The sequence below is a fragment of the Schistocerca americana genome, chromosome 2, assembly GCF_021461395.2.
Source record: "Schistocerca americana isolate TAMUIC-IGC-003095 chromosome 2, iqSchAmer2.1, whole genome shotgun sequence".
Lineage (NCBI taxonomy): Eukaryota > Metazoa > Arthropoda > Insecta > Orthoptera > Acrididae > Schistocerca > Schistocerca americana.
Genome location: NC_060120.1, coordinates 590461509 through 591038224, shown reverse-complemented (window position 1 = coordinate 591038224; position 576716 = coordinate 590461509). Strand labels below are relative to the sequence as shown.

The window sequence follows — 576716 nt, the reverse complement described above, 5'->3', positions numbered from 1 at the left end:
TTCTTTGCAAATTGATTGGCAAGCATACATTAATCTTGTGCAAATCTTCTCATCTCTTCATAACTGCTACACTCAACGTTATTTGCAATTTGCATTGGTTCGTCACTTCCTCTTTACTGCTCCTTCCTGCACCCTATCTCTTTTCCTGAATGTCCTAGGACGTGTCCCACTAAAAGTGTCCCTTTTCCTGCCTTCTTTTAGATACTTTTATGCTCACCTTCTCTGTTCGGTTCTTCATATTTCTAACTAAAAAAGATGAGGCACTTCACATGTACTCCGTTACTCGGGTATCTCCTCCCACTTCGTGTTGCACCCGTGGTCTATCAATGGGAGTCCTACAGTTTTTCACCCCAAGATAGTAGCCAAGTTCCGTCTCTTCCCACAGATGGTAAATGACTGAGACGTGTTTCGGAATATACCATATCATATTATCATTTACCGTAACTAATGTGGATTGGTGGCTCAGTGGTAAACTTTTTACTTCCTACATCTATGACAGTGTTAGTTAATCTGAAAAACGTCGAGCTGACACCATGGTTCGAAATTTGTGTTAAAATTTTCAGCTCTAGTACAACAGGCTGGATACGTTAGTTCAAAGTTCGGAAGAAGGCAACTACATAAAATCCCCAATAGGACCATCCCTAGTAAAGGAATGTCTTGTTCGAACCAGTCTTTGAGTTGATAACAGCTTTACTTTTTTATTATTTTTGGTGGCTCTATTTATCAATATTAGCTACATATTTATTTTTAATCAATACAGTTGTGGTAAGAAGGATAAAGTTATGATTCTGTAACTAATGCTCGTTTCTCTTCACATCAATACTACAACGTGCTTGAGTGAAAGTAGCTCCGTGCACTGCCGTTCAAGGGCAATAACAAATACTTTCTAAGTCTTCAGCAACCTCTTAATGGTACAACCAACATCTCCTTAGTCTATGAGCTCGGTGAACAGATGTTTCAAGAATTTAGAAGAATCATCGAATTAAATATATCGAGTCCGGGGAAGAGAAAAGTGAGGTATTCGGAGTCTGTTGAGACAGATGATGATCGCAATACGCGACGGAACTGGGGAATCTATACACGCTATAGAAAAATCATCATAACTAGCTTTCTATGGGACAATAATGAAATTCTGAATGAAAAGCAACGAAAGCCTTTGTGCAGCATGACTTTCAAACTGTATGTCGCGTAAACAATGTTTCACCCCAACCAGGCGATGTAAAGCCAACAGATTAGTTACGTCTGTGTGTTTATACCAAGAGAAAAGCGTTATTTCCTAGTTCTCAAGCTCATGGAAATGTCACAGATTTCGAATGCACAAAGTGGTTGCCGCATTCGTTGGTAGTAATTTTTGTAAATGGTTCTAGAATTAAATATATAACTGATTTAAGACTGAGGAACTCTCGAACCATCCAAAAGAGATGCATGATGTCTCGATTCGTGTTTAAGACGGTCGAATATCACATTTACGTCTACTCGAGTTTTAAAATTTCGGGCTTCTTTTACATCGACGCGTCTACATTAATACTGTAGCTATTCATTTGGAACATTTTATGTAGCTGTAATAAACTCTCACGTCATTGTAACACAACTGGATGAACCACTAGCTTTATTACCTAAAATGAAATGTAAAAACAGTGCACTTCTTATTCAGTCTTAAACTCAGTTTATTCAGTGATTCCATCAATGATACAAAATATGTGTATTAGCATGTTTATTCATTAAATGGAATATATGCGCACTTTTAATACAAAATCGTTTACAGAGATGATGTGAATCACAACGGGTTTTGTAATTTTGTTCTAATCTTATCAATTCTATTAAAATAGTTCATATTTCGTATACCATTGTAACAGAACCATTACTAGCATAATATGTGAATATTTCGAAACAATATGTGCTCTTTTGCCAGTTGAACGAAAATAAAAACTAGCTGCAGTGCATGCTTCAACACTTGGTCCCAGCGGGCACAACACTTTGCGTCGTGTTTTATTCATGTCTGTACAAGCTGCTCTAATTTCGTATAATCTGATGTTGTAAATACGTACTTTGTGAAGAAGTATCACCATGCCAACAGAAAAAAAATCTAATGGTATCCAACCAGGAGTATGGGCTGGTCAGACTGCAGGTTCTCTTCAATCGAATCAGCGTTGGGAAAAGGGAAGGAAAGAAAACGAAGGAAGATTAGGTTTCACGTCATGTTTATTATACCAGAAGCATAGGGGCAGTTTGTGGAAGGATAGGAGAAACTCAAGCTGATTTCTTTTCAAAGGAACAACCCCAGCATTCGTCTCAGTCGATTTAGTGAAAAAAAACCTGGATGACTGGAGAGAGTTTGAACCGTCGTTCTCTCTAACCTTGCTAGATGGCGCCCCGTTAAGAAGTTGAATATCGTATTCAATGACCTGCCTAAGAAAAACAGTCCTTCGAGATAATCACCCACAGTTCTCTACTATATTTCTTTGGTATGGACGCTAACGATCCAGTTCACGTGATAATATGAACTGTTTGTTGTAAATACTGAAACCGTGTTGTTGGTGGTTTTTCTCGGAGGAAAACTCTAGTAGAATGTACTGACGATATTTAAATACTTGCACTAGAGTCACGCAGAACACTCCAGCGTGATTCAAACTACGTTATCAGTTAAGTAACAAAACAAGATAGCGTTCAGTTAAACAAATGGATATGTTTCGACATTAAACTTGTGTGGATCAACTTAGAGAATCTGTGTGTTCATTTTCATTCTATGAACGCAGGAATCGGCTGCACTCATCGTTTGCGAAATATTCATGGTAATTCTAAATGAGTCTCTTAACATAATTAATTAACGATAGTAGAAATGATGCTTTAGTCACATTGGTGCGAATCGCTGGGAACCTTATTGCATGAGAAAGTGTTATGTGATGTCAGCTACATACATTCCATTAGATCATCTTCTCAGTCTCTCCTTGTCTCTTGGAATCCAGTAAACAACTTTCTTGATTAATCTACCTTTCGTTCGCTTTCCCACATTTCCCATCCACCTCAGTTTCATTTACATTAGGCCTTAAGTATTACTGACGTTTTCTATACCTGCTTTTTCATTTTCAGAATAGATGTTATCGATGTAAAAACATGAATGATGAAATTATTTCGAGCTTTCACGTATCGGTAATAAAAAAGAAATTTAGAACGGGGCATTTTGTTTCTTGCCTTGTGCTGAATGGCGCAAAATCTGTCAGTTCACAATACTTTCCACGGAAATACAAGTTGTAAATATTCGGCTCAAAGACATGGTTCAGTAACATATAAATAGTTAAACAGGTGTTGGTACAGAATCTGCAAGACTTAAAGAAGATTATAGTACAAGGAACAGCCATTTAGTCAACAGATAATGAGAAGCAATCAATTTTTTATCTCAATGTTTAAAGTAATTATTTCATAAGCAGGGACACCTGCCTAGGGTTGAATGGCGCAAAAGCTGTAAGTTCACAACACTTTCCACAGAAATACGAGTTGCAACGATCAGTCTCGAAGACAAGTAAATAAACATGTTTTACTAAATAATTTGCAAGACTGAAGGGAGGCTATACTTCAAGGAATGGCCATTTAGTCAACAGATACTGCAAGGCTATCAACGTTTTTATCTCACTTAATGTTTAATGTAATCATCTTACAAGCGCGGATATCTACTGCTAGTAATGAGTCGTTTCTACGGTTACTTAATAGCACTTGGTGCAAAATTGATTACTGTCAATGTATTTATAACAGTGAATGGCTGTGCCGGTTCACGGTTAGTGGTTAATTCAAGCTGCATGTTGCCTATTTAACACCTTCTTGGGACAACAAAAATTCGATTGTCAATATTTCAGATAATTATTGAACGAATTTAAAAATTTAAAATGCTGTGACAATCTGCTTATCAAGATATACAATCTCACGTTAAGGATTTAACACAGTAACAAAAGTATTACAGTTACACTCTAAGACAGAAAAACGACGCTCCACGAAGGAATTAGCCGAATGGGACGGGGTGTAATGCACAGGATGCACATTTTAAGACAAGCAAATGATTGGTTGTAGAAAAAATATCCGCTACCAGTCACAATAAAAGAAAATCTACAAATACTACACACTGTAAACAAAGGCAAGAAAATGAATCTGCTTCAAGAGTTAGAAATTTATATCCACAGCTCTAACTCACCAGATCTTATTCTCAACGAACAAGTGGAGCTTGCAGACAAATCCTATCTTCACGTATTTCATGAAATATTCAAAAACAGAAACTAATTGTCCTCTGATATAATAACAAAGTAATATTCTACAGAAATTCGATGTAGCAGTCATACAACAGTCCAAATGTCATTATCGTAATTTGTAATAGTCATATTGTAAACAAAAGTGTAACTGTCATTGTATAATGTGTAATAGCTTTCAAAATTTCATGTGTGTAACATTATTGTACCTCCTAGACCTAAGTTCTCTGACAACAGTGTGGCTCAAAACAGTTCTAGCTGTCATTTTTTAATTTGTAATAGTTTTGAGTAATTTCATATATATATATATATATATATATATATAACATCATTGTACTTCCTAGATCTAAGTTCTCTGACAAAAATGTGAATCAAAACATTTCAAAATGTGTATCAAAAAACGCCGCAGTCTATAATAGCTTTTTAAATTTCTATATAGGCAACACCTTTGCACTTCCTGTGGCTAAGTTCTCTGACCATAACCTACAAGTTTCTGTATGAGCAACATCTTTACATCTGCTACATCTAAGTTCTTTGACCACAGCCCACATGTTTCTATGTAAACATAGTGTATTTCATGAGTGCACCTCATAACAGTGAAATATGAAGCTATACTTGGTAAAACTGAAATATGCACGTGAAAATGACAATAAGTGTGTAACTAAGTGGCAAAACTGTCACCGCAGCATAACTGTAATAATGGTGCTTCAGCCGCGCGGGATTAGCAGAGCGGTCTAGGCGCTGCAGTCATGGACTGTGCGGCTGGTCCCGGCGGAGGTTCGAGTCCTCCCTCGAGCATGGGCGTGTGTGTTTGTCCTTAGGATAATTTACGTTAAGTAGTGTGTAAGCTTAGGGACTGATGACCTTAGCAGTTGAGTCCCATAAGATTTCACACACATTTGAACATTTTTTTGAATGGTGCTTCATCTTTATGTAAGTACAGATATATTTTCGTCAAATGCTGCCTTACCACTTGCAATTGTCCCACTTGTATCTGTGTGGTCACCAGCAAATAATTTTTTGTATTTATACAGCGATCTCCAACAATATAAACATGTAAATAAATGTATAAACACCTGAGGATGGGCGCAAGCCCGAAACCGGTCGTGTGACAAATAAATAACCTTTTATTGTGACTGGTAGCGGATATTTTTTTCTACACCCGATAAAGGAACAGTCACGGAGTTCGACAGCATCAATTATGGATAAATTCAAGGAAATGATTACAATTTCAGAGAAATTGGATGTTTTATTCAAAAGAAAGAGCTTCGCAAAGCCGGCCGGAGTGGCCGAGCGGTTCTAGGCGCTACAGTCTGGAACAGCGCGACTGCTACGGTCGCAGGTTCGAATCCTGCCTCGGGCATGGATGTGTGTGATGTCCTTAGGTTAGTTAGGTTTAAGTAGTTCTGTTCTAGGGGACTGATGACCTTAGAAGTTTAGTCCCATAGTGCTCAGAGCCATTTGAACCAGCTTCGCAAACTGAGTAGATCAATAATGCGTTGCCCCATCTCTGGCCTGAATCATATTGACTGGAGTAGAATTGCTTTTAGTGATGGGTCCCGCTTGGAACTGAGCCCCGATGACCAACGAAGGTGTGTCTGGAGACGCCTCGGACAGCGGTGGGATATCAATTCGTGTCTCCCCATAAGGCCCGACATCCAGGACTGGTGGTCAAGGATGTCATTTCTTTTCGTAGCAGGACCTCTTTGGTTGTCGTCCGCGACTTCCTTACAGCACAGCGGTACGTCAACGATATTCTACGCCTCGTTTTGTTGCCCTTTATGGTAAGCCATCCTGGGCTTACATATCAGCAAGGTAATGCCTAGGCGCACACGGTTAAAGTTTCTAATGCTTGCCTTCGTGCTTAGCATGCGCAACCTCGGCCATCAACGTCTCCGTATCTCTCCCCAATTGTGTATGTTTGGAACGCTATGGGCTGGGCCTTTCGGCCAGATTTCGACTATCTAACGAGCCAGTTGGGTAGAATTTGACACGACATCCCTCAGGAGGACATCCAACAACTGCACCAACAAATGCCAAGCCGACTAGCTGCTTGCATAAGGGTCAGAGGTGGACAAACGCGTTATTAGCTTGCTCAATTTGTGAAGCTCTTTCTCTTGAATAAATCATCCAGTTGTTCGGAAATTGTACTAGTTTGTCCATGTACATCACATCTACTGATTTCCGTCTCATTAGGATAATTTATTCGCAGTGCGTCGTTTTTTTTGTTTTTTCTTTTAGAGTGTATAAGTTATGTATATGTCTTCAGACAGCGTAACTCACCACGCGCAAATACCCAGACTACACAGGTATTCATCCAGTGTTTGAGAATGAGAGCACTTAATAACCTGCAACAGACTTTACATATAATTTCAAATCTGTACACGAAATTTTTCTCACTGACTCCTACCCCCTCACAAAACGATGAAAGAAAAAAAAGGTTTATCACTACATTTTCGTTGTACATGCCGTAAACGTGTCGCACCAGGTATGACATTTTAAGTTATTACTCTGTTACTACTAACTATATTCATAACACATTTTACAGAGAGTATCCACACATACCACTGAATGTACTCGTAAAAGAACATAATTGTACGAAGTACAGTTCATGAGGTATGACGTTATAAACATTTGAGATACGTGAAAAACTAGCTTTTGCTTAAAACGAGGGTTGAATTACCAAGATTATAGTTATCCATTGTTTGATAATTAGAGCACCTTGCGACTTACAGCAAACTCTAAACATAATTTCAAACCTTTCTAAATTTTTTCTCGCTTATATGCTTCACGTCAAATATTTAACACGTTCACTCATTCGTAAAGTATTCAGACTTATGTAGCTATTTCGTTGATGAGATTTCAATTCTTTATAGCATCGGTGGTTTACTAGCACAAAGGATTCGTTTTAGGCGCCACTGTACCTTTCAAATACCTGCAAGATCAAGAAAAAATCCCGATTTCACACACTTTTTTTAACTTTGCAGTTTCGTTTGAGACGTATAGAAAATTTACGTCACTGAATGCCGGCCGGAGTGGCCGAGCGGTTCTAGGCGCTACAGTCTGGAACCGCGAGACCGCTACGGTCGCAGGTTCGAATCCTGCCTCGGGCATGGATGTTTGTGATGTCCTTAGGTTACTTGGGTTAAGTAGTTCTATGTTCTAGGGGACTGATAACCTCAGAAGTTAAGTCCCATAGTGCTCAGAGCCATTTGAACCATTTGTCACTGATTCTGTGTTATCGGAAACAGCTAGGCCTAAAAACAGCACACTTTCTGTTTTCAGTCCTTGTCTTTGTGGTTCGCCGTATAATGAAAACAAGTTGATCATAATATTATTTACCCCTTGGGGCTCTTCTCATGTCTCGTAAACAGTTTACTAATATCTGGAAACGTCAAATCAGCATAGACATGAAACAGTTAGCTATGTCTATGTATATGAAGTCCCCACGTAAAGGAGTTATCCAATATTTCGTAAACAACGCTTTCAATAACAATGCTCTAAGGCATGAGTATTTTTGTGTTTAGTTAATACAGACAACCGTTTACCTGTCAAAAAATGGTGTACTAGGATATGGCAGATTTCCTTGCTTTCGAGGTTATTTCATCTATTCTTGCCATACAAAACAACAATCAGTTTTGTGATTTTTTGGTTCCCTCCAAATCGTGGGAACGGCAATAGACACATGACGTGATCTCGAACCTGCCAGAAGTACAGACATGGCGAACAGCGTATATGGGATTAACCTTCTGGTTTTGAGCTTTCAAAGTTTACTCTCCACAAGTCTTTAAAAATGAATTTGTGCTATTTACCCTAGTATAAAGTATTTCTTCTGCTGAACTTACAACAAAAAAAAAAAAAAAATCGCAAACCACAAACATTCATGAAATTATAGCAACAAGCAATCATTTCTAACAATTGTCAGCACTCTCTATGCTGAGATGTGGAGTTGATTTTCAAACTGAATGTCATGTGTGGCAATTCCTTGCACGTATTTTAATTTTCTTTTGGTAACAGTTAAAGCTGCAGAATACTTAAGCCCCAGAAAATTAAACAGTATGCAGAGTTTTCGACTACGACAGATAGTGGGTAGCATGTCAGTAGAAAACTGAGCCAGACAGCAAAAAACCGATGTCATTTCCGAATAATTCAGCACCCATGATTTGGCAAAGAACACCATTCATATACCTTGGAACAAAAATTTTGTTGGAGGTCTGTATGTGTGATATGCTGCCAGCTTCTTTTGAATTTGATATGATTTGCTGTATCTTCAACTAGTTTTCGAGCCCCTGCTGCCTCATCGTCAGTCACAGTCATTTATTGTCTGACCACGTGCAGATGCACATTACCGTCATGTCATGCCATGATACGTAGGTGAATTTGTCCCTTCGTTATACAAAGTTCAGGTAGAAACATGAACCAAGTAAAAAGAAACACAGTAGTTGTATGTCACTGATGCTCGAGAGACGCCTACGGGCAGGTTCAGCCGGCCAATCGGAAAGTATTTTCTTTTTCCGCCCACAATGGCCAATTTCCCCGTAGTCAGAGTTGTCTTAAGTTTATCACTGAGTGGAGATGACTATAATGGATGTGCGTCTAGTATGGATTTTACATCCCATCACAGAGAAACCTAATATTGTGCTAAAACGGTAACCGCAGTTACAACTAACCTTTTCAAAGTTATCTGCAGCGCCTAGATTAAAAATCGCCGCGATGGCCGTGCCTAAACTCAATACGCAGGGCAATTGGTGGAGGATACTTTTCATGCAGTTAAATAGCAGGGTTCCTTTTCGTTCCATGTAGGGATGGAGTACGGACATAGTGCTTCATTATATTCTCATACATTATATCCATGCGTATGAGCTTCCGTTAGTCAGATTATTATTCTTATTATTAATGTTTATTATTATTATTATTTTCGGAATGTTGAAAACTGAGATGACGAAAGTCATGGGATACCTCCTAATACCTTGTCGGACATCCTTTTGACCGTCTTAGTGCAGCTGCTCGACGTGGCGTGGACTCAACAAGTCATTGGAACTTCCCTGCAGAAATATTGAGCCACGCTGCCTCCACAGCCGTACATAATTCCGACAGTGCTACCAATGCACGGTTTTGTGCACGAACTGACCTCTCAATTATGTCCCATAAACGTTCGATGGGATTGAATATCGGGCGTTCTGGGTGGCCAAATCATTCACTCGAGTTGTCCAGAATGTTATTCAAACCAATAGTGAGAAGTTGTGGCCCGGTATCCTTGTGTATTGTCATCCATAGACATTGCATCGTTGTTTCGGAACATGAAGCCCATGAATGGCTGAAAATGGTGTGCAAGTAGCCGGATATAACGATTTCCAGTCAATGATCGGTTCAGTTGGACCAGAGGACTCGGTCCATTGCATGCAAACACAGCCCACACCCTTATAGAGCTACCATCAGCTTCCACGGTGCCTTGTTGAGAACTTGGGTGTATGGCTAAGTAGGGTCTGTGCAACACTCCAACCCTACAATCAGCTCTTACCAAATGAAATTGGGACTCATCTGACCAGGCCACGGTCTTCCAGTCGTCCAGGGTCCAACCGATAAGGTCAAGAGCCTAAGAGAGGCGCTGCAGGCGATGTCGTGCTGTAAGCAAGGACACTCGCGTCGGTCGTTCTGCTGTCATAGCTCATTAACGCCAAATACCACCGCAGTGCCTAATGGGTACGTTCATCGAACGTCCCACATTGATTTCTGTTGTTACTTCACTCAGTGTAGCTTCTCTGTTAACAACGACAACTCTACGCAAACCCGCTGCTTTCGGTCGTTAAGTTACTGCGTTGTCCATGGTGAGAGGTAATGCCTGAAATTTCATATTCTGGGCACCTTCTTGACACTGTGGAGTATTTCCGAAATAGAATGTCCCATGGATCTATCTCAACTACCATTCCGCCTTCAAAGTCTGTTAATTCCAGTCATGTGGCCGTAATCACGTCGGAAACCTTTATATAAACCAGTTGATCATACGGACTTGTAGTACGTACTATTATAATTCAAAGACTTCGCAGCTGTTTGAGATTAAGCAACCGATTTGCAATTCTGCAGATACCTTACATTTTGCATTAGTATTCACAAACAGTCTTTCTAAAATGTTGGGTTAAAATACTGTTTCATTACTCTCTCGAGAATAAAAACCTTTTCTCTTCCACAAATCTAACCACCCAAAAATATAGCACTGTCGTAACTCCTGAGGATGGAAAAAGCAGATTGATGGTGTCCTATGATAGCTGGTTCCAGTAAAGAATTTGGAGCAATTTTGGTGGGTACTCACAACAGATACTACGTTTTTGTTAAAATTGAGCCAACAAGTTCGATAAATTTCTGCGCAGAGTTACTTGTTCCTCAGTTAACAAGCAGAAATAAGTTTCTGCCACTCTTTAATTTGCAGTAAACAACTCAAAGAAGAATTGTAAACATCAGGGAAAGCCTATTAACTTTGATACTAAAACACATTTGTGGTGTTGTTGGTGGTGGTGGTGATGGTGACGTAGTTAAGTATCAGAAGTGGGTCAACAATGGCAGTTGGGTGCTTTTAATGGACCCCCTGGGTCAGGAGCTGTAGTACTTGAGCACTTCAGAGAGAACTTGCAGAATATCGTTGGCGACTTCAGCTTACCAAGAGTGGATTGGGACAGTCATATTACCAACACTGGTGCCAGAGACAGGAATTCATGAGACATTTTTCTGAAAGTCTTGTTCGAAAATTACGTCGGGCAGATAGAGTACCAACTCTTGAAGGTAATGTCTAAGACGTCCTAAAAACATACAGACCTGAACTTATTGAATCAGTGAATGTAGAGGAATGTATAGGTGATCGTAAGGCTATGGTAGCAAATATGACTACGAGTTTTACATGGAATGTTAAGAAAAGTAGGAACATACTTTTGTTTAGCAAGAGTGACAGGATACTGTTTGCAGAGTATCTGAGCAGTCAGCATCAAATATTCAATGGTAAGGACGAAGATGTGGAGCACAAATGGAAAAATTCAAAAGCATTGTTCAATACGCCTTTGATAACTATGTTCCAAACAAGGTCTTAGGGGATGAAAAAGAGCCATTGTGGTTTAATAGCCATGTTAGAAAATGGAGCACAAATGGAAAAATTCAAAAGCATTGGTCAATATGCCTTTGATAACTATGTTCCAAATAAGGTCTTAGGGGATGAAAAACAGCCATCGTGGTTTAATAGCCATATTAGAAAATGGCTACGTAAACAAAGAGAGTCTCATCACAGATTCAAGAAACGTAATTACCTACCTGACAAACAAAAGCTGAAAGAAGCGAAAATAAGCGTAAAGAGAGCAATTAGAGAAACATTCAATGACTTTGAAAGTAAAATTTTGTCATTTGATCTTAGTAAAAATACAGTTCGAAAAGCTCAATACATTCACCATACTGGCACAGAAACGGAAGATAGCAGAGAGAATGTCAAGATATTGAACTCCATCTTCCGGAATAGTTTCACCGCGGAAGATCGTAACACCATCCCTCCTTTTAACCATCGTACGAACTTCGAATTGGCGATATTGAGATAACCGATCGCGGAATAGAAACGCAACAACAATCGCGAAGTAGTGGTATGCATGAGGACTAGATGTAATACCTATAAGGTATTACAAAGATTATGCGAAAGAACTTGCTCCCCTTCTAGCAGTAGTTAATCGTAAATCACTGGAGCAACGGAGGGTGCCTAGCGACTGGGAAAAAGCGCAGGTCGTTCCCGTTTTAGAGGGCCGTAGGACAGATGCACACAATTACAGAGCTATATCGTTGACGTCAGTCTCTTGTACAATTATGGAACATGTTTTATGCTCAAGAGTTATTACTTTCTGGAGAACGACAATTTCCGTTACAAAAATTGACATGGATTCCGCAAACAGAAATCTTGCGAAATTTAGCTTGCTCTGTTACCTCATCAGACCCACAGCGCTTTAGACAACGATGCTCAGGTTGATGCCGTGTTCTGACTTCACTAAGGCATTTGAAACAGCCTCGCACTGCCGGTTACTAAAACAAATACGAGCTTATCGAGTATCGGATCAGACTTGCGACTGGATTCAAGACTTCCTTCGAGACAGAACTCAACACGTGGCCCATATCAGAAAATAGGACGGATATAAAGGTAATTACCTGAGTACCGCAAAGGAGTGTGTTGCCTTTGCTGTTTAAAATGTATATAAATGATCTGGTAGAAAGTGTCGGCAGCTCTTTGAGACTGTTCGTAGATGACGCCGTTGTCTATAAGAAAAGAGCAACACCAGAAGACAGTTGGAAACCGTATCTACCGTAAAATACACTCCTGGAAATTGAAATAAGAACACCGTGAATTCATTGTCCCAGGAAGGGGAAACTTTATTGACACATTCCTGGGGTCAGATACATCACATGATCACACTGACAGAACCAGAGGCACACAGACACAGGCAACAGAGCATGCACAATGTCGGCACTAGTACAGTGTATATCCACCTTTCGCAGCAATGCAGGCTGCTATTCTCCCATGGAGACGATCGTAGAGATGCTGGATGTAGTCCTGTGGAACGGCTTGCCATGCCATTTCCACCTGGCGCCTCAGTTGGACCAGCGTTCGTGCTGGACGTGCAGACCGCGTGAGACGACGCTTCATCCAGTCCCAAACATGCTCAATGGGGGACAGATCCGGAGATCTTGCTGGCCAGGGTAGTTGACTTACACCTTCTAGAGCACGTTGGGTGGCACGGGATACATGCGGACGTGCATTGTCCTGTTGGAACAGCAAGTTCCCTTGCCGGTCTAGGAATGGTAGAACGATGGGTTCGATGACGGTTTGGATGTACCGAGCACTATTCAGTGTCCCCTCGACGATCACCAGTGGTGTACGGCCAGTGTAGGAGATCGCTCCCCACACCATGATGCCGGGTGTTGGCCCTGTGTGCCTCGGTCGTATGCAGTCCTGATTGTGGCGCTCACCTGCACGGCGCCAAACAAACATACGACCATCATTGGCACCAAGGCAGAAGCGACTCTCATCGCTGAAGACGACACGTCTCCATTCGTCCCTCCATTCACGCCTGTCGCGACACCACTGGAGGCGGGCTGCACGATGTTGGGGCGCGAGCGGAAGACGGCCTAACGGTGTGCGGGACCGTAGCCCAGCTTCATGGAGACGGTTGCGAATGGTCCTCGCCGATACCCCAGGAGCAACAGTGTCCCTAATTTGCTGGGAAGTGGCGGTGCGGTCCCCTACGGCACTACGTAGGATCCTACGGTCTTGGCGTGCATCCGTGCGTCGCTGCGGTCCGGTCCCAGGTCGACGGGCACGTGCACCTTCCGCCGACCACTGGCGACAACATCGATGTACTGTGGAGACCTCACGCCCCACGTGCTGAGCAATTCGGCGGTACGTCCACCCGGCCTCCCGCATGCCCACTATACGCCCTCGCTCAAGTCCGTCAACTGCACATACGGTTCAGGTCCACGCTGTCGCGGCATGCTACCAGTGTTAAAGACTGCGATGGAGCTCCGTATGCCACGGCAAACTGGCTGACACTGACGGCGGCGGTGCACAAATGCTGCGCAGCTAGCGCCATTCGACGGCCAACACCGCGGTTCCTGGTGTGTCCGCTGTGCCGTGCGTGTGATCATTGCTTGTACAGCCCTCTCGCAGTGTCCGGAGCAAGTATGGTGGGTCTGACACACCGGTGTCAATGTGTTCTTTTTTCCATTTCCAGGAGTGTATCTACGAGTAACTATCCATAGCGACCTGAAGTATAATTATCACATAAAATGCTGATGGAAAAAATTAATAATTAATGTAGAGTAATGAAATTCCGCGAATACGTTTGTCCAGGTAACATGTTTAAGAGATTAACGTTGTAAGATCACAAGTTAATGTAAGCACGAGATAAGCCACTGCAAATGTGAAATGCTGGTACTTTAATAACCGGTGTAACCGTCAGACTGTTGAATGCAGGCGTGCTGACATGCGTCTACTGTGTTGGACAGAAGCCGGATGTCAGTATGTGGGATGGTATCCCATGCCTGTTGCACTTGGTTGATCAATACGAGGACGGTTAATGCCGATTGTGGATGACGCTGGGTTTGCAGTCCGGTAATGTGCAATATGTGCTCGATTGGAGACAAATCTGGTGATCGAGCAGGCCAAGACAACATGTCGACACTCTGTCGAGCTTGTTGGGTTACAACAGCGGTATGTGGGCGAGCGTTATCCCATTGTATAATACCTCCTGGAATGCTGTTCATGAATGACAGTACAACAGGTGGAATCACCAGATTGACGTACAAATTTGCATTCAGGGTGCGTCTGATAACCACAAGGGTGCCCCCGCTGAAATACGAATACGCAGTCCAGACCATAACTACAAGTGTAGGTCCCGCGTGTCTAGCACGCAGACAGATTGGTTGCTTCCCCTCGACCGGCCTCCTTCTAACCAATGCACGACCACCACTGGCACCGAGGCAAAGCCAGATTCATCAGAAAACACAACAGACATCCACTCTGGCCTCCCATGAGCTCGCGCTTGACACCACTGAACAAGCAAAATGTGGTGGTTTGGAGTCAGTGGTGGAATGCACGCAATAGGGCGTCTGGCTTGGAGCTGTCCTTGAAGCAACCGATTTGTAACGGTTCCTTCTGTCACTGTGGTGCCAGCTGCAGCGCAAATAGTTGCTGCAGATGCGTCACGATGCGCCAGAGCCATACGGTGAACACAAAGGTCTTCCCTCTCGGTAGTGCTACGTGTCCGTCCGGAGCCCGGTCTTGCTGCGACCGTACATTCCCGTGATCACCGCTGCCAGCAATCACGTGTAGCGGCTACATTCTGCAAGTCCTTCTGCAATATCGCAGAAAGAACTCCAATTTCTCGTAGCCCTGTTACACTACCTCGTTCAAACTCAGTTAGGTGTTCATAGTGGCATCTTTGTCGCCTTAAAGTCATTCTTGACTAACACCAACTCACTACGTCCAATCTCAATGGGAACTAACGCGCACGATCATTACTGCACGTAATTAAAATAAACCTGATCTGCAACTTAGTAGGGGCGTTGCTACGACCAGTCTTACGCGACTGGCGCGAAATTTTAATAGACATCATCTTTCAGATATGCGGCTCTTACCAGACCCAACGAAGAACGTCGCTTTCGTCGCGGTATCGTTTTGTTGGCCCAAGAGCGTTACAGAAATGTTTAGCAGACAACAGTGGCACACGTTATAAGAAAGCCACTATGAATTACACAGAGCTTTACGAATAGAATTTAGAGAGAACAGTTTCCGGGAAGAGTCGGACAACATATTACTTCCTTCCACATACATCTCGCGAAATGACGACGAGGAGCGAATTCAAGAAATTACAGCTAATTACAGAGGCTTATCTACAATCATTCTTTCCGCGCGCCATTCTCGAATGAAACAGGGAATGGGGCATCAGTTACTGGCATCAGAAGTACCCTCCGCCACACTCCGTTAGGTTGCTTTCGGTGTATGATATAGATGTAGATGTTATTATGGTCTTCAGTCTGAACTTTGAAGACCGGTTTGATGATGCTCTCCATGTTAGTTCATCCTGTACAAACGTTTTCATTTCTGCGTACCTACAGTAACCCATATCTAGTTAAACTGAAGTCAAAGTCATGGTCTCACTCTAAAATTCCCCCCCCCCCCCCCCCACACACACACTTCCCTCCATCACCAAACTGACAAGTCCTTGATGCTTCAGAATGTATCCTATCGACCTATCCCGGCTTTTAGTTACGTTTTGCCATAAATTTCATTTCTCGTCATTTAGATTCAGTATCTCTTAATTATTTATTCGATGTACCTATTTAATTTTCTTCTGTAACACCACATTTGAAAATACTCTTCTTGTCTGAATTGTTTATGATCCACGTTCACTTTCGGACAGAGCTATACGCCAGGTAAATGCCTTCAGAAATGGCTTCCTAACACTTAAATTTGTATTCGACGCGAACAAAGTTCTATTTGTCAGAAATGCTTCTCTTGCCGTTTCCAGTTTTCATTTTATATCCTCTCTAAATCGGCCATCGCTAGCTATTTTGCTGCCTAATTAACAAATCTTATCTACTGCTTTAAATACCTCATTTTATAATCTGATTCCCTCGGCGTCACCTGAACTAATTCAACTATATTCCAGCAACCATTTTTTATTTTTGTCGATGTTCATTTTATATCCTCTTTTGAAGACACTATACATTCCGTGCAAGTGTTCTTTTAAGTCCTTAGCCGTCTCTATCAGAGAATGTCGTAGGAAAACCGCAAAGTTCCTATTCTCGTCCTTGTCCTTTGTTTTTCTAATTTCCGCTCGGTTTCCCTCACTGCTTCCTCAATATTCAAATTGAGTAACATCCGGAATAGGCTACAACCCTGTCTCACTTCATTCTCAGCTGCTCCTTTCCTGTCAGATCAGGCGGCTCTTTTATAACTGCAGTCAATTTTTTGTACAAGTTACAGATAATCATTTGCTCCCGATATTTTATCCCTGATACTTCCAGAATTTCAATGAGTACGTGTCAAAAGCTTTCTTTAACTACACAGATGCTATAAAGTTGAATTGTCCTCTGTTCAGTCAGTTTTCCATGATAAAACATAAGTCCAGTATTGCATCGCGTGTTCCTACATTTCTTCGGTAACAAACGTTATCTTCCTCGAAGTCGGCGTCTAAAATTTTGCCATTCATCTGTATAAATCATTCATATCAGTATTAAAGTTATGGACTCATTAAACTTATGCCTCTGTAATATCCACATTTGTATGCATTTGCCTTCTTTGGAACTGAGATTATTATATTCTTTTTAAAGTCCGAGGGTACTTCACCTGTCTCATAAATCTTACAAAACAGGTGGGATATACTCTCCCAAGAGCTCAGTATTTGTAGGGGAACGCCGTCTACTCCACAAACTTAATTCCAGTTTCAGAACGCTGTAAATTTCTTCTCTTAGTATCTCATCTCCCAAACCATCATCTACATCCTCTTTCCCTTCTACAGTATCGCCTTCAAGTTTGTTTCTCTCATGTAGCACTTCGGTTTATTCCATTCACCTTAAAGCCTTCTCTTCTTTGTTTAGTGCTAGTTCTCCATTTGAGCTCTTAAAAATCATATGGTTGCTGCTCTTTTCTCGAAACGGCTCTTTAATTTTGTTATAGGCAGTATCTATCTTTCTCCTTGTCACACATGCGTCTACAGCCTTGCATTTCTCCTTTGGCCATTCCTGTTGTGTCATTTTTCACCAGTAAGTGTTTCACTATTTTACTTTCTCATTCTGTTTGTACTGTCGGATGCTAGTTTCAAAAGACTATTTAATTTTCATCTCTGTTAATGATGTTGGAATCTCATCTTCTGGGAAACTAGTTGGCACGTAAACTTATACTACTTTGGTGGATGTTGGCTTTTTCTCCAGAACACGGTTGTTTATATTCGTTTTATAAACTGAAACGCTTTCTTATTGCAGCAAGGAAAAGACGTTTCAGTTTATAAAACTAAAATTTATAGACTTCTTGCTAATAATGGCCACATCAATAAACATGTTACAATTATTTATACTTAAAGTATTCGATTTATACGATATCAATATGAGTTCTCTCCATCGACTTTGATGCCAATAAAAATTTGGTACCCGCTGTGCAATAACGTAAATCAGGTTTCTGCTTCATTTGGGTATAGCTTTGTTGATACAGCTTTTTAAAGCAGTCGTATTGAGCGTATCTCGTTCAGCTGGATAAACTAAATTAATATGTCGCCATAGTTCACATTCATAGAACGAAGGCTTTTCACGACCGGATAACTCAGCTGCTAGAAAACCTTCCGAGATGTGAGGTCGTGGTCCAAGAAACTCTTCTGTTCCTGACGTTTCGCCCAGGACTGCGTTGGAAGTCTTCAAAGGCGCTCCTCCACTGAGTCTTGCCGATTGACCAAGAGTTTCTTGGACCACGACCTCACATCCCGAAAGACTTACCAGCAGCTATAATTCACATTGTTTTTCACAGTTTATCAGCAAGGAAAATTCTTCCACAGTTAATGAAGGTTTATGAGTCTGCTCGTTCATATTCATTAGTTAAAATAAAACAAAATAAATAAAATTAAATTAAATTAAAAATGAAATAAAATTAAAAAATAAAGTAATATGTATCATTGTATACAAAGTCGACAGTGCTTTCCTTGAAGTGATCCAGTAGAAGGACACCCAGAAATAGCAGCCACAGAAGAAACCATGTAAACAACACGGTAGTGGACTACCTGCAACTGGAACCTGTAACTGAACCATAGACGTATCGGAAGAAAGAGTACGAAAAATTTTACATGCAGGACCAGTTATGAGAAAGCTGTATAAAAGTTAAATACTGAATATGCTGGAAAAATGAAGAAACAAATTTCGCAGGAATATTTGAACAGTTTTAGAAAGAATTCAGTTGATTGTTTGCTCCGATCCGTTGTGCCAATTAGGGAACATAACAGTAAGCAGTAGATGTATCCGATGGCCCAGCAAAAAAGAGGGCAAATGAATTCATCAAATGAAGGTTTGTCAAGCGTTGTCTGGGATGCGAAAGGAGTCTTCTTACTGGTTACATAGTGAAGAGTAAAACAATAATTGATGCATCCTGTGGACCAAGTGGATCAAAAAATCTGAGGACCTGATGTGGAAATGGAAGAAGAATTCAGTTCTCATCAATACATCACACACATCTACACAGGTGATTTGGCAGTGAGAAAAATGGAAATTACAGCAATGGGACCTGAATAAACTGAAAGAAAAAGAGGTAGTAGACAGCTTCAGGGAGAGCATTAGGGAACGATTGAAAAGAATGGGGGAAAGAACTACAGTAGAAGAAGAATGGGTAGCTTCGAGATACGAAATAGCGAAGGTAGCAGAGGATCAAATAGGTAAAAAGACGAGGGCTAGTAGAAATCCTTAGGTAACAGAAGAAATATTGAATTTAATTGATGAAAGGAGAAAATATAAAAATGCAGTAAATGAAGCGGGCAAAAATGAAAACAAACGTCTCAAACATGAGATCGCCAGGAAGTGCAAAATGGCTAAGCAGGGATGGCTAGAGGACAAATGTAAGGATATAGAGGCTTATCTCACGAGGGGTAAGATAGATACTGCCTACAGGAAAATTAAAGAGACCTTTGGAAAAAAGAAAACCACTTGCATGAATATCGAGAGCACAGATGGAAACCCAGTTCTAAGCAAAGAAGGGAAAGCAGAAAGGTGGAAGGAGTATATAGAGGGTCTATACAAGGGCGATGTTTTTAAGGACAATATTATAGAAATGGAAGAGAATGTAAGTGGAGATGAAATGGGAGATATGATACTCCGTGAAGAGTTTGACACAGCACTGAAAGACCTAAGTCGAAACAAGGCCCCGGGAGTAGACAACATTCCATTAGAACTACTGACAACCTCGGGAGAGCCAGTTCTAACAAAACTCTACCATCTGATGAGCAAGATGTATGAGACAGGCGAAATATCCTCAGACTTGAAGAAGAATATAATAATTCCAATCCCAAAGAAAGCAGGTGTTGACAGATGTGAAAATTACCGAACTATCAGTTTAATAAGCCACTGCTGCAAAATACTAAAGCGAATTCTTTGCAGACGAATGGAAAAACTGGTAGAAGCCGACCTCGGGGAAGATCAGTTTGAATTCCGTAGAAATGTTAGAACACTGTTAGAATACTGACACTACGACTTACCTTAGAAGAAAGATTAAGGAAAGGCAAACCTACATTTCTAGCATTTGTAGACTTAGAGAAAGCTTTTGACAATGTTGACTGGAATACTCTCTTTCACATTCTGAAGGTGGCAGGGGTAAAATACAGGGAGCGAAAAGCTATTTACAATTTGTACCGAAACCAGATAGCAGTTATAAGAGTCGAGGGACATGAAAGGGAAGCAGTGGTTGGGAAGGGAGTGAGACAGGGTTGTAGCCTATCCCCGATGTTATTCAATCTTTATATAGAGCAAGCAGTAAAGGAAACGAAAGAAAAATTTGGAGTAGGAATTGAAATCCACGGAGAAGAAATAAAATCTTTGAGGTTCGCCGATGACATTGTAATTCTGTCAGAGACAGCAAAGGACTTGGAAGAGCAGTTGAACGGAATGGACAGAGTCTTGAGAGGAGGATATAAGATGAACATCAACCAAAGCAAAACAAGGATATTGGAATGTAGTCAAATTAAATCGGGTGATGCTGAGGGAATTAGATTCAGAAATGAGACACTTAAAGTAGTAAATGAGTTTTGCTATTTGGAGAGCAAAATAACTAATGATGGTCGAAGTAAAGAAGATATAAAATGTAGACTGGCAATGGCAAGGAAAGCGTTTCTGAAGAAGAGAGATTTGTTAACATCGAGTATAGACTTAAGTGTCAGGAAGTCGTTTCTGAAAGTATTTGTATGGAGTGTAGCCATGTATGGAAGCGAAACGTGGACGATAAATAGTTTGGGCAAGAAGAGAATAGAACCTTTCGAAATCTACATCTACCTCTACATTTATACTCCGCAAGCCACCCAACGGTGTGTGGCGGAGGGCACTTTACGTGCCACTGTCATCACCTTCCTTTCCTGTTCCAGTCGCGTATGGTTCGCGGGAAGAACGACTGTCTGAAAGCCTCCGTGCGCGCTCTAATCTCCCTAATTTTACATTCGTGATCTCCTCGGGAGGTATAAGTAGGGGGAAGCAATATATTCGATACCTCATCCAGAAACGCACCCTCTCGAAACCTAGCGAGCAAGCTACACCGCGATGCAGAGCGCCTCTCTTGCAGAGTCTGCCACTTGAGTTCGTTAAACATCTCCGTAACGCTATCACGGTTACCAAATAACCCTGTGACGAAACGCGCCGCTCTTCTTTGGATCTTCTCTATCTCCTCCGTCAACCCGATCTGGTACGGATCCCACACTGATGAGCAATACTCAAGTATAGGTCGAACGAGTGTTTTGTAAGCCACCTCCTTTGTTGATGGACTACATTTTCTAAGGACTCTCCCAATGAATCTCAACCTGGTACCCGCCTTACCAACAATTAATTTTATATGATCATTCCACTTCAAATCGTTCCTCACGCATACTCCCAGATATTTTACAGAAGTAACTGCTACCAGTGTTTGTTCCGCTATCATATAATCATACAATAAAGGATCCTTCTTTCTATGTATTCGCAATACATTACATTTGTCTATGTTAAGGGTCAGTTGCCACTCCCTGCACCAAGTGCCTATCCGCTGCAGATCTTCCTGCATTTCGCTACAATTTTCTAATGCTGCAACTTCTCTGTATACTACAGCATCATCCGCGAAAAGCCGCATGGGACTTCCGACACTATCTACTAGGTCATTTACATATATTGTGAAAAGCAATGGTCCCATAACACTACCCTGTGGCACGCCAGAGGTTACTTCAACGTCTGTAGACGTCTCTCCATTGATAACAACATGCTGTGTTCTGTTTGCTAAAAACTCTTCAATCCAGCCACACAGCTGGTCTGATATTCCGTACGCTCTTACTTTGTTTATCAGGCGACAGTGCGGAACTGTATCGAACGCCTTCCGGAAGTTAAGAAAAATAGCATCTACCTGGGAGCCTGTATCTAATATTTTCTGGGTCTCATGAACAAATAAAGCGAGTTGGGTCTCACACGATCGCTGTTTCCTGAATCCATGTTGATTCCTACATAGTAGATTCTGGGTTTCCAAAAACGACGTGATACTCGAGCAAAAAACATGTTCTAAAATTCTACAACAGATCGACGTCAGAGATATAGGTCTATAGTTTTGCACATCTGCTCGACGACCCTTCTTGCTACAGAAGAATGCTGAAGATTAGATAGGTAAATCACATAACTAATGTGGAGGTATTGAATAGAATTGGAGAGCAGAGAAATTTGTGGCACAACTTGACTAGAAGAAGGGATCGGTTGGTAGGGAATATTCTGAGGCATCAAGGGATTACCAATTTAGTACTGAAGGGCAGCGTGTAGGGTAAAAATCGTAGAGGGAGACCAAGAGATGAATACACTAAACAGATCAGAAGGATGTAGGTTGCAGTAGGTACTGGGAGACGAAGAAGCTTGCACAGGATAGAGTAGCATGGAGAGCTGCATCAAACCAGTCTCTGGACTGAAGACCACAACAACAACAACTCATAATAAGTCCTCAGGAAAAGAATCCAATCACTAGAAAACAGTTGAGCACAGCACATTGGCGTAAAAGCGCACCGCACTAAAAAATAAACGCTTTTTTTACCTGTAAAACACTGTGCTCCCTTCATAGGTCCAGAAGTTCTCATCTTGTCTTCTCAGAGGTCTACATTTTATAAGAGTTCCAGGTAGATGTAGCGAAAAGATGTGGAACTTTAAAGGAGTATTAGGGTAATTATTTCTTATGGTATGGTTTTACCGTTTGCCATTACATCAAGCCGTCGTTGATACGTTATATTTTGTATAATAAACTGCACTGAAACTGATGCTGAAAAGAAGTGCGTAAGTAGAGGAAATATACTATTTTGGCGCGGACTCGGCAAGAAAGGGCTTAACTTTAGGTTTCTTGAATAAAATTCATCAAATTTCTATATTCTGACCAGTCTTGTTAATGGGAAATTGCTCTACACCTTATCTTTTACCTGCAACTGGATAAAGCAAAAGCAAATGAAATCTAAGGTTGTAACACTTTTGAGAGTATAATAGATTTAAGTTGGATAAGCTTAGATAAAGTGTGGAGGCATCCTTTCAGAAAATCACAGGCACTTCCGTACAGCTAAGGGCCGACGAACAGCGTTGTTTTTACAAAGGCAAGTAGGAGTAACCTGATTCAAATCGTACTAGAACGAGCATCGATATGTACCATAAAAGTTTATATATGTATATTCCAAATCTCCTCCTAAACCACTGGATCGATTTCAACTAGACTTGGTACACGTATTACTTACTACATGGAAAGAAGCACTGTGTGAATAAGAACCACTTACCTTCCATGGGTGTTGGCTAGCGGTAAAACGGAGTAACATTGAAGCATAACTCAGGAATATCTGGAGCAATTTCTACCAAATTTTGAGTACACATGACTCATTATTTATCTAAAAATACTGTGTGGATAATATACCCCTGTCTACCGCCCCTACTTGTGGCGCGGGAGTTAGAAGCTGTGACATGAAAAATATTCGATAACCACTGTATTAGTCCGCCTCCATAGCTGAGTGGAGCCGGCACGGTAGCTCAGCGTGTTCACTCAGAGTGCTGACTGCTCTCTCTAATAAAAAAGCTGAGTTAAATATTCAACGATGAGCTTGAAGGGGTGTCGGGTTCGATTCCCGAACCTGGTCGGAGATTTTCTCCCGTTGGGTATTGGCCGTTGTGTTGTCTTTATCATCATTTCATCCTCATCGACACGCAAGTCGCCGAAGTGGTCTCAACTTAAAAAAGAGAGAGAGAGAGAGAGAGAGAGAGAGAGACTTGCACGAGGCGGACGGTCTTCTGGCAGGTGGGGTTCCCAGCCTTAGTCGCTAGGTTTATTGGTGACAGCCCTGATGACGTTCACCCCTAGGTGCGTGTATGTGTATGTGTGTGTGTGTGTGTGTGTGTTGTGTTTCCACATCTTTGAGACTGTAAAATAGTTCTCTTCTGTTGCAAGCTCACCTTTCCATATTTTGCTAGGAGACAATAGCGACTAAAACATGGCTCTAAAATTATCTTAAGAACTATGAGCACGTGTTCAGTAGTAGAGATGTGTTTCACAGTAGCGAAGATGAACAGATTCTGATATATCTTAAGGTATGTACTTTGATGTTCATGTTTATAGGACGTTTTTGCTTCGAATGATTTTTCCAGTCTCCCTGGAACATAGAGTATATTTTGAGATTATGCTAAAGGTGAAAATAAAAACGTCACCGTCTTCACCTTCATTCATTATGTAACTCTCAATCAAATTGGTGGCCTGAAGAAGATCAAAATTAATTCCCTGTTCTTGGCAATGGAAATACCTGATTTCAAGGAAATGATAAAAGCATCCAAATGCAAGCCATCACCTTTGACTGCGGCCAGTGTTAATCAAGAAATGGAAAACTCTGTTTGACCTGAAGTACGCTGCAAAATGCACTTTCATAACTCAGCCTTTGAAAATAATATCATCTGGACTCAGCTCGTGCCATACACTGAAATATCAAAGGTGCTATCACGGAGGAATACAAAATGGCACCATATGCACACCATGAAAATTTCAATCAATGGATGGGCTGTCTGAAGCATCAATATCTACTTATAGTGGCATGTATATCTTCAGAATTCCCTACTTGTCTAGTGCACAATATCTTAGCAGTTTTCTTCTGTTCACTATAAAGCAACTCGGACGATTCCGTTCTTTATTCAACATTTCCTTTCAGTTTCCATGCTAAAGTATAAAGGTTTGTAAAGCATGATCAAGCTTTTCCGTCCTGGTGCTGTGAAGTTCTTCAATCTGCTACCCCACAGCTAAATACCGTATACGTGATACGATTGCCATTGCTGTATTATCACAACCAGAAATTCGTTTTGTCGTGATTATTATGCAATTATTGCGTTTTTCGCTTGGCTTGCCTGTTTCTTTACCCTTACAGAGTGAAATTTGACTGCATTCTGGGAAATTACTTCATACTGGGAACATTCCGGTTGCCAATAACGCTATTTCCACATTCGATGTACCAGTGTTATTTAATTTATGAGGTAAAAAGTATTTTTGTTCTTATATATTGATACAATCACTGTTCAAACACTGAAATCGGTTTCTCTCGATTTTCATGAAAGCTCACTTACTTGCTTCTTTCCCGTAGCCGTTCGTACGTGAAATACATGTAAACGGACGACGCCGCGAATAAAAAACTAGTCTAATTATAAAAGCAGCACATCCGTAGGACAATGTTTTTAAATTTTATTTTAATTTTATTTTTACCACTATCGGGCAACAGTAGGTACCGCTCAGCCGTAAAAATGTTAGAGGCCGCCAGACGTTCCTGTTTTGTTGAGTATCACCTGGCCGTCACGCATCCCCCCGGGGTGAGCCAACAGTAGGCGGGAAAGTCTGTGGCGTGGTGTAACGCAACGCAGCGCAGCGCAGCCAGTATATAAGCGCGGCGTCGCTTCTCAATGTCCACCACAACCTCTCCAGGGCTCTTCACGACAACAGCTCCGCAACCACCCAGCGACAATGAAGGTCACACTGGTGAGTACCGTTCACACAGGGAGCTAAGTAATGTAACCAATTTGTTCACCTCTGTTTAAAACCGTTGGTTTTCAGGTGCTCCATTACAAACCTGAAATTTTTTATGCTTTACGAACTCTTTCGGCATCTCAGGACTTCCTCTTTTTTATCATCACTGGCTATGCGCCCTTGCCCAGATAGCTTGATTTCCGCCAATCGTCGCGATTGAGCCTAGCTACACAGGGACGGCATTGTTTTGAATGTGTCTTCCCTTTATTGTGGCTGGCATAGGCCTCACACCTCACTGAACCGCTGGCTCGTTTCTATAATACTTTGTTACACAAGTAAAAGAGTACTGAATATAATATTTATTTCGTGAGTTTCTGGTACAAAGCGCATCTCACCCGACTGGCATATCGGCTTTACCGTCATTTTATTTAGTGAGGAACGGGTAAACACCGAACTCCAACGCATAAAACAGCTTCAAGCTTCTGAATGCTTTACAAGTGAGGTAGTATGTTAAATGGTTGACATTAAGTATGTAAGTGAGAAAAAGTTTAGAAAAGGTTTGAAACTATGTTTTAGATTCGTTGGAAGTCGTTAAGTGCTCCAATTATCAGACACTGGATGAGTATAGTCTGCTTAATTTGAGCTCCGTACTAAGCAAGAGCTGGTTTCTCACGCGCCCCAATGTTTATGACGTCATATTCCCTGAACCATGTCTCGTATAATGACGTATCTTTGCAGGTACATTCAGTGCTGTATGTGAACACTGTCTGCAAAATGTATTGTGCTTGCAGTTAGTAGCAAACAAGAAATAAATTAAACTACTAACTGTAGTAAAGAAGAAATACTGCCTGATGCAGCCGTTGTAATTAACAGCGAAAATGTAATAAGCGGTTAACTTATTTCATCATTTTGTGGGTGGTGTGTGCGAGAAAAGTTTCGTGAAGGTTTGGAATTATGTCTAAAGTTTGTTGCAAATCAATAAGTGCTTTCATTCTCAAATTTTGGATGAGTATGGTGTGGGTATTAGCTTCAAGATATGTACACAGTTCCGACTGTAAAAGCTTGTTTTGTACGCATATTAGTTTTTATCACGTCATATCTTCTAAACCATGCCTCGTAGGATGATATAATTTTGCAGGTACATTCAGTGGTATACGTGGGCAACGTCTGCAAAATGCGTTAAGAATATATGTAATAGTAAAGAAGTAATGAGTTAAAAAGTGATGGCTGTTGCAGAAGTTTTACTGCGTGAACAGCAAAAATGTAGTAAGCGATAAAGTTTTATCCTCTCATAATTTCGTGTGAGAAGTGGGGCGAGGGGAGAGCGTCAGCGAGAAAAAGTTTCCCAAGGCTTTTAAAATATGTGTTAAGTTTGTTCCAAGTCAGTAAGAGCCCTCATTTTCAAATGCTAGATGAATGTAGTCTGGGTATTTTGCGCACATTGAGTTAGGCTGCCTCAAAGGAAGGAAGGAAGGATTTAACGGCGTCGATGTCGAGGTCATTAGAAACGGAGTACAATTTCGGACCGTGTCAAGGATGGGAAAGGAAATTGGCCTTGCGCTTTCAAAGGAACCATCGCGGCATTTGTGTGGACCGATTTAGGGAAACCATAAAAAACCAAAATCTAAATGGCCGATGGCGGTTAGAACAGTCGTCCTCCCGAATGCGAGGCCAGTGTACTAACCACTGCGCCACCTCGCTCATTGCGTTGCCTCTACACATATACACAAGTGTAATACTTGTCTTACTGTGTTGAATCATTCACATGAGACCATAGCTCTTAATCAATAGATTACGTCATCATTTTAGATTTTTAATTTCGATCACTATTTATATGAAAATTGAGAGTAAAATTTTTCTTGCCCCCGGAAGCCGTTAAATAGGCAACTTCCAACCGGGTCCGGTTTCCGTGCTCCGGGATAGCAACATTATAATATGGTTCAAATGGCTCTAAGCACTATGGGACTTTACATCTGAGGTCATCAGTCCCCTAGATTCAGAACTACTTAAACCTAACGAACCTAAGGAAATCACACACAGCCATGCCCGAGGCAGGATTCTAACCAGCGAGCGTAGCAGCAGCGCGGTTCCGGACTGAAGCACCTAGAACCGCTCGGTCACATCGGCCGGCCATTATAATATATTTGTCAATGTGTGGTATGGAGTAATTTGTTGGTACGGTCTTCCTGGAACCTCGGAAATTTAACTACCGCCTCACTACGATCCATAACGCGTTTCTATTAGCGTCTGCCAGGGGAGTCAGTTTAGCATCTATGTGACGCTTTCGTGCTGGCGTTCGTGGCCAAATGAGCAGTTCTTTGTTATGTATTTCCTATTTCCTTTAAGGGACCCAGACGGATGGCAGTGCTCAAGAATCCATTAACTGAGGATTTTGTTAGCTGCCTCAATCGTCAATGAATAATATTTCCTCAAGCAATTATTTTCCTCGTCTCTGTCCAATCTGAGCTCGTGCTTCAGCCATAATGACCTTATCGTCAACGACACGCTGAATTGACTTCATAACTCAATTTGAATCAAATCCTTTTGAGCATTAGGCGGCGTATATTTGAGTGGAAACCGCTGTTAAAACAGACGTTCTGGGGACTTGAAAAGGACTATTGCAAAGAGGGTCGAAACGTCAGTTTTAAAAGGTGTTTACTTTCAAACTCTCGCCACCTAATGCTCAAAACGATTTTATTCAAACAAGTGGCGTTGTTCGAACGGGTATTAGAGACATTGTGCAACGATTTCATGCATGCATAGAAGCTATGAGATACTACGTCGCAGAAATGTTGTTTAGTAAGTATATTGTGCAAGTTCGGCAGCTAAATAAAATTTTAACTAAACTGTGTTGCTTGCGTTTTTATGTTCAGTAAATCAACGGCATATTTGATTTTGTAATGTTCTTTTTTAAATTTCAACGCATCGTTTTCAGACTAAGGTTCCATTAACTTTATAAGTTTGTATCACCGTGAAAACATCTTCTACACTTCGCAAATTACTGTGCAACGCATGCCGAAAGGCGCTCGCTGTGCTGTCGGATTCTTCTGTGTATTCCCCTTGTAGGTCTGCGAAGTTTGGATGAGACGCCGCTCGGTGAGGCCAGCGGATACTAAGGTAGCTTGACTGACGTCATGTGACGCGTGTGTGTGTTGCCACAGGTGTGCACGCTGCTCGCCGCTGCCGTCGCCCTGTGCCGCGCCGACGCGCCCTTCCTGCCGCTTCCCATCGACACTCTCTTCCGCAACGAGATTCGCGACGAGTTTGGCCAGTACTCGCTCGTGTAAGTACCTCGTCGACTCCAAACTGCGGCTGCTCTTATCCCTTTTGTTCACAGCGACGGTGTGCTTGTTTCAAAGCAAGTCGAAATAGCGCTTTATTCTATTAGTAAATTATTTAATGAAGTATTGAACATGCCGATACTAGGATTTCATAAAAAGACGAACCACTCATCGAAATCCAGTTTGCGTGAGATACACGCCAAAATAAGAATTTCAAGTATTGTGATGACATCGCATGCGTTGTTCGCAGCTCGTGGTCTCGAGGTAGCGTTCTCGCTTCTGGCGCGCGGGGTCCCGGGTTCGATTCCCGGCGGGGGTCAGGGATTTTCTATGCCTCATGATGACTGGGTGTTGTGTGTTCTTCATCATCATTGACTCGCAAGTCAACTAAAAAGGACTTGCAATACGGCGGCCGAACATCCCCGCATGGGGCCTCCCGGTCAACAGTGCCATACGATCATTACATTTCATCGCATGCGTTGGTTTCGCCAGCTCACAACCAAACTGTCACTTTTCGGCCTAACCTAAACCTAGGGCTACTTACAAATCAGTGTGTCACCACAACTTTTTGTATACACATACATTGGCTTTACCAACTCCCTACCAATGACATTCTAATCTAACCTAGACCTTAGGCTAGGCTACAGATTAGTCTGACACCTACTTTCCAAAATAAAATATAGAAACAAAAGTAGTGTAATTGTCTAACTTTTTTGGTTCACATATGGCGTCAGACATAACGACATCATTACGGCACAAGCCAGTGTCGACGTCCGGTATTGCTGTGTGCAGTCCACCCCTGTTTACTAAAACGTCATTTGGTTTACCAAAAAAATGGTTCAAATGGCTCTGAGCACTATGGGACTCAACTTCTGAGGTCATCAGTCCCCTAGAACTTAGAACTACTTAAACCTTACTAACATAAGGACATCACACACATCCATGCCCGAGGCAGGATTCGAACCTGCGACCTTAGCGGTCTCGCGGTTCCAGACTGTAGCGCCTAGAACCGCACGGCCACTCCGGCCGGCTCATTTGGATTATCGACCAGCAAGTTTAAGACACTTGTTCTATTGTACAAAATAAACTTTCTTTTTAGCGAAGTTCTTTGATAAATTGTGTACAGGGTTTACGAAGGACCTTATGCTACCGAGGGCTCAGAAATTCGTTTAGCAGTTGTAATTATTTTTAGCCAGGTAATAATACAGCCACCAGTCCAAATCGAACGTACAATACTGAAATATGTGTATAATTTTAAACTTCAGAGATTTATTACATAAAACGGAATCTCCTAACATTTATGTCATTACGTGAACAGATTCGTAGAATCAGTCACTTTCAATCCCTTCTATGCAACTTCCTACGATGAGATATTAACAGATTAGCAAACCACTCCCTCACAATAACGTTAGATAACTGAACTGTCTAGCCTTGAAAGAATATCTCTACTACGATATCTATTTATGAAATAAGCAAACTTATTTTTGGGATATGAGGGCCCTCCCAGTGCAATAACACATGGCAACAATTGTTTGGAACTGTCTTAAAGCAGAAGTGCATTACACAATTTTTATCCTTTGTACCAAATGATTATTTAACAACAGCTTCAAAACAGAACCCCCGTACGTCGCTGTCTGTTCCTTTTCCAAGGAGATCACCCGGAAGTAGCATACTGTCAGAATAAACTGGAAGGACCTCTTTTTCAAGTAACATTTACGTTAAATGCCTTTTCCGTAAATGTTGTAGTGTTAGGCCACAAAGATGATCATGAAATCGTCGCCAGTTTTCGTGAACAAAGCAGGTTCAAATGGTTCAAATGGCTCTCAGCACTATCGGACTCAACTTCTAAGGCTATCAGTCCCCTAGAACTTAGAACTACTTAAACCTAACTAAGAACAGCACACACATCCATGCCCGAGGTAGGATTCGAACCCGCGACCGTAGTGGTCGCGTGGTTCCAGACTGTAGCGCCTAGAACCGCTCGGCCACCCCGGCCGGCAACAAAGCGGGCTTCGATAGCTTATGTAACGGACAAAAATCGACCAAAGTGCGTGTTTCGTTTCGGGAATAGTAGAGGCGGAAGAAGGGATAACATTGGAGGACGTAGTACGACTAACCGAATATCGACTAGATCGCAATATTGGTCCTATATCTGGCGTATAAACTGTCCAATACAAACGCAGCGTCCTCTGATATTTCAAGACGTGATCATTCAAACATTTTTACGAGTAAATGTGTTCCGTTACAGCTACCAGACCTCCAACGGCATCACGGTGACGGAGCAAGGCGAGCTGCAGCCCAACCATGACGGCACGGACTACGTGCTGGTGAAGAAGGGCAGCTACAGCTACACCAGCCCAGAGGGGATCCCCGTCCACCTGAACTACAAGGCCGATGCCAACGGCTTCGTAGCGGTCAGCCCCAACATTCCAGTGCCGCCCTCTGCATGAGTGCCATAACATTTATATTTAATAAATTAATTTTTTTTTAACAAACAGATTTTCTGGTTTTATTTCAAACACTCCCAAGCGTATCTGTAGGAAGGTTGCAACGCCAGGAGAGTGTACCGAAGTGCAGGAGGACCTTATAACGATATGTTTACGTAATGTGTATACATAAACATACAATTATAAATGTCCCCGTTCGTAGTCGCTAATTATAACAATATGTTTACTTTTGTGCTGTAACATATAGCTGTAATCAGCAGTGGAAATATATTTGCGAATGCCGACAGTGTGCGGCTGTTTCTTGTTGGATCGTCTGATCAGTCGGAAGTTGCATTGCTGAGGCGAGTAAATGCCTATTCAAAATACAATTATTTTTGGATAGCTCAACATGAATTTCCTAAGGGACCGTAGTTTATCATGCATTTACCAGTAGAATATGGCGCGGAGAAAATATTTCGCCGCATGCAACTTCCGTCCGATTTCGACGAAAGAATTCGTGACTGTGAACTCTCTATTTGGCAGAAACATAAAGAAAATTAAATAACTTCATGAAGGAGTGAGACATAGATTCTACACTAAATAAATAGCCCATACACCAGTTCCATTTAACTCTGAATTTATGGCAATTAATAGATGAACTTACATTGCAATGAAGGATTTAACATGGATGCCGTTTTGACTGGCACTTCTCTTCTCGTAATGAAAATAATTCCTTTGACATTTTCATATACACGTCGCACAATAAATCTACTGGTATGCAGTATTGCACTTTTACTTTACACAAAAATAATATTATTTTTAACAATAATTATACGGCGGCAAGACATGCGCGTCCGACACAAGTTACAAGAGACAAGAGAAGAAAGAAATGAGTAACTGAGTAACTGTTAATCGAGAATATCTCGTACATCAAAAGAATGTGTAAAAGTGTTCTTCTTCTGTCCGTTTTTCGCGCCGCGCTAACTCACTGCATCTCTGACGGCGCTTCGACAATAAACACGTTACGTCACAGGTCGTTCACCTTTTACATTCTCGCAACATTATTTGCTAGCTGTTGCCGAGCGACTGTTCGATTAGTGAATGATTTACAATGATAAGGCAATCACATAATGTTGCAACCCGCAGACGGTCGGCGACAGGTGCAGGGACTGACAGTCGACACTGAACAGAAATAAACGTAACGTACTGACCATGAATGTGGGAAGAGATCCACAGCCTCTCCACTACGCTAATGGCGGTTGGCCCAGAAAGTAAATAAATATAACACATCGAGCATAAACAGACAAAGAGATTCACAACTCTTCGATGTCATTAATGGAGTAAAACCATTGCAAACAGCAACTACCGTAAAATACCTAGTAGCACCCACTGGGAGCGAACTAGAGTGGAATGGGCACATGAAACAAGCTGTAGAAAAAGTGGCTGCCTAGCTGAGATTCATTGGGAAAGTCTTAAGGAAATTTAATCTGTCGACTAAAAATTTGGCTTATAAAACCCTCGCTACGGTCGCAGGTTCGAATCCTGCCTCGGGCATGGATGTTTGTGAGGTCCTTAGGTTAGTTAGGTTTAACTAGTTCTAAGTTCTAGGGGACTAATGACCTCAGCAGTTGAGTCCCATAGTGCTCAGAGCCATTTGAACCATATAAAACACTTGTTTGACGGGATCTTGAGCACTGCTCATGAGCATGGGGTTCTTACTGTTAATGCGTCGGGGTTGGCCAAGAGGGGAAAGCAGTATGCTCACGTTGAACTGAAGAATCAAACATATTTTTAAGTGCATGAATGTTTAATGCCGTAAAAAGGAAAGGCAGGCCTAGAGAAGCCGCCCAGACTGAATGGGCCGCCGCCCAAGAGGGCAGGAGAGGAGAGCGTCTGGTCGGGTCGGAAGCTGCCAGCAGAAGACACCGGACGGCTTGTCCGCTCCCACCGGCTGGCCGCGGTCCCACCCCCACTTGACCACCTCCAAGTCTCCCTATTGGTCGGCCAAATCGAAGACGTGCAGTTCGGTAGCATTACCTCGGCAGCAACACGTGAATTTAGCTGCTGATGGTTCAACACGTGCGTTTCAAAGTGGTTATTCCGGGCAACGTAACTGAGACGCTGCAGCTAACCGTCAGGCAGAAGGCACTGCCGAACATACAGTGAAAAATAAAAATCAACTTTTTGTACTAATAAATCCACTCAGTAACGGTCCACACTGTACATTACCCCACTGGGTTAATAGAAGCTCGCCTTTATATACGATAAAGATGTAGGCCGAAGCAATGAGTTTCGAACGCAGGTATCCTGCTTGCTAGCCAGATACGACATACGTCGCGACACACCGGCACCCCAGCCACCACACCAGCACGGACTACCCCATCAAGCCTGCCTCCCCAGATGTAAATTCCAGTTCACTCCTCAGCCTACTACTGTTCCCCTTCTAAATTCTCATCTGTATTGCTGAGGCTCTCCGACGTTGGAATAGCTCCTTAGCAATAGTGAAATGGGGTTAATCCTGCCTGTACCTCAGATGTAGGAGATATATTAATCATATACAGTTGATATTCCTGCGACGTATGGCTGAGGCGTGAATTAGAATTTGAATCGGGAAGGGAAACGTACTAGGAAAGTCCGTGCAGGTCTGGTATCTGGAGTGCCAGTGTGCCGCAACGAATAGCGCATGTGCTTGGCAAGCAAGAGATCCGGATTCGAATTTTAATTCATTGCTTCAGCCTGCGTTATTATTGCAGTCAAAGGTGAGACTCAGTACGTCTCGGGAAGATCAACTGTATGGTACAGTATTAATATAAGATCCAAAATAGAGCGGCGCGTTTTGTCCCGGGGTCATTTACTCCGTGCAAGAGCGTTACGGAGATGCTCAACAAACTACAGTGGCAGACGCTACAAAACAGGCGTTGTGCATCGTGTAGGAGTTTACTGCTGGAATTTCGAGAGTGTACGTTCCAAGAACAGTAGGGAAACATATTACTTCTTCCAAAATATGTCTTGTATAGTGAAGACAACGATAAAATTATAGAAATATATGCTCTTAAAGAGACTTACTAATAGTTATTCTTCTGTATCTACATTTACAAACGTATTCCACTGGCCACCATACGGTGTTGACGGAGGTTACCTTGTACACTGCTTTCCTGTTTCATTCGCAAATGAAGCTAGGCAAAGACCATTGTCTACATGCTTCCGTATGATTCCTGATTTCCCTTATCTCGTCTTTGTAGTCCTTGGGCGAGGTGTGGCAGTCGGCTCGTTCTTCTGTAAGCTACAAATGCCGCTTCCCGAAACCTTTTTAATAGCGTTTTGCGAAATGAACGTCTTATTCCCTCTAGGAGATCCCATTTGGGTAATACTCACGTCTTGATCGAGCCCACCAGTAACAAACCTAGCAACTGGCCTCTGAATTGCTTTTCGTTTACAGCGATCTGATAAGAATCCCAGAGCCTTGAGCAGCACTCTGGAATGGGTCGTAAAAGTGTTCTGCACGCGGTCTCTTTTACGGATTAGCTATCATTTCTTAGAATTCTCCCAAAAACCCAAGTCGAGCATTCGTCTTTCTTACTACTAGTCTTACGTGCTCGTTCGATGTCGTTTTGCAACGTTATGCAAGCATCATGCCTCTAGTACCTTTTCGAACATTACAAGATTGTATTTCCTACTCATCTGCATATAAGAGGGTGAGTCAAATGAAAACCTTAAATATTTTTTAAAAATATTATTTATTGTGCAGAAGTGGCACAAAGCTGTACCACTTTTCAACATAATCTCTCCCACGCTCAATGCAAGTCCTCCAACGCTTACAAAGGGCGTAAATTCCTTTAGAAAAAAAATTCTTTTGGTAGTCTACGCAACCACTCACGCACCACATGGCGTACCTCTTCATCAGAACGGAACTTCTTTCCTCCCATTGCGTCTTTGAGTGGTCCAAACATACGGAAATCACCTGGGGCAGGGTCTGGTGAGTATGGTGGAGGAGGAAGACACTCAAAATGCAGGTCTGTGATTGTTGCAACTGTTGTACGGGGAGTGTGAGGCCTTTCATTGTCATGTTGCAAAAGGACACCTGCTGACAGCAATCCACGTCGCCTTGATTTGATTGCAGTTCGCAGATAACTTTTTAGGAGATCTGTGTATGATGCACTGGTGACAGTGGTCCCTCTAGGCATGTAATGCTCCAAAATGACGCCTTTTTCGTCCCAAAAGAGAGTCAGCATAACCTTCCCTGCTGATGGTTCTGTTCGAAACTTCTTTGGTTTTGGTGATGAGGAACGGCGCTATTCCTTGCTCGCTCTCTTCGTTTCCGGTTGGTGGAAGTGAACCTATGTTTCGTCCCCAGTAACGATTCTTGAAAGGAAGCCATCACCTTCTCGTTCAAAGTGCATAAGAAGTTCTTCACATGTGTCAACATGTCGTTCTCTCATTTCAGGAGTCAGCTGCCGTGGCACCCATCTTGCAGACACTTTGTGAAACTGGAGCACATCATGCACAATGTGGTGTGCTGACCCATGACTAATCTGTAAACATGCTACAATGTCATTCAGTGTCACTAAGCGATTTTCCTTCAATATGGCTTCAACTGCTGCAATGTTCTGTGGAGTCACAACTCGTTGTGCCTGACCTGGACGAGGAGTATCTTCCACTGGAGTCACACCATTTGCGAACTTTCTACTCCATTCGTAGACTTGCTGCTGTGACAAACATGCATTCATTCGTCGATGATTTCAATAGGTTTCACACCTTCATTGCGCAAAAACCGAATAACATAACGCTGTTCTTCCCTGGCGCAAGATGGAAGTGAGGCGGCCATCTTCTTACTGATACTGCGACGGAATGTGTGCATCTGCACTATGCTGCCACCTACAGGGCATTCTGCACGCTGTTTGTAGCACGCTTACCAACTTACAGGCTAACGGCGCGAAATTTCGATTTGTTATTACAAATTTAAGGTTTTCATTTGACTCACTCTCGTACTGACATTGTTCCACAAAAAAATGGTTCAAATGGCTCTGAGCACTATGGGACTTAACATCTATGGTCATCAGTCACCTAGAACTTAGAACTACTTAAACCTAACTAACCTAAGGACATCACACACATCCATGCCCGAGACAGGATTCGAACCTGCGACCGTAGCGGTCACGCGGTTCCAGACTGACGCGCCTAGAACCGCACGGCCACACCGGCCGGCATTGTTCCTCATTTAGAGCAAGCTCCCACTCATCATTCCAAATAGTAATTGTCTCCAGGTCATATTGTATTCTTCTATAGTGAAAACAGGACATCAGCTATAATTTTTCAAGAACGGGCCCGAAGCAAATTATTTCCTGACACCAGGATTGGTGAAGATGAAAAGAAAAATGAAATAATTTTCATTGTTCGCGAGAGTTCATTGATTTTTCCGCGCCGATTGTAAATCTCCATCCATTTATTTCAATACCTTAAACAAGAAATCTTTGAGGACATGTGCGACCGTATTGGCACTAATGATGACACACTTGTCCTGGTCGCTAAGAGTTTTTCCCTTTATTTATAACTTCTGGTGGTACTTTTCAGATTACCCCATCATCAGATCTGTGGGATAAAAATAGAGTATGAGACGAAATAGACAATGAGTGAAGTTCAGTAACATCGATCCACAGTATCTTATTACTTATAATCGGTCCGTTACAATATCAGTGCCCAAACTGTCTCAGGCACTGCTCCGTGTTGTAATGTAAACAACCTCTGCCACTAGCCGGCATTCGTGACAGTAACAGTGGCTTGTGGCAACAAGCATATTCGTGTGACATGTCAACGGTTGTTAAATGTACATGTATTATTTAACGTGAATGATTAAAAAGTTAATGCAGGAGCCGGAATGTACAAGAGCAACTAAAACAAATCAAATTACAAAAAATTAACGGACTTGAAAAATGGCAGTGTGAGAACAAGGATATTATTGGAATTACATCAGACTCAGTCACATACAGCCCCCCAGAGGAAAATGTTTTTGATATCTATGTTTACATTACAATATCCCAAATGAATATAGTATACATTTAATTAAACTGTATCTTGGGAAATATAGAGGGTGCTTCCCTGATAATGCTACAGACTTTCAGGGATGATGGAGTAAGGAAAACGTATCAATTTCAGGTAAGAGACCCTCGTCGGAAAACGACCATGTCGACCAAGTCATGTTCTGGCTTAGCCTCAAACTAGTGGCTCAGCGCTCAAACTAGTGGCCTCATCTTCCGAACGCTGATCACCACGTACAGAATTCTCGCTGAATACCCCCCCCCCCCCAAAAAAATACCCACAGATAATTCATTACGTTGATTGGACCAATGAAGGCGTACGGAAGCTAATATCAGAGAGACCGAATGTCGTATCTACGCTACAGTAATAATGAATTCCATTTGCCTGCACGAGTTTCCAAATCTGTTACATTTACTACAGTTGTTCAAAATGGCGTCCCCCAGAGTCAATGAAGGCATGGAATGGTTGCACAAAGTTGGGTCGCACTGGTTCTAATATTGACAGTGTTGTTTGGACAGTGTCACAGGCAGAAATAATTGTCCCCAGGATATCCTCTTCAGTCTCGATAGGCGTCTCGTACCCAAGACTTTTCACGTCGCCCCACAAGAAGAAATCAAGTGGGGTGAGATCAAGTGAACGTTCTGGCCATGAAACAGAACCTCCTCTGATTATTTACATTTGAGGGAATGTGTGATCCAGTTGTTTACAAACCCTCAGTCCAAAGTGTGATGAGACTGCATCACGTTTGAACCACATCCGTTGACGAATAACAACTGGGATATGTTCCAGGCACCTGGGTAGCATGCTTCTGATAGATACTGACTACACTGGTGCTTTTAACTGGGGAGGGAGAAGGAATGGGTCAATACGAGTATATAATCGTTGACTATACCTGCCGACACGTTGACGGATAACCTGTGCTGATGGAACTTCACAACTGTATCCTGGGGCTGTCCCAAACATGACTATAACGACTGTTGTGCATTCCGTCTCTGGTGCAAGATGTTTCATCCGCGAAAAGTACATACCCAGGAATGTGAGGATCGGCTGTAAGGCGCTACAGAACTATTGACTTGACACCACACAAGGCCTGAAGTCAGCAGCAAAGCACGAACTTTCTGTGGATGTTGGGGGATGCAGCTGCATTTCCCATAATACTCGTCATAGGGTATTCTGCAAAACATTCATCTCACGTGCAACAAATCGAGTGCTGATTCCAGGCACCTCATCCACTAAAGCAAGCATTGCATCTTATAAGCGGAAAGTCGATGTAATTAGTCGATCATCTCGGTCATCGTACTGTGTTACCACTTGCCCTATTTCACTTAATCGTTGGAACAGGCTTGGAAAGATAGTTTGCGTCTGATGTCTTCTAGACAGGTAACTGGTCCTGCACGACCTTTCCACTTCTCTGCTGCTTCCATTTGCTTGCCCATACACGAAAATCATGTTTGCAGTTTCCGTCACTGGCTACAGCTCTAGTTGACTGGCTGCAACTCCATTTGGTTAGGAGTGACCGACCTTAGTACTTCAACTTTAAACACAGACTGCTATCTACTACAGTACACACATTCTCCACCAGTACTGCTCATGTCAGTACAAAGTACATCATCACCATTGGATTAGTTGTGATATTATGTCAACCTCTACACCAAAGTGGTCATCGCAATTACTTATCCTACAATATTAGCAACAGAGCTATCACAGCGATTTTCACTTATAACTTTCCACTCGGTCTTTTCCAGGTCAGTGTCTTTTACCTCAAATTGATACAGTTACCCTTCTCTACCATCCACGAAAGTTTGTAACGTCATCAATCACTCACCCTGCACAGCCTGTATTATCCTGTATTCTACACAACTTATCCGAAAAAACATATAGTACCAGACATTCCAAAATAATACAAACTATGTTTAACGAGCCATCGAGTTGCACAGTGTGTGGCAGTGAATGAAAAAATACGCCAGTCAACAAAGACCAAACTAGGTCGACCTGGAAAAAAAATTCGTACAGTTACAAATTTTTATACAGTGGTAGGAGTATCGCGAACAACATGACCTGTGTTGTGTGAGAGGGGAGGGGGGGTCGATTATTGAAAATAGTGTTGCAATGGCAAAACACTAATGTTTACTTTTAATTGAAATGGTTTAAGAACAAATATTAAATGTGTGTACCACATCTAAGTGCAGTAGAGCCGTATCTCACAATTATACATTACAAATGTGAAAGTGTGTGAGTTTGTTTGTTGCTCCTTCACACTGAAACGGCTGGACGGATTTGGAACGCGTGTCTTGTAGCTTCTAAGATACTTGAATACTAACAACGACGGTGTCATCCAAATGCTGTCCGACAGAGAGACGTCGCCCTTTTACATCTAGAACGCGGTACGCCCTTAGCAAGGCAGGATTTGGTTATGATATGCTACCGTGTCCGCTAGTAATAGGCACAAACGCGAGGGCAGATAACGTTTCGCGTACAGATATTATAAAATTTGCTCTGCATCGAATTAGAAATTGCTTAATCTCTTCCTTCATCGAGTTACGATGTTTGTTACTCATTCACACTGAAGATTCTGGACGGATTTGGATGAACTTTTTACGGTTCTGTAACACAGTCGGTAAAAACTAGACCCATATAGGATCATTATTTTGCCCGTCCGTCCGTCTGTCGGTCTGTTTGTTACAAACCCTTTTTCTCAGGAAAGGGTAGACGTACGAAGTTGAAATTTATGTCACATGCTAAAGTATATAGTCCTTTGATGGTGTAAGAAAGTTAAGCTTCTGAGTTATGCAATCAAAAGATACGGCCATTTTTTATACTTGCACACTCACTCAACAAAACTTTATGGTACTTTCCATTTGGTAGAACCATGAAATGTGGCGAGAAGCGAGGTTTCGCAGTACAAGTAAAGGGAAAAATTGTTAATTTTTTAATTATTTCACAGGTAAAAAAAATTGTCCTTTGTTACCCGATTTCAAACGGAAACTAAAGCATTCTCGAAAGTCTTGGAATACCCGGAACCGATATCTTAATAGTATCGACATCGATAATAGGTAAAAACAGTAGAGATTCTGCTATTCCTGGAACGGACGAACCTTCCACACATATAATGAAAAGGAAGGAAGAGATGGACAAAGAGACAGGGAAGAGGAGGAGATGCACAGAGTGACGTGGAGGAGGAGGCGGAGTAATAGAAGAATGGAATAAATACACACCCGAACAAAGCCGGGTACCCAGCTTGTAACGTATATAGATAATTTATGCGTAGGTTTTGAGCAGTGAGTTTGTGGGTATCAAAATAGGTGAAATAAATGGCTGTATTTTTTGATAGCAGTATTAAAAGCTTCAACTTTTACGCCACCAAGGCACCATAGACCTTAGTATTTGACATAAGTTTCAACTTGATACCTATAGCAGTTCCTGCGAAAAATGGGTCTTAACAAACAGACAGATAGACAGTCAACAAAGTGATTCTGAAAGGATTCTATTTTTTCCGGTTGGTGTACGGAACCCGACAAACAGCACTTTTGGGGCCAATCGGGCGAGGCATGAACCATTTCTGTAGTATAGTCTGCAGGCAGCGGTTGACTCAGCGGATAGAAAACAGAACGGTAATCCGAGGGCCGTTCGATCTAATCCATATTTGAAAACTTTTTTCCCTTATTTTCAATTTTCACGCTACTTACACTGCAAAAAACCGAAATATTGCGCAGTAAATTGCGATTATTAATATTTTCAAAAAGGCACGAAAAGAAAAGGCAGAGAAGACTTTGGGATTGCAAATAAATTTCCAGGAAGGGATTGTGAGGCTTACACGGCGAGAACTTCATATACCAAATCAGATACGTTCATTATTTTACGGTTGGTGATTTACACGTCCTACCTTTGTCCCGAACCGCCGATGGGCCAATTTTACCGGGCTGGACAAATATCAAAATGAATACAAAGTACTACACGCTTTATGTGATAACTCCTTCTTGGAAAGTTATTTGCAGAGTCCTCATGGACACTTTAAGTACGCAAACCGGGTATGCGTCGACCGATTTTCAGAATCAAATGTGATTATCACGAGTGTTTTTTAACATGTGTGATTATTTTTGATAGTGAACATAGGAATTTGTATGAAGGGATTACACACCAATTAGTACAATACATTTTCTAAAATGCGGAGGAAGTAATGGAAAAAATGTAGCACGGATTTGGGGGTACATTGACTGGCCTATGCTTGCACCTCAACTGTCAGCTACCATTCCATTTGTCGTCAACATTTCAAAAACACAATGAAACTTTGACCACCCAAGAATAAGTACATTGATCTAAAGTTTTCTCAAGTGCATTATTAAGCCTCATAAAATAAAAAGAACCTAGTGCAGTACGTTAATCAAACAGTGTAGTGCATCATAAAAATTATAAATATAGTGAAATGCACCAAGTGGAGTACCGTACATATAGCTCCAAATTTAGCTCAGCGTAATACCTTCATTTTCATCCATCTTAGATCTAAAACCTCATTTCAAAACACCCTTTGCAATCAGAATTAAGGTCATCTATTGTGCTATATAACGCCTTCCGATCAGTGCATTTGGGATCGGTGTTGGCAGCAGTGCTACATTTACAAGTAATTTTAGAACACAGAACGAGAGTTTATGTCATGATCGCATGGATAGATATGACATAAAATCGATAGAATTGCGAAAAATGACGAGGGAATAGGTGTAAATTGGCCGAATGTACATCGAAAAGTGGGGAAATCGAGGAAGTACTTGCGTATCTTCGGGTTCGCGCTGAACAATTTGTACATGGGAACAAGTATGCGGCAACAAGAGGAATCCGAGAAAACGTCAACATCGAAACGAAGGGAATCAGGGAGGCAGTCAACTTTTTTTCCGTCGAGGCAGCATTATACTGAATGTCTATTGAGATATCATTATACACGCGAGTTGACTACTGTATTTGACGCTTTTCAGGATGACAGAGAACCATCTGCCTCTGAACTTACTTGCATCTGCATTAAAGGACAACAGAGAGTGGACGGAGTGATCGATTGAGATCGAGCTGTAACGAAGTACGATTTAACTGTTGACTGATGATGCATTCTAGACGAACTTTGATTTATGTGATGTACTCCATCCCCCCCCCCCCCCCCCCCTGTCGCTTCTTGGGTGTAAAATCAAGACTTCAGCATCATAACTAAGTTAGCGATAGGTGCTTGTGAGGCACTGCAATTCCCGTGTACACATTTGCCTGACAGGTTTGCTATTTACAGAGTTAGTGATGGAATGACTTGTAATCTTCACATGTCGGACGTTGCTGCTATGCGTTTATCTGTTTCCTTGTAAGAGGTATTCGTCGTTACTAACGATCATTTTATATAGGGCTGAAGGAGGCATAATATAATTTCCGAACCGTGATCGGATGTGAACAGTGGGTGCTATACATCTCCAGAAAGCTATATTGTACTCGTATCACACAGAGCCAATGTTTTAAGGAAGTAGCTTTTTCGTTTTACGGTTCGATAACATAGTTTATCGTAGAGAAACCGAGAAGAAGGAAGTATGTCCTGCGCTTGAAATATATTTCTTACATTGGAATATTAACAGCGTTACATTCCATACGATTGATAGGTCGGAAACGCAAGCGATCTAACATTATAGCCCGCTTTAAGTGCAGAACGTTGTAGCCTTAGGAGTGCATGTGTTTATGTTCTCTCTTATCAATACCTTCCAGGTACCGATCCTAGACTCTAGAACAATACTTTAGAGTTGATAGCCTGGTTGATTTCACGTAAAAATGCGTCGAACTCCATCTGTCTGGAGCTCCTTTGCGGATAAAAACCATTCGTTTCTTGTCCTGCTTAACCGTCTGCTATTACATTACGACACTTTGGAAACTGTTACTATACATCGATAAGGAGTGCTAAGGTCCTCGACATGGGCGCATCTCCAGAAATCTCGTGCACTTAGATGGGTGAGGAGTCGGAAAGCTCCCTTCATTCACGAGACGTGGAGTGTAGCGGTCTTCTTCTGATCGGTTGCAGATTAATTCGGTAACGGTGCTGCAGGGCGCGTTGGTCAGTGGCATTGTGAAGAGGGTTTTTCACTCTTTAATTTTACCCTAAGATAGCGAAAATGCTCTGTGACTCTCATACGCATAGAGATAGATCGTAAATTAAACACTGTGTTCGAGGTGTTAGAAATATGTAGAGCGCTGTCTGGTATAATTTGATGATTTATATGCTCGAGAATTAAGACTGAATGGACGTACTGAGCAGACATCTATCTACATTCGTAATGATTATCGCAAAGTAGAGAAGAGGTGGTTTATCTATGACACTGAAATTGGGGAAACATGGTGTCACATAATTGGCCGATGTTGAAGTTACTGTAAAATTGCTTAAATTGTTCGCGCTATCAACTGTGTTGCTTATTATTACAGTACATCGACGGTGTCTTTTCCATCTCATCTATGCATTGATCCGCTGTTGGTTACCACATAATGACTGACTGACAGCGCTTGTTTGAGTTGGGAGATGAGTTTTGTGGATGGGTGCACCTTCTGGGAGTTGCTAGCAGCAAAACAGTGACCGCGTACATGAGTGCAAAATATGGTTCAAATGGCTCTGAGCACTATGGGACTCAACTGCTGTGGTCATCAGTCCCCTAGAACTGAAAACTACTTAAACCGAACTAACCTAAGGACATCACACACATCCATGCCCGAGGCAGGATTCGAACCTGCGACCGTAGCAGTCGCACGGTTCCGGACTGCGCGCCTAGAACCGCGAGACCACCGCGGCCGGCACATGAGTGCAATATGAGGAATCAGTCGAAAGAGAACGCAGAGTCATCATCTATTCCATCACTGTGACAGATGAGTTCAAATGTAGAGGGCGTCAGTCACTTTTGGATATCAGTTTGGAAACTCTCCACAACGCAGCCAAACTCTTCTAGTTCCCTTATGTTGTAACTGCCTTTTATCTAAAAATCATCCAGCGTTATGGTAACAGCTGTAATAATATGGTTTACACAGTGTGACATCTATAGGTGGCCCAATTGACCTATCTTCCCTCCAAAATTTCAACTTCCCGCCATGGGGGGCTTGGCAGTGGGTGTGCGGCACTTTCCAGCCACCTTGGGTAGCAGCACTCGCATCATCAGCTAACGTCACTGCAGTCGTCTTGAATGACGTCAATCATATCACAGTGTGACGTCTTGGATAACAGTACTTTGGGGTGATGTCCTTGTTGCCTGCAAGAGACCATGGATCAGAACGTCTTAATTAATATCAATCGCGTCATCAGCTGACGTCACATCAGCTATCTTGAATGACATCAATTGCATCACAGTGCAACGTCTTGGATAACCGTACTTTGGGGTGATGTCCTTGTTGTCTCTGACCGGCAGTAGATCAGAACGTCTTAATGTCAGTGTAGAGCCTGACAAAGACCTCGAAGTCATGGTAGAAAAACAAAATGTTTGGCAGCGTACAAAGCGTATTAGAGATGAAAAAAATAATGTTTCAAACACCGAGATAGTATAACAGGGAGCGTCTCTTGCGACTTACAGTGTGGTCTGTGGGGGGTGGGGGATATAGTCATCCTCCTACAGTACAGATGATGGAACTTCAAATTGATCTATGCAGTTGATCAATACCTGTATATTTAATAGGATCGTCACATGCGCTCGATGCCTGCATGCATGTGGTATTTGATATATATATATATATATATATATATATATATATATATATATATATATATATGGGAGGAAGGAGATGCGGTAAAAATCTTATCTAGTTATCTATCAGATGAAGTTAGTTGAGGTTTTATAGGCCGTAATTTTTCTCTGATGGATGGTACAGAATAACGAGGATAGCATGTTGGGGAGATGGATGTGGATGGACGTGGATCTCTAGTATTTGTGTGTAGTTTGGAGAAGCACCACAATGCAGTAGCAAAATCCACGTCCTTCCCCCAGTTCCTGTACTGTCCTTTATGTCCTTTATACTACTTCACGTTGTAGGAGCAGGCTTTGTTTCCCTCGAATGGTCAAAACACAGTTCTGTAGCAGTAACTCAGCTTCGCCTGTTTCTGCACGGATTGCAGGAGATGGTAGATATAGTTTCCTCCGACACCTACTCAGTTCTGACTTACACTGGAGTGATCACGTGCACAAAGGTGCAGGGATGGTAGCGTAGAATCTGAGGAGGCATTTGCAGAATGCATAGGGGCTACCTAAAACAACACGGTAACTTTACTGTAGCAGATAGATTCGAGAAAGGTGGATCGTTTGGAGATATGAGAGAGCCAGAAATATGATTGAGTAGTGGTTGTAATCATTAAAGGACCCATTGCAGGTATGTGCTTGAATGGAAAGACTTGATTCCAAATCCCAGACAGCATTTCTAGCGGATAGCGTTGCATTAGAGATCTGAAAAGCTAGTGTACATTTCTTACGACCTCAATCATCACATCATCTACTACTGTTTGTGATCCTTCTCAATCAACAATTGCCTATAACCCAGTAGATACATCACTGACCCTCTGACATTGCATCAAGATGGAATGCGTTACAAATACTATAGAATTATCTACTGGGGCGGTGTGAGAGAGTCGCAAATACCGCTTATGTACCACATTCTTTAGCCGAATCACTTTCAAAATGCAGTAATTTTATCACGAGGTTGCACCGTCAGCGACGTGTTGGTCTGATATTACACATTCCTACAATCACTGTCTCGGTATTTGTCCAGAAAAAACCGACTCATTCAAAGGTAATGTCGTACCTCGATTTATAAAGCCAGTATAGCGTTTAACATTGATCATTGTGTGCACCTGTAGAAACAAGACCGCTTGTGACAGTAACATACTTTAGTTGCTGTGATCGGGTTTTTTGTAACATGTGGCCGATTACGTCTCTCTTCCCATGACACGTTGGTAGCACTCCCGAGACCTCAATCGTAACATTTAGTTGTAAGTACAGGAATAAAATATATATGTGACTGGTTTCCTGGGGTGATGATTCTACCTGTGCGTGCCTGACTTGCAGTGCTGGTGACCTGTGCGTGGATGATTCACATTTCCTGTTAACGGCAGAAGCCCTCCAAATGGAGAGACCTGCTGGAGTGCATGGATGTAGATGAATTAACCGTATTGTCCTCTAGCCGACCGAATAACGAACTAATACTTATTATGTGTTGGATAGCTTTCGTGACCGCGTGGAAATTTGACGAGATTCAATATGGACATGTGTTTGCGCTGGGCCATTACTCCCTCCCATGTGAATTGTTCGGTTTACTGTTTCTTCATATTTCCCATCTTCATTTAGTTCAGAGAAGATCGATTGTGGTGTGCATGTCTAGCAGGCAGAAGATACGTTTGCCGGTTCTCTAGACATGAGAAACACCTTAGTTGAGCTTGTAAATTATAGGAATGATTTCGAATCTGTTACATCACTGAGATCTGTATTCACAGGTGGAAATATCATTGTTTGTCTGTTTGTTTCTAGCTACTCAGTGGTCTAGAGCACGTTCCACCTAGCTGAAGTTTCGTGTTTGTATAGAAATAATTTCTAGCCTATATCTTCGGAATTATGTTGTGTGAGTGATCAGTAGGATTCTGCTGTTTGCAAACCATGTGAAATTAGATATGTTCTTGTAATCCCAGACTCTGGAGATGGGTGTAGGAACGCGAGCAAGTAGGCAGGTCCGGACCAGAAACAGTAACCCATTTGTTCTGAGGGTGGACGGGGGGGGGGGGGGGGGGGGGGGGGGGGGGGGGTAACGAGGCAGTCTTTGCACAACAGTTCTGAGTTCTGAGAGTGACTTTGATCCACTGACGACTTTCTGATGTAAAAGGGATGATTTTGAATGGCAGAGGATATGAATTGTATGTTTACTACATCGACACAGTATGCAGTGATATATTGCTGGGTTGGAGATTGGTGCCGGCCGAAGTGGCCGTGCGGTTAAAGGCGCTGCAGTCTGGAACCGCAAGACCGCTACGGTCGCAGGTTCGAATCCTGCCTCGGGCATGGATGTTTGTGATGTCCTTAGGTTAGTTAGGTTTAACTAGTTCTAAGTTCTAGGGGACTAATGACCTCAGCAGTTGAGTCCCATAGTGCTCAAGCCATTTGATCCATTTTTTTTTTTTTTTTTTTTTTTTGGAGATTGGTTTCACTATCTAATATTCAAGATCCTGTCCTCAGTGGGAGAGCAGTGTAATTGAGTAAGAGTCTTTCCGTATTTGACTGTATGTATGGCACTTTGGGAGGCTTAGTTGTCAGTGCAATATGACGATCAGTGTGAAATAGTTTATTGCCGCTGAATGTCACATCTATAGAAAGAAAGAATAGGTGGACGGTGCTTCCCTAGGATTGAGGACCATAATGTCATATAGCCAGTGTGAGTGTAGGTATACCACAATTTTTTCAGGTGCTGTACAGATATAAAGATAACTGCACTGCTTGTGTAAAATGTGTATATATTGCATTGAAAGTTACTGTGCTTTATGTTGTGGCATGACTAGAGAGGATGACTGTGTGTCCTATCGTGAGGGACGTATAGATTCAGCACATTGATAACCATGAGAGTATGAGAGAGATTTTTTACGTGGAAAATTATGTGCGCTATATATACTGAGATTCGTTCCAGAAACACAGCCATCAAGAGTAGACATTACCTGTACATCGATCGGTGACAGACTGTAGCAGCAATCGTATTATTTAATTGTAGTTACACTGGTAAATATGTTCCTGGATTCCAATATTCTTGTGAGTCTAGTATGTATTTGATGATCTGTAGACAACTTTGTGGGCTTAACTGTCAATGCAATTTAGCGATCTGTCTAAAATAATTTTACCACAGAAAGTCCCATCTGCAGAAAGAAAGAAAAGGTGGATGGTGATTCGGTAGCGACGGCATCAGTAATTCGGCGATTAAGTTTCGTAAGAGCCAATCATAAAGCTTGATTCATTCACATCCTTTGTGCAGGGATATAGGACTCTCTGCATAGCGATGAGGACGTTTGTGTATGTTGAAAGCATGAAGGGTAACACGAGATGACGGGGTGCCACGTTAGGGTCATCATGAGGAATGCATTCGGCGTTATTCCGCGCTATTTTCGTAAACAGGTTACGATAGGGCAAGAATTTCCGTGCATGCAAGCTGAGACATCAAGAAAGCGACCGTTAACTGTTTCTGGGACACTACACAATTTCCGACAGGTCAATTGGCTCTTATTTTACAAAGCAATGTGATGTCAGAATAACATTGAGAACCTTTTAGATGGCGAGTGGCCACGCGGAAATTTCGCAGCGAGGTGTCAGTCATGCTGGAGCAGGAATGCACAGCTGGACGTGGCTCGTATGTTCCATTAGGATCACTAGGGGAAGCAGCATATGCTATTCTGGAACTGGTTTCTATAGCGCAGTCTGTGATGTCAGTATCCGTAGGTATAGTGGAAGCAACGGTAAACACATGTGCCACCAGGAAGCATTTCTTGTATTGGATCAGTGTGATCGTGCCTTGGAGTTCTGTGGCGAGGTGGACATGGGTGTGTGCTGTACCTCATGTGATTGGAGAGGACGTGACAGCGGAGGAGGTGCAGGCAGCTACTTACTGGGAGCGCAGCAGCAGATGTGGTTGCTGCAGCCCTAGCCCGCTAGGCTGAGGGAGAGCGACCCATGGACGCCAGAGCGGCCGGGGTGGGTTCGGGGCCAGGGGTTGTGGCACCCATGCATTCCGTTTGAATTGTGGGCAGATTTCTATTGCACAATATGTGATGTCTGTATACATATGCGGGCTATATGCTGTGATGTCACTATGTGGGTGCTGAATACACACGTCACACAAGTACCATTACAATTGCAAGCAGATTTCTACTGCATAATCTGTGACGTCAGTATGTGCGTCACACACACATGTCGCGAGTGGTGGAGCAGTTTTTCTATAGCATCTGTGAAGGTGAGTCGTTCCACAAATAGATCTTCGCAGGAGTGCAGGTATAGATGGGAATGACGTCAGCAGTGGTGAATACGCAGGTGCGCAGCCCAGAGGATTACTTGGCGCTTATTTAGAAAGAGATGTGATGTCCGTATGCGCATGTTGGCTATATGTTGTGACGTCCCTAAGCGCACATGCAGGCTAGGCACATCACACACATCCCATTAGAATCGCAGGAGAGAGAATACAGTCGAACTAATGAGAGCGATGATAACGCTCTCTGGTGGTGGTACTTTGTACTAGGTCAGTTAGAGTGCAGACCTCCTGGTGAACACACTGGATGGTGGTGCTGTCTCTAATCGTTTAAATAAAGACTGGTGCATGATTTCGACAGTTGATGATTAACAATTGTTTCTAAGCACTATGGGACTTAACATCTGAGGTCATCAGTCCCCTTGAACTTAGAACTACTTAAACCTTGCTATCCTAACGATATCAAACACATCCGTGCCCAAGGCAGGATTCAGACCTGCAACTGTAGCGGTCGCGCAGTTCCTGACTGAAGCGCCTAGAACCGCTCGGTCACACCGGCCGGCAGTTGACGATTAACAAGCATGTTTGCAGAGTATTTTAGATGGCTTATTATTTTGACAATTTACGAATTGTTTGGCTCTCTGGACGTAAACGTATTGTATTATTTACGAGTGGTTTGCACGTCTGTAGGCTGTGCAATGCGTTATTTTGACAATTTACGATTACCAAGTGCGTGTGTAGAGCATTATACACGAGTTATTTAGGAGTAGTTTGCAGGTCTGTATGCTGAGTGGCATGTCAGAGCATGTGTTCTGTATCGCTGTGATAAATTTACCCCATTGCTAAATAAATTGTTCCAAAATAAATAAAGTACACTCCTTCCTCTCTCCAGCAGCCCAGTGCATGCTGATTCCTTTTCCCACGAATTCCTAGGAGGAGGTGGCTGTCGGGTGACTGAGGTTAGTGGAGGTGAGCTTTGTTTCTCACAATTTTCTTAGGTTAGTAGAGAAACCCCAAGTGACCCTTTTTTAGCGCCAAAATTCAAACCTGGCGCCAGTTGATAGGAGGAGGTGGCGGTCAGGTGACTTAAGTTAGTGCAGGTAGTCCAAGTATCCCTTCTTTCGCGCCATTTTCTTAGCTTAGTAGATATATGTGAATTGACCTTTCCTTACCAAGAAAAAAAAATTTGGCGCCAGTTCCTAGTAAGAGGTTAGTTTGGGTAGACCAAGTGACCTAACTTCCCAGGATCTTCTTAAGTTAGTAGAGGTGTGATACATTGTCTTGATGGAATTTGAACTTCCTGCCATTTTTCTAGGGTGGGGGTTAAGTTAGTATAGGTAGCCTGCCAAAATTCAAACTTCCCGCCAGGGGGATATGGCAGGGGGTGTGGCACTTGCGTCTTCAGCTTACGTCATGGTCGCCATCTTGGATGACGTCATCAACTAACGTCACTGCTGCCATCTTGGATGACGGCACTGGGGCGATACGAAGGTTGTCCTACTACTACAGATGGTTAATGGGTGTATTCGTTAGTTCCACACTATCAGCTGCGTCAACATAGTTAAATAAGTTGTGTGTCTTAATTCTGGCATACTAAAAACTAAACTCCATCCGATCAGGCCATGAGGGGCCAACTGTACAGACCGGCCACCACGTCATCCTCAGCTCGCAAGTGTCACTAGATGCGGATATGGAGGGGCTTATGGTCAGCACACCACTCTCCCGGCCGTATGTCAGTTTACGAGACCGGAGCCGCTTCTTCTCAATCAAGTAGCTCCTCAGTTTGCCTCACAAAGGCTGAGAGCAGCCCGCTTTGCCAACAGCGCTTGGAAGACCGGACAGTCACCCATTCAAGTGCTAGCCCATTCCGACAGGGCTTAACTTTGGTGATCTGACAGGAACCGGTGTTATCACTGCTGCAAGGCTGTTGGCAATTCTGGGGCACTGGGGTAACAATAACCCGTGATCAAAGTAACCCCTAAACAGAGAAATCATATAATATAACGTAGCGACAGACATATACATGTGACCAAAAAACTAATCAGTGGTCTGCCTTGAGAATTAGTCCAGTAACACACAATATATAGTTGAAAACACGAATCGCTTTGCAGTTAAATGATACCTATGGATTTTCTACAACCTGATTTTAATACATTTTTTCGTATACAATTCTAAGTCGCAATAATTTCGCCAACTGCAGCGCAAGACAATAGGCACTATATGGCGCCATTTAGCTTATATTGATGGAATTTTACCACTAAACGGTATATACTAAACACCCAACTGAGAGCCAGCAGAGAGCTGTAAAACGTCTGGTGTATAAGCGGTCAAAGTAATCATGGTGGTGAAAATATACCCAGTTTGCGGTACAACAATATCTTGTAAATATAGTTACAGTCCCTTTTTTGCCTTTTCTTTTTGTGCCTTTTTTTATGAAAATATTATTAAATGAAAAATATTGAGCATTATTTCGGTTTTTTGCAGTGTAAATAACGTAAAGATTGAAAATAAAAATACGTTTTCACAAAATGTCTCTACCCCACAGCCAGCGGCTTACCGATGTGCAATCAGTTCGCTGTCTGGAAACTACGCCAACATAAATGGCTCGTGCCTCACCTGACCCAAGCTGAAAACGATATTTTTTTTCCGGACGCTTGACCGTCTGGAGCTCCTACTTCTGTCACTTTCTTCTCTGGCCAAGGCATGCGTAGACCATAAAGCTGGATGGAATCGGCAATGATGAGTAGGCGCAGTCCTGTTATCATCAAAACTCCCCACTCGACCACCAGCGGAGACAACAGCAAAGCAGTAAGAGCTGAAGACAACTATTCAACCAGAAACTTCCGCATCCTACAGTGTCGCCAACTGGTACAACTAGCCGAACTTTCGAGAGGCAGTCAATTTTATTTTCGTCCTAAGTGTACTATTCGGCAGTTATGTCATAGAGTTTACATATCTGAAATCTACACACAATTCTGGTTACTACACTTCCATCAGTGACTGCTTATTGCCTAACCAGTGAGCAGTTACCTCATAAAATTATCCTGTAGGACATTAGTGAATGGATATGCAAAATATGTTAATTTATTGATTTCTGTATCCCTAAAATTGGCAATTGTTCTTACAATATAATTAAGTTACTGATGTAACATCACGGAGTTAGAAACTGGCGGCTAACGTGATTATATGGAATATATTCATGCCGCATTCATGGACGTCGGCAGAATTTTTCCGAGAGGGAGAAAAATTCTGATACAGTGGTTTTTTATGTAGGTTATGGGTGTGTTGGGAAACGTGTTGTGTCGCAGGAACTTTGACAAGTAGAGCACAAAACTTATTATCCCTCAAACGACTGATAGTTATGGTAAGCACGTACGATTGTGTATGTAACGTACATATGTTGTGTCATTAACACAAATATAGATGCCACTTTTTCATTCAATTATCTAAAATTGCATCATCATATCCTCCATTAATCCAGCATATCCAATTAGTTATGAAATAAAATATTTGCAAAAAAATTATTTACAGCACTATAATGTGCTATGAAACGAAAATTAAACATCAGTAACAGAAGAAAGTCAGCACGGTTCAGAAAATTCGTTTAAATATCAGCAGAAACAATCAGCATTAATACTCCTCGAAGTGGAGGAATAGGCTCTTAACTTTGAGAAAAAGCTTATTACATTTGATGTCACCTACAATACTTTTTTTGTTTACAGAACACATCTGACCATGTTAATGGCTGTAATTCATCCCTTTCATGCTTTCGAATTTTTGTTACTGACTGGCATGACTAAAATTGAACAAAATGTGTTTTGAAAGTTACATTTTTTTGTTTGCTGACGCAAACTGTGGTCTAGGGTCTATCACCGATTCGATGGTGAGAAAGCTTCCAAAAACACCCCGAAATTGGCCGGAAGAATTGATTTTTAACAGCCTAGAACTGAACCAAGGCTGTCTTTGTCTGTCCAGGTTCCCACACTATTGTGCAGTCAGGCCACGTGAACTGTACAAAACGTAGTTCTATAGCTGTGTTACTTGCCACAGAATTGAGAAGCTTCCAGTTCCTGGAAAGGACATCTTTTCGATCTTGAAAATTTACAATTCTTTTCTCTCTTCTACCGCATGACATAGGATTTTCTGTTTCAACTGAAGCATCTGAACTGATAGGTAAGTACAGAGGTCTGTGTTCTTCAGGGTCTGACGCGTAGCTGCACCGTGTAAAACTGAAAGTAGAATTTGCAAGCCATCACTTACTTGCTGTGTCCATAGACAAGTAGTAAAGTATTATGGGGATTCCGTCGTGCAGCAAGAGGAGGGGGCGTTTTAACGAAGCTGGGGATGGGTAACAGGCACGCATGCTATAGCTTCATTGGAAGAATCCTAAGGAAATGCAATCCGAAAATAAAGGAAGTAGGTTACAGTACACTTGTTCGCCCACTGCTTGAATATTGCTCACCAGTGAGGGATCCATACCAGGTAGGGTTGATAGAAGAGATAGAGACGATCCAACGGAGAGCAGCGCACTTCGTTACAGGATCATTCAGTAATCGCGGACGCGTTACGGAGATGATAGATAAACTCCAGTGAAAGACACTCAGTAGCTCGGTATGGGCTTTTGTTGCAGTTTCGAGAACGTACCTTCACCTAGGAGTCGAGCAGTATATCGCTCCCTCCTACGTACATCTCGCGAAGAGACCAAGAGGATAAAATCAGCGAGATTAGAGCCCACACAGAGGCATACCGACAATCTTTCTTTCCACGAGCAATAAGAGACTGGAATAGAAGGGAAAACCGATAGAGGTACTCAAGGTACCCTCCGCCACACACCGTCAGGTGGCTTGCAGAGTATGGATGCAGACGTAGACGTAGAGTAGAGCTGTACGTAGAGCACAAGCAGGAAAGATTTGTGATACTATGTCAGCATTGTTCTGTGACGGTTCGCATCCATTGTGAATACAGAATAGAGCCGAAACTGCCACCGAGCCACGGAATCAGCATAATTTCTCTGGAACGGTATGAAAACCAAAAGATTCCAAGACTGGTAGTCGTTGCTAAAGTCACACCAGGCTGCGTTAACCTGTAGTTTTGTGCCGTCGCAGACAATCGTTACTAGAAATTCGACAGAAATCTGTAAACAAAGACCCTATACCCAAATTACAGGATGGCACAAGTGCTCCCTTGCCTCCTCCCCCCTCCTCCTCCCCCCCCCCCAACCAAAACCATTGCAGAGTCCTATGGGAGCATTTGATGACCTTCATGTACAATTTGCTATTGTGTTGTCCAGTTCGAAGACTGATTTGAAGCAGCTCTCCATACTACTCTATCCTGTGCAAGCTTCTTCGTCTTCGAATAACTACTGCAACTTACATCCTTCTGAATCTGTTTACTGTATTCATCTCTTGGTCCCCCTATACAATTTTTTATCCTCACCTCTTCCCCCCAACACCTCTCTCCAGTACTATATTGGTGGTTCATTGATGTCTTAAAATTTGTCCTGTCAACCGATCCCATCTTGTAGCCGAGTTGTGTCACAAATTTCTTTTATCCCCAATTCTGTTTAGCAACACCTCAATGGTTACGTGATTTACCCACCTCTAGATCTACATCGACACAGAGCCTCCGCAAGCCACTGTACGGTGTGTGGCGGAGGGTACCCTGTACCAGTACCAGTCATTTCCTTTCCTGTTCCCTTCAACAGTCCCAATGCATCCTCCAAACTCACCTTGACCAGTTTACCACTTGGTGTAACCAGTGGTTCCTTCATATCAACCCCTCCAAAACCCAGGCAATCATCATACACCGTATCACCTGCTCCTTCCGTCTCCATAATTTCTACCTAACATTTATGGTCGTCCCATCCAGCTCACCCCCAAGGTGAGATACCTTGGCCTCACACTTGACCTTCACCTCACCTGGACCCATCACCTGACCATCCAACAGAGGTCCCATTCCCACCTCTGCCTCCTGAAACACCTGTCTGGGCGGACATGGGAATTGCATCCTCCCACCACCATCCTCCACACCTACAAATCCCTCATCTGTCCTATCCTCTGTTATGCCTGCGTTGCATGGCTTTCTGCCCCCCCCCCCCCCCCCCACTTTTATAAGGCCCACCAAATCCTAGAACGCCACGCTCTCTACCTTGCCTTCCCCCACATGACTCCTGTATGACTTCATCCCCTTCCCCCAACTCCTCCTTTTCCTCAAAAATATCTTCATCCTTTACACTGTCTGCAAGCTTGATCCCCCCACCCCCTGGTTTCCTCCTTCCTCTCCATCCCCTGCCTGTTGCTGCACCTCTATCACTGTCTCTCTCCCTCTCCTCTCCACCTCCACATCCTCCATCTCCTTCATCAGGGCAATTTCCAGTACCTCCCCCTCCTGAGTGTTGAACTTCACCTTGACATCTAACCTTTCTACCAACTTTAGCTTGGCGTTGTTCCCTCTCCCCCTCCACAGGGCCCCCTGTTTTCCTCTCCCCTCCTTCTCTCAGAGCAGATTTTCCTCCTTCCCCCCTGGGTACTTGCACCCCCTCCTCGACTGTTTCCCTCCCATGTCCCTCCCTCCCCGGCCCCCTTTGGCGCGCCTCCACCCGTCTCTCCCCCTCTCCCACCTTCCTTCCATTATCTCTCATCTCCATCCCTCTGGCAGATCCTCTCAGTTTGTTCATCATCATCAGTGTGCTATGTCAGTGTTGTGTTTGGTGCTGTTCTCCCATGACATCCAGAGCTGTGATTTTAATTGTGTGCTGGACTTGTACATAGTGTTATTGTCAGTGCTTTCATGCTCTGTCTATACTTCGCCCTGTGTGTCTTTTAATCATCACAGTGTGTGGTTATTTTGTGTACAGTTTTTAGATTTTGATCACTATTTTACAGTCACCCCAGTCTACATTATCTTGCATTGTGTTTCCCCTTTTATATATCTGTTTTGCAGTACTTCCTCCTTTCGTTTATTTTTTAAACGTCTCCATGTTCTGTATTTACTGTCTGTCTCTTGGCTGAAGAACGGCGCCTATGCTGCTGCCAGCCCACCCCATATGGGGCACTGAAATACAATAAAGAAAAAGAAACAAGTCTATCATGCAGAGGGTTGGAACTCCTCCTTCCATACGGAAAAATATATAGTCTGGGCTACCGTCAAAAATGTATTCGCTAATTGGAAAGTCTCTAAGTGCCTTTATACTGTGACAAAGAATAAGTAGCCTGGGCTATTTCCAGCACATATTCGCCAATTGGAAGGTCTCTAAGTGGCTTTATCTTGTGTCGCCTCGCATGGTCATGGTCATGGTTATGGTCATGGTCACGGTCATGGTCATGGTCATGGTCATGGTCATGGTCATGGAACATATTCGCCAATTGGACGATCTTTCAGTGGCTTTGCCCTGCACTGTCTCACATGGACATCGAACATATTCGCCAACTGGAATATCTCTCAGTGGCTTTACCCTGTACTGTCTCCCTCAGACATCATGGACATGGACATGTATATCTGGGCTACCCTCAGAACATATTCGCCGATGCTGCTGCCTGCCTCCACAGCCCGTTACCATCGCCAAAGCTGTCGTGTTGCTGTCCTTCATCATTGATGCTGCCATCCCTGTTGCTATTGTTCATCAACACCCATTGTAACTTCCACTGTCCTTTTGCTGTTCTCCATCTTCATCTGCTGTTTTGTGTCGTCATTCATCGTTTCGCTTCCTACCTGGGCGACACCCATTGTCAGTAGGCTCATCTCCCTTTCATCAAGGCCACACCAACCAACCCTACCATCATACACACCTCCCCTTCCCCTGTCCCCATCGTCACTTCATAGAGTTCCTCCTCTGGACCCCCTCCTTATGCCCAGCCTCCCCTCATTACAGCCTCCTCCCCTTCCATCTCCTCTCCCATATTATATCCACATATTCACCAGTCCACTCCCCCTCCTGCTCCCAGGTGCACCACCTGTCCTCAAGAGTTACCCCCTGCCCAGTCCCCCCACAACCTGAGCACCTTCTTCACTTGCCTGGGCCATAGCCCATGGGCGACAGTAGCCACCCCAAAGATTCACTGTCAACATCTCATTTTGGCACCTCTCCACCCCAAGAAGGGCCTGCCTCCTGTCAACCCATCCCTCAACCTTCTTCCCATACCACTCTCACCAAGAAGACCCGAAATGGCGTAGTGTCGACCTCACTCCTGCCCCTTCCAACAAAACACTACCACCCACACCCATTCCTTCTGATCCCCACCCCCGTGGATACCACCTCAATTCCTGCTTCGGTACGCCCAACATGCACACCTCCCTCCTTTCCTGTCCTGATCCCAAGTTATTTGATGTCCACAGCCTCACCTTAGAAATCCATAAACACGTCTCCAGTGCCCCCACTGCCCATCTCACTCCCAGTAAGGACTCCATCCTCATCAAGTTCCCCAGCCCCTTCGTCCATACCAACCTCCTCAATGAAATATTCCATGTCACCTTTGGCCCTCATGCCACCTTAACATCCTTTCTTTCTCCCTCTTCTCCCCACCAGCCCCAACTGCCTCACTATCGTCCAACTCTCACCACTGTGATCAAGAAGCTCAGCTCTACAATTTCAGAGGCAGAGGTGTTGGCAGAACTGCATGCCCACCCTCCCCTTGAAATCCATTCCATTTGCTGCATTTATAATTACTCCAGGCTCATATTCTTCATGTATATCTTCACAGAATCCGCCTCGTCCAATGACCACCTATTCACTAGGGAGCCTTTATCTATAACCACTGCTATCCTGTTGACCCTTCCCACTCCCCTCCCCTACTGGTGCCAAAAGTGCCTGGTTTACAATGATCACCTCACCTCCACGTGTAATAATTATTCCACCTGCTCCCACTGCAAAGCCTCTCACTTCTTCAAGCTATGTGCCAACCTCGCCACCCCTCCTTCATGTAACACCTGTAATGAAGCCCATGAAATCTCTTCCTATAAATCTAAAGAAAAAACCCCTCCCATCCCCTCACCTTCCTATATCCACGTGGCATCGATCATCCATCCTTCAGAAGACCATCCCTGATACTGTGTAGGTCCACATTCCCAACAAACCTATCCAGCCCAACATCCTACCCTTCCACCACAGGCCGTACTCCTCTGTGAACCACACAGGCTCTACCATTCCTTCCTCCACATTCGAGACTGGGTCACATTCCTCAGCCACCAGCAACTGCAGAGACACATGCGAAACCTTCTGACATCAAAGATATGCTGGGACAGGTGCGAAACCTGCACATGACATAACATCACCCTCTCTGTCAGCTCCTCCAGTATTTGTCTGCCTTCCACTGCCTTACAGTTAGCCATCTCACCCTGCATTACCCACTTCTCCATGGCAACCACCCCTTCCCTAACAACCTTATTAAGGCTAACCATTTTGCTTGCCACCTTCCTGAAGTCTTCTCCATACGCAATGATCTTCACTTTGAATACTCCCTCTTCCCTCAAAATGTTCAGATGTGTGTGAATTTCTAAGGGACCAAAATGCTGAGGTCATCGGTCCCAAGACTTACACACTACTTAAACTAACTTATGCTATGGACAACACACACACCTATGCCTGAGGGAGGACTCGAACCTCTGGTGGGAGGGGCTCCCTCTTCCCTGACGTCATTCACCACACTAATATCGCTATTCCGCTGCTTTCGCCTAGCTTCCAGTACTTGGATTAATACCACCTTCAGAATTAAATACTCCTATTACAGCACATGACATTAAACTCATTCTCAACTCCTAACCCATCACAGCCACTGGTTGTGATTGCATCACCTACCGCCATCTCAAGGATGTCCTCTCTCCTTCCTTGCCGCCCTTGCCACCCTGTACAAAACCATCCTCTCCATCAGCTTTTACCCTGACCTGTGGAAGACGTCCCACATAATGTTCTTTCTTAAATGCAACAAGACCCCTTCTGACACCTCCTTCTATCATCCCATATGCCTCACCTCTGTGCTCAATAAGGTCTTCGAGTCCATCCTCTCCAGCCACATCCATCACAACCTAACTCAACATTACTTCCTCCCTCTTACCCAATGTGGTTTCTACCCCTCCTTCTCCACTGACTATCAGCTCCTTAACCTTATCCACCTCCTCCCCCTCCAACTTATTTCCCATTGCTCTGCTATTTTTGTTTCCCTTGACCTCCAGAACGCCAATGACTGTGTATGGCATACCAGGCTCCTTTTCAAGTTCCAGACGTGTGCCCTTCCTATCACTTCATCTGTCCCATTGCTTCCTTCCTCTCCCACCATCCTTCCTATGTCACCATCTTTAAAACCAATTGCCACACTTTCTACACTACTGCAGATGTGCCCCAAGGCTCTGTCCTTTTTCCTCTCCTTTATCTCCTGTACACCGCTGATATGCCCAAACCACCCCCTACCTGTCCATCTCTTTCAATATGCTGACGACACCGCCTTCCTTGCCCTCTATCTTACCATTCCATAGTCCCAGCGCTCCCTTCACAACCACCTAGACCAGTTTACCACTTGGTGCAACCAGTGCCTCCTTTGGATCAATCCTTCAAAAACCCAGACGATCATTATAGGATATATCACCCCCTCCTTCCAGCTTCATGATATCTACCTCAACATCTATAACTGTCCTGTTCAACTTACTCTCGCTGTGAAATACTTGACCTTACCCATGACTCTCATCTCAGCTGGACTCCTTATCTCGTTACAATCCAGCACAAAGCCTGCAACAGACTCCACCTACTGAAACTCTTGTCCATCTCGACATGGGGAATGCATCCTTCGATCATCCTTCATATTTGCAATTCCTCTATCCATCCCATCCTTTATTACACCAATGTCACCTGGATCTCTACGTCTCCTAAATTCTATAAAGCCCTCCAGATCCTTGAACCTTGCTTTCTGTATCTATCTCTCATCCCTCACAAGTATCCTCTGTGACCTCATCCCTTTCCCACATCTTCTCTTTTTCCTTGAACACATTCATGTTCTCTACACCATTCGCCATCTCATTCCCTCTCATCTCCTGGTGTCTCCTTTCCTCTCACTTCCCATCTGCTGCTGCACCTCTACCAATGTGTCTCAGCCACTCTGTATCTCCACACCCTCCATCTCCAATCCCTAAGAAACTTTCAGTATCCCCCAGTCCAGATGATGAGCTTTGCCCTGATATTTATCTTCCTTTCCAACTCTGAGCCTCCTCTACCCGAGCGGGGTGGTGCAGTGGTTAGACACTGGACTCGCATTCGGGAGGACGACGGTTCAATCCCGCGTCCGGCCATCCTGATTTAGGTTTTCTGTGATTTCCCTAAATCGCTCCAGGCAAATACCAGGATGGTTCCTCTGAAAGGGCACGGCCGACTTCCTTCCCCATCCTTCCCTAATCCGATGAAACCGTCTCCTTTCCCTGTCTTTTGCTCTCCTCCCTGGCTTGCTCCCTTCCCCACCTTCCCAGTCTTTTGGCGCGCCACCGGCTCTCCCCTTACATACCTTCCTGCCCCTCTCTGCCGCCGACCTCTCTACCTTCTCCTTCCCTCCTCTCGGGCCCCCCTCTCTTGGCAGGTCTTTCCACTTTTAATCCAGTTTACTCTCCATTGTGTTTTGGTGCTCGCCGTTTGTGTTACATCTGTGCAGTGTGTTTTAAATGTTGTCCCATGTAGCTTTTCAAACTTTGGACGCCGTTTTTTTTATCATTTCTTGGTGCCGCCATTGTTTCTGTACTATGTCACTGTCGAGTGTGATTTTGTTTATATGCGGGTTTTATGCAAATATCACTCGTTAAACTTTTCCTTTTTGTGTATTTTAACGCCAATTGTTTTCCTCATATGTGTCAATTTCATCTTATATCCCCTTATTGTTTGGTTTTAACATTTCTCCTGTGCTAGTTGTACAGTCTCTTGGCTGAAGAGCGGTGATTGTGCCAGTGACAGCCTACCCCTGCCCACATGGGGCAGCAATATGAAATAACAATGAAGGGAAAAAAACAGGCTTGTTTGAGCTTTCTGTGTCTTTATCGACACCATCTGGTCTACTCACAATTTTTCATTTGTGCAAGTCCATAGCCAATGCTCGTGTTTCCGTATCAGATAGGATGAATGTGTAACTTCCTGTTTTGTCCTCATTTTCTGTAATCTCTTACTTGTCTCAGGTTCAATTGCATTCACCCTTCTCGCCGTACCTGTCATTTGGGTTAAAGTACTAAGTTCTCAACGACGTAGTCCTGTATTTCATTCTTTCACACTGTCACAAGATCAGTCACTTACAGTGAATCCCCTGTGATGCTGATGTTTCACCTGCCCTGGCATGATTATGGCTATGTCACGTGTTGGCATTCAGTGTGCTTCTGTAGGGAAAATTACACTCCTGTAATAATATTTGTAGCCACTATAGTGCAGTCATCTTACCAACTGACCTATGTTATAGTGAGAGGGTTATGACATGAGAAATAACACACTATTAGCGATAGCAGATATTTTATTTACACTTCGGCAATGGTATGTATGAGGCAATACATCAACAACAACAAAACCACTAGCTCGTTTCTTACAGTAATTTTCGAATACGCGTTTCTTTTTTAACGCACTTAACTGGAATTTAATCCTCATCACCACACGCCAGTCACTGTTTGCTACTGCTTTAAAGCCAATATTCAGACGCTTTGACTGACTAGCAGTTAAATTATACGCAGAAGTGAATAGTAGTAGTGCACAGGGAGCTACCAGAATCTTCACATCCATACTTTGTCCTTGCACCATCACTGGAATGTCCCACAGTTCAGTGGATGGTGCATATCTTGGGGTCCAGTACTGAACTACATTATGCTGTTTGAAACCCTCGGTACCCTTTTGCTCGTTGGGGATATATTGGGTGTCTTTATCATCACATAAACTGATGAGTGGCATAGGCAATAGCAGATCCTGATCCTGCTCCCGCATACCAACCAGATCAGCACATGCCAGAGGTCATTGCAACCTCTACCTATCCTGAGAAGTTGGAGTTCTCTCAGTCAGTGTCCAGCAACAGGAGACAAGTAAAAAATCTTGAAAGGGGAAGAGCAGGGGTTGGAAGCCAGGCAATTGTGGAATCGAATCCCAAAGAGTTCCAAAATTTCCCACTAAATATATAAGTCCTAGCATTCACCAACAGGATGCAAAAAAAATAAAATAAAATAAAATAAAATAAAATAAAATACAGGAGGAGAAGGTGTAGGGTTTGGAAATTGGGCAGTTGCGGGACTGAATCTCGGAAAACCCGAGAATTTTCTGCCAAATATGCTAGACCTAGTATCCACCAACAGTGTGTAAGAAAAAAAAATACAGAAGGGGAAGTGTAGGGATTGTAAACTCGTTAGTTGCGGAATTGAGTCCCAGATGCCCTCCCACACAAAAAGATATCAATTTAATTCATTAGTCAGTTAATTTGATATCAAAAGTGTGTTTGTACCAGTGAGGACATTTCCACATAGGGGAGTTCGAGGTGGACTTTGGTTTATCGGGAGACTTTAGCACCATCAACAGAACAGGCTCTGCTAACGGTATACAGTACTACGCCTTCCACATCGCTGGCATCGGGATCTACACAACACTGGTGCCAACTGTGAAGGACAGTAACAGATGCAAACATGTAACTCTTTTCTATCGGTTGTGAATAAATAGTTGCCACTATTTAACTTCCAACCCTCGTATATAGAGAACAACAATGGTCCTATCATACTTCCCTCGGGCACTCTGATGAACACTCGCTCGCTGTCAACGACAAGATACTGGGTTCTATTATTTAAGAAGTCTTGGGGCCATTCACATATCTGTAAACTTATTCCACATGCTCGTGTCTTCATTCACAACTTGTAATGGGGCACCATGTCAAATACTCTTTGGAAATATAGAAATATGGAATCTGTCTGTTGCCCTTCATCCATAGTTCTCAGTATATCACGTGAGAAAAGGGCAAGCTGAATTTCTCACGAATGATGCTTTCGAAAACCATGCTGACTTGTGGACATAAGTTTCCTTGCCTCATGGAAGTTTATTTGATTCGAACTGAGAATATGTTCAAGGATTCTGCATCAAACTTAAGTTAGAAATACTGGTCTGTAATTTTGTGGGTCCGTTCTTTTACTTTCTTACATACTCGAGTCTCCTCCACCTTTTTTCAGTCACTTAGGACTTTGTGGTGGACAAGAGATTGACGATAAATGATTCACCCTACTAATCTCAAACATTAGGTGAACTTTTGCAAAATTTGTATGGAGTACAAATACTTTCTTCTGTGGCACTGTGCGTAAGTTTTTGGAAAATAGAGCTACACTCAGACTGAAGAAAATATGCTGCATTTTTATGTTTTGGAGTATACTACCAGTTCTGTAAGTTACCCTTCATCCAGAACATATCTTCAGCTCCCATTAATTATTTTTAACAGTATTTTACGTGATTACTTGAAAACACATATAACATTTTACGTTGACGGTATACTACAGCTCTGGCCAGGCATACTGGCAGGTGGCTGGGAAGCGCGCTGATGCCACTCTTGTGCCTAGTCTCGCATAGTGCTCTCGCTCTTAATGTTCGAAAAAGGCAACGCTGAGCGTATGTAGCTGCCCAGTTCGAGCGCCAGTTGAGCGTCAGTAGCGAGATAGTGTGCTGATTTCGTGAAGCTCTTGTTTTCTATTCTTTATTGAGTTACAAGTTATGACAATTTGATTTGAAGTAAATAAGTGTATTCTGTGACATTATTTGTTCAGTTTATTTGCTGGGTGGAAGTGTGTAAGTTGAAAATGGAAGAGCAAGAATAAAAAGAGATTTCTCCTGTGCCATGTTGGTTGGGCTTACAGATAACTCCAACAAGACGCACTTTGGCAATAGGAAGAATGCAACTGAAAAAAGCAACTGAATTCTGGTGGCAAAGCAAATCCGTAATCCTCAGTGTCTACAGGTATTTAAAACAACTTGTAGACAATGAAGCTGAAGTGTTAGGATCTACATGCACGCTCGTTACGAAAGATTTGTGGAAATTAGACATAATCAACAGCGATAACATCAAGAAATGCATTGATATGTTACCGAAAAAAATAATCATTGAAGGGAAAAACCTCACTAATGTACAGGTTATTTGTGCTGCAGCTTGTGGCATTGGTTTAGGAACCATCCAGAGCGTGTGTCGTAAGGAAAAATCGTCAACGTTCGCTTCTCCCAGAAAAAATATTAACCAACCAAACGACTTTGATAAAGACATTGTCAGGTGTGACAGTCTGAATTTTACGAAAATGGTGAGCATCCAACACCAGAAAAAATTAGAAAAAGTTTACTGAAAAAATAAATTGTACTAGATTTACTAGATACGTGAGACGCATATTAACCAATATAGGATTTAAGTGCAAGGGTCAGGGTGATGATAGACAACTTTTACTTGAACGCAACAACATAGTGGCTTCCAGAACTAAATTTTTGCGGACAGTGAATTCGTAGCGTGCTTCAGATGACATGCGCCATGTTTTCTATTTGGATGAAACTTTTAAAATGTTTCTTTTTATGTGTAAATAATTTTAAGCCACAAAACTAAAATAATTCATGTAAACCTACGTAAAAAACGCTGTCTTTTTGTATCAATTCCGTTTATTGTCTTAAAGTTGTCTTATAATGTAAAATTGTAATTAATTTTTCTTAAATGTGAGAGAGCATACATATGTTAAAACTAGCAAAAGAGAGCAACTGTATTATTTAACTGGCAAATAATGCATCAGATGCAGCGCAAGCGGCGGCAACAATCAAATTTTATGCAATCAGCCACGCCGGAAAGGAGGGCGGCGAAGTCTCTCGAAAATTTTCCATGCAGGATGCTTCCAGAACAGGAAGGGACTGAGGAAAAAATGACGGTAAGGTTGCCTTCAGTTGTCTACTTGTATATAAACAAGAGCAGATTGCTCTCTCCTGAGGCACGCTTTTGTCGATCGCTATCTCGAATCATAATGTAACAGGCAGTTGTACTTGAAAGGTAATTTCAAGGTGTGTAAAGTATTCATCTATGTAAAAGTATCGTCAATATTTGAATAATGGTTACTGTTTATCAATTGCCCATTTCATTAACGTTAATCTTCCTTGCCAACCTTTCTGTGTTTCAGCTAGGAGAACTGCAAGACTGCCGACATACCGCATGCTGGCCGCTGCCGAACATTATTGATGTTCGAACTTGTAGCAGCCACTCGTGCGTCCCTGACATTTGTTAAGCCAATCTGTAAATGCAATTTCGGGGTAACACTTCTGAGCATAACACGTAATATTATGATCGGCATACGGCCAACAAACGATGTGCGCGGCCTGTCCACTCCAGTTGTATCAAAGCTGGTTAGACAAAATTTTGAACTATTAATTTTCTCTTTGTTAGTGGTAGATTTATCTGTGCCATGTGATAATGTAACTTATCATTATTTTTACTTGGCTACTTCTTTTATTTAACGGCCTTCCAGTTAGTTTCCTCTTACCAAACTTTATTTTTCAATTACTACTACAGAGTGCCTCACAAAATAGAAGGAAAACTTTCCTTTTCGAAAATAACAATTCACTTGGGTCAAAGTACGTCTGGCAAAAGTCGAGCCAAAGTGGGGGCCTTAAAGTACCTGTTGGGAAAGGGATGCGCATGTGAAGCCAGCGAAGACTGGATTTCTTAAAAAAAAGTAAATCAGTTTACAGATGTATCAAAACAAACATATCAAAAGGACAACATTCGGAAATGAACACAGCTAAGTTTAAACATTGGTTTGAAAACATTTTTTTTAATTTATTGGAGGAAGGTTGCGTTATCGTCATGGACAACATCAAGTAAAATTCGATAGTCATGAACCGAATCCCAGATGGCTGACGTAGCAGCTTGGCTAACCACGGTATTGCCTTCTCACCTATAAAAACAAGAGCTGATATGCTGAATCAGGTTCGTTTAAACAAAGAAGAACTTATATAGAACCTAGATGTACTGGTCAATGAAAGAAAGCACCAAGTAATGGGCTTAGCACCTTATCATCACCAGTACAACCCGACTGAGCTCATTTGGGCATAAGTCAAGAGAGAAGTAACGCGAAAACCAACACGTTTAAAATCGCAGACAGGGGCTTGCGTCACAATGTCTTGGGAAACGTCGCAGTCGAACAGCATGTAGAAAATCAGTTCAGAGAATATTTTAAAAATGAAGTCATCCGAGACACCCTAAGAGAACCTATTGTCATCAACTGCAGTGAGGACTCAACAACCACAGAAAATGAGAGCAGCGAAGAAGAAAACAAATAAGAAAAGTGTGATGAGGAAGATGAACCAAGGTGAAGACGATTAAGATGAGACATGTCAGTCATTTTAAACTCTTCTCTCAACTTACTGAGCTGTTATAACACCAAAATTTCGTAAGTAATAATGTAATAAAATGTCGTATTGTTAGTATTTTGTATTCATTCACGTCCAAAACCCACACACAGATCAGCCAGAATATTATGGCCACCTAAATAATAGCCAGTATAAAAAAGTGGTGATACTTTGTGGCATGGAAACAATGAGGCCCTGGTAGGTCGCTAGAGAGAGTTAGCACCACGTCTGCAAATACAAGTCACCTCTAAAGTCTAGGGATGGGGGGGGGGGGCGGGGGGGGGGGGGGGGGGTGAGCTCTGATACCACATTCAGTCACATCCCAACTGTATTTGATTGGGTTCAGATCTGGCGAGTTGAGGGCCTGCACATCCATTGGAACTCGCCATTGGGTTCCTTGAACTACTCCATCATACTCACGCTCTTGTGACGTGGTGCATTATTGTGTTGAAATATGCCACTGCTGTCAGGAAACATGATCGTCACTGTAGTTTCGCCACATGCTGAGGACACTCCTCAAACACTTGACAGGTCGTGGAGTTTCGGAAATGCCCGAGGCAAGCCTCTGGGCCATCCCATTCTGCCCTTGGTCAAACTCAGATAGGTTGTGCACCTTTCCCATTCTACACACAGACAAAATGCTCACTGATGCTACATGCACCTTGCGTGTGTCTGACTAGCAGTCATTCCTCGCCAGGTGACGCTGCTATCGCCTGAACGGGGTTATATTGACAGTAGATCGGTGGTCACAATGTTCCGACTGATCAGTGTGTATGTCAGACTGGATTCCATGGGGAACTCGTGTGCTCAGTGACTGTACAAGAATTTAGACAACAAAGCAGGCATTTACAGCAATCGGTCGCATAGTAATGCGGTTTTATTGCAGAGCTAGTTAGTCTATATAAACAGAAAGGGGACAGAAGTGACTGTAACAATTACCGAGGCATTTCATTGCTAAGTGTAGCCGGGAAAGCTTATGCAAGAGTCATCCTAATGCGATTACAGATCTTAGCTTCCAGAATCTACCCAGAATCTCAGTGTGGCTTCAGGCTCGGCCGATCAACCGTAGATATGGTCTTCTCCTTAAGACAGCTACAAGAGAAATGTCGTGAGCAGCAGAGGCCACTTTATATTGCTTTCATTGACCTTGTTAAAGCGTTTGATTTAGTGAGCAGAAATGGGCTTTTCAAACTGTTGCAGAAGATTGGATGCCCACCTAAAGATAATTGTCTCTTTCCATGAGAAAACACAAGCAACAATCTGCTTCAATGGTAAAACATCAGAAGCATTCTCTGTTAATAGCGGTGTGAAACAGGGATGTGTGTTAGCTCCTACATTATTTGGGATTTTCTTTTCCCTTCTGCTCAGATTTGCCTTTGAAGACTGTGAGGAGGGAGTGTATCTGCATACGAGGTCTGATGGAAATCTTCTCAACATTGCTCGCCTCAAGGCCAAGACCAAAGTAAATACAGTTGTTATCCGTGAGTTGTTGTATGCGGACGATGCAGCTCTAGTAGTGAACACAGAAGATGAGCTGCAGTATATAATCAACAAATTATCAAATGCCTGTGAAAAGTTTGGTCCACTCATCAGCCTTCATAAGACTAAGATCATGGCGCAGAGCACTACCAACCGTACATCCATCACCATTGATGGCAATCCTCTCCAGATAGTTGATGACTTTACCTACTTGGGATCCACAATATGTAGCAACTTGTCCATGGACACTGAACTTACTAACAGAATCGCAAAGGCATCATCTGTCATTGCTAGATTGAAAAACAGAGTATGGAACAACGGATTGCTTACCACAAAAACTAAATTAAAAGTCTACAACGCTTGTGTTATAAGCACCCTTCTCTATAGCTGTGAGACATGGACAACTCTTTCTAGGCATGAATCTCGAGTCAACAGCTTCCATCTCCACTGTCTCCGGAAGATCCTTCAGATCTCTTGTAGAGATAGAGTGCCCAACACCGAAGTCTTTCATCGTGCAAGCACAACCAGCATCTTTGCACTCCTAAGTCATCGACGTCTAAGATGGTTGGGACATGTCAGGCGCATAGATCCTGAACGGATACCAAAACAACTGCTGTATGGAGAACTTCAGGAAGGTGTGAGGCCAGTGGGACGACCGCATCCTCGTTTCAAGGATGTCTGCGAGAGAGACCTTACCAAGACCAGAATCAATCCAAGTCGCTGGGAAAGCAATGCAGACGACCGTGTCAAGTGGCGAGTGACTGTGCGCAATGGCGTCAAGCTCTCAGAGGACGAACGCACACAGGAACAAATCAGGAAGAGGACAAAGCGTAGAGACAGTGCGGCTTCTGTTCGAAATCCCTCAAATTTCACATGTCCAAACTGCAGTAGGGACTGCCACTCTTGAGTGGGACTTTTTAGCCACAGCAGATGTTCCACACTCTGAACCAAGCATGCTACACCATCATCCCTTAAGGATGGACGGATGCCATTAGATTTCAGCTATCTTATTCCTAGCATCAGTGCTTTTAGGAAAAGTTGTATGGATCCATTATGCATTTTCATTAGTGTGCTTATTTGCTTGATATTGCATTAGTTATATTTTTATTCCGATATATGTTTTTGTCACAGATTTACGTACATTTCCACTTCACATAAACATATAGTACCTAATGTTATCTATAATAATTCTGCACCCTGTAGACAGCAAATACAGAATTTAATGACAAGGCTTTTAACATGTTTTTAAATTCAACTAATGCACAGTTACATTGCTTATATAATGATGCGATTTATAACGATATAACTGACTTGCCTAAATCAATATTTCACCTCATAAACGTACTTGTATTGATTTTTACGAATGCAGAAATTTCTACAACGAGTAACAGAGGTATATGTGACGATGAAGTGCATGTGACTCACAATCTGGCAACAGTGCGCTGACACCCACCTGCATAACCAAAGCTACCACACCAGAAAAATCTTGGTCACAGCATAACCGTGTTTTGAGAAGCTTGTGCACATTTTTGAGGATTCTGGAATCATAGTTAGTTTAGAAAAATCAGTGTTTGGTAAAACAAGAGTAAACTTACTTGGAGATATTATTTCGTCAGAAGATATTGAACCAGACCCAGAAAAACTTGAGACAATTAAGGCAATTTCACTCTTACCACAAAAAGTCAAGTTCGAAGTTTCCTCAGTTTAATAAATGTCCATCACCGTTTTTTAAACATGAAAATTCTTACGATTCCTAAATTACATACACTTTCTGGGAAAAACACCACATGGCACTGGGGTCAACAGTCACAATTAGTGTTTTATAGTTTCAAAGACGTATTTCTTAATGCTCCAATATTTGTTCATCCAGATTTATGGCGAGATTTTTGGGTTATCTGCTGATTTATCAAAAACTGGTCTTGGCACACATTTATTCCTAGAATTTGAATAGAGTGGTATAAATGTACAGAGAAGTATAGCCTTTACCAGTCATGTTTTTTCTAAATCTTCAAGAAATAATTCTGTCGCTGAGTTGGAAGCATTAGCAATCATTTGCGAATTTTCTAAAATCCGATTCTTCTTATTTGGGAAACATACTAAGATTTACACTGATCATTGAGCACTCCTATTTTTAATGTCCTCTAAAGTAAATTATGGTCGATTGAAATGATGGGCTTTGTATTTATTCCTGGTTCTAAGAATGTTATAGTCGACACTTTATCGCATGCTCCTATTGGTGTAGTTAAAAATACTACTGAAAATAATTTGAAAAGGACTTCAGCTTCTTGTATGTATGAAAGGTAACACTTGGATACTTTATTTCCTCTTCTTTGCAGGACATTGCTCAGGAACAAGACAAAAACCTTACCTGGAAAGATGTGAACATAAATGGTATGAAAAAACAAACACTACAATAAGACAGTTTTATTCGGTATGTAACACTATCCTTTTCAAAAGATATACAGTCAACAATGCTCTTTGGGTTGTTACCTGATGATTTTGTAAATAATAATACTCTACTCTTAGTTATCGCAGCTTTGGTCCAAGAAAATGGTCTCTCAAACTTTGTACAACTTGTTGCTTTAATAATATGCAGAAAAGACCACAGTAAGTTTTAGTGAAACGCAAATTGTCCCAGAAAGACAAACCATCAACTACACAGTGTGCACCATTATTTTCTATAATCCCTTCTAAATTAAAAGAGTTAGTTGCAGTAGCCCTGTTAGGACCACTTGCTGGATCACACAATGGATTCTCATTTATTTTTGTTGCCTTTGCATTAACTTAGAAATTTATTTCACTCAGTGGCTACACACACTCATTGCAAAAACAGTATTCAAGGTTTCTTGCAATAATTTTTTTCTGAGAAGCTGGTCACATTGATAAAGTCACTTCTTACACATTTTACGACCTCATCAAATCAAATCTTTTTTTCACTTTATTGGCAACAGTCAAATCCAACAGAAACCACAATGCAAGAAATCAACAAGCTATGCAGATTATACTGTCAATGTCAACATCAAACTTGGTACAAACACTACCACACCTTGCAATGAATTACAGTATGATTCTACATCATTATCTCTGTCACTTGTACTCAAGACCAACAACCACCTATTCATACCCAAGAGTTAATAGCATTTCCAGCGTTGCGAGTGTTATATCATAAGGAAGTAGTAGAAATAGGATTTGCACTAAATAACACCAAGAAAGCTGCAGAAGCGAGAAAAAAAATTAAAACATGAAATAGTAGACATCAAAAAGTTACACATTTGACAGAAAATACTAGTAAAATCCCATCCTTTTAGCCTGCTAAAAAAAACATATTTCCGTTTTTATGTGTGTGGCACATACTTCAGGAATAATTTGTTTTATCCAACATTTTTGTGGTTATTTTCAGTACTAATACTTACTTATGTTTCGCTAATGCATTATCTTGTAGCAAACTATACTTATTTTATGACTAATTGTAATTTCTTTGTCTTCAGACCCATATTTTAAACATATGAGAAAACTTTAAACTTTTTACTATGCATTCACATAGCCAAAGAATTATGGAACATTCACTTGTAAGTCTGGCACATTGCTGAAAGAAGTGTTATATACAGTTAAGCTCACAAAAATATGAATTTACCAAAACAGAATGAGAAGCAAGAATGTAGACACAGTGATACACCAACTACGTTTTTATCATTATTTACCTAGTAGAAACATTGTACTTACAGACAGTCACCTACAGTCACCTACTAACGAATAATTTTGAGCTTTATTCTTTTGATGTGATGTAGTATAAGATTCTTTTGCATACATTTGCTGCTAACATGTTGACATTTCATAATGACTATTTTCTTGTATTTACTAATGACCTAACATAATAGCCTGCATTGCTTGCACTTAAGTAATTTTCCAGTTGAATTTGTCTGTTGTATTTATTTCATTTCTTGAGTTTCTTTGTAGTGCATATTTTGTGTATAAATTGTTGCTGAAGGATGTACCACCATTAGTATAATAATTATGTTAAGTGCACTACTGCAATGAGCTCTAAGAAGTCATGAAAGATGTGTAAGGAGGAAGCAAAAAGAAAGAGGTGAGAAAGAAGGTTAAAGAAAGGGTTGGTGCACTAAAGAGAAACGGTTTCAGAGGCTTTAATGTATAATGAAGGCAGCAAGGAGGTTTTGTTTGAAAATGTAGGAAGCAATAGGTTAATAAAGGAAAACTGGGAAAGATGAAATGGTAATAAGAAGTTAAAGAAAGAGGTATGACAAAGGTAATAGAATCTAAGAAAAGGTAAATGTGAAGTATAAATTTTGAGAAACAGAAGTGTGAGATGGTGAAAAGAAAAAGAAAAAAAAATACTGATCAATTTTTGTTCAGAATTAGGCATTTGGACAATCCTGAAAAAAGACGACTTTGACAGTATTCTTTACAGAGTGCAATCAGTGCTTATGATGTGAACCATGGTCGTTTTACTTATTTATTTATTTATTATTGGTTCTGCAGATCATACAAGCACATCATGATACAGGACAAATCAATTTGAAAATTATTTTAGGATGCTGAATGATGAGAGATGATGGTACTGGTACACAACTCACATAGCAGAATACATATGGAATATACAGACAAAATATAGAAAAGGTGGTGTGTGATAAGAGATGTTAATGGTGATCCATACTACATGTAACAGAATATATATAACAGATACAGACAAACTATTAATAACATACATTAATTAAATTATCTTACTAAGTAGAGATACCCACAAGTGAATAAACAGCCTATTACAAGTAATTAAAATTTTGTACTACATACTTCACACAGCAGAATATATATATGAGATACAGATAGAATATAAATAAGATACAATAATTAAATTATCTTACTAAGTAGAAATGTCCACAAGTAAATAAACAGCTTATTACAAATAATTAAAATTTTAACTATATTTGAAAGTACCATCTGTTCCCAAAAAAACAGATACCATTGATGACCATGCAGCTTCTCTAGAACGAAATTATAATTAAATCGATACCCTAGCTGCAAACAGGCGTTGATATACATCATGTGGGACAGATTGAAAATGTGTGCCCCGACTGGGACTCGAACCCAGGACCTCCTACTTACATGCCCTTGGTGGCTGCCATATAAGCAGGAGATTCCCCGTTTCGAGTCCTGGTTGGGGCACACATTTTCAACATGTCCCTAATGATGTATATCAATGATTGCTTGCAGCAAGGGTGTCGATTTAATTATCAATTCAAATTTTGTTTCAAGAATAGTGATTTAGTAGTAATTGCTTTAATTTAATTCTTATTATTTTAGGGTTTTTGCTTGTTTTTCACATCTGTTGGGAGGTGGTTGTATATTTTAATGCCCGTACGCTTAACTCCATTGGCATATAATTTTGTGTTGCGAGCTATAACTGGTATTTGGCTTTTTTTTCTGGTGTTATGTGTGTAGTGGTCTGCATTTTTGTGAAGAGATTCCAAGTGCTGTATTGTAAAACAAGCTAGTTCCGTTATACAGGGTGGTCCATTGTTAGTGACCGGGCCAAATATCTCACGAAATAAGCATCAAATGAAAAAACTACAAAGAACGAGACTCGTCTAGCTTGAAGGGGGAAACCAGATGGCGCTATGGATGGCCCTCTAGATGGCGCTGCCATAGGTAAAACGGATATCAACTGCGTTTTTCTTTAAATAGGAAACCCCAATTTTTATTACATATTCGTGTAATACGTAAAGAAATATGAATGTTTTAGTTGGACCACTTTTTGCTTTGTGATAGATGGCACCGTAATAGTCACAAACGTATAAGTACGTGGTGTCACGTAACGTTCCGCCAATGCAGACAGTATTTGCTTCGTGATACATTACACGTGTTAAAATGGACCGTTTACCAATTGCGAAAAAGGTCGATATCGTGTTGAATGCTGATGAATGGCTATTGTGATCAAAATTCCCAACGGGCGTGTGCTATGTATGGTGCTCGGTATCCTTGACGACATCATCAAAGTGTCCGGACCGTTCGCAGAATAGTTACGTTATTTAAGGAAACGGGAAGTGTTCAGCCACATTTGAAACGTCAAACACGACCTGTAACAAATGGTGATGCCCAAGTAGGTGTTTTAGCTGCTGTCGCGGCTAATCCGCACATCAGTAGCAGACAAATTGCCCGAGAATCGGGAATCTCAAAAACTTGGGTGTTGAAAATGCTACATCAACATCGATTGAACCTGTACCATATTTCTATGCTCCAGGAATTGCATGGCGACGACTCTGAACGTCGTGTACAGTTCTGCCACTGGGCACATGAGAAATTACGGGACGATGACAGATTTTTTGCAAGCGTTCTATTTAGCGACGAAGCGTCGTTCACCAACAGCGGTAACGTAAACCGGCATAATATGCGCTATTGGGCAACGGAAAATCCACGATGGCTGCGACAAGTGGAGCATCAGCGACCTTGATGGATTAATGTATGGTGTGGCAGTATGGGAGGAAGGATAATTGGCCTCCATTTTATCAATGCAATCTAAATGGTGAAATGTATGCTGATTTCCTACATAATGTTCTACCAATGTTTTACTGCATGACAGAATGGGGATCTACTTCCAACGTGATGGATGTCCTTCACATAGTTCGCGTGCGGTTGGAGCGGTATTGAATAGCATATTTTATGGCAGGTGGATTGGTCGTCGAAGCACCATATCATGGCCCGGACGTTCACCGGATCTGACGTCACCGGATTTCTTTCTGTGGGGAAAGTTGAAGGACATTTGCTACAGTGATCCACCGACAACGCCTGACAACATGCGTCAGTGCATTGTCAATGCATGTGCGAACATTACGGAAAGCGAACTACTCGCTGTTGAGAGGAATGTCGTTACACGTATTGTCAAATGCATTGAGGTTGACGGACATCATTTTGAGCATTTATTGCATTAAGGTGGTATTTACAGGTAATCACGCTCTAACAGCGTGCGTTCTCAGAAATGATAAGTTCACAAAGGTACATGTATCACATTGGAACAACCGAAATAAAATGTTTAAACGTACGTCCGTTCTGTATTTTAATTTAAAAAACCTACCTGTTACCAACTGTTCGTCTAAAATTGTGAGCCATATGTTTGTGACTGTTACAGCGCCACCTGTCACAAAGTGAGATAAGTGGTCCAACTAAAACATTCACATTTCTTTACGTACTACACGAATATGTAATAAAAAATGGGGGTTCCTATTTAAAAAACGCAGTTGACATCTGTTTGAACTATGGCAGCGCCATCTAGTGGGCCAACCACAGCGCCATCTGGTTTCCCCCTTCAAGCTAGACAAGTTTCGTACTTTGTAGTTTTTTCGTTTGACGCTTATTTCGTGAGATATTTGGCCCAGTCACGATCAATGGAGAACCCTGTATAGAGGAATGGCACTGACGGGATTGTCGACAGTTGAAACAGTGGTTTACAGTGTTCATTTCTTTTTTTACATTTCATAATTCTTACCACTTGTGTTGATAACTTGAAAATTATAAGAGAATCGGGGCTGTTAGGACTATTTCCCCAGAAAATTAGGCCATAGCTCAAGACAAACTCAAACAGGGCACAGTACACCAGCCTCAAGGTATCTACTCTGGCTGTGTCTTTTAATGATCTTAACAGATATATACCAACAGTAGGTTGTTTATGGTCAACGAAACTTGAGCACTTTTCTTTAAACGCATACAAAGCATGTGTAGTGGACCTATTTTCCCGAAATCCGTATTGGGAAGATGTGGTTATGTTGTCACAATTCAAAAATATTTCTAACCTAAATGACATGCAGTATTCAAATAGTTTTGAGAAGGCAGATAGTATAGCAATTGGCCAATAGTCAGCTATGGCCATTTTCTCTCCCTTCTTGTAAAGAGGTATAATTTTAGTGAGTTTCAGCTGGTTTGGAAATGTTCCCTATATAAATGAGGTATTTATGATATTTGACAGGAGTCTACTGATGTAATTTGTACACTTATAAGGTAAGAAACAGCGTATCATAACATGCCATGCAGAATAAGTCTTTTGAACTTTTTTTTAATAATATCTTCAATTTCATATGGTGTTGTAGGAGACTGGAAAAAGGAGTTCAGAGGAATATTGTCTTTGAGGAGAGAGTGTACAGTGTTTGGAGAGCTAGTCAGGACATTTGTGGAAAGAGAGTACACAGTATTCGAAGAGTTCGTTGGGAGATTTGTGAAATTTCTGAAAAGTAGCTGTTGAATTTATTGGTAATTTTATGTGCATTTTCGTCTTCTGTCCTTCTACATTTAGTGTGATTTTATCCTCTATACTTAACTTTCTACCAGTCTGTTCATTCACTGTACCCAGACGGTCTTCAATTTGTTGGAAGGGCACCTAATTGTTTTATCATTGTAAGCTTTTTTAGCCCATTTGAAACCTCTCCTGTATGTGGTTCTGTAATTTTTATACCGTAACTTGAACTCTTTGGATTTGCCACTGTCCAGTTTGCTAGGTCTGTGCAGCAGCCTCATCTTTTATGATGAAGTTTTAATACCTTTTTTGTGACCCAAGCATTCTGTTTTTTGTTAGTGATAGTCTTTGTTTTCTCTGGGAAATGACAATTAAAGTAATATTCAAATATCTGCAGAAAATTGTCGTATTTTTCTTTTGTAGTTAAAGAACTAAATACACTCTGCCAGTCTTCTTTCTTTAAGCTATTTATGTTACTTTCACTATAAATTCTACACTTCATAGCTGTTTTTCCTGTTGGGAGTACATTTAGTGGTGGATTAAAATGTATTGATAGTGCACTGTGATCTGGAAAACTAACATCTATAATTTTTACAGTGCAATCAGTGTTAGTAGGAACCTGATCAAGACAGCTGTTTAATATCGTTGGACAAATTTCATATTTAAGTTCAATAACGCCACTAAATTTACTAAATGCTACTTTCGAGCAAATTCTACAAGGAAATCAGTGTTGAGATCACCACATAATATTACATTTTTTGAGTTATTGTGAGATGCTTTTTCTAGCAACAGTGCAAAGTTTCTGAGGAAGACAAATTTACGATTATGTGATCTATATACACATATTATATACATATTTAGGTCGGAACGGATTACCCCAGCTGTTTCAATGTCTTTGTCTAAGGAATACACTTCACAGGGAATGAAAGTTTCACAGCTGATGCTATTTCTTATGTAGATCTAAATTCCACCACCTTTGTAATTTTTCCTAGAATAGTGGTGAACTAATCTGAAGTTTTGAATATACTGATAAGGTAATTCTGACTCTTTTAGCCAATATTCAATAATACACAGTAAGTGCATGTCTGACAAAACATTAGTATCACTTGTAAGAATTTCAAGTTCATGTACTTCATTGTACATTGTGACAGTATATGTTAAGGTTGTTACATTCTTCTGTGTGAGGACGTCTGCTGTGTCCTCTTGCGAAAGAGGTGACTTGACCATAAAAAATCTTTGTTATTAGCTGATTCTTTTTTTATTTATCTTGACGATGTTCTCGGAGATATTGAGATCTCTCCCTAATCCAAGCTTTTATAACTGCATGTTTGTGTTCTCCTCATCTGTGTGTGTGTTTATTATCCTTATGTGTTTACTTCTGCTTCACTCCCTATACTTTTGTGTATTGTCATTTACTTCTTGAAAAAGTACATACATACTTGGATAGATTCAGAGTTTTTATCAGGTTATTCTGTACACACATAACAACTGCCTCATATAATGCTTATTGCTGTATACTGTTTTACATGTTTTACCTGTCTTATTTCTCTGTAATCCATTATAGTAAATCTATTACGTTCAGACGAAGATATCTTTTTTTCTCGTTTATAGACATTGGACTCTGCAAAATCGTAATATTATTCGCTTAGGTTTCTAGATATACAACTTTACAACTTTTACTACTTATCTTATTTGTATAGTTATTGATGTACGCTAATGATATAAAATGTTTTACTACTATACCACTTTCCTGTACTGCACAACATAATTTTTTGACAGGAGATTCCTGGGATGTGCACAAGCACACATGAACTGTTTATAATTTCCCTGTTGAATTGTTCAGAATGAAACATGAAGTCTCTTCAGCTATTCAGTGATTTCGAAACAGTTTATTGTTTCCATTTGACATTAGTGAGTTGTCAGTGAAGGACTGCTTCCCAGAATCTGCTCTTAGTACTATGATTTATGCTATAACTTACATCTCTTGTGGGTGTCAGCCAAACATAGACATTCTTCGCTGTTTGTCAGGTTTATATGATATGTTAAATGACAAAAGTGTTTTGTATGCAGCGAAATCTGTAACTGGTTAACAATAGAAACAGTCATTAAGACAGTGTGAATACAGTTGTGTGCTGTGTGCTTTCCAAAACAAAGACATTATCTAGTTTGTGCAAATCAACTTATTTACAAATGATTGCACTGTAAATAATTTATTCCATACTTTGTATATACAGTATCTCTATAGCACACCCTAAGTAGCTGAGGTTATCTTAAACTATTTATTTTTTCAGTGACTCACTCTTGTGACATTTTTGGGCATATGTTTAGTTACGACTCTTTTGAATTTTGCTCTCAATCCTTACCTTTAGTAAAAAAAATTGCCAGTTGCCAAATGGGGAGTTTACATAACATACACACTTTATTTGGTCACCTTGTAAAGTCCGTTTGGTACGTAAATATCGATAAGAATAGCTCACACAGAGAAAACCATGTATTGGGATAATCTTTGACCATTCCTACAATGCTTTTGTGTAGCTACACTGCTTCTGTCTGAGAGCAGTAGCAAAGTTATATGCTTTCTGAGCTGAGCAATGATGAGAAGCAGACGTATTTTGAAGAATGGTCAGAAAACTTTCTTTATACATTATCACCTCCCACCTAATAGGTGGTATTTCCACCTTTGGCACAGATAACATAGGCTACACGTCGTGGTGTGGAAGCAGTGAGGCCTTGGTAGGTCGCTGGACGGAATTAGCACCACATCTGCACACATAAATCACTTAATTTCCGTAAATTCCAGGCAAGGGGGCGATGAGCTCTGACGGCACATTCAGTCACATCCCGAATGTGTTTGATTGGGTTCAGATCTAGGTAGTTGGGGGGCCAGCACATCAATCTGAACTCGCCATTGTGTCCCTGGAACCACTCCTTCACACTCCTGGTCTTGTGAGATGGCACATTATCTCCTTGAAAAACGCCACTGTTGTCGGGAACCTGATTGCTATCAAAGGGTTATGTTGTCTGCAATCAGTTTACAACACTCTTGGCCATCATGGCGCTTTCAACGATCTCCACAGGAACCATGGATCCCCAAGTGAATGTTCCCCAGAGCAAATGGAGCCACCAGCAGCTTGTCTCTGTCCCTCAGTACAGGTGACAACAAGCTGTTCCTCTGCAAGGCCACCGATTCGCGCCCTCCCATTGGCATGATGACGAAGCTATTGGGATTCATCAGACCATGAAATGCTCTGTCACTGCGACAACGTCCAGCGCCAATTGTCACGTGCCCGTATCCGTCATAGTTGTCAAAGTCGTGGTGTTAACATTGACACATGCATGGGTTGTCGGCTGCAGAGGCACATCGTTAGGAGTGTTGGGTGCACTGTGTGTTCAGACACATTTATACTCTGCCCAGATTAAAGTCTGATGTTAGCTCCACCACAGTTCGCCCCCTGTCCAGTTTTACTAGTCTACCAATCCTACAGCATCAGGCTTCTGTAATGAGGGGTGCCGAACGACTCCACGACATCTGGATGTGCTTTCACCTTGGTTTCGTCATGCATTGAAGACACTCACCACAGCACTCATAATACACCCAACAAGTCATGGAGTTTCCGAAATGCTCATGCCAAGCCACGGTCAAAATCAGATACACTCCTGGAAATTGAAATAAGAACACCGTGAATTCATTGTCCCAGGAAGGGGACACTTTATTGACACATTCCTGGGGTCAGATACATCACATGATCACACTGACAGAACCACAGGCACATAGACACAGGCAACAGAGCATGCACAATGTCGGCACTAGTACAGTGTATATCCACCTTTCGCAGCAATGCAGGCTGCTATTCTCCCATGGAGACGATCGTAGAGATGCTGGATGTAGTCCTGTGGAACGGCTTGCCATGCCATTTCCACCTGGCGCCTCAGTTGGACCAGCGTTCGTGCTGGACGTGCAGACCGCGTGAGACGACGCTTCATCCAGTCCCAAACATGCTCAATGGGGGACAGATCCGGAGATCTTGCTGGCCAGGGTAGTTGACTTACACCTTCTAGAGCACGTTGGGTGGCACGGGATACATGCGGACGTGCATTGTCCTGTTGGAACAGCAAGTTCCCTTGCCGGTCTAGGAATGGTAGAACGATGGGTTCGATGATGGTTTGGATGTACCGTGCACTATTCAGTGTCCCCTCGACGATCACCAGTGGTGTACGGCCAGTGTAGGAGATCACTCCCCACACCATGATGCCGGGTGTTGGCCCTGTGTGCCTCGGTCGTATGCAGTCCTGATTGTGGCGCTCACCTGCACGGCGCCAAACACGCATACGACCATCATTGGTACCAAGGCAGAAGCGACTCTCATCGCTGAAGACGACACGTCTCCATTCGTCCCTCCATTCACGCCTGTCGCGACACCACTGGAGGCGGGCTGCACGATGTTGGGGCGTGAGCGGAAGACGGCCTAACGGTGTGCGGGACCGTAGCCCAGCTTCATGGAGACGGTTGCGAATGGTCCTCGCCGATACCCCAGGAGCAACAGTGTCCCTAATTTGCTGGGAAGTGGCGGTGCAGTCCCCTACGGCACTGCGTAGGATCCTACGGTCTTGGCGTGCATCCGTGCGTCGCTGCGGTCCGGTCCCAGGTCGACGGGCACGTGCACCTTCCGCCGACCACTGGCGACAACATCGATGTACTGTGGAGACCTCACGCCCCACGTGTTGAGCAATTCGGCGGTACGTCCACCCGGCCTCCCGCATGCCCACTATACGACCTCGCTCAAAGTCCGTCAACTGCACATACGGTTCACGTCCACGCTGTCGCGGCATGCTACCAGTGTTAAAGACTGCGATGGAGCTCCGTATGTCACGGCAAACTGGCTGACACTGACGGCGGCGGTGCACAAATGCTGCGCAGCTAGCGCCATTCGACGGCCAACACCGCGGTTCCTGGTGTGTCCGCTGTGCCGTGCGTGTGATCATTGCTTGTACAGCCCTCTCGCAGTGTCCGGAGCAAGTATGGTGGGTCTGACACACCGGTGTCAATGTGTTCTTTTTTCCATTTCCAGGAGTGTAGATTGCACACCTTCCCAGTTCTACACAAGGACAGCATGCTCTCTAGAACTACACGCACCTTGTGTGTGCCTGACTAGCAGTCATTCCTCGCCAGACGGCGCTGCTATAGCCTGGACGGGTTTATATTGACAGTAGGTCGGTGGTCATAATACTCTGGCTGATTGCATTAAGTCTGATATTAGATTAATGGAATTGGAGTACGAATATTTTTAACAATTGTTGAGAGAAAAGCAAAGGAAGTTATTTTCAAGTTTTTTTGGAATGTTGAGAGGCTAAGGTAAGCATACAACTGCATAGCATCGTTTAGTGTTACTGACATTGCAGTGATGGAGTTCCGACAGTAGTTTGTTATACTGAATGGTCTGATAGGGAGGCAAGATTCCCTTTGCTTCGCGTTATTTCTTGAAGTCATGTTAGGTACATGCTATTATGAACATTCAGTTTATTTTTAAAGCATTGCTTTTGGATGTCAGGAGTAGTGTGGTGATGAGAGTACTGTGCCACTATTGACAGCAAATTAATTGTGCAAATTAATTAATTGACTGATTAATAACCCCCAGCCCCACCCCCAGATGATGTCATAAGTTTTCAACAGCCAGCACATAGCTCCCCATCAGGAACTCCCAGCCCCCTACCCTCCCCTTCCCTTCCCCCTTCCCTCTCCCTCCCATCCCATAACATAATCCATGATGGCAGCCCAGAAAAAAATTGTGGAAAACTCGTTCACTCTGTGTCGAGATGCTGGACTGGGAGGACCTCACGTTCCCCTCTCCAATGCCCTCCTCTTGAAATGGTCAGAAATCGGTGTTTGGTGGGAAATTCAAAAAATGGTGGGGAATTAAAATTTATTGGTGGGAATATCAAATTTTGTGTGTTCACCTTGAGATCTGATGACCAACAGACCTAGTTTAAAACACCACAATCAAAGGGTGCTGCTTACCATCCCCACCACCACCACCACCCCTCCCCTCCTCGATCTGTGAGGGAGTTTCGGTCTGTGCTGGGCTGCCAGACAGGACAGACGTAATTCTGTATTATTTTGTACACAGTGGAGAATATTGCTTATTTAAACAATCTGAGTTTCTACAGCCAGTCTAGCCAATAGCCCTAAACAGGAAGGATGGGTTATAATGACAGGATAGCAAGCTATTACCAAAGTACAGGGGAATGGCTGCTGCCGGGAGGAACTTAAAGATGAGTAATAATAATACTGTCCCACTGTGCTTGTAACATCATGCCCCTGTGTACAGGATTCTGTAGTAACATCATTTTGGAATGAAACACACATATACATATCTACGAGTTGGAAGGTGGTGCATCCCAGCCATCATTAACATGGGGAATACATCGTATGATATTTATCACGAATTCAGCGCTCATTAACTTACTTGAAAACGGTGTATCAAGATGAGAAAAGAAACTGAATAGTCACCTCCAATCATCTCCAGTCTAGTCCGGCGCCATCTATCAATTATATTGTGTACCTGAAGAGGTGGCCAGCCAAGAAATCGCGCTTCTTCATTCCTTTATTGTAATTTCATACATATGCTCCATGTGGACAGGGGTGGGCCGGCAGCAGTACCATTCACCCTCTTCAGTCAAGAAACTGGACAAATAACACAGGAGAAGGTTAAAAACAGATAATAATGGATGAAAGATGAATTTAACATGTGATAAGGGGAAACAATTGGGGTGAAAATAGACAAAAAAGGGAGAGTTTAATGGGGGACATCTGTATAAAGTTCACAAATAAACAAAGTCACACTCAACGAATATGTAATATGGAAACACTGGCGGCGCAAAGACATGATAAAAGATTGTGGTCACAGCATTAAAAGCCACATGGGACAATGATACTTTAGATACATTGCACTTAAATAACCAGAATGGTGAGCACCAAAACATGACAGAGAGTAAGCTAAATTAAGACTGGAAGCCAGGGGAGGCAGGAAAGGAGAGAAAGAGGAAGGAGTGGAGGGGGTTCAATGGGGTAGGGGGTGTGCAGGAAGGGATGGGATGGGGAGCCAGTAGCATGCCAAGGGATAGGAGACAGGGAGGATGGGGAAGGGAGTCAGTCAGGAATGAGCGCAAAGGCTGGGAAAGGAGAAATGAGAAAGACAGGGGGGTACACAAGAGGAAACAGCAAAGGGGAGGAAAGAGAGTGGGAGCCCTAGGGAGGAGGAGAGAGGACGAGCAGGGTCAGAGCCAGAAGGAAGAATAAATATCGGGCGAAGCTCATCATCTGGGATGGGGAGATGCTGAAAGTTTCTTTGAGAGACTGTAGCTTGCGACATCCTCCTTAAGCCTCTATTTCCTTTGGCTGCCTGACCCCTCATGATTTCCGCCGCCGAACGTGGCACAATGGGAGTCAAGTAACAGTGGCTGGGACGTATACAATATTCTGTCCCTGACATAGACTCCTCCATTTAAAAAATCTGTAATGGGTATGTTGTTTTGTCAATACACTTTGAATTTCCCACACGAAATGTAGATTTCTGCCAATTATAAGAGTTGTTGTCGAAGACAGAAGAGATCGGAGCATACGTGCGATTTCACATTGCTAAAGGATCGTTACTTGTTGTGAAAATCCTGTAAAAGTACGCAGTAGGTTGTATTTCTTCTAAGTATTCTCTCATCAGTAAAAAAGTCTATTCTTACCTGCTACGTCCAGCATCACAGGACTAGAATATTAAACTCATTCCTTGTTCATGATGGAGTGCTAAGACCTGCCTCTGTCACAGGAATCCTCATCACTTTAGAATTCTCTTATAGTAACCAAATTCTGCACCACACACAAAGTCTCTTAAGGTAACAGCACAGAGAAGTTCTAAATATCAGGTTTGTGCTAAGTATCATTGTATAAATTCGATAATATAGCTAACTTTATTACCATGGTCATCTCTCCCTGTGTAAGTGCAAGGTTTAAATTTCGTTAAAAGAATTCGCTGGAACTAATAAACGCTTGATTACCACTCCAACTCTTGAATCATATCAGTGGTACCCTATCCATCGTTCCCACCCTCCAGGTGGGACGTCATTGACATCGAATTGATAGGAAAATTAATTAATTGGATCTTTAGAGCTCCTTTTCAAGGTGAGTAATTTTCTCATGCAGCCAGATAACACTCACCAGGCAACCATTACAGTCCATGATGTCTCTGTAGCCTTCCCACAGGCTAGGTAGTCACTTTCTCTAATACCAAAGTGGGTGGTAAATTTCGTCAAATTGCTGAAGACATCCAACACTGTGTTCCGTCTCCTGGTTGTCTTGTCATGCTGGTGGAGGTAAGTCACTTGGAATTCTGGTGTACTGCTCCTGAACTAATCCTCCTGGGACCTGCCAGTGTGTGGTATGGGGGAGTGTAGGATGTTTCACACTCGTCTCTACCCCCACAACGCCTCCGGATTGCATGTGAACATCTGCCACCGAGTCACCAACATCCGGCTGAGTGTCAGTGCTTTACCACTTCCAGCCGACAACCTGCCGCCCACTGTGCTGGATATTTGTTAACGATTCCAGACTTGTAATAGTTGTCCTGTCCTTCTGAGAAGGACGGGGCGCATAAATGTCAATGGGGTAAATATGAGGATGTTGAACAATATGTTTCCCCTCATCCCTCCTGCAAACCAAAGCACAGGGAGATGTGTTTTCGAAAAACAGTCAGTTATAACGAAATACCTCTCTAATGGCCGTCCCATCCTAAATGAGTATGAGTCTGCAGACCTAGGTCTCCATCAGAATACAGCCCAATAGAAGCGTTCGTATTGTCTCCCGCCAAATTAGTGGGAAGATGCTTCAAGAACTGAAGTGGGAATACCTGGAGGGTAGACAATGTTCTTTTCGAGGACACTATTGAGAACCGACATTTGAGACTGACCACAGAAGGCCTCTACTGCTGCTAACGTACATTTTGCATAAGTACCAGAAAGATAAGACACGAGAAATTAGTGCTCATAGGGAGGCACATAGGTAGACTTTTCCTACTAATGGTCCACGGATGGTTAGTCTTTTCTCCTCGTAGCATTTGCGAGTGGAATAGTAACATGAATAACTACTAATAGTAATAAAAGACAGAACTTCTGTAGCTGATTGTATCTCTGTAGAAACCTTCGTATTAGCCCCTAATTTTCTCACTGCAGTCAGTTCGCGAGACGTATGTGAGAGGTTGTAATACATTTGCCCACAATATTAGAAGAAACGATTTAGAGCTCACCTCTCAGCTCCCATTCGTCACATCGCTTACCAGCCCTATTCTCCCAAATCTTCCAGTATTAGATACATAGCAGTTGAATCCACCTGATTTTGATGAGAAATAAATGTGTCCCGCCAAGTTACAGATCCCTGGTAATTGTCCCAAAAACCCGTCACACTCCGACAGCATTGTTCCATTAGTTAAAAGACCGTCTAGTCCTCTGCTTTTCACTGACTAGTTAGAGAGGTATCACAATGATAAAAAAAAAGCACACTGACATACGGGAGGAAATTCATAACCATGCAATGTGTACAGGGACTGCACAGAGGATTTTAACGCTTCGCTCTCTTCTGGTATATATGGAAATAAATACCGTCTGCGTGTTGACATAGACCATATGTGATGGTCCCATTAAATACATATGTACCAGTCCACTGGAGCAGGCGACCAGTGATTAAGGATGCTTCCACAGTCCTGTGTAAAGTTTTGTTGCATGCACTGGGTGATGGGGGGGGGGGGGGGGGGGAAGACCATATTGACTATCATTCACAAGGAGAGGGTTCTTGTGTTCATGTTTCATAAGCAGTTTGATACATTGTTTCTGTTGTAACAAATCGAAGCAGTGTATGACTACAGCTGTGTACACAGCCATACATTTTGTTACTATACCATGACTTCGAGGTCTCTGTCAGGTGCTAAAGCAAGATCAACACTTTTCGATCAATTGTCTGTCACAGAAAGCTGGACATCAGATGGTGTAAACCATGCTGCTCTCACAACACACAGGATAGTTGAAATGAAAGAGAGAGGTGGTGTTCCTTATTGACAAAAATGTGGAAGATACTGCAAAAGAAGGGAACTGGAAGAGTTTGCGGCATTGTGGAGCGTTTCCAAACGTTTCTAAGCAACTCTACATTTAATCTAATCTTCCACAATGAAATGGTATCAGATGTCTCTGTGTTGTGTTTCAAAGAGACCAAAAGCATTGATTCCTCTTGTTGCAGTCATGTATGTGATCACTGTTTTGGTACTGGCCATCCGCAGAAGGTGTTGCTAGCACCAACACTCTGTCGATCTCAAACAAGTGGTGTCAGCCAATCACTATGTTGTAATCAACAGCGTACCAGTTGATGGCTGGGGTGGAAAAGACGCCAACGATAGGGGTCGATGTTTTGCAATGAGGACCACAGTTGATAGTGCGTCCAATTTTAGCGATTTTGCCAGCTTTTTCGTAATTTCCACACCAATGACATGGCTGCTTGCTTTCCAATTTCTGTATCATCACTAAACCACCCCTACACTACTTTGTGAGTACCATACACTAGATTGTGAATGGAGATAGATGACTGTGCAGCATTTCATCATTAATTCTGAGATGTACACATCAGTGCATACCAGTCAGCCTCCTGTATTGATGCAGTTAGATTCTCTGCATACTTCTGGCACTTCGATCATAGTGCGGAATTTACGATAACGACTGGCCATCTCTTCCTATGTGGATGGGAGTCACAAAGTATTCTTGGATTCACAGAATAAAATTGGATATTGAAATATCTTTCTGCATTGTATTTCACCAGCCCTCCCTGCAACACTATCATCGATTTAATTTGCAAATGACCAGAAGTAGCAGGGTATTACACCCACTATATTCCATGTCTGTTGAAGGAACAGGGCGAACTGAGTCTGTAATTGCTGTTTAGCAGAGACTATTCCACTCCAATCTTACTCACAGTACCCATTCAACTGCACAAGATCTCTCCAGATACATTCATGTCAAGAGGTTAGCAGCCCTTATAGGTATATAATAGATATGGGAGTGCTGTGGTGATCTAACAGACGATTAAGAAGAAATGTGTGGTTTATGCAAGATGGAGCTCCAGAGGGATGGAGTTTGCAGCATTTTATGTAAATCAACTGCGTTGTCAATTATGAAATATTGTTCTAGTTTCTGGGGTCAGTACCAATGAGGTATTGGAAAGAGAGAGATGATTGAGGAACATGAACACACGCACTTCTAAGGCTACACTGTTCTGCACTTAAAGATGCTATAATGCTTAAGTCATATGGTTTTTGGAATATTAGTCATATGGAGTGAAATGCTCTTAATACTCTAATGTAGGACATATGTGTCCAACATGTGACGTACATACAATCTGCAAGTTTTCTATCCCACTCATTATGGTCACAAACTTTAAGATGATAGACTACTTCCTTCTATACCAAAGAAAAACATTGATACTTTCTGATACACGCATAGAATACTTTCCACAAGTGTATATCTCCAGTGCTCACATCCGATTACAGTTCAGAAATTATGCTATGTTGGCATCAGTCCTACAAAATGGTTGCCAGCAACGGAACACATCTTATGAGGAAACAGACAAATGTATAACAGCGGTGTTAGACATGTGAAATTACACTCCATGCTGCACTAACTTCGTAAACAGGACTATTGTCAAGCAAATTTACACACACACACACACACACACACACACACACACACACACAGGACTTGCAGTACCTCAGAAACACGTGTCTTCGACTTACAAAAGGAGTTTGAAACGTTTTGCATAAATCACTTGTGCTAACAATTCTGAAGTATTGTTCCAGAGTTTGGCATCCATAGCAAGAAGATATCAGAGAGAGAGAAATGATCGTGGAACATAAACACATTCCAAGCGATACATGGTTCTGCATTTAACCATGCTATAATGCTAGATCTGTGTGGTTTCTGACCTATTAGTCGTTTGGAAAGCAACCCTGTTAATATTCCAATGTAAGAAATATATTTCCAGCGCATGACATACATCCTCCCTGCACGTTTCTGTCCAACAGGCTGTTAGTTAAATTATTCCTGCCAAAGAGCATAACATCTTCAATATAATTTACATTACCAATATTTATAACAAGACTGTCTAGATTCTGTAGTTATAACAACGATCAAAAGCATCTCACTGCGCCTATTACATCTCCTGTTATACTCTAAAGATCCATGATGACTTCATATTATCACCCAATGATGCTGTTTTGTGTTCTAGATGTCCGTTGGATGCAGTAAGACAGTTCTTCGTGAGTATCATTCTTATGCGTGAGATAGAACAGCACATTAGTCAGTCGATATAGTACAGTTACTTCCAACCAACATATTCTACAGTTGCATTGCACTTGCTCTATTTTCTGTGTGTCTGTATAGGGGATGCCTCCCATAACCCAGAATAGACCTGAGTTAGTTCGTGTGTGGATCTGTCACACTTCATATCTTAAGTGATGTTAGGAGCTGGATCCACAATACAATGCCTCTGGAATAGGGTTTAAAGGTGGATCCACCACACATTATATCTGTAACTTTGTCTAGAGATGGACACACAATGCGTTACATCAGGGATAGGATTCGGAGGTGGGTCCATCACACCTTATGTCAAAAGATGTGTGCGATATCCGAAGAAGAATCTTCCAATGGGAAAACTGGGCCATGGGACCTATGAGCAACACCGATGTGCAGAAAATAGAGCAAATGCAATGCAACAGTAGAAAATGTGATTGGGAGTGACCGGAAACATTCGAGTACAGTGCTATACTATACTGTCAGACTAATGTGCTGTTGTATCTCATACATGAGAATGATACTCATGAAGAACTGTCTCCCTCCATCCAATGGACATCTAGCGTACAAAATAGCGTGAATAGGGTTATCATGTGCCACAATCATGGATCTTTATAGTATAAAAGGATGTGTGATAGGCACAGCGAGACGCCTTTGATGGTTATTATTACTGTAGATTCTAGACAATCTTGTTAAAAATATTGGCAATATAAATTATACCGAAGATGTTATGTTCTTTAGCAGGATGAATTTAACTGCGCTTAAACCCACTGCAGAACAGTTTTGCGAAGAGTATTTTGCTAGTGTAGGGCTGTAGCACAATCGGAAATAACGTAAAAGTCGTTCAAATCGAGACTTCTCGATTGGTAATATTCATGCAGTGTCTCTAAGATTATCTGTGTAGAACTGTCAGCGGCGGATGGTTGCGCCTTGGACGCTTAACTTGCTAACTTGTCGTCTGTAAATGACGCCACTGTTAAGACGCACTCTGTAGGTAGAGAATGGAAACCCTTAAGGTCCAAGATGCTACCTGCAGCCGACTAACGAATAACTTATTATTGGGGTAATAAAAATAAATACCTGAAATCTATAGCCTATAGATGCCCAGACAAGGTGGTAGGTACATATCAGAGTTGTAAGGCATAAACAGAAATAACGAAGCACATCTGGTAAGAAATAAGAGTGTATACTTAAGGGAAAAAAACTAATCAACAACAGAAATCAACTCTGTACACATGTTAAATCCCTCCTGAAGATCCCCACACGATGGAGTGTAAGTCATGTTAACATGTAGAACTGTTTCAAGACTTTAAGTTTCCATCAAGTGCAGCACTACAAGAGTCTGCAGACAGGCTCTCTTACTGAATGGAGAAGAAGATGGAATTGAGTCCAGATTTCCAGTTTGCGATATATCCCTCATCTGCATCAGTTTTTGAGTCTCATTTAGATACAAAGTGACCGTTACTATACTTTTCATGATCGTCCTATCCAAAATGTATGCATTTGGATCATCGGGGAGAGGAAAGTCTAAGAATTTTTTACTAGGCTGGTGTATGAGACGCGCGAATATTCTCGTACAAAATCAAACAACGCGTAGATATGTCACCAATATGACCACATACATATAGAAATTGCCGAAAAAATGTGAAAATGACGTAAAATCGGCAAAATTCGAGAAAAACTTGGTGTTGTTGTTGTTGTGGTCTTCAGTCCTGAGACTGGTTTGATGCAGCTCTCCATGCTACTCAATCCTGTGCAAGCTTCTTCAACTCCCAGTACCTACTGCAACCTACATCCTTATGAATGTGCTTAGTGTATTCATCTCTTGGTCTCCTTCTACGATTTTTGCTCTCCACGCTGCCCTCCAATACTAAATTGGTGATCCCTTGATGCCTCAGAACATGTCCTACCAACCGACCCCTTCTTCTAGTCAAGTTGTGCCACAAACTTTTCTTCTCCCCAATCCTATTCAATACCTCCTCATTAGTTATGTGACCTATCCATCTAAACTTCACCATTCTTCTGTAGCACCACATTTCGAAAGCTTCTATTCTCTTCTTGTCCAAACTATTTACCGTCCATATTTCACTTCCATATTGGCTACACTCCATACAAATACTTTCAGAAACGACTTCCAGACGCTTAAATCTGTACTCGATGTTAATAAATTTCTCTTCTTCAGAAACGCTTTCCTTGCCATTGCTAGTCTTTATTTTATACCCTCTCTACTTCGAGCATCGTCAGTTATTTTGCTCCCCAAATAGCAAAACTCCTTTACTACTTTAAGTGACTCATTTTCTATTCTGATACCCTGATCATCACCCGACATAATTCGACTACATTCCATTACCCTCGTTTTACTTTTGTTGATGTTCATCTTATATCCTCCTTTCAAGACACTATCCATTCCGATAAACTGCTCTTCCAGGTCCTTTGCTGTCTCTGACAGAATTACAATGTCATCGGCGAACCTTAAAGTTTTTATCTCTTCTCCATGGATTTTAATTCCTACTCCAAATTTTTCTTTTGTTTCCTTTACTGCTTTTCAATATACAGATTGAATAACATTGGGGATAGGCTACAACCCTGTCTCACTCCCTTCCCAACCAATGCTTCCCTTTCATGTCTCTCGACCTTTATAACTGCCATCTGGTTTCTGTACAAATTGTAAATAGCCTTTCGCTCCCTGTGTTTTACCACTGCCACCTTCAGAATTTGAATGAGAGTATTCCAGTCAACATTGTCAAAAGCTCTCTCTAAGTCTACAAATGCTAGAAACGTAGGTTTGCCTTTCCTTAATCTATTTTCTAAGATAAGTCGTAGGGTCAGTATTGCCTCACGTCTTCCGATATTTCTACGGAATCCTAACTGATCTTTCCCGAGGTCGGCTTCTACTAGTTTTTCCGTTCGACTGTAAAGAATTCGAATTAGTATTTTGCAGCCGTGACTTATTAAACTGATAGTTCCGTAATTTTCACATCTGTCAACACCTGCTTTCTTTGAAAATTGAATTATTATATTCTTCTTGAAGTCTGAGGGTATTTCGCCTGTCCCATACATCTTGCTCACCAGATGGTACAGTTTTGTCAGGACTGGCACTCCCAAGGCTGTCAGCAGTTCTAATGGGAATGTTGTCTACTCCCGGGGCCTTGTTTCGACTCTGGTCTTTCAGTGCTCTGTCAAACTCTTCACGCAGTATCATATCTCCCTTTTCATCTTCATCTACATACTCTTCCATTTACATAATACTATCCTCAAGTACATCGCCCTTGTATAGACTTTCTATATACTCCTTCCACCTTTCAGCTTTCCCTTCTTTGCTTAGAACTGGGTTTCCACTTGTGCTCTTGATATTCATACAAGTGGTTCCCTTTTCTCCAAAGGTCTCTTTAATTTTCCTGTAGGCAGTATCTATCTTACCCCTGGTGAGATAAGCCTCTATATCCTTACATTTGTCCTCTAGCCATCCCTGTTTAGCCATTTTGCACTTCCTGTCGATCTCATTTTTGAGACGTTTGTATTCCTTTTTGCCTGCTTCATTTACTGCATTATTATATTTTCTCCATTCACCAATTAAATTCAATATTTCTTCTGTTACCCAAGGATTTTTACTAGTCTTCGTCTTTTTACCTACTTGATACTCTGCTGCCTTCACTACTCCATCCCTCAAAGTTACCCATTCTTCTTCTACTGTATTTCTTTCCCCCATTCCAGTCAATTATTCCCTTATGCTCTCCCTGAAACTCTGTATAACCTCTGGTTTAGTCAGTTTATTCAGGTCGCATCTCCTTAAATTCCCACCTTTTTGCAGTTTCTTCAGTTTTAATCTACAGGTCATAACCAATAGATTGTGGTCAGAGTCCACATCTGCCCCTGGAAATGTCTTACAATTTAAAACCTGATTCCTAAATCTCTGTCTTACCATTATATAATCTATCTGAAACCTGTCAATATCTCCAGGCTTCTTCCATGTATACAACCTTCTTTCATGATTCTTAAACCTAGTGTTAGCTATGATTAAGTTGTGCTCCGTGCAAAATTCTACCAGGCGGCTTCCTCTTTCATTTCTTATTCCCAATCCATATTCACCTACAACGTTTCCTTCTCTCTCTTTTCCTACTGCCGAATTCCAGTCACCCACGACTATTAAATTGTTGTTGTGAAAACTTGGTATCACAAAAAATTGTGTGAAATACGTAAAAATTGAAGAAATACGATGTAATATGTAAAATCGCGAAAATCTATTAAAAATAATGGAAACTGACTGAGAATACAAAAAATGAGTACTAAGTGAAACGAATAAAACTATTTCTTCTGGGCTGATGCTACATATACACACCTTATAGTGAAACAGGAAACACTGTAGAGACGTGGTGACAAGGCGAAACGACAATAACACATCAGCAGTACAGCCTAACATCGGACCATGACTTCTGTGTGCAAGAATAAGTTTCCAGGGGGGTAGAAGGGAGGTGGGGATAGTAAACAGCGATGAGACTGTTACATCTGATCTGGCTACTGATCGTGGTGGTTATTTCCTCTTAACATGTCACCATGTGGTGAGCAAGATGTATGATACAGGTGAAATACCCTCAGACGTCAAGAAGAATATAATAATTCCAGTCCCAAAGAAAGCAGGTGTTGACAGAAGTGAAAATTACCGAACTATCAGTTTAATAAGCCACGGCTGCAAAATACTAACACGAATTCCTGACAGACGAATGGAAAAACTAGTAGAAGCCGACTTCGGGGAAGATCAGTTTGGATTCCGTAGAAACGTTGGAACACGTGAGGCAATACTGACCCTACGACTTATCTTAGAAAATAGATTAAGGAAAGGCAAACCTACGTTTCTAGCATTTGTAGACTTAGAGAAAGCTTTCGACAATGTTGATTGGAACACTCTCTTTCAAATTCTGAAGGTGGCAGGGGTAAAATACAGGGAGCGAAAGGCTATTTACAATTTGTACAGAAACCAGATGGCAGTTATGAGAGTCAAGGAGCGTGGAAGGGAAGCAGTGGTTGGGAAGGGAGTGAGACAGGGTTGTAGCCTATCCCCGATGTTATTCAATCTGTATATTGAGCAAGCAGTAAAGGAAACAAAAGAAAAATTTGGAGTAGGAATTAAAATCCATGGAGAAGAAATAAAAACTTTGAGGTTCGCCGATGACATTGTAATTCTGTCAGAGACAGCAAAGGACCGGAAGAGGAGCTGAACGGAATGGACAGTGTCTTGAAAGGAGGATAAAGATGAACATCAACAAAAGCAAAACGAGGATAATGGAATGTAGTCGAATTAAGTCGGGTGATGCTGAGGGGATTAGATTAGGAAATGAGACGCTTAAAGTAGTAAATGAGTTTTGCTATTTGGGGAGCAGATTAGATGGGTAGATCACATAAATAATGAGTAGGTATTGAATAGAATTAGGGAGAAGAGAAATTTGTGGCACACCTTGACTAGAAGAAGGGATCGGTTGGTAGGACATGTTCTGAGGCATCAAGGGATCACCAATTTAGTATTGGAGGGCACCGTGGAGGGAGACCAAGAGATGAGTACACTAAACAGATTCAGAAGGATGAAGGTTGCAGTAGGTACTGGGAGATGAAGAAGCTTGCACAGGATGGAGTAGCATGGAGAGCTGCATCAAACCAGTCTGAGGACTGAAGACCACAACAACAACAACAAGATTTCACTGTTTCTTTTTATGTATTTGAGGCTGCTGACGATCATTTTATAAGACTGTTGTGAACATATCGTAATTTCAGAACAGAAATTGGGCTTGAACTTCATAAACAGCAGGCATTATACACCTCCAGAAATCTGTGTAGTACTTGCATTACAAAGGATATGTTTTCTTTGGTCTGCAGGGGAGTCGTTTTATCATCTTACAGTTTGTCATCACAGTTTATCAGAGAGAAACCTGCAGGGAGGATGTATGTTATGATTTGGAAATACATTTCTTACATTTGAATGTCAACAGTTTTGCATTCCACACAACTAATAGGTCAGAAACCACCCAGCTCTAGCATTATAGCATGTTTAAGTGCAGAACAACACTTCAGAATTGATAGCACAAGCGATTTACCTGTGGAAAGTACGAGTATATTGTGCATGTATCACAAAGTATTCAAGTTTTTCTTTGGTATAGAAGCAAGTAGTCTATCATCTTAAAGTTTGTCACCATAATGAGTGGGATAGAAAACTTGCAGGTTGGATGTATGTCACATGTTGGACACATATGTCCTGCATTAGAGTATTAAGAACGTTACACTCTGTATGAATAATATTTCAAAAACCATACGGCTTAAAAATTGTAGTGTGTTTAAGTGAAGAACTGTGTACCCTTCGGAGTGCATGTGTTTATGTTCTACCATCATCTCTCTCTTGCATTGCTTTGTTGGTACTGACCCCAGACACTAGAACAATAATTCAGAATTGATAACACAGTTGATTTAGCTAAAATGCTTCAAAATCCGTCTGTCTGGAGCTCCACCATGCAAAAACCACACATTTCTTCTTAACCCTCTGTTATATCACCACAACACTCCCATATCTACTATACACCTATAAAAGGTGCTAACCTCCTTGACATGAATGTATCTGGAGAGATCTTGTGCAGTTGGATGGGTTCCATGAGTAAGATTGGTGCGGAACAGTCTTTGCTAAACAGCAGTTACAGACTCAGCTCGCTTTGTTCCTCCACAAGACATAGAATGTTGTGGGTATAGTACCCTTCTACTTCTGGTCATTTGCAAATTAAATCGATAATATTGTTGCAGGGAGGCTGGGCCAAACACAACGCAGATAAATTTTCAGTATCCAACTTTATCCTATGATTGCGGTATCACCTTCTGAGCTGTTTGAAATGCTCCACAATGCCGCAAACTCTTCCAGTTCTCATATTTTGCGATGTCTTCCACATTTTTGTCCATAAGAAACACCACCTCTGTCTTTTATTTCAACCAGTCTGTGCATTCCAAGAGCAGCAGAGTTTACACCATGCGATGTCCAGCTTTCTGAGACAGCCAACGGATCGAAAAGTGTTGATCTTAGTTTAGCAACTGACACAGACTTTAAGTCATTGTAGAAAAACAAAATGTGTGGCTGAGTACACAGCTGTAGTCATGCACTGATTCGATGTGTTACAAGAAAAAACAATTTATTAAACTGCTTATGAAACAACAACATAAGAACGCTCACCTTGTGATTGGTAGTCAATATGATCTTCCTTTAGTGCTGGCGACAAAACATTACAGATGACCGTGGAAGCATCCTCGATCACTGGCCGCCTGCTCCAGTGGACCAGTACGTGCATGTTTAATGGGACCATCGCATATGGTCAATATCAACACGCAGACAACACTTGTTTCCAGATATACTGGAAGAGAGAGACGTGGTAAAATAGTATCAATTTCTCTACCAGGTGATGTTAACCAAGTTTTTATAGCTCGTAGATTTATTCAGTTGTACAAAGCCCATTCAAAAAGTTTTGCACAGTCGTCTCTATTTTTTTAATTTTTTGCAGAAGGAGAATGAAATGCTTTGTGAACATACTTGGAACATTTAGCTATAAGTTCGCACATAAAAGTATTTTCTTTTACTTACAGGTGAGCCCTAATGGACCGTGAAGTAGATGTCAGGTTGCGACAACGATCGGTGATGGAGTTCCTCTTCAAGACTGGCGATGACTCTACCACATCGATTCACAGGAAGTTGCTCCCTGTTTATAGAGACGACACAGTGGATCACAGCATTATCCAACGCTGGTTGCAGAGGTTTAAAGAAGGTGATTTCTCTCTACTGGACAATCCACAACGCTGTAGACAATCGACGGCAGTGAGTGATGTGAATAAGGAGAACATTGCTCAAATCACCCGAAATGACAGATGTGTGATGACACAACAGCTTGCTGAAATGACTCGTGCCATCAAGACACACAGAACACAGCTTCAGGGTCAGCTCAGCAGACTACATCATGACAATGCCAAACCCTACACAGCCCTTATGACGCAGCAGAAAATCAGAAAAATGGGTTGAAAAATTGTTCCTCATCCTCCCTACAGTCCGGACTTGGCTCCGTCTGATTTTTACCTCTTTGGTCGTCTGAAGGCCCACATTCGCGGTAAAACATTTGATAGTGAGAAAGACCTTATTTCCTGTGTCAAGCGATGGTGTAAAAGTCAATCCCTAGAATTTTACCAAAGTGCATTCACACCACGGTAAGAACGTTGAGCCAGATGAGACACAGCTGATGGAGGCTACATTGAGTACGCTCAATGTATAGCTAAATGTTACAAGTATGTTCACAAAAAATTTCCTCCTGGAAAAACTAAAAAAATAGAGACGACTGTGCAGAACTTCTTGAACGCTCTTTGTATGTTGCAAAAATGATGAGGAGAGAGATAAGTAGACAGAGAGAGAGAGAGAGTGAGAGAGAGAGAAACAGAGAGACAGAGAGAGAGAGAGAGACAGAGAGACACTGTGCTGTCAACGAAGACTTGGACACTATTATGCTGTTGTGTTTCTAGCGTGGTAATCATAGGGGTACGTTAAAGGAGATTAGGTCATGTACAGGAGGGGTATTTGTAGTCAGTCATTCGATAACAATGAAATGTAGATGCTATGCCTCTGGATTTCTTTGTGCAGTCCATGTATACTGCGCAAGGTTATGAATTTCCTCCTGTACGTCAGTGTGCTTGTTTTTCTCGTTGTAATAGCTCTCTACCTAGTCAGCGACGGGTGGAGGACTAGACGGTCTTGTAACTAATGGAACAATGCTGTCAGAGCGTGATGAGGTTTCGAGAGAAATAACAGGGGTCTGTAACATGGCTGGAGACAACTCCTACTCGTCGAAATCAGGTGCTTTTTAGGGCTACGTATCTAATACAGAAAGAGTCGTGAGAATACGGCAGGTGAGTACGACACTGTAATGAAAGGGGCGTTGAGAGCTAAGCTATATAGCGTTCCTTCTAAGTATTGTGGGCAAACATATTAGAACCTCTCACATACGTCTCGCGAAGTGACTGCAATGAGAAAATTAGGGACTAATATGAAGGTTTCTTGAAAGAGACATTCAGCAGCAGTAGTTCTGTCTTTTGCTTTCTCAATAGATGAGAGACATCATTCTTCCATGAGTTTTGTGTGCCTATAAAAGGATGGACTGGTATCTTAATGGGTATACTAAATTTACATCTACATGCTTACTTCGCAAGCCATCATGCAGTGTGTGGTGGATGGTATACTGTACCGCTACTAGTCATTATCTTCGTTGTCCTTATGCGAAGTGTACATTAGCGGCAGAAGAATCCTCCTGTGGTCAGCTTAAATGTTGGTTCTCTATAGTGTTCCTCGAAAAGAACAACTTCTTCCCTCCAGGGATTCCCATTTCAGTACTTGAAGCATCCACCCACTAATTTGGCGGAAGACAATACGAACGCTTCTATTGGGCTGTATTCTGATGGAGACCTAGATCTGCAGACTCATACTCATTTAGGATGGGACGGCCATTAAAGAGGTATTTTGTTACTACTCACTGTGTCAGTCTTTTTGGGATATTTCGAAAACACATCTCACAATGCTTTGGTTTGAGTCAGGGATGAGGGGAAACATATTGTTCACATTTAAGTGCACAGTCCTTCAGAGAAGGATAGCACAGCTTTTGCGAGTCCGGAATCATTAACAACATTCCAACTCAGTGGACGGTGGGATGTCAACTGGTGGAGGTACAGCCCTGACGCACAGGCGGATGTTTGTGACTTGGTGGCAGTTTTTCACATGCAATCCGGAGGTGTCGTGGGGGTGGAGACGAGTGTGAAACATCTTACACCCCCCCCCCCCCCCCCACACACACACACACCATAGATCGACAGGTCTCAGCAGGAGAGCTGTATACCAGGATTCCGAGTGACTTACTTCCACCAGCATGACAAGACAACCGAGAGACAGAACACAGTTAGCGTTGGATGTATTCAGCTATTTGATGATTGTTACCATCCTTTTTGGTATTAGAGGAAGTGACTACCTAGCCTGTGGAAAGGCTACAGAGACATCACGGAAGTGTCTGTGATGGTTACCTGGCGAGTGTTATCTGGTTGCATGAGACCTTGCAAAGGGCCTCCCATGATCAATTTAATTAATTAGCCTATCACTTCGATGTCAATGACGGCCCACCTGGTGGGTGGGAGCGATGGCTAGGGTACCACAGATATGATTCAAGAGTTGGAGTGGTAATCAATCGTTTTTTCGTTCCAGTTAGTTGTTCTTACGAAATTTAAACCTCCCATCTACAGAGGGAAAGATGGTCATCATCAAAAAATCAATTACATTATCGAATTTACAAAGTGATACCTAGTATAAACCTGATATTTAGAACTTCTCTGTGCTGTTCCCTTAAGAGACTTTGTATGTGGCGAAGCACTTAGTTACTTTAAGAGAGTTCGAAAGTGATAGGGCATCCTGTGACAGAGGCGGGTCTTAGCACTCCATCATGAACAAGGAATGAGTTTAATATTCTAGTCCTATGATGCAGGTTGTGGTAGGTAAGAACAGACTTTTTACTGATGAGAGAATACATAGGGGAAATGTGGCCTACACCACACTTTTACAGGATTTTCACAACAAGTAACGATCCTTTAGCAATGTGAAATAGCGTGTATGCTCCGATCTCTTCTGTCTTCGAAAATAACTCGTATAAATGGAAGAAATCTACATTTCGTGTGGGAAGTTCAAAGTATATTGACAAAAAAACATACCCGTTAAAGAATTTTTTAAGTGGAGGAGTCTATGTCACGGACAGAATACTGTATACATCCCAGCCGCTGTTGCTTGACTGGCATTGCGCCACGTTCAGCGGCGTGAGTCACGAGGAGGTCGGGCAGCGACAGGAAGTGGAGTCGCGAGCTGCGGTGTCTTGGCTGGCCGGCTCTTTAGGTACACAATACACTCGGTAAATGGCACTGGGCTAGACTGGAGGCGAGTGGAGGAGGCTAGTCAGTTTTCTTTCTCGTCTTGAGCCACCGTGTTCAAGTAAGTTAATAAGTGCTTTATTCGTAAAAAATATCGTACTATATACTTCCCATGTTACTGATAGTTAGGATGCGATTTGCGACTCGTGAACAGTTATGTATGTGTTTCTTTCCCAAATATTGTTGCTACATGAGTCCTCTGCAGGGTGTTACAAAAAGGTACGGCCAGACTTTCAGGAAACATTCCTCACACACAAATAAAGAAAAGATGTTATGTGGACATGTGTCCGGAAACGCTTAATTTCCATGTTAGAGCTCATTTTAGTTTCGTCAGTATGTACCGTACTTCCTCGATTCACCGCCAGTTGGCCCAATTGAGGGAAGGTAATGTTGACTTCGGTGCTTGTGTTGACATGCGACTCATTGCTCTACAGTACTAGCATCAAGCGCATCAGTACGTAGCATCAACAGGTTAGTGTTCATCACGAACGTGGTTTTGCAGTCAGTGCAATGTTTACAATTGCGGAGTTGGCAGATGCCCATTTGATGTATGGATTAGCACGGGGCAATAGCCGTGCCGCGGTACGTTTGTATCGAGACAGATTTCCAGAACGAAGCAATTGATCGGCGTCTTAGGGAGCACGGAACATTCCAGCCTATGACTCGCGACTGGGGAAGACCTAGAACGACGAGGACACCTGCAATGGACGAGGCAATTCTTCGTGCAGTTGACGATAACCCTAATGTCAGCGTCAGAGAAGTTGCTGCTGTACAAGGTAACATTGACCACGTCACTGTATGGCGAGCGCTAAGAGAAAACCAGTTGTTTCCGTACCATGTACAGCGTGTGCAGGCACTATCAGCAGCTGATTGGACTCCACGGGTACACTTCTGCGAATGGTTCATCCAACAATGTGTCAATCCTCATTTCAGGCCAAATGTTCTCTTTACGGACGAGGCTTCATTCCAACGTGATCAAATTGTAAATTTTCACAATCAACATGGGTTGGCTGACGAGAATCCGCACGCAATTGTGCAATCACATCATCAACACAGATTTTCTGTGAACGTTTGGGCAGGCATTGTTGGTGATGTCTTGATTGGGCCCCATGTTCTTCCACCTACGCTCAATGGAGCACGTTATCATGATTTCATACGGGATACTCTACCTGTGCTGCTAGAACATGTGCCTTTACAAGTACGACACAACATGTGGTTCATGCACGATGGAGCTCCTGCACATTTCAATCGACGTGTTCGTACGCTTCTCAACAACAGATTCGGTGACCGATGGATTGGTAGAGTCGGACCAATTCCATGGCCTCCACGCTCTCCTGACCTCAACCCTCTTGACTTTCATTTATGGGGGGCATTTTAAAGCTCTTGTCTACGCAACCCCGGTACCAAATGTAGAGACTCTTCGTGCTCGTATTGTGGATGGCTGTGATACAATACGCCATTCTCCAGGGCTGCATCAGCGCATCAGGGATTCCATGCGACGGAGGGTGGATGCATGTATCCTCGCTAACGGAGGACATTTTGAACATTTCCTGTAACAAAGTGTTTGAAGTCACGCTGGTACGTTCTGTTGCTGTGTGTTTCCATTCCATGATTAATGTGATTTGAAGAGAAGTAATAAAATGAGCTCTAACATGGAAAGTAAGCGTTTCCGGACACATGTCCACATAACATATTTTCTTTCTTTGTGTCTGAGGAATGTTTCCTGAAAGTTTGGCCGTACCTTTTTGTAACACCCTGTATAGGAGCAGGATGTTATAAGCTTAGTACCTTCGTGTGTGTTTCATCTCTTCAAATGGTTTTAAAGTGTCATGTTCTGGAATGTTTCTAATACTGTGAGTGTGACTTCAGTGCCTTTTTGTGCTTTACGAATCGCCAACTGTGATATTTTAACTTTATGTCGACTTCTTGAATTGTCCCCCCATGAACGTCTCCATGTCAGTGTATTTTTACTTCCATTAACTCCCCTTACTCTGTTCTTATGTCCCCCCTTTTTATTGCCTTTAAATGTATAATTTTCTTCTTTTATTAGCTGTCATGTCACTTGGCTGAAGAGCAGCACATTGTACCGCTGACAGCCCTCCCCTGCCCCATATGTGGCAGGGGAATGAAATCACAATCAAGAAAAAAAGTAGGCATAGTACCCATTCGAGGGTTGGATACCCTCAGTTCCACGTCGATGACTTACACTACCTGGGCTATTCTCAGGGTGTACTCGTTGCTTCGGAAGAGCCCCCTGCCATTGCTGCCTGTCCGTCTGCCGGCCGCTGTCGTCGTTTCGTCCGTCTGCACGCCGTCGCTGCCGCCCGCCGCCGTCGCCGCCTGGTGCTCGCCACTGCCCCCCAGTGTTCACCGCCGCCCAGTGCTCGCCGCCGCCCGGTGACCGCCGCCGCCGCTGCCCCGTTTTAGTTCCTTGGCACTTCAGCGACTCCTGTCGCCAGTGGATGCCGCCTTCAATCATTGACACTCCCACTACCACCATCCTCTACACCTCCCCTTCACCTGCCCCCACTGTAACCTTGTGGATTGCTTCCTCTGGGCTTAACCAGTTTCATCCATCTCCCATACAGTCTCCTCCTCTTCTGTCTCCTCCTCACCCCTGTATCCCAACCTGTATGTTGCTCCTTCACCTGCTCCTTCCCCAGCTCCTTCCCGTGCTCCTTCCCCTGCTCCTTCCCCTGCTCCAGCCCCTGCTCCTGACCTCCATCCCACTGCTGTCGCCCGCCGAGACGACTTTCCCCCTCTCCCTGCCCGCCCCACTACAACTACTCATGCTTCCCCAGCCCGAGTAACTGCCTGTTGCAACACAGTTGCCACCACAAAGTGCCCCACCCCCATACCCGGTGCCACAGCCTCACAAGAGGGGCCTGCCTCCCACCATCTCCCCACTCATCCAGTCCCTCATCCCTCCTCCCAGGCCACACCCATCAAAATACCTTCCGTGCACCCAAGTGGTGACCTCACCTCCACCCCCTCCTCTGGAAAACCACCACCTGCCCCACTTCCCTCTGATCCCGCCATGGATTCCATTCTTCCTCCCACCTCCCCAGCCCCCACCACGTATACCTTCGTCCATGCCAAACCTAATCCGAAATTCCTAGATGCCCACACCCCACTCTTGAAATCTGGAAATACATCCACAAGGCACCCATTACCCAATTTATCCCTCACAGAGACTCTGTTCTCATCAAGTCCTCCTCTCCCTCTTTCCATACTGATCTCCTCTGGCGCCTTCCCTGCACCACCTGTGGCCCCATGCATCCCTCACCCCTTTCCTTACATCCTCCTCTCCTAATCAGCCTCAACCCCCTCATTGTCCACCAACCCTCACCTCCATGATCACAGAACTCAGCCCTGTGATCATGGAGGCAGAGGTGTTGGTGGAACTGAACGCCCACCCTGCCCTGGACATCCGCTCGGGCCACCGTATTTACAACTCCTCCAGCCCTACCTTCCTCGTGTGTATCTTTACTGAGTCAGCCTCCTCCATCGATCACATCCTCACACAGGGAGCACTGATTTTCAACCACCACCAGCCTGTTGACCCATCCCATTCCCCTCCTCAATCCTACCACTGCCAGCACTGTCTCCTGTACAATGACCATCTCACCCAAAACTGCAAGAGCCCCCATACCTGCCCCCATTGTAAGGCCCCCCACTTCCTTAAACACTGTCCTAAGCTCGCCTCTCCCCCTTCCTGCAACATCTGTGATGAACTCCACCCCACCTACTTCTCCAAGTGCAAAGCAAAACCCTCTCTCTCCTACAGCGACACATCCAAAACCTCCTTAGAGCAAAGAAACGCTGGGACTGGCGTCAGACATGCACACTCCTGAGCTCACTGTCCCTGCTTGTCCCATCGACACACCCATCCACCACAGCAATTCCCTCTGCCCTACCCCTATGGCAGAAGACACCATCCAGTTCCTAACCATCGTCCTGCAGAACATTCACCCCTTCCAGTGGCCCCACACCCTTGCCACCTGCTCTTTTTTCCACTTAAATACCTACACCATTTACTCCCACAACCAGACCCACTTTACCTTCACCCACCTAGACACCCTCGTTTAAGCCCCTCACTCCTCACCCCACTTCCTTCCCCCCTCCCACCTCCTGGCATACCACCACATTCGCTCCCTCCCCACCAACAAATATCTCTTCATACATACCCTATCCCAGCACCATGTTCACTCACTCATCCTTAATGAAACCTTCCTCCAACCTCACCATGTTGTCTGCACCTCTCCCTATCTCCTTCACCACACTGACAATCCCCTTCCCCTCACCTGAGGTAGGGTTGCTATTGGCCACCTCAAGCATCTCCCTGTCCTCAATGATCCAGCTGAACACCTTATCCTCACCATCCTTCGCTCACTATCACCTGTGCCACTATCTATATCTGTCCCACAGCCCCTCTCCCCTATGACTTGATTTCCCATGTTGACCGTACCTTCTCCACCTGTGTGATTGCTGCCAACCTCTCCACAACCGTGACCTTGCCACCCTTCGTCAGTGGTATCAGTTCCTTGCCACCCTCCTTGGTGACCTTGTTCCTCTCCCACAACACACCCATCCTGAAAGTAACTCAACCCCCGATGTTATCCTCACTTCCCCCAGCCTCCTTGGTCGTATCGCTGTGGATGTCCTCGAGCCTTTTAGTAGTGACCACCTCCCTGTCCTTCCCACCATCTCTTCTGCACATGGCCCCCCTGCAACCACCTGCCCAGCTGCCCCTCCACAGTCTGTCCATGACAACCAGCGCACCGACTGGGACGCATACCGGGAATCCATTGCCTCACAGGTCGAAAGCCACCCTCTCACCTTTCACCATCCCACTGACATCACCCATGCCTCTTCCTTCCTTCAGAAGACCATCACTAACGCTGTGGAGAACCCATGTCCCTATCAAACTCATCCACTCTCACCGCCCTATACTTCCTCCATAGGCCATCTTTCTTCTTCGTGAATCCATCAGGCTCTACCGCCCCTTCCTCCATACCTGTGAACAGGATACACTCATCCGCCACCGACACTTACAGCGACACATCCGGAACCTCCTTACAGTAAAGAAACGCCAGGACTGGGGCCAGACACGCACACGCCTCAACTCCACCCTCCCTGTCAGCTCCTCCAAGTATTGCTCATCCTTCTACCAACTTACTGGTAGCCATCCCACCCTATGTTACCCTATTCTCCATGACAATCGCTCCTTCCATGACAACCTCAGTAAGGCTAAACATTTTGCTTCCCACCTCTCTGAGGTCTTCTCCATTCCCAATGATCCCCATTTTGATTACTGCCTCTTCCCCACCGTCCTTGACTGCACTGATACCTCTGTCCCAGCCATCGCCCCTAGTTTCCAGTACTTGGATCAGTTACCCCCCTCAGACATCAACACTCCCATCACTGCACACGACATCACACTTGTCCTCAGCTCCAAATGCAACACTTCCGTTGGTCATGATGGTGTCACCTACTGCCACCTCAAGGAATCGACCCATCCTTCCTGGCTATCCTTGCTTCCCTGTACAATGTCCTCCTCTCCACTGGCTTTTACCCCGACCTGTGGAAGACTTCCCATGTCCTGCTGTAACCTAAATCCAACAAACCCCCTCTGATACCTCTTCCTATCGTCCCATCTGCCTCACCTCCATGTTCAGAAAGTCTTCAAGACCATCCTCTCCTGCCGTATTCACTGCCACCTTAACCAGCTCAATCTCCTTCCCCTTACCCAATGTGGCTTCTGGCCTTCATTCTCAACTGATGACCAGTTCCTTAATCTTACCAATCTTCTTTCCCTCCAACTTAACACCTTTTGCTCTTCTATCTTTGTTTCCCTTGATCTCCAGAATGCCTATGAACGTGTCTGGCATCCTGGGCTCCTCTTCAGACTCCAGACCTATGCTCTCCCTATCACTTTCGTCTTTCTCGTTGCTTCCTTCCTCTCCCATTGCCCCTCCTATGTCACTATCCCCTATTCCAACTCCTGTACCTTCTATCCCTCCACTGGCATGCCTCAAGGCTCCTTCCTTTCCCCTTTCCTCTATCTCGTGTGCACTGCTGATATGCCCAAACCTCACCCACCTGTTCATCTCCCCCAATTTGTTTACGACACCGCCTTCCTAGCCCTTTATTCTACCCTTCAATGGTCCTAACATACCCTCCAAACCCATCTTGACCAATTCACCACTTGGTGCAACCAGTGGTTCCTTCGTATCAACCCCTTCAAGACCCAGGCGATCATCATAGGCTGCACCACCCATTCCTTCCATCTCCATGATTTCTACCTAACCATTTATGGCTGTCCTCCTTACAGTCCAACACAAAGCCCATAACTGAATCCGCCTCCTGAAACTCCGGTCCAGTCATACATGGGTACTGCATCCTTCCACCATCTTTCCCACCTACAAATCCTTGATCCGCCCCATCCTTTGTTATGCCAGCATTGCTTGCATTTCTGCCCCTCGCAGGTTCTCTAAAGCCCACCAAATCCTAGAATGCCATGCACCCCGACTCGCCTTCTGTATCCACCTTCCATCCTCCACACACATCCTCTACAACTTCGTCCCCTTCCCCACCTTCTCCTTTTCCTTGAACATGTCTGCACCCTGTATATTGTCCACTGACTCGCCCCCCCACCCCCTACTGTCCCCCTTCCTTTCTGCCACCAGCCCATTGCTACTTCTTTACCATTGTGTTCCACCCTCTCTCCATCTCCACACCTTTCCCAACACAACTTCCAGCACCTACCCCTCCCAGATGATGAGCTTCGGCCTGATGTCTGCCCCTCCTACCAATTCTAATCCCACCTTCCTCTTGCTTCCTCCTCAGGGCTCCCTCTCCTCCCCCTACCCCTTCTGCACCCCCTCCCTCACCTGTGCTCCCCTTCAGTGTCTCTGCACTCCCCCCTGCCTTGTCTTCCCTCTTCATCTCCCACCCTGCCCGCCTCCTGCCTCTTGGTGCACCTCCTGCTCTCTTTTTTCCTCTTTCTCCCCCCCCCCCCCAGGCCCCCCACTGCCCCTTCCTCCACTCTCTTTTTCCCTTCTCTCCAGCTTCCAGTCCCTTGGCAGGTCCCTACCAGCAGTTTTTTATTCTTCATGAGTGCTCCCTCATTTCCAGTGTTTTTTTAGGTGTCTTCCTCTGTGTGATTTTTATCCTATGGCCGACTTTTAACTTTCGTTTGCCTCCAATGCCTTTTAAGTGCACTTTGATTTGCCAGCTGTGTTATTTTAACTTTATGTCAACTTTTTAACTGTCCCCCCAGTGCACATCCCCATCTTAGTGTATATTTTAACTCCCAACATCTCTGTTTACTGTGTTTTTTATGTCCCCCTTTTTGTCCTCCCTTTTCTGTGTTATCACTCTTATGTATTTTTGTAAACCCGATTGGCTGAAGAGTGGTGCACTGTGCTGCTGCCAGCCCTCTCCTGCTCATGTGTGACAGGGGAATGAAATTACAATAAAGAAAAAAAAAGGCTTAGTGTGATAGTGGATTGCTGTTCTGATATTATTATTACCCATCCTTATGTTCCTCCCAGCAGCACTTGTAGATTGGTGGGAAGCTACTCCCCTGTACTTCAGTGATAGCGTATGTCCTGTCATTATAGCCCATCCTTCCATATATAACTATTGGCTAGACCAGCTGGAGAAATTCTCTAGTGCTAGGTTAATAGCGAAAATATCCTCTCTATTTCCAGTAGTTATGTACTTGTAGATCGGTGGGAGACTGCTCTACACTTCAGTGATAGCTTCCTGACCTATTATTATTAGCATCCATACTTTCCCAACAGGGTTATTGACTAGACTGGTTGGAGCAAATCTCAAATGCTAGACTAACAACGAAAATATCCACTCCACATCTAAGAGATATTAACGAAGCTGAATGGAGCTACTGTCTAGTGATCAATCAATGGCAACTCAAATTGTTTGGTAAACAATATTCTGCACTGCATACAAAAGAATAAAGACTTAGGACTGTCCTATCTTGCAGCCCAGCACAGACTGAAGCTTCCTCACAAGTGGAGGAGACGAGAGGATGTGGGGTGGTGATGATGATGGTGGTGGTGGTGGTGGTGGTTGTGGCGGTTGTGGTGGTGATGGGGGGAGGTGGGTTGGAGGTGGGGATGGGAATGGTGTTGAGGACAGGGATGGCAAACAGTGTCCTCTGGTGTTGTTGTTGTTATGAACTAGGTCAGTTGGTCTCCGGACCTCAAGATGAACACACAAAATTTGATATTCTCGCCAATAAATTAGAATTTTCCGCCATTTTTTGAATTTATCGCCAAAATTTCAATTTTCCGCCATTTTATGGTGAGGAGGGAGGGGAAGGGTAACATGTGGTACTCCCAGTCCAGCAACTCGACCCAGGGTGAATGAATGTCCTGCCATTTTTTCCCTTGCTGCCTTCTTGGCTTACATCACCAGAAGTGAGGGCGAGGAGAGGGCGAGGGGCTTGAGGGTTCTCGGAGGGGGACCCACATGCTGGCTATTTAAAACCTGTGATTTCTCCTGGTGTGGGGGTAATTAATTGATCAATGAATTAATTTGCTTGGCAAAATTTGATATCAAAATTGGTGCAGGACTCTCATCACCCCCCTACTGTAGAGATTCATTTGAATTTATATGCAGATGGTATGTGTTCCTTTGGTCATGTCCGAAAGAACAGAAAACCATCTACATATAGTTAAGGCTAACCAGCCATTGACCTTCTTCTGTGTGGATGCACATGCATTGCCTGAACTCTTACAGGACTTGGTCAGATTGTCTGCCATGAGTAATGTGTGTAATGGGCAGGGGCACTACAAATGTAGTCTGTGGACATTAAGTTGGGAATTTGGGTCTCCCGGGGAGCGTGCAAGGGATAAATCCCTGCACTCGCGCTGTCCTCTGTGCCCTTGGTGGCTCAGATGGATAGAGTGTCTGCCATGTAACCAGGAGATCAAGGGTTCGAGTCTCGGTTGGGGCACACATTTTCAGCTGTCTCTCTTGATGGATATCAACGCCTGTTGGAAGGATAGGGTCTTGATTTAATTATCATTTCATTTGAATTTTGTCAGAAATTATTTTGTACCACTTACAATTCTCATTCTTCATTCATTTTATTATATACATACACACATTGCACTTTATGGTACAGAGTTTTCAGTCATACTTTTGAATGTTGCTTTGCTGCTGTATGATGTGCACTGCCTTCGAAAAGCAGTAGGAATGTTTCTCAAGGCACAAGGTAAGTGAAAATAAAGCTTATGGCCAGCAATTTCTTTGTCAGTTCAGTTGCGCATATATTTCAGAAGTAAGATTGTATTCAAGATAACATTACATCTTTATAGAAACAGTTAGCTTCAATTCGTAGATAATGTCGAGCAAATGTGTTAAATCTTTGTATAATTCAGTATAGTCAAGATTTTGTACAGTACACGAATTTAAGATAGGAAGTAGTTTGTTTGGCAATCATTTTTGAGAAGTTTTGGTGGACAGTTTTAGGAAGATTCACTCTGACAAAGAGAAACAGAAAAGCAGTTAAGTTATAATACAACATTATGCTTTTCCAGGAAGGCAGTTAGTTCTTTGAGCATAAGCATTTCTAACATTTTACAGAAGCCGGATACTAAATATTCTGGCTTGTAGTTGTTAGGATCGTCATCGTTTATATTTTTGCACACAGATACTACTTTAATTAATTTAAGTTGATCAGGAAGTACTCCTTGGAATGAGCAGCTGACAATACTCAATAGTGGAGTAATTATATCTGCAACCATCTGCTTGATTAGGTAGTTTGATACTTCATCATGTCCAGCAGACATTTTTGCCTTTGGCTTTTTTATAACATCTGTCACTTCCTCTTCAGATACCGGTTTCAGCAACGTTGAGTGGCTTGGCATATCCTTCACTGTGGTCTGGTGACTTCCTTGGTAACTGCATCCATGCTGTAGGTTTTCCACAGTATCTGCATGATATCTGCCCCAAGTGGATGCGCGTCTGTTGTGCTTAGCACTTCACATCGTTTTTCTGTGATATACTGAAGCTGCAGTGTTCATCTTTGGCGCACTAGTGTAAAAGGGGACGGAAAATCAGCTAAGTTGCAAGATCTCCGCAGTTCGCCCTTTTACTTCCTCGTACTTACTTACAAAAGCCAACTGACGGTATTTCCCTTGTCTTCAAGTAAAGTCACGTCGTACAACGGCGTCTTCATCAGGTGCTTCCTATCACAGGAAACACCTGATGAAGACGCCAACGTACGACTTCGAAATATTGTGTTAGAAAAACGCAGACCACCTGCAGTACACCCGATTCAACGAGATGTCATAATCTGTGCTTTTTAGGAAAGTGATACATTATGTAGTATTATATCGTCAGAGGAAAACTTAACTGTGCTTTTCAAGAGCTCTGGGCACAGTATCCTAGTTCAGAATTAAATGCTTACGAAATTTCGTTATATATTTGCTTGAAAACGGTATATTTTTGAGAAGTTTAGGACGCTTGCAAAGATTTTCGTAATTTACGATTGTGTAGGGACTCTGCCCTCAAGCAATACATCCGTTCTGACGAGACGGCATAGTGTAGCAGTATTCCTAGCTTTTTAGTCTGGCCTCTGACCTCGATGTCTGTATCAAGTGATAGAATAAATCGCATGTATTACACAGTGTGTGTCTTTACCTCACTACCCATATTCACTGCATACGCTGGTGACTCCTAGTTTACTTCTCTAACGAGTTTTCGCGACCGCGCAACTTTTGCGTATTTTCTGTTTTTCTGGTCGTATCTGACAATGCTATCTGGTCGGTACTATTTATCATACGACATCAGCACAGATGCAGAAAACTTTGCTTCTTCCGTAAGTGTGCAAACTTTAGCGACTCGCAAGCGCTTCTCACGACAGACATCGTGGAGTATACATCTCAACTGTACCCGTATCAGTCCCCATTTCTGGACTACATTAAGACTGAGTTTACATCGAACTTAACGACTTTGGACAATCACTTCTTGGCATGTTCGCCCCTCTCCAATCTGTTCCATGATGACTGCCTCGTAGCCGTAAATCTCAGAACGTCTGCATCTTTGCATCTTCCGCGCCATGTTAAGATGTGTTCGCTCCATGGGGTCCACTGCTGAAACGACTCTCTACGGCTGTCAACACTGGATACAACACGTTGTTCCACAAAGCACACTTACAACCTGGCAGGACCTTCTGCCCGATGAAGAACACACCGCTACTGTTCACTTCCCTGAAGCTATTACTACAATTCCACAGGAACGACATCCCGGTACAGGCTCGGACTAGGACACTTAAGTTCTGTATGCTGTAACTTTGCAACGAAGATCATACTACATACTTAGTCAACTCCAAAGAATCCAGCTATCAGATTACATCCCCCTCCACATCGTGCCACGGTTTGCTACAGTGGAATTAATAATGCAGCGTAAGTGTCCTTGATGATCAGGTGAAGCTCATCACACTGACTACACAACTAAGCGGCAATGGTGAGGTAATCGATGATGTCATTCTTCACCCTCCAACTTGTGGCAAGTACCAACAGTGAAGCACACCATATTAGGGTGACTGCCTCTTTCACCAGAACAGCAGCTGACGCAGGTCATCTGTTGCGAAGAACTATGGTGACAGATATCCTCACAATAGTGCTGCAGGTTCCGCGCAGTCGTGAACCATACCGTGCTGTCTGTCGCTACTTTGTGGTCTCTCTGGCTACCTCAGCTCCCACCGCACATCTAGTCATCAGTCCAGGTCTTTGGTGATCGACCCATGACAGAGCGCATCGCCCTCGCTGACAAACTTTAGAGAAGCGGGACACACAACAACAGCATAAACAAGCAGTCATTCTTCTAAAACGCTGTGATGCACGGCCAACGCACGCGCGGCGCAGCGCTGCACACAATTGGCTACCCTTACCAGCACCTTCGTCAACTGCAGCTGACCACACCCGACTACCTCCGGTACTCACTCAGTCTGCGTCCAACCAGCAGGCTGCTATGTTCAGCAGTGATGCTCAAAGCTCGCTAACTGACAATGCAGCAAGTACCTCATCACCTGTGAGCCACTGCTGGTTTCACACACTTTTTGGCGTACAAGCTCGGAACTACAAGCCACCATGTCATTACCTGTACTGACATACCAGGCTGACAAGGGAGCACCAGGCTGTTGCCATGTATCAGGCAGCCAAATATCCACAGCGCGCGACACTGCCTGGAACATGACATGCCCGCCTGCCTCACGTACGTTATACCTTATGTATTGCACAACAGGAAGACTTTATCTTGTGGACACGGGTTCTGATGTGAATATACTCCCTCATACACTAGCTTCTCCGTCTTCCAGCACACTGATGACTGCCTTAGAAGACACTAATAATTCCATGATCGAGGTTCACGGATCTACTATTGCCACTATCGTCTTGGTACCCAATCTACAACTGTATTGCAACGTTCTGTGGGTCACTGAAGCTGAACCGGTCGTTGAGACTGACTTCATCGCTCAATATGAGCTGGTTCCTGACCTCGCCCAATGCATGGTCATGCATGTCCCTACCAGATTTATTATGTCCAGGAATTTCCGCCTCCTAAAGGAACTGACACACCATCAACTATTTCACCACCTACAGATCTTGCAGTGGAATCAATTTCTTCATGTCTAAGAACACTGGTGGAATCTGTGGATTTGTTACTCCAATTGCGACACTTGAAACTATTACATATGGACATCCTGGCTGATACCATTCGTCTCCAGTGTCTAATCATACCTTGTTCGCCACTGAACATGACATCATTACAATCTATTACTCCACACACTCTGCTACAGCCACATCTGCACTCACAAACACAGATGTTAGTACATTGTTCAGCAAAGTGAGTGCCTCTGCACTGGTTGTGAGTGACATTCCATCTACTTCAAACATGTGCCACTTTGTTATTGATAACAGTACAAGTTAAAACTATGTGCCCGACCTAGACTCGAACTCGGGACCTTTGCCTTTCGCGGGCAAGTGATCTACTATCTGAGCTACTGAAGCACGACTCACGCCCGGTCCTCACAGCTTTACTTCTGCCAGTATCTCGTCTCCTGCCTTCCAAACTTTACAGAAGCTCTCCTGCGAACTTTGCAGAACTAGCACTCCTGGAAGAAAGAAAGGATACTGCGGAGTGCTAGTTCTGCAAGGTTCGCAGGAGAGCTTCTGTGAAGTTTGGAAGGCAGGAGACGAGATACTGGCAGAAGTAAAGCTGTGAGGACCGGGCGTGAGTCGTGTTTCGGTAGCTCAGATGGTAGAGCACTTGCCCGCGAAAGGCAAAAGTCCCGAGTTCGAGTCTCGGTCGGGCACACAGTTTTAATCTGCCAGAAAGTTTCATATCAGCGTACACTCCGCTGCAGAGTGAAAATCTCATTCTGAATAACAGTACACTCCACTACATCATAACCTCTCCTGGACCCCCTGCATGGTACTAAGCTCACCACTTGGACCCTGATCCCCTTAGGGCCACCAAAAGGATACTGGACGAATTGTTAGTTGCTCAGATAGTCAGCCCTTTTGACAGCCTCTGGGCTGCTCCTATTTGTCTCATATCTAAAAAGGATGGTACTTTCCTGCCGTGCAGGGATTTTAGGTATCTTACATACTTTCAAACATTCAAGACTTCACGCATATCCTGATGGTTGTCACAATCTTTAGACTGTCAGATGTCTTACTTACAGATACCAGTACAGTGTTACAACAATAGTGTTATGCAAGAAATAAGAGACAAGATTGAAGTCACCAAATGCTCTTGGCTAGAAGAATTGCTGGAAGGAACAGGGCTAATTGTTAAAGCCATAAAGGAGATAGTTTACAGGAAATCTTAGACATGCATTGGAATTCAAGAAAATACCTTCTTTGCACCTATCAAATTACAGGCTGGAGAAACAATTGGAAGGTTCAAATGTAAATTAAAGTATAAGTTAAAAATTAAGGTGGATGTTATTAAAACTGCACCAAATAAACATAAAAAAGGATTATATTCTGTGTACATGCATATTCAGAAATTAATACACTTCTTGGATTATTCACTAAGCTAATAAAAATGCGTAATAAAAAACTTCTACTTAGATCTGCTTGTATGGGATGTGGGTACTTGGATGATAAAAGGTAGCAGAAACTAGGTAGCCGAAGGCTAGACAACCGTCGTTTCTTACCTGTATGAAACGCTGACAGGCCGGTGCCTTTCCTGTAACTGCCTGTCGTGGGAGGCTAAGCCGCAGCTTCTAGTCGACCGAGCCCTCGAGAACAAGCCAGCTGCTGGCCGCGGGCGGGTGTCCCTAGCTCCTAGCATAATGTGAGACAAGCAGGCGTGGCTTGAACGTCGTGTTCTAACTCCAATTCCACTCCAAACATAGACTCCTCAGTTTAAAAAATCCTTACCGAATTAGAGGTGGGAATGTTGTCCATATATATCCGAATCCCGCTCCAGCTACTGCCGGGTCTGGGTGCTGATGAGTCCTCTCCATTTGGCTCGGTCGTCCCACCACTTTTCTTCCTCCGCTTGCTGCCAGGTCACACCTCTCCTTTCTACAGATATTCTCACTCCCATTTGCCACCGTGTTCTTGGGTGCCCTCTAGGTCTTTTCCCATTCATCTTTAATTCTTCCATAATTTTGCGGAGTCTCTGCCCATGCAACCTCTTAAAATGCCCATACCATCTTAATCTCTTTCTTTCAATTTCTTCTCTCATACTTTCTTGTTTGAGGTCCTTTCTAATCTCTACATTCCTTACTCTGGCCATTCTTGTTTTTCCCTTAACTGCTCTGAAAAATTTCATTTTCCCTGCTTGCAGTCTGCTCCAGTCCCTTTCTGTCATTGTCCATGTTTCTCCACCATAGGTGACAATAGGGATGTAATAATTCTTATACATAAGGAGTTTTGCTCTTTATGAAACTTCATTATTCCGAATCAGGTGTTTTATTGTTTGGTAGAAATTGCCTCCCTTCTGTAACCTCCTATTAATTTCGTTCGTTATTCTTCCATCCCTAGATATTTCACTCCCTAAATAAGTAAAACTTTCTACCATTTTGAGGAGTTCTCCATTCAAGGTAATATTTCCGTTGATTCCTTTCTCTCTTCACTCTTATCTTTATTTATTTTTAATCCATACCTTTTCATTATTTCCTTCCACACATCAAGCTGTAACTGTACATCTACCTCTTTATCACCCCATATTACCATATCATCTGCAAAAATCATCTTTTTGTCTTTTTCTTTTACTATATCTTTAACTGCCCTATTCATTCCCTCCATCACAACATTAAAAAGTGCAGGAGATAGAATACTTCCTTGCTTAAGTCCTTGTGTTATTTCGAAGTATTCAGAGTTCCCCAATGGTGTTCTAGTTCCACAATTGTGTCATCTGTACATTGTCTTTATAACATTAATACATCCATCTTCTTTTTTTTTTTTTTTCAAAAAAAAAAAAATGTTTTCCATACACCTCAAATTTCTCACACTAAACTCATATTACTCCATTTCCGCATGTTATTTTCGAAGAGAGAAGAAATCGGAGCATACACGTGTTTTCACATCGCTAAAGTATCGTTATTTGTTGATTATTAGCGTAAAAATCCTGTACAACAATGGCATAGGCTATATTTTCTCCAAGTATTCTCTCATCCGGTAAAAAAAATCTGTTCTAATCAGCTTAAAATCTGTTACGTGCTGCATAACAGGACTAGAATATTAGACTCTTTTTCGGCTTATGACGGTGTGCTGAGAGCATGCTCTTCCTCTGTCATAGGATACCTTCTCACTTTCGAACTATCATAGTGTAGTGAAATGCCTCATCACCTACGTAGTCTCTTAAATTAGCCAAAAAGCAACACAGAGGAGTTGTAAAGATCAGCTCTATACTACGTATCACTTTACGAATTCGGTAATGTAGCTGATTTTATTACGATGGTCATTTCTCCCTGCGTAGGTGGAAGACTTAAATTTCGTTAAAAGATCCTGCTCCCACGGAAAACCGTATATCACTCGAGCTAGCGAAACACATAGTGGGACTCTCACTTGTGCTTCGATTCGCCCGGCGGCACATCGATCATATCAAACTGATCGACTAATTAATTAAATTGATCGTGAGAGAGCTTTGCAGCCGGCCGCTGTGGCCGTGCGGTTCTAGGCGCTTCAGTCTGGATCCGCGTGACCGCTACGGTCGCAGGTTCGAATCCTGCCTTGGGCATGGATGTGTGTGATGTCCTTAGGTTAGTTAGGTTTAAGTAGTTCTAAGTTCTGGGGACTGATGACCACAGATGTTAAGTCCCATAGTGCTCAGAGCCATTTTAGACCTTTACATGGTGAGTAATTTTTTTCTTCCTGCATGTATGTGTGTAGAGCTGTCAGAGGCCGATGGTTGTGCCTTGGACGCTTAACTTGCTAACTTGTCGTCTATAAATGACGCCACTGTTAAGACGCACTCTGTAGGTAGAGAATGAAAACTCTTATGGTCCAAGATGTTACCTGCAGTCGACTAACGAATAATTTATTATTGGGGTAATAAAGATAAATACCTTAAAGCTATAGTCTATACATGCCCTGACAAGGTGGTAAGTACATATCAGAGTTGTAAGGCATAAACAGAAATAACGAAGCACATCTGGTAAGAAATAAGAGTGTACACTTAAGGGAAAAAAACTGAGCAACAACAGAAATCAACTCTGTGCACATGTCAATTCCCTCTTGAAGAGCCCCGTACGATAGACTGGAAGTCATGTTAACATGTAGAACTGTTTCCAGACTTCGAAGTTTCCATGAAGTGACGTAACTCAAATGGGAATCCCTGGAAGGAAGACGATGTTCTTTTCGAGAAACACTATTGAGAAAATTTAGAGAACCAACATTTGAAGGTGAATGCAGAAGGATTCTAATACTGCCAACATACACTTTGCGTAAGTACCATGAAGACACAAGGAGACATACAGATAATATTCTTTTCACTCACTCCATTTGCGAGTGGGATACGAGAGAAAATGATTAGTAATGGTGCAAGGTACCCTCCGACCCGCACCGTACGATGGCCTGTGAAATATGCACATTGATGCAGATGTAAATTTAATCTAACTGTTAAGATGTCAGTCCATCCATTTATAGGCACAAGAAAGTCACAGAAGAACGTTGTTTCTTATTTGTCGAGAAAACAAAAGTCAGAAGTTCTGCTGCTGATTGTCTCTCGGTAAAAATCTTCGTATTAGCACCTAATTTTCCCATTGCAGTCACTTCGGGAGAAATATGTGAGAAGTTGTAATACGTTCGCCCACAACTCTAAGAAGAAGTGCTACAGAGCAGGCCGAGCGGTTCTAGGCGCTACAGTCTGGAACCGCTCGACCGCTACGGTCGCAGGTTCGACTCCTACCTCGGGCATGGATGTGTGTGATGTCCTTAGGTCAGTTAGGTTTAAGTAGTTCTAAGTTCTAGGGGACTGATGACCTCAGAAGTAAAGTCCCATAGTGCTCAGAGCCATTTGAACCATTTTTTGCTACAGAGCTCACCTCTCAACTCCCCTTTCGTCACAGTATCGGTTACGTGACGTATTCTCACTAATCTTCCAGTGTTTGATGTATAGCATTTGAATTCACCTGGTTTTGACGAGTAAGAGATGTCCCCCACCAAGTGACATATTCCTACTAATTGTCTCGAGATCCCATCACGTTCCTACAACACTGTTCCGTTAGTTAGGCTATCTAGTCCTCCACCTGACACTGGCTAGGTAAAGAGCTATCACAACGAGAAAAATAGCACATCACATGTTTTTTTTCTTTCAGCTATATGTCCGTGGCTGCAGTGTTCTTCCTATTTATCTCTTTCCTCAGGTATTTATATAGCCTTATTACCGTCTTTCTGATAACATTTTTATGCTTCCTTGGTCACTTCGACGATCAATTGAGGTATTGCCGATAATTTTCTCGTTACAGTCACTTCACGAGATATATGTGGGAGGGGGTTACTCACAACAATTAGAAGAAGCGGTAAAGAGGTCACCTTGTACCTCCCTTTTGTCAGAGTACCGCTTACGGGTAATTTAATGTGAAATCACCCAGTGGCCGTTGCCCTTATGTGACAGATTTTCCTGAAAATTTGGTGTAAGAGTGCACATAATGAGTTAGGGTTAAAATATTTTTTCTGGAATTTTTTGACCAAAATAGTAATTAGGAGACCATTTTGAAATGTGGGCTCCTTCTACCAACTGGCGTTGAGAAACGAAGTGCCTAGGTTTGTAACCACTATAACTTTTTTATTTATGAATCAATTTTATTCAATTTGGTGTCACTGAAAAGTAAAAGAATAGAGCTATAATATAAAAATTATTAAAGTGCTGTGTCTAAGCAACAAATGTTTTAAAATTTGTAATTGATGTGATTTCTCACCTTTTTTTTTTTTTTTTTTTTTTGCAAATTTCATGGATTTTTTTCAGCAGAATCACAAGTTTCACCATCTGAATTTTTGTTTCAAATAATTCCTACTGCCATACTTTACAACATAAAAAAATCAGAAGGGTGTTTGTCCTCTATTGTTGGATCCTATATTTTTTCAATAATGCTGTAATAATTAATTGCCACTAATAGCTAATCAACAATACATGAAACAGCAATGAAAAATTCGGTCTAGCAGCAACACTCACATGCAACACAGGTTTTTCTGTGTTTGTGCACTTTATATATCTGAAGGAACTTTTTGCCTTGATTTTGTGCTTCTTACATAAGCAGCCATTTGTCTGGTAGTTAGAGAACAAGAAAAAGTTTCAAACCAATGTAAAACAAATGTTCTTTAGGTTTTGTGTCAGCAGTTGTGTCTCAGAAGAAAAGTAGTAACTTGATTTAATAGATATGTTAAGCCTGAATCAAGCTGATACTGAATTATTGAAGTTAAGAAGCACCTGTGAAAATATTGAGTGTGTTTTTTCTTCTCATAAAAGGCTCTATTTGGGAACATTTGAAGACAGACAAAGAATTTGCTGTGACCCTTTTAAGAAGCATGGTAAAAAGGCTGCTAAGAAAGCTTTTGAAACCTATTTCTCGAATCATGGCAAGGAAATATAAAACCCTTGGACTTATCCCAGGTTCCAAGCTGTGCATAACATGCTGTAAGGACATTTTACCTCCTGTGGGGGATAACCTTCCAGGGATGGATGAATGTGAAGTTGAAGATCAACAATATACACCAGATCCATCTACAGCTCTTCAGAAACTTAATGAAAGTTGTGAATTACTTGAAATTTCACAATTTAAGGTTACCAAGAGAGCACAAGACAGGCGCCCAGAATACATTCGATCCAAGTCTCGTCGCTTAGCTTTAAAATTTCAGCAAACAGCATCAGAAGTGCTACATGTTCGAGTGAAAAATGTGTCTGAAGGAACTAGCAGTGCTGAATGTACAGACTGTAATATTTTAATGCAAAAACTTAAAGAGAAATTTAGCAGAAGTTCTTTTACAGAAAAACTACAAATACTTACCTTAGCACCAGCTTCATGGAGTAAAGAAAAAATCCAAATGTTTTTTAACACTACCGAATACGTGGCAAAGAAATCGAGGGTATTGGTAAAAGAAAATAGTATTTTGTCAAAAGGGAGTTATAAAGTGGGAAACAGAATAGGTAAGGATGTGGAAAAACGTGTCCAGAATTTTTACTGTGAAGATGATATAAGTCGCATTTCTGATAATAAAAAAAGACTGTCTGTCTGTCTGTCCCTTCAAAAAATGGCAAAATAGTGTATAAGACAAAAAGACTAATTTTACATAAACTGAAAGATGTATACTTAGCTTTCAGAGAAAAATACCTTGAAGATAAAATCAGTTTTACTAAATTTTGTGAACTTAGGCCAAAAGAATGTGTTACTGTCAAAAGTTGTGGAATGCATAACGAATGTGTATGCACATATCACCAAAACGTAAAACTTTTAACGCATGCTGCACATGTGAAAGAACTGTACACTGAACTTCTGCAGAAAAATTGTGTGGAATCTGGAAAACGGGGAGTGCATAATGCATCGCTGTTCTTGATGTCCTCACGAATATGAACTGCGCAATTTTTTAGTGGAGCTGGAGTCCTTACAAGATTGTGAAAATATTGTATTCAAACAATGGATGCAAACTGATCGACCTATACTAGAGACATTAATGAAGACGACCAATTACTTTATTGAGTATCTCGTGCAAACTTCAAAACTTAACACAACATCATTATGTATCAAAATCTCAGAGTCACTACTTCAAATCAAGCAAAGAAGCCCTTCCTGATACTACATGCATCATCATAGTGGATTTTGCAGGGAACTATACCTGTTTGCTTCAGGATGCTGCAAAAGGATTTCACTGGCAGAACATTCAAGTCACCCTTCATCCTATTGTGGTGTACTTTAAAACACATGATTGCATTAAGTCAATGTCATTGTCTTGTATAAGTGACTGTTTGCAGCATGATATAAACACATTCTATATTTCCAGAAAACTGCTCTCACTTATGTACTGGAACAATTACCACACATCCAGCTTGTTATGTACTTCAGTGATGGCAATTATACACAACATAAAAACTTTAAGAAATTTTTAAATTTGTGCCATCACAAGAAAGATCATGGAGTAACTGCAGAATGGAATTTTTTGCCACTAGTAATGGCAAAAATGCATGTGTTGGAGTTGGTGGTACTATTAAACGTTTAGCAACAAGAGCAAGTTTACAGCGTCCATATGACAGTCACAGTCACATTGTAAATCCAACAGATCTGTTTACATTTGCCAAAACTCATGTTCCAGGAATAGAAACCTTTTATGTTACAACAGAGGAGATAACAAATTTCACAAACATGTTACAAAAACGGTACGAGACTGGTTCTGCCATTCCTGAGACAAGAGTGAATCATTTTTTCAAACCACTGAATGAAAACAAGTTGCTGATAAAGCGTGTTTCATCATCTACTAAATTCATTCAAGTTCCTCTTGGAATTCAAAACACTGCCTCTGACACAAAGAAGAAACATTTATAGCTGCTATCTACGATAACCAGTGGTGGCTTGGAAAAATTCTGGAGATAAGTGAAGAACACAGAGATGCAGAAGTCAAGTTCTTGAGTCCAAGTGGCCCTTCCTCAAGTTATTCATGGCTACTTCACACCGATGTTTCCTGGATACCTTATGAAAACATTTTAATGACTTTGCCTGCTCCTAGTGGAAGCACAGGTACTGGTTGTTTATATACTTTTGAATCAGACATAATATAGCAATTAAAAACTTGTTTGAAAGAATGAATGCTTCTTAGAATTTTATGAATGTGTTTTATGAGAGCTGATCATCATTTGTGACCACTAAGTAGGAGTCACAAAACGAAACGTGTATATTGTTATTTATGTTCCTTCTGTTTTAAATGATTAAATGGAACAAACACCCTTCTGATTTTTTTATTTTGAAATGTATGACAATAGGAATTCTTTGAGACAAAATTTAAAATGGTGTAACTTGTGATTTCGACGAAAAAAATTCACGAAGTCTGTAAAAAAGAATTTTGAAAAATGACTTTAATTACAGATTTGCACATATTTATATGCACAGTTACAGCATTTTTATAATTTAGTGATATAGTTGGTCCTCTTATCTTTCTAATGACACCAAATTGAATAAAATTGAATTATAAATAAGGGAGTTAGTAGTCAAAAACTTTCAACATACCTTTTGTACTGACGCCAGATAGACAAAATACTAGACATTTCAAAATGGCCCCTTGACTACAGTTTTGATCTAAAAAATCTGACATATCAGATATCAAAGTATGTAGACATATCAGGTGTCCAATGTCTGTGGCATGTGGTCTTGCGGTAGCATTCTCGCTTTCCGCGCATGGGGTCCAGGGTTCGATTCCCGGCGGGGTCGGGGATTTTTCTCTGCCTCAAGATGACTGGGTGTTGTGTGTCTTTCATCATCATTTCATCCTCATTCACTCATAAGTCGCCGTAGTGGTGTTAAAGAACTCGTGGGGCGGCAGCCGAACCGCCCCGCCAGGGGTCTCCCGGCCACCAATGCCATACGCTCGATATCCGCTCCGATATCACTCCAACCGCACACGCCCCGTAGCTTGAAGAGTCCCCTGCTGACAAGCAGGGTCCATGGATTCATGAGGATGTTTCCATATCCGTACATGTCCATCTGCTCGATATAATTTGAAATGAGACTCCTCCGACCAGGCAACATGTTTCCAGTCATCAAGAGTTCAGTGTCAGTGTTGACGGGCCCAGGCGAGGCATAAAGCTTTGCGTTATGCAGTCATCAAGGGTACAGGAGTGTACCTATGGCTTCGAAAGCCCAAATGGATGATGTTTCGTTGAATGGTTTGCACGCTGACACTTGTTGATGGCCTAGCGTTAAGACCTGCAGGAATTTGCGGAAGGTTTGCACTTCTGTCATACTGGACGATCAGGATCTTTCTCCCACTGCAGTGATGTCGGAGATTTGATGTTTTACTGGATTCCTGATATTCGCGGTGCACTCGTGAAATGGAGGTACGGGAAAAGCCCCTCTTCATTGCTACCTCGAGGATGCTGTGTCCCATCGCTCATGCGCCGACTTTGACACCACATTCAAACTCACTTAAAATCTTGATAACCTGCCATTGTAGCAACAGTAACCGATCTAACAAAAGCGCCATACAATTGTCTTATATAGGTGTTGCCGAACGCACCACCGTATTCTGCCTGTTTACAAATAACTTTATTTGAATATGCATGCCTATACCGGTTCCTTCTGCACTTCAGTGTATCTCCATAATACAATACTAACAGTATCACAGAGATTCCAACACGCACACTATCCCCTGAAGCATTTACATTTGTGCAAGAGCCTCGCACCTCTATGCGCTATTCAGAGCTACTGCAAGACTAGAGAAAGATTCGGGATTTAATCATAGCATTGTCCATTCTTTTCCCAAGTGCTCTTCAGATGTGGACTGCCCATGATACCGTATTCCGTCTAGAACAGAGTATATCCACATGGTAATACGCATAAGCGTAGTGCAGTTTGAGATGCCCCACTATCCTGCAGGACAGGACAGATAGTATAAATTGTGGAAAGGGGCCAAAATAAGGGGCTGTCAGTTACACTCAATCAAACAACTTTATTATTTGATCGAACATTACAAGAGCCCAAAAAAAAAATTTTTTTTAGGCACACAGCTTTAATATTTGGGACTTACCAGCTGAAAGCCACTTTAATTTAAAAACGGCTGAAGGCCAATAACTCAAAATGCAAACATAATCATAAATTTAAAAGGCAAGCCTTATCTTAAAACAGTTCTTTAGTTAGGCTGAAGCAAACAAGTTAAATTCAAATCGGGTGAAGGCCTAACACTGAAAACTCCATAAAATTAATTTTTTTTTAAAATACCAAAGGCCTCACATGAAACAGTTCTTTAATTTAGGCTGAAGGCCTTAAGAGCAAACAACTCAAACTCAAAATCGGCTGAAGGCCCAAGACTTAAAATTCAACAACATTAAAATTTTTAAAACACCAAAGGCCTTACTTGACACAGTTCTTTGAACTAGACTGAAGGACTTAAGAGTAAAACAAATATAATTTAAAACAAAAATCGGCTAGAAGCCATACAAGTACAAACAACAAGAACAAATTTAAAAAAATAGGGCAGTTCACCCAAGGGCTCCCAGATGTTCGATGGTCAGCCTGTAATTCAAAAACTAATACTCGCTTAGGTGAGACAGAGTGTCGGGCCAACCATTCACTATCCGATGACAACCCAACCGACTGACAGTCAATGGACCCACCGACAAGATAACTTCCACTTCACCAGACCAGGCGACGGCAGGGAGTTCAACGAAACAACGTAGAATATATTGGCGCCCACAACCAATCATACATGGAGCTGTTAAACTGCACACTGTACTGGACACCAACAACAAAATGAGGAAACTACACTGCCTGAAATTTACGTCCACGGCCAGTGTAGCTAACTGGAACGCTAATGGCCATAAAGCAGAAGATTCCGCTGGTACACTTCAGTTCAAATAACCAAATACAGTGAAACTCTACCGAAGGGTGGCTAGAATTTTCCAACTTGAAAACCACGTTGTTGCTCGCGGAAATATCCCAGCAGCCGACATCGAACCCCAAACGACACAATGTGAACAGTCTTGACTTGCTGGTAGGTTAAATAAAACCTCTACTTTCGTGTCCAGGGTCGGTGAGCCACAGACCTCGTAGCAATGGGAAAAGCGCCACACACTCCGACACTGCATAGAGACCGCCAGCAAGCTCTGGCCAAACTACGTCCTGTGGAGAATTCCTCGCTGCTCCGCGCCAACCGACGGAGAAAGGGCCAAATATACGTCAGCCAATGAGACGACCAACCGAACGACCAACCAACGATCGTCCCCCGCTCCAATCTCCCTCCGTCGGACAGTTCATGTGTGTCACCAGCGGTCAATGAGCACTGGCTGTTAGCGCCTCACCGGCGCTCCGTCCCCGAATTCACTGCTGCTGTGTCCCGACTGCATTGCTGGTCTGTCCCGAAATGATTTCATTGTCCAGTCCGAACTGCGCTGTTGGCGTGGTCCAACTCACTGCCAGACACACGAAGATCCGGAAATACTATCGGTCGCTCCAGAGATGGTGCACTTATCGATACGCTTTGCTGCTGCTGCTCACGGGCAAGTAAGGCAGGAAGTTAGTGACGCCAGTAACCGGAACAAGAAACGAGATGGCAGTACCATAATAGAAGATGACAAACAATAAATGGGATAAACGAGAGCTGTGCACAGCTCATAGTTATTTATTTAGAAGCAAACCCAGTACCCGCAGGTTCATCCGACTATCACACACTGAAAGCCAATTAACCAACAAGTACAAGCCAGACAAATCAATGTCGATGTTTCCACCAGCAACAGCTGTCATCTTAGTGCCTCTTAAACCTCGATCGGAATTGTAGTGCCACAGTCTCAAGATGACATGACAGAAATTGCGACCAGTCACCTCCTGCACGGTCACTTCTTAGCGGGTGGATTGCACTCCCTTAAAAATCCATGCAAAACAATTTTTGCCTGGTAACACTTCCATACATACCCCAAACCACCCCTATGTTTCCAGGAGAAATATATCGTCTTTCTCAGAGCTTTTTTGTGTGTCATATATTCTAAAGCAGGATGCCAAACTGTACGATTCTAACAGCAGATACAAGGTGCTTTTGCTTTGCAGGTCAGTCACGAAACACAACAGCAAACAGAACACAGCCTGTTGTTCTCAATGGAGAGACGTCTACAGACGTTAAAGTAACCTCTGGAGAGTGTTATGGGACCATTGCTTTTCACAATATATATAAATGACCTAGTAGATAGTGTCGGAAGTTCCATGCGGCTTTTCGCGGTTGATGCTGTAGTATACAGAGAAGTTGCAACATTAGAAAATTGCAGCGAAATGCAGGAAGATCTGCAGCGGATAGGCACTTGGTGCAGGGAGTGGCAACTGACCCTTAACATAGACAAATGTAATGTATTGCGAGTACATAGAAAGAAGGATCCTTTATTGTATGATTATATGATAGCAGAAAAAACACTGGTAGCAGTTACTTCTGTAAAATATCTGGGAGTATGCATACAGAACGATTTGAAGTGGAATGATTATATAAAATTAAATGTTGATAAGGCGGGTGCCAGGTTGAGATTCATTGGGAGAGTCCTTAGAAAATGTAGTCCATGAACAATGGGGGTGGCTTACAAAACACTTGTTCGACCTATACTTGAGTATTGCTCATCCGTGTGGGGTCCGTACCAGGTCGGGTTGACAGAGGAGATAGAGAAGATCCAAAGAAGAGCGGCGCGTTTTGTCACAGGGTTATTTGGTAAGCGTGATAGTGTTACTGAAATGTTTAGCAAACTGTAGTGGCAGACTCTGCAAGAGAGGCGCTCTGCATCGCGGTGTAGCTTGCTGTCCAGGTTTCAAGAGGGTACGTTTCTGGATGAGGTATCGAATATATTGCTTCCCCCTACCTACACCTCCCGAGGAGATCACCAATATAAAATTAGAGAGATTCGAGTGCGTACTGAGGCTTTCCAGCAGTCGTTCTTCCCGCGAACCATACACGACTGGAACAAGGAGGGGGGTAATGACAATGGCATGTAAACTGCCCTCCGCCGCGCACCGTTGGGTGGCTTGAGGAGTATAAATGCAGATGTAAATGTAAATGTAGATTGGTAGACAGCGACTCTATAGTGTCGAGCTGTTGGGGGACATAACTGTTCAGTATTACATAACATTTTACCACAAACGGGTCCTCGCGTGTTAATTTTAGGATAGCAGCTGACATTGACTTCAAACTTATAATGGAAATTGTGAGTGCATAGTGAAACATGAAGGTAGAGCTCACTCATATAGGTAAGAAATGAGAGTTTGCCTTGTCTTCGGCTACCTGGTTTCTGCTACCTCGTTTTGGCTACTTTTCAAGATCATCGAACTACCGACGTCTCATTAATGCAGATCGTCATAAGTAGGAGGTTTTTTTTATTTCTATCAGTTTAGCGATAAGATAAGCAAATTTGTTCACACAAAAAGCTTTATTAATTTCTGTATATGCCTTTACATAGAGAATACAATCCTTTCCTTAAGTACATTTGGTGTAGTTTCTATAACATCCAGCTTCATTTTTAATTTGTAATTTAAATTTATATTGGAACCTTCTAATTCTCTCTCCAGCCAGTAATTTGACAGCTACAAAGAAGATACGTTCTCGAATTCCAATACATATCTTAAGTTTTTTCCTGTAAACTATCTCGTTTATGGCTTTAACAATTACCTCTGTTCCTTCCAGCGATTCTTCTAGATGAGAGCATTCGGTGATTTTAATCTTACCTCTTATTCCTTGCATAACACTATTGTTGTAACATTCCAGATCTTCTTGGGTGTACACTACCAGCTCTTGGCTGTAATTTCTTATGATATAATCGTATAGATCTACATGCTTCTGACTTTTGCAAATGAGTGGTCATTAATTGTTGTTATGGCTTTGGTTTTAAGCTGTACAAACAGTTGTTCTATTACTAAATGCACAACATCCAGTTCAGCACATCCTTTTTAAGCAGATCCAAGTGAGAAAGGAGCTTTGTAAACGGGTCTTTCGTGTGTCCTTTAATGTAGTAAAGTGCTCCAATTGATCCTCTTTGGCCAGGACTCCATCACGTGACAACTTGCCAGTGCTATTTACAATACTCGCAGATATTCTATACTACCTAGTGGTAGACAGATTTCGCCTCGCACTGTGTTTAAAGCAATCTGTAAGCCTTGACTGCACATATGAAGTAGCTTCCTCTTTTTCCACTTGCAGTTTATATTCTTCCTTTATGGCAGTTGTCTTTGTCATGCATTCCAGTTTTCGTTTATTGGGTTCAGTCTCATCCAGCCCCTGTTTTCTTTTTCATACATGCAACAAAGTAACTGTAATCAGGGGAGTAATTTCCTTAATAGGGAATGGCGTAAGTCTGTTTGGCACATTGGTTCTTTTCCTTAAGACTGGTGGAGTAACACTGATTGTGGGGAACAGGCGTTATTCGGCGATACATATATCTGGTATTATTGCGAAGGACAACGTCCTGGATTGAGAGAAATATGTCTTATATGCTTGAAATTATCAAGTTAGGGGGCGATCTAGACTAATGCAGAAACAGAAGTACAACTTCAAACATCCAAGATAGCTTTTGTACGAGGGCAGTTCAATAAGTAATGCAACACATTTTTTTTCTCGGCCAATTTTGGTTGAAAAAACCGGAAATTCCTTGTGGAATATTTTCAAACATTCCCGCTTCGTCTCGTATAGTTTCATTGACTTCCGACAGGTGGCAGCGCTGTACGGAGCTGTTAAAATGGCGTCTGTAATGGATGTGCGTTGCAAACAACGGGCAGTGATCGAGTTTCTTTTGGCGGGAAACCAGGGCATCTCAGATATTCATAGGCGCTTGCAGAATGTCTACGGTGATCTGGCAGTGGACAAAAGCACGGTGAGTCGTTGGGCAAAGCGTGTCTCATCATCGCCGCAAGGTCAAGCAAGACTGTCTGATCTCCTGCGTGCGGGCCGGCCGTGCACAGCTGTGACTCCTGCAATGGCGGAGCGTGCGAACACACTCGTTCGAGATGATCGACGGATCACCATCAAACAACTCAGTGCTCAACTTAACATCTCTGTTGGTAGTGCTGTCACAATTGTTCACCAGTTGGGGTATTCAAAGGTTTGTTTCCGCTGGGTCCCTCGTTGTCTAACCGAACACCATAAAGAGCAAAGGAGAACCATCTGTGTAGTATTGCTTGCTCGTCATGTGGCTGAGGGTGACAATTTCTTGACAAAGATTGTTACAGGCGATGAAACAGGGGTTTATCACTTCGAACCTGAAACAAAACGGCAATCAATGGAGTGGCGCCACACCCACTCCCCTACCAAGAAAAAGTTTAAAGCCATACCCTCAGCCGGTAAAGTCATGGTTACAGTCTTCTGGGACGCTGAAGGGGTTATTCTGTTCGATGTCCTTCCCCATGGTCAAACGATCAACTCTGAAGTGTAATTGTGCTACTCTTCAGAAATTGAAGAAACGACTTCAGCGTGTTCGTAGGCACAAAAACCTGAACGAACTTCTCCTTCTTCATGACAACGCAAGACCTCACACAAGTCTTCGCATCCGAGAGGAGCTCACAAAACTTCAGTGGACTGTTCTTCCTCATGCACCCTACAGCCCCGATCTCGCACCGTCGGATTTCCATATGTTTGGCCCAATGAAGGACGCAATCCGTGGGAGGCACTACGCGGATGATGAAGAAGTTATTGATGCAGCACGACGTTGGCTCCAACATCGACCAGTGGAATGGTACCGTGCAGGCATACAGGCCCTCATTTCAAGGTGGCGTAAGGCCGTAGCATTGAATGGAGATTCCGTTGAAAAATAGTGTTGTGTAGCTAAAAGATTGGGGAATAACCTGGTGTATTTCAATGCTGAATAAAACAACCCCTGTTTCAGAAAAAAAATGTGTTGCATTACTTATTGAACTGCCCTCGTACAATATGTCTCCTGATTACCAGTTTCAGCAAACTATGTTGCCACCATGAGAACAGCAAAGCATAGATGAACATGTTCAAGCACACTGGGATCAGATGTTATGGGGTATAATAGAATGTACTGTAAACATGGACTACACCATGGAACATAACATACCTTCTGCAGTACATATCACTGAATCTTGACAAAATGCATCTTATAACGTATCTTATCGTAGAAAACTATTTCATACACATAAGAACAAGAATATATCAGCAAATAAAGCATAAAATAATTATTACATAAATCAACATACATATTGCACTCATTAATACAGCTTATGTTAATAAATTAGCCAAATGAAGATTGAGATTCACAAGTAAACATCATAGATGTCTCAACCAGCCACCAGGTGGCACTGTGGTACTAGTTAAAGACAAAATACATCGTGTCGTGTAACATATAAAGACAAACCAACGATCTAAGAACGTTACACTGCAGCCATACAATACATAAATAATGCAAAGCAGGGAACATTACATGTATTTTATTATAATAATTACAAATTAATATTATATAAAATTTAAAACCATCTTTAAAAAACAGGAAGCACTGTGCCTTCAATGTATCGTTTAATACACAAATAATGAAGTCAGTCATATGGCATGTCTGTATTATAAAAATAAATTATATATATATATATATATATATATATATATATAGGTCTATATGTGTGTATGTGTGTGTTTTATTACACACACACACATATATATATACATACGTATATATACATACATATATATATATATATATATATATATATATATATATATATATATATATATGAGATTTTCACTCTGCAGCAGAGTGTGTGCTGATATGAAACTTCCTGGCAGATTAAAACTGTGTGCCGAACCGAGACTCAAACCCTGGACCTTTGCCTTTTGTGGGCAAGTACTCTACCAACTGAGCTACCCAAGCACAACTCACGACCCATCCTCACAGGTTTACTTCTGCCAGTATCTCGTCTCCTATCTTCCAAACTTCACAGAAGCTCTCCTGCGAACTTTACAGAACTAGCACTCCTGGAAGAAAGGATATTGCGGAGACATGGCTTAGTCACACCTTGTGGAATGTGAGTCATGCTTGGGTAGCTCAGATGGTAGAGCACTTGCCCGCAAAAGGCGAAGGTCCCGAGTTCGAGTCTCGGTCTGGCACACAGTTTCAATCTGCCAGAAGTTTCATATATATATATATATATATATATATATATATATATATATATATGTGTGTGTGTGTGTGTGTGTGTGTGTGTGTGTGTGTGTGTGTGTGTTTGTATAATAAAACACAGGCACCATAAAGCCTTGACAAATATACACTGTTGGTTGGCACATCTGTGTAGTTAAAATCACGTGATGAAACTACAAAGGGAACATCTAGTGTTCCACGCATAACTACCATATACACATCATTGCAAGTACAGGAACCACACAGTGAAATCAGTTAGCTGGCTTTATACAATCACAATATTTACACTCTCAACATGTGGCTCAGCTTTTAAGTGGTAACATGCTGCTTGAGATCTTGGTGTGAAAGACACAGATGACAAGACCACAGGAATAAGTAGCGTAATGTTGCAACTTACTGTGTGGTTTTAATTTTTTTCCATTTGTCCCTATCAGTTCCTATTTCACTCTTACACCTCGAGCACTATGCTTAGTACCTAAATCTTGAGTTACAAGTTGGCAGCTTTAGACAGGGTAAACTGTGTATAGGTGGCCCTATTTGTATAGCTGTTATGACTATATTGTATATTAAGTTTATTTTTATTGTATTACATAGGAACTTGCAGGATTGCACTATTTATTCCTATGGTCTTAACATCTGTGTCTTTCACATCAAGACCTTGAGCATCTAAACAATGAACTACATGCTGACAGTGTATATATTGTGACTGTATAAAACCAGCTATATGATTTCATTGTATCGTTTCTGTACATGTAATGATATATTTGTAGTATCTATGAGTAGAACACTAGATGCCCTCTTTGTAGGTCCTTCATGTTTGCTTAACTACACTGAGGTATGTTTGTCAAGGCGTTATGCTGCCTGTATTCTATGACATGTATATTTTTATTAAATTTGTTTCTATAATACGAACATGCCAAATGATTTGCTTCACTATTTGTGTATTAAATGATATATTGAAGGTACAGAGCTTTCTGTTTGTTAAGGTGATTTCAGATTTTATTTAATATTAATTTATAATTATTGTAGAAAAGTAAGTGTATTATACTGTGATTTGCATTATTTATTTATTGTACATCTGCAGTGTAACATTCTTAGATCATTGGTTTGTCTTTATGCATTATATGACACCACGTATTTTTGTTTGTAACTACCACTGCAGTGCCACCTGGTGGCTGATTGTAACACCTATGATGTTTACTTGAGAATCTCAGTCTTCATTTGGTTAATGTATTAACATGAGCATGTGTAACCAGTGCAGTATGTACATTTTTAAGTAATATTTATTTTATATTTGATTTGCTGATATACTATGGTTCTCATGTTCATAAAATATCATTCTATGATATGATATAAGATGCATTTAGTCAAGATTCAGTGAAATGTGCCGCAGAAGGTATGTTATATTCCATGATGTAGTCCATGTTTATGCTAAACTGTATTACACTACTTAACATGTGATCCCAGTGTGCTTGAAGATATTGATATAAGCCTTACACATCTGATGATGACAATGTAGTTTGCTGAAACCAGTCTCTACAATAAATGCTGGACAATAGCGATCTTAGCAGCCTGAAGTTGTAATTGTGTTTCTGCAGAAATATGTTTCTCCTGCTTTAATATAGCAATCCTGTGTAATTCTTATATTTCCTTTATTGGAGTCACTATTAAGAGTCTCCACGTAGTTTACGGGTAGATAAGTAAAACTGTATGCAGACAGGGCATAACTTACAACCTTCTCTCAGTCTTGAGACTGGCAGACTTATTTGCATACCAGGCAATTTTCGAGTATTCTTATTACTCCAGTAGACAAACACAAGAACATTATCAGATGTTCTGTAAGTTATTAGTTAGCTGACACAACAGAGAGGTGGTTGGCACAGAGTACAGCGGGCCACATTGTAAACACTGTTTGTTATAGTTTAAAACACTTAAACAGTTCTGCACAGGGTCAAACACATGATCCATTCTGTTGTATAGTGTAGCCTTCTCTTTTAGCTGAGGAGGACGTAAAAGTTTCATTTAGTTGCATATAAGGACACTTCATAAAATTTACAAAGTGCTTGCCAATAACTCTGTTCACACCTGGGCTTGTGATATGACATATAATTTTGTTATATATCTTTACTCTACAATTGGAGGTCATCCACATTAAACAGTCTATACCAACTGTCTTATCGTTGTCCTAAATCACACTGATGTTTCCTTGGCAGTCTCCTTCTATGCAAAAATCATGGTTTGACATTAAGTAGTTGCACATCTACATTTTTATTAAAAATCCTGGAGAAATCTTGCTTCATGTCCAAATCCAAAAGGTAAAGTCCGCTACACGTAGCTGCTGCAATATTCCAGGCAGTTCTTCCATTAAAACATATATTTTAATGTCATACAATTCCACTTGATACGGTATAGGCATAGGAATTTTACATTTCTTCGAAATAGTTTCCATTGTTTCCTCGCGAATTTTATCCAATATTTATCTTTCTGTCACAATGTCGCTACTTTGTAGGAGAAATGATAGTTTCGCTTTGGCACCATGTCTTGCAGTGACGAACTTGGAGAATTTACTATGTAGATACTAGTTAAATGAGCCACACATATCCTTCTTTAACATTATAGAGCGTCCCTTCACTTATCGATCCTGACAGTTCACTTGATCACAGATTTTAACAATCATAATGTTATTGTAAAATGGTTCTGTAATGGATGTAAGCACACTTAAATTCTTCTTGCTAAGAAGAGTGTCATTTTCGGTGTAACCTGTAATACCAATACCAATAACAAGATTATTCAGGTTCTCCACTAATAACCATAAATCAAAGCATTTGTCAGTTGGTCTTGTCTTCATCTCTACTAGCTGGGGGATTTTTAGCACTTTGGACACACTTTCAGCTACCATGGAAGACTGATCAGTTGTGCCTCCCAAACCTCCTTTTATACTCTAAAAATTCAAGATGGCTGCACTTCCAATCATGTAACCATCCAGTCATACGTTCTAAATCTGGTGGTACTTACAATCCAATGGAAATCTCCTTGCCCATTCGCACTATTTCGTGTGCAAGAAGGGAGGAAGATTGTCCCTCATGAGTATCATTCTATCCTTTGCTGCACGGTCTTGTTATCATGCTCACATACAGCACTACACTCTTCAGTCCAGATATTGCACTGCACCACTCCAACCAGAATTATGTCCAAATACAGTACTGTACTATTCTCCTACATGGAAAACAACCAATGTGCCAAACAGACTTAAGCCTTTCCCTATTAACAAAATTACTCCCCTAAGTACAGTTACTGTGTTGTTTGTATGGAACAGAAAACTGGAAATGGACGTGACTGAAGCCAAAAAACGAAAACTGGAAAGGAAGAAAATGAACTGTAAATGGAAAAAGAAGAGACTATTCTAAATTTGCTGTCAAGGCTTACATATTGCTTTAAACACAGTGTAAGGTGAAATCTGGCTACCAATCTTGAATACAAAATCTCTCCATTTATTGTTAATAGTACTGGAAAGTGGTCACACGTTTGAGTCCTGGCCGAAAAGGACGAATTGGGGACAACTTAGTATATTAAAAGACACAAAAAAACTGTTTACAAAGCGCCAACTGATGATTAAGCCTCTCTTAGGGGTTCACTGCTACTCCCTCAAATGTACCAAGGACTCAGTACATTCTTGGGTATTGTAAATTTCTATCACAGAAACCTTCCACATGTTGCTGACATTCAGCTTCCGCTAACTCAGGCCTTTGTCTGCAAAGACAAATCTGGGAAAGAGGAGGTCCCATTGATATCATACTTGCTGCGCGCTTTTGATGACTGGAAACAGTGTTACCAACAAGGTGTAACTCTTACACTAGATCCTCAGGTCTATCTTATTATTACGTCAGTGGTCTGAGTAAGACTGATAACTCCTGTTGTCCTACAAGGGCCTCAAGTGCTTCCAGGAAGACACAGAAGGACGACAACTATACTTATCGATCTCATCCACTGGTGAGTTGATTGCCAACCTGCCCTCCAGCTGTTCAGTGCAGAGGTTCAGATATTTACACTTTGTTTCTAATTTCACCAACGTCTGCCACATGAATGGTGCTGACAACATTGTTGCAGACTATCTGTCTAGAGTGTCAGCAATCGTCAACAAACTTGACTGGGCCACAGTGACACAGGCCTAACTCACTGATACAGAACTGCCAACTCACAGCTCAGACCCAACATCTACTCTTAATATTTCGTGTTAACAATAGCATTACGCCGATAATTATCTTCTCTGTGATGTTTCTACGATTTCTGATCCCTCACTGTTATACCTGGTGTTTGACAATTTACATGGCCTTGCACACCCAGGTGTATGCATAACCGTCAAACATCTCACCTATTATGTAAATTGAAGGTAGAGGGGAGAGAAAAGAAAGGAAAAGGAAGGAACAATCGATGTCAGATGGAATGAGACTTTATGTATAATCAGAAGCAGGATTTGAACCTGGGGTCTCCTACTTACTAGGCAGTTGTATTAAGCACTGTACCATTCAGGTATAGTGTTCATTATAATTGCATGGACTATCTCTGCATGTCTCTCAGCTGATCCACATTCCCCCTACCGCCAACTACACGTAGTTGCCATCCATGTCCCCCATGCTCGCTACTTTGAGATTCCCACACAGATCAGTACTGACAGTGATGGATAGAGAATCATATAATCTCACTGAAATCTTAGTCTCACCTGCAATCAGATAAGGCTGTAAACTATAGACCACAGCGTGCATCCCAAGCAAAGAAGCTAAGATTGGCTGCCATGCTGTACCCCCTTCAGGCATTTTGACATTCTGAGGAGGCACTTTTTACATATGCTTGTCGACTTTGTAATACCCCTACCCAAATTCCAAGGGTTCCTCTACACATAGTACATCGTTAACTGGGTTATGATGGGTGGAGGCTATGCCTATTGGTTACATTACAGTGGAAACTACAGCTGTAACTTCATAGATACTTGGATAGCCAGCTTTGGGTGACACACTGTCATCACCACTGACCAAGGATGACAGTTCGAAGTGGGCCTCTTTAATGAGTCGGTGTTCAGTAATTCCACACCACCACCTGCCATCTCCAAAAAATGGTTTAGTGGAACATTGGTATCACGCACTGAAAGCTGCACTCCTGTGCTGTGTGAGATATTGGAGAGGTGCTCTCCTGTGCGTTTTACTAGTCATTTGCATGGCGTTCAAGGAGGACCTAAATGCACCATTAGCTGAGCTCACCTACAGCGAACCAATCTACCTGTCAGCAGATTATTTCGAGACTGCACCAACTGTCTCAGCCATGGATCTGCTTATACTAGTAGGCAACATCAGCCACCACATCTCATGATTACATACACCCCTACACAGGCACACTCTGTCTCCTGCATCTACACCCATAAGTATTTGGACACAGACCAGTACATAATGGCACATGATGACACTGTTCGACTGGAACTCACCTTCCCCACTGTATAGGCCCATTCTGAGTGCTTGACTGAGAGTACATCTTCTACCAGAACGAACCCATCACTGTTTCCGTTAACTGACTGAAGCCAGCTTGTGAGCTTCACGATCACACTGAGGCCAACTCATAGAAAATTGAGGAACCTCTGCAAACTGACCCTCCATGGAGTGTCACGATCATCAGCGTCCATCCCACCTGATCAAGCTGTGTCATAGTGAGTGCACCACCATAGAACAATCTTCCCCTACTTCCTCTGTTTCATCATTTCACAATCCCTCCTGAGCTTGATGAATCACACGTTACCTCACTTCTCCAACTCGACAACACCCTCTATCTCGATACTTGTTGAAGTCAACTCATCCTCACCTGATGACAACACCAATGCAGTCTTACAGCTCTTGTCCAACGACCCTGTAACCAGATTTGGTCGACCACATCATCAACCAGACCACTTCCATGACTACAGCCTGTATGGTATCACCACACCCTTCACTCAGTGGTCCATGTGCTCCAGTACTTGGTACAAGTTTTACTGCTTCTCTGAAGCTTTTTACAGGCTGTGGTTACTGACAAAATTCGACAGTGGCGTTAATTTACTGCAAATGCTGACAATATAGACACCTATTGAAGGAGAGAGCTAATGTGACATGATACGTCAATTACTTGTACCTACAGTAACTGTAAATCACAACCACCTACTTATTACGAAATAGGTTAAGCAAAACACATGTAGGCACTGGTACTGATAGTGAGATAAAGACTTACATACGCTCTGTAATATATGCAAACTATTCTATCACTTGATATACATATCTACATGCATCAAGGTCAGAGACCAGACGAAAGAGTCAGCGATTCTGTTTCACTATGCCTTCACTCCAGAGGGTTAGTGTTGCTATAGGACAGAGTTCCTACAGAGCCCCTTTCCTCTCATGAATGCAGAGCACATGGAACACTGAGCAAAGAGTATAGTAATACCATACAGATGGTAGTCTTAGAAGTGATCCAGTTGACGATGTGATCGACCAAACATGGACACCGTTTTGGCACCTCTGGTTGCAGTGTCTTCAGACAAGGGCTTGAAGGCTGTGTCGGTATTATTGTCCAATGAGGTTGGGCCAGTTTCCAGCAGTGTAGAAATTGAGGTGGTACAATGTCGTCCGAAAATTGAGAGGGTGCTGTTGAGACAGGGAAGCGATGTGATGGGTGGTTCATCAACCTCAGAACGGATGGTGACACAATGAAACAGAGGACATAGGAGAGGGTTGTTGGATGGTGGTACACTCGCTATGCTGCAGCCTTGACCAGATGAGATGGACACTGACTTGTACAAAGTTTTCAGTTATTGTAGTAGATATATATAGTTGTTTTTGCCTGTAAATTACTTAAGTTTCAAAAAACTATTGATAATATTTGTAGCAGGTCAAACTCGTAAATCAAAAGAGAATCAGCAAACTTTGTATAAAGTTATTTGTTTACTATTCTGTAAAATACTGCACAGAGCATAAATTATTTATTTTCTGTTCTGTAAAATATTGCACCTGGCATAATGCAGCCCCACCATGCTTGCTGTTCTCAGGTGGGTGATAAGTCAATAGCTATCTGTAAGCAGCTGGAAATCGCCCTGACTACTGTTGAGTGGGTAGGAACTGCTTCAGATGGGTCTATTGGGGGGTCTACCAATGGCTGTGTACCAGAAGTGCTAAAGATAATTCAAGTACTATTCTCTCCTGTGGACACTGTATCTCCTCCAGGAAGTACGAACCCCATCATTATTCGTCCACTTTGCTGTGAGTGATGTGCCAATGACAGATCTAGGAATCCTGTACAGGCAAGACAAAGACCAAGCAGAACTCAGGATGTGGCACCAATCCAGCTAACCAACAGGTTTGAGGTCTGTCTTCCACTGAAGCCAAAACTGAGCCTGCAAGTCTCACTTCACCTGCTGGGAAACCTGCAGTGTCATTTATCAAGGGGCAGTGAAAGTAAAGGGATAGGTGTCCTATTAATCGCCAGCAGTTCAACTGTATAGTGAATAGTGGTACTGATTAAGGAAATGGGAACAAGGGATCGGAAGACACCAAATACACTCAGTGTGTATACCTGGAGGCCTCATTCAACATGTTGAAGAGGCTATTCTGGCAGCCATTGAGGGGAAAAGGTGCAGCCAACTACAGAATCTGGCACACACTGGAACAAATGATCCCTGTCTTTTGAGCTCCAAGGTCATATTTGGATCAGTCCAGCTACTAACAGAGGGGATGAAAACACTACAGTAATTTATAGCTAAAAACGAGATATCTATTAAAGCAACAGGAGACTGTAAAGACCGGTCCACACGCAACGATCTGTCTGCGCAGACATCGGCGCAGATGTCTGTACATGCAAAAGATCGCTGCAAATGTGGTGTGTTCACATGATACAAACCCCAATCTACTACTCGCCCGCCATCTGTCGGTGTAGAAAAGAAATATCAGTGGCAAGCGACTACGCTCCCCGTAAACGTAAAAAATTTAATTCAGTTATTTTGAAATATAGAAATGGAGGAAGTTCTGTTGTGGTCTGTGTTCGCAATTTGTGTTGCAAGAAACATTCAGACCAACCGCAGGAAACAGAGAAAGCGGTCGAAATGGTGTAGACAGTGGCTGCTAAAGCGAAAGCAGTTTTCTCACGTAAATTTACTGCCAGAGTTGCAGGGCGAACTTAAAACATGGACAAGTATATTCATGTTTCTTTTTATAACAGCAGTTAATTTTCTATTATGTTTGCACACAAATATATTCTTTTGAATAAACTTCTGATAAACGTATGTGAAATATATTGTTTCACATTACGTCGTGTTCCATTTCCTCGCACATTGACACTCCAATTTCATCTTCAATTGTACTCCTGCTTGGTCTTGGCGTTTCTTGATCACTAAGAAAGCCAAGCAGATCAAAATACCATAACGTTGGCTGGTATACTTGATCTACTCTGAACTTTGGATAACTCTTTTCGGTAAACAGTTCGCAACAATTTTTTTTTATTACTGCTTTTCTGTTTGCCGAGGTGTCAACTGCCCTCCATTTTTCAATTAGAGCATTGTATGCTGCTGTCTTTTTGTCTCGGTCATTATATTCTTTGCTTTTAATCTTCCACAAACATGGGTGGTTTCTATATATTTCAATGAATTCACTTACAAACTCTCGAGAACACTGACGAGTATCAGCCATTTTAATGCCCTGTGCGCACAAATACAAACACTAGACTGAGCAAACAGCTGTTTCGCGCCAGATTTGCGACGATCTCCTGTCCACGCGCTCCAACTTGTCTGCGCAGAAGTGGTTTGAACCCACAGATTTGAGTGGTTTCGCTCAAACCTCCGACTCCAACTTCCAGGTTTGCACACACCTCAGGTTGGTGCAAATCTTCTGTCCACACGCAAAGATCTGTCTGCGCAGATGTGATGTGCGCAGACATTTGCGCAGACAGATCGTTGCGTGTGGACGGGCCTTAAAAGTCAGTGTCCATCTGATCTGATCAAGGCTGCATCATACTAAGTGCACCACCATCCAACACCGCTCCCCTACTTCCTCTGTTTCGTCATGTCAGCATCCCTCCCGAAGTTGATGATTCACCATCTCACATCTCTGACACAAGGCACCCTCTCCATTTTCGGATGACAGTGCACCAACTCAGCCTTCACACCGCTGGAAGCTGAACCTGGTGGCATGATAGGCTGTGACTATCTAGACTGGCTCCAAAGGGTTGATTGTTCTACGGCCTCCCTAAATAGGTCATGTGTCATTACACATCAGAAACAGCTACCCAAGTAGCTAACTGTGTATGGAGTGTACATAAGGCTTTATTAGATTTGGCAACTCTCCATCCATATCAGAGGCTACCCAGAAACCCAGAAGTATCAGTTTAAGACCCAAGGAAATGCCTCTCACATGTGAGGATTAAAATCCTAGTGATTAACTGCCAAAGCATTCACAACAAAGTTCCAAATTTTGATACACTTCTAAAAAGCAAAAAGTTCACATAATATTAGGCACAGAAAGCTAGTTAAAACCCAAAATTGACAGCAGTGAGATCTTCAGAGAAAATTAAAGCATGTACTACAATGACAGGGAAATGAGAAACGGAAATGTTGTGTTTATTACAGTAGACAAGAAACACATATCCACCAAGATAGAAATTGCAACTGCATGTGTGATAGTTTGGGCAATAATCGGTATTAAGGGTGGGCATAAAATTATGACAGGATCCTAGTATTGGCAGCCAAACTCACCTCATGATGTAACCAAAAATTTTAGAGGAAACCTCAGTTCACTTATACATAAGTTCCTTAATCATATTGTAGTCATTACAGAAAACTTAAATCATTTAACAACCAATTGGGATTATTACAGTTTTATTAGCGGTGAGTATGAAGAACATAATGTGAAATGTTAAATACCTTTCTTGAAAACTAGCTACAACAGATAGTTCAGAACCCAGTTCATGTCAGATATATATTAGATCTAACGGCAACAGACAGACCTGGCCACTTTGAGGACGTCCACATCGAAGTTGGTACCAGTGAGCATGTGTCAATTATAGCAACAATGAATGCCAAAATGCAAAGAATAACAGTAACAAGCAGAAAAAATTAGATGTTCATCAAACTAGACAAAATAGCAGTAGTGATAACTTGAAACTTTTAGTTCAGAACAAGAGCATGTAGAGGAACTACAGCACAGATTCAGAAGAGTAGTTGCTGTGTTCTGGATAAGTATGAACCATGTAGAACAATTCGTAATGGGAGAGATCCTCCATGGTAAACAGCAGCTGTAAAGAAACTTCTAAAGAAACGGAGACTATTCCATAATAGATATCAAACAATGCATAGGGCTATGTATAGAGAGATGATGAACATTTGCAGTCAAGACAGCAGTGTGTGAAGCCTTCAATGACTACCATAATAGAATATGGTCAAATGATCTTCCACAAAATCCCAAAGAAATTCTGGTCTCGTGTAAAAGCTATTAGTGACACCAAAGTCAGTGTCCACCTCTCATGGACAAGACAGGAACACAAATAGAGAGTAGCAAAGCAAAAGCAGAAATGTTTAATACTGTTTTCAAATTTTCATTTACTATGGAAAACCCAGGAGTACTGCCATAGTTTAAGTCTCATACTTCTGAGAAAATTAGTGAAATATGTATTAGTGGCAGTGGTGTTGAGAGACAGCTGAAAACGTTAAATCTGAACAAAGCCCCAGGGCCAGATTGAATGCCTAACAGATTCTATGCACAGTCCACGACTTATTTAACCCCTGTGTTAACTAAAATGTACCATAGATCAGATCAGCATGGGTCACACTTGTCTACAAGAAGTGTAGCAGAAGGGATCCACAGAACTTCTGTCCAATATCCTTGACATCCATGTGTTGTAGAATCTTATAACATATTCTGAGCTCAAACATAATGAGGTAACTCGAACAGAACTACATCCTCCATGCCAAACATATAATGTCCTGAAAGGCATGGATCAAGGAAGTCAGGTAGATGTAGGGTTCCTCAACTTCCGAAATGCATTTGACTCAGTGCCACACCTGCACTTTATTATCAAAAGTACGATCATATAGGGCATCAGACGAAATATGTGACTGGAGTGAATATTTCTTGATAGGGAGGATGCAGCACGTTATCTTGGATGGAGAGTCATTGACAAATGAAGAGTAAGTTCGAGTGTACCCCAGGGAGGCGTGTTCGGTGCGTTGCTATTCATGTTGCATATTAATGGTCTTGCAGACAATATTAATTGTAACCTCAGACTTTTTGCAGATGAGGCAGTTACCAACAATGAAGCAGTCTGAAAAAAGAAACCAATACCAACATTCTGTCAGACTTTGATAAGATTTCAAAGTTGTGCAATGATTCACAACTTGCTTTCAGTGTTCAAAAATGTAAAAATGTGCACTTCACGGAAAAAATAGTAGCGGTATCCAATGATATAATATCAGGGAATCACAGCTGGAAACTGAAAACGTGTATAAATACTTGGGTGTAGCGCTTAGTATGGACATGAAGTGGAATCATCACATAGACCTATCCCTTAGTAAAGCTGGTAATAAACTTTAATTTAATGGTACAAGACTGCAGAAATGCGTTCAGTCTACAAAGGAGATTGCTTACACATGAGGTGTTCGACCCATCCTGGAATACTCCTCTAGTGTGCAGGACCAATACCAGGTAGGACTGACAAAGAAGGTCACAGGTTTGTTTGACCCATAGGGGAGGTGTTGAAAGAACTGAATTAGCAGGCTCTTAAAGATAGACGGAAAATGTGCCAAGAAAATCTACTAAAGAAGTTTCAAGAACCGGCTTGAAGTGATGACTCTAGGAATTTACTGCAATCCTCTACACATTGCTCCCACGGGGAACGTACGGATAAGATTAGAATAATTACGGCACGCTCAGAGACATTTAAACAATCAATTTTCACATGTTCCATACGTGAATGGAACGGTAAAAATCCTAATGACTGGTACAGTGAGACGTCAGTGCTGCCACGCACTTAACAGTTTTTTTTGCAGAGTACAGCTGTAGATCTATGTACCACATTTGTTAATGGTTTCCGAAATTCAGTTTTGGTCTCCCACAAGATATGTTGCATGGAAGTGTAATGATTCAGGATGTTAACAATTGTTTTATCTCTGATGATATTGTTATTCACTTTCATATTTCCTATTTCATTTTTTCTGTGTGCATTTTTTGTTATCCCTCGCAGTATTAATTATATCTTTTAAATATATTATTATTTATATTTTGAAATAAACTGATCAATTGATTTGTTAATTTGTATTTTTCTTGTCTTATCAACCGACTGTATTTCCTATGGTCTGCTTGTAGCTTTCAATAATTTCCCTCTGTTTCATTCGTCTTAAGTTAGCCCTCATTTCTTTTATTTCCTTCGTGGTCCACTGCTTGGTTTGGAGAATTTTTCTTTTCCTCTCGGTTTTTGGAAATGCGGGATTGACGTATAGGGTTACGGTTTCTTGAAAAACACTGCCTTCGTCAGCATTAAAAAAATTTAAAAAATGCTGATTTCAGTAGTGAACTGCGAGTTACTTAGCGGCAGGTGAGCACAGTTCGAAGCATTCTCATGTTACAGGAATTCGCTGAAACGAAATCGATGGTCGTGTCTGTCGATATTTCGTTTCGATACAGTTTCTGGCATTATTCCAATAGGAGTACAATATGGCTTGTATATTTGAATACATCGTGATGCATTGAATTTGTAAAGATTTTGCCGAGTACGAAACTGAATGTTATAGACACAGTGCGAAAAACGTAAAAGTAAAAGGAACGGTAAGTGTACTTCCAACTCATTCTGTTAGAATAGGGTAGGAGGAAGAAGTCCAAGAGCGTCGCTCTATGTCGAAGTTTGTGTTGGTTGCAATAGTATTCGGAAGGAGCTTATTGCGACGTCAATTTTTTTTAGAAACAGCTTCTTTATGTACTATTTTAAGGTAACTTGTTTAGAGAGATTGTCGAGAACGTATCATGATTTGTGTTATAATCTAACGAAATAATCATGTACATGGAATGTCAGTTTGAAGTTGTGATGCACTTATAATAAATAGGCATTGCTTAGATAATATTGATTGATCTACTTTTCAGGTTGGGTCATTGGTGAACACTACTGCATCATAATACTTATGGAATGTATGGAAACAGTGACAAACCAGTGGACTTCAGCAAGAAGCCTCGCGTTGTCCCAAGAAAAATTAAAAACAATGTCTACAAAGGACTTACTTACAGGGAGCTTGGCTATAACTTAGGAAGAGCTAATCCCGACTTTGAAGCAGTTGCTGAAGATAAACTTGTGACGAAGAATTATCTGGAAATGGTTAGCTAACATTGAGTAATGTTTTGTGGCTGTGCTTTCGACAGTGCAAAACCTTGTTTGACAAGTGTATCAGTTACTATAGAGTTTTTGTGGAATATAGTGTTATTAATCGTGTCCAAAAATAGTTCGTGTGCAATTAGTTGTTCGTGCATGGTTTCAATGAAAATCACTGTTAATTGTGTTTTTGGACCGATATAGCATAAGGGGGCGACAGGGGGGTGGGGGCAGGCAAGTTTTGAATTGTGATACTATTTTCTGATTTTACTGCAGAAAGGTAAGTGTCACAAAAAGATGCCGTTTCTTCGATATTTGAGAGCTAGCGAGCTCGACGCACTGAAAACATTTATACATAATTTTGCTTTCAAGGATCTGCTTCCAACAGTTCAGTACGTTTGGCTTCTTGCAAAGCGCTAGCTACTAAAATGATTCTTCGATCATTTGTTAGGTGTAAGGAAATTTTACAGTCATAACAGTTTAAATGTTTTGATGAACCATTGCATTGTGGAAACATTTCGTTGCAGTTAGTCTTAAATATGTTTAGTAATGTGTAGCAAAACCTTCATTCTCTGCGTTGTAGATTATCTCAAAACTTAAGTCCCTCCCCACGGCCTTTTCCCAGCCCCCCAGTCATACTTCTGCTTTAATTTTGGTTATTGTGACTATGAACTACAGTGAAGCTTGAGGTCTGGTTTAGGAATCTTTATCTTCAAGGCTGGATTGCAAGTAGTAAGCCAGTTTTCCAGTTTGAAGCATTATATAGGCCCTATCTTATAAGGAAATACAGTGGCTTAACAGTGTACTGGTACGAGTAGGTTCTGGTTGCAATACAAGTAACGGAAACAGTCAAGATAACTTCTTTTTTTTTAATGGAAATGCAAGGAAAAAAGTTTTTAATTAATTCTTATAATAAAAACAAAAAAATTCACTTAATTTTTGTTTGGTCACTTGTTTACATATCTTGTTGGCTGAAGAAAAAAGATTCTGAGTATACCTTGAGGTGAGAATGTGCCATACCTCTGCAATAGGAACCAGTGGATTTTTAAATTTTATTGCAGTGCAGTTACTGTATCAATTTGTGTGAGACATTTCCCTACAGTGTGGTACTGGTGTTGAATTCCCCCTGAAATCATGGTTGTCATAGCAGACTGATCTGTAGTGTTGCCAGAGATTGAAAGGTGATAAATTTTTTCAGAGTTGGTGAAGCCAATGAGTCTGGAAAATGAACATTGTAGTAACATTGATCTTAAACTTTGCCTAATGTGTATGTTCTTGCTATAGGCTATTGAGACACCCATTGCCTTATGTAAAGCACTTTTCATGATAAAGACTAGAACTTCAAGGTAAATTTGGAAATGTGTAGTTGACAGTAAACAAGTGTCTGATTATTTTGGTGCAGATTACATAATTATTAACTGAATAAACTAAGAAAAATGCAAGTGACTGTGTTATGTACATGAGTGAAGTGTCCTCCCTCCTTTCTCTCCCCTCCCCCCTCTCTCCAGTACCCACTGCAATCTTGTTTGTGATTAGAGAACTATCAGTACTATAGAATTTAAAATTGATTGGAAATGAGTTGGTGAAACTAACAAATGTGAAATAAAGATCCATGTGTAGTGTTGCAGGGCATTTAGAGTCATCATTGGCAACAACTGCTCCATATTTAAAACACCATAGTATAGCAAAATTTGAACCCTGCTTTGTGATTGCTTTATTTAATTTTAAAAAGACTCCATAGTCATAAACATTTGCACCAAATTTAATCCACTCTTCCCTATGCATTGTGCAGTAGTGAAATCTGTATTTTGAACATGTAGGCCAAACTCACGGGAGAGTAATTTATCTCTCGCATTTAATGACAAGGCTATGGTTACTTGCAATTTGTGCAATCTAAGTTGACATCCAGATTAGTTTCTGATGGGAATGACTGTAAATGGGAAATGGATTACAGTCGCTTCCATAAGCCACCATGCCGAGTGTTGGTATGGATAGAATCCATATCAGCAAGATATTGAAAAGGGGAAACACTCGGCATGGGTAGAATCCGTATCAGCAAGATAATGGAAAGGGGAAACAAATACCAAATGATCAATGAAAAATTAAAGGTAACGGTGATATGAAGCATAAATTTATATCTATACAATGAAAGTCAGAAGCCACAACGCACTATCAGTACTGCATCACAGCCAATGAATGGAAATCTATAACACACTTTTTTAGTTGTTGTGATCCTTGTGTTTTCATGTTAAAAACAGCCTTGTTTCATATTTGATAACAGAAATAGAAGCATATTGATGACTGCTTTTGAGACTGCATTCATGTATGTAGGTAGTGTGATGAAACAGATTTTTAACTATGCCTTCTGGAAAATTTCTCTGTAGTATTCACTCGTGCTAACCCGTTTATGATTCGTGTTGCCTTCTTCATTAGTAACCGGTTATAGATGAAGATATCAAAAGCATTTGCTAGGCCAAGAAACAACTAGCAGTTCAGTTCATCACCAGCTACAATATTGAGGCCCAATATGTACTATAACTTTGGCCAAACAGTTTTTCTAATATTTAATTTTTACTAAGGATCTTACAGTGTGTTACATATTATTCTTTAAATAATGCCTGAAAATCCAATTATTGGTGACCGTGATCTGTACTTTGTTGTACTGGTATCAAAAATTTTTCAAATAATTACAGTATCAGTACTGTTAGTTATTTGAGCTCCGTAGAGAGTACTGCAATGGAAATGAATAAAAGACAAGGAGCTGTTTTCTGCGCCATATTTACTGTGTGTAAATTATAACTTCTTCGCTGATAGGGATGTTGAATGTATTGTCTGTGTAAATATTCCTTTTGATCATTGGGCTATATTTGTTTAGGCCTACTGTTCATTAAAAGTGTCTGCTTCTGTATCCATAACATACACACCACTGTGATATGCATAGCTGAGGCTACTTCTCATGGTGCTGTTTATAGCGGTATACTTCTTTCACTTGTGGAGCATGGAGAGAATCAGTGTCACGGCAAAAGTGCTCTTATGGTGTACCAGATTCTTTCACTGGATGCTGCTTGTGGCAGTTTGTCAAAACGTGTTTCTGACTGCTATATGTATACACTATTTGGAAACATGTTTTGAAACAGGGAAACCCCTGTACAGTTCAAAGAAAACAGTGGTTGAGGCAAGCTACCAATGTTCACTGCTGTGCCGCCCTAGTGCCTATTTATATGTTGCGTTTTCATCTGCTATATAGAGTTGATAGGTGTTGCTTTTTTGCGTGCTGTATTAAGTTAAAAACAGGTAGTGAATGAGGCAGCAGACTGTTGGGCCATCATTACACTGAACTGTATACTGATTGTGCAATATACAGAGCAAGTAGTACGAGAACAGTAGTAATCAAAAAGATTCTCTGTATAGAACTGCTGCTACATTTGGTAGAATGCTGACAAATATGTGTAGGAAAAAAGTAAGGTCACTTACAATAGCTTGCTTTGAAATGCGAAATATGCAAGGCTCAGAACTGAATAGGCTAGTAACAGCATGTCTGCTCGACCTTTTTTTTTCCTTTCCACCACTGACATCTTTCATCTCATTTGTGGGCCCTTCAGTGTTTTAATAACGAAACACCACATGTAATTACGGTTTCTTCATCATTAGTTATAACAATATGAAAGAATAATACAACGTAGCATTGCAGTCGATGAAAATACCAATGAGAAATGTTTGCCACCAGGATGGACAGAAACAGTGACAAGAAACAAAGTTGGTAACATGTTGCAACACACCACATGAAACATTTTTTCAAGAGAAAGAGGTTTCCCGACGAGACAATGAGTATGCAGCTTTGTTTTCTTTTGGCAGGCTTTGAACTGATTTGTTTCTTAAATGGAGAGTGGGAAGAAAACTTGATCTGCGACAGACAAGCCCTAGGTTAGGTAGTAATGTGACAAGTTATGGATCACCGAAACTAAGGAATGTCAACATGAAAAATTGCCATATAGATTGATGTGTTGTGTACACCAAGATAAATTTTTGTCATTGCAAAAACCTACTTTTATATGTTTATTTCAAATACTCCAGAAAATTCCAAAAAAATATCGTTAGTTCAAAACTAATAGAAGAAAATACCACCCAACTTTATTTAAAAAGCATGAAAAATACCAACAAGCATTGTAATTATTAATCAATAAGTAACTCAAGATTTCTTGTATTTGCAGTTCCTATATGAACAGAATGTAGGAGGTTATATTTTATGTTCTCTGCTTAATACCTGTTCTTTGAACTTTGTGAGTAAGCTTTTGCAAGACAGTTGGCATCTATCTTAAAATGTCTGACTTGTGGTATTTCTATCTTGCTTTGCCATGTCTCAAGGAAACCTGTAGCAATTCATACTGCCCTACCTGTACATTCAATGCCTCCTATTAGTTATATTTAGTATGGGTCCAACACACTTCAGCATTATTCTAGAATGGTAGGCATGAATGTGTTACGAGTGATGTTCTTTGTATACTGATTGCATTTTCCCTGTCTCGTGCTGCCTGCCTTGCCTGCAGCTGAGGGGTTAGCAATTATTCCATTTCATATCCCTACAAATTGTTATACCAAGTATTTGTATAAGTTGACTGATTCCAGTTGTCACTCATTGGGATTGTAGTCATGGGATCAGTGTAAAATGATTTTGCATTCTTAAAAGTGCACACTTTTACTGAGAAGTGCACAGTTTTATATTTCTATGCATTGAAGCATGTTGTCACTCTTTTCACTACTTTGAAATATGCTATTGTAATCTGATTTGTGTAGTTCTCTTTTTCAGACAGAATTTCAATATAGATAACTGATTCATCCGCAGAATGTCTAAATATACTATTAATATTGTCTGCAGTTTATTAATATAAAACAAGAACAGAAAATGGCCCAGCGCACTTCCCTGGAGCATGTCTGAAGTTATTTTGACATCTATTGATAGTTGTCCTTCCATGATAACAGGTTGCCCCGAACCCTAAAAAGAAATCCTCAATCCACTCACAAATTTTGACACCCTACACAATCATATTTACATTAATGATGTTGGTGGTTTTTATGGCTGAATAGTTCACTCATTTGTTTCACGTTAAGGCTGAGTAAAGTATAGTATACGCTATTTTGCATTCTGATATTTTATTTATCAATGCCTCCGTTGTTTTCGAATAGTGATTGGTCGTAGACAACAAACTTCATGAGAGTGGAAATGTGTTATGATGCACTTGTCAGCACGCACAACAGCTTAGAGCTGGCTACAAGAGGTATTGAAGTGTACACTACCTATTAATATCTTCTCTCCAACAAAAGCATTTTCTTCCTCAATACCAAGTTACTTCACAGTAGGATGCCATAAAGCATTAATCAGTGAAAGTAGTAAAAGTAAAGCAAACCCAGTGATGTTAAGAATAAAAGTAACTTCATACACAAATGGAATCCTAGCTACTTCTCGATCACTACTGTGCTGTAGAAGAATTTCTAAATATTTACTAATCTAATTTGTATATGTGTTTGCATTTGTTTGTGTGTGTGTGTGTGTGTGTGTGTGTGTGTGTGTGTAGGGGGGGGGGGGGGGGCAGATGAGAGAGAGAGAGAGAGAGAGAGAGAGATGATTAAGTATAGATGAACCGTATGTAAACGAAAAATACTTGGGCCTTGTGAACAACGCTAGCCATTGATATATTATTCGAAGTGTGATGCAATACAGCTACATAAATGACACAATGTGATAATATTTTTTATAAACAGTGTGCATTTTGAAGTTACAGTTGGGGCCCAAGCAAACCACTATTTTTCTCCTCTGTGGTCTGATGATTTCAAGCTTTTAGTGTGTGTGAAGGCATTAGTAACAAGAACAGCTCCATCCAAAATCCCTCTATTCTTTTGGATGTTGTTTTAGTGTAATTCTTCTTTTCAGTTTTTGTGATGTTGGTGATAATACTTATCACTATTCTTAAAAAAGGCTTGTATCTTCCTAATGTTAATAACATGATGAGTCTTATCAGTGTGATGTCACAGTGTTAACTAATCCCAAAAATATAATTGCATGGTAGCATTTCATTTTTTCTGATATTAGTGTACTATAATTGAGGCCTTCTCTGGAGTGACGACGTAGCTGAAATCACACGTTTTAAATTTTGTATGTATAAAAAGTTGATTAAGTTTCTTGATTCTGAAACTCGAGTGCAAGATCTTAACATACTCATATTTTTATTTTTTTCTGGTCATGTGTCTGATAGAAATACAATGGTTTTAATATTGTATGGATCCTGGAGCTTTACTACTCACAAAATCATATATGAAGGAACAAACAGAACCTGAATTTTTTGCTGTACCTTCTAAAAACAATAAAATTTACTTGATTATTCATTGTGACAGTGAATATTAGATAGTACATAGAAAGCCTCCTGTAGAATCGTGGAGTAATGAAGAGTTTAGACAGAGACAAGTTCTGTGGTAAGGCGGGTGCCAGGGTGAGATTCATTGGGAGAGTCCTTAGAAAATGTAGTCCATCAACAAAGGAGGTGGCGTACAGAACGCTCGTTCAGCCTATATTTGAGTATTGCTCATCAGTGTGGGATCCGTACCAGGTCGGGTTGACAGAGGAGATAGAGAAGATCCAAAGAAGAGCGGCGCGTTTCATCACAGGGTTGTTTGGTAAGTGTGATAGCGTTACGGAAATGTATAGCAAACTCAAGTGGCAGACTCTGCAAGAGAGGCGCTCTGCATCGCGGTGTAGCTTGCTGTCCAGGTTTTGAGAGGGTATGTTTGTGGATGAGGTATCGAATATATTGCTTCCCCCTACTTATACCTTCCGAGGCAATCATGAATGTAAAATTAGGGAGATTCGAGCGCGCAAGGAGGCTTTCCGCCAGTCGTTTTTCCCGCGAACCATACGCGGGTGGAACAGGAAAGGGATGTAATGACAGTGGCACGTAAAGTGCCCTGTGCCACACACAGTTGGGTGGCTTGCGGAGTATAAATGTAGATGTAGATCAAATTCAACCACTGAGGTACCAGTGCTTATAAGTTTGGCTGACCTCTTTTAGTTTATTGTACTGGGAGACTTTAGTGTCTTCATGTACTATTTCATGAACTATTTGTTTTGATGCTCAGTATAAATTCACATTTGGAACGGAAATCACAGGTATCAGTTCTTGGTTTGAAATGTGATGAAAAATATTATTTTAAAGGCAAGAAAACATTTTATTAGCTTTGTAATTACACCCTGGATACGAAAAAAAACACCACAGAAGTTACATACAAGCCAAGAATAAAGATACTGACAGCAGAGTCATGGAGCAGCACATAAATATAGACGTCAAGGAATTTTTTCTTTTCTTTTAACAAAATGAATACTGACTATTCTTTCTGAAGGACTTGATAAGTTGTGGCCTCAACTGGAGTGTCATATTAATTTCATGCAGAGCATTATTTTGGAAAGAGTGGAATAATTTTGCAACACTAAGGCCTGGGTTGCAAAATCTTGCCATTGAAATTTGTCTTGGCAAAAATGTGATGGATGTTTGGAAGGAAACTGGTCCCAGTGAGATCGGACACCTTTAAAACCATTTTTAAATGATGCTTTGTAACTTGCAAAACTTTCTGGAACAGGGGTTTATAGACTACAGTGATACTATTCTTTTTGCATTTTAGATGAAAATGTATGAAGAGCTATGATTCCAACCAGACTTTGTTCCATTATATGTTCAAAATATTTCCTTCTTTTCAAGTAAACTTAAAATCAGTGTATCTTCCATATTATTTTCACCTATAGCCCAAAATCTTTCATGTACATTTTTTTGGTGTTTTGGGTGTATTTTTATAAAAACATTCCTTTGTGCAATATTCCGTGCTGACTTCAATTTTCTTAGAACTAAATTTCTTATCAGTTTTTTGCAACGTAACATTTTCCAGAATTTCCTTTCTTCTTCTTCTTCTTCTTCGTAACCTGTTTCTTTCACTTCTCTTTCTGAATAATGTTGCCTTCCAAGAGTGTAATTTTCGTATTCACCCTCCATACTTGACGTATTATTGCCAATCGCACTTCTCATATTTTTTTGTGTTTGTTAGCTTTCAGTGTGATATCAAAAGAAAATTTCTCACGTTAAAAATATTCCATCAGTAATAAGTAAGTCTCAGCTCAGCGGACACAAAATACAGGTTTGAGCATTGTGGAAGCTGTCTGTGCACTGCAGTTTGTGGAACAGTAACTTGACACAGCACAGCAGTCAAATGTTTCTAGAGGACACTGTGTTTATTGGATATTAATAATTGTTCATCAGTGTAAAGACTTGTTAGTACAGATGCATTTTTTGCAGGAAATGAAAAAGACATGATGTACTTTGCAAGTCTTATTCGAGGAACTCCTATGTTGTAAAAGTGACTTGAACCACATCACAATATTAGTTCATGATTATGATCCATGGTATGTGCAAATAACTAAACTGCATCAAGTCATTTACATATCAGAAGTTATTAAATCTGCATCCAGAAGTTTGATTTGAATCTGCATCCAGAAGTTTGATTTGATCCATAATTTGAGGATATCATGTGAGAAAGAGCGCAGGTTGGGTTTTGCATCATCAATGGCTTGGAATCCATTCTGGTTGGCATGCTGGAGATGATTATGGTCGAGATACCTGATTACATTTGGGGCCAGAATTCCTATGTTTTGAGGTTCTGCTGAAACAGGTGGATATCAGTGATATTGATTGGTAGTTTGTGAATCATTTCTCCTGTCCTCGTAGACAGGTGTGAGCTGTGCTTGCTCCTAGTGTCAGGTTAAAGTTTTATGTCTGAGGGAGCTACAGTGTATTACAAATTACTATCCTTGAGTGATCTGGTTAACAGAGGGGCTAAGTCATCTGAAAATTCTTTATGGAATCTTATATAGATTAAACCACGTGGGGGAGTATTGATTAATTTTGACTGCAGCTCTTTCTCAAACCACTGACACTCAATTTCGCTGTGGTGTGAGTATTAAGCTTGGGAAGTACTCCTGTATTTCCTTTATAAATAAAAATTTGAAAATGGATTTCAGCATTACTGCTTCTGCTTTACTACACAATATCATTTCCTATGTCACCCACAAATGTCCGGACACTAACTTTGGTGGCACTAATGGCCTTTACAGATATGAGCCGATTTCCTTTGTTTAAAAAAACCTTTTGATAAGTATTTGTTACAGTAGTCACTGAAAACTTCATACATTGCCCTGTTGATTGCAAAGAGCACGTCATTGAGCACCTCTTATCACTAGCCACATGTTTTGTTTTACACTTATATAGTGATGACTGTTTATTTGCAAATATATTTACTGGGACAGTGTACCACAAACGCTTCATTCCATCATCAACTATTCTGCTAGGTATATATCTATAGAATGCTTCATCCAGATATTCTTCTAAACTGGGACCACAGGTCTTAAACATGTGTTGTACAGAGCTAAATGTTTAAAGTTCCTCCTTGAGACTTGATAAATGGATGTAAATGAATATTCCTTTACGTCTCTCACTTTTACACGGATGTACCCAATAAATTATGTGATTGTTGGTGCACTGTTTAAGGAGGAAAGATTGAAGTTAACATTCCATTGGCCGCTGACACTTTTTCTACCTCATGAGTTCTCAGTGCCGTAAATATATCCTAAAGGCTTGCATGATTAACAATATTAAAATCTTCAGAAAGGTTTATATAGAGGATGATTGTACATCTCTCACTACACTACGGGTTAGTCTGTTACTCCATATTTCCATTTGTTGTTTGTTAACTTGCAACCGAATTGTCACCTTCCAACCTAACGAGCCCTAGAGCTACAGATCTGTCTGTTACAACGGCTGAGAATTCGGAGCTTCAAAGCTGTAGTGTGACAGTTTGTCATTCAATAACTGGTTGTGATAGCATTATCAACATTGAGTCAACATAATTGACCGAGCAAGGTGGTGCAGTGGTAGCACACTGGACTTGCATTCGGGAGGACGACGGTTCAATCTCGCGTCTGGCCATCCTGATTTAGGTTTTCCGTGATTTCCCTAAATCGCTACAGGCAAATGCTGGGATGGTTCCTCTGAAAGGGCACGGCCACCTTCCTTCCCTAATCCGATGAGACCGATGACCTAGCTGTTTGGTCTCTTCCCCCAAACAACCCCAACCTCAACATAATCGAGTCATACTGAGCAACTATGAGAAGCCATTGTCATTATGTGTGATGAATCATAAACTATTATAAGCAGTTGAATTTGTACTTTCATTCATACTTAGTAGTGTCTAATTTGTAAACTTTACAATTGTTGTTTTACTTAAATTTTTGTAAAATGGTCAGTGTGTGGCGGTGTTTTTTTTTGTCATGGCTTATTCCTCGTTACATATTTTCCCTTGTTGCTGAACTGCCTTATTGAGCTATAATTTCCCAGTAATATTTTCTACGCTATTATTTTTAGTCTAGCTTCCCATAAGTCATTGCTTATTCTACAGGTAAAGGATCTTCACATATTTCCATTTGAGAACAATTTTTTTAATGAGTTCTGTAGGCATTTTTAATGCCTGCTGTGATACAGGGACAGGGTTTTGTATATGATTTGGCTCTGGACAAAGTCTTTGGAAACAGCATTTCAAAGTTAGCCACGGAGAGTGAAGAAAAACCTTTTTAGGTGTTGTCGTACTATTTGACAGAACTTCTAAACAGAATTCATTGATTAGACTTGTTATAAAACTCCCATATTTTCTCACCTGCAAATTTCTTTTATAAGTGACAAACCACTTTCTCCACTGGTATTGCAGGATTAATGAAGATGAATGTGTTTTAGTCAAAACCTCTGTCAATCAGTATCGTTATCTCTGCTTGTGGTGTCTGCTGTACAGTCCAGCATAAAGAAAATGATTCAAAAATACATTGGTCCATGGAACTTATTTTTCAGTAACCACTGCTGCGGCTGCAACTCCTTCTGTTCCTGTAGTAAATGTATTAATGAGATTGTCAGTTGAACAGTCTGATTGATAGAAGATATGTGTTAAAACAAGCCATGTTTCTAAATAGGCAGTCTGTTGCTAGAAGAAGAAGAAGAAGAAGACAAATAGGAAACTACTGATTGTCAGAGGAACTTCTGGCTGGAACCAGCTACACACGCAAATATTTGGAAATGCCCACGAGAGAATTTAAAATGAATGACTAGTTAACGTAAAGAGAAGGCTTTTATTCAGTTTTTGGGCAGTGAGGGATTTCATGTTGTATACAAATAGAGTATCCTGGCTGAAACAATGTTGGAGTATTTCCATTCTCAACCAGAGTGGAGTTATTGCAAGTACTGGGCAGAAACTGAAAAGGGAGCACAACTAGTAAATGCTTTGTTAATTGAAAGCACTGTTTTGGTCGTTATGGAAGGACAGCTAGTCGGAATTTTCGTGAGTATCTGTTCAGCAGATCTCGTGAAAGCAAGTTCAAATTAACTGTGTATTTCGTACTCCTGTAATTTACAAGTCTAGTTGTACAAAAATAATGAGCAAAACAGCTAATACCATTGTTAGCTTCTTTCCTGCTCTGATCTATGAATGTGATGCCAGTTGCAATGTCTGTCACCTTATGCTCTTTGCTTCCTATGTATTGTGGACGACACGTGGAACTGGTGACTTTTTCTGCATGCAGAACCCATGTGTCATCAAAGATACATGTGACAGTGATTTGTTCATCGAGATGTCATTCATTAACTGCTGCAGCAAGTGTCAGTGCTCTACATAGTCAGTTACATGTAATAGAAATATTAGATTAATAAAGATATTTTTTTACTAACAGAACTGAAGAGGTTAAGTTATCATGAAAAATCTGCAAACCTAAAAATTGTGATAAATATCTTTTGTTTTTTGTAATGTCTTCATTTGTGTCCTTCATTAAAACTTTTTTTTTTTCCAGAGATGTGAACTTCCTGCACAAACGAGATCAACTTTTTTAATGGTGTTCAGTCCAGATGGGTAAGTATAAATATCATTTGATACCATTAACAGCATTACAATATTTTTTTCTTTAAAGTGTGCTGAATCAGGAATTACGTAATGGTGTTGAAAGTGAGTCCACTTTCTGTTAATTACGTTTGTTACGATTGGAGAAATATACAATATTTTTTAAGATAAAGCTGTTACGCATTGAGAGGGGAAAAAGTTCAAAATGTGTTACATGTTTTCTTTGTAAATGAAAAAACACACAGCACTGTAATATTCTACAGTACTTTTTATTTTACAAATCAGTTTTTGGCTGTTACACAATTGTCAAGTACAAGGATACATGTGTGTGGCTGTGATTTTTTGGGGATCAAGGATTTTAGAATAGTGCAACTACGGAGTGTTATAGTTGGTTTCCAAAGGTGACACCTGTTAATGTTTGTTTTGGTACTAAATCGAAAGTGATTATTCCTATAAAAATGTGAAGTAAAATATTTGCGGGGATAAAAAAAAAAAAAAGTAACTCATTAATTAGTGAACTACATGACAAATTACAGTAATTGTTTTGAGAGAAAAAATAAGTTGAACAACATTTAGTAAAATTTGGTTATGACGTTCGAAGCATGATGATTGAACAAGATAATCTTGTCCTTAAAAGGTTCAATATACAAACCGACACTGTCCGAACAGGTGTTGAAAGCCCAACAGCACTGACTGGCTGCTGTGTCATCCTCAGCCCTTAGGCATCAACAGATGCGACTATGGAGGAGCGTGCAGCCAGCGCACTGCTCTCCCGGCCGTTGTCAGTTTTTGTGAGCTATGTCACAACTTCTCAGTCAAGTAGCTTCTCAATTGACCTCACAAGGGCTGAGTGCAACTTGCTTGCCAACAGCACTCAGCAGACATGGACAGTGCCCCATCCAAGTGGTAGCCAAACCTGACTGCACTTAACTTTGGTGAACTGGTGTTGCCAGTGCAGCAAGGCCGTTGACCTAATATTACAAACGGCACAGTATAATAAGTAAGGCTATACAGATAAATGTAAACAATAATAACTAAACAAAGTAAAATGTTTGGTAGAGCAAATGAAACTACAGTAACTGAAATAAAGGAAAAATGGGGCACGAGTACGAGAGGTAATTTACAACATGGTCTGAATGGGATTATTAGTAGTATCTGCAGTTAGAAATGGTGAGTATTGGAACTATCTCTGATCACTCAGTACGAAGCTTGTGCAGGTGGACATATGTTTATTAATTTTAATTATTTTAAGGTAGTCCATCTTTCTATCTTTGTGGATATTATGTAAGAATTTATGTTGATCTTTGTAGAAGTGGCCTTTTTAAAGCCAGTGGGTCATCTGCGAAAGTAGAGTCTCCTTTTCTAAAGCACTGGCTTCTATGATGATACTTCAATTGGGTGTATATTGCACAGCCTGACTGGCCTATATAGAATTTGGTACAATGAAAAGTGGTTTTTGTATATTTTACGCTTTTTCTGATGCAGAAGAGCTTTACCATTGGGCAAAAAGTGTCCAATAGAGTTGTGCTCATAAATGATGTTTTGAAGTTTCTATATTTCAGCATTCTGGCAACATTCAGAGAAGAGATTTTTCTAAACAGGAACCATGCACCATATATTAAGATTTTGAGATGGTGGGTTGAGGACAAGAGGAGAGGAGATCTGTTGTTCTTGCTTTATGCCTTATGGAGTCCACAAAAACTGAAGTATAACCCTTGCTTGATGTTATCTGTTAGATTCTGTTTAATTCATGACTAGTGGAGATGAACATTAGACCGTATATCATTGAAAGGCAGTCCATTGGTGTTGAGAATTGACAGGAACTAAAATGACAGTGGTGATAGGCTTCCTGTAAATCTTAAAAGTGTGAATGTGATCAGTGATATCTATGGTTATGCCTAAGTAATTTATGGAGTTACTGCCAAAGCCAGCTGAATTCTAAGCACAACATTATCAAATTCACAATCACTATTCTATTCTGCCTGTTTGTAATACAGGACCATTTAAGGACAAAATATCTTGTTCAGTCACTTCCCTTTGAACATGGCACCAAATTTACCTGTATATTGTTCAACATATTTTTCCTCTCAAAATAATTTTTTTTTATTTGTCGCATAGTTCATTATTTTATAAGTCATACATTTATTGACAAAAATGTTTTTACGTCAAATTTTTACCAAAATCACACTCATTTTCGTCCCAAATTAAACATTAACAATTGTCATCTTTGGAATCCAACTGAGATACTTTGTAGCTGTAATATTTGAAAATCTTCGATCCACAAAAATTTCACAGCCACAAATATGTACATTTGCATATGACAATGGCATAACAGTTGATGACCGGTTTGTAAAAAAACCGCTGTCAAGCGCGCAATTGTAATGCCCTTGTCACAGTCAGATGCAAAATTATTTGAAGAAATGCTCCACCATGAAGAATTTGGCAACTGATGAACATCCCAGCTAGTTTATTATCGTAATATACGGGTTGGTGTGCAATTGATGGTGACGTTCTGTGGAATATATGGCTGTTGCACTTGCTGGTGGAAGTACAGAAACATGACTTGGTGATTAACTCGTTAGAATCCGTCTTTGGAGCAAAAGAGCACCTTGATTGTTAGCTGCAATAGGCAGAAGGCATGCTTTCTTGATGCTGCACATTTCAGTGATTTTGACTAAGATAAACTAATGCTGCGATGTTCTTCATGGGCACCCCAGTGTAGAAGTTGGCACAGGAACAGCTAAGTGAAAAATCCATGCAATCGCACATTTATTTATATATATATGTCTACTTCAGAATTTTCCTTTATGTGATAACACATTTAGAAGATTACTTTGCCGATTTGAAGTTCTTATTTGTGTATTTTACTGTCTGCATCGCTTATGCATATCTTTTATTGATTGTATCGAAACCCATTTGTTTGGTGTGAAATTTCGAACATTTACTAGTGCCACCGTAAATTGGTACTGTTTTCGTCAATTATAGACTTAAACTTAATTGTCCTCTATTCAGATTTTTAAGAACTATAGGCCTATCCTTGTTCAAAACAATCATTCTAAAATTTTGTTGTACGGTTATGTAAGAAATATGTTATTATTGAGGATTTTCAGAAACTTACAACACTATATTTTCATGTCACTGGTATGACCATTTTGGGTATGCAACTTATTTCGGAGCAAATCAGCTTTTGTGGTTCACAGTTACTTTCAAAGAATGTATGACCTCTGAATTTCGTTGTATGCCAGCACAAATGAATGTGTGATTCTGAGAATTTTCGGAAGCTACCATTGTTGTCTGCCTAATCTAAGCGTAATTTGTAGTAAATCAGCATTAGTGATATAGTTACTGCAGCAGATATTCTAACAAACATATTGTGTTGCATCTAGTTTTCCCTTAAAAGGTAGCAGCCCTATATATTATCTACATTTATCATAAATTCAGTTTTTGAGTTTGCTAACAACTATAATCAACTTAAAAAAAATTAGGAAGCTAATATTTAACATAGATTTTTATGTTGCCTTAATAGAGATCTTGTTTTGTGCATTTATTTGAATTCTTATAGGGAATTAGCAACTTGTAGCCGAACAGATTAAAATATAGTCAGCAGGCTTAATCTAAAGTTTATTTGTTCACTGTCCTGTAATACAGTGCACTAGCCAAACTGCAGCCCCACTGTGAACGCTGTTCTCGAACATTGGATGGGTTGGTTGACATTAGTAAGCAAATGGAAATCGCCCTGACTACTATCAATTGAATGACAATTGCTGTGAATCGGTGTGTTGGAAGAGCTCCCAAAAGATGTGTATCTGTGACACAGGTACCAGAGGTACCTCAAGTACTGTCTTCTCCTACAGATACTGTCTCCTCTGCAGAAAGTATAGGGTCTGTCATTACCCATCCACGTGTCTGCAAGTGGCATGTTAATGGTAGATGTAGGCATTCTGTGCAGGGTGGATGAGGACTAACAAGTTTGAGGTGCTATCTTCCACTGAAACTGAGCCAGTGGGACTGACTTCACGGGTTTTGGTGAAACCAGTTTGGTCCAGTATCAAGAGAAGGCAAACACAAAAGGGATAGGGGTCTATTAATCATTGGAAGTTGAAATGAATGGCGAATGATGGTACTATTTAGGGAAATGGCAGCAAGGGTTAGCAAAGTACATCAGATGCATCAGTGTGTATGCCTGGGGTCCTCATTCAACATGTTGAAGAGGATATTCCAGCAGCCATTGAGGGAGCAGGGTGGAATCTGCAGTACAGTGTGGTGGAACAAATTATGCCTGTCATCTGAGCTCTGAGGTCATACTTGGGTCATTCCAGGGACTGGCAGAGGAGGTCGAGAAGATGAGCCTTGTGCAAGGAGTTTCAACGAAGTTCGCAATGTGCAGTGTTTTCCCCAGAACTGATTGTGGACCTTTGGTTCTGAGTAAAATGGGAGAACAACCAGAGGCTTTGAAGGTTCTGTGACAAGCTAGGCTGCATCATCGTGGACTTGCACTGTAGGGTTGTGGACTGTAGGCCCCCATAAATGGGTCAGGTGTGCACTACACATCAGAGGCTGCTGCTCAGGTAACTGACTGTGTGGGGTGCACACAAGAGTTTTTTAGATTAGGTGACTCTCCATCCAGTCCAGATAACGATAGCTATAGGAAACCCAGAAGTATCAATACAAGATCAAAAAATTCCTCCCACAAGTGAGAGTATTAAAATCCCAATGGTTAACTGCCAGAACTTGAAGTGCTCCTGAAAAACAGTGAAGCTCATGTAATGCTAGGTACCGAAAGCTGTTTGAAACCTGAAATCTATAGCAGTGAGATTTGTGATATTGAAAAGGTAGGCAAATGGGAAATGAAGGTGGTGTATTTGTCGCAGTAGACAAGAAACTCAACTTCACCTGATGGAAATAGAAGCTGCATGTGAGATTGTTCAGGCAAGTCTCTTTATCAGAGGCGGATGTAAAATAATTGGATCCTTCTATCTCCCACCAGACTCGCCTCCTGATGTAACTGAAAACTTTAGAGGAAACCTCAGTTCACATGTATGTAAGTTCCCCAGTCATACTTAATCATCTGTGGAAACTTTAATCATCCAACAATCAATTTGGATAGTTGCAGTTTAGTTTAGTAGTGGGCATGATAAGACATCCTGTAAAACATTACTAAATGCCTTCTCTGAAAACTACCTAGAACAGTTCGAAGCCCCACTCGTGATGAGAATTTATTGGATCTTAGGGCAACAAGTAGACCTGACTCTTTTGATGTCCACATCGAAACTGGTATCAGTGACCATGACGCTGGTGTGGCAGCAATGATTACCAAATTACAAATGACAACTAAAACAAGCAAAAAGTGTATATGTTCAGTAAATTAGATAAAAAAATCATTAGTGTCATATTTCAGTGAGGAACTTGAAACTTTCAGCATAGGGCAGTAGCATGTAGAGTAACTCTGACTCAAGTTTAAAAGAACAGTTAACTATGCACTGGATAGATATGTATGCAGTAGAACAGTTCATAATGGGATGGAATATCTGCGGTGTAAAGTCACTGTAAAGAAACTTCTTAAGAAAGAGAGATTACTGCAAAATATGTGTAAAACAAAATGTAGGGCTATAGATAGAATGATTCTGAATGAAATGCATTTGGCTGTAGAATGATTCTGAATGAAACACGTTTGGCTGTCAAGAGAACAATTTGTGATGCTTTCAATGACTGCTGTAGCAGAATATTGTCAAGTGATCTTTCACTGAATCCAAAGAAATTTTGGTTGTATGTAAAGACTGTCAGTGGCACTTCTATGTAAAGACTGTTAGTGGCACCAAAGTTAGTGTCCAGTACCCAGTGAATGAGACAGATTGAGGGTAGCAAAGCAAAAGCTCAAATACTTAACTAGAGAAAGAGGCTCTAGATAGAGAGATGCTGAATGAAATGCATTTGCCTCTCAAGAGAGCAATGCGTGATTCCTTCAATGACTACCATAGCAGAATATTGTCAAATGATGTTTCACAAAACCTAAAGACATCCTGGTCATGTGTAAAGGCTGTTAGTGGCATCAAAGCTAGTGTCCAATCCCTAGCGTATGAGACAGGAACTGAAATTGAGGGTAGCAAAGACTGAAATGTTTAACTCTGTTTTCAAATGTACCTTTACAAAGGGAAACCTAGGAGAATTGCCCCAATTTAATCACTAACTACTGAAAAGATGAATGAAAGAAGTATTAGTGTCAGTGGTGATGAGAAACGGCTGAAATCGTTAAAGTGAACAAAGCTCCAGGCCCCGATGGAATCCTATCAGATTCTATTCTGAATTTGTGGCTGAGCTAGCCTCTTTTCTAACTATAATCTATTGTAGATCCTCCAAAGAAAAAACTACGCCCAGTTGTTGAAAAATGGCACATATCACACCCGTCTACAAGAAGAGTAGTAGAAGTGATCCACAAAACTACCATCCAATATCCTTGACACTGATTTGTTGTAGGATCTTAGAACATATTCTGAGCTCAAACATAATAAGGTATCTTCAACAGAATGGCCACCTCAGTGCCAACCAACATGGGTTTAGAAAACATCGATAATGTGAAACTAAACTCTCACTTTTCTCACATGACATACAGAAAGCTTTGGATCAAGGCTGTCAGTTAGGTGAAGTATTTCTTGATTTCCAAAGAACATTTGACTCAGTACTGCACCTATGCTTATTGTCAAACGTACAATCATATGGGGGTGTCAAGTGAAATTGGTGACTGGATTAAGGACTTCTTTGTAGAATGGACACAGCATATTATCTTGGATGGAGAGTCATCATCAAATGTAGAAGTATCTTCGTGTATGCTCCAGGGAAGTGTTGGGGACCCTTGCTGCTCACATTGTATGTTAATGACCTTGCAGACAATATTAGTAAAATCAGGGTTTTTGTAGGTGATGCAGTTATTTATAAGAAGTACTATCTGAAAGAAGCTGCATAAATATTCAGTCAGATCTTGCTAAGATTTCACTGTGGCGTAGAGATTGGCAACTTGCTTTAAATGTTCAGAAATGTAAATTTGTGCATTTCACAAAATAAAATAAAAGTATCTTATGACATTAATATCAGTGTGTTACTGTTGGAATGGTCAACTCATACAAACATCTGGTTGTAACACTGTACGGATGTGAAATGGAAAGATCACATAGGCTCAGTTGTTGGTAAAGCAGGTGGTAGACTTCGGTTTAGTGGTGGAAGACTGAGGAAGTGCAGTCTACAAAGGAGATTGCTTACAAATCGCTCGTGCTACCGCTTCTGGAATATTGCTCAAGTGTGTGGGGCCCGTTCCAAATAGGACTAACAGGAGATCTTAAACGTATGCAGAGAAGGCCAGCACAAATGATCACAGGTTTATTTGATATGTGGGAGAGTGTTATAGAGATGCTAAAGGAACTGACCTGGCAGACTCTTGAAGATATTCATCCTGATCTTCCGCCCCAAGGGTGGACGATGTTCACATTCAGATGTTGCAGCACCTTTCTCTTGCGGGCAAGCACATTCTCCTTCACACATACAATCAAATCTGGGAGATGGCACATTTCCCAGACTGTGGTGTGATGCCACTGTCGTAGCCATACTTGAGGCCGGTAAGGACAAACACCTTCCTTCTAGCTACCGCCCCATTTCTCTCACCAGCTGTGTTTGCAAGAGTCTTACCTGACCAACCACTGGACCTGGTTCCTCACTGTCCTATGTGTCCTCTGCAGAACTTCCTGTGATGTGGATTTGACCACCCTCCTCCGTTTGTACTGATCCCTTGTCTGTTTGAAACTGGACTATGGGTGTTTTGTTTCAGTATCTGCATGTCCGTCCATCCTACGACCTCTAAATAGATTCCACCATCGTAGCAATCGTTTGGCTACTGGTGCCTTTTACATTAGCCCAGTTGAGAGTCTATATGCAGAAACTGCTGAACTACCGCTGTAGTACTGATGTGACGTTCTCTGCAGCAGATTCGCATGCCGTTTGTTTTGCCATGTCCAGCCACCCATCTTGTGCCACCTTCTTCGATGACTCTTTGACCACCAGTATGGGGCGCGTTGTCTTCTCTGTTACCTCCTGAAGTTCGCTGTTGGCTATTATTGCTCCAGCAGCTTACCTTCACACTACCTGCCATTTTCCTGATGTGTGTGAACCCTTCACCATCTTGGCTTCATGCATGTTCACTTTGGATTTAATTTGCTTCCTTACGGACACCACTCCAGGGTCTATCTATCGGTATAAGTTTCTCGACCTTCACATGGAACTTAGCAATAATACCTTTGTGTACACTGATGGTTGTCGGTGTGACCGTGGTGTTGGGTGTGCCTTGGTCACTGGCACCGACCGTTGTAGAGGTCAGTTTCCGAAACACGGCTCAGTGTTTACAGCAGAGCTCTACACCATGTATCAGGCCACACAGTACATCCTGCAACACAGGCCTATTCTCTCAGTGCCCTTCAGTGCCTCTTTGTGCTGTTCACAGTCCATCACTTAGTGCAACGGGTCCAAGAAAACTTCCAGTTGCTCTGTCTTGAGAGAGCCACTGTGATGTTTATGCAGGCCCCTGTTCACATTGGTCTGATTGCATATGAGGCTGCTATCACTGCTGCCAAAGCTGCAGTCCTCCGTCAGCCCACTAGTTCTCCCATTACTTCTGATGATCTCCGTGTTGCAGTCTGACAGCATGTGGTGTCACTTGGGCATTACTACTGGTCTTCCCTTCATGGGAACAGGCTCTGGGGAATTAAACTTCTTCCAGCTGCTTGGCCAATCTCCTCTCGGCTGAGATCATTTTAGCAAGGTTGCGTATTGGGCACTGTCTTTTCAGCCATCACCATTAGTTAAATGGTGATCCCCCGCCGCTTTGTTCTCATTCTCATCCTCATCAGCCTTTAACGTTTCACCATTTCATGACCGAATGCCCTTTTTGTTAACCACTTACTTTCTACTGTATGTATGCCATCTGAGTTATTGACCGTTTTAGCAAATGACAGGTGGACTGTTGACTGCTTTTTACTTTTTATGTGTCATAGCAATATGGCAAAGGACATCTAATCTTTAGTTCAGGATCTCCGTTGTCACTGTGGTGTATTTTTTAGATATTTATCGAAGAAGAAATCCTTGTTTTTTAGCTGTCTTTCCTTTCGCCGATTGGGCTTAACATGTAATCACTTTTAAATCCTTTTTCGGGTTAGTGTACTAAGGTTCTTACAGGGCCATGCATGACCTTAGTTATTTTAGTGCCCTAAACCAAAACAAATCAAATCAAATCACTCAAGTAGCTCCTCAATTGGTATCATGTGGCTGATTGCATCCCATACCAATATGTCACCAAGGAAAAATTCTTGGCAGTACTGGGAATCAAACCCAGGTCTTCTGCCTGACAGCCACCTATGCTGACCACACAGCTACAGAGGTGACAAGACTAAGTGGAAACTGCGACTTAATCTTCCCAGTCCTTTATAATACGTGAGTAACACCATTTCTGGGACATGACAGTTTTTTATCAACAGTTTGTGCAAAATCGTGTGTTGTTTTCAGTGTCTCTCAGTGAATTCCTAACAGGTTCGTTTAAACCTGGAGACACACTCCAGTGGACTGATGAGAAGAAAACCTCCTTTGTCAGATTGAAAGTTGCTGTAGCAGGGGCTGCATTATTAGCTCACCCTCTTCATGACGCATCTCTTGAAGTTATGGGGGATGCGTCACCAACTGCCATTGGAGCTGTATTACATGTACAATATAACTGGCAACCTCTATCCATTGTCAGTAAAAAATTATCACTCCCACAAGTTAATTGGTCAGTGTACAACTGTGAGCTCTGTGGGACATATGCCTCAACCAAAAAATTCGGGCAGTTGCTTGAAGGTAGACATTTCACTCGTGTCACAGACCGTAAGTCACTCATGTTTACCTCCTTTGAAAAGGTGGACAAGGTGTCATGATGCCAGTTGTTGCATCTGGACTTCATTGTGCAATTTACTATCGATATTCGACTTTTTGATGGTGAGCAGAAGTGACCAGGAGATGCACTACATGGCACTGACACCATTGCGAAAGGACTTGACTTCATGACACTTACCAATGCCCATGAAGGAGACAATCAACTGCAGACATTCCTCAAAGCATCATCAGGTTTACAGCTATGGTGTATTCAAATGCCACGCTATACTGTGACCTATTAGCTTCACAAACATGTCTATTTGTTGTTTCAGATTTTCCTAAACAAGCTGTTTCCTTCCTTCAAAGCATCTAACACCCAGAAGTAAAGGCCACTGTGCGACTAGAGAACAAAGCATTTGTTTGCGAAAATATGGAGAAGTGCAACAAAAGACATCTGCATGTTACAGGTCCATTCAGTATCTTCACCCCACAGTCAATGGTTTGTGTCCACATCAATTTTATTGGATCTATACCATTTCCAGAAGGATATCAGTACTGCAAGACAGTGAGTGACTATTTTTCTCGTTGACCTGATGGCTGTCCAATGAATGATGTAACTGTAGCCAAGACTTTCTTTCAGGAGTGGATTGCACCTTGGCATACCCCTCTGCATTGCTATCGACCAGGGCAAACAGTTCAAGCCACACCTCCTTCAAGCTCTTGCAACATTACTTGACGTGAACTGAATTAAATCCTGTGCCTATTACCCTGCCATTAATGGTATCCCTCCAGGGAGATCACATCTCTTTTGTAAGTACTTGCTTGGCTGCCATGGACCCTAGCCTTTGCAGCTGTACTTCCTTTCTGTGTGACATGCTTATACTTCCACTATCCCTTTATCCCTCTACCTCTCCATCGGATGATACTCTTGGTGCCGACTCTGCTTGGATCTGGTTTATGATTGGCCTTCCAGTTTCCACTTCCAGCATATTCTACAACTTTTTATCAAATAATGGCTCCCATTATTGGGTTTGACCTGCCACCAATTTTCAAAATTCTCGAGAAGTGTTGATCATGCACAGAAAGTTGCCAAATGCAGTGTGTGCCCCTCCGTTGTGCCTTTCCATCTGTGCACCCTTCCCTTCATACAGTAATAGACAAAAACACAGCACGGTAGCCATCCCGTTATGGGGAGGGTGGGGGCGTCAAGTACCTGCACGGTGGTAGCCCCCTGACCACACAGGCATTGCACTGTTGGTGCCTGAGCAGAAAACTCCCCATGCATATAAAGGAGTATGTGCTTGTTATGGCTGGGGCACAGGGACTCTGTGTAGAGTCTTGTACCACAAGGAAGCAAAGGAGAGCATGTTGTTATGGGTGGCCGGTATCCTCTTTCTACAACACAAATGCACACATGGATTAATATGGTTCTTCATTTACATGAACTGGAAACCTGTACTTGTGTTGTGGTACAAGCTCATCAGTAATAGTTCCACTGGTCTCTGTGTATGGTTGTAGCTGTGATGAACTAAATCCGCTCTGCAAGTGAACTGACAGACGCCAAACTGTGTGAGTGAGTGAGTGAGTGAGTGAGTGAGCGAGTGAGCGAGTGAGTGAGGGCTTCCGGGCAGCAGCGGCAGCCTAAATATATGCTGTCGAGTGGGCGTTGGTGGCTTTTTGCTTGTGGGTGTGTGTCTGGCCTCTCTCGTGATAGGCGCACTTGATCCAGCACCTACTTATTGGTCTTCACGCTTCATCTTTGCCGACTGGTGTGCTGGTGACACCTTACACTAGCACACTGACCAATGGCTTATTGGCAAGGTAGCCATGGTTGAGGCTGGGTGGTGCCCATGAGGAAAGCCCCCATTTGGGGTGGGTGGCACCATGGCGGATGAGCCGCATATATGAAGCAGATGAAGTCGCCTCACTCTGGTGGTCATATGGACCCAGCAGTCTCGGTGAAAGTACAGTCCTCTTTTGATACAGAGGGATACAGCCCTAAAATGCTCCCATCCCTGGCTGCACGGTGGGTGGGACATAGTGCTAAGCAGCAAGGAGAACAATACTCCCCACAATACTTGGTTTGTACAAGGACTGATTGTGATGGCTTCGTTGCCATAAGACCTTGTTCTTTTTGGAGAGCTTAGAAGAGAAGTTTGGGGAAGTGGCAGCCGTCTCTAGACTTAAAAGTGGATCAGTTGTGATCAAAATGGCATCCCTTGCCCAGTCCCAGACACTGCTCACCTGTAACAAGCTGGGTGACGTACCAGCGACTGTCACTCCCCATAACAGTCTAAATTTAGTTCAGGGCATCATTTTCCACAGAGACATGCTCTTACAATATGATGATGAGCTACGCGCCAACTGAGAGCGATATGGTGTACATTTTATCTGTCACGTACATAGGGGGCCAAAGGACAATAGGGTTTCCACCACTGCCTTCATCTTGGCCGTTGAGGGTGATTCATTGCCTGAGAAGGTCAAGGTGGTGGTATTTTGATGCAATGTTAGTCCATATTTGGTGCTTCAAGTGCTTGAAATTTGGCCACGTCTTCACGTTGCAACACTAGTGCTGATCTGTCAAGATTGTGGATGAGCGTTGCATGTGAACGCTCCCTGTGCACCTCCTCCCATATGTGTCAACTGTGAAAAGCGCCAGTCTCCCTGCTCACCAGATTGCGCTGTTAACCATAGAGAAAAGAAAATTAAAAAAATATGAGACTCTGGACAAACTCAGTTACCAAGAGGCCAAGAAGTAGTATTTGCAGTTGCACCCAGCATGTCAAATAATCTCATATGCTGCAACTACGACGATGTCACCCTTTTTGGCAACATTACTCCTACTCGTTACGCTTTCTTTAGTGGGCCCTCAGTGCCGCTCAACCATGCCTGCCACCATGATGGTTGGGGGCTCCTTTCTTGCCCCTTCCCCCACATCTACTTTGGGATCAGTGGCTTCCTACCCACCTGGGTAGGTGGTCCCCACTTCCCAGCTGGAGACACCTTCCACCATCCGCTCTCACCAAGAAGGGGTCCCTTGGGACGCTTTCTTCTAAGGTTTCGTAGGTCTACAACAGGGCACCAGCCACTGGCTGACGAGGCCACAGGCTGCTGGTCGCAGGGCTTTGTGATCATTCTCTTTACCTGAAACTGATTCAGACAAGGCCTCGCAATGGTCAAAGTCCTCTAGGGAGAGGAAAGACATTAAAAAGTACTTCAAGGAGGAGGGCATTCCAGTGGCCCCCACGCCACCAGTTCCTGCCTGTTCTACTCATGTGGCACCTGATTCCCCGGTTGACACCAAACAAAGGAACCCAGAACCTATGTATATTGATGTCATAATCCCTCAACCAGTGCCAGGTGACCCTGAGGCATAACCTGCCCCCTTGGTCCCTTCATGACCTCACTGTACATCGGCAACATTGTTCTGCAGTGGAATTGTAGCAGTTTTTTCCACCTCCTGACTGAGCTACGGCATCTTTTAAGCACATCACCTGCCTTCTGGATTGCCCCACAGGATACTTGATTTCCAGTAACCCAGATGCCAGCCCTTCATGAATACTGGGAGTATTATAAGAATCGTGCTGCCTATGACAGGGTGTCAGGCGGAGTTCGCACGTATGTTCTAGGCAATCTGTATAGCAAATGTGTGCCTCTTAATATGCCTTTAGATGCTGTGGTTTTTTGGGTAAGGGCATTTCAGGATATTACCATCTGAAATGTTTACCTCCATCCCAATGGTGAAGTGCATACTGTTTGCATTGGTTTGTCAGCTCCCCCCATCTTTTCTAATCTCGGGTGATGTCAACACTCATAATCCTTTCTGGGTTTCCCACCCATCCAGTGGAGGGTCCACTATTCCTTGTGTGGTAGTGACCACTTCCCAATCTTCCTATCCCTCCCTCAGTGTCACTCTCCTGGATGCATGCCCAAATGGGCTCTCAACAGTGCTGACTGGGATGCTTTCACCTTTGCTGTCAGCCTTGGCTCCCTATTGCTTGGAGATATCCACGAAGCAGTCCAGTATACATCTATAGCCATCCTTTCATCAGCTAATTTAGCGATCCCTTGTTCCTTGGGCCCCTTCCCTACAAAAGACCGTACCTTGGTGGTCCTCAGACATCGGAGAGGCCATTTGAGATCATAGGTGGGCACTCCAACTCCAAAAGCAACATCCATCAGTGGAACACCTCATTGCCTTTGAGTGGCTCTGTGCCTGGACGACACAAAAGAATGGTGGGAACAGTATGTTTCAACCAATGGACCATGCACCTCTCCTTTGCAGGTTTGGGCTAAGATCAGACATCTCTATGGATACTAGAAAACTGCAGGTGTACCTGATATTACCTTGAATGGCACTGTCTACACTGACCCAAATGCCATCGCCATTGCCAAACATTTTGCTCTGCACTATGCTCAAGTGTCAGTGTCTGAGAATTGTCATCCTGCCTTTCACATTATAAAACAGTTATTGGAAGGAAAGCAATTATCTTCTACTCACACCACCTGGAACCATATTATGCTCCATTCAGTGAGTGGGAATTTATCAGTGTCCTCACCCACTCCGCTGATTCCAGGGCCAGACTGCATCCACAACCAAATGATCAAGCACCTACCAGTGGACTGTCAGTATCATATCCTTTCCATCTTTAACCACATCTGGACTGAGGGCGAGTTCCATTGCAGCGACGAGAAAGCATCATTGTCCAAGTACTGAAACTGGGTAAGCACCCTCTAGAGATGGACAGTTATCACCAAATAATTCCCACCAATGTTTCCTATAAACTGCTTGAACCCATGGTGAGCCAGCAACTGTTTTGGTTGCTTGAGACTAAGAGTCTTCTGGCTCCTTCCCAGGATGGTTTTTGCCAAGGCCATTCCACTACTGATTATCTGGTTTACCTGGAGTCTGCCATCCAAGCAACTTTTGCCTGACGTCAACACATTACAGCTGTCGTCTTTGATCTGCAAATGGCTTATGACACCACATGGTGGCAGCACCACATGCTCTCTGTCTTGCATGAGTGGGGCCTCAGGAGTCCTCTCCTTATTTTCATCCAGACCTTTCTGTCAGACCATATGTTCTGGGGTTCAAGGTGTTCCCAGCAGGTGTGGGGCCCTCAATATCTCTCTCCTTGTATGCTGACAACTTTTGCCTCTGCTATTGCTCCTCTAGTGTGAGTGTCTCTGAACGTCTGCTGCAAGACACCATACGAAAGGTGCAGCCATGGGACTTCACCAGTGGCTTTAGATTTTCTCTGCCAAGACTCACTTCATGCACTTCTGTCAGTGTCATAACATTCACCCACAACCAGAACATTACCTGGATGATGACACAGCTACTCTGTGTGTTGGAGACTTATCGCTTTTTAGGACTGGTCTTTGATTCTCGGTTGACATGGAGGATTCCCCATCTTTGCTAGCTTAAGCAGAAGTGCTCGCTGCACTTTAATACATTTTGCCGCCTGAGTAACACCAGCTGGGGTGCAGATCGCATTAACTTATTCAGCTTTACAAAGCCGTGATACAATCCAGCTTCGATTATAGGAGTCTGGCATATAGTTTGGCATCTCCACCAGCATTGCGGATACTGCATCTGATCCACTACTGCTGGTTCGACTTGCAACAGGAACCTTTCAAACTAGCTCTGTGAACAGCTTACTCATGGAGGCTGGGGTCCCTCCATTGTGGATCAGGTAGCAACAGCAGCTTGTCAATTATGCTACCCACATTTGCAGCTCCTCTAAGCATCCGAACTACTGTCTCCTCTTTTCAAATGCGGTAATCCATCTCCGGCAGTGGCACCCCTAACCAGGGGTTACGATCGCAATCTGTGTCCAGTCTATCCTCTCTAAACTTCAGTTTGTTTCCCCTTCCACCTCTCCTCTGGAGCCACTCCCCTATACCTATGTGGTGCATCCCTCGGCCACAGCTTTGCCCTGACTATCACAAGGTCCGAAAGACTCATTCCATCCTGAGGCTCTCCGCTGCCAATTTTTCTCCATTCTTGGCACCTCCCTGGGTTCAGAAGTCATCTACGCTGAAGGGTTGATGGTTGCTGGTCGTTTAGGCTTTGCTTATACTCGTGCGGGACATACCAAACTGGTCTCCTTGTTGAATGGCTGTAGTGTTTTCAGTTGCCATCTCTTGTGCTCTTCAGCATATCTGTTTCTGCACTGGTGGAGTCCTTTCTCATCTGCTGCAACTCCTTGAGCAGTTTGCAAGCTCTTGACCGGTGCTACTCTCGCCATGCTTTGGTTGTTGCTATCCAAGATTCCCTGTATGCCCTTGAACAGTGTGGAAGGTCAGCAATCTTCTTCTGGACCCTAGACCACATTGGGATTCTGGGGAATGAATTGATAGCCTGGCCGAACAGGCTACCAGTAAACAGGCTCTTGAGATCGGTATTGCAGAAACAGATCATTGATTGGTATTATGCAATCAAGTTTTAGGTGCCTGGAATATGGAATGGCTCACTCTGACTCACCAAATTAACTACAGGTGATAAAGGAGACTACGAATCTGTGGAGTTCCTCCGTGCAGGTATCTTGCAAGGACTCAAGGATCCTTTGCTGGCTCCGCATCAGCCATACTTGGCTGAATCATGGTCATCTCCTCTGTAGTGAGAATGCACCCACTGTCGTCATGATGCCCTTTTGACGGTGATCCACATTTTTCTGGACTCTCCCTAACTAACTGCCCCTGGTGTTAGGAGAGGGTTTACCATTCTCTTTAACCCTTTGGCTGCTGCAGCTGAATGTCAGGTTGGTTGTGTTGAGCGTGCCCATGAGGTCGCCTAATCCATTTACCTGTGCTAGTAGCAATCTCCGCGGAGAGCTGGCTATGCCTGAGCTCTTTGATCGGGTGGTCTCTCCTCGTGCTTTTTATTTCTGGAGCCAGGGCAGTCGCAACAGTCTGGAGGTCTGAGAGTGATTACCGACGTTACAAATAAACACAGTATATATGGATACTTATTCCATAGCTTTGAATCTGGGGTTATTCCATAGCTTTGAATCTGGGGATGAATTGCTTGACAGTCCTAATGTACACAGCAACTGCTTATGCTGCTAATGTGTAACTCCTCATTAAAGGCTTTCTTTCAGTTGCAATTACTTCTTGCAAATAATCATAAGGTGTTTGTTTACATCTGAGTTTTATTTGTCATACTGATACTTAATTATCAGCTTTTTGTACATAACCTATGATGTGAACGTTGAAGAATCCATAACGATCAAACGTTGACATTCATCTGTACTAGTGCTATAATTCGCCTGCAGACAATTTTTGAGGGGTGCATCTGGATGCTGAGACACACTTTTGAAGCTAATCACTATATGAGAGGCGGAAAGCGAAAAGGAACCTCTTGTCGGAAGAGTAAAATTTTCAATACAAGCAAAAACACTCAATAACGTGTAAAATATCGATTTTCGGTTTTTTATATATTATAATAATTTACTTCATTCTGTACATGCTCGTATTGATTTTAAACTTGTTTGAATGCAACAAGAGTCAATTATATCATCAAAAGTGATTGATGTCAGTCTTCGGAAAAGGGACCTCTTGTCGTTATGGGGAAATAACATTGGTTTGACAAGAGGTCCCTTTTCTAAATAATGCAGCTATACATGCAGTACTTCACCAAATAGCATCTCTCAAATTTTAGAAGCTTTTTAAGGAGCTCAGAGTAATTTTTTTTTATAAAACAAAACCGTTTTGTGATTTCAATAATGCCAAACAACACGCGTGGTCCTATTTTTGCGAATGCCTACAGATGTTGCCAATGTATAATTCGTAGCCTTTAAAGAACAGCGGACAGCTGACGTTACAAATTCGTGTTTACAGCTTGCTCAGTTTAAAGTACGCAGTGTGTGAAGATAGAATTGTGAAAGCACTAAACGATATTGGTGTTAGTGGTGATTTATGTGATGAAGATTATGAAGTATTTCAAGATTATTTTTCTGAAAGAATGCCAAGTAGTGACGAATCAAGTGATGAGGAACTGGAACCTCAAGGTGATGAGTCAGTTAACTTATCTGATATTTCTTTATTACAAGACATTCCGAAGTTTAATGAAGCCTTAGGTAACAACGATAATGTTATTATTGAAATGAACGAAATGAGACCGAGTGAGGTGGCGCAGTGGTTAGACACTGGACTCGCATTCGGGAGGACGACGGTTCAATCCTGCATCCGGCCATCCTGATTTAGGTTTTCCGTGATTTCCCTAAATCGCTCCAGGCTTAGACTTAGAATATTTAACAGTGCCAACGGCGCGTTATCCCGGACGGGCGCACTAGCCTTTCTAGGTGCGCCCGCCGGCTGAGCGTTAAGTCCGCGGCTGGAGCGCCGCCAAGATGACGTAGCGCCGCCTTATCGGCGAGGTCAAATGTCAAGCGCTCGGAGAGATGACGCAACATGCTGTTCTCGCTCTATGCCTACAGCTTCTAGATGTACACTTCCGGTTCTAAGCTACGCTACAGATCACTTTATTTGTGAAAATACATTGTACAGTCTCCAACAAATTTAACATATTCACAAGTACCTTTACCTTTAATCCAAATAAATACAGTTTCATTAACAGATATCTTACGTCTATTACGGGTATACAAGGAGAAGGGTGAGGGTGACATATAACATGATTTTCCAAAGTCTTTATTTGCAAATTCAGTCATGTGATATGTTCGATAGGCTATGACGTCACGATCGACGAAGCTTTCCAGTCCTGATACGTTGGGTACGCACGGCCGACTTCCTTCCCTGTCCTTCCCTAATCCGATGAGACCGATGCCCTCGCTGTCTGGTCTCCTTCCCCAAAACAACCAACCAACCAAGAACGAAATGTTAATAGTGATCAAGTTGTAGATGAGACTGATGGTGCTGAAGACTTTGACCTGGTCGTAACTGATGACTGCATAAATTTAATTGACTCTTTTGATGCTGACAGAGACCATGCTCTCGTTTCAGAGTTTTTAAAAGCAGGTTGCGGGTGCAAAGAAGAATGTTGCAATTATTATTCAGTTGATGAATATTTGGAAATGCGTCGTGAATGTGCTGAGATTTATCATTATGAGAACTGTGGTGTCACCGCCAGACACCACACTTGCTAGGTGGTAGCCTTTAAATCGGCCGCGGTCCGTTAGTATACATCAGACCCGCGTGTCGCCACTATCAGTGATTACAGACCGAGCGCCGCCACAAGGCATGTCTAGAGAGACTTCCTAGCACTCGCCCCAGTTGTACAGCCGACTTTGATAGCGATGGTTCACTGACAAATTACGCTCTCATTTGCCGAGACGATAGTTAGCATAGCCTTCAGCTACGTCATTTGCTACGACCTAGCAAAGCGCCATTACCAGTTACTATTGATGCTGTAAAACATGTACCGTCAAGAGCGATGTTCACCATTTACGGATTAAAGTTAAGTATTCCAACAGCTGCGTCCTTTTTTTGCTAAAGTCTAACTTCCTTGTCCTGTTCCAGGCCTCACACCAGCCTGCGTGAGCTAAAACGCGTGCCTTTCGGCTTCCTCTCATAGTGGGTTGGCTCTCTTGCCAATCCACAACAAGAACAATGTCAACACATTAGATCAAGTAATTTTGGCCAATTGCGGTGTGTAACTTCAGATTCTTCTTTGACAGCTTGTAAACATAAAGTACAAACTGAGAGGAAACATCCACGAAGTAAATACTTAGTAAAAGGTCGGCATGTTTTTAAAAACACTTACATGTTTTCCAACAATATTAAAATTAGAAGACTAAAGTGCCTAACAAAAATGTATAATGATACACGATTGATTGTCAAAGCTCATGGTAATGCAAGAAAGCTTCCTAAGAAAGAGACTTCTTTTTCTGATTCAGAGTTTGTTGTAAGGTTTTTACACTAATACGCAGAACAACATACCATAATTTTACCAGGCAGAAGTAGCACTCAGTATATTGCAAATTTCAAACTTCTACCTTCAAGTGATAATGAAGCCAAAATTTTTGAAACTTACATGGCTTCCTTTACAAATGATATGCCTGTAAAACCAGTATCAAATAGTGTTTTTTGTAATATTTGGAAGGAGATATGCCCAGAAGTAGTTGTCATGAAGCCCAAATCAGATCTTTGTCCATTTTGCTAAAGGCATTTCGCGTCAGGAACTGCAATGGCTTCAGTGCCTGAAGAAACTAAAATGGAAACTATTGAAAAAATGAGGTCCCATCTACAACTTGTTGCAAAAGAAAGAGAGTTTTATAAGGGACCTATCAAAAAGACTAAGGAAAAGTTTGAAGATGGTGGTAGAAGTTGTGTACACTACAGTTTTGACATGGCCCAGCAGGTTCACATACACAGTAACCCGTTGCAGCCCGGACCTATTTATTTCTTGGTACCGTTCAGAATAGGAATATTCGGGCTTATGTGTGAGACTGTGAACAAACAAGTAAACTATCTACTCCCAGAAAGTGTAGGAACAACAAAGGGATCCAACGTTGTCAGTCATGTCCACAACTACTTGAAAAACTACAGTCATGGAGAAGACACAATGTTCATTCATGCTGACAGTTGTGCAGGTCAGAACAAGAACAAGATATCTTGCTTGGAGAATCAGTAATATCAAAAATAAGAGAATCGTTTTGTCATTCATGCCAGTAGGTCACGCGAAATTTGCATGTGACTGGGCATTTGGACTTTTAAAGAAAAGATTTAGGGTCACCTATATCTCTTCCACACAAGAACCCGCCGACTGCATTGCGAAATCTACACCTACAACACATGTTGAAGGATAGTAATGCTAACAAAGTACCTCACATAACTAAATACAACCACCATAAGTTCAACGTTAGCTACAAAGGTAGAGTACATTGCAAATTGGACATTGATGGAAATGAATTTGTGTACCGCATCTTCCCCAATAACGATGGACCCACTGGGTTTCCTGCTGCAGTAATTCCTCCAGGGATGACAAGACAACGAAAAGAGTACCTTTTTAAAAACATCAGGGCCTGTTGCAAACAGAACTACAAAGACATTGTGTCCCGAAGCAGGCTCAGAACGTGAACCAGAAACTCAAGTCAGCGACAGTGAAGATCCTGAAGAAGAACCTGACCAAACAAATATTCCAGTATCAAAGAACAGGCAAAAACACTCTTGTTAAAATGCCTTTCATCCCATTCAGACTTTTTTTAGAACAGAAAATCAAGTCCTTTGGCAACTACAAAATATGAGATCTCAGTAATCTATTTTGGAGGATTTGTGAATTCCAATTTCTTGTGGTTCTAGTCCCATTAATTGCCTCAGAATCAAAATTTGATCCAAAAGATGCCATAACATAGTGTAAAAATATAAATATTATGCCAAAAAAATAAGCAAAGTGCTTGCTATATTTTTCTCAACACGGGGCCAATTTATTTAGTTTCAAATGTATTTACACTCTGATGTGATATAGGTCTGAGGGAGTAATCCACTTATTGTGAAGTGTTAATTTAAAAAACTCCAAACCACTTGACAAAGGACATTTTAAGTGTAATATATATGCAGAATTTGTTTCTTAAATATGTAAAGTTAAGCAATGATAATAAAGTGAAACTTTACAAGCCCGTAGCTCAAAACACCTCTTTTATGTCATAAATATTCAACCTGCCACAACTTCCCGAAATTTAGAGATAGAAATATTTTTTTTTTTTTTTTTTTTTTTTTTTTTTTTTTTACAGGCTGTTCAGAATTGAATGCTGAATGTAAAAACCACAAAAACTCAAATTCCTAAATTTTCGACAAGAGTTCCCTTTTCGCTTTCCGCCTCATATATTTTGTGCTCTTTAACTCAACAAATTATCCACAGGGAAACTTCAAAACCAAAAAGTCATCATTTCTGAATTCTTTTTTTATGGGACACGATTGTTATTACACAGTAGAAATAAACGATGATACATAACTACCGTTTAAGAATTTGATAAAGAAAACTAAAGTTTCTACACTACCTAATTAAATGTCACTTTTAATTCCTAATGATCTTTTGTGCAACTGACCATCATCTAATGAAGTATGTATGTATGTATGTACGTGTGTGTGTGTGTCTCATATATATTAGTTTTAATCTGCACATATGGTCTTCATTGGACCACTCTAGCCAACTTTATACAAAGAAGTTTTCACAGGGTGTATACGACCCGGGAGATCCGGGGAAAACCCGGGAATTTTTTCATCCAGGAGAAAACCGGGAAAAACCCGGGATATTTTTAGAATTCTGGGAATTTTTCATTGTTTTAGTTTTCAATTAAATTTTTGTAATTTTGACTGGTAAGAACCCATACTCTAACAAAGGATATTACTGTATCTCGCCACTGCAGTATAATACTTCAACAATAAAACATAAACGAGACGGAAAAAAACGAAAATAACTTAAACTGCAAAGGAAATGCGTCATATACAACGATGACACACAGTGCTCATGCAAGCGTCTGCCAAATGAAAATGTGTCAAACATTTTAGGAAGACTAGGCATTGCTTCATAACAACAAATTGCCTCCAATGAGCGTGAAATCACAACTGTTTACATTAGATTACGTATTATCTTCTCGGTGTATCCAAGAAAATGAAATTTTGACAGAAAATTTTTGACCAGATCGCTACACTAGTAAGGACCAGTGGTACAGTCCCCGGCTAGCAGCCGCGTAAGTTCTATTTTGGAAGTAACACGGAAAACGTGTTGTTCGAACACGTAATAACGCCCAACCGGAAAATAATCGCGGGATAACAACCTGTGATTCTGGCAGGGTTAGTAAAGTTTAATCGGCGAACAAATTCTGACAGTGGCAGCAATAGCTACAAAATTGGTGATGACAAGATTGTTTGTTAGAACGGGGAAGGAGAAGAAACGGGGACATCACACAGATTATGGAAGAATAAGACGATTCAAAATTTATATAAAAGTTTTGTAATACTACTTTTCGATCTCATACTTGAGAAGCTGGTGCCTGTGAATGAAATGTGAAACTGTTTCCTAACATAAAGCTTTTTGCTTGTAGTAGGCCTAATAGACATTTTATATTGGTACTTCGTTGATTATATTATGTCGTGTTATAAAAATGGCCATTTGTGCCAAAACAGTCTCTTTTATTTGGTGCGTTACAAAACTACTGCCATATTAGAAAGGCCTATTTTGTTTTATCCAGCAGACAGTGATAAAAAAGACGTTATCAGATCGAGAAACCACACCAGTCTTGGGTATTATTTGTATTAACTGCTTTTTCAGTATTAGATAGCGACATTTCGATTTTTCATGTAGCATAACGTTTGACGAGCTTTGATGAGGTAATAGATTCTTTCGCAGAAAGGAAAGCATGCCATGTAAAGCTGTAGCAAGATTAGAGAGAAAAAAATGCTAGGAGCTAAGGTTTCTTGCTTATCTCTTGTCAGTATTGGTTTTATATATCCTGTATTTAATTTTATGTCACGCAAAACAGCAAGTTATTAACTAATAGGCAATAAAGAGTTCAGATTTTCTGAAGAATTCTTGTTCTCTCGATTACAAATAATCCCATCCGTTATTAATTTCTCGTTGCACGTTCTGTTTCGAGCAGGCTGCACATCTAAACCATAGTCCACGTTTCTTGGACTGGTCACTAGGAATGATATTTGGAAAGTGCCTTCCAGTAAAGCGCAGAGGATTCTTGTCATCAGAGCGTATTCCTTTCCTATCTCTTCTCGTCTGTTCTGTAGCAAATTTTTCCACAAGTTCTTGTCCCTTCACCGGCCTGTGAACAGTATGAGCATCCAAAACACAAAGGTCCACAACAAGAGAAAAACCTTTTTGTACCATTTAACAGATTTACACACAGATCCAGCTGAGCTTAATTGTTTGTCAGAGTGGTCTAGTGCACCCATGCTTGCACTGTACTTGACGACACATTGCAGCTTCTTCACTTTCTTGCTATTCTTCCCGTTTGGGGGGGAATTAAATTGACAGTAAATTGTGTGTTACATGCAATGTAGATGCTATTATTCATGCTTTCACTGAACTTCGAACAAATGAATGATATGTAACTGTTCTTTGTAGTTTATGGTTACATGATGTAATTAACTATTATATGTAGTGGTGAACACATTTTATTTTTGTACAACATATTATACCACCCCACTGAACCTGCAGAACTTGACTTACGTCCTTCGTTTCAGTTGTTGGAATTAAACATAGCCAGAGGACTTGATTTTGTGCCGTTGCCTTCATCTCTCTACATTTTCTTTTTACTTCCATTGCTTCATCTCCACTGTTCTCCATCATGTTACCCTCAGTCTTCCTGTTCTGAGATGGCCCTGATGATTCCAGTTCAGGGCTTCTCTCCACTGCTGTCTGATTTCTGTGCAGCATTTGTCAAACCCAATTCCATTTTCTTTCATTTATTTGTACATCCATAGGCTTCTGTTTTGTGTGGTTTCACAGCTCTTCATTAAATATTATAATGGTTCTAAATACCCTCAGAATTCTTCATAAGTAAGCACCACTGTTGTGAAAGTCTGTATTTTCTTGGTGGTTAATTTTCTTTCCTTCCATGTTTCACACCCATGTGGCAACATTGGTGCTGAATATTCAGAATTTTGTTCACAGGGAAATCTCACTGTTTTCCAGATAGAATGGAGTTGGATGAAGGCTGCATTTGCTGTTTTGATCCTGGTACTGAAATCCCCTCGGCTCCTTCAGTTTTAGTCACAATACTTCTGAGATACATGAAGTCTTCAGCATTCTCTTTGTTCCTTCCATTTATTTCGAACTTCCTATATTATAGATAGACTCATTTAGCTGCACAGATTTGGTCTTTCCTACATTTATAGTCAGTCCAAACACTTCTACATGTTCCTGCAGATCTGTCAGTTTGTCATTTGTGTGCCTGAAGTTTTGAGAGGGGAGACATATGTCATCAGCAGAAATCACGCGCACTAATTGGTATTTGTTGCTCCAGAGTATTCCCCTTCGTGTGTCTTTCTCATCACGTCATCCATCTCAATTAAGAAGATAGACGGAGAGAGAACACATCCTAGTTTTACCCCTGACTTTGTGTTAATAGATGATGTCGGTTTCCTGTGTTGTATTAATTTGTAGGAGTCTCAATTATACATTTCCTGCATTATTTTGATGTTCTTATCAGGTATAGCATAATTTGATGTGGTTTTCCCACACGCTTGTTCTTGACACTAAATCAAAATCCTTTTCAAAGCCCAGGACATCAGATACTGACTAGTCATATATTCCATACACTGCTTGAGAATGATTCACAGTGTATTAATCTTATGTACACAGAATCAGTTCCTGTGAAAGCCAGCTTGTTCCTTTCGCAGATGGATTTCAAGGTAGTCCAGTCTATTTAGCATAATTCATAACAGTACTTTATTGGAGATGGATAACAACATAACAACAAGTATTGCAGTTTGTCAGGTCTCTCTTTGGAAGTTTTACTAAGATGCTTGTCTTCCATCCTTCTGGCATTTCTTCCCTGCTCCATGTTGTCTTGAATGGAGGGTATACCAAATGTACTTTCATTGATAGATTTTCTTCAGCTGTTCCGGTGGAATTTTGTCTGGCCCCGGGCCTTACCGTGTTTTTTTTGCCCGAAGATGATTCTGATCTCCTCTCTGCTAGGTGCAGCACTCTTAATTCATTCACACATCTCTTATTCATTCCTATTTTCATCTTTGACTATTTTCATGCTCTTTGACTGAATGTTATTATTCCTCTACCTGTATCTTTCAATGAGATTTGTGAACACTTGATTATTGAACACATTTGTACAGTTAGTCAAAATTTTTAGAAATAGCACCCTCCTGTATAAATACACTTCTGGATGCTGTTTTAACACCTCTGAAACATCTTCTCATGGATGTCCTGTAGAGCTGATGTAACACCAGTCTGGAAGTTTTTGTTCTTGTCCCAGTGTTTCCTTTCAGTCTGCTGTGTTCACAGCTTTCCCTGTAGGTACAAATTCATGGTGGACAATGCCTCCGACTCCAAAGAAGACAATGAGTACATTTTTGATTCTGTGCTTGCTCATGTTTATCTTTTTGGTGGGTTTTCACTGGGCTGTGCCACTTTGCACTCAAATTTTTCTCTGGATTGCACACAGAATTCAAAATTCCTGTGCTGGATTCAAAAAATTAGAATCTTTTTCACACATTTTCAAGAGTTCTTGTCACCGGAAACATTCATGTCCTTCTGTTCATTGTCAACATTTTTGGGACATGTTTGGCACATACCTTTTTCATGTTCAACACTTTGGTTGCAATGCGATAAATAGCAATTCATATTTAGAGTTTTTGCAATCAATCGAATGCTCAAATAACCACTTAAAAGTGTCATTTCTTTGCCGATTTGGGACGTTGATGGATACTCAATGCAAAGGTCACCTCACTTTAGCTCTCCCTCAAAGACTTGTACCATTGGAGAACTTGTGATTTGGACACGTCATCATGCCCAGAGTCTTTTCTGAATTAATGGAAACTTTTCCATGGTTTGACACATAATTTAATAGTGTAATGTTGCTGTACAGAACAAGCCATTATGCCATGATACATATCCACAGAACTGTATTTGTGGGAACTTGTGTCCCAATTCACCAGCAGCTCGGAGGTGGCTAGATGGATTTTGAAACTAACACCTTCCCTCCAATTAGCTGATTATGTTGTAACATACTGCAATGTATTGTCACATCAGGAGAAAATGGGTCGCATTGTGTACTTATCAAACTCACCTTCTATTTAGCACCTCTTCAAAATATTTGTGCCATTGTTCGGTTTCATTTGTGAGCAAGGTTTCTGCCTGTTGGGAAATATTTCTGATGACGGCTGCTTATTTTGAACTGAAATAGAATGCTACAATGGATACTGGACTGGTTGTTACTCATCTGTAGGTAGCTGGCCTTCAGTGAGGAGGAGATTGACATCAAGGAAAGTGACATGAGATTCGGAACAGGACAATGTGAAATTTAATACAGTGTGAAATTTAATTTGGAGAAGGTATTTAGAGTGTCCAGGAATTTTGGCAGGTCAGCCTTACCACAAGTCCATATGGCAAAGATGTCATCAATGAATCTAAACTAAACCAGGGGTTGAAGGCTTATGGATCCCAGGAAAGCCCCACCAAGCCAACTCATAAAAAGATTGGTGTAGGAAGGAGTCATCCTGGTTTCAGTGGTCGTACCCCTGATCTACCTAATTTACTCGAATCTAAGCCGCACATGAAAAATGAGACTCGAAATCAAGGAATAAAAGTTTTCCTGAATCTAAGCCACACCTGAAGTTTGAGACTCGAAATTCAAGGGGAGAGAAAAGTTTTAGACCCCACCTCCAAATCGAAACAAAGTTGGTCCATTGTAATCTGAGACACAATTTAGGTCGAAAGAATGACGATACAGCTACAGTAGTTTGGTTAGAGTCATAAGCTTAGCAGTTAAGCTTTACCAGGTAGCCATTGCTATGCGTCAGGCGCTCCGTCCGTATTTATACGGGTACCCTTCCTTTTTCACGTGCTTCGTCTAGTTTGAATTGATTGATTTTTTTTTTTTTTAATCTGATAAGTGCCTTTCTCTTTATTATAGGTGTTTACGCCACTATAAGCTGAAAATGCATTACTGTACTGTGTCATGCATTGTTTGTCGCATTCTGATGATGAGTGTTTACAACCTATCGCCGCTCGTGGCATGGCTTGTTTTAGTGCGCGCTACCGCCGCTTACAATAAAAAAAAGAGGAATCGTCTCATTAGCGAAACAGTGGCAAGAGACTGCTATTTGTTGTTACTTAAACTGCTGCTTTCTTTGATAATCATCAACAAGAACCAAATAATAGACTGCGTATGATAGAAGATATTCTGAATGAGAGTTCAGCGAAAATTTTTCTCCGTTTGAAAATCTTTGCAGACGCCTCTTTAGTACATTACATTCTGCACAGAAATTAGAGTCATCTTATATTTAAAAATCTAGTCAACTGCCGTGCTTCATTTCTGACTGTATCACTATTAGGCATAAGAGTAATACGAATATAAACATGACATGATATGTATATTCTTCCGCATTTGCTGTTGTCTCACTCTAGTTTCGTAGTTTATTAGGCAGACAGGATTTAAATGAGATAGCAGCAAACATGAAAGAATACATGGCAAAATGTTTATATTCGTATTATTCTTATGGTGAAGAGAATACTGCATGTGATTCACAATTCATAAAAGTTCCTATTAGCAACCATCTCTTCTCACAGGTAGGAAAAAATTCAGAACGTAGAGTTGGCCATATTGACACACATCCCAAACAGTCTTGCCGGTCGGATTTTCGTAGTACATTGAAATGCTGTTACATTCAAAGATGAACAACACGGAATTTGTATTTACTTTGTTGGATAATGTATGAAAATGCAGTGTTCGAAACTCGGGGCGGAGAAAAAAGTTCATCGTCCACCTCCTTTTTTTTTTAAATTTATTTACTGATGCAGAGGTTTTTGTCCCAGTATTTATCTTTGTGCCTGCAAAGCATGCCTATGTAGCGCTACATATATTCGACGGCAGAAGTTATTTGTGGCGGCACCTGCTAACATTTTTCAGAACTTCCACTTACTTTGCACTTGATTCTAAGCCACAGGCAGTTTTTTAGATTACAAAAACTGGAAAAAAAGTGCAGCTTAGATTCGAGTAAATACGGTATTTGTATGTTTGCCCATCAAAGATGAAGTGGTTGTTTGTAAGTATAAAGTTGATTAAGGTGAGCAGGAAGGATGTCACAGGTTTGGAATCAGGTGGGCACTGCCTGAGGAAATGTTCAGCAGCGGGTAGACCATGTACGTGGGGTATGTTGGCATACAAGGACGTAGGATCAGTGGAGAAAAGCGAGGTGGTGTGTGTTGGGAGAGGGTCGGGCATGGATTTTAGATGATCTAGGAAATGGTTGGTGTCTTTAGTATAGGAGCGAAGTCTTTGTACCATGGGTTGCAGGCATTGCTCAACTAAGGCAGGTATATGTTTGGTGGGTGCTTTGAAGCCGGGCAACTATAGTACAGCCAGGATCATTGGATTTGTGGTTCTTAGGGAAGAAGGTAAAAGGTGGGGCTGCATGATTTTGGTGGGATAAGAAGTTCCATGGATTGAGGTATTAATACTTGTGAGGGACCTGAGGTTTTAAGGAGGGACCGCAGGTCAGTTTGAATCACAGGGATGGTATCTTGGTAGCAGATGCTGTATGTAGAGGTGTCAAACATCTGGTGTAAACCTTCACTAACATACTCGTGGTGATCAAGTACCATAGTGGTAGATCGTTTGTCTGCTGGGATGATAATGATGGAGTCATGAGTTTCCAGGGAATGCAGACCCTGGAGTTCTGCAGAGGACAGTTAGAATCATGTTGAAGGGACCTGAGGAAGAGTTGTGAAGCACTGCTGGATGTGAGGAATTCTTGGGAGGCTTATAAAGGATGATTTTTGAGATAATGTTGGTGAATCAAGTTGGGATCGTGGTTGGAACTTTCAAGGCAGGATTCAATGTCAGGTTTGCTGTTGGAAAGGTTTTGGGATTGGGTTGCAAAGTGATATTTCTGGTTGACATTACATATGAAGGAAAGTAGGCCCTTCATCAAAGCAGTATTATTAAATGCAGGTTTATGGCTGAAAGTGAGACCCTTAGATAATATAGAAAATTGATAAGGGGAAAGTGCTTGAGACAAGAGGTTGGGAACGCTTTGCTGTGACTGGTTCTTGTGGTTGTGTATTATTTATTGGCCTGGGAAGCAGTGCTGAAGGCTGTGGGATATTATGGAGCTTGGCCAAGCTTGGTCTGTAGGAGAGGTGTGGTGGCTGATGGTGTGGCTGTTTTAGGGAGCTTCAGAGGGACAGGAAGGGAAATGTCATTGTTGAGGTAGTTTGAGAGATGGTGGGAAAGCTTTTTGATTGAAGTCTGGCATGATGTTGCAGTTTGAAGTTGGTTTGGCAGATGCTATCATCTAATGAAACAAGTGAGGCAGATAACTGCAGAATTTTGTAGGAGGAGAGAAGTCTGGTGGAGTGGAAACTGCTAGATGAAGCATATAGGTCACAGATTAGCTGGATAAGTGTAAGAGAGTGCTGTATTTTAAACTGCAAGGGAACCTGGTGTATAGTAGGATTATATCAAGAAATAGCAACTTTCAATGTTAGGCCTTTGGGAGTAACTCCAAGGGACAAGCAGGTTTCAAGAAACAATGTGGGACCTTAGTTTTGATAGTGCCAAAGCATGTTCTCGAAAAGAATGAATGTAATATGTGATGGGACTCATCATGGCAATAGAGGATGGTTTGGAGTGTTAGAAATGGAGATGATGGCAAAAATGAGAAGCAGAAGGTGGAAAACTATAGAAAAATGCCAAAGAGCAAGGAGAAAAAGTCGGAAACCTCAGAAAATTGGTACGAAAATTGTGAGAACAGACAGTGGTTAACAAGAGGTAATGAGTAGGTGAGAATTTGTTGCCAGAATTTCTATATGATAGGAAAAAATGATTGGAAAAGAAAAAAATCAGTAGGGGAAGAGATGAAAAGAGAGAGAATTTTTAAAAATGGGCAAACAGAAAGAGAAAGTTTATCAGTTAGGATGAAGGGCATAGGCAGAGGGTATAAACTGGCAACGCACAAAATCTTGTTGCAGAGCATGCTCCACAACGTCACAGTCTTGACTTCGGTGTTGGTTTCACTATACGCACCCTCTGGATTCTTCCCCCAGACACCAGTTTCTCGGAGCGCTGTGGGTGGAATCAAGAATTTACATTAATTTTTTGTGTCTCAGTATTTATTTACAGTAACTACTCCTTTCTTCACTCCGTTTTAGTTTCTACATCTTTCCTTTTCCGACCTGTCTATTTTTCAGGCTAAAATCAATAGTAAAGATTGCAATAATATTTTTTTATTTACCAGTTTTGGCTTATGTGATCATAAGGCCGTTGCAGCATTCCTGATTAAAAAGGAAAATTTCTGTTCCGACACTGACAATGTTCAGTGTTTATGGAAAAAGTACAAGGCAATCGTGAAATGCGTTTTAGACAGGTACATGCTGAGTAAAACTGTGAGGGACGCGAAAAACTCACAGTGGTTCAACAACAAAATTAGGAAACTACTGCGAAAGCAAAGAGAGGTTCACTGCAAGTTTAAAAGCAGCCAAAACCTCTCAGACAAACAGAAGCTAAACTATGTCAAAGTTAGCGTAAGGAGGGCTTTACGTGAAGCGTTCGGTGAATTCGAAAGTAAAATTCTATGTACCGACTTGACAGAAAATCCTAGGAAGTTCTGGTCTTACGTTAAATCAGTAAGTGGATCGAAACAGCATATCCAGACACTCTGGGATGATGATGGCATTGAAACAGAGGATGACACGCGTAAAGCTGAAATACTAAACACCTTTTTCCAAAGCTGTTTCACAGAGGAAGACCGCACTGCAGTTCCTTCTCTAAGTCATGGCACACGGAAAAATGGCCGATATCGAAATAAGTGTCCAAGGAATAGAAAAGCAACTGAAATCACTCAACAGAGGAAAGTCCACTGGACCTGACGGGATACCAATTCAATTCTACACAGACTACGCGAAAGAACTTGCCCCTTTCTAACAGCCGTGTACCGCAAGTCTCTAGAGGAACGGAAGGTTTCAAATGATTGGAAAAGAGCACAGGTAGTCCCAGTTTTCAAGAATGGTCATCAAGCAGATGCGCAAAACTATAGGCCTATATCTCTGACATCGATCTGTTGTAGAATTTTAGAACATGTTTTTGCTCGCATATCATGTCATTTTTGGTAACCCAGAATCTACTCTGTAGGAATCAACATGGATTCCGGAAACAGCGATCATGTGAGACCCAACTCGCTTTATTTGTTGATGAGACCCAGAAAATATCAGACACAGGCTCCCAGGTAGATGCCATTTTCCTTGACTTCTGGAAGGCGTTCGATACAGTTCCGCACTGTCGCCTGATAAACAAAGTAAGAGGCTACGGAATATCAGACCAGCTGTGTGGCTGGATTGAAGAGATTTTAGCAAACAGAACACAGCATGTTGTTCTCAATGGAGAGTCGTCTACAGATGTTAAACTAACCTCTGGCATGCCACAGGGGAGTGTTATGGGACCATTGCTTTTCACAATATATATAAATGACGCAGTAGATAGTGTCAGAAGTTCCATGCGGCTTTTCGCGGATGATGCTGTAGTATACAGAGAAGTTGCAACATTAAAAAATTGCAGCGAAATGCAGGAAGATCTGCAGTGGATAGACACTTGGTGCAGGGAGTGGCAACTGACCCTTAACATAGACAAATGTAATGTATTGCGAATACATAGAAAGGAGGATTCTTTATTGTATGATTATATGATAGCGGAACAAACACTGGTAGCAGTTACTTCTGTAAAATATCTGTGTGTATGCGTACGGAACGATTTGAAGTGGAATGATCATATAAAATTAATTGTTGGTAAGGCGGATGCCAGGTTGAGATTCATTGGGAGAGTCCTTAGAAAATGTAGTCCATCAACAAAGGAGGTGGCTTACAAAACACTCGTTTGATCTATACTTGAGTATTGCTCATCAGTGTGGGATCTGTACCAGGTCAGGTTGACATAGGAGATAGAGAAGATCCAAAGAAGAGCGGCGCGTTTCGTCACAGGGTTATTTGGTAAGCGTGATAGCATTACGGAGCTGTATAGCAAACTCAAGTGGCAGACTCTGCTAGAGAGGCGCTCTGCATCGCGGTGTAGCTTGCTGTCCAGGTTTCGAGAGGGTGCGTTTCTGGATGAGATATCGAATATATTGCTTCCTCCTACTTATACTTCCCGAGGAGATCACGAATGTAAAATTAGAGAGATTCAATCGTGCACAGAGGCTTTCCGGCAGTCATTCTCCCTGCGAACCATACATGACTGGAACAGGAAAGGGAGGTAATGACAGTGGCACGTAAAGTGCCCTCCGCCACACACCGTTGAGTGGCTTGCAGAGTATTAATGTAGATGTAGATGTTATGTTAAAGCTATCATCGAATTTTTGGCCCCCTATGGCTGGTGCTGGTGGCTCTTCAGTTTTCTCGTGTTACCACGATTGTACACAGTGTAAGATTGTGGTGTGCATGCTTGTCCAAAGCAGCTTTGCATTGTAATCAGAATAACACAGGCACTGAAATATCGTAAATTTTTTGTTGTTCCTTGCCACGTGACCTTCAGCTGTGCCCATGTGAGTTCAATAGAAGTGAACTGGCTGTGGCATGGTGGCAGTCTGAGGTCGTTATGGCCATATTTTTTGCCACCTCTTCTACAATATACAGAAGTAAAGGTGGTTCATTCTGAGCAACAAGTTCCAGTAGTTCATCCATTCTTCATTTGTCTGTTACTCATTTGAGCCAGTCGGTAATTCGTTTTTCTGGAAGCTACTGTAGGCACCTTATCAAGGATAGTCAACTGACAAGAGGCATGACCCATTACTGTCACTGAGGGCTTGCTATAGTTTTACAAAAGTGAGTTATTAAACCACCTCTGAAATTTGTGTGTGTTCATTTCTTCATAGTAATCATCAGTTTTCTTCACTTTAAACAATAACATACAGTTTTCCATGAACTCTGCTGATGTACGTGCATGGAGAGGAATCAGTCTGCTGCCTTTTCAAGTGTATTGTATGTTTCAGTTACTGAATCATGTTTCCAGCTTGTGCTCATTGAATGGCTTGTATTTACTTGTGTTTTGCTGAGCCAAATAGTATTTCCAAAGATTCTTTTGATATTGTCCTTAAACATCACCACCATCATGGCATGTGTGTCTCTTTTCTTGGAGTCCTTAGACAAGATGGTCCAGCTTCACTTTCTTCTACTCTGTACTTTTCATTCCCTGTTCTCACAACAGTGTTTTCATGAATTTTTATTGTGACAGTAGTTTTGCTTATCACTTCACGAGAGCAAGCAATGGCCCACAATTGTCTTTCTTGCATTAGAAGTATTCCATAACATTACGGCAGTATTCATGAGCCTCCCCTCTCGGTACAGTACCTTGACAATGCAAAGACATGTCTCGCCTGTGCAGGTATCAGTTCAGGTGAACCTGTGGGTGCAGTGGGGTTGGGGGTTTGAGGTAGTTTTGTACTTACAGGCACTCATCCCAACAGGCTCGTTTTGCAAAAACCATTCACGTAACCACAGCCTTATCTCTGTGGCCATAAGTGTCTGCATCCAATTTACTGTTAAACAAAATGCTACTGTTCATCCATTTTCAGAATTAGTCTACCAGACTATTTACATTGAAAGTTTAGGCTCTGTTATGCAGCTAATCTAATTTAGCATCAGAAATACCTTGCATTAAATTCCTACTAACAATACTTACCTGCTTCCTGATGACTTCGTACCTACAGTCGAGGTAAGATCATCTCTGACAGCTCACAGCATTGTTGCCAGCTTTCATCGGTTAAGCACAGACTGCTGCAGTCGAAACTGTAGCAGTCTGTAGAGCCGTACAACACTGAGGTGTCACCATAGACACGTTTACAGAATCATGTTACGTGACTGGTTGAGATAGGCTTATCAAGCTGCCTCACCCTGCCCACTGTAACTGTCAGTGGTAAAATAACGCTGACTCAGCTGTAGGGAACCCTTCTAAGTTGTTCATGTTACTCTGAAATTAACTGTATTTTTGTTTGATATCAACAAGTGCTGTAGAATGATTCACAAATTCCATTTCTGTATACCTTTAGCTGAGACAAATCTCAATTGGATTTTAATACATCATTCAGCAGTCAGTAATAATTGTTTATACGAATTCTCAGCTTTTTTAAATAATTTTGTGCGTGCAGAAATAAAGTAACAAAACACACAGCTTGTTAAATTGATAAAATTGATAAATTGATAAAATGGGAGACATTAATTTTATGACTACATTACTGCGAGAACATAGTTCTTAGAAAAAAAATTATGAATAAGCTTTAAAAAAAAGGTTGAATGTGTATTTGAACTCGCTGTCTTTTCGTTACCATCCAGAGCTTTATCCTTACGCTAATGTGTTGCACAGAGAATTTCATTTTGTTTAATCTTGTCGTGGTACACTGTAATTGTAATGGCAATGTAGATTGTGGATGTGACTGACCTGATAAATTGCATAATAAATAGAAATACAAAAAACCCAAATGATTTCGGTGCAACACACAGGGACAACTTTGACTGTTGTGCACAGTAACTATATAACTTATGTTTACTTCGCATTACAGTGAGATATGGCTCTCCTTCCACCCTTAAAAACAATTTCGATGCGATGACTGTGTTTTGTGTACAGTAACATATAACCTAATACCCGCTGAATGTACAATATCAAGTGACTTCATTTTCCACTACAAGCTCTCTAAATTATTGACTGTAGGTCTCTTAATTTCAAAACATCATAACTGTGACTGCTGAAGGCAAGTTATGATTTGAGACTGTAAGATGCGAAGCAATTGAAGTTTTTAACCAAATAGATTATTCATGATCACTTGATACAGATTGAGAATCTGACATTGTTGTTTTCAGCAGAATTTAATTTTGTTAATCTGAAAGTCAAGCATTTTCCTTCAGACATCCTTTGTTACTGAAGACAGGTTAGAAGGTTAGAGAATATACGTAAGGTAATCTGAAACTTTTGTAGTACGCAGTTGTGATTCAAAATCTTATATCTGTGTATATTAAAAATAATAGTAGAAGTGTAGAGATACGGAAGTGCAATTTCACGCAACTTTTGAGTAAAATAATTCGGTAAGATCTGAAACTGAAAGTTCATAATAAAAGCTATGGGTTGTTAGAAGGTGGGAGAGAAAACTGTACACATTGAAGGCAGAACCTAAGGTAAAGCTGGCAAGACTATCTGTCAGTGTAAATGGAATGTATAAGTTCACTTCATAAATTTCCAGTAATTAAGGATATTCTATTTTCACACTGAAATGTCGACCACTCCTCCTCCCCCTCCTCCAAGCCAAACCATTATTTATGAAAACATTTTTACTTCTTTGCAGCTGTGACCCGTTTCCACCATTGAAATGTACTGAAATGAGTATTCTTTCACAACAGGACGTAACTCACCTTTAGTTTTTTGGATGTATGAACCATATCACATTACTTCTGCGTATGGTTCACACTGCTTGATTCCCTTCATTCTTTCTCCTCCTGTTCTTTTCTTTTTCTTCCATTCGAGTACCATCCTCTTGACTTAGTGTTAGTTCTGCTTTGTGTTTGACCACAGACAGTGTGGTTAGTTGCTGGGATTTACTATCTATTTGTACCCATAATTTTACTGTACTGCATTACTGGTGTAGTAGTCGTAATTTTCTAAATTATTGCCATAGGTCTGAAATTCTGCTAGAAAAATACATTCTTCCAGATTTAGATATTTAAAAAACTTTATTATTTTAGGGACTTTATTTGATGTTTAATTCCCTTAAGCAAAGTAAAGTCTTTGGTAGGTAGTGTGAAGGTGGAATTTGAGAAATTTTCTGGAAATAAATTTGCCCTGTATAATTATACACACGAGTATTGCATTAATTAACATTTAAGTTGTGTTAGGTCTTACTTGATGAACGCAGTGGTCAGCATTGTGTGCTATCTTATTGAGTACATATATATTCATTCTTAATTTATGTTTCCTGTTTTGTGTTGCAGAACTGCTTGTATGTTTGAATAAACTGTCTCCCCCTCCCCTTCCCCCTCCCCTTCCCCCTCCCCTTCCCCCTCCCCTTCCCCCTCCCCTTCCCCCTCCCCTTCCCCCTCCCCTTCCCCCTCCCCTTCCCCCTCCCCCTTCCCCTTTGCTAGCAAAACTGCATCATCAGCATAACAAATGATTTTGTTTTGTTTGCTGCAATACAGTGATTCCATGAAATGTTATTTCTTATTATCTGTTTGATTGTTATTCATTGTAGGAAGAAAGTGGCGTCAACGCATGGCAATCACAATGTTTATGTTACTGATTTGACAACTGGAAAGAATATAAACACACTATCTGGACATCCAAGAACTCCTTGGTGTATTGCATTTCATCCTTCATCAAATCAGATTTTAGCAACTGGCTGTCTTGGTGGTCAGGTTAGAGTTTGGGACCTTCATGTAAGTACAGTTTTTTTTTTTTTTTTGTCTAGTGTTGGGTATCTTTCCCAAGTTTTGCATTGTATTTCCATTCAAAAAATGGTGTTATGAGACTAATGTACTGTTTTATGTCGGTGAACTGTAAATTTTCACCTTTTCAGAGAACATCGTACGTATTGTGGAAATACGATGCGTGATTTGTGTTATCAAACCTTAATAAGGTTTTATCTAGAATCTGTATATATCACCCTTTTGGCTGAGCTGTTTGTGCAGCAACCAATCTAATTCATTGCAATATTCCATCAGTATGAATATTGAGGAATCCGTACTGAATGTGTAAGCATTAATACTTCTGGATGTGACTAATTCTCAGAAGATTGAAGAAAAATAAAAAGAAAAGATCTGGAAGATGGTGGAATGTGGAAATTCCAGATTTTATGATTGGGAAATAAAGAAAAAAAAACAAAGGGTAATTAGGATTATCAGATCATAAAAATTATGCACTTGTCCAGGGAGTACTAGGTAATAGACATCCACCAGAAATATGAATAGTGGGGTGAGAAAGTGTTTGGCAGAATACACAGTTCAGTGAGTAAGGAAATTGACCTGATTAGTGGGTCAATAGCACTGTGTGTGCAAATGAAATTCCTGAGAAGTGTATGTTAGGGGATAACTAGGGGGAAGAGAGTGAGAAACGAAGATGTTAGGAATGAAATTGGATTGGAAAAGCTTGATGAGAGAATTGAGAACAGGTTAAAATGGTTTGGACATGTAAAGAGAATGAGAGATGGAAGAATACCAAAACGAATAATGGAGGCTAAGTGTGAGGACAGTAGAGAGAGTACCACAAGATGGAACACTCACACCTAATTTTCCTTTTTATGTGGAAACCTTAAAAGAGAGAATTCTGATTCACTTAGAACGTCTGACCCCACTGCTGCACCTGTTACAGTAATCTCATATCTCGTAGCACTTCATGTTTGCTCAACAGTCTCAGAACTCACTTTTATGTCACTACCTGATGATGAAATTGCAGTTCTCCAGCAGTGGAAGAGAGAGAGATCAGTTTGAAACATGTCTGAATGTGTACCCAAGTATCACATAGCTAGTGCTTTTTCCGACAAAGTAAAGTGTTAGTAACGGATTCTGGCTGTACAAGTAGTGCTCACAACATACACATTTACTATGGCCAAATGTGTAAGAACAGAAGAAGACATTTAAAATATCATAAGTGAGACTTTGGCTAATGAAGTTGATGGTGAGCTGCTGGAGCTCTCATCTGAGAAAGAATACCCAAAACCTGCAGTTTCAGATTATGCTTCAGAATACGATGTAACACCACATGGTGATTTACTGAATAATGATAAAGTATGCATATTTATAAGTTTATTTTGTAATTATCTACCTATGTACTGCATATATCCATTTTTCAATTGCAACAATTATGTTTATACACAGCTGCAACCTTACTTGAATATGGGAAGAAATGTCACAAGTGACATTTTTTTTCACCTCCTTGGTTGTCGCTGAAACAAGGAAAGCAAATGAGCCAGATATTATGGGCACCATAAATAGATACTGCTGGGAAATACCAGTCTCCATCAAGAACACAAAAGAAGAGTTACATAGTGCAGTGTTGTTTAAGAAGAATGATAATACACTGACTTTTTATCGGGGAAAGAGCAGCAGTAATTTCCGTCAGCACTATGCATCCTTACTTGAAAACTGAGGCCGGTCTAAAAGAAGTAGCCAGATACAGTAAATGCACATCAAAAGACTATTATTTGTGCATATTACACGTGTAAGTTTTCTTAATAATAATGGATAATTTGAGAAAAGCTACCTTATTTTATAATAAAATATCACTCTCTTCAAAGAATTGTTTCATGAGTAACCACAATAACCAACAGACACAGATGATGCTAAAAGGTTAAGATACCTGGGTCATAAGTGACCAAGCTGTGGTAAGAAGAATGGTGAAAAGACAGAGGAAAATGGAGAAGTACCACAAGTATCCCAATCCAACCTCATGCTAGGTAAAGGGAAAGTGAAGACAACAATTATAAGGGTGTATGTAGCAGTAGTTAAGATTTTAGGTATTTCATTTTACAGTTAGTAGTGTATTCTTCTTATCGTACACCTGATTGTGGTCAAGAGGGTTTTGAGCAAAAGTTGATTCCTGTTGAGCTGCCATCTGTTAACTGTAGGAACAGTTCACAAATAAACTGGAAACCTGTAAGGAGCTTATCTTTAATTTGAATACATAATTTTAATACTACACAAATCACAAAAAAATCTGATTTGTTAAACGAAGCAAGGAAATACATGTGCTCAATGAAGAATTGCATGAAATATGGTGTATAAAAAGGTAGATTAGGGTTTAATGTACTGTGGGCTTAAAGGTTGGGAAAGGGTAGAGTGCAGAATTGGCTAAGGTTGTGATAAGAGAATTGTTTTCGCAATTGGCTGAAGTGATTTAGGAAGACAATAGATAACCTAAATCTGTACGGACACATGAGGATTAGAGGATTCAGCTCTGTTACTCCCAAATGAGCCCAGTGCTTTAATCATTGCTCTTTCACATGCCATCTAGAGGATTATGGATTGCTGACGATCAAGTGACATGTCACATGTGACCCCACACTGAATTTTGTGATTTAGTAACATTCATGAAAATCTGCCTGAAGACACAGAAGAAGCTACTTGAAGTTTAGTAGTTTGATCAGATGAATTGTGTGTAGAGGCTGCCAAAAGTTTTAACATTTAATTAATAATAAATCAAGGAAGGAGTAAAGGTAACATCTTACTATATATTATTGTGATTAAAATTACTTCGTGGTTGACAGATGGCACTGGTAGGGAGTGGAGTTGCTGGCTCATACACAAGCAGCCACATGCCCATGTGATTGATAGTTGCATATGCACCAAAACAGAAACAAATGGTTTACTTACGCACTGTTGCCAACATTTTTGTAGGTGGTTGGGAGGACAGTGGTGGAGACCACTGCTGTGGTAGTGATGGTGATGCATTAAGATGTCACAATTACATGTTAATAAGTGAATAACAGTAATAAGTGGAGTGTTCAGTAACACATGTTGCAAAATAACCAAAAATCTAAATCAGCAGAGAACACTAGTGGTGAACACAGTGAATATCTAGGTAATACACTGTACGCATAACGGATGCATGCCACTTGTATCTGAATTACTTTCACTATCGTCTGTGTTGTCACTGGAACTTCGGCCCAAATTTAATGAAATAAAAAGTTGTTCATTGTCATTTTCCACTACACATTCATTCTCCCATCCTTTCGTTATTATTTCTTTTGTCGGTCTCGCAACATTATGCCAGTCTGACTATGAAGTTTCGTTTATAGCATCATTTGTTGCTCTTTCCACTTCTCCTAAAGTAAACTTTTTGTTGTTTTTTACCACATAACCTTTAACTCAAATCAATATGATTTCAGTGGAATTGAAGTGGTAGTGGTATGGTGGCAGCCTGAGGACCCTATGATCACATTTTTTTTAGCCAGTTCATCCAGAACACAAAGAGGTAAACGTGGTCTATTTGGAGCTACGAGTTCCAGCATTTCACCCTTTCTATAGCCATCTGGTATGGGAATGTTTCTTCATTGTAGGCATTTGGTCATTTCTTGTTTTATAGGAGCTGCTTTAGGTGTCTTATCAAGGATAGTCGAATGATAAAAGGTGGCTTCCATAACTGTCACCGAATGCTTGCTCATGTTTTTCAAAAGTGAGTCCCTAAACCACAGATGAAATTCATGGTAATCGGCACTTTTCTTTGTTTCAAACAATAACATGAAGTTTTCCATAAACCCTATTGCAGCATGGAGAAAAATCAGTGTGCTACTTTTTCCAGTGGGTTTTGGCATGGGGCTAGTTACAGATTCATTGAATGGCTTGTATTTACCCATATTTTGTCAAGCCAAATAATGCCATTTGTCAAGCCAAATAATGCCATCAAAGTGTTAATTTGATACTGCCCTCAAATCTCAACACTGTCATGCTACAACGTTACCTCTCTCCGTTATGGCCTTTCTTTCATTAATATTTTGTATCTGAAGCCTAAGCAATGCACTGCATTTAACAGTAATGATTTGCTGCCTCTGAATCGTCCCGCTTCTTCAAAGGAAGCCTTCAGTTTATCAAGGGTTTCATGTTCCTGTTGGGTATTCTATGTCAAGTCATCCAGGCCATATGACACTCATTATCTAGTTGTGAACTGAATTTTGTGTACTGCTTTTGTATCTAATACCATGAACTTTTGCTTTATATACATTCTGTTGGAAGCAGTTGCTGAAAGTTTGATGCATGTACTACTTCAAAGCAAATTGTAAAAATTTAAAAATTGGCTTCAGTTTTTAAACGAAAAATGGTATGATGACAGTTTTTTTCCCTGAATATCATTTCAGACATTTAGTTTCTGAAAACATGTTAGAATTGTCCAATTAAATTTTTGTAAATTAATTTTATTTAATTTTATTGTTAAATTAGAAAAAAAATATTTTGGACAGTTGCCCCCTCTGGAAAACACAAAAAAATAGAAAATCATCTACAAATAATAAAATTTCATCGCACAAAAAATCAGTTTTGAGAAATGAATGGCACTGGGGAAGAATATTATGTTTAGAGAAATACAATTACTACCCAAGAGACATTAACAACACAACTACACATAACAGTATCCAAATTCAACAAAAATTGCAATATATGAAACAAAATTACACAGTATAAAATATAGGGCAACTTGTACATTACATGACATATGAATACTTTCTTACCTCTGCCATAACCAAATTAACTCAATGTAAAAATACATAGCATTTTTTAAATAATATTTAAGCATTTTGCCAAAAGCCAATATTGTCAGCACCACACAAAATGCTAGTAGTGCAATCTGCATTCAAGTTGATTCAGAACTACACACGTTACGAGACACTTTGATGCTTAGATAATATTTTTTTGTATGAGAACCACTTTTCTTCCACCAACTTTGAGGACTCTTTGTTCAGAGAGTAAGTACGGCTTGTTGCTGTGGTGATATAAACTTCACACAGAATATGAGAGAGAGAAACATCACAAACGTCATTATCAGGCCAAGAGAAGACGGGGATGGTCCATGAGGGTGCATGAACCTTACTGTAACATCTCCTCCACAATTCACCTTCTCAACAGTTCCCAAGTACCAAGAAGAGTCATATGCACATGCAACATAGCAGTTGGGGTGCACAGTGCATTCTGCCATTAGTGACGGAAGTGCATCTGAGAAATCACGCACAATACTAAAATCCGTATCACAGCTCAGTCTTTTTGCTCGTATCTTGGTTGGTGATATTGGTACAGTGTGATGCATAGATCGTGTACCAGGAATTGTTTTTGCACTTGTGAAGCACTGAGAAAGAAAATGTCTGACTTGTACCATTTCGTCTTTTGAAACAAAGAGAGCTGAAATGCCTTGCAGGTTCTCGCAACAGAACTCAAATACCTGTGATGCTGTAAGTATTTGATATTTATAAACTCTTTGCAAACTTGTTTTTGTGAGAAGTCTTTTAACAGTGCCACCAATACCATCACAGGGAGATTTGCCATGCCTGGTAGAAACAAAGGACCTGCTGCACTTCATGATGAAGTCGTGGTTCATGGCAGCAGATATTTCTGAAATTCTTTCAATTTTTTATATTGTGCAGCACAACCAACAGTGAAATATTCAACATACGGCCGATGAATTTCTGGAAATTCACACTTTAAAAAAATTCAGTACAGTCTTCTGAGTCTGGCACACCAAGGCAACATCATGTTCTAGATCATCAGAAACAGTACAAATACTTTTTGCGTGGAACTCTTTGTCCTTTTTGTAATATATATGGACAGTGTGAAGAGTACGTCTCCCATTGTTCCAATGGTACCCATGTACTTCATTTTGAACAACAAAGTTGAGCTTTTCACTGAAATCCATTGGAATTAACATTGATCCTTCATCAAGTGTTTCCTTCTTCATTTTCAGATAATCAGATTGTGACTGAGAAATAAAGGAGTGTGGAGTAAGTTTTTCAATTTTCTTAATTAGTGTGTCACAGAATTCTAATAGAGAAGTGATTTGAACACTTAGTCATTCTATCAGTTGATACCCATTGACTGTATTGTACCATCTCATGAGGATCATAGTCTTCTATTTCATTTTCTAAGTGGGTTTGAAGCAATGAACTGGTGGGGCATTTTTCACACAAACGAAGCATACAGGCTTGGTTATTTATATCACTTGTTGTTATTTTAATTAAATCTCCATATGTTTCTTTAATAGAAATGGAATTTAGAAGCAGTTTAATGTTTTGGTGTTAAATGCACACACATACGGTATGTGTTCTTGATGATCCTGCAAGTATACACTGTTTTGGTTGAAGAGAGGCAAATTTTGAGAAGCCTACTTTGTCTTCAGGATAGTTTTTTCTATAGTGTTCATTTAAATTACTTAAAATAAGACGCTTTTGTTCATTGGTATTTTTACTGGTTCTCACTTTGTCTTTTTTCCCAGGCATTATTCTTGTGTGTTTTCATCATCCAAATAAAAAGTCTTTACTTTTTGCACTGTGTCATGTGACAGTGTCTTTCCTCTTTTCTGCTCAACCATCAATAAAATACCCTTCTCCATTAAAAGAACTCTTGCTTGTCGTACCAAATATTTAGAAACCTGAAATTTGGGACTGACTTTGTCAAGACCGAGTTGGTGGCACAGGAGTAAGTAACTGAATTTTTTCATGATTATTTTCATATTCAATTTTCTGTTTGATTTTGTCCATGAGTTCATAATGATATTTTGCCTTTTCTTCCAGTTCTTTTAAATAATTGTCAAGGATAGTGCTTGCATCAGCAGCCAGCTCAGCTTGATATGTATGTGAAATTTTAGTTTTCAGAGCCCCAGCTGCTGATTCCAATTTTCGTTTGGCTGCTGCATACCGACTATGCAGCTTTGCAGGAGATATTCATAAGCTAGTTAAGCTAGTATTGATCACAGATTTTTCAGGACTCTGCACCTTCACATTACTGTAATTTATGTAGTCTGGTGATGAGTCGTCACTTGCTTGTTTTTCATTAATAAGTTTGATGCAGGTTGGGCACATTTTCTCCCCAGGAATAACGCTAAAGCCTCTCATTTTGAATATCTTTCCCTTTTCTAAACTAATTTCATGCAATCCACACAAAACATATCATTTATGGCACTTGAAGGTATCACAGCAAATTTTCTTACGTAGAGGGAATCTGCGCAGGTACCTGTCTTTGTGTTAAACATACACACATGAAATACTTAAATCACAGTATGAATGACTGTTGCTTCGCCATAGTAAAAGTTATTGTTCTTCCCTAGTCAGTTCATTCACACAAGTCAGGGCATTATCACATATATCTTGCAGATACTGTCCAAGGAAACACTACCTACTTGTACTTTCAATACTGCTTGTCATAAAACCAATATTTGTTGTAAATAATTCAAAAGATGATTGGTGTAACCTAAAAAGTAATTAAATAATGACAAATCATTCTATCCCCTTGTTTCATTACAAAAGTATTTAACTTTATCGTTATTGTATCATTAGGGGACTTACTTTTGTTTTGGAATGAATAGTTAAATACTGCAACAATTGAATTTTTAATCAATAATTGACTCTGGATACAACTCTGTACAAGAGCTCAGATCTGCATGCTCAGTGAACACGACTCAAAACAAAGGAACTGGATGATGCAATACTTGTACCTACAATAAAACAGTGTTCTCAGATATGATTTATTCCAAGGGAAATCTAGTGTAGCCAACTTCTGCAATTTATTGGTGACATGGTAGTCATGAAGTAGCAACTTCAATATTTATTTTATAATAATGTTGATTTTCACACTTCCCATTACTTCTAGAAACTGATTCTTTTTGTGTGACTTAATAGAATATTTATAATAATATAGTAAATTTTTGAGGGGCAATATCTTCGAAAAATTAAAATGCCCATGCATGGATTTTGTTTAGAAGAAATTATTTACAATTTTTTCAGAGATGTAGATCATGGATATTCACAACAAGAAGCATGACTCCAAAAATGTGAACCTTCCTCTTTAACTAAAAAAAAAAAACAAGCTCCCACTGCAAAAACTGTAGGAACTATTGTGTTTTTAAATTGTAAAGGAGCTCGTCTATGCAAGCCTGAATTCCTGAATCTATACAACTTCTATTTATCACAAGTGAAAAAGTAATTGACCTGCAATATTTACATTTTGAAAATGCGAATATATCTAGGTAAACTTCCACTAACCAAAATGTCAAGGATTTGCATGACGATGGGTGTCATTCCCATTTCCTAAAATTTCTGGATGATTTGGCATGGAATGAGCCTGTTTTGAATAGTGATTATAAATATGACATCCAATTGCATCTCCCTGAAAAATGTCAATATTCGCCACTCGTTTCTCGAATTCTTTTTTTGCCTGGCGTGCTTAAAGAGATGGCGCAGCTTCACGTTGTTCTGCTATTCTCACAACAGTGTTTTTATGAGTTTTTAATGTGGACGTAGTTCTTCCCTTCACTTTAGTGAGAGGTGGCAAGGACCCACCATTGTCTTTCTCTCATTCAAAATATCTCCTAACATTACTGCTGTATTCATGAGCCTGCCCTCTGAGTGTAACGCCCTGTCCAAGTATAGACTTGCTTGCACATCACACATCCTCAGACATCCTCCCCCTCTCCTTTCTTCTGACATTGAAATATTGCAAATATAAGGAAATAGTCACACCACTCAGTTTGCAGCACTGCGTGGTAGTTCTGCTATAAGACAGCTGTAGGTTTCGAGTGTAGAGTGGAGCTGAGTTTGTGGCTACAAGTGTTTCTTCTTTCTTTTTTTCATCTGTCCCTATGTTACAGTGTTTCGAAGGCTAACACCCACAAAGTGAAGTTCCCAAGAGAATTTCCCTGTCCCTTCCTTGGACTCTCATAGATAAGGGCTCACACACACACACACACTCACTCACACTCACTCACTCACCTCATCTTTCTTTTTGTTCTCATTAATAAAGTAATGAATGATATATATAGGTTTAACTTAAACATTTACTAACTGTTAGTATTGGAAGTGTCATCCCATCCCTTATTTTAAATGATAATTATACATTCTAGCAGTTAAAACTTCAAGAAGTACTTTTTTCATAACTGCCCAGATTTTGGGCATTCAAAGCTGCTTTGGGCAAAGTGCTAGTCAAATGCCTATTTATAAATGTCGTGCCTACTAGGCATTTACCTGGCTCACATCACTAACCGTCTTTCCATTACCAGTCTACTGTATCGCACAGACAGTTTCATTTCATGTAATATTGTTGCAGTACACTGTAACTGTAATTCCAACTTTGATTGCAGATGTGGTTGACTTGATGAACTGCAAAAGAAACAAAAACTCAGAACACACAAATAAATTCTATAAAGTGCACTGAGGCAACTTTGACTGTGCCTCGCTGTGGCATATTACTATTATATAAATTACTTTTACTCTGCATTGTAGTGAGTAATGGCTCTCCTTACACCCTTAAAAACAATTTCAGTATGATGGTTGCATTTTGTGTTCAGTAAGATATGCCATAATGTCCACTGAATGTAAAGTATTAAGCGACTACTTTTTTCACTGCAAGCTCTCCAGATTTATTATTGTAGGTTTTGAAACTTCAGAGCAACATAATAACTATGACCACTAAAGGCAAGATAGGATGTGATGCTGTAAGAAGCAATTGAATCAAACTTTTGAACCAATCTATTTATGATAATTTGATAAAGGTTGAGAATCTATAATTGCTCGTTTCAGTATTTTTGTGCAGAAACTAAAATGTTTACCAAAGTACTAACTTCAGCACTAGGTATACTATCACCTTGTTTGCATAAAAATATTTTTGTAGTAGCAGAACAGAAGATGCAAAAATCACTGTACATTTAGTGCTCCGGCACCTTCCCCCCTGTCCTTTTGGCCCACGTCCTGACCTCCCCTTAAGAAACAGGTGTGATTGGCTGATGCTCATCTCCCTACTATTTGAGTCACAGGAACGTCAATCACAAAGTGAGTGGTTGACAGCCACAGAAAACAAGATGGAAAAACCTTGCTAAGCTTTGCAATAAATTCTTCTGTAGAGTGACTGCTATGTCCTGGGTGACTAAATTGTACTGGCACTGCAACTCGTCTCAAATGAGGGATACTCTATGTGGAGTGGTTGAGGTTGGAAATGGGAGAGAGGTTTGGAGAGAAGTGTGATTGACGACCGAGGGGAGAGGCATAAAGTTAATAAGATAGGAATGTGGCTCCAGTGAGTTTGCTTGGTGTAGGCAGGGGGATGAGTGTGTGGCATCCAGTGACATTGAGGAATGGATTGAAATGAGATATGGAACAGAGGAAGAGAGACACATTGACAGGAGGGTGTGAGTGTAGAATGGGTAAAGAGGGAGGCATGGGGATACGGGAATAGGGGTTGCGGTGGCTGAGTGATTAGTGGAAATTGGCCCAAGTGAAATGAGAGATCAAAAAATGTGTTTTATGGGCAATATCACCTATGTAATTTAGAGAAGTTGGCATGGGGGAAGTGGGGGGGGGGGGGGGGGGGCAGGCAGTCATATGCCACTGATTTTGAAACAGCTATTGATGTGAAGTACATTGTGGTCAGCAGGATCTGCCCCTTGGTGATCAACCTTGCTCTTGGCCACAGTTTGGTGGTAGCCATTCATTCACAGAGTTACAATGTGACATTGGCTGAATGATCTAATTAGAATAATAAATAGTTTAGTATTTTCCATTTGCATATAATGGACTTAGAAAGCATGGTAAAAAAATGGTATATTAAGGTAATGAAAATTAAAATATCTGCATTTCTTACTAACATTAGTGATGAAATAGTTATAAATAGGTTGAGGAGAAAACCTGTATCTATATATATCAAAAAAACAGTGAGTTAATTTGTTTGTACTGATAATTAAATACTTCACATTAAATTCTTACAATTAATTTATTCAAAACAGTAACCTATTCTTACAACTACTTCTTTTTAAATGTAGAAATTGTAACAGAACACTCTGAAGAAGTCAGTTCTAATTTTAGTAGAATCTAGAATAATGTTATAATTTGTAAAGATGCTGCTGATCATCTCTGATGTCTGTCAAGGGTTTGTAGAGTCCAGGGCTTCTTCAAGCAGATAGCACAAATATTGCACAAGCTGTCAAACTATAGATCGATCTTTTAGAAAGTTCTAATATGGACCCCTCATAAGAATGTAATAAAAAGCAACAGAACAAGCACTGGTACACTTTCATTACCTTGCAAATATGTTGGAACTAAGATTCAGAGTGGGAAGCTTAGTTGCTGAACATATGCAGAAAACTGACTCATAGAGATGCATCCAGAGTGGTTTGCAAGTGTTATGTCTTTTAGGATTGCTGCTTCTGATTATTTTCCTGACACGTCTTATGATGTAATTATGACACAATTCCAACCAAAAAAGTGGTGGAAGGTAATAGAGCAAAAAAAAAAAAAAAAGAAAAAAAAATTATTCACGAGAGAACACAGCTGAGACATTAGTGAAGATCTGTAAGTTTCTACGTGCTTCCAGAAAGGGGACTAAATTATATTTTACATTAATTACAATTCTACATCAAGTTAGTCTTTTTCTGGAAGTTAAATGTTATTTAACAGCATTTCGTATACTACAGTAAAAGTTGAAACACAATATTACTGAAATAAATTTTTGTAATAATAAATAGCTGCCTTCAATAAATATGATGGCTCTTTTTAATTTGTGTAAGGCTAACTATGTAACATTTTATATATTGACTACATTTTCCCAATTAAATATAATTAGTTCTGTGTCAAGTTACATAACAACCAACTTGGTTTTGAGTATATAACAAACGAAATGGTCACATTATAAAGTATGTTTCATGTGAAGTTCTAGTTCGACGATGGCACACATCTCGGATGTCTGCAACAGCAGGTTCATTGTGTAAAAAGAGTTAGAGTTGTACTTATCTTTCCATAAATTAATTGCCTTTGTGATTCAGCAGTGAACAGCATACAGTAATAGTGTCACTTTTTAAAATTCTGTTAACAGAAGGAATAATTAAACTTACATCATTATCACAAAAATCTATAATTAGAAACTACATAATGTAGAAAAGGTCAAGAGAAAAAGAGAATAATAGTAGTAGTAGTAGTAGTAGTAGTAGTAGTAGTAGAGAATTTAGATTGTCAGTAATTGGTGACTGAAAAAGTTAGTGTAAATAAAACCCAGTTGTTTGGTAAGATGTAGTGATGTGATGGGGCACAGTTTATTCTCTCTGTTACTTGGCACAGTTTTTTGCCGAGATTATGCTTAGATGATTCCAGTCACAACACAAGTTCCTGACGTGTGTTCTGCAGTGTGGTACCATTGGTTCGTAATGTAACATCACTGTGTGTCTTTTGTGAATCATATTTGTGGAAAGTTTTGTGATGTGTCGGTAAAACATTTGGTGCACCTGTTATTAGTTAGGGGAAAGTGCGCTGGCTATTTTCTACCATATTGCCTTATCCAGTCTGAGCTTGTTCTCTGTCTGTAGAGATCTCCTCATCTCTGGGACTTTATCCCATAATAAAAAATTAAGTTAATCATGTCACATACAGAGCAAGAGGTGTTGTGGAATGTCTGTCATTATGCGTAAAATTCTGGCTCCCATAAATTGGCCCATGGGTTCCATTACTTAATATACATCACTGTTTTCTGGTGGTTGCTGTTTCAAGCAGCTTAAATTGAAAGGTTTTGTGCACATGGAGAGTAGTTTGTTTCATTTCCCTCCAGGCCAGGACAGTTGGGTGGGAGGGGCTGCACACACAAGTGAAGTTCTTGTCTCACATTAGGTCTGCAGATAAGGTTCAAGTGTACATTTCTTTGTAAAATATTTGCTCCTATAGTTTTTCCATTAACATATTTGTTTAGTCTGGAAATTGTATCCATTTGTACTGCCACATCAGATGGTGGGTGTCTTTTTGTAAATATATGTATTTAATGTTACAAGAGTTCTCCACATACTCTTAACCCTTTCCAACTCATTGATGTCATATGACATCATAATTTTTAACTGTTCCACAAGCCCAAACTGTACGTCCAAAGGCTATAAAGAACAGTGCGGGACCTTCCAAAATTCATTGTGATTAGGTTGGCTACTGTGAGTTTGATAAAACAGAGAGCATTAGGCTACAAAGCATTGACAGGTGTATTGTTGGATTACGTCTTAAGTTACAGCACATGCAGCAGAACTGTCTAAATATTATATCAAGATAAAGGAAGCAAAATAATTTGAAAGTTGCTCTAATAAGTTATTGTTGAATGTGCATATGAAATAGTAAACAGTTTGAAAACGGTGTTAGTTATGGCAACTTTAGCTTGGAAATCAGAAATATATGTGATTCTGTTTGGTATCATTTGGAATTTGTTATGATACTGAATGCAAAAACCTCGACTAACAGTTAGTGTATAGTGTAACTCAAATAATTTTCTTTGGTGCTAAGATGTACTAATTTATCATACTAGTATTTTAATGTTCTGTATTGGTATGACTTACCAATATTTTTGCTGCTTTATTAAAAATTTGTGGATTGTTTACCAGAGGATTCGCAATCATAAATCCCTTTCAAAGAAAGAAATATTAAAAAATTTAAAAAAATTACCAAGCAGTGGTTAGCACACTAGACTTTAGTTCAAGAGGACAGTGGTTCAAACTCGTGTCTGGCCATTCAGATTTAGGTTTTCCATGATTTCCTTTCCTAAGTCGCCCCAGGAAATCTCCGGGATGGTTCATCAAAAGGGCACAGCCGATTTCCTTCCCCATCCTTGACACAATCTGAACTTCTGCTCCGTCTCTAATGACTTTGATGTCAATGGGACATTAAACCCAATCTTCCTTTCTTCCTTTTTTTCAGAGGTGACTTACCTGATTTGAACCTTGATAGTCTGCTGTGGAGGTAGCTACTGAAAGTGCTAAGCAGCAGGACCCTCCTACATCGGATACACGATTTGTTCGGGGATTGGATCTTGATAAGGTTGAAATGATGAACACTCAGAGGCAGTATTGAAGATGATGTTCACTGAGTTTCAATGTGGTTACTTCATAGTCCAAACCATGCAGAACATAATTCGATTCAGAGAATTCAGTGCGAGACATGTCAGGAGCTTTGATGGAGAAAGAAAGACGTTGAAGAAATAGATACATCATATGACTCAAATTTCTTTGACCCTTCAGAAGATGAACTGACACCTTTGCAGAATTTCGGAGCAGTATGTTGTGATGACAGTAACCTCAATCTTGTTGGGTCAGTCTAACCTATACGGTACACAGAAAACTGGTGCATCTTTGCCTACAAATGTTCGTGAAACAGAAAATTATCTTGGAATAGACATCCTGTCAGGTGTTGTGAAAATGCCAAGTTACAGAATGTACTGGGCAGAGCCTACAAGGTATCCTCCAATAGCTGACTTGGTGCTTAGGAATAGCTAAGAAATTATTTACATGTGAATGATAATACTAAAATGAAACAAGGAAAAGACCCTAATTATGACAAGTTGTTCAAGGTGAGACCATTTGTTGACAAGGTCACACAAAATTTTTCACTTATTGGACCTGAGGAATATAATTCAGTTTATGAATTAAACATTCCTTCAAAGGTAATTCTTCCCTGAAACAATATTAAAATAAATAAATAAATAAATAAATCGGCACAAGTGGAATGTAAAATGTTTTTCCCTAGCAGGTTCCAGTGGAATTGTGTAAGATTTTGAAATATACCTAGGGAAAGGAACCATACATAATGACACTGGTATTGGTATAAGTGTGATATGGTGTTCAGGCTCGTGGAGGGACTACCTAAATATAAAATTTTTGAAGTATTTACAGACCATTGGTTCACTTGTTACAAGCTTATTTCTATTCCGAAAGACTTTGTAATCTTGGCTGTTGGAGTTTTTAGACCCACAGGACTTCAGGGGTGCAATCTGAAAGTGGACAGGTAGCTAAAAAAACAGGGACGAGCATCATATGATATAACAGAACTTAGAGAAAGAAACATCATAGTGCTGAAGTGTGTGATAACAATTCTGTTGACCTTGCGTCATCACACAAAGGAGAATAAATCCAATGGAACCTGTGAAAAGTTGAACAGTGGGAGAACAAAAATTTGTTGATATTTCAAGGCCAGACATTGTTACAGAATATAACTTTTTGATGAGTGAAGTTGACCTACATAGCATACTGGTTCCTATGTATAGGAGTAATATTGACTTGAAAATATTTTATCTTAAAATCATATTCCATCTCAATGACATGTGTTATGAATGTGTGGCACCTTTGCTGTCGACATTGCAGGCAAATAGGAACTACCAAACACAAGCTTCTGTTGATTTTTCGGCCTGATGTGACTCGTGGACTACTAAAAGTAGGAGACACATTGCTAAGAAAATGAGAACGGCCTCCGATGACAGTCCATCACCAGCAGTTGTGAATAAACGAGCCCCATTTGGCCCCAGCCCAGTTGATGACGTAAGCGGCATTGGCCAGAGCATCTGGAAAACAAACTGGGGTGTAAATGTTGCATTAAAGTATATTCTCAAGCAAAAAACTTCAAATGTAATAATCGTTCTTGTTTCATCAAATACAGGAATTATTTCTTAAAGTTTCATGTTAAGTAAGAACCACACTATAAAAAACCTTGTTAAATTGCTTTGAAATGCAAGTGTAATTCTTTTCCTTTTTCCTTGAATAAACTGCATTTAATTGTATACTTGAAATTTTTAGCTGTGCTGTCGCCACCACTGTGAAATACAAACCCCTTAGAGAAGAAAACAAATCTTGCCCAGTGATATCATATTGAGCCACCTCAAATGGCCCCCCCCCCCCTCCCCCACCCCCAGTCATTACATATGTAAATATGTGAAAAGATATTTTTTTCACAAATTAATAAAATTTGGCTGGAAAGGGTTAATGATTAAGAATGATCTCATGGTTCCGTCTGTACTGTGTTTACATAGAATGGCATAACCTTTAGGCAAAGTGAAGTCTGGTTGGTTATCTATCATCAGGCATGTATTAGGTGGCAGATGCCAGATTTGCTTAAGTTGAATGCCTACTAGATTTTGTTACATAGAAATCTTGCTAATGATGTACTAAATATATGATGGTAGTCATAAAATGTTAATAAAGTTACATAATTCATGTTTGGATTGCTTGGAGGTAAACATATGCTGTTCTGGTACACTCCACACCACAGTTCTGTAGCATGCTGCTAGAGGAACCAAAGCAAAATGGTGCAGCATATTGATAAAGTGGAATATTGTGTGGTTATCAGTTTTCCGCTGATGCCGAAAACTAATTATCACATGATACTCTACTTTATCAGTGAGCTGTGCAATGTTGTTTTGGCCCCTCTAGTGGGTGTGGTATAGTCCTTTGCTGCAGATATTTCAGTGTGCACCAGGATAGCAGACGTGTACCTGCAAGAAGTCCAGAAATTAATACACAGCTTTATTTTTGACTTAGATGACAATTAAAATTTTATCCTTTTAGGTCTCAGCACTTGCTTTCTTTGATTACGTTAAAATGTCTTCTCTTTCAAATCTAGAAGACATATTTGATGCCACATTACATTTGTCATCTTCTTAAGGCGGTCTTATGTGAAACTGATGTGTAACATATTTGTATCTGTTACACCCATTTGGATGCCTAAACAAGGAAGCTGCTGTTATTAATTAAAAAAAAAGTTATTTCATCCATTAAATACTCTGTGTGTTGTGTCTTTACAGGGAGGAAGTGAGGTTTGGAAGGCTGAAGGTCAAACTGTAATTGCATCACTTGCTTTTCATCCAACTAACCGTATGCTTGTAATTGCTACATACAATGAGTTGCATTTCTGGGACTGGAGTCAATCTGCACCATTTGCCAAGTGCTACACAAAAAATGAGAGAGAAAAACTCAGGTATGGTGAAGAACAGTTTTTTGGTGGTGATTGTTACATTTGTTGGCCTAATTTTAAGTGGGGGCTGCAGTTGTTTCTAACTATAAGCATTTATTGATTGTTTCATTGAAGTAGCTTATGTAAATAGCTTGTAACAGGATGTTGCATGCGAAAGCAGTGGTGTTATAAAGTGGGATCTCCAGACAAAAATTAAAAAGGTATTCTACTTTTGCACTGCATATTAATGTTCAGGCTTTGCAAGCTGCAGACAAATGTTTAAATTGCTGAAAAATATGTTAGAGTAATGTTTATAGTGCAGTATATATTTAATTTTTATCATGTTTTGCAGCAGAAACATTAATAATTTATGTGATTGTAATTGTTCATTTACAGCAACAAATTAAATTTAACATTTCAGTGCAGAAGCACAATCTTCTCCCAATTACCAGTCCTGCAGTAGACACGAAGTAGAATAGATAACTGGAATTTCTTCTGTCAAATTATGTAGATGATTTTCAGCTTCCTTGGTTCTAACCAATGTTTTGGCTATTATGTACTAATTATGTGGATCTAACCATACCAGCAGACTTTCGTTTATTGAATAGTTTCATAAATATGGCTCTAGATACTTTACACTACATTTTCCTAATGGCTGTCAGTATACCCATTGTATATGTCCTTAGCGTGTGGTGTTTTACCTCTGTTTCTTCTTCTTATATTGGCAGATGGGATCCATGCCATAATTAAAAAAGGATTAAAAGAGTGCGGCTTCTTGTGTTACTGGTGCATTTGGTTTGTGGGGGAAAAACAGTACAAAGATGCTGAATCAGTCTAGAGGCAGATGCTACAAGACGTATGTTGTCATGGAGAGATATTTTTGTTAAAATTTAAAGGATGTGCATTCCAACAAAAGTAGAGCCTTGTTTTTTTTCCCCCCTATATTCATCTCAAGAAATGATAATGTTTGGGGAAATGAAAATATTCAAGATAATTCAGAGGCAGGCTTCTAGATTTGTTACCGGTATGTTCAGTCAGCATGCGAGTATTACAGAGATGCTTTCGGAACTCAAGTGAGAATCACTGGAGGGAAGGCAATGTTCTTTTCAAGGAACACTTCATCCGTGTTTATACTCTACGAACCACTGTGAAGTGCATGCAGCGGGTACGTCCCATTGTGTGTGTTACTAGGTTTTTTCTGTTCCATTCACATAGGGAGTGTGGGAAAAATCATTGTTTAAATGCCTCAGCGGACCTATGGGAGAAATACATAGGAGGCTGTAATATATTCCTTATTGAGAAAATTTAGAAAACTGGTATTTGAAACTGACTGCAGAACAAGTGTGTTGCTGGATTTCACATAAGGACCAGAAAGATTTATTTTTTCCTTATTCTATTTGCGAGTGAAATAGGAAACAAAATGACTAATAGTGGCACTAGGTACCCTCTGCTTGTGGAGTATGGAGATGCAGATACAGATGTGTATGTTCATATACACGTACATGTACAGTTTAGAGGCTGACCAATCGTCATTCTTCTTGTGCACTACTCACAAATAGGACAGGTGTAGGAGGGAACCAGTAGTGGTGCCTGAATTCGTATGTACATTAAATGTATTTCCAGTTGTGAATATGGACAACCACCAGCCATATAATGGATTGATGACAATGAAAATTTATGCCATATAGCGGAGATGTTTGGTCACAGACAGCCACAACAAAAAGACAGCTAGACAAGTGAGCCTTTGGCCATATGGCCTTCTTCTAAAGTAGACAAAACACACACACACACACACACACACACACACACACCCGCACGCGCGCGCGCGATGGAAGGATGTATGGGACACATTTTGCGCATCTAGGTTTGTTGCAGGGGTATGGTCTTGAGGCAGTGGGTTGAGAGTAGGTGTCGAGTAGAGATGGACAAGGACATTGTGTAGGTGTGGTGGGATGCAGGTAAGGATGGTGGGTAGGATATTCCTCACTTCAGGGCAAGAAGGTAGTCGTAACCTTGGCGGGTGACTGTAGTTCAGCTGTTCCAGTCCTGGTTGGTACTGAGTCATGAGGGGAATGCTCCTTTGTGTCTGGACAGTGAGACCTAAGGAGGTGCTGGGTGACTAGAGAGAGAAGGCATGGGAGATCTGTTTCTGAACAAGGTTGAGAAGATAATTTTGGTCTGGGAATGCTATAGTTAGACTCTTGATATATTTGGAGAGTGACTGTTTTTCACTGTAGATGCAACAACCACAAGTAGCTAGGCTGTTTGAAAGGGACATATTTGTATGGAATGGGAGGCAGCTGTTGAAGTGGAGGTATTGCTGCTGGTGGGTAGGTTTGATATGGATGGAGATACTGATGTAGCCATCATTGAGGAAGGTGGCTTGTTGGGTTGAGTAGGACAAGGTGAACTGAATGAGAGAGGTGGTGTTAAGATCCTGGAGGAATATAAATAGGTCATTGAATCTGAACTAGGTGTGGGGTTTAGGATTCTGGGTTGTTGGAAGGATTCCTGTGGTTGGGTGATAAAAGCATAGGATGATGCCATGTGGATACCCATTGCCCTACCATGGATTTATTTGTAGATGATGCCTTCAAAGGAGAAGTAATTGTGGGTGAGGATATAATTGGGCATTGTAACGAGGAAGGAGGTTGCAGGTTTGGAATCAGTCGGATGTTTGGGAAAGTTAGTATTTAATAGTGGCAAGGCCATGGGCATTAGGGATGTTAGTGGAAAGGGAGGAGTAGGGCACCATGTGGTAAAGGATCAGGAATTGTGGAGAGTCTGTGGAGGAAACGGTTGGTGTCCTTTATGTTAGAGGGTTGGTTGCAGGTAATAGGCTGAAGGTGCTGGCCTACAAGAACAGAAATTGTCTCACTGGGGGCATGGTAACTGGCCACAATGGGGCATCATGGGTGATTGGGTTTTTGGATTTTGGGAAGCACTTAGAAGGTGTGTGTCGGGGAGTGGTAAGAGTGAGGGGAGAGGTGCACTCAGCGGAGTGGTTCTGGGATGATGGACGTGCGGGTTTGAGGAGGGACTGAAAATCCTTCTGGATTTCTGGAATGCGTTAACTGTGGTAGGGTTTGTAGGTGGATTAATGTGACGACTGGCAGAATCCTTCTACCAGGTAATCGCTGCAGTTTGATACCACAGTGGGGGCAGCCTTTGTCAGCAGATAAGATTATAAGATTGGAATCAATTTTTAGGTGGTGGGTTGTGGTTCTTTCTGTGGATGTAAGAGTAGCTTGCAACTTGTGGTGTTTGGGGAGCATTAATAAGGCAAGGTTTGAGGTTAAGAAATTCTGGAATGCTAATGGGCTGATTTGGGTACAGTGGGGTTGGACCATAATTGGGTGGAGGAATGAAATGAGTCGGACAGGGTCCAATATTGGTTTTGGGTTGAATCAGATTGGTAGGGTTGGTGGTGAAAAAATGTGTTTTCACTGTAGGGATCGGAAGGAGGAGAGAAGATCTTCAACAAGACCAACATGATTGAATTTAGGTGTGGGACAAAAGGTAAAGCATTTGGGAAGGACTGATATGTGGGACGAAGGATTTCAGAGGAAAGCTTCATAGCTGTGTCTTGGACCTGTTTCGGTCTGGATTCTGTATGACGGTGGGAGGGAGTTTCTGAGGGTGTGGCAAACGTAGTAGATTTGTGAGGCAGGCATTTTTCAGCTATGAGGGATGTTGGGGAGGTTTAGAGACTGTTGTAGAGGTGGTGGGTATTGGAGTCAAAGGCAAGAGTAGATGGTGAACAGATTGGAGAATTTTTTGTGGTGGCATTGTGCATGCTGCTCTAGTTCCTGAAGGGCAAAAGTTTGTGTGAGACATGAGATACAGGAATCTGCAATTGCAGAGCAGGATAATTTTGCAATTGGAGAGAGGTATTTCGAGGTGGTTTGGGCCTGATTTATATGGTTTTGCAGGATTAGGTTGATGAGGGCTAAGGACTGATGGAACTTCAACAGGTGTAAGTCATTGTGGAAGGAAGGGTTGCAGCTGAAGATAGGTAATTTGATGGTAAGAGCATTTGGGGCATTCCACAAGCCAGGCAACAATGCAGGAACAGCATGTGGGACTGGGTTCTGTCTAGGGGTAAAGAAACTGTCCTGTTTTCGCACATGTGGAAGGTGCAAGGATGTATGGTGGCAGATAAAATTACATAAATTTAGAAACACGTGTGAAAAATTCACAAAATACATGGAAAAAATCACGAGAAGAACGGAACAGATGAAATAGGGGGAAATAAGATGAAACCTCAGGTGTGGGACCAATAATGAAAGGCAAAAATGAACTGGAATTGATGCAAAAACACAATGAGATGAAAGATAAAAATAAATAAAAAGAGGATGATGTGGGATGCTGGTCGGTGAGCAGATATGTATGTGGAAGGGGGACAGCAGTTGTGACCGGATTACGTGAGGTTAGTATGTGCATCCTGGAATGAGAGAGGAGAAAAGTGTGGGGTGGGAAGGGGAGTGATTGCTAGAACAAGGTACAAGTACATGTGTCACAGGGAGGTACGAAACTGGCGCTTGGAAATATACGAGAATGAGGCAGGAGGAGTGATCAGTTTGAAAGTCAAGGATTAATTATATCAGCAGGAGTAAGATGGGCCATGAGGTGCTTCACCAACAATCAGAACTGTCGAATAGCCGTGTTTTGTGACCATACGAGAAGGTTCATATGGTGTGGTTCGTAAGTCAAAGCATGTAGTGTGGTGTGGAAGGTGACATATAAAACAAAGGAAAGAAGAGAAAGAAAAGGATGGATACTGTGTAAAGTAATGCATTAGAAAAAAGCAACAAAGGAAAACAGCACTGGGTTATACGATCGAAGAAAAGCCATTAGGCAAAATTAAACAGCGGAAAATCCAGGATGGAATAATGAGTATATTATGAAAAGGACAGATTGCTACTCATTTTATAGCGAAGTTGAGTTGCAGACTAGTACAATGAAAAGAGAGCAAAACAAGTGAGCTTTTGGCCAAAAGGCTTTCTTTTAAAGTAAACACACACACACACACACACACACACACACACACACACACAAATTCACGGAAGCAGAACTCACATACACGTGGCCACTGTGTATGGCCGTCGAGGCCAGTTTGTTAGCAACTGCACCTGATGGGAGCAGCAGTCTGGATGGTAGGGGGGTAAGGAGGAGGCTGGGGGGGGGGAGGGGGAGTGGTAGGAGAGCAGGAGTGGGAGGTGGCAAAGTGCTGCTTATGGGAGCATCGAACGGGGCAAGGCAGTTAGGTGCAGTCAGGAGGTTAGGTGGGGGTGAGGAAAGGGTGAGAGGGAGGGAGTGGAAAACACTGTGGGTGTGTTGGTGGAATAGTAGGCTGTGTAGTGCTGGAGTGGTAGCAGAGTAGGGATGGGAGCATGAAGGATAGTGACTAATGAAAAAAGCACAGTTGCAGGCTGTGTAGCAGTGATTGAAGTGAAGAACTTTGTGTTGAGCAGCGTGCTCAACAACTGGATATTCCAGCTGCCTCTGGGCCACAGTTTGGAGGTGGTCGTTCATGCAGACAGCCAGCTTGTTGGTTGTCATGTCCACGTAGAACGCAGTGCGGTGGTTGCAGATTAGCCTATAGATCATGTGACTGCTTTCACCAAGTAGTCCTGTCTGTGATCGGAGATGTGTTGCTAGTGACTGGACTGGAATAGGTGGTGGTGGTGGTGGTGGGAGGATGTTTGGGGCAGGTCTTTCATCTAGGTCTATTTCAGAGATATGGGCCATGAGGCAGGAAGTTGGGATCAAGGATGGAGTATGGATGGATGGGGATATTGTGTTGGTTTGGTGAGTTATGGAATACTACTGTGGGAGGGGTGGGAAGGATAGTGGGTAGAATATTCCTCCCTTTCGGATACGGCGAGAGGTAGTCTAAATCTTGGTGGAAAATGTGATTCTATAGTTCCATTCCCACATGATAATGAGTCGGGGGGGGGGGGGGGGGGGGGATGCTCCTTTGTGTGTGGAGTGAAGGCCTCAGTTAGATCGTTGGTATATTTGGCAAGGGACTGCTCATCACAACAGATTTGACAGCCATGAGTGGCTAGGCTGTATGGAAGGGACATCTTGTTTGGAATGGGTGGCATCTGTCAAAGTGGAGGTATTGTTGGGTATTGGTAGATTTGATGTGAATGGAGGTACTGATGTAGCCACCTTTGAAGTGGAGATCAACTTTGAAAAAGTTGGTTTTTGGGTTGAGTAGGATCAGGTGAAGTGAACGGGAGAGATGATGTTGAGGTTCTGGAGAAATGTGGATAGCATGTTCTCACCATAGACCCAGGTCTTGAAGATGTCATCAGTCAATCTGAACCAGGTGAGGGGTTTGGGATTCTGGGTGGTTAGGAATCATTCCTCTAGATGCCCATGAACAGGTTGGTCTGTTTGCGACACAGCTACTCCACTATATAGCAATCTATCCTTTCCATAGTATTGCCCTATGTTTGTGTTATATTTTCTGTTCAGAAAGACTCATTTTTGCACCCCTAATATGTATCGATTTCTTCCAGAAACTTCAGACAGTGGAAACCCCAGGTTGGAATATCAACAATATGTGTAGCGAGCACCAAACTAGTATAAATTACTCTTGTAGTAATATACTGTTTTAGTAACTGTTGAAGAGCTCAATTTCTGTGTACCTCTTTAGTTGTAACTAAAGTAGTTAACGCGCATTACAGTCCCTCTCGGAAAATATTGATTGTCGGAAGACTTTATTGCATCACCTTTTGCATAATTTATGTTGATCACTATAATTTTAGAAGTTAGAAAGGATTACTAAATTGAATTATTGAAGTTGGAAAATCTAAACGCTATTGTATTAATTAACGATAAGATCTTTGTATTACGAAAAAGGAACGTGCTATTAATGGTTGAATCTGTTGTTAACCCCACCACCAACACCTACCAATGTCCATTGTTGGATGGTGACACGTATTAATGTAAGTGCCAGTTTGAGATACAAGCTATCAGCAACATGGAGGTACCCAAGAAACGTTCAAAAATTTTCCAGAAAATGAAAAAGAGCAGTTTGCTGAAATAATGAAAAAGTACATAACTACTATTGAATCTAAAAAGCACAATGTCTACATGCTAAAAAGGAAAAATGATGCTTGGGAAAAAATACACATCGAATACAATGCAGAAGCTCTTACGCAAAGATCACAAGAGCTGCTTAAAGTAATTTGGAAGGACATGAAAGCAAAAGATAGAAAAAATGAAAGCTAAATGTAAAGAACATTTTCAGACTTAGGTTGGAGTAGATGAGACGAAGATTGATGATATCAGCCAAATGGTTGTTGATATGATCCCGCAAGTTTTTGAGGGGATAGCTGGAATTAACGACAATGACACACCGGAAGATAATGAAGATAATGTGATACTTTCAAGCAACTTCGATGATGGTAACTGCTGTGAAAGGTAGCAATGAAACTGCTGAAGGTGGAACTTTATCTCATAGTCGTGAACCTCGGCCTGCATTCTCTGGTGTGAGCTTATCAGGAAATGCACCCAGCAAAAGAGGGAGAGAACATGATGTTGTAGTGAAGAACCGAGAGTTGTTGAATAAATCAGACAAGCTTCATTCCTTAAAAATGCAATTAATACGAGAAGAATACAATGCAAAAATTTTGTTAATAGAAAGACAAGAGAAATCCTGGAAGAAGAGAATAACCTTAAAATGGAAATTATGAATAAGTCAAGAATGTAATGGAGCAGACTTCAGGTTCCAGTTCTTCAGCCAGTGTGCTCAAGAAATTTGGGTTTTTGTGAATGAATAGAAAATATTCATCTGTATAAAATGTCTTTTATTTCCTTGATATTTTTTCAAATGGTTAATATGTTCTTGTTTCTTGTATGACATAATATTTGTGTTTATCATTTCAGTGTCAGTACTAATTTTTGTTAATACCACCTTCTGATATTTATCTTAATTTGCAATATTATAAAATAAGTCTTTCTTTCTTTATATATATATATATATATATATATATATATATATATATATATATATATATATATATATATATATATAAACAAAGATGATGTGACTTGCCAAATGAAAGTGCTGGCAGGTCGACAGACACACAAACATACCCACAAAATTCAAGCTTTCGCAACAAACTGTTGCCTCATCAGGAAAGAGGGAAGGAGTTTTTGCCAGTAGTTTCACTTTGTATTCACCTTCTCCTTTTTACCGTAATCTGCTATACTATTTTATCCCGCCTATATATATACTCAATAATACGTAACCCACTTCCAAACCATAACCAAAAAAATTTTTTTTGCCGCTTTCAGCACTACCGCCACTATAATATCCACCGTTTGTAGTTCACAAACAGCTCCTTTCACCTTTTAAACAACCATTTCGGCCAGTTCTAATAACTTTCGCTTTATTTCCATTTCCGTTTTTCCCACATCACTGATCATTTTTAGCCGCTTCCCACAGGTTTTAACGCCATTATTTCTTCGTCAGACAATTGTTAGCCTCATTTTCATAATCTGCCACCACAATACCACTCCTTTTAATATACTACACGCAGTTTTTTCGAAATTTTCCCGAATTTCTCCGTCCTTTAACGTGTTTTGGCGGCAACACAACCACCTAACCTTTATGCACATCGTTCTCTACCAACCCAAGTCCAACATAGCCCAGCTGTAACCAACACCTTTTCGCCTTTTTTCATTCTAGATCTCCAGTTACTTTCCGGTTCACCTTTATCTCTCCCCATATATTTTTATTTTCATTTTCATTTCACCTCATGTTACACTTTCCACCTTCTAATACCATGTCACCCTCACAACACCCCCACAACGATCCCATTAAGTTTTATTTACATTCCCTCCGCAAACATGCCTTCGCCCTAGGCAGATTGCTCTTTGTCTTTAAATATGTCTGCTTGTGGCTGTATGTGTGGATGGATATGTGCGTGTGTGCTAGTGTATACCTGTCCTTTTTTCCCCCAAAGGTAAGTCTTTCCGCTCCCGGGATTGGAATGACTCCTTACCCTCTCCCTTAAAACCCACTTCCTTTCGTCTTCCCCTCTCCTTCCCTCTTTCCTGATGAGGCAACAGTTTGTTGCGAAAGCTTGAATTTTGTGTGTATGTTTGTGTTTGTTTGTGTATCTATCGACCTGCCAGCGCTTTCGTTCGGTAAGTCACCTCATCTTTGTTTTTTTTATATATATATATATATATATATATATATATATATATATATAAAAGATTGTTTGACTTTGTATACTCAATTAAGAAATAATATGAGAATGCAATCCCCTAGCAAGAAAAAGGAAAAAAGAACATAACTATAAAATTACACATAAATAAAATGAATCATTTTTCACTGTAGTACTGACAATCCAGTGGCTTGTTTATTCATTTAAGAAGGAAAAGTCTTTACTTTAACTCCTAATTTTACTAGTAAGCTTGGTATGATTTTAATTAAAGTAATTAAGTGTAATATACTTCTGACAGCTTGGCCTGCAGCACTGGCTGAAATGCATATTGTTCAATGTAATTCACCTCCACAGCATTGGGGTGAAACACATCTCTAACTTCTGTTCCATAGTTGTGTAAAACTGCAGTAGCCACAAAAACATTGCCACACTTGTTTGGTTTGAATCACATTGCTTTAGTGAGAATTTGGAAACATTTCTTCCAAACACCGAATGCCCGCTCTGCTACACATCTGGTAGCAGTACGGGCTCTATTGTAGTACCATTCGGATCCTGTGTGGGCTCGGAGCACAGAAGTCATAAGATGTTTGGAGAGAACATATCTCCAACAAGCAACCCGTCATATTGTCCATTCCCAAATTCTACAGCAACTCTACTATTATCCCAAATGTGTGCAACCCGGCCAACAGCTTACCTCGTTCATAATCTTCATATTGGCACCACAAATGTTTTGTGTATTGATAGAAAAGAAATTCTTGCGTTTTCTGTATAGTTCTGCTTGTGCTCCAGAAGGAAGAGGTATGGGTATATGTACACAATCTGTGTGTCCTAAGACATTTGGGAATCCACCTGTTTAGTAGAATTCCCTTTTTTTCTTTGATATATTTTCCTGATTCCATGGCACGGAAACATACAGTGGCTTTAAGGCAATTAAACTGTTTATCACACTATTAAAAGTTCTCCCAGCAGTAGTATGACGGATATTAATGAGATCCCCTGCTATGATTTAATAAGTACCTGTGCGAAAGATTCACAGTCCACAAAGCAGTTGCAGCTTAGGAGACAAAGCAGGGTTCCTGTGAGAATTATGCTGCAGTAACAGTTCCAGCATACCAAGCACTGCTTATGAAACCCAAACCACTCTTTGAAATCACTGTCGCCATACATTCTCTCCATTACAACCCTCATACGTATGATGTTCACCTTTATCTCCATCTCCATTTATTCTTCGCAGTCCAAGCAATCCGTAGAATTTGACACTTAAAACACAGAACTCAAAGATCGTACCTTACTCTCGTACTTTACTCCTCCTACTGCCTAGGAGTAAATTTTGGCCTTATTTCCTCCTTAAGTTACTAATGTAGTAGCTCACCCTTCAGTGGTGCTCTCCACCAGTAATGGAGTAAATAAATTTACTTTGGAAGTAAATGAAAAAATTTCTCCTGGATTAATTTACTCCTTTAGTTCAGTACTATCGGCTGGAAGTCGCTGATTTCCTTCCCTCTTAGTAACTTACTACTTTAGTTTCACTTACTCCTGTTTGGTGCTCAGCAACCTATAAGGAAAAGATAGATTATTACTTCCTGTGTAGATGACACATTGAGTTGCAGATAGGTACAATAACAAGACATTTACACATTCACTCATGGCCACAGCCTTTATCATAAAATGAAACAAAAACACACACACACACACACACACACACACACACACACACACACACAGCTACATATGCTCACGCACACACGACTGCGATCTCTGACAGCTTGTTTCATTTTCTGATGGAGGCTGTGTCTTGAAGCTACGTGTACGTGTCTTGTCGTTGCGCCTGTCTGCAACTTAACATGCCATCGTTGCGGTAAGTAGCAATCTCTCTCTTCCAGTAACTTCCTTTATACACACTTTGTAATAGCAGTATCAAGTACCTATCTAGCCACATGAATAAGAGATTATTCGTGGTTTCTCAAACTGATTAAAGCATATCCTAACATGGTTCCCTTGGAAGGGTCATGGTTGACTCCTGTTCTTTTATGATCTGAGCTTGTGCCCAGTCTATAATTAGTTCATTGTTCCTGTGAACCATCTGCAATTGGAATAGGAAATGAAGGAAGTGACATTGGTATGTGAAGTACCATATGCCACACACACAATAATGTGGCTTGGGGAGCATAGATGTAGATAATTAAACCCTGATTTCGGCTCTGTTGGGGTAACTGCCCATACATACAGCAGGCTACTACCAAACTTTGGCCAGGGGTGAGTGGTGGTGATTGCATCTCCTATTTTATATAGTGTTTGGCATCCAGTTTCTATATAGTTGTGTACAAGTAAACTTCTCAAATTGAGATGCAAAATGATTATGTGTACTGTTATTGAGTTTAAAAGAAAATCATTTCTATAAGGTGTCAGAAAAATGAAAAGATCTCTCAAAGAAACCAGTCTTATTTATTGATAATGGTCTGTATTGACATTTTATACATTACTGGATCTAAAAGTGTGTGGCATACTTTAGAAGTGATGAAAAACACACACATGATGGCTTTTGAGTTCTTGCAGTCAGAAAAAAAGGAGAATAAACACAATGTAGCAGATGATGCACAATTATTTTGGCACAATCATGTGGCCGAATCTCACCACCAGCATCCCAATGAAAAGACAATTTCTTGTTGAAGTAGCTATCTTGTATCTGCCATCTACTGTTTACTTTTAAGTGTTTCGGTTAATTCTGATTACCACACTTTGCAGTACAGATGCATATCCCAGTGTGGTTCCCTTGGAAGGATCATGGTTGACTCCGTTTCTTTCATGATCTGAGGTTGTGCCCAGTCTCTAATTAGTTCATTGTTCCTGTGAACCAACCGCAACTGATTTAATTGATTTAATTTTTTTCCAATGATTTTCCAATGAAACATATTATTGGTGAACTGCGTTGTCTTTTGGTTGAGGATGAGGTTTTGAGTCGTCTTCTTCTCATGCCAGTTGTTTCTAACATCTAATTACTTCCTTCTTGCTTCAGGGTGCAACCTACCAATGTATCCATTTTTTTGGGCTGTTGTCCCATAAATTTCTTTTCTCCACAATTTGATTCAGTAGTTCCTCATTAATTATTTGATCTATCCATCATATCTCCTGCATTGTAGTGTAGCACCACATTTCAAAAGCTTCTATTCTTTTATTGCCAGAACTATTTATCAAACAATTTTCACTTTCGTACAATGTTGTTCTCCAGACATATACTGCAGAAATCTCTTTGCCTAATATTTAAATTTATATTCGATGTTAACAAATATATCTCTTTCACAAGTGCTTTTCTTACTTATGGAAGCGTGTATTTTATACATTTACTGCTTCGACCATCAGTATTTATTTTGCTTAAATAACGAAACTCGTCTACTGCTTTTAGTGTTTCATTTCCTTACCTGCACCATGTAATTTAGTTTGGCTGTATTCAAGATTTGTTGATATTTTTCTAATAACCTCTTGTCAAGAGACTATTCATTCTGTTCAGCCGCTCTTCTAGATTCTTTGCTGTTCCAAATTTCAGCGTGGTTTCATTTTCAGTTTGCTCAGTGTCCAGATTGAATAACTTTGCAGACCGGCTACAACACTGCCTCATTACCTTCTCAACTACTGTATCTCATGTCCTTAGACTCTTATAATTGCAGTCTGCTTTCTGTACGTGTTGTAGATAGCTTTTTGCTCTGTGTATTTTATCACTGCTACCTTCAGAATTTCAACAAAGGTATTCCGGTCATCATTGTTAAAAGTTCTCTTTAAATCTACAAATATAGGTTTCTCTTTCTCTTACTTCTCTTCTAAGATAAGTGATAGGGTCAGTATTGCTTTGCATGTTCCTACATTTCTCCAGAATCCATACGACATAATCCGTATAACTTCAGGCAGGGGGATTACCTTCATAGTCTCAAATGTTATTCAATTTAGCATGTTTTAAAATTCAGGAGTAAGCAAGAAACATGTATTTTTTGTTTTCTTCAAAAAAATTTCTGCCCCGGGATACAGACCTCCAAAGATGACACTGCAAACACCATTTTGAACATGCGAATTTTGGAATAATTTGTTTGAGTTTTTTTTTTTATTTGAAAGATAATTGCTTTATGATTGCAATGATATCCCCTGTTTGGACATATCTGTCAAAGTTCTTTTACTGTCGCCTTTAGAGCTTTTTTTTATAATTTACAGAATTATTTTTTTATTTATTTATTTATTTATTTTTTTTTTTTCTTTTTTTTTTCAAAAATGCCAATCCAGAAAAGTTTGATTTTTTTCTGTTATTAGTACCTCTGTAAATGAGAGCTTCCACTTTTAAATTGGACAGGTTTAATTTTAAAAAATATTTTTTTTTAACTTTCAAGGGTAATGTATGTCTTCACTGAAGTTGCTTCTTACTAATTTCTCTGTTACAATGTTTATTTCTATTGTCTGTGTTGCAGTTACTTCTTATTACTTTCTTTGTTGCAGTTATTTCTTATCACTTTCTTTGTTGCAGTTATTTCTCTTCACTTTCTTTGTTGCAGATATTTCTTACACTTTGTTGTTGTTTCTTGTCGGTTTCTTTATTGTGGTTGTTCATTGCAGGTTTCTGTATTGTAGTTGTTAGTGCTGATTTGTTTACTGAAGAGTCTTCTAAGAAATCTGAGACCATCCAATGAGTTCTGTGTTTTCACAAGGAATTTGCCAGTTGACACAGTTGCAATGTGTTTTGTGAAAAGGACTGTTTGAAATGTTTTCTGACTGGGGCCACAGGAGAGTGAAGTGTGCTGACTATCTGAATATCCATAAAAGATTGATATATAAGACAAACAAAAAACAACAAACTTTCTTCAGATTGGGAATAAGTGTTGTCATTTGAAGACTGTTTCAAAGTGAAGATGTTTCCAATTACGGCTTATTGTGTTCTACATGTTTTGACAGAATAACAACAATGATAGTATCTGAACGAGGTGAAGCCTCCCATGGTGCAGATGATGCAGATTTCGCATCAATAGATGAAGAATTTTGAATCAGTCAACTGCAGAGATATTTGTTAATCCTATTAACAAACTGTGGTCAGTGAAGTAGTCGTATGCTCTATGCATCAAGGAAGTGCAGAGAGATTACTGAAGCAATGGATGAATACACTACAGCAAAACTGTGCACACTCTCCAAAGTAGAAATTCCATCTTAAGAAGAAAATTAACTAAAGCACTCTTACACCTCTTGTGAGGAATTTTTCATAAATATCAGTTCAGCTGTCGAATATTGTGCATCCTACAGTGAAAAGGTGCAAGTTTTAACTATTATTCCAGAGACATTCTCAAAGAAAACAATTTTGAACCACATTCCATCAGTATCAAAGTACATGGTAGGCAAATCAAGATATGTGAGGTGTGTAAAAGGAGTCTTTCGAAGACCTGGTCCCTATTGTGGTTGTCCCATAGAAGCAGCTCAAGTTCAAATAGTGCAGTCATTTTATCTGGAAGATAAATGGGACTGTTCTCGCCAGAGTGCCAACAAAAAAGACACTATAACTGTAACAGCTGAATGTTAAAAAGTTGTGAAAGTGAAGAGGTACATGACTTGCAGTTTTAAAGAAACTTTTGCAATTTATAAGAGCAGCTATACAACTTCACATATTGGAAGATCAAAATTTTATGCACCACAACCTAGTGGATAGTCCCACACTCACCTAGAGATGTCTGTTTATGTGTGTGCTGCTCAAATTTTGAAATTTGTGTGGTAATTGTGAAGAACGTACTGGAGCACGTGGCATATGACATCTTGGTGGGGCATGGGGAGTCATAGTCTGTGACATAAAGCGAGAGACTTTGTTTCAAGAATGTGGTGACCGCCCTGGAAAGGGAGGACTGTTTTTACAGACACTTGGCCTGGAAGACGTAGCAGATAACTCTGCAGAAATTACATATGTGACACGGGAAGAAAATAAACTGAAAAACTGTTGCCTTTGACAGTTTCATTGATGAATTTGGTAAATGGCCAGTGAGAGCAGTAACACACCAGCATCTGAAGAAATTGTAACAACAACACACTGCAGAAGTGAAAGGGTATGTACAGGCTGAAGAACTATGTTTAGTGTTTCATTGTGATTTTGCTGAGAACTGGTCTGTAATTCTCCCACAAGAAGTACAAGGGTATCATTGGAGTAATGACCAGGTTTCAATTTTTACAGGAGTGACATATTTTCAAAACAAGACCACAAGTGTTGCCGTTGTAAGTGATGACACAGGACATGACTCAGCACATGCTTTGCTAGCAATGCGCAAAATTCTCCAACTGCAAACCAGGGCACAGAAGATCATCATTATCTCTGATGGTGCTCCTACTCATTTTAGAAGTTGTTACCAGCTGTTTGAATTGACCAAGCCACTTATGCCAACTGACTAGGTGTACCGTGCTACTGGTCACGGGAAGTGGTCTTGTGATGGTGTAAGAGGGCTGCTGAAGTAACATGCTACAAAACATAATCTTTCCAGACGAAATACAGCTATGATTCAGAGTACTGAGGATTTTATGAGAGTCTCACAGCCCTCATTCTTTTGTCCAAAGTGGAAATTGAAGAATTCTGTGAGCAGAAAAAAGAATGGTCCAAACAAACTATTACTGTGAAAGGAATTCAGAAGACGCATTTTTGGACTCAAAGTGATGGGCGAACTCATATTGCACACGCTTTAAAGACCAAGAAAGAAGAAATTTCGTTTGTTCGGCCAACACCTCACAAACTGGAGGATGATAATCAGATTCGCAACCTGAGAAGGGGGATGTTTGTGATGTGTGTGTATGACTGTGGCTGGTGGATTGCAGAGATTATAGGCACCAGTTATGAGTTAAACGAAATTGTAGTGAACTTTATGCTATCAAATGAACCAGCTGCTCATCTTTCAAAACTAAAATTATGTTAAATAAAGCTAGGTTTTGATTTTTATGAGTCTGTTATGTGATAATGTGGTAATAAAACAGGTTTTGTGCATGGCAAAGATTTAAATTGTTTATAAAACCTTTTCAACCTAAAAGTGGAAGCTCTCATTTTCAGGGAATGTAGAACTGTATGGTACTAATCAACAGAAAAAAACCAAAATTTTATAGTTTGTCATTTTTGGAAAAAAAATCCGTAAATTATAAAAGAAGTTCATAACGGTGTAGTAAAAGAACTTTGACAGTTAAGTCCAAATGGAGGATTTCTTTGTAATCTTAAAACAATTATCTTTCAAATAAAAAAAACCCAACGTAATATCTAGAACTGTTGCAGAGGTGCAGAATTTAAAATTTTTTTCAAAATTTCGCATCTTCAAAATGGTATGCACAGTGTCATCTTTGGAGGGCTGTATCTCGTTGCAGATTTTTTTTTTTTTTTTTTTTTTTTTTTTTTTTTTTTTTTTGTTTGCAGAAAGCAAAAAATAAGTGTTCCTTACTTAATCCATTTTAACATATGCTAAATTCAATAACATCCGAGACGATGGTTGTAAGATTTTTTCCTAGCCTGCCTGAATTGGTATGGACTATGCCATACTGATCTTCCCCGAGGTTTGCTTCTGTCAGTTTTTCATTCTTCTGTAAATAATTTGTGTGTGTGTTTTCCAACCAGGACTTATTAATTTGGTGGTTCACTAAGATTTAGATAGGTCACGTCCTGCTTTCTTTATTATTATTATTGAAGTCTATATAGTATTTCTCCTTGTCTCGTGTATCTTGCAAACCAGATGAAATGGTCTGCCAATGGGATCTCAGGGATTGTTAGAGAATATCATCTACTCCACATTCCTTGTTTAGACTTCAGTCTTTCAGTACTGTCATATTCTCCTTAATAGTATTTTATCTCCTGTCACATCTTTGTCGTCTTCTTTCCCTAATATTATCTTCCTTTGTATAGCATTTCTGTATATTCATTCCTCCTCTTAGTTTTCTCTTTTTGCTTAGTACTGACTTGCCATATATAATAGAGGGAAACATTCCACGTGGGAAAATATATCTAAAAACAAATATACTGTAACTTACCAAACGAAAGCATTGGTATGTTGATGGCGACAATAACAAACACAAATTTCAAGCTTTCGCAACCCACGGTTGCTTCATCAGGAAAGAGGGAAGGAGAGGGAAAGATGAAAGGATGTGGGTTTTAAAGGAGAGGGTAAGGAGTCATTCCAGTCCCGGGAGCGGAAAGACTTACCTTAGGGGGAAAAAGGGACACACACACACACACATCCATCCGCACATATACAGACACAAGCAAACATGTGTAAAGGCAAAGAGTTTGGGCAGAGATGTTGTTGAATGACAGGTGAGGTATGAGCGGCGGCAACTTGAAATTAGCGGAGGTTGAGGCCTGGTGGAAAACGGGAAGAGAGTGAAGAACAACTCCAGAATTTCCTCTCCAGCCTCAACTGCTTTGGTTCCATCAGATTCACCTGGTCCTACTCCAAATCCCATGCCACTTTCCTCGACGTTGACCTCCATCTGTCCAATGGCCAGCTTAACACATCTGTCCACATCAAACCCATTCCATATCAAACGGTCCCTTCCCTACAGTCTAGGTCTTCATGGCAAACGAATCTGCTCCAGTCCTGAATCCCTGAACCATTACACCAACAACCTGAAAACAGCTTTTGCATCCCGCAACTGCCCTCCTGACCTGGCGCAGAAGCAAATAACCAGAGCCACTTCCTCATCCCCTCAAACCCAGAACCTCCCACAGAAGAACCCCAAAAGTGCCCCACTTGTGACAGGATACATCCACACATATACACATATACAGACACAAGCAGACATGTCTGCTTGTGTCTGTATATGTGTGGATGGATATGTGTGTGTGTGCGAGTGTATACCCGTCGTTTTTTCCCCCTAAGGTAAGTCTTTCCGCTCCCGGGATTGGAATGACTCCTTACCCTCTCCCTTAAAACCCACATCCTTTCGTCTTTCCCTCTCCTTCCCTCTTTCCTGATGAGGCAACAGTTTGTTGCGAAAGCTTGAATTTTGTGTTTGTTTGTGTGTCTATCGACCTGCCAGCGCTTTCGTTCGGTAAGTCACATCACCTTTGTTTTTAGATATATTTTTCCCACGTGGAATGTTTCCCTCTGGTATGACTTTTTTAAATAGCACCCTGTATTTTATATTCGGTAATTCATTTCCTCTCCTAAAGACCTATTCAAAGTGTACCAATCACTGAAACATAACATTATTAATTACATAACACAACATTGACTTTAAGCCCAGGATCACAAACTCATCTGCTTGCTGAAGTTGTCAGAAAACAAATGAAAACCAAGTAAAAACGTAACACAAAATTGACTCTGATTCTCCTGTACCACTGGCCAGGAGTAGAACATTCAAAGGTGCTCAGAGTGGTGACTCTGGACACTGGTACATAGGTGCACTCGTTGAATGAAAGAATTATTTACTGCTTCCAGTGTTGCCTGCTGAAGAGAATTACAAGCAAGCACAATGTGTTCCTGACCAGAAGTTCTTCCCTCCCTGTGACTGCACTTCACTGTGTTCCATTATATCTAACTTGAACCAATTCCTCTCTTCTTCAAACTTTCAAATTTGCCTTCCTAATTCCACACTCTGACCTATAGAATGCATCTGATTTTCTCTGATAACATACTCCTGGAACGTCTCTGCCGAGAGATATGAATTGGGGGACTATTTTACTCCAGAAATATTTTACTCAAGAGGATACTATAAACCGTACAGTAGAGCTGCAGGCCTTAAAAGAAATTTAATCTTGTTTCAGTTTTCTCATTCGGGAGGATGATGGTTCAATCCTGCGTCCGACCATTCTGTTTTAGGTTTTCTGTGATTTCCCTAAATCGCTCCAGTCAAATGCTGGGATGCTTCCTTTGAAAGGGCACGGCCGACTTCCTTCCCCATCCTTCCATAATCCGATGAGACCGATGACCTCGCAGTTTGGTCTCTTCCCCCAAACAACCCAACTTTGTCTTCTGTAGTACTAGCGTAGCAGTGCCTTTTTGCCTAATATTACAAGATCATACAGACAGTTGCCCTTGCAGCTACTGATAAACGATATTAGTCTGACCTCTCCACAAATACACCTCCAGCATGGTTGCACTTCGTTTGTGGTTGAGGCATGCAAGCCAGCTCGCTGCAGCGAGGTCACTGGCTTGTGGGAGGTGGGAGAGTGGAGTTATTTGATTCCTTTCGTAAATGCTGGTTAATCTTAGCTTTAATATTTCTCCAAAAATGGTGTCTTGAAACTTGGGATAGTAAAACCACACACACACACACACACACACACACACACACACACACACACACACACACACACACACATTTGTTTAGTGGCTCCTTAAGAAATTTTTATCTATAACATACTCTGATTAATCAAAATTACAATTTTTTATTGATATAAAATATCTGCCTGAAAGTTAACATTATACCTATTTTAAACTGACTATTTACCTGATTATATGACAACATGTTTCCCCAGAACAGGCATTCAAAAATATAGGGTCATCTTATATTCCAAGGTTAAACTATTACTGCAGACATTAAGTTGAGTTAGAACAGAAAAGCTTTTTTTCACATTTTCGGATTTTTATCTCATTATAAGATTTGCAATTTTCTGAGCCCTCCAATACTAAATTGGTAATCCCTTGATGCCTCAGAACATGCCCTACCAACCGATCCCTTCTTCTAGTCATTTTGTGCCACAAATTTCTCGTTTCTCCAATTCTGTTCCGTACCTCCTCGTTAGTTAAGTGATCTACCCTCTAACCTTCAGCATTCTTATGTAGCACCACATTTTGAAAGCGTCTGTATACTCCTTCCACCTTTCGCTTTCTCTTCTTTGCTTAGAACTGTGTTTCAATCTGAGCTCTTGATTTTCATGCAAGTGGCTCTGTTTTCACCAAAGGTCTCTTTAATTTTCCTGTAGGCAGTATCAGTCTTACCCATAGTGATATATGCCTCTACATCCTTACATTTGTCCTGTAACCATCCCTGATTAGCCATTTTGCACTTCCTGTCGATCTCATTTTTGAGATGATTGTATTCCTTTTTGCCTACTTCATTTACTGCACTTTTATATTTTCTCCTTTCATCAATTAAATTCAATATTTCTTCTGTTACCCAACGATTTCTATTAGCCCTCGTCTTTTTACCTACTTGATCCTCTGCTGCCTTCACTATTTCGTCTCTCAAAGCTACCCATTCTTCTTCTACTGTATTTATTTCCCCCATTCTTGTAAGTCGTTCCCTAATGCTCTCCTTGAAATGCTCTACAACCTCTGGTTCTTTAAGTTTATCCAGGTCCCATCTCCTTAAATTCCTACCTTTTTGCACTTTTTTCAGTTTTAGTCTGCAGTTTATAACCAATAAATTGTGGTCAGAATCCATATTTGCGGCCTGCAAATGTCTTAAGATTTAAAACCTGCTTTTTAACCTTCTGTCTTTCCATTATATTATATATCTGAAACCATCCAGTGTCTCCAGGCCTCTTCCATGTATACAACCTTTCATGATTCTTGAACCAAGTGTTAGCTATGATTAAGTTACACTGCGCAAAATTCTACCAGGCGGCTTCCTCTTTCATTCCTTACCCCTATTCCATATGCACCTACTTCTTTTCCTTCTCTTCCTTTTCCCACTATCGAATTCCAGTCACCCATGACTATTAAATTTTCGTCTCCCTTTACTATCTGAATAATTTCTTTTATCTCATCATACATTTCATCAATCTTTTCATCATCTGCGGAGCTAGTTGGCATATAAACTTGTACTACTGTTGTTGGCGTGGGCTTCATGCCTATCTTTGCTACAATAATGCATTCACTATGCTGTTTGTAATAGCTTACCCACATTCCTATTTTTTAAATTCATTATTAAACCTACTCCTGCATTACCCCTATTTGATTTTGTATTTATAACCCTGTGTTCACCTGACTAGAAGTCTTGTTCCTCTTGCCATTGAATGTCATTAATTCCCATTATATCTAGCTTCAACCCATCAATTTTCCTTTTTAAATTTTCTAACTTACCTGCCTGATAAAGGGATCTGACATTCCACGCTCCGATCCGTAGAATGCCAGTTTTCTTTCTCCTGATAACGTCGTCGTCCTGAGTAGTCCCCGCCCGATGATCTGAATGGGGGACTATTTTACCTCCAGAGTATTTTACCCAAGAGGATGCCATCATTATTTAACCATACAGTAAAGCTGCATGCCCTCAGGGAAAAATTACGGCTGTAGTTTCCCCTTGCTTTCAGCCGTTTGCAGTACCAGAACAGCAAGGCCATTTTGGGTAGGTTACAAGGCCAGATCAGTCAATCACCCAGGCTGTTGCCCCTGCAACTACTGAAAAGGCTGCTGCCCCTCTTCAGGAACAACACATTTGTCTGGCCTCTCAACAGATACCCCTCCGTTGTGGTTGCACCTACGGTACGGCTGTCTGTATCACCGAGGCACACAAGCCTCCCCACCAACATAAAATTGGTAGTTTTTTTTATATAGAGTGCTGTGGATTGCTGTGTTATAAAGGTCATGTCCAGAAGAGGATGGGCAGCAGGTTGAGGAAGTTGAAAGAAAGTTTGAGAGACAAGAAACTTTCTGGTGGTAAAACCATTAAGAGGCAGGCTGACAGACAAAATGATTGAATGACAGCAGTATTATGGGATGGCCATTAGAAATAATACTGAGGAGTTGTTGAAAATGAAGCAGGCAGTAGGGCTAACTTCTTCCAGAGACTGTCAACTGATGAAAAACCATTACACCACCTTTGCCCTCCTGGACCTGATTCATGGCGCAATTACCACAATGCCTAATACTCAGACACTTGATACAGCCTTAAACATTCCATCCCAGCAGGAGTCATGGATATCATAAAACCTATTTACTGAGATCTGGCAAATCCTGAATTACTGAAGAAGTGTCTGCATTGTCAGACTCAAAATCCCAATGAGTCATTCAATAATGTTGTATGTAGCCTCTTACCAAAAAAACGTTTTTGTTGGAATGAAGACACTAAAGTGGGGGGGGGGGGGGGGGGTGGCAGTGATGATGTTATTGCTTTTAATGATGGCAACAGTGGAAGGGTGAAAGTGCTACAGCATACAGGAATTAATCCTGGAGCAAACTGCATCAGAGAACTAGAACGAATGGACAAGGTTCGCATTGGTAAAGCAGAGTATGCAGTACAGTTGGCCACTAAAGAGTCCAAAAAGAAGGAAGAAAACTTGGAAAAAGATCAAGAGTATGATGTTCAGTGTGCTTCTGAGTGACTTAAAAGAATATATTAAGTGAGACAAGAGAGAATTTAGAAGCTGTTCCTGAAAATTTAAATTTTCTGTTGCATTTTTCCCTAAATCTCAGAAACCACTTAGAGTAGAGTATTCAAATTTTCAAGGAGTAATAACAAACATGTCCGGAGTCTACTGAACTTAAAGAACAGTGTAATGTTAATTAACATTATTTAGGATAACATACAAAAAAGGGACACAAAATTTTAACTGTGTAGTTAAAAAATTGTATTTCCAAAAGCAGTGGCTGAGGTGCCATTATTGTAGTTCAGTAGACTCAGAACATACAGTTTAATGTCCTGTGAAAATTTCATGTCAGTGGCTACGGTGGTTCCTGAAATACAGGAAAGCAGAGTCACTAAATTTAACATTGTTGGGAGAGGGCGTTCCAACTCCCCTTAACATTTTTTCATTGTTTAATAGATTATATTCATTTACAGGTGAAGCTCTGAATATTGAGGTCATGTGCTGATTTATTTTGTAGGAGTCTGAAGATCATGGCTGGGCAAATGATATTTGAACAGGTTCTAGATTTTCCAATAGATGGTATCAGGATAAAGTATCAATGGTGTAACATTTGACTCGTGCGGCGCTTTTGCAAGGGCTACATGAGAAACTGAGATTGAGCCACTGCAACAATCTATTGCTCTGCTTAAAATTTGATGATTTTGTCGAAAACAGGAGAAATAGCACTAAATTCTATCATCTTACAAACTGTTGTATTTGAATACGTTTTTCTGTAAAAGTCGTCATACATGTATGGGCACTGTGTGCAAACATTAATGCTGCTTTTTAAGTAAAGGTAACATTTAAAAGTGGAAATGTCCATCAAAAAGCATTACTTGGTTCTGAACACAGAACATTATTTTATTTGATTATGAGAGACACTAATGATTTACTAAGGGGGTTGCAAATTATAAATTCAGTTGCTGGTGTTGGTAACATTGTACTGGGTACAATGTTACCAGCTTTTAATTAGCTTTAGAAGTAGTGACATTCAGATGAAACAAGAAGGAAAATTAATGCAGAATAGTATGTCTAACAAACGAAACCATTCACATTAAACTTACTGTAATTGTTGTGAGAATAAATCACAGCGGCAAGGCCCATTGTGAAGATGTTACCGACAGACGTCAGTAGATCACGGGAAGAACCAAAGTTTGGGAATGGGCCAGTATTGTAACCGTTATATTTTATTTATTTTGCCGTTATTACATGTGACTTGCACTGTAGAAGGTATGGCAGTCCATGTTTCACAGTTGCTCAAGCACAGCACTACAGAAGGCTTGGATGGGGAACAGTGATACAAGCTTGGCTGAGAACTAGATGAATGTGGGGAAGGGAGTAGTGAGCGTGCAGCAGATTACATCATGGTTTCAACCATGGGAATGTATATTTCGTACTTTGGCTTTTTGGACCATCTACCGTGTTTCAACTGCAGTTTGTCAGAATTGGATTGACTTTAAAATTGGACAAATACTCAACAATAGTATTCATTTCAGGAGGAGATAGTTAAAGTCTAGATAGGGGCCTGTGGTGCATTTGTGTGTTTCATGCTGCACTGTTGTCGATGGTCACCGCGACATATGACAGGAACGAAAGGTGATGTCAACTGCTAATTCTACACGCCCAATGAAAGAACAGTGGGCAAACAATACTTTTGGAAGCACGTGTCGTAAAATTCTCATGTCGATACAGGAACAAAATTCAATATGTATTTGGATAAAAACAGCTATTTTCTCAAGTCCTACAGTAACCACAACCTCAGAAATCGCAATGTATTTGGAAAGAACAGCTAAATATTTGTGACTATGAAGATACGCATTCCACAGCTGTGCCATTAGGATTATTATTATTATTATAATAATAATTATTATTATTATTAAAATAGTGACACCTTAGGTGACAGGGTTAGTAAGTGAAAACCTAGAAAAGAAAATCCTCTGCAAATAAATGTAAACCATTTCTTTTCATTTTATTTCTTCTTGTTTTATAAAAATGTGGACGATCAATAAACAGCATAAATTTAGAATAGGTATAATGTTAACTATTTAGGCAGATATTTTGTCAATAAAACAATTTGTAACTTTGATTTGTCAGAATATGTTAAAAATAAATTTTTCTCAAGAAGTCTCTTGAGCCTTATAATCAGGTCATCTTATATTTGAGTAAATGTGTTACGGTATTTGTTGAGTCTACATTCTGATAATACAAGGTGAAATAAAGTAAACAAAAATCAATGATTTACATTACTTTTTATCGTCACTTCCTTTTCTCCTTACTGTGATATCTCTATTTTTAATAATAGCAATCCATCACTTTCATCATCATCATCATCATTGTCGTCATCACCACTTGGATCACGGTATGCCTATAAACATGTGAAATTTGCTTCATGTTCTGTATCTGATATTTGAGATTATGACGTGTTATGTAAAATTATTTTGAAAACATCATCTTGTCAGTAATGTTATAAGAAAACTGGGGCTTGATACTCTGTTTAATCTCCGCTACTTTATTAAAAATCATGACTGATAATAATACTGTTAACTTCCATTTTCTTTTGAAACTACAAAATAGCTATTGCCCACACTTTGCTGGGAAACAATTCATTTGGTATTTTACTGTCTGTGAAAAGAAATGGTTTGCTTTTGTAATAATTGCATTTAGAAAAGTTACCAGATTTTGAGAAAAATAAATGACTGCAGGTTCTAATGCATGTAATTAGTAATTACACACAAATTGGCTTTTGAATAACCGGAAACCAAATGAAAGGCTTCTGTATTTAATCCCCACACTTTTAATGAATGAAAGATATTTTTTCTTTTTATCTAAAGTGGAGGAAGATATTGAAATAATGTAGTCATAACACACAATTTTTTAGTGCTTTACTAAACACTTAGTCTGCACGCAAAAATCAGATTCCCTTTTGCGAGTACAGCTCAGTGTCATAGACCTAATTCCTTCAAAGACCCAGTGGCAAGAGAGCAAGAGCACAAGATAACAAGAGAACTTTTCTCGCTTGTAGAAGTCCTTTGATTATATTCTAATAGTGTTGTCATTGTGTAATTTTCGTCTTAATTTTTGCCTCATTACTAGTTACAAGGTTCATGCCTCACTGCATTACGTAATGTTGGTACCATGAATATTATTTCACTTAAAGTACACTAGATACTGTCATTTAATAATTATTTCTCTTGGTGCGGGAGAAAATTCATTGAGTATGGCTTTGACATCACAACGGCAAATCAAAATAATCAAGCATCTGATGGATGTTGCTCATATACCCTAGCAAACAGTCATGCCTTTTCCTTGGACTGATTATATGAAGCTGATACACAAGTAGTTTTTCATCAAGTGCCCCAAGAAATTGCTGAGCTAGTTTTGTTCTGCAGTGTAATTTAAGCCCCAGCCTCATCACCATCCTCATGTACTAGCCGATATTTACTTTGAATTCCGAGGTGTATACAGCCTTCATTCAAATAATTTCTCCAGTAATCAGAAAACCATCAACACATTTCTCTTGCATATAGTTAACAATTCATTAAAACCACCTCTAATTGGCCTGCAGAAAGTTTTGAGTGTACAAGTCTCATTCTTTAATTTACTATGTATGTGACGTTCTTTTCTGTGACATCAAATTTTCTTCCTGCTGTGCATTTTTTTGTGGCCACTGCTCCATGAGCCCCCATTGACTAAAAATTCGCATTGTGTTATTTGCATGAACCAATTGTATACCACAAAGTTGAAGACCCACATTTTTCAGTGGTGTCAAGAATGTAATTTACATCCAATATTGATTGCTATAATTTACAGTTCTTACTGCATTGATATTACAAGCAAACTGAATGATACATTATTTTGTCCTCTCGATTCCCTGCAACTGAATTGGCAGAAATTGTACCACTTGGAATTAATGCTGTAGCCAATGCTGAACATTGACTGTGCTGCAGACCAGTAACAGCTGAACATTGGTTGACAGTGCTGCAGACCACTAACAGCTTATAACACTGTTGTTGAAACTTGTGTCATTTGTTATGCCATGTTTCAAGTGTCCTGTGTGAACATATTTTTGTTCGAATTAATTTCTCTCATAGAAATGTATATATTTTTGAGTATTTGTCCTGTTCCAAATCTTTCACTTCGACTAATAAGTAATGGATTCAGGTGAGCTGCAGTTTAAACGTGGTAGATGTTCATAAAAATCCAAGATACAACCCCACAGTTGGTAGCAGATGAAGTATGTTGCCTGTTCACCTTTCTCCTCTCCCCATTTATCCTAGTGCTCAGCCAAACTGGTGTCATTGTTGACACTCCAAACTTTCTGAATTCTTCAAATTATATCTGCACGTGACCTAAAGTCATCTCAAATGTAATTTGAGACAACTACTAGTTAACCTACAAGGTGTTCCATTTATCTGATGACTGCACGCACGACTCTCTAGATGGTGGGCAACGAGCGCTCTGTTGCCCAGCAAATCAAATGCCTTATCGCCTGTCTACTACCGCAGTAATAAATTTTGGTTATATATACAAATAAATTTTGTACTCACTCACGTCATGCAGGGAGATGCTGGAACTGTCTGCTATTGTTTTCCAAACATTTCCGACATCTGTTCAAGAAATTATTCATGAAACGATGTAATTCTCTTTGAGAAATTGAATTAATTTACCCACGGGTATTATCCTTGAGTTTGTGTAATGTGTGCAGATCAGTTGTGTGGACTTCAACTCTTGGTGCTTTCCACAAATAGGAATCACACAGATTTAAACTTGGGGTATCGAGTGAGCAATACATTGTTGCTGATGGCCCTGTTATGGAACATGTTATGAATTGTGTGCAAAGAAACATTGGCCATATGAGTCAGCCCTTGTTGAATTCTGTTGAAAAACTTGAAGTCTGATCTCTTTCATTCACTTCACTAAAAAACAATTGCAAAATGTTTTACACACATCTTTCACTGTTAACGGTATCATAAAAAAGGACTATTATTCTGCCACCAGTAACTGCACACCACACTTCTATTTTCTGGTCGTGAGAGGGTCTATTGGCACTCCAGTGTCAACAGTTCTGGGGATTAACATACCCATGTAATTGAACAAAACCCTCATCTGAAACCAGAATGAGGTAAGAATCCATTTCACTGTCACACACTTGTTTCAAAACCCATTCACAAAACCTAACCCTGTGCGTTTGATCATCAGGTTTAAGTTCTTGCACTACTGTTACTTTATAGGCCTTTAGCCCAAGTAACTTGTCACCTCTTTGTACAGAAGTCCAAGAAATTTGCATATGCTGTTAAAGACGTATAAGAGACTTTTTAGAGGAATTTTCTGGGTAGTATGGTGTCACAGAGATGAACTGTGAGCACTGATGATGTCATTTACATTTCTTTCATGAACACTTATCGTTTCACTGATTCGTGAATTGCGTCACAACTCAGAATTCAAACACCTGCAAAATCCTATTAAAACAGTCTATGGACAGTACTAGTGGACTCTGTACAAACGTACAAATTTTAAATTTTAGACCATCAGTGAGAGTGCAGGGCGAGTTCCTGCTGTTAATAAGACTAGTACACCGTTCATTTATTACATATTTTTGCGAGCTTCAAACAAGAGCGACTTATTTTCAGTTATCTGTGTAGTTACTAGTTTATTTTTGTAATGTCTTGCATGTTTGAGTGCTTACTAGGCACAACCTTTTATTTTAATAACAGTGTAGCGTAGTGTTATCGACCCTTGGATTGATGCTCATATCATACAGGGTTTTGTTTGTTTTGGTTAGAACAGCTCAGTGTCAGTTAGACTGTCAGTGAGAGTGCACCATGAGTTCCTGATGCTAATAAGGCGAGTACGTAGTTCGTTTATTACATATTTATACAGCTTCAAACAGGAGCGACTTCAGTAATGGATAGGAACTGTGATTGCGGAGTTGTTGACCCTTCGCTTGCAGCTGCAGGCTGTGTTGGCTGCTGTCACGCATCTTCAGGCTGCTGCAAGGGGCATCACTGTGGGGGGTCGGACGCGGGTATGCGAGGGACATCGAGCATGTCCCACATGTCTCCCCATCAGTCCACTGCTGTGGCCGCCCCAGGTACTGCCTGCACAGAGGTTGATCCCTCACCTGTGGTAGAGTGGGAGATCATTCCAAAGTCTGCCAAGCAGCGAAAGGCTTTCCGAGGGGCCGATCTTGGGCCTCCTTGGCTTGTTTTATGTGCAAGTTTTGGGCATTATTTGTGACTGGCGAAGTCTCTGAGCCAGATGCAGTCATCCAGAGGAAGCTTCTTGGCCCACAAGGTCTGCGCATTCACAGAGGATGGATTTGCTGGTATTTGGGAGCTCCAACATTAGGCACATAATGGGGCCCCTTAGGAACATGGCTGCCAAGGAGGGGAACGAAGCCATTGTGCATACTGGGGGGGGGGTCAGTCCGCATGTGGAAAGGGTGTTTCCGGATGCCATGACAAGTACAGGGTGCAACCAACTGCAGGTGGTGGCCCATGTCAATACCAATGATATGTGTTGCTTTGGATCGGAGGAGATTCTCTCTGGTTTCAGGCGGCTAGCAGAAATGGTAAAGACCGCCAGTCTTGCTTGCGACATTAAGGCAGAGCTCATCATCTGCAGCATCGTCGACAGAACCGACTGTGATCCTTCGGTGCAGAGCCGAGTGGAGGATCTGAATTAGAGGTTCAGGTGATTCTGTGACCGTGTAGGCTGCAGATTCCTTGACTTACACAATCAGGTGGTGGATTTCCGGATTATGCTTAATAGGTCAGGAGTCCTCTACACACAGGAAGAGGCTACACGGGTAGCGGGGGCTGTGTGGAAGTGACTGGGCAGTTTTTTAGGTTTGAGGGTCTCAGGAAACCACAGAAATGACGTCCGCCTAAAAGGGGGCAGGTAGAGCACAGTAAGGTAGTTGTAGAAATGATTGGTATTGTAGTTGTAAATGGTCATAGCTATGTTGGGAAAGAACTAGAGCTCCAAACCCTGATAGAAAGCACTGAAGCTCAAATAGTTGTAGGTACAGAAAGCCAGAAATAAGTTCGGCCAAAATTTTTTCAAATGACCTTACAGTGTTCAGAAAGGATAGATTAAATACAGATGGTGGTGGAGTATTTATTGCTCAGTAGTTGTTTACCTTGTAGTGAAATAGAAGTAGAGAGTTCCTGCAAAATGGTATGGGTAGAGGCTATACTTGACAATCAGACAAAACTATTAATTGAGTCATTTTACCCCCCCACCACCCATCCCCCCCCCCCACCCCACCCCCCACCACCACCTCCCCCCGACTCAGAAGATATAGTTGCTGAACAGTTCAAAGAAAACTTGTGTCTCATTTCAAATAGGTACCCCACTCATAAATTATAGTCGGTGGTGACTTCAATTTACCCTCGGTATGCTGGAAAAATTATATGTTTAAAGCTGGCGGCAGGCATAAAATGTCATCCGAAATTGTACTTAACGCTTTCTCAGAAAATTACTTTGAACAATTAGTTCGTGAGCCCTTTCGAAGCATAAATGGTTGCGAAAGCATACTTGACCTTTTAGCAACAAAAAAATCCTGGGCAAATAGGGAGTATCATGACAAATACAGGGATTAGTGACCACAAGGCAGTTGCTCGTGGCTGAATACCATAACACCTACAACCCTCAAAAAGAAACACAAAGTAAGTCTCCACTCCTTTCGACCTGATCACATGTTGTTGTTGTTGTTGTTGTTGTTGTTGTGGTCTTCAGTCCAGAGACTGGTTTGATGCAGCTGTCCATGCTACTCTATCCTGTGCAAGCTTCTTCATCTCCCAGTACCTACTGCAACCTACATCCTTCTGAATCTGTTTAGTGTATTCATCTCTTGGTCTCCCTCTACAATTTTTACTCTTCGCGCTGCCCTCCAATACTAAATTGGTGATCCCTTCATGCCTCAGAATATGTACTACCAACCGATCCCTTTTTCTAGTCAAGTTGTGCCACAAATTTCTCTTCTCTTCAGTTCTATTCAATACCTCCTCATTAGTTATGTGATCTACCCATCTAACCTTCAGCATTCTTCTGTAGCACCACATTTCGAAAGCTTCTATTCTCTTTTTGTCTAAACTGTTTATCGTCCACATTTCACTTCCATACATGGCTACACTCCATACAAATACTTTCAGAAACGACTTCTTGACACTTAAATCTATACTTGATGTTAACAAATTTCTCTTCTTCAGAAACGCTTTCCTTGCCATTGCCAGTCTACATTTTATATCCTCTCTACTTCGACCATCGTCAGTTATTTTAAGTGTCTCATTTCGTAATCTAATTCCCTCAGCATCACCAGACTTAATTCGACTACATTCCATTATCCTCGTTTTGCTTTTATTGATGTTCATCTTATATCCTCCTTTCAAGACACTCAATTTCTTTCAGCTGCTCCATAAGGTCCTTTGCTGTCTCTGACAGAATTACAATGTCACCGGCGAACCTCAAAAGTTTTAATTTCTTCTTCATGGATTTTAATTCCTACTCCAAATTTTTCGTTTGCTTCCTTTACTGCTTGCTCAATATACAGATTGAAAGCATCGGGGAGAGGCTACAACCCTGTCTCACTCCCTTCTCAACCACTGCTTCCATTTCATGTCCCTCGATTCTTATAACTGCCATCTGGTTTCTGTACAAATTGTAAATAGCCTTTCGCTCCCTGTGTTTTACCCCTGCCACCTTCAGAATTTGAAAGAGAGTATTCCAGTCAACATTGCCAAAAGCTTTCTCTAAGTCTACAAATGCTAGAAACGTAGGTTTGCCTTTCCTTAATCTATTTTCTAAGATAAGTCGTAGGGTCGGTATTGCCTCACGTGTTCCAAAATTTCTACAGAATCCTAACTGATCTTCCCCAAGGTCGGCTTCAACCAGTTTTTCCATTCGTCTGTAAAGAATTCGTGTTAGTTTTTTTGCAGCTGTGGCTTATTAAACAATAGTTTGGTAATTCTCACACCCCTGCTTTCTGCAGGGTTTGAATTATTATATTCTTTTTGAAGTCTGAGGGCATTTCACCTGTCTCATACATCTTGCTCACCAGATGGTAGAGTTGTGTCAGGGCTGGCTCTCCCAAGGTTATCAGTAGTTCTAATGGAATGCTGTCTACTCCCGGGACCTTTTTTCGACTTAGGTCTTTCAATGCTCTGTCAAACTCTTCATGCAATATCATACCTCCCATTTCATCTTCTTCTACATCCTCTTCCATTTCCATAATATTGTCCTCAAGAACATCACCCTTGTATACACCCTCTATATACTCCTTCCACCTTTCTGCTTTCCCTTCTTTGCTTCGAACTGGGTTTCCATCTGAGCTCTTGATATTCATGCGAGTGATTCTCTTTTCTCCAAAGGTCTCTTTAATTTACCTGTAGGCAGTATCTATCTTACCGTAGTGAGATATGCTTCTACATCCTTACACTTGACCTCTAGTCATCCCTGCTTAGCCATTTTGCACTTCCTGTCGATCTCAATTTTGAGACGTTTGTATTCCTTTTTGCCTTCTTCATTTACTGCATTTTTGTTTTTTCTCCTTTCATCAATTAAATTCAGTAACTCTTCTGTTATCCTAGGGTTTCTATTAGCCCTCGTCTTTTTACCTACTTGATCCTCTGCTGGCTTCACTATTTCATCTCTCAAAGCTACCCATTCTTCTTCTACTGTATTTATTTCCCCCATTCTTGTCAATCGTTCCCTAATGCTCTCCCTGAAACTCTCTGCAACCTCTGGTTCTGTCAGTTTATCCAGGTCCCATCTCCTTAAATTCCTACCTTTTTGCAGTTTCTTCAGTTTTAATCTACAGGTCATAACCAATAGATTGTGGTCAGAGTCCACATCTGGCCCTGGAAATGTCTTACAATTTAAAACCTGGTTCCTAAATCTCTGTCTTACCATTATATAATCTATTTGAAACCTGTCAGTATCTCCAGGCTTATTCCATGTATACAACCTTCTTTTACGATTCTTGAACCAAGTGTTAGCTATGATTAAGTTATGCTCTGTGCAAAATTCTACCAGGTGGCTCCCTCTTTCATTTCTCACCCCCATTCCATATTCACCTACTATGTTTCCTTATCTTCCTTTTCCTACTATCGAATTCCAGTCACCCATGACTATTAAATTTTTGTCTCCCTCCACTATGTGAGTAATTTCTTTTATCTCATCATACATTTCATCAATCTCTTCATCATTTGCAGAGCTAGTCGGCATATAAATTTGTACTACTGTGGTAGGCGTGAGTTTCATATCTATCTTGGCCACAATAATGTTTTCAGTATGCTGTTTATAGTAGCTTACCCACATTCCTGTTTTTTTTTTTTTTTATTCATTATTAAACCTACTCCTGCATTACCCCTATTTGATTTTGGATTTATAACCCTGTATTCACCTGACCAGACGTCTTGTTCCTCCTGCCACCGTACTTCACTAATTCCCACTATATCTAACTTTAACCTATCCATTTCCCTTTTTAAATTTTCTAACCTACCTGCCCGATTAAGGGATCTGACATTCCACGCTCCGATCCGTAGAACGCCAGTTTTCTTTCTCCTGATAACGACGTCCTCTTGAGTAGTCCCCGCCCGGAGATCCGAATGGGGGACTATTTTACCTCCAGAATATTTTACCCAAGAGGATGCCATCATCATTTAACCATACAGTAAAGCTGCATGCCCTCGGGCTGTAGTTTCCCCTTGCTTTCAGCCGTTCCCAGTACCAGCACAGTAAGGCCATTTTGGTTAGTGTTACAAGGCCAGATCAGTCAATTGCCCAGATTGCTGCCCCTGCAACTACTGAAAAGGCTGCTGCCCCTCTTCAGGAACCACACATTTGTCTTGCCTCTCAACAGATACCCCTCTGTTGTGGTTGCACTTATGGTACGGCTATCTGTATCGTTGAGGCACGCAAGCGTCCCCACCAACGGCAAGGTCCACGGTTCATGGGGTTCTGATCACATAAGCATAGAAAAGATGTGCAGTGATTTCAAAGAGATAGTGTTGATGGCAATTGAGATATATATACCACATAAATTAATAAGTGATTGTACTGAGCCCCCATGGTACACAAAATGGGTCAGATCACTATTGCAGGAAAAAAAGCATGCCAAATTTAAAAGAACCCAAAATCCCCAAGATTAGTAAAGTTTTGCAGAAGTTGCAGTTCCTACGTCAATACGAAATGCCTTTAATAATTTCCACAACGAAACTCTGTCTGGGAATCTGCAGGAAACCCATGGTGATTCTGGACATACATAAAGCACATCACTGGCAAGACGCAATCAATATCTTCATTGCGTGATAACAATGGTGAAGTCACTGATGACAGTGCCACTAAAGCAGAGTTATTAAACACTGTTTTCTGAGGCTCCTTCACCAAAGAATACGAGGTAAATAATCCTGAATTCCAATCAAGAACAACTGCCAGGATGAGAAACACAGAAGTAGATATCTTTGCTGTTGCAGAGCAGCTTAAATCACTTAATAAAGGTATGCCCTCTGGTCCATATTGCATACCAGTCAGGTTCCTTTCAGAGTATGCTGATACAATAGTTCCATATTTAGCAATTATATACGATGACTCGCTCACAGAAAGTTACGTACCTAAAGAGTGGAAAGTTGCTCAAGTCACAATAATACCCAAAAAGGGAAATAGGAGTAATGCGCTGATTTAGAGGCCCATATCGATTTGCACTAGAATTTTGAAGTGTATACTGTGTTTGAACATTATGGATTACTTTGGGAAAAAAAAGGATTTATTGACACATAGTCAGCACGGATTTAGAAAATCTCATTTTTGCGAAACACAACTAGTTGTTTATACTCATGAAGTAATGAATGCTGTCGACAGGGGATGTCAAATTGGTTCCATATTTTTAGATTTCCAGAAGGCTTTCGACACCGTTCCTTACAAGCGTCATGTAACCAAACTTGGGTGCCTACGGAGTATCGCCTCAGTTGTGTGACTGGATTCGTGATTTCCTGTCAGAAAGGTCATAGTTCATAGGAATAGACGGAAAGTTATTGAATAAAATGGAAGTAATACCCAGCGTTCCCCAAGGAAGTGTTATAGGCCCTCTATTATTCCTGGTATATATTAACGAAATAGGAGACAATCTGAGTAGCCGTATTGGATTGTTTGCAGATGATGCTGTCATTTACCATCTTGTAAAGTCATCAGATGACCAAAACGAATTGCAAAATGATTTAGATAAGATACCTGTATGGTATGAAAAGTGGCAACTGACCCTGAATGAAGAAAAATGTGAAGTTTCCACATGAGTACTAAAATAATCTATGATGATCTAGGTGATAATCTGAGCAGCCCTCTTGGATTGTTTGCAGATGACGTTGTAATTTACCGTCTAGTAAAATCATCAGACGATAAATTCCAATTACAAAATGATTTAGAAAGAATTTCTGTATGGTGCGAAAAGTGGCAATTAGCACTAAACAAAGAAAAGTGTGAGGTCATCCACATGGGTACTAAAGAAATCCGATAAATTTTGAATATACGATAAATCGCACAAATCTAAGGGCTGTCAATTCGACTAAATAACTAGGAATTACAATTACGAGCAACTTAAATTGGAAAGGCCACATAGATAATACTGTGGGGAAGGCGAAACGAAGACTGCACTTAGTTGGCAGAACATTTAGAAGAAGCGACAAACCAACTAAAGAGACATCCTACATTACACTTGTCTGTCCTCTGCTGAAATATTGCTGCATAGTATGGGATCCTTACCACGTAGGATTGACGAAGGACATCCAAAAAGTGCAAAGAAGGGCAGCTCATTTCGTGTTATTGCACAGTAGGGGTGAGAGTGTCACTGCTATGATACGCGAGTTGGGGTGGCAGTCACTGAAACAAAGGTGGTTTTCTTTGCGGTGAGATCTATTTACGAAATTTCAATCACCAACTTTCTCTTCCGAATGCGAAAATATTTTGTTGACACCCACCTACTTAGAGAGAGATGATCATCATAATAAAATAAGAGAAATCGGAGCTTGAATGGAAAGGTTTAGCTGTTCCTTTTTCCCACGCGCCATTAAAGAGTGGAATGGTAGAGAAGTAGTATGAAAATGGTTTGATGAACCCTCTGCCACGCACTTAAGTGTGAATTGCAGAGTAACCATGTAGATGTAGAAAAGAAACCCGCTAAATTTCAATTATGCCATAAGTTACACAAATCTTAAAGCTGTAAATTCAATTAAATACTTAGGGATTACAATTAAAAATAACCTAAATTATAATGATCACATAGATATGTTGTGGGTAGAGCAAACCAACAACTCTGATTCATTGGTAGAACACTTAGAAGGTGCAACAGGTCTACTAGAGAGACTGCTTGCGCCACACTTGTCTACCGGATTCTGGAGTATTGCTGTGCAGTGTGGGATCCGCATCATGTGGGACTGACTGATGACACCGAAAAAGTTCAAAGAAGGGCGGCTCATTTTGTACTATCACGAAATAGGGGAGGTAGTGCCACAGACATGATACATGAATTGGACTGACAATAATTAAAATAGGTATTTGTCGTTGTGACGGTATCTTCTCATGAAATTTCAATCACCAGCTTTCTCCTCTGATTGTGGAAACATTCTGTTGGCACCCACCTACATAGGGAGAAATGATCGTCACGATAAAATAAGAGAAATCAAGGCTTGCACAGAAAAATTTAGATGCTCGTTTTTCCCCTTCCTCTGTTCGAGAGTGGAATGGTAGAGAAACAGCTTGAAGGTGGTTAATTTAACCCCCTGCTAGGCACTTTCATTGCTGTAGATGTAAATAAACACTTTCGGTCTTGCCATTGTTGTTTTCACTGACCTCATTGTTTTAATTGTTTCACTGTTTGAATAACACAGGCCAAAAAGGCACATAATTCAGCATTAATGATGAGACATGGGATCCATTCGATTGGCACAGCTCTGGTGGCCAGCAAATACAACCCCACGTGTGTGGTCATCAGATAAATGGAACACCTTATATTACACAACATAAAAATGTTCAGCAGCAATAGTTTGAGTTGGGAATGTCAGTTGACCAGGTATTTATTGAATAACAAATTTAGGAATAAAGCTAGTCTTATAGTTGGGTTAATATACTATCTCTTCAATATAGTGTTTCCACTGATCTGCCAAGTTTGAAGAGAATACTATCTTTGTTTATCCTGTATTGTTATAGGTTCTAAATTTGAATTGTAGTGATCTGAGTTAAGAACATACATTGTGCTTACTTTTGTGAGGTCTTGTTTTATATGTATAAAATCCCTGGCTCTTACTGGTTATTTGGGATTGATTTCTACGTACTGGTAAAAATTGGTTTTTCTATTTGTTTCTCTTATTATGTCTACTATTTGTGGTTACTTCCACAGTTGCATTCACCCCTTCTGTTTTTCAAACATTTCAGCCACTCCACTGATGCATTTTCAAATCGCTACCTTCCTCCTCCCCTCACCCATTGCCTTCCAGCTTGGAGTTTTGCAGTGCCCTGATTTACCTTGCCTGTCTTGTCTCTGTGTTTTATGGCTATGTCTTAATTCTTTCGTTTATACACCATTCAGTTTTGTTTGTTGTAGTTGGTTGTTTTTTTAAATGTAGTATTGCTCTTGGTTTTAATTACTAAGTGGTCATTATCAGTGTTGAAACGTGGCTAGTCCCCCCCTGCCCCTCCCCCCTCCCCCCCTCTGTCCTTCTCTCTCTCTCTCTCTCTCTCTCTCTCTCTCTCTCTCTCTCTCTCTCTCTCTCTCTCTGTCCGTCTGTCTGTGTGTGTGTGTGTGTGATAAAGATAGATATATTTTACAAAAAAAAAATATATATATATATATATATATATATATATATATATATATATATATATATATCTTCCGTCCAATTTCTTCCAGGCAGTGTGTGAAACTGAGATGTGATGCAGTCATCTTGCATATATGAAATGTAGTTTTTGTGCTGGAAAAAAATTTGTTGGCGCTATGTTACAGGTATGTGGCTTTTGATCCTCTTGGCCATAAGCTGATCACTGGAATCTCCAATGTGCCACCACACTCAACTCAGTGGGACCGTTCAGCAGGTAGCCATCATCTTAGTCATCACCACCATCTGTACCACCATCAGCCTTTCCATCGTACAGCTGCTAGACATCACGCATTGTATTGCACCCATCATCAGCAATCAACAAATGTGCCTGGTGAACGGAGTGAGGAACAGTTGGAAAGGGATGGCAGATTTAATGATGGGATTTCATATCTTTCATCTCCACGTGAAGGCAGAACACAAAATGGCACTTGGGAAGTTACAAGCTCATCTACATCTGCCACCAGTCCACCACCCGACTATGAGAGACGCATCTCTGTCTGCTATAGATCATTAGCACAGCGGTACGAGCAGCTGCTCCAACGATATTTTGATCTTGTGCGTCCTCGTTTTGTGGTTACGGTATGTTCTGATTTGTACAGTTGTATAAAGTTATCATTGCAATATTTAAATTTGAATTGACTGTAATTTATTTTACATATGAATGATAGTTCAATGGTGAGATCAACAATGGAAAATCCATAATGGAATAATGACAGTTTATAAAAAGGATAGATTGCTGCTCACCATATAGCATAGTTGTTAGATGCGGACAGGCATGACAAAAAGACTGCTAAACATGTAAGCTTTCAGCCAGAAGGCTTTCTTCCGAAAAACACACACACACACACACACACACACACACACACACACACACACACACACATACACTACACACACACGACGCCAGCAGTCAGAGCCAGTGATCGTGTGTGTGAGCTGTGTTTTGCATAAATGTGTATGTGTATATTATCTGTTTCTGAAGAAGGCCCTCTGGCTGAAAGCTTATGTATTTTGTAGTCTTTTTGTTGTGCCTGCCTGCGACTTAGCATCTCAGATATATGGTCAGTAGCAATCTATCCTTTTCATAAATTGTCAAAATTCAGAGGTGAGTCTTACAAGTGAAAAGTAGAAAACTCTGTTTCATTCTATTAAATTTCAAAATACTTTTTTCTCTCAAAAGAATTGTCTGTACACCAGTGAACATTCTGGATTGAGATGAAGCAGCAGATGAAACATTATAATTCTGATATTATACTTACGATAAATTGAAAATAATGATAAAACTTCATCAATCTGAATGGGCTGGGTGATTTTATTTCATCGAATAAGGCACAAGAACCTAAAGGTGTTTTTCCCACGTGAGAAAAGTAAAGATAAGATTTTTGCATTTTCAGTATGATGTGGTCTATAATACTTGTTTGTGAAATTCACTTTCTGATACTCATTCAACCAATGAGAATTCATGGCTGATAATAATGGAAATTCCTGGATGGAACAATACGTAAAATACGGAAAAAGCAACCATTCACCTCAAATGTTGTGATATGTGGAACATAGACACACACTAACTTTCAAGTTCTGCCCCTTTTTGTAGGAAAATTACTCACATCACTTACAGCACAAGTTTCTCTGAACTGCTCAGGTGAGCGTTTTTTCACAGCATATCCTGCATCCTTTACTCTTATAGAATATGGCCTAAATCTCCACTAACCTGTTTCCCACAGCCCCACATCACATTTTCCATTCCCTCTTCTGTCTACACCACTCTTTCTCCATCCAGATTGTGTACTGCCATCTCCCACTATTCTTACAGAGTGAGGTGGTGCAATGGTTAGCACACTGAACTCACATTCTGGAGGATGATGGTTCAAATCCATGTCCAGACATCCTGATTTAGATTTTCCATGATTTTCTAAATCGCTTCAGGCAAATGCTGGGATGGTTCCTTTTCAATGCCATGGCTGACCTCCTTCCCCATCCTTCCCTAATCTTATGGGAACGATGACCTCACTGTTTGCTCCCTTCCCCCAAATCACCCAGCCAACCAACCAACCAACCAACACTTTTCTCCTCACCAATATTATGTGTCAACATCCTTAATAATCCACACAGCGGGCTACTGTTAGTAGTTTCCCATAACATTGCACAGGCACTATTATTCTCGAGCCTTATGGTCTTCGTCATAGTTTCGATAGGTAGGAGTGGGTGATTATGCTGTGTCCACAAACATTCTCTTTGCCACAATCCATCCTCCCCACTGTCAGTTAATAGTGTTGACCTCTTTAAGAAATGGTTTGGGTTGGGTTCTTTAACTAGGGAGTGGTCAGTGTCGCCATGTACTATGTTACCTTAAGCTCTGAACGTGGTAATTAACTGCTTTTGGGTTAGACTATCTAAATTTGTGGGTCACATAAAATGGAAAACTTTGACTGAGGGAGTGATAGAGATTGTACAAATCTCTATGAAAGAAACCACAACTCGAAATATGCTACAAAATGTATTGGTATCTACCACTATCACTGCAAAACAATTTGTAGCACCTGCCACTTGTCAGTTGTATTAGACTGCTCAGCCACAGAGGTCTGTCTTCACTTAATAGCAAAATATTTTCATATATGAGGTAGATGAGGATTCAGAATAAGCACACAATTAATTGTGGAAAGTCTTGGTTGCAAATTAATTTATTGATGTGCAAAGAAATCGTACAAAAGGTACAGAAAATATAGCTCTTCTATATGAGAAGCCAGGTGCCAAACTGATGTTATGTTAAGAAAAATAGTGGCAAGCAAAACAATTGCTGTCAACAGTTGATGTTAGCAATCATGCAGACAATAGTTGGCTATCAAAGAACATAACACTAGGAAAGCATAAGATGAGTACTCTGTCAACACACATTAATGTGACCAACTGTCAAAAGCCTGAATGATCACCTTTTGCAGTGCACAACACTGCAAGATGTGCAGGAAGTGTGTCTGAGGTTCCGGAAGGTACCAACAGAGATGTGGAGTCGTGCCAAAACCAGTGCCATGGCCAGCTGCCCTAGATATCTCGGTTGAGTATCCATGGTGCGAACAGCATGAGCGAGATGGTCCCACTGTTTCTCAGTTGTTTTAAATCCAGGTAGTTTGGCGGCAAGGGGAGTATGTTGAACTCATCTTGGCGGTCTTCAAACCAAATATGTACACTGTGAACTGTATGAAATGCTGCATCATTCTGCCGATAGATGCCATTGTGCCAAGGAAAAACAAACTGCATGCAGGGATGGACATACCGTATTTACTCGAATCTAAGCCACACTTTTTTTCCGGTTTTTGTAATCCAAAAAACCGCCTGCGGCTTAGAATCGAGCAAAGTAAGCGGAAGTTCTGAAAAATGTTGGTAGGTGCCGCCACAACTAACTTCTGTCATCGAATATATGTAGTGCTACGACAGGTGTGTTTTGCAGGCACAAAGATAAATACTGGTGCCAAAACCTCTTCGTCAGTAAATCAATTTAAAAAAAAGGTGGAAAACGAGCTTTTTTCTCTGCCCCGAGTTTCGACCACTGCACTTTCATACATTATCCAACGAAGTAAATAGAAATTTCGTATTGTTCATCTTCTAGCAGCATTTCAATGTACTACGAAAATCCGACTGTCAAGACTGTTTGAGATGTTTGTCAATACGGGAAACTCTACGTCCTGAATTTTTTCCTACCTGTGAGAAGAGATGGTTGCTACTAGGAACTTTTATGAATTGTGAATCACATGCAGTATTCTCTTCACCATAACAATAGTATGAATATAAACATTTTGCCATGTATTCTTTCGTGTTTGCTGCTGTCTCATTTAAATCCTGTCTGCCTAATAAACTACGAAACTAGAGCGAGATAACAGCAAACGCGGAAAAATACACATATCGTGTCATGTTTATATTCGCATTATTCTTATGCCTAATAGTGATACAGTCAGAAATGAAGCACGGCAATTGACTAGATTTTTAAATCTAAGATGACTCTAATTTCTGTGCAGAATATAATGTACTAAAGAGGCGTCTGCAAAGATTTTCAAACGGAGAAAAATGTTCGCTAAACTCTCGTTCAGAACATCTTCCATCATATGCAGTCTATTATTTGGTTCTTGTTGATGATTATCAAAGAAAGCAGCAGTGTAAATAACCGCGCACAAGAGCAAGCCATGCCGCGAGCGGCGATGGCCCATAAACACTCATTATCAGAATGCGACAAGCAATGCATGACACAGTACAGTAATGCATTTTCAGCTTAGAGTGACGCAAACACATAACAGCACTTATCAGATCAAAGAAAAATAAGCAATCAATTCAAACCAGACGAAACATGTGAAAAGGAAGGGTACCCGTATAAATACGGATGGAGCTCCTGACGCGTAGCAATGGCTACCTGGTAAAGCTTAACTGCTAAGCTTACGACTCGAACCAAACTACTGTAGCTGTATCATCATTCATTCGACGTAAATTATGTCTTGTATTATAATGGACCAACTTTGTTTCGATTTGGAGGTGTGGCCTGAAACTTTTATCTTCCCTTGAATTTCGAGTCTCAAATTTCAGGTGCGGCTTAGATTCGGGAAAATTTTTTTCCCTTGATTTCGAGTCTCATTTTTAAGGTGCGGCTTAGATTCGAGTGCGGCTTAGATTCGAGTGCGGCTTAGATTCGAGTAAACACGGTAGTTCCCAAGGATAGATGTATACTTGTGTTGTTCCATTGTACTTCTAGAATGATGAGGTCACACAGGGACTGCCACTACATCATTCCCTGACCAAATGCTCCCTCCTCTGGCCTGGATCCTTGCCGAGTGTTTGGTTTCAGGCATTTCATGCTGCAAATGCCAACAGCCATCTGTCATCTCAAAATGCCACCTGTTGTCAGTCAGTGGATGTCCAGTCATGGTACTAGCATACAGCCTTCATCACTGATGAACAACAATCAGCATGAACCAGGCAGCTGCTGCATAGGCCCATATGCAGCCACGTTTGCTTGAATGGTGGTGGAAGAGAGACTGATGGTAGCCACTTGGTCATCTGGGCAGTCAGTTGCTCAACTGTTGCATGTCTATACACATGTAGTCTTTTGTCACACCTCATCTGTGGCCTGAGGGCACCGTAGTTGTCTCGGTTGTGGTTTTGAATGGCTCCAGTTTGCCATGCATGGTATACTTTAACTGCAGCAGCACGCAAACAGTTTATAGAAATAACCACCTTGCACACATCTTGTGTTACTTCAAAACGTCCATCAAAATCTTGTCCATAGTAGTCTTAGAGACGTCCCCTACCAGTTCGGCAATTTCTGGCACAGTCACACGCCGAACCACAAGCAAAACTTTTTCTACTTTTGTCACTGTCTCGTCCAAAACTGATGGACGCCCACTGCTGGCCTTGTTGTGCATGTTTGTATGGCTGTCTGCGAACTCCCTACACCATTTGCACATATTTTTTACATCCGTACACTTTTCTCCATACGCATTCATCAACTGGCAATGGATTTCAGTATGGGTTGACCCCTTAAACTACAGAAATTGAATCACAGAACACAATTCTCATGTGGTGGGACCGTTGATTTATCCTTCCATCGTTAACGGTTGCTGTGCTGAGAATGAGCATCACAGAGAAGTGGGGACTGGCGAGAATAGTGGTGTGGGAAGCAAGGAACATGGCACGGTTGTCAGATTGAAGTTCGCTTGCTCCATCCTGATGGGAGCTTGTTGGAGACGTTACTTTACGGACAACCCTTGTATTGCAAAGAAACATATGCCACAGGGATGCATTCAACTTGTCCTGCAGTAGGTAAGGGCTAAAAACCAGTCTTTCCATGATTCAAGCCTGCATTTTTATGCCAAAGTGTGCCTGAAAGCCACATATTTTTGTGTTCCGACCAGTAATGGCTCTCATGGAGGTAGAAAATACCTTCATGAGTGAAGCTAGAGCTGTCAGTCCATATCATCTTATTTATAAAATGTTCGTTATCTTCCACTTGGTGCAAAAGCCATTCACATGACTGTACTCATCAGATTCAGTATTGTGTGTGGTAGTGTTGAGGTTATGTGTAATAATATGGGTGCAGTTCTTCATGGCGCAACGCTTCAACAACCAGTCTTACAGATATCTGGAAGTGCTTTGCAATATCATGGGTACTACGCTGAGGTGATTGGTGAACAGTTTCATAAATCACGTCCTCTGTTTGTGGAGTTTGTCTAGTCCTAGTAAAACCTCTGTCCATTAATTGTGGACAGGGATTATCGGTTTCCAGAAGGTGTTGCTCCAAGCAATGGAAAACATCCTTATTGGGATGGTGCCTTTGAGGGTTGCGAGCAGCACCGTGCAGCATGCACACGAGCAGTGGTAGCAGCAGCTTGGTTATTGGATGCACCCATCCCAAAAGCAATTTTCCTTCACACCATATGCCAGTGATCAGCCACTCAACAATGGAACCCAGTTCTTAACAACACAGATGACACAGCTGTTGCTGCACAGGGAGTGACATTTGAAGAAGTAGAATGCAACATACATCTACTCTTGAGGAATTTGCCATGTACTATGATGACAACCACTTGAAACCCAAGCCAGATAAAACTCTGGCATGTGCTTTCTCCCTACTCAGTAAGGCGGCAAGAAATTGAACATCACCTAGAAAGGATGCAACTCACTGTGCCCACACCTAATACGTAGGGTTAACATTGGCTCATGCCATAACCCACAAACAACAATGTTTATCTGCCTAATCATTTAGAAACAAAAAAAATTATGAGACGCAACTTTTGCCAAAAATAGATTCTTCGTTTTCAGTTCCCTATAAAAGGTCATGTTTCTTTTAGTGTTCTCTGGCACCTCCTTTTTTTTTTTTTTTTTTTTTGTCTGTTCCAGATTCACCATAATACCAAACCATTGCTTTTCGTATTATGGAGTTGATATTAATAAGTTTCTTGCAAACAGTGCGACCATTTGGCGTGCCCCCACATTATGATTCACACTTGATGTATATTGTCCAAGGTTGGAGTGAAATACCAGTATGACCACAGAAGGGGCCAAGAATTTTAGTATAAGTGACTGTAATACTTATGAGACAATATTTACAGATGAAAGTTAGCAGGGGACATTGTAGGCTGTTCTTGTGGAAGTCCTACTGGGGAAATACGGATCCTCCTTTTCCCATTTTGGAGTATGATCTCTGCTGTATCACCTCTCTTCATACAATATATTCTGAGTTAGAGACTCTCGATAATTCGATTACTTGCATCTGGAAATGTACAGGAATACATTCCTTTTTGCTAGTTTTCTCCAGTGATTAGGTTTTTGTCGTCGTAGGAGTAAGTTTACTTGTGAGTATTCACATGATGAACAGATTTGTACCCAAGTACTCCAACTAGTCTCCCATTGTGGGCTGCTTGTGCTGTTGAATCAGTATACCACATTTTGAGAGCGTGCATCCAGTTTATAAATTATATGACAGCCTATGGTTTAACTGTGAGGTATCGCCCTCTCTTCTGAGTACTGAATTTAAATGTACCAAGAGCTTTCTAAGTGCTGTTTCACTTCACAACTGCTGCCAAAATTGTTGTCAAGTAATGCTTAATTTTTTCCTCATATAGATTCTTAACAGGTGATTGTTAAAACAAAATCCCATTTTTGAAACTCATCACGTAATGTTGTGCATCTTTTTGTTCATTTCAAATTTTGTGGCATTTCATTTATTTATCGTCATTGTTAATTATAATTAATTTTCACTTCCTGTGTAATTTTCTTTTTGCGAGGTCATATTTCTTCATGATCACACTGCTCCTCACCAAATACTCCAGTATAACGGACTGAAACAATATCAAGCCCATTCAAAAACTATAATCCGATTAAAATTACTTGACAGTTGACACTTCATTTTTTACACTTCATAGGCTTGGACTTAGATTCCTCCAATCAGAGCTCTCAACATCATGCCAGAAAAGTTTACTACTGCCAAAACAGTTGTTCAGTTCACCTTGTCTGGCTTTCTTTCTTGTTGTATTTGGATCCTGAATCCTCTATCTGAGCTTCAGTTTTGTATTTCATCACGCGTGATTAGCACAAAACACACACACACACACACACACACACACACACACACACACACACACACACACATTTTATATGCAGTACTAAACAAGGAGTACTGGATCCTTCTGCACTAGGCACAGTTCAGTGCCACACGTGTATAGTTATAATAATCACAGAGAAGGGCTAAAAGTTTCATATGACATTATGTGAAATCAAATTGTTGAAGGCTGCAGTTCATTGTTGCTATTGTAATATCAGAGTCGTAGGTGAAACAGCTTTAAGCATCATGGTGTTATAGCGCAGTGGCTAGCGTACTGCCTGTCATGTAGAAGATCGCAAGTTCAAAAGTCATGATGTACAATGAATTTTTTTATTTCTAAATCTAATCAAAAGATTCTCATTATTATTTTTATTTAATTAATTGATATAAATGTAATTTCTTTATTTCTAATACTGTGCCGCGTCGTTTTCCGTATCACATTGACATTTTTACTTGCCCTTATTTTTCTATGTATCATTGTTTTTTCATTTGGAATCTGTCTGTATTGTCTGTAATCTACAACCAAGTGCCAACCAGGACTGCTCATCAGTTGATAAAGTGGCAGTTTGTGTAGCCAGTGTGAGAATAGTTTCAGGTAACCAGTGAATGATAGCGAAAAATTACGATTTGTTTTTTAGCGCTGAAACTGAAATTTTTATGTCGTGAGTTTGCTTGTAGAGGTTAGCTTAAATCACCATGAACAAAATGATCATGATTTTAGTTCTTCTGCTGGATGTTGACTACTGTTTTCTCAGATACAATTCACATCACGTGAGTGTGGTTAGGTTAGGACACGAGTTTGAATTCAGGGCTATGAAACATGTCGTTTGCGGTAGTTCAGTCATAGATCCTTTAAAATCGGTTGTTGTCATAGCATCTCACTTTTCTGTCGTACCTCGCATCAGCCACTTCCAACTTGCGCTGCATTATACATTAACAGCATTTGTGAAGTGACCCACCTTGTTTTTGTGTCATCTATAACCGAGCTGTAACCTGCAGCCAATGTGGCAACACTAGTAGCAAGTGACAGACGTCAACTATCAAATAATTCTAATTAGACTATAGAATAATGATTCACACCTTTATGTATTTAGTCCTTGCTGGATAACCACCTGCAGAACAGTCCACTGTCTTAATGTGCATGGGAATGCAAGTATTGGTTTCGAGTGATTGCTGTAGGACTGCGTGTGTCAAGTAAATTTATATCAAATTTGTACAGCGTTGTTAGGACCAGTATGATTTTATCATCGTGAGATTGATTGTGAGTATATGGAGAACAATTAAGCAGTAGTTTTAATTTTTATGAATAATAGTTTGCAAATGTGGTTCAAAACTCTATTATTATTATTATTATTATTGTTATTATTATTTAACAACAACTTACCATCATTGTAAATTGTGATTTTGTGAACACATGAGAGACAGACACTTGCATCTCTCTTCCTGTTTCTTGTCTTGTAAGGGTGTTGCATATACCAGGGAAAACTGTTGTGTTCTATTTTAACTGCTTGAATGAGAGCTTCAGAATTAAATCTCCAGGAAAATGTGGTAATAGATGAAAATTTGAAGCAATTTGTAATCTTGTGACTTGGGGAACTAAGCCAGCCTAATTAATAATAGAAGACTAATAGGCACTAGATATATAAGTTTCATAACAGATGTTAAAATCAGAATTAACAGTTTTGTTCTGAATACTTGTTGTAAAACAGGTAAGTATGTTTCATTGTGCACATTATATAATGGCAGTTATGTCACTTTACCCCTTCCATAACTTGAAGGAAACCAATAGACTATTTATAAAATAATATTGCATTTCTGTTTCAGACTGATCGTGGAACTGACCCAATGGAGGCAGAGGAAACCAGTGGATCCATTAACAATGCAGCGACGTCAAACAGTACAAATCGATGCACATGTAACAATACAGCTACAAGTACAGACAATAATTGGACTGTGAGAAATAGTAGTAGTAGTACAACAGCTACTACCTCAAAGACCAAAGCCCGAAAATCAACTAGGGGATTTTCTAGTGCAGTAGATTCTTCCTCTAATTCAAGTGCTTCCAATGTAAATGGGGCTCGAGCTGTCAACAGCCAAGCAAGGAGCAACTCGTGTCCTTGCTTCCACGAGGGCAGCACTGGAAATGTCAGCATGTGCTGCAGAATTTGTCCAAGTAGTTCCAGTTCATCATTAGGGAAATGCAGCCATACACCTGCTGCAGTTGGTTCAAGTGGAGTTAGGTCTACTTTAACACTTGATGCTAGTAACTCAACAAACTGTGCTAATGTGCAGTCAGATGATCGCCAAGCACTGCCGAATGTCCTGTGTCCTAGACCCATAGGCATTGTTTGTAATGAAGGGTTTAGTCGTAAACCAGAAGGTCAGACTTCACAAAGTGCTAACAGTTTATCTGTGAACTTTTCAAGTCGTGAAACATCAGATACATCACATATGCCTAATGAAAACAGGTTATCTTCTACTACCATGACAAGACCACCCGAATCAGTGGTCACCGTAACAACGTACAACAGGACGGAAACAGAGCAAGCAGGTAAGTGTGTGAGACATTTTAGTAACCTCATTTTAACCCTTTAACTGCTCTGGACGTGTTAACGTGCGGTACTGGTGGTGCGCATAAACATGTTCATAGCACACAGGGACAGGTACAAAGGCGCGTGCGTTAACACGTCCAGAGCAGTCAAAGGGTTAAGTTGTAGAGCAGTTGTGTAAATCATTGAAAAGTGGAGTCCATATCTCTATCTGGCCATTCAGATCTGGTTTTCACAAACAGTTTCTAAAGCTTATGTGCTAAAGGCTGATCAGTTCCTCTGAAAATGGCACAGCCTATTTATTTCCCTATCATTCCACAATCCAAGTTGGTGCTCCATCTCTGGGAGTTATGTGAGTGTTGTGTTCAATTTGCTGTTCATATTGTATATTAGTGACAGTGCGGACAGTATTAGTAGCAACGTCAGATTTTTTGCAGATGGTGCAGATATCTACAAAGAAATACTGTCTTGAAAGAAGCTGCATATATATTCAGTCAGATCCTGATTAAGATTTTAAAGTGGTGCAAAGATTGGCAACTTGCTTTAAATGTCCAGAAATCTGAAATTGTCCACTTTACAAAAAATGTATCCTATGATTTTGATACCAGTTAGTCACAGTTGGAGACAGCTAACAAATACAAATACCTGGGTGTAACACTTTGTAGGGATCTGAAATGGAATCATCACATAGGTTGTCATAAATAGAGTAGGTTGTAGACTTTGGTTTATTGGTAAGTACTGGAGAAATGCCATCAGTCTATAAAGAACATTGCTTACCATCACTTGTGTGACGTGTTATGGAATATTTCTCAAGCGTGTGGGACCCAATACCAAATAGGACTAACAGGGGATATTGAATATATACAGAGAATGGGAGCACAAATGGTCACAGGTTTAATTTACCTTGGGAGAGTGTCACAAAGATGCTGAAGAATCTAAACTGTCAGATTTTTGAACTTACTCCAAGAAAGCCTGTTTGCAAAAGTTTCAAGAACCAACTTTAAATGATCCCTCTAGGAGTATACTATAATCCCCTATGTATTGCTCGCATAGATATCAAGAGGACAAGATTAAATTAATTACAGAGGCATTTAAACAATAATTCTTCCTGCACTCCATACGTATATAGAAGGGGAAGAAACCCTAATGGCTGGTACAATGGGACATAGTCTCAGCCATGCGCTTCACAGTTGTTTGCATACTGTAGATGTAGATGTAGAAAATGACATTATAAACCTGCATCAATAAATATTGTATTGTTGATTCAGAAGGTCATTTGTGTGGAGGCTTGGGCACTATCCGTCATTAGTAGACTGTCACATAATGAAAGACATTCATTATCTGTGTGTTACTAGTAAAAAAGTGAAAAATGCATTGTGATCTTGCATAAAATGAATAACAAGACAATATCTCCACATGTGTGCCTAATGTCATTTCTTTCATGATCATGACCTGTACTGTAAACATTAAGGTGACTAAAAATATTGTAAGTGGACTTTTTCTTAGTCTCCTTCCTTTTCAAGCAGTAGACTTTATAGTCTTTAATTATTTCAGTTCTGCTCTTATTAGGTCCGTTGTCAATTTATTTTGCCAACATTGCTTCTACTTCCTTGTTGGTAATGGAGTAATCTTTCTGTTGAGTGGTTCCAGCATTCATTTCTGAAATAAAAAAATAATTCTACGGATGTTGTTGTTGTTGTTGTTGTTGTTGTTGTTGTGGTCTTCAGTTCAAATACTGGTTCGATATAGCTCTTCATGCTACTCTGTCCTGTGCAAGCGTCATCACCTCCAAATAACTACTGCATCTCACATCCTTCCAAATCTTCTTATTGTCTTCATCTCTTGGTCTCCCTCTATGAGCTTCACCTCCCATATTTCCCTCTAATACTAAATTGATCATTTGATGTCTCAGATGTGTCATATCAACTGATCCCTTCTTCTAGTGAGGTTGTGTCACAGATTGCTTTTCTCCCTATTTGTGTTCACATCTTATTAGTTACATGATCTACCCATCTGATCTTCAGCATCTTTCTTTGAGCACATGTCAAAAGGTTCTATTCTCTTCTTGTCAAAACTGTTTGTCGCCCACATTTCACTTCCATACATGGGTACACTCCAGACAAATACTTCCAGAAAAGACTTCTTAACACTTAAGTCTGTATTTGATGTTGACAAATTTTTCTTCTTCAGAAATTCTTTTATTGCCATTGCCAGTCTACATTATATGTCCTCTCTACTTCAGTCATCAGTTGTTTTGCTGCCCAAATAACAAAACGCATCTACTACTTTCAGTGTCTCGTTTCCTAATCTGATTCTCTCAGCAACACCTGATTTGATTTAACTACATTCTGTTATCCTTGTTTTGCTTTTGTTAATGTTCATTTTATATACTCCTTTCAAGACACTGTCCATTCTGTTCAACTGCTCCTCTGAGCCCTTTGGTCTGTCTGAGAGAAAGATGATGTCATTGTCAAACCCCAAAGTTTTTATTCTTTCTCCCTGAACTTTAATTAGTACCGGAAATTTTTCTTTGGTTTCCTTTTCTGCGCGCTCAATGTTCAGATTGAATAAGATCGAAGATAGGCCACACACCTGTCTCACTCCCTTCCCAACCACTGCTTCCCTTTCATGGCCCTCGACTCTTATAACTGCCATCATGTTTCTGAACAAGTTGTAAATAACCTTTTGCTCACAGTATTTTACCTCTGCCACATTTAGAATTTGAAAGGGATTATTCCAGACAACATTGTCAAAAGCTTTCTCGAAGTCTACAAATGCTATAAACAAAGGTTTGCTTTTCCTTAATCAACCTTCTAACGTAAGTCATGAGGTTATGGTTTAGATGCAAGACCAGTCCCATACATCCTCCTACCACCACCTACTCCTGTCCAGTCACTAACATCACCTATCCCATCAAAGGCAGGGCTACCTGTGAAACCAGTCATGTGATTTACAAGCTAAGCTGCAACCACTGTGCTCCATTCTATATAGGTATGACAACCAACAAGCTGTCTGTCCGCATGAACGGCCACCGACAAATTGTGGCCAAAAAACAAGTGGACCACCCTGTTGCTGAACACGCTGCCAAACATGATATCCCTCATCTCAATGACTGCTTCACAGGCTGTGCCATATGGATCCTTCCCACCACCACCATCTTTTCTGAATTGCGCAGGTGGGAACTTTCCCTGCAATACATCCTATGTTCCCGTAATCCTCCCGGCCTCAACCTTCGTTAGTCACTGTCCTCACCCATCCAGCCCCCTCCCTGTTCCCATTCCAGCACTACACAGCGGTCATTCCACCACCACACCCAGTCTTTTAATTTATTTTTATTTCGCTCCTTTCCGCTACTTACCCCTTCCCCCTCCGCAGTTTCTCTCCTGCCCTCCATCTAAACTGCAACACTTCACTGCCCGCCACTCCCACCATACTATCCCTCCCCCTCCCCACCCCAGCCTCCTCTTTACTCCCACCCAGTCGCCACTCCCATCATGCACTGGTGCTGTTACTCGCAATGTAGTTTCAGCTCTCTGAGACTGCAGACGTGTGTACATTGTTGCGTTTGCGTGAGTGTGTGTGTGTGCATGTGTGTGTGTATGTGTATGTGTATGTGTATGTGTACTGCTGACAAAAGCCTTAATGGCCGAAAGCTATAAATGTGTGAATCTTTTTGTTGTGCCTATTGTGACTCAGCATCTCCGCTATATGGTGAGTAGCAACTTCCCTTCTCTGGTATTGTTACATTATAAAATCAATGTGTATCTAGGTCTCTTCCACATGTACTATCTTCTTTAATGATTCTTATACCAGGTGTTAGCAATAATTAAATTATTGTCTGTACTTGATTCTTTCAGGCGGTGTCCTCTTTCATTCCTTTCCCCCAGTCCATATTCAACTAAAATTTTTTCTTCTCTTCCTTTCCCTACTGCCGAATTCCAGTCACCCACCACTATTAAATTTTCATCTTCCTTAACTATCTGAACAATTTCTTTTATCTCGTCATACACGTTTTCAATCACTTCATCATCTGTGGAACTAGTTAGCATATAAACTAGTTGATTTTGTATTTATAACCCTGTACTCACCTGACCAGAAGTCCCTATCCTTCCTGCCACCAGACTTAACTGATCTCACCTACATCTAACTTCAGCCTATCCATTTCCCTTTTTAAATGTTCTAACCTACCTGCTTATGGGATCTAACATTCCACACTCCAATATGTAGAGTGTCAGTTCTGTTTCTCCTGATGATGGCATCCTTCTGAGTAGTCCCTGCCCGGAGATCCAAATGGAGGCCGTATTCTGGAGGTTAAATTTTACTCAAGAGGATGCCATCATCATTTAACCATACAGTTGAGCTGCATGCCCTTGGGAAACATTATGGCTGTTCGCAGTACCAGCACAGTAAGGCCGTTTTGGTTGATTTTACAAGCCCAGATCAGTCAATCATCCAATTAGGAACCATACATTTGTGTGGCTTCTCAACAGATATCCCCCTGTTGCGTCTGCACCTATAGTACGGCTGTCTATGTTGCTGAGACACCCAAGCCACCCCACCATTGGTAAAGTCCATGGTTCTGCTATATGAAATGAAAAATTCAATTCAGATCATTGTTCGTATTACAAAGAGACAGGAAGTTCAATCTGTACTTACATTCAGGAGGCACAGTTTATAGTAATCCTTAAGTGAAGCAGAAAATAATACTTTTGGCATTTTGAACGGTACATTACTACTCCATTGAGGAAACAGAGATTGTCCAGTGGAGTTTGGAAAGGTGGGCAGTAATTTACATGTACACTGAAGAGCCAAAATGTTCTGACCTGCCTAGCAAGAGCTTGACTGCCACCTGATGGCATTGTGAACATCCAACTCAGTAAGGAAATTATATAATTCGAGCAGAAGCATATAGGGATTCATTCTAATGACTATAACAAATGAGGAAATCCACTGACAGAGGTGACTGACTAAGGGCAGATAGTTAAGACTGGGTGACTGAGAATGAGCATCTTGGAAATGGTGGAACTGGTCAGCTGTTGACATTTTACTGTAGTGAGCATCTATGAGAAAAGGTTAAAAAATTGTGAAACTACAAGTAGGTGCGAGGTGCCTTCTCACAGAACAGAGGGTCAGAGGCTTGCTTGCTCTGAAAAGCAGTGTAGGCAGCAATATGTGGCAGAACTGGCTACATGATACAGTGCTGGTGCAGGTACAAGTGCTTTGGAGCACATCATCAGCACATATTGTTGATCATGGGGTTCCACAGCAGACGAACTGCACATGTTCTTATGATGACCCAGTGACATTGTCAGTTATAATTGCAGTGACACAGTGTCATTGAGATTGTGCTGTGAATCAGTGGATATGAATTGTGAATTGTGCTTATTTGTCTCATAACATACATAATCTAAATTATTTGATTCAGGTACAGGAGACATGCCAAAATTGCTGTAAAATTTCACCGCAAACGAAGAACAGCTGATGTTAACAAACAGCGTCATAATAATAATACAATTTCGTTATATATACTTACAATAAAATCTAACATTCAATTACCCCTTGCTCATATTATTGTTTAATCCTCTATGAATGAGTCTATTGAATAGCAGCATTTATCCCACAGAATCTGCTGTAGACTTGTCTTTTAAAATTTCTGGCTTCATATGAAATATGTTTTTGCTCATTAACTTGTTATATCTTGTCGTCCCAATATGGTGCGGAGTCTGTGCATATAATTTCAACTGGTGTTTGGGTAGCATATAATTATTTTCATTTCTTGTGTTATATGTGTGGTTAAAATGATTCTCCTCAAACAATTTTTGTCTGCTGTAGAGGAAGATTATAATTTCATAAATGTATATGGAGGGAACAGTTAGGATTTGTTTTGTTTGCTGTGCAATACACATGTATCAGACAATTTTCTTTTGCAGTTTCAGTATTCGAGACATTCTACTTGAACTTACCCAGAAAATTATCCCGTATCTAAAGATAGATTCAGAATAACTATGATAAGCAATTTTTTGTGTACTCAAGTCAGTGGAATTTGCTAGTATTTGCATTGCAAATGCAAAACTGCATAGTTTATTTAATAGAAACTCAATATGTGTTTTCCAGCTTAAGTTCTTGTCCATATTTAGTCCCAGGAATTTGACCGTGTCAACTTCTTTCATAAGTTGATTGTTATGTTGTGTTTTAAGTTCCAAATGTTTTGAATGTTTCATTTTGAAATGTACCACATGGGTTTTTACAACGTTCAGTTTCAACCCTTTTAACGAGAACCAGCTTTCGAAGGTATCCAACATGCTCACGATGGAGCTCAGAACTTTTTGTGCATCGTCATCTTCAGCTAAAACAGGATTGGTCCCAAAATGTAGCCTTGAGGCACACATAGTGATACCATACTCCATTTAGAATAATAATTCACTGCATCTTAGGTGAGAGTTACCCTTTGATTTTGTTGTGGAAGTATGATGGTAGCCAATTGAGAGCCTTGTCCTTAATCCCATATTTGTCTAATTTGTAGATAAGCAAGTCATGGTTCATGGAGTCAAATGCTTTTGTGAGATCACAGAAGATATGTGCAACTTTACTCCTTTGATTCAATGATTTGCCTGTCTTTTCAATAAAGTTATTCACTGCATCCAGAGTATTTTTTCTGGATTGAAATCCATATTGATTACTTATAATAAAATCATTTTGACACTAAAGTTTTTGATGTGGTTTGCAGCTTCTTTCTCTTAACACTTTTGACAGCACTGGAAGAATAGAAATAGGCCGATAGCTTGCCATGTCTTCCCTCCACTCTTTCTTGAACAGAAGTCTGACTTCGGCATACTTCAAAACATTGGGCAAGCATCCCTGTTCAAAAGACTGTTTGAATATTTTAATTAGGGGAGGTACTGTTATGCCATACACTGTTTTAATCTCTTTAGTGGGTATCCATCCCACCCGGCAGAGTTGTTATATTTAATGATAATATAACATTTTCCACACCCTTTATTGTGACTTTTTTAAAAATCCATAAGATATTCAGCTTCTTGGTGGATTCCAAAGGGACTTACTTTACTCTGATACTCTGCTACATTAGCATCTGACTTTGCCACATTTAAAAATTCATTTAAACACACTGATATTTGAGCCAGTTTTACAATACAGCTATCACCTGCTTTAATCATAGATATCTCATTACTACTGACTAACAGCTAATTCTCATTTGACAACAGACCACCTTGCTTTTGTTTTACTTTTATGTTGTACAATGAACTTCTCGTTTGCCATTTGTTTGGCTGCCTTCAAAACTTTTTAAATTATACCTTTATAATTATTAACATGCTCATTCAAATGTCTGTTTTTGTTATATTTCAGTTCATTGTAGATTTTCCTTTTCCTGGCACTAGAAATTTTTATACCCTGGGTTATCAATTTGAGTTTATTAGTTGTTTTTTTGCATGTGGTTTCAAGTGGAAGAGTTTCATTAAATATTTCAAGAAAGCTACTTAAAAAATTGTCAAAGTTACTATTATTCGAAATACAACAGTTGTAAGGTCATTCAACCTGTCATAACCTATTTCTAAATGAAATTGAATTGTTTTCATTGAAGTTCCTTTTCATATGTCTTTTTTTTACATGAAATTTCTTTCTCTGTCTTTGGTAGTTCAGTGAATAATGCAGAGTGGTTAGAGATTCCTAAATCTATGAAAAATTTATAAACATATTCAGATACATAATTTATTAGAATGTTGACTGTGCATTTACTTTAGTGGGTTACACGAAGTTTATTTTGAAGCCTGGTCATAGTGGTGGCACTATGTCAATGCCCGTGTAAGGGTATGCGTCATCTAGGTGAAGAGGTACTCTAAACATGCTTCACACCGTGGACGTAAACCGATAACGGCAGTACTATGTTATGGAGATCATTCACCTTGGCTTCCATGGGACCCGTGCTGGTAATCGAAGGCACCATGGCAGCTGTGGACTGTGTGAACATTATTTTGGACCACCTGCATATCCTCATGCTTTTGATATATTTCCCTGTGAGTGATGTACCCAGTATGCTATTCAGAACTCTAGAAATTTGAATCAGTTTACATGATCATTGGTATTGTTTTCAATAGTATATAGATACTGATAGTAAAGTTTATATACAAATTAAGTAATGGAACATGTAGTGCATTAAATATTGTAGTAAACAGTTACTTCCTTCTTATTCAGTTGTAATATTTTACTCCTCTGAAATAAGGGCGTGCTAATAGAATAATGACAGTATTAGAGTTATTTTCCAAGCTTTTGTTCATCAGTGACATAAAATGACATGTTACCACATCATTCAAAAGAAATAAAGCAGTTATATGTGGTGGTTGGTTTGGTCTTGCAAGCACATTGGAAGGGAAATACAGTTTTTGTCCTTTGATCTGAGAACCAGCCCTCTGAATGTAGGCTATACAGGCTGTATCATAATTATGGCGTAAACACATACAGTTGAAAGTACACAATACCAGAAATAAAGTGTCTCAATAAACATAGGTCTGCAAATGAGCCATTTGTGAGGTAATTGTGACTTTGTTGTTACCAACCACCACTAACTTGTTTGTGTGTAAATGTTGTCCCAGTTGGTTAAAGGGAACAATACTGTTCAACATTAAGAAAAGTGATTGGGGATACTTTGGTAGAAGTGCAGTTGGTTTGAATGGGCACAACAGCTTCCTGACTGTACTTATAGTTAAAGGTGGTGTTCAAAGTGTCGTCCTTGTACCTACCCAGGCCTGTACCTGTCGCTACAATTAGTTTCAAATCATTTTGAACATGCCTGGATCATCACAAAATTCTTGACAAGCATTGACAGGTCTTTAGCAACTGGGTTAACCGGAGTGATGTACACTACACCTTTAAGATGGCCCTAAACACATAAATGCATAGGTCCTAGACCAAGTGATCTTGGAGGCCATGGTACAGGTCCTCCTCCGCCAAACCTCCTTTGACCGTATCAGCACATTAGATGTCATCTCACCATAGCTGCAAAATGTGCCTGTGCTCCATCATGCATGTAGTACATCCTCTGGTATTGCTGTAAGGAAACATACTCAAGCAATCGTGGAAGATTATGCTGCAGAAACCAAAGGGAATTCTGTCCACTGAGTTTGTTTGATAATATGTACAACCCAGAAAAATGGTCACCTAGTACCCCTAACCATACTCTCAGTCAGAAGTGTGTCTGCTGTGGAGACATGTGCACAGCATATGTATTGGAGCCTAGGTGAGAATCATGATAATTAAACATGATAATTAAGCACTCCATAACAAGTGTACCCTGCGTCATCTATAAATAAAATGTTGTTGGCGTTGCCTACAGCTTGGTGTTGCATCCACAGACAAAGAATGTTAATCTAGAACCAAAGTTTGCCCCTCGGAGACACTAAACTTACTTGTTTGGGGTTAATGCATGACTCGTTTGAAAAAATGTCTGAAATTTCTGGTGAGTTCATTGATCATCTTTAAAATACACGAAATTGCTATCAAGTCCATATTTAATATCCTGAGATCATTTATGCAATGTTACTGACTGTCTCTGTTACATGGTCCACCTGAAAGCAGCAAGAAAATATTTAGTCCCGCCTGATATTCTGAACATCCTAAATACTCACTGATACATTACAACTTGTGAGTTAATCCATTCAGTCACTCAGTAGGCTTTGTGCAAAGAAGTACTTGCCACAATGTCTCGTAATCTGCACAAAACACGCCACATGGAACTTACGTACAGCATAAAATGTTTGCACATGAATATCTCCTAAAATAAATGACTCGTAAAGCTGAAACTTTCTTAAAATACACAATACTGTAGTCGCCTTTCGTCAATGACACAAGAACTGATCAAACATGTGAATTTGTTCATTTTTGTACAAATTTGATCAGCACAGCTTAACATAGGTGTTTGACAGAAGATGGCTCCCGAGTGACTATCTCGATTCATAGAGCTAAGGCACAAAGCCCTACTCAAATATGTGGGAAATGCTGAATTCTGATTGGCTAGTGTGGTAAGCAGCCAATCAGATCATCTCGAGCACTTCTATATTCATGGTATTTCTAACATCAGCCAATCAGTATACCACAAGTAACTTAGACCAAAAATCTCAAAATTCAGAAACTATATAAAATTTAGTAAAAACAAAATATGATTTCTTTCCACAAAATAAATCACTAATAAATTTAATACTCAATACCCCTTCCGGCTACCTTTTACAAAATTAAGCTCACGTGGAGATATGTCACAATTTCCCCCTTTACACAACTACTTTCTCACACATAACATTTATGTAGTGTTGATAAATTATCATATTCTCACTATATGTATGCCTGCCATTCACACTCTCTCTCCAAAACCCGATAAAATAATACTTTTCTCAAGTGCTTTTAACTGTGTCAGGAATCTGTGGTAATGAAACTAAAGAAAATTCCAGAAAATTAGATTATATGAAACTATCCTCTTGGTTGTAGTTTCATTGATACTATAGATGAATACATTACAGTCCCTAACACAGTTTCACAATGCCAGCACAGTTATTGTGTGTTTTAGGTAAAACTTTATACCTCTGAATGTATTGAAATTGTTGATTTGAAATTCTAACAGTATGGTTGTGTTAGCCATAGAATTTGTTATGCTAAATATGAAGATCAATTAACATTTAGTAGCACTTCTTCAAATTCATAGAGAGTATGTGTAACATATTGTACACAGCTCGCTCGGCCCAGTAGCCAGTGTTAGCTGTGCCAATGTGAGAGCTAAAATCTACTTTCCTCCCAGATTCACAGCAGGCTACACTTTCAGTAATAATTTGGTATGTTATGTGGGCTACATTGCATTGTGCTGCGTATTCTCTAAACACTATTCTGTCTCATTCCAGGCATATGTGTGGCAAGTATCCTTGTCGAGACAACTAGAGAGTGTTCAAGTGTTTCCAGCACCACATCTTCAAGCACAGGTGTAACTTGTGAAGGCCTACATGCTCTCACAGTCTATGCAAAGCACCCAGTTTCTTGGAGGCATTGATGCACATGACTCTTGGTGTGCTATCAGGCAGGGTATGCTTCTTAGTACAAGCATGCAGGCTCCTGTGAATTGTCATTAGCCCTACCATACATGAAATGGATGTCCACCTACTCCTCATTACTGAAATGTCCTATGTTACCACTAATAATCAAACAACACAACGTAGGCACTGTGAACAAGTGACATGAGGGGCACTCTGACTATGTACTGTACTGTTATATCTATTCAGTTTACATCTCAAAGCCTCGAAACTGTAGATGACGACTACGCCGTGTACTAGCATGTGGTGTTTACACAGGACGTCATCAGTAGTGGCTGTTAACCAAAGATCCGTTGTAAGGTTTGTGAGTTAACTTACATTTTCTTAGACTTTTTTGCTTCTAGTGTCGTGTACTTTCAACTGCATATGTTTACTCCATCAATTAATGTACACTCTGTATAGATATGCTTCAATATACAATGTAATGTAACACAAGTAAACATTTTTCTGTTGTTGAGAATTGTGTCAAACAGGAAAAATCATAAAAGTCTGATAAAGGAATTGTGGTATCACCCTGTCACTGAATCACAGTTTATCAGTATCATCATATTACTAAAACTGTGATTGTTGTCATGGCAAAGAAAAGAAATACTGCTTTAGTGTTAAACCATTTAGGTCATTGTTGTTACCACCATCTCGGTCATCATCAAGTACCTTCTTAGATAAACTGCTGAGAAAGTACGTACATATACAAATACACTGTTTGGAGCATTATGTACAAATAATAGCACAACGAACATAATGTCTTGGAGCTCCCAGTATAGATGAAGTAACATGTTTGTATTTGCAGTTGTGACCAAAATGCTCTTTAACTTACTCAGGCTGTTCGACGTAATAGAGAGATTTATTTGTATTCTTTTAATTTAATCACCACAATGAAGGATGAATTTGAGAAAGAACACAACAATTACGTTTAAGATCTGTTGCCAATAACATGACATGGGGGGGAACTGTTCATGATGCATTTATTTGTCTCTACAAAGCATGACTGTTATAGATAACTGCTTATGTACTGATCTGTCAGTCAGAATGTCCAGTTTAAAGACCAGATGAGGAAGATTGCTTTTACCCCTTCGTAAAAGGAGAAATACCGTGTGTCTAGGTTGAATTTATAATGCAGGGTGTATACACTCTGGAACAACTGGGAAAAACCCAGGAATTTTTTTATTCAGGAGAAAATCTGTAAAAGCCCGGGAAATTTTTAGAATTCTGGGAATTTTTCATTGTTTTAGTCTTGAGATAAATTTTTATAATTTTGGCTGGTAAGAACTGATAGTCTTAACAAAGACTACTACAGACTAATACTGCAGCAATATAATGTAAACAACAGGATAAAACCAAAATAAAACTTAGGTTGCAAAGGAAATGCGTCATTTGTAACAACAAAACACATTGCACACACAAGCGCCTGCCTAAAGCAAAATGTGTCAAAGGTTTTAGGATAAAAACAATAGAATACTTCATAACAGCCAACTACTTACGATGAGCGTGACGTCATAACTGTTTACATTAAGTTCGTTTTGAGCAGTTGCCAGCAGGCTTCTGTGCATGCGCAGTTGAATTGCATATGAGTAGTACCTTCCGCTTCTGGCTACCTGATGTATGGCTACAGCAGAAGCAAGAAGCAGTCGCACTACCCAGAAACATTTTTTTGGGGTACCTACCTGCCAGATTCGCACATGCGCAGAGCAGTCTGGGTTGAAGTGGGGAGGGGGGTAGTGACCCATGTTTACATTTAGTGATTTTGCTGCTTTCTCTTCATTTACAGTCCAGACATCAAATGAAAACAAAACGGATTTCTGTGGCTGGGAGCTATGAAGTGAACTGCAATACATCTATTGCATTGCAAATATGGACAGATGAATGTGTCCTTTAAGCCGAATTATGCATTTCAGTATGTATTACGAAATTCCTGTGCTCTCGGAGTATCCTATGATGTCCTATTTCTTTTTTGACATTGTGTAAGAACTCTTAATGCTACCGGTATACGTGTTCGAAAATACGGGATTCCTACGTCATCGTAACTGCCCACATGCAGTAACACCTGTTTTCTGGCACTCTATGAAACCTGCTGAAACGAACCCATATCAAAGAGGTTGCGGGAAAATATTGCAAATAGTTCTTTGAAAAGCATTATTTTCAAAGGAAATTTTCTTTTACACAAGACGAATTATGTTATGTGTGATAATGTGCAATGAATTTCTTAAATCACAGAGCCTTTGACTCTCATTGAAAACTTAACACTTTGAGTACAAACCACTTGGAATCATTTCGAACCTAGAACATCAGACATTAATATCATTGTTCAAAATTTTACTGGCACATTTGTGTGATGTATCTTAAAAATGCAACAAACACTAAAAATACCAGTATTACATTTGAAAGCTTAGCTTCTCTTGTAGCTTATTATTGAAGATCAATATTATTCATGAAAGCTTAGCTTTTCTTGTCGCTACACTATGTACATAAATTTAAACCATTAACTTTACCTGTTTGTGTGTTCTTGCTACTTAACAGTGATGTTGCTATTGGCTGACTACATCACGTGTTCTATGCTCTGAATACTCATTGTCATCGGCTGGTGAGGTCACGTGACATAGGCTATGATTGGCTTACAAAAGCGCATTGCAATCTCTATTTCAATTCTTCAGAAATGTATGTGCTGTGTTTGCCGAAATTCGAATTTATACTTTCGTAATATGAAAATAGGCAGCATATCGTAATATGAAAATATGCAATGTACATATTGCTGCACATCAAAAGATCTCTCTCTCTCTCTCTCTCTCTCTCTCTCTCTCCCTCCCTCCCTCCCTCCCTCCCTCCGTCTCCCTCCCCTCCCCCCCCCCTTTTTTCTTTTACCCTTGCCGATTTTAGTTTTCTTAATTGCCGGGAAGTTCTACACTGGTGTATAAAACCTTTAGCATTTAAAGGATTGATGTTTTTACTGCTCTGAAGGAAACTATACTGTCGCTTATCATGGAAAAAGTGTTTTGTCACCTTGGAAGAAGTTCATTTTTTCATGGGAAAAAATGTGTTTTGAACTGGAAGATCCAGTAAAAATCCAGGAATTTTTTTTTCTTGTCCCCTTATACACACTGTAGTAATATAAAATGTAGAAATAGTTGAGATATTTATTGATAGCATGTCTCTGCAAGTATGGTAACTCTGACTGTTTTTATGTTTTTATACACATAATACAACTTGATATGTGCACCATTAGTGATGCGACAGACTGCTGATCTGTATTATACTTTTCTGCAAGTGGTTTACAGCATAGTAGGTGTAATATTTGTGTCAGCTGCACAAATGCATGGCGCAAATCTGGTATATCATTAACTTCCATCTGGTACGGTAGATTCTTGATAAATCCCCATGGAGAAAAATGAAGTTGTGTAATCTCTGGGCTTGTAGGAGGCCAAGCAACAAATGGATTAGTTCTCTCAATTGAAAGCAGACTCCTATATTTTCCCAAAGCCGCTTGTTCCATTTCTTCTTGATTGTTAAGTAATTGGGAATATTGTCGGTTGGTCACACTCCATACTCATGCTGAAAACAATGCCAGTGTGACTCGACTTTTTAGCTCAGCGAGAGAAAGTACACAAAACACTTTATGCTCTGGCGTCTGCATCACTACTGATATGTGTTTACGTTAACAAAGCAGTTAAGCACATGCGCACGCTGTACTAACTGCCGCCGGCAAACGCAGAAAATATTTTTGAATTGTCGTACTTGTAGAAGTAAACCACAATTAAACAATCCAATACATTGTTATAGTCTATATTAGTGTATGTGTAACCTTGACACTGTGTATTTTCACTTACATTTATTTCACAAAGAAAAGCCAGATAGGGACTCTAAGGTGGTTGCAGCTGAATTGCCACTTTGTATTTCATAAATACCTTTTATTGTAATGTAGTAATCTTCCTTCATGTGAGTCAGTCCTTAATCCTCAGACATTAAAGAACTCCTGCATATTGTCACTCACCTCTTTTCCTTTTGATCTCTAGAACATATTCGAAAACCTGAGCCTTGTCACTGGTTGTCAGACCTCTTCCTCCTCCTCCTTGTCCTCTTCATCGTCCTCAAGAATTAGAGCAGTTGATTCATTGTTACTTACTAATCCATCCATCTTCTCATCAGTCTACCAATATTCCTTCTTCCTTTAGGGATGTTCTACAGCAGTTGTTTTGGAATCCTTTCTTTATGTTATTTCCACTCTTTTCTGTATTCCTTAATGTTTTCGTTTAAACTATCAATTCCTTAAATCTGTCTCTTCTTGTTACTCCCTGGACTGTTCTAAAAAATCTCATCTCAGCTGCTTGTGTGTTCTCTGCTAAAACCTTTGGCATTAAGTTTGCACACACCATTTGCACTCAGCAATCCATTTTTTCAGTATATTTCACTAAATTCAACACAGTTTTGAGCACTGAGTCTTTATCACCTAATCTGGCCACCTGTACGGAGTGTATTGTTATCAAATACTGAGTTAGCATAGTAGAGCCTGTGTTGTCCTGTGCTGAATATCTCTGGAGCATCTGAGGCAACTGGATATACTGGCCATAAAATGTATTTAAACTGTTAATTTTGATTATCTGAATGCATGGTGTCTGTTTCTTCGAAAGAACAGATGCCACACAGATCCCGTAGCTATGAAACACTACACTGCTGCAGGATTTGTGTGGCGTCTATTCTTTCAAAGTAACAGACACCATGAATTCAAATAACTGATAATCCTGGTTGGGTAATAGATCCTCTTTCTTCAGTGTGAAAGCACACATAAAATACGTCCAACCTCTTGTGGCAATCTCTAAGTAGTGAACAGGAGTGTAATGGACAGAGACTGCAGATAGATGGCGCTCGGTGGGAGGGTGAGTTGTCCGTGAGGCAGATTCCAGGTTCTAATCCCGATCCGGTACACTTTTTCGCCCATCGCCGCCGATTCCACTTAATGTCCTGCTGCAGCCAATAGCAGTGCTCCTCCTTCAGTTTACATGCAGTGTTAGTTTTGACTTTGAAGTTTCTCCAATGATAAAATCAGAGATGTTAAAATTGATCTTTTCGCAAATAATTACAGGGTTATTGGCCGTATCTATATGATTTTAGCAGGCTGTGGTAAGTGATGTATCTCTTCACATTCATTTCATTTGTTTGCTGTTCCTTCCTTGCTACCCAATCATAAATCCTGCTGTTGTGCTTGTTTTTCTCACTGCTATAATTCAAGAAATAAATAAATCTGTTTGGAGTTATTTGGATGTTTCTTGCAGCACTTGTTGTCTGCTACTGATTAATAGGGTGCAAATTATACTGTTTGTTATGTTGCCTGTAAGTGATGAGGACCATCCTTATTGTGGTTTGCTTGAACTTTTTTGGTCCACAAAGCATCCTACTAAGTTGGGTGATCAAAAAAATATATATGGACATTTTGCGATATCACTTTCGTCAAATCAGCATCAATTGTGATCCACAGTAATAACTACTGAATGCGACATATTAGGTGCCTTCTCTATAATTTGTACTTTAGACTTTATCAGGCTGAACTCCTACTGAAGAAGCACATATTAAGTATCTGTACTACAAAATTTGTATAAACAGAACGACAAAGACACAATTTTCATCAACCTATTTAGTAGTTTGTTAAAGTATTTCTTCAGTGTTGAATAACTTCATGAGCGACCGAAGATAGATAACTATCTGCAGCTGAGTCATTGTAGTTTTCTGCCTCATTTAGTGTTGGTTACAGCATTTGTTGAATGGTGGTTGTGATGCTTAAAATTTTATACTTTACATAACTTACAAAATAAACACAGTGTCGAAATTTTCGTTTATTTTGCTTGCACAATAATTTTTCAATAAAAACTCTCAAACCCAGGACATTTGTTTAACAGATATTGGAAATGTAGTAATATGTTCACCTGTGCATAAACCTAGTAAACGTATCCCTTTGAAACTTTCAAAGCCAAAATATTATTGTGTCTGAACCATTTGTGAAAATGGACAATTAGCTATAACTTCTAAATAACAGAACGTACTCAGTGTTATCATATCCCACTCCCTAGTACCAAATACATAGTTGTGGCATTTCAGATGCCAAGCATGAGTTTATTGGCACAATTATTTGTCTGGAGAAAAGATCGCTTTTGTCATCTTTCCTCTTATTGACATTGGTTAGTAATTTTTATTCATATGGTAAGCTGAAAACATGACATAAATTATGACTTTCTGTTTTGGGTGAATTGCCCACCTACAAATTAGCACGCTAATTTCAAGGTGTTTCCTTGCTAAGACATTTGGAAAACACATCCCACTAAATAGTAAAAGACTGTCATAATTGCATTTCACATTTCTCCTCCTCCCCCTGCCTGTCTTCTTGTCACTTTTTCTTTTCATCTCAAGCATGCCTCTGGAACTGCAGATGATAAACATTCAAGCTGCTTCTGAGTTTTACACTATGAAGCTGTATATCACGTGACGTAAACATTCTCCTCAATTCACGTTCTCTTGCAGTTTTGACATGTTACTGCAAACAGCACCACATGTGTTTGATCCTTGGTTGTGAACCCAGATAAACATGCGTGAACTTGAATGCGAGTCATTGACATGAAAACCTATTTTGTTTGAATGAAGCAAGTCAACATGTCCACAGCAATGAGGGCAAAGGCAGACTGGCATGCATTAACACGCCCACAGCACCTGGGAAAATATGGTGTCCAGAAATGTTATCACTGGTTCAGTTTGATGTTGGATGTTAACATGTTTTTCACCTTTTATTTGATACTGGCCATCTTCGAATATTTATGCAACTTAAAACTTGTGTTCTAGACATGGCTTTATCTTTGTACGCCTCACAGCTTCTGTAGTACATGTCCAGTGTGATGCAAAATTTGATGGCACAGTGCTGCTCAAAAATTTGCTGCATCCTGACTCTTGACACAAAGCACACATTCCTTTCAGGAGGGATCTACTCAGGATAGATGGCATCTGTACTGGGTCTCTTAGCTCACGTGAGATATCTCACCTCTGATGCACCCCTAACCATTGGCCAGCCCTGGACCCAGTCCTATGATTAAACACACCCATTATTTGTCACTTCAATGTTACACACTTTTGAGCATAATAAAGTCCTCAATTCTTGCTATATTTGAAACTCAAGCTGTGTATCTTGGTCTGAAAAGTTAAGTGGCATATTTTTCAAAAGCTACATTGGCACATTTCTTGTATGTGGATTCCATGAACTGACTAAAATTTTTTATTAGAATCAGGATGTGAATTACGCAGCTGATATAACAAGACACAGCAACATCATGGACATGTGTGCACGTTTGTGTGTGTGTGTGTGTGTGTGTGTGTGTGTGTGTGTGTGTGTGTGTGTATGTGTGATGGAAACCCTAAGAGAAATGCAGGCTTAAACATAAATGCAGTGGCTAGCCAAGCATGTAGGTTGCGCTGTTGTATTTGACCACAAGCAGAACCTGTGCAATGTTCTCAATATGTTGCAAGTGTCAGATACACTCTTACAAGTGTCAGTTGTGGTCAGAACTGTGTTATGTGTGGTTGTGAGTTGATTGTCAGATCGAAGTGAATTCGAACGTGGGCAGATTGTTGGTGTTCATGTGGGGGTGCTTCTGTAACCAAGGAAGTTGAAGTGTTCAGTGTTTCAAGAGGCACTGTATCGAAGATTTATATCCCGTACAGTTATCGTATGTTGAGTGATCATGACAGATGGTCATTGAAGAGGATTGCAACAAAAAATAAGTGGATGACAGCCGCAAAAAGTCACTGCAGAACTGAATGTCACGCTCGCAAACTCTGTCGACACTAAAACAACGGTGAGGGAGCTCCATGAGCAGGGATTTGCAGGGCAAGCTGAAATTATAAAACCAGTTGTCAATTATGCAAATGCCTGTAACAAGAAAAGTTGTGCCAAAGCTCTAAAGCCATGTGAATGCTTAGTTTTTCTTGTAGCAATACTGAACGTATCTCAGTTTAAACCATTAACCTTTCCTATATTATGTCTTCATACTGCTTTAACAGTCACGTTGCAATAGGCTGACTGCATTACGTGTACTGTTTTGAATATCTGCCGTCACTAGCTGGCAAGATTACATGACATGAGCTATGATTGCCTGACAAAAGCCCATCACATTCTCAATTTAAGTGCTTCGAGAGCTGTTGTGCTGGTATTTGGTGAAATTCAGTCCCCCTCCCCTCCCGCCCTTCTCCTTAAAGTGTGGTAAAGTTCTATGCCAGTGTATAAAACCTTTACATTCAAAGGATTGGTAAGTTTTACAGCTCCGAGAGAAATTATATTGTCAATTAACACAGAACAAAGTACTTTCACAAAGGGTATAGTGTGTTTTCACGTAGGAAAAAATTGTATTTTTAACGGGCAAATGTAGAACAATTCAATGAATCTTTTTGTTTTTTCGTCCATGTGTACACCTCAATGTGACACATTTTAGTAGGACAGTGCCAAGGTAGAACACTTCCCTGAAGTCGACATGATTTGTATTTACGGTGAAAGCAGGTGATGTTTCCAGAATGAAATTTTCACTATGCAACAGAGTGTGTGCTGATATGAAACTTCCAAGCAGACAAGTGTGCTCTACTGACTGAGCTACCCAAGCACAACTTAGGACCCATCCTCACAGCTTTACTTCTGCCAGTACCTTATATCCTGCCTTCCAAACTTCATGGTGGTTCTTCTGTCCCTGACAGGCAAATGTCCCAAGTTCGAGTCTTGGTCTGGCACACATTTATAATCTGCCAGGAAGTTCTCCTGTGCAGGAAAACTTCTGTGAAGTTTGGAAGGTGGGAGATTAGGTACTGGTGGAAATAAAGCTGTGAGGATGGGTCATGAGTTGTGCTTGGGTAGCTCAGTCAGTAGAGCACTTGACCGCGAAAGGCAAATGTCCTGAGTTCAAGTCTCATTCCGGCACATAGTTTTAATCTGTAGGGAGTTCCATTTGGTGCCTATTGTTGGTTATCTGATAAGTTGTATACATTTAATCCTCACAACATTTATGTTAGATTTTATTATGTACGCACATGCATTATTAATGGCCCTGCTCCAATGGCAAGAAGTAGGTTTTACTCTCTGTTACTAGAGGGAGATATTTTACTTCCATTGATCTCATGACTTATTTGAAGAATGATACCACAGAGTTTGAAGGAAAGTTTGATGATTTCTATGTTAAATGAAATATCAGCGTTCAGGAAGGACTGCAAAGGATTCAGGGGTACAGTAGCCCATGTTTTGCAAGTGTCATCGTACAATATGAAACCTAAATTGTGCTAATGTATAAACCGTTAAGCCAGGTGGGAGACCATAAATAATTTGTCCAGAGAGAGGAACAGTTTAGTTGTTGGACTATGTGGGCTAAGAGGTCTCTATTGTATTACCACCCTGGTGAAAATACATGCATGAAGAAGAAGACTGACAGATTGAAACGCACATTTAGTCACTTGATTTTTGTAACTGTCTTGATTTGCAATCAAGAAATTTTTCATATTCTTGCTAAGCCAATGTACAATGGTTGCTTACCTATTCAGGGGGTTTCCTTCCTATGCCATGTGTATTAAGACAGGTATTTGTAACGTTTAAGTGATTTTGGAAGTATTTCCTTGTAGAAGTTTAAACTTTTGTTTGTAGTTTCAGTTGGTTATGTGATATGTGATTCAAACCTTTGAGAAATAAGAGAATGTTATTACTTACCACCTACGTATGTATTCATTTTCAGAACACGCAGCAATCATAGATCCAGCTTCTACAAGAACTGTCCCTGACATGGAAGATCAAAATGATTTTGATGTAAGTACTATTAAAACAAATGAAACATATGTGTGACAAAATTAATACCTATAATTTACCAACATTTCAATAATAATAATAATAATAATAATAATAATACAGTCAACTGACCATTCAACTCCAAGACAAAAGTGGAAATATTGCCTACAACAACAGGGATAATTGCAAAATATTGGCAGAATATTTCGGAAACCTCTCGGTCTGTGAAGAAACCATAGAAAAATTGGACTTGTGAGACGTTAACAACTAACCATAACTTTGAACCACCCACCATTGAGAAACTGCAATCATTTTTTCCAAATCTCAAAAACGATAAGGCCTCAGGAGAAAAACAAATCACAGCTGAACTATGGGAAAATGTCAACAAAAATGCTGTCGACTCACTCCAAAACATCTTTGAAAAAAATTTTGATAAATAAATGTAAAAATCCCACATGAATAGAAGACTGGCCTCATCCACCCATTCCATAAGAAAGGGTCCAAAACAGATCCCAACAAATACAGAGTGGTCTCATTCCTAGACATGACATACAAGATATGTTCTAAAGTCTTACTAATCAGGGCAGAACCCAAATTAGACCATCAGCTTGGTGAATACAAAGTGGGTTTTAGTGAAGAAAGATTTTGCCCAGAACAAATTCTAAATCTCAAAAACCTCATGGCCCATCACAGATAGAGCAGAATCATACATTATCACTTTCATTGAATTGCAAAATATATACCACTCAATAGCTAGGAAACCCTCATCTGTATACTACAAGAATTAAACAGTGGAAAATCCAGGATGGAGTGTAACAATATTATGAAAAGGATAGTTGCTACTCACCATATAGTAGAGATGCTGACCTGCAGATAGGCACACCAAAAAGACTGTCACAAAACAGGCTTTTGGCCAACAAGGCCTTTGTCATAACGGAACACACACACACACACACACACACACACACACACACACAAACAAACAAACAAGACCACAACCTGTGGCAGCTGAAGCCACACTCCTTTCCCCTATTCTCCCTTTCACTCTTCACCATCTTTCTCCTCTTGCCTACTCCACCGGACACAACCCCTCTTCCCAATCAAGCTTCATAGCTACGGTGCCAGTGTAATGTAATCAGGTGGTACAATGTATCTACACAAATTTGTGTGTGTATTTGAGAAGGGCTGTTGCTAATTTGAAAGCTAGCGAAGTTTTCAGTCTTGTTTATGTGCCTTTCAGCAACTCAGGGCTTGTGTTCTTCTGTGACTAATCAATAAAAAAATCTACTTGAGAAATTGCAGCAGGAGAAAACCTACATAAAAGTTAAGGAAATGTGCAAGCTGTTGGGGTCTGTGGCTCCTTCTTGTGACAGGAGGGTGGAAGGGAAAGAAAGAGGGATGAAAGAAAAGGACTAGTGAGCTTTAAGAAATGGGAGAGTTACAGAAAAGTCATCCAGAATCGCAAGTCAGGGTGTAATTGGCAAACGTGGTGACAAGGGAAGACTAACTCTTGGGGGACTGCACCAGACTGTATTTGAAAACCTGAGAGCTTAAAGATGGAAGATAGGTAATAAGAAAGATAGAGATTACTAACAAAACATTGTTCAGGGATTAGTAAGATCAGAAAACCTAGTGCATTGTACATGGTAGACAGATTTGGGTGGGGGGAGGGGGGGGGGGGCGGGATAGACAAGTCAGAAAACGAAAGGTACAGAAAATGGAAGTGAAGAAAAGGAGTAGTTGTAGAAAGAAATGTTGAGACCAAGGAAATTAACATAAATTTAGGCCAGTTGGGTGGTTGTGATCCAATGAGCTGTTAAAACAGCAGTTCCCACTTGTAGAGTTGTGGAAAACTGGTATTTGGGTGAGGGAACCAGATGGCAAGTTTGATAAAACAAGCACCAAGATCAAGACTGTCATGTCAGAGAGCATGCGCTGCAACAAGACATTGTGTGTTGCAGTATAAGCAGTCTATCTGTTCCCATTCATTGTGACTGATAAGCTGGTGGTATTCATAGCAATGTAGAAGACCAAACAGTATTTAGAAAACAGCTGGCACCTGAAGTGACGTTCCACAGGTGGCTCTTGCTTTGAAAATATATTTTTTGCCAATTACAGGGCTGTTATAGGTGGTGGTAGGAGGGTGGATAGGCCAAGTCTTACAGTGGGGACTGTCAAGGAGTAGGAACCAAAGAGTAGGGAAATTGGTGCAGAAGGAACATAGGGTCGGATAAGGATATTGCAGAAATAAGGAGGGTGACAAAAAAAGGTCAGACAGAATGGACCTTGTTTCAGGACATCATTTTAGGAAGTCATAGCCATGTTGTGGTAGCTGATTAACACATTCCAGACCAGGACAGTACTGAATGACAAGAGGTGTACTGCTATGTTGTTTATTGGAGGGATCAGCTGTACCAGGATTGAATGTGAGGACCCAAGAAGTTGCCTCATCTATCTATTTCCCCTCACCTGTCCACCATGAATAATGCACTTAGCTATCCACTCTCAACTTTTGCACAATAACTTTCCACTCTTAACTTCTGCATCATGTTTTGTCAGTGATCTCTACCTTTCAGATTATCGTATTTCTACCTATAAGCCCTCAGGTTTTTAAATCTTGCCCAGTGCAGTCCCCAACAGTCAGTCTTTTTCTCATTCCATCTTGTAAGTCTCCAATGCTCCATTTCCTAAAACTCATCAACCCTTTTCCTTCATCCCTCTTTCTTTCCTTTCAATCCTTTTGCTAGAAGAAGCCACTGGCTCCGAAAACTTTCGTGATTCCATAACTTTTGTGTGCGTTTCTTCCTGCTGCCACTTTGTGAGCAGAATTTTTTGTCTATCCAATAGAACTTTCCACTAATGTAATTGAGTTACCATTTCTGTGATGGATGTAACGTAGAGTCTCTTTTCATTTTTTAAGAATTATCTTCATGTAAGGATAGAAGTAGGTTTATTGAACTGTGTCCGTTAGAATCATCAAAAACTCTTTTTGACATTCACTTCATAATTTGATCACCACAGTATATTTCGTCCATATAAATCTGTTACCACAGAAGACAGCACTGTTACAGAATAATTTTTGCTCTGGAAAAGTTACAGCGATAGAAGGTGTTGATAATATTGATACACAAAGCGCGTGTTTATAAGTGTTGCTTTGTAACTTTGTGAAGACCAAATTGAGCAAATAAACAATATATATTGGAGTCATTAAGCAGTAGATAGGAAATCATAGCTAATCTTCCAAAATTTTCCCTCCTCTTTACACCACACCACAGGTAAACCGCTATGTTGTTGTGACCCTGCCGTTTGGTTGTGTGTAGGGTAGTGCATTAGAGACAAAAAGGGAAGGAGAAGAGACTGGCAAATGAGAAGAGGAGGCACAGTCTAGGAGAGGGTTGAACAACAAGGGAAGGGAACAGGAATGTTGCCCAACTGAGATTGATCCAATGTAGGGGAAGACAGTCACATTGTATAGTGTTGCAGAACTTGTAAATGTGGGAAGGGGAGGACTGAATAGAGGGAGAATGACACAGTAGAGAGAATAAGTGGATAGACCTATGAATGTAAATAAAGTGAGCTGGCCAGAGTACATTATTGAGGGGTAGAAAGTTTGTGGTGGGGGGATGGAAAGGGATGCAAACAAGAGCAGACAATAGTGAAGAACAGGACTAACATACCTTGAGGCCAAGATGATTGTGGAACAAAAGGAAATGCTAAGGGAGTACCTACCAGTGCAATACAGAGAAGCTAATGTTTGGAGGGGGGGTCCAGCTGTGACAGGTTGTGAAGGAGCCATTAAAATCAACCATGCTGTGCTCTGCACATGCTGCACCATTTGATAATCAACCTTGCCCTTGGTCACAGTTTGTCAGGGATCGTTCATCCAATCATTTAAATGAATAACTGGCACGTAAAGAGAGAGAGAGAGAGAGAGAGAGAGAGAGAGATATGTGGAGTTGGTAAATGATGTGACTGTTTTCTTGGGTGGCCTGAGAATGGCAGATCATCAAAATGAATAACTCCTTACTCACTGTGCTGAAGGCCTTGCCTATACCTCCACAGACAGGTGATCTACAAATAAATCTATTGTGCTTTATCTCTCATATACCTAACACTCCAGTGAGCCCCACTAATCAAATGCAAAGGAGCACTGCACTTATTGCCCATTACCATCTCACCCGAGAGCTGCTAACAATTTCCTGTGCCACGGCTGCAAACACTTTGCATTGTCACTGAAATGACGAATACCCTCCTCACTGTTTTTCCCATCCCCATAAAGTAGTAATCTTCCACCCATACAATTGGTAAGGTCTCTATTGTATAATTAGGCCAGAAAGGCTGGTGTCATTGATGTTATGATGATCCACTAATGTGTAGTTGTTTTGAGACCAAATTTATGTGCCTGCTTGTTAGTACATCTGTTTGATGTTTCAGTTTCATTAGATATCATATACACTTTTGTGTTGCTTTGGCTGTTGTTCTCCTTCTCTTTCCTTTTCTGTCATGTCAATTTCAGTGCAGTTTCTTAATTCATCTCAATGTTCTGCCTTTACATTCTGTTGCTTCTGAGCTTAGTTTGAAGTAGTATTCCTTCCTGTGCATATGTCTCAGTAATTAATTGTAATACTCTAAATTACCAGGAAGAGTTTTTGTATTTTTGATTTCAGCTAGGGTGCTTTACTTGAAAATGTCAGCAGTATGAGAGTTTGAAGAAACCACATAGTCATTCTGCCCTAACTGTTCTGATAATAGCTTCTGTAGTAATTGTCTTATCTCCTTTAGGAACAAGAGACAAGTGGTGTGGTCAATATTGATCAGGAAACTACACTTTTACCATCTACACAGACAGGCAGTTCACCAACCTGTACATTAACGTCACAGATATATGAACAGCATTCTCCAAATGATGATGTCTCATCCACCAGGAGGAAGTTAACAGGACAACCACCACCTCAGGTGAGCAGTTTGTTTTTTGTCTCTCATTAATTTTGCGCTAAAGTTTTTCGCACCTATCTCACTTGTTATTTAGGGACAAGTTTTTAGGTACAAGTTTTTCATGAAACCTGAAAGGGTGACTGTTTTTCCCCTCTCTCTCCAGGCAAAAATAAACAAAACTTGAACATTGTTGGAAAAACAGTTGGTATGGAACAGAGAAAAACTGTACATTTTGTAGAAGGTTTCTGCGAAATGTATTACGGACCAACTGTATTAGGCTTGTACACTTAGCGGGGTACTGCTTTGATTGACCACTATTAGTTTGAATCTGAGTCACATACAAATTCTTGGTAGTTTGAGTGGTAGGGGGCAACCAGAGCTCCTTACCATCTTACTTGCCAGGAGAGTTAATGAGTTAAGTCAATCTGAACAGATACCATGTGTAAACAGTAACATGCCAAATCCGAGGTTACAGAACTTGTTCAGTGCGTTATAAAGAGTAAAGGGGCTCATGGGAAGTTCAACCTTTGAGTATACAGAAATTTCTGCAGTAACTGGAATTCTTAAAAAATTATGACATCTTCAGAATCAGAATCAAGTAAGTAAACTATCCATTATCCAATGGACCCAATAAGAAATATTAATATATAAATAATCATACACAATAATTTAAAGGGTTAGAAAAGAATAATGTTCTGTTGTTACATTTGACTGAGTCTCTGGGCAGTGCTGCCCTCTCTGGAGGTATTTGTATATGAGGGACAGTGGTCAGTGGGCCACCCCTCTGAGGGCACCTAACAGTACACTCGCTTTGGCGTTATTTGGCAATGGTGAATGGGCTGTCAGTCGGGCGGGTTTCCTTAGCTTGTGGCCGCGGGTGCCATGTAAACGGCAATGATGTGTGTTTTGATTGTTAACTTAACTATGAATAATAAGTGATTATCTCAATTCTCATGTTTTATTACAATCTGAATGGATTCGAACCATTATACATTTCTCTTCAATTCATGGTCCTCCGGCAAATTTACGTTTTCATCTGTGGACACTAACATTTTGGTCCTTCGGGCCATATTGTGATGGATTTGACAAAGTAACATGCAGCGACAGCCATCCATTGGCGGAATGGCAGCGATGAGTGTCGACAGAACAAAACGGAGGCTCAGCCTGCAGAGTACAATCAGTTGCTGGATACATTAACAGGTGAAACACACAATGTAATTGCCCATCTCCTTGTGAATATTACTAACTTTAAGGTGGCCTTTGATTTGGTCTGTAATAGATATAACAACCCTCGACTGATTGCATGAGCAGACTTAAGGAAACTGCTAACGCTACCACCGGCAATGACAAAGCCATGTTCAAGTGAACTTCGTGCACTACGAAATGAAGCTTTAAGCAATGTGCATGCGCTGATGGCATTACAGCTAGATGTATCTTTGGAAGACGTAATTACATCACAGCTCCTTATAGAAAGAGTTGAACATTCTATAAGAACAGAATTTGAAGCCAGCCTGAGTTCGAGTAGCTTTCCAACATTTAAAGAAGCTTGTGCCTTTCTTGAGAATATATGTAAATCTGTAGAAATGGCCAAGAATATAGCACCACAATGTCACGGCCCAACTGTTAATAAACATCAGAATGCATCCTACACCAAGCAGTTTGGGCATTTGAAACAGACATACGTTACTACAAATACTGCATGTGTCGTGCTACCAGCCTCATGCGCTACACAAGTGCAGCAAATTCAAGCCATGTGTTGTGAACGCAAGTATGTTGTGATGCGCAACTTGTGCTACAACTGTCTGAAGAATGATCACAGGGCTCCCCAATGCAACTCCATTACCTGTCATACCTGTGGTAAACAACACCGCACGTTATTACATACAGAATCACAATGGACACAAGATGCACCAAGGAAGGAGTGTACAGGTGACATGCAACACACACACAATGTCAGACATCCGTCAACTACATCGAGCTGTTGTTCACTGAAGATCAGTCCAGGAAAAAGAATACTCCTTGCAACAGCGAGAATAAGGTTGCAGGATATCTGTGGGAAATGGCAGACTTGTCATGCTTAATTAGATTCTGGGTCACAGTCATGCTTCATATCGGAAGCATGTGCACAACGCCTCACACTTTAAAGGTGACACAGCAGAGTACCGATTCAAGGAATAGGTGCAACCCACTCAGAAACAAAACACCGTGTGTCTATACTAGTGTGCTCCTGCGTAAGCAACTTTATGTCTTCCATTGAATGCTTAGTTTTGCCAAAGGTAACTGACACCTTGCCTGAACAAGTAATTGATCCCAGTACATGGCACTTGTCAAATGTACAACTCGCTGATCTAGAGTTTTGGTCACCTGGAAAGATTGATGTGTTGCTAGGAACAGAATTTTGTCTTCACATTCACAAATCAAGGACTATCTCCATAGGAACTGCTCATCCTGTGTTTCAAGAGACAGAACTAGGTTGGGTCATATCTGGTCAGTATCAAACGGTAGAACACAACATTTCGTCATGGGGGCTGGTTGTATCGTGCTTTGTAGAAATGAACACTGATGTTCAAACACTCTGGAAGAAATTCTGAGAGATAGAAGAGTTGAATCATGATGTAACGACAAAAGAAGAGGAACAATGTGAAGCACACTCTGTGCAACACACAATGAAAGATTCCACAGGCAGATTTGTTGTCCATCTTCCATTTCACAAAGAGCCAGATAAATTAGGCAAATATTTCAACACTGCAGCAAAATGTTTCTCTCAGATTGAATGGAAACACTGCAGCAAAACGCTTCTGTCAGATTGAACAGAAATTGGCGAGACAACTGTAGCTTAAAGAAAGATGCAAACTGTTTATGAGGGAATATGAAGACTTAGGACATATGGAGCCAGTAGCTACATGTGCTGCCATTTCATACTACATGCCACACTATGCAGTTTTTAAGGAAGCCAGCTTGGCTACCAAAACACAAATAGTTTTTGATTGTTCGGCCAAAACGAGCTCCAATTTGTCACTAAACAGTTTGTTGATGGTCATACCAATAATGCAACAGGATTTGTGCTTCATAATATTACACTTCCGCACGCATTGCATTGCCTTCACAGCTGACACAGAGAAGATGTATCAACAAGTTCTGGTAGCAGGTGAAGATCGTGCCTACCAATGAATACTGTGGAAGAGTGACAGATCTGCACTACTGCAGGAATACCAGTTAAAGACAGTCACATGGGGAATGGCCTGTGCACCTTTTCTTGCAGTACGATGACTGTTACAATTAGCTCATGAAGAGGGCAGATGTAACAAGGCAGCAAACATTCTTGCTAACGACTTCTGTGGGGATGATTGTATCTCAGGTTGCGATACAGTAGAGGTTTCAATTAAAGTCCAGCAAGACTTCTCAAAACTTTTGAAGGAAGGTGGTTTCTTATTACGGAAGTGGTCTAGTAACAGTGTGGAATTCTTCGAAAATATCCCCTCATAGTTAAGTGACACAAGTACCCTTACGGCTTGATAATGATGAGGATATTAAAAGTTCAGGTTTACTCTGGCATTCAGCTGCTGATCAGTTCCATGTTGTGAATACTGTCAAGCCGGCACGTAAGGTCTACAGCTTCACAAAATGCATTGTACTGACTACCACATCATCCATTTTTGATCCTCTGGGATTTATCAGTCCCATTGTTATCACATTCAAAATCTTTTTGCAACACCTGTGGCAGCTTCAGTTAACATGGGATGAGCCTTTGCGTCAAGAGTTGAATTTCATGTGGCAGACACTACACAGAGAGCTTCGTATGATAGATAATATTCATGTTGATCGTAGAGTCATTACAGAAGGGAAACTTGTCAGCATTCAACTGCACGGATTCTGCCATGCTTCAGAGAAGGCCTATGGCTGTTGTATATGTGTATGATCTACTGATCATCATGGAATCACATGTTTCAAATTATTAAGCTCCAAAACATGAGTGTCTCGATTGAAAAAGTTGTCCTTACCTTGCTAGGAACTCTGTGGTGCTCTCTTGCTGTTGCAACTACTACAGCATGTAGTTCGCTCGCTGGGTATAGACATAGAATGAACTTACTTGTGGACTGACTCATCCATTGCACTGACATGGTTCGCATCTCCACCCATGCGTTGGAGGACATTTGTGGGGAACTGTGTCACTGAGATACAGGAAAATACAGCAGCTGCAGTGTGGAACCAAGTATCTACAGTGGAAAACCCAGCTTCATGAGGAGTGTTTCCTGCAGACCTGCAAGAAAACAGCCTGTGATGGGAAGGAACAGCTTGGGCTAAGGAAGACATCACTTCATGGCCTGTGATAAACACTTCTAGTGATTCTGCAGCCCAGAAGCTGCCAGAAGAAAGGGCTAAAGTCCTTTGTCACATCAGCAGAGCAATTCACGATGTTATCATCCGTCGATTCTCAAAGTTGTCACAATTACAGCAGATAATGGCATACTGTCTTAGATTCATTAATAACTGAAAGACTGCAAAGGAAATGAGAGCAACTGGTGAATGGTCTCACAGTGAACTGCAGGACATTTTGCTACAGTGTGTCAGGATAGCACAAGACGATACATACGCAGCGAAAATCTACGAGTTGAAGACCATAAAGCTAGTGGATAAAAACAGCAATCTCAAATCACTGCATCCTATACTCGATGACATGAGACTGCTACGGGTTGCAGGCAGGCTACAAAATGATACAATAGAGAATATCATAAGAGGAGAAGCATCAACTCGTACTGCCACCTAACCATCACCTCGCACGACTAATAGTGGAAAATAAACATCATCATCTTTCTCGCGCTGGGTGTCAACTGTTGCTTTCATCTCTCAGAAGGCAATACTGGATATCTAATGGACGAAATGCAATCTAGCATTTTCTGCATCAGTGCTTGACTTCTCAGCAATTAAAGGCGAATGCTGCACAGCACCTCATGGGATACCTGCCACGCCCAAGTGCTAGAAGCTGTGAGGCCTTCCTTCAGTTGTGGGATTGATTACACAGGACCGTTCTACGTGGAAACAGGCTCACGGAGATCCAAATAAAAAGAAAAGTGCTATGTTGCCCTGTTTGTGTGTTTGGCTACATGAGCAGTGCATTTGGAGATAGTTGGCAAGATGACAACTGAAGCCTTCCTCTCAGCCCTCAGAAGATTTGTTTCATGGCGGAGTAGGTGCCAAAACCCGTACAGCAACAATTGGAGAAACTTTGTTGGAGCTAGTTGGAAACTTCACGAGTTACAAACTGCTTTGAGCAGTCATTATCAGCAGACACAGGTGAAAAGCTTTATGCGCGAAGAAGACATCGACTGGCACTTCATTCCTCCTGCGTCACCACTTTCAAAGAGTTGACAACCCTGACTTTCCAGAATGAGACTTGCTTGAACTCTTGTTCTCTCACATCACTGTCTTGCGATCCTACTGATCTCCAAGCCCTCACCCAAGGTCATTTCCTGATCCCTCAGCCAGATCTAGGTACAGCCAACTTGAGCTTGCTCACAAGGTAAGAACTACTGCAGCAAGGCTTTCGGCGGTGCTAGTCATCTGGCTACCTGCATCATCTGCAGCAGCGGGCCAAGTGGATGATCCCTAGTCAGACTGTACAACTTGGTGCATTGTCATAGAGAAGATAATCTACCACCCTTATGTTGGAAGTTTTCCGTCATTGAAGGTGTACACCCTGGGAGCGATGGAATGGTGCGAGTGGCCATTATTCACATGCTGCAAGGGGTTTTCAAGAGACCAATCTGCAAGCTATGTCCTTTACCGAGTGGCGTGATAGAAAATTGAACAGTGTATTCGTGTTTTTTATTTGTGTGTTTTTCTCCATTTGTCTTGTGTGTACCTTGCAACAGACTCAGTGTATTTCATCATTTTTTATGTTTAAATGTGTATTTGTTTATGTGATTGTGATTTCCAGGTACCAGTTACAAACTCTATGGACAGAATACCTGATTGAAGGATGCAAATTTGTGTGTATTTACTTGTGTTATTTTCTATGATGTGGCAGGACTTGTGTGACTTGTATTATGCTGGAAAGAAATTAATGTTTCTTTAGCTGCTGGTATGTTCGGTTGTTACATTTGACTGAGTCTCTGGACAGTGCTGCCCTCTCTGGAGGTATTTGTACATGAGGGACAGTGGTCAGTGGGTCACCCCTCCAAGGGCACCTAACGGTACACTCACCGTGGCGAGGGAGAGATTTAGCAGTGGTGAATGGGCTGTTGCTCAGGCGACTGTCCTTAGCTCTTGGACGCACATACCATGTAAATGGCAAAGATGTATATTTTGTTGGTTACCTTACCTATGAATAGTAAGTGATTATCTCAACTCTCATGTTTCATTACAGTATGAATGGATTCGGACCATTGTACAATTCTCTTCAATTCATGATCCTCCAGTACATTAATGTTTTCGTCTGCGGACGCTAACACATAATGTACTCAGAAATAGTTACTCTCTCACTGTAAAATCTAATATCCATTCTACAGCTGAATAAAGTTTTTCAGAAATTGAACTGTTTTTAAAGCATCACTCAAAACTTCACTCCTGTAGTCAGTTTTTTGAAACATTTTGTGCAGGTGTAAAAAAAAATCTACTGTGCGGGGAAATAGTCAGGGCTGGAAACAGATGAGAGCTTGTAAATAATATAGAGCATTCATTATTAGAAAAAAGGAACTATATCATTTTATTTTCTCATGGGTATTTTATAGTAACGATTGGCGATTTATCTGATAATAAATATCCAGCCAATGTGTGTGTGTGTGTGTGTGTTTTTTACGATTTATTCAACCACGAACATGTTTTCGAGCCACTGCAGGCTCATCATCAGATGGAAGTGTTAAAAGAGCATTATGTTGTGGACCAAGTGTAGCTAGATGCCGTGCTGATGCTGCTGGCGGAAATGATGGATATTTAGTAATCTGTGACATAATATTTACGAATCTGAAAGATTTTTACGTTTTTGGTACTTACAGTGCACTGCCTTCTGGTATTCGTATCAGATCTCTTCCTATAATGTACATTATTAAGATATGTACACAAATATACACAATATTTAGCTGCACTTGGTTTTACACTGATTCACCGAAGGTAAACACTGGATGTTTTTCAAATAATATGTATATGATCGATATTACACTTTACTACATCATGATCTTTGGCAAGAGATACATTGTTTTACAGTACAGTACAGATATTATATTTTAGTAAATTTTGCTAGCTGCAAGTGTGTTTTTGTATTGGCAACAGAATGCTAATATGGGTTAACAGATAAACAAAAGGTAAACAGAGAGAGTGGAATTTTACTTCTTAATGGAAAAACGTTTTGTAAGTTACAGAATGGCACAGTTGTTACATGGCAAGCAGAACAAAATTTTTTGTAGGAATATGAATGTATGTTGTTGTTATCATTTTTGTTGTTTTGGTGCTGGGATGTCCTGGCTTGAAGAAATGTTTTTGTGTTGATTCGGTTTGTTCATTTAGGATTTTTTGGGATGATTTTAGTTTGTGGATGTAAATCTGTAATTGTTCAAAGAGGTCCATCTGTAATCTTGTCTCAGTGATGTGTAGCACAGAAAGATTCTCTTTGATAATCACCAACAGTGTATTCATCATGACCAATATGCGATGCAAAACTGGACTTATTCAAGTTTTTGAGTTGGAGGGCATACATACGTTCTTTGTAGCGGGTTGCAAAATTTCTCTCTGTGTGACCTATGTAGAAGCAAACGCTGTAGCATGTGAGTTTGTATATGCCAGAATTTTTATGCCGATCTCCAGTGGCTTAATTATTGTGAACAATTATATTTTGTAGTTTATTGTCAGTGTGGTCTGAAAAGATTTCGAAATTTATATGACACTTTGCCAGGAAATGGAAGACAAACGTATTGTGGCATTTCTTTCTCGTAATCCACAATGGATGTATTGAAAATGTAAGGATTGCCAGGGAGGTGAGAGAATGTAGCTCCAGTAGCTGCAGACCCAACTTGAAACAGCAGAGAAATACAGATGAATAGAAGACAAAGTTATTTAGTGTCTGCTGTGGCAGCGACTTGGAATAGAAGAGCAATAAGTTTTTAAACTGCGACTCCTAGAGTCCCTCAGTCCCACAGTCTGTGGTCTTGCAGCATGATTTGATTGGCAGGGAGACTTTCCTGATGACAATTCAGTCTATTCCAGCATGAATTGGTTGACTATTGCCGTATCAGTCAAGGTGGCCTCTTTGTAAAACCCAAATAATAAAAAAATTTCTTGTGTTTGGGACCTGGGGCACCTTGTACATCTCCTCCCCTTCCATGAAATAACTGACAACCTCAGTGCAGCGTTACGTCTAGGGTTAGAAATATATTAATTTCATTTAACAAGTCGGCTCTTGAAATATGGGTTTAATTGTTACATCACTATGTGGTGACTACAGTGTTCAACACAAGACTGTGACGGTGGTGGCATAAATGTAGACGAAGATGGTTTCAGAGACAGTTTTAAGGAGCACAAGCAACTGAAACAGTTGGATAACAATGATTAGAACACAATGTAAAAATAACCACAACATGTTTACAGGTCAATTTTTAAGACTGATAAAGAAAGTGAATTAGTGAGCATTATTAGAAGTGGTAACAGGCCAAGTGGGATGTATGTACTGGAATAGGAATAGAAGAAAAGGTTATTTGAGAATATTGGCTTGGTAGTAGGAATGAGAGAGGAAAAAGACTAATTGAGTTCTGCAGTAAATTTCAGATAACAGTAGTAAATATCATGCTAAAAAATCACAAGAAGAGGAGATATACTTGGAAAAGGTTGGGAGATAAGGGAAGATTTCAGTTAGGTTACATTGTAGTCAGGCAGAGTTTCTGAAATTGTGTATTGGATTATGATGTGTACTCAGGAGCAGATATATACTCAGATCACAATTTAGTAATAATGAAAAGTAAGCTGAAGCTTGAGAGAATAGTCAAGGGGAATCATTGTACAAAGAAATGGGAGGAATGAAGAGATACACTTGAAGTTCTCTGAGGCTATAGATATTGTGATAATGAATATCTCAGTAGGCATTTCAGTTGAAGAGGAATTGATATCTCTGAAAAGGATCATCACAGAAGCTGGAAAAATATATAGAGGCATAAGCAAGACGACTATTACAAGACCATGGTAACAGAAGAAATGCTCCAGTTGATCAATGAAAGAAGTACAAAAATGCACAGGGAAATTCCGGAATACAAATATACAGGTCTCTTAGGTATGAAATAAACAAGAAGTTCAGGGAAGCTAATGTGAAACAGCTTTATGAAAAAGTGAAGAAATTGAAAAAGTAATGATTGCCAGGAGGACTGACTGTGCATACAGAATAGTCAAAACAACCTTCGATGAAATTAAAAGAAGGATAGTAACATTAAGAGTGCAATGGGAATTCCACTGTTAAATGCAGAGGAGAGGGTGGATAGGTGTAAAAAGTACATTGAAGGCCTTTATGAGGAGGAAGATTTGTCTGATGATGTGATAGAAGAAGAAACACTAGTTGATATAGAAGAGATAGGGGTCCAGTATAAGAATCAGAATTTAAAATAGCTTTTGGAATCCTTGATCGAATGAGGTATAAGGGAATTCAATCAGAATTTCTAAAATCACTGTGGGAAGTGGCAACAAAATGACTATTCATATTGGTGTGTAGATTGTAAAAGTCTGGCAATATACCATCTGACTTACAAAAAAATTAAAAAATGTCATCCACACAATTCCTAAGATAGCAAGAGCTGACAAAAGTGACAATTATCTCACAATCAGCTTAACATCTTATGTATCTAAGTTGTTGACAAGAATGATATACAGAAGTATGGACAAGAAAATTGAGGATCTGTTAGATGATCATCATTTTGGCTTTCGTCGTAGGTAATGGAAGCAAGAGTGGGGGGAATAAAAAGACACATTCATAGGATTTGTTGACCTGGGAAATCTTTTGACAAATTAAAATAGTGCAAGATGTTTGAAATTCTGCGAAAAATAGAGGTAAGCTATAGGAAACGATGGGTAATATACAGTATGTACAAGAACCAAGAGGGAACGGTAAGATTGGAAGACCAAGAATGAAGTGTGTAGTTTTTCACCTAGTGTTGAATTTATACATTGAAGAAGCAATGACAGAACTAAAAGAAAGGTTCAAGAATGAGAGTAAAATTCAAGATAAAAGGATCTCAGTGATAAAATCTGCTGATAACATTTCTATCCTTACTGAAAGTGAATAACAGTTATTCAACTGGCTGAATGGAATGAACAGTCTAATGAGTACAGAATATGGATTGAGAGTAAATTGAAGAAATACAAAAGTAATGAGAAATAGTAGAAATCAGAACAGTGAGAAACTTAACATCAGAATTGCTGTTTATGAAGTAATGAAGTTAAGGATTTCTGCTACTTAAGCAGCAAAAAACCCGTGATGGACAGAGCAAGGAGGACATAAAAAGCAGACTGACAATAGCCAAAAGGGAAGTCCTGGCCAAGAGAAGTCTACCAGTATCAAACATAGGCTTTAATTTGAGGAGGAAGTTTCTGAGGCACAAGATTGTGAAGTAGTGAAATGTGGACTGAAGAGAATCAAAGCATTTGAGCTGTGGTGCTACAGAAGAATGTTGAAAATTAGATGGGCTGATAAGGTAAGGAATGAGGAGGTTCCCCACAGGATGAGGGAGGAAAGAAAGAAATTGAAAACACTGACAAGAACAAGAAACAGGATGATAGGACATCCATTAAGAAATCAGGGAATAACTTTCATGATACTAGAGGGAGCTGTAGAGAATAAAAACTATAGAGGAACACACAGATTGGAATACGTCCAGCAGATAACTGAGGACGTTTGTTGCAAGTGCTACTCTTGAGATGAAAAGGACAGCACAGGACAGGAGTTTGAGGTGGGCTGCATTAATCCAGTCAGAAGATAGAGGACTCAAAGAAGGAAGTGGGGTTGGGCAGTATGTGACATCTAAAGGTTTCCTTGTCAGACTGCAGCTGGTTTTTTTAAGATGATGTGGGCTCGCATTTTCCAGTGTCCTAACAGTCACTGGCTAACCAACATGGCGGCACCAGTTTGTTGCCGGCCTGACAGTAAGGCAGATCAAAATCACAGAACAGACTTTTGAAACACATCAGTTTGCTTTAACAGTAATCAGGGAGGACTGAAGTGTCATAGATAATATTTATTTTGAGTTTGTTAGCACCACCATCCACATTATCTAAGTAACATTGTAACTGTTTAACTGACCAAAGAAAAGTTGGAAACCTGAAAAGGTATTAATTTGCAGAAGGCACCAAGTCAACTATCTGATTTTTCTGGGCATCAGCCACAGTGATCTATGAGAGCAAATAGATTTAACTAACAAAAGTATAAAGCCATACAACTCTGAAACGTGACACTTCACATTGCATTAATGTGCTTTATAAACAAATAAGAACTCACGTAAAATAAACCCTTTGAGTGATCCAAATTTATGTGATCAGAGCAGCAAGATAATGAAGTTCTGTTAAACTCATGATAATAAAGCATAAAATGGACAAATAAGCACAATTAAGAAAACTGTTGTTTGAAGCAGTCAAAAACGTAAGCAAATCATAAGACCAACACAAAAATAATGTGTTGGGAATAGTTTCAGTTAAAGAAAACAATCTTGGATGAGATTACAAAATTGAGGTTCACGACAGTGGAAAAGCGAAGTCATAATTAATTTTGGCACATCATCTTGATACAATCCATTGGAACTCAGCCAAGACACATGATCAGCTGGAGGGGCTCTATGTGCTACACTACAAAACTTTCACTTGGAACAGCAGTATGTAGTCACGATCAGTATCAGAATAACAGGCAGGGTTGGAAGTCTCACTACAGGGAACAAAAAGATACCATGCTGGTGGAATGCTGTAATATTGATGGCAGCTTGGTTTATAAGGAGCAGTCAAATGAAAACAGGGTTGATAGTAAGTAAGCTGTTTATGCCAAGGTTGTTTCTATTATGCTCAGAAATTTTGCTAGGGAACCGTTACACTTCTTCTGTACAGTCAGTATCTTCCCACGCAATTTTCATATTTTTGGAGTTCCTAAGAAAGAAGTTTTTGGCCACCGACTTGCTTCAGACAAAGAGGTGAACACATAGGTACAATCATTGTTCCATAGGCAACCAAAAATATTTTTTTGTGAAGGCATTGACCATTTTTTCTCAAAGTGGGATTAATTTATTAAAAGTTATGGCAATTACTTTCAAAATAATAAACAGTTTCCTTCCTGTTTTTCACCTGTGTCATTTTTGTTTGGCTGCCTCTCACAGTCTTATTTGTTGTTGCTCTTGTGCCATCAGGTGATGTAAAGACTTGAGCAAATTGGTGGTGTTAGTATCAGGAAGAATTGATAAGACAAGATGTGTACTAAGAGAGAACTTCATTTCCAGAATGAATAACAGGAATGGTTCAGCAGTGGTATTCAAAGTTTAAGAACCTTCACCATCGCAGCGTGTCAGCAATCGTTGGTTAATATATTAAAAACTAGAAACCTGCCTCGATTGCGAAAAAGAACGTAGTGTTAACCTAGGTTTCGGCGTAGATAACTACACCTTCTTCAGAACAATAAAACCCACAAGTGCCTAAGAAGACCTTTGTCAATGATTAAAAGAACACAATAGCTATACATTTATAAACGAAAAAAAGGGAAACACAAACAGTACATGTGTACAAAGTCTAAACCGTTACTTAACTTAATGGTGTAACCTCCACCTCACACCGGCCTATGTTCGATGGGCCATCGAATGGGCCGTGGGTGATGGGAGACATGAAGCCTTTATACCTGTAGTAGCATATTTTCCAGGCAGTAGTTGGCAGGGCGGAGAGAGTGCAGAATGCTAATATGAGCATCGTGCGTTCAAGTGTCTGTGCTTCCCCATTTTATTTTAAATTTTTACATTACTTTCACTTCAGAGGAACTGAAATAATTATCAATGTTCTGCATTTACTAATAGTTTCATAAAAAGGCATGTAAGGATAAGGCAAAGGAAAATTTGGGATTCCAGATAAATTTCCAGGAAGGAATCGTAAGGTATGCATGAGAACTTTATATGAAAAGTTAGATACTTCTATTATTTTACAGTTGATGTGCTGGTGAAATATTCAGCATAAGAACAGGGTAAGCAGTAATTTTCATGGCATCTTGCACACATTATGCACATTGTACTTTTACAATTACATTGTTATTTTAAACTGTCTGCAGGAAAACAAACTTGATTTACATTCATTAAAGGTTCTTTCTCGTCTGACAGTTTGGCAGTAAATCACATGTAACACATCACATTGCCAAATAATGGCAATGATAGCTGGTACATGTGATGTACACTGGAATGTGTTATGGTGTGATTTCTTTTTCTCTCTCAGTAAGATAAGAGCAGCTTTTTGATCAAATTCTTTACCTGATGATAAAAATAGACATCACAGGATTGCATTAGCTGTTGTGGGCTGTCCAGAAGTCAAAATGAAACTAATGGAATATAAAGTCCTGTACATGTTAATTACCATCCCTTTTTGGAATGTAATTTGCAGAGTCCTTGTAGACACTGTAAGTACAATTCTTTCTCAGAAATTTATTTCCAACCCAAAACTTCCCTTTGCCTTAGCTTTTCATGCTGTTTATGGAAATATTCCCCGCCACGAACCATGGACCTTGCCGTTGGTGGGGAGGCTTGCGTGCCTCAGCGATACAGATGGCCGTACCGTAGGTGCAACCACAACGGAGGGGTATCTGTTGAGAGGCCAGACAAACGTGTGGTTCCTGAAGAGGGGCAGCAGCCTTTTCAGTAGTTGCAGGGGCAACAGTCTGGATGATTGACTGATCTGGCCTTGTAACACTAACCAAAACGGCCTTGCTGTGCTGGTACTGCGAACGGCTGAAAGCAAGGGGAAACTACAGCCGTAATTTTTCCCGAGGGCATGCAGCTTTACTGTATGGTTAAATGATGATGCCGTCCTCTTGGGTAAAATATTCCGGAGGTAAAATAGTCCCCCATTCGGATCTCCGGGCGGGGACTACTCAAGAGGACGTTGATATCAGGAGAAAGAAAAATGGCGTTCTACGGATCGGAGCGTGGAATGTCAGATCCCTAAATCGGGCAGGTAGGTTAGAAAATTTAAAAAGGGAAATGGATAGGTTAAAGTTAGATATAGTGGGAATTAGTGAAGTTCGGTGGCAGGAGGAACAAGACTTTTGGTCAGGTGAATACAGGGTTATAAATACAAAATCAAATAGGGGTAATGCAGGAGTAGGTTTAATAATGAATTTAAAAAATAGGAGTGCGGGTAAACTATTACAAATAGCAGAGTGAATGCATTATTGTGGCCAAGATAGACACGAAGCCCATGCCTATTACAGTAGTACAAGTTTATATGCCTACTAGCTCTGCAGAGGATGAAGAAATTGATGAAATGTATGATGAGAGTAAAGAAATTATTCAGGTAGTGAAGGGAGACGAAAATTTAATAGTTATGGGTGACTGGAATTCGAGAGTAGGAAAAGGGAGAGAAGGAAACATAGTAGGTGAATATGGATTGGGGTTAAGACATGAAAAAGGAAGCCGTCTGGTAGAATTTTGCACAGAGCATAACTTAATCATAGCTAACACTTGGTTCAAGAATCATAAAAGAAGGTTGTATACATGGAAGAATCCTGGAGGTACTAGTAGGTATCAGATAGATTATATAATGGTAAGACAGAGATTTGGGAACCAGGTTTTAAATTGTAAGACATTTCCAGGGGCAGATGTGGACTCTGACCACAATCTATTGGTTATGAACTGTAGATTAAAACTGAAGAAACTGCAAAAAGGTGGGAATTTAAGGAGATGGGACCTGGATAAACTGACTAAACCAGAGGTTGTACAGAGTTTCAGGGAGATCATAAGGGAACAATTGACAGGAATGGGGGAAAGAAATACAGTAGAAGAAGAATGGGTAGTTTTGAGGAATGAAATAGTGAAGGTAGCAGAGGATCAAGTAGGTGAAAAGACAAGGGCTAGTAGAAATCCTTGGGTAACAGAAGAAATATTGAATTTAATTGATAAAAGGAGAAAATATAAAAATGCAGTAAATGAAGCAGGCAAAAAGGAATACAAACGTCTCAAAAATGAGATGGACTGGAAGTGCAAAATGGCTAAGCAGGGATGCCTACAGGACAAAAGTAAGGATGTAGAGGCTTATCTCACTAGGGGCAAGATAGATACTGCCTACAGGAAAATTAAAGAGACCTTTGGAGAAAAGAGAGCCACTTGCATGAACATCAAGAGCTCAGATGGAAACCCAGTTCTAAGCAAAGAAAGGAAAGCACAAAAGTGGGAGTATATAGAGGGTCTATATAAGGGCGATGTACTTGAGGACAATATTATGGAAATGGAAGAGAATGTAGATGAAGATGAAATGGGAGATACGATACTGCGTGAAGAGTTTGACAGAGCACTGAAAGACCTGAGTCGAAACAAGGCCCCGGGAGTAGACAACATTCCATTAGAACTACTGACGGGCTTGGGAGAGCCAGTCCTGACAAAACTCTACCATCAGGTGAACAAGATGTGAGAGACAGGCGAAATACCCTCAGACTTCAAGAAGAATATAATAATTCCAATCCCAAAGAAAGCAGGTGTTGACAGATGTGAAAATTACCGAACTATCAGTTTAATAAGCCACAGCTGCAAAATACTAACGCGTATTCTTTACAGACAAATGGAAAAACTGGTAGAAGCCGACCTCAGGGAAGATCAGTTTGGATACCGTAGAAATGTTGGAACATGTGAGGCAATACTGACCTTACGACTTATCGTAGAAAATAGATCAAGGAAAGGCAAACCTACATTTCTAGCATTAGTAGACTTAGAGAAAGCGTTTGACAATGTTGACTGGAATATTCTCTTTCAAATTCTAAAGGTGCAGGGGTAAAATACAGGGAACGAAAGGCGATTTGCAATTTGTACAGAAACCAGATGGCAGTTATAAGTGTCTCGGGACATGAAAGGGAAGCAGTGGTTGGGAAGGGAGTGAGACGGGGTTGTAGCCTATCCCCGATGTTATTCAGTCTGTATGTTGAGCAAGCAGTAAAGGAAACAAAAGAAAAATTTGGTGTAGGTATTAAAATCCATGGAGAAGAAATAAAAACTTTGAGGTTTGCCGATGACATTGTAATTCTGTCAGAGACAGCAAAGGACTTGGAAGAGCAGTTGAACGGAATGCACAGTGTCTTGAAAGGAGGATATAAGATGAACATCAACAAAATTAAAACGAGGATAATGGAATGTAGTCGAATTGAGTCTGGTGATGCTGACGGAATTAAATTAGGAAATGAGACACTTAAAGTAGTAAAGGAGTTTTGCTATTTGGGAAGCAAAATAACTGATGATGGTTGAAGTAGAGAGAATATAAAATGTAGACTGGCAATGACAAGGAAAGCGTTTCTGAAGAAGAGAAATTTGTTAAAATCGAGTATAGAGTTCAGTTTCAGAAAGTCATTTCTGAAAGTATTTGTGTGGAGTGTAGCCATGTATGGAAGTGAAACATGGACGATAAATAGTTTGGACAAGAAGAGAATAGAATATTTCGAAATGTGGTGCTACAGAAGAATGCTGAAGATTAGATGCGTAGATCATATAACTAACGAGGAGGTATTGAATAGAACTGGGGAAAAGGGGCGTTTGTGGCACAACTTGACAAGAAAAAGGGACCGGTTGGTAGGACATGTTCTGAGGCATCAGGGGATCACAAATTTAGCATTGGAGGCTAGTGTGGAGGGTAAAAATCGTAGAGGGAGACCAAGAGATGAATACACTAAGCAGATTCAGAAGGATGTAGGTTGCAGTAAGTACTGGGAGATGAAGAAGCTTGCACAGGATAGAGTAGCATGGAAAGTTGCATCAAACCAGTCTCAGGACTGAAGTCCACAACAACAACAAATGGAAATAGTAATAAATTGAGCATTATTTTGCGTAGTGTAAGTAACATGCAAGCTTCAAAATTAAAAAAACTCAGCGTACCATTAAAACCCAGTGAAACTCTGATTACCATTCCACATTCTCACTGCTGTGGCAAACATTACCTTGAAATGATGCTAACATAAATGACTCAGATCTCGCCCAACCCTGAAAAAAATGCTATTTTTTTCTAAATGCTTGGCCATCTGGAGCTCCAACATCTGCCACTTTTATTTCTGGCCAAGACCTGCATACACCGTGATGTTGTGGTCCCCTAGTAACTTAGGAGTTCATAATGAGACAGCAACTAGGTGGTGCCCAGTCGAATTTGTTGTCAATTAGACAGTTTATTGTCTTTGATATGTTCAAACCAGAAATGGAGTCTAAAAGATGTTGAATAATGTCACCAGTGTCAACTAAGATACTGGCAGAGGGCACTGTGCTGGGGTATGCTTTTCCAGCAGCACCTGAACTGTACATGGGTCAGTTCTGGCAGGGACGGGGATCTTATTTCTGCAGATCTTTTCAAATCAAAGTGGCAGCCTTCTCTACAATTTTAGCTTGTGATTTGCATTTTTGTATGGCAACTTCTCAAATTTCATAAAGTGTGAACCTACTTCACCATGCCAGACTATGGCAAAATCTTCGTAGTGACAGTGTCTCAACATGGCAAAATAATGCAAACATATGAAAAAACCATTCATCATTAGAGCCAGTTAACCCTTTGATAGCTATGGACGAGTTAACTTATCGTGCTGTACTGGTCCTCAGATACTGGGGACAAGTTTAAACGCGGTCTGTGGTTTTTCCTCAAGTGCTGTTGACATGTGTATGCATCATATTCTGCCAACCATCTCACTGCCGTGGGAGAATTACTTTCCATATCTTGGTGAATAAAAAAAATTTCTAATATTTATCATACATGCCTATTTCCTTGTTATCATTTGGGGGGAAGAAAAAACTCTTTCCAATATGTTGAACTATTTATGAAATATAATTGTTATGACCACATGATTCCCGAAGTGCAGGGATGGAATTGGGTATGCTGTTGTAGTGTTTTGAGAATTTCAGCATAAATTATGGAACCACCCGTCCTTCTACCATCTTGAACACGATGTTTTTAGATGTGAGAGTGGGATGATAGAATCCTGCCTACTGCGTGTTGCATGAAGTTTGTTGTGAGAAGACTGTAGACACGGCAGTCGAACGGCACCAACAAGTACTTGTCGGTCTATCCATGGAAATCGTAATGAAAGAGCAAGGAAGAACTATGGAACTTCTAGGTTATTCTGTGTTAATTGTATCAGTGACCATTGTTGTAAATAACACGAACATTTGAGATTTGGAATTCTGAAAAAACTCTTATCTTGGACTTGCTGGAGGCAAGACATATTTTACGATATGTTTGTAGTAGAGAAATGTTCTTATTTATGAGTGGTTCCTAAACCAACTCGTTTATAAATGAAAGTAAATGTGTTTCTAGAGCTCGAAAAGCGAGTGAAATACAGGAAGACGGACATGTGAAATGCAAGAATGTTATCCTCCATAGTTCAAAACCTCGTTAATTAGTGACAAAATAAAATTTTTATATTTACTCAACACATTCTAGCGTCAAAAAACGTTAGATAGTGGCAACCATTGTGAAAGGACCAAAGGAAAAAAGGAATTTTGAGACGGAAACAAGAGAAAAAGCTATCAAGTGTTGCCATAGCAACCAAGCATAACAAGACAAAAGAATCATTTCATGGAATTGGATTCTACCTAAATATCTGATGGAGAAAATTTGTAAGTGTAAATAAGGAAGAAGAAGTGAAAAAGCCACAACGAGAAAAACCGGAGAGAAGATGTTGACGTATTAGACTAAGAAGAGATACGCCTAGAACGATGTGACTAATATGATCTGGTTTGGGGAGTACACAGTTCTCACGCATCGTGTGTACACAGATGCAGAAACCAGTATCCATTGCCGCCAGCACCAGTTGCTGTTCACCTATGGTGACCTGCTTCCATTTCTGCTCGCCGAAGCCTACACGGAAGCCAACAACCGACGCCACCAGCACCAGTTGCTGTTCACTGGTGCTGATCAAACATCTGCTCATTGACGCAACCCAGATTCTACGCTGGGTGAGCGTAAAACAGAACTTCATTGTTTTAATACAGCGTTGTGTAAACCGTTGAATGAACATTATTAGTGTAGTTATTATACTTGAAGTTAATTTTTAGATGCTCACAAGGGCTAAAGCTTGTAAAATTATGGATCAGGAACAGCAATTTGGAGAAACTTCAGAACCAGGCATAGCTATGAAAATTAGTAAAGAAGGGCCAGACTGGTCTGAGTTAGTATATCTAATCAAAACTTTAAATGATAAGTTAGATGACCAGAGTCAGCAGTCAAATGCTCAGAATGAAACTCTAAGGAAAGAAATGGGTTTGATACATTCTAATTTAAATGCTCAGAGTGAAGTTTTAAATAACGAGAGTGAAACCTTGAATAGACAAGCAACAAATCTAGTTTTGTTAAATGCCAAAGTGGACTCACAGAGCAAAGAATTTGGTAATCTATGTGAAGGCATGGATGCTTTAAAGACTGAGTCTGACACCTTAAATAGTAAAGTAGAGGATTTGAAATTAGACTTAAAGAAAGAATTAACCAATTCATTTGGAAATTTGTGTAATCAACTGTTCACTGACTTTAGTCAGAAACAGAATGATCAATTACAAGATTTAGCAAAAAAGTTATCATTTGATATTGAGGAAAAATGTAATACTAAAGAATCAGAAATCAATAAAAAGTTTGGATCATTTGAAAATGTATGTAATGTTAAGTTTAATGGAATAAAGCAGAGATTGAACGCTTTAAAAAAGAGCATCGATATGCATAGCGAATTAATGCCTGTCATCCAGTCACAAATTACAGGTGTAAGTATGTGAGTGGATAATGTAGAAAGAAGCTTCCAAGAGAAGATAGAAGACTCTGCTATAGTAAATACAAGTAGTTTTGAGGAACAATTTGAAGGGATCATAGATCAAAAAGTCACCGAGAGAATGACATCTGGTAATGTGTCGCCTATTGTTTCCTCTGAACTTTCAGGCACCCAAAATGCTATAGATGACTAGTGGAAAGAACTTAAACTTATCTCGGGCAAAGTGGAAAAACAGGTAACATCATCCAATGTTGTGTTAACCAGTGAAGTAGTTAATGATTTGCAATGGGGAGCGAATTCAGGGTTATCGAGACAATTCTCTAAATTCAAGCCTGATGGAGATGTGGACCTGACACATTTCTTGAAAAGGTGTAACCAAGCTTTGCTGAAAAATTGGGAGGACTCTAAAAAGATTGAATTTGCTATGGGTTACCTTCTAGGAGAAGCCTCGGAATGGGGAACCGCAAATATTGAGGACTTTTCCTCTTGGGGAGAATTCCCAAAGAAGTTTAAAGAGAAGTATTGGTCTGCAAGTGCCCAGCAAAAACTAATATCATATCTGAGGGACCCGAAATACTACGATAACACTTGGGGAACCATGAGGAAGTATTTTGATTGGCATCTAACAAGAGCAAAGTACTTAGATAAGCCGATGGAGGAAGAAGGATTAGTGCAGATTTTAATTAGATGATTACCCATATATAAGATATCTTATGTAGTGGATGGAAGATAGTAGAAGAGTTGTTGTCCTTTGTACACACACTTGATGCCTTAAATAAGGACCACAGTGAAAACTTGCACCAAAGTGTAAATCCGAACTACAAAAGGAACAATAGTAATAATTTAAAAAAGAGAAAACATGAGGCTAACCTAGCTAAAGTAGACCAGTGCAACAGGAAAAATGGTAAAGACAATTATCAGAAAAAGGACCCACCTTTAAGTTTAGGTCCAGTATTTTCACAGGAATTTATACTGAGTAATAATAGAGTACAAAATGATAACATAGGATCTCGATTCGGTAACCACCCTATGATTATTAATAATGAGAAAAACGTAGTGTGATCTGGATCCAGGACAGGGGCCCAGGTCTTGGAAATACACTAGGTGGCCTTACTCCATACAAGTATATTAATTTTACCCACAAAATACCTACAAAAGAATGGTTGGTGCTGGAAGAACCAAGCTTGACTACCAACAATCCGCAACCTATTATAACAGGGACCATGGAAAATTCCCAGCTAATATATTTATAGATTCAGGGAGTGAGGTTTCACTCATCTCCAACACATTCTTTAATTCATTACAGACTAAACATCACTTACCGTTATTTCTAGTGACCAGAGTTTACACAATTGGAATAACAGGAACAAAAAGTAAGGTTGTGAAGTACGAAACTCAAGTGAACTGCAGCATTGGAAATACATTATTTCGTCAAACGCTGTTAATAGTTGAGAATATAAAAGAGATGTATTGTTTGGTTTAGATTGGCTATTAGAGTTTAAAGTTACCTTGAACGTTGACAAATATCTTCTATGTTTCGGTAAAGGGGACAGTAGATATTGGGTACCCTTTGTGACAGGTAACTACATTGGAAAACGAACAACTGAGTCTCAGTGTTTGCAATTAACAGCTACAGCACAATTGTCACCAGAGATCGATAATGTAGATCCAGGAATACATCGAACTGATATACAAGACAAATTCAATGAATCCCAAATATAACCTGATCAAGAAAGACAAGATTTATATAAAATTCTAATGGAATATGAAATAGTGTTTTCCAATCGTCCAGGTAATATCGGCGACTACATATTATAACATTCCACTCGGATCGTTACATTTAACTTAACTTTCTATTGCTCGAAGTTCATTTGATGAAAGAATATAACAGTTTCCAACTTCACAAAATTTATTGACATCTGAACTGCATACTACTCACGTTAACAAAAACACTGACGGACATACTTCACAGATCTGTTTGACTGATTGACAAAACAACAACTCAACAATTCCCTTGCAGCCTCCCTGCATCACTCTATATAGAATTTTAACAATAAATTTCAAAATAACCCATTATTAATTTTGTACAATTTTGATGTTACAATTAAAATTTACAAAACATAAAGAAACTGATGTTACAGCCAAATAAGGTATAAAATACAATATTAATTGACGTAATTTTTATAGTATCATCATTTGTTTTAAATATGAAAATTGATCTGAACTTGAGTTACAATAATTTCTCTTGTATTATTTTAGTTACGTAATTAATTACAATTTGGATTTGGTTTCTAACATTCAATGATGGCACAAATCTCGTGCTTTATGTGACTACATACGTAAAGTTTACAAAGAAGACCTAAAACTCTGAAAATCGGAAAGTTGTGTGATGTAAACAATTGGAGAGTTAATTAGAAATATAATTACAAAGGATATTAATGACAGAGGACATAAAAATAGATAACAAATGAAAATACATCACTTGGTAATAACTTTTAAGCCGTTTCTCAAGATAATGAGGTTCTCTGTTTCAACCCACCAATCAACTGTAATTAGAGGCACCAGCCACCTATGCCAACATTTCCACAGCCTCTTAATATTTGCCGCCAGATATTTAACACTTCAGTTTCTTGATTAAATATCTAACTCAGCACCTGTACATAATTTTGGTAATGACAACAATCTCTTGACAATCATGATAATATATGTCCTTCCAGAACGTTCTGTATGCTTTCACAATGAATATCAAGTGTTGGACAGAATGATATGTATAAAGACACACATACAAGACCCTAGGAAGCACTGACTCGTCCGACAGCCACCCGGATTCATACAAAAAAGGCAGTATCAGTCTCTTCATTAGAGCCTTGGGGATTGCTGTATCATTATAATCTGTAAGTTCAAAATCAATGATGACACTCCATTTTTTTGTAAGCCGTATCCAATACCGGTAAGTTTGAAGGAAGCAGTTAGAGATGAAATCAACAAGATGATTAATAATAATAGTATAGAACGAAGTTCTAGTGTCATGAATAACCCATTGGTCGTGGTAAAGAAAGCTACAGGTGGAGTACGATTGGCATTAGACCCTCGTACATTGAATAGACATATAGAGACAGACCAATCAACATCGACGAATTGTTGTCCAAATTTGAAAAGGCGAGGTTCTTTAGCGTGATGGCTTTGACTGCGGGATATTGGCAAATAAAATTACACCTGGAATCCAAGAAATATACAGCATTTTTGTTTGATGGTAAATCATATCATTTTAATGTATTACCTTTTGAACTGAATATCTCCGTGTCCGTATTTATACGTGCACTAGATGGAGCTAAAGGATTTGATAATATATGTAGATGATATCCTAATAATATCAGCTACTTGTGAAGAACATTGCCGAACCTTGAGTAAGACGTTGAAAATATTTAAAGAGAAAGGTATTACGATAAAGCTATCTAAATCGTATTTTGCACACCAAAAGCTTAAGTTCTTAGATCATATTGTAGGGGTACAGGGAATTAGACCAGACCCTGAATGCATCAAAGCCATTAAAGAATGTCCACACTGCAGAAATGTAAGACAGTTAAAGGGATTTATAGGTATGGCCGGATATTACAGATGGTACATACGAGGACAAGAACTAAATGACCCAAGAATTTTACAATTATTAAGAAAGTGAATACCATGGGTTTGGGATCAAGAGGCAAATGATGTGTTTGAAAACGTCGAAAGAGTACTTGTTGAATCACCCATATTACACCATCCGGTTATGGGCGAACCATTTAAATTGTCATCAGATGCCTCTAATTACGGTATTGCTGCAGAACTATTACAAGGAGAGTGGGATCTAAATAATGTAGAACACCGAACCACAGCTTTTGCAAGCCGTAGTCTAAATAAGCATGAATTAAATTATTCAGCTACCGAAACAGAACTATTGGCAATTATATGAAGTATTCAGAAATTTCAAACGCTATATGGGGGTCAGAAGTCCATGTTCGTACCGATCATCAAGCTCTATCCTTTCTAATGAGTAGTCAATTGTTGCACAGTAGGTTAATTATGATGGATGTTATTTCTACAGGAATATGATATTAGGATACAATACGTAAATGATTCCGAGAAAATTGTACCAGATGCTTTGTCTAGGCTACCAATAGGAATGGAAGAATTAAAACATACGGAAGCACCTGGCGTCATTTTTGCCATCAATTTTATGTCAGTAGGATATCCGAACATCAGAGTAAAAGAGATGGCTCAAGGAATAACCGAAAATATCCATAATGATCCCTGTTTCATGTCAATGTTCTCTATGTGTATTCAAAACTCCTTACCTCCTAATCAATTAGGAAAATGAGAAGTTATAGGTCATAACTTGTTTTGGAGAGAGAGCGTAAAATCACAGTGTTGCCGCTTATGCATTCCAAAGGTAATGGAAGACACACTTGTGTGGTATGTTCATGCAGGATATGGACACTTCGGAATAAAATAGTGTATAGACCATATGAATAAGTTTTATTATTTTAAGAAATTAGGGCATAAAATAGTATCTTTGATAAGAACTAATGAACTTTGCCAGATAGTGAAAGAGAATAATACTCATGTGAAGTACCAAATGTATCCAATTATTCCTAAGTCGTTGCACGATCTCACAGCAGCAGATTTTTTTGGACCAGTTCCAAAAGGAAAGGGAGGAGTGTCATACATTTTGATCATCGTAGAGTGTTGGTAAAATATGTTAAACTATATACAATCAAAGGAGCCAATACCCAGACAGCTATACATTGTTTACAATAATACTTTCTGAAAATAGGTAAACCAAAACAGTTTCTTATGGATAATGGCCCACAATTCGTGAGTAACAAATTTAAAGAATTTCTAGCATGGAAAGGTATTCATCAAGTGTTAATATCCAACTATAACCCATCCTCAAATCCGTGTGAATAAGTAATGAAGGAAATTGGAAAACTATGCCGTACCTACTGCCATGAAAAACATACTTTATGGGCAACAAAAATTAAAGACTTTGAACTTACTCTAAATGAATTACCACATTTATCGACTGGGTTAACACCATTTGAGTAATAGGCAAACCCTTTGTAGGAGAACCTCTGATTAAATGTTTTAATTGGCCTGAACAACCTGTTGTCAATTACGAACTGAATCAGGAAATAGTGTCTAAGAACTTAGTTGAAAAGACACAGCAAAGATTAATTAAACATAATGAAAAGGCTGTGGAATCTCAACACCAGGTTGATGACCTATTTCTCATAAAACATCATCTTCAAAGCTCGAAGCTAAAGAAAGAGACTCATAAATTTTTCCAAAAATATGGAGGACCTTACCGAGTAAAACGGTAATCCATCCAAATACATTATTTTTAGTGGATCCTACAACTGGATCAGAAAAGGAAAAGTACAATGTAAAGTTATTTATCCCCCAGGGACGGTAACATTATGAGTTAACAGGCGGAGTGACAACCATTGGATCCCGATTTGTTTTTGGTGTTTCTTCCAAAATAGTTTTCCAGCACCTAATTCCCTTAGATTTTTAAACTATTCTGTCATCTATTCCTACAATCTTAAACTATCCAGTAATCTTATATCTTAGGAAACCAGATATGACAGTCAAATAAAAAACAGTCCTAGAAAATCACAGGTAAAAAGTGATATTTAGATTAAGTAAACCGAATGGAGTATTATGTTTGTAGAAAATATAATATTGTGTGACTAGTTGAACAACTAAAATACTTTAGTATATAGATTTTCTATTTTGTATAGAATATTTTATACCTTTTTTGAGATGTGATGTATACGAGAGTGTTATATCAGTTTTGAAAGGGGTGGGTATTGTGTATAACAGCATGATTTACGAGAGCACACAAATCATGAATGACACAAAACACAAACCACACCTTTCAGACGACCTTCACAAACAGGTGTGCCTGATCCTTCATCACTTGCTGTTTCCATAGGGTTTCCTTCGGGGACCTCAAGGGTGAAGGTGGGAATGCCCGTTCTGTAGGAGATGATTTAACAACAAACCACCTCCGGCGTCTCACTCAAGTACCTGCAAGGTAGGGATCTTGGGGAAGGAGGGTGGGAAGAGTTTCCTGTCTTTGGGGCTATCTTCTTTCTCTTCTTCGATCTTAGGAACCATTTCTATTTATTTCCTTTCTTTCTTCTCATTTGAGGACCTATCTATTTTTTCCCCTCTATTCATATCCACATACTTCTATCGCAGAAGTCCTTCCTGGTTTCTGTGGTTTCCAATAAACTTGGTTCCCAATAAACTGCATCTTAAATGTGAATGTATGCTTTCCCGGTGTATACAGCTGGTGAAGAGTTCTCGGTCTTCCAACCGGGTGTCGGTGTCTTCAAACTGCGGCGTTTTGATGAGTGCCATAATCGTCATCTTCTGGCGAAGTGCCGAGACTTTGCGGATGCCGGTCGCTTTATACCTGCGGTGTGCCCCCCACCACCTGGCCGCGGGAGGCTGGATCCAGAGGAGCCAGCGGGCAGGGCGGAGGGGGAAGCGGGTGTGCCGTTTGTGTCTCCGTCAGAGCATTCCGGTCGCGTCTCGTGAGCTGGACGGTTCTTCGTGCATTCCTGGCGTATTGCGGCTAATGCTGGATTCCAGGCCCCGCTCAGTTGATAACCTTCGTCCCTGTTCACAAGTTTCTTGTGGACCCGCATTTCTATTGATTCTTTAATGACGCTGTCCCAATAGCTCCCGGCTCAGCACAACACCCTGGTGTTCTCGAAATCAAAGGTGTGGTTTTCTTTGATGCTATGTTCCGCTATAGCAGATTTGTCTATCTGTCGAAGTTGGACGTGCCTGGTGTGTTCCTCGCACCTTTTCGAGATGCAGCGCTATGTTTGTCCAATGTAATGTACACCACATTCGCAGGCAATGCTGTATATACCAAGTGTGTTGAGTTTGAGTGGGTCTTTAGCTGAGCCCAGCAGCTCTTTTGTCTTTGGCGGTGGTCGGAAGACGGTATTTACGTTTGATTTTCTCAGTAGCCTCCCAATTTTGGCTGATATGGGCCCCAAATATGGAAGAAAGGCGAGTCTCTTGTTAACTTCCTCTTTCTCTTCTTCCTCTTCCTGAAATTTGTCAGCCTGTCTCCTCTTGAAAGCCCTACCAATCTGTGTTTCACTGTACCCGTTTTTCCGAAATACCTCTCTTAGGTGGTGTAAATCGTCTGAGAGGCTTTCTTTGTAACAAATGACGCGCAGCCCATGTACCAAGGTGGTCAGTACTGACTGGTGTTGCGTTGGATGGTGGCAGCTGGTTGCATGGAGGTACAGGTCTGTGTGCATCTTCTTTCTATATACTGAATGGCCCAGCATCCCATCCGCTTTCTTCCTGAGTCGCTCAGTCGACTACCAACAGAGAATCTGCTCTCTGCTGCAAGACCCAGCCTACAGGAAACTCAACAAGGACCCTACATCGACGATGACCAGGAAAACCGCGGTGCTACTGAAGGACTCACATCTACCAGAGGCAGTGCAGAAACGGCTGTATCCCAGAGCACCAACGACACCGCGCCTGTATGGATTGCCCAAGATTCACAAACATGGGGTGCCTCTACGGCCGATTCTGGCCACTATCAACTCGCACAGTGATGGACTGGCCAAATACCTGGCGACACTATTAACGCCACCGTGGGACACTGCAGTCATCACGTGAAAAACTACACAGATTTCGTAAGAATACTGAAGGACATCCGAATACAGAGAGATGACCTACTCTTGAGCTTCGACGTCACCTCCTTGTTCATGAAAGTACATCTACAAGATGCCTTGGCACTCCTTAATCAGCACTTCGAGCCTGAAACAGTGAAGCTTTTTGAATATGCACTTACGACCACCTACTTCAAGTTCAATGGAGAGCATTATGAACAAGTGGATGGAGTGGCCATGGGATCTCCCCTTGCTCCAGGATCGCGAATCTTTATATGGAACACTTTGAGGAGGTAGCACTACAAACTGCTCACCGTAAACCCAGGCACTTCTTCCGCTATGTGGACGACACTTTCGTGATTTGGCAGCATGGCAGGCAGGCACTGGAGGAGTTTATGGACCACCTAAATGGCAGATATGAGAATATCACCTCCACAGTGGAAGTAGAAGAGAATGGCTGTATTCCAGTCCTGGACATACTGATCAGGGAGAAAGCGGATGGCATGCTGGGCCATTCAGTATATAGAAAGAAGACGCACGCAGGCCTGTACACCTCCATGCAACCAGCAGCCACCATCCGGCGCAACGCCAGTCAGTACTGACCACCTTGGTACATAGGCTGTGCGTCATTTGTGACAAAGAAAGCCTCTCAGACGATTTACACCACCTAAGAGAGGTATTTCGGAAAAACGGGTACAGTGAAACACAGATTGGTAGGGCTTTCAAGAGGAGACAGGCTGACAAATTTCAGGAAGAGGAAGAAGAGAAAGAGGAAGTTAACAAGAGACTCGCCTTTCTTCCATATTTGGGGCCCATATCAGCCAAAATTGGGAGGCTACTGAGAAAATCAAACATAAATACCGTCTTCCAACCACCGCCAAAGACGAAAGAGCTGCTGGGCTCAGCTAAAGACCCACTCAAACTCAACACACTTGGTATATACAGCATTGCCTGCGAATGTGGTGTACATTACATTGGACAAACATAGCGCTGCATCTCGAAAAGGTGCGAGGAACACACCAGGCACGTCCAACTTCGACAGATAGACAAATCTGCTATAGCGGAACATAGCATCAAAGAAAACCACACCTTTGATTTCGAGAACACCAGGGTGTTGTGCCAAGCCGAGAGCTATTGGGACAGCGTCATTAAAGAATCAATAGAAATACGGGTCCACGAGAATCTTGTGAACAGGGACGAAGGTTATCAACTGAGCGCGGCCTGGAATCCAGCATTAGCTGCAATATGCCAGGAACGCACGAAGAACCGTCAAGCTCACGAGACGCGACCGGAATGGTCTGACGGAGACACGAATGGCGCAACCGCTTCCCCCTCCACCCCGCCCGCTGGCTCCTCTGGATCCAGCCTCCCGCAGCCTGGTGGTGGGGGGCACGCCGCAGGTATAAAGGGACCGGCATCGGCAAAGTCCCGGCACTTCGCTAGGAAATGAGAGTATGTCACGCGTCGAAATGTCGCAGTTTGAAGACACCGCCACCCGGCTGGAAGCCTGAGAACTCTTCGCCGGACTACATCTTATCTTCAGATAAGAAGGCTGAAGAATCAGACTACACGAACATACATCCGCATACGCACAAAATTACATTTATATGCAAACATTAAAATTATAGACTAAAAACGTGTTGTGATGTGAGAACCTCCAGGTATTGTAGGGGAAAGAATGCGTGTAAAAAAGGAAACATACACATATAGGTATATAAACAATATGACTGTTCTAAATCACCTATTTGTATAAAAACATGTATATATGTGTGTGTGTGTGTGTGTGTGTGTGTGTGTGTGTGTGTGTGTACAAGAACTATGACCGATTCTACAGCAAGTGTATACAAGGAGGAGGCATGAGTAATGAAAGAGAATGCAAGCAGGATTGGAGTTGATGCTTATTTGGAAAGAGTAGGTATAATAAATACTCTAAAGGTTGATGAATGGTGGGGTAGTGGGACTTGAATTGAATTGTTGGTGGACATGGTATCTATCAAGAGTGTGGAGGTTGAGAGGTGGAGGAGGACTCTGGGATTGAGTGATGTATTGGGAGGTGAGTTTGGGGTGTAGAGTGGATTGGATTCCTGGCTTTGCCAGAGGATACTTAATTATAGTATGCTTGGAAATGTATACCAAGGTAGTGAACCGTGAGGCCTACTCAGACAGATAACGGGGGTGTACCCGGCACTTACCAAGTATATAGGGCACGCGTACCTACATAGAGATAGGATGACCTGTGGCCTGATGAATAGGGACGTTTTATAAAGGGGTGCACCTACCATAAGGGAAAAAGGAAGTGCTCTCATAAGATCAACCCACAAGCAAGGTATAGATACTGATCCTAGCGAAAGGGACAGTATCGTGGCAGATGTCATACATTTTATAGGAATTATTGTGGAAAGCGTGAATTCTATACAAAACTAGCCTTACTGTGTTTCATCTAAATAAATGAGTGTCTAAACAACACTTTCATTTCACCCAGAGTTCCTCCAAACTACAAGCTACAAACTAGTACAAAGAATGAGAACAGAAAATAGAATATTCAAGTGTCATGAACACCTGAAGTTTACAATTGGAAATAAAGAAAAAGTTTCACGATTCCTAAATACTAGTCAAACTTACTAAGTCATGAACAAAAGCTCATGTCTAAAAAAAAGTAGAGTAAGAAAACAGTAGAAAGACTGTAAGCAGAAGCCTGTTTTAGAGAGTACAAAGAATTGTAGTTGAAAAAAAAGTATATAAACATGTAGAAGAAAAGTATATGGTTATGAAATGTAAAATGTTATTCTGCGTGATATATGTACATAATGATTATGTATAAAATATCGCGTGTTCGATCGGGGGGGGGGGATAATTAGTGTTTCGAGAATTTCGGCATAAATTCTAGAACCACTTGGCCTTCTACTGTCTCGAACACATGATATTTTAGATGTGAGAGTGGGATGATAGAATCCTACCTACTGCGCATCGCATGTTTGTGTGTGCAGGTTGAAGTTTGTTGTGAGAAGACTGTAGACACGGCGGTCAAACGGCAACGACAAGTACTTGTCAGTTGATCCATGGGAGTCGTAGTGAAAGAGCAAGGAAGAACTATGGAACTTCCAGGTTATTCTGTGTTAATCGTTTCGGTGACCATTGTTATAAGTAACATGAACATTTGAGTTTTGCATTTCTCAAAAAACTCTTATCTTGGACTTGCTGGATGCAGGACGTATTTTACGATATGTTTGTAGTAGAGACATGGTCTTTAAGCCAACTCTGTTCTAAATGGACTTAAATCTGTTTCTAATGTGAGATGATACGAGTTACTTATGAGAAGTTAAATGTTTATGTGCGAAGTGTGAATTTTGTTCTTATGAAACTCAAGTATACCAAGAGTCATTGAAAAGTATTCTTCGAGGACCAAATTATTTCGCAAGTGGTGAGAGAATCTTTAAGGCTCCTGTAACTAGCATCATTCTTTGGAGAAGTAGTTTATAGAGATTCCAGAAGCCAGCTATCCAGAGAAGAAGATTGGCTGTATACACCAAGTAAGTCGACTCGTATAAGAGAAGTGGGAAGGTTGCTATCATCAAAAAAATTTGACCGGGCATGACCGTCTGCGGGATCTAGAGAATAAGAGATATCATGCTTTCAATTTTAAATAAAATTTCAATATCTTATCTACATTTCATGCATGACAATGTGTGATCTAAAATCAACCATACACAATTTCTATGTAATGTGTTTTTACCTCTGCAAATAATTCTTCAAAATTTTGTGCAACGCTTTGTTTAATTTGATGCAGTACAGTAACTATTACGAATAGCAAAAGGAAATACAATTTTTGTCAGGTGAAGATATCAGATGGTAAAACGCCCAAAAATAAAATTTTTCAACAGATTGTTTCCCGAAAACTGGGTCATAAGTAGTACTTCATAGCAGGCAACAAGTCCAGATAGACAGAACTTTGCACACTATATGCGATCATCCATCGGATATAAAAATGAATGTCTAGATAACGAAATGAGATGTCATTCTGCTCTTCATTTAACATTAAATTTTTATCTTACCTACACTTCTTACACAGCAATATATGGGCTAAAATCAACAATACGTAAAGTCTACGCAGTGCTCTTTACCTCTGCAAACTTTTTAAAATTTTGTGCTGTTCTTTAATTAATTGGGTGTACCACAGTTACTGTGATGAATAACAAAAAGAAGTTCAGTCCTTTGTTGAGTGAAGATATCTGACTGTTAGATGAACGAAAATAATTTTTTTTTCACTGCGTAAATAACCTTGTAGAGACACAACCCTGTTGTTTCATGCACCCTGGCATTGTATGATGAAATCACATGTGGCAGTAAATGATCCTAGTCTTAGTGTGAGTGGTTCATGCAGTACCACTGTTTTCTGAATATGTTCAACTCTGCCAGTACTCTTGGAGTGAAATGGCATAGTTTGCCACTTCTTTAAGTAGTTGACATACCTGTACCATAAGATTGGACATAAGGTTTACCCCGTGGTCTGTTATAGTGACCTCTGAACTCCCAAATAGTAGTACTGAATGAGCGGTGAATGCTTTTGCAAATGTCTCAGCCATCATGTCTTTAATAGGTTTCATAATACGGTAGCAAGTGATCTAAGATCGGAAGATCTTGATGCCTCGGGTTATGGTTGAAGACGTGCATTTGGTAGTTTAAAACTGTGTACCGGAACTTGGGACATTTGCCGTATGCGGGCGAGTGCTCTATCGACTGAGCTACCCAAGCACTACTCACGACCCATCCTCACGCCTTTACTTTCGCCAGTGCCTCAAGGGTTATGAGTTATGTTTAGGTAGCTGTCAGTCACTAAAGCTCTTGCTTGTGAAAGGCAAAGTTCTCGAGATCAACTCTTTGTGTGGCACACAGTTTCGGTCTGCCATGATGTATCATGTCAGTGAACACTCCACTGCAAAGTGAAAATTTCTTTCTGATGTATTTTGTCTTTGTCATTACAACCTCTTAAAACAAGGAAGACAATTTTGAATGTAATTTACATTATCTTTCTTTCTTACAGTCACCAATAGTGATCTGCTATGCACATGTACATGGTATTTTTCCCATTATGGCACACCTGTGTGCTGTCATGATGTTGTTGCAGTATGCACTTTCAGGTAGCCTCTAGCACTACTACCCGTTCCCGTAGAGGCGTTTTCTTATGCAGGTTGTCCGGAAGGAAGGTTACGATATTTACAGAGGATATAGCATGCTGCAAGGGAAGGGAAAAAGTTCCTACAAACATTGATCATACACCTCATGTCTTTGGAATTATGGTCTGCATACGTATGAGGAGCATGTCTTACACACCAAGCACTTTGGTGCGACACAAATCAGGAACCAACACATGTACTAGACGTTTATGTAGCACAATGTGTTGGTATTGGTATCGAACATTCACCCAACACCATAACACCTACAGTATTCCACAGCATACCACAGTATGTAGTGTATCCGTCAGGTATATTATTTTCATCTAATGTACCTATAAGACTCATGTGGCACATTGTTTTTGTGATACAGCAGTACATTACTGTAATTTGTTCCTTTGTTCATCACTGGATGTACAGCTCCTAATGCAAGACAGGAAACGGCAGATATTGTCTTCTCTTGTGGGCAAGCAGATGGAAGCAGAGATCATGTGTTCAATGCCTGCGACGCAATCGTGCAGTAACCTGGGGTGTTTCAACAATTGTGCGATTCCACGAGATGTAGGATGGAAGGGTGCATTGCAATGGATGGAAGTCACATCGAATACACGATGTGAAGAGTAGCATAGGGACATGGTGAACATTGACAGTAGCGGTAATAGACAATAAATTGAAAAATCAGCCAACATTTACAGGAACTTTTTTCTTTTCCTTGTTTTGTACTACATCCTCTATAAATACTGAAACCTTTTTTCCAGACATCCTGTATAGTGTGTCATCTCTTGGAATAAAATACAACAAGGTGGCCAATTTCTTGCACTTGGTAACAATATCTTGTGCTTTATTAATTCCTTAATAAGCTCGTTGTCTAGTTGCAAGATCCTAATTTTCCTCCTCAATGCATCTTATATTCTGATTTAAGTTGCCAGGTGTTTGTTTAACAATCTAGGATACCAGAAACAAGTGCCAGAAATTCCTTTAGTGATGCTGCTCAGCTTGATTCCGTTGACACGATTCATAACCAATTAGTTTTTCTGTGGTCTCTTGCATTTGTGAGTCAAAAATGCAACTGACGACAACATTACTAGCATCACATGACAGGAGGAAAGGTAATGCAAGGCCTGGATAAGCCAAGGCATATGAACATTTTAGAATTTCTTTCAGTTTTAGTGATGCACTCTCACAGTCTCTTGACCAAACAAAAGGAGTTCCCTTCTTTAGTAATTTTGCTAGAGGTTTCATGATGGCCGAGTAATGCTTCACAAAATGATGATGGTAATTTGTTATCGCAGGAAATGACTGCCAATCTTTAATGTGCCTCAGTGCTGGAAATTTGTCCACTGCAGCAGTTAACTGCAGATATGGTATTACACCATATGCTGAAATTATACGGCTTAGATAATGCACTTATTATTGCATGAAACTGCACTTTTTTAATTTCAAATGTAGGTCAGCGTCACCAACTTGAATTGGCACATTTCTCATTCACACTGCATGCTCTCTCATTGTGCCTGAAAGGACAGTTATTCATCCAGGTATACTAGACACATGGTCAGCTTAAACACCATAAAATTAAATCACCAAAATGTTGAAATGTGGCAGGAGTGTTTCCGAGGCCAGCGGCCACTATTAGGGATTCATAGTGCCCAGAGAGCAGAATAAAAGTTGTCTTTTCCCTATATTTTGTAGCTATAACCACAGTAATACAATGGTAATCAAAGTACATATCTCAGGTGACGAAGAATTTGCACATGCCAAGGTGGTTCAAAGTATCATCAATCCTTGGATCTAGATAGGCATCTGGTTTTGTGACCTTACTAATTAACCATTTTAATGCGTACCCAATTGTGATAAGCCTTTTCTCCATCATCGGTTTTCTTGGAGACTACCACTGTTGGTGAATCCCGTGAACAGAAAGAAGGTTGAATAACTCCTGCTTGTAGTAAGTCTAAAATATTTTTCTGTACTGGGCACTGCAAGCAGTAAGGTATATGATATGATTTCTGTACAATAGGCATTGTATCACCCATCAACATCTAATGCTATGTTAAGGACCCTGCTGGAAGAGTATATTTTTTCCCAATAGGGTATGCAATATGATTTCTGTACAATAGGCATTGTATCACCCATCAAAATCTAATGCTACGAGGTTTGTCCGGAAAATACGTATTATAGTTGAATAATAACTTTATTTTACAATTATACAGGTGTTACAATATGGTCCCCTTCATATACTCGCCCAGAGACGCGATACACTTCTGCCAATGCCGTTTCCACTGTTGATAACATTGCTGAAAGTCTTCAGTTGTGATGTGGTTCAGTTGCCGTGTTGTTTCCGCCTTGATGGCTTCCACATCTCCCAAGTGCCGCCCCCCGAAGCACCATTTTGCATTTCGGGAACGTGAAGAAGTCACACGGGGCTAAGTTGGGTGAATAAGGCAGATGGTCTGTCACGGTGATTGAGCTTCGGGCCAAAAACTCGCGCACAACGAGCGACATGTGAGTGGGCGCATTGTTGTGATGAAGGATCCACCTGCCGCCTTTTGCCAACTCCGGTCGAACTCGGGCCACACAAGCTCTGAGACGTGTCAGAACTTCAACGTAAAAATTTCCATTCACTCTCTGGCCGGGAGGGACAAATTCCTTGTGAACAATGCCCCTAGAATCAAAGAAAACAATCAACATTGTCTTCACATTGGACCTTGATTTTTGCGACTTTTTTGTTCTTGGTTTTCCTGCTAGTTTCCATTCCTTGCTTTGTGATTTGAGCTCCACGTTGAATTCGTAAAACCAGGACTCGTCTCCAGTGATGACTCAGTTGAGAAAGTCCCCTCGTTCCTCTGCTTCCAACCAATCCTCACAGCACTCAACCCTCTTTGCTTTCTGTTCTAGCGTCAAGAGCTTCGGTACGATTTTCGCACACAGTTTCTTCATTTCAAGTTTTTGTGTCAGGATTTTGTGAACGATTGTTTTGGGGATTGACAGCTCATCAGCAATCATTCTGACTGTCAATCTACGGTCTTTAAGAACACAAGCCCGAATTCGTTCAACATTTGCATCGGAACTCGATGTCGACAGGCGTCCTGGGCGAGGGTCATCGTTCACTTCTTCTCGGTCATCCCGGAACCTTTTTAACCACTTGTTCACGGTTGGTTCCTTCAGAGAATTGTCTCCGTAAACCTGTTTCAAACACTCAAAAATCTCAGGGCCATTCTTGCCTAGCTTTGCAAGAAACTTGGTGTTGACGCGCTGTTCCTCAATCGGAGAGAGCTCCATGCCGACGGCAGGTGAAAAAGGGTAACTGTCAACAAGCTGCCGCACACTCCCACCTTCACGCAGAGTGCTCTGACTCGAACTGAGCGTTGATGGGATTGATTACAGCAGTAGTCTCACCTGGCGGTGACTGCAACTTGTAACATAAAGACATTATTCAACTTTTATACGTATTTTCCGGACAAACCCCGTATGTTAAGGATCTTGCTGGAAGAGTGTATTTTTTCTCCCGCAAACAATCTCAAACTTGGTGGGAATGGGTTACACTGGATCTCAATCTCCCTTACACAGGTGTTCAGGTTTTTTTCAGTTTCTGCATTTATAGGTGATGTAACTAAATTTATGTAAACTGTTCTTTTAAGCTGTTTGTTTTCGTAGTATGCTGTTACCTCATCAGGCTTTACTTCATGCGTTGTTGGTGAGAATTTTAACATCTCTGTTTCCAAAATTGTCTATGCTCACTGGGAAAAATGTACCCCCTTCTGACATGCTCATTTGAAATAAACTTCTCTTCATATACATGTGCTTACCATCTAAAATATCTTGTTAATGGATCCACTAAGAAAAAATATCTGCTCTTAAAAAGTCTTTCTTCACCTCTTTCCATTTGATTTTAATTTGGACTTCTAGCATTTGAAAGTTAACTATGCCTTGAAAATGCTGCAGGAAATTGCTGCCTAGGATGGCATTAAAACCGTGGTCATGCTTCCACACCACTTCAAATGTGAACTGGTATTTACTTCCATCTATTTCCAATTTTGCGAACCTATTGGATGAATTACCTTAACCTATTGGATGAATTACCTTTTTTTCCCAACCCACTCTGTCTACAACACAGCAGTTTTACTGCTTGACCGCAAGTAGATTTAACGAACAAAACACTTACTTGTGCTCCTGAATTCATGATAAAGGTAGATTCGCCTTTCAGAAGAGGAGTGAGGGTTTGTGGCAGAACCACTCCCATTTGTGTTTTTTCGTATTTATATTCCTTCAAACAACTTGGTAACCTATTTCATTATCCAGATGACACCACAAAGACATACAGGTTGCTCTCTCTCATGCCCAATCTTTCTACAGTAAGTGCATGCTAATGCAAAACATCCAGGAGCCTTGTGTCCCAGATATTTGCAATGATAGCAGCACATTTCAGGAATGAATGCTTATCCATTGGGCTTTACCCTGATGGAAGATTGGCTGAATTGCCAATCCTGCTCATGTAGAAGCATAAGTTGTGTGGCCTCCCTCAGTGTGCTCGGCGAAGCACACTTCACATCAGCACCCACATGTAGCTCAGTCGCGCTAATGAATACCATTGTTACTTTTCACCAGTAAATATATAATATACAACATAGCTCTATTTGGTCGACAAAGTTCTCTAAATCCTCCCCAAAATTTTGGTGTGGGATGGAAATTTGTCTCCACAGTAGCTTACACTCTGCTTGTCTCCATATCTACATACTAGCACCTTTTTGAGGACATGAAAGCAGCTTCAGGATGGTGATACCTACCAACATTCCATCAACCCTTACAGACATTTTCCCTGCATCCTTTAAACAGCGTATGAAAATGTGAACATGTACACCTTGTCTACCCGAGGAGGTGGGAACCACTGAACCAATTGCAGCGTCAATTACAGGCTGGGAAAGAACTGTGTATGGGAACCACAGAAATAGGGAAGCAAGTATAGCTGCGAACTATGCTTTGGAGCATCACATTCAGTAATATCTCATTAAGCCAGCTCCACAGCTCTTCCTTTCTCGACATAGAGTTGCTTCATCCTAGCCTGCAATTCTGGACCCATCTCCAGCTGTCCCTGTGACCTGGTAGTGGTCATGCCTTTAAACTAGACACACCACAATAAATAAAATGTCTTTGGCAGCAACGTTTCTTGCAGCCTCAGACTCAGTGGCATCTCCTCCCTAAGAGTGAAGCTTGCAACTTACGTCTTCTGATCTATGAACATTGTGGCTGTTTGTGGTGGTGACACAGTGGCAAAACCTGGCTTCAGGTCAGTGCTGGATTGCCTTACCCAGCCTTGTGCGACAGTCAGTGACCTTTTGCAGCTGCAGCGATAATCACGACACTGTGCAGACTCTTAAGAGGGGCATAGCACTAGGCCAGATGGCCCTGCACAATGGTCTCACACATTCGTTCATGGCTTAGTAATTTGTATGTAGCACCTCAAAGCTGAAAACAGGATGGATTTGGCATCCCACTTGTGGGTGTAGTCAGTATTGGAAAGCATTGTGGGCTTGTAAATAATATAAGGTATTGCTGTTAAAAAGGTACCGTATCAGTCTGTTTGCTCGTGGGGGGGGGGGGGGGGGGAGGGGAGGGGAGTACATGGTGAGGGAGCTGAGGGAACAGCGCTCTGATAGCTCCATACCTATCTTGCCAGAAGAGGGGAATGTGAAGGTAAAGGAGATTTGTGACATTTACCATTTGCCCTGGCCACTGTTACAAAAGCCACTCAATCTCATGATTCTGCAACGTGCTTTGATCGGCAGGGAGGCTTTGCTGATGACAGTTCATCCTATTCCAGCGTGAACCAGTTGATTGTTGTTGTATCAGCGTAAAAGTGATGGTTGAAAATGCTATCTGTTTGTAAAATTCAAATAGTAAATATTTATTGCATTTGGAGCGTGGGGGAACATTGTACACTTTTTTATCTATCACTTGTTTTGTGCAGTATTCCACTACGTTGAAGCACTTGCAGCAATTTAATAGCAGCAGAAACTAAGTTTCAAATGTTGTCTACATAGCATCCTTATTGCATATCAATTCATAATTGCAAAAGCACTTCCTTAAAATTTAATAGTGCCAGGACAGTTTTTCATACTTTTGTAACTAGCTTGTTGGTGAGGCTTCAAGAACAACATTTAGCCTATACACATTATATAAAAAGCAATAGCCATAGAATCATCAGTAATTTGAAGGCACTGGAAAGTTTGTCAGCTAAGTTCGTGATACAGTTTCAGCCATTTATGAATAATCACAATAATTATTATAGTCGTATGTAAAACTGTTACATGGCCATGTACTTCCAACATTGATTTTCTGGACTCCATCACCAAAGCTGTATTTACTACTTTAGAATAAAAATCTTATGTAAGGAAAAACATTCCACACCTGTTGCAGTTTAACATTCAATATATTTTCGGATCATTTAAATACACTGAGGACTTGTACTAATCTGATGCTTTACTACTTCAGGATACATTATCATTGTCCTTCATAAAAATTTCTCTAGCTTCCTTTACAACATACTTGTATTGTTATGATATATTTGCAACTCACATACTTTTAAAGATTGCAAAGCTGTGATTTTTTGATTGTGTGGGAAAATACAAGTACAAAGTTAGGTGATTATAGTGCCATTAAGAGTACAGTTCATGTAGGACCATTAACTGTAACGTGTAAAGAAAACCATTGATTTTAGAGCTGGTTTTCTTTTATTTTCATGTATTACAGGCTCAAGCAGAGTGCACCATAAGTAATAATCATCAAAGGCAACTTGCGGGTGCAGAACAGGAGTTGACATCCCACCAAGATGATGATCAGCAGCAGCAGCAGCTGCCAAGTGAGCCTCCATCACAAAGTACATCTCATGTTGGTGCAACTTCTGCTATGTATAGAGATGTGAGGAGACTTCGTTATGGAATATACTGCTTAAATCAACAGATTGACAGTATTCAAAGACTTTGCAGGTGAGTCTCCCTAGCTAGGTAATGGGCAGCAGAAGTCTTGGCAACATGAGGGATTAGGTTGAAATTATATATAAATACAGTACTTAGCATTATGCTTCACTTTACCATCAAACTTGGGTTAAACACCTGGTTGCAAACATGAAGCAGGTTTAAGGTACTGTATTAATATTTGAAATGAAGTTCTGTTAGTGTTTTAAACGACTTTGTATCTATATCAGCACATGAACTAATACTACCAAGTCTTTAATTAATATATTCACCTAACTATAAGATGACTCTAAATATTAGACTGCCAACTTTTCTTGAACAGGCTTTGTGAGAATTTATTTTTAATGTGTTATGACTAATAAAATTTACAAACCGTTTTAGTGATATAAAGTACATTAAGAGTAGTGTAAAGAAGTTAACACTAGCTTCTTACGCACTTTATTAATTGTCCACATTTTCGTAATACAAGAAGAAATAAAATAAACATAAAGAAGTGATTTACAAGCATTTTTTCCTTGACAACCTTTTTTGCTTTATTTTTTGTTCTAATAATCTGTGATACCACTATTTTTTATTCACCACCATCATTGGTATCATCTTTATTTGTTAAGCCATTTCTTTCTTCGTGGCTCTTCACGGTATTATATCGTGTTCTGAGCCACCTATGACAATTGATATGCCATACCTTTTGAGTTTTTTCATTATAGATTTACTTGAGATTCTGCCTCAGGCAGTAAGGATCTACTATCCCAGCACAGAAATTGAGGATTTCTTAAACTTTCGCCCTGAAGTGAGGGCATGGTCCACTTGAAGAAACCACTCACTGTAAAGCTGTCGCAGGTGTGCCGTAAAATGTCTATTCCCAGCAACATCCATTATTTGAAGTTGCGAGGTATTACCATCAGGTATTGTTACTTTGTTTGTGTTGTTCTTTGGTATCGGATGCTTAGCTTCTTCAGTGAAGTGTCATCTCAAAGAATCTGCCACCAACTTTCCTTCTTTCAAGCTAAGAGCCTGATATTTTGTTCAAGCAACATTCAGCCGTTCTAGCATCGCATCATTTTGTCATCCATCTCTTTTCTTGACCTTTAAAGGTAAGTCATGCAGACAGTTTTATCTTTGTGGAGTGGTTTTCCTGCAAAGACTCACATATAGAGGCAGATTCCTTCTGCCCACCACAGCACCCAACACTACTGTTGTTCAGGCATTTTCATTGCCAGACCTTGGTATAGAAACACTTAACACTCTTCATATTGACATTACATTTGATGGCATATTAAAATACTACATTTACCCTATTATAAGATGAGGTTTATCCAAAATTCATCATTTAAAAAATACAGGGTCGTTTTACACTTGCACATTAAACTGTTGCTGCTGAAGTCAACATTTTTACATTGTTTAGTTGAGTGATAGGGGTAGTCTTACATTTGTAGCAGTTGTCTTACATTAGTGATCAAACTTGGCTGTTGAGGTCACATGTGGATTTATTTTGAAGAATTCGGAATGGCAGGGCTTGACAAATAATGCTCGCGTTCCAGCAGGCTCAAAATTTCTTGATATACTGAAACAGTTTGTACAGTACCGACATTACTCAGACAATTACGTGACCCTGACCCACATAATGTTACAGCCATGAAATTTGTGAGAATCTATGAGCTAGCCATCGCAACACCCTGTTGCTCTGATTAAAATTTGACAATTTTGTGAAACACAGAAATAGCATTAAATTCTATCATCTTACAAACCTCTTTTGTATTTGAACAGCTTTGCAATAATCATTCTCGGACATGCATGGATACCATATACAAACATTAATGCTGCTTTTTAAGTTAAGGTAACATTCAAAAATAGAAATGTTGTCCTTTAAAAAAAAACATTAATTGGTTAAGAATCCAGACCAATATTTTATTTGGTTATGAAAGACTGTAATGACTTACTAAGTGGATTGCAGATGAAAAATTCGGTCGCTGTTCACATTTTAAAATACTGGGCAAGACTGTTACCAGCTTTTAATCAGCTTTGGAACATGATGGTGACATTCAGTTAAACAATAAGGAAAATTAATTCGGACTGAAATATCTAACAAAGGAAATAAATCACATTAAACTGGCTGTAATTGTTATAACAGGAATAAATTAAACCAGCAAGACATGTCATTGACATAGTATCAACAGATGTAACTACCATATTTATCCATATATAGGATGAGATTTTTTGCCAAATTAGTCATTCAACAAATATGGGGTCACTTCTATTTGCAGATTAAACTATTGCTGCGTAGGTCAGTGTTTTTACATTGTGTAATGGATAACATAGGGCTCATCTCACATTTCTAGATGAAACTTTGGCTGTTCAGGTTTTGTACAAGTTTATTTTGAACAATCCTGAAGGGTAGGACAATACTTGCATTCGAGTAGGCTCAATTTCCCACTGACCGAAGTGCTCAGTAAAGTGTCAACCTTGCTCAAACAATCATGTGACATTCAACTCGCGGCGCTAATGAAAAGGATACCTGAGAGATTTTGAACCAGCACCACTACAGCGATCTTATGCTCTGCTTAAAAATTGACAGTTTTGTGAAACAGAGGAGGATATAACACGAAATTCTATCAACTTAAAAACTTTTGTTGTATTTGAACAGGTTTGCAATAAAAGTTCTCATACATGTATGGAGGCAGTACGCATATATTTATGCTGCTTTTTATGTTTATGTGTTATGATAAAGTAATGGTTTATCAAGAAGTTGCAAATGAGAAATTCGATCACTGTATATGTGTTACAATACCAGAGAAAATCGTTAACCAGCTTTTTAATCAGGTTTAGAGCACTATAATGATATGCAGATGAAAGGAGGAGGAAAATTAACTCAAAATGAAATGTTTAATATACAAAACAAATCTTATTAAACAGAAGATAATTGTTGTTGCAAGAATAAATTACAGCAAAAACACCAGCTGTTGAGATAGTATGAACAGACATCACTAGATCGAGACAAGCAAAAGTTCAAGAATTGGATTGATAGTGACTGTGATCATTTATTTATGTATTAGTTTCTATTGTTCATATGAGCTGCGACGTAGAAGATATTGCTATCTGTGTTTCACTGTTGCCTGAGCACAGCAATATGGAAAGTTAGAGAGAAACAGTATCCAGCGTGGCTAAGAACAAAGATGAGTGCCGGGAAGGCAGTGTTGAGGGGGCAGTGTTGAGGGGGCAGAAATTTTATTGTGCAGCCAGCCATGGGAATGTATTCTTCGTATTTAGGCTTTCTGTGGACATTTACCACATTTAAACTCGGTTTGCCTGAATCGATTTGCGCTCGGAATTGAATTTACTTTAAAATTGAACAAACACTGTACAGTAACATACATTTTTGCTTGAGACGGTGAAAGTCTAGATGGAGGATAGTGGTGTACTTATGTGTTTCATCCAACAATATTGTCAACCCTCACCATGAGGTAATGATTGGCAGTGTGTCAGCTGCTGGTTCTACACAACCAATGAGAGAGCAGTGGGCAGACGATATGTTTGGGAGCAATTGTCATTGTAAAATTCTCACGTCAGAATAGAAGCAAAATCTGCTTTCTGTTCACAAAAAACAGCTATGTTCTGGGTTTCCACAGTAACCACATCATCAGGAATCACAACATATTCAGAAGAAACAGTCTAATATTTGTGACAATGGAGAGATAAGATTCGCAGCTGGCCTGTTAGCATGACGATGTGACGATTACAAATAATGATACCACTGACAGCAAGATAAGTAAACAAAAAAAGGCAGTGAAGATAAAAATGAATATAAACAATTTTTTGTTTATTTTATTCCTTCTTTTATTATCAAAATGTAGACAGTTGATAAATGGAATAAATGTAGAATAGGTGTAATGTTAATTGTTTGACAGAACTCTTACATGAAAAAATGTTCGTACTTTTGATTAGTCAGATTATGTTCAAAATTAATTTTTTTTTTCAAGGAGCCTCTTAATAAAGGGGGGTCATCTTATGTTCAGGATCGTCTTACTCAGGTAAATATGGTAGATCGCAGGATGACCAAAAGTTCGAGAAGGAGCTGAATCATAATTGCTGTTGTTGTTTATGTGTTAGTTGGCATTGTTACATGTGACCTGCGCACTAGAAGATAATTACAGGTTGTTTTTCACAGTTGCTCAAGCTCAGCACTATAGAAGAGTTGGAAGGGGACAGTGACACCAGCATGGCTGAGGTCTAAGGACGATTTGGGGTCGGGGGAAAAGTGAGTGAGTGGCAAATTTTGTTGTGTTGTCAGCCATAGGAATCTATACCACACGTATAGTGGCTTTTTATGGATATTTACCAAATTTAAACTGCAGTTTGCCAGAGTCCATTTGTAGTCAGAAGTGAACTGACTTTTAGGACAAATACTCAACAGTAGTATTAATTTCGGCAGGGTACAGAGAAAGTCTTAGATAGGAGCCAGTGGTGTACTTAAGTGTTTCTTGCTGGTATGTTGTCAATAAGTTTGGAAACAAGATACTTTGTAACCTTCTCATATCAGCATAAAAGTGAAATCCGATATGTATTTGGAAAAATACAGCTGTGTTCTCAGAAATAGTAACATATTTGGAAGAAACAGCCAAATATTTGTGACAGTGAAGATATAAATTTCACAACTATGCTATTATTATTATTATTATTATTATTATTATAAAAAATGTTGATACAATGAACTGTGGGTTAGTAAGCAAAACAAGGTTGACAACAAAAGGTCCAAAAATTAACATAAACTGTTTCTTTTTGTTTATTTTATTTCTCCTAGTATTGTCTAGATGTAGACAATCAGTCACGGCCTTAAGTTTCAAATATGTGTGAGGTTAACATTTTGGAAGATACTTTATGTCAGTAAAACAGATTTTAAGCTTGATTAGTCAGAATATATCAAATATAAATTGTTGCCGGCCAGAGTGGCCGTGCAGTTCTAGGCACTACAGTCTGGAGCCGAGTGACCGCTACGGTCACAGGTTCGAATCCTGCCTCGGGCATGAATGTGTGTGATGTCCTTAGGTTAGTTAGGTTTAATTAGTTCTAAGTTCTAGGCGACTGATGACCTCAGAAGTTAATCACATAGTGCTCAGAGCCATTATAAATTGTTCTTAAGGAATGTAACTATATTATGAAATCACCAGTGGAGATGCTGAATCACAGACAGGCGCAACAAAAAGAATGTCACAAATAAGTTTTCAGCCAGCAAGGCCTTCATCAAAAATAGACCCCCCCTTCCCCCTCACACACACACACACACACACACACACACACACACACACACACACACACACACAAATCACATGACTGCAGTCTCCGGCAACTGAAGCCAGTGGCTTCAGTTGCCAGAGATTGCAAGTGTTACATTACTTTTTGGATATTCCATTGTTTGATTTTTCTCTAGCAGCCTCTTAAAAAAGGGGGGAGGGGCTCGTCTTATATTCAGGATCCTCTTACGCTTTGGTAAATATGGTAACCAAGTGACTTTTCAGGATTGCCCACAAGTTCTAGCAAACAGTCTCACTGTTTCCGAAGATTGGTCATCTTATGATGATACACGAGTAGTTTTCTGTCAAATACTGCAGAAAGTTACTGGGTTGTGTTGTTACGCTTTGTAACTTAAGACCTGCTGTTATGTTCGGCTGATTCTTTACTGTGGTATTAGGTGGCGAAATAAAGTCTGATTGTCAGCTAAGACTGCCTATTACTCAGTCTTGTTCACCTTACTATTTCAACACATTTACCAACCTCTTTTGATGAAATGTCATTTCTTGAAGTGCTGCAATTACTGCTGTTAAGTAAAGAGTACAAATACCACACCCAGTTCTCAAAATAAATATGATGCTTCTCTTAAGCAGCGTATTGTGTATTATAGTCTTGTTTTATAATGACTGTTTGATACAAAAATACTTCATCATTCAGAAATCATGACTGTATTGGGAGAAAAGGCTAAGTCTACAGATGGTCTAACTTATTTAGGAGGTTGCAATTGAATAAGTGTTTAACAAGTTTACAAGTGTTACACCACCCTGCCTTCTTCATCATCCATATGCATCAGACTATACATACTTTGAATTGTGCATTTGGAAAATTCACCTTGTCTCCACTACCTTCATTTGGATACTTTCTTGAGTAATCAGGAAAACTCATTGCATTTCTCTTGCACTGCACAATGTACCTGTATTGCTCTAATTAATGATCCTGAAATTGGTGTTGTATTGTCTTTGTGAACCAGTTGGTGAATTGCAAATTCAAATATTAAGTTTCCTCAACAGAATCATGGCTGTCCTTGCTTCCATTATTAATTGCCACAATTTATTGTTCTTACGGCCTTAAGGAACCTGAATAACACTAATATCCTGTCAGCTTCCTAGTGCTGAATCGGCAGAAAGCAGTCCAACAGTGTGCCTAATCGTTAATTATCAAGCATGAAAATAAACTGTGTTGTTGAGCAGTAGCTAATTTAGTAACATTGTTGAACCTAGTGCTTCATTTGTTATACCACATTTCAGGTTTGCAGTTTAAACATATTAATGTTAAAATTAATATTTCTCCTGTAGATATATGTACTAATGTTAAGTATTTGTACATTTCTAAAGGCAGTTCAATCCCATCTACATTTGTATTAAGGCAAACTGCGAGTCAAGTGTAGTAGATGTTCATAAAATGTAAGGTATGTGATATGCCTTCCCATTGATGACAGTACAACAAAAATTGCTGCTTGCTTGCCACTCATGTTCCCACATTCCCACTAGTTCTAGGCCAGGCTGGTACCCCTGCTCGACCACTCTGTAATCACCTAATTAAATCTGTGAGGTGAACTCAAATATCAGAGCTTTATCTGTGTATGTAAGATCCCACTATATTTGTCAAGTATGAATTTGGGTAAAAACCTCTTCTTATAGTCTGTTGAATCAAATTTGATCTTGTGTGAACACTTTGTTTTGGACACTGGCCAAGGCGAGTATTGCTGACAGGACATTCCCTGCAATGCTTTGGATAGATATGTACCCATATACAGACACTTCAAAGAAGCTTCTAAAGAAACAGACATAACTGCACAATGGGGGTAAACAAAGAATAAGACTATAGATAGAGAGGCACTGAATGAAAAACGTTGGGCTGTAGAGGAAGCAATGCATGAAGCCATATTGACTACACCTTAGCAGAATTTTGCCCAATGATCTTTCACAATACCCAAAGAAATTCTGGTCATATGTAAAGGCTGTTAGGGGCACCAAAGTTAATGTGCAGTCAGTTGTGGTTGAGACTGGAACAGAAATTGAGAATAGCAAAACAGAGCTTTATTAAAGAAAGCCCAGGAGATCTGTGACTCCAATTAAGTGCCCAAGCCACAGAAAAGATGGGCGAAATAGATATTAGTGTCAGTGGTAGTGAGAAACTTTTAAATTTAACAAAGCTTCAGGACTCAACCAAATCTACACCCAGTAGTTGGAAGCATCCACAAGTCACACCCATTAACAATAAGGGTGATACAGGTGATTCACAAAACTATCATCTAATATCCTTGATACTGAATTTTTCTAGAATCTTACAGCATATTCTGAGCTCAAACATAATGAGGTGTCTCAAACAAAATGACCTCCTCCATGCCAACTAGCATGGATAACGAAAACATCGATCATGTGAAACCCAACTTGGATTTTACTCACATAACATACTGAAAGCTTTGGATCAAGGCAGTCAGGTAGATGCAGCATTTCTTAATTTCCAAAAAATATTTGATTCAGTACCACATTTACATTTATTATCAATAGTGCAATCATATGTGATATGAAGCAGGATTTTTTACTGGATTGAGGAATTTTTTGGTAGGTAGGAAACAGCAAATTATCATGGAAGGAGGGCCATCGGGTGTGCCCCAGAAAAGTGTATTGGGACCCTTGCTATTCATGTTGTGTATTAATGACCTTTCAGACAATGTTAACAGTAACCTCAGACTTCTTCGCAGATGATGCAGTCACCTGTAATGAAGTACTGTCTGAATGGTTCAAATGGCTCTGAGCACTATGGGACTTAACATCTGAGGTCATCAGTCCCCTAGAACTTAGAACTACTTAAACATATCTAACCTAAGGACATCACACACATCCATGCTCGAGGCACGATTCGGACCTGAGACCGTAGTGGTCGTGCGGTTCCAGACTGAAGCGCCTAGAACCGCTCGGCCACACCGGCCTGCGAAGTACTGTCTGAAAGAAGTTGCATAAATATTATGTATGCAGTCAGATTTTGAAGTGGTACAGAGATTAGCAAACTTGCTTTAAATGTTTGGAAACGTAAAACTGTGCACTTAAAAAAAGTAGTAGTATCCTATAGTATAGTACCAGTGAGACATGGTTGGAATCAGTCAACTCATAAAAGTATCTGAGTATAATGCCTTGTAGGAGTAGGAAATGGAATGATAACATAAGCTTAGTCGTGGGTAAAACAAGTGTTACAACTTCAACTTTATTGATAGAATTCTGGGAAAATGCAATCAGTCTGCAAAGGAGATTGTTTACATATCACTCATGTGGAACATCCTAAAATATTACTCAGGTATATCATACCAGAGAGAGAGACCAATACTGTCTGATGGACTGTGCAGGGACTAGAATACTAGGAGGTCCAGCCAGGAGGTTGTGGGGCACAGATGTGGGGGCAAAAAAGAAGCAAAAAAGGAGAGTAGTGAGGAAAGACAGGCAGATGTGTTGGCAGTGGGCAGCAAATAAACAAGATGGGAGTGGGGAAAGTGTGATAGGACGCAGGGGATGAAACTGTTGGATGGAGGGTGTGGGACAGTATGTTACTGTAGGTTGAGGCCAGGATAATTACGGGAATGGAAAATGTGTTCTAAGAATAACTGTCTTCTGTGCAGTTCAGAAAAAACTGGTGGTACAGGGAAGGATCCAGATGGCCTGGGTAGTGAAGGAGCCATTGAAATGAAATGTGTCATGTTTAGCTGCATGTTGTGCCACAAGGTGGTCTACTTTGCTCTTGGCCATAGTTTGGCAATAGCCATTCTGGTGGACAGCTGGTTGGGGTTTCACATATTGTTTACATTTCTGTTGTGATTATGCATGTCTGTATGTATTTTTTACATTTCTTTTCGCTTATCCAGTTACTCTCACAACCATCAATAATTTTGCCCATTTCTGCATCATTTCCGTTTCCTTTACGCCATTCCTGCCACAATGGGCCCTTCACCATCTTTATGCACTAGTTAAGAAAAGTATCCCTTTCCTTGGCTAAAACGCAGTCCAATATCCTGTTTGTCAAATGCTGCCTAAACCATGGAATCCCCCAAACAGCATAACTGTGAAGAGGCCTTTCTCTGGATCCCACACATCCTTTCATAATGACCTACACCTTTTCAGATTCCACTGATCCTTGGACCTCATAAACCTGGTACAGCAAAAACACTCCTTCAGGGCACAGGCATCCCAGAACTCCTCTGCTCCATCCACAAGATACTAGCACCCAAATTTAACTGTGCTGGGCATGTCAAAGACCTACTCTCCTTCTCCCGATCCCTGCAGTGGAAGCACTTCTTTGCTACCAATCCTTCTAACCAAAACCACCCTAATTCCAACATCCTACCTTGCCTCATCCAGTTCCTGCCACCATCCAACTGTGACCCCCCACCCCCCTACTATTTAACCACCCTCTGGTCACCATCCAGGAATTCCTTACCTCCAACTTAGCTCACCATCCTTCCCCAGATCACAAACCTTCAGTAGAAGAAAGGACAGCCACATGCAACCTCAAAACAAATCCTAACCTAATAGTCTACCTGCAGACAAAGGTTTCATCATTGTTGTTATGAATTGCAGTGACTAGCTGCCACCAGAAGACCTCTGCCAATTATCTGACTCCTCCCCTTATAAACTCTGCCAGAGTGATCCCATCCTAGAAGTCCAACACAATATCCAGTCTCCACTTAAAGCCTTAGACCCTTCCCAGAAAACCTTCTACATGCTCCTCAAAATCCACAAAACTGACAATCCTGGATGACCCTTGTGGCTGGTTATTGTGCCCCCACTGAAAGAATTTTTGCACTCATTGACCAACATCTCAACCATTTACCCATAATAAGACACCAACCACTTCCTTCACCGACTCTCCACCTTACTCACCACTTTATTTCCTGGATCCCTATTTGTCACTTTCGACACCACCTCCCTATACACCAACATCCCTCATGCTCGTGGTCGCACCGCTATTGAACACTACCTTTCCCAATGTCCTTCAGATTCCAAACCATCTACCTCATTCCTCATACACCTGACTAACTTTATCATACCCCAAAACTACTTCTCCTTTGCAGGGAATGTATATAAACAAATCTGCGGCGCAGCCATGGGTACCCGCATGGCACCCTGCTGGGCCAACCTTTGTTATGGGCCACCTAGAGGAGACCTACCTCGTCTTCCAAAACAACAAACCCCTAGTCTGGTTCAAATTCACTGATGATATCTTCATGATCTGAACTCATGGCCAAGGCACCCATCTTCGTTCCATTACAAACTCAACACCTCTCCAATCCGCTTCACGTGGTCCTCCTCAACCCAGCGTGCAACCTTTCCAGATGTTGACCTCCTCCTCTCTGATGGCTCCATCTGCACCTCTGTCCACATGAAACCCACCAACCATCAACATTACCTGCATTTTGACAGCTGTCATTCCTTGCACACCAAAAAAATGCTTGGCCACCCGGGGATGGTGTATCTGCCGTGTCAAAAGCTCCATTGCTCAATATGATGAGGGTTTCACCAAGACCTTCATAGACAGGCACTATCCCCCATACCTAGTCCGCAAACAGTTTTCACCTACCATTTCCCCTCACACTCCCAATCCTCCCACCACCCACAAGAAATAGCCATAAAGGAGTGTCCCTTCATCACCCAGTACCACTCCAGACTGGAACAGCCGAACCAGTTCCTTTGCCAGGGCTTTGATTACCTGTCGTTATGTCCTGCAAGTAGGGTCATTCTACCTGAGATACTTCCCACCCCTGCTAAAGTGGTATCCTGTGGCCCACCGATCCCCCACGACATCCTAGTCCATCCCTATTCCTCTCCCAATCCCAACCACTTGCCACAAGGACCATATCCCTGAGGAAGGCTCAGTAGTAAAACATGCCCAGTTTCCAATATACCCACCCAGCATTTCCTATTCCAGTCCTGTCACAGGTTTACCTACCCTTCAGGCCCTAGAATACCTCCGAAAGCAGCCGTGTCATACCAGCTCTGCTGCCATCATTGCACAGCTTTTTATGTTGGTAGGACTACCAGCCAGCTGTCCAGTAGAATGAACAGCCACTGCCAAACTGTGGCCAAGAGCAGAGTAGACCATCCAGTAACACAACATGCAGCTGAACATAATGCACTTGATTTCAATGTCTGCTTCACTACCCAAGACATCTGCATTCTTCCCTCCAGCACTAGCTTTTGTTAACTGTGCAGATGAGAGTTATCCTTCCGACACATTCTCTGCTCCCATAGTTATTCTGGCCTCAACCTACGGTAACATACTGTCCCTACAATGATTATCCAACAGTGTCCACCCCCTCTGTCCTATCATCCCCTCCCATCCTCATCTCCCACCCTGCCAAGGTATCTTCCGTCCTTTGCCTGCTGCTCTCCTTTTTCGCTATGTTTTCCCTATGTCTCTGCCCCACATGTCCTGACATAGTGCGAATTGGCATTTTAGTCTTTGTACACTCAACCAGACCATGTTCATTTCTCTCTCCACCTGTGCACTACTGTCCCTTCCCTTCCCCTCCACCTTCCCCTTTCCCGCCCCCTCCAGCTTGTTGCTTGCATTCCAGTGATAGTTGCATTCCAGTCCAAGATCCTGGTGTTGGCAGTCATGTGTGCATGAGGTTTTGTGTGTGTGTGTTGGGGGGGGGGGGGGGGGGTGTTTACTGATGGAGGCTGTGGCCAAAAGCTTATGTAAGTGTATTTTAATTGTGTAATTGTGTCTGTCTGCAACTTCACATTGTGCCTTCTTTATGGTAAGTAGCAATCTGTCTTTTCCTACATTGTTGATTTTCCAACCTGGAGTTTCTCTTGTTTAAATGTATATAGCGGACAGCACGAACGGTCACATGGATCCATAGGAGAGTGTTACAGAGATGATGAAGTAACTATACTGTCAGACTCTGATAGTTCTAAACTATCCTGAGAAAGCCTACTTACAAAGTGTCAGGAACCAGCTTTAAATTATAACTATAGGAATGTACTACAAGACCCTACATATCACTCTCAGGATCGTGAACACAAAATGAGATTGATTACAACGTGCATGGAGGCATTTAAACAGTCATTCTTCCCATACTCCATATGTGAGAGGAATGAGGAAAAACCTAAATTACTGGCACAGTGGATGTACCTTCTGCCATGCACTTCATGTGGTTTTCAGAGCGTAGATGTAGATGAAGAAATTGATTTACAGGTAGCACATATAGCTATAATAGATTCTAGAATCAAGCATAAGGAAGGCTTGCGAGGTTTTTATTTAGTCAGGTAATTAACTACTAGTAACAAGATCGAGTTTCAGTTCTCTTAAAGGCATATAGCTACGCATTTTGTTGAAGTTGTAAAATGACCGGTTGTTTCTAGACTGCATGTGTCTTGGCTGACCACACAGTTCCATGGACAGAGATGATCAATTCTTGTAAAGTCTTCATTGCAGATCAATAATTTTCAAGCACCAATCATACTGAAGGTAATTAATTTTGTTGTACTACTGCTTTTTGAAACAAACAAGGTGCATTAATTTTATTTCCATAACCAAGTAATTCCACATGATGCTCACTTTGCCTCACTGTGATGTCTTCTTATTTTACTACTGAGTATGTTGTTTGTAATCAGTGACTTCAGCACAAATAAACCTTCTATTCCTCTCATAACATACATGTAAGAAAGAGCCTAAAGCATCTTGTGGTACTTCATTTCTGTGATTGGTTTCTATTGATGCTGTGCCTTCATTACTCAAAATGTCCACAACAGATTTCCGCTTTGTTGTGGTGGATATTGTGAGCGCAACAATCACCTTTTCAGTATCTCTGCTTCTTTATGTAGCAGTGTGTGCTGCCATCTTCAGCCCATAAGTATCATTTTGCAGAACACACATTCTACCTCCAAATTTTCAGTATATTTGTCTGAATCATCTTTAGATATCAATAAAATATATGAGCAGTGCTCTTAAAAAAGGCTTATTCATAATGCTTTATATTTGTTTCTAGCTGTGGAGACAGTTACCAGATATTCTTAAAACTACACTTCCTGAGAGTTTTCGTCTTTGTCATAACATAAATTCAAATCTGTCTTCTATTTAATGTCTACAGTGCATTAATCTTGTTAATTGTGAGATTTTGACAATATCGACAATGAGATGGCTTTTGGAGTAAAGATGTAGCTGAAAATGTTTCATTGTTGGTGCTAGTGTAATCTCTTGTCACCATGGGCACTACCAAAATATATTTTGTGATTCTGTTACTGCATTGACAGTCAGTAGCTTTCCTCATAAAGACAGTATTGGGTCTTGTTAACAGTTTGAATTTTTGTGAAGAATTAATACAGCAGGTGCACAACTCGATTTAATGCAACAATTCCGTTACAAAAGGCTTAATTGTTATAGCAGTCTGTCTTTGTTAAACTTTCAGGAAGAGCAGTGAGAAACATGTAACAATAATCTCTGAATTTCCATATGATATGTATTGGTGTGTGGATATTGTCTTTGGAATTAAGATTAAAAACTAGATATTTCATGCTGATTCTAACATTTGCCTTATCTTCATTATGCTGTATCCATCATTTCAGATTATTTAAATCTTTGTAATTTTGCACTGAGATAATTGTCAACAAGTTGTTTATGTATATCTTACAGAGCTCGCATGGAAATACTGCAGCTTCAGCAGATACGACGTGTTTGGGGAAACCTTCAGCGTCAGATGAATTCACTTCATGGAGCAGTTCACCAAACGCCTCAGTCAGATTCACCAGGACTGGTAATCACAGAGGAAGATGAACCGTACCAACCAGCACGGGAACCAAATGTGAGTCAGCTGCAGGAACCAATTGTGAGTCAGCTGCTGGAGTTGGCTCGTATCAGTGATGGTGAACCTGCAGATGAATCTTCAGAACTTCATGCCTCTAGCAGTTCTTCTGACTCTGAAAATGATGAGGCGACGGAATGTGTCCAGTTCGTGACAGAAGAAGCTGCTCCAGTAGAGATCTGTCAAGACCGAACTGATGATGGAGAGATTGCAGCTAAAAGAGTTAAAATAGATCCACAGAGCTCTTCCACCAAAACTCAGTGGGAACATGTTGCTGATGGAGACAGTGCTGGTAGCAACGTTCAAAATACTGCTGCAGAGTTAGCTACAGGCAGTGCTGATTCTCCAATTAACGAAAAGGGTCACAGGCATGGGACTATTGCAAAAAGTGGAAGAAACAATATGGAGGTAAACAGTTGCTCGTCAAGTAGACTAGCAATGACAGAAGAAACTAGTGAAGTTAATGCAGTTGAATTACACTCAAGGCACAATGGTTCAGTCCCAGAAGTAACAAACGAATTCGCTGTATCTAAATCTAATATCCCAAGTGAAACATTTCAGGAAACTGGAACTAAAGAGATTGGAAGTCATGTTACAAGGCAGGAGAGGCACTCTATACAAGAACAGTCCACTCAAATGAAAGGTGAGAAATTAGTTGAACATAATTTGCCAGTTGCAGGATTGATGACCGCTGGTTGCAGCAGTGCCAGTTGTTCTACATCACAGAATTCTGACTATACTGCTGCCCCTTCACAGACATCTCGTGGTTTAAAAGTTTCTCCAGTACATAGTAGTGGTAGGGGGAAGACAGGAAGAAATATAGATGATATTACACCAAGAAATACATTGTCTCATCAAGAACGTATAAATGAAATGCAGAACATGGTAAAAGGTTTGCAGGAGCGCATAAATCAAAGGAGAATTGCTGAACAACAGGAAATAACTCTACCAGAGAGAAAACCCACATCATTGTGGAAATCCTGTCCATCTCACATGGCAAAGGTAGCATCTACAAGAGTGAGCAGAAATTGTGGATCACATCACCCTAATACTACTCCTCTTCATCCTAGTTTGCCTCGACTTCAGCCTACAACGTTACATCTTGGTACCCACGTGGCTCAGCCTCAACCAATATATACGACTGTCAGACCACAGGAAGTAGTTGCAAGTTCTCACTCAAGGCCAACAAATCTAGTGCCACATGGAAGCATTTCATGTAAATCATTTGAGCAAACACACAATGAAATGCGTACTTCAGATAGTGATAACGTTCAAGGAGAAGAGGTATCACGTGTCACCAAAAATGAGTCTTCATCTACAGAAACGACAGATAAACAGGAATGTGGGAGAAAACTGGATGACCCGAAGAATATATCGTGTGTTCTAAGAACACGTTGTAAGGTTAATTCACAAGAAAGTTTAAATCATGTTCAATTGACATCTGTAACCCAAAGAACTAATGAGGAACGAGGAGAAAATTCTGCTTCTAGTCAATGTAATAATTCAACAGAACAAGAAATCCCAATACAGGAACTCTGGGGGGAAACCAAACATATACAAAATTTGGTTAGGAGCTCCAATGTTACGGCAGGTGTGTCCAACAATGGTAGCAATGAAACTGCAAGCGAGAATGAAACAATTTCTCATTCAGATTTGATTGTTCCATCACAAGAAGAATTACCATGTGCCACTACTGTCATAAATGTTACCAACAAACAAAATGTTAACTGTTTGCATCCAGGTATGAACAGAACACACAATGTCCAAAATAATTTTGTTGATGCAAACCCTTGTAGTCCTGCTGGAAATCCAGCTGATCTGTTGTCAGAGACTGCAGCTTACCCAGCAAATATACACCCATTTATTCCTGGGGTTGTTACTAATTTTTGTGGGAACCTCGGAGAATCGTCGTCAGATCGCCCAGATGCTCAACAAAACACACATCAAAATTCTGCACCAGAGGATTTGAGCTCTCCTGAAAGACGTGCAGTTAGTGTTGGTGACCATTCAGCTCAAGTTAATCCTTCTTGCCAACAGAATGATGATAATGATGATGATGATGGTGGTGATGACGCACATGGCATGGAAAGTACACCATCTAGTCTACATTTTGGCAATTCGTCAGTGCAGGGAGCTAGCACAAGAGCTACAGTTTCACGTTCATCATGGAGATCTGGTGCAGTTGTATCTCAGTCTGAAAGTTCACCTAATGCTGTAAGGTGCCATATTGCCCAAAGACCGAATCCTTCCATAATCCCAAGACAGGGTCCCCTGATGTGTCCACAACCAGATACACTGTTGTCACCAAGACCTGGCCCACTGCTGACACCAAGAGCAAGTCCTCTACTGATACCAGGATCTGTCCAAGGTGAATATGATTTGTTTCCTGTGGTGAATGTGAAATTATCTTTCACCACATTAGTAATTATAATATCTGCAGTTAATTACATTTTCTTTGTGTAGATTAATTTTACTACTGATCCTTTTATTTAAGATGCTCATTTCCATAAATAGAGGTATTTTAGGTATCCACAGCATAAAGCACAGCAGTACTATATGCGTTAAAAGATGCTCTGGTAACAGTGAGACAAGAATGCAATACAGATGCAAGATATGTTGAGAAACTAAGTCACAGGACCATACGTGGCACTGAGTTTGGTTGTGACCCTCTGTTAGTGGCATAAATGTCAGTATAGAGTGTAACAATATCAGAGAAGGAAAGTTGCTACTCACCATATAGCAGAGATGCTGAGTCACAATAGGCACAACAAAAAGATTCACACAATTATAGCTTTCGGACATTAAGGCCTTTTGTCAGCAGTACACACTCACTCTCTCTCTCTCTCTCTCTCTCTCTCTCTCTCACTCGCGCGCGCGCACACACACACACACACACACACACACACACACACACACAACTTGCACACATGTGTGCAGTCTCAGAGACCTGAAACTACACTATAGAGTGTGACACTTGTAATACAGGGTTCACAATGACTTCCCATACTGTGTACCAAGTTATCCAGTAACACATATCATTGCTGGACATGTGCTCTCTGAATGTCAGCAAGGATCTTTGGTGGCAGTGATAAAGCTACAGTTATCTGTACTCAACAGGTTTTTTATACTTATATGGATATGGTGTCTGTTCTTTCAGACATGTCCGAAAGAAAAGAGACCATTGATGACCTGCAGCTGTCTAGAACAAAATTAGAATTGTATTAATACCTTCAGCTGCTAACGGGCGTTGATATATATCAACGGGGACGGGTGAAAATGTGTGCCCCGACTGGGACTCGAACCTGGGATCTCCTGCTTACATGGCAGGCGCTCTATCCATCTGAGCCACGAAGGGCACAGAGGATAGCGCGACTGCATGCATGCCTCCCGCAAGACCCACATTCTCACGTTGTATGTCCACACACTACATTCGTAGTGTCCTACCTCAACACACTCATTACTCATGGAAGATGTTCATACCAAGTCCCGTAAGAGTTTGGGGAATATGTGTGCATATACACAGAAGAAGAATGTCATGGCCGGTGTTGCCAGAACTATATACTTGTATGGATATGGTGTCTTCTTTTGGACATGTCCGATAGTTCCCGGAGTCATGCTATCTTCTGTGCCTTCGGTGGCTCAGATGGATAGTGTGTGTACCATGCAAGCAGGAGATCCCGGGTTCGAGTCATGGTCGGGGCACACATTTCCACCTGTCCCTGCCCGTTAGCAGCTGAAGGTATTAATATAATTCTAATTTCATTCAACAGGTTTTAGGTGTAGGGTAAGTGTGTGATGTCCTTATGTAGCACGTACTTGTCCGCCAGGTTAGTAGTTTCATGTGATTGAGCAGGGAAAACATGCAATAAAGTACAGCCTGGTAACTTGATAACTGCTCTCATGAACAGCGCAGGAGCTGTCTTATTGGTCCCTTTATATAATATTGGCAGTGTTGTAATGTGTCTCAGGGATATGCCAAGTGAAATGATGGTGGAGTCAAATTTCAGTCTATACCAATTACTTACTGTGAACAATACACTGCTACCACTGTTCCTGGGTCCTCTCACATTTGCCTAGCCATGCAGTTGCTTCATGTGAAGGACTGTATCTTTTGGGTTGCATAGCATACACAATAACCTGCTAAAGCCAACAGTATGCTGTCCCAAGAGAAGTGGGTGACTCAGAGGCTGCTGTGAGGTCTTTAACCAGACTAGTGCTGATTGGACATCTTTGGGCACATAAGGGGAGGAGGAAGTTGTAACGTGTTCATAGCATTTGGTGTGCTGCTCCTAAAATTTAGGTTGTGTCAAAATTTTAGTACCTCACCGAAATCACCCAGACTTGGAAAAGGGTTGGTTTATTGAACCTGGGCTTCCTATACTGGAACTGGTCAGCACTAGTGTTACCTATAACGGAAAGCTTGAATGGAAGCATCGGAGAACACTACGCAGCATGAAAGGGGAATGTTACGTATCACAGGGACACTTACAGTGTTAGAAGATTATTTTGATACAACTGTCCCCTCAATTTGCACCACATGTAAAAATCATGGCGAGAGAGATCAGGCAATCAAAGTGACCAAGAGATTGCACTACCTCTGCTGATTGTCACCCCCTCATCGAACACCTCGGGCACTCGTGACCAGATTGTCAAGGCAGTGTGTGCTATTGCTCTGTCATCCTGAAAATATCCATCCAGTAATTTATCTCCTGGGAGTTGATCCACATATGGCTTAAACAGTTTCTGGACATAGTGGTTAGCATTAGCACTTTATTAAAATAATTTTGTTATGATATTGACTTCAGACATTGCACACCAAATGCCAATCTTGAGATTATGCAGTGGCAGATTGCAGAGTACTGATGGGGGATTTTCTGCTGCATAGTGGTGCATGTTCTGTGAGTTCACATACTGACTGGCTGAACCAGACCTCGTCTGAAGATGATGTTCCTAAAGTCCTGACTACAATTCACTCAGAAGCCACTGGCAGAACTCAACATTCGAAAGTTCATCTTCACACTTTGACTCATCGACAACAGTAAATTTGTAAGGACACAGGTGCAGGTTCTTTTTGATAATGTTTAAGCTTGACATTCTCTTAATTAAGACAATTCTCATTTATTGTTCCAACTCTGCACATTTTTAGGTAGATTACATGTTTTGATCACTCTGGATCATTTCCAGATCTAAGTAGTTGCATCAGCAACTGGTCTTTTCTTCCCAGAATCACATATTGGAGTACTGAAATCTGAAGATTATCCAGAGTGATCGAAACATGTAATCTAATTAAAAATGTCTAACTGAAATGGAGCAATAAATGAGAATTATCTTTATTTTCTAAATGGTTGCTGACTCTTGCAAAACTATTATGTCGACTGTAGCGAAGACTCTCTTAATTCCCACGTGCACAGATAAACTGCATTGAGATTGCATCTGACAACCTTTTTTTAACTCAAGCAATATTTTCTGTTGTTTTCCCACTGAGTTTTGCATGGCAGACTTTTCCGGAGGTTTTGCCAAAGAGTTTTGCATGGCAGACTTTGCTGGAGGTTTTGCCAAAAAACCTCCATTCGGAATTCTTGTAGAAATGACTCTACACACATTTTCTATACATTGTGTTTCTCGTAACACTTGACAATGAACATTCAGTGTTTTATTGTGAACACCATCCTGTGTTGCATTCAGGTGGTCACTTCTGCTCCTGTGTCTCACTCAAATGTTATGGCATGGCTAAGTACTCGGAACAGAGCATGCGGCAGATGCCCATTCACAGACATGTGACAGCAACCAAATGCTGTATCAGAATCATGGTTTTCAGTATTCCTCTTTTGATTAACAAGGGTAATTTCCCTGTTAGTCATTCAAATGTTTCTGGACCAATTTTGTTTTGATCACCTCGTATTATGGTTCTCTGCATTAATGATGCAGAGTAACTGAAACAAAATTGGGAAGTGGATGGTGTGACATCCTGAAAATAAAGAGTAAGATGGGAGACTGTTTAGAAGGGTATCAGTGAACTATATTAGACCACTGCACTTGTACATTGACCTTTAGCTTGCTGACTATCAAATAAACGTATTATAACAGGATTCATTTCCCTTATAGTTAGATCTGTGAACTAAAATCCAATTTTGAAGTTTCAGCGCTATGGATCCACTGTAGTGGCATGCAGTGGACATTGAACATACAAAAAATGTGACCAGCCAGCACATTAAGATGGAGCTTTTTACCAGCACACACTGAAAGTAACACTAACACTTGTGAATATATCTGCAGTGCTGGACCTAGCATAAAATAATTTCTGTCTCCCATGCTACCAGCTGTTGTCATAGGGAAGTATACATAGATGCTGCATGACCACCAACCAGGTCCCATAAAACATTTATGCAGAGGTTCTCACCGATATTGCACAGCTGCATCACCCTTATGTTTTCTGTGAGGTTTTTAACGCACATTGTGTTATAGGCCTCTGCCATCACCTGCTGCTAAATTTGAAGAATTGACAGCCTTTTGTCGTTGAGGATTTAGGACTTCTGAACATGAGGTACAATTCACAGTTAATCATTTTACATTATTGTGGAAGATGTGGAATAGATGTAAATAATTTTTGCTAATGCGATAGAGTGTGCATACGTAAGAGAGCACGTGCACTATTTCTGTGTGTGCTTTTTAGGAAGATTTTACATTTTTACTCTAGAAGAAATTTTATGTTATTATTTTAACCACACTTATTTCCTCAAATTTTGTACGTGAGTGTCTTGCACCCAAAGAAATTTACCTCCACCACCAGACAAAGCGCATGCCTCCAGATGAGAATGTGAATAGTTATTCGCCATCACATTATCATGTGGAAGCAGGCGATTGGTTTGTCTAAAACTCCCATGATTGAGGGGTGGTGTGGTGAACAATCTTGGAAAAGAAAGTATATTCATATGCAAAAATGCATCTACTTTACAACAAAGTGCCCGTCTAAGTCAAATCAGTTAATATTTTTGCTGTGAGTAGATTCAGTCATTGAAGTGCAATCACATTAAGTGCAATCACATTAAGTGCTTCTAGTATTTCATTTCCTTCCTTTGATTTATGAACAGGTGCTTCAGAGGTGCCCCTTAGGCCATTTCTTGTTGTTATAAATATCACCTGGTTCCTAAGGAGGGGCAGCAGCCTTTTAGCAGTTGCGGGGGCAACAGTCTGGATTATGACTGATACGGCCTTCTAACATCAGCCAACATTGCCTTGCTATGGGGGTACTGCAAATGTCTGAAAGCAAGGGGAAACTGCAGTCATAATTTTTCCTGAGGGCATGCAGCTCTATATAGAGTTAAGTGTTAGGAAGTCTTTTCTGGTAGTCTTTGTGTGGAGTGTAGCCTCGTCGAAGAGATGGAGATATTCCGCAGTCAAAAATCACCTGCCGGTGCCCTGCTCAATGAGCAGACAATGACAAAGAGCACCCATTTTTGAGAGTTCTTTGTGGGCTGGCTGGCTCCCCAGGCTGAAACATGAGATGTCCATCAGTCTCCGAAGAAGACTTTTAAACACTTTTGAGTTAGCGCTTTCACAGTGCCACGTGAGCTGCTCACAGTACGAGAACGTTTTCCACAGAGTACATATGTAAATACTTATTTTGCTAACTTGGTCCTCATTATTTTCCTAATGATCCATAACATCAAACTACGGTAGTGTATTTTTCGTGATGTATGGTTGTTAGTATAAAAAGTTATTCTTAATATCATTATAAGCACATTGTATCAGTTCATCTAATAGAATTTGGAAGTAAATATTTTTAAAATGGCTTGTCTCTAATATAAATATTGGTTTATTGAAGGAATAAAAGTCTTCTATAAATAATTTTCAACATTATCACAGAAATAGTTTGTAAAATGACGTTGAGACAGATTTATTTTGATTTGGCACACCAGAGGGCATAGTTGTATGATTTTGTTCTGGTTTCCAGTACCAGGTGGACAAGAAATTTGAATAAGAAATAAACGTGTTTTAAATATCTGCTGCAGTTTTATTGATGTTGCCATGGTTCCATTAACACATACTTGTGGAAAAGACAATTCTATTGGTACATAAGCAGTTCTAAATAGATTGTAATCCTATTCAACAACCTAGTTTGCATTAGTAGCATTCATATTTTCTTGCACTATATCAATGTTTTTAACTCTCTAACCCTGTAATCTGTTTTCATATAAACCTCCATACAACCTATTGTTTTCTATATGAATAAATACTGTGTATTGTACATGTATTCAGCAAATAGCACACTGATGGCATCCACCACAAACATGGTGCTTAGATTCATAGGCTTTTGTAAGCAGCTGGCTCAGCTTAAATCTTACCTGCTAGTTGGCATGGTCTTTGTGCACAATTGTGTGAGTCCACAGGAGTCTTAATGTGTATTTTACCTTGTAAAACTTGATGTTCTCCATTGTAAATGACACATATGTTTGTATATTGGTCATTTAGGTTGACACTGTTTTTATTTTAGTACTGAAGATGATTACTCTGTGACTGAAAATGACATGCAGTAATAATAATAAAAAGATTTCAGATTTATACGGGCAGTGCTAGAGATTCCCTTGTTTACAATACTTGTTGTGTGGTTACGGTGCACAAACTTCCTAATGGAATCCAATCTCAATTGTATTTAAACAGCATCACTAAGATGTCCACGAATGCTGCATGTTGGAGGAAGATACTACGTGCCCAGACCACGATTTCATCATCGTACCGGACATTGTTCACGAGGAAGAATATTTTCCCGCCCAGTCACGCCTGCTGAACAATTACGGTATGAATATTGTAATTTTTTTGTTAATATTTATATTGGTTGGAACCCCAAATAAAAAATCACAGGCTTCAAAGTAACACAAAGTTAGTGCTGAGTTACATACTGGTAATTTCTGTCACACATGCAGTTAATGGATTTTACTTCCTTCCCCCAATACAAGGGTGCAGTCACTATCTGAAACTATAATTGTTTCTCTTCATATGTCTGTCGCATAGTTGTAACTCCTGAATCTCATGTCAAGTCAGGTATAAATATTTCATACAAGTAGTCTGAATTATGATGAATTAAGTTGTGAAAAACATCGCCATTGCCACAAAGCAAACATTAGCCATAACTTGAGAGCAGCAGTGACTATAGAGTGCAGGAAGTGTGACCAAATTCGTAATTGATGTGGTGGTCTAGTGGTAGAGTATGTGGCTTGAAACCAAAAAGTTGTGGGATTGAATCCTGTTTGGTTCTCTTTTTTTTTTTGCTCTGCCTTTTAACCTAGCATTCACCTTTCATTGAACTAGAGATTCACCAGAAACGAAACATGTCTCAGAATCCATGTTACACTGTAGCTCCACTCTTCCTGGTTGAATAACTGGTTAAGGACATTCAAGTCACCTATGTGAGATCCAGCGTATTGAAGTTGTTCAGGGGGGGGGATATATGTGAATCCTAAATCTGTGATTTTCAATTATTTGTGAAAATCTGCTTCAGCACGAGATACAGCTTTACTTTGTTTGTAAAAAGTAAGTTTTGCAGCAGCGGATGATTCAACTTTCTGCTTCATACTTTCTCCGAGTCAAACATGTATGTGAATCTTATTCTTTGCATGTCGTGGCGAAAAATGTTATTTGTTTGGACACTTTCAAACTGTACATAAGACTGGTAAATGAATCTCCACTAGCAAGAAACAGATTTAAGTCTCTTAAAGATCATAAAGACTTGGGCATGATCTTGAATGGGATTCAGAAATTGTGGATGAATACCGAAGATTTTGATATACTTCTACAGATGGTTGAGGGACACATTTTAAAATATGACAACAATTTATCTGCCACTTCATGCTTCCCTCACATTAGCAATTGCAATTTACCCTCTTAATTCACTGCAAATTGTTCAAACAATGATCAGTGAGTTACTCAACTTCGAAGTATTCTAATATATGATCAATTACAAAATGATAACCACCATATCATCAGGCTGTGATGTGAGACTTACAGTATGAAATAATCAAATATTTTAATCAATAATTTCCTTGCAGTTGTTTGAAAACAGTTGCATAGCAAAAAAATGTAAGAATCCGAAATGTGAGAGGTTTTTATATTTTATGCTACATGTAAAATGTTTTACAAAAACTATTTCAGCAGCTTTGCTTCATTTACATACAGTACGTTCTTTCAGGATTGTGCCAGTTAACTCAATATTCAGCTTTTGGCTTTCATTAAATCAAACCTAGGTGTGGATGTGATTCTTTGATTGGCATATTGAAGTAGTCAGCCATAAAGAGTTTATGACAAAGAATTGGAACAGTGGGGCTTCAACAGTGCATCACATCTTAACAAGGGCAGTGCTGTAACATAAGCTAAACATAGTCACTCCAAATGCCTACTCTTGGACTATGCTGTAGAAGTTCTGCTGTAAAGCCCTCACAAATCCTCCATATAGTCCTGATTTGCCTCCACGTGATTTCCATACTTTTGCAGTTCTGAAGAAAGGTATTCATGAAACGAAGAGATGCACACCTGGATACAATCATGGTTATGTTGTTGTTGTTGTTGTTGTTGTGGTCTTCAGTCCTGAGACTGGTTTGATGCAGCTCTCCATGCTACCCTATCCTGTGCAAGCTTCTTCATCTCTCAGTACTTACTGCATCCTACATGCTTCTGAATCTGCTTAGTGTATTCATCTCTTGGTCTCCCTCTATGATTTTTACCCTCCACACTGCCCTCCAATTCTAAATTGGTGATTCCTTGATGCCTCAGAACATGTCCTACCAACCGGTCCCTTCTTCTTGTCAAGTTGTGCCGCAAACTCCTCTTCTCTCCAATTCTATTCAATACCTCCTCATTAGTTATGTGATCTACCCATGTAATCTTCAGCATTCTTCTGTAGCACCACATTTCGAAAGCTTCTATTCTCTTCTTGTCTAAACTATTTATCGTCCCCGTTTCACTTCCATACATGGCTACACTCCATACAAATACTTTCAGAAACGACTTCCTCACACTTAAATCTATACTCGATGTTAACAAATTTCTCTTCTTCAGAAACGCTTTCCTTGCCATTGCCAGTCTACATTTTATATCCTCTCTACTTCGACCATCATCAGTTATTTTGCTCCCCAAATAGCAAAACTTCTTTACTACTTTAAGTGTCTCATTTCCTAATTTAATTCCCTCGGCATCACCCGTCTTAATTCGACTACATTTCATTATCCTCGTTTTGCTTTTGTTGATGTTCATCTTATATCCTCCTTTCAAGACACTGTGCATTCTGTTCAACTGCTCTTCCAGGTCCTTTGCTGTCTCTGACAGAATTACAATGTCATTGACGACCTTAAAGTTTTTATTTCTTCTCCATGGATTTTAATACCCGCTCCGAATTTTTCTTTTTTTTCCCTTACTGCTTGCTCAGTATACAGGTTGAATAACATCGGGGAGAGGCTATAACCATGTCTCACTCCCTTCCCAACCACTGCTTCCCGTTCATGCCCCTCGACTCTTATAACTGCCATCTGGTTTCTGTACAAATTGTAAATAGCCTTTCACTCCCTGTATTTTACCCCTGCCACCTTCAAAATTTGAAAGAGAGTATTCCAGTCAACATTTTCAAAAGCTTTCTCTAAGTCTACAAATGCTAGAAACGTAGGTTTGCCTTTCCTTAATATTTCTTCTAAGATAAGTTGTAGGGTCAGTATTGCCTCACGTGTTCCAATATTTCTATGGAATCCATACTGATCTTTCCTGAGATCGGCTTCTACCAGTTTTTCATTCAGGCAACTGCAAATATTTTTATGAGGGATGAGACCATCTTTTCCCACAGTGGGATAAATGTGTTAACTGTTACGGCAATTAGTTTTGAAAAAATAAATTACACACTTTTTTCCTCTTGCCTTTTTTTAATTTCATTGCCCTTTATATTTAATGTGTTATTACTGTTATTTGTTGTGTGACACTGAATGATGTCCGAAGCAAGTTAGTTAATGGTATTCCATAGGAAAGTTCAATGTCACACTTTTTATGTGGGGATTGTCAAACAAGGTCAATCAAGTGGATACACTGTTGACAATTGTTTGTGATAATGCTGCCAACCACTATGTTGTTGACAAAACGCATACTATAATAAAATGAAAGCATGAGATAAGTGGCATCAGTGTCGAAATATCTAGGGCAGTGAAAAATGTAGAAAACTGCAGCTTACGGATCTAATATTGTCCCATAAACTATGGTTCCGCATACATGGAATTGATGGCTGGCAGAAACATACGACCAACCATAATAATAATAAAAATAATAGTAAAATCAAGCTCACTGCAGTCAAAGAACTCGGCAATATGAGGAAAGTCACCTCGGAAGACTGGAAAAAATCCGTCAGTCATCCACAGCACATCACAGAAAAAGCGTGGCAGGATGAAGTGGGAGCGTCACTTCAAATATCAGTGATAGTGACATGAACTTTGTGAGTAGAGTTATTCCATTGTCATCACAGAAAAAATGCACAGGTGTGTGCAACTGAATGTTGGTGTTTTGCACTTTAAATATTTGGAAAAACTATATTTTCATTAGTTTTCGACCATTAATAAGAAGACTGTAATAAGCAACGGAGTCCGAATGAAACTCAGATCAGGAAGTTGGTCTTAATTGCACAAATTAATTCCCTCTCAATATTTGTCATTATAGTTGTTGCAATACTGAGTAGTAACCTAACACACTAATTTTAGCAATGATACAAAGTGGGCACCCACCTGAGATTTTAATGCACGAGCGCAGTTTCATGCATCTCACTTAAGTTATCTCCGGGTTACCTATATTCAGTAACAAAAAGTTTCCCACATGTCAAAAATTCAGTAGCGTCTTCAGGGAGACCGTTTTTGTAAGCTTTCTATATATTGCCTTAAAACATTCCTACTGCAAATAAAACTGAAATGGAAACATAGTGCAGCTCTTCCTAATGACACTTATGCCATTTCTATCTTTTTACATCAAATAGTTTACAAATTTTTATGATTTGAGCGAAATGCAAGATTGTGCATGTTTCCTGTAGAGGAAATGGCAACTCCGTTCCACAGCGCCATGTGTTCCTGACAAAGTGTCAGTTCTAAGTCACATTATACGAATTTTGTAATCTAATAGTTAGCCAACTGAAGTATTGTACCACATCCTGAATGTTGGCATACTTTTTCATCATTCCTTTTCTTCCTTGAAAATGTGGAGCGGAAATTTAATACTTCTCTATATTATATATGACCCTCAGCCTGGCTTATATACGTAGGTATTATGACACTGGAGTATCTGTTACAGAAGACCATGGTTTCTGCAGACCCTCACTCAGACGTATCGCAGCTCTACTGGGAGATCGGGAGAAGAGGTATGTATCTGGATTGTTAAAGTAAGTAAAAGATGTTATATTAGTTAATTGAAGTTATTACTGTAGTTGATTGTCATCATACTAGTGTATTTTGTAGTCAAAAGTTTAATATATTGAACTGATATTTTGCATAACTCTATTCAATGTATGAGAATGGCATTATTCTTTTGCCCACTACTTGCTGTGAAACACTGGTAGTGGTGTTTTGGGTAATCATGCCTGTGAAGGTAGTATAGCCCAGTTCTGAATGGGTGGTTAGTCTAAAATTTATGATAAAGGACTGTACCACTTGGCGTTGATTATTTCATTGAAAATTCTGTACCCACTTCCTAAGACCATGACGAAGTATTTGTAACATTCACTGTCACACAGTTGTTGTACGGCTTTCATTTGCCTTTTCTGTGAGTTTTATGTAACATTTAAATTTATTTGTTTTCTATGATCAGTTTTCATTAAGAGTAATATTTTATAGTAACATTTAATCCTCCTCATAGGCAACCATTAACTTCAGTGGCTGTGCTAATAGTTGAGAAAGTATCCTGCTATTATCATCATTCTGTTTATTGAAATGATTTATTAACATTAGAACAATTAATTGTGGAGTTACTGTACAAGGGTAAGTGAAGCGACTGATGGGCAAAATTAAGAAATCTGTTCTTGATAACTGAAAGGAATGTAATGCGCAGCAAAAAATCCAAGAAATTTTACAAGTGCAGTCGGGCACATTGCGTAGCATATAGAGCATACAATGTGTATCTGCATGTGTCCTTGATAGATAAAACCTTGTGTACAATAGGGGTTTTACAAAATTTTTATACTCAGTAAATCATTTTGGAAATATATAGCATGTGGTATGAAAGGCCCAGGTAATATAGCATACGTTAGTTTTTGTGTGTGCATAAAGTAACTCGTGCTGTGTTTCCTGGAATGTAGACATGTTAATGGGAATCCACATACATGAAAAGATACTGAAACATTTCAGGCTAAGACTTTTGTGTAACAAGGTTAATTTCTGATGCAAAACATATGCAGAGCAGTAATAATGGCATATAATAGCAGTTTGAGTAGTACTAGTTTCATTCTCTGGTGACGAGTGCTCGCATAGATATTAGGCTATAAAGGTAATGTGTGCACCCACTATTAGCAGATATTTATTTAGGAACAGTGCATACCTTTGGCCAAACACCATGCCTTTTAAAAATGAACAATTGCTGATTTGCAAGAAAAGAATATTTCTGCATGTCTCCTACTGTCCATTGATTTTCATGAGGCAGAGGTCATGCTGTATCCACCATTTTAAAGGCAGTAAGCCTCTGTGAGGCACATCAATTGCCTGATATTGAGTTTGGTGTTTGGGTACTCAACACAGATTTTGGAATTGCCTACTGCTACATTAAGCAATAAGTTCTTATAGGGTCTACACAACATTGCAGACCTTGGAGATTTCAGATTGTTAGGTATATTTTCTGTTGCTTGGTTGCGATTGAAAGTTGCATATAATAATTTGCCTTATTCATACAAAAGCAAGGATGAGCTTTTAATTAATTTTTTTAAATAACAATATGTTTGAGCACCCATTTTGTGTACCTGTACAGAATATTCAGACTTCATTTTCTGCCTCTTTTTTTATATCGACCAGAATTAGTAACTACTGACTTTCTGCCAGTTCATGCGTCAGGTAAAGACTTACAGTAGTGGGGTGGGTACTGTTTGCTGTGAACATTAGTAAAGCAAAATTTGCCCTCTCACACAACAAGAATCAGTTCATATAAATTTGGTACTTCAACCAAGAAAACCTCAATCTTGGCAATATTTTATGTAATGGACTGAAATTGCCACAATGTATTTAGACTGTGTTATGTAGCCTTCTACTTCAGAAAGATACGTCATGCACATTTGGAATCCAATCTATTATCTGGGTTTTAGCAGCCACCAATGCTAATGAGGCCGTGAAGTTGGTGATAAAATAATTTGTAAAAAATTATTCAGAAGGTGTTTTTAACCTTTCAGGATGGTTCAGATTGTTACATGCTCTGCTGACAGAATGAAAACTTTGTTTTGGAGCCAACTCTTTGCTCTGGTTAAGTCATTCTTACTTTTCAAAGCTGGTTCAGCAGGGTTTTTAGCATATCCTGTGTGATGGTTTGAGGAATGGCAGCAACTGATACTCATATATGTCCCATTTAAGAGTCTTGAAAAATTTACAATTCCTGATAAAAAGCAAAGCTGATTGTTTGACTCTGTGCAGTTCTATCTGTCGAGAAAGTCCTTCATGTGTTTCTGCATCAGTTCAGTTTTCAGCAGAATGACACGATATATCACCATAAATGAAAATAATTAATTTCTGACAATGTAATATAAATGGATAGATAAGAAATGTACTTACCAAGCAGCAGCAGGAGAACACACACATAAAAAGGTTTTATGTATACACGCTTTCGGTGCCCATACCTCCGTCTTCTGACAGAACGGTTGAAGGGGTAGGAAGAGGGGAGAAGGGGAAGGACTGGAGAGGTTTAGGAAAAGGGGTTGTTGTTGTGGTCTTCAGTCCAGACACTGGTTTGATGCAGCTCTGAATGCTACTCTATCCTGTGCAAGCTTCTTCATCTCCCAGTACCTACTGCAACCTACATCCTTCTGAATCTGCTTAGTGTATTCATCTCTTGGTCTCCCTCTACGATTTTTACCCTCCACGCTGCCCTCCAATACTAAATTGGTGACCTCTTGATGCCTCAGAACATGTCCTACCAACCTATCCCTTCTTCTGGTCAAGTTGTGCCACAAACTTCTCTCCTCCCCAATCCTATTCAATACTTCATTAGTTATGTGATCTACCCATCTAATCTTCAGCATTCTTCTGTAGCACCACATTTCGAAAGCTTCTATTCTCTTCTTGTCTAAACTATTTATCATCCACGTTTCACTTCCATACCTGGCTACACTCCATACAAATACTTTCAGAAATGACTTTCTGACACTTAAATCTATACTCGATGTTAACAAATTTCTCTTCTTCAGAAACGCTTTCCTTGCCATTGCCAGTCTGCATTTTATGTTCTCTCTACTTTGACCATCATTAGTTATTTTGCTCCCCAAATAGCAAAACTCATTTACTACTTTGAGTGTCTCATTTCGTAATGTGATTCCCTCAGCATCACCTGAGTTAACTCGACTGCACGCCATTATCCTCATTTTGCTTTTGTTTTGATCATCTTATATCCTCCTTTCAAGACACTGTCCATTCCGTTCAACTGCTCTTCCAGGTCCTGCTGTTTCTGACAGAATTACAATGTCATTGGCAAACCTCAAAGTTTATATTTCTTCTCCATGGATTTTAATTCCTACTCCAAACTTTTCTTTTGTTTCCTTTACTGTTTACTCGATATACAGATTGAATAACATCGGGGATAGGCTACAACCCCGTCTCACTCCCTTCCCAACCTCTGCTTCCCTTTCATGTCCCTCAACTCTTACAACTACCATCTAGTTTCTGTACAAATTGTAAATAGCCTTTCGCTCCCTGTATTTTACCCCTGCCAACTTAAGAATTTTAAAGAGAGTATTCCAGTCAACATTGTCAAAAGCTTTCCCTAAGTCTACAAATACTAGAAATGTAGGTTTGCCTTTCCATAATCTATCTTCTAAGATGAGTCGTATGGTCAGTATTGCCTCACGTGTTCCAACATTTCTACGGAATCCAAACTGATATTTCCTGAGGTCTGCTTCTACCAGTTTTTACATTTGTCTGTAAAGAATTCGCATTAGTATTTTGCAGTTGTGACTTATTAAATGGATAGTTTGGTAATTTTCACACCTGTCAACACCTGCTTTCTTTGGGATTGGAATTATCATATTCTTCTTGAAGTCTGAGGGTATTTTGCTTGTCTCATACATCTAGCTCACCAGATGGTAGAGTTTTGTCAGGGCTGGCTCTTCCAAGGCTATCAGTAGTTATAATGGAATGTTGTCTACTCCCGGGGCCTTGTTTCGACTTAGATCTTTTAGTGCTCTGTCAAACTCTTCACACAGTATCATATCTCCCATTTCATCTTCATCTACATTCTCTTCCATTTTCATAATATTGTCCTCATCGCCCTTGTATAGACCCTCTATATACTCCTTCCACTTTTCTGCTTTCCTTTCTTTGCTTAGAACTGGGTTTCCATCTGAGCTCTTGATATTCATACAAGTGGTTCTCTTTTCTCCAAAGGTCTCTTTAATTTTCCTGTAGGCAGTATCTATCTTACCCTTACATTTGTCCTCTAGCCATCCCTTTTTAGCCATTTTGCACTTCCTTCGATCTCATTTTTGAGACGTTAGTATTCCTTTTTGCCTGCTTCAATTACTACGTTTTTATGTTTTCTCATTTCAACAATTAAATTCAGTATATCTTCTGTTACCCAAGGATTTCTAGTAGCCCTTGTCTTTTTGCCTACTTGATCCTCTGCTGCCGTCACTATTTCATCTCTGAAAGCTACCCATTCTTCTTCTACTGTATTTCTTTCCTCCATTTTTGTCAATCGTTCCCTAATGCTCTCTCTGAAACTCTCTACAACCTCTGGTTCTGTCAGTCTATCCAGGTCCTAAATCTCTGTCTTACCATTATATAATCTGTCTGAAACCTTCTAGTATCTTCAGGCCTCTTCCATGTATACAGCCTTCTTTCATGATTCTTGAACCAAGTGTTAGCTATGATTAAGTTATACTCTGTGCAAAATTCTACCAGGTGGCTTCCTCTTTCATTCCTTCCCTCCATTCCATATTCACCTACTATGTTTCCTTCTCTTCCATTTCCTACTACCGATTTCCAGTCATCCTTGACTATTAAATTTTCGTCTCCCTTCACTATCTGAATAATTTCTTTTGTCTCATCATACATTTCATCAATCTCTTCATCATCTGCAGAGCTAGTTGGCATATAAACTTGTACTACTGTGGTATGTGTGGGCTTCATATCTATCCTGGCTACAATAATGCGTTCACTATGCTGTTTGTAGTAGCTTACCAGCATTCTTATTTTTTTATTCATTGTTAAACCTACTCCTGCATGACCCCTATTTGATTTTGTATTTATAACCCTGTATTCACCTGACCAGAAGTCTTGTTCCTCCTGCCACGGAACTTCACTAATTCCCTCTATATCCAACTTTAACCTGTACTGGTTAATAAAAAACAAAAACAAAAGAAAGGGTTGAAAAGATTGAAAATGTGGGAAGAAATGGTGAATAAAAAGGGGGTTTTAAAATTGTAAATGACCGTGAAAAAGGGAAAGAATCAAATGCAAATTGGACTTTGTAATACAGAAAGGTTATCGGACTTCGTGATTCAGAAAAGGTATTGTTGGGGTGGTTCTTTGGGGCGTTTCTGAGCAAAAGTCAAACCAATTTCCACTACAAAAATTATTTGGAAGGGGGGGGGGGGGGGGGGGGAATAAAATAATATAAAAACTGAGAATAACAAATGTGACTAACAGGGGGAAATGGCATAGATAAGGGTTCATCCTTTACCATGTTAACATGTCTTCTCGCGTGCGGCGTCCAGGTCTTCAAAAATCTCCTACTTCATTTCTGCGTGAAAAGTCTTAGCTGCTCCGAAATCTTGCAATAAGTTTTCATTGTCCAGGAATTACTAATGTATACAAACTAAAACCATCTTGGTGTTGAGTGCAATATATTTTACGTTGCTGCTTTCAACCTCCAAATTTCATACAAACTTTCACAGCACGTCTGCACATCAATGAGTTTTTTCGTCTTAATCCGACCAAGACTAGCTAATAATTTTTTACATCTGAATTAAGCCTCGGCTCTCAAGAGACAAAAAACGGATAGAAAAAAAAAAGATAGTTACAATTTTAACGAGTGTAGCGCGGCGAAATTCAAAGTCCCGCTACATCGCCCCCTCGACTGTCACGCTAAAACATTTAGCATGGCAGGCTAGCAAACAATATAATAGATATACCTAAATGTCAATATATACATATTTTCATAGGAAAGGCCACGTGCATTCATAGGGAATAATCTTTGTCAATACTTACTTTCTAAATCTATATACTAAATACAGTTGTTACAGTTATGATCCCTTTTGCAAAATTAATACATATATATTTACGTAGAGTTTGTTTGAGCAAGCTGCTCACCGGGGCAGTTAATGTTGTGCGCTTCCAGCATTGGTTTCCCAATGCATCTCTGGCAGCACATAGTCTTTGCGCATGCGCAATAGCATCACTGAATTTCGCGTGCGGCAGTTTCAAAATCGCTGTGTTATGACAGTCTTGCACAGTATTCACTTTCACATAGTGTTCCTTACAAGTTGTTATTCCAGCATAAATGGCATGTTAAGTCCGGTGACACCATGAGATTGAGCGTGTGCATGATCTGAAGCAATGTCCATGCCTTCTGTTACGACACAACGCTCCAAGCCCTAGTGCGTTTTCATGACTATTGTTCCCAGGGCATATATGGTCGATGTAGTTTATAGCCTCCACATCGCCTATGACAGGTGCTGAGTTTGTTGTCTCCAAAGCATCTGAAGGTCGGCTAGGAACAACGGCGTCGATGTTTGCAAAGGTAGGTGTTTCATCACATTGTTTACACTTGCCAACAAACGTTCATTTGCAGTGGGAAAATCCTCATTATCGTCGAAGTAAATTACAGTTTATATCGGTTTACAAACAGTTATTTGGTTTATGCACCATAGGTTTCACAAATTTTGTCGTTTGTAATGTACACAGTTTAACACAGTTTGCAACACTTTTTTGCCATATTTACATTTTAACAATGTTCACTGTGTCCCAGCATGTTTACATCGTTAATTATGAAAGCTTACTCTTCGTGGACACATTTCAAAATATGTTAACAATATGCAAGGTTTTAACACATATACAAATACATATAAATTTACAAGAATATGCGTGTGAAATATTTACGCTAAAAAATTATACTAAGTCCCATTGGCTTTCTTTTATTGGGGTATTAAGTTTCTTTATTAAGGTTTGGACGTGCCAAGGGATATCAGACTTAATATTTAAAGCACGGGCTTTCCTTCATTTATTATTTATTTCTGTCTTTTGATTCCATATCTTGGCTAGTGGCTGACCAGGCTTGTAATGCCATCAATATTCACGTCTTTTTATTCATACCTGAAAATTTACTGTCACACAATATATTCTCACATTCCATAAACAAACAAAACCCAGCTGCAGGAGGTGGTAGGATAATGGAGAAAGAAAGATAGAATGGAAGAAACTATTCACTACCTATAAACTACCAAATCCTACAGCTACTACATAAAAAAGAGAACATAATACATTATAACATTTGCATCACCTTCAAGGGGTGTGTGAAAGGAGGTGCTTATAATTTACCAAATCATGGGTAAATGTAAGTGTCCTTACGTCAAGTCTGTAAAGTGTAACATCATGACAGATTCTCAGTTTGTGTTCTGACTGTTCATATGACTAGGTGTATTATACCTTAACAAATCCTTGCATGAGTAAATCACATGTCTGCTCAGTACTTCCTTGATATCTCCACTTCTTGTGGATACTGTCTATACAAATGGAAAATATACCTCACAGAGATTGTCTCTCTCATAATGTGTATTATATAATAACGTATCAAATTTCCTCTCACGAGTTCAACCATGAACTTCCTTCTACTTTAGTGAAGGTTAAACATCATGTATGTTGTGTGTGTGTGTATATATACATATATATATATATATATATATATATATATCATTTCTTTCTATAAAACATAAATAAAGAACATAGTATTATAATTGGCAGTAAAATATCTCTTTCTCAGTGTCCGTTGCTCGACGCCGGTTGCACAGGTGGTCACTGCTCCTTTGCACTTACCTTGCATTACCTGAAAAGCCAAATGTTGTCTTGAAAGTAGATGTAATTTTGTCATCTGTTCACTTAAGTGGAGGTGCTGTAGGAGTCGCAAAACGGCCTTAATAACTCTCCTATCTTTTGCTTCCTCAAGGTCTTCTGTCATGTGTAAGCATAATAAAGGCTAACATGGCCCTAAATTTCACTTTTGTAATTTTTTTTCGTGTTTCAATCGTCTTGTTAAGTTCAACATTGATTAGTTGTTCTCCTACAGATAATTGACATACACTCCTGGAAATGGAAAAAAAGAACACATTGACACCGGTGTGTCAGACCCACCATACTTGCTCCGGACACTGCGAGAGGGCTGTACAAGCAATGATCACACGCACGGCACAGCGGACACACCAGGAACCGCGGTGTTGGCCGTCGAATGGCGCTAGCTGTGCAGCATTTGTGCACCGCCGCCGTCAGTGTCAGCCAGTTTGCCGTGGCATACGGAGCTCCATCGCAGTCTTTAACACTGGTAGCATGCCGCGACAGCGTGGACGTGAACCATATGTGCAGTTGACGGACTTTGAGCGAGGGCGTATAGTGGGCATGCGGGAGGCCGGGTGGACGTACCGCCGAATTGCTCAACACGTGGGGCGTGAGGTCTCCACAGTACATCGATGTTGTCGCCAGTGGTCGGCGGAAGGTGCACGTGCCCGTCGACCTGGGACCGGACCGCAGCGACGCACGGGTGCACGCCAAGACCGTAGGATCCTACGCAGTGCCGTAGGGGACCGCACCGCCACTTCCCAGCAAATTAGGGTCACTGTTGCTCCTGGGGTATCGGCGAGGACCATTCGCAACCGTCTCCATGAAGCTGGGCTACGGTCCCGCACACCGTTAGGCCGTCTTCCGCTCACGCCCCAACATCGTGCAGCCCGCCTCCAGTGGTGTCGCGACAGGCGTGAATGGAGGGACGAATGGAGACGTGTCGTCTTCAGCGATGAGAGTCGCTTCTGCCTTGGTGCCAATGATGGTCGTATGCGTGTTTGGCGCCGTGCAGGTGAGCGCCACAATCAGGACTGCATACGACCGAGGCACACAGGGCCAACACCCGGCATCGTGGTGTGGGGAGCGATCTTCTACACTGGCCGTACACCACTGGTGATCGTCGAGGGGACACTGAATAGTGCACGGTACATCCAAACCGTCATCGAACCCATCGTTCTACCATTCCTAGACCGGCAAGGGGAACTTGCTGTTCCAACAGGACAATGCACGTCCGCATGTATCCCGTGCCACCCAACGTGCTCTAGAAGGTGTAAGTCAACTACCCTGGCCAGCAAGATCTCCGGATCTGTCCCCCATTGAGCATGTTTGGGACTGGATGAAGCGTCGTCTCACGCGGTCTGCACGTCCAGCACGAACGCTGGTCCAACTGAGGCGCCAGGTGGAAATGGCATGGCAAGCCGTTCCACAGGACTACATCCAGCATCTCTACGATCGTCTCCATGGGAGAATAGCAGCCTGCATTGCTGCGAAAGGTGGATATACACTGTACTAGTGCCGACATTGTGCATGCTCTGTTGCCTGTGTCTGTGTGCCTGTGGTTCTGTCAGTGTGATCATGTCATGTATCTGACCCCAGGAATGTGTCAATAAAGTTTCCCCTTCCTGGGACAATGAATTCACGGTGTTCTTATTTCAATTTCCAGGAGTGTATGAGTCATTCCATGTCAAATCAACACACCTGTTTTACCTCACCCTCTTAAATTTTGCTGAAAGTTGGTATACTTATAGTGGGCACTGAGACTAAGAAAAATACCAAATTTGAATTTTCTATCTCAAACCATTCCTGAAATATGGCTATGTAAACTTTTCAAAAACCAGCCAAAAATGTGTGAACGGACTTTTTTAAAATTGTCCTAGGAGCTGCCCTAATTGAGCTAGAGAACTGGGAAAGGTGTCATTTTGCAGCATTTTGCATGCTCTTTCCAGTGATAGACAAAAAAAAACATATCTTCTAATTAATAACCTTTTTCTAACTGGTAATTAATATTTTGATTTAATTTTTTTGCAAAAAGTACATAATTGAAAATTTTCAAAATATTTCCATAACTACTTCATACTATTGTAAATCACATGGCAAAATATAAATCTGGGATGATGATGGGTTCATTGTTAAAAAAAAAATATTCTGGACTCTTGTTTTTCACTAACGGCCCTAGTTTGACCAAATTGACCTTTAACAAACATGAATTTTTTTTAAATATACTGAAAGGTAAGTAAAAAAAAGTATTAGAAATATCAAAACATCACCTTATTAACCCAAAACCAATCAGCATATTTTATAATTAAGTTGATTGCTTATTTTAATTTCATGTGACTTCACTAACAGTATATTAACTGATATAACAAAAACAAGAAATTGAGCATTTAACTACAAACTGAAATAAAGTATGAATAAGTACAAGTATTTACGTAATAGTTCTGGTCCATGATGTTTGAAATGGAACTATTAAACAAATTAAATACCTAATGCTTGTTTTTGAGTAACAAGTATCTGTACATAGCTAAATTTAACACAATAGGTACTAACAATAATTTTGAAACAACTTTCTATAAAATATACATTGACACTAACCTGAGACAAAAATTAAGTTTTGAGTTGAAAGCAGTTTCCCAATAAATTGTCTTGGAACTTCACATATTACGTTTTAATAAAGCTGACTGGGTTTGGTTTACATCACTTTCATTAAGAATGTATGTTCTCCCTGTCAGAGTAAATGGATTCACTTTTGTGAGAACATCCACAACTGACACCCACAGGACATCTGCATGTGCAGGATAAGAGAATGACTTAGCTGGTCTACATGGATGAAGAAAAGCTATTTTCACTTCATCAAGCTCTTCGTTTTTTTTCTAAAATGTATCCAAGCCACCAGTTTCTGCCATATACAGTGGTGACATAGCCTGTTACATCTTGTAACTTCAGTTTGTCTGGTGATGTAGTTACTTCCCTCTCCCAACTCTGCATATCACCTGAGAAATATTTGACTATTAATTTTGATGTAGTGTTGGGAATGAAAGCGTGAAATTGCTGTGTTTCTTTGATTGTAATGCCTCTTCAAGTCGGCTTTTTAAGAATATTTGTGAAGCAGCGTAGTCTTCTTGAGTGGAATATGCAAAATCAACATTTGTGATATTATCTACTGCCCACTCAAATAGATCTCGTGCGGTTTGGATCTGATTTTGGTATGGCCTTTGCAAACTTGCGCGAGCTGCCAGTCTCTTTTCTGAACCCCCTACTCCATCACAAGGCCCTTTCCCATGTGCTCTGGCTGAAAAGTGCCACTCGGCTTTTATGTTGAAGTGTTCCTCATGAATGCAAAGGTTCAGGAAGTTTTTCTTATTTTTATACTGAGCGGCAGAACCGTCAGAATAATAGTATATCTTTTTTGGAGTCTTTTGAAATTTATTTGTTAGATATGAAATTAGCTTCTTTTGAAAGGTGTAAACCACAGTTGTATTGTGCTCCAGGCAACCAGAAACAATGACAAAGCTCATATGCTCAATTTTGCCTTTCTGTTTGAAATATATTACAAAAGGATGAATGGTAATCTGTTTCTTTGTCCAGTGGAAACTCTGAGCTTCATCCTGTGGAACTATACTATAATTTTCTGAAAAATCACATATGACAACAAATTCAGATTCCATAAGGTTTTCTCTTGTGGAGTTAAGGAATGTTCGTTGTTGCTTGGCAATGAAGTCGTGCCGAATCAAAGTCGACATCTTACTACAAAATAAATCTATGAATTCTTCAGAAGTTTTCTGAACAATTTACAGATTACATCGGTCAACTGACATCCACTGTCGGAACTGAACTTGTTCAATTAAGTTTTCACGAAAGGAGTCTTTTAAAATTTTACATATGACAGTTTCTCCTGGGCAGTATTCACAGTTTCCCATGTTGCAATCAACTGATGATGGGTTGCAAAGCATTTTTGCAATGCACTGCTTATAATTGTTTAAGTTGCTGTTTGTTACTGTATTTAGTTTGGCATTTTCTTTCATTAATTTTATGTTTTGTTGAGTTGTGCACACGCAGACAGTGTGTGTGCGCGCCACTCCGGCCAGCTAATACACAATGTTTTGGTCTCAACTCACCAAATTTAGAGAAACCTATTTTTATGTTAGGAAACTTGTCTTTAAAATGCTTGTAAGCTTCTTTAAGGTTACACAAAATAAGTCTTTTTGATATTTTTGTTTTATTTCCACTTGTTTCTGTAATTGTCACACAATCTTTAATACCTGGCATTGCCCTGCTAACTTCATCATTTTCATAAAATGAATGTACTATTTTGACAGTTTCTGTTGGTAAACACTTCCCTGGTTTTGTGTTTGGACCTTCCATGAATCCTTTCTCTTTCAAAATTTTTTTGGACTGCCGAACAATGTAATTAGGGGCATTAAATTCCTTCATTATTTTCCTGACACTCCACTTTTCAGGTAAACTTGTAAGAATCAGTAGTTTTTTTGCTCTACTTATAGAATTTTTAAAGTTTCGTTTAAGATTTTCAAGAACGGATTCATCAGTATCAGAGTCTGACAAAGAAGTTTCAGGAGCAACAAAAAGTTTACGTGTCATTGGTGAGATTTTCTTCACTTTTGATTTGGCGTAATGCCTAGATGTTAGTTTTCTCTTGTCAATTGGGGACTCACCTAGTTCGTGAAGTGTTGTGTTAAATGTTTTAACAGCTACTGAAGTTGGAGTGAAGTCAGGGTCTTGGTCTCTGATGATTATCTCTGATCCAGAAGATTCTTCTTCCACACTTGCATCACTGATGGGCTCTGGTGTATTTTTCAATTTGGTTACATCTTTCCTACATTTATCACAAATCTTGGCACCACTTGGTATTTGAGGAAATAATTTGGGCATCCATGTTGTGACATTTCTCAGTTTTTTTTCTGTCTCTAATAAAATGATTTGACTTCTTCAATGGATTACAACACTGCACTCTTACAGCACTGCACTTTTTACTTGGTTCCATATTTATACAAAAACCACTTATAAACTGTCCTTCAATGTATAGATTTACTTGGAAATGAACTATTAAATATAATAGATACAGACTGGTCAACACAGAGGTAACAATTGATTTGCAATAAAACCACAGTGCACAATAATGCTGTAAGCACACAAAGCCTTAGAAGGTAACAATGCAGACTACATAATCTCAACAACGGCTCCAGTCTCTGAATTATTGTACAGACATCAAGCCCTATGTATACGGTCCTCTACTGATGTACTACCTTAAAGGTCAGTTTGGTCAGACTAGGGCCATTAGTGAAAAACAAGAATCCAGAATAATTTTTTTTAACAATGAACCCACATCATCCCACATTTATATTTTGCCATGTGATTTACAACAGTATGAAGTAGTTATGGAAATATTTTGAAAATTTTGAATTATGTACTTTTTGTAAAAAAATTAAATCAAAATATTAATTACCATTTTGAAAAAGGTTATTAATTAGAAGTTATGTTTTTTTGTCTATCACTGGAAAGAGCATGAAAAATGCTGTAAAATGACACATTTCCCAGTTCTCTAGCTAAATTAGGGCAGCTTCTAGGGCAATTTAAAAAAAGTCCATTCACACATTTTTGGCCAGTTTTTGAAAAGTTTACGTGACCATATTTCAGGACTGGTTTGAGGTAAAAAATTGAAATTAGGTATTTTTCTTAGTTTCAGCGCCCACAATAAGTATACCAACTTTCAGCAAAATCTAAGAGGGCGAGGTAAAATTTTTATTTAAAGTGTGTTGATTTGACATGGAATGACTCTATGCCATTACTTAAATCTATGATTGCGTTGTGTTCATTCAAGAAATCCATCCCTAGGATGCAGTGTACAATAAGCTTGTCTACAATCAGAAAATTGCACTTGAACTGTGTATTGGAAAATGTGAAGTTAACAAGGGCTTGCATGCGTATGTTCTTAGATTTAGTACCTGCGGCTCTAACCACGTGGCAATTCTGTACAGGTAAAGTAGGTATGTTTATAATTAGTTTCAATTCATTATAGAATGCGGTTGACATCACACTTGCAGCAGCATCAGTATCAAGTAAAATTTGTACATCATAATCGTTAAACTTAACCCATGCCTTTGCTTGTATGAATTCTTTAACACAACTGTGTGATTTAATGTTTTTCTCATTGGTTAATTCCTGTTCTGCTGTCATTTTGTCATCGTACAGGAGGAAACAAACCGTCTCAGCCGTTGCGCTCTTACAACATCTCATGACCGAAGCACGAGCGCTTAGCTCGGTTGTCGACTGTTTTCCGTCATCTGCTGTGTTTGGCCGGGTTCATTGACCAGCTCCACTATGTTTACATTCTGACCAGTTGGCGCCCACGCGTCAGCTGATGGCGCGCCGCAATTGTTATTGCTACTTCGTGGCGGGGAGTGCATAACTGTACTGGGGAACGGCGGCGGATTCCGTGGAGGGTTATGATTTGTCATGCGTGAATTTTGTGTGTTCCACATATTCTGTCGGTGATTGTTGGAATTGTTATTGTTTTGGTGGTAATTATGTCTGTTATATGGCATGTTCCTATCAAAGTAGCCCGGGTTGTACCGGTTATTCTCACGTCTCCTATTGCGGTTGTTGTTGTACTGTCTGTGATTTTCATTTTGCATGTAGTTACCATTTTGATATGGGTGATAATTATTGTTGTTATTATTATTCCACGAATTTCTGCGGTTGTTCCTACCGTCGTACACGTTTCCATTTTAATGTTTCGCGCGCAGGCATCGTATTGTGTCGTGGCGCGGACAGATGGTTCCACCAACCACCGTCACTACGGTTCCTTTGGGGTGGGTGCTGATTTTGGTTACTAATATGAGTAAAATTTGAATGGCGTGAATCGCCTCTGTAAACTACGTCCATTTGATCTAAGAAGTTTAAGAAAGTCTTAATGTCATTCTCCGGTACTCGTGTTAATCTGTCTCGGTATGGAAAGGGTAAGTGGCTCTTTAAAGTGTCAATTATCGCTGGCAAGTTGGCTGGTTTGGACCAGTACAGTGTCTTGTCTAGGTACCTCTCAAAGTATTGTCTTAATGTCTCTTTTTTAGGGTCATAGGTCTCGGGGTTGCACACTTCTCTCCTTAGACTCTGTTGCTCATTCTTGGACCAGAATTCGTCCAAGAAGGCTTGTTCAAACTGTTCAAACGTAAGGCACCGCCTTTCATAGCGGCACCCCACTTATCTGTTCATCCTCTCATGAGATTGGTGACGTATCTGATTTTATCGACTTCTGACCAACTACGTGGAAAAACACCGTCAAATGATCTAATAAACACAGTAGGGTGGACTTTATGCTTGTCCTCACTGGAAAATGTCTGGAAATACCCATGCCTTACAAACGTGTCATCGGCCATGCCGGTTGGCATAACTGTATTGACGTAGTTTGTGTCTCTTGCTACTCTAAGTGTCATACCGTAAGATTGCTAGTTTGGTGGAAAAGAAAGCGGCACATTGTAATTTTGATTTGAAATAGGTGATTCCACAATAGATGTTCTGTCTGTGTCATTAGCCATGGTTTTAGCTGTTTTGTCGTTCCCTGACGATACGTTTGCACCAATCGCCAAACACGGCACAACATTGTCTCGTAATATTGTCACTTTGTCTTCTATGTGTTTTGTCTCGTCTTTAACATGTGTCTTTGTTTTTGAAAGTATGTCCTGTGTAATTGTTTCAAGTTTTTTGTCCAGATAGTCGTCACACAATTTACATTCATGTACAATTTTTTCGGTCATGTTGGTGTCGTTGTTTAGTGACGCGAGGTCCGCTCGGTCTTCTAATTTTTCTATCTTTTCTTTGAGGTGGGTTTGTTCAAGAACTACCATTGTGAGCTGTTGGGTAATATTTCCCACTTCTTCAGTCAGCTTTTCTTGGGTGGAGCTAGCTGAAGTGTGGGCCTGAGCTAACTCTTCCACACAGGTGTTTACTTCCTGCTGCACATTAACTATTTGAGTTAACTGATTCTCACATCGGGTGATATTGTTTTTTGTTTCATGTCTGAATGTAACCAAAGTTTCTTCCTGTTTAGTGACTCGGTTGGACAATGTCTCAAATCGCTGGCTGAGCTGTTGAGTGGTGTTATTTAATTCTGTCATCTGTTTTGTCGTTCGTTCAAAATTTTCGGTCATAGTACGGTTTAATACGTCAAATTTTTTGTCACTTTTATCTAGCCTTTGTTTAAAGTCCTGACTAAGTGCGTCCAGTTTTGCGTCAATTTTCTGACTAACGTCTCGTTTCATGTCTGCAAATAACTCTAATAGTCGGTCCAGTTTGTCAGTCTCCTGTGTCCGATTTGTGTCACGTTGCTGAATTTGTCTCGTATTCGGTTCTGACATTGATGTTAACAATGGCGCTGACAGTCTAGTCTCGCGTCCATTCCACATTTCGTCATTTAAAGTCACCATCTGTGTATTATCACAAATGTTGCAAGTTTGAGCCAAAATCATTGCATTGATCTGTGAACTCGTCCATGGTGGGAAACGCGGACTTTCTTGTTGGTTGAACGATGAATCTAGTTCACTTAACTCGTGTGCCGAAACTATCTCGACCTTATCGCGTCCATTGTAATAGGATGTATAATCGTAAGTCAAAAAGGGAATAATATATGTCTGATTAATAAAGATTTGACTCAAATTTATGTTGAAATATTTTCTCGTCAATGTAAATGATTGCTCTATTGCAAACAATGGTTGAAAAAGATGCAGCAGGGCGAATAAAATTTTTCGTAACAAATGACTGTTTGGCGGTCAAATTCACGATCTTCATATGCTACAACAATACTATAATTGCCACAAACTACAATAGAGATAGATAATTTTGGAAAAAATCTAGAAGAAAACTACAGGATGTGTGGAAAGGGAAAAATGGATTCTGCAGTTGGCTATTGAATGTTTGAGTGAAACATAATTGTGTGACTCACCTAAATTTTCTGTCCTGCAGCGGCTGGTCAATCACTTCTGCATAAATGGTATTCGTCAAATTATGGATTTTCTTAATAAATCTCCATCGGATAATCACCAAAAGGTCTCAAAATAACAGTTTTGCAACAATATATGCCATGAAAAGAAAAACAGATTGAATTAGTTACAAAATTCTTTACAATATTGTTGTATAATCATTTGCTTGGGTACAATAAAGTTGGTCATTTAGTTACTGTTTAAACTTCAGGATTTTTGGTTATTCTTTGTTGGGAAAAAAATACAAATTAAAGTTTCAAATTTGCTCAAAAACGACACATCCGAAAATTACGTCCTGTTGCAGGAGCCAGTTGTTAGTGGTTAATCTTAAAAAAAGAAGAAGAAGAAGAAGAAAAGAAAAGAAAAGATTGAAAATGTGGGAAGAAATGATGAATAAAAAAGGTGTTTTAAAATCGTAAACGACGGTGAACAAGGGAAAGAATGAAATGCAAATTGGACTTCATATTACAGAAAAGTTATCGGTCTTCGTGATTTTGAAAAGCTGTTGTTGGGGTGGTCCTTGTGGCATTTCTGAGCAAAAGTCAAACCAATTCCTTTACCATGTTAACATGTCGTCTCGCGTGCGGTGTCCAGGTCTTCAAAAATCTCCTACTTCATTTCTGCGTGAAAAGTCTTAGCTGCTCCGAAATCTTGCAATAAATTTTCATTGTCCAGAAATTACTAATGTATACGAACTAAAACCATCTTGGTGTTGAATGCAATACATTTTACGTTGCTGCTTTCAACCTCCAAATTTCATACAAACTTTCACAACACGTCTGCACATCAATGAGTTTTTTTGTCTTAATCCGACCAAGACTAACTAATAATTTTTTACATCTGAATTAAGCTTCGGCTCTCAAGTGACAAAAAACGGATAGAAAACAAAAAAAGAGTTACAATTTTGGTATTTTCTCTGCTGTCGTGTGCTCATACCGCTGCGACGGTATAATTTATATCTGAGGGAACGAGTTTAGCTTGGCAAAATTCAAAGTCCAGCTACAAACGTATCCATTTCCCTTTTTAAATTTTCTAACCTACCTGCCCGATTAAGGGATCTGACATTCAACGCTCCGATCTGTAGAACGCCAGTTTTCTTTCTCCTGATAACGACATCCTCCTGAGTAGTCCCCGCCCGGAGATCCGAATGGGGGACTGTTTTACCTCCTGAATATTTTACCCAAGAGGATGCCATCATCATTTAACCATACAGTTAAGCTGCATTGCCCTCAGGAAAAATTATGGCTGTAGTTTCCCCTTGCTTTCAGCCATTCACAGTACCAGCACAGCAAGGCCGTTTTGGTTAGTGTTACAAGGCCAGATCAGTCGATCACCCAGACTGTTGTCCTTGCAACTACTGAAAAGGCTGCTGCCCCTCTTCAGGAACCACACGTTTGTCTGGCCTCTCAACAGATACCCCTCCATTGTGGTTGCACCTACGGTACAGCTATCTGTATTGCTGAGGCACGAAACGGCAAGGTCCATTGTTCATTTGGGGGGGGGGGGGGGGGGGGCGTCAGTTCAAAAAAGTCACCCAGAACCTCAGTTCAGAGGAGATTTATCAGTTGCTTGATGAGTAGATTTTTTATCTATCCAAGTAGATTATACCACAAATTCTTTGTTTGAATATAAATTGTAGATTGAGGTGGTAACTTGTATTCCAAGAAAATGTTGCATTTTTATTATTTTATATTTTAATATTTGTTATCTTATTTAATGCTACTTTTGTATGATTTTGTTTTCAGCCTGGTGGAAGGTGCAATGAGTTCGTACGTCAAATTGGAGCCGCTCCACGAAATCCAGTTTCAAGACCAACCAGAAGTTGTACTAACCATATGCAACAAAGAGGGAGCCATGGAAGCAGTAATCAATGTGGTGAAAATGGAGAGTCATGTTTAAGATGGAAGCATTCAGTAGAATCTTCCAATGATAATTCTGAAAGGAATTACAATGAGCAGCATGTTGAATCTATATTACCAGCATCTCCAAACAACCACAGGGAAACTGTGTTTGAGAGTAGAGTTGAGACTGCAGTGAATATGACTAAAGGCCAAACACTCAGTTGTGATTCAGAGACAAGTGAACAGTCTGGGGAAAGCAGCTCATCAAAACCAAGTGTATCAGTTACATCAGAGGAATTTGTTCCTCTTAATAGCATGGCTTGTACTGAGTTGCCTGAGGCAGAAGTACAGCAACCAGTTCTCCCATCAAGTTTGGATAGTGGAGAGACCAGTACAGATATTAAAAATGTCTGTGCCGGTGGCAAAACAGTTTCACAAGCTGTGTCTGAGATCCCTCATTCTTCCTTGTCACCTGTGTCTGGAAGCAATGACTCTGCACCATTTTGTACCCATTTAGACACTCCTGCCATGAAAAAAGGTGTGTCTCATTCAGTCTCTCAGAATGTTAGATGCAGGGCTGATCAGTCAGCAACAGTAAGGGAAAGTATTCCTAGTTCAAGTTCACATTCACAGTCAACTATTATTGAAAACAGTAACAGTTCACAGTGCACAGTTCTACATAAGGGTGGCATCACAGAAAATGTCTCTCAAAAATCTGTTGAAGCTTCTCTTAGTGAGAACTATGGTGAAAGAACCAAGAATGTGACTGCCTCACAGCTTCAGGAATCGGTTGGACGATCAACAGCTACACAGACACCAGGTCCTCCACTTGGACAGCCTGACCCTGTAGGGCCATCAATTGCATCAGATCCACCTGCTTTACAAAATGGTGTGTGTCAGCAGTTTCCAAGATATGGGACCGGACAGGTAAGTAGACATCCTGTTATTATCATTTGGGAAAGGGGGGGGAGGTACTTACTATAGACTTCAACAAATGATGATATTGCAATTATTAGAATATTGGCATCAAGTATTGACAATGTAGGTAAAGATAGATTGCTACTTACCATAAAGAAGACATGTTAAGTTATAGACAGGCACAATTAAAAGACACTTAAACAAAGCTTTTGGCCACAGCCTTCATCAGGGGAGGAAACAGCTAAACATTTAAGCTTGTGGACAAAAGAATTCTCCTTTTAAACTAGAAAATGCACGTGACAGTCAGGCTCTAGTTCCTGAAGATGGTGGTCATGTGTGTGTGTGTGTGTGTGTGTGTGTGTGTGTTTGTTTTTTATTTCAGGAGGAGGACTTCCATTATTCCAAAGCTTAAATGTTTATCAGACGTTTTCATTGTACCTGTTTGTGACACACCACCACCTTCATGAAGTGAGTAGCAGCCTATCCTTTTCATTGGTGTTGTACCCAGATAAGTTTTGATAATCTTCCAGACATCCTTTATCACATTTGACGACATCTTGCAAAATGTGAAATACAAACTATAATCAAGTTTCAGTAACCTCATTCAGCATTTACACTAAGATAAGGAAGCACGTCATCTGTGCCTATTAAAATCTTATAGATTTTTTCGTTTTCAATTTTTTAGGATTTTTGAGAATTGGCTTTCAAGGGAACTTTGGGGAAAAAGCTGATTTTGAGGTGTCTGTTTATGCTGTTTATTCGGAAGAATACTGAGCATGCTACTATTATGTGTAGAAATAGCCGAATGCTGCTGGGATGCCCCAAACACAGCTAAGAGTTCCTCAAATGCTCTGGTGACAGCTCTGTGCACAAACATATTTGAACCTTTCGGCTCTGCTCTGTGCTATTCTCTTCCATGGCACTCTGCTCAAGCACAACTATACCGTATTTACTCGAATCTAAGCCGCACTCGAATCCAAGCCGCACCTGAAAAATGAGACTCGAAATCAAGGGAAAAAAAATTCCCGAATCTAAGCCGCACCTGAAATTTGAGACTCGAAATTCAAGGGGAGAGAAAAGTTTTAGGCCGCACCTCCAAATCGAAACAAAGTTGGTCCATTGTAATATGAGACACAATTTAGGTCGAATGAGTGAAGATACAGCTACAGTAGTTTTGCTTCGAGTTGTAAGCTTAGCAGTTAAGCTTTACCAGGTAGCCATTGCCATGCGTCAGGCGCTCTGTCCGTATCTATAGAGGTACCCTTCCTTTTTCACGTGCTTCGTCTGGTTTGAATCGATTGATTATTTTGCTTTGATCTGATAAGTGTTGTTCTCTTTGTTGTAGGTGTTTACGTCACTCTAAGCTGAAAATGCGTTACTGTACTTCGTCATGCATTGTTTGTCGCATTCTGATAATGAGTGTTTACGGCCTGTCGCCGCTCGTGGCATGGCTTGCTTTTGTGCGCGCTACCGCCACTTACAGTTAAAAAAAGAGAGAGGAATCGTCTCATTAGTGAAACAATGGTAAGAGACTGCTATTTGTTGTTACTTACACTGCTGCTTTCTTTGATAATGATCAACAAGAACCAAAAAATAGGCTGTGTATGATAGAAGATGTTCTGAACGAGAGCTTAGCCAAAATTTTTCTCCGTTTGAAAATCATTGCAGACGTCTCTTTAGCACATTACATTCTTCACAGAAATTAGAGTCATCTTAGATTTAAAAATCTAGTCAATTGCCATGTCTCATTTCTGACTGTATCACTATTAGGCATAAGAATAATACGAACATAAACATGACATGATATGTATATTCTTCCGCGTTTGCTGTTGTCTCACTCTAGTTTCTTAGTTTGTTAGGCAAACAGAGTTTAAATGAGATAGCAGCAAACACGAAAGAATACATGCCAAAATGTTTATATTTGTATTATTCTTATGGTGAAGAGAATACTGCATGTGATGCACAATTCATAAAAGTTCCTATTAGCAACCATCTCTTCTCACAGGTAGGAAAAAATTCAGAACGTAGAGTTGGCCATGTTGACAAACATCCCAAAGAGTCTTGCCAGACGGATTTTCGTAGTACATTGAAATGCTGCTACATTCGAAGTTGAACAATACGGATTTTGTATTTTCTTCATTGGATAATGTATGAAAATGCAGTGGTCAAAACTCGAGGCGGAGAAAAAGCTTGTCTTCCACCTTTTTTTAAATTTATTTACTGACGCAGAGGTTTTGGCGCCAGTATTTATCTTTGTGCCTTTTTCTTAATGCAGTCCTCCCTCTTTCCCCTTGAGTGAGGGCATGGTCTCCTTGAAGAAGCCACTTACTGTAAAGATGTCTCAGGTGAATGTTAGGAAAGGTCAACACACATCATCTGTTCTTGAAGTTGGAAGGTCATGCCACCAGAAATTATTAGCTTGTCTGTCTTGTGATCCTTAACTTCCTGGATGAAATGTCCCTTTGAAAGAATCCAGCACTGCCCCCCCTCCGCCATGTTAAGCAAAGAGCCTAGTGTTCTGTTCGAAACAGCCTACAATCAAATTAGCATCAGGTTGTTTGTCTTTCATCCCTTTCTTGATGTTTAAAAATAAGTCCTGCAGGCAGTTTTTCTTATGAGATCCTTTTCCTGTTAAGAATAACATATGGGGGCAGCTTCCTCCTGTCTACTAGTGCATCCATCATTTCTGTTGTTACGGCATTTGCACTGCCAGAACTTTTTACAGGAACACTTTTAATGCCCTTCCCATTGACAATAAAATTTAACGGCATATCAAAATAAACAGACTTCTGATCGCCCTTGTCCATATGGCCAAGTAAACAACAGTCGTGCCATTTCTTTAGATTATCCGTATCACTAAATGGCTATGGTCACCCAATCTCAATTGCAGGTTGTTTATCTAATGGCTTCCAGAGGCAACAAAAAGTTGATTTACAGTATTTCAGTTGGTTATTGACCGAATTTAAAAGTTTAGAGTACTGTCATAATTTGCTCATTTAGAGGTATAATCTTATGTTAAAGGTTCAGCATGAACTCATTGCTATAGTTGGAAACTGTTTCTAAGCCTTGAGGCAGCATAACATACAAAACGCAAATTGTGCAAATTAAGTCATCTAGTGTTTCAGAAAGAGAGCTCTTAGCAACTTCCAGCAAACTTATCTTATAATTTCAAATTTTCTCGAATCTTTTTCTTTCGGGCATCTGCCCTCGTTTATTCTGCATCATAATGTAGCCCCACGATCAACATCCTCAAGCACTATCTAGTGCTTACTTTGAAGTCTGTGACATATACAGTTGGAAAATTCCTTTTTATCTCCAGTGTCTTCTTTTGGATTAGTTCTTGAGCAGTCAGGAAGCCTTCATTGTGTTTCCCTTGAACGTAGTGAACAATATGCTACTCCAGTTCAAGAAACCCTTCCTACTTCAGTCCCCTGAAAATTTAGTGTGCAGAACTGGTTATTCTCAATCTACCATCACCTTTGAACATTCATTTCTACACAAATTTTCTTCCTGTTGTACAGTTGCTTGAGGCCTACACTTCATAAGTCACATTAACTTAAAATTAGCACCATATTGTCTGCGTGTACCAACTGTAAACCATGAACTCATTGATCCACAATTCTCAACAGAGAATTAGCATCCACTACCAACTGAGGGGGTGGAAAGTATAGAAGGCTACCATAAGAATACAACCGGCACAAGAACTAAAATTTTGATGCAGTTTGCAGGGGCAAACACCCCTTGGTGACCAACGGGTAAACCAGTCCCATGGCATAGGGAAGGAAAAATAGTCCATCAGGAAATTATGTTATGTGTGATTTAGTGCGGATGCAAAATTATTTCAAGTATTGTTGCCTAAGTGTCTCCACTGTAGGAACTGATGTAGGACTTGATATTTATGAATGGAAAAAGTTAATAAAGTGGATTAGCTGGTATCATTGTAGCCCAAGAGATATAGAATTGGAGGTGACGGACCATTGTTTGGGACAACATGTCTGGGTTTGGCCGAGGTAGGGCATTTGTCAGACGGCAGTTCGTGGCAACCCCAGCAGCAATCTGCAATCAACTATTGCTATGGGTATAGAATGCTCAGTATTCTTCCTGGCATATGTGTTTCTCTTGATGAATAAATGGAATAAACAGTTGCCATGATATTGGCCATTTCTCGCAAGTTCCTTCGAAAGCAAATTCACATTTTACCAGCCAGTCTTAAAATACTAGAATGTGAGTATAGGAAAAATTAATATTTGTTCAGCATGAGACACACACACGCCAGGAAGAATAATGGACACACTGCTATCCATAGCAATAGCCAAATGCTGCTGGGGTTGCCCCAAGCTGCTGTTTGACACACGCCTTACCTTGGCCAACACCGGGTGTGGATGCATTCTCCCAAACAATGCTTGGTCTTCCAATTCCCCTTCCTCAAAATAAAATAAGTTCCGTCTCTCTGGCTGATATCCCAGGTACGCTCTTGTTATGAGCTTTGGACAGCAGTATCTTTCAAAATGTAAAGCAGACTTGTGGTGGCTGCCCAATGCTCTGCTCTGCAGAACTGTTCCTCTATAATCTGTGTCTAATAAACCTAGTGCTGGCTTAGAATGAGGTTAAGTCTCTGTGCATCTTTTCTTTTTGCATATTTTAACACATTAGATAGTAAACACCAGACTATACTTACTAAGTTCTACATAGTCCAGCGAACACTCTGATAGTTGAGATGTGATGTTAGGAATGTACTCTGACTAATGATGAACAGACTGTTCATCAGTCAAGTCAGTCAGGGGATTTTGTTGTGGCTTGACCTCATGATAATGTGAGTCAATGATTTAATAGATACGGGAACCATTAGTGCAGTTAAAGGCAATTGTATTTATGTCTTTCATAATGGCTGTAGTCGCCACAGTGCTTGTTCCTTTGGACATCCAAGCATGTCTAGAGGAACTTTGCATCATAATCAGAACAACACAGGCACTGCAGTATCGTATTTATCTGCCAATACGGGCAAGCGACTTTCAATTAAAAGTCTGACCTTTATGGGAATATACATAATGGATGTATAAGTACAGGTCTTAGATGCATGATTGACGACATGTGGAAGTTGGGGTCTAGCTGTGAGTCATGCGTGGATAGCTAAATGGTAAGGTGGCCGCTCGCGATAAGTGGAAAATTTGGGTTTGAGGCCCGGTCCAGCAAAAAATTTTCATTGTCATCATTCCAACTGCTGATGGTTGTCCTTTTTCACAATTATGAATTCATTTAATTGTATTTATGGTGTCCCAGTTCTTCATGTTCTGTTAATTTGCTGTTAGAGCTGTTACGAGTCGCTATGAGTGTTAATGAGGTAGTAAAAAATAGGAATCAACACTCAAACTATGTCACAGTTTCTTTTGCCCATTGCAAATGGAAAAGTCATATGGATTTGGCTTGTGCAAAAATGAATTCACTTGGAAAATCTGCTGTCGTTTGTGCATGAGAGGTGCAGGTAAACTTCACAGTATTGACACTGACTGAGCTTGAGCATTATGAAATTTGTAACAGTTCTATCACATTCTTACTTCAAACTTTATAAATTATGCTTAACATCTGTCACCTACCTACACACTTCTGCATATCATACTCTGTTTCAGAACAGAACAGAAGGTTTCATGCCCAAATCAGCACTAATCTTTGTAAAAATTACAATACATGGAAGATACCTGTAACTAAAGTGAACACTAAATACATAACATTACACAATTCCTAGGCTCTTTGGAGATATACCTGATCTTTGATTTTATGAATGCTCCGCATGCTGTGCTCGGAGTCAGTAAACCTTGTGACACAAAATGAAAGGTCTTTAAGTGTATTCTGGGACAGTCTTCCTCCATATGGTTTACATACAAGCCTGCAAAGCATCAGGAGTGATAGTTGGAGGACAGTGACAAACAAGCTGTGAGCCAACAATATGTCAGGTGTGTGTGCGCGTGTGTGTGTGTGTGTGTGTGTGTGTGTGTGTGTGTGTGTTTTGTTGTTGTTGACATTTCATCTTGTTGAGAGGGAGGGGGGGGGGGGGGGGAAATTAATCTGGCCTTGATGCCCCGATCAATCATGTATAGCATTTGTTTGCTACACTGCTCAGCAATGCAGGCTATCAGATGGCGGTCACAATTGTAGCATCTAACACTGTGTGACAATCACTGTAGGTTAGTTGGGAGTTGGCTTCTTGCAAAAACACTACATTTTGCCACTTGGCATCCCAACAACAATGTTCACTTACCCACCACTGTCTAAAGTTTTCGTGGTTTTTGACAAAGGAAACCAATGCAATGCCATGGATGCTTGTGTTCATACTCTTTACTCATACTGACATTGTGCTCTTTGTCATTTACAAAATGTGTTGGCACCTGCTTTCTTGCTTGTCCTTTCACTGGGCTGAGCTGGATGTAACTCTGGAGGTACATGTACATCAGTTCTTTGTTGTGTTAATCATTTATCATCAAAAACACTCTCCTGCGCTTCCTCTGAGTTTGGATTCATTCGGGTCATTCTTTCTGACAGCTGAAATTTTTGCAAACTGCTGCTGTATTATTTCATTCCTGAATTACCACTCTTTCTATTCATTCTGTCTTGAGTTCATATTGTATTCCCACAAAAGTGAAGAAATTGGTTTCTCCCAGGTGCGGAAACCATTAATTATGGGGTAATTTAGGTAGCTTGCACTTGTTCCAGATGGCACTTCAACAAAGAAGTGTAAGCACCAATATAATAGCGGATTTTTTGTGTCCTTAGTTAAAAAATGCTGAAGAATAAACATTTTGCATATTTTGAGACTTTAATTTGTTATTTTTAGCCACACCAATTAACTTGTAATTACTGAGGAGGTATGAATGATGTTACTGTGTGTCTTATTTGTACGGCCTGATTGTAAACAGTGAATGCCTGCTTCAGATTACACACGATTGAATTTTTCTTTGACAGACAGTACGAGATATATTTGGTCGACTGCAGAGGCTCTTGGATCATGAGAGGATGTACAGACAATCATTTATGGAACCAAGAAATCGAACAAACCCGCAGTCGACTAGACGAAGTGGCGGTGGTTTTAACACAACACCTGCACACTCAAATACGGCAGCAGACGTGTGGGGTAGATGGACTCGTCGCCATTCTGATATTTTGCCAGGTATTTTTTGCAATAGTGGAATAAAAAAGTGAAATGATACTACAATAAAGATTTTGTCTGTCACACCATAATTTCCAGGCTTCTTCAGAATAGCAAAATATCAAACACATGAGGAACAGGAAAAACACTGAAGTATTTCAAGTCATATATCTGAAGCATATATTACAGCAGCCCCTTTTCCCTCTTCTGGACCGCTTCTGAATTTTCATGCCACATATCTGTGCAGAATTGATTAACATTTGTGCCCCTTTATGAGATTTTTCAAGCTGCAGGCTCTTACTATTAAGGAGAATATTCCCATGGAAGATTTCTGTGGCTTGTACAGTTACACGTCACTTAGTTTGTATTGTGATGTTCTACTATTTGCTTTATGCTTCAAATAGTGACACTAGTTAGTCCAGCCCAAAAAAAAGTTTCAGTTGTTAAGTGTCTTGTTTAAATGTAACTGAGCAGGCTAGGAACTAAAACTTACAAGGGGAGGCTACAACGTTGGGATCATGGATTTATGTCAAATTTTGTACACATTTAATAGGCCATTAAAACAACTTTAAGGTGCAAGTAGCAAGGTAATTCAGAGAAAATCGCAAGAGAAGTTTTACGCGTCTGATATGTAACTGATATATCTTTGTGAAGGTGCAGGTCGTAAGAAGACATAGAGTGGTCAAGCGATTACCGTTCAAGCATTATGAGAGGGTCACGGACAAGCGATGTTTCCATTCCTGCTGACACTTATTTTTCAATCTATATTTTTTCATCACTGGCCACTTTATTTAATTTATATGACATTTGAGAGGTAATATAATTAAAGAAACTACGCACATTTTCATAAAGTTGTTGTGAATTTCATGTGTTATTTGACTATTTACTACTTGGAATTAAATTTTCAAGGACGAGGGACAGGGTTTGAAAGCCCAAGTTAATGATGCGAATGACGTTATTCACAGTCAGTAATATATTATGTCACAAAGTGCAGACCACAAGAGTAATGTCCAATACCCCCGCCCCCAATTGTATTACCTCTCAGATGTCACTCAAATAATATAACCACTGATGAAAAAAATAGATTAATAATTAAGTTTTAGTGGGAGTCTTGAACTGTTGTCTGATAGATGTTTGTCACGAAGCTCGAATGCTAATTACTTGACCATCATAATCGCTAACGTCCGACACATAAGCATACATACATAAGCTGCATAATAGACACGTAAAACTTCTCTGGCAGTTTTTTCGGAATTGGCAGAATAGTGCACCTTATTACTTACACATCATGTTGTATTAGTAGCCTACTAAACGTGTACAAAGTTTGCAGTAAATCTGTGATTGCAGCATAATGGCCTCCCCTTGTTAGTGGTATACAACCAACATCTGCGTTATTTAGAACTTAACTGTGTATTCTACTGCCAACTTAACTGAACTGTAGATTCAAACGGAGTTTTGAAATTTGGTACTGATATGTTCTCATATACAAATTATATTTTGTCCTGGAATTCCCAGCAATGTGTGTTGCTTCTCTGCATCCATTGGGTACTGTAACCCAGTCCTGTTTTTCTGTTGTTAGTGTTTATGTATATTCCATATTCATTTCTCGTTGTAGGGACTACTTGTTCAGGTATATCCTTTCCAAATTCACAAGTTGTGCTGTGTCATGACTTCTTACCACTGTACAGAAATGGTCTTACTGGCTTTTTTCACAGGACATCTTCCCACCTTCCCAGACAAATTCTGCAAATTTTTTCCATTTAACAATTTCCCTCTGCAGTGTAATTTTTTCCTCTACAATACATCTTTCAGTTTACTTGTATTTTAATGTGTTTTCCCACATCCAGCTGTTAACATATGTACCTGTATATGCTTCATACATATTGTTTTCTACATATACTTTTCAGTAAGTTCCAAAGGACTGAAAATTAGTATGATGAGCTATACTCTGGGAGACCTTTTGTACCATGAGAGACTGTTTGATGAATCAGAGAAGCAATCAAAACAATTCCAAATGCATCAACTATTCATTTAAGCAATGAGTAAGATGTGCAAAAATGAACAATTTTGAAAATTTAACACTTTACACTAAATAAAAAAGCATATCAAATTCAAATGCTTCACAAATTAGACCACACAGCTCGCCAAGCTGCATTTTACTGTTCAATAGAAGCTGCACATTGTTAACAAACACCTCGTGGATCACATTTTGTTAACTGATTAAGCCACATTCCACATCTGTGGAAAATTTAACGAAATTAATAAATTTCCAACAGATGGATAGCCAGAGGTTCAGTGGCAATGTGACCATTTCATTCACTGGATTCTATATGCTTGAATTTCTTTGCTAAGGTGTATGAAACAAATGTGTGGGATGTTGAGGATCTAAGAACTCAAACCCGAGATGTGCCTCAGCCATTTCACGAGATAGGTTTCAGAATGTATTCAAGGATTATCTTCAGTGATGCAAATGATGCTCCAAAATGGATGGAGGCCTTGTTGAAATTCATGTGTATTATATAAATGCAACCATTATTTTATAGAAGTGGATCGAGACTTTATGACCTTTGTGTATTTGACAGTAAATTTTAATTTCACATCTGTCACATCTTGTTATTATTACTTTATTTTGTGCCTCCATTCTCTTTTTCCATATCTATTTTATTTTCCAATTGCTTTTTAGTTTTTGGTTCATTTTTTAATGCTTTTGTGTATTTTATTACATCTTAGTCCTTGACTTCTTTGCATCCTCTTTTCTGTGCTCTGTGGTGTACTGTTATCTTTGGTCTAGCTACTTTTGCCAGTATAGATCAATTTCCCTATCACTATTGAAAACTAGCCCCACATAGTGTTCAGATGTTGTTGCCTAATCAATGTGATTTCTCTCGTTCCCATTTCCTCCTCACTATGACCTTGCAATCAAAATTCCCGCTTCTGTCTGCAACTCGTCTTTATACAACCACCTGCACATTTCTGGTTTCATCATTTGTTAACTTTTGGTGACCTAGTCCTAGCAGAGCCTCATCTCAATGTCACAGATGCCTAGAAACTACCTCTGTTACCTGCATAATGTACTCGTACTCTGCAATTGCGATTCCTGCATCCCATCTCATAGGTTGATTTCTTCACCCTTCAACAACCAGGCCAGTATTCATACCACCTCAGAAATCTGTCTAACTTATATATCTCAATCTCCTGCTTAATAATATCATTTTGCATCATAGCCATCACAGCCTTTATCAAATCTTCCTCATCAACATCTCATAGCCTCCTAACCGAGCACTGCTGACCATCTAGCCATCTAGGAAGGACGCCCAGTAAGTTTACATATTTTATTTCTCTACAAAATAAACTGTAGCCATGATATTAGGGCTGAAGAGGTTGACTGGTATATGTTGACAGTACTCACACTGGCTTATGATGAACACCACACTACCTTGCCAGTATGCTGCCAGTCAATATGGAATTACCACTAAAAGTGGCCCACTTGTGAACTGTGCTGTGTCATTTATTTTTTCGCAGCAAAACAACAATCCATCATTAACTTATGTCTGCGGGGAATGTTGTATGAGGATGAGACCTGGGTCCATCATCAGACCCCTGAGTCAGAATGTCAGAACATGATTTGAAAGGAACATGGTGAAAGTGCCCCAGAAAAGGCAAGGATCACACATTCGGGAGAGAAAATTTTGGTAACCATCTTTTATGAATTGGGGGGGGGGGGGGAGTTTACTTGTTCACTACCTGTCTCACAACACGCCAAAATGAACGCAGGGAGCGCTGTAATGTTTTGAAGAACCTACAAGCTGCCATCAAAGGTAAATGTCCTGGAGCTTGTCTCACAATGTCAGCCTCATTTAGCCTGCCTCAGGCATAGCTGGAGAGATTCAACTGGGAAGTGTTACCGCATACTCGGTATTCATGTGGTCTTGTGTATTCTCATAACTCAAAGGTCACCTTGGAGGTCAGCACTTCAATGTTGGGCAGCTGGTTACAAGCACAGGGCGTGACTGGTACAACACTGGTTTGGAAAAACTTGAGATGGTACCAAAAATGCTTGGAAAAATGTGGCGACTGTGTAGAAAAGTAACAGAAGCCGTGTATAATGTCAGTAAAATTATTTCAGCTTGATAAATTGTATGGAACATTATTATTATTATTATTATTATTATTATTATTATTATTATTATTATTATAAAACAGGGAAACACATCATTGGGTGCCCCTCGTATATCTGCCACATCACCGGCTCACTTCCACTGCCTAACACAGCTGGAAACCCAAGGTTGCAACATAGTCATCCGTGTAACCTCCGAAGCCTTTAGTCCTACATGCATTTCACTCATCACCATAGACCTCACCTCTAACACCACACCCAGATTCGATCATATCAGACTTGTTAAAAGTCTGTTTTTCTTAAACTGATTGCTGCAAGGGAAACACCTTGTCACTCACCTATCAGGCCAGATCCTGCCTAATTAAGTTTCGTACCTTCATCCAACTGTGATTCCTCCCCACTCCGACTGAATCAGCACTACAGATTTTATCTGTCATTATAGAACTCTCTGCAATGAGAACAACCTCACAACAATAAAGTGAACCATTATTCACTACCTAAAACTTGTTAGAGACCTAATCATCATCTGCCTTTGTTGGTATGTTCTGCTATGATTACATGGTAGATTTGGTCATATATTTTGACAAGACCTGCTGCAGTTACCCCATCCTAGAATTTCAGCATGACTTCAGTTCCACCTCAAAGACCTAGGCTCGTCAAAAAATATCACTTCAGAATCTGTCTTCCTCCTGATTCTTATCACTCCCTGAAGACTCAATTTTTTTTGTTTCCCAAGATCCATAAACTCACCCACAGTTGACATCTTTATAATCTAGGCCAAGGACATAATATTCATTTCACCAGAGCCTAAACTACTACTCCCGCATTCACTTCACCTCCTGTTTAGCCACTTAACGTGATGTTTATTTTCTCCTCATTGATAACATTTTGTTCACATTAAATTTAGGACCTGTTTGGTTCCTTGGAGATATTTGAAGTGCTACACATGCCTTTACTGCTGTTGTAAACAACAGTCTTCATATTCTTACACAAAAGGAATTTTGGTGTAGTAACAGTGGAAATTTCTAGCGGCAACAATACATAAAATAAAGGAAAAGCAACCAGTCACCTATAGCTGACTGATGTGTGCCACTTAGAAATATACAACAGAAAACATTCACACTAGGTTTTGAGGTGGTTTTGCTGTTTCCCTAGCAAAGGTACAATTTTTCATGCACACAATCACGCAGACACCCAAATGCACTCACCCACAGTTGGACTGACTTTTTATCGATTATTGAGGGCAATTGCCTTCGAGTAGATGGCGGAAGAGAGCTGGGATGGGAGGAAGAACTAAAGTGAGAAGGGTGCAGTGGGGTAATGTGGGGCAGATCTTTTTGACAGATGACTGCACAACAAGTTGAAAGGACTTTAAAGGGCCAAGCATATAAGATCCTGCTGCCGCCTTTCTTGCCTTGTGCGTCCTTCCTGACCCACTCACCACCTCCATCTACTTGAAGCAACTGCTCTCAGTAATCAACAGTCAGTCTTGCCATGGCCGTATGTTTGGGTGTCTGTGTGGTTATGTGTGAGAATGTGTGTGCTTTTACTAGAAAAAGAGTAGGAGCATGAAAGCTAGCATGAATACTGTTTTCTCTTGAGTGTTTTTTTGTGCCACCACATAAGTTGAGTGGTTGCCTTTAGTTTGTTTATTATTATTCCCTACAGGAATTTTGGAATAATGATTGTTGCATTGATGGTTGACTAGGCAGAGAATACTGTGGACACTGTCTTCATTTGCTACTCTGTTCAGAAGTCTGCAATCACCAGCAAAACCACATCAGATTCAAACTGGCCATGCACAAATGCCTCATTCCCAGTGGTTGCTCACCGTATTTTGAAAATCTTACAGAGTTATGCTCAGAATGAAACTATTCTCCCAATCTTGTTGAGAAACAGACCTCTTGTGCACTGTCTCAGCTCTCATTTAAAACTCCTCAAATTCTGCTGACATAGCCACAAAATTATGCCACCTTTCAGCATCACCCAGGCTGGACCAGTTAAATGGTAAGTTTTTACCGGGATTTAACTGCCTATTGTCATGCTCTGAAATGAGAATTCTTTACCATACAATCTTTCCAACCCTTCCAAAGTAGTATTGTGCTGCCCATCCAACTTACATAGTGTCTTCTGAAACATTATGGTCCTTCTGATGTTGCCTAATAGACCATATCCCATGGAAGACTTAGGTGCGAGATTTGCCCCATGCATCCTACCACCATTTGTGTCACTGGTATTTTCTATCCCCATCAAAGGCATAATTACATGTGAAAGTGGCCTCTCATATAACACTTTCATTAAAAGTACTGCATGGGATTGTATATTGCTATAAATGTGAATTAGTTATCTGCATAGATGAATGACCACCTCAAAACTCTGGCCATAATCCAACTAGAATATCTAATGATGGAGCACTCTCTGTAATGTAATGTAATTGAATTTAGTGGCCACTTCACTACCTGTGCAAGTTTGTTTCTCACCTAACACCAGCTTCACTGAGTTGCACAGGTAGAAAATCTCCCTACAGTACATCATCACCCATTCCTGCAGCCCCATGGCCTCAGCCTTTTCTAGTACTTGTCCTCAATCTGCCCTCTGCCCTCCATCTCACGCCATTTCTCCCTCCTGTCCTCACATCAACCCCTCATTTGTGCATGTGTGTGCTGGTGCAGGCTGTTTAAATATTTCAGCAACACAATATTGGTAATGTAATTAGAGCTTGCAGACAGAATAAATTGCATACATTCTTCTGTGATGTTTTTAAAAGAGTAATGGCATGGTTTTTGTTCTTTTTTCCAGAGAGAAATGCAGAAGATGAAGGAATACCTTACACTGGGCAGGCAGCAAGTGTTGCAGCAGAGAGGCTCATGTAAGGTTCTACATGCTATAACTGTTTATTTGTGAAAAAATCACTGGCTTTTGTTCTATATTAAAATGTCCATGCTTAGGAGCTGTAGCAGGCCCATAATCAACTGTTAAGGCATTATTTTGTGATTCGGAAACAATTAGGAACCATTATTGAGGATTAAACTGAAAACTAAGCAGAACAGTTGTTACAGAAAATCAGTAGTATAGCCTGATTAAAATGATTTGTTGGTTGACACTTTATGGCTTCGAACTTTGCTCCTTCAATTGCAACTCTCAACGTCACAAATTGTCTGCTATTCTCTAATACACCACACCATAGTAGAGTGTCAATTCATTTGCAGTGTTAAATTACTGTAGTGCACACGTGCAATCCTTTACCCAGTACTTCCAGTAACCAGTTTAACTGACAATGGCTGCTGTGGGCAGAAACATGCTCTGCCTTTGTTGGCAGCTTGGTCCTCATGATCAGGTTTAACAATGACATGCCTAATACCTGACATGGGATAAGTGTCTGCCACATTACAAATATCAAAAAGCAATTAGTTTTAAGCAGAGTGTGATCGTATTGGTGGTGGTGGTGGTGGTGGTGCAACAGATAAAGGCTAATGAAGAACAACATGCGGTCAAGAGTCATGCTGAATGTTTGAAGAGGTGGGGGTTGCACCACACCCATCACTCCCTCTCTTTCTCTCCTCCATCCCCACTTAATTACAGTTTGGAATTCAGTGAATGCCATATTCTGCAGATGGTTTCATCAACAGTAATAGAAATCTGTAAACATAAAGACACCTCCTGCTTCACTAGTGCTGGGAAATGAAAATTAATGAACACAGTTTGCTTGAATCACTAATATAGTATAGGTTGCTGTATTTAAATTGTGCATTAAAACATTCCACTCCACTGTCCTTTTTAGGTGTGGTGTAAGTGTGCATATTGAAGACTGTCTCTTCATTGTGTATGCTCTAGAGTAGCATTTGAATGTAAACTAAAAGTTTCACCATGAAACAAGCTGGAAGGTGATAATATTTTGTACATAAAAATACACATTTTTAATCTAAATATTTTGCTATCTTTTAATGTATTCTCTCCTGCCTTGAATAAGTTATGCTGTCCATGTTTTAGTTCCGCATTGCAGACTGAGCTATGTGAAACAGAGAGGCTGTATCAGCGTATTGTACATTTACCAAGAACAGCTGCAAGTCGAGATCAGGTTCCTGCTGCACCCTCACGAGAAACTACTAGGCAGCGTGCAAGGTAATAGATGTAACAGATCTCATTGAATGCAGCATACTCCTGTCCATGTTTTATGAATTTCATATATGTTAATTACATATCTTGATGCACAGAAGAAAAATGAAAGTTACTTTAGTTACCACTTTTGTAGTTGCTGCTGGATTTTACATGCATTTGAATTGTGAGAGAAACAGTAACAGTCTAGATGTAAATAATGAATAGGCGAAGAGAGATTTAAAAACAAAACCAAACATGAAGCTAAAATTTGGAAATAGTTCCTTTTTTCTGGAGTTTTTAAGTGTGGCTTTGCAACAATAAGGCCCATAAAAGGAGGAAGATTGCTGTTTTACCACTTTGTTGGAAAAAAATTGTTTGATATGTAGTACTAGTTCAGACTATTGGATATCGGCTTTGTTATAGGAATCATCCTTATATTTGTCAGAAGTGATTTACAAAAATCATGGAAAATACGGATCAAGATAGCTGAAGGCCTGTTAACATAACTTGCTTTAAATAAGAATTCACTGCCTTGACCACTCACCATCTTGCTCTGTAACAAAGGCCTTCATTAATTTAAATGTGGTAGGACTGATTCCCACACACACTTAGTTTTTGCGTTCATTTTTATTCTAAACCTGAACTGTTGATCAGTGAATATGTATAAGTAGCTTTAAATTATTTTGGAGTTTTTAATTCATTTCTTCCACATTGTGGTTGATTTTTATTTCTTGTGTATCCTGTTTATTTTGTCTGATCTGTGCTGTATCCTTTGCATCCTTTTCACACAGTATTTTCTTTTAGTTCCAACCCTAAGAAGGGTTGTTATCAGTCTCACTTATTTCCAGCAATATCTGCTGCTGATCAGTATGTGTTTTGGATCGTCCTTAACCTATATGGTAAACATTTGTCTATCCTAGTTGTTGTTGTGCAAGGTGATATTTTTGAAACAGTGTTCATTGTGGGTATTCCTATTTATGTCCAGGGCCATTGAAGCCTCGGCAGTCTTATGTGTTGTTATCCTTCATCACATGTAGGCTCCACATTGTACCTCTTCCAGCAGTTCCAATTTGTCCAAGAGGAACATGAGATTAGAAAGTACTTTCACAGTAATCGGCCAGTCTTCATAATAGACAAACACCCCAAGGCAGTGGCTATCCAAATGTTTGGGGATTGAGAATCCTACTACTTCATTTCTCATGACTGTTTCACATACTTCAAATTACTTCTTAAATAACAAGAGAGCATAGATAAGGATGCATTTTGATTCTAATACGACTAGTGTACTTCCATTTATAGAGGTTTTTCAACATACATTTTTCATTACATTTCTAATTCGTATCTCATTATTTTCATTGTTGTACTTGGTAATTCTGTCACTAGGAGCAATAGTGAATAATACTGCTAAATGTTTATTTTTCAGACAAGTTTTGTGTGTAATGGTTGAAAGCTTGACACAAGTTTTTGAAGAAAATGACACATTTCATAACTTCTCTAGAGATGATTGTGACAGCAGAGTGCGAGGTAAGCTTTTAGTTGTTTCATCTTTATGATTTGTATATTTGTTAATACTGGTTTTACACTTGTTAATAAGGCTGATTACCAGACAAATCTTTATGCACATCAGTAGGTATGAATTTTTCTGAAGGCAAGTGATGGAATATTTAATGTCACAATTATTATTTACATTTACAGGGTTTGGACAAAAATATGAAAACACCAAAAAACAACTCGTTACCATGCCTAACATGATTTAGAGAACCTGTTGGTATTCAGAACACCTTCCAGTTGTCTTGTAATGGGTAAATACGGGTCCTGTGTTGTATCCAAGGAAATCTTACACCATTTTTCCTGCAAAATAGTGGCAAGATCAGGTAATAGTGAAGCAGGGGGATAGGGATCACACCCTCTTCTCTCCATAGCAGACCACAAACGCTCAATAATGTTGAGGTCTAGTGACTGTGGTGGCCAAGGGAGATGGGACAATTCATCCTTGTGCTCACAAAACTTGTCCTAAACAATGGGGAAATTCATCCTTGTCCTCACAAAACCAGTCCCAACAATACAAGCTATGTGAACAGGGGCTCTGTTGTGTTGGAACACAGGATTACCATTGGAGAACAAACGTTGTGCCATGTGATAGAACTGGTCAGCCAAAATGGTCACATAATACGTGACAGTAATATGACTGTGCAGAGTAGTCGTGGGGCCCCTCCTGGAATAACATGAGATGACTGCTCAAATCATAACAGAACATAACAGAAAATATGAAAACACCAAAAACAACTTGTTACCATGCGTAACATGATTTAGAAAACCTGTTGGTATTCAGAACACCTTCCAGTTGTCTCGGAATGGATAAATATGGGTCCTGTATGGTATTCAATGGAATCTTACACCATTTTTCCTGCAAAATAGTGGCAAGTTCAGGTAACAGTTTCACTCTAGGAACATAAACTCCACCAGAAGTTGGAAGCACTGTGAAACAAGGCTCACATGATCAAATAACTTTCTTCCATTGCTCCATAGTCCGATTTTTGTGGTTTTGGCTCAGTGTTTTGCTGTTAAGGGCATTTGCATCACTGGAGAGTGGTTTTGGAATTCCAGCTCAACCTGCAAATTGCCTGTGTATGGCGCTACCTTCATTTTACTTGTGTGCTAATGGAGTTTGTGAGTGCAACAATTCTTTCTGTAGTGACTTCTGCAGCTGTCGTCCTCTTTATTTTTCATCGGACTACTGTTCAGTGATCGTTTATCACAATCACGTGCCTTTGTCCACATTGTGTTTTAGCCGATGATTTTTTTCAGCTATCTCTGTATGCGGTATAAATGTCTGATGAAATTCCACATGGCACAAACTCTTTTGACACTCTTGTTACAGAAGCACACAATGTATGAGCACAGTCAATTTGTGTACATTTGAATGTTCTTAGCTCTGACATTGTGCCCTAAAACCTACACAGAACACTGTTCTGACCATGACTGATTTGTGCAATGTATTAAGGACATTGCACAGGTGCCATTAACTGTGAAATATAACAGTGCAACCTGAAGGCTTGGTTAGCATGTACATTTATGTTCAAGTGAGCATTTCTTTCAGGGGTTCCATATTTCTGTTCAACTCCTGTATGTGTTCCTAAAGGATAGCATTTTTGTTGAAACCTCCTGGCAGATTAAAACTGTGTGCCCGACCGAGACTCGAACTCGGGACCTTGCCTTTCGCGGGCAAGTGCTCTACCAACTGAGCTACCGAAGCACGACTCACGCCCGGTACTCACAGCTTTACTTCTGCCAGTACCTCGTCTCCTACCTTCCAAACTTTACAGAAGTTCTCCTGCGAACCTTGCAGAACTAGCACTCCTGAAAGAAAGGATATTGCGGAGACATCAGCGCACACTCCGCTGCAGAGTGAAAATCTCATTCTGGAAACATCCCCCAGGCTGTGGCTAAGCCATGTCTCCGCTATATCCTTTCTTTCAGGAGTGCTAGTTCTGCATGGTTCGCAGGAGAGCTTCTGTAAAGTTTGGAAGGTAGGAGACGTGATACTGGCAGAAGTGAAACTGTGAGTACCGGGCGTGAGTCGTGCTTCGGTAGCTCAGATGGTAGAGCACTTGCCCGCGAAAGGCAAAGGTCCCGAGTTCGAGTCTCGGTCGGGCACACAGTTTTAATCTGCCAGGAAGTTTCATATCAGCGCACACTCTGCTGCAGAGTGAAAATCTCATTCTGGAAACATCCCCCAGGCTGTGGCTAAGCCATGTCTCCGCTATATCCTTTCTTTCAGGAGTGCTAGTTCTGCATGGTTCGCAGGAGAGCTTCTGTAAAGTTTGGAAGGTAGGAGACGTGATACTGGCAGAAGTGAAGCTGTGAGTACCGGGCGTGAGTCGTGCTTCGGTAGCTCAGTTGGTAGAGCACTTGCCCGCGAAAGGCAAGGTCCCGAGTTCGAGTCTCGGTCGGGCACACAGTTTTAATCTGCCAGGAAGTTTCATATCAGCGCACACTCTGCTGCAGAGTGAAAATCTCATTCTGGAAACATCCCCCAGGCTGTGGCTAAGCCATGTCTCCGCAATATCCTTTCTTTCAGGAGTGCTAGTTCTGCAAGGTTCGCAGGAGAACTTCTGTAAAGTTTGGAAGGTAGGAGACGAGGTACTGGCAGAAGTAAAGCTGTGAGTACCGGGCGTGAGTCGTGCTTCGGTAGCTCAGTTGGTAGAGCACTTGCCCGCGAAAGGCAAGGTCCCGAGTTCGAGTCTCGGTCGGGCACACAGTTTTAATCTGCCAGGAAGTTTCATATCAGCGCACACTCCGCTGCAGAGTGAAAATCTCATTCTGGAAGCATTTTTGTTACTTAAATGTTTCCTTGAAAAATGCTATTTTTAAAAACCTGCCAAATTGAATTCCAGTCTTGGTGTTTAGATATCAGTCGCATTACAGATTGTGAAAATAAAACCGTATAATTTATATTTTAGGAAATACTGCAACAAGCCACAAGTTTTTTTAAAATGCTTTCCTTGCACCATTACTACTTTTAGGCCTGAGCCTTTTGTCAGATAATAGCATTAACTTCTTTGCAAGTTTTACATTTGTGTGCTAAAGTATAATGAAGTTTTTGTGATTATGTGGTTTACAAAAGGTTTACTTTTACATCCTAAAATAGAACAAAGTTTTGTGATTCCACAGTTTTACACTTACATATGTTCTAGACATCGTACTCACTTCATGAAAAGCCGTCCTTTACTTATTACATGACAGAGGTTTCATTTTTTTGCATGATTCATGCTGATCAATGGACTGAACCAAATACAAAATGGGATACATTTGTTTCAGCTGCTGGTTTGATGTGCCAAAGAATGTGAAACACGTACAAATATGGCACATTTACGGAGTTATTGGAAAGATATTTCTTCATAGTACAGATAATTTTATAGAGGTATACATTTAATTATTTAGGTTTGAAAGATGCTGACAATAGCCAATGTAGAATTTTCCTTCAGTCAAATTAACAATTATTTCAAACTATAGAAGTTTTATGAAATTTTGGAGGTACACTTGTTTTTTAAATTCTGGTTGATCATTCAGTATGCAGTCAGGTTTGTTGTGAATGCAGTTGTGCATTTCTAATTCCTCTAATAAATTCATCTGTATTCCTTTTTTGGTAAAATGTAATATCTATAAGTTTTCTTCAATGCTTATCTCTGTGTTTACATATTGGGCCATTTGAGTAGCAACAGTTGACTTATTTAGGTTGTTGAGCCAGAGAGCATTCATGTATTTACAAAATACGTCGAAACTCCTATCAGTGTGGCCGTGTAAAATTTGGAGCACTCAGGCCTGAAACTAGCAACAGTTCAATAAAAACATTTTGGAAAACCTTGTGGCTAGTTGCAGTATTTGCTGCAGTGTAATTTATGAGAACAGCTGTGGTGTTCTCTAACTACAATGGATAAAATAAAAGCATATCGCTCCTTGGAAACTAGTTCTAATTTCTTAGTTTGTTGTTGCATTTAAATAAATTATTTCAGAATAACATTCAGCCATATGATTAATTTACTGTAAATTATCAATCTGTGTTTGTAATTGTCACATACAATATATACTTTTATCAACATATCGTGGCATTATGCTTCTGTGAAGAAGATATTGACATCTGCCAAACTAATATTAAATAAGTTTTTGTAATACACTTTTATAGTTTACATGCATGTATGGGCAAGTTCTAATGATTAATAATATCCCAAATTTTCTAGGCTTCTGACAATGATAAGTTAATCTGTTGAAATTAGTAAAGTGAAATAAATTTCCTAATTGTGTAACTGATGACAGAATTTTATTCTGAAATATATACCACTGTTGCTGAGAAAATTACAGTTCTTAAATAAATGATATGCCAGCTTCAGACTGTGAAGTGTACTTGCAGCTTTCAGTGACTTTTAGACACAAAAGACCACCTGACATTCTTTCCAGAATGTCTTGCTTTTGCATTCGTTTGGTAACATTGGTAGCTACCGTATTTACTCGAATCTAAGCCGCACCTGAAAAATGAGACACGAAATAAAGGAAAAAAAATTTCCCGAATCTAAGCCGCACCTGATATTTGAGACTCGAAATTCAAGGGGAGAGAAAAGTATTAGGCCGCACCTCCAAATCGAAACAAAGTTGGTCCATTGTAATATGAGACACAATTTAGGTCGAATGAATGACGATACCGCTACAGTAGTTTGGTTGGAGTCGTAAGCTTAGCAGTTAAGCTTTACAAGGTAGCCATTGCTATGCGCCAGGCGCTCCATCCGTATTTATACGGGTACTCTTCCTTTTTCACGTGCTTCGCCTGGTTTGAATCGATTGCTTATTTTGCTTTGATCTGATAAGTGCCGTTTTCTTTGTTGTAGGTGTTTACGTCACTCTAAGCTGAAAATGCATTACTGTACTGCGTCATGCATTGTTTGTCGCATTCTGATAGTTTGTGTTTACGGCCTGTCGCCGCTCGCGGCATGGCTTGCTTTTGTGCGCGCTACCACTGCTTAAAATTTAAAAAGAAAAAAAAAGAGAGAGGAATCGTCTCATTAGCGAAACAATGGCAATAGACTGCTATTTGTTGTTACTTACACAGTTGCTTTCTTTGATAATGATCAACAAGAACCAAATAATGGACTGCGTATGATAGAACATGTTCTGAACGAGAGTTAGGCAAAAATTTTTCTCCGTTTGAAAATCTTTGCGGCCGCTTCTTTAGTACATCAAATTCAGCACAGAAATTAGAGTCATCTTAGATTTAAAAATCTAGTCAGTTGCCGTGCTTCATTTCTGACTGTATCACTATTAGGCATAAGAATAATACGAATATAAACATGACACGATATGTATATTCTTCCGCGTTTGCTGGTGTCTCACTCTAGTTTCATAGTTTATTAGGTATACAGGATTTAAATGAGATAGCAGCAAAAATGAAAGAATACATGGCAAAATGTTTATATTCGTATTATTCTTATGGTGAAGAGAATACTGCATGTGATTCACATTTCATCAGGTTCCTATTAGCAACCATCTCTTCTCACAGGTAGGAAAAAATTCAGAACGTAGAGTTTGCCACATTGACAAATGTCCAAAACAGTCTTGCCAGTCGGATTTTCGTACTACATTGAAATTCTGCTACATTCGAAGATGAACAATACGGAATTTGTATTTACTTCGTTGGATAATGTATGAATATGCAGTGGTCGAAACTCGGGGCGGAGAAAAAAATCTAGTCTTCCACATTTTTTTTAATTTATTTACTAATGCAGAGGTTTTGGCGCCAGTATTTATCTTTGTGCCTACAAAGCATGCCTGTGTAGTGCTACATATATTCAACGGCAGAAGTTGGTTGTGGCGGCACCTACCAACATTTTTCAGAACTTCCGCTTGCTTTGCACTCGATTCTAAGCCGCAGGCGATTTTTTTGGATTACAAAAAGCGGAAAAAGGTGTGGCTTAGATTCGAGTAAATACGGTATACTGTATATAACCACACTTACACATAGCTTTTCCATGCATGGCCATTCAGAAGGTCTAAAGCATCTTGTGAAAAGTTTTTCAAAAGCTAAATATGGATTAAACTACCCCTGTGGGAGGAAAATATTGAAGAGGATCTTTTGAATGAAATTTGTAATATAATTTTAAGCATACCCTGGTTGAGTATGCAATGACAGATTAAGAATTGGTATGACCTTACATGTGCTTAATAAAAACAGTATAAAATGCAAAGAAAGCAAATTAATGCACTCCATATTTGAAAACAGTCACAGTTTTGTAAACTGGCAGTAGTTGCATTGCCATGTTCAAATCAACAATGTAGGAAAAGATAGATTGCTACTTAGTGTAAAGATTACATATTAAGTTGCAGATAGCCATAATGAAGAGATTTATGTATCAGCTATTGGCCACAGCCTTCATCAGAAAAGGAAAGAGAAACACATCGTTCATTTACACAAGCAAGCACGCATCATGCACATATGACTGCCAACTCTGGTCCGAGCTGCCGGAGTTGGCAATCATATGTGCTTGAGGATGCGTGCTTGTGTGAATGAATGGCTTGTGTTTCTCTTCCTTTTACTGATGAAGGCTGTGGCTTATAGCTTATGTATAAGTATCTTTTAATTGTGCCTGTCTGCAACTTAACGTGTCATCCTCATGCTAATTAGCAATCTGCATTTTCCTACAATGTTAATATTCCAATCTGGAGTTCCCAATTTCAAATAAAAAAGGCTGGGGTCATCAATTAAGCACATCACCTACAACTGAAAGCACGTTTATTACTGACACCTCAGGACAGCCAGATCAGAGCTGACCTTTTGGATGGAGTGTACCCCTTCATGCGAACACTGAGTATTCCAGAATATAACAGCATTACAAACATAAGATAGTTCAAGAGTATTCCAGACTCAGTAATGGACACTACTGAGTAATGGACACTGCTCACCTGCAACGAGCCTGGTGTATTCATGTCATGCTTATGATACAAGGTACCATTTTCCATAGATGTCTCCTTTTTATGGACTGATGGTGAGTTTCATGCTAATTTTGAGTGACTAGGTCCTGCAGAGACCAAAACATAATGGAGTGGATACTGGAGCCTTTATCATGGCCTTTATAGGTGACTTGCCTGAGAAGGTAAAGGTGATGGTTTATTGCAGTGATGTCAAACTGTATATTCTTACATCCACATGGTACTACAAATACATGCAATTCGTACATGTCTTCTCATTGCAATGTGAACTCAGTCTGTAGGAGCTTGGTCACCAGTTATACAAGAACAATCTTTGTGCCCCTCTTCCCAGCTTCATCAGCTGTGGGGAGTGCCAGTCACACTGTTCACCAGACTGCATCATTTTCAGTCATGAAAAGAAAATCCGGGGTTTCAAGATCCTTGACTGCTACACAAATCGAGACCAAGAGGAAATGTCAGTTGCCTACAACCTGCACACCCTGACTGTTTACCACGTGACCTAAGTACTGTAGTTCAGTTCAAAAAAAGTCACATTTTTCGAGATGACACCAGAGTCATTTTTCTCATAGCACTCAAAAAAAGAGTATGCAAATTGGCAATATGTTCCTCTGTTGTACGACCTGAGACGACGATATCCTCAAGGTAGTTTGAGCAAAATGGCACTTTTGAAGTCAGCTATTCCAAATAATGTGCAGGTGCGGAAGCACTGCCAAAGCACAAATGCAAATACTTGAACAGTCCTAAGTGTATATTTACAACATACACTTCCTGTCATTCTTCGTGCAATGGAATATGCAAGTAGGCATCACACAAATCTTTCTTGGAAAAGTAGCGTCCTGTACCAAGGCTGTCCACGAGTTCCTCATGGTGAGGTAACGGATGAGTGCCAACTGTTGTCTGTGGGTTGAAGACTTGAAATCAACACAAATGTGAATGCGACCAGAATGCTTAGGTAACAAAATGAGAGGACTTGCCCATTGACTAGCTTGAAAGGCAGCAATTACACCATTATCTTGCCATTCTTTCAATTCTTTCAATTCACTAGCTGCTTTGTCTCTTAAAGCAATTGGAATGGGGCAGGCCCAGAAAAACTTAGGCTGTGCATTGTCTTACAATGTAACATGTAAATGTTAATACTATTATGTTATATTCTCTCATGAAATGACAGAGGAGATGTAAGACAAAAATCTTCAACAACAGTGTCTAAAATACTGCCTTTACTGTTTATTAGTGTTTAAGTTTACCATAAATGTCTTTAAAGATAAGGTAGTATTCATCCGAAAATCTCAAAATCAAATTATTCAGTATTTAAAAACATTCTTGAAAATTTAAAACTTTTTTTTTTTTTTTTTTAACTTCACATCCTTACAAGCTATGAAGGTAGTTTTGTAACAAACAATATTACACATTGTCGACTCATTATGATACACCGTTACTGATCTGTGTTCTCTGCACAGCCATCACATAACATTACAATATGAGACAAGCAACTTTCAACAACTTTTACAAAAATGTTTTTTTATTTTTCTTTATCTCTATAACAACAACCTCATTTGCCTTCTGGGATGCTTCCTTCTCAGTGGTAATCCCAGATAGCCTTGGTGCCAGCTGGTGAATGTTCCTCGGGAGATTCTTCCAGTTAGCTTTCTGTGCCATGTGTTTTATCAGCTCCAAACCCAGTTGCTTGAGAAATGGCCTTCTTGAAATTCCTAGTCCTGAGTTTGCTTTGCATATTACAAGTGCATTTATACTGGCATTGTTCAAAATGACATAAAATAAGCACAATGAGCAGTCTTGTTTGTGTTTCAACATTTTATTCTGAACAGATGGCATCAGCTACATCCACTCCACTCATTGTTGAGGTTTCGAATGTAATAATCTCTGGCTTATTCATATTACCTGTTTCTTCATTGATTTTATTGTGTGTATGTGTTGATGATAGCAAAATTACACTTGTTTTTTCTTGGCACATTTGACACCAATGTGAAATTGTCACAGAATATAAATATGAGCAAATGTATTTCTCTGCTTCTGTGAGACAAAAATTCGAAAGGAGTTTCTCATTTATTCTTGCTTTATGTTCCTATGAGTGTCAGCTTATAATCTCTGAAAAGTTCTCTAGCAGGAGTGTTGCTTGTGAACCAATTGTCAAGGGTATTATTCCTTTCTGTTCCCTTCGGTGGCTCTACAAGTCTGAGCACAGCATCGTCAGCTGTGTTACTCGCTTTGAAGAAACCTACAGGTTGTCGTCCTGCATATACTTCGAAATTTCATACATAGTATGTTTTTATGTCTGCCATGGTAAATGTTTTTATCCCGTACTTTCCAGGTTTTGAAGGAATGTACATGCTCAGAATATAGCAACATTTAATGAACTGTAAGATATTAACTTGTTGTGTAATGCCTTGTGCTGTTTTTTGTGAATCCCTCTGTAACATCATGTAAATGGGTCAGCTTATCACTTGTTTTTATGTGCCTTACTTGTGTGAATATCTTGGAAGAAAACTAAATCATTGCAGTGACTTACCTGTAGGGAATATTTCTGTCCAGATGTCACAAGTATCCCAGAATTCATCCATATTCATTTTGCCTCCATGAAGAATGCTAGAAATGAATGAAAGACCCAAAAATGCCTTAAACTCCTCTTTTTTCCCCCAAGTTTCTTGCAATATTTGGGTCACCCTTTTTCAAGAGATTTTGTGTGACTTATGTAAGTATTTGTGCTCTCTATTATCAAATCGAGCAAATCATTGTCGATGAACAGTTTCCAGAGCTCAACAGTGATGTTAGCATTCCTGGCTTCCACACTGGCACCAAGCAAATGCATAATTAAATTGTAAGATCTGGTATGGACATTTTGGTTGGGAACAGTTTTCAGCCATTTAGTTTTTCCGTGTCTCAACAAATAGCATATTGATGGTTCAATGGAAGAGGCTCCGGAACCAACCGCACAAGTTGATAGAGAACCTCAATTAGTGTTAGTGGGTATACTCATGTTTTTGACAGGAATAATGATGGGATCTTTGCTGTTAACCTTTTTGTACTCATTTCATTTTCTGTGTCTTGATCGCTTTCAGGTACAAAATTAGGATCTGCATTCGTCTGTAATAATAATTTTCTAACAACAGTTTTTCAATTTTTTCCTCACTTAATGGATGCTGCCAAGCCGTTTTTGAGCAATTTTACTGCTCGCAGACAGTGTAAAAAGGAAAGTGCATAAGCAGCAAAAGCTAACGTAAACAAATGGGCTGGGTGCCTTGGACACAAAACCGATTTCTTCTCATGTCGGAATCAACTGGCATACAAAGAGTAATGATGAAGCAATTAGTGGCCTCTAGAAATGTTAACTGAAAGCTACAATGAATGGCTTACTCAAAAGTAGTTCACTCAGTCAAATAGTTTTAAAACAAAATCTGCCTGAATCTGAGCGATCCAGCCCAGTCCAGATTTCAAGATCATCAAAAAATGACGAAGTCATACAAATAGCAAAAAATCCATTTAACATGTCGAAGCAGATTGGCCACTGTATGTTCAAAGGTGGCTGGAGCTTTGTACAGTCTAAATGACATAACTTTAAAGTTATAGAGGCCACCAAGAGTTATGAAGGCAGTCTTTTCCTCGTCAGCCTTGTCATCCTCTATTTGCCAGTAGCGTTGCTACATGTCCATAGTTTGAGATACAATTTGCTCTTCTTGAGCAGTCTAGGATGCCACCAGTCCACAAAATGGGTAGATATCTTTTTTCGTGATGTTGTTCCATTCAGTTCAGTCAACGCCAAAGTGCCATGTGCCATTCTTTTTCTTCACAAGAACCACAGGAAAGGACCAAGGACTCTGAAGGTTAAGTGATGTCATCTTTCAGCATCTTCTCCACTACCTCCTGGATTATCTGTCTTATTCAGCCAATGAGACCTTACACAAGTGCTGGCTAGTTGGTGGATGATCACCATTATTTATATGGTGTTTTACGTGGACTGCGTGGCCTGTCTTTTCTCCATTCCAAATTTGAAAGCACTCAAATTTCCGCAGAATGGGAATCATTCCTCAGTGTTATTCCTCAATAAGGCCAGGTGCTGTTCGCAGTTAAATAGTAGCTTACTCCCTGCGTTGTCTGTATTGGTAGCAGAGCACGATTTGTCATCAGTAACACTAAGCTGCCCTTCCTGGATAGGTTCATCTTTTTCTGGTCGTGTACCGTTAGGCATGTAGATTACTTTTGTGAGGCTGAGTAGCTGTTTGCAATTGAAAAAAACTGCACAGCTTAATTGAGTATCTCGATTTATGACTGGAACTCATCTTGTTGATGAGGATGGGTTAACAGCATCTTCAGTAGCAAACAACCAGACAGAGCAACCTTTTTTATGTGTACTTGTAGCAATAGCTTCATCAATCTGGAGCTCTGACCTTCCACAATCTGTGACTGCTTGTGATGCTTGTAAGACGTCCCATTCAAGAATAACGTTATGATTGCATTCTTTTAAAATGATAAATTGAAAGGGTGTGTTCTGTCATTGATATTACTCTTGCCATTCATATTCCTGTTTACTGGATGTATTTGCAATTTATGGCCTTATTTGGCAACTTGATCAAATCCTTTCAGTCATTTTCTCAGGTCTTGATGAGTATCTGTGGAGAGCACTGATGAATGCCTGATGTGTTGGAGTCGATTTATCTTCTAAATATAGGGATTGTGTGGAAACAATTTACTACTTGTATTCTGAGTCCTGTCCATGTAGGCATTGGCTCTTACGTAGCATACCTGTAGTCGTGATTTAAAGTGTACGGTGTCTCCACCAAACAGCGTTATGTTGAAACCACAATCAGGTCAGGACCGTCAGTGTAGCACAGCACTTACACTTGTAAGCACATTTATTACTGGCACCAATGTACAGCCGCAATGAAACTGACTTACTGGATAGGGAGTGCAGGTGTTTACACAGAAATTGAATACACAAGCATTATAAATGTAATATATTTTGAGGACCTTTCAGAAATGATAAATATTAAATAAAAATTAGGTAGGCATGTTCCTACACCTGAAAAAAGCTGTCTATTCAAATTTCACATCAGTCACGTAAGAGTCTAGTTGTAGCACCACTATCAGGATTCAAATCAGGTTTGCTTTCAAATTTGCATTGTAGTGGTTGTGACAAAGTCACCTTTGAGATTGGATGTAGGGAGTTGTTGATAGTCAAAAATGCCTTTATGAAGTCAAAGATGCCATTATTAACAGCTCATTGTGTTTCTACATCTACGTTGATACTCCACAAATCACATATAAGTGCCTGGCAGAGGCATATAAAAGGGCTATGAGAAGCTGGGTGTTACTTCCATGATATTGTAGGAAGACTTGGCAGGAATGTAGCCACCGTATTAATTGCTGGCAGCGGTGGTCACAGGAAGGTATACTCACAAGAAGACCAGGCTCTGGATGGCCACGTGTCAGTAGCAAGAGGGAAGACCATTGTGTTCGGCATATTCGAGCAGCAGTTGGCACCACAGTGACACAATAAACTGTTACAAATCATTTACAAGGACATCTCTGAGCCAGACACCCTGTTGCAGGCATTCCACTGGCCCCAAATCACCATCATTTCCGACTTCGGTATTGTCAAGTCTGAGGTCATTATAAGGCAGAGTGGTGGTCGGTTGTTTTTTTCTGGAGAAAGCCGGTCATGCCTCAGTGCCAGAGATGGTCATGTGTTGGTGAGGAGAAGGCCGTGGGAGTGCTTGCAACCAACCTGTCTGCAGCCTAGACACACTGGACCTACAATTTGAGTTACGATCTGGGGTGCATTGTCATACGAGAGCAGTAGCACTTTAGTGGTTATCCCATGCACCCTGACTCCAAATTTGTATGCCAGTCTGGAGTTTTGACCTTTTCTGCTGCTATTCACGGGCAGCTTTCATGAGGTGGTTCAAACTAGGGTAACACTTCACAACATACCACCATTGTGATCCAACATGCTCTACAGAGTGTTGGCATATTGCTTTAACCTACTCAATCACCAGATCTTTCTCCAGTTGCGTATGTATGGGACATCAGCAGACAACGTCTCCAGTGCTGTCCTCAACCAGCATTAACTGTCCCTGTATTGTCTGATCAGGTGCAACAGGCATGGAACTCCATCCCACAGGCTACACCTGGCACCTGTATAATACAATGCCTGCACATATATGCTTGCATTCAATATTCTGATGGTTATACTGGTTGTTAATGTACCAGTATTTCACATTTGCAATGGCTTTTCTCACGCTTAAATTAACCTGTAAACTTGCAATTTAATCACTTAAATAGATTACCTGGGCAAATGATTCCCAAAATTTCATTACTCTATATTTATTATTTCTTATTGTTGGGATTTTTTTCAGTCAGCGTGATTGCTGGTGGTCAGGTTTGAACTGGTGACCCACAGCATGTAAGCCAGCAACATTTCCCACCATGCCACATTGCAAGTACCTCTGCTTGTGACAGTAATAATAACCACTAAGTAGTTTGTCCTACACCTGCCATGAAACAGCTGAAAGCAATTTTGAAAAGCAGTTGCAATCATTGCATTAGCATAAAATCTTTGGACATGTACTATTAAACCCTGTGTCGAATCTGCTGTTTACTGTTGATTGTGCCAACAGTGACTCTTGCTCTGTGAAAAATCTTTCATGGTAAAGTTAGTTTGAGAAGAGTCCTGCAGCTCATTCATGCATTGAGTATGACTGCTTTCTCTGAACTAATTTATATTGTCACTGTTTATTTCTACATCTAAATCAACATCTACATAGATACTCCGCAAGCCACCATATGACGCATGGTGGAGGGTACCATCTACCACTACTTGCCATTTCCTTTCCTGTTCAACTCGCAAATAGAGTGAGGGGAAAAATGACCGTCTGTATTCCTCCGTATAGCCTAATTTCTTGTATTGTATCCTCATGGTCCTTGCAGCCAATTTATGTTGGCAGCAATGGAATTGTTCAGCAGTCAGCTTCAAATGCCGGTTCTCTAAATTTTCTCAATAGTGTTTCTCAAAAAGAATGTTGCCTTCTCTCCAAAGTTTCCCATTTGAGTTCCTGAAGTGTCTTCATAACACTTCCATGTTGGTCGAACAAACTAGTAACAAATGTAGCAGCCTGCCTCTGAATTACTCCGATGTCTTCCTTCAATCTGACCCAGTACAGATCCCAAACACACATGCACTACCCAAGAAATGGTCACACCAGCATCCTATATTTGATCCTCTTTCCAGGTGAACCACTCTTCCCGAAAATTCTCCCAGTGAACCGAAGTCGACCATTCACCTTCCGTACCACAGTTCTCACATGCTCGTTCCATCTTACACCACTTTGCAATGTTAGCCCAGATATCTAAGCAGTTTTACTGTGTTGAGCAGGACACTAGCAATACTGTATTTGAACATTGCAGGTTTGATCTTCCTACTCATCTGTATTAACTTTCCACATTTAGGACTAGCTGCCATTCATCACACCAACTGGAGATTTTGTCTAAGTCATATTGTATTTTCCTACAGTCACTCAACTTCAACACCTTACCATACGCCATGACATCATCAGCAAACAACCGCAGATTGCTGCCCACCCTGTCTGCCATATCATTTATGTATATAGAGAACAACAGTGATCCTAACACACTTCCATGGGGCACTCCTGACTATATCCATGTTCCTGATGAACACTCGCCATCGAGGGCAACACACTGGAATCTGTTATTTAAGAAGTCTTTGAGTCACTCTCATATCTTTGAACTTATTCCATATGCTCATACCTTCGTTAACAGTCTGCAATGGGGCACCATGTCAAATGCTTTCTGGAAATATAGAAATATGGAATCAGGCTGTTGCCCTACATCCATAGTTCCCAGTATATCATGTGAGAAAAGGGCAAGCTAAGTTTCACACGGGCGATGCTTTCTAAAACAATGCTGATTTGTGGCCATAAGCTTCTCAGTATCAAGAAAGTTTATTATATTTGAACTGAGAACATGTTCAAGGCTTCTGCAGCAGACAGAAGTTACAGACATTGGTCTACAATTTTGAAGGTGTTCTTTTACCCTCCTTATATATTGGAGTCATCTGTGCTTTTTTTCCAGTCACTTGGAACTTTGTGCTGGGCGAGGGATTTGTGATAGCAAGCTACGTAAAGGGCCAATGCCGTAGAGTACTCCTTGTAAAATCAAACTGGAACTCCATCCAGCCCTGATGATTTATTTGCTTTCAAATCTTTCAGGTGTTTCTCTATGCCAGGTATGCTTATTACTATGTCTTCTATACGGGAGTCTGTCTGATGGTCAAATGACAATATGTTTCTGCGATTCTCCTGTGTGAACAATTTCCTGAAAGTGAAGTTAGAACTGTGGCTTTCATTTTGCTATCTTCAGCTGCCACACCAGACTGATCAACAAGGGATTGAATGGAAGGCTTAGACCTAGTTTATGTAAGACCAAAATTTTCTCAGGTTCTCTTAATAGATCTTTTGCTAAGATATGATGGTGGTAGTTGTCGTATGCTTGGTGCGTAAATCTTTTCACAGCACGAATCTCTGCTAACCTTTGCTTGCTGCCATTTGTGCGTTCCCTTTTGAACCGAGAGTGCAACAGCCTCTGCTTCCTCAGAATCCACCGAATTTTGTTATTAAACCATGATGTGTCTTTTCCATCCTTTATCCACTTCCTAGGCACATAACCCTCCAGACCACGATTTACAATCTGCTTAAACTTTACCCATGACTCCTCTGCATCCATCTTACTTGAACTGAATGATACCAATTCACTGGCTTAGTGAGATGCTATTAACTTCTTATCTCCTCTTTCTAGCAGACACACTCTCCTAGTCTTCTTGGCTGATTTATTAACTTTTGTAATCATAGTTGCTATCATGACATCATGATCATTAATCCCCATTTCTGTACTGACAATGTCGATAAGGTCCGGTCTATTTGTAGCTACAAGATCTATTTCTATTGCATGTGGGCTGCCAAGCTAGCTGCTCAAGACAGTTTTCAGAAAGTAAAGTATTTCTCTGCAACCCCCGTAATGAATTCATAGACATCCCAATCCACACTTGGCAGGTTAAAGTCGCCTCCACCTAGTATTGCATGATCTGTGTATTTACATGCTATTGACTGTAGGCTTTCTTTGAATGACTCTAGAACAGTCACAGCAGAGTTAGGTGGCCAGTAAAAACATGCAACAATTAACTCGGTTTCCCGTACATCTGATATATGTGACCAGATGACTTTACAGTCACACTCAACTTCGACCTCAGTAGAGACAATATGTTTACCAACTGCAATGAACACTCCCCCTCCTATGGCCTTTAGTATGTCTTTCCTTTATATGCTTGAGCAGAGGGACAGTATTTCTCAAACTTCACTGAGGAATAGGTTCCTATCATACTTAAATTATGTCACTTTAGCAAAGTACTAGTTGGGAAAGATCTCAGTGAATAAACGAAAAACTGGAGGGATTTTGTGGCCAGTAGCCTAGTTCTCACTGAACTTTTGTTAGGTGTTCCCCATGTGGTCTGATTTGCAGTATATCTTTTACTACCCTGCAGAGAGTCAACGAAATCTCTGCTACATAGTTGCTACAGTCAGACTGTGAAAGAGGTTGGTGGGCTTTGGATGACTATATTTGAAAACAATTTCATGTCATGAATGAGTTAGCAAAAATTTTCAGATTATTGTGTGAAGAAAGCTTGCTTTGCAGATGATTTGTTAACTTGGAGATGTGTACTACTAAACAATTCCGTGTAATAATTTATTATGAAATATTGCTAAGCAATTTAAATATGAGGAAAAACTGTGTCTTTCAAACCAATCAATAAAAATGTATTTAATTATGGTATACATTTACAACAGATGCAACACATTTAGCTTTTCAAATCAATAAAAATGTATTTAATTATAGTATACGTTTACAACAGATGCAACACATTTAGCTTTTCACTTTAATATTGAAATAATATTTTCTTGTGTGGTTCTTCTCATAATTGAAATTGACACCCACTTTTTTGTAGTTTTTCTTTCAGATATTTACTTTCTGCTGCAGCTATCAGTTGAACTTGTTGATCTTCTGCTGGTACAGATTGCTCGCCCATGGTAAGCCCTTAAGATTTGATTCTTAATATGAGTGTTGTATCACTGTCATACTAATTTAATTGTGATAACTGTTTGCCAGTTGAGACTTAAGATTGTTTCTTTGGAAAGCCATAATATACCTATTTTGTTAGTCATCATCTCCCGAATGCTGTGCCTTGTTGCTGCGGTCATTATCCATAACATTTTGCTATCCTATTGTGTTTATACATTTTAAATATTACTGAAAAATAACTTTTATTTTTGTGACATATTTCTGCTGTGTGACACCTGCCAAAAAGATATGACTTGAACCAGTTTAAGATACCATGACTAACAAATTCTGCCTCAATGTTATCCACAGATTGTCAAAAAATACAATAGAACTTACAGTTCATAAGTAAAACAGCCCATATAGCAAATCATGGTTAAAATATGTCAGACATTTCTAAATTCTCGTTAAAATCAACTTGGACAAGTAGGCTATTTGTTCTGTCAGGTACTGAGTGTTCTCCACCCTCCACAAAACTTTCCAAGTGGCAGCGATTGGCACATTCTATTTATAGGTTATGACCTCATTTAACTTTATAAAGTGATGTTCGGGTTCTTACTGTAGTTTTTTACTTGTAAATACACATAGCCTTATCTTGACTTCCTGATTCCGATTTTGTGTCATGTGCATTCTACAACAGGCAAGCAGGAAATATTCTGTGTCTGTCTAAGGATGATTTAATTTGATTGAATTCACTCACATCATACAGAAATTAGTCTTGATTGTCATTGGTTGATGATTTAAGCAGGGACCATTATTGACTTCATTTCTGATTTGTGTGGATCCTAAGGAACGTGCACTTCTCCACATATCTGTCTATGATGTTACAGTGCTTCTGATATTCTCTTCTGCATATCAACACTATTCACTTCACAGAACAGTAGTTTGTTATCTTCAGTCCGATATTCCTATTTCAATAGCATTACTGAGTACGGATGCATAAATTTCACTTCAGGTACTTTACAAAGAAAAGAATTTTCTACTGTGTTTGTTAGGATATTGTACATATAAGTGAATGAAATATTTACAGTTTGTGATGCTGATGTTGCTGCTTACATTGCTTGAGGATCCTTTACAAGAAACATCACACTTCTTTCATACTTTTAGTCTTTCAGATCTGAGGGTCATCCTGTTAATTGGTCATTCCTGTTTGAAGGCAAAGGCTACAGTAGATCTGTAATATATCCCATTATTTAATTACTTATATTGTATTGCAAGAGTTTTCAGTTGTGCCGTATGAACTTAAAGCTCCTTCAGGCTGTCATTCTCTAAACAGTGGTTATATGTTTTGAATTTTCCTCCATTTTTTTTTTTTTTCAGGGGTAATGTGGGAACTCAGTTAGAAAGCCGAGTAGAAAGCACTTCCAACTCGAGCCACAACGTGAGGGATCAAATTTCACATTCCCGACCCCGGGGGACGGGGTCATTTCGCTTCTATGCACGGCGTGGCAGTGGTGCACAACGACCAAGTGATGGATACTCAAGGCAGACGCCAGCTGGAGCTTCAGGAACAGTTCATCCCAATCCAGCAAGACCACTATCAAGACACAGAACTGGCCGGTCACTTGGACGTGGCCCTTGGGTGAATCGCTTTTCTGGTGCGCCAACTAGGTTCTTGCCAGGTAATGTGAGTTACGCTCTTGCACACATTGGTAACCAGAAGCAGTAATTTTATGTGGACACAGATGTTAAGTCACATACATTCATCAACCATTTCACATCCACATCCAGTCCTAACAGCGTGTCAATGGATTATGAGTTTAAGCTATACACAAAACATTAACACTGAATTGAAAGCATGCTTCTCTATTGAAAAAGGCTGCAATAATCTAAAAACAGATAGCTGCATGGCTACACTGAAATGTCAGTTAAAAGAATTACTGAGCAAACTGCATTAGTACATTCACATGGTTGAATTAATTGTAAGGCCAGTTTCTCCTTTTACACGTCTTGCAACTCAGTCCTCACCTTAATTTCCTACCAAAAGCATCACTCAAAAGCCCATTGTCCAGTAACGTGACAATTGTTGTAAGGGCCAGTAGTGTGCAAGTTTCAGGTTGAGGTTATTGTCTTCACATGTGATTTGTATATTCTCTAAATCTGTCCTTGCCTCTATAATCTTTTGTATCAGTAACTAAATGCTGCGTAGGCCTCCTCCCCTCAGTTTGTATTGTGATTGTGTCATATTTAATAAAGTTATAATTAAGAATGCAATGTTGTAGTGGAACCCAGCTATCCAACCAAAATGAACATGTACGAGTATCCAACCAAAATGAATATGTACGAGGGCAAACGCAAAAGAAACCTAACTAAGTTTTCAGTGGGCAAAGCTTTTAAAGTACAGCATTTTGCTACCACAAGTGCATAGAGCTGACATTCCAGAATCAGTAAGCCGAGTGCCATCACTGAAGGAGGTCAGGACTAATTCAGTAGAGTTTATAGTGACAACTGTTTCGTGTTGTGATGTTCGCCCGCTTTATTTCCTCGTTGATTGCCCTCAGCGTCAACATACTGTGTTGCTATACTGGCTGAAAAATGGGGGTGGAATTTCAACACTGACTACTGCAAATAATGTAGGCAACAGGTGCACAGTTGCATTTCACAGTTCTTTACTTTCACTGTTCACAACCCATCCACCCCGATATACACAGATAATATGGCCAATTAACTATTGGTAAATATTGTTAAGCCACATTGATAGTTTGCAGGCATATGTCAGCATACTGCTACAATAGTTTGCAGCTGAACATCTGTGAGGAGTGAAACGTAACCACACAGTTCACAGTCTCTCAAATAATTTAACAGACACTGCCACTGTACTAACACATGGCCTATTTTTGTTACATTTATTTCACGGTTAAGTTGATGCATTGTTGTTGTTCTAACCAACACAGGTTTCTTGTCTGAAACTTAGCTGTGGGCTGACTGTCTTGGGACCAATAATCGGGCCTTTAGATATCATCACAATAATAGCTGCTGAAACTACACATTGTGTGAAGCTAAAATTACAGAAATTACAACTGAAACATAACTCGCTCCATTAATTGAATCAATCAGAAAATTGTGTCTTTGTTAACAATTTCTCCTACTACAAGGGTTAAGCCTTATTTTTTGTTTAAATCATGAAATTAACAGATATAGTTATACAAACAATACTTTTTATGAAACTGGTAATAACTTTCGAATTAATTAAGCACTTTGCTATCATTTTTTCTAATAAAGCCAAATAAGAATCTTATTGATTCTTTTTCCAAATGTTTATAATTAGTAAGGAATTTATAGTTGTTTAGAAGTCAACAATAGAATTTAAGTTATGAAACAATTACTGATTTCACCCTATAACAATAGTATTAACTAGGAATAGCCAAAATAAATTAGAAAATCAATTACATACATAAAACTAAGCACAAAATTATATCTGGTGTTATATTCTTTAAAACTGAGGGTGATCCTTTCTCTTTTATGAAGATGCAGATTATACTCACATATATTAATGGTAGTTAGTCAAAAATGAAAAAATATGAATGTAGGGAGGCAGATTGCAGAACAAGAGAGGAAGTAGATATATCCCAGCTTGCATTGTCACATCACCACCTCATTGGATTGACCAGATAAATATTGCAAATAGCTAACTGGGCACTTCAGTGACCACAAATGACCCCAGAAATTGGGTTTAGCAATCTACACACAAAAAAATATTACAAACGAAATCTTATCAAAACTACAGTGCATATGGTTTTTTTCAAATTTATACTTACATGAACAGGCCATACAAAAATCCCTGTACAAAATATTTACATATAGTGTATTGTACAATGGAACAAAATATCCACGAGTTATATTTTTAATACAAATGAGGCATGTTCATTGTAAGTGATGTCCTTTTTGGTAAACAAAGATTACATTTTAAGGTAAGTATCACATTATAAAGTCTTGTCTTGCTTAAAAATAAATAAATAAACCCTCATGGTTTGTAAAAAGTTTAATTACACTGTGCATTGTAATTCACTTTTTAAACAGAAAATTTCTCTTGCTTAATGTTTAGTATTTTTCACAAGCACTTTCACACTTTTAATGAGCTTTAACACATTTTCTCACCAAGTTGTCCATGCCTTCAACAGGTCCAAGTGGCAGCTAGTAATGAAATGAATTGCTATCAGTTCCCTTGGAAGTGGTTCTCCTCCTCCACAGTATATGAAAAAATTAGACCGAAAATGCCGTACCTTAGTACACTTACTTTTACTTTTAAGTATAAGGACAAAATGTTTAGCACTAATGGCAAATAATGGTCATTACTTCATAAATAAATACATTACATACTCCTCATAACATCACAATAATTAACACTAAAATTGACTGTAGTACAAAGGTGGAGTATGGTAAAAATTTTAAAAATCAGGTGCACATTACACTATAAAACATTACTCTAGGTCATAACTCTGTCTGAAACTAGTTAAACTTGAAAGACTCCTGTTTCTTTTCCATTTCCAAAATAGCAAAAACTCAAGATGTGCAATAGCATAGATTTACTAATCATTATGTTATGAAAAAAGAATAGAGTCACCATCACATAAATTAATTACTACTCAAATCAAAATTAAGCTAATGGAAGTTGTACGAAATCATTGCCCTACTTCTTCTCTCAACTCTGAGCACTGCTCTCCTACAACCAGAAAATTAAATCCTCACAAGATCACAAAACGTTGCCAAATAGATGATTTGTCAGATTATTCACATCAGGCTAGCACCACAATTCCACAGTTATCAGTTAATCAGCAAAACTACTTTTCATTGTTCCAGTATTACCACTTTAAGCTCATAATTCCTCGGAACACAAATAGAAGTTTTCGGATAACCTATAGATTCAATGATGCAGCGTTATATGACTTGTACCTCAGCAAAATATTGCTCTTTCTGTTAAGCTCTCATTCCGAGCTGCAGTGTCATGAATTGCACAATATACACAGTACCCAATGTCGCCTTGTTCAAAATGTAGATCCTCAGATAGTTACACTACATTTGTTTGTATACAGTTATTTTTTCCTTTACTCAATCATATCTATCAGTTTCGGTATTTTACTTATCTTTCTTACCTTGTTAGCCAGTGGTGTGCATTCTCAAAAAATATCCCTACTGCAGAGACAGGCTCCCTAACCATTAAGACCCTAACGTTATTCATTATTTTACTATTTAAGTATTGTTTCATTATCTAATAAATAAACACTTGCTCTGCTTATCCAGTGAAAAATTGATTCTCCTTGAAAACACTCCACAGTAACAGATCCTTATGCTAAGGCAAGCTTAATGCTCAATACTGATAAGAAAAATTATCACTTAGAAAAACTATTATTTCACTGTATTCCATGAAGTTGCTTAAGATTCTAGCCTGAAGGGCGATATACATGCAAATCTCCAGGCAAATATGTTTTAAGTTGTAATTCCTTAATGTTAGAAAAGGCTGTACCATGACACACTTCTATAGGTAGATAGTTATCTCCATATACTGATTGCACTGAACAGAGACACTTCTGTTATACCACAATTAACATTAAGATCTCATATTGAAGATGGTTTTTACTGCATATTGCCTCTGCTGCTACACTAATGAGCTGATTACTTCAGATGGTAATGTTTTCAGATAAGCTGCACCTTCTCCTCCACATATGCTGTCGCCTTTTGTTTTCTGTTTACCTTACCTCTTTGTTTGACAGAAATTCATTAATCACGGTACCAATTTACTTTCTTCCATCCTCTTATGACTCCAATACTTATAACTAACACACCATAATACATATAGTTGACACTAGAGAAACTTTTTCTGAAATATTTCTATACTTAAATATCCTGCTGTACAAAATCACATGACTGTCAGAGAGAGCTTAATTCTGATTCACTTACAAACTACAGATAGGATAGGAGAAGAGTTTGACTGCCTCAGGGAACATGAAGAATGAGACAGATGGCTAGGGTAAGCATTATTGCCAAATAATGAATGCAACACGGAATGTTGAACCCCGTACTTGGTTGTAGCGTCTTACTTCTGGTTCAGTACGCATTATGGTAAGTTCCTACTCTCCTTTTATGAGATTAACATTGCCACCTACACCATCATTCAACACCTCACTAGAATTATTAATTACACTTGTCTTACCACTATCATTTGCATTATCCTTATCTGTGATTACAGCAGATTCATATGCATGTGGCTCTTCATCACTACCTGCTCTAGTGTGAGCCAAAACTGGAGCATTATCTAGTTTAAACGGTTTGATCCAGGATTAAAATCATCTCCCCCATTTCTTTTACTTGAATTTCTCCTACCATTTCCATGCCCATCTGGCTATCCTCCACCAAACCATTTCCTGAATTTCTATTATAATTAGTCCTGCTCATCCTATTTACCTGAAATTCTCTCCCTGATTGATTATTGTCATCAAAATTCCTCCTACGATTTTCCACTGAGGGCTTCACCCTCTCCACTTTATCAACATAATTCAAGAAATCAATAATATTGCCCCTAGGGGCAGGTACAAGCAATTCTCTAACTTTCTGAGGCTACTTAGTTTCTAAACCCATAATTATTGATTCACTTCGTAGCTCTTAGTCCAAATATTTCAGGTAGTTTATCCAAAGCTGAAGTAACCTTCTTAGAGTCGAATCTCTCTCCTCCCCAAAATTCACTCAAAATTCTCTGTGGCTTCTCTTTGTACCAATATTCATCTAAAAATGCTTTCTCAAAGCTTTGCCACAAAGAACAGCTTTCAGCTACCTGAGCTGCCCATCCAAAAGCATCCCTTTCAAAAAACCTCTTACAAATGACATTTTCTCTTTGTCATTCCATATTTCAGGCAAATCATTAAAGTCCCTAATGAAATCCAGTGGATGCACTTCCCCATATGGTTTAAAATTATTAAATTTCTTACAACTAACAAATGAAGGACTGTTTGGGACACTACATACTCTGTGCTTTTGATTTTGTACCTCTTCCATCTTTTTCTCTATTTCAGCCAATTTTGAATCTACATTTTTATTTACTTTTACCAGTTTTTCCTCTACCACTACTGCACACTTTGTTTCTACCTCTGTTTCTAAATCATTTTTAATCTGATCATTTTGGTTTTCAAGTTAAAACCTGTTTGCACCACAAAATTTCCCTGCAGCTTTGACTTCATCTTTACACTCTTTTTCAGAAGCCTCCACCCTCTTACTGTAGCCATCACAAAGCTTCTTTCTCTCTTCTACGCTAGAAGTACTGCTTCTTGCGAGGATGATTTAATGTTGTGAAATGTAGCTAACATCTTTAGAGTCCGTATAATATCTTGCTGTCACCATCAGTTGCTGCCCGAAAGTACTAGTGGGAGTGGTGCCTGTTCCTCAGCTGTGTGTGGCAGATGATGTCTGTAAAAACTGACCATCCCAGAAACTGGCACAACTGTTTATATATTTCTGGAAATGCTACTGCCTGCAGTGTGTCAGCTTTAGATTGCAAAGGTTATTTGATATCCTAAAAGATCCACTGCTTCTTTGCAAAGGACACATTTATCTTTGATTATCTGCAATCCATAGTCAGCAGGTCTTCAAAAAATCATTTGTAAGAAGGTTTCCTGCTCAGAAGCAGAAGTAAAAAAAAAATTAACACATCATCCCAATATGCAAAACAAAAGTTCGAACATGCTCAAATAGGCCAAAATGTGTGATAATTGCAGTCTTTTTCACATCTTCTGGTGCTAACGGAATCTGAAGAGATGCCTTCTGAAAATCAATAATGCTGAACACCTTGTAGCCTGCCACTGTGGTCTTGAAATCATGCAAGTGCAGAATTGGATAGCGATCTGGTGTGGTATGTGCATTCAGGGCATGGAAATCTCCACAAAGACTGATTTTTCTTCCTTACTGAATGGAGGCCTGATGCCAAAGAGCTGTCTGAATGTTTGATAACCCCCATTGAATTAACTCCTCAAATTCCATCTTTGGGGCTGCATATTTATCATGGGCTAACCGTCATGCTTTGTAAGCTACAGTCTGTTGTGACATTGTAGGTGTATGGTGCATGGTATAATACCATATCTGAACTTGTATTTTGGTGGCCTTCAACACGGCAGCATTTTGCAGCATCCTCAAAATGTCCATGTACCACCTTGTTGTCCATCTTCAGTGAACATCTTCTATAGATATGGTAATAGTAAAGGAAATCAGCTCTGTGGATGGGTTCTCTGATGTTAGCAATCAGAAAATGCTGTCTTAATGTTCATGGAAAACCAAGACTCGCAGTTGCCTCTTCGTTGCCATATGTAGGAGTCTTTGACTCATTTTCTGCTGTTAGCCATGATTGTATGGAAGAACAAATAATTGCCATTGCCAGAAGGACACTGACATCTGGGCCTGTGTTAACTAAATACTTGAGGTCAATATATCTGTCTTTGATGTAAAGTTTATGTGATGTGGAGAGAACACGAATTTGAAAGTGCTTGCTAGTCCAGCTAGAGACAGATACACAGCCAATGCAGAATACAGCATGGTTATGGCTTACTGGGGCACTATTATCACATGTCACATTATCTAGGCATTGTCCACTGGAGCAACCAGCTGTTACCAAGTCGAGTCACTGTACATATTTGAGTAAGCACATGGCTGACTAAATTTGTGTGCCAGCTGCATCAAAGGTTTATAGTACCAGCACAGTTTCCCCTGTTGGCTACCATCAACTCATGTTCTGTGCCGTTTTTCATATTGCTTGCCAGTGGAACTGTATGGATTTGCCACTGGAGAGCATTGAAGTTGTGTCATTGCATACTCATCTGTTCCTCTAGTTGGAGTTGTTGATCGTTATCCTCAACGTCTGTGTCTATATTCCCTATGCTGTGCTGTCCAATTTGTGAGAGTCCTCTTGTGTCTTGAGAGTCACAGTGCATAATAAAGTGTGCAATTAGTAGCTGTGAGTTGAATGAAAAGGAGGCACAAGAAATCACTGCACTCTTGACCACAAAAGGTAACTGGCCCGTCCAAACTTGCCTAAGTGTAGCATTAGAACCGTCGGTTGCAGAAACCAATGATTGTTATGTGTTGCCAAAAGACCAAAGGAATCTTGTCTCTTATAGCTTCTCTTTGCAGCACTTGATCCGTGCGAATGTCTACTGGATTGCGTGCTCGTTGGAGTACATTGGTTTTGATATTTCCTTTTGGTGGAGGGGGACGAGGGGGCGGGTACTGTGCACCACATATGCTAGTAACAATAATGTTTGCGTGTCCAGTGTTCCCGTGGTGATGACGAATTGCATGGTACCGTTCCTGATTCCGTAGGCTTCAAAAGAGAGCTTGAAAATTTGTGGCTCCTGTGTCATATACAGCAGTGCAATGAATTCACTATGCTATGTCGAAGAAGCACTGCAGCCCATTGGTAAAATGTCAGTTACTTGCTCAGATGTTAACCTTGGTTGTGAAACAGCTTAACTTTCATCCCCCACTCCTGATATGCGTTCCACTACTGTAGAGCCCAACCCATCAGGTGAACTGATTGCTCTTCTGCCATAGTTGGGGTCACCACTTGGCGGTACTACATTCCAGAATCGTTGAAAAAATTCTGTAGCTTTGTTTTCTTAACTTCTAAAATCTCAATAACTCCGAGAAACAAACACACATTAAAAGCTTCGAGCAAATTACATAAAATTACTACATTACAAAACAGCCACAAAGATTCCCTTTTTTGTCGGTTATCTAGGTCCACAGATATTCTACTACGCTACTTTGTAAGAACATGCCCCCATTGTGAACGGTTTATTGGTGTGTACTTGCTACCTCGATTCTAACCAGAATGTGAACTATTTTTAGTCCCATGTCACTATTTGTTGCTGAGTTCGATTCCTGATGCCCACTATGCACCTTTGTTATTAAGAGCCCAAACTGATATTCCCTGAAATGCACATATTCTCTTAGCATTTCCCAGCCTTGGTGAATGTGATGGCCGGTGAAATCTTAATTTATTAAGTGCCTGACCCCAAATCTTGCTTGAATTGGAACCTCCATCCCTGCTGGTTAGATTTGCCATCATGCAAACAGGAATGGAGGTTTCAGCGTAAACAAAGCTTGGAGTCTGGCACTTAATGTATTAAGATCACCGGCCAGCAAACTTAGCAGAGATGAGAATGTGTTTCAGGGAATATCAATTTGGGCTCTTCATAACAAGCGCATAATGAGCATCGGGAATTGAACTCGGCTATAAATAGCAGCATGAGACCAAAAGTAGTCAACACCCCGGCCAGAGTCGAGGTAGCGAGTACACATAACCACATAACTCATAGCATCTGAAGAAGAAGACTGGATCAGTTGTCAAGACATTGTGCATGAAATTCAAACAACTCAGCTGTATATTCAGAAGCACATCATTAAGCTTTATTGTTAGTATACAAACATTTGAAACATTTAATCACCTACCAGACATTTCTGTCCCTGCTTCATATCAAAAGTATGCATTCAGTATGACATTCGTACATTAAAGTTCATAATTTTTTTTTATAGCAAGGGTAATTAGTAAAAATAAATCTGATGAAAAGTGTGATTGCATTTTGTGAGGAAATGTTAGCATCTGTGTGAATGTGTGGTGTCTGTTCTTTCAGACATGCCCAAAATAACAGAAACCATTCATTCATATTACTGATTTACCCGGATAGGTAATGGATACACTTTCTTCAGTGCAGATGCACAAGTATGTCCAACCTCCTGTGGGAATCTAAGAGTAGTGAGCATGATGGGAATGAGTTGCCCATGAGGCGTGTTGAGACAGTCCATGCAGTTGAGATAACACAGTGTCGCAGGTGGCGCAGTGGTTAATCCACCTGCCTAGTAAGCAGGAGATGCTGGTTTCTAATCCTTGACAATACACATTTTTACTCGTCACCACTAATTCCATGTAATGTCCCGATGCAGCTGACATCAGCAATCCGTTCCCTTTCCTTTCTCCTCCCTCCACCTTCAATTTACATATAATTTTAGCATCATTCACTGATGTATCAATAATATACAGTAACTTAAAAAGAATGTAAAACTACATTAATTATAACTTTAAACTTTAACTTTTTTATTATGACTTTATTTTGTAGGGATGATGCAGTGTACAGCTAGTGCAGATGCAGATCCACCTCAAGCATCTATAGTTTCACCGGTAATGCATGGGGATTCAGAAAGGAATGGTGCAATCTCAAGATCAAGCCGTCTTCCTGCATCCCCAAGAGGAGTTCGTGGGCGTTCTCAGAGAGGATCAAGCACCTCACATGATGGACACCACCAAAGGCATAGCCACCTCTTTCACAATTTTCATAATTACTGCCGGCAACCAGAAGAAGAGGAGCAGAATCAGCAGCAGCACCCCCACCCAGAGCAGAATCTCCATTATCACAATCAGCAGCAACATCAAAATCAGCAAGATGTAGACGAGGAGGAGGAGCAGCAACAACAACAACAACAACAACAACAACAAGAGGAGCAACAGCCACAACAATTATCACTGGGCAGCTGGCAGCAGCAGGGGCAGTCCCACCAGCAGCAGCACGAGCATTTAGAACAACAATCACCACAACGTGGAGGGCATGTCCAGGAACGAAACTCTGATTACCACAGTGAACATTCGCAGGATCAAAGAGGAAATAATAATAGAGAGCGTGTCACATCTGGATCACAAGTATTAAACTCATCTCATGAGAACAGGGAGCAAGCTCAGCGCAACTCTGACATGTTTGCAGTTCCTGCAGTTCAGCTTAATGATGTTCCCATAGCAGATGTGGGACAGCTGAGCCAAATTGAACCACCACATATACGTCCCCAGTCTCCACCAGCTAACCCATTTGGAGTCGTGTCAAGGCAGAGTCAACAGGTAAACAATTAACATCAGCTATACAGCTTAAAAATGTAATTAGAAAATACTTGAGCATAAGAGCGAATTGAATAGTTACTAGTTGGCCGTGATTTTGTGGGGGATTCTCAACAATTTTAAGGTGACTGGTAATTTTACTACTTAACTTTGTTTATAGGCTTTTTGACAGTCAGTTTTCATGAAATTCTTCTGGGTCGTAGACAATGTTATATTATGTAAGGAGGAACCAATATTTTGTCCACGATTGTAAGTGGTATTCATCAGGATATGTAATTACTGCACTGCAATAAGTAAAATAAGGAAAATGCAACCACTCACCTGTAGGGAATCATGGCATGGAGCTCAGAAAAGCATAACAGAAAATAGCATTCACTTCAGCTTCTGAGGACTAGGTCTTTTTATAGCTAAAGTACACAAACAAACACACACACTGAAATGCACACTCCTGTGGATCCATATTTCTGTGTTCCATGCATCAATCAACTGTAGGCAAGTAGTTGCCCTTCCCTTATTTTATATATTGCTGCATCCAAGAATTTCCATTATTATGTTATATTGCAGTATTATATACCATGATGAAGGCAACTTACAACAGTGGTCAAATTGTTGGTTCTCATTTTACAATATGATGTGATATGAAACCCAGAAGAATGTTAATGATATTTTTTTATTTCCGTAACTTTCTATTTTTTCCACGTCCAAGTCGTATGTCATAAGTAAATTTTCTCTCTCTCTCTCTCTCTCTCTCTCTCTCTCTCTCTCTCTCTGTGTGTGTGTGTGTGTGTGTGTGTGTGTGTGTGTGTGTGTGTTGTGTGCATGCCAGAAATTTTACTTTGATAAGGAATGTTCTGTCAGAATGTAAATAATGTAGGGGTAAAAGAGACCACTCACCAAATAGTGAATGGCTGTGGTCCCCAAGACCTCCAGTCAAAAGGATGGACATATAAACGATAGTAGGCACATGTGGTTGTCAACAGGCACACACAAAAGAATGAGAACTATGCTAGCTTTCAAATGAATCCTTCGATGAAGTAGAGTCCACACACACATTTTGTGTGTGTGTGTGTGTGTGTGTGTTTTGTACACCAAGTCCACATGCTCACCGCTTGTGCAAGGGGTCATATCCCTGTGGAAGACAAAGCTGTAAGAGCTGCTAATTCACCCACCCATCCTACTTAATCCTGTCACAGGCTTATCCTATTTCATTGGAGGCAGGGTCACACGTGAATGCAGCCATGTCATATACTAACTGTTCTTCAATTTCTGCACGGTGTTTTATGTCAGCATGACCAACATCCAGCTTTTCATTAAAGTGAGTGGCCACTGCCAAAATGTAGCCACTAATAGTAAACCACCCAGTGGCAGAACCTGCTGCTGAACACAACAAGCTAAAGTTCAGTGGTCGCCTCACAACCCATGCTGTCTAGATCACCCTCCCCCCACCTCCCAGACTTTTGGGACAATGAAGATTGTAATACAGGTATGGGCGGCAACCTTTGGTGACCTACATGCATGAGCCACCTCAGCAAGTGACATGACTTCAGTGCTTTTAGTGCATGAAATCAGAACTATAGTCGCAGAAGTTTTTCCTGGGTAAGACAACAATATGAATGGCACACCTTTCCCGACAAACCATGCCAACAAATTATGCCCCAAAACTGCGTTTCTGAAGTATGTTAATTATTAAGACGCCTTCTGCAGATACTTACATTTATTTATGTGTCATGAATGTTACTGTCCTTTGATCATAATACAGATTCCCATATGAAAAACATAGTAATAGGGATCCCTCACAACACTGGACTCGCATTCGGGAGGAAGATGGTTCAATCCCGCGTCTGGCCATCATGATTTAGGTTTTCCATGATTTCCCTAAATCGCTCCAGGCAAATGCCGGGATGGTTCCTTTGAAAGGGCACAGTCAACTTCCATCCCCGTCCTTCCCTAATCTGATGAGACCGATGACGTCGCTGTCTGGTCTCCTCCCCCAAACAACCCAACCCATCCCTCACATGGAGAAAGAGTTGAAAACAGATAAATCACAAGTGCAGTTGGAATCCCAGTTTGGTTTTAGGAAGAGTGTTCTACAGCATTGACTCCGTACTTAGTTAGCATTTATCACAACTCTCCTCCCTCCTCCCAGCGCAAAGTTCAAGGGGGGGGGGGGGGGGGCCTCACCTCACCTCACCTCACCTCACCACACACACACACACACACACACACACACACACACACACACACAGATGTTTCCTGTATATAAGAAGGGCAAAAGAATGGAACAGCAAAATTATGTGCAGTTCTGTGGTGCGTGGGAACGTGTCATGGGTAAAAGAACAGAACAGCAAAACTATGTGCAGTTCTGTGGTGCATGGGAACGTGTCATTATACGAGGATAGAAGATGATTTGGACAAAATTTCTAGTTGGCGTGATGAATGGCAGCTTGTTGTAAATGTAGAAAAATGTAAGTTAATGCAGATGAGTGGGAAAAACAAATGTGTAATGTTCAGATACAGTATTAATAGTGTGCTACTTGACAGAGTTGTGTCAATTAAATATCTAGGTGTAGTGTTGCAAAGTGGTATGAAATGGAATGAGCCTGTAAGGATTGTAGTAGGGAAGGCAAATGCTCGACTCCAGTTTATTGGGAGAATTTTAGGAAAGTGTGGTTCATTTGTAAAGTAGATGCATTTAGAACAACAGTATGACTCATTCTTGAGTGCTGCATGAGTGGGACCTTCATCGGGTGTATTAAAAGAAGGCATCATAGCAATTCAAAGGTGGGCTGCTAGATTTGTTACTGGTAGGTTCAAACAGCACACAAATATTTATGTAGATGCTTCAGGAACCCGAATGGGAATCCCAGGAAGGAAGAAGGCATTCTTTTGGAGGAACAATATTGAGAAAATTTAGAGAACCAGCATTTGAAGCTGACTGCAGAACGATTCTGGTGTGTTGACATATATTTCACATAAGCACCACAAAGGTGAGAGAAATTACGGCTCATAAGGAAGCATATATACAGTTATTTTTCCCTCATTCTATTTGTGAGTGGATCAGGAAAGGAAGTGACTAGTAGTGGAATTGCGTACCCTCCACCAACCACTGTGTGGCGCCTTGCAGAGTATGGTGTAGACATACAATTTCTTCTGTGGGCAGGATTGAAACCAACTGTGGGTTAGATCTGGGCTATGGACTGCTGGTTTCCCACTCATATTGGAACACATCCTTTGGTCCCATAATCCTCCTGGCCTCCATCTTTGCTAACCCACTGCCCCCCCCCCTCCCACCCACACACACACACTCACACCTTCCTCTGTCCTGTCACCCCCTCCCAATCTACAACTATATCTAGTAGTTATTATTAAAATCAGTCTTGATCACAAATTTATTTATTCTGCTAACCGGTTTCGACCACACCTGTTGTCATCTTCAGACCAAAATGCTGTATGAGCAGGAGCCTCCTTCTGGTGGCAAATAACTGCAGCAGGGATTTACCACCAGAAGGAGGCTCCTGCTCATACAGAATTTTGGACTGAAGATGACCACAGGTGTTGTCAAAACCGGTTAGCAGAATAAATAAATTTGTGATCAAGACTGATTTTAATAGTAACTATTAGTAATAACATTGATCACTGTCTGCTCCCACGATGTATTGAAAAGTAATACAACTGTACCATCATCATCATCATCATGTGCCAAATGAAACCACGGGCTCTGGCATCAGTGTATTAAATTCCTATCCTGCATTCTTGCTGCCTCCCTCGGAGATGTCAGCTACCCATCATCCTGCTTCTTGCCTCTTTCTCATTCTACCCACCCCCACCTGAACCCCCCCCCCCCATCCACTTGCTTAACTGCAATCCCAGCTGCGTATGTTCAGCTGGCACAATGTAGTTTTGTGTGTGTGTGTGTGTGTGTGTGTGTGTGTGTGTGTGTGTGTGTACTTTTAGGGTGCTCTGTGCTAGGAACGTTTTATGATGTGGATTTGCTATCTTGATTTTATTTAATTGAATTTTGCAAAGATTTGAACCTATATTGAGGAAAATATAAAAAAGGTTAACAATAATGAAAACTCCTGGATGGAACAATACATAAAATAAGAGAAAGGCAACCACTCACCTATAGCAGGCACATGTGTGGAACACAAAAACCCATGCCTTCAGGACTGTGCATTGGGGTATCCAGTGGATGTTGTGTGTGAACATGCGTACTTTTACTAGAAGAAGGGCAACAGTTCGAATGCTAATGTGAATACTGTTTTCTGTTAAGCGTTTCTGTGCTCTACACGTCAGTCCACTTTAGGTGAGTAAAAATCTGGTTAGTTTGTTTCAGTATATTTTAGGTTCACATTGCATCAACTTTTATTTGTTCCAGATGTTGGGAGGTTTACCGCCATCAGAACGATGGCTTGTTAACTTTGACGAGGTGTATCCTAACCCAGGATTAGCTAATAGCAATTCAATGGCTGAAAGACGGCTATACCCACCACTTCCATTCATGGGATATGGACAGGGACCTCAAAGTGAGCCCAGTAGTAGACCGTTCAGCAGCAGCTCTCCTGGCAGCAATCGTGGGCCGATTCATAATAGCCCACCTGTAAATGATGGCCACATACAAAGACCACAGTCTGACAGTGGAAGTTGGACATATGGTGCTCCTACAGGCTGGCGATCACGCTTCTTGCATCCACGATACGTGGGCCCAAATATGTTCAATGAGGAAGCATTTTCATCAGTTGAAAATTTCAGCTTTATCAGAGGTATATTTAGTATTTGTTTGTATACCAATTTGTACTTCCATTAGTGTTCTCTTTAACTATCACATTGATTGACTGTTCCGTTGAACTCACTAATGGCATAATTATTCTTTTATGAAAACAAATTCTATTTGTGTCTCTTAAAAATTTCATTGTGTTCTAAGTTAATTAAATCTCTCTTCAGGTGTTGTAGCCAAGTCAATGACTTTTATATATTTTTTAGGGCCTGATACTGTGATAATAACAGATGCTCCAATGTCCCCCAATCATAGGATTCAAGCATGGGATATTTCAAAATTCCACATACCAGATATAAGTAATGGTAAGTAATTGACTGGTATGTTACTATTCTGTTGTTCTTTTATCATCAAGATAATTCATAGTTCCTTTACTGGGGGGGGGGATTGTTTTTAGAGAGCTGATAACATGGAAACTGTACACCAATGTTGAAAATTCTTGAGAGTGAGCAATGCATTGAACTTGACAAATTTTTCAGTAGTCTTTTCTTTTTAATTGGTGGTTCAAGAGATGATGTAGTTTATTTAAAGGAAGTCACTTTCCTGTGTGGACTGTTCTTCCTCGTCAATGTTTTTGGCTGCCTTTGGGTTAGTGTCATGTTGGAGGAATGCCACTTTCTATATTACTGTTCAAAATCATGAAATTTGTATTTTGTTGTTAAAAAGCTATTACACATAAAGTAATACAGCAATGTAAAGCCACAGCTGTAAGATAAGTACAGAAATGCACAAAAATCATCAGAGAAATTGTGGAGATGCCTAATTAGAAATGGGTACTGGTTCATGCAAAATGCTGGCTTATGTTGTATTGGGCTAAAATATGGTGCAGATTACCATTTTGACAACAACGCTTAACATTATGAAGACTAGTTCATGAACATTTTTGATAAGCTACTCAATAGATCTGATTTTTTTTAAAGGTTTGGCTCTATATTAGTAATAATAAGTCAGGTAGCACTTCATCAGTGCATTAACTCATCATTCTGTCCTAGAAAATTTACTCCAGCTCACTTCTACACATCGTAGGAAGAGTTTTCAAGTTTTTGTTAACTTTCACTAATGGCTGATGTGTTTCATCATTCATTTATTAAGAGTTGCTTCAACAGTGTGTGTGTATAAGCAGTTCCCAGTTTAGTGCTTCAGAAAAGCCACATTCTTGCCCTATGCTCATGACAACCACTGATCACAACTATGCTGTATGGAAATGTGAAAACAGAGTTCCCTATCTTTGCAGGTGAGATAGACAATAATCACACATTAAAAAAAATGGCAGCACTTTGGTCTGGCAAGTGTGCCTACTAGATTCTCACATAGAAAGCAGCTGCTAATGGAACTGCTTTACACACTCTTTAACTGACAAAAATGGGGACTATTCATTAGTAATGATATTTCTTGTAATCAATGAAAAGCTGGTCACTGTGTTTTCTTCACCACAGCAACAGTATGGTCTTAAGCTGCATCACGTCATCATACATTTGAAATTATTGTGATGAAATGACGTATCAGAAAACAATGAAAAGTTGTCATGAGATGAAGAATGGCTATGTCATTATACTTTGCTAGGAAAATTGTTCATTTACAGTCTGGCTTCTGTAACTCTTCAAAGTTGAAACTTTTCAAAACTTTCTTGAACAAGACCTCTTTCTCTTAAATATTTTTGCATGTATCAGCATGTCAGCACTTTTCAACCAAAATATTAAATTGACACCCTAAATAAAAAAGCAGAATTTTCCACAATTTCTCCAAGGTGCAACACTCCGACACTCATCATGTGATGTAGCCAGAATACGAGCTCCCAGCCAGAGGCCAATCATTATGAAGACCCTCTCTCTCTCTCTCTCTCTCTCTCTCTCTCTCTCTCTCTCTCTCCCTCTCCCTCCCCCCTCCCCCCCCCCTCTCTCTCTCCCCTCCCCCTTCCCCCCTCACTCTCCCTCACTCACACACACACACACACACACACACACACACACACACACACACACACACACACACACCGAGCTACAGTCCACCGGCCTGGGGAGGGGGGGGGGGGGGGGGGCTGAGGGAGATATTCAATCCTGTTTACATACCTCACAACCACCCAACTCTCAGCTATATGATGATAAGTTACTAACTTCTTCATTCCATGGTCATTCCATTTCAAATCACCCAACAATTCTGTTACTCGAAACCCTCCATCTCATGTTTTTAAGGAACTTTGCACATTTTCTTAGACTTGTAAAATTAGGACATCTGTAATTTGTTTTGATCGCTGGTTAAAACTTCCCTTTATTCTAAATTTTCAGTGTAGTGATGTTTTGATAATTTGGCTGTGAAAAAATATGCATGCAAATTGGTATTTATGTACAGATATACTCATAACTCGGCTCTTTATGAAGGTCCCCCCCCCCCCCCCCTTCCTTGTCCAGAGTGGCTCCTTGTCCAGAGAGGCATATAGTTAACAGAAATGCAATTATTTAAGCAGTAAAGTAACAAAGAAAATTTCAAAAAATATTTATGTATCTCACTTTGAAATTTCTGGAGTAATTGCAAGGATGTTGAAAAATGTTTACATCACATTTCTCCAGCCTGCATGGAAACTAGTTTCGGTCTTAAATAATACACAAGATTGCAGACTGTAATAAAATAACAATATTAATGAAACAATGAAAAGTCCAGGATCAAATGTAACAATCCCACGAAAAGGAAAGTTTTTACTCACCATATAGCAGAGATGCTGAGTCGCAGATAGGCACAGCAAAAAGCCTGCCACAAATAAAGCTTTTGGTTATTAAGGTCTTCGTCAACAATAACACACACACATACGACTGCAGTCTTTGGCCTTAATGGGCTTTTTATGGACACGCAAATTAGAAATCAAAATAATTTTGCTGCAGTGAAGAAAGGATCATTCCAAGTGGACTGCCACCCACTGCCTCAGATGCAAGGGTATCAAATTATCATATTTGAATATCAAATATTTGAGGCAAATAAAAAAAAGTGTTAAAAATTTATTTCATTTTATTAATTTAGTAATTTTTGAGAGACTAGATTATATCTTATTTATCTGTACAGCTAACCACCTGCTCACAATGAAAAAAGAAAGTAATCAATCTGAATGCCTACTGTAGCTTACTTGGAACCTCTACAGACATGAAAACTATGCAGCAGTCACTGACACACGATGTTCAAAACTACTGGCAACATTCAGTCCATATGACTTCAGTTGCTCCTTGTCTTTCTGTGAGACAAGTCATATTTGTTTGTGGAGCAACCATTTACCATTCTGTTTGTAATGAAATATATTTTTAAATGAAGTACTGCTCAGTTAATTACCACAGAATGTATGAATTCATGTAGTGTCAGAAAAGTACTGAAAATATAATCATTTGACAACCTGCTCCTCAGTAAAATCTCTTCAGAAATTTTCAGAGCTAAGCGAAGACCAACAAAATTTAATAATGCTATGGTCCATCATAAACTCTCCAGAAGATCAAGAAAAAACTACTGTATCTGGATATCGCAGATACTGTTCTTTATTTTCCTTCAAAGTGTACAGACAGACAGTTAAAAATCGTTGAGGTCAGTAGCTGGGATTTGTCTAAACCAGTGTGCACTAGGAAAATCTGTAAAATTGGGCAAAAAACTGTGTGCAGCATGTAAGATTTGTAAACAAAAAAGTTAAATCAGTGACAGAAATGAAACTGATGAAGGTGATACAAACATGACAACATGAGTCAGTACTAAAAAGCCAAAGAGTCAAAGATGTAAATACAACTGTAGTTGATTTGGGGTGCTCTCCTTTAAAATTTCATCACATTCCAAATCACTGCAAGGCCTCGTATGGCATATGGAAGCTAGAAAAATTGAAACATGTTTTGGAAGAAAGTGTTCTGGCCATGTTGAAGATAAAATGGATGATGAAATTGTTAAAAAAATATAAAGACTTTAATGCAGTGACGTTGTTAATAAAATTTTAAAAAAATGCTGGTCTAAGGTGATGTAAAAAAAAAAAAGTTTTAACTGACTTCAACTTTTAGTTCCTCCCTCTTGGTCAAAAGAAAAAATGTCAATTCAGTGTTAGTGAGTATGTAGTTCGACAGGCAAGGAAACGGAGAACAGAAATGGGTATTTTGTCAATTCCTAAACCAGAGAGAGGTAAAATGATTGGTGATGAAGTTTTTAAGCTTGTCGTTAATTTTTACCAAGATGGCAAGCATATTCAAATGTTACAAGAAGCAGAATACTAAGGTAGCATTCAGAATAACTTTTACATGCAAAAAAAGATTCATTCAATGCTACTTAAGCAAACTTTATTGTAGCTTCTAGAACCTGAAAATTAACATTGGTTTTTTGAAATTTTTTCACTAACACCAAAGTGCTATATTTTAACTGGTGCTACAAATGCTCATTTCTCATTTGGTGTGTATCTGTGGTGTCCACCAAAATGTAAAACTGCTTTTGGATGTGGAACACTTAGAAGAAACATTTCTGGCTTGAAAAACTATGGTGCATTCATAATCACTGTGATGATTGTCCTAGTGATGATAAATTGTCAGAATTTTTAAGGAAAAATTAGCTTACAAAGATGCTGATGGTGAAATTGGGTGGATTAATGTAAACCATCAGACAGATTTGGCAAAGCAGTGTGCAGCTGTTGATGAATACAGTGGCTTGTTGGTGACAACATTACAAACACTTAAACCACACTCATTTATATTGAACTGTAAAGTTAAGACCGTTGAAAGAATTAAAAGAAAATATTATAACCCATGAAAAAGCAATTCTGTTAATGGGCTGTGCTGGAAACTACAGTTTTGTAATTCAGAAAGACAAGATGCAGCTGTAGATTCCATCCTGTTTGTGTTTATGTGATAAATGAGGAAAGTAAAAGAGTAATAGTAAACAACAGCTTTATAATTGATTATGTGGAATGTGATGTAGGATTTGTAAATTCTGCTCAGAAATAAATGATTAAGTGTTTGGCTGAACACTGCTCACAAGTCAATTCACTGGTTGATGCACTGCGCAATATAAAAAAAGGAAAAGTTTTTAAAAACTTCTATAAACACAAAAACGATTTTTCTCTTGACACTGAACATACTTTCTTGCTACTAGCCATGGTAATTCTGTGTGTGATAGGTAGGGAGAAACTGTAAAACATGTATTGAGAAAAGCTAGTTTTCAACTAGAGGATGATGTACAAATGAGAACTGCATCAGTTGTTTACAATTTCTTCAAGACTAATATTGACATACTTTTTTTCCCTAGAGAAAAGCAATGTAGATTTCCTATGCAAGAACCTTGAGAAGAAATTTTTGACAACCCAAGCAATAACTGATATCAGGAATTTGCACAGTTACTAACTACTTTCCTGTGATTCATCAGAAATTTGGAGAGTAATTTGTTCTGTAAAGCCTGTCATGATTTTTTTCATTCAGTGAAGATGCCCCACAATGGACACCTATCCCTCCTGACCGAAACTCTTGTGTAGCGGCTAAATATGATGACATATGATACTTTGCCTTCATCAAGAATGTATTTGAAGAAAAAGAAGACTGCTTTTTCTCCACCCACATGTACCAAAGTGTCCTCCTTTTGGCCTATGAAGGAAAAGATTTGATGCACTGATGGTCTAAGTGAATCGATTACTTTAAGAAAAATGTATTATGCTTTAATGAAAACAATATTAAGTTAATAGAAATACCGTGTATTAAAAACAGAGACACTATTAAACTTTTGCTTGAGATCTCCAAGAATCTTCACTACTGCATGTGTACATTTTAAATTTAAACATTTTAGCACCTAGATTAACTGTTACTTGAATATGCTTATTCAGGGTGTATACGACCCGGGAGATCCGGGAAAAACCCGGGAATTTTTTCGTCTGGGAGAAAACCGGGAAAAACCCGGGAATTTTTTTGAACTCCGGGAATTTTTCATTGTTTTAGTTACTAGTTAAATTTTTTGGGATTTTGACTGGTAAGAACCAATACTCTAACGAAAGATATTACTGTATCCCGCTTTTGCAGAATAATACTGTAGCAACAAAACATGAAAGAGAGAAAAAAACAACGAAAATAAGACTTAAGTCGCAAAGGAAATGCGCCATAAACAACAACAAAACACTGTGCTCATACAAGCGTGTGACAACCAAAGTTTGTCAGAGGCTTTAGGAAGAATATGCAGTGCTTCCTAACAACAAATTGCCTCCGATGAGCATGACGTGACAGCTGTTTACGTTAGATTCATTTTAGCAGTTGCGGGCGGGCTCTTGCGCGTGCGCAGTTGAGTCGCGTGTGAGTAGTACCTTCTCCCGCTTCTGGCTACAGATGGGTGGCTTGGCGCCGCTATCTAAATTGCACTGGTTCGGAAATCGTAGATCCGGGGCTGATGCACAGAGCAGTCTGAGTTGTAGTGAGGAGGTGGGTAGTTTCCACGTGACCTGTGTTTACGTTTAGTGATTTTGCTGTTTCCTCTTCGGTTATTGCTCCCACATGAAATGAAACCAAAAAGGATTTCTGTGGCCGGGAGCTACCAAATGAGTTAAAATACGTTCGCATAATTACGGAAGGCTAAAAATTTGTTGTTAGTTTCAGGTTTTATTTCCACGTTTGTGACAGTCGAGCATTAATCGCCTTGCAGAACAATTAAGTTATTTTTGTCTGTTTGCTAAAGAGATCTGCCTTTTATTAATCTTTGGCACTGAGGCAGTCAATTTATTTGAAACGAAGTGTTTAATTTCACACTGTTGGCTAGTTTCAACTGTTCGCTGTGTTTCAAGTGCACGATTTCCATCTTCTAGCTCGTATGGGATTGTTGTTGTTGTTGTTGTTGTGGTCTTCAGTCCTGAGACTGGTTTGATGCAGCTCTCCATGCTACTCTATCTTGTGCAAGCTTCTTCATCTCCCAGTACCTACTGCAACCTACATCCTTCTGAATCTGCTTAGTGTATTCATCTCTTGGTCTCCCTCTACGATTTTTACCCTCCACGCTGCCCTCCAATGCTAAATTTGTGATCCCTTGATGCCTCAAAACATGTCCTACCAACCGATCCCTTCTTCTAGTCAAGTTGTGCCACAAACTTCTCTTCTCCCCAATCCTATTCAATACCTCCTCATTAGTTACGTGATCTACCCACCTTATCTTCAGCATTCTTCTGTAGCACCACATTTCGAAAGCTTCTATTCTCTTCTTGTCCACACTAGTTATCGTCCATGTTTCACTTCCATACATGGCTACACTCCATACAAATACTTTCAGAAACGACTTCCTGACACTTAAATCTATACTCGATGTTAACAAATTTCTCTTCTTCAGAAACAATTTCCTTGCCATTGCCAGTCTACATTTTATATCCTCTCTACTTCGACCATCATCAGTTATTTTACTTCCTAAATAGCAAAACTTCTTTACTACTTGAAGTGTCTCATTTCCTAATCTGATTCCCTCAGCATCTCCCCATTTAATTTGACTACATTCCATTATCCTCGTTTTGCTTTTGTTGATGTTCATCTTATATCCTCCTTTCAAGACACTGTCCATTCCGTTCAACTGCTCTTCCAAGTCTTTTGCTGTCTCTGACAGAATTACAATGTCATCGGCCAACCTCAAAGTTTTTACTTCTTCTCCATGAATTTTAATGCCTACTCCGAATTTTTCTTTTGTTTCCTTTACTGCTTGCTCAATATACAGATTGAATAACATCGGGGAGAGGCTACAACCCTGTCAAAAGCTTTCTCTAAGTCTACAAATGCTAGAAACGTAGGTTTGCCTTTTCTTAATCTTTCTTCTAAGATAAGTCGTAAGGTTAGTATTGCCTCACGTGTTCCAACATTTCTACGGAATCCAAACTGATCTTCCCCGAAGTCCGCTTCTATCAGTTTTTCCATTCGTCTGTAAAGAATTCGCGTTAGTATTTTGCAGCTGTGACTTATTAAGCTGATAGTTCCGTAATTTTCACATCTGTCAACACCTGCTTTCTTTGGGATTGGAGTTATTATATTCTTCTTGAAGTCTGAGGGTATTTCGCCTGTCTCACACATCTTGCTCACCAGATGGTAGAGTTTTGTCAGGACTGGCTCTCCCAAGGCCATCAGTAGTTCTAATGGAATGTTGTCTACTCCCGGGGCGTTGTTTCGACTCAGGTCTTTCAGTGCTCTGTCAAACTCTTCACGCAGTATCATATCTCCCATTTCGTCTTCATCTACATCCTCTTCCATTTCCATAATATTGTCCTCAAGTACATCGCCCTTGTATAAACCCTCTATATACTCCTTCCACCTTTCTGCCTTCCCTTCTTTGCTTAGAACTGGGTTGCCATCTGAGCTCTTGATATTCATACAAGTGGTTCTCTTCTCTCCAAAGGTCTCTTTAATTTTCCTGTAGGCAGTATCTATCTTACCCCTAGTGAGACAAGCCTCTACATCCTTACATTTGTCCTCTAGCTATCCCTGCTTAGCCATTTTGCACTTCCTGTCCATCTCATTTTTGAGACGTTTGTATTCCTTTTTGCCTGCTTCATTTACAGCATTTTTATATTTTCTCCTTCCATCAATTAAATTCAATATTTCTTCTGTTACCCAAGGATTTCTATTAGCCCTCGTCTTTTTACCTACTTGATCCTCTGCTGCCTTCACTACTTCATCCCTCAGAGCTACCCATTCTTCTTCTACTGTATTTCTTTCCCCCATTCCTGTCAATTGTTCCTTTATGCTCTCCCTGAAACACTCTACAACCTCTCGTTCTTTCAGTTTATCCAGGTCCCATATCCTTAAATTCCCACCTTTTTGCAGTTTCTTCAGTTTCAATCTGCAGATCATAACCAATAGATTGTGGTCAGAATCCACATCTGCCCCTGGAAATGTCTTACAATTTAAAACCTGGTTCCTAAATCTCTGTCTTACCATTATATAATCTATCTGATACCTTTTAGTATCTCCAGGATTCTTCCAGGTATACAACCGTCTTTTATGATTCTTGAACCAAGTGTTAGCTATGATTAGGTTATGCTTTGTGCAAAATTCTACAAGGTGGCTTCCTCTTTCATTTCTTCCCCCCAATCCATATTCACCTACTATGTTTACTTCTCTCCCTTTTCCTACACTCGAATTCCAGTCACCCATGACTATTAAATTTTCGTCTCCCTTCACTACCTGAATAATTTCTTTTATCTCGTCATAGATGTCATCAATTTCTTCATCATCTGCAGAGCTAGTTGGCATATAAACTTGTACTACTGTAGTAGGCATGGGCTTTGTGTCTATCTTGGCCACAACAATGCGTTCACTATGCTGTTTGTAGTAGCTAACCCGCACTCCTATTTTTTTATTCATTATTAAACCTACTCCTGCATTACCCCTATTTGATTTTGTATTTATAACCCTGTAATCACCTGACCAAACGTCTTGTTCCTCCTGCCACCGAACTTCGCTAATTCCCACTATATCTAACTTTAACCTATCCATTTCCCTTTTTTAATTTTCTAACCTACCTGCCCGATTAAGGGATCTGACATTCCACGCTCCGATCCGTAGAACGCCAGTTTTCTTTCTCCTGATAACGACATCCTCTTGAGTAGTCCCCGCCCGGAGATCCGAATGGGGGACTATTTTTCCTCCGGAATATTTTACCCAAGAGGACGCCATCATCATTTAATCATACAGTAAAGGTGCATGTCCTTGGGAAAAATTACGGCTGTAGTTTCCCCTTGCTTTCAGTCGTTCGCAGTACCGGCACAGCAAGGCCGTTTTGGTTAATGTTACAAGGCCAGATCAGTCAATCATCCAGACTGTTGCCCCTGCAACTACTGAAAAGGCTGCTGCCCCTCTTCAGGAACCACATGTCGTATGGGATTATGCCATAATAATGAACCTAACATGAGATAATAAGAGTACTGGTACTCCAGAAAATTTACATCCGAATCTGGACGTACGATTGTGCACTTTAAGCCGAATTATGCATTTTAGTATGGTTCACAAAATTCCGATGCTCTTGAAGTATCCTTTGATGTCTTGTTTCTTTTATGACATAATGTAAGATCTTTTAATGTTTTACACGTTGAACATGCGGGCCTCCTGCGTCATCGTAGCTGCGCAGGCGCAGTGACGCCTGTTATCTGGCGCTCTCTGGCAACTGCTGAAACGAACCAATTTCTAGCAGGTCACGGGAAAATATTGCGAATGATGGTTTGAAAAGTGTTACTTTGAAAGTAAATTTCCTTTTACGCAAGATGAACTATGTGCGAGAATGTATGATGAATTTCTTAGATCACAGAGCATTTGACTCTCATTCAAAAGTCAACTCTTTGAGGACGACCATCTAGAAGAATTTCGAGCCCAGAAGATCAGACATTTACGTTGTTATTAAAAATTTTACTGCCACATTTGTGTGATGTTTCTTAAAGTGTAACATGTGCAAAAAGATCAGCATTATATGTGGAAGCTTAGCTTCTCTTGCAGCTTATCAATTTTCGAGACGAATATTATTTGTGAAAGCTTTGTTTTCCTTGTAGCAACACTATGTCTATTAATTTCCACCATTAACTTTTCTTAATTGTGTGTTCACGCTACTTAAGAGTGATCTTGCTATTCCTTGACTACATCACGTGTCCTATGCTGTCATCAGCTGGCGAGATCACGTGACATGAGCTATGACTGGCTTATAAAAGCGCTTCACAATCTCGATTTCATTGCTTCGGAAGGTAACATGCAGTGTTTGGTGGAATTAGAATTTATACCTCCGTAACACGAAAAAAACGCAGCGTACGTGTTGCTGCACATCAAAGATCTTTCCAAACAGTGTCGTGGCCCCCCCCCTCGGTTTTGTTTTCTAAGTTACCGCCAAATTCGTCTGTGTAGAAAACCATAAACATTCTAAGGACTGATAAGTTTTACAGTGCCGAGGAAAAGTATGCTGTCACTTAACACGGAAAAAGTTTATTTTCAACCAGGAGAAAGTGTATTTTCAACCGGAAAATCAGGGATTTTTTTTTTTCCTTGTCCATGTATACACCCTGTTATTTGATACCCCTAAATAATTTTAATGTTAGTAATGTAAATATTTCAATTATAACTATTAGCTGTGCACTTTTATTATTTTAGCAAAACATGAGAACATGCACTAAAGTTTATCAGTCTACACAATGTGTTTTAAATGATCCTCTGAGCAGTGATATGATATACTTCAACATATAAAAGAACATTCCATGTATTCAAGACCCATGCTTTTTGTTAAGAATCGTTCATCTGAAGCAAAAAATGGCATGGTAACAGCTCAGTCTGAAAGTATTTTGCACATTTAAGAAATCATTATTTGGCCATAATGATTTCAACTGTTTTTCTATATTTGCAGAAGTTGAGCACAGTTGTTAAATTTTTTTTTTTTTTTTTTTTTTTCCTAGAAAGGTACAACCTTTGTCAGTATCTTGAAAGTTATGACAGTGCTGCATTGGAAATAGTAATACAATCCAAAGAAGAATGTTCAGCCAAGGCAGATTTAGTTGTGCATCCAGTCACAGAAAACCCATTAATATTTTTATTTTGTTAGGAAGCCTACAATCTTGGGAATTATGAGGATTGCCCAGAAAGTAATGTACTGCATTTTTTTCTCAGTCGAAAACAATGCTACGAATGCGAAACACTGTGTTTGTATTATTTGAAGTCTCCTGAGTGAATGCGCCAAGTGTCCATTACTTCTGACAGCATAGCTGCAGGAAAATTTCAAAAGGACATCTGTAGGTGATGTACATTACAAGCAATGTGCCATCATTGGATTTCTCACTGCAGAGAAAGAAACTGTTGGAAATATTCATAAACGCTTGTGCAAAGTCTATGGAGCATCTGCTGCCAACAGAAGTACAGTTAGTCCCTGGGCACCTAGGGGGAGGTCATCAGAAGGCAGTTCAGTGGATCTCCACAATTTGCAGCGGTTGGGGAGACCATCCATGGCTGTCACACCTGGCACAGCTGACCTAGCCCCCTCGCACTTCCATTTGTTTGGAACATCAAGAGATGCCATTCGTGGAAGACATTTTGAGGACGATGAGTAGTGATTAACACAGTGAAACACTGGTTCTGCCACCAGGACAAGAATTGGTACTGACAGGGCATACACCCCTTGTTTCACTCTGAAGGAAGGCCATTTAACACGGTGGAGATTACCAAATGTAGAAGTATGAATCCGGAATTTGGTTGCAATAATTACATGTCCATTGTTTGAGGCTGATAAACAATATTTTATTCAAAATAATCTCCACTGCTATTTATACATTTCTCCCATCTCTCTGGCAGGCTGTGAATGCCATGCTAAAAGAACAGATTAGAGTAGATTAGATTAGTTTTTCGTGCTGAGGAGATCCTCGTGGATGTGGAACATGTCAATTTTATTTATTTATTTTTTAAGCTGAAATAACAATACTAATAGTATGATTATATACAATACATCATTTGATTCTATTAAAAAAATCGTCAATGGAGTAGAAGTAGTTGGCCACTAGTAAGTCTTTCAGGCTCCTTTTAAACTGATCTTTATTTGTAACTAAATTTTTTATGTTTGCTGGCAAATTATTGAAGATAGTGTTCCTGAGTAGTGCACCCCTTTTTGAACTTAAGTATGTGCTATTAAGTCCTTGTGCAGATCATTTTTGTTGCTGTTATTGTATGTATGAACTGATCTGTTTGTTGGAAAAAGAGATACATTATTTAGGACAAATTTCATTAAGGAGTAAATATACTGAGAGGCAGTAGTTACTATACCCAGTTCTTTGAAGAGGTTTCTACAGGACGTCTGTGAATTTAATCCACAAATAATATGTATTACACGCTTTTGGACTCTGAAAACTTTTGTTTGACTTGAAGAGTTACCCCAAAATATTATACCATCTGACATTATGGAATGAAAGTAGGCAAAGTATGCAAGCTTTTTTCATTTTTATGTCATCTATGTCAGCTAAGACTCGAATTGCAAATACAGATTTATTAAGGCATTTCTGCAGTTCTGTGGTGTGCTCCTCCCAACTGAATTTATTATCAACTTGTAATCCCAGGAATTTAAGACTGTCAACCTCTTCTATCTGCTCTTCTTCATACTTTTATGCATATGCTAGGTGGAAACCTCTTACAGGTTCTGAAATGCATATAGTGAATCTTTTCAAAGTTTAATGTCAGTGAGTTGGCTTTAAACCATTTATTAATATCCATGAAAATATCATTAGCAGATCTTTCTAGAACTACACTCTACATACTATTTACATTCGTGAGGACGACGGTTCAATCCCGTCTCCGGCCATCCTGATTTAGGTTTTCCGTGATTTCCCTGAATTGTTTCAGGCAAATGCCGGGATGGTTCCTTTGAAAGGGCACGGCCGATTTCCTTCCCCATCCTTCCCTAACCCAAGCTTGCGCTCCGTCTCTAATGACCTCATTGTCGACGGGACGTTAAACACCACTAACCTAACCCCCTAACCTACATACTATTTATTGCAATACTTGTGTCATCTGCAAACAAAATGAACTCTGCTTCTGTCAGTGTAACTAATGAGAGATCATTAATGTACACGAGAAAAAGCAATGGCCCTAAGATGGATCCTTGTGGGACACCACATGTAATTTCTTCCCATTCTGATGATGACTGATGACTTAATTTACTAGTCCCTTGCACTGACACCCTTTGTTTCCTGTTAGCGAGGTATGACTTGAACCATTTTGCAGCACTGCCCGTGACACAATAGAATTCTAATTTGTATAAAAGTATGTTGTGGTTCACACAATCAAATGCCTTTGACAAATAACAGAAAATACCTGCTGCTTGTAATTTGTTATTTAATGAATTAAGTACGTTTTCACTATAGGTGTAAATAGCCTTCTCGATATCGGAACCCTTCAGATATCCAAATTGTGTTCTTGATAATATGTTATTTGTGGTCAGATGGTTGAGAAGCTGCCTGTACATTACTTTTTCTACAATTTTTGAGAATGTTGGCAAAAGTGAAATCGGTCTGTAGTTTGATGGTATCTCTTTATCCCCTTTCTAGAATAGATGCTTAACATCTGCATATTTTAGCCAGTCATGAAATGTCCCAGTTATAATTGACTGGTTACACAAGTAAATTAGAATTGTACTAAACTCACAAGAACATGCCTTAATTAACTTTGTTGATATTTCATCGTAACCACTACAACGCTTTGTTTTTAAAGATTTTATTATGGAAGTTATTTCTTTTGGTGAAGTGAGTGACATATTCATGTACCTGAAGCTATTTTTAAAGGCTAGTTTCAGATATTCAAGGGCATTCTTTACTGATCCTGACAATCCCATTCTATCAGTAATGGATATAAAGTACTTGTTAAATAGATTTGCCACACTATGCCCATCCGTTACTAATGTGTCATCTGCCCTTAATGCTATTTGCTCCTGTTCCTTTCTGGTTCTACCAGTCTCCTCTTTCACTATATCTCATATTATTTTTATTTTGTTCCCTGACATTGCTATCTTCTTCTCGTAGTGCATTTGTTAAGATGTCTGAATTACTTTTTTTAATGTGATTCTTCAACTTCTCCCAGCGTATTTCTTGCTCGAACAGTCCACGGGTGTACTGCCGGTCCATAGTGTCCAACGGGCACAGTATTTCGTCGATCAGACGTTTCGCCATCATCAGGTGTGCTGACGAGCTGAGCTCCTGAGGGCGGGCAGCAGTCCTGAATCCCCTTCCCCCCCAAGGCGTTCTCTCTGCACCCATGGCCGCACTTCGGCGGCCGCTGAGAGGCTGGCGTCGGCATCTGTGGTGGCGTCGGTGTAACTGCCTCGTCCGCCATGGTCACTCGTTCATTTTCTTTGCTGAGCCTCTTTTTAATTAGACTCAGTGCTGGTTCCCATGCCTTGCTGGGGTTATAGCTGCAATCTCTGTAGATGAGTTCGTCACTGGTACGAATTTTGATAGCCTCTCTAATGAAGCTGTCCCAGTATTTAGATGTCTGTGACAAGACCCTGGTATGTTGGTAGTCCATTTCGTGATTTTCGGACAAACAGCGCTCTGTGACTGGCCGACTTGTTGGGGTAGATAAGTCGAGTGTGCCTCTGATGTTCTCGGCAACGATCTTCGGTGGTGCGCACTGTCTGTCCAAGGTAAGTCTTCCCACACTCACAGGGAATCTGGTATATGCCGGCCTCCACGAACTGAGATCATCTTTGACACTTCCCAGTAATGCTCATGTTTTATTGGGTGGGCAAAAGACAGTTCCTACTCGGTGTTTCCTTAATATTCGTCCTATTTTCCCCAAGATTCGAGTAAATACGGTAGTTGACGTGCAAAATATCATGAAGAGGGTGAATGGGGTTCTTGTTAAGTCAGACTCTTTTATACTGACGTTCAATAGCACGAAACTCTCTGAGCATATTAAGACAGGTTTCCTTCGCTTAAGTGTGCGGCCTTATGTACCCAATGCAATGCAATGTGATGTTTCAAATGCCAGTGCTTTGGGCATATTACTCTCAGGTGTCGTGGAGAAGTTACTTGTGACAAGTATGGTCAGGCCACCCATGAAGATGTCCATTGTGTGTCTCTATTGAAGTGTGTAAATTGTTCTGGACCTCACCCCGTTTGGAGTAGGGACTGCAGCGTGTATCTGCAAGAACGGAAGACACAGGAGCTTAAAACTATTAAGCGCATTCCCTATAATGAGGCAAAAAAGCTCTATAAAGTCATGCTGCCCCCATGTTTTGCTAATTCCTTCACTTCAGTTGTTAAACAGCCCACACAGAAAGCTGACGCTGCTACACAAATGGAGGCTGCTAGTGTTGGCACTAATATCTGCATGTGTCCATGCACTTGCGCTGCTGCAGCCGTTTCTACGCCTGTCCCTCCCCCGAGAACACCTGAGAAAGATGTGGTTGCTGACATTGTAGAGCTTCCTGCCCCTCCAAAGGTTCCATCTGATACACTGTCCAATGTTGCCACACCTGCAACCACAACTGTGGCTGCAAAGTCTACCCAGGGAAAAAAATCGAAGGCAAAATGTCAACCATCGGTGGAATCAGGCAGAAAACAACCTGACGATGTCGACATTGACCTCTGACGTCTTTGTCGATTATTCTTTAGAGGCTATGGAGCTTGATGTCAGATTGGGGCAACCATCTCGCTCCAAAACTGACCCTCCACCCATTGTGGCTTCCCCTCCCCGTCAGAAAGTCAGGATGAAAGTACTACCCCCTGATAGATGGCTCCCATTATACAGTGGAACATGAATGGATTCAGGACACACATGGAGGAACTGAAACTCCTAGTGCAGCAACGCCATCTGTGCGTGCGTTTTCTGCAAACACATTTCAAAGCATCTGATGCCCCTGCACTGCGGGGCTATACGCTATATTACAAGGATGACCTGACTGGGGAAAGAGCCAAGGGAGGGGTTGCTGTGTTTGTCAATAATGGACACCACTCCTCTGCTCTTCTCCTGGATACCGACCTGGAAGCAGTTGCAGTTGAAATTTCTGCACGTCAGAGGCTTACAGTTTGTTCCCTTTATTTCCCTTACTGGATGCATTAGACTCTGAGGCTCTCACAGATCTTATCACACAACTCACCTGACCATTTCCCCTACTGGGTGACTTCAATACCAACCATGTCCTGTGGGGCTCAACATCTACTTTGCCTTGGGGTTGAGTTTTGGAGAGCCTCCTGGCATCTCGAGAGCTGCGCCTCCTAAACGCTGGTGCTCTGACTCATTGCTGCACTGCTACTGGGTCATTCTCAGCCATCAACCTATCTTTCTGCTCTCCACCCCTTGCTGACTCTGGTCACAGGGAGGTCATTGACGACCATCATTCCAGCGACCACTTCCCCATCTGCCTTCAGCTACTCTATGTTGTGTTGCTGCAACAGAAGTCACCAACATGGCTGATCAGTGAGGCTAACTAGATGCTGTTCAGCCAGTTGCATGCGTTTGAACACCGTGACAGCATCCAGAAATGGGTGGATCACATCATGTATGTGATCCATTACGCTACTGATCTATCCACACTAAAGTCTTTCAGCCCTCTTCAGAAGCAGCCTGTCCCTTGGTGGACAGAAGACTGCCATTTAGCTATCCGGTACAGACATGCGGCTCTTCGAGGTTTTAATGCTGCCCAACAGCGGACAATCTCGTAACCTTTTGAATCATGAAAGCCAAGGCTCGCCATGTCATTAAAGAGAGCAAAAAGCAGTCGTGGCATGAGTTTATGAATTCCATCAATCGTTCCTCTTGTTGCTCAAAGGTACGGGAAGCCATCTGGAAGATTTCCGGTAAACACAACTGTTTACTAATAGCTGCAATGCTGAACCAGGGGTGCCTCCAAACAACAACTAGAAACATTACTCAGATGCTGGCCGAGCATTTTGAACAAACCACTGCCACTGCAAGCCAGGATCCAGCATTTTATCACTACCGTGCAACTGTCGAGAGGGAAAGGTTGGACACTAGGTCAAACAGTTCTGAGGCGTACAACTCCCCGTTCTCCATGTGGGAGCTCGAATTGGCACTGAATGAGACTTCTGACACTGCACCCATGTTTTAATCTAATATGGTAGACAGGCATCTTCCCCAACTCATGGAGGGAGGCAATTCTCATCCCTCTCCTCAAACCAGGAAAGGACCGCACATGTCCCAGTAGTTATTGGAGTATCGCCTTGATGAGCTGTGTCAGAAAGACCCTGGAACAAATGGTTAACCATCGTCTGGTCTGGCTGTTCGAGACCAGGCAACTCTTTAGCCGCTCTCAGTGTGGCTTCCAGAAATTTCGGTCCACGGTCGACAACGTGACCCTCCTAGAGGTGGCTATTCAGCAGGCATTCCTCTGTCAGCATCACTGTATCAGCATCGGCATCACTGTATCAGCATATTCTTTGATATCAGTAAGGCAAACTATACTACTTGGAGAGAATGTATTCTCACACAACTGTATCAGTGGGGCTTTCGTGGCCACCTCCCCATTTTCATTCGATCTTTCCTGTCTCAGCAGTTTTTTCAGACCTGAGTTGGTGACATACTGTCTGATCAGTTTGAGCAGGAGAATGGTGTCCCCCAGGGTAGTGTTTTAGTTCATTCTAATCATTCTCGTTGTCCTTTTAACTTGCCTGCCTTGCATATGGGGGACACTATCTTACATTTTAGAGACACTGTGCGGTTTCTGGGGCTCAGTTTTGACTCCAGATTGTCATGGTTGCCACATCTGCAAGACTTGAAAGCCAGAACCCTGAAGGCACTGAACATCCTCAAGTGCCTCAGCCACAGGTCTTGGGGAGCGGACAGGGTGCGACTCCTCCAATTTTATCAGGCTTTTGTGCATTCGCGGCTGGACTACGGGTGCATGGTGTATGGGCCAGTGAGGTCATCTTACTTGCGGATCCTTGACGCTGTCCACCGCGCGGGGATTCGACTGGCCATGGGTGCTTATCGGACCAGTCTCATACCCAGCCTCTGTGCTGAAGCCGGGGAACCGCCACTTACCATCCAACGGCAGCTCCAGCTTCTGCTGGTGCACCAGTCTTGTAAGTTTTTTGCAGCTCCAACATCACCCACTCACCACATTGTTGCTCATCCGCCTCTGGACCGTCCCCCCCCCCCCTCCCCCGCCTCCCTCCCTCCCACATCCCCCCCTGTCCCCGAGCCACAATACCATTTTGTATCCTCGCGCAATGTGTGTTGGAGCTCCTCGGTGTGGATCCCGTACAGCCCCAAATCCAGGGTTTTAGCCACCTGCCACCCTGGTTACTGGAGAGGCCCAGAGTGATTTTAGATTTGGTGCAGTACAAGAGAGATTGCACTCCTGCCACCATTTTTAATGCAACATTTTCTGTCATTTTATCTGACCACCACGACTATGTAGCTGTTTTTACAGATGGGTCATAACGGGAGGATTCCGTTGGTTGCACTGTTGTTTTTCCAGATCATGTCCTCAGGGTCCGACTACCTCAAGCGTTTACTGTCTTTGATGCAGAATTGTCTGCGATCTCGCGGGCACTGGAGTAGATGAGATGCCCTTCCTGTCCTAAATTTCTTGTCTGTTCCAACTCACTAAGTGCCCTTCACTCATTACAAAGTTTGTATCCTGCAGATAAAATAGTCCAGACCATCCAGGATGCCCTCCTCTAACTAAAACGACTTTGGAAGTAGGTGGCATTCTGGTGGATTCCAGGGCACGTCGGCATTGCTGGAAATGAAAGGGCAGATCTCGCAGCCAAGGAGGCGTGTCTCGATCCACAAGTCTTTCAGTATCCCATCCCCCTGCACGCACTCACCTCGCTGTTGAGCTCACGAGTCATGCATCAGTGGGAGGATGAGTGGCTTCTTGCTCCAGCGAGAGGACCACCCCCCCCCCCCCCCCCCTTCAATGTGTGGTGCTTGTGTCGTCCAGGTCGCTGTGCGCCACTTTTTATTGGATTGCGTTTTATTTTCTGACCAGTGGGCCGCGGCTGACTTGCCGGCGGATCTGCCATCTCTTTTAGGAAATACTCAAAGGAATATGGTTAAAGAGGGTCTTAATTTGTACACAGGGTGACTGGCTCGCCTGTATTTTATGTAAGGGGCCGGCCAATGACAATTTCCTATGGTTCCTTTCTCATTTTCCTTACATTCTATTTTCTTTGCGTGTATGCTTCCATTATACTAAGTTTGTCCACATTTGTTTCTTTTAATGTGTGTCAGGGCCCTGATGACCTCGACATCGAGTGCCCGTAAGCCCAACACACATACACATCTTGAAAACCACATTGAAAACCTAATGTCCGGTTGGAGCCTACCTCACTGTGAATCTGGATATACGAATGTGCACTTACGTCTCAATTATGCATTTTTAGTGTGGTTTATGAAATTCTGATGCTCTTGGAATATCCTCTGATGTCCTGTTTCTTTTATGACATAATGTAAAATCAGTGCTTTATACATATGAACACATGGGTTTCCTACATCATCGTAGCTGCGCATGCACAGTAATACCTGTTTTTCGGCACTCTCTGGCTATTGCTGAAATGTACCCATTTCTAGCAGGTCTTGGGAAAATATTTTGAACCGTTACTTTCAAAGCAAATTACCTTTCATGCAAGATGAATTACGTTACATTTGAGAATTTCTTAAATCACAGAGCGTTTAATTATCATTTAAAACTTAACACTTTGAGGACCAGCCACTTGGAAAAAATTTCGAGCCCAGAAGGCCAGACATTTACGTCATTATTTTAAATTTTACTGGCACATTTGTGTAATATACCTTCATGTGTAACACACACAAAAGGGACCTATATTATATGTGAAAGCTTAGCTAAATCTTTGAGACCAATATTATATATGAAATCTTAGCTTATCTTGTAGCTGCACTGTGCATATTAATTTAAACCATTAACTTTTTCTATTTGTGTGTTTGCGCTACTTAGCAGTGATTTTTTTTTTTTTTTGACAACTACACATTGCCATATTTTCAAAATGGGTTGACGTATTTTAATCAAATTGGATATTTTCTTAATCTATATGTAAGCTACGTCTGTGCCAAGTTTCATCAAAATCTGAGATGGTGAGCTAAAATTCATGTTAAAATAGTGTTGTAAATAGTCTTCACGGGTTTGGTGCCAGATGATGTGCAAACTCCACAATATTTCCTCGGAGCAGCTGTCCGACATCTTCAGGAGGTTAAACCTTGCTGGCAGCTGGGTACAACTGACAGTATCTGCATGTCGGCCCCGGCATATAGCACAGGTGTGCAGAGAACGCACAGCTGCGGAGATCACGCATGAGCAATGATTTGCAGATAGGTGGCACCATACTCAAACATGCTCTACCTAAAATCGCAGAGCAGCCCACCTGCACACCTGCACGTGAACTGTACACTGTGTTTACTAACAGTGCAGCCACATGTTACTTACTAAAAAACCATACTAGACCAATGTTATGATAGGTCTGTTATCGAAAAATCTTGTTTCCTTGTCCTGATTTAATAGCAGCCACTGCAAGGTTCCAGGCTGTGCTCAGTTAAAATCCTGCATCCCTGTTGATGAGATTATCAGCTGTACAGATATGTATTTCTTCCTTAATGATGCAGTCACAGAAAGATGATGCCAGGGACAAAACTTCAGTCTTTTCATAAATCATGGTATGTCCTGTATTCAGACAGTGTTCTGCGATTGCCGACTTCTCCGGTTGATGGAGGCATGTATGATACTGTTGTTCATCGCAGCATTCTTGTACTGTTTGACATGTCTGGCCTATATATGCTGCCCCACGCTGACAAGTAATCTTATACACACCACGTTTCCCCGGGCCAAGAATCATCCTTAACTGAAACCAACAGGTTCCTCAGTTGTGCAGATGGTCGAAAACCACACGTAATGTCATATCTTTTGAGGACTCTTCAGATTCTTGAATACGAGGCACCAAAATATGACAAGAAGGTGGAAGTGGTGGGTGTCTTTGTATCTTCAATCTGCTCCATGGACTGAACTCGCTTGGGCCTGAATACATTACGTATATGTCTCTCAGAATAAATGTTTTGTCGAAACACTGTCTTCAAATGTTGTGTCTCATTCAACAGGCTTTCAGTATCAGATACCAAACACGGTCTATGAACTAATGTATGTTATGCACTACTGCATTGTGCAGAGTGATGGCAGCTGGTGGCCTGCAAATATAGATCTGTATGCTTTGGCTTGCAGTAGAGACTGTGTCAAGGTTCCATCTGCTTTCCATCATACCAAAACATAAAGAAAAAGTAAAGTAGCATATTTTTCCACTTCCGTTGTGAAGTTTATATTCGGATGGAGCAAATTTAAATTCTGAAGAAATGTAGGTACAGTATCAAGTCCCTGTGGCCACAGCAGAAATGTATCATTCACATACCACAGAAAACAAGAAAAGTATGCATGATTTCGGCGTCTGTGCGTTCTTCGCACATGTGTTCTGTATACAGGGGTGTCGACGTGCGGATACAGTCAGTCATACCCAGCTGCCAGTGCGGTTGAACCACCTGAAGATGTCTGACAGTTGCTCCAAGGGAATATTGTGGAATTTGCACAGCATCATCTGGTGGCAAAGCCGTGAAGACTATTTACAACATACCTGCTGGTTAAGGTTGAAGAGTAAGATAGTGTTGATTTGACGTGGAATTTCCCCGGGGCATCAGGCATCTTATTTGACCCATGATAGAAAATATGGAGACAAATGACCATGTGGCTACAGACATTAATACAAGAGGTATGAGAATGGAACATCCCACATTTGTTATAGTGATGAAACGCAAATATGAACAAAGTAGTTCAGTGAGGTAGGAAATGAGTGTTGAATGCAGCAATATGAAAATTCTGGTGTGCTGAGAAGATGAGGTTCGTTATCATTCATTTGGTGTTCTCAGGCACTGCCTGTATTCCTCAGAACAAGGTTATATTTAAGGAATCAAAGTCTAAGAGATCTCACAGTAACCACTGTGAGATGGTGTCTAGTTATTTCAACCCTTGATATGAACCAGTTTTCCATACCTTCCCAAGTTCAGTCATTAAGTTTGAAAATGTCAGCATTCACTCAGTGAAAACCAACAAAGCACAAACTACATATACCAGGCAATGCAATATTATCACTTATTTATTAATCGACCACATCTCTCACAACTTGTAACAAACCAGAGTGGAATTGCAGCTGCTTGCCAATGCCCATGAGGTTGCTTGATGTTATTGTGAATTAGTGTAGTCTGAAAAACAGATGCTGCATTTGGAAAGTTTGTAGACTGGCAGACTGATAAGACATGCAACCCGAAGATTAATAACGAGAAATCAGCAAGTGTTCTGTTACGGAGCCTGTCATAGTAAATCTTCATGAATTGAGTTCCTGTTAGTCAAACAGCTAATATAGTGCTTGAATCTGTTGGTCTGAACTAGCTAAATGCTAAAGTAATTCTAATGCTATCTGTATGGCTGTTAAGTGTATAGTTACATTCAAGATTATTAATTGTTAAGGATTTTGTTTTATTTATGTAGATGCAAATGGTGATCTCTAATAGCTGTCATGTGAGTGCAAATTAAAATCTCCCTCCTGCAAAAATAATGACATGTCTTATGAACTGATCAAGGACAAGACTGTTCACACCCAAATGTTCAAACCTGACTGGTTACTCCGGTTCATTTGTATAGCTAAAGCAGAAGTGTATGATGAAGAAATAGCATTATTTCTAAATAAGCTATTTTGTCACATACTTGAGCAATATCAGATTTTTTATTCCATACAAATCAGTGGGTTTTTCTTACTTAGTTTCATATTTGTTGTTACTGTGACAGCCTGTCTGTCTTGGTTGGTACAAACCACATACAGGTATCACTGAGTCGTAGACAGACACAATGAAAGATTGCTAAACAATTAAGCTTGAAGTCAGGTGGTTTTGTGTGAGAGAGATGATAAAAAGACAAAGGGGAAAAATCTGTGTAACTCTGAGGGATGCTTCTGTTTAATTAAGACATTCATTTTTCAGCAGCATCTGTTAATTCTTCTTCACTCGTTGTTTTTAAATATTTCAGTGAGGTATAGAACAGTTTTCAGTATTACAACAGGCATTCTATCTGTAAGCTTTCACTGTGTTTCATGTCTATCATATGTTTTAATTTTCTCTCCTTATTTCTGACTACATATGTGAAGGGTTACAAGTCACACATTTTCTTTCTTGCATTTATATTATGTTTTGTATGACCTACATATAATATATTATCTTAATTTTTTGGAAATTTCAGCTGAGAAGAATGTTATTGTCTCGGAATGTAAAATTCACAATGATGCAAGTGTTGATGTTTCCAAAGATGGTGCACTCCTTGTTACACTGTTGCCATCCAATCGCATGTGTATTACAGCAATGCTTGGTGAGTGCACTAGAAACATTCAGAAATTGTCTTGTGTACTTAAGCTTCCTTTAAACTATGACAATGTGTCTGGAAGAGATCTGAACTAGTTATCATTAGTTTTACACTAGTGTGACAGCTCTTTTTTAGCACATACTGGAGAGCAGGTAGCAACGGAAAGATTTTCTAGGTGAGAACTGGCAGAGAGAGATGGGAAGTTGATGATGCAGATTCAAAGTAGATACAGGAGACATGGGAGAAAGTTAGTGATGTATAGGGACTGATAATATTATAATCTTCCTCTCCATTTAGTCAGCCATTATGTGAAAAAAGTTTCAAAAATGAAGTACTGTTTTCACTAGTTTTTGCCAGAGCAATCATTTTATTTAGTCATATCAAGTTACTCCATCATTTATCTCAGTGATTTTGTTGCTTGCAGTAACTTATAAATTATGTTCCTAAATTGTATAGAACAAATGTAAATATTGGGCCATTCCATGACAAGTGTTCTAGAGGTTACTGCATGACCATCACAGATTTTGATGAAATTGCATGAACATTCACACATGTTTCCAATAAACACTGGTAAAGTTTCACTACCACTAATTCAATACTTTTGGAAGTAAAGTCATTTGTTTGACCCCATAGCACTACTATCAATAATGCACCCATGAGTTTTTGGCAAATTTGAGACATATAATGTCTTTGGCAATACTTTCTTGAAGGAAACAAAACTAGGCCATCTTGTACAACTTTTTTTGCATTTTTAAGTGAAATAAAAAAAGATTCCAGCAGTTTTTATGTGGTTAATTTGAAGTTGTCTGCCAAAAAAAATAGAAGCTTAAAAAAGTGAATTTTAGCTTTTTGTATCTTTGGAAGCAATTACGAGATAAACCTGAAACTTTGCACCTAATAGCTTACAAATACAAGGTCTTATAATGTAAAATTTCCTTTTCCTACTGGTTTCTGATAGTTCACAAATTGACAATTTTTCTAAAAATGCCAAAGTGGCTACTTTTGGCCCACTTTTATGAAAAAGTGTCTTCCGCAAACTCTCTTAAACCAGTTATTAGAAAGGCCATGTTCCGAACACCTAAAATACTGCATTTGGTTTTGCAACATGATCATATAAGGCCCTAAAAAAATAACAAAATGGAGGTACTTTGAAAATGGGACCATATTCCGCTGGTACTCGAATTACATCTGACATCTTTTATTATATCCAACAATTGTTTAGTACTGTCTGGAAAAGGCAATATCAAAATTCTTGCTGACTAGGATGCGAAATAAAATCTGAATTACTCAAAAAAGGGATTTTTTTTTATACAACTCATCATGACTTATTTCAGTCTGTTTTGTGCTATAACTACAGACTAAAATTGGTTATAAACTTCACATATTAACTGTGCTTTACCAAGGCAATCAAGATAATGGTAGTAAAATTGCTGCGCTGCAACACACATCATATAAATAGCCTTGTGGTTCTACTCCAATCACATTGTGTAAAATTAGTGAAGTTCATAGCAGTTTTTCTGACTTTTGGAATGGATTCATCTCATAGAGAATTACTGTATTAGTATGTGTTTTTATTGTGTATTGCTATTATTGAGCTAGCTAAATTCCAGTTTGAGGTATAGTAAACTTTGTGTTAGTATAGTTGGCGGTTTATCTGGAACGTTAGAGTACTGACGAAAAATTGTATAAATGTGTTGCTGTGATTCATTTTGGCTTAATCACTGCTGGTTTACCCATCACCATAGGGGTCATGCCTAGTAGCTGTACAACAGCAGCCACAGGTGTGTTTCTTTACCAAAAGTTCAAAGCCTGATAAGTGCTTCTTTACACAGGATCCCAAGCCTAATGATTCATTTCTATAAGTGTCAGAGCTCAAAGCTGGAAGATATCTCTTTTAGGATCGTAAGCTTATGTTTCCTCCAAACTACTTGAATTTTTTGCAAGTTTCAATAATTTGCTGTAGAATTTCATGTGGAAAACTGTACTGCTGGTCAGATGATGTTGCTGATGGGATTATTTGGGAAGAAATTTTGGTTAGGCTGAACTCAAAAAATTACTTTTTTTAAATGTGATAGCTTCAGATTATTAGGGCCACAAAAAAGAGAAAACTATTCTTTTTATTGTATTCCTTATTCCATTTCCTTTGTTATAAAAATCATAGAGCTGAATGCTGTAGAGATGTATAACAAAACAAAAAAGACTATTTGTTTGCAGTTTGCCTGACAATCATTTTCCACAGACAGTACTAAACAGTTGTGGAATATTTTAAAAGATGTCAGATTTGATTTGAGAACCAACAGAAGCAGGGCCCAATTTCAATGCAACTCAAACTTGCTCTTTTTTAGGGCCTTATACGCTCACATTGCTGGTCTTTCTAATGAAAATAGTTTAAAATAGTTTGCAGAAGATTTCAACATTAATGGGAAATATTGTAAGTAAAAATGAATATTCAATAAATTAATAACTTGTATTTCACTGAGTTTCATTTTGGTATATTCACTGTGGCATATGGCACACACAGGTAACAATCATATGGCACTATGGAGAGACTTTTTGAACACCCCGTATATTCTAAAAGGTAAACTTTAAGAACTTGTTCTTCTTTTTGACCCTTAACTGTTTTCTTTGGTTTTCTCTGTTTCGTGTAGATGTCAATTATTGACACCAATAAGAAGTGACCTGATCCAGTATTCACTCTTTGATGAACTCTGGTATCTCTAACATGTCCAGGAAATCCCTCTTTTTATTATTATATAATCTGTAGTAGAGCTGTATCCTTCTGGCCGGGTAAATTTGTGTGCCTTTCTGCCTAAACAAATATTAGTTAATTTTCAAATGATTAAGGGCAGTAAAATTTCTGAGTATTTTTCCGTTTTCAGTCAGTGATCCCTTTAATTTTGTTCCTTGTGCATAATATATTTAACCATTAACTACTATGGATCATCTCTCAGACCACTATGATTTATCGTCTCATGATATGTCACACACTCCTGCAAAGTAAATTGTACTCTTCTGTGTACCATCCTGTTTAATGGTAAGCCACATGTGCCATAACTGCTGTGATCTGTTTCTTATTTTTGTACGTTGGAAGGTCTCAGTGTTTGCGCGTCTTTTTTGGTTGAATGTTACCGTTTCTCCATGGTGTGAAAATAGGATCTTTTATGCGATGTGTTTTACATGAAGTGGATGTGGATGTTCAAGAAGCAATGAAGAGTTCTTCTAAGAAGATTTTGACGACAGATACTTGGTGACATGACACTAATTCCGAGAAGGAAACTTTCAGTTCATGAAGATGCGACAGCTGATAACCATGGATAATACTGAAGCCAACAACTAGAATAAGAACAAAGGAACACAACATAACTTGGACTGCATTGATGGTGTAAAGTCTCATAGAAAATGCTGCTGTTTTGGAGATATGAGCCTCAAACATAGAAAGAATTCTTTGAAAAACGAAAAACCCGTGCCTTTTACCCTCCTTGTTTGAAGTGGAAGACCAGATATCAGTGTCAACTGTGTGGTGGTCAGATTTGTTTGAAGTTTTCAAGGAAGCTCTGCAGGTTATGTAAGCAGGCTGAAAGTGGTTAAAATGTGATTCAGGACCTCATAAGAATACGTAATTACTTCCGACTTCATTTTTTTAATTTTAAAATTTGGCAAAGTTTCTGTCATCTTAGAATTACAAGAGTACTATAGTTGCTCTCCATTGCAACAATAAATATTAAATTCAGAGTTGATTTCACATACAATCTCTCATAACTGAAGTTTGTTTTTCCATATAGTTATGTTTTGAATGTGTGATATTGTCCTCTGATGATATCCTGAGTAGGAGTAGAGAGGTAACTATTTTAGTAATGCATTAAACAAAAGTATACTGCACATTTTGCTGCATTTAAAACTTGTCAATGAGTTTAGTGCCCTACATTGTTATAAAAAAAATACAAATTATTATAAAGTTTACTTGCAAGGAATGTAGTTAATGACAGGAAATCGTAAAGAAATATATCCCCTAAACAATGATTTTATGTACAAAAAATAAAAATGCGGTCTGAGAGACCACTTCGTAATATCTGTTTTCCTATCAATATCCGTAGTATTTAGGGGTGAACAGCGACTTCATCTCAAATTGTACAGATCGAAAGTGTCACATCATTATTTCAATGTTTTTCTAAGTTCTGCAAGACACCTCTCAAAAACTAAATTATTTTGATGGTGGTGATGATTTTTTGAAACATTACAGACCTCTCTAAATGGGAGTATTTGTAAAAATGTCATAGCAAGAGAGAAAATAAAAAAAAAGGTCATAAAAAGGAACAATTGATAGATCAAATTATTTTTAATAAAAACCTTGTTCACAATACTATCAGACATGACTAACACATACACACTTCTGAGTTTTTTCTCATCTTTAATTTGGAAAATTAAACTACAAAAATTTATAAGTTTTAGCAGACTTCAAAATTATGTTTTGAAAATATGAATAGTCACAGTATGTTAATTCGTCTTGAGAAATAATAAGTGGAAAAAATTGCTAACTGTCAGCTATGACATTAATGCCTGAAATTCTTAAATTCTAAAATATTTCTACATAAAGATAAGAGAATCTGAAACTTTTTGCTTCTGTGTAAATTATTTTCTCTAAAATCCTGTCCTGAATATTTTAAAAATTGCATGGTACATTAGTTAGTCGCTACTTATGGAAGGTACATTCAGAGTGGGCAGTATTTTGTGGTGCAAAATTTGAAAATTTTTTTTTTTTGTTAGACCTAGCTACTTTCATATCAAAGAATTCCTGGACTCTTAAAAATTTAAATTGATTGCTGTTATTGAGTAAATGTAATGTAGAACTAGTATATCTTACTCAAAATAATTATTTTACAGCCTTGTAAGTGAGTGGGAAAACAATTGTTCATTTGCAAGCATTTTATGTATAAAAAAAAAATGGATACAGGAAAAAAGATTTGTGTATATATTTTTCTGTTTCTGTTATTATTCACAAATTTTTATTGTCTTCTGTCATGATTTTGCTTCTTTATGACATTCCAAGAAGTGAAATTGCCTACACCGTAAAAATCAATACTGCACTGTTGAAAACAGTTTTTTGCTGCTCTTTGATCTTTTATAGCCAAGCTGAATTTGCACATGGACAAGGATGATCCAACAAGAGCAGTTTTGACGAAATGGGAACTGCACACTGATTTGTTGATGATGGCAATTTGAAATAATTTGCCAGACCATGAGGTGTCGTAAAGGAAATGGTTACATCTTGCAGCTCATGATAGACATAAATTATTTGTCCCACCCACCACTGATAGTCATACAAACAAGAAATAAATTTGCTCACAACAAAGCCTTCTGAAGTAGACTGAGTTCTCTGAATTTCACACATAGTAACAGGCTGCATTTCATGAAGAACTGTTCTTGCGGCGTATATGCCACTCAGGAATGCAACCTGGTAATGAGTTGACTGAATTCCCGCCACTGGCATCATAACAGACCTCTCTTGGCTCTTTTTTTAAAACAGAATTTCCGTAATTTACTTTCATTTAGAAATAAGAATTTTATGTTTTGTAGTAGGTTTTGTATGGTCTGTACAAAACCAATACCATCTGTTATAGCATCAACAGCTACATGCTGGAGATTAAATCAAGTTGCAAGGTGTTTACAGAGACCTGCTACACTGTCACATGCCCTTTTTCCAAGATCTGTTGCTGAAAATATCCATTTCTTGTCTTAATACCTGTACAGTGTTTTCCAACTCGTAAAACTTAAAAGCAGTTTTTAAAATGAGATGCTGCACCGTTAGTCACATACACATGTTTAGGTACTGCATGGCCTCTAAATGCTATGTCGTCAATATCATGCTGACAGTATAGCATGCATGTGCACTGTCATGAATGAGATCATCACTGACAATAGCAAAACAGTGTGATATTCCAAGGAAGTGAGCAACACATGTGAATATTGACTCATGTGGTGTGTGCCAGTGGTAACTTTGAACTTTGTTCCAAAAAGCAAAAGACCAGTTCTCAGCAGAGTTGAAATGGAGAACTAATGTGCCAGTATTTCTACTGTGGCCTGTCTTTGTATCCTGCAGTTATGAAGGTGAGCTACTCTTTTCAAGACTCAATGCCTCTAACTTCCCTAGCTCTACCATCTTCTTCACAAACTCTCCTCCCTCCCACAGTGCATATGTTACTTCATTGTCAGTATCATGAAGTTATACTGGTTTAACAGTTGTCCCTTCAGCACCAGGAAACACTTCACACTCCTGCGCCCAACATTTATCTTGTGGCTCTTGACACATTCACAAAAGCATCAGGTCTATAACTCTGCACTTCCTCCCTGTGATACTGTTGTTTTTAAATTGGCGTTCTCCTTTTTCATTAGGAGATATGCTTCTCTTTCTGATCTTTTTGCCATTTTCACTAACAGAGAAAACGTCAGCCTGATTAGGATTTTGCATGCTGCAATCTTTGCCATCACTTAGGTAAAATTACAGAGCAACATTAAGCATATCCTCTTACAATGGATGCCCACAATAGGAATCTGGGTGTGTGCAAATGTTTTCATTCTTTATTTTAGGAGGTTTTGTAGCTAAACAATTTGAGGAAATTGGTATGTATGTCTGAATCTGCTGCTGGGAATATCTGCCAGGTATCAGTGTCAGTAACTGTACCTTCTCAGTAGGTGGCTGTGGAGATAGCAGTGTTTAGGTTTTCAAACCACACATCACATTGGGTGCAGATGTCACTATTTTCAGGTTCTCCAGCAAGTGCATCTACATTATGCACTTTGCAAAGGTTTTAAGATGTTGCTTGTGTGAAACTTGTCTCAAGTTCTTCCACTTTTCTTTGTACATATCATTTTCTTCTTGTGCTTATTATCTGGCCTGATCGTTTAAGGGGTCATGTATTAGGGACTAAAACAGAAATGCTAACATTCAGTTGGATCAACAACTTCACACCCAGGAATATAAACATCTGCACTGCATTCTTCACTTTTGCATTCCGGTGAAGGTGATTGTTCAGGTATAGCAATTCCTGCACAATGGATGTCATGGTAGCACAGTTATTTGAGGATGAAGATAGCTCTGCAACACCTCCAACAGATTTCCAACAATTGTGAAGTGTTTCTCACATTTCTTAAACACGACTTTCTTGTATCTTTTTTTCATAGTCCACATACCTCACCTCGTGTTCCGCATTGATGTTGTGCCTAACAAAAAAACTTCAAACCAAACACAAAAATCAATACAGAATGATTCATGTACAAGCTCTCACTCATTTTTTATAAAAAGAGCAGAGCTGGAAACACAGTTGCCAACACAAAATATTACACAGGAAATTCAGTGATGCTAAATACGCAAAATGTTGGAAAATTCCTAACGCTTTACACAGGGGAAAAAAAATACCCACTTCAATTGCAGTAACTACTAACACATTAACCAAACAGTGTAGCGTGCAATTTTCCTAAATTTTGTAATGGAGATTTTTGAGTTAATAATTCGTAGAAACTCATAAAAATGAGATTTTTAAAATTTTCAATAATAAATATTTATGTAATATAGAGAGTTGGAGCAGAGAAGATAATGTTTATAATTATGTCATGAAAAGGACAGTTGCTAATTTCCATATAGTGGAAATGCTGAGTTGCAGATAGACGCAACAGAAAGACTGTCAAACAAAGCTTTTGGCCAAACAGTCCTTCATCAGATCTAGACGACATACATACACACACTCACAAATTCAAGTGCATCCCTCATGGCCAAGCCCATGGCTGCCAAGACTGAGACTGTGGTCGTGTGCGTGCGAGTTGAGTTTGCATCAAGGGGTGTGCGTGTGCGTGCGCGTGCGCGCGTGTGTGTGTGTGCGTGCGTGTTCGTGTGTGTTTTAAGAGTTATTTACAAAATAGACATTTTTCAAAGGACAGAACCTACACATTTTTCAAAGGACTGAACCATCTACAAAAATCAAGATGAAATTATATAGCGGCATACTATATATTGTTTTATAGAGCAATTCAATATCATAAACTTACGTCTCCTGCATGATTTAAGGTGAAATTGCCCTTAAGTATCCATGGTTTCATCCTCATATGCTGCCTACAGTCACAGCAAACACATAAAAGAGGTTTTGATCATTTCTGCTGTGAAGTGATTATTAAATTACTATATCTTTTGTATCAATTTTGAGGTATTTGAGTGTACCATTGGGAACCCACAACATTTAATATTCAAAGGTACTGATTTATGCTTCTTTATTTACACTTGAACTGTACAATAATTTGTTAATTAATTAATTACAGTTATAGAAAAATGTCAAAGGTACACTGTCAGGCTGTTCTGTTATTGTAGATTACTTTCTGTGTTTTTTCTGCTTTTTCCCCTCCTCCTTGTGTGTGTAAAATTTTTAGATTGTTACCAGTATTGTTTACTCCGTGGCAAGTATTGTTCACTCCGTGGCAAGAGGTCTATTTGCATTTATCTCACACCTGATTTATGTGATTCTTGCTGAACCTGCCACAGCCTTCATATCATGTTGCTCCTTCGAATGGCCATTTTTGCTTCCCAGTGCTCAAGGTGTATTTTTAACTACTTTTTAATCAAGGCAGCAGGGGAGGCACTTCTGACTTTGCACTTGAATGGAAGCAAGGCTGAAGAAAAATAAAGATATACTCATAGGCTTTGTAGATGTACAGCAAACATTGGACAATGTGAACTGGTGCAAGATGTTTGAAAGTCTGAGAAAAATAGGAGTAAGTTACACTGAAAGGTGGATTATATGCAATATGTACAAGAATGGAGAGAGAGAATAAGATTGAAAGACCAAGAGCAAAGTGCTCGGATTAAAAAAGGTGTGGGAGAGGGGCGCTGTGTTTTGTCCATACTCTTCAATCTATATCCGAAGAATCAGTGCCGGAAATAAAAGGAAGATTCAGGAGTGTGATTAAAATTCACAGTGGAAGGATATCAATGATAGGATTCTCTGATGATATCACTACCCCCAGTGAAAGTGAAGAAGTGTTACAGTATTTGTTCTATGGAATGAACAGTCTAATGAGTAAAGAATATGGCTTGAGAGTAAATCAGAAAAAGGTGAAAGTAATGAGAAGTAGCAGAAATGAGAATATTGAAATATTCTTAACTTAACATCAAAATTGGTGATCACGAATTAGATGGAGTTCTGCTACCTTGGAAGCACAAGGACCCACAATGGATGAAGCGAGGAGGACATAAAAAGCACTCTAGCAAAGACAAAGACGACATTCCTAGCCAGTAGTCTGTTAGCATCAAATATAGGTCTTCATTTGAGGTAGAAGTTTCTGAGAATGACATTTTGGCCAGCCATTGTGGCGAAGCGCTTCTAGTCTCTTCAGTCCGGAACCGCACTGCTGCTATAGTCACAGGTTCGAATCCTGCCTTGGGCATGGATGTGTGTGATGTCCGCACGTTAGTTAGGTTTAAGTAGTTTCTAAGTCTAGGGGACTGATGACCTAAGATGTTAAGTCCCATAGTGCTTAGAGCCATTTTTTGACATTTGGAGGACAGCATTGTATGGTAGTGAATCATGGACAGTGTGAACACTGGAACACAAGGGAATCAAAATATTTGAGATGTAGTATTACAGAAGAATGTTGAAAAGCTGGTGGACTAATGAGGAGATCCTCCACAGAATCAGCAAGAGATTGGAATATATCTACCAAATAATTCAGGTTTTAGAATGCTAGTGCCACGCTGAGAAGAAGAGGTTAGCGCAGGAGAGGAATTCATGGTGGCCCCATCAAACCAGTCAGAAGACTGATGGCAAAAAAAAGTCCACCTTCATTGTTGTCAAGTATGATATATTGTACCTGTCAGAGTACTATTCATTATCTTTATTTGATATTTCTGTGTGCATCATTTATAGACTGCATAACATTGTTTCTTGTTTTTCAGGCGTATATAGTTTAGAATGGGAGTCATTGGGCCAGTGCCTGTACACCACAAGTTTTGAACAGAATGCTGTGTCTGTGTCACTGTCTCCTGCCTGCCGACACCTGCTGGTGGGCCTTGCATCACGGCGTATCGTACTTCCAACTGATCGCCCTACTGTAGCACAGATTTTTCGTATGGAAGATGCAAAACCTGGTCGTTCAATAGGAGGCCGTGGTCGCCTGTGTCACCTACGTGACATTGAACAGAATCGTGAAAATAGCTTTACTAGTCTGAATTGTATCCGCTGGGCGCCCGAGCCTGGCCAAGGCCTAGTTTATGGTACCAATACTGGTACATTGAAAGTGTTGCGCTAGAGTTTGTGTATCAAATTACTGGTCATATCTGTTGTAACTTGTTAAGTGACATTTAAGGCCACTATTGTAAAATTTTGTTCATTTATTCGATTTAAGCTGCGTAAGCATTGTATCACATGTATTGGACTGGATGATGATATCAGAACATTCTCTAAGTTACAGTTTTGTCTCTATAGCTTGTGTTTTTCACAGATATTTGGGGTTTATCTGTTACAGCTATAGTCTTGTATAGTCACTCATTCCAATATCATTTACAAGGCATTTGCACATATACTGAACAGATACTGACATTTCATCAAATGGCTACCAGTATTAGAGGACGTTTTTAAACCTTACAACTGACAACAACTGTCTCTTTTTATATATATATATATATATATATATAAAGTCCTTTCTTACCATATACATTATTTCCTCTCAAGTCAGTTTGGCTTTGTAGGAGAGGAAGCACAAAAATAAAGGCCATTGTCAGTGTAAAACATCAAATATTTGCAAAGTGACTGTATGAAATTTCAAGTACTAATCCTTATGCAGCCAGTATTATTAGATGAGGAGGTTATGACATATGTCAGCTTAGTGTTACAGGCAATTTGTTTGTTGCTTATAATTTTTCCAAATAAAAAGATCATTGTGCTTTGCATGTAGTATCACCTTACTGATGAATATGAATGTACTTGTGCCCACTCTTCTGCATCTTCCTTATTAATTTGATGTGATAAATATTGATAATTGGTTAAAATGTATGGTACACCAAATATTTGTGTGCAGTGGCTGTTGTAAAATAGTAATCTCTATTCATCCCAGTTCCATAACTACATTGTTTTCAAAGAGAAGGTTGTCAAATCACATTCCTGTTTAATTTATGTTCAATTTTTTAAAATAATCAGCATTCCACATGCACTTTCAGTGTGCAAGAGTATAGTACTGGCTTAGATTATTTTTGAATGAATTAAACTTAGCTTTTTGTTAATAATGCGTGATTGTGAAGTTATTATTCTATCCATTCATCTCAATTTATAAACGAATAGCATCTGTGAATGAATTTTCTGTGTAAGATATTGAGGCAGACTGTTTTATATTTTTTTCATATTTACTTCATATTTACTTCCAGCCATCCCTCCCTCCCTCTTTTAGTATGTACATTACAGGAATGTTTTCATGGCAGCAGTGATGAACTGTAATATAAGAGATGAATAGGACCCTTAAAAATCAGTTGCATGCACAGTAGAGTAGATAATAATGTTCCTTGCGTTACACATTCACCAGTGTAAGATAGCTCTGTTCCAGATATTTTACTTATGAATAAGTAGAGGAACTGTGCACCATTCATACCAAAGTATTTGTTTTATTTAATCAGTTCTGGAATGTAATTGCACTTAAATCTTTAGTAAATTAGGAAGGAGAGCATTTTTTTCTTTCCATCTGCATAACACAATTATATTTTTATGTTTGTTTTTCTGTTACATTTTTGCCATGCGTGGTACTTTCTGACTTAAGAAATTTTTGCTTTATATTTTGACCATATTATGTTTCCATATATTGGTTGACTTGGAATAGTTGCAGTTTTGACTGAACAGAATATTAGTTCTATCCACCTCATGTTTGATTCGTACTTTCAGTGTAAAGTAGTATACCATTTTACATCACATGCTGATGTGTTTTATATAAAATCCTTATTTTGTTAAACGTTGTCTGGAGGAGGAAGCATTTTTGTATTCAAATGAAAAAGAGATTAACAAAGTATCTGTGTTGAGTTCACAACTTATTTAATTTTAAAACACAAAGTACAGAAAATTTTTCTTATCGCATCTGATTTTTCAGCCATATAGGAATTGTATTTCTTTTGGGACAGATGAAGTATTTTCACATGTAATTCAGATGCTGAAACTCTACATTTATGACTTGATGTATTATTATATGACAGAGATATTATTTACAGCATGTGATATTCCTCTCCTGGATGCAATAAAAGAAAGATAACTTTGTTCTTGTCGTGCACAAGAAAATTAGTAATTTTCATTTTTTTTTTTTTTTCTGCTGTTTGTATCCAATTTATTGTTCCTGTGATATTTAAGTGCATCAGTATATTACATGTGTGCATAATATATGTATTATATGAACAGTCATCATTTGGCAGGACTTCCATCCTGTTTCATATACACATTGTTACTTGTCAGTGTTCTGTTATGAGAAAGAATATTTTAAATCATTGTTGTAGAAATAAAATAAAATGCTTGTATTTATTATTCCTTGAATTGTCAAATTCTTTGAGTGAGATTATTTTAAACATAGTCAGATTTGACAGTGTTGCAGCTGCACTTCATGTTTGTAAGTGTATTTATTACAAACGTTATGTTATACACAGTACTCAGTGCTTTTTAATACTGAGAAAAGCACAATATTTTCAGCACATGCCAATGCGATAATATTTTTTTTATCTTTTGGAATAAGTAACAAAACTGTCCATATTCAAGTTGGAAAGTTGCGAAGCAGACATATATCTTTTTATAATGTTGATTAATAATATCTTTTTATAATGTTGATTAATAATTATAATTTTGTTTTTGCATGGATCCACAGCTTCAAAAAATTTTGTTTTGAAGAGTGTAATATTCTTTATTAATTGTATGATCAGGTCCTATTTTGACATTTGTTATTTTCAAGCACATTTAAAAAACCATCACATGATTTATCACATTAGACACAGCACATAAACCAAATTACTGTTCTACATATGAGGTCACATTTTACGCAGTCCACATATGTCGTCACATGTTGACATGGCTTTTATTCACGCATGATGTATATATGTATATGGACTATATAATATGCGGCATTATATGTGGAATAATAATTTGATTTATGTGCTGCATCTAATGTGATAAATCGTGTGACGGTTATCCAAATGTGCTTGAATATGACTTTAATGTCAAAATCTGCTGATCGCACAATTAATAAAGCATATAATGGTCTGCAATGGACCATGTTTTCCTTTACCAAATTGGTTAATCAGTTTGATTTACACCCTTTTGATGCAAGATTACACAGTAATCAAATTCCTGAAGATGATATCAAGCACTCACACAGTAAACTATCAGTACCATGCTGTCTGCTGAGGTGCGTTTAATAATGTTTAAGGTACACATACTGTGCTGTGGGGTGATCGGTAGGGCTGAAAATGAACACATTGCATATGCCAGAATCACAGTGTAGACACTTCTATTGCTCAAAGATGACCGGTTTCAGCAGTCATACCTCACCTTCATTTAATCTTCTGGAACTTGCTATAAAATTGCCATGTTACATTACATGAAATCGAAGCATGGATGGCACTCCCCACGTATACAACTCTTGATAAAAATCCAGTTGATGGAATACACACACTTGGTAAAATGCTCTCAAATGATAAAAAGCACACAGCCAAAATTATCATATTGTCAGTGCAAGCTGGTTGCGAACATGATTCTCCAAATCAAAGAGAATCAGGAGAATCATGTTTGCCACCAGCTTTCATGGACAGGAAGGATTTTAGCTGTGTGCTTTTTATCATTTGTATGCATTTCATCAACTGTATTTTATTGATGGCAGAATAAGACACTGAAACTGGTAATCTTGGAGCAATAAAAGTGTTTACACTGCAGTCACAGCATATGAAGCGTGCCCATTTTTAATCGTGTTTTCCAAGGAGAAATGAAAGAGGGGAGGAGAGCAAGAAGTACGTCCATTCAGCTATTTGATAGAGTATTTGTTGTTATGCATGAGGAGGCAAAGCGTCTCCTCCTCTTGGCCTAGTGTATTGAAGATGACACAAAGACTGGCTGCTAAAGAACAAAATTGACAGACTTTTGCTGGCATGTAATTAGCATGCAGTCTGGTCTTATTTTTTCCCAGTTTCTGAGATTCAGCAGCACTGAAATTTGGACTGAGACTGCTGTATATTGATATTTTGCATTGTTCATGTTGGTGACAGATTTGGTTAAGGCCCCACATTGGGAAATAATGTTTATTACTTCTATTAATCATAAGATAATAGTATCTGAGTGTGTCACTCACATTTATTGTAATAAATGAAAGAATTGGGAGTACCATGTGCAGGAATGTAAAAAGAGGACATTACAATCGTTAGATTTACATGAATTAAAATGGTTGTTTTGACAACGTCTAGTTAATTTTAAGTACTCCTTACAGGATGATATTACAAAATTGTTGATGTCGTCTTTCCATCACTACTGTTATAAGATAAACTAATTAACCCATTATACAGGGGAGGCAGAAAGGACGAACATTTTCAGCTAGTATTCAGGCTCAGGCAGTGGGGGGGGGGGGGGGGGTGTATGTGATGTGGTGTGGTAATGTGATCGGTAGCTCCTGCCATTTTGTTCAGTCAAGGTCATGGAGCCGAGGACCGTGCAACATCGTGTGTTTAGCTGTGATAGTTTTGTGTGCAATAGTGAGTCTATTGTTGTAGTGCAGCGTGAGTTTCGTCACCATTGCAATCTCAGTAGACATGATAGTGTTCCCACTTGTAACACCATTTCACATTGGGTAGAATCATTCCGAACACAAAGAACAGCTATGAACAAAAAACCTCGTTCAGTTAGAACACAAGAAAATGTGGAAAGAGTTCAGCAAGCCATACTCCATATACCTGGTCGATCTGCTAGAAGAAACCTGGCTGAACTGCGCCTCAGTAATCACTCAATAAGGCGTTTTTTGCATACTAACCTAAAATTTCATCCCTACAAAATGGCCACTGTGCAAAAATTAAACCCAAGAGATTATGAAAAGCAGCTACATTTTGCCCAAGAAATGTATGCCATATTTGTGCAAAATGACATCATTATTTTGCTTATGAGTGATGAAGTTCATTTCCATTTGAATGGAATGGTAAATCAGCAGAAATGTCGTTATTGGGCTAGTGAAAACCCAAAACTACTGCATGGGAAACCATTACATAGTCCCAAGGTGACTGACTGGTGTGCTGTGACAGGTACAGATGTTATTGGTCCACACTTTTTCCAAGACAAGAGCGGGAACGCTGTAACCGTAACCTCTGAATGATATAGAGAGATGATCACTCAATTCTTCCTACCTGAATTAAGAAGAAAACGTATTCCTATCCGGCGAGTGTGGTTTCAGCAAGATGGAGCTACAGCTCACACGACAAGATGGACTATGGAAGCAATTAAGACTGTTTTTCACGGTAGAGCTATTTCCCGCTTCAGGGACATTCATTGGCCTCATTCCCATGACCTATCCATGTGTGACTACTTTTTGTGGGGTTACTTCAAATCACGTGTGTACGTGCATAAACCACATACACTTGAAGAATTGAAGGAAGCTGTTCATGTGGAAATCGTCCAAATAGACAGAGGTATGTTGCAGAGAGTTGAAGCCAACTTCTGAGAGCGCCTTGAGAAGAGTGTCGCTGAAAACGGCCATCACCTGGGAGATGTTGTTTTCAAGCATTAATTTTGTTAAATGGCAACATTATTTGAGTGTTATTCTGCAATTAAAAAAAAAAAAATTTGAAGCACTCTTAACAAGGTATTGTTCATTTGAAAACCATTCATCCTTTATGCCTCACTCTGTATTAATGAAAATCCCATGATGATGTTTCCTATGCTTTTAACCATCACTCTGAGACAAACAAACATTGGAAGATAGAATGTTGCTGTGGTGTATGTGTGCTAAAATGCATATCGTTACAAGGTGGTGACTGGTCTGACTGTGGCATCAGATGAATATGCGGAGGAGTCGGTGGGCAAACCTGGATGGCTACTTTGTCTACTGGCTATGACGCATTGACATTTATTACACTCAAAACCAAAGTGCTGAATGACCTCTGAACTTTAGTTAAAGGGCGTTAATGTCAGGGCAGGCAGGGAAGACCCACCCCATGAGCATCTCTACACAACTCTCCCCTCACCCTACCCCCTGCTGAGCTCTCTATTCCTATGCTAAAAGACACATCCATTTGTCAAGAAAGAATTCCAGCTGTACTTTGTTGGATATCTGCATGTTTAACTATCTCCCACAGGCTAACTTGCAACTAAATTAATTATTCATGGCCCCTACTCTTACATAAATGTCTTTATATGGCACATTCCATGCTTTTTTAGGATGTAAGAATCTTGAAAAGAACCTTTAACATTCATAGCTAGCTTATTAACTGAAGTGGCTTGGCGTAGTTACTACATGTCGAGACTGTGTCTTTCCTATGAGTAATGCAGTGAAGTTACAGCTAGCAGGAGAATGTCATAGGCTGGCCACGATGAAGCTACAAATTCCCATCGAAACCTGAAATCTTGCATTATGAACAGGTGCCTGATCGGGTCGAAAGATGCAGCTGCCATCTCCGAATTTCTCTTCAACAGTGGGAAGCAAGAAGACGCTTAAAACAGAAATATAGGCCTGTGCTGTGATAGTGCCACACAAAACAACAAGGGATGCAAGCCCCCTCCATCAGAAACACGACCACACCATAACACCACTGCCTCCGAATTTTACTGTTGGCCCTACACATGCAGACAGATGACTTTCACCGGGCATTCGCCATACCCACAGCCTGCCTTTGGATCGCCACATTGTGTACTGTGATTCGTCACTCCACACGTTTTTCCACTGTTCAGTTGTCCAATGTTTATTCTCCTTACATCAAGCGAGGTGTCATTTGGCATTTACCGGTGTTGTGTGGTTCATGAGCAGCCGCTCAACCATGATATCCAAGTTTCCTCACCTGCTGCCTAACTGTCATAGTACTTGCAGTCAATCCTGATGCAGTTTAGAATTTCTGTGTAATAGTCTGGATAGATGTCTGCCTATTACACATTACAGCCCTCTTCATCTGTTGGTGATCTTAGTCAGTCAACAGACGAGGTTGGCCTGTACGCTTTTGTGCTGTACATGTCCCTTCACGTATCCACTTCACTATCACACTGGAAACAGTGGACCTAGGGATGTTTAGGAGTGTGGAAATCTTGCGTACAGGCGTATGACACAAGTGACATCCAATCACCTGACCATGTTCGAAGTCCGTTAGTTCCGCAGAGTGCCACATTCTACTCTCTGACGACGTCTAATGAGTATTGAGGTCACTTGATATGGAGTACCTGGCAGTAGGCGGCAGCACAGTGCACCTAATATGAAAAACGTATGTTTTTGGGGGTGTCCAGATACTTTTGATCACACAGTGTAGTATAATGGTATGCTATAATGTAAGCTCCATGTTCTGCCGGCACCTCCAATTTGTCAGCTGTGTTCAATTAACTTTTATTCTAGAAATATTTGCATCCATGCCACAAACCAACAGCTGGTGCTAGATGTGCAGCTGATCAGGCAATGGCACTTAAAAACCGTTCTGCGGTGACTTTCCTCACATCAATTTCCCTGCCTAATGAATGTCACTCCTGTCAAATGATGCCCCGCCTGCACAACACATTCATCTATGTGGCGTTGGAAGCTTTCCTTGACTCGGCGTAATGTATTTCCTGGGGCATTGCCGATGGCAGTTCTGATGCAATCCTTCAACTCAGGAATGTGGTGGCCAGAATTTGCAAGGATTTCTTGCGACAGACGTTTCCCAGTAGAGTAATTTCCCATTTTGGTTATATTTCCTGGCCACCTCGCTCACCTGACCTTTCATGCGCAGCCTTTTTCCTTTGTGACTACCTGAAGCAAAAAGTGTTCCAAAAACATTGTGCCACCATTCCTGAGTTGAAGGATCGCATCAGAACTGCCGTCGGCAATGTCCCAGGGAATACATTACGCCAAGTTATAGAAAGTTTCCAACACCGCCTAGATGAATGTGTTGTGCAGACGGGGCATCATTTGACAGGAGTCATATTCAAAAAGTAATCCACGCAGTGGACAATGACTTACACATTAGTAAATGGCATACCTTTAACTATTAATTGACATAAGAGGTAATAAATAAATTACAGTTACTGCCTGAGGGTGTGTTTTTAATACCCTACTATGAATGCTGCCACTCCTTGTATATAACAGACTTGTGCATAAGTCAGCTATTAATGAGGTGACAGTTTGAAGCAAAATGTTACAGAAATGTGCTTGAATTTGTTGATCTAAAGAAACTAAATGGAAGTTTCTTCTGGAGGGTGTGAGAATATACAATAAAATAAATAATATGTGGTGAAGAGCTAGAATGTATTGGAAAACCTCCTAAATTTAATTTGAAAAGGAAGTGCCACTTTGGACCTTTTAATGTAAATTTTCTTCTGAAAGATGTAAAAGGAAAGAAATTGGCATTACTTCTACAGAAGAACTTTGTTCAAATTTTAGCACTGTAGGAAACTGGATTTTTGGATGAGAATGTAGTTAACGTATTACATTACAGGACTTATGAAGGGAAACTATGCTGGAACAGCATTTTATGTAAAAAATGTCACAATATAACAAAATTTATGTCAAAATGAGAAAGAACACCTGTTACTAGTAAAGTGCCAGACTGGAAGCTATACCTGCATAAATTGATGTACAACTATAAATGAAGATGACAAAAGAAATCTGCAGAAAGTAAATCAGTTTTGAAATCTGAAATCAACACACCCAAAAACAAAGTTAAAAGACTTGTCAACTTAAGTGCATAAGTTGGAAGAAAAATATATTTAGGAAAGTAACCAGCACACTTAAGAACAAACAGAAATAATGAAAGAGTGATCAAAATATGTGAAATGCCCTAGTGGAAACCAATGTCCACATGTTTTCACAAAAAAGAAGAAAACTGGAGAATACGTAAATGTATAATAATTTCAGGTAGACCACATAGCCATATCACAGAAATTATGAATGTTGAAGCGTTCAGAAATAGGGAATACAAATATCATTATCTCTCTAAGGTTAAAATTCAATATCTCCCATCTAAAATATAAAAGAAACTCAGAAAATAACCACAATGGCTCCATTTGAGAAGAAGTCAAAACAACTAAAACAGGTGATTGGTGTGAATAAAAAGAAGAAACATTAGTACAAAGAGTGTGAAGAAGATATTAAATAAATAACTCAAAAAATATGGAGAAATAGAAGAGGTTCCAAAAGTGAACACCACCTGGAACAGTTCACACAGCAAAGGAGAGAAATAATTTAAAGAACCTATGAAAAATATCAGCTTACAGGAATAAAATCAAAATTTCATGAAAAGTAATACGAGAATTTTTTACCAAACTTTGAAACATGTACTTCTCCATCAAGCACCAATTATTTCTTTCAAAGATGAAAATGGGATCAAATAATAAGAAAAATGGTGAAATATTAACGTGTTATTTTGACTGTTTCTTAAACTGTCCAGTTCCAACAATTAAATTAGATTTGCAGCAACATCAGCCTATCTCAATGAATATTTGCCACAAACAGAGCTAGATAGATATTTGTGAAGCCATCAAAACACACACCAAAAAAAATTAAGTGAGTTGTTGAAATGATCAGAACCAAAGATTCTAAGAGATCTAAAATAGAAACGTAAACTTATGGCTTGGCCTTTTTTGGGTTCATAAACACTTTATTTTATCTGTCATTACTTTAACACTGTAATTTCATGTACTGACACATTCCATGACCTTGGAGATTTGCTGCTCAGTTTGGTCCTATGGAACTAAAAGTGTAAAAAAAGAATCCAGAAGAGAGGAAAATAGCATTAATCCAGCCCCTACTAACATAAACAAGGGATACAAACAAAATATCAACAAATATAAGGAAGTGTTACTTCTGCTAGTTGCATACGAAGTATTAAAAAATTCTCAAACAACTGGGAAATATTTGAGTGCTTTATGAAGGAGAAGATCCTGCACAGGACAGATATTTCGCTTGGGGGCAGATAGATACCATCTACAGGAAAATTAAAGAGGCCTTTGGAGAATAGCAGTAGCTGCATGAACATCAAAAGCTCAGATCAAAAACCAGTCTGCAGCAAAGAACAGAAAGGTGGAAGGAGTGTACAGACAGTCTCTACAAGGAAGATGAAGTTGCAGGCAATCTTGTATAAACAGAAGAGGATGTAGATGAGATGAGACAGGAGACACGATATTGCCAGTTTGATAGAGCACTCAAAGCCCTAAGCTGAAACAAGGCCCTGGGAGTAGATGACATTGTGTGAACTACTGATAGCCTTGAGAGAACCAGTCATGACAAAACTCTTCCATCTGGTGTGCAAGATATATAAGACAGCCAACATATCTTCAGACTTCAAGAGGAATATGGTAATTCCAGTTCCAAAGAAAGTGGGTGCTGACAGGTGTGAATACTACAAAACTGTCAGTTTAATAAGTCATGGCAGCAAAATACTGACACAAATTCTTTACAGAAGATTGAGAAAAGACGTAGAAGCTGGCCTCAGGGAATTTGGATTCAGGAGAAATGTGGGAATATGCAAGGCAATACCAATCCTAAGATTTCTCTTAGAAGATAGGTTAAGGAAAGGGAAACCTATGTTTACAGCATTTGTAGAAAACTATGCTGAACAATCTTAGTTAAACTCTCTTGCATCTTTCACTTCATTACCAGCTTAATTATTCTAAAGTTGTCCATGCAAAAATGTTCTCTTTTGGATTAACTTCTTTAACTAAGGAAACATGGCATCTAATACAACATACTCCAGCAATCATAACTGAACCATCCAATTTGGAATATTTTTCAAATAAATGCTAAATGTTTTGAATGTATATGAAGTGCGAGGGTATGCCGGAAAGTAATGCCTCCTAATTTTTTATGTGAAAACTAGTAAGGCTTTTTAAATAAAACAAATTCTATTATTATTCTACATCTTTATTCTTCATGCTGCAATGTTTATTTCTCAGTGTATTCACCTCAGTGATGAACACATTTCTCCCATCAAGAATCCATCAGTGTGACATTTTTTACATATCCACAACTTCATCTTTGCTTGCATTGCTTCACACTATCAATGTTAAGTCCTAGTTTTGGGAAAAAATTAAACATCAATGGGGCCATGTTGGGACTGTATGGAGAACGATTGATAACAATGAAACCAAGCCATCAGATTGTTGCGGATGTCGCAGTGCTGGTGTGTGGTCTAGTATTGTCACACTGAAGGAGAGGATGCTCCATGTGAAGATGATCTCTTTGAATTTGAAACTAAATTACAGAAAGCTGTTTCTCATACACTGACATTGTTATGCTTCACACCATCATGCTAAACACTAAAATTTGGAGCCCTCTAGCAGCAGAGACCTGCCAATACGTAGATGTGAACAATAAAGATGTAGAATGCTAATAATGTTAATTTTATTTAAAAAGCTGTAAGTTTTACTTTTACTTTTCAGCACGTCTTCGTGTATTCATTTGTAACATACGTTTTTTTTTAAATTCTGAAGATAGCTTATCTGCTGCCTCAAGCTGTTCCTGACAAGTTTCCTGAATTAAATTTAAGTGAGAATTGATACTTTTCTCACCAGATATTTTCTTTTGCCTTCAGTGTCTTATTTTGTGTGAACTATCAGTTACATAGCTTATGTCCATGGCTCTCTCAGCTGCTTTTGTCACTAGAGAATCCCACTTTTTCTCACAAAATAGAGTCAGTACTTTCAGCTCGTGATTGCATTGATCGAGTTCAAGTCCTCTTTGTTTTTGGTATATCTGAGTGTCATTCACTTCAATAAGCACTGCTGAGGCGCAGCGCCTTCGCATCGCTCCTGTCACTTGTTAGGACGATATCCTTATAGGCATGAGTCATCGACAGATGTCACCAGCTGACATGGACCTGACAAGGGAACCTCCCCATCGCACCCCCCTCAGATTTAGTTATAAGTTGGCACAGTGGATAGGCCTTGAATAACTGAACACAGATAAATCGAGAAAACAGGAAGAAGTTGTATGGAACTATGAAAAAAAATAAGTAAAATATACAAACTGAGTAGTCCATGTGCGTGATAGGCAACATCTAGGATAGTGTGAGCTCAGGAGCGCCGTGGTCCCGTGAGCAGCTGCGGAATGAGAGATCCTTGGTTCAGGTCTTCGCTCTAGTGAAAATTTTACATTCTTTATTTTCACAAAGTTGTGATCTGTCCATTCGTTCATTGACGTCTCTGTTCACTGTAATAAGTTTGGTGTCTGTGTTTTGCGACCGCACCGCAAAACCGTGCGATTAGTAGACGAAAGGACGTGCCTCTCCAATGGGAACCGAAAACATTTGATCGCAAGGTCATAGGTCAACCGATTCCTCCACAGGAAAACACGTCTGATATATTCTATACGACACTGGTGAGGGCATGTGCGTCACATGATAGGAATATGTTGTCCACCCACCTAACTTGTACACTTGGCGAATGGGTAAAAAGATTCTTCTACATTGCCCGATTTAGGTTTTCTTGTAGATGTGAGAATTACTCCCAAAAAATTGATGAAAACATAAGAGTCTGTCACATAAACTGCAACAAATGAATCCAACAGTTTCACAGTTGCACACTTTTCCCTGTGCTCTGTCAAAACATATGTTTCTGACGTTTTCAAATTTTTCCGTGTGTAGACCGTCAAATCCTGCATATGTCCAAGCAAATCTGAACATGTCCTGGAATTTTGTGTGAGTGCCTGAACTTCGATAATTGTCTGAAAATAAAAAATAAAATTTTACGCTCGAAGGAAAACTTGAACCAAGGACCTTTCGTTCCGCAGCTGCTCACGCCAACCACTGGACCACGGTTCACCTATGCTCACGTTATCCTTGTTGTTGCATATGTTGTCCATGGACTACCCAGTTTGTATATTTTGCTTATTTTTCTCATAGTTCCACACAACTTCTTCCTGTTTTCTCGATTGATCTGTGTTCAGTTATTCAAGGCCTATCCACTGTGCAAACTTATAATTAAATCTGAGGGGGGTGCGATGGGGAGGTTCCCTCGTGAGTTACAGAGAAGCACGTAGTTGTACTAGTAGGCGACAGAGGTCAGCAGTTGACGGACAGTGCTAGCAGTCGTAGTCAAAACAATGTTGTAAAGTAATGTTTGATTAATATTTAATGTATTTGCATAATTATAATTGTTTTATGTGTGTAGTAATTAGCAGTGTGAGTGTTGTATGAGTAAAGAAGAACAGAAGTAAATGAAAATTGTTTTGTTTATTCACGAAGTACCAGTTAAACTATACAGGGGATTTTCTATAATAAAATGTGCAGTCAGTTTATGGTACTAATAAATCGTGAGTATAACACAAGTTAATCGGTAACTTCAGAAGGAGTAATTTTATATTTGATACCTTTCTAAATTTATTTATTTAGCAATTGCCATAGAAAAAAATGTTTTACTATGATTGGTCATTGAAGTAAAGTGCGGGTTAAATGGCTCTGAGCACTATGCGACTCAACTTCTGAGGTCATCAGTCGCCTAGAACTTATTAAACCTAACTAACCTAAGGACATCACACACATCCATGGCCGAGGCAGGATTCGAACCTGCGACCGTAGCGGTCACGCGGTTCCAGACTGAAGCGCCTTTAACCGCACGGCCACACCGGCCGGCAGTGCGGGTTAGCGCGGGATAATACTGCAACCTGATTTGCTGTTTGTGATATCAGAAAAATGCAGGCTTGCGCCAATCTATGCTGGGAACAAAGCCTTTGATGTGATCTAGGTAAAAAAGGGCTGAGGGTTCGAACTAGTAACATCTCATTGAAAGCAGCTCCGACGAAAGTACTATAAAATCGCGGAAAATTGCTAATTACGAGTTCGCGAAGTAGTACAAAGCGTATTTAAGTGAACGGTATAGTGGAAGTCGTGTGGAATTTCGTACGGAATATCAAAATTATTGCTTTTGACTGTTAGCTAAAACCGCGTGGCGTGTTGTGCGATCTAAGACTGTAACAGGTATTACGTGTAGAGCAGAGTGCACAACATTTGAGCGAGCATTTTCATAACTAAACGATCTAGTGAACTCTATTAACTTCGGTAACGGATGTAAATGCCATAAATTGGCTACGTGTGTGATTGTGGTGTGTGTGGGAGCTTTACATTGTATAGACACTTACGTTAGTACGGACTTGGCAGTATTAACTGTGATCTTTATCGTAAAAATACACCTGAAAATTTACGTTGCCAAGTTAAAACTTTTATTTCGGTAGCTGACAACATCCCATTTACCGGACAATTCTATGTATGTTGCGACCTGCAGTAGACAGTAGTGGTCTAGTATTTCCTGCTACAGCTTTTAGCTAGACAAATGAACACTGCTGGACATTGGCAGGGCGGTAAAAAGTAACTTGCCGCGCCGCACTGCGCTCTGCATGTAGAGGAATGCAAAGAAAGGATAGGTCATCATGTAAACCAATGAAGTGCCAGCATCTCCTTTGGTTTCTGAGGTTTCTTCTGATCCATACCTCATGGCTACCAAAGCTTCTGTTTCGTTTTCAGTCTGCTCAGCGAGCATGTGTATAGATTCTTGCACTGAACTCCACCTTGTGTGATAAAACTGCACATTAATTGTAATGTGTTGTTTAAGAACATCCAGTTGATGTGTAGAGCTGAAGAAAAATGTATACTCATTTTGCACAGTGCCAAAAAAGTCATTGATTTTGTTCCAACAGTAGGTGCATGTGCTTAAACATAATTAAGTGATTGTTAGATCACACAAACACTGCTTTTGGGATTATATCCAACATATGTCTCAGAAAACCACTAATATGTCCAACCATGGTCATAGCATTATCATATCCTTGTTCATAGCAGTACTCCCGTTTTAGATTATCTCTTTGCAACTTGTCATAAATTTGTTTGGTAATTTCATTAGCTGATTTCCAAAGTTAATAGAGTGAAGTCAATAAAGAATCCTGTACTATGACTTCTGAACCTTCAGGACATACATTACAAATACTTGAGACACTTGGTCAGTATGTTATGTGTCTGGTGTATTATCAAACATATGGAGAAATACTTAGCATTAGAAATTTTCTTTAATATTTCTGTTGTGAAATGATCAACCATGGAGTATGATGAATTCATTTTGGTTTCAAGGAGAAAGATAAGACATAACACAGCTGTCTATTTCCTGAAATTTGTGAAGATGGTGGTTCACATCTGATTCATGTTTGGTAAGTACCTCGAAAGCTTCAAGGAAATTTTCAAAGTTATCACTTCCACGAATATCTTCTGACTGACCAGTCAAGGATAAGGATTGTCTGGCTAAATACAATACCCCTTAGTCACGAATTCCAGTTAATGTAAGTTTCCATTCATCAAATGACTTGCATTGTTCTAAATGAATAGAGTCATCTATTGTTTCACATTTCTGTAGTTGCATTTCAAACTCTTTCCAATTTTCAAATGATTTAATATGATGACAACTCTTTTCATATCTAATACTCTTTGGTTAAGCTCTTTCCATGTTTTAGAATCACAGTTAAACCCCGCTTTTACATTTTTCAAGGGACTTCAAAAAAATGATGTAAAATGCGGGTAAATGTGATATGCGTGGAAACAACGTTTTAAGCTGTAAAAGTTACATTTAGGATACCCCTCTGCATTTCCGCGTATGATATATGTACAAAATAGGCGTCAAAATACTTGCCATGGAATTGTTTATTATCTAATAAAAACCGCTTATGTAATTGTAACTGGTAAGTGTCCAGGAAGTAGAAACGTTTGACTGAATTCCATACGTCATAATCGATGTTTTTGGAGAGCCTGCAGCTGTCATTCATTGTTTAAATAATGTAACACTGCATCAGTTACGCATTTTTTCATGCTTAGCACAAAGCTTTTCGAGAATTTAATTATTTTGTGTGTTGTTCTGCATCTCTTGCACTGTAGCCATCTTTTTGAGGTTATCACGTACTGTGCTTCCTCAGTTACGACGGAAATCATACAGACGCAAACTATTACTCACATTGTTTGTTTGTATAACAAAAAAATACATACGTAAATACTGCTGCTGACAATGAGAATAAATTCTCGAAGCGGGTTCTGCTGAGCATGAAAAATCCGTCAATTGGTGCTAGCCAAAGACATTTGAGGAATGCAGAGTGAGTGATGATATCAACTAGCGCTACAAATTGCCAAACGACGAAACACCCTAAGCACGGTTCGACAGAGGTGTTACGACGATCACAGTCACGAAAATGAATGCGCGCAGCAGAGACGGTTTGGTAATGGTTGTGATTGGCGATGATACTTTCATTCAAACGATCCTAGTTACTCCCATCAGCCATCATGCCGAGTAGGGCTGTGGTGGCAGGTGACACATTTTTTTTATTTTTATTAAGAGGTGGAGTCCCTCCACGCCCACACCTGCATGATGGCCAACACAAAAGGTCTACTGCCATCTCTGCATAAGGGTTGGTGTTAACTAAAAGTGAGGTGTCGCAGGATGTGGGTACTGCGATGTTTGCGCACGTCTGGCTAAGGTTAGCCATTTATACGCGCTCATCTGGAGATGGATTAGATCGAAAGTCGAACGAAGGGTAGCGGTTTTAAGGGCAGAGGGAAAAATGTGCCGAGGCAAGCGTCAAGGGAAAAAAACCTATGCGATAGTTAGGTCGGGTACTAAGAGCAGTAGCGGGTGTCTTGCTGACTGCGATAGGTCATGCAAGAGTAGGTTATGTTAGAAGCGCATATCATGCGATCGGATACCGTGTCGTGCCAAGTTTCGTCATAAGAGATCAGTCCTAGACGGTGCTGCAGCTCGTGTGGTGTCTCCTTGGCTTCGTCCCTGTAACAGAAGAATTCAGTGCGGCAACGCGCGCGTTGCCATTACGCCCTGTGCTGCGCCGTGTCGTCAGTGACTTGGCACAGCTTCACCAGGCTTGTGCTGAACGGCATCTTCGTCTACTGCACGGCGCAACTCTGCTGTATCGTAGCCTAGAGTTGCTCCGCTTGTTCAGTGAGCTGCGCCGCTTCAGCGTCGGTGAAATGTGTGCCGTTCGCTCGCGCTTGCGTGATGAACGCTGCCTATTTGACTTCTCGTCCCCTTGCGGGGACCGCCCCCGCGGCGGTCGGCGTCGCCGTCGATACCGCCGGGGCGGCGGTTGCCTTCTTTGCACCTTTCGCCTGCGGTGCTGCTGGGGCAGCCGCTGGGACAGGCGCGCGAACGTCCTTCTGCGAAGTCGCAGGAGAGTTGGGCGAAGACTGCACGCAGTTGCCTCAAGGCCTCTTCCTTCTCTGCAGCCACGGCGGCTGCGGAGGCAGCCCTCTCTGCCACCATGACGGCTTTGAGGGCTGCAGTGGCCTCCTTCACGGCGGTGCCGAGCTCGAGGCCACAGTTCTTCTCGGGGGCGCGAGCTGCGTCCCGACCACCCGTTTCCGGGCGGTCGTCCCCGCCCCTGGCAGGTGGAGCTGCTACTGCGTCGTCCCTCAGCTGCGCCGGGCTGGTCTGCGCCCTACGTCGTTTCCGACGTCGTCTTCTCTTCCCCCGCTGCGTCGGCGCGGCCGCCTCGCCGCCTTCGGCACGGTTGCGGCTTGAGAAAGCCGGGCAACCGCGCCAGCTGACGACGTGCGGGACTTCGCACCGGACGCAAGTCGGCGGAACGTTAGGCCGGTTGCACACACGGCGGATTTTTTCCGCCGCGGTCAGTTGACCGTCGCCGCTCGCATAACTCTAGCGTTTACACACACGGCCGTAAAATCTCCGTCGTCAGCATCCAGCTTACTGTGTTGCAGGCTATTCGCTTTGCGGTGCGCTTGGGCATCTAAACGAGTCAGGCAGTTTTTTACTGGCAGTGCTCGTTCATGATCAAACCAGTTCACACAAGTTTAATACTTTATTTGAAGTATTTGTTGCTTTTAAGCACACGGTAACGTCTGAAATGAACAGCGTGCGAATTATAAGTTTATTGTTATTACGTCGACGAATGGAAAGGAGAAGAAATAATTGATTAATTTGGGTGCATCCAATTAATGAAAGAAGAAGGGAGGCTGGAGCTTTCTACACGTTGTTTGAAGAGTTGAGGCAGGATGACACGAAATTCAGAATGTCGGTGTCTGCCTTTGACAGGCTCCAGGGGCGGCTGAAAGATACTATTCAGCGGAAAAATACCAAAATGAGGAATTGTATTCAGACTGTAGAAATGCTGGCTATAACACTGAGGTAAGTTTGGGATAATCATTTTCAAACTTGTTTTAAAGTAACGGTATTTAATGATAAAATTCCGAAGAAAGATACACAATATCTACATTACCAGTACTTTAAATAAACAAACACACATTAGTTCACAATATAGTATTAGAAATTGATTTTCATTGTAGTGGAAGAATTCATTATCTATGTCTAGATTACTCACGTCTGAAAGAAGAAACCAGTTACCAACTGTGAACACCACGACTCGACTCTATTCACGCTGAACAAAACAGCTGTCGACGGTAGAAAAACCGCTACGTGTGTAAGCGTGCATTTGGTCAAATGCGCCACTACTTTGGCCGCGCCGGTATAATTGCCGTCGGCGCCAGTGGCGGTCACACAGCTACACCGACGTCAGATTTACCGCTCATTTTTTCTTCTGCTTAAATGTGCAGGCTCTGACTTACTCCTGTGCACCACTGTGGGAACAGCGGCGACGGTCAACTGATCGCTGCAGAGAAATCCGCCGTGTGTGCAACCGGCCTTACTACCGCGGTCGCAGGCGCGGCTGTCGCGCTCGCCTGAGCACTTGACGCACCGCGCCCCGTTGCGGCAATACTTCGCGACATGGCCCTCGCCCTGGCACCTGAAGCACTGGGGCTGGGAGTCCATGGCGGTCGGGAGAGCTTCCGTCGTAATCGGGAAGCCCAGCAGCTTCCGCAAGTCGAAGATGTCGCTCCCGCCATTGGCCGTTTGCACGGTCACGGCATAGAGCGGGGCCCTCTTCCTGTTGGTCCCGTTGTGTAACTTTGCGGTTGCATTACCAAACCTGGCTCGCAGCAGCACTTCGCGGACCGCTGCCTCGTCACAGCACCAAGGTAACCCCCTTAGGAGTGCCTTGGTCGTTTTCTTCCTTTCAACAGAAGGTGCCTTGTCACGCGCTGGCGGCGCGTCGACAATGTGGTCGGCCACTGCGACCTTGATCGCCCTGTGGTCGGCCACGTTTGCAGCCCAAACGCAGATCAGCGACTCTGTATCGACAGACTCGTAGACCACCTCGTTCTTAGCGCAATTCGTCATAGTGTCGAACAGCGCTGTCCACCCGCCTTTGCACTTGACGTACAAACGGGGGACAGGCCCCGACTCGTCTTCTCGGGACTTCCTTGCTTGGCCGGCAGACTCAGTGAGTTGCACAACCGAAGGACCCTTCGTAGCGGCAGGTTTCCTCTGCGCATACTTCTTTCCCATGCTGCGGGGCGCAGAACACGACAATCCGCAGGCGTTGCGAAAACAACACACGACAATTTGCTTCCCGTGGCGCCCACAGCACAGAAACCCTCTTCACAAGGTCTCAACGGCCGAGTAAGCGTAGCGCGCAACGGCAGCGATGCGCTCGCCTTGCTAGCTCAGGCTGAAGTGCCGCGGGAGACACGACAGGAGGCGTTCCATCTTTTACACGTCTACCAGTTCAAATCCGCTGAGCTGAGCGCCCTGGTGTCAAGAAACTTAACCACATCACGTTCGTAAACAGTACTTGGCGGCCAACATCATGTCAGCGTCATTTTCCATAAGCGTTTCTCTACTGGCACTTATACGTAATGAATAAATCACAGGAAAATTATAAATATGTTGACACAAAATCGGATGCGAATTGACGTTGTGGACATCGGAAAATTGACGAGAGGGATAAGAAAATGCCTTAAACGGCGGGAACGTAGAAGCGGCGTTATACTGCATGTAGCTCTGCAAAAGAACTTTCCCTTTATTGTTTTTAAAAAGCACACAGGAAAAGCAATATATAGCACATTTCACAGGAGAACACAAAATCAATGTCCTTAAAATCCCCCTTACCATTTTCTAACTTAATATAAGACCACCTGCTGAAAAAAAATGCACGTTTACTCTGTAGTTCACATGCCCTTCTCTGAAGAAGATAATTTTTTCAAGGTTCGGCGTACATTTTCTGGCCAATAAACTGACATCAGTGGAAACTATCAAATCAAATTGCTCTGAGAGAGTGATTTTCTCCGCAGAGGTGAAGCTTTTTCAGGCAAAGTTGTGTCTACTTCTACTGAAAAGAGTGAACAGCTTCAGGCCCAGGATTATTTTATTATTTGAACATGCAAATAATAAAATTTTTTTTTTTTTTTTTTTTTTTTTTTTTTTTTTTTTTTTTTTTTTTTTTTTTTTGTTTCTGTAATGTATCCCTCTTGCCTTTTAAACCTTTGATTGAATGCCCTGTTTATTTTTTCGTTTTCTTTAAGCTGTAATGTACATGTGTAACTTTTACTACTGTATAGAGTACTTTTGTAAGTCTTTTTGTCTTTACTTTTCCTTTTGTTCTTCTTGCTGTAGGCCTTAAAGGCCCGAAAAAGGCAATAAATGATGATGATGATGATGATGATGATGATTTGAACATGCAAATTGTGATGTACTTACAGCATTCAAGCTATTAGCAGTTTTCACAATATCTGTCAAGACTTCCTGCTAGGTTAGTAAGCAATTCCTGCTCCATTTTTCTTTTTTTCATGTAATGGGTATAATATTGCTTTCTTATGTGGCTGAGATAAATTCTAAAAATCAAAAATAAAAAATTGTAAAAAAATTGTATAAACAACTTATAGATAAACACAACTAAGAGGTAACTAGAATAAAAATGTTTCAGTCAACATAGTGGCACTACTGAAGTAAAGATAGTAACTGAGGTTGCAATAGGTGACGGTAGATATAAACAACATGAAATGTATTTGGAGCTGCGAATATGGACAACCAGCAGCTATACAATGGAACGACAACATTCGAAAATTTGTGCCAGACCTGGATTCGAAATCGGATTTTTCCATTTATCGCTATCTGAGCATACTTCACGACCAGGCCAAAATTTCCAAACGTCATCAACCATGTGTCTACAATCTGCACTCATACAGCCATTATGCATATTACCATACAGGAGAGACATTATAATTGAAAGTCGCTTGCCGGGTGTCAGTGGGTAAAGACAATATTTCAATACCTGTGTTGTTCACAGTTAAGATGCAATGTTCCTTTTGACACACATGCATGTCCGAAGGAACAGGCACTCCAGCGACAACCGCCATTATGAAATACATGAAATGTATTCACAGTTGTGAATATGGACACCCACCAGCCGTATGAAAATGAAAATTTGTGCCAGACCGGAACTCGAACCCAGACTTCCCACTTATCCTGAGCAGAACCTTACCATTAGGCTATCTAAGCATGATTCAAGGCCATTAAGCCTAATGGTAAGGTGACTGCTCGTGATTAGCTGGAAATCTAGGTTCGAGTCCCGATCCAGCACAAATTTTCATTGTCGCCGTTCCATTACACAACTGATAGTGTCCATATTCAGAGCTGTGAACATTTCATGTGTTTACAGGAAGAGGTTGCAAGAATGTAGCCACTATACATAATTGCTGGCAGTGGTGGTCACGAGAATGTACGATCACAAGAAGACTCGGCTCAGGACGGCCACATCACAGTACAAAGAGGGAGAACTATCGTGCTTGGCGTATGGCTCTGGCACTTCATTACTGCATCTGCAGGAGCAGTTGACATCATAGTGACATAACTAACTGTTACAAATCAGTTACTTCAAGGAGAGCTCCGAGTGAAATGCATTCCACTGATCCCAAACCACCGCCATTTGTCACTTACGTGGTTTCAAGCGAAAGCTCATTGGAGGGCAGAATAGAGGTCTGTTGTGTTTTCTGATGAAAGCTGGTTCTGCCTCGAAGGAGGCCAGTTGACGGCTGCAGCCAACCTGTGTGCTTGACACATTGGACCTACGCCTGGAGTTATGATCTGAGGTGCGATTTCGCATGACATCAGGAGCACTCTCGATGTTATCCCACGCACCCTGACTGCAAATTTGTAAGTCAGTCTGGTGATTTGATATGTTGTGCTGCCTGCCATTCATGGACAACATTTCAGGGGGTGTTTTCCAACAGCTTAACACCATCTCATACATTGCTGTCGTAACCCTACATGCTCTACAGAGTGTCTACATGTTGCCTTAGCCTGCTCGATCATCAATTCTGTTTCCAGTCGAGCAGATATGGGACATCATTAGGGACATCAGCGGACTCTAGCGTCACCCACAAACAGCGTTAACGGTCCCTTTATTGACCGACCAAGTGGAACAGGCACAGAATTCCATCCCACGTCTGGCTCCTGTACAACACAATGCAGACACGTCTGCATGTTTGCATTGAACATTCTGACGGTAAGGTTTTTAATGTGTCAGCATTCCACATTTGCAATGACTTAACTCGCGCTTACATTCACCTATGATCTTGCAGTGTTAATCACTTAAATATGTTACCTACACAAATGTATTCCCGACATTTCAGTGCTCTTCATTAATTATTGTTTGGTGTTGCGATCTTTTTTCTGTCGCTGCATCTGAAAGAACAGCGCGTGCGTTACTAAATGCGTCACATCGACACTGCTACGAGCCATCGTATAAATTTCTACCGATATTGTCGGGACAGTTGAGGCTACGATGGATACGCACCGTAAGTCAATGACAGCGACGTGTCGCCAAAAGAAGTAAAGAAGAAAGCTGCCAGGAAGTGAACTCGGGTCGAAGCTCGTGATGATAAGCAAAGTTTGCTTGCTGAAAAGGCTACAGTTTTAACACTTCCACAGAAATAATTTACCAGAATTTTCACAGTTTAAACAATAAACAAAGTAGTTCTGTAACATAGATTAATTAACATAGTGAACCAACTCAAGTTATCTTGAAAGCAATCGTTTCGCAACTGCTATTTTACTTTAAGTAATACGACTGTATCCATAATTTTATTTGATTTTGTGTTTATCGATTGTATTATTATATTGAGTGTTGAAGAACAGACATTCAGGAATTAACGTGTGGTTTCTCACGTCAGTACAACTAAAAACGTTCAAATTAATTTACATCCAGAAATGCTTCATTTATCAGAAATCTACCCTATTTGCTTTTTGAACATCTATGAGTATCAAGATGAAATTGACGTAACATTATGTTACTTTATGTTACTTTACCAACACTAAAGAGAATAAACATAGCTGGTGCTAGAAATATTACTGTCACGACCAGGCTATCTTTAACATTAACATATTGGCAATTTTGGGTCCAATTATACAGAGTATTTCTTCCATCTCCATCGCCGTTATTCTCCTGAATTTTGTTGTGGATTCTCCATCATGAGCCCTACAATGAGATTCTTCCATGCCGCCAAATTCGCTCTCTTATCCAACACGAACACGGTCGTTCAGGTTTTTTTATTTTCTATTTTTATTTTTATTGTATTTTTTGCCTCTAAAAGTATTGATACTAGGCATAAATTCTAGTGTGCGATTCCATTCGTTGGCTTTGACCAATGACGTCATGTGTAAGGCGAAGATGCTGCATATCGGCAATCTATGAAGGGTAGGGATCATACTCGTAAACAAACGAATATATCATGCGATAAATTAATACATTTAACGCGATTATTATTTACGCACAAATTACATGTAAAAGAGTTGAAGATAACCGAAATAAATAAGAAGAGGAGTGTAAAAAATGGTGTCTAATTAGAATTATTATCATAATTTATGCGAGTGGAGGGGCACAGAGAACCACAAACTGTAATACAGTGTAGTGCATGGTGAAATCGTCCAATTGCAAAATTACGTTAATTCTATTATTGATTCAAACGGGAGAAGCGCAGAAAACATGGGGTTTTAGGCAGGGAGAAATTAAATTAGAACAGAACAACGGAAAAATAAAGCGAAATATGACAAACACGAATTACTAACATAAAATATGGAGAAACGAACACCGTAAATCCTAAACAAAGCAGCTACTCAAGTAACGGAAGCCAATTAAAAATTAACCAATACTGGAATCGGTAACTAGAATTGACCTATATAACAGGTCAATTCTAGGTACCGATTCCAATATTACTAACTTTACTGTAGAAGTTCAATGAGCAGCTACGAGTGCAGAAATGGTATTATATTTAACACAGGACCTGGAGAAACGATATAATTAATGAAATAGCGAATAGGTGGAATCGGTAATTAGAACTGACCTATATAGTAGGTCAATTCTAGTTATCGATTCCAATGTTTGTAGCTATTTCGCTGTAAATCGGAGAATAATTGCGAGCGGAAAAATCTTATTATATTTGAGGCACCTGCTAGAAAAAAACGATCCAGTTAATGAACCATCGAATAGAAAAAAGGATCTAATGAATAACCTATCGAATAGTTGGAATAGGTGACTGGAAGTGGCCTATATAAGAGGCCAATTCTAGTTATCGATTCCAATGCTTGTAGCTGTTTCGCGGCAATTTGAGAGCAATTACGTTCGGAAAAATGTTATTACATTTGAGATAACTGCTGGAAAAATAAAGACCCAATTAATGAATTTTCGAATAGATGGAATCGGTAGCTAGAATTCACCTCATATATAGGTCAATCCTAGTTACCGATTCCAATATTACTAACTTCTTCGCAAAACTTCATAGAGTAATTACGAGTGCAGATATTATATTATATTTTCCACACGCACTGCAAAAATGATCTAAGTAATGAACCATTTAGTAGCTGGAATCGGAAACTAGAAGTAACCTATACAGTAGGTCATTCCTAGCTACCGATTCTATTATTAATGCTTCGCTGTAGTACAAAGAGCGATTACAAGCGCAAAAATCTTGTAACACATGAGAAATGTGCTTAAAACGACCATGTTAGTAAACTACAGAGTACGACTAGACTTTCAAAAAATGAAAATCTTCACGAACATTAGTGCACACTTAAAAAAATAAAACGCAAAAATGACCAAACCTTGGAACTGATAACTATACTATACAATGACAGTGATAGCACCTACAGTTGCTCCAAAACAACACTCACTAAAATTGATGCATCAGGAACGAAAGTTAAATTAAGAGAAGTATAATAAAAACATCGAAAAGGAAAGCATAACAGTGGCTACATAAAAAGAAACTTACCAGATACGAACTTCCAAAGGAGTAAAAGATCTAGGCTGACAAGAAGAATAAAATAAGGACATAACAAGAAATACTAATGTTAGGAGGTCAAACTATAACTAAATACTCAAAATTCAGAATAACTAATAAAAAAAATAGTAGTAAACAAACTGCCAGGCACGAAAGCGCACCACCCAAATCAGTTCTTCCCTATCACCCGCCCTCAACCAGAAGCAAAATTTTAAAATAATAAAAAAATGATATCACGAGTCAGTCACATAAAAACTCCGGGCACAAGACACAGTAACACCCCTCATCCCACCACTGTAATCAAAAAAATATTAAACGACAGAAAAACCTCCTCCCAGAAAAACCAGAAAAGTAGCAAACCAGCTGTACAGTAACAGAAAGAAACGCAACATAAAAAAAGAAAAAAATATCCTATCCACCCACACCTAACTAACAAAACGAGACTTGTACATTTTGCTGAATATTTCCATAAGTACAAGAAATACACAACAACCTTTAGGAATACTCTTCCTCCAACAGTATTCATCAAAATGGCCTTGCAACACTGAAATACTTCTCTTTCCCCACCTGACCACAGATTTTACAGCCCCCCCAATATCACTCAATAGTACTGGTACATGCCCCCGTCTTGTGATCTGTAAACTGAGTATTGTGATTCATGACCAAATTATCATAACACCTTTCACCCAACCCCTTTGTGCGAAGCAAACCCATCCGACATGACTATGGAACCTTCTTCCACATATTCGTCTATTCAAGATGTCAACACTTCCTTTGTACGATTGGTACGAACCTAAATACAACATCAGCACAACTACTACTCCAAAAACCCAAAGCCCAACAACCTCATGCCCTTTTTCGTACTTTCTCTTTCCAAAATGTGACTCGCCTACTTCAACTGTAACCCCTCCCAATTCCCTCCAATGATCCCCTATACTTTAAAAATTCCCCGTACTTCTCTACAAAATGAAAACCAGTAAATGACAGAGCCACACGAAACTCCTGCATCGTGCATGACAGATTTTCAAGAATATTGATAGCAAAAATAGTAGGTTAACATGGCTATTACTTTTAAATTCAGCCTTGATCTTTCGAACCAGGTCCCCATGCATATAGATCTCCATATATTATTTTTTCTGCACCTCCACATGTATTCGTCGGAAGTTCGTGATGATGGAACCTTTGTCAAAACCATATAATTTCCACAAACACTGTATTTGCAAAATTCTGCAATAACGCCCAATGATTGTAAAAATCTTGTAGTTGCTTTACTGTCAGTCATTTTCTCAAGGAGAATTTTCGCGGTAAAGGCAACTGACTCACCCATAATGAAAAGGAATTGCGTGAGACACCAAGATCTTATAAATCACGACTACTTTCATCAACAAAAGATGCCGAAAACAAATTACGATATGAAAACAAAACAATGTACAGCGAATTTTTAATATACGCGCGTAACGAGGAAATCCAGAGAAATCATTTAACCTTCATTGACCCCAGTCTGCGGCACAAACAAAATAACGTCACACATTTCGTCATTGGTCAAAGTCGATTGGTGGAATCGGGCACTAGAAATGACCCGAAAGTGGAGCCGCAACCCAACGCTCTTCCATCGGAACCCCTTCTTTCACGCTGAATCACGACAGAAAAATCGTACAGAGAGTGATCTCTCAAGCTCACAGACGCTCTCATCTTGCTGTGTACAAACGCTTCCGACACGTTCTCTCGCAAGACTCTTAGGCACTCACAGAAAGTACACTCAAGTAACTAACAGACAGTAACTATCAGTGAAAATTCGCCCCGTAGAGTAAAAAATTCTCCGAGTACTATCTGAAAGTACCAAACTGTCTGAGAGACTCTCACGTCTATGTCAGATCTTACGAGGAACTGACTGGGGTATTCACTGTACCAAAGCGTATTTCTTCTGATTATATACTTTTCAGGTATACAGTAAATCAGTTTTTTTCGTATCTTGACAGATGTTTCGATGAGCAAATACAAAATATGTGGTCATTACTTGTGAAAACTAATAAATTATGAACAAAAAACTTGCTTAGGGTAGCTTCGAGACCTCTCTCAGGTACGCAAAGATTAGGACCGTCCTCAGTAGCACCTACCATTCCCACAATTAAAAAACAAATTTGTCAATAAATAACTTTTATTATGCACCATTCTATAATACAGATATTTTATTTATCTGGCATTGTAAAAGACCACTTTCTTTTGATGTCTTTCTAGATGTAATGCAAGCTACTAGGGAGAACCCTTATTTCTGAACAGAATTACAACTATGGAGTCATGAAGCAAGAGAGAGCACTTGTTTTGGACGTGCGTTATGAGCGAAAGCAGGCTACTCCAACCAACTGGAGATCTTACAACCAGCCTCGTCAAGAGTGGGGAGACAACCCCCGCAGTCTACGACCGCAAATGTAAAATAATAATTACTGAAAAAAACATTAACATAGGACATCAGTTATGACATGGACTCTATGCAAGCTTTAATGTAACATATTTTGTTTTATGATAAAAATTGTATATTACATTTTTTGTGCCTCAAAAAATTTTGCACCTGGCGCATTTCCCCGTCAATATAAGAATGTCATTTGGAAACCTCCATTGGTATCATGCAGGTGAAAATATTCTGCAAAGTATTGAACTACTTTGTTCAGAACATGCCTCAACGTGGCACAGCACATATGTTGTATATAAACAAACTTCAGGCTATCAGATGCATCCACATGGGTGCTGGGCAAGGAAGGTGATACACATAAAAGAGCACAATGGCCACACAACCAGGCTGATGGGGCAGGGGTAATATATGTTGCATAGGGGATGGGTCTCACATGAGGGGAAAGAATGGTAGGGTCAGTGCTCTTTAGCATGACACATGAAAAGTTCATTGTGATAAGTGGGGGAATTTGTGGGAGATAGCATTATTGCTGGAGCAGTCAGTGTAGAAGACTTGGCTGTAAGGGCAGGAGGGGGATTGGGAAGTACACTGGCGGAATGCGAGGGAGAGAGGTGCATCCAGTGGCAACCACACACATGTACTGGTTAAAATGGCCACGAAGAAAGAACATGTTTTTAAAGCACAGTTGGTGATGTGTACTTACTTGTAGGCTGATGCTAAGTATGCATAAAACAGATGATGACAGTGTTATTTAACAGCAGGTCAAACACCAATAGTATTCAACACAGCATAACACCAATCTTGCACATGAATTAAAGAATTCACTGTAACAAGCACAATAAGCAAGATTTAGGAAAGGCCAGATGACACCAGTAACAGAAATGGGTTTACAGAGTTCATCTCTATCTTAAGGTTTTTAATGTTGCCTCAGCACACTTCTATGCTGATTTTTAGTGAACCCAAAATTCAGATAACACTTGCCAACCGTTTTAGGGACTTGCTGTCTACATAACAACCAATACAGAATCGTAACAAGATGACAAAGGACCACACTGGGATAAAGATTACTGTAGTTTTAACTTTAGATACCATGTACAACAATTAGGAATGAAAAGAATTCATATATAATTAATCTGGACACGGGCCAGGAAAATTTTCTGATGGTACATTGAAAAATAAAAGCAGAGGGAGTAAACATCACAACGAGAGACTGCACGTTGTTGACTTGGCAATATGACAAAATACTCAACAAAGCAGAACTGTAATAAGCAGCACTGTAGAAAAACTTATGTAGCAAGGTAAACCTAATGCATTCTTTTGAAAGGAACCCCAAAATAGACAAAGCTAAATCCTTGTCAACAAAAAAAATCTGGAAGGATGTCTGCATCCTTGCCACATTGAGAGAAATACAGTACAACAACAAAATTCGATAACAAGGCTAAATAATGGAAATTGTCAAGTATAATCAAATGACAAATAGCTACACAACAAATGAACCTAGAAGTACGCACTGTTACAGTAGGGTGGCAAAGAGAGTTCTGGGCAGAAAAATGCTGACATCAGCATCAGTGCTTTCTTATGTATGGTGTCATATTACAGTTGAAACAATTTTCCACGTCATGTTTCACTGACTTCAGTACCAACACTTCCTTGTCTCCAAGGCCATACCAGGAAACACACACCAAGGTCAAGAAGGGAGGGGCAGGGAGAAGGGGGCCCAAACCTCCGTACCTCTGCATAAAGCATTTTGAAAATTTCTTTTACAGTACTGTGACTGCATACTCATCATCATATGCTGTTCAGAATGAAGTGCCACCATCATCATCATCATCAGCAGCAGTGATCAGCTGTGATAAAGAAGAAGACTACTGGTACGTGTTATGTCAATCCATCACTAATTATGAATATTATTATTATTATTATTATTATTATTATGTGTGTGCTTCATAGTAATTGTTTTGCAAATTATTGTTACAGTCTATGATCTAATGTTGGATGAGGGCATGCAGCTGTTTCCTACAGTACCACAGCAGCCGTAGCTCACAGCATAGCTTCCTGAGCTGTTGGACTCAGTGTCATTTGGCTATGCTGCAGTGCAGCCACTGCAGCAGCCTGAACCTGAATCTTATAGAATACTGCCGTTCACCAATATGTACAATGTAACTGCCAGTGGATCTAAATGTGTAGCACTTCCACAGTGACTTCGATGTTGTGATTGAAATAGAGGACATCCAACGTCTTGGCATTAGGGTGCAGTATTAATGGCATAAGTGGGACTATCTATGCAGCATGATGGGATTCATAGAAAGAAAGATGACAGATGAATGCAATCCATCACATAATCTCAATAAAATTAGTATATTAAAGGGCGAGGCATCAGTTATCGATATCTATGAGGAGCCAGTTTTTGAGTTAAAATCGGAGAGTGCAGAAATATACATTAAACATTACTGTATGGTAAATTTAATTGAGCATTTGTGCAATAACAGTGTAAATATAAATCAAGAAGAGTGATGCAACAATGCCTGTATTCCTCCTGTACCAAAGGGTGTAAGTAAATATAAAATCAGAGGAGGCTTAAGTTACTGAAGGAATGCCCATGTATGTAATTCCACTTAGAGGCTTGAATACGATTAAGGCTGGATTCAGTGGAGGCATAATGCGCTGAAGGAATGCCCATGTATGTAATTGCACCCACAGGCTTCAATATGATTTAGGCTGAATTTAAGACGCATAAAAAGCAGTTATTTAGATACTTCTGTAAAGCTGACTGATTGTATGTAAAATAAAAAAATGGTGATAAAGTTGTTCTTATTTACTTCCAACCTACAATAACCTTAACGATGTAAGCAGCAAACAGTAATAGTAACATAGATATAGCAAATTAACTCATGATTTATTAGAAGAAATAAAGAGATTTGCATAAATGCAGAATGATTTGATTTACATAACAGCAACTAGTCAACTACACAATATTTGCAGCAACAAAGATACATTATACTAAGTTTTGAGGAAAATGATTTTAATTATTTACAATATTTACAGTATATAGGTGCTAGGTGGCAACCGATGTGGCCCCTCTACAATGAGTACAAGACCCAAATCACTCGCCCACCTTACATTTTTAACTCACAACTATGCACTTTGCATATGGTTTTGCGGAATCACTCTGGATATTTCTGTGTCTTCACATGGGAGTAACCAAATGGGCAAGAGGTGATTACATGTCGCATTTCATGCAAATAACAAATTTTTTAGCAGTTGAAAATAATTCAGTTAGCTTCGATTTCTGTGAGCGAGCCGCAACACGCCCTGTTAGATAAAGCGAGGGAACGGTCGAGTCGGGGCAGTTTATAGCGGCCTCCGCAGGTGGCCAAAGAGAAAGCCAGCAGACACACCGCCCTCACCACGCAGCAGGCTTCGTATAGCACGAGGTGGGGTGGCACCCTCTTCCACACCATAAAACTCAAAGCTGCGATTTGTCCACTGTGTGGAAAGCTGGCCCAGACTCAGTCTTTTGCGCCAAGGCAGCGATTAAAACAAAAGACAGGTCTTGTGCTTCTATGGGCCGTGTTGGCGAGGTACACTCCTTATAAGCCCTTCACACCTGTGCTCTGGGCAATGGATACTGCAGAAACATTCCAATGGTTCTGTTATCGACACAGAAGCGTCGAGAACTTTTCAACTTAAAATGCCTTCCAGAAGCCAGCCATTGCCTGAAATTGTGTGACGTCGAGCGACGATTCCCGCACACATGGTGCTTGGAGGGAAGACAGGGGTTGGTGGAAATTTTGTTGCAAGAAGACGATTAGGCAGCTAATGGTTCAGACTAGGAGAAACTGAGGCTATGCTCTATCTGAGAAAAAGGGGTTCTTGTTCTGACTGCTTTAGTGAGCAGTCGTATTATGCTCCTCTCTTGGGTTAACTCTTTAAATTTCGAGACTAAGTTGTAATTACTCGCACAATAAATTGTAACTTTCTTGTGACGACTCGGTGGCCAGTTCCCATAATTGGCGACCCTGCTCCTGAAACGTCTCTTCCGAATCTTCTCATAATAATTATTATCCACGTATGAATAACTCGTGCTCAGATGAACTAGTTAGCAACAGCAAATGCACGTTCCGGTTTCATGACGGTCAGTGTAGACTCGTAACTAAAAGCAGCTATTCACGCCAAATCGCGCGGTCAGTAGGTGCCAGATCAATAGTGCACTGGAATACAGAGTACGTTCTGACTTCACAGACAGGGAATGTGAGCTTCCGCGAGATTCCATACTCGCCTTTCTGATGGCAGCAGTACAACTTCGCAAGAGAGAAGCCGTAAAAGAATGGGAAGAAATTATGAAAGTATTACGTGCGCAAATAATAGACGCTATGGAAGAACAATACCAAAAACTTGCAGCTCAGGTTACGGTACTAGGAGTTCAAAATACCACGATTGCCGCAAAAGGAGACGCACCTTTGGCGCAATCAGAAGTGGCAGTCGCGATAAAGGCGGCTCAGATCGCAAGTAACTGCACTAAAGACGCAATTAGGACCGCAACCAAAGCGTCACAAGCAATAGTCAAAGGTCTGAGAGTAGGGCAACAAGCTACCGAACAACACACGAATCAGTTCGCAAAAATAGGCAAGTAATTATTAACAGTACAACAGTACACGCAGAACATCGCAGAAATAGACGAGCAAACATAGACTAAATTCACGAAAACTGACTCACGGCTTACAGCTCTTGACCTAGCAACCTTCACTCATATGCCCAGTGTAAATAACCACGAGCAAATTAGTACCAACATATCTCTTGGACAGAACCGGATAGCTGCCTGCGTAGAAGCGGAAGCATTCTTGGACATTGCTGTCAGGCCAGCGTCGAGTGCTCCGTCGCCATCACACTTCAGGCAAACATGCAAGGCTACACTTGCAAAATTTCGGTGTGACTACAGTATCGGGTAGCAATTAGCAATCTAAATACATGCAGTGCCTCCCGCCAGATCGACGAATTCAAACCGCATAATCAATGACATATTCAGGCGAGGGAGTCGATCCATCTTTCGACTATAAACATTAATTGAGTGTATTGAAGTTTTGGACATTCAAGGAGGAGGCTCGCTTCACACCAAGGCATGGTTTGGTCAATTTGCACCAGAATTCCGTCCACGTGGCCACTAAGTGTCAAGTTAGAATTCCTATATGTACACATGGGTGGGGGTGCGGCCGACAAGATGCACAACATCGTGCTGCTCTGCAATACCTATGAGGAATTTAAAGATGCATTCATGGCAACGTACTGGTCCCGTGAGAGCATACCACAATGAAACATGAACTGATGATCTGTCCTGACCTAGAGACGTCTGGTTATAAAAGCCTGCTGAAAATGTTCGCTATACTGATGCACAAAAACCAATATCTGGACACACATTATTCGGATGAGGAGATGGTGCACATTTGCTACTTGAAACTCCCCTATATGTACCAACAAGTGTTAATTGAGCAGTGTAATGAGAGTATTGAAACATTCAATAATATAATGAGGGAGATAGAGCCAGGCCTGGAGCGACACGAAACTCAGGAGAACATACGAGTAGTGGGACAAGAACAGCATCACCTCGCATTGCATTGTAGCCAAAGTTATTCAAGATAGTGACGATAGATGTGGCAATGTTGCAGTGATGTCATGGTGGGAAGTTCAAATTTTGGCGTGAAAATAGGTCAATTCGGCTACCTCCACTAACCTAACCCCCTCACTTCCTCCCTCCACTTCCCCCTCCCCCATCTGGAAATTGGTGGGAAAAGGACTCAGTCTATGCTGAGCTGCCGGATAGAATGAAGAAAGTATTTATTTTGTATACATTGCTCCCCTTCCCCCCACCCCCCTACCCTCCCCATTTGGAGACTGGCAGGAAAAGGGCTCAGTCTGTGCTGGGATGCTGGATAGGATGGATGTAAGTCTTTATTATGAATGCATTATTTATTTAAACACTTTGAGTTGTCATAAGCAGAAGCTCCATCTGATGTGTTCACCATGAGGTCCAGAGTTCAATTGACCTAGTTCTCAGTACTGCCAGCAGAGGGCAATGTCGTCCCTCCCCCTCTCTCCTCCCATGACATAATCCAAGCTGATGGTCTGTGGGAAAATGATGGGATAAGGATTCAGTCTGTATCTAGCTGCTGGACTGGGAGGACAGATGTATTTGTTTACTGTGTTCATGGATGAGATGTCTGTGCTGTAGAAGGAGGAGTGTATTAGCATCTGAGGACTATGTTGACAGCATTGATATTTGGTGAAGATGAATACGCTTCATGTAATAATGAATATGGGCTATTTTACACTTTGCAACTCATGCTGAAAAATGCGTGTGCTGTAAATGTGAATCATTTGATAAAAGTTCAGTGAGTCTGTCTTCTGAAGTGCAAGAGGCGAGACGTTCGCCCATTCTGGCACTTGGCCTTTTCCAAAGGGCCCAGAGACTTGGGCAAACAACGCGCTGGCTTACATAATGGCCTGGGAGCGCCCCGGCAGAAGCACGGTCACGTGGTAGCCGCTAAGCTCTTCCTGTCGCATTAGAAATACACGTGGCCTGCTCCCTTCCCATCCTCAGTAAACAGATACCCTTCATTGTTGAACACGAACTGCTTCAGGAGTTATTACATCTGGTGTTGAGGAATATTGTCACAAACATAACATGAAGTTATCACAGGAACTAAATGTACCACTGTACAGAGAGAGAGAGAGAGAGAGAGAGAGAGAGAGAGAGAGATAGAGAGAGAGAGCCTTGTAGATGATGTGAGAATATTTAAACAATTACATGTTTTATTTCGAGGAATACCGCCACCGCCACACTTGAACATGGACTCTAAAAAGATCATGGAACACTTGTGAAACCATCCCTGAGACTCTATGCGCCCTTTTGTGGGAAACTGAGCACGATTTGCTTCAGGAGTTACTAAATCCAACTGAATACGTCTGTAAATACACCTCCAAAAAAGACAGCTGTACAGTAGGTTTCCTCAATTTTGCGATGTATACCGCCACACTTGGACACTATAAAAAGATTGCGGCGCCCTTGTGAAACCTCTCAGTCTTCTTCCACTCCTCCAGAATATTTGCATGCATAAACAAATTAGGTAAAGTGTCTAACACTTCAATACATTTGCTTTAAAGAATTTGTTTCACATACACTCGCACACAAAACACTGCACTGTCTTCCCAGTGCATGAGGAATGGAAATACATTACGGTATAATACACTCGAAAAAATACATCGCTGAAATAAATAAGCGCAAATGCATTGCGTGGAAAATCTGAAGGCGATCTAGCAAAATATTGTTAAATACACAGTGCTTTTTGACACAAGGCATGATCATAATTGGGGGAGTCGCGAAGCAGCAGCACATCCGTCGGCAGCCGCAACGCACCACACAGTGTTGTGCACACTGGAAGCCGCAGTTTTCTAGACACATCCAACAGCACATAGAAACCATGGCTTACACCAACTTGCCCCACGTGCTCCAACCAGCATTCATCTGCAGGTGGGGTAGAATGTCGCACTCCTATTGGCTCCCTGGGTAAAATGGCAGGTGGAGGAATTAGAGGTTATATAAACCCTCGTCATGGAGCACTCGCTCTCATTCTACCTTCGTCAGTTTATCTGTGTGCTGGATTGTGTGCTTATCAGCATTCCTAGTCCTCCTTTGTTCACTTGTGTGGTAGTCATTCACATTACAAGATGAAATGTTCAGCCAGCGACAGCATTAGCAGGTGGTAGCAAACAACTTCACCTGCACAGTCTGCCCTGTAAGTTTATTGGTCTAATCATTCAGTGTACCTATGTATGGTCTGGAATTTTAGTACTTATCACAGCACTTGTTTTAGTCATGGTCGATAGAGCAAACCTCCATACTACCAAGCTACTGAAAGGTTTGTTGCTGTAATCTTAGTGCGTCACGAATTATTATTCTGTAGCTGGTATTACAGCCCTTTTTTTTCTTGTCTTATAGCCTTCATTCCTGACATGCTGGCTTGTATAGATCGCCAAATGGAGGCCGAGAGCCACTGCAGCAACAGCACATGTTTTTTGCTGTTCTGGATGTTGCTATGGGTGAGGAGGGAGACAGGGGGGTACGTGTTGAGGCCGAGAGACAGGAATGATCGATTGCAAGTAGCAATCTTCGGGTTGAGTGTGTTTCATATGTAACTAATTTCAGTGAACTAGAGAATACGGTTTTCTGTTTACATATTTGAGTGCGAACAAGGTAACATCAGTGAGAATGATAAATGCCCCCAAGGCGAGGGCGAAATATCGGAGTGGGTACATGAGACGGAAACGTGCTGCTGCTACGTTCGCAGGTTCGAATCCTGCCTCCAGAATGGATGTGTGTGATGTCCTTAGATTATTTAGGTTTAAGTAGTTCTAAGTCTAGGGGACTGATGACCGCAGATGTTAAGTCCCATAGTGCTTAGAGCCATTTGGCACATGAGATGGCGGCTGCTGCAGAGGAAGCTGAAAGGAAGCGCCATCTCGCGTTTTCGGGAGTGGATGACGAAATTCTGGTTTAGGTGGGAGAGCTACTGGAATGCCCAACAGAACTGCTCAATCCTTGGACCTAGACTGGAAAAGGTGATTATAATGCAACCATCGTTGTTATAGCATATAATGATTATTATTCTGAAATGTTATTGTTATTTCCTTACAGCATATATATATATATATATATTTCCTTACAGTATATATATACAGGGTGGTCCATTGATCGTGACCGGGCCAAATATCTCACGAAATAAGCGTCAAACGAAAAAACAACAAAAAAAGAACGAAACTTGTCTAGCTTGAAGGGGGAAACCAGATGGCGCTATGGCTGCCCCGCTAGATAGTACTGCCATAGGTGAAACGGATATCAACAGCGTTTTTTTTAATATGAACCCAGATTTTTTATTACATATTCGTATAGTACATAAAGAAATATGGATGTTTTAGTTGGACCGCTTTTTTCGCTTTGTGATAGATGGCGCTGTAATAGCCACAAACATATGACGAAATAAATCTCGGGGGAACAGCCTGGTATGAGTGTGCGTAGGACACAAACATACGGCTCACAATTTTAGACGAACAGTTGGTAACAGGTAGGTTTTTAAAATTAAAATACAGAACGTAGGAACGTTTGAACATTTAATTTCGGTTGTTCCAATGTGATATATGTACCTTTGTGAACTTATCATTTCTGAGATCGCATGCTGTTACAGCATGATTACCTGTAAATACCACATTAATGCAATAAATACTCAAAATGATGTCCGTCAACCTCAATGCATTTGGCAATACAGCGAGTAGTTCACCTTCCGTAATGTTCGCACATGCATTCACAATGCGCTGACGAATGCTGTCAGGCGTTGTCGGTGGATCATGATAGCAAATATCCTTCAACTTTCCTCACAGAAAGAAATCCGGGGACGCCAGATCCGGGGAACGTGCGGGCCATGGTATGCCGCTTCGACGACCAATCCACCTGTCATGAAATATGCTATTCAATATCGCTTCAACCGCACGCGAGCTATGTGCCGGACGTCCATCATGTTGGAAGTACATGGCCATTCTGTCATGCAGTGAAACATCTTGTAGTAACATCGGTAGAACATTTCGTAGGAAATCAGCATACATTACACCATTTAGATTGCCATCGATAAAATGGGGGCCAATTATCCTTAGTCTGATAATGCCGCACCATACATTAACCCGCCAAGGTCGCTGATGTTCCACTTGTCGCAGCCATCGTGGATTTTCCGTTGCCCAGTAGTGTATATTATGCCGGTTTACGTTACCGCTGTTGGTGAATGACGCTTCGTCGCTAAATAGAACGCGTGCAAAAAATCTGTCATCGTCCCGTAATTTCTCTTGTGTTCAGTGGCAGAACTGTACACGACGTTCAAAGTCGTCTCCATGCAATTCCTGGTGCATAGAAATATGGTAGGGGTGCAATCGATGTAGATGTAACATTCTCAAGACCGACGTTTTTGAGATTCCCGATTCTCGCGCAATTATTCTGCCACTGATGTGCGGATTAGCCGCGACAGCAGCTAAAGCACCTACTTGGGCATCATCATTTGTTGCAGGTCGTGGTTGACGTTTTACATGTGGCTGAAGAGTTCCTGTTTCCTTAAATAACGTAACTATCCGTCGAACGGTCCGGATACTTGGATGATGTCGTCCGGGATACCGAGTAACACACATAGCACACGCCCGTTGGGCTTTTTGATCACAATAGCCATACATCAACACGATATCGACCTTTTCCGCAATTGGTAAACGGTCCATTTTAACACTGGTAATGCGTCATGAGCAAATACCGTCCGCACTGGTGGAATGTTTCGTGATACCACGTACTTATACGTTTGTGACTATTACAGCGTCATCTATCACAAAGCGAAAGAAGTGGTCCAACTAAAACATTCATATTTCTTTACGTACTACACGAATATGTAATAAAAATGGGGATTCTTATTTTTTTTAAAAGCGCAGTTGATATCCGTTTGACCTGTGGCAGCGCCATCTTGCGGGCCAACCATAGCGCCATCTGGTTTCCCCTTTCAAGCTAGACGAGTTTCGTTCCTTGTAGGTTTTTCGTTTGATGCTTATTTCGTGAGATATTTGGCCCGGTCACTATCAATGGCAATGGACCGCCCATATTAAAAATTCCTGAGCGTTGATTTTAACTTTTTTTCCTTATTCATATGTTACAGAGGCACTACAACAGTTGGCTGTGGCACGAGTGCTTCGAACGATGGTCGGGGAGCAGGATTGAAACATGCGCCTGAGCCGCTTGCAGCGCCGTGCAAAAGTGCCACTGGCGGCTGCACAAGAGGCAGCGCATCAGCTGCGCCTGCTGCGGAGTCTGACCTTGCACCATCGCAATCCCCTGGCGTCAATGGGTGGTTGAGTTGGAAGAAGAAGAAGGAGAAGAGCTATGATCTCCCATCTCCTAGGCTGGGGTGGTGAGGACCCTGGCATAGCGCAGCAGCTGCAGCAGCAGCATCGCCGGACGCCATCGCCGCAACCTGGGTGTTCCCGCTGGCCCGCACTGTCACCACCTCCTCCTACTCTGGCTCTGACTGATCGCCCTTGCAGACAACGGAAGGTATGTGTGCCTTGGCGCATACACGTGAGCATCACATCATCCTGTTGTGGTAGCAATATTAGTAGTAGAGAAGATTCTGTAGCTAGCGACAGTTCCCTCTCCCATCCTTTTAGGGAAGGACGCTAGTCAGTTACACTATGCCGCAGTTAGAATACTCGGTGATTGGAAGTGCCTTTGAGGAGCGAATCTCATTCAGGAGGATACTGCGACCCTGTTGGATTTCTAAGGGCGTGGCTGACTATCATGGAAATGGAGCTCCTCAAAGTAGTCAGTGATACACAGTATCCCACCATTAAATGCAATGTGGTGCTCTGGATCGAACTATCCCCCCCCCCCCCTCCTCCTTAAGTTGATTCTGGCATTGAAGAGACAAGTCTTCATTATCTTTGGGGAGAAAATGGCGTGATATTGCGGAGCACATCAATTGCCGAGTGGTTTCGTAAATTCACCTTCAGTGCTATACTGGCCCGGTTTTTCGAGATGGAAGTCAGGGGGTCATCCATACACATCTTTATGATCCGGTAAATGGAAGGTCTAGCTGTGTCAAGTTACCTAAGGATATAGCTGATAAAAGGGCATGCATTAATGTCGAAAATAGAAAGGATAATGTTTGTTTTGCACGGTCAGTCCTGGCTTGCTAGAAAAATTACAATTACAGTGATCATCCTGAGTATGCTGGTACACACCATGTAGGTGATAGTATTGGTGTATGTTGCAACTGATGATATCGCCTTCCCTGTCAAGATCCAGGACATAACTAAATTTGAGGGGCAGAATACCGGAATATCGATTCATGTTTATGGCCTGGAGGAGAATAGCAAATCAAATGAGCAGGACAAGTATATTGTTGTCGGCCCCCTCCATTTCTCAATATTTGTCGGTGAGTGTGAGTTGCATGTAAACATGCTGCTCTTCTCTCTAGGAGATAATTGTCACTATGTTTGGATCAAAGACATGTCCTGGCTCCTTTACAGCCAATTGTTGAAAACAGAACATAAAAAGCATATTTACTTACAATGCCTGAATTCTTTTTCCTTAGACATCTTATTAGCGGCATATCTACTAGATATCGCTTCTAAGGATCCGGTGCGTGTCTTTATGCTTACTGAGGAAAACAAATTCATAAAGTTTAAAAATACAAACCACCAGGAGCGATGCTCGTTTGTAGAGTACACTGACTTTGAATGCCATCTCCCTCCTGTGACCGGCTTTGAAAGTGACATTACAGCCTCACATGCCACCTTCGTGGAAAAACACAGCAGCATAGCAAATTGTATCGTCCCATGATACTACAAATCTGATGTCGGGGATAGTCCTGTGGTTTGGCTGCTCGCTGAGCTCGAAAAACTTTCATAGGAGGTTGATAAGCTTTACAGTGACAACATTCCCATGACCAAATCGAAGGAGGATGAAGATTTGTACACTCAAGTGCCAAAGAAACTGGTATAGACATGCGTATTCAAATACAGAGACATGTAAACTGGCAGATTCAAATGGTCCAAATGGATCTAAGCACTATGGGACTTAACATCTGAGGTCATGAGTCCCTAGACTTAGAACTACTTAAACCTAACTAACCTAAGGACATCAAACACGTCCATGCCCGAGACAGGATTCGAACCTGCAATCGTAGCAGCAGTGCGGTTCCAGACTGAAGCGCCTAGAACCGCTCGGCCACAGCTGCCGGCAAACACGCAGGATACGGCACGGCGGTCAGCAACGACTGTAGAAGACAACAATAGTCTGTCGCAGTTGTTAGAACAGTTACAGCTGCTATAATGGCAGGTTATCAAGATTTAGGTGAGTTTGAACGTGATGTTATAGTTGGCACACGAGCGATGGGACACCGCATCTTCTAGGTAGTGATGAAGCGGGGATTTTCCCTTGCGAGTGTGCCATCAGTATCAGGAATCCGGGAAAACATCTGATCTCCGACATCGCTACGGCCTGAAAAAGATCCTGCAAAGAAGGGACCAACAACTCAAGAGAGTCGTTCAGCGTGACAGAAGTGCAATCCTTCCGCAAATTGCTGCAGATTTTAATGCTGGGACATCAACAGTGTCATCGTGTGAACCCTTCAGTGAAACGTCATCGGTATGGGCTTTTGGAGCCGAAGTTCCTCTCGTCTACCCCTGATGACTGCATGAGACAAGGCTTTACGCCTCGTCTGGGCCCGTCAACGATGACATTGGACTGTTGGTGACTGGAAACACGTTGCTTGGTCAGACAAGCCTCGTTTTGAAGTGTATCGAGTGGATGGACGTGTATGAGTATGGAGACGACCTGATGATGCCACGGAACCAGCTTATCAGCAGAGGATTGTTCAAACTGTTGGAGGCTCTGTAATGGTGTAGGGCGACTGCAGTTGGCGTGATATGGGAACCCTGATACGTCTGGATACGTGTCTGACAGGTGACACACACGTAAGCATCCTGTCTGATCTCCTGCATCCATGTCCATTGTACACTCTGACGGACTTGGGAAATTCCAACAGGACAATGCGACAGTCGAAACATCCAGAATTGCTACAGAATGGTTCCGGGAACACTATTCTGAGTTTAAACACTTCCATAGCCCACCAAACTCCCAAGACATCAATATTATTGAGCATACCTGGGATACCTTGCAATGCGCTGTTCAGAAGAGATCTCCAGCCCCTCGTACTCTTATGGATTTATGGACGGCCCTGCAGGATTCATGGTGCCAATTCCCTGCAGCACTACTTCAGACATTAGTCGAGTCCATACCATGTCGTGCTGTAACACTTCCACGTACTCGCATTTATAACAATCTGCCTCAAGCACTCGAAGTAACCCATAAGCATTTTTAGTGTAAATTACTCATACTACGCAAGTGCCTTATCCCCCGGACCGTCTATGAACCATCCCGCATTTTCTAAATCATTCGAATCCGTGCGTGATGCAGAGACTTAAGTTTTAAGGGATGACGTCATACCGACATTGAGTGTACGGTTGATCTCAGACCCATTGAGTTCATAGAATATCTCTTGAAACAGGAATGCTAAAGCATTACGTGTATGCTTGGATCCCACTGTATCACCGTCCTCGGTTTTCTTGAATGATCCCTCAAAAATAAATAAAGTGGTTGAAGTATAAGGTTTATGCGAGAAGTATTCCTGACGTATAGTTCGCTCATCATACTCTACTGGACCGGTTATACTCAGAGAGGACGTCACTGCGAGGTTTCGAGCTAATTGATTTAAGAAAGTCGTAGTTCGCACGTGTTATTACTTTGCGGTTCAGCAGCGAAGTGACGTGCTGTGGATTACATGCACTGATTTTATACCGTATGCCCAACCTGCATTAGATGTAATCGTACAATGATTTCCTAACCACGAATGTCAACAAGTTGTTTATTCTGTTCCACATACGCAACTCCAAATAGTCCAATGTCTGAACTATCACTGGAAGGTATATTGCATTGGTAGGAGTCTCAACTGTCTTATTCCCTGTTGCAACTGAGGGGAAGAATCCGTAAAGAGTATGAATCAGACTGTCGTTGAGATATCAGTTCGTTGCAATGTCAATGTTACACTCGACTCGGATTGTGCTGACTTGTAAAATTTACTAGGATCCTTCTTCAAAACCTGCCCTTTCGTGAAACCCAGTAGGCGTCCTATTGAACATTTTTTCAGATTTAAGTGTATTGATATTTGCCCGTAGCTCAATACTTTTTCCAGACTGTTTTAAAATTTCGTTTAAACCGTCAGTATCGTATGCAACAGGTTCTATTTCCACAATGTTTTTTTCACCATTAATATCCAGATACAGATTGTTGTTAGCCTCGGCGATATTTGAGCTGCTGTTACGTGTCTCCAGTCCAATTAGTGCAATTCTCCATTAACAAATACTCAAATCAACTGGCTGGAAGTAATTTGCACATAATACAGATGATCGTTCTTTTAAAGTCAAACTGTACGACAATGCGTCTGAACCTCAACTGATGAAGCAATGCTTAAAGCACCTCCTTATATATTCTGCATCTTCTTCTTCTCTGTATACCTCAAGAGAATATGATGCACAGATGTCCACAGAGGTATGTATTGAAGTCCTGATAGCGCCGAAAATTGTAGAACACACGTCTTCTGCGAGTGAAGTATCGTTTTAATTCCTTTGCCGGTTGTATGTCACCAAGTGAGGTATCTGCATTTTTCATAACATGACGCCGAGTGGGAGCCAGAACCCCCAGCAACAATACCACATTCACCAGTTTTCTACATAGTCTTCGGTACTGTATCCTGCATAAACACACCACGGAATCTTGGAATGTTGAATTTTTTCCCAACAAACTGAAGAAGGTCGGTGTGTGTGAGTGTCCGATCTGGTAGGACTACTAATGGTTTTTTTCTTATTTATGTGTAGACCAAGCCCTTTCCTGTACAGCTTCAAGTATAGTCCTTTTACGATGGCTGCGGCTTCCATCACGCGGTTCTTCCTTCTTATAACAGCGCTTGGGTGTTTTGCGCTTTCTTGACTGTTCGAGCAATAGTTGCAGCACCCATCGCCGAGAGGGTGGAGAAAGCCGGGATGAGGAATGGAAGAAAACCACCATACTTCTTGGGTATTGGTAGCACTCGAGGTGCTTAAGCGACTCCTCTTCTTCTTCTTCCTACACCTTTCTACTTCAGAGCGTTTTTAGCTGCATACATCGCTGTCAGGATCAGTTCACCTTTCCTATTCTTCAAGATATAATTCTAGGCTTCGTTTCTTGCACCTCTGAAACTGTAAATATTTCTGTTGACCGGTTCGGGAGGTGTGATTTCTCAAATGCTGTCTTGTGCTTTGAGATATGCATTATATCACCTACATTAAATTTCTGTTTGCGTGGGTCCAGGATTTTAATGCGATAGTACACCGCATCCACGAGTCCATGATCACAAACATAGATTGGTCTCATTTTTATTGTGCTATATATGGTTCGTTTACACTGAGCAATTATTTCTGGAAGGATATCTGTCCATTTGTATGAGCCACGAAGATTAAAACGCATCCACATTTGACGTATTATTGGTATGTTCAGACGCCCCACGATACTTGCCTTCAGGTGAGTGAATGTTGAGTAGTGATGTTTCCATACCGTTGCAACACGGTCTTGAATTACCTATCGTAAAACTCTGCACCATGATCGGTTTGGAGGTTGTATGGGCATTGATTCGTCCCTGTCTGTAACAAATGCCCAAACACATCCACGACATTTCTACCCATTTTTGTTTTAACAGGTAAGCCCAGGCAAATTTGGAATATGTCTCAATAACAACTAAAATATATTTTGATCCACTATTCTCATGTGAATATTCCCTCATACCTACAAGATTAGCTTGTCACAAGTCATCCAAACCTTTAATCATAACATGCCTACGAGGGTTTGTTTTAATTGCTGGTTTAACAGATAAGCCCAGGCAAATTTGGAATATGTATCAATAACTACAAAAATATGTTTTGATCCATTATTCTCATGTGAATATTCCCTCATATATACAAGATTAGCTTGCCATAAGTCATCCAAACCTTTAATCATAACATGCCTACGAGGGTATGTTTTAAATGCTGATTTGTGCAGCTCTCGAACTACTCTCTCCACACTTATTCGATGATGCCTCTCTCTCTCTAACCTCAGAGATTATTGAAATAGCCTCAGTCGAATGAGCTGTGTTATGCCTGCAGCAGCTGATTCATGAACAGCCGTAATCGATCTATTTGCTCGTTGGCGTCCTCATAATATATAGCTACTGCAAGATTTGACTGTTCACCGCTTGATGCTCAATGTCAATACCATCGCCGCTGCTGCTGTTGTTGTTTTCTCCATCAAGTATTGGTTTTATAATGGTTTTATATTTCTTGTTGCTTATCCTTTTTGCGATCTTACGTACATCAGTCAAATGCAGTATTTCACGGTACATTTCCCTATCAGTAACTGAATAATTTATGGATTTTTTCGTGTGTCTTAGAAAAGTAAGATTCATTAAACCAGATGTTCCCTCAAACCGCCTATCAACAATCTGTATTGTGTCTTTAATTACATTTATAGCCTGCGTGCCCAACATATACAGTCTTTCCCTGCTAGCGCCGAATGTCCTATCTATCTGACCAGGGATGTGACTGATAATGAATTCGTCAATAGCAACACCATCGTTATCGTGTGATTTTGTTTTTGCTGTGAGCTACCTGAGAGATTCAGTAACCGGCTTACAGGTCTCTCGTAGCGTTTGCTGTCGATCTATATGCCCTAACCTTAGCAACCGTAATTTCTCCCTAACCAATTTCCGCGCTTGAATGACTTTCTACTTGTGACTACGAAGGCTTTCCCGGCGTAATAATTGATAATATTCTTCTCGGGTATGCAGCCGGATCATAACGTCTTCATGACACAATATTTCCGCGGTCCAACTGGTCGCCATCTTCAGGTGAGAGTGCTGGTGCACGATCTCGCCGGAGAAATCGTGCACCAGCACTCTCACCTGAAGATGGCGGCCAGTTGGACCGCGGAAATATTGTGTCATGAAGACGTTATGATCCGGCTGCATACCCGAGAAGAATATTATCGACTTTCTGCTTCGTTGACATCTCGGTGTGTACTTATTAGACGTCTCCGCAGCGTGAGACGTTATATATTCGCCCCTCTTCCTCTTATTATGTTCCTGCTCCCCCTTCTCAAGAACAAGGACCTCTGCATCTATTTTCCTCTCAATAGCTTCGACCTTTTCAGTTAAGTCGTTTACTTCTTACCGATTTAACTAGCTCATTTAATGCATTGATCATTCTCAGAAGTGTGCTGTAAGACGCCTCTAGCTCACTGCACATACCTCCAATTTTATGCACAATATCCTACATTTTCACATCCATGCAAAAGCGAATGTTCTGTCTTTGTACATCCATTCTGTCGCGTTGAGAGCTAGACATGTGCGCGAATTTGTCCATGGTGCAGCGTATGCTGATGTATTCACTTCTCTTACTGGGCTATATATACAGAAACTCTTGGAAATTTCGCCTGTACCCACCATCATTTAGTTTTCTTGTTTTATCAATAACGAGAAACCCACATTGTGAATGGTTTCAGCAATCGGCACATGTGTTTACAAAATAATTGAACGATATGTCAGTTCCCTCAAGTGCATGGTAAATGTGTTTTAAATCGAGATTGTCTTGTTTGATAGATATAGTGGGGTTTGCATTAACATTAACAATTGTTTCGAGATTCTGGAATATGTTTGGCTTAGATAAAATACATCAACACACATATGACAACAGAAATATTTTCGAATTTAGTCTGGTTTTTCTCAGCAACATCGTTAAATATGAAGACAGTGTTTGGCTTTGCTTATTCAGGTGGAGGGATACCACCGCTTTCACTGAATGTTGTGTATGTAACGCCTTTTACACTGCGCAATATCTCCTGTAATAGCGGATACTTGGACTGAAACAGTGTTTTTGAGAATGCGCAAACATGTACAAATCGCATAAAAAGTTCTCGGTTTACTTGCCGCGTCAAATTTGGATAAAATCCCAAGCTTTCGATGACTACCTCCGTCATCTTCGTCAGGGGTAAATCTGACTGTCGTGGACCGGTGAGGCTTCCGCTTTTATAAGCAGTGGACGGCTTCTCATTGGCTGGATGACGTCACGGTGAAACCGATGCCTACTGAGGTGGCGGCCTCTATATCCCTAGATTTGACGACGCCACCATCTCGGTTCTCAGTAAGGGACTGAACTTTTCTCCAGCTCCACAAAAGCTACCAGTGGCCGAGATTATCAGTGGAGTAGAACAAGCGGTTCGGCACCTTCCCGAAGAGGCAGCAGATGAGGTAAGGCTTGCAACTAGTCGGATTTTAGCAACAGCCAAGCCTCCTAAGCCCAATGTGAGCAGAGTGGAGAAAGTGGCATTGAAATCGTTGGGGAAGGATGAAGAGTTAGTTGTACTACCAGCCGACAAAGGGAATGCCACAGTTATCCTCAATGCTACCGATTATCATAAGAAAGTGGCCATATTATTGGAAGATGCCACGTACCGTATTCTTAAACGGGATCCCACAGCAGCACTTAGTAGGAAGACAGGGGAGCTACTGAAGAACTCTGGCCTCCCAGAAGAACTAGTCAAGAATCTACGACCAAGAGCACCAAGGCCACCCAGGTTATATGGTCTACCCAAAGTCCATAAGGATGGGGTTCCGTTGAGACCTATTGTTAGTGCTATTGGGTCTCCTACATATCGGTTGGCAAAATACTTAACCAAATTATTAGCACCTATAGTCGGCCACTGTAGCCATCATATTACTAACTCAAAAATGTTTGTTGACATTATAAAGCAGATGAGGATAGGTCCGAATGACATCATGATCAGCCTAGATGTGGTCTCTTTGTTTACAAAGGTTCCAGTGGAAGATACGTTAAAAATGTTGGCTGCTCATTTCTCTCCTGAAATACTGAAGTTATTTCGACACACTTTGACGACCACCTATTTTTTGTATGGTGGAAAATATTATGAAATGATTGACGGAACAGCCATGGGTTCGCCACTGTCACCAGCCATAGCTAACTTCTTCATGGAGGATTTCGAAGAACGAGCGTTGAACAGTGCTCCCTTACGTCCATCCTGCTTCTTCAGGTATGTTGATGATACATTTTTAATCTGGCCACATGGCAATGAGGCACTGCAGCAGTTTGTTGAACATTTGAATGGTATACATCAGAACATAAGATTCACAGTGGAGGTGGAGAAGGATGGAAAGTTACCCTTCTTAGATGTACTGGTGGAGCGAAAATCAGATGGACGTCTCGGACATTCTGTGCACAGAAAACCGACACATACAGATTTATATCTAAACGCGCGTAGTTTTCACCACCCAGCTCAGAAGAGAGCTATGCTGAACACCTTGGTACACAGAGCAAGGACTATTTCGGACAAGGATCATATCGGCTCCGAGATTAACCATCTGACGACGGTATTTATAAAAAATGGTTATTCTGTTCGTGATATCAGATCTACTCTGGCGAAGAAACCAAGAAAGGACGCTGTTCGAACAGATCAAGAGGACCAACACATCGCGCGGCTACCATTCTGCGGTGCAACGACCAGCAAGATCGGCAGAGTCCTGAGCCGGCAGGGAATCAGACCAGTCTTCCGGCCACCCGGGAAGATTAAGGAAATGCTGCGACCCGTGAAAGATAATCTTGGCCTGAGAGTACCGGGAATTTACAGCATTCCTTGCGAGTGTGGAAAAAGTTATGTGGGCCAGTCTATAAGAACTGTTGCCGATCGCTGTGTGGAACATCAGCGTCACCTGAAATACAGGTATCTAGAAAAATCAGCGGTGGCTGAGCACAGTTTGTTAAATAAACATAAGATTTTATTCGATGAAACAAGACTACTTGCTCACGCTTCAAACTATTGGGACTCTGTCATCAGGGAAGCAGTTGAAATTAGACTCTGTGAAAATAATTTCAACAGAGATTCCGGTTATGCACTCAGCAATGCATGGAAGCGCGCAATTGATATAGAAAGAGCACAGAGGGAGACTTCTTACATTCCTCGCAGTTCTCCGCCTGTTGCGATGGATGGCGCTGCAAGCAACGCTGGATTAAGCGCGCAAACAAAATCTAGGGATATAGAGGCCGCCACCTCAGTAGGCATCGGTTTCACCGTGACGTCATCCAGCCAATGAGAAGCCGTCCACTGCTTATAAAAGCGGAAGCCTCACCGGTTCACGACAGTCAGTTTTACCCCTGACGAAGATGACGGAGGTAGTCATCGAAAGCTTGGGATTTTATCCAAATTTGACGCGGCAAGTAAACCGAGAACTTTTTATGCAAGGACTCCGCCGCGAAAGACTTCGTAGTCATGTACAAATCGGACTCCATCTAAATGTGTTAGCAGCGTGTTGAGGACGTTAGTCTTGCCACAGTTGGATCAACGTACAATAATTGCTCGTATATCATCAGGAAGGAGCATTCCATTCTTCTTCTTCTTCTTCTTCTTCAGGTCTTTTTTTTGTACCTTCACAGGACCAATCGCCGAGAGCAAAGTCCTAGATGAGAATGTTTCACCCACCATGCCATAATACCAACTACAGCAGATACTGACAAAGAGTTAGCATATATAAAAAGATACTCTTGTAAGGACAATAATAGTATGTGCAGGCAATATAGCTCCATCAGTTAACTAACTGAGCTACATTGGCTACACAGAGAATTCAGCTATATATTGTAGCCATGAAGAGTAATTTCATCATTCATTTTGTGAATGACTGGTGAGGAGATGTTTGAAGCAATTGTCTGCTACTGCGTGACTATAGGTGCAGCATTGAAAATAATGATATTAATAAGTGTAATACTTGGACTATAACGAGAGAGATATGAAATAAAACACAAACACAGTTTGAGATTATATATAAATATAATATTTGTTTAAATGTCATACATTGGATGAAGTACTTGAAAAAAAATCATCAGACTCTTTCTTTATCTTCTTCTTCGCACCTGTATAATATTTTCCAAACAAAGCTTTCTAATACGAAATAAATTCCACGTGTATCTGCTTCAGCCCAATGGGTACATCACAATACTCAGGTTTTTCACATGCACATTTAACCCATTTCTATTTTGGTTCTGATTTCATGTGCAAACAAAGGTATTGCTCCAAATCATCAACATGTACACTATGAACATGTAGGAAGTTTACATCACTGTATGCAGAGTCTATGCTTGGCAACCAACGACTCACTCTCTCCAGTACATGGCATAGTGCAGTATCCAGTTTGTATACGTTCATAACTGAGGCATGCCACAGATAAACACACTTGACATATTTTGTCTCAGTCGAAATCAGAAACAGGCACTTTAACGCCCTTTGATGCATCTTCAATTCCTATTCTCACGTGCAAGCCCCAACCATGATGTGCTTCTATACCCACGCTTACACATTTCGTTCCACTGGGGGTTAAATTGCATTTAGAACTGGAAATCATGGGAACACCTGATACCTTCTTATCCACAGCATCTGCTCTCTTTGCCTGCACTAGCACATGGATTTTCTGCTGGGATTCGTCACATACTGATGATCATTACTGTCCTCCATCTTGCCATGGTTTAGGACAACCAGCAGCATTCGATGTGTTGGGAGCAGACTACAAGTGAGCTATGTGTGTTGCAGGATCCCACGTGGTCGCTAAAGATTAAGACATTCTGGAGATTGTTGCTGCCGCAGGTCCAAAGGTCAGTGCAGGTCTCGACAAGATTGCAGCTGAGGTTGCTGCAGGTCAAGATGCGGGAGAGGCTGACTCGTTGGCACTCACCCCTGTGGGCTTGGACATGTTGAGGGCTACTGCTGAACAAAGAGGAAGAAGCATTACACATGGACCAAGATGCACAAACAACCAATAATAATAATAATAATAATAATAATAATAATGCTAGCAACAGACGAAGATGTGATATGGGATACTTGCTTTTCTGTTTCTTCCTGTTCTGCAGGGCTGTGCTGGATCGTGATTGTTGTTTACACTTCATGGTTCTCCTTCTGAAGAAGGTTCAAATGGCTCTGAGCACTATGGTACTAAACTTCTGAGGTCATCAGTCTCCTAGAACTTAGAATTACTTAAACCTAACTAACCTAAGGACATCACACACATCCATGCCCGAGACAAGATTCGAATCTACGACCGTAGTGATCACGCGGTTCCAGAATGAAATGCGTAGAACCGCTCGACCACCCCAGCCAGCTCTCCTTCTTCTTCTCCTTCTGTTGCCGCTGGCTGACTGAGCGAGACTGATGTCACAGAGCTGCTGAGCATGCAGTATATCGCCTCTGATGAAGTCACCAGATACTGCCATCCTATTGTCTGAAGCCTGTGACAAGATTCAGGGTTCCTATTGGTTCATGCCCTTTTTTTCTGGACCACCATTTTGGACTACATCACAAGAAGGGGGTGGTGGGGGGCCGACAGAGCTCTCTGGTGGCGGTGTTGTGGATTAGGCTGGTGAGTCTCCAACCCTCAAGGTGAACATCTATGGTTAATGTGGAATAGCGCAAAGTCGATGTGGGGTGTTAGGCAATTTCAAAAAAGGTGGTCAGTTCTGGCACAAGCATCTATCTAGGAGGCTATGGATACGGTCCTTAGATGTGTGCTTGCATGTAATACACATATTAAATTCATCCCTGTTCATCACCAGCATTTCCTTGTCTCTTGCACTTTGGAAGACTGGCTGACTGGTATTTTATCGAGTGATCTAAATTTACAGCACATGCCTTTATCAGTATGAGTTCTGAATCATAACTTAGTCCATATTCATTATTTCATGAAGCGTATATATCTTCACCAAATATCAATGCTATTGACACAGTCCTCAGATAATATACTCCTCAGATAATATACTCCTCCTTCTTCACCACAGACATCTAATCCATTGACCACAGTAAGCAATTGTGTCTATCCTCCCAGTCCAGCAGTTAGACACTATGTCGTTTCCCCGCCATTTTTCCTCCAGACCGCCATCTTGGATTACATCACAGGAGGGGAGAGGGGGTGGCCCTCTGGTGCTGATACTGTGAACTAAGTCAGTTGTACTCCGAACTTCATGGTGAACACACTGGATGGAGCTACTGACTGTGACAACTCAAATTGTTTAAATGAACAATGCATACAAAATAAAGACACATCCATCCTATCCAGCAGCCTAGCACAGACTGAGTCCTTTTCCCACCAATTTCCAGTTGGGGGAATGGACGGCAGAGGGGCAGGGTAGGGGGAGTGGTGAGGGGAGGAGTTAGGTCTGTGGGGGTAGCCGAATTGACCTATTTTCACGCCAAAATTTGAACTTCCCACCATGGTGTCACTGTGAAATTTCTACATCTATGGCCGATATCTTGGATCCGCCATCTTGAATAAATTTGGCAACAATGCAACTTGGGGTGATGCTGCCCTTGTCCCACTCTACTCATACGATAAATGACAATTTCCAGTCATGTGGTAGTAATAGATTGCACGAACATCAGCACGGGCAACAGGGTAACAATCAAAATAATTTACGATTGGTGTGACTGAGGAAATGGCCAGTAGTTGAGCAATGGCCCACGGTACACTGACTGCAATGGTGAAGAGGTTGAATTGCGTGGTACAAGCCCATCTAATGGCTCGCAGAATGATAGTTCTAACCATAGTTGACACCAATGGCGTTTGAAGTAGTCTTGTTACGTACCCAGTAACAGCCATACAAGTACTGGAATTAATATCATTGGAAACAAAGACGTATGAGATGTACTCCCAGACAAGAAAGACAAAATTGGCAGGGACGATCTGTTTTGATATTCGTAAAAGTAGGATCCGTGGATTTTCGCGCAATTGTGGACAGCAGCAACCACGTCACAGCTATATCTGAGAACGCATGCAGTATCTGTAGCGTGGACAACACTTTGCCCCATTAACAATGCAGAAGGCTAAAACAAAAGGCGCTATTGCGGGTAGGAGCACGGAAGTGTATCTCCAAACTCGACTGGAGTTCATATGCCTAGGTCGCCACCTGGAATACAATTTTCTGGTGGTGTTAAACCTGTCAATTCCAATGGTAATTGGCACGAATTTTCTCAATAACCATCAAGCAATTATCGTCTCTGAACGAGGTGTAGTTGCGCTACACAAATATGGCGAAATTGTGATGTGTTTTGATGAATAAACTATCCTTCTGATAGCTTGAAATTGTGCTATACAAACAATAAGCAAAATACACACGACCAGTCACCTAACGATACTGGAGACAATTCTGTTGAACATGAAATTCCGAAACTAGGTGATTTCCAACCCAGAGAGCGGTTACAGCACCAGATGGTGCAGCGCTAGTGTGTGGTCTAACACCGTCATACTGAGTGACAGGAAGCTCTATGTGTGGCTGAATTCTTCGAATCCCTGCTTCAGCTGTCTCAGAGTCTCACAGTACCTTGCAGAGTTTATGGTGGTGTCTTTAGGCTTGAATTCCAAATGCAGCACACCTTGAACATTCCAGAACACTGTGACCATAACCTTGCCTGCTGATAGCATTCTCTTGAACTTTGTTGGTGGCAGTGAATGTCTGCAGCGGAACACCATTGAGGCTCTCTTGTTTTTAGGGTCAAAATGGTGAACTCAGCTATCATCACCTGTCACAATGTTTTTAAAGAACCTGTCACCCTCACGCTCAAAATGCAAAAGAAAGTGGTGATGGATACCCGAACTCCTCTGTTTTTCACACCAGCAAAGGGCATTCGAGGCTCCCACCATGCACACAGTTTTCTGGGCCCCCTTCTGCAATGATAGCCTGCACACTTACCCAAGAGCTGTGTCTGTGTTATCCGACGAATTTCTCTGATGAGTTCATCAGCCCGATTCCGACTGGTCTGCGGTAGCTGAACGCGGTCGTCCGAGCTCTGTTATACACGTTGAGATTAGCACCAGCGTTTCCTTCACTACGAGCACCAATAGCCAAACGTTGCATTTTCTGGTGTCGATACAATCATCACATTTCAGTCTTCTATGGATTTCAGTTAGAGTCACGTTTTCTGCGGTTTGAAACTCGATTACAGCACTCGTGTTTCTCACGCACTGACATAGTTATATTACACACCGCCATGTTACACACTACAGTTCAGAGCCCTCTAGCGGCAGAGGGTTGCAACTTGCGTCAGAGAAACGGGAAAGTTGACCGAGTAATATGCTTGAAATGTAGTACATCAACCGATAATGAGAACAGCAGAAAAAATTCGGAGGCATTACTTTTCAGCACGCCCTCATATATGTGGATGGCAATCCACTTAACATTTAACAAGCAGAATTGGTACTTTTTGCAGACAACATCACTGTTATAATAAACACCATTAGCGAGAAATCAAAGAACTATTAAGTGGTTCTCTAAAAATGGGTACTCACTAAATTTTGAGACAAACACTATACTGATTTATATATAACAAATAGAGTCATACCAACAGTTGACGTAGTAAATGAATAGGAGTCGGTAAACAAGGTAGAATGCTCCATGTCTTTGGGTGTGCACACTGATGAGAGCTTGTATTGAAAGATGCATATTACTGGAACTCTCAAGTACCAGACAAGGGACCACCAGTCAATGAGTTTACGATGACAATATAACCGTTAACCCGTCCAATTTTCTCGGATACAGATTTCATTGACAGCAATGAAGGAACAATTAAGGATTTACCCAATGATCCAGTAAAGGAACCATCTGCAGGAGCTGTGGCTTCTAAATGTTGGAAGGCTAATGTTGAAGTCGAGGGAAGAACATCTGAAATTACTCCTTGACAAATCTCACCCATTTCACAAATAAAGAAGAGGCCAGGAATGAAGGGAAGGAAAGCAGTTTCTTGAGCAGTCCTAACGTTGTCTCCGTACAAGAGATCTCTTGAAGTGTCGACAACAGCAAGAAATAAACCGGAGACAAAGAAGCAGAGGCCACCAAAGCCTAGGAATCAAGAATCATCTGTTTCTGAGGTTGATGTTTTTAGTGTGAGAGATGATACATCCACCTTTAGTAGCGTTCTGAAGAACAGTATACCCAATAATGAAGATATCAATTGTCTCTTTTGCTCTGGTAAATTTTCACAGAACGAGACAGGGGAAGAATGGGTAATGCGTCTAATGTGCGAAATGTGGACACACAATGAATTTGTACATGAGGGTAAAAGACATGTGTGTGACTTCTGAAAGTGAAATTATTTACAGTAAGGACTTTAATAACTGAAAATGGTATATTTTATGTGTTTTTCTATTGTGTTATTATGTTTCATAATGTTTTCTTTGACAATGAAGTATTATATTTTCCATTACTTCTTGTAACTTCGACAAAATTGAAAAAATGGAGTATTCCATATTTGTACCCCATAATCTGAAGACCCAAAAATGTCAAACTTCGTGGTAAGCATAATTTAGAAATGTTCCTAATGTAGTATGTATTCGAAAATATAGGAAGAATTAAAATATATCCCAAAGTATGTACTACAGATATTTTGTTTGCTTTATGTGAGAAACAGAAGTTTATGAAAGAAAAATAAAATGAAATTCCATATTTGTATCATTTCCTCCATTGATTGCAGAAAGCGAGCAATAAGAATAATATCTGGTGTTCAAGTACGATCGTCGTGTATGCACCTCTTCAAGGAGTCAGACATTTTAACTGCACCACCACAAATGTGTAGTCGCTAATAAAATATTCCATTAAAATACATAGCAATTTGAAGAATAGTGATGTCCATACCTGCAATACTAGAGGAAGAAATGACCTGCATTACCCATTACTGAAGCTATCTGCGTCTCAGGAAGAATTCAATATGCAGCAACAAAAGTTTTTGATCATTTGCCCAGCAACATAAAATGTCCGACAGTAGCAAAGCGCCGGCCTCTATGGCCGAGGGGTTCTGGGCGCTTCAGTCTGGAACCGCGCGACCGGTGCGGTCGCAGGTTCGAATCCTGCCTCGGGCATGGATGTGTGTGATGTCCTTAGGTTAGTTAGGTTTAAGTAGTTCTAAGTTCTAGGGGACTGATGGCCTTAGATGTTGAAGTCCCACAGTGCTCAGAGCCATTTGAACCATTTGAAGTAGCAAAGCAAGTTTTAAATCTAACCCAAAATCAATTCTCTTGAAGAAATCCTTCTATCTAATGGACGAATTTTTAATTAAAAACTGGTTGCCTCTAATGTAAACACGTTTTTATGCGCATTTTCATGAATAGGACTAAATAGTAACGTGTTAATTAATGTTAACACTAATCATGTCTACACATCCTGTAAACTGACTCATTCTGCATCTCTTCAATAAAAGAATGATTCGAATGATGTATGGAAAATGTAGCTAACTACACTTCCCGCAAACTTGACACCAATTATCCTATTGTTTCATCCCTGATTATCATCCCTCTTACTCTTGACCTCCCTTTCCCATCCAACCTTACGCCTACAACCACGTTCTATGTCAACAAAACTTTAAACACCGCCCAGAGGTTAATGTTCATGTACATCTAACCATTGCAATATCCTGGTAACATACTGAGTGCAGTGTAACTACAACCGATTTTATGTGTCGGGCAAATAAATCTTATAGGGCTCCAGGAAGAGAATCTTATGAGAAATGTTTGGATAGAAGAATTAAGAAGCCATAACCCTAACCGCTGAGCCCCCAGTTCATCTGAGGATATCGCAGGGTAAAAGGCACATAAAGAAGGTACCTCGAAAATACCTGGAAATCTTTGACCGTCTTTTTTTTCAGAAACGGACGAATAACTGTGGATAATGATAGAAGCAGAAGAAATGAATTAAAATTTGTGCTACAGCAGCCAGGACTCGAAGCCAGGTCTTCTTGCTTACTAGGGAGAAATTAACCATTACACCACCACAGCGCAATGGTCAACATTCTGCATGAACAACCTAAGTTGAGTACCCTCCCCAACACAGATTTCAATTCATATCTCCTGCTTATTTTCCCTTATATTGTCACTGTTTCCAGGGCTCTCCGACATTGTAATAGCACCCCAGCGTTGGACGTAATGGGAAAATCCTGTACCATTATCGTAGATAATGAAGAGACTTAAATGTCTCAGGAAACATTTAACCATAAGATCTATAAGATCACTTATGGTACAGGACTTTCCCATTACGTCCAACGCTGGGGTGCTATATTACAATGTCGGAGGGCCTTGGCACTAGCGACAAGCAGAAGATATGAATTGCAGTTTGTGTTGGGGAGGGCTCTGAACTTAGGTAGTTCGTGTACCATTGTTGACCATTGTGCTGTGGTGGTGTAACGGTTAATTTGTACCTATTAACTAAGAAGACCTGGGTTCGAGTCCTAGCTGCAGCACAAATTTTAATTCATTTCTTCTGCTTCTGTCATTATTCACAGTGGTGTAATGGTTAGCATTTCGGCCTAGCCAGCAAGAAGACCTGGATCCGAGTCCTATCTGCAGCACAAATCTTAATTCATTTCTTCTCCTTCGAGAATTAAATGTCTCAGGGAAACATTTAATTATAACTGCGCATAAGCCGAGACACGTGTTCACGTATTTTGGCTCTTCTTCCACTGAGTGGAGTTCCTGCGAAATCAGGTTATGGCACTCACCGTGTTCTCTTCGTGAGATTTATGGGTGGCGACACGGGTGATCTCAGAGTGCAATTGATGCACCTCTTTCTTGAGCTGCAATATATCTCTGCACTTGAGCGGCCAATAAGAGGTCTAAATGTGCATAAAAAGTGTATGGGATGCGTTAGTTAAGTGGACAGCCTATTGTTAAATGCTACCAAGATAAATGCTGAGATATTTGTTGCTCTTTGCGTTGAGGTACAATCTCTAGAGACATCTGCCATATTTCATAAGTATTTCATTATAAAAGTGTTCGTGAAAAGTTCAAAAAGTTTGAAGAAAGTCAGCACGTTTTGTATTATTGCGAAATATGGGAGAGAGTGTCACAGAAATGATACAGGATTTGGACTGGAAATCATTAAAACAAAGGCATCTTTCGTTGCGACGGAGTCTTCTCACGACATTCCAATCACCAACTTTCTCCTCCGAATGTGAAAATACTTTGTTGACACCGACCTACATAGGGAGGAACGATCACGACGATAAAGTAAGGGAAATCAGAGCTCTTACTGAAAGATATAGGTGTTCATTCTTTCCGCACGCTATACGAGATTGGGATAATAGAGAACTTTGAAGGTGGTTCGATGAACCCTCTGCCAGGCACTTGACCGTGATTTGCGGAGTATCCATGTGGATGTAGATGTATAGTTTGTGCCGATGAATTAAGTTTTGCGGCACGTTTATATCCCTACCCAGAGAGCGCATGTCTACGTCTACATCTACATGACTACTCTGCAATTCACATTTAAGTGCTTGGCAGAGGGTTCATCGAACCACAATCATACTATCTCTCTAGCATTCCACTCCCGAACACCGCGCGGGAAAAACGAACACCTAAACCTTTCTGTTCGAGCTCTGATTTCTCTTATTTTATTTTGATGATCATTCCTACCTGTGTAGGTTGGGCTCAACAAAATATTTTCGCATTCGGAAGAGAAAGTTGGTGACTGAAATTTCGTAAATGGATCTCGCCGCGATGAAAAAGTCTTTGCTTTAATGACTCCCATCCCAAATCGCGTATCATATCTGCCACACTCTCTCCCCTATTACGCGATAATACAAAACGAGCTGCCCTTTTTTGCACCCTTTCGATGTCCTCCGTCAATCCCACCTGGTAAGGATCCCACACCGCGCAGCAATATTCTAACAGAGGACGAACGAGTGTAGTGCAAGCTGTCTCTTTAGTGGATTTGTTGCTTCTTCTAAGTGTCCTGCCAATGAAACGCAACCTTTGGCTCGCCTTCCCCACGATATTATCTATGTGGTCTTTCCAACTGAAGTTGTTCGTGATTTTAACACCCAGGTGCTAAGTTGAATTGACAGCCTTGAGAATTGTACTATTTATCGAGTAATCGTTTCCAACGGATTTCTTTTGGAACTCATGTCGATCACCTCACACATTTCGTTATTTAGCGTCAACTGCCACCTGCCACACCATATAGCAATCTTTTCTAAATCGCTTCGGATGACCTTACTAGACGGTAAATTACAGCATCATCCGCGAACAACCTAAAACTGCTCAGATTGTCACCCAGGTCATTTATATAGATCAGGAACAGCAGAGGTCCCAGGACGCTTCCCTGGGGAACACCTGATATCACTTCAGTTTTACTCGATGATTTGCAGTCTATTACTACGAACTGCGACCTTCCTGACAGGAAATCACGAATCCAGTGGCACAACTGAGACGATACCCAATAGGCCAGCAGCTTGATTAGAAGTCGCTTGTGAGGAACGGTGTCAAAAGCTTTCCGGAAATCCAGAAATACGGAATCAACCTGAGATCCCCTGTCGATAGCGGCCATTACTTCGTGCGAATAAAGAGCTAGCTGCGTTGCACAAGAACGATGTTTTCTGAAACCATGATGATTACGTATCAATAGCTCGTTCCCTTCGAGGTGATTCATAATGTTTGAAAACAGTATATGCTCCAAAACTCTACTGCAAACCGACGTCAACGATATAGGTCTGTAGTTCGATGGATTACTCCTACTACCCTTCTTAAACACTGGTGCGACGTGCGCAATTTTCCAATCTGTAGGTACAGATCTATCGGTAAGCGAGCGGTTGTATATGATTGCTAAGTAGGGAGCTATTGTATCAGCGTGATCTGAAAGGAACCTAATTGGTGTACAATCTGGACCTGAAGACTTGCCCGTATCAAGCGATTTGAGTTGCTTCGCAACCCCTAAGGTATCTACTTGTAAGAAACTCATGCTAGCAGCTGTTCGTGTTTCAAATTCTGGAATATTCCATTCGTCTTCCCTGGTGAAGGAATTTCGGAAAACTACGTTCAATAACTCCGCTTTAGCGGCACAGTCGTCGGTAACAGTACCATCGGCACTGCGCAGCGAAGGTATTGACTGCGTCTTGCCGCTTGTGTACTTTACATACGACCAGAATTTCTTCCGATTTTCTACCAAATTTCGAGACAATGTTTCGTTGTGGAACCTATTAAAGGCATCTCGCATTGAAGTCCGTGCCAAATTTCGCGCGTCTGTAAATTTTATCCAATATTCGGGATTTCGCGTTCTTCTGAACTACGCATGCTTTTTCCGTTGCCTCTGCAACAGCGTTCGGACCTGTTTTGTGTACCATGGGGGATCAGTTCCATCTCTTACCAATTTATGAGGTATGAATCTCTCAATTGCTGTTGCTACTATATCTTTGAATTTGAGCCACATCTCGTCTACATTTGCATAGTCAGTTCGGAAGGAATGGAGATTGTCTCTTAGGAAGGCTTCTAGTGACACTTTATCCGCTTTTTTAAATAAAATTATTTTGCGTTTGTTTCTGGTGGATTTGGAAGAAACGGTATTGAGCCTAGCTACAACAACCTTGAGATCACTAATCCCTGTATCAGTCATGATGCTCTCTATTAGCTATGAATTGTTTGTGGCTAAGAGGTCAAGTGTGTTTTCGCAACCATTTACAATTCGCGTGGGTTCGTGGACTAACTGCTCGAAATAATTTTCGGAGAAAGCATTTAGGACAATCTCGGAAGATGTTTTCTGGCTACCATCGGTTTTGAACAAGTATTTTTGCCAACATATCGAGGGAAGGTTGAAGTCCCCACCAACTATAACCGTATGAGTGGGGTATTTATTTGTTACGAGACTCAAATTTTCTCTGAACTGTTCAGCAACTATATCATCGGAGTCTGGGGATCGGTAGAAGGAGCCAATTGTTAACTTAGTTCGGCTGTTTAGTATAACCTCCACCCATACCAATTCGCACTGAGTATCTACTTCGACTTCACTACAAGATAAACCACTACTGACAGACACAAACACTCCACCACCAATTCTGCCTAATCCATCTTTCCTGAACACCGTCTGAGACTTCGTAAAAGTTTCTGCAGAGCTTATTTCAGGCTTTAGCCAACTTTCTATACCTATAACGATTTCAGCTTCTGTGCTTTCTATTAGCGCTTGTAGCTCAGGGACTTTCCCAGCACAACTACAACAATTTACAACTACAATTCCGACTGTTCCTTGATCCAAGCACGTCTTGTATTTGCCATGCACCCTTTGAGATTGCAGCCCACCCTGTACTTTTCCGAGGCCTTCTAACCTAAAAAACCGCCCAGTCCACGCCACACAGCCTCCGCTACCCGTGTAGCCGCCAGCTGAGTGTAGTGAACTCATGACCTATTCAGCGGAACCCGAAATCCCACCAACCTATGGTACAAGTCAAGGAATCTGCAGCCAACACGGTCGCAAAACCGTCTGAGCCTCTGATTCAGACCCTCCACCCGGCTCTGCACCAAAGGTCCGCAGTCGGTTCTGTCAACGATGCTGCAGATGGTGAGCTCTGCCTTCATCTCGTAAGCAAGACCGGCAGCCTTCACCAAATCATATAGCTGCTGGAATCCAGAGAGAAATTCCTCAGATCCAAAGAAACACAAGTCATTAGTGCCGACATGTGCCACCACCTGCAGCTGGCTGCACCCTGTGCTCTTCATGGCATCCGGAAGGACCCTTTCCACATCAGGAATGAGTCCACCCGGAATGCACACGGAGTGCACACTGGATTTCTTCCCCTCCTTAGCCGCCATATCCCTAAGGGGCCCCATTACGCGCCTAACATTGGAGCTCAGCCAGAGACAGTGCCTGAAACCTGTTTGTCAGACGCACCGGGGAGGCTTTCTGATCAGCCTCCGGGGACGTCTTTCGCTGCCTGCCACGCCTTGGAACGACCTCCCAATCAACCACAGGCGAGAGCTCAGCCCCACTGCGGGCAGCAACCGGGGCAACCACAGCGGCAGACCGATCTGGGGACAGACGGGCCGAGGTTGACATCCCCGTGATACCAAAGTCCGGCCCCCCACAGTGGTGCCCATTGGCAACAGCCTCAAGCTGCGCGACCGAAGTCAGCGCCGCTTGCAGCTGTGAGCGAAGGAATGCCAACTCAGCCCTCATACGAACACAGCAATCACAGTCCCTGTCCATTCTAATCGATGTTGAACAACAGTTACTGAAACACGAGTCCGTGCCTAGATAACGCAAGGGAAACACGCAAAGAATGTATGAACTAACCTTTACAAATGCCTAACGACTGCGCTACAATCTGCCTGAATTTACGATTACAGTAACTAAAACTCGAAATTACACCTCCTATACGAAACTCACACGCAATTTAAGTTAGAATCTACGAAGTAAACACTAAAGCGCGATGCTACAACTCTCTAATACTATAATACGCCCGAAATTTATGAATTAAACAATGCAAGTACCCAAAAACACGCAAAGAAATTAAGAATTAAACTATGTAACAAGTAAGCAAGCTAAGAGTATGTGGGCGCGTGTTCGCAGAATCAGCACAACATCGAGGTTTGCTCTCGCGGGATGAAGGCTACAGTACCGAGAGGAAGGAGCGACATCTACTTGAGTCAGCAGCGGACACCACAGTGGGCAGCTGCTGCCGAGTTGTGGCGCAGCATCTGGAACCTTGTATGGTCCACAGGCCACAGTTGTTTTACGTTAGTGTGGCTCACCTAAGGAGTCTGTGTGGGAAGGAGTCACCAGTAAAAGCAGGAGTCAGCAGTAAGGAGCGGGCAGTCACATTGTCAGCGCTGGAGGGCGCTGTGGGCAGCGGCAGACTAGACGTGAGGTGGCATTGGGGCTTTTTCAGTGCACTGTCCAGACTTGCCTTCGCATTGGAGTGGCTGAATAGGGGTCGGCCACAGTCATCGTATCAGGAGAGCAGCGTGGAACTGCGAGCAGTGTGAAAACAGCAGCATTGTCTTGCAATGGCCAGTGCAGGATGGGGCTAGCTGTAACCTCCCCCCCTCCCCCCACTCCCCCATACATCGTCAAGATGACGTAGCGGATGGTTTCTCCTTGTCGGGAGGACGAATAGAGGATGTGGTATTGTCTAGAGATTGCAGTACTACACAAAAGCCGGCAACGCGAATCGATACCACAGACATCAGCGAGTGCTCGCTGCAATCTACAGCGACGTGTGGGGGGGGGGGGGGGGGCGGGGGGTCCAAAAGACCACGCCTCCTTCTCAGCAACAGCAGTGCCCTCCCGCTGAGGTCAATGAAAACTACGGAAAAAGTCATGAGACAGCGATATGCACATATGCAGATGGTGGTAGTATCGCGTACGCAAGGTATAAAAGAGCTGTGCAATGGCAGAGCTGTCATTTGTACTCAAGTGATTTATGTAAAAAGGTTTCCTATGTGGTTATGGCCTCACCACGGGAAATAACAGACTTTGAACGCAGAATGTTAGTTGGAGCTAGACGCATGAGATACACCATTTCGGAGATCGTTAGAGAGTTCAATATTCCGAGATCCACAGTGTCAAGAGATTGTCGAGAATACCAAAGTTCAGGCACCACCTCTCACCACGGATAACACAGTAGCCGACGTCCTTCACTTAATGACCGAGAGCAGCGGCGTTTCCCTAGAGTTGTCAGCGCTAACAGACAAGCAACATTGCGTGAATTAAACCGACGCGAGTGTCTTTGCTAACAGCACGACATCGCCTGCAGCGCCTCTCCTGGACTCGTGACCATTTCGGTTGAACCATACACGAGTGGAAAGCCGTGACCTGGTCATATGAGTCCAGATTTCAGCTGGTAAGAGCTGGTGGTAGGGTTGGAGTGTGACGTAGACCTAAGTGGTTCAAATGGTTCAAATGGCTCTGAGCACAATGGGACTCAACTTCTGAGGTCATTAGTCTCCTAGAACTTAGAACTAGTTAAACCTAACTAACCTAAGGACATCACACACATCCATGCCCGAGGCAGGATTCGAACCTGCGACCGCAGCGGTCTCGCGGTTCCAGACTGCAGCGCCTAGAACCGCACGGCCACTTCGGCCGGCTGACCTAAGTGGTCAGCATGGCACTGTGTAAGTAAGCTGTTTAGGTTTTTATGTTGGTAACGTCACGTAGCGCTCTGTATGAAAATCACTAACTGTGCTGTGTGCAGTCTGTGGCTGGTTTGCATTGTTGGAATAATCTCTATTGTAGTGTTGGGCAGTTAGATGTGAACAGCGCGTAGCGTTGTGCAGTTGGAGGTGAGCCGCCAGCAGTGGTGGATATGGGGAGAGAGATGGTAGAATTTTGAGAGCGGACGATCTGGACGTCTGTCCATCAGAAAGAGTAAATTTGTAATACCGGATATCATGAACTGAACATTATTAAGATAAATACGTTGTTTGTTCTCTATCAAAATCTTTCATTTGCTAACTATGCCTATCAGTAGTTAGTGCCTTCAGTAGTTAGAATTTTTTATTCAGCTGGCAGTATTGTGGCTCGCTGTACTGCAGTAGTTCGAGTAACGAAGATTTTTGTCAGGTGAGTGATTCATGAAAGGTATAGGTTATTGTTAGTCAGGGCCATTCTTTTGTAGGTATTATTGAAAGTCAGATTGCGTTGCGCTAAAAATATTGTGTGTCAGTTTAGTGATGATCAGAATAAGTATCGAGAGAAATGTCTGACTACGTTCAGTTTTGCTCAGCTGTTTGAAAATCAAATAACCTAAGGGGTTTACCAGCACAGTAATTCATTAATTTTTCTAAGGGGATGTTTCAACTGTGGAAGCTGGTGGTGGCTCCACAATGGTGTGGGCTGTGTTTACATGGAATGGACTGGATCCTCTGGCCAAACTTAATCGTTAGTTGAATGGAAATGTTTATGTTCGGCTACTTCATTTGCAGCCATTCATGGACTTCATGCTCGCAAACAACGACGGAATTTTTATGAGTGACAGTGCACCATATCATCAGCTACAATCGTTTACCATCGGTGTGAAAAACGTGCTGGACAATTCGGGCTAATGAATTGGCCACCCAGATCGCCCATCATGAATCCCATCGAACATTTATGGGGCATATTAGAGAGGTGAGTTCGTGCTAAAAATCCTGCATCGGCAAAAAATTCGCAATTACGGACGGCTATAGAGGCGGCATGGCTCAAGGTTTCTGCAGGGGACTTGGAATGAGCTGCTGCACCCATGCTACGTCGAGTAGCTCTACTACACCAGGCAAAAAGAGTTCGGACGCAATATTACAAGGTGTTCCAGTGTAATGTTGAGCGTGCAAGGTATCAGCCAGTGCGGGACAGCAGTCACCTTCATAGCACAGGACCAGAGAGTAGCAAAGTTTCAGATGAATTTGTAGTGTTATTACTGATGAACATTGCACTTCAAGAGAACAGTTTGTCAATTAGCGCATCAAGTTATGTTTCGCTAGTCCATGACTCTTGTGGCAAAGGAGTGCGTCAAAGTTAAGTAAATCTTTTATTCATTTACGTAATAAAGTGAACTAATATTTCATGTGTTTTACTTTGCTGAGCCTTCTCCCAGAGCAGTCAAAGAACCCACAGTTGCGGCTGCACGAAAATAGTTTCGCCTGGTTACAATAGTGGAGAAGACGATTACGGCAAGGCAGCACAGAGCGCAAAGAAATACGTGCTTTTTTGGGCCATGTTTATTACTGGTAAGCAGTATTAGTTGTCAGAGTGTTGCCGACTAGAAAACAGTACGCTGGTGTGCACCGAACTAGGTGAAGTCGGCTTGTTTCAGTTTGTTATCGTAAGAAAGCGTAGTGAACCCGTGAGGAATTTGATTGTGCCAAAACCATTATCAAGTGTTTTTTACGGTGTGGCCGTGGCAGCATAAAGTGTAACATTTTTGAATTTGAAGTATTAAATACGGCGAAGTTGTTCGTTGACAGTGTACTAGCAATAAGTTATTATGTCTTTTGCTTATCTGCCGTTTTTGTGACTGTGACTTATATTATCAGCAATTGCTTTTGGTCGAAGTAGTAGTTGTAATTCTCGTGGTCCATAGGGGTCAGGTTTGGCAGTAGCAGATTGTAATAATTTCAGTGTATCCGTTACTTGTCTTGGTTTATTTTAGTGTGCCCTTGTGAAGTTATTATTGGGCAGAATTTTGTTTGTTGTTTTGTTTGGTGTCCGCTTGGAAAATTAATTCCAGGCAGAAACGAGATGTCATTTGATTTAGGAGCCTGCTTTTACAGTCATTCTGGACCGAAGGAAGATTATTTTAATTATATAAACGTGTCGATTTATTTTAGGATAAACTTCATTCTTTGCCGTTGTTGCTCATTGTGAGGTAAGCTTATCGTATTTCTGTTGAGGGCACATATCGTTTTTATCTCTTCTCTAAATTTGGGGGCAAAGGCTCAGTATTCATATGCACTCTGTTGTTGTAATGTATTGTTCAACAAAGGACATATTAATCATAAGCCCACGGTCGTACAACCTTCAGCCAGACTCCACACCACCAAAGGCATGCGCCACAAGCGTATAACTTTATTTGAATCTTCCCTCAACAAAATTTCGGATTCTTTTCTAGTTAAAGTGCGTTTAGTTAGTTAACTTCGAGAAATGTTTACTGATGCTCTGTTGTGCAAACCGTGTGGTGACTTTAAATTGTGGAAAAATTTTCAGCATACAGAAAATGCACTGTTTTGATAATTTGTGTTGTCTTGATTTTTACGTACAATTCAGAGAAGAGGATATTCCAAATTCTTTCTATTGTAGTTTCGAGAACTGCGTCGAAGACCAGACGGTAACTGATGTGGAAAAGCATATAACAAATGGATGCACACAAGTCTTTATATGTGTTCCCACATATTGAAGTGTCGGGATGGAGGCACTTCTGGAAGGATTAGAGTGAAGAGAGCGAAATAAAAGTGATTAAAGAAGGAACATATTACTTGTTTGTATGGTAGACTGAAGATCCAGCCAATATATATATATATATATATATATATATATATATATATATATATATATATATATATACACTCCTGGAAATTGAAATAAGAACACCGTGACTTCATTGTCCCAGGAAGGGGAAACTTTATTGACACATTCCTGGGGTCAGATACATCACATGATCACACTGACAGAACCACAGGCACATAGACACAGGCAACAGAGCATGCACAATGTCGGCACTAGTACAGTGTATATCCACCTTTCGCAGCAATGCAGGCTGCTATTCTCCCATGGAGACGATCGTAGAGATGCTGGATGTAGTCCTGTGGAACGGCTTGCCATGCCATTTCCACCTAGCGCCACAGTTGGACCAGCGTTCGTGCTGGACGTGCAGACCGCGTGAGATGACGCTTCATCCAGTCCCAAACATGCTCAATGGGGGACAGATCCGGAGATCTTGCTGGCCAGGGTAGTTGACTTACACCTTCTAGAGCACGTTGGGTGGCACGGGATACATGCGGACGTGCATTGTCCTGTTGGAACAGCAAGTTCCCTTGCCGGTCTAGGAATGGTAGAACGATGGGTTCGATGACGGTTTGGATGTACCGTGCACTATTCAGTGTCCCCTCGACTATCACCAGTGGTGTACGGCCAGTGTAGGAGAATCACCAGTGGTGTACGGCCAGTGTAGGAGATCGCTCCCCACACCATGATGCCGGGTGTTGGCCCTGTGTGCCTCGGTCGTATGCAGTCCTGATTGTGGCGCTCACCTGCACGGCGCCAAACACGCATACGACCATCATTGGCACCAAGGTAGAAGCGACTCTCATCGCTGAAGACGACACGTCTCCATTCGTCCCTCCATTCACGCCTGTCGCGACACCACTGGAGGCGGGCTGCACAATGTTGGGGCGTGAGCGGAAGACGGCCTAACGGTGTGCGGGACCGTAGCCCAGCTTCATGGAGACGATTGCGAATGGTCCTCGCCGATACCCCAGGAGCAACAGTGTCCCTAATTTGCTGGGAAGTGGCGGTGCGGTCCCCTACGGCACTGCGTAGGATCCTACGGTCTTGGCGTGCATCCGTGCGTCGCTGCGGTCCGGTCCCAGGTCGACGGGCACGTGCACCTTCCGCCGACCACTGGCGACAACATCGATGTACTGTGGAGACCTCACGCCCCACGTGTTGAGCAATTCGGCGGTACGTCCACCCGGCCTCCCGCATGCCCACTATACGCCCTCGCTCAAAGTCCGTCAATTGCACATACGGTTCACGTCCACGCTGTCGCGGCATGCTACCAGTGTTAAAGACTGCGATGGAGCTCCGTATGCCACGGCAAACTGGCTGACACTGACGGCGGCGGTGCACAAATGCTGCGCAGCTAGCGCCATTCGACGGCCAACACCGCGGTTCCTGGTGTGTCCGCTGTGCCGTGCGTGTGATCATTGCTTGTACAGCCCTCTCGCAGTGTCCGGAGCAAGTATGGTGGGTCTGACACACCGGTGTCAATGTGTTCTTTTTTCCATTTCCAGGAGTGTGTATATATATAACTCAAGAAATAACAATTCGATCGTGCTACGAGAACGAACTGAAAATAGTGCCATAAAAGGGAAATACGGAACATCTCTTCATAATTTATTGTACCTGAATTTTTTTGTAATTGGAATTATTAGAAAAAACACAAAAATAGCCTTGTTGGAAATTTCAGTGTTTGCCGATTTCCGTGAACTACACTCCTGGAAATGGAAAAAAGAACACATTGACACCGGTGTGTCAGACCCACCATACTTGCTCCGGACACTGCGAGAGGGCTGTACAAGCAATGATCACACGCACGGCACAGCGGACACACCAGGAACCGCGGTGTTGGCCGTCGAATGGCGCTAGCTGCGCAGCATTTGTGCACCGCCGCCGTCAGTGTCAGCCAGTTTGCCGTGGCATACGGAGCTCCATCGCAGTCTTTAACACTGGTAGCATGCCGCGACAGCGTGGACGTGAACCGTATGTGCAATTGACGGACTTTGAGCGAGGGCGTATAGTGGGCATGCGGGAGGCCGGGTGGACGTACCGCCGAATTGCTCAACACGTGGGGCGTGAGGTCTCCACAGTACATCGATGTTGTCGCCAGTGGTCGGCGGAAGGTGCACGTGCCCGTCGACCTGGGACCGGACCGCAGCGACGCACGGATGCACGCCAAGACCGTAGGATCCTACGCAGTGCCGTAGGGGACCGCACCGCCACTTCCCAGCAAATTAGGGACACTGTTGCTCCTGGGGTATCGGCGAGGACCATTCGCAATCGTCTCCATGAAGCTGGGCTACGGTCCCGCACACCGTTAGGCCGTCTTCCGCTCACGCCCCAACATTGTGCAGCCCGCCTCCAGTGGTGTCGCGACAGGCGTGAATGGAGGGACGAATGGAGACGTGTCGTCTTCAGCGATGAGAGTCGCTTCTACCTTGGTGCCAATGATGGTCGTATGCGTGTTTGGCGCCGTGCAGGTGAGCGCCACAATCAGGACTGCATACGACCGAGGCACACAGGGCCAACACCCGGCATCATGGTGTGGGGAGCGATCTCCTACACTGGCCGTACACCACTGGTGATTCTCCTACACTGGCCGTACACCACTGGTGATAGTCGAGGGGACACTGAATAGTGCACGGTACATCCAAACCGTCATCGAACCCATCGTTCTACCATTCCTAGACCGGCAAGGGAACTTGCTGTTCCAACAGGACAATGCACGTCCGCATGTATCCCGTGCCACCCCACGTGCTCTAGAAGGTGTAAGTCAACTACCCTGGCCAGCAAGATCTCCGGATCTGTCCCCCATTGAGCATGTTTGGGACTGGATGAAGCGTCATCTCACGCGGTCTGCACGTCCAGCACGAACGCTGGTCCAACTGTGGCGCTAGGTGGAAATGGCATGGCAAGCCGTTCCACAGGACTACATCCAGCATCTCTACGATCGTCTCCATGGGAGAATAGCAGCCTGCATTGCTGCGAAAGGTGGATATACACTGTACTAGTGCCGACATTGTGCATGCTCTGTTGCCTGTGTCTATGTGCCTGTGGTTCTGTCAGTGTGATCATGTGATGTATCTGACCCCAGGAATGTGTCAATAAAGTTTTCCCTTCCTGGGACAATGAATTCACGGTGTTCTTATTTCAATTTCCAGGAGTGTAGTTTTATCCTACAATTATTTCTCACTTAATGATCAGATGTACCAACAAGAAGAAGACTTAACTATGGGTAACGACATGTCAAGCTTCTGGGCTGACACATTCATCAGCCACTTACAAAATAATTTTTTTGAAGGGAAAAATAAATTTCTGTAAAGTCAGAACCCCCGTTAGAGTGTTGTTAATTTACAGTGCTAAATTTGCATTTACAGAATCATATTAATTTTAATACGACAGTTTGCCATCCCAGGCAATTTATAACACTTAAAACACTTGATAATGGTACTTTGAAGCCGAAATCATGATTGTGTAAGTGTAAATATAAAATTGTGTAACTGTAAAATTAATATGACAGTATGCCATTCCAGTCAATTTATAAAACTTAAAACACTTGATAATGGCACTTTGAAGCCGAAATCATGTTTGTGTAAGTGTAAATGTAACACTGTAAATACACAACAGTCTAATGGCGGTACTGACTTTAAAAAAAATGTATTATGACTGTGGCCCCACTTATAAAAAAATTACTAAAAGTAAACTTGTTAAAAAATAGTTTCTTACAGGAGATATGTAGACGACACTATATTTGATGGCACAGGGGATGAACTTGCTGTACTTATTTCATTGTTCCGTTCACTCCATGATAAAACAAAGTTCACAACAGAACATGAAACAAACCACTCCATTAATTTCTTAGACGTCACAGTTGTTAATGAGCAAGAAGAACATAACTTTTACATCTATAGGAAACCAATCTACACTAATTTCGAAATACACTAATCAATACACCATCCAAATACAAACAAGAATGCTGCATTTAGGACCATGTTGAACAGAAGAGAGGCATTGTTTTTAAAACCCAAAGCACTAACACAAGAAACAGATATCACCAAAGCAAATTATGTGAGTAATAGGTACTCAATAAAAACAATTGAAAAAATAGAGGCCTACGTCAGCAATACAGGCATTACAACAAAAACAGCTAACACAACATAAATCTTAACAAACATTCCTTATGTAAGCACAGCATCAAAAAAGTACTAACTTACACAGAATTACCAACACAGAAATATCTCTCTCTACAAACAGCAAACTTCGACATCGATTGCCTCATACAGTGAACACAAATGTCCCAGTAACAGAATACAGTGGAATATATAAATTACAGTGGAACAGTTACACTGCATTCTACATAGACAAAACAGGGAGAACCTTCCATGCACATTGAAAAGAACGCAGTGATGCTTCGAGTCTCAACCAGTTTGATAAATCCTCAATAGCTAACCATATGTGTTTTAATAGAATATACTAAATGACGTCCACAACAGCTTAACTGTACTTCACACAGAAAATAATTGTACAAAACTTGACCCACTAGAACAATTAGAAATACTGTTAAACAAACCATAATTTTCTGAGAACATATTAAATGGAGGAAAGAATTTTAACTGTCACAGTGTTTTCAACCATTTCAATAGTTTACTTTTTACTAAGGAAACAAATGTTTAATATAATATTTTCAGCCATTTCCTAACATAAAGTTACATAGTATATCACAACAAATAATGGTTTTGTAAATGATATCTATGAATAAATAATAATGCAACATCTTTATATCATCTTAGAAATAACAGCGCCCATACATATGTAAAAATGTATCATCCTGACTTGTGAATGTTCTTGTATTTGTTTGAATTTAGTTTACAAATGTACTGTGAGACGAGAAATGTGTAAGTATATGTAAATAAATCTACTTATACTATGCTTAAAAATGTGTAATTCCTTCTGGAAGCAATAAGTAATTTCTTAGTTCTGTAAAAATTGTAATCACAATATGCCACTTCGTAATATACCTATGTACTCTTAACAATGCCAGTAGTAACCTAGATTCGAAAAATAAAGTAAACTGATCATGCACCTGAAGATGAGCCTCCAGTGCTCGAAATACATCGTGTATGAAATAAAAAATACGTTTTGTGACTAAGGTGGTTTGTTTTCTATTTTACAAAAGTAATACAGTCACAGAAGCAATACAGCCTGCAATGGATAAAATTAAGCAATTTCTTTGCTTTGAACTGTTACGTCGTGGGCCAGCTAAAATCACTGTCGAAATCAGGTCTATAAAATCTTTTCGTGTTATGTAGCCACAAGTTTCTCAACAAGACACTACAAATGGTAAACAAGGCAACTATCTTAGACTCATTGTGGTCTAGTGAAACTGAGACAATAACTTCCACCAAGTTGTAATTTTTAAGTGGCAAGATGGAAATGATTGTAAACATCTGCATTAATTTTTGTAGGCTTGGTCTATTTTCCACTGATATGTTTCATCTGACAAGATGCAGCTATGTCTTCTTTTTTACATATGCTGACTAATTAATAAAGTAATTTCAGAAAGGCAAAAACTTATGCTGCAAACATTTGTGGTGGCCGAATAATGTGAATGCGAGGCTTTGCGCTCTTTCCAGAGACCTTACTTTCAGAAATTCGAAGGAGCGATAGGGGATGAGTTGTTGTATTGTAGAGGTTTGTCGCGACCATATTTTTCCAATCTCCGACGTCTATGAGATGGCAATGCCGGTCTTCTCCGATATCCAATCGAGAAAAGAGGTGACTCTGGCGTGTCCAGAGGGGTAGTTGCGCTCACAGCCGTAAATGGAACCATAGCTGACGACTCCCAGAAGGACGAATCTACCGTCTTCGTTGGTCCTCATCACGGGTCCTCCGCTATCACCCTGCAGAAAACAAAAGACACTCTAGTAGTGCTGCTGTGATGACCAGTTAACGAACAGAACAAGGATGAAATGGTGCCACGAACGATACTGTCGAAGAACGAGGGAGAGAGAGAGAGGGGGGGGGGGGGGAGGGAGTGGAGAGGGAGAGAGAGGAGGGAAGGGCGGGAGGAAGAAATAAAGAAAGAGAGATAGTTATGGATGTTGAACTGAAATATTTATCGGGTGTGTCAAAGAACTGAAGATCCTTTCCTCTTTAGAATTCTTCTTCTTGTTATTGTTATTATTATTTGTAGCTTGGAACTAAGCTACTTAGAAAATCTCATACATCCTCTATTAAAACTTCAAAGCTTATTAACGGGGCACAGTTTATCATACAACAAGGAGTGCCTTAAAAGAATTGTTGGAGGGCTATGCTCTTCTTCCAGTTATCGCTGAAAAACTGTGGGACATACATTTTCAACTGTCCCCGTTTACTTATATCAGTTATGGGTATTCATTTCACTGTAAGTCATTAATATGACTAGCGATTTCTTCTGAACAAGTCTCCATTGCTATGGGTGTTTGCGCCGTTCCTGTCATTACTGACAGCAGAAAACTGGTAGGCTGACCAATCTGATCAAGCCACATGTTTATGACACAGAGGGCGACCGGTGAGGCCCACGCAAAACGCAGGCTTGCTGTGTTATCAGAGATAGTCTGAAGACATTCTCGCTCCAGTGGAAGTTAATGAACACTTGATACACATATTGGTAGTAATCACATCAAATTCGAAAGTCAGTTCAGTTCGAAGTGTGTGGCTAGGAGGTTGCCATGGAATGTTTGTGTCCTCAGTGTGTGTGTGTGTGTGATATCTTATGGGACTTAATTTGTGTGTGTGTGTGTGTGTGTGTGAAATCTTATGGGACTTAACTGCAAAGGTCATCAGTCCCTAAGCTAACACACAACTTAACCTAAATTATTCTAAGGACAAACACACACACCCATGCCCGAGGGAGGACTCGAACCTCCGCCGGGACCAGCCGCACAGTCCATGACTGCAGCGCCTGAGACCGCTCGGCTAATCCCGCGTGGCGTCCTCAGAGTCTTTCACGACGGAGTAGCTGGCCAAAATCTTCTTGATTTTCAAGTCGAGTAATTTCGAGTAAAGTTCTCGAGCTTTCAGTGGCCATATCCGCGGTCGTAGTCAGAAGCAAATCACTGACGGCCGGGGCTGGCACGGTTTCCTACTTATATAGCCATATATAGCATCTGGCACCAATGATAGAGGCCGAAAAGACGCGTGCATGGAAGGTGATTGGGCAGTTCATAACAGCTTCGGCCCGCCGCAGAACTGAGTAACGTCAGAAGGCGCGCCGACAGTCAGCGGTTTTACTCCCGACGACGATAGCGGAGATGGCCATCGAAAGCTCGAGAATTTTATTCGAACTGACACGTGACTTGAAAACCGAAAAGATTTTATTCAGCCATGGACAGTTACTCTCTCGATCACAAATCAGTCATTAGGGGAAGTGAGTGATATACGCTATGAGTGTAGCATACGCTTCAGAAACTTGATACATTGTCAAGACATGCTGAATACCCAAAAAACTGCAGAGACAATATGTCGCTCCTTCTGACACATGTTATCATGTAATTTTGGAATGTCTAAATATACATAATCTTGAGATAAAGATTCCAGTCGGTCCTCACTAGTTGTAAACAAATAATTATGAAAGATGTCATAGTAGATCACAACAGCAAGGAAACATGCAGTCTTGCGTTTCCTCGTTGAAAGACAACGTCACGGAGGATTTGGAAAAATGTAATGGCTACTGTCCAATTTACGTGTTCTGCTAATCAGAGGTGATTGTGTTGTCTACCCAATGGCCTCTATACCATTATGCCAGGTGCTAGGCATGTATGACGATGATAGAATGATGACAATGTGATCTAGCAACATTCATTAACCTCAGAGCCCCCACACTTAGATTTTTCTGTCATGATAATTGTAGAGACCTGGGATGGATGACCTCTACAGTAGAAGCATTCAGCTGAGATGGTGGGTTGTTGTCAGGATGATAACCGATAGTCGCTTATAGAAATATCATTATTAGTCATGCATTTTATTGAAGAACAAATCATAACACTCAGAGCGACCCTCTGTGGTGGCAACGCCTCGTGGGTGCGTGCTGAGGAATCCGAGTGTGGAGGCACTGATGCAAGTAGGCAGCTGGGCAGGAATGTTGATGCACAGAGCGTGCAGCCACGCATGTACCGTCGGGACATGGCTTGCAACTCATCTCAGAGTGTGCTGGAAGGCACGGAAATATGTCATGATTCAAGAAGAAGAATACAGCCCTTAGCTCTGGTGTCCGCTCTTACAAGCGGAGGCCCACAGCATGAAAATGCCTCACCAGGCGTAGATGGCTGAGTGGCTGCACCGACCTGGTCTCAAATGGCTACCCTCCAGTGTAGAAAGCTGGCTGTGGCCGAAACGAGTCAGGCCAGATCTCGTGGTGGCTACTTGTAGACTCGCCCCATGGATCGACGTAGACCTCCCTTTGTAGGTGGTGCTGCCAGACTTCGATCCCTTTGACTAAAAATGACTGGTATTTATATTTGTACGTTGAGTATTTGTTTGCTGCGGCACCGGTTTCAGCCATGCAGGTTGTAACAAGACTCTGGCTAGCGTGTGTGGTAAGTAACTGGCCTGCCAACGCCGCAGTCACCTTGCGTTTCTGCTGTGTCGTCGTTACGGCGCTGCTGACCTCAGGCCTAGCCCGCACTATAGAAATCGGATGATGGCGTTGCGGCATCTGACGTAACGGTGTTCTCATCTGCTCCGTGCTCGCCCGCTCCTTGGGCCTTTTGTGATGGCTGTGGAGTGTCGCTATTTTACTCAGTAGCGCCGAAAAGTAGTGGCGGCGCTACATGACGAACGATTGTCTGAATAGATGATGTGGTGCCACTCGAGTGTCCAGTGTCCATCAATATCACATTCAGGGAACAATCACAGGATCCTGACCAACGATGGCAGCAACGATTAACTGGAGTCTTGTTAGACCACTGATCTGTCGCTTTCGAGTGCCGCTCCGTGCAGTTGGGCGTTTACCCTCTGTTCACAAGGTCTTTCCATAAATAACCAATACTCAATAATAATTTCTAAACGAGGAATTCGCTACATACTAATTCGTGTGCGCAGACTGTAGAGGGCAGTAAAACTGTCTACTCTGTGTGTTGCGTTGAAATGCTAATCAATTGCATGTCTAACTATGTGGTACGTTTTGTGCCAATTTCATGATTGTTGCGTACTTGTTTCATGGTCCTGGTCGGTAACCACCAGTATACACTCAAGTGACAAAATTCACAGGATACCTCCTAATAATATGTCAAACCTCCTTTTGCTCGACATAGTGCAGCAAGTCGACGTGGCATGGACTCAACAAGTCGTTGGAAGATCCCTGCAGAAATACTGAGCCATGCTGCTTTTATAGCTGCCCACAGTTGCGAAAGTGTTGTCGATGAAGGATGTGATGCACGGATTGACAGCTCGATTATGATGTGTAAATATCTTATAGGACTCATATCGGGCAAACTGGGTGGCCAAATCGTTCGCTTGAACTGTCCAGAATATTCTTCAAATAAATCGCGAACATCTGTGGCCCGGTGACATGACACATTGTCGTCCACAAAAATTCCATTGTTGTTTGGAACATGAAGTCTATAAATGGCTGCAGATGGTCTCCAAGTAGCCGAACATAATCAGTTCCAGTCAATGATCGATTCAGTTCAGCCAGGAGATCCACTCCAATTAATGTAAATACAGCCCACACCATTATGGACCCGCCGCGAACTTGCACAGTGACTTTTTGACAAGTTAAGTCCATAGTTTCGTGGGGTCTGCGCCACACTCGATCCCTACTATGAGCTCTTACCAACTGAAGTCGGGACTCATCTGACCCGATCACGATCTTCCAGTCGTTTAGGGTCCAAGCGATGCGGTCATGAGCCCGGGACAGGCGCTACAGGCGATGTCGTGTTGTCAGCACAGGCACTCGTGACGGTCGTCTGCTGCCATAGCCCATTAACGTCAAATTTGGCCCAAAGTCCTAACGAATACGTTCGTCGTATGTCCCACATTGATTTCTGCCGTTACATCACGGTGTTGCTTGTCTGTTATCAGTAGCAGCTCTAGTCAAACGCCGCTGCTCTCGGTGGTTAAGTGGAGGCCGTCGACGACTTCGTTGCCCGTGCTGAGTGGTAATGACGAAGAATGGTATTCTCGGCACACTCTTGATACTTTGAATCTCGAAATATTGAATTTCTTAATGATTTCCGAAATGGAATATCCCACCATCTAACCCCAAATACTATTTCGAGTCCCAAGTCTAACTACCTGAGTACAAATGACTGCTCTGGCAATCCACTGCCCTTTTATATCTTGTGTGTGCGATATTACGATCACCGAATGGTCTAATTTAAAGGTGAACTTGTTGTGGGTTGGCAGGAGAGCCAACACCGGGTTACAGGAAGCCGAAAGGCATGCGTTGTAGCTCACGCAGGCTGGCGTGAGGTCTGGAACAGGACAGGGAAATTAGACTTTAGAAAAAACGGACGTAGCTGGTGGAATACTTAACTTTAATCCATAAATGGTGAACGTCGGTCTTGACGGTACATTATTACAGTATCAATAGTAACTGGTACTGGCGCCTTGCTAGGTCGTAGCAATTGACGTAGCTGAAGGCTATGCTAACTATCGTCTTGGCAAATGAGCGCGTATTTTGTCAGTGAACCATCGTTAGCAAAGTCGGTTGTACAACTGGGCGAGTGCTAGGAAGTCTCTCTAGACCTGCCGTGTGGCGGCGCTCGGTCTGCAATCACTGATAGTGGCGACACGCGGGACCGACGTATACTAACGGACCGCGGCCGATTTAAAGGCTACCACCTAGCAAGTGTGGTGTCTGGCGGTGACACCACAGAACTATGGAAAACCCTAGAGAGGACGACTCAGTGTAAAATTTCTTGCAATTATGAGTCCAGCACAAAGACTATTGTGCCACCTAGCTCCTGTTTACAGGAACACTGGTCAGTGGTGCATGCTAGAGCTGTCATATGCTATTTTTTTTCTTTGTTGTTATTTTGTGCCCCTCGCACCATAGGGAGGGGGCTGGCATTGGTACAATATCCCGTTCTTCAGCCTAAAGCATTTACAACAATTAATGAAGAAATGAGGAAACATAACCATGGATGCAAAAATTAAAAAAAAATGAAAATTACAGCTGTGAAATGATTTCAATATAAAGAATGGTTTTCTTTGTTTAAAGATTAAAAAGAAATAATTCTGACAGGCAAAGATAAAAAGACAGAAACAGATATTTATAACTTCAAAATGAAAATGGAAGTAGCAGCTTTCGTTAAAAGGAAGCACAGCATTTTCACTAAAGAGCTAAAGTACCTGCACTGGGTGAAGAAGCTGTGAGGAGGTTAGGGAGATTACACTTTGGGATGATGGTGGGTATAACTTTATAAGTCGTTGAGTGGTATTGGTGGAAAGAGTGTAGGTGTAAAGTGGAGACTGGGAAAAACGGAAAAGAAGGATGAGTCTACGGGGTGTGCAGGGCCATGGTATCACGAGAGGAAGGGAGGGAGTGAAGTGGAGAGGAAGGAGAGAGGGGGAGCAGTGATATGGAGTGTAAATAAGTGGGAAAAGCTATGGCTGATACAATGAATAAATAATGGAGCGAATTTCATTGTCTGGGAGCGGGAGTCTGTTGAAGTTGACTGGGATAGGATACAGAGTGTGTGGGTGTAGGGACGGTGGGATGTGTATGTAAGGGTGAGGCAACATACTGGGATTGGTGATGGGGGGGGGGGGGGGGGAGAACAATAAGGTTGCTGGAAATCTAGTTTGTGGGAAGTATAAGAGATGTGGGGGAAGTATAAGAGATGTGGAGGTGTTCAGTGTGGGTGAGGAGGGGTGGGAATGTGATGAGATGGTAAAGGATTCATGTGGCGTAAGGTAGTCAAATGCTTTTTTTTTCTTTATTGTAATTTCATACCCCGGCCTTACCCAGGCAAGGGAGGACTGGCAGCAGCGCAGTCCGCCACTCTTCAGCCGAGTGGCATACAAATAATAAAAGAGCAAGCTTATACATAAAAAATGGAGGAAAAAGGGGGATATAAAAGCACAGTAAATGGAGGTAATGGAAGTTAAAATATACACCAATACGGGGACGTTCATTAAAAGAGTCGACATACAGTTAAAATAACATAGTTGGCGATTTGTGGGGCACTTAAGATACACTAAGTCACACACACAAATTAAAAGTCAGTCACAGTATAAAAACATACAGAATGAGAGACACTGATGGAGCACACACAACGAATAAAAAAAGCTAGCAGGCACCAGCCAAGGGACAGGAGGCCTGCAAGGAGGGAAGGGGGAAGGTGGGGTTAGAGTTGGTAGGAGGGTAGATGCCATGGCGAAGCTCATCATCCAAAAGGGGTAGGTGCTGGAAGTTGCATTGGGAAAGGAGGTGGAGGATGTGGAGGTGGACAGAGGGCGAGACACAACAGTAAGGGTGCGGCAACAGGCTGTGGGTGGAGAGGAAGGGAGACACCATGGGGTGGGGGGATCGAGTTGGTGGATGATGTACAGGGTGCAAATGTGTTCGAGAAAAAGAAGATGGTGGCGGAAGGGGATGATGTCATAGAGGATGCGCATGGGGATGGAAGGTGGATATGGAAGGTGAGGCAGAGTGCATGGTGTTCTAGGGTTTGGAGGATTTATAGAGTCTGGGAGGGGAGAAAATCCAAGTGATGCTGGCATGACAAAGGATAGGGCAGATCAAGTATTTGTAGGTGTGAAGGATGGTGGAAGGATACAGTCCCGATGTCTGGCCAAACAGGAGTTTCAGGAGGTGGAGTCTGTTTTGGGTTTTGTGTTGGATCGTAAGGAGATGGGGAATGCAGGTGAGGTGCCAGTCAAGGGTAAGGCCAAGGTATTTCAAGGTAGTCAGATGCTTTCTATTTGTTTTTCTTTATTGTAAATTCATTCCTCATATGAGGCGGGCTGGCAGCGGCCTACATATGCCACTCTTTGGCCAATAGGTACAATGTTAGATACAACAGAAGACAAAGAATAGAAAAAATGCATGGTAAAACATGATGAGAAAGATAACATGATAATTATGAAGCCTTTCGACTAAAGGCACTGTGTACACAAAGGAGGTCAACAGTTAAAACAAACGTATACATCCATTTGGATACACAAACGTAGAAGGACACTGATGAAAACACTGTTCCACAAGGTGAAGAAACACTGGTGCACAGAACCACTGTGGTGACGATCACTGGCGAAACAGACACCAACACACTGATGAAGGGGGGGGGGGAGACCTGCCACTGGGTGTAGGGGAAAGGCAGCAGGGTAGAAGGGGGGAAGGAGCCAGTGGGAGAAAGAAGGGAGGGGGAAGGGAGAGGGTAGGGGTTGGAAGCCTGGGGAGCTGAAGGGGAGGGAGACAAGGGAGAGAGGAGTGAGAGAAAGGAATGTGGGGGGGGGGGGGGGGAAGAGAGGGCGCCCAGGAGGAAAAAGTGGGGAGAGGGAGGGGGCTATATCTGGAAGGAGGGGTAGATGAAGGAAACAAGGACATCACCAGGGAGGGAGAGTTGGTGGAATCCACATTGAGAAAGGGTATGGAGAGTGTGAAGATGGAGAGCAGGTGGGAAGCAAGAAAACAGGTGCGGCAACAGGCCGGGATGGGCGAGGATGGGAGAGACTAGCGCGTGTGGAGGATCGAGCTTGCAGGTGTAAAGGATTCGTATCTGTTCGAGGAAAAGGAGAAGGTGCGGGAAGGGAATCAAGTCATAAAGGGTCCGCATGGGGGATGGGGGGCAGATGCGATAGGTGAGGTGGAGTGCATCACATTCAAGGATTTGGATGGGCTTATAGTAGGTGGGAGGGGCAGAAGTCCAGGGGGATGAGCATAGCAGAGGGTGGGGAGGATGAGGGACTGATAAGTGTGGGGATAGTGGAGGGGTACAAACCCCATGTTCGGCTGGAGAGGAGTTTATGGAAAGGAGTCGGGCACATGCCTTGGCTTGGACTGTCTGGAATTGGAGGGGGGCTGTCCACGAAAGGCAGCAGTCAAGGGTAACATCAAATTACTTGAGGGTGGGGTGAGGTTAATGGGGTGACTGTATATGGTTAGGTAAAAATCTAGGAGACAGAAGGTAGGGGTGGTTGTGCCTATGATCATTGCCTGGGTTTTGGAAACATTGATCTTGAGCAGCCACTGGTTGCATCAAGCAGTGAACTGGTCAAGGTGGGAATGGAGTTGGCGTTGGGAGCGTTGTAGGGTGGGGATGAGGGCAGTTGGCAAATTGGAGGAGGTGGATGGAGGGGTTGGGGCGATGGCATGTCTGCCATATAGAGGAGGTAGAGAAGAAAGGAGAGGAGAGGATGGAGCCCTGGGGCCCACAGGCACAGGGGTAGAAGGTATAGGAGTCAGTACTGCAGATGGTAACATAGGAAGGGCACTTGGAGAGGAAGGAGGCAATCAGACGGACATAATTGATGGGAAGGGCGAAGATTTGGAGCTTGAAGAGGAGACCAAAATGCCAGACACGGTCGTACACACGTTAGAGGTCAAGGGATATGAAGATGGCGGAGCGATGGGAATTTAGTTGGCCGAAGAGGAGGTGGGTGAGATGGTGGAGGAGGTCGTCAGCAGAGAAGGAGGAACGGAAGCCACATTGGGTAGAGGAGAGGAGGTGGTGCAGGTGAGGATGGACTCCGAGACCTTGCTGAAGACTGAGGTATGGCTGACGAGATGGTAGGAGGAGACGTCAGAGGGTGGTTTGGCGAGCTTGGGGAACATCAGGATCCAGGAGGTTTTCCACAGGTTGGGGTAGTAGCAGGTAGCCGGTCACAAGGACCACATTATAGATCGCAGCCAGGATGGTGAGGAAGGATATGGGATCCTTGCAGAGATGGCAGTAGGTGACACAGTTGTGACCAGGAGCGGTTTTGCATTTAGCACGAAGTGTGGCTGTGATGTCTTGGGTGATGATGTGAGTTTTAAGAGTTGTGTGTGGCATGCGGCCCAAGTACTGGAAGCTAGAAGCAAGCAGGGGGGCAGAGGTGTCAGTACAATCATGGACATCTCGGAAGAAGATCAAACATGGGATCATCAGGAATAATAAGGATATCAGACAGTCAGGAAGCGAAATGATTGGCCTTACTGAGGTTGTTGGGAAAACGTTGATCATCATGGAAGAGGGGATACTGTGGGGAGGGTTTAGATCCAGTAAGGCGCCAGAAGGCTGACCAGTACTTGGATGAGTTTATAGGTGAGGTATCATTTAGGCGGGTGCAGGTTTGGCGCCAGTCCCAGCGTTTTCTGGCCGCGAGCAAATTTTGGATGTGTCTTTGGAGTTGCCGGTGGTGTCAGAGTGTGTCTCTGTCCCGTGTGTGGAGAAAGGCATGGCAGAGATGGCGGGATTCATGAAGGAGAAGGATGGCCTGTGGGGGTAAAGTGGAGTGGTGCAGGTGAATGGCGGTAGTGGGGATGTGAGGATCAACGGCCTCAGACAGTGCCTATTGGTGAAAGGAGGTGGCATGGGTGATATCATCAGGATGCTGGAAGGTCAGAGGGTGCCCACCAACCTGGGTATCCAGGGTTCCCCAGTAGGCATCCCAGTCGACATGGGAGTAGTTACGGACAAACTCTGGGGGAGGGTCAGTGGGGGGAGCGAGGCATGGGTTTCGCCTGTCTGTCACGGTAAGGAGGACAGGGAAATGGTCGCTACCAATGGGGTCTATGATGTCCACCATAATGCTTCCAAGGAGGTTGGGGGAGGCCAGGACTACATCGGGAGTGGCATTGGATTCAGGGCAGGTGTGGTGGGGGAGGGGGAGGAGATCACCTTGCAATGAGGCGAGGAACTGATGCCACCATCATATCTGGGAAGCAATCACGTAGGAGGAGAAGGTGTGGCAAATCTGGGAAAGGAAGTTAAATGGGATGGGGGCAGTGGTACGGACACAGATGGTGGCACAGGTTATGGTAAGGCCAGGGATAAAGAGGTTGAGGAAACGGTGTTGAGTGGCGTCAGGAAGGAGGGGTTGGAGCCGAACAAGGATCTGGGAAAGGTGGCCAATGGCAACTCCACTACATGCAATCGGGTGGTGAAGGATTGGTGAAGGAGGTAGGGCGACGTGCTGATGATATGTGGGGGCTGGAGAAAGGTTTCATTGAGGAGGAAGGCATTCACTCGGTGGGTCATAAGGGTGTGCATGAGGGGATACTTGTTTGTAGGTAGAGAACGAATGTTATTGAACAAGATATGATGCTGCCAGGCCATGATGGGGTTTAAACTACAGTGTCAAGACAGGAGAAGGTAAAGTGGGCTTGGTTATAGGAGTAGGTGGAAAAGGTGTTATGGTGAAAGACGGAATGGGCAGCTAGGGAGATCTGTTGGACTGTATGGGGGCGTTGAAAGGGCTGGATATTTTGAAGGATGATGGTTACAGTGAGTTCGTGAGATGTAGGGGGGGGGGGGCTGTTGGGCCTTACATTTTTGGGAGTAGGTGGGGTGGGGAAGTTTACAGATGTTGCAGGAAGGGGGGGGGGAGGATTCGAGGTTAGGACACTGCCAAAGGAAATGTGCCTGTTTGCAATGGGGGCAGACGGGGCCTTGCAACACTCAGACGTGCAGTGCGCATTGTATTAAAGGCACCTCTGGCAACGAATGGACTGGGGACGGGAACAGGAAGCGTTGATTTTGTAGCGTCTGTTGAATAATATGGCACCCTCTTTGAGGAGAAGGTCAATTGAGGGGGCGGACTTGGAAAATATCCACATAAGGAAGGTGGATTCGCCAGGGTTATGGATGTGAGGGCCTGCACGGATTGTAAGGCAGGGATGTGCATTGAGCTCCACCAACACCTCCTCCTCCATGACCACTGGGCTAAGCCGGAGATCACAGCAGTGAGGGTCTTTGGGCGTCACACGTGCTGGGGTTGGCAGGAGGATGAGGAGGATGGAGTAGGGGTGAGGGAGATGTTGGGGCCAAAGCGTATGAGAGGGATTTTGGCCAGGATATCGGTACGGGGGGGGTGCAGCTGAGAGAGGAGATAAGGACAGAGGGGGTTTAGGAGGGAGATAGGGGCTCCAGGGTAGTATTTCCGGAGAACATGGTTAGGGACGGGTCAGGATGGGAGAGGACCTATCGGTAGGTAGAGGTAGGGGAGGAGGCTGAGGGGAGGGTAACGGTTGAGGTGGTGGGAGGCGTGGTCGGATGCTTTGCAGACGGCATAGTAGTATGTTAATTGGCTTCCAAAACATACGAGAACGAAATCAGATCAATGGATAGTAATTTGATTTAAAAATGAAAATGGGTTAGAGATACTACACAAAGAAATTCACCACCATCTAGCTACAGATGTAACCCAAAAGCTGTGAACTGCAGCGTAGAAAGAGAGAGTGCGCTGGTGTGGGCCTCTGGAGAGCCTGGAACTCACCCCGCAGGTGCCCTTGGTGGACGCGCCGCTGGTGCACAGCGTGGAGCTGAGCACGCTGCCGCCGTAGTACAGCTGGCACACCGCGTTAGACAGCACGCCGACGCGCACGTACATCAGCTGAGCGGACACGCTGTACGAATCTGTCAGAACAGTTGATATCGGCTTTATTTCATTCCGATCAGATAATAATCTATAGAACGGTCCACCAGACGTGAACGCTCCAAAATGCCCTCAGCGGCTGCAAACATAAAATGTGGTTACAGCACGTAAGGGGCAAGTGTATTTCCGTATAGTTAACACTCACAATTGTTTGGTCTACCAGGATAAGAAAGGGACTTTCGTTACTGGCGTATGAAATGGCAACGTTTTTGTCGGGCGTGTCTGTGGTAATACATTGCATATCTATATCTATACTGCGCAAGCCAGCTTCTGGTATTTGGTAGAAGATACTGTGTGTACCACTGTCATCCTTCCCGAAATGTATGCAGCTGAAATAACTGTTGCTAAGCCTTCGTGCGAGCTAGAATCTCTCTAACCTTGATTTCGAGCCACGTTCGAGACTATGCTACCGTCGCTGACATTATGTTCAATTTATTGCAATATCGCTTTCAGTCCTCAGACATATTGAAACTGTTTTTGAAGTCTGTGAAATGAAGTAAGGCGTTTCAAAACCTCTATCAAATAGGTGCAGACTGAAATCAAAACTCAATATCGAGGATAATTTTGTTCTAAGTAATAAAAACGCAACGCTAGAAAATTGTGATGAAATGCAGGAACACCTGCAGAGAATCGACACTTGGTGCAGGAATAAACAGGTGGAAAGACCGTACCATCACACGATTGCCGAACATCGGCTGGAACCTGTGACATCCACTAAATACCTGGGAGTAAGCGTATGCCACGACCTTAGTGCATCGATCTCGTAAAACAAATCGCAGGTAAAGTAGAGGTAGAGCCAAACTAAAATTCATTAGGAGAATCCTTAGAAACTTTAAACCACCCACAAAGCAGGTAGCTTGCCAAACCGTCGTTTGACCAACACTTGAACACTGCTCGTCAGTTTGGGATCTTTACCAGATAGGATTGGTAGACGAGATGTAGAGAGTTTAAAGAAGAGCAGCTTTTTTCGTTACAGGTCATTTAGTAAGCGTGAAAGAGTCACGAAAATGCTCAGCAAACTCCACATGCTACAAGAGCGGCATTATGATGTAGCTTACTGTTAAAAATCCTTAGGATTTCTCCTACTCACTGATCAATCCTAGTCGTGCTAGTGGACAAAACACGCTCAGTTCTGTCGTGGGAGGACCGTGGGCACAAAGCCAGAGAAACACACATAAATTATGTATGTTTATTCAACATTAAATTAACAACATTCAAAAATCGGAATAGGTTACAGAATTTTCAAATGACTGACGCTGGCACACAACGAACGGCATAGCCTCCAAACAAACAGCCCCAATGGTATCGCTTACCGTTGCTTTCAAATAATGCATTTACACGTGTCGCGTACAGGGAAATACATTAAAAAATTAAAAAACGTACCCTGGTAAGTAATCATTCGACATAATTAAAACGAAATCTGCCTGACACTTACGTAGCCAACCGTGAGGTAGCACTCAAATTAATTTAAGTGAGTTTAATAACCAGTAATGAAACTTAATATTCACTAAAACGTTATGCCTAGGAGCGCCAAAAAAAAATTTAACAGGAAATACACTCTACCTTAAGGCAAAATTTTATCGCTTGCAGCTTATGTAACTCAATTTCGGCTCAGCGCAATAAACTGACAGAGAACCACAAGGCATTGCAAGCTAGCTGAAATCTTCCGTAGCTTGCTTCAAGCTTCATAACCATTTACATTCAATATGACCTACAGCAAATTTAACGGCACGATATAAGTGGGCCGTCACAATAAGAACGTTAAAAACGTATTGTCTCAACAAACACATAATGAATTTTAAACAGTTTAACCTCTATTCTTAAAATGTAAATTCTTAAACCAACAGAAGTCTTAGGGTTAGTCAAATTTAGGAATTTCGAAGCCCAGGCATAAACTCGAACGTTCAGAGCACAAGTGAACCTCTTGTCCTAACGTCAGTTAATAAAGTATTATCATGCAAAGGTGACGCTCACCATGCATAAAGTGTTGTTTTGTTCTTCTGCCGCCTCGCTCGGAGGTGATACAGTCAATACTCTACGAAATAAATGAACGTGCATGGTCCCGTCTGCCAGCAGTGTTCTCTCTGACGCCAGGACGAGTAGTGTCTGCACCGCTGAGTCTGTTGTTGTCATGAGGAGAGAGAAGGTTGGCCGGCCGGAGTGGCCGTGCGGTTCTAGGCGCTACAGTATGGAGCCGAGCGACCGGTACAGTCGCAGGTTCGAATCCTGCCTCAGGCATGGATGTGTGTCATGTCCTTAGGTTAGTTAGGTTTAATTAGTTCTAAGTTCTAGGCGACTGATGACCTCAGAAGTTAAGTCGCGTAGTGCTCAGAGCCATTTGAGAAGATGTTGCTGGAGTTGTGCGGTGGCGCTCTCGCTGTGTCGTTTCTTGGTCGTTGTAGTCCACCATGCAGTGTAGTAACCGTGGTAGCCAGAGTGGATGGTTGCCGGATGCGGCCAAGTAATAGACGTACTGCACTTCGGCGATCAGACACACCATACGGAGCTGTCAGCCACTCCCCATATTAGTCGCCTGCTGTAGATGCCTTCCGAGATTTGTTTGCTGTAGGAGAACAAAGCAACACTACACGCATGGCGAGCGTCACGTTTGCATGCAAATAATTTTTCACTGGCGTTAGGGTAAGAGGCTCATTTGTGCACTGAACGTTCAAGTGCGTGTCTGGGATTTGAAATTCCTGAACTTGACTGACCCTAAGACTTTTGTTGGTTTAAGAAGTTTTTGTTTTAAGAATAGCGGTTAAACCGTTTAAAATTCATTATGTGTTTGTAAGGGAAGTACACAGCTCTGTTTAAAACATTATAGTTGCTTTTATCTTCTGTGGGTACACAAATGTGGATTTACATGGTCCCCTGTATAAACTTAATAAAAGACTCTTACTAACTCAAGTGATGCTATCTAGTGGCAAAAACTGAACCTACACAAAACTATACTACTGGTCTACGACTGGTAAAAATCGTTTATTAATTTTAAGAAGTGAAACCTAACTGTTCACATACAGTATGTGTACCCACGGGATTAAAGAGGTTAATACCTCAGTAAATGAAAACGTCGCTAGCGATACTCTTATAACAAATCATTCGCTCGAACTATTCAGAACCTTCTTCAAACAAATTGCGAACAATTGTGGCCTGTTGAGATAATGCATTGCCATCCATAAAAATTCCATTGTTGTTTGGGAAAATGAAGTCCATGAATGGCTGCAAATGGTCTCCTAGTAGCAGAAAATAACCATTTCCAGTCAATGATCGATACAGTTGAAACAGAATATCCAATCCATTCCATGTAAATACAGCCCACACCATTATGGATCCACCACCAACTTGTAAAGTGTCTTGTTGACAAGCCGAGTATGGTTTCAAGGGGTCTGCACCATATTCGAAACCTACTATTATCTCTTACCAACTGAAGTCGGGACTCATCTGGTAAGGTCATAGTTTTCCATTCATCTAGGCTCCAACTGCTATGTTCATGGGCCCAGGAGAGGCGCTGCAGGCGATGTCGTGCTGTTAGCAAAGGTATTCGCGTCGGGCGTCTGCTGCCATAGCCCATTATGTCAAATTTCCCTTACTGCCCTAACGGATACGTTCGTCGTACGTCCCACATAAATTTCTGCGGTTATTTCAAGCAGTGTTACTTGTCTGTTCAAATGGCTCTGAGCACTATGGGACTTAACATCTGAGATGATCAGTCCCCTAGACTTAGAACTACTTAAACCTAATTAACCTAAGGACAGCACACACATCCATGCCCGAGGCAGGATTCGAACCTGCGACCGTAACAGCATCGCGGTTCCGGACTGATGCGCCTAGACAGAGGCCAGCACTTGTCTGTTAGCAATGACAACTCTACGCTCTTTCGTGAGAGGTAATGACTGAAAATGTATTCTCGGCACACTCTTCGATACTATGAATCTCGGAATACTGAATTCGTTAATAATTTCCGAAATTGAATACCCCAACGTCTAACTCCAACTACCATTCCGCGTTGAAGGTCTGTTATTTCCCGTTGTGCTGCCATAATCACTTCGGACACATTTTCACATGAATCACCCCCATACAGTCTATACTGTCGGAAAATTCGGATCTACATCAGGTTCGGGTATTTTAGACTGTTCAGATTGAGTGAACTACCCAGCATACTCAGATTGATCAAAACAATTCAAACGAGATACCAAAACTTCTGCTAAACTATCACTGTGATATACAAAGGTGCGTAAAAGTTGAAGTGGGGATGTTGAGGTTGACCGTGACTAGCTAATGAATTGGATAACGATGGAGCAGTAGATGGATTATACACTGAATAGCCAAAGAAACTGGTACGCCTGCCTAATATCGTGTAGGACTTCCACGAGCACGTAGAAGTGCAGCAACACGACGTAGCCTGTACTTGACTAATGTCTGAAATAGTGTTGGAGGGATCTGACACCATGAAACCTGCAGGGCTGTTCATAAATCCGTAAGAGTGCGAGGGGATGGAGATCTCTTCTGAACAGCACGTTGCAAGGCATCCCAGATATGCTCAATAACGTTCATGTGTGGGGAGTTTGGTGGCCAGCGGAAGTGTTTAAACTCAGAAGAGTGTTCCTGGAGCCACTCTGTGGCAATTTTGGACGTGTGGGGTGTCTCAGAGTCTTGCTGGAATTGCCCAAGTTCGTCGAAATGCACAATGGACATGAATGGATGCAGGTAATCACATAGGATGCTTACGTATGTGTCACCTATCAAGAGTCGTTTTTAGACGTATCAGGAGCCATATCACTCTAATTGCACGCGCCCTACGCCTTAACAGAACCTCCACCAGCTTAAAGAGTCCCCTGCTGACATGCAGAGACAATGGATTCATGAGGTTGTCTTCATACCCGTACAAGTCCATCCGATCGACTCAATCTGAAATGAGACTCATCCGACCAGGCAACATGTTTCCAGTCATCAACAGCCCAATGTCGGTGTTGACGGGCTCAGGCGAGGTGTAAAGCTTTGTATCGTGCAGTCATTAAGGGTACACGAGTGGGCCTTCGGCTCCGAAAGCCCATATCGATGAAGTTTCACACGCTGACACTTGTTGATGACCCAGCATTGAAATCAGCAGCGATTTGCGTAAGGATCGCACTTCTGTCACGGTGAACAATTCTCCCGTTCTTGCAGGACCTTTTTCCGTCCGCAGCGATGTCGGAGATTTGATGTTTTACCGGATTCCTGATATTCACGGTATACTCGTGAAATGGTCGTACGGGAAAATCTCCACTACATCGGTACCTCGGAGATGTTGTCTCATCGCTCATGCGCCTACTATAACACCACTTCAGACTTACTTAAATCTCGATAACCTGCAGTGGCAGCAGCAATAACCGACCTAAAAACTGCGCCAGGCACTTGTCTTGTATAGGTGCTGCCGACTGCAGTTTCTTTGGAGCTTCTGTGTAAACCATTAGGGTACTGACAGCACAGCAGTTGAACACCCATAAGACACACACGCACACACACACACACACAAACATTGAGACAGAGGGGGTATATAAAAAGAAGGAAGGGTAAGAGCGAGAGGTAAGAGGTGGAGAGAGAGAGAGAGTGAGAGAGACATAGAGAGAGAACGATACAAACACAATAGTGACTATCTAGAATGTGCTGTCCCTACATTAGCTACCGTAAGTGTTTCAAGGGAGCTATGGAAAACCTAAAGATAAATATCCGAAAGGGGATCTGAACCCAATGCTTCCCGTTCACGAGTCCAGTGTTTCAGCCGCTGTGCCAACTCACTCGGTATGGATTTAGCAAGGAGAACAAGCAGATATGCAATTTTAATCACGCAAAAATATTGTAACCTGCCTTGGATGCTAGCCACAGTGCATACGTCTCTATTCTGGAAATATCAAACAATTTTTTTCATGGTCTTCTCAGATGATCTGACAGTTGTGCATGTCAAGTAGGAGAGTGTCTGAAGAGGAAGTGAGATCCTTGCGTTGGTCTATCCAGGTGAATAGTACCTGCTATCAGCTGCCAGGTTATCACGCAGTTTTAGCCTTTCAGTAAGATTTTGTCGAAAGCGATATAGGTAGCCATACCGTAGGTGCAATTGCAACGGATGGGTAACTGTTTGGAGATCAGACAAATGTATGGTTCCTGAAGAGGGGTAGCAGCCTATTCAGTACTTGCTGGGGCAACAGTCTGAATGATTGATCTGGCCTTACAACATAAGCCAAAACCGCCTTACTGTTCTGGTAGTGCGAACGGCTGAAAGCAAGGGGCAACTATAGTAATAATTTTTCCCGAGGGCTTGCAGCTCTACTGTATGGTTCAATGATGTTGGCGTCCTCGTGAATAAAATATTTCGGAGATAAAATAGTAGAAATAGTAGCAATGCAGCAAATGAAGTAGGCAGCATCAGACTGACAGGAAGCTCAAAATGTCTGAGCAGGAATGACCAGGGGACAAATGCAAGGATTTAGAAGCATATTTCACTAGGAAAGATACCACCTATAGGAAAACTAAAGAGGCTTTTGATGAAAATAGAAGTAGTGTTATGAATATCAGGACCTCAGATGGAATACCAGTCCTAAGCAAAGAAGGGAAATCTGAAAGGCTGGCTCTGAGCACTATGGGACTCAAGTGCTGAGGTCATTAGTCCCCTAGAACTTAGAACTAGTTAAACCTAACTAACCTAAGGACATCACAAACATCCATGCCCGAGGCAGGATTCGAACCTGCGACCGTAGCGGTCTTGCGGTTCCAGACTGCAGCGCCTTTAACCGCACGGCCACTTCGGCCGGCAATCTGAAAGGTGGAAGGAGTTTATAGAGGACCTATATAAGGGAGATGAACTTGAAGCCAGTATTATAGAAAGAGGTCATATATCAACGTGAGATGGCAGATATGATACTGCAAGAGAATTTGACGGAGCCCTGAAAGATCTAAGCCGCAACAAAATCCCAGATGCAGACGATATTTCGTCAGAACAACTGATAGCCTTGTGAGAGCTAGCCATGACAAAACTTTTCCGTCTGTGTGCAAGATGCATGAGACAGGCGAAATACCCTCAGACTTCAAGAAGAATGTAGTAATTCCAGTTCCAAAGAAAGGAGTTGCTGATAGATGTGAGAATTATAGATCTATTAACTTAATAAGTCGTGATTGCAACATACTAACACGACTTCCTTACAGAGAAACGAAAAAAACTGGTAGAAGCGAGCCTCGGGGAAGATCAGTTCGGATTCCGAAGAAATGTGGGAACACGGAAGAAATACTGAACCTACGATTTATCTCAGAAGAAAGGTTAAGGAAGGCAGACCTACGTTTCTAGTACTTGTAGACTTAGAGAAAGCTTTCGACAATGTTGACTGGAACACTCTCTTTGAAATGCTGAATGTAGCAGGGGAAAAACACAGGGAGAGTAAGGCTATTTACAACTTGTACAGAAAGCAGACGGCAGTTATAAGAATCACGGGACATGAAAGGGAACCAGTGGTTGAGAAGGGAGTGAGAAGGATTGTAACCTATCTCCAATCTGTACATTGAACAAGCAGTAAAGAGGACCTATATAAGGGAAATGAACTTGAAGCCAGTATTATAGAAAGGAAAAGAGGTCATAGAAAAATTTGGTGTAGGAATTAAGGTTCTGGGAGAAGAAATAAAAACTTTGAGGTTTGCCGATGACATTGTAATTCTGTCACAGATAGTAAAGGACTTGCAAGAGTAGTTACACGGGATGAACTTTGCCTTGGAAGGAGCATATAGGATGAACATTAACAAAAACAAAACAAGGATAATCGAACGTAGACGAATTAAATCAGGCGATGCTGAAGGAATTAGATTAGGAAACTAGATACTTAAAGTAATAGATGAGTTTTGCTATTTCGGCTGTAAAATAATTGATAATGGCCGAAGTAGGGGGGATATAAAATGTAGAGTGGCAATGGTAAAAAAAGCATTTCTGAAGAAGAGAAATTTGTTAGCATTGAATATAGATGTAAGTGTTAGGAAGTCTTTTCTGATGGTATTTATTTGGAGTGTAGCCATGTATGAAAGTGAAACGTGGGCGATAACAGTTAAGACAAAAATACGAGGGCAGTTCAATAAGTAATGCAACACATTTTTTTTCTCGGCCAATTTTGGTTGAAAAAACAGGAAATTTCTTGTGGAATATTTTCAAACATTCCCGCTTCGTCTCGTATAGTTTCATTGACTTCCGACAGGTGGCAGCGCTGTACGGAGCTGTTAAAATGGCGTCTGTAACGGATGTGCGTTGCAAACAACGGGCAGTGATCGAGTTTCTTTTGGCGGAAAACCACGGCATCTCAGATATTCATAGGCGCTTGCAGAATGTCTACGGTGATCTGGCAGTGGACAAAAGCACGGTGAGTCGTTGGGCAAAGCGTGTGCAATCATCGCCGCAAGGTCAAGCAAGACTGTCTGATCTCCCGCGTGCGGGCCGGCCGTGCACAGCTGTGACTCCTGCAATGGCGGAACGTGCGAACACACTCGTTCGAGATGATCGACGGATCACCATCACACAACTCAGTGCTCAACGTGACATCTCTGTTGGTAGTGCTGTCACAATTGTTCACCAGTTGGGATATTCAATGGTTTGTTACCGCTGGGTCCCTCGTTGTCTAACCGAACACCATAAAGAGCAAAGGAGAACCATCTGTGCGGAATTGCTTGCTCGTCATGTGGCTGAGGGTGACAATTTCTTGTCAAAGATTGTTACAGGCGATGAAACATGGGTTCATCACTTCGAACCTGAAACAAATCGGCAATCAATGGAGTGGCGCCACACCCACTCCCCTACCAAGAAAAAGTTTAAAGCCATACCCTCAGCCGGTAAAGTCATGGTTACAGTCTTCTGGGACGCTGAAGGGGTTATTCTGTTCGATGTCCTTCCCCATGGTCAAACGATCAACTCTGAAGTGTATTGTGCTACTCTTCAGAAGTTGAAGAAACGACTTCAGCGTGTTCGTAGGCACAAAAATCTGAACGAACTTCTCCTTCTTCATGACAACGCAAGACCTCACACAAGTCTTCGCACCCGAGAGGAGCTCACAAAACTTCAGTGGACTGTTCTTCCTCATGCACCCTACAGCCCCGATCTCGCACCATCGGATTTCCATATGTTTGGCCCAATGAAGGACGCAATCCGTGGGAGGCACTACGCGGATGATGAAGAAGTTATTGATGCAGTACGACGTTGGCTCCGACATCGACCAGTGGAATGGTACCGTGCAGGCATACAGGCCCTCATTTCAAGGTGGCGTAAGGCAGTAGCAATGAATGGAGATTACGTTGAAAAATAGTGTTGTGTAGCTAAAAGATTGGGGAATAACCTGGTGTATTTCAATGCTGAATAAAACTACCCCTGTTTCAGAAAAAAAAATGTGTTGCATTACTTATTGAACTGCCCTCGTAGAATACAAGATTTTGAAACGTGATTCTTCAGACGAATGCTGAAGGTTAGATAGGTCGCCCACGTAACTGATGAGGAGGTACTGGATAGAATTGGGGAGTCAAGAAATTTATCGCTCAACTTGACGAAAAGAAGGGGTCGGTTCATAGGACATTTTCTGAGACATCAAGGGATCACCAGTTTGGTATCGGAGGGAAATGTGGGCGGGGGGGGGGGGGGGGGTTAAACATCGTAGAGAGAGAAGAAGAGATGATTATAGCAAGCTATTTAAGGATGTAGGCTGCAGCAGTTATTTGGGGTTGAAGAGGTTCGCACAGGGTAGAGTATCACGGAGAGCTGTATCAAACAAGTCTTCGGACTGAAGACCACTCGAACAACAACAATATTCTGTTTAGAGGGAACATCACTAATGTGAATAGAATTCAATTTCATTTTTGCGAAAGCATGCTAAAAACGGTAAAACCCGTAGTCTTAAGCGCTGCTCCCGCTTGGGCAGTGTACGGTGACGGTAGTGAAACGTAACAGATTCTACAAACATTTATTGATCGGTTTTATGAAGCGTACGTTGGAATACAACTCAGCACTAGTTCACACAGTGTGCATAGTCCAGCACTGGTTTTGTGAGCACGAGTATGAATTGTCGCATCTTGCCTGGCAGCAACAGTCACCAGATCTCAATATTATTGAGCTCTTATTGTCTACTTGGAAGAGAAGGGTGTATGATCGTTATCCATCTCCAGCATCATAATCCGAATTGGCCACTGTTTTGTAGGAAACCATACTGGACCTTTATTTACCTGTTCCGAGACGACTGGAAGCTGTTTTGAATTCGAGTGGTTTTTCCTCACCTTATTAGGAATGGTAAGGTGTCGCATTTTTGGTGTTTCGTTTTTTTGTTGGCCCCTGTGTATTACTTTCGTAGTAGAAAGTTGAGAGGTATTAATGAAAATAGCAAACAGGAAGAACAGAATTTGTGAAAAGAGTAATTTAAGCCAAGGGCAACTCATCAAGTGTAACAAGACTGACAAAAGAAACGGTATATATGTTATGCAAGAACGATATAGAAATCGGATTCCTATACCCAGGAAGTAAATTTGTGCAATCTAATCAAAGCATAACTTTTGTAACCTTGTAAGTAGGCTGTTTAGGTTTTTATGTTGGTAACGCCACGTAGCGCTCTATATGAAAATCACTGACTGTGCTGTGTGAAGTCTGTGGCTGGTTGGCATTGTTGGAATAGTCGCTATTGTAGTGTTGGGCAGTTGGATGTGAACAGCGCGTAGCGTTGCGCAGTTGGAGGTGAGCCGCCAACAGTGGTGGATGTGGGGAGAGAGATGGCAGAATTTTGAGAACGGACGATCTGGACGTGTGTCCATCAGAAAGATAAATTTTTATTGTAGGATATCATGAACTGATACATATATATGATGACTTTTGAATATTATTAAGATAAATACATTGTTTGTTCTTTATCAAAATCTTTCATTTGCTAACTATGCCTATCAGTAGTTAGTGCCTTCAGTAGTTAGAACCTTTTACTTAGCTGGCAGTAATGGCGCTCGCTGTATTGCAGTAGTTCAAGTAACGAAGATTTTTGTGAAGTAAGTGATTCATGAAAGGTATAGGTTATTGTTAGTCAGGTCCATTCTTTTGCAGGGATTGTTGAAAGTCAGATTGCGTTGCGCTAAAAATATTGTATTCCAGTTTAGTGATGATCAGAATAAGTAAAGAGAGAAATGTCTGAGTACATTCAGTTTTGCTCAGCTGTTTGAAAATCAAATAACGTAAGAGGTTTATCAGCACAGTGATTCACTAAGTTTTCTAAGGAGACGTTTCAACCTACACTGATAAATGAACAGCTTTACAAATTCAGTATTCACTGGGCATCAAACATTAATACGAGTTCAACCGTTGGATCCTTGTAGTTGAGAAAAATTAAAGACCACAAGAAAACAAATGAAGCAGAGGGAACTAACTCGTGACGTTCCAGAAGTTCAGGATCTACCACGGATGCAGTCAGTGACTCTTGATGATCGCAAGAGCTAGTTCAAAGTGTCCCTGACGACCCAGGTCAGGTTTAGAAGATATCGAGAGGAAATTCTTTTCTTGTCTGTTCTCTGCAATCGATTACTGATGACAGAGGCAAACTTCTGTGTCAGTACAGCAGGGCACACTCCGAGTCCACAAGAAGTGTTAGAGAGAAGCCTGTGGAGCAGCATAACTGGCGACAGTCTGTTTGAGATGGTTGCCCAAAGATACATTACTGGCCATTAAAATTGCTACACCACGAAGATGACGTGTTACAGACTCGAAATTTAACCGACAAGAAGAAGATGCTGTGATATACAAATGATTAGCTTTTCAGAGCATTCACACAAGGTTGGCGCCGGTGGCGACACCTACAACGTGCTGGCATGAGGAAAGTTTCCAACCGATTTTTCATACACAAACAGCAGTTGACCGGCGTAGCCTGGTGAAACGTTGTTGTGATGCCTCGTGTAGGGATGAGAAATGCGTACCATCACGTTTCCGACTTTGATAAAGGTCGGATTGTAGCCTATCGCGATTGCGGTTTATCGTATCGCGACATTGCTGCTCGCGTTGGTCGAGATCCAATGACTGTTAGCAGAATATGGCATCGGTGGGTTCAGGAGGGTAATACGGAATGCCGTGCTGGCTCCCAACGGCCTCGTATCACTAGCAGTCGAGATGACAGGCATCTTATCCGCATGGCTGTAACGGATCGTGCAGCCACGTCTCGATCCCTGAGTCAACAGATGGGGACGTTTGCAAGACAACCATCTGCACGAACAGTTCGACGACGTTTGCAGCAGCATGGGCTATCAGCTCGGAGACCATGGCTGCGGTTACCCCTGACGCTGCGTCACAGACAGGAGCACCTGCGATGGTGTACTCAACGACGAACCTGGGTGCACGATTGGCAAAACGTCATTTTTTCGGATTAATCTAGATTATGTTTACAGCATCATGATGGTCGTATCCGTGTTTGGCGACATCGTGGTGAACGCACATTGGAAGCGCGTATTCGTCATAGCCGTACTGGCGTATCACCCGGCGTGATGGTATGGGGTGCCATTGGTTACACGTCTCGGTCACCTCTTGTTCGCATTGACGGCACTTTGAACAGTGCACATTGCATTTCAGATGTGTTACGATCCGTGGCTCTACCCTTCATTCGATCCCTGCGAAACTCTACATTTCAGCAGGATAATGCACAACCGCATGTTGCAGGTCCTTTATGGGCCTTTCTGGATACAGAAAATGTTCGACTGCTGCCCTGGCCAGCACATTCTCCAGATCTCTCACCAACTGAAAACGTCTGGTCAATGGTGGCCGAGCACCTGGCTCATCACAATACGCCAGTCATTACTCTTGATGAACGATGGTATCGTGTTGAAGCTGCATGGGCAGCTGTACCTGTACACGCCATCCAAGCCTTGTTTGACTCAATGCCCAGGCGTATCAAGGCCGTTATTACGGCCAGAGGTGGTTGTTCTGGGTACTGACTTCTCAGGATCTATGCACCCAAATTGCTTGAAAATGCGATCACATGTCAGTTCTAGTATAATATATTTATCCAATGAATACCCGTTTATCATCTTCATTTCTTCTTGGTGTAGCAATTTTAACGGCCAATAGTGTATTTAACCGCCACCTGCTACATAGCTTGTTATATCATAATTGCCGTAGTTCCTCAGGCAGTCGGCTTACGTGGCCGATGCTCATGTAGTGTAGTTACCGCCGCTTCTGGCAGAGCCTCTAGACCTTCGATATGCATGGTCTCTGCCATCGATACGTCTTCGTCCATCGATTTTAAAGATATAATAAACAAGACGTAATATTCAGACATGAGTAGGCAAAGATAAGGTCACTGAACAAAAAATTAGTCAGCCTTAGAGAATTCGTCACAAGCATAATTTAATACACAGTTATTCCGTCCCCAGACTTGATAACTGCCTGCATTCAGTTATAGTGCACATAGAACACCGTGGCCGGTAGATGCGCAGACGACAGTGCACGCATGGCGAGAGCAGTAGTGGTGGGGGTTACTGGCAGGTACTGTAGGGGAAATGCCGAGTGCTGGAGGAGAAGTGCCATTTTAAACTGAAGCCTACACTCACAGTTTCTGTAAATATTGATTGGGGGGCCTCCAAGCTCACACGTGCATGGTGGACATTCAGAAAGATCTACTCTCCTCTCTGCTTTGGTCAGTATCCAAAAAGAATTTCGCGGAAAATGCAGCGATTTATTTTCGCCTGGCTTGTTAACCATTTGTAACTTCCAGAGAAGCGTCATGAGTGACGAATATCGAGTAAAACCTACACATTTCTCTGGCTGTTATGTTAAAATTTGCTTCTTTTGTCAAAACACAGTGAAGTTTACGCCATCTCGCCTCACTAACGTGATATGTAGACACAACTGCAAAAGAATTCTGAAAAAATGGTTTATTGAGTTTATTAAGCGAGGAACTGAGGAGAAGTAAGGTCAGTGGCTTATGAAAAACCACATTCTCGGTGCAAAATAAACGTTTAACATCTTGACTTACGTTGTTCCAAAACCCATAGCATTTCTCGTTTCACCAGCTATCAATGGCCCTTAAAAATTGCATTATTTCATCGAAAAAGTCTGTAGTTAGTGGAATAACACTGTAGATAATGACGTTTTGTATAATAACCACACAGCAAAATACTCTCCTCTTTGCATGCAAGCCAAAATCTGATTTCGATATCTCAAACTGTTTGTGAAATGTGAGGAATGTTTTGGATATCTCTCTCTGGACATATCGGTGGCGTGGCGCGATTGAAAATGTGTGTACTACGTCAGATCAAATTTCTCGAGATTGGTGGCAGGTAGAGACCTCCACCAAAGTCTAACGAAAAATTCAGTATGTTAGCTAAATTTCATAGGCAGCAAGATATTACGTAATACGCAAAATCATATCGATCTCTATGTTCCACTGCAAACTTTTTCGAATTTCACGTAGTGTCTTACTTTCATGTAAATATCACAATAACTATGACAGTTAACGAAATGATGGACACGTCATCATGAACCTGACATAGGAAACTATAAGTAAAGCAAAAATTAATGCTTTTTACCGAATAGATTCTGTAAAATCGTTTGAGAAAGATTGCAAGGCGTGCGCCTCGATTATGTCATCGCCGACCGGCCGAACGGTTTCGGACACTGTCGACCTCTCCTTCCGAACGAACGGATGAACTTGCCCAGCGCTCTGGATGAAAGTTGGTCACTGCGAATCGCCCACCGTATCCTGCGCGAACTACAGGAAGAAAACCCACATGGGTTTCAGGTACGTCTCATACACGTTAAGCCATTTGCTGAGGATTAGGTGGCGCGATTCCACCAAGCGGCGGGGATTCTGATGTTGGGATTTTATCTGCTGTTCTAACATATCCCACAGGTTTTCTATAGGACTCCAGATAGATGACTCTGCAGGTCAATCGAGATGTGATAGGGTTGGGAACTGTTCAGCCTAATTAACTCTGCCATTGACGTCTTGAAAAATAGGGGTGTCGGTAGCATAATCATAATGCAGATATCAACTGAAAGGCAACGCTTGATCGTTCAGAATATTTAGATAAACATGCTGGTTCTTGTTAGTGGTCACCTCAGCGAGTGACCGCAGTTTACGATTAAAAAAAGACCCCAAAACATCACCCGCCTCCGGCCTGAACATGGCCTTACACTTATTCAGGATGAAATGATTCGTTTGGCATTCGATGACTTGCGACATTTGAATACAAGCAAAAACGTGATTCGTCAGACCACATTATGTTGCGCCGGTCAGCGACTGTCCACGTTTGATGATTCCTAGCCCACTGAAGACGCACATCTTTATGTGCCTGTATGAACAATGGCCTCTTGTGAGGTGACCGTCTCCAAGTGTTCCTTGCAAGCAGTTCCCGTCGCAATGTTCTCTCGCTAATAGGTGGGGATCCGGATATTTATTCACTGCCTGTAGACTATCGGGTTTGGAAGTGATTTTGATTCACAAGCCGTGAATCGTCTCTGGTCCCTCTCAGTCAGTATTTTGTTCCGATCACCATTCTGAAGTCGTGTTTCATTGCCACGTGTGTTACATCACTGCCTGTTGACACGTTGAACAGTCCGCCGCGAAACACTAACACATCCGGCAACTTCACCTGCTTAAAGGCCATGGGCACGGCCAAACACGATTGCCCCTTTTTGCCTCTTTGTTATGTTCTCACATCTACCCATGTTTACGTACAACGCCCGCTGAAACAACAATATCCCACTGATCGTAGTTGCCTTATGTTTATGTAGAGGCAACGGCGAGCGGTTGAGCACGTGACTCGATAGCCGTGCCACCTGTAAAGACTTAACGATTCATCCGTGCGTGCTCACAGAACTTTTTGTCCGAAAATGAAAGAAATCAGCTGGTGTAGATCACAGAGAAAGAATTTTCTACAAAGTTTCTAAAAGTATGCGTTTAAGAAGAGCACTATACGAAATTGAAAAAAAAAAAAAACATGTATGCGTTTGAAATGTGATTCTACAGAAAATCTTTAAAACTGAATGACGAAATTTAATACGCAACGTAATATACAGCACAGGTCAGCTAAGAGATATGGAAGAAACCGTATAACAAGCATGGGCCGATTATTGGGACATATTTCACTTTATACATGCGTAGAAAATTTGGCGGACGAAACGCTAGAAAGCTGCCACTTACGAGACAGATCCTGAACTGTCAATTTCCAAAAATATTTAAGTACAGATATAAAAGGAAATATTACAAGTCAAATTTATATTTTAAGTTTGTAAATCTGAGCACAGTTGCACTGGAATAAACGGGACCGGGGGGGGGGGGGGGGGGGGGGGTACTGCAAGTTGATCACTGTCTGTAAAAGAAATGGAGACACACATGTAATGTGAAGCAAGTCCTGGATACTTCACGCTATTTGTGGCTACGGAGAGGAAAGAAGCGTACGACTGGCATATAGGACAGACGAATAATACACAATATTTATGGGCGCTTAGTGGTAAAAGCAAGCAAGAGAAATCTAAAGCAGGAAATATGCTTTGGGACGGTCTATGAAATGGGAAATTTAATGGCTGCTACTGTTTAATTATGTAAAGAATCAATACGAAAGTTATTAGTGCTAACACTCACGCAAGAAACTACAGTTTTGTCTGAAAGAACCACGATATTGCTCCCAAGGCTAAACAGTAGGAATGATGTGCTTTATATACCCTCAGTTCAGTATTACGAATTGTTAAAGTACCAATTAAGTGGTTTAAATGAATGCAGAAATCGAAATAAGACGCAACATCTCTTCGACAAATTGTGATGGCATACAATTGGGGGGCTGTAAATACAACCGATGGTGAGATGTGGTTTAGTTTTCGTTCTTCTTTTGTGACCTGTGGAAAATGTGGTACAAACTGCATTTACAATCCACAGAAACCTTCGCGAGGAGACCAATGCTAAATTCGCCACTCGCTCAGTGGGACAGGAAAGCGGTTACCGAGAACTACATCACATGTTAGTTGGTTCCCGATGCAGTTGTAGCTAGTCCTCTATTCTTGAGAGAGTAATCTTTTAAAAATATATGTACCTTTAAGCATAGTAGTCACAAAGTTCACATACATTGGTTTTATATGAAATCAATATGATTGCAAACATTGATAAAATATGTTATGATGCGATGGTACCAGTTTGGTTTGCGTAGGAAATTAATCGTCTTTGCTGAAGTGGGTGTATAGTACACACATTAGAGGGTGTATCAAACCTATAATATCAAAATCATGCAGGTGATTCTAGATTGTAAACCAGTACTTTGAAATAATGAACTAATAGTCACAGATGAATGTTTATTTTAATTTTTAATTTTTTTATTCACGCAAACAGCTTACAAATTATTGCAAGAAATTTAGCTCATTGCAAAGTGACGACCGCTAGTCTCAATACATGGTTTACAGTGGCTAGTAAATATCCCAGTTGTCTGTTCTACAATGAGATAGGCAGACAGGGCTCTGACAGCCAGTTCCTCTTGAGCTTGTAATACTGTTTCATACACCAGGACTTCATGTAGCCCTATAGGAAAAAGAAACTAAAGGAGTGAAATTTAGCAGTCGCACCGACCACGCGAGTTGCAGAAGCACTTGTTTCTCATGAAATACGAATACCCTTGCAGCAGTCCTACTATCCTTGGAGCGCTCACTATATTTGTGTGGCAAAAGTTTGATCTACCAGATGGCCCTCCGGAACCTAGGCGCACCAGGTACGAGTTATCGCCCTCAGGAGATGCCACACAATGAAGGGGCCTACACAAATTCCCTGTGCAATTGCCATCTAATAATAGCAAATTAGGCTCTGAATTAATTAAAATCTAACTGTGTGCTCAGGGTTGAAGGATGATAGCGCCTGTAGCTGTTACTGTCAAAAGTAATCAAAATCACGGAATAACAGTCCTTCACGGAATAAACAGCTTACAATTATTATAAATAAAAGCCTTTCAACTCAGTATTAAAAATGTCCCACACCAGGGCTGCGTTCAGACAGATAGGAATCAGCACCCTCAGTTTATCTGAACACTTCTTTATATTAAAAATATAAATCACAGTCAAAACTGGTTTAAGCACACATCACTGTGTGAATGTATGCTTTCCCGGCGTATACAGCTGGCGAAGAGTTCTCGGGCTTCCAGCCGGGTGGCGGTGTCTTCAAACAGCGACGTTTCGACGAGTGACATACTCATCATCTTCTGGCGAAGTGCCGAGACTTTGCGGATGCCGGTCCCTTTATACCTGCGGTGTCCCTTTATACCAGGGTGCTATGCCGAGCCGGGAGCTATTGGGATAGCGTCATTAAAGAATCAATAGAAATACAGGTCCACGAGAACCTTGTGAACAGGGACGAAGGCTATCAACTGAGCGCGGCCTGGAATCCAGCATTAGCCGCAATACGCCAGGAACGCAACAAGAACCGTCCAGCTCACGAGACGCAATCAGAATGCTCTGACGGAGACACGAACGGCGCACCCGCTTCCCCCTCCACCTCGCCCGCCGGCTCCTCTGGACCCAGCCTCCCGCGGCCAGGTGGTGGGGGGCACACCGCAGGTATAAAGGGACCGGCATCCGCAAAGTCTCGGCACTTCGCCAGAAGATGATGAGTATGTCACTCGTCGAAACGTCGCTGTTTGAAGACACCGCCACCCGGCTGGAAGCCCGAGAACTCTTCGCCACACATCACTGTATTTCCCGTGCTCATACAGCAGTGCTGCGTTACTGTTTCCTCATTAGAAATCAATTTGAGCTTGGCGTGTGTTTCCTTACAAGAGCAAGCACAACAGAAGACTGTTTTATTTTACAATATTTGAAATAAATTCAGTCTACGGCCTGCGAAATCACGTTCTCTTTGACGGTTGAATCATCGTTTCCGCGCGGTCGGCTGCTCGCTGCTAGTGGCCGGGATGCACAGTGGCGCTGAGTTGAACTGACAGTCAGATCTGAATACGTACTTTGAAACAATGTAATGTCGTGATGAACATTCATCAGCAGGCTGTTGAAAACTTAAGGTTTTAACGTCAGTTTTCAATCGTCGAGCATGGTTCACATCGCGGCAAAACAGCTGAATGTTTTATTCCTGTTTAAAGTGAGATCGAAGAGCAGCAATGCAGTACGAACACTTCACTAAAGACTCACCAATATGGCGGAAGCAGGCGTCCCTTTTTTGGGGTAAGAGCTTCTCCTTCTTTGCATCGCTCTTTCTGCAATATTTTGTTAGACATAGAAATTCCACCGTCATGGACCATGATTACCTTGTCAGCTACCTCTACATTAGACAACATAACCGAACCCGCTAGACCGTTGGTTTGCCTAGTAAAGTAAACTAATACGGTCACTAAAAGCGAGCCTCCCCGTCACAGTTCTTTAAAGAATGGGTCTGCTATGTATAAAACAGCTTCAAACATCTGATTACTTAAGAAATTAGTTAATGTGTTGAGTGTTTGACGTTATGGTTGTGGGAACTTCATGGCTGAAGATGCGAAACCTTAGTTATGTTGGTTTTATTATTTTCTGGTTATTCAGATATGGACTAATGCAAACACCATAATGAAAACCGTTTTAGGAAATGCAAATTATTTACGCATCGCAATGTTTAGGACGTCATACCTCGTGGCCTATGTGTCGTACAATGATATAATTCTGCAGATACAATTATTGATATACGAGGCTAATCCCAAAAGTAGCGTCTCCTATTTTTTTATAAGTACACAACTCTGTTTGTGTGGCAGTTGGTCAAACTGTTATGAAGAGTGCTTCACGCGCTGAGTGTAAACATGCGCACGCCGCGCTGAGGCGCTCAGTCTTGGTTCAAATGGTTCAAATGGCTCTGAGTACTATGGGACTCAACATCTGAGGTTATCAGTCCCCTAGAACTTAGCACTACTTAAACCTAACTAACCTAAGGACATCACACACATCCATGCCCGAGGCAGGATTCGAACCTGCGACGGTAGCGGTCTCGCGGGTCCAGACTGAAGCGCCTAGAACCGCTCGACCACATCGGCCGGCGCTCAGTCTTGGCTTGGCAGCCGTTGAGAATGGAGCTCCCGTTGGATGTTACCGCCAAGGGCGAATTGCCCGCAATTATTCGGTTTTTCAACGCAAAGAGCACTGCGCCGATTGAAATCCATCGCCAATTGACGGACGTGTATGGTGAGTCGTGCATGGATGTCAAAAATGTCCTTAAGCGGTATAGAGAGTTTGCAGCTGGTCGGACCGAAATTCGCGACGAACAAAGAAGCGGGAGACCGTCAATTTCTGAGGAGACAGTGTTGAAGGTTGAGCAAAGCATGCGTGAAGATCGGCGGATCACCCTGGATGATCTCTGCACGTTGGTTCCTGAGGTTTCCCGAAGCACCGCTCACAGAATTTTAACAGAAACATTGAACTACCGGAACGTATGCGCAAGATGGGTGCCACGAATGCTGACTGAGGACCACATGCGGCAACGAGTTGATGCTTCCCGCGCATTTCTTCACCGCCTTGCAGCCGAAAAGGACAACTAAAGGACTCAATGTCACGGGTGACGAAACCTGGGCATACCACTTTACACCTGAGACCAAGCAACAATCACGCCAGTGGCGGCGTCCTTCTTCGCAGCATGGCGGCGAGCTGGTATGACATGGGCATACAAAAACTTCCACAGCGTCTACAAAAATTCATCGACAGAAATGGTGATTATGTCGAAAAATAGCTAAATGTTCAAGCTGTACACTGTTGCAAACCTCTGTAGAAATAAACAGGTCTATGTACTTATAAAAAATAGGAGACCTTACTTTTGGGATTACCCTCGTACAATGATGTAGCTGCATAATGTCTTGCGAATAGTGTTATTATTAAAGAAGTAACTAATTAAAACGTCATGTGTGTGTGTGTGTGTGTGTGTGTGTGTGTGTGTGTGTGTGTGTGTGTGTGTGTGTGTGTGTGGGAGGGGGGGGGGGGGAGGGTGAGGGGGGTGTTCAGCGAAAAAATTTTCGAGAAGGTTTCAAATTATGGGTGATGTTCGTTGAAAGATGTTAAGTGCTGTCTTGTCAAATACTGGATGAATATAATGTGGGTAATCTACGCGCTGTGAATTATGCTGCCTCAAGCCGTATACACAATTTCTGGCATTAGTACTTGACTTACTGTGTGAAGCAAGAAATGTGTGTGATATCTTATGGGACTCAACTGGTTCAAATGGCTCTGAGCACTATGGGACTTAACATCTGAGGTCATCAGTCCCCTAGAACTTAGAACTACTTAAACCTAACTAACCTAAGGACATCACACACATCCATGCCCGAGGCAGGATTCGAACCTGCGACCGTAGCGGTCGCGCGGTTCCAGACTGAAGCGCCTAGAACCGCTCGGCCACACTGGCCGGCTGGGACTCAACTGCTAAGGTGATCAGTCCCTAAGCTTACACTCTACTTAACCTAAATTATCCTAAGGACAAACACGCACACACATGCCCGAGGGAGGGCTCGGACCTCTGCCGGGACCAGCCGCACGGTCCTGGACTGCAGCGCCCAAGACCGCTCGGCTAATCCCGCGCGGCATTGTGTGAAGCTTTTAACGCAAGATTATACATTTTAATGAGTGGATTATGACAGCATTTCAAATTTTTCAATTGGGCCAATAATTATATGAAATATAGTCAACAAAAATTTAGCTGCCCCTGAAAGTTATTAGATAGGCAACGTGAAACTGGGCCTGGGTAGCCATGTGACCGCTTTAACCATTTAGTAACACAGATAAGCAGTGTATAAACGCGTGCGTCACACACATTGCTCTTCGAGACATGGTTCCACCTGGAATTTTCATTTCCGGCTATTGGTCCCTTATGTCAATGTACACAGTATAGGTTCGTCTGCTGTCTGTACAATTGTGGCACTAAATTTGTAGGTCAAGTCTAAAGATTGTTGTTATTCCAAGAAAAATAAGAGCGGTTTTACTCACCATCGGAGGTGTAGCCCCAGCCGCTGATGGTAAGAGTTTCTCCCAAGAACCTCTCGGCAGACAGCGAACTGGGTGGCAGCTGTATCGGCTGGATGTAATCTGCAACACAACACGGTCTCCACAGCTGTAAGGCTATTCTTTTCCATATCGGACTGCAGAACTACACCCACACAAATTATATGCCATGTTATTTGGCTACAGACCAGATATGTTATTCGCCTTAAGGTTACATCATGCTTTTGAGTAATTTCACAGTTTTCTGATGCTGCAATATGCACTCAGAATGTAGGGTGTGACTTAACGAGCATTGCGGTCTCATTTAAATATATGGCCGAAAGAGTCAGCCTACCGGAATTGTGAAACGAATCCTGTCGTTGAGGATCGTGTGCTACAAAGGGTGCAGATTCACCACGAGATGAGGAAATTCACAGGCGTCTATTGTCTATTGAAGCCTAAGCGCTGTAGTGTGCAAGTGAGACAGACGAGAACCTACGTCAAAGGGAAACCCAGTAGCAGCCGTTTGTGGCCAAGAATTGCGCGTTGTGTGGTATCGCGGGACTTAGTCTCTGAGCGGTGAGCAGCCGCTCGCCTAGTGTGAACTCTTCACTTTCCGCGAAGATAACGAGGTGGAATATTAGACATGTATTTCAAGATGTGATTGTGAATCATCGAACTGTGTCAAATGGATATGCGCTCGAGTGTAATAGTAATTCTAAATACGACCACTTTCGCTATTAGTTTGCTTCCTGAATAAACATTATTCTAGCCAAATCGCAACTGTGTGGCCTACATCATTTATGGATCGTTAATTTAGTTTCCGATATTACTATTGGTGTTATTATATGTTATATTAACTTTGTATTTCGCAAACTTGCCATCAGCCAGACAACTTAACCAAAGGGTCACAAGTGTCTAATTTAGGGCGTGCGGTTCAACCCCTAGTCGGGTTTGAGCGAAGACATTTCGACGAAGAGGAGCCGCATGAAAGCCCGAGCATCTTTGAGATGTTAGGTGGCAAGGACGTGGGGAGGATGCTCTGCGAAAGCCACATACCAGCAGGCTATTGGATCGGGAGATTCAGTTAACCAATTATATACCATTTGTGACGCAAATATTTTATTTATTTCTATATAAGCAGTGAAAGTTTTAAGCTTTAATTGCTGTACCTAAAGGTTGAACTGACTTTTATAATGCCTGCAAATTGCAAAGAAATAATTTTTCTCTAATTAGCTCCTTTCAGGAAAGAAATTAATTTGGCTATTTTCTGTCTTCACACTTGGCAGCACTGTCTACCTTTTGGTAATTTCTATACAACAGTGAATTGTGATTTAGTTTTCTGGGATGTTTTTTATTGACATACAGTACAGATGTCCATGTATCATTCAATATATTTCAGATTTCCTGAAGTAAGTGTAATTTTAATTTATTTTATGCATCCCAATGATGGGACAGTGGCATGTTAAGTTATCACTCCTTTGCAGATGCGCCTATTACTGTATACATGTCTTATATACAAAAATTTCTATTTACATTAGTGAGATCTGCTTTCTTTACATTGTATGACATTTTCTACGAGGTTAGGTAGCAGAGTGAAATGCTCCCTTTCCCGTTTTACGATTTCAACTGGATAAAAACATGCTAAGTGGATTTGCAGTTGAAGAAGTTGTAGCAGAACTGGAAAGCTATGAAGCGAGTGAGAATGAAGCTGATGAATTAGCAGATGAATAAGGCACTGAAAAAATAAAACGTGCTGAACCGTGACTATATTGTACAAGACACATAGTAGCAAGTACTTTAGAACTTATAACCAAAAGGGATAAAGCTAGTGTTACCGTTTGCCTCCAGAATCTACGAGAAGAAATGAATTAGGACTTGGAGTGGAAAGTGTTGCTTTGTCCACAAAAAGACGCAAATGTAAGTGGTGTATATCTGAACCAATGTACACAATGAGCAGAATATCTAGCAAATAAGCCTGTGCCCCAAATGTTTGAGGATTTGTTTTCTAAGGAACTAGTGAATACTATTACAGAATAAAGCAGGATCTATGCTTGCCAGTAGAACAACATAAATTCTCATCTAATCAAAATATATCTAATATCCTGTGTTGACATTCTACATCTGAGTGGTATCATAAGGCTTCCTGTGAGACTATATACTGGGAACAGGCCTTGATCTACTGGACAAGCAGATATCACTTTATAGAACAAGGATAAGTGAAGTGGTGGTGGCCATTATTCGTCGGATGATTGATATCTGCATGATAAACACATTGCGCGCATATCAAATTGCTAACACAAACGAGAAGCTCTCACTTTTGGATGTACAAAGGAGAATAGTGATGTTGTACACTTCAAAGCAAACAGGATCAACACCGAAACGCAGAGGAACACAAGAAAGCAAATTGATGGGAGAATAGGTGAGCACAGATATACGACTAGACCCAGGAAACCACTTTATTGTGTCAAGTAAAACACAGAATAGATGTGCATATGTATGGAAAAACTACAAAAATGTATGCTAGGTACTGTGTTGATGAACATGACATTATTATGTTTCTTTTTATACTGAATAGACACTTAATAATATTACAGTGTGTTTATTTTGTTCACGATTTTTCTAATAGCGTTCCGCATTGACAACAATATTGTGCATATTGATAGCTAATTTTGGCAGTGTCCAAAAATGCGACGTTCTGTAGTTTTTGTACTAATATACTGAAATGTTTCAAAACGGCTTTTTCTTTCATTTATCACTCGGGGTATTACAGTATGTAAATAAGTTTGAAAAAATAAGATAATAAAGTTTGCAAACTTTAAGACCTGAATAGCATACACTGATGGGTCAAAACGTTATGAGCACCTGGTTTTTAGCGTTGGTCCGCCTTGGGAACGCAAAGCGTGGTATGGATTTGACAAGTCCTTCATAGGTTTCCGCAGGTGCGTCACGCCAGATGTCTGCGCACAGGTCTGGCGACCGACAGCGTCGCAGATGTGTTCTATAGATTTCAGACCATGCGAAGACAAAGCCATCAGCGTTTGTTAACTATTGCGCCTCTGAGTCAACTGCAGCGAGATTCTGGGCTCGTGACATGCACAATTATCATGCTGAAAGATACCACTGCTGCTGGGGAAGTCGATCGCTGCAATGTAACTGGTGATGTCTTTGGGTCAATGTGGGAATACTTAAAGGTCTTCTCAAGCGGAGCCGCAAGTTCAACAACGTGCTCTGAAAGACTTGTGCTGCACCAGCCTTATATTCTGTTGTCAGGTCTGCCAGAGATGGATGCGTATCCTGCTTTACGGAGTAGGTACTTTTCCGCCTCTACTTTCTGTGATGAGGTGTGGTCATCCAACATGTTCTCCTCTACTCGTGGTTTCATCGTTCTTCGATATTTTCTATGGATGCACACGACAGTAGCATACGTACAGCCAACCAGCTTCGCCGTTTCCAAGATGCTTATTCCCATGCGCAGGCCGTAATGCACTCTAAGGGGGAACAACGCGATGCACCGTGAAGAAATTATCCGAATGGCACCGTAGATGCTATGTGCGTGTGCAGACAAACAAACGGCTACAATTTCAGAAATATTGCATCCTTTATTCAAAAGTAAAAACTTCGCAAAGTGAACAAGTAAATAATGTGTTGGTCCACCTCTGGCCCTTATGCAAGCATTTATTCGGCTTGACATTGATTGATAGTTGCTGGTTGTCCCTCAAGGGATATCGTGCCAATCTATCCAATTAGTACTTTACATCGTCACAATACCGAGATAGTTGGGGTGCCCTGCCCATAATTCTCCAAACGTAATTGTGGAGAGATATGCTGACCTTCCTACTTGAGAGAATGTTTGACAAACACGAAGACAAGCAGTAGAAATTCTCGCCGTGTGCTAGCGGGCATTATCTTGCTGAAATATAAGCCCAGGATGGCTTGCCATGAAGAGCAGCAAAACGGGGCTTCAAATGTCGTAAATGTACCGCTGCCTTGTAATGGTGCCACGTATGACAACCAAAGGGGTCTCGCTATGAAATTAAATGGCATCCCAGAAGGTCACTCTGGGTGGTTGGACTGTATGGCGGGCCAATAGTTAGGTTGGTATACCACTGCTGTCTGGGGCTGTTTGGCATACAACAGTTAGATTGGTATCCCGCTGTTGTCTGACGGGCCTCCAGACATGTCTTCACCCTGGAATCACATTGGCTGGAATACAATTGTCTTGAGTGATGAGTTCTGCTTCGAACTGAGCCCCGATGACCAGTGAAGAGCCGGCCAGAGTGGCCGAGCGGTTCTAGGCGCTTCAGTCTGGAACCGCGCGACCGCTACGTTCGCAGGTTCGAATCCTGCCTCGGGCATGGATGCGTGTGATGTCCTTAGGTTAGTTAGGCTTAAGTAGTTCTAAGTTCTAGGGGACTGGTGACCTCAGAAGTTAAGTCCCATAGTGCTCAGAGCCATACCATACCAGGGAAGACATATCTGGGCACGCCCTGGACAGCAGTGGGTTGACAACCTGACTGTCGCTTGCCATAACTCCAGACAACCAGGAGTGATGGTCTGGTTCAAATGGCTCTGAGCACTATGGGACTTAACATCTGAGGTCATCAGTCCCCTAGAACTTAGAACTACTTAAACCTAACCAACCTAAGGACATCACAAACATCCATGCCCGAGGCAGAATTCGAACCTGCGACCGTAGCGATCGCGCAGTTCCAGACTGAAGCGCCTAGAACAGCTCGGTCACACCGGCCGGGTAGTGATGGTCTGGGGTGCCATTTCGTAACAGAACCCCTTTGTTGTTATCCGCGGCACCCTATGGCCCGTTTTGTTGCCCCTCATGGCAAGCCATACTAGGCTTGTATTTCAGCAAGGTAATGCTCGCCCACATGCGGCGAGATCTTCTACTGGTTGTCTTTGTGCTTGCCAAACCGTACATTGGCTAAAAAGGTTGCCGAATCCCTCCCCAATTGAGAACGTTTGGAATATTAAGGGCAAGGCCCTCCAACTATCTCGCGATTTTGATGATCTAACACGCTATTTGACTAAATTCGGCACGATATTCCTCAGGAGGGCATTCAACAACTCTATCAACAATGCTAAGTCGAATAACCTCTTGCATAAGGGCTAGAGGTGGACCAACACGTTACTAACTTTCTCAGTCCATGAAGCTCTTTCTCTTGAATAATTCATCCAGTTTTTCTGAAAATGTATTCATTTGTTTCCATTTACGTGTCCATCACATCTATCCATTTCCACCCCATTTGTGTACTATTTTCGTGGTGTGTCGTTTTTTTGTCTTAAAGTGTGAAAGTCCCTTATGTCAGAGGATTTCCGGCCATATCGTCGGCAGAATGAATCTTGACTCGCCTCTGCTCACTTATTTACCTTCCCTGCCATGTATCGTGGCCGCAGTACCCCAAGGCTGCAATCGTTCTGGTGGTGGGCAGCGGTAAAATGATCTGTCTTATCAATGTATATGATACCGTTAATTTTATACACGAGCTGTCCGGTATAGTCCTACGAAACGACTTAGAACTGTTGTCAGTTCGTTGAGAAGTTAAAGCACATTTCAATGCTTCACAAAATACTCGTACTTGTTTGCCATATTTTTTTTTTTAAATTGATTGTTGCTAAGTCAAACTAATGTATAGATAGACAAGAAATATGCCGAGAACATTCAGTATCAACCGCACACTAATACTTACTTTGACACTATTTTCAGTACAATTAAAAAGTATTGCACGAAAAGTGTTTATAATTTTCGTAGTATGGCACTGGAACAAAGTGTGTAGAATTTGAGCAGTAACTTTATTCAGGATCACAACTGCGTATGATTCATTTAGATACAGTCGGTTCAACTTTTATTTTTTATTTTTCAGATAACCTTCGCTATCACCTTCAAAATCCAATCTGCAGTCACAACTTGTCAAGTTGCTTCTTTCATTCACACAACTGACTGTCGCCCGGTATAGTGCAGTACTCCTGCTCTGCTGCCTGTGCTGACGACACAGTAACAACATTCTGCTCTGGAGCTAGCATAATAATAAAAAAGGTGTTTGATATGTGTCAGGATTAGTAATACTACTAACTTGCCGAACGTGGGGATTTCACCTTTCTATCATCCTACATACTTCAAGGCTTGATCCACCTCACCCTATGGTTCATTAGTTTAATGAGTCAAAAAAGTAAAGTAGGGTTGCATTGTTGGAAGGGAGACCCTGAGTGGTGAATTCAGCCGCCTCGTTGGAAAGAATTTTCTTTCACCTCAGAAAATGACACCTTTCCTTGCGGACATGTGAGAGATAGAACTCATCTGCATTTGTTGTGTATAGCTGAGTGTAATGGATGTGTGTATAGTGTGGTGTTCTGTTCATGTTGTAGAGACTCTGCTAAAAAGTAATGCCTTTGAATTTTTGTGTGAAAAGTCTTAAAGCGTTTTAAATAAACCAAACATTTTTAAAACTCACTTGTATATTCTTCACGTCTACACATTGTCTGTGCCGCTAGAGGGCTCTGAATTGTAGCAAGCCGCACGGGGTAGCTGTGCGGTCTAAGGCGTCTTGTCACGGTTTGTGAGGCATAGGTGTGTGTGTTGTCCATAGCGTAAGTTAGTTTAAGTTAGGTTAAGTAGTGCGTAAGCCTAGGGACCGATGACCTCAGCAGTTTGGTCCCATAGCCCTTACCACAAATTTCCAATTTCCAATTGTAGCATCGAACATGGCACTGTGTAATGTAACTATGTCAATGTGTGAGAAACAGTGTGTTGTGTTTCAAATTCGAAGAGTTCGTCCACATATGCAGCACTCTCTCCTTTGGTATGACAATGACAGACCACACACGAGCACCGCTACATCTGTAACAATCCGACGCCTTGGGTTCACTGTCATTGATCATCATCCGTACAGCCCCATCTTGACCCCATCCGACGTTCAACTGTTTCGAAAACTTAAAGAATACCTTCGATTACTTCACTTGGATAGAGACGAACTGGTGCAAATAGAGGCGAGGTGTGGCTCCGTCAACAAAGTCAAACATTCTACAGTGATAGTATCAACAAACTGATCTCTCATTAGGAGAAATATGTTCATCGCCAAGGTCATTCGCCGCCTCAGCTGAATGATCAGCATGTCTTACTGCCATGCAGACAGGTCAGGTTCGATTCCCAGCCGAGTTGGAGTTTTTCTCTAGTCAGTGACTGGGTGTTGTATTGTCCTCACCATCATTTCATCATCATTGACAAGCAAGTCGCCCTCTGTGGCGTCATCTGAAAAGACTTGCAAATAGGTGGCGGTACCTCCCCACATGGGGCCTCCTGGCCATCAACGCCGTATGATCATTTCATTTCATTTCCAGGATGACTATCATGAGAAATAAATATGTAGATGTGAAGGCAAGAGGTGCAGGATGTTAATAATGTTTCTTTTATTTAAAGAGCTTAATACTTTCACATAAGAAATTCGGATGCAATACTTTTCAGTACACTTTGGATACTGAAACGAAGTCTGATAATCAGGAACATAACGCCAGTCAAATACTGACTGTACTCGAAACAAGTTAGCTTCAACCCGAGCACTACCACTCAGGCATGCGTTAGTGACCTCAGCTACAAAGGCGGGTCATTTTTGTTAGAATTTCTTTTAAGAGAAAAGTTTCACTTTTAGTACTACCAATGTGTAATTTTTATGATATTAATAAGACTTGAAAACCTTTTGTTGCGTAATAAGTATTTGTGACTCATGTTGTACTGCTGCCTGAGGGGCAAAGGAATGAAACAACAATTCAGGAAATATGGTTACTTAACAAAGTGTAAAACAATGACTAGCGGATACTATAAGAGTCTTACATGCTAAAAGAGAAAAAATTGAGGACCACTATTGTAAAAGATAGCAAAAATTTTTCACAAAGTCAAAGCATCTGGCTATGGAGATGCTTCGGCAATCGAAAAACTGAATTTTGAAGTTGGTGTTATTAACATGTCAGCCATAGTCAGCAGATTTGGCATCTTCTGCATTCCATTTACATCCAAACTTAAAGAAATTTGCGAAGAAAACACATTTTCAGCTAATGAAAATGTTTTGTAAGTGTAGATGAGTATTTTTCTGACCTTCCGGAATCGCAACGTATGGGGGTGTGTCTCTGGAGCTGTTTCATAGCCTGATGCGCAAAACAGCCTGACCCAGTGCACAAAATACCCCCCCCCCCCCCCCTGTTGCCTAATGAGGCAGCTCACAATGGCAGCCAGGGGGTGGCGCCTGCCGCCGACAGGAGCAGCTCCGTGCCTGCCAGGGAGCTGGAATGAACGAGACATTCTTTGACTGCCTTGGTGGGCTGTTTGGCGACTCACTGTGCTGACAGATTCGAAGCACACATCCTGCAATTTTTCTCAAACGATTTTACAAAAAGTAATCGATAAAACATTTATTTTCACCTTACTTATAGCTTTATAAGTCAACTTCATGGTGAAATACTCTTCATTTCGCTAATGTTCATACTTATTGTGATATTTGGGTTTAAGAAGACGCTTTGCGACATTTGAAAAAGTTTGCAATGAAAAATATGGGTCGCTGTCATTTTGCGTTTGGTATTACACCACATGTTGCTCCATTTGAAATTTAGCTAATATTTGGATTTTACTTTAGATTTGAGAGGAGATCTCTATCTGTCTCCAATCTTGAGAAAATGACCAGATTTTGGCAAACGATAGCACACAACAAGAAAAGCATGTTGTTGTATGGTCCATGCAAGGAACTTTCTTATCTACATCGATATAGCCAAAACTACAGTTATCTATTTTTTTTTACAATGCAGTACTGTAAGTTTTAAAAAGTTATTGATTGGCTATTGAAAAAAGGGAGAAAATCCATTTGTAAATTTCAGTCCCAGCTCTTCATTATTAAAGATTCACTGGGTTGAAGGATTCCTCAAAAATTGCAACAGAATTGGCAATTTACTGTTGTCTGAATTGTTAACTATTTCTCGTTTTAAGAAGCATCATTAGTTATGATGAATGGCTACATTTCTTTTGTTGACATGTTAGAGTTTGCTTTTTTGCCAAAACACATTATAAATTGCAAAAATTCACCTTGCATTAGCTACTGCGACAGAATCTTGAAACAGAGTATCATATTAAACAAGCAGTAGGCGACCAGAGTGGCAATACCTCACGGGAAACCTTTTTGGGTTGGTCTGCTGTAACATAAGACAAAGTAAGTTCACATTTATTTTTATACTTGAAAATTCTCTTTTCAGTAGCTTTCAATGACTTTTTAAAATTTTACAGTAATGGATTGAAAAGAATTAATAAAAACTGTAGCTTTGACTATATCGACGTAGAGTAGAAAGTTCCATACATACAGGAACATGCCCTCCTTGTTGTGTGCTATCATTTGCCAAAGTGTGGTTTTGATATCTCAAACGGTTTAGGAGACATGAAGTATGTTATGAATATTTCATCCTCACGCGTGTGCGGTCGGAAGTGAACATGCTACATAAATTCCATTTTCTCAAAATTGGAGACAGTCTTTCTACTTCCCCGCACGGCATAATATTTATCACCGAGGCAGTCTTCCCCAATGACTCATGATACTTGAAATATAACTTAAAGTACAGGAATATAGATAATTACTTTGTTGTAACAGAAACACATTTGGACGTTAAAGTTTTGAACCTTACCGGTGAGCTCGACGTCCTGACCAAGGTTGATAACGGCGACGTCTCTGGTGATGTAGTAAGGATCGTACTGCTCATGGACTATGGCTTCGTACGAGGTGATGGTGATGCGGCCGGCCTCAGATGCCGAATCTGACCTTACGCCACCCAAGTAGATCCTCCATATCGACGCCCTAGGGACACAAGCGCTCTCTTATTGTTTGTGCTGGTTCAGCAGTTTCTTTGTGGCACACTGTTGCTCATCTTAAACTGAAACACTGTAAAGGAAATATTCAGATCATACGAATATTTATTCTGGTTCCATCTGTGTAGCCATTGATCTGTTTTTCTACCTTTCCGTTCTTTTCTTCTTCTTCATCACCTGTAGTATTTGGACTGGTTGGAAACTCTCCACCTAGATCTATTACAATCCAAGCTTCTTCAATTTAGCAGAGTTATTGACTCCATTATTCATGACTTATTTTAAAAATTGTCTACTTTCTTTCCTTATAAATCACCTTCTTCATATTTACAAGGGATCAGCTGTGGCGTATGCACTTTCATATTTGTTTCCCTACTTTCCTAAAAGCCGTTTTCTTTACCAATTATCTGAAGGATTTCAGTTTGCTAACTCTGTCCTTCTGTTTTATCTTTAACAGGCATCTAAAACACCATACCACAAATGCTGTGGAAGATTTTATTTCTTCGCACTGTGGGTGTTCCGCTGTTATACCGGCTGGAAATGTCAACGGATTGAAAATTATACTCTGAGTGATTCCTTTAGAAGCGCTCTGGGTATATTGCCACTTCAACTTATAAAATACTTAAAATCTAAAATGTATAGACGTTTTGTCCGAGGTGCAGCAGCCCTCCTCAGGAAAAAGATTGCCCTGAGGAAGACCGCTGCAACTTCTGCAAACAACGGTACATTTTCGTATTTTATGCATTTTATAAGTTGACGAGGCAATAGAACCAGAATGCTTTTGATAAGATTAACACCGTCTGTGGAATCCTATGCGTTTATATCGATGTACAGTAAGTTTTCGGAAAGCCACTATTTGCTAAGCTATTTCATGGGTAAATGGTGGATGGGTATCCAGTAACTGATCTGTAAGATAGTTTCGTTTTTATCAAAGAAAACACGACATATGAAAGAACAATATTGTACAGTGTTGCCTAACGATGGTCTTGCAAACCGGAAGCCAGCTAATAATATAAATAAATACACTAGAATATACATGGTTTGATAAATGTAACGCCATCCTGGATTCAGGAGCGTGGGACAGCGGCTGGTCGATGAAATGTAGCAATTCTATGCCAACAGCCGTTACAGCGATATTGTTTTATTAGGTAACCAGTTTCGACGTTCCAGTAACGTCATCTCCAGGTACGTCGCATAAATGATACCAAATCCCACTCGAACATGTGTAAGACAAGGCATCAATATGGTTCAAATGGCTCTAAGCACTGGGGGGTTTAACATCTGCGGTTATCAGTCTCCTAGACTTAAACCTAACTAAGGACATCACACACCTCCATGACCGAGGCAGGATTCTAACATGCGACCCTAGCAGCCGCGTGGTTCCGGACTGAAGCGCCTAGAACCGCTCGACCACAACGGCCGGCAAGGCATCAATACTCGTATCTGACTCCATAGATATCGTAACTTCATGAGCATATGTGAAGAGCTCATCGTTCGTGAGGGAATGTGTCCTAACTGAGCGGAAGGACTGAGGAGCGACTCCTAAGGGTCGTTCACCGTTCCCTCCATGTCGGTTCGTTCCCGCCTCGGTCTCCTTCGTTTGGTCTCGTTGCTCGTTCTAGTTCTGCCCTTCCTTGGTTGGTTCAAATGGCTCTGAGCACTATGGAACTCTACATCTGAGGTCATCAGTCCCCTAGAACCTAGAACTACTTAAACCTAACTAACCTAAGGTCATCAGACACATCCATGCCCGAGGCAGGACTCGAACCTGCGACCGTAGCAGTCGCACGGTTCCGGACTGAAGCGCCTAGAACCGCTCGGCCGCACGGCCGTACGGCCGGCTGCCCTTCCTTGTTCTTCCAAAGATCTCGTTCGGTCGATCTCGTTCTTTTCGGGGTGGTCACTCGTTCTTTGTTCTAGCTGTGCCGTTCTACATTCAACAGTTGTTCCTTTCGTTAAATGACTTCACCTGTTCTTGTTCAGTTTCAAACTGTTATCGAAATTTCGACTTCTTTGTGTAGACCGTTCAGCGACCACTACAAGTAATTTATTATTTATTAATTTATTATAATTATTTATTGAAATTAACACAAGAAGTCCGATTCATGGACCTCATTTTTTGAAAACAAAGTGACCTACTTTCCATTTTAACTTTCGCAAGCATCTGTCAGTGTCAATATATAATTTAGGTGAATGTACTGCTACTACACATGATGCGTCCGTTTTCAAAGATTCATATTTTCCAAAATAATACATGTATAAATATGCCTGAGCTTGAATAGAACTGCAAACTCACCAACGTTGCAGCACACCCACCAGTTGGCGTTATTCGTGTGCAGTGCCTTGACAAAACGGTGACAAAAAAAGAAAAGAGTTTTTGTGTATTGGAATATGCAACATGTTTATCAGTTACAAGAGCACAGCGTCCGTTTAGAAGGAGTTATGGAGAAGTGACAAATAAACAGAGCATTGTGAGTTGGTATCGACAGTTTAGAGATACTGTTTTCTCTGTAAATGGAAAAGTACCGGTCGACCAAGTGCACTAGATACTAGCGTGGAGAGAATGAGGGAAAGTTTCGTACGCAGTCAAAATAAATAAATAAATAAACGGTCCGCCCAAGGCTTGGACATCGAATACCGCAGAAAACTGTGTGGGAGACTTTGCGACGGTGGTTACGTATCAAACCGTACCGCCTGCAGGTTATGCAACAATTAAAACTGGAAGATGTTGGCAGGCACCTTTAATTTTGCATCACAATGCAGGAAGCACTTGCGTATCAACATTTCCCGTCCAAGTTGATATCCAGTAACGAAGGAACGTTCCACGTATCTGTCAAGGTTAATCGCCACAATGTGAAAATGTGGGGCACTGAACATCCTTATGAAGTTGTGTCAAATGAGCAACATTCGGTGAAGGTTAAAGTTTTCTGTGCGGTGTCAGAGACGAAGCTGTTTTGGCCGTTTTTCTTCTGTCAGAAGACTGTGACGGGTATCACTTGCATCGATATGTTGAAGTTACGGTTGTTTCCACAACTGACAGGTGATTTAGAAAATTTGATCTTCCAACAAGACTGGGCATATACTCACTGGACCACCAATGTTCTTCGCTACCTAAACAAAGAACTTACGCATCGCTTTATTGGGCTTAGAGGTGTAAATGATGTGAATGTGTTCCCTTGGGCCCTGGGTCTTGCGACTTTTCCCTTTGGCGGTACGTTAAGGACCGTGTTTACGTACCCGCACTGCCAAGAACAGTGGGACAGCTCAGAAAACATATCAGTGCTACTCTGTTGACTAATGACAGGATGTTACTACATAAGGTCTGGAATGAACTTGACTTCCGCTTGGACATGTGTCATGTGATCAGAGGGCCACTCATGGAAAGTTTGTATCGGACAAAATGCAAACTTGTTGAATTTACGGTTCAGTTCATGTATGAAACATATTTGCGTATGTAGTACAGATTTGAAAGCGAATGAATCAGTCATATTAACTCCGTATATCTACTCAGAACTGCTAAAAAAGAAAATTTTGCGATAAAATAAAATTAATTTGTTAAAACAATCCCATGTACCGTTCTCAGTTGTGAGTTTCTGAGACACAGCTGCTAATATTTTGAAGAGATTAAATGATTGTCTGTGTACTTGGTGTCCATTGTGACCTGTTTCCGCTGCGCGAGTCACCAACTTCTTTACTGTAAATTTTCAAAAATTCTGAACTCACTTCAGTTTGACGTGTGTGGGATACTTATTTAACAACGGTTATCTTACGGAATTGCCTTCTTCGATTTCCTTCATCTCTATAGGCTTGAAACTCAGTGTCCGAACATCAATTTGCTAAAGGAGTACGACGGACTTCTTAAAAGAACTATATAAATTGACTTCAGAAGACTGGAAGACTTCCGACCTGTATCATGAGCAAAACAGCTCCGGATTAACAGCGACTTCGTCAACACCTAGAGCAGAAGTTTTGTAACCATGAAGTCATAGATTCGAATCTCATTGGTATTAACTTTTTTTACATTTATTTTAATTACAAACCGTTGTTGAATTACAATTTTTATCATATTGGAATGTTAAGCTCCATTCCCATGCTTGCAATGAATAATAGTGAATGAAAGCGTTTTCACCTTTTTTTTGCAGGTACACATTTATTCTCATTATTGGCAAATAACAGAAAAACACTGACATTTGGCAACAAAATAACATACACAACAGGAAATATTACGAGAAATCGAAGAGTACGTGTGGAATATACAGCAAATAATACATTGCAACAGTTATTAAAAATATCCAACGCCACCATAGATAAATTTAGCGAAGCAGCTTAACTTACCAGCTTAACTGCAAAGATTGTAATTCAGGATATATAGGACAGACATGTAGAAATTTCAGGACAAGATACTTGGAACGTTTAGGAGCAGTGAAAAGTGACGGTATACACTCCACATTTGCAGACGACAATTAAAAACAACCCCCACCCCAGTGTCATAGCAGCAGGCCTCGAGATCCCAAAAGAAAGCAATCATCTGTACTCTTTTTTAACAATATAAGAAAATTATCACATCCAAAACGCTATCACACAGGCCAAAAGAAAGCTATCAATGACCCAACAGTAGTCTTCAACGAACTATCAAACAACACACAATAAATTGTCTCACACACGCAATGAAAACAGAGGGAACGAATTAAAATTTCACGGCTGCCAATCGGAAACAAAACCGCATCAATAACGTAAATTGTGCAGTGGAACATGTGTCCAAGCCACAGCAACATAACGAGAGACAGAATTCACGAACTAGCAGGAGAAACGCGAGTAAATGTCAATGCAAAACGTAATCCAGAGATAAGAAACCACGGCATACTAAAGCCTCACAAAGTTTTACCGATGTCCACAGGTAAACTAAATAAATAAACAAAAATAAAAAGAACATTTCGGCAAACATATAAAAACAGATTACAGCTCGGGAAAAGTCAACTACAGAATTGGTAAACCTAAAAAACGGGCATACGCCCCGATTTTGCCGAAATACACATTTTTAAAGGTTGCATTCTAAACGAAAATTTAATTCAAACGACATTACTATCTTTTCAGGCCACATGGTGTATGAATTCAGACCTGTGGTTGATTTGGCCGGCAGACACAGGACACACACCATGTAAGGTGAAGCACGTACGTAATTTAAACAACGACAAAATCCGATGTAACATGTTCCTTAACCTAAATAAAAAATGTGTGTATGTATTTTAGATAAAGGAAAAGAAAAAAACAGGCACCCTACAACTGTAGTGAAAGTGTAAAAGTGTTAAAGTAATAAATAATTGCCAACTTGCAAAAAAGGCGACCCGCTTCAACGAAATATTGCAGTTTTTGGGATTCCTCGCCTCAGCCTGTAAAAATGGAACCCTATTACGATCGCTTTGTTTTGAGTCTCTCTGACTGTCTGTTCGTCCGTCCGACTGTTAATAACCATTTTTCACAGGAATCAGTAGACGTATCAAGTTCAGATTTATATCAAATACTATCTGTGGCCTCAACGTGGTGCAAAAATTTTAAGCTTCTAAGTTAGTGTAATGAAAAGACACGGCCAATTACGTCACATATCTTGAGACTCCAAAACTCACACTTCAACACCTATAGGGTGCTTCCCGTTAACATTGAATCTTGAAAATTGGCAAGAAGGAAGGTTTCACAGTAAAAGTAGAGGGAAAAATCGAAATCGTTAATTATATTTCTTTTGTCGTTTGTTATCCGACTTCAAACTTGATATTAAAACATTCTCGAAAGTCTTGGAATCCCTGGGACCGATATCTTGCAAGTATCACTGTCGATAACAGGCGAAAGCTGTCAGTATCCTGGATTTCCGGAATTGATAAACTGTGTAAATACATAAATAAGTTTTCACGGAATCCTCAGCGCGCCAGGTGCGAGCAGGACTCGTGCGCTGAGTGTCCCCTGAAAACATAATTATGTAATTATGTAGGTCACTCGTTCTGGGAATCAAGAATCTCGACCATTTTTGCCTGTTATGGACTTTAATAGTAGCAAGATAACAGTCGCAGGAATTTCAAGATTTTCTAGAATGTTTTAAATCCAACAACATAAATGTGACATAAAATCATGCAGGAGGCCGGCGACCACCATTATTACAATAATCAGTACTTCCGCATTCAGGCTGACTGGGGCGCAAAGGTGAAAGTCAAACACAGGCAAGGAATGACTTTATTGCTCATAGGACGTGTTTCGGAATTTACACATCATCAGAAATCCAGGAGCGATTACTGCACTTAGATAAAGCGTTTCAAGCTGTATGTGAAACAAACATTCGAAGAGTGGTCCGCGACACGTATCATACGAGCAATAAGGTCATTCTATGGCTGATGTTTGACTTTTACTGTAGCGACCTAGTCAGCCTGAATATAGAACTACTGACTGTTTAAATTTTAAGTTTGACGAAGGATACCAAATGATAAATGAAATATTTTTTACGTGTGATATATTAAATATAAACGATCTCGGGTATTTCCCTTTACTTCTACTATGAAAATTTTCTTTTTGCCAATTTCATGATTCTAGGCCAACGAATTAGTTTGCGCATATTACACTACTGGCCAATAAAATTGCTACACCAAGAAGAAATGGAGATGATAAACGGATATTCATTGGACAAACTGGCATGTGATCACATTGTCACGCAATTTGGTTGCATAGATCCTGAGAAATCAGTACCCAGAACAACCACCACTGGCCGTAATAACGGACTTGATACGCCTGAAGATTGAGTCAAACAGAGCTTGGATGGCGTGTACAGGTACAGCTCCCATGCAGCTTCAACACGATTCCACAGTTCATCAAGAGTAGTGACTGGCGTATTGTGACGAGCCAGGTGCTCGGCCACCATTGACCAGACGTTTTCAATTGGTGAACGATCTGGAGAATGTGCTGGCCAGGGCAGCAGTCGAACATTTTCTGTCGTGCATTATCCTGCTGAAATGTAAGGT

General features: G+C 40.8%; 2 protein-coding genes and 1 pseudogene across 2 annotated transcripts; all 3 read left to right on the top strand.

Annotated features, from left to right (window-relative positions):
- The first annotated feature begins 25414 nt into the window (after nucleotides 1-25414).
- Nucleotides 25415-31226, top strand: LOC124596540 (larval cuticle protein LCP-22-like). The gene is made up of 3 exons (XM_047135717.1): nucleotides 25415-25479; nucleotides 28629-28750; nucleotides 30997-31226. The coding sequence occupies exons 1-3, from the start codon at nucleotides 25465-25467 to the stop codon at nucleotides 31196-31198; spliced, it is 339 nt and encodes a 112-aa protein (XP_046991673.1). The 5' UTR covers nucleotides 25415-25464; the 3' UTR covers nucleotides 31199-31226.
- Nucleotides 31227-115219: 83993 nt separating this feature from the next.
- LOC124596715 lies at nucleotides 115220-115402 on the top strand (annotated as a pseudogene).
- A 27177-nt stretch (nucleotides 115403-142579) lies between these two features.
- Nucleotides 142580-454826, top strand: LOC124591436. Its single transcript, XM_047131731.1, has 25 exons — nucleotides 142580-142697; nucleotides 143010-143238; nucleotides 155153-155211; nucleotides 191962-192145; nucleotides 208979-209151; nucleotides 246584-247037; nucleotides 256366-257092; nucleotides 277915-277985; nucleotides 282747-282920; nucleotides 322421-322656; nucleotides 336562-339098; nucleotides 345392-345527; nucleotides 350036-350102; nucleotides 368714-369736; nucleotides 376685-376889; nucleotides 383785-383854; nucleotides 384976-385107; nucleotides 386507-386607; nucleotides 403592-403673; nucleotides 405022-405323; nucleotides 414798-415567; nucleotides 419943-420327; nucleotides 420548-420646; nucleotides 444057-444182; nucleotides 454114-454826. The coding sequence occupies exons 2-25, from the start codon at nucleotides 143053-143055 to the stop codon at nucleotides 454464-454466; spliced, it is 8652 nt and encodes a 2883-aa protein (XP_046987687.1). The 5' UTR covers nucleotides 142580-142697; nucleotides 143010-143052; the 3' UTR covers nucleotides 454467-454826.
- Nucleotides 454827-576716: the final 121890 nt, after the last annotated feature.

Coding starts and splice junctions, on each gene's coding strand:
- LOC124591436 (XM_047131731.1), top strand. CDS start 143,053: ATGTATGGAAACAGTGACAAACCAGTGGACTTCAGCAAGAAGCCTCGC. Junction 143,239..155,152: donor CGAAGAATTATCTGGAAATG/GTTAGCTAACAT, acceptor TTTTTTTTCCAG/AGATGTGAACTTCCTGCACA. Junction 339,099..345,391: donor GATACCAGGATCTGTCCAAG/GTGAATATGATT, acceptor GTATTTAAACAG/CATCACTAAGATGTCCACGA.
- LOC124596540 (XM_047135717.1), top strand. Junction 28,751..30,996: donor TTTGGCCAGTACTCGCTCGT/GTAAGTACCTCG, acceptor GTTCCGTTACAG/CTACCAGACCTCCAACGGCA.